This window comes from Mixophyes fleayi, chromosome 5 (assembly GCF_038048845.1).
Source record: "Mixophyes fleayi isolate aMixFle1 chromosome 5, aMixFle1.hap1, whole genome shotgun sequence".
In the NCBI taxonomy this organism is placed as follows: domain Eukaryota; kingdom Metazoa; phylum Chordata; class Amphibia; order Anura; family Limnodynastidae; genus Mixophyes; species Mixophyes fleayi.
This window is the reverse complement of record NC_134406.1, coordinates 103,124,353-103,701,068: the sequence shown is the minus strand read 5'-3', so window position 1 is coordinate 103,701,068 and position 576,716 is coordinate 103,124,353. Positions and strand designations below refer to the sequence as shown.

Sequence of the window (576,716 nt, the reverse complement as noted above, 5' to 3'; positions counted from 1 at the left end):
GTGGTCTGTTTAAATATTATCATTATCCAATCAGGTGTCAGCCTCAACGGGCATATTGTCAGAATATAGAAAGTCATTTGGTGATGATCATATTTCTCTTTAGTGTATAAAACATTTAAAAGCTAACATTTTTCATTGACTATCTTAAAAACAAGTAGAGAAAGAATGTGAATGTTGTCTTGATACATTTTGAAGGCAACCTGGGTGAATTACGTGCAGCACTATAAATGATTGGTTTTTACTGAATATTTATTTCTGAGAATAAGCATTTGCCTAGCCTTCAGCTTAATACTGTTATTGAGGAATACTTGTGGTTCAGTTGCACTGTAGACCTTGGGTCTGATTCATTAATTAGAGTAAAGCAAGAAAGGAAGTAAATTGTATCCTGGACTAAACCATGTTACAATGCCAGGGGTGCAAATTAGTTTATTATTTTGCACATAAGGAAAATACTGGCTGCTTTTTCATGTAGTGCAAAAATACTTGATAGCTTTATTTTTACACTGAAATTTAAAGTTGATCTAGTACATGCCCTACCCCAACTATACGTCTGCCATCACATTTTAAATATACCACCTCCTGCAATGCAACATGGTTTTGCCAAGGTGCAAAGTTACTCCTTTTTTTGCTTTACTTTTCTTAATGAATCAGGACTCTTGTTTTTCCCAACCACTCCCCATTGCATCTAAACCCTAAGCCCTTAGAATTTAATTCATAATCTGCTAAGGGAAAGTGAGACAACCCCTTTTTTAGGGTTTTCGGGCAGCATCCAATTTTTTGCTTCCCCCTTTCTAGGCAGCGCTATCTGACAACCATCTAGTAAGGCTCAGACCATGCCCACTTTTTCCTAGTAGGGTCCTGCTACTGCTGGTACACCTCTTGGGATGCCCATTGTTAAAAAGAGTGCATAAGCCGGTCATGCACCTTTCTTAGCTTCCCATGCACCATCTTCTCTCTCAAAGTGTTGGTCTGTCACCTGAAAAACAGCCAAATCAGTGCATGAAACAATCACTGGGACTAAAGAACAACTTGGGCACTCACAGAGTCCTGAGGAGAGTCTAAAGATATGCATAAGTGCAATCTGTGAGTCTGAAGTTTCAGATTCTGACACTGTAATTTTAGAGCATTTTCCTTCCCAGTTTTCTCAACTATTTGGAAATGTGAGGAGGAATAGTAACGATCATGATTTAGACATAGAAATTGAGGAGGTTACTTTAGAACTTTCAAATGTGCAAGAGGATGACGGGTATGAATGTGTATCTGAAAATTAATGTTGTAATGTTGTACTTAAAATGTTGTACTTAAAAAAGATAATGAGGAAGATGATGATAATTGTGTTGAACTAAGGCAGCCACCAGTGGGTCACGGTCACTAGGAGTCTCGACCTAGAATCTACCAATAGTTGACTTTACCCACCAGAGGCGCAGAGTCTAACACTGCGGCTGGTCTTCTCCAGGAACTCCCGCAAGGAAGTATCGGTTTTAGCGACTTCCACTGTGCAGGTCGCGGCCCTCTGGAGAGTATGGTAGAGTTAGCAGACTACAGCTATACAAGATGGTGGTCAGGTGCTAGCCCGAGCTAGGTAGTAGGAGAGGCTCTGAAGTAATAGGAAAGTCACTGGAGAATTGTTACGAGCCGCGGCGGTGCCCAGCCGCCGCGACTCACTCACCCGCGTCCCGGCCATCGCCATGGCGACCGGGACGTCATTTCCGGCCATAACCCGGCCGGTGCCGGGGCAACCAGCAGACGCTTCAGAGCTGCGTCCCGGCAATAGGAGGAAGCCGGGCGCAGCGTTCTACAGCCTGTGGGCTAATTAATATGGGCAGATTATAGGAGGCAATTACAGGCATTAGCCTGCAACTGTGCAGGCCAGGGGCAAGCCCTGATTGGCTCTATTAGTGACTGCTCTATTAACCTGCAGGAGTGTGTTTTACCTGTGATTGGTTCAGCTGGGTATTTAAGGCAATGAGGTCTGCTGCCTGATTGCCGGTTATAGCTTCTGTGCTCCAGTCTGCTGACCTGCTTGTTCCAGTTCCTGTATCCTGTATCTACGTTTGACTTCCCGTGTATGACCCTTGGCTTCGTATTGGACTTCGCTTGTGTTTCCTGTGACCCTGATCCTTGGCTTGTTTACCCGTTCCGCTACTTTGCCTGTGACCTCTGACCTCAGCTTGTTCATCATTACTGTTACCTGCTGCCGGCCTTTGACCTCTGCGTGGACCTGACTCTTCTTGCCTGGGTTCTCCCCAGCCGGTACACACTTCACGACCCTCTGTCAGTCTGCAGCCCAGTCTGTCCCCACCATCAGGGGCTCCAGTGAACACCTGACTGGCAGAGTAGACTCCGGGTTGTGTTGTGCCGGCTGGAGGGGTTCCTAACATTATAACCGGCCCACTCACGGAGACAAGATTAGGATGGATGCAAGTGGATCCACACCGTCTCCGGCACAAACCCTAGCAGGCCATGTTGAGTCTTTGTATCAGATGATGCAGGGATTGGCTGAGCGTATGTCTGTTCAAGAAGAAGCCACAAAAGCTTCACAATCTCCTCCAAATCCCATCTGTGAGCCCAAAATGAATTTACCGGATCGGTTCTCCGGAAATAGAACCTTGTTTCGGAACTTCAGGGAGAGCTGCAAGCTCTATTTTCGGATGAGACCCCGCTCCTCCGGTTCAGAGCAGCAACGAGTTGGGATTATTATTTCCCTTCTACAGGGTGACCCCCAGTCCTGGGCGTTTTCTTTGCCACAGACCAGTCCGGCCATGCAGTCCGTAGACTCCTTCTTTGAGGCATTGGGTTTACTGTATGATGACCCGGATCGAGTGGCCTCCGCGGAAGCTCACCTACGGTCCTTGAAACAAGGCAGACGGTCGGCAGAAGAATACTGCGCGGAATTCCGTAGATGGTCACCTGACAGTGGATGGAACGACCCTGCCTTACGTAGTCAATTCCGTGTCGGCCTATCTGAACAGATTAAAGATTCGCTGGTGCAATACCCGTCTCCTAGCTCTCTGGAGGATCTGATGCACCTCTCCATTAAAATTGACAGGAGATATAAAGAGCGGAAAACTGAAAAGGAAACGTCATCACCTCCATCCGCCTTCGTTCCTATCTCCCAGGATGGTGAGGAACCAATGCAATTGGGAGCATACCGTCTTTCCTCTGAGGAGAGAGACAGGAGACGGTCACAAGGCTTATGTTTATATTGTGGCGCAAGAGGCCACTTCTCCCGTTCTTGCCCAAACAAGTCGGGAAACGAGCATGCCTAAGGAACGAGGGGAGAGTTCACTTAGGTCTACAAATTGTCTCCCAGAAAAATGCACTATTGGTCCCTGCACAGCTCACGTTCAGTGCTCGTTCTACGAAACTATCAGCCTTCATTGACAGTGGAGCTGCTGGCAACTTCCTTGACATCGAGTTTGCCCGCTCTGCTGGGATTCCGCGGATTAAACTCCAATCTGCCATTACGGTATGTGGCTTAGATGGTAGTCCGTTGCCAGGCGGCAAAATTACTTGGGAGACCCCACCATTACAGTTGAACATTGGCGCTCTCCATTCGGAATCCATAGTCTTACGTCTTATCGAATGTCCTTCGGTTCCTTTAATTCTGGGCCACCCTTGGCTATCCTGCCATAACCCCGTCATGGATTGGGCAAAAGGAGAAATTGTCCAGTGGAGCCCCCATTGTACACAGTCTTGCTTGACACTACCTCTACGTATTATTCAGTCTATTCCGGAGCAGCTCCCTTCTCAGTATCATGACTATTGGGATGTTTTCTCCAAAAAGGCTGCTGACACACTACCACCGCACCGCAATTTCGACTGTGCCATTGAGCTCATTCCGGGCTCTAAATTACCCAAGGGACGCTTGTATCCTCTCTCTGGTCCAGAGACCAAATCCATGCAGGAGTATATTGACGAAAACTTGGAGAAGGGCTTCATCAGGCCATCCAAGTCCCCAGTAGGAGCGGGGTGTTTCTTTGTACCCAAGAAGGACGGTGGACTCAGACCCTGTATCGATTATCGAGGGCTGAACCTTATTACGGTTAAGAACACCTACCCCCTTCCCCTCATCTCCGTTCTTTTTGATCAATTAAGAGGAGCCACTATCTTCACAAAAATTGATCTTCGTGGGGCCTATAATCTCATACGTATTAGAGCAGGTGATGAGTGGAAGACGGCTTTCAACACGCTCTCGGGCCATTACGAATACCTGGTCATGCCGTTTGGCCTTAGTAATGCTCCTGCCGTATTTCAGGACTTGATTAATGAGGTGTTACGTGAGTTCCTGGGACACTTTGTTGTTGTTTACTTAGACGACATCCTCATATATTCAAAATCGTTGTCTGTGCACCAGGGTCATGTCAGACAAATCCTACAGAAATTACGGGAACATCACCTCTACGCTAAACTCGAGAAATGCGAGTTCGAGGTCCAGAAGGTATCCTTCCTCGGTTATCTAATCTCCTCAGAAGGTTTCTCCATGGACCCAACCAAGGTCCAAGCAATTCTGGATTGGATACAACCGAATAACCTCAAGGCGGTCCAGAGATTCCTGGGATTCGCCAATTACTACAGGAGGTTTATTGGCGGCTTTGCTGATATCGTGGCTCCTATCGTCACCTTGACCCGCAAAGGAGGTGATCCAACTGTTTGGTCACAACAGGCAATAAATGCATTCAAAACCCTGAAGAAAGCTTTTGTGTCTGCTCAGGTTCTCAGACATCCGGATCCTAGGGTACCGTTTGTTCTTGAGGTAGATGCGTCTGACGTCGGTGCTGGGGCCGTCTTGTCACAAAAAGACCCCCAGACCCACCGCTTACATCCATGTGCCTTTTTTTCCCGTCAGTTCTCATCAGCGGAAACCAACTATGACGTGGGAAACCAAGAATTGCTGGCAATTAAATGGGCCTTTGAGGAATGGCGGCACTGGTTGGAAGGCGCTGCACACCAGATCTCCGTTATAACGGATCATAAAAACTTACAGTATATACAGTCAGCCAAACGTCTGAACCCCCGACAGGCTCGGTGGTCGCTGTTCTTCACTCGGTTCAACTTTATTATCACCTATCGTCCTGGTTCCAAAAATATTCAAGCGGACGCCCTGTCTAGAAGTTTCCTGGCACATCATGCTCCGGTCACCTGCCCAGAGCCTATTGTTCCTGTGTCTATGATTCATGCCGGATTAACTCAAGATTTGAGCTGTACCTTACAAAGGTTCCAGAGGTTGGCTCCTGATAACACTCCGGCAGGATGTTTGTTTGTCCCAGTTCATCTAAGGAAGACAGTCCTTGCTGAGGCACACAACAGTCGGACTGCTGGGCATCCTGGAGTCTACAAAACACTGGAAATCCTTTCCCGTACTGTATGGTGGCCGTCTCTGTCTGCTGACGTCAAGAGTCACGTCCGGTCCTGTGAAGTTTGTGCCAGGAACAAAGTTCCCAGGACTCGCCCGGTTGGTCAGTTAGTTCTGTCCATGGACTTTATAGTCGATCTGCCACCCTCTGCGGGACACAATACCATTTGGGTCGTGGTAGACCGGTTCAGCAAGATGGCGCATTTCATTCCACTCACTAGGCTTCCTACTGCTCGAGATTTGGCAGTCTTGTTCATTCAACACATTTTCCGCCTCCATGGACTCCCTACAGACATCGTCTCCGATCGGGGTTCCCAGTTCATAGCACAGTTCTGGAGATCATTCTGTACCCTCCTGGGAATCAAGGTCAGTTTATCATCTGCATACCACCCTCAGTCAAATGGGCAGACTGAAAGGGTTAACCAGTCCTTGGAGAAGTTCTTGCGATGCTACATATCGGAGTTCCATGACAACTGGTCCTCCTTGTTGCCCTGGGCAGAATTTGCCTGTAACAACTCCTGTCACTCATCCACGAAAACCTCTCCGTTCTTTTGCAATTATGGTTTCCACCCCAGATCGAACTCTTTGTATTCACTCCAGTCTGTTGGTATTCAGGAGATCCGTTCCACTGCCAGGGATCTCAGAGTTGTCTGGAAGAAAGTACATTCATCTTTAAAACAAGCCTCACTTGTTGCAAAAAAAAATTCGGACCGACACCGTACCCCCTGCTCCCTTAAGGTTGGCCAGAAAGTCTGGCTGTCTACAAAAAATATCAGGCTCAGACAACCTTGTAAGAAATTGGGTCCTAAGTTCATCGGGCCGTTTCTTATCATCAAGCAGGTGAACTCCGTCGCATTTAGGTTAAAAATTCCAGGCTCGTTAAGAATTCCAAACACCTTTCATTGTTCTCTATTGAAGCCAGTGCTTTATCCTGGTCAAGCCCAGTCTTCAAGTGTGCCTGGGAGAGGTTCCAGTGGGCCAAAAAAATTTGTGATTCAAAAGGTCCTTGATTCTAAAAATGTTCAAGGACAGGTGCATTTCCTTATACAATGGAGGAATCGCGGATTAGAAGAGCGATCTTGGGTTCCGCGGAGACAACTCCATGCCCCAAAGAAACTGAAGGAGTTCTTCAAAAAATTCCCTAGAAAACCGGAATGTCGGGGTCCCTCGACCCCTCCTCAAGGGGGGGGTACTGTTACGAGCCGCGGCGGTGCCCAGCCGCCGCGACTCACTCACCCGCGTCCCGGCCATCGCCATTGCGACCGGGACGTCATTTCCGGCCATAACCCGGCCGGTGCCGGGGCAACCAGCAGACGCTTCAGAGCTGCGTCCCGGCAATAGGAGGAAGCCGGGCGCAGCGTTCTACAGCCTGTGGGCTAATTAATATGGGCAGATTATAGGAGGCAATTACAGGCATTAGCCTGCAACTGTGCAGGCCAGGGGCAAGCCCTGATTGGCTCTATTAGTGACTGCTCTATTAACCTGCAGGAGTGTGTTTTACCTGTGATTGGTTCAGCTGGGTATTTAAGGCAATGAGGTCTGCTGCCTCATTGCCGGTTATAGCTTCTGTGCTCCAGTCTGCTGACCTGCTTGTTCCAGTTCCTGTATCCTGTATCTACGTTTGACTTCCCGTGTATGACCCTTGGCTTCGTATTGGACTTCGCTTGTGTTTCCTGTGACCCTGATCCTTGGCTTGTTTACCCGTTCCGCTACTTTGCCTGTGACCTCTGACCTCAGCTTGTTCATCATTACTGTTACCTGCTGCCGGCCTTTGACCTCTGCGTGGACCTGACTCTTCTTGCCTGGGTTCTCCCCAGCCGGTACACACTTCACGACCCTCTGTCAGTCTGCAGCCCAGTCTGTCCCCACCATCAGGGGCTCCAGTGAACACCTGACTGGCAGAGTAGACTCCGGGTTGTGTTGTGCCGGCTGGAGGGGTTCCTAACAAGAATAGAGACTGTTCTGTGGTAAGCGGATGATGAGCACAATAACGAGAATGCTACAGAGGATGGCAGATATTACTACTAGGCATGGAGTAAATATATATCAGATGATAGATGCAGAGGTAAGTAATGCTGGAGATGTACTGAGGATGGTAAGTATTACCACGGATGTGGAGACAAGTTTATCCAGACGGCAGGTTCAATAGCGGGTAATGAAAGAATGTACTGTGGCTGAGCGGTATTACCAGTAATGTGGAGATGAAGTATACAGGTTGCAGATACGATACCCGGTAACGTTTAGATGTCTGCGGCTGACAGGTATTTACCACTAGTGTGGAGAATAAGTATTCCAGACTGCAGATACGATACTAGGTAACGTGGAGATAACTGCGGTTGACCGATATTACCAGTAATGTGGAAATGAAGTTAATCAGGTTGCAGGTACCATACCAAGTAACGTAGAGATGTCTGCGGCTGACAGGTATTACCACTAATGTGAAGAGGAGGTTTGTCCAGGTTGCAGGTATGATACAAGGTAACGTGGAAATGTCTGCGGCTGACAGGTATTACCACTAATGTGGAGACGAGGTTTGTCCAGACTGCAGGTACGATACAAGGTAACGTGGTGATGTCTGCGGCTGACAGGTATTACCACTAATGTGGAGATGAGGTTTGTCCAGGCTGCAGGTACGATACAAGGTAACGTGTAGATGTCTGCGGCTGACAGATATTACCAATAATGTGGAAATGAGGTTTGTCCAGGCTGCAGATACGATACCAGGTAACGTGGAGATGTCTGCGGCTGACAGATGCGGTAGCGGGTACACTGGAGACGTACTTCGGCTGACAGGTAACACGATCCAGAAGATGAGAACTCCTTGGTTACCTCAGCAGAATGAGGACCTAGAACAGGTAAGGGAAGTAGGTCAGGGGTGCCTTAAATAGGGAAAGGCAATTAGTGAACCAATGAGAAGAGGGAGAAGGTTTTAACAGTCCTATGGTCTGCACATGCGCACAAGCATAGCTAAGATGGTGGAGGGCCTTGGCGTTGCATGGGCGCCGGCAGAGCAGTGAGTGAACTTGAATTTGGCCTAGAGTAACCAGAAGTCCGGTGAGTGACACATTGGTACTACCTCATGCCCATGATAAGTGAATTGTCATGTCAGCACGTAAGACCAAAAGAAGCACCTCTTCTGTTTGGAAATACGTAATTTGCATCGAGTTCATTCACGTTGTTTTTCAAAAGGTGGAAAATTGTGCATAGTAGCAAGCAGACCAGCATCAGGTATCAGCTTATTGGATAGACACCTCATGCAATCCTCACTGGTTTCAACACCTTCATCATCAACCTCCTCAATATTAGTATGTAGTCTAGCATCCAATTTTCCAATTCCAACTAACTCCCCTAATGCAATTCCCGATTTTCAAGTAACATCCTTTTGAGCTACAGCTGCTGCTGGGGGTTATATATTTATTCAGAAGGGGGCCAAGAAGAGTAAGCTGCATACTTTTACACTATTGTCTTTGAAACAAGCATTTGCAAGAGGAAACAAGTATTCTGTTGCACAGCAGATCACTAAAACCATGACAGCTATGTTATCTTTGGACGTTCATCCAATTTGTGTCCTCAATACATCAGGCTTTGATTGATTAATTTAGGTCATGTATCCATGCTACCAAATTGCTTTTCGATTCCATTTCTCCTGAACAGCAATTTCTCAGCTGTACTGAGAGTTGAACAAAAAGTCTGTCCACTGTCTGACTGTCCACTTAACTAAGGATGTGTGGACAAGTGGTACTGGTGAAACAAAATGCTACATTGTGTATCTTCTTTTGTAAAATTAAAATATACTTAATCTAGACACCTGTGGTGACGATGATGATGAGGGTGATGACATATCACCATTGACAAAGCTGACCACTATTAGCCAACTGCCCATTAATAAAGTGTTAAAATCCCCATCTATCCTCCAGTTCAACAACCAGCAAACAAAATGTTCGCTTTTGTGGGGGCCCAAACAAATCAAGCACATTTGCCACAAAAGTGACAGTACCTATCGCTGAAGTGTTTTGTTTGTTAAATTATGCTTGTCTTTTTAATAGGCGGGTGGGTGGGTCCAAGAACAATTTCATCTTGCACTTTTTTACATTATGGCCTTGGTCTATCATCTTGGTTAATGTCTACTGAAGCCGCTGCTGTCCTTCACTCTTTCTAATGAGCTCTGATTACTAGCAGCCTTGTCACTTTCCATGATGCATGCTGTCTAATGTTTAAAAATGTAGTTTGGAATGTTCAATGTGGATTGACCGCTGGTGTGGTCACGGTCTCCCTGTGTGCCAGCACTACATCAGAACTGAAAAATGTAGCCATAATCAAGTTCAGCTCTCATAGAGCAGCAGCCATGGCCAAAAAATCCTTCAGTGAAGGAACACAACTGCTGTATGGCTGTCACTTAAGTGAGAAGTGGAGTGGCTGCATCCCCTGATGAGCAGTAAGAGCAGTCTGGAACACTTCCGCAGCGACTTCGCCATTCATTCTTGCCTCAAATGTGGAGCAGTTTAAGTTTACTCTGAGCAGCCAACTCTTCAGCTCCTCTGTGACCACATAAAAGTAACATACATAGTTGATGAGGTTGAAAAAAGACACCAGTCCATCAAGTTCAACCTATTTTGGATCTCCTGCGATCCTGCACTTATATTTGAAATTAATCCAGAGTAAGCAACCGCCAATCGGTTTCAATTGTGAAAATCCTCCCAGACTCAATATTGCAGTCCTATTTTTACCCTATATCCACTACTATCCTTCATTTTAAATTAACGGTTGTATCCCTGGATACACCTTTCCGCTAAAAATTTGTCTAGCCCTTTCTTAAACATATCTATTGAATCTGCCATCCCAACCTTCCCTGGCAATGAATTCCATATCTTGACTGCCCTTACTGTAAAGAACCCCTTCCTTTGCTGGTTGTGAAATTTCCTCTCCTCTAACCTTAGGGGATGACCACGTGTCCTGTGTATGGTCCTTGGGGTAAAAAGTTCCCATGAAAGCTCTCTGTATTGACCCCTAATGTATTTGTACATTGTAATCATATCTCCCCTTAGACACCTCTTTTCTAAAGTAAACATGCCTAAACTGGCTAACCTTTCCTCATAACTTAATGACTCCATACCCTTTATCAATTTTGTCGCCCTTCTCTGAACCCTTTCTAGTTCCAAATTATCTTTTTTATAGAGTGGTACCCAGAACTGTACTGCATATTCAAGATGAGGTCTTACCAACGATTTATACAGTGGCAAAATTACACTGTCTTCCCTTGCATCTATGCCCCTTTTTATGCATGCCAATACTTTGTTTGCCCTTGCAGCTGCTGCTTGACATTGAGCACTATTGCTAAGTCTACTGTCTACGAGCACTCCCAAATCCTTTACCATTATAGATTCTCCTAAATTAATTCCATTTAATTTATAGATTTCGTTCCTGTTTTTGATCCCTGAATGCATAACCTTACATTTATCTGTGTTAAACCTCATATTCCATTTGGCCGCCCAATCCTCCAGTTTATTTAAGTCCCTCTGTGGAGAAGCTACATCTTGCTCTGATTTTATTACCTTACAGAGTTTAGTGTCATCTGCAAAAATAGAAACTTTACTCTCTAAACCATCACCAAGGTCATTAATAAATATATTAAAAAGGAGTGGTCCCAGCACGGAACCTTGAGGTACACCCCTTAAGACTTTTGACCAATTAGAAAATGTTCCATTTATCATAACTCTCTGTTCCCTATTCTCTAACCAGTTTTCGATCCAAGTACAAATTTTGATTCCTAGACCCAGTTCCCTTATTTTGTAAACCAACCTCTTGTGTGGCACTGTATCAAAGGCCTTTGCAAAATCTAAGTAGACCACATCTACTGTCCTGCCCTGGTCTAAGTTCCAACTAACTTCCTCGTAGAAACTAATTAGATTAGTTTGACATGACCTATCCCTCACAAATCCATGTTGATTCCCACTAATAATTTTATTGCGTACCAAGTAATCCTGAATACTGTCCCTTAAAATACCTTCCAGTAGTTTCCCCAATATTGATGTCAGGCTTACAGGTCTATAATTCTCTGGTTGTGATCTCGTTCCCTTTTTAAACAACGGCACCACATCTGTTATTCGCCAATCCATTGGTACTGAGCCTGATGAGATTGAATCTCTGAAAATTACGAATAGCGGTCTAGCTATTTCCGAGTTTAACTCCATAAGGACCCTTGGGTGTATGCCATTTAGACCTGGAGCTTTATTTATCTTAATATTCTTCAGTCGCCTTTGGACTTCTTCCTCTGACTAATTAATGGCATGGTTTTATTTCCATTTTTATATATTACGTATTCCATTATGTATTATGTATTATGTATTATGTATTATGTATTCCATTTGTTCCTCTCTGGTAAATACTGAAGAAAAGAACGTGTTTAATACCTCTGCTTTTTCCTTAGTATCATTTATCAATTCACCCATCTCATTTCTTAGGGGTCCTATATTATCTTTTTTAATCCTTTTGCCATTTATATACTTAAAAAACTTTTTGGGGTTTGTCTTACTTTCTTTTGCAACGTGCCCTTCATTTTCTAATTTAGCCAATCTAATTTCCTTTTTGCATGTTTTATTACATTCCTTGTACCTACGGAACGACTCCTCTGACCCTTCAGACTTAAACAATTTAAATGCACGCTTCTTCCTTTGCATTTCTTCCCTTACCTTTTTATTTAGCCACATTGGTTTAGACTTAATTCTTTTACATTTATTTCCCATAGGAATGAACTTATACGTGTATGTTTCCAACAACATTTTAAAGACAGCCCACATTTCTTCCGTATTTTTTCCTTCAAAGGCTTTGTCCCAGTCTATGCTCTTTATAGACTCCTTTAGCATATTAAAATTTGCCTTTCTAAAGTTTAAAGTCCTAGTTGATCCCTTATACCATTGTTTCTGGAAACTAATTTCAAATGAGACCATATTATGATCACTGTTTCCCAAGTGCTCCTTTACTTGAATATTTGATATTACGTCTACATTGTTTGTTATTACTAGGTCCAGTATAGTCCGGTTCCTAGTTGGTTCCTCTACTAATTGGGACATGTAATGGTCTTTTAGCGTGCTCAGAAACCTATTTCCCCTAGCTGTACCACAGGTCTCAGTACTCCAATCAATGTCCGGATAATTAAAATCCCCCATAATTAAAATTTGACCTAGTTGTGTAGCCTTTTCAATTTGCTGTAGAAGTTGGGCTTCCTCAATCGTACTAATATCTAGCGGTTTATAGCATATCCCTATCAGCAACTCCTCTGAACTTTTTCCTCCGCTGGATATTTCCACCCACAATGCCTCTATATTATCACCAATATTCTCGTATATAACTTCCTGAATACTTGGTTGTAATTCTGGCTTAATATAAAGTGGTTAAGCCAGTTTAACAAATCAAGTTTGAGGTGGGGATACCAAAGCATTGTTTTTCATTCACTCATCGGCTACCTGGCTGCTTGGGGACCAGCTCCTACCCACAGGCCCAAGCCAAGTAGATGGAAGGAATAGTGGTACATCATTCTTTACAGAACTGGGGGTGCCGGGAAGCGGGGCAGACAATTCCTTCTGTCTAGGTAGGAATGAACACAGCTGTTGTAAAATGTAGAGTGGACAGGCCGCAGCCTGCAATGAAACAGAACGAACAGTCTGGAACACTTCCGCAGCCCCATTTGGGGTTCCGAGTCGAACCGAGCCATGATTTGGTTTCTCTCACCAATTTTGGGTCTGGCAAGAAATAATTTCCAGGAAAATGTCATCTCTCACATGTTTTGGATTGATATTTATTATATATAGCCCTCCCTCCTGATCTCAGCTGCCATTTTAGAATTGGGGAGGTCAATTACTGCAATTGTGTGCTGATAATTTGGGTTGTAGACATTGAAAAAGGTAATCAATGTGTACTGGACTACCTGTGATTTTACTGCAGAAATCTTTACAGTTTATTTGCAGATGACAGTCTGCTAGAATTGTGTGCTGATAACGTGGGTGTGAGAGAGTGAAGAATAGACAATCAGTGACTACTGGTAGTAATACTAGTATATTAGCATATTGGTAAACTAATTAGGAGTGGACAAAATACCAAAACGATTTCTTGATTTTAAAATACAAATATTTGATGAATGTGAAGGCAATTGTGAGGGGCCGTACCACATCTGTAATAGTAAGTGGCCAAAAAACAGGGTGGACTGCTTCATTAGCGTAACCAAGCATTTCACAGACATTATGTAACACTTTTTTTTCAAATATGCAGAGTCATATGAAACACATATCATATTGTCCTAGAAAAATAAAGATATTTTATGCTGCATAATAGTACTTTAAACTGTTTTTGTAAGTAAGTTTATAAGGTTTTTTTTTAAGTGCATCATTAAGTTATGAGCCAATAAAACGTCTGTTTGTGGTAGAGCTTAAATACATTATAATAAAAGATAAACATTTGGTATATTGCCAAGTTTATCTAAGGTTTAAAAATGAGCATAATTTTTAACACGTTTATTTGGAATTGCCTTTTCTGTTTGCTATTTCATCTCGGTACTTTTAGTCTAGACAATCATTTAACATCTGCTGCCTCTGTTCACAGGGGCAAAATGTGAAGCTGCAGTCTCCCAATAATGGCAGGGATGTTTGCAAGGAAAAAAGAAGAATGCTTAGATTGACTTTTTTAGGGATGTTTGCAATACTTTTCTTCTTAAATATGATATGATCCCAGGGGCAATGGCAGAGTTTTTAGAGGAATGGGTCCAATGTTTTGCCACAATACATGTTAAATTAGTATAATTTAAAAAAGTGCCTTATTCTTTGAATAAATAATGTTTAAATGAATGGAGGTTTTTAAATATTTTTATATAAATACATTTTTTACAACATTAAAATAAATAAATATATATATTTTTACCCCATAAACAAACACAATGGGGGCAGATATACACACATGGGGAGACAGGAAGAGATATACATATGACATTGGAGAAACACAAAAGAGATTTAGAGATAGGGGAGATAAAAGACAGAGACAAAATTATGGGGGAACGTGGGAGGGAGGAATCAAACAAACAAATATGATGGGGATAGAAGGATTCAGAGATAGGCTGGATAAAAAGTGTGCATGTGTCACTCACCTGAGTAGATTGGGGGGCAGATCCATGCTGTTTAAAGTACAGGGCCATGGACTGCTTTATTTATACTAATAGGCAGCGCCTGGTGCAGAGCAGATCGGACCTTGTGCAATATTAACTGGCTGCATGGCTCCTGCCTTCTTCCGGCAGACCCATGACGTCACTGAGGCTGCCGGATTCCCTTGAGGCCAATTGCATAGGGGGATGGGGGGGGGGGGGGTTCCAGGCAATCCAAGATTGCTACTGTTTTGGCAGTGCTGGGGAGTGAGGAAGCCCACTGCGCCAACTAGGGAGTCAAGATAATGCAAGAGATCCTGGAAAGTACGCAAGGTCAATCTCCCTCTGTAGATTGGGAATCAGAGGAGATTACAAGAACCTCAGCCTCATCCCAGCATGGGGAACTTAGTGAGATACAGATGGCCAGGGTGGCATTAGTGGGAAAAACCCCTCCAACAATATCATACACCACACACAAGGCCCTAAAACGCAATCCAGAGGTCCAAAAATGTGCACAGCTGGCTTTTAGAGCAACACTTATCAGAGAGGATGAGTTGGTACTGCGTACTTATATGAGGTTACCAGATGTACCAGCATTATTTGCCACTGACATTGACTCAGCTTTAGCCTCTATTGTGGGGGAAAAGACACAATGACCCTACAGACCACACATTACATAAGATACAATACAAAATAACAGACGCAGTTGGGCCCCTGCTATTTGTGTTAGACCAGGCAGTGAGAGAAGGGTAGTCTGGATGTTCCCTGGATTCTCTAGTGGCGTTCAAGCTAGCCCTACTTAAAGCTATTAGCAGAACAACTCTTATAATAGGCCAATCATTTAACTACATCATTAATACGCGTAGGTCTAGGTGGCTGACCAAAGCAGGTTTGGCAGACCTTGCTCCCAAATCTCTTGAGTTCCCAAATCTAACAGAAGCAGACCTTTTTGGGCTTCAGTTTATAAAAGAGTTCAAAGCATGCCATAAAGCCTGAAAATCCTTTTCAGATCTCAAGAAAATGAATTAGCCTTTCAGGGGGGCCTTTTTTCAAGGGAGTCGGATTTCAAGAGCCACAGGTCCGGCCCGAGACTTCCAAGGCACAAGAAGAGCTCAAAGAGGAGGTTTTGTGCACAGATCCCAAGATGCTACCAGAGGATCAGCCACAAATACATGGAGCAACGCTAAGAGAGGCCACAGTTGCGGTTCACCCATATATCCTCTTCATCAGGAAACTCTCAGAGAGTAATTTTTGGAGTGGCAGCAGATTACCACGGACAGGTGGTTGTTAAAAACAATTCAGTCTGGGTTAAACCTCCCTTTAATTTTTATCCTACACCAGGCATTTCATATTCCTTGTTCAACGAATTGCACTCCTCAGTTAGACAAAGTACTGGCACTGGCTCTATAACAGGAAAAAATAGAATTGACGGACCCAACTGCCAAAGGTTGGACCAGCCACTTATTTTCTATAAGAAAGCAAGACGGTTCTATAAGACCAGTCCGGAATGTCAAAACTTTTCATCGATATTTGAAACCAAAGAGGTTTCGTATGGAAGGTGTCCCAGACATTTCTTACCTTCTTACAAGGGATTGCTACTGTATAAAAATAGATCTAAAAGAAACTTTCACTCTATATCAATTCATCCCAAGCACAGATGCCTTATCAGATTCTATTGGAGAGACCGCTTATTTCAATGGACAGTTATGGTTTTTGGCCTGTCTATCGCCCCTTATACTTTTACACGAGTCATGAAAGTAGTGATGTTACCCCTCTATCAGCAGAGAGTCCAATGTATCATTTACTTGGACCACATGCTATTAGTGCAATCAGACATTGATACACCTTTGAGACACAAGTACTTAACCCTTTTTCTGGTAGGAAACCTGGAGTTTTTTGGGAACATCCCAAAGTTGGTCCTAACCCCTTCGACCTAAATACCCATTCTTTTTATCTAGCAGTACCACCAGGAAAATGGCTAGACATAAACGAGTGAATTCAAAAAACCTCAAAAAAGTGCAGAATGTCTCTCCGCAACTTGACAAGAATTATTGGGAAGATGATTGCAATATCCCCTGGTTTTTGGCATGTGCTCCTGTTATGCAGAGAGTTGCAAGGTCTCCTGAGAACTTTAACTCATGCCCGCTATATCTGCTCAGACATCATTCATCTCTCCAGGAGAGTAAAGAGAGAGCTGCCCAAATGGGACAGTTTACCCAGACCTCCTCCTCGCCTCATTCTAGACGCTCCTCCATTCATGACAATCACCACAGATGCTTCCCTGACAAGTGGGGGAGATTTCTCACAAGAGAAAGCAGTAAGAGGCACCTGGTCAACTGAAGAATTCCGATTGCTCATAAATGTACTGGAATTATGAGCAGCAAAATTGGCTCTTGAAGTTCTAGTCCCCATCCACTTAAAAGGGGTCTCTGCACAGCTGTGCTTGGACAATATGACTGCAGTATCATGTATAAACAGAATGGGGGGCACCAAGTCAATATCCCTATGCAAAGAAGCTTGGGACTGGGCAGTTCAGAGAGACTTAATCCTGACTACAACTTACATTCCAGGGAAACTGAACAAACTAGCAGATTCTTTATCTCGCAAAAGAATTACCCTAGACTCAGTGGCACTGAAAAGACAAGCCTTCCAGAAAATAGTTCACACCTTTGGGGACCTAGGTATAGATCTCTTTGCCATCCCCACGGACGCACAGATCCTATGCTTTGCATCCAGAATATGGATGAAAGGAGTATGGAGGATGAATGCAATGTCTTTCCCTTGGATGGATCTGACTCACCGCTATGCATTCCCTCCCCTTGCACTTCTTCTAAAGGTCCTTCAGAAAATCTGGGTGTACCTCAAAGAGTGCTGGTGTGCCCTGTAGGGCCATCCAGAGTCTGGTTCCCTCTGATCACCCAGTTACGCATAGGGCCGAAGATTCCACTAGGGTTATCCAAGGACTGCTTCCAGGGACCCTAGACATACTAGAGACACTTCCCAGATGTATTTGAATTGCAATATTACAAGGTTGCTAGCAAATGTAGCTCTTGCATCACCTTAAAAGATTTAATTAATGCCTCTTTAAGGCCTCAAATGAGACCTAGATACTGCACAATTATTAAAGAGTTTGACCTCTGGCAATCTCAAGGGAATCCCTCTCACCGGGATTTACTAATTAATTTAGCATTAGACTTCCTAGCTTCTAAATATGAATAAGGTCTATTATCAGCTACCATCAGATCATACGGTTCTGTTTTAGCTATATTGATCCCAAACTTAACGGATAACAAACTATATCTTTGTTTGATACAAGGTATATACCTTTCAAGACCAATCTTGCCAAAATACTCTCACACTTGGGATATCGAGCCCTTTCTCTTCTTCCTAGCTTCAAGGGGGACAGACTCCAACATTGGCTATTTATCCCGTAAATTGGAATTTTTGTTAGCTCTAGCCATAGCAGCTAGAAGAGCTAAACTGACCCTCATACACACCTGAGACCCATGGTTATCACAAACTTCTATAGGGTACCACATCATTCTAAAAGGTCACACTAAAACTTTCTCTTTCAATAATCCCATAGTTGAACTTGATGTTATATATGACTCTTCAGTACCTAAGCTTTGTGTGACTTTGTGCCTATCCTCCTAGTTAACAATGACAGCTCCCATGAGAGACAATATCTCCCAGCTTCTCCTTACTTGTAAAAAACCTTTTCACTTGGCAAGATCTTCTACTATCAAAAGATGGATTGTGGCGACCATGAAAGTGGCAGGGATAGGTACAAACCAATTCAGAAGCCACTCCCTACGGGAAGCAGCAGTCACAAATCGGCAGCTAAAGGCATATCATTACAGACAATTATGCTAGCAGCTAGATGGTCCTCAGCTTGTAACTTTGCTAAGTATTATTGGACAAAAACCGATCTACAAAAGATTGATTTTCTCAGAACAACCATCAGGTATGTGGTAGTCTGCCCACCTGCTGTTGCTAGGTGGCTTGCTCATGATGAACAAAACATCTATGACCTGCAAACTGCATTTGTTCTAGAGAAAAGGATTGCCACCTAGCAACCCTTCTGCTCCACGGGAGGTTTTTGTCCTCGCTGAGCTCGCCTTAGGACACCTGCGTTACGGTTTGACAGCAGTCCTGTCAAACCGGACTGTTGCTTCCTCTGGAGACTCTATGTTTGATATTAATAATCTTTCCTTCTATCATCCCTGTAGGCGCAGCAATGGACAAAAAAAGCTCCAGGCAGCCACCAATAAGGAACAAAATTTATTTATTTCCCCGATATTACAATTCTTTCCTACATTTTGAAACCAAAGTTCTACTCTCTCTCCTAGTTCTAACAGCAGTATATAAAATGTTACCATAAGTTGTCAGTTAAGTTCAAATAAATTGTTGTTTCTTGGTTAAGAGTATATGTGTCTTTGGTCTTTCTTCACAATTTAAAGGTGCCAGAACTGTCAGGCTCAAGGGTTACCTTTTTTCTTTATTTTACACTTTTCCTTTCTACGACTGGTTTTCCACCAGTGAGTTTTTCGAAAAATCAGTTCAGCAGTGCTCTGGCGCGCCCACGTGATGGACGCTTCACCATTACACCAACAGGAACTGTAATGACATTGTATTCAAATACATATACTTTAATATGGAGTTGACCCCCCTTTCTCAGTGATAACAGCTTCCTCTCTTCTTGTAAGGTTTTCCACAAGATGATGGAGTATTTCTGTGGGAATTTGTGTCCATTTATTCTGTAGAGCATTTATAAGGTCAAGCACTGATGTTGGACGAGAAGGCCTGGCTCGCAATCTGCATTGCAGTTCATCCCAAAGGTGTCGGTGTGCTTTCCACCACCCTTGCATACACCAGGCTTGCATACAGCTGCTCGGCCATGGAAACCGCTTCTATTAAGCTATCAACGCACAGTTTTTGTGCTTACATTAATGCCAGTGGAAGTTTGGAACACTTCAGCTATGGAATCAACAGAGCATTGGTAATTTTTACGCACCATGCACCTTAGCAGTTGTTGACCCCACTCTGTGATTTTACGTGGTCTTCCACTTCATGGTTGAGTTTCTCTTGTTTCTAAATGCTTCCACTTTTTAATAATATCACTTACAGTCAACCGTGGAATATCCAGCAGGGATGAAATTTCACAAACCGTCTTATTGCAAAGGTCGAATCCTATCACAGCACCACGTTTGAAGTCACTGAGCTCTTCAGAACGACCCATCTTGCATCACAACTGTTTGAGACTGTATGGCTAGGTAATAGGTTTTATACAACTCTGGAAACGGTTCTGATTGAAACAATTCAATATTGTGGCCAAATACTTTTGTCCATATAGTATACCTTAGTGTTTGCTAACCAGTATTATATATGTGAATAATGTTTAGAATGTGCTTATGATATAATATGATACAGCTCATAATATAGAAGTCAAGAAATGTGATTGCTTTTTATTGGAATAAAATAAATTATTTTACACTCACAATTCCAGTTTTGGTTTCCATTTTTTCAGTTATGTTAACATGTTATATGATTTTGTAACCATTTCTGCCTAACCCACAGTAACCCAGGCAATTAAGACAGGCCTGTTGGTGGCTCAAGTACATACTCAGTACAACTTCTGTCTTCAGTTATGGTTCTTTCCTCTGTGGAAGATGCAGGTTTTTGGACTAATTACTGTTTGTTTGAACTGCTAATTCTACAGCAACCGAGAATGCAGACATGTTGCTGCAACCCAATTGTGGAGGTAAATGCTGACAGATTAGTCAGGCCATGCGGAATGGGAGCACCAGGCACACTGCTCCGGAAAGTCACATAATACAGCCTTCAGTAGACTTCTGAGGTATTTTCTATATTTGTTTCTATCTCTGTGTCCTATTGTTCAGTTACCAAGTGGCAGGTATTATAAATGGTGAGCAGGGTTTCTCAAGTCTCAGTTTAACTAAGGATATTCACCTGTACCTACAAATTTAAGTTATAGTATACTGAAAATGTCTAATTATGAAAAGAATACATCATCTGGTTGTATTTCCTTACCAAATTAAAGAAGGATTTTTAGGTCTGAGCGAGGCTTTGTTTACAAGATACTCCTCAGTAAAATCAGCATACATGCTACTGTTTTTCATTATAATTTGGCAAGAGACTATATTAATGTATTGCAGGTTTTGGACAGTTCATTTTATGTCAGCTGATCACACATTGTGGCAACTCCCACTAAAATCAATCAGGGCTGCCAAAAGGAATTTGGGGCCCTGGTACTGCAACTTTCTGCCCGTCTTCCCATTCACAAATAGCAGGAGAAAGAATGTGCGTTGTCACATAGGCATGTGGGCGAGGCCAACATGGGGTGTGGCTGCACCGATTTAGACATGACATATTGGGGAGCATTCAATTGTAAAATTATCTGCTCGAGGTGCCTCCGGAACTGCTGTGAGACACCTCGCACAGATTTTTTCTTACAGACGTAACGCTCATTTTTTCTTGTGCCCCATAGAGGGGCAAGCAAAAATGAGCGTTACTTTTTACCATAGTAACGGTAATGGTAACCAACTACTAATCATAAAGTACCATTAAGTTGGAAAGGATAAACTTTTTTAAGTGCTATTTGGCTTTTAAAATGTTGCTGATTACCTGTTTAAACCTCAAATAAGAGGACTTCTGAGTAATAAATGTTTCTGTGCAATTAACATGAGTCATCACTAAAGGAAACGGAAAGGTTTTTAAGACTGCTTTAGTAGCAGTTTGTCAGTAGGATTATTTTTTTCCCCAATTAGTTCTCTTCTGAATCTGCCGCACTGGTCAAATCATACAACTCAGCCCTTTCTTATATGCTTGATTGGTAGGCCTCTTTGCAGTTCATGCACATCTATCTATCAAACCCAAACCCAGGCTGAATTTCCCCACATATACCGATAATCAAAATACCACCAGAAGATTTCAAACACTACTGCAAGTTACTTATAACCTGTTTGAACTCTGTCATCTTCCTGGCCAAGCCATATTACTTTTTCACTTTAACAGAATAACAAATCCAACTACTGAAAACTCCTTTCAGGGTTTGACTTACATCCTCCAGCTTCTCCCTCCCTCCTGGCATTTTCTCCAAGCCTTTGCAGACCACTACATTAGCAGGTATAGTCTACCCATAGTGAGAGCCCCTTTCTCCCTTCATTCCTGTCTGCCTCTTCTTCTCAAACCTCCCTTCTACACTTTTGACTCATATTCTCCAGCCGGAGAGTTGGGCATTTCTAGACTATTTTCTTCTCTCCTTCTACCACTTGCCCAATTGAACCTACTCCCTATTAACTGATTACTGTTCTTGCCCACTCTTACCTTCATTTTCAATTCCTCTCTATTCAAAGGATTTTTCCTCTTATGCTTTAAACAAGCAGTTATAACACTAATTCTCAAAAACAACAAACTGGACTCTACATTCCTCATTAATTAACAACCCATCCCATGTCTACCATTTGCATCCAAATTGCTAGAATGGTTGATTTTGTATTGCATTGTTAGATATCTTAAATCCTATGACCTCCTAGATGCTCTGCTAACTGGCTTTTGTACAATGCATTCTATATAGAGTGTCCACACTAAAGTAGCAAATTACCTTCATATTACAAAGTCTAAAGGTGAATTTTCTGTGCGTATCCTACTTGATCTGTTGGCTGCATTTGACAATGTTGACCACACTCTCCTCACTCAAATTCTAAGATCTATTGATTTCAGAAAGATACCTTTGTCCTGACTTTCCTTGTACCTCTTTCACTGCTCCTTTTCCCCTTTTTTTGTATTTTTGCTTCATTGGTCTCTCTGTCTTCTTGGGCTGTTCCATTTTTTCTTTATATGCTGTTGCTTGTTGATCTTATCAGCTCATTTTTTCTTAAACAGCAATAATATGCAGCTAATGCACATATATATTTGTTCTCCCCCTTATCTCACACTGAAATCTAGTCTACAATAAGTTAATACCAATCAGCTATATCCTCCTTGATACTGCTCTAATATCTCAAACTTAGCATATCAAAAACTGAATGCTCTTATTTCCTCTGAAACCTGGCTCATAGTCCCTGCTGATGTCTTAATCAATGGAATTGTAATATATACTGTCACCAAACCATGTTACCTACAGTTTTTGTAATATTTGATTTCTCCCTATGTCTTTCCAGTTATGTTTCTATTATTACTAAAAAGGAAACAACTTTTGTGTCCTACCACCAAAGTCTAATTCACCCTCATTCTCTCCAGTTTGAAATGCTGTAATCTATGACTACCAGGCCTCCCTGACTCCCATTTTCTCCATTGCAATCTATCTAAAAATCTGCTGCGAGAATCATTTCATGTTCACCTAGTTTAATCCCAACTAACAATGTCTTTAAATCCCTCCCCTAGTTCCCTATCAAGTCCACAATAACCTATAAATTGATGATGCTTACCTTCAAGTTCTCCACGTAACTGCTCTTTCCTACATATCTGCTTTAATTACTTACTATACCCCTAATTGTCTTCTGCCCGCTGCACAGAACTGTCTCCTTGTCACCTCCTTCTATGATATGAAACTCTTTTCCATCTCTGGCCTTTAGAAATGGGATGTTTTCTCACTTGCAATATGGTAAGCACCTTCTTCCCTCCCATTTAAGTCTAATCTAAAGAGAAACCTCCTGAATAAAACATTCAAATAGTCAGAATTAGTCATACATGGCAACAAACATCTACTCCACTTAATCCTCCACCTTTTGACTTTGTATGCATGCTGACCCTTGTCCATCACCGAAAGCACCTTCAATGGACATGTGAACACCAGAACTGGAAAATGGAGCAATGGAAGAAGATGGCATGGTCTGATGAATCATGTTTTCTTTTACATCATGTGGACGGCTGTGTGTGTGTGTGCTTCATTTACCTGGGAAAGAGATGGCACCAGGAGGCACTATGGGAAGAAGGCAAGCCAATGAAGGCAGTGTAATGCTCTGGTCAATGTTCTGCTGGGAAACCTTGGGTTCTGGCATCCATGTGGATGTTATTCTGACACGTACCACCTAAACATTGCTATTAGGCAAGAAAACTGCTTCATATCAGCGATATTTCCTGATGGCAGTGGCCCCTTTCAGCAGGATAATGCACACTGCCACACTGCAAAAAATGTTCAGCAATGTTTTGAGGAACATGACAAAGGTGTTGACTTCGCCTCCAAATTTCCCAGAGCTCAATCCAATCGAGCATCTGGGATGTGCTGGAAAAACATGTCCGAACCATAGAGGCCCCACCTCGCAACTTACAGGACTTAAACGTCCAGATACTACAGGACTCATTCAGAGGTCTTGTGGAGTCCATGCCTCAATGTGTAAGAGCTGGCTTGGCAGCACGAGGAGTCCTACACAATATACATATATATATATATATATATATATATATACATATATGTATATATGTATATATTTGTCTGGAATTATGTAGGTCTGGAATAAAATAACTGTATTCTAGTCGGTCAGTTGTATAGGTTTTTTTCCCATGTTTACATTTTATGTTACTGAGTGCACAAATTGCATAGTTGGGCAGGAGAAACATGTGCTCTTACTAAAGACACTCTGGTCTATGGTTTGGCTGTCTGGGATATCAGAATAGGTATGGCTTACTTCCACCTGATGCCACAACTTGTATTCTTTCTCTGTCACATACACATTGTGGGGACAGTCAATTTGAAAGCTAAATTATTATTCATTTAAATGCAATTAATTAATTCCCTAAGAAGCACTTCAACATCAATTTTACATGCATCAAACATTGGCCATAAAGTGTCTCAGTGATAAAACAGATTCTGAATGAATAACCTTAGAATAGGTAGCATTCACATGACTTAACATTCATCAATTATTATATCATACCACTTGAAAGCACTTGTGCAGTTGTGAAACAGTATGACTATAGTATTGTAAAGCCTATATAAGCTAAATAATAATTGCCAACTTTGCCAGAATGTCCGGGTAGTCCTCCAAGACTCCCTGAAAAGTAGGCACCCTCCAGGATCACGGACATAGGCGGGCCTTAATGGTGTAGTGGGCATGGGCCACAGTGACACAATCGCATCACCACGCCCCATCCCGCATTTGCCATCTGACCTAAAACTTTCAGATATGGATTAATTAGGTTCACAGTTTATCAGTTTTGCTGGCCTAACATTGTTGCTTATTCCTTAAAATATACTAGTCTGGTAAAAATAATAATAATAATAATAATAATAATCTAATATATAAATGCTTAGTGGCGTCTGTGTGTGGAGAAAAAAAAAAACAAGTTGCAGAGCCACCTGCTGGGCGGAGTTATACACTGACCTACTAAATTCTTAGTGTGTGTGGGAAAAAAAATTCAAAAAGGGGTGAGATTTGGTAGGGCTCAAACTCATTTTCGTGAGGTAATTTTACCTCATGAACACACATGTGTAGAGGCGTGCGTTAGTGTGTGTGTGTGTGTGTGTGTGTGTGTGTGTGTGTGTGTAAAAAACTATTTTCTCAGAAAGGGCTCATCCAATTGACCTGAAATTTGGTATACTGACATTATTTGACAAAAAAATTAGAATAGTCAAGTCAGTTAACTTCCATCATCCCCCCTTCCCCCCGTGGGAGGGGTAGTAAAGGCTAAATTTACGAGTTGAGTAGTCAAACTCATTTTCGTGAGGTAATTTTACCTCATGAACACACATTAAAAAGGGCGCTTGCATCGGGAAGTAACGCTCTTCCCCTGAGGAGGCCTGGGCTAGGCCCAAATGCATGACAAGAACCTTTTTAAGACCTTAAGTATCTTGATTTGACTAGAATGCATGAGTATCATGCACGGGTTAACTTGTAATAATAATAAAAGCCTATATTTACACAAACCATCTAAAATTAATAATAATGTGAGGTTTTTCCCATTTATAAGCAAAACTACTGGTAAAACAAGACAATAGTGTTCATTGTCCTCTGATCCCAATCCTGTGCATTGCTTTTTGTAAAATGTGGGTTTTTTAGCATCTATTCACATAACTACATTTAGAGATTGCAAATAGTGAAATTCTAAAATAATCTGTATGCAGCAATAGTACACTTTGTAAACTATATTTCCTTTTAAAAATAATTAATATCTTGTTCTCCTTTAAATGTGATTAAGGGAATACAGCTGTTTTTTTAAAAGATAGTTCTAGAAGAGTTAACATTACAGACCATCAGTGTTTTTAATGAGTGTTGGCACGCAGCCATAAAGTGCATCTGTCTGTGAGTAGTGCTTGTAAAATGAAGATCTAAAGTCATTGCTGCAGACACAAGTTCAGTCAGCACACAGGATTGCAGAGCATGAAATGGAAGTTTCACAGAAATTTCCAGAAACTACGTTCATATAACACCCACCCCCTTCTCTCATATTATTGCACAATGCCTTAAAGTGGTTGGTATCATAAATCACGTGACTTGCTGGGAAGCGTTCCTAGGGCTTATTCATACTGTTTGATTTATGTAATTGATTATTGTTAGGGAGTATTCTGACGTGTCAATTGTTAGTCACTTTATTTGCGAAATTCAGGAAATAAGAAGCATAATTTCACTATTCACTATTAACGCTTCTGCTGCCAGGTGTCTATACCAAAATTACAGTTCAAGAGGTCCTACCATTTTTGTATCTCATGCTGCAGTTTCACAAGGAATAACATTTTCAATGTTTAAACCCAAGTGAAATGTATTTATATATATATATATATATATATATATATATAAAAATATATATATATATATATATATATATATATATATACAAGTTAACCCGTGCATGATACTCATGCATTCTAGTCAAATCAAGCTACTTAAGGTGTTAAAAAGGTTCTTGTCATGCATTTGGGCCATAGCCCAGGCCTCCTCAGGGGAAGAGCGTTACTTCCCGACGTAAGCGCCCTTTTTTAACGTGGTTTTGTCCACATGTCACCACCTCATCATTCTTCTCCATCACCTCATCCTTCATTTTCATCGCCACATCTATCCAGATGTCTATCCAGACACAGGGATCTCTCTCAGCGGTCCTGAGTATCACACTCCTCTCACTCTGTCACCCCCGGCAACCACCAACTACTCCCAACTGTCACTTCTCCTTCAAGAAATATATATATATTTTTTTTAAATCTTTATAAACACTTTTAACAATTAACAAATTAAATTAACAAATTAAAAACATCTTAGTATACCAAATTTCAGCCCTTTCTGAATTTTTTTTTCCACACACACTAAGAATTTAGTAGGTCAGTGTATAACTCCGCCCAGCAGGTGGCGCTGCAGCTTGGTTTTATTTTTTCCACACACACACACAGATAGACTAAAACACGCCACTAGACATTTATATTATAGATATATATATATATATATATTATTTATTAATTTTGTCGGGAGAGGGGCAGATAGGACGTTCTTTTAGTACTATGGTTGATTAAATATATTGTTCATTTATGGTCTTTACACAGGGAAATGTGTGATTTTTTGCGATTCTTCCCCCTGCCATGGAGGGGGTCATGAAAGTACTGGTTCGGCAGAGCCAGGACTATGGAGGGAACCCCGCATCCTGTCTGTGATAAAGAAACATCCCCACTTTTAAAAAGGAAATCACGGACATAGACACTCATCTCAAGTATTTGAGGCAATGATGGTCGTCCACAACATTGAGTAGGAGGACTGGCCCTGGTACTTGGGACCCAATCTCATGAGCCTTGGAGGCTTACCATGCCCTGAGGCCTGCCAATTCCCATATCTACGAGGGGGTGTGAGGGGTCTTACTGGCTAATTTTCGCAGTCACTCCTGAAATGTCTTGGACCAAGTTCTGGAATCTGGCCAAATTGGAAGCCAGTCACACACTGAGTATGCTGGCTAGTTTAAGACCACTTGGTTACAATAGCTGGTGGGCAGGCTAGCCACCACCTTGGAGGGTGTGATAGTCTTGAGGTTGCTGGAGCAGCTACTGTTAAAGCTGACTCCTGAAATTCAAGAGTGGCTGGTGGATTGTAGTCCTACCAGCCCTGAGGAGGCACCCAAGTTGGCTGATGAGTTTGTGACCAACTGTCCTTGGTAATGAGGATCTGCTGGGCAAGAATATGGAACGATCAGGTAATTCAGTGCACCTAGCTGCACCATGTGAACCACATACACATTTAGCTTCCTAAGCCCTGCCATTGGTTTCAATGTGATCGACCAGGCCACATGCAGCAAGATTGCCCACACTGAGCTGTCCATGATTGCTTGGTGTCTGGAGGCCCTTTATTGGTCCCAATAGGAGCTGTACCACTCTGATGTGCCAGAGGAAGAATATATGTTGTCCCAGGTGTAGGTAGTAGTTGGGGTTGGAATAGCATCCCAGCCAATATGTAGGTGCATATCAAATCTGTTTGGGTGGAGGCTCATGAGGTAATGGGGCTGAAGGCACATTCATTACATTGGTGCCACCTGACTTGGTCCCTATGTCTCAAGTGCTCAGGATCTTGATGATCTGCATTGCCATTTGCTGGGTAGACAGATCAAGAATATCCCTGTGGCCAAAGTGCACCTAAATTGAGGACATTATTTTGGACAACTGGAGGTGGGGGTACTGGGCGGACTCCATAACTAAGATTGCCCCAGGAGGTAATCAGTGTCCATGGGTCCCAATGCCAGGTTGAGTTACTGAATGCCCCATTGGAGAAACTATCCCATAATGTTCCCAAACCAATGGACTTTGTGAGAGGTTCAACAGTACCCTCAAGCATTTACTGCAGGCATATGTCTATTTAGAGGGGGAAGACCGGATGAAGGCCCTGCAGCAGCAGGTATTCGCTTGCCATGAAGTGCTGTAAGTGTCTACTGGGTTTTCCCCATTCAAGTTGCTGTATGGCCAGAGAGTACAAGAGACCAGGGAGGGAATTTGCGGGATACCCTAGGTACCCATCTTTGAATAGGTGAAGTAATTGCGGGACAGACAGATGTTTAATGGACTCTCTCCAACGTTAAGTTTGTGCAGGACCGTCAGAAGCAGGGTTACGATAGGCAGACCCACACTCATGAGCCATTTGGCAGAGGGTGACGGTAGTCCCGTCCCAAAGAAATAAACTTCAGGCTACTTGGACTGTACCCACTAACATTGTGCAAAGCAGAACATCAATGACGTAATTCTCGTACTTCTTATGATTTCCTCATATATATACTGCTAACTACAACTCCTATCGTAATGCTGTGGGCACTGATAAACAAACATAACTAACCTCTGCTCAAGGTTCTAACCTCAAACACCTTTTTAATACATTTAAATTTCTTCTCAACGCTCTCACCTAAAAAACCTCCGACTACTACAAGTGTCCAAGATCTTGCTTTCTATTTCAAGGACAAGATTGAAAAGATCCGACCTGAAATGGAATCATCTTCTTTGACAACCAGCTCAATTCCTTCCCGGCACTCTGTGGCACACTCCCTTTAGTCAATCTCACAAATGAAGCTGAAGTATCTACTCTTTTCTTATCTTCCTATTCACCACCTGTCCTCTTGGTACTATACCCTCACAAATTGGTAGATCCTTATCTCCTGTGCTCTTCGCAACCTTAAATAAAATCTGTAATCTCTGTTTCTCTACTGGTATCTTTCCATCATTATTCAAGCATGCAGTGCTTACTCCTTTTCTGAAACAACAACATTCTGACCCAAACTCTCTTTCAAATTATCATCCCATCTCTCAACTTTCATGCCCTTCCAAGCTACTTGAGAGAATTAACTACACTCGCATCACATGCACCTTTCCTTACACAACCCATTAGATCCTGTTCAGTCAGGCTTTCATTCCTAACACTATGCAAAGCCTGCACGGACAAAAGTTGGTCAATGATTTGATCACTGCTACATCTAAAGACCATTACTCACTTCTAATTCTCCTATATTTCTCTGATACATTTGACACTGTTGACAAATCTTTTCTTATACAAACATTACAATCCCTAGGTCTTCAGGACACTGCCCTATCCTGTGTCTCCTCCTACCTTTTTAATCACTCTTACAGTGTTGGTTTCTCAGAACCCACTGTCACGGGCACTAGGAGTCTTTACCCAGTATCACCCACTGATGGTCTTATCAGAGCAGTAGAGTTGGTATATGATACTCTGATGGCAGGGTGATAATGGAACTGGAAACAGCAGATGGTTAGAGAATGTTCAGAAAGTCTATGACTAGCAGCACTGGTAAACAATAGGTAACTGAACACGGGGATCTGGATGGACAAGGACACGTGAGGGTAGTCAGTGGTCTGCGCACGGCAAGTTGTACCACTGCTATAGTGAGAAGAATGTCCAGGAGTAATAAGGAGGTGGAAGTCAGCGGTCTGCGTATAGCAAGTTGTACCACTGTCTGTAGTGAAGGAATGGAATCCAGGTGAAGGTAACGGGGAAGTCAGTGGTCTGCGAGTAGCAAGTTGTACCACTGCTTATGTGAGAGGATATATGCAACTGGTGACACAGGGAAACAGGAATCAGTGGTCTGCCTCTAGCAAGTTGTACCACTGAATATATATGTGAGGAAGGACATGAGGAGATAAATGCTATGCAGAGTCTACACGGGTACACTGAGCTTGATCCCACGTTGAACTGCACACAATGATAATAATGAATGAACAGCACTGCACAGATAAACAAAGTCACTCAAATAGTCCAGCAAAAGGAAACACAGTCAATAATAGCAATAGTCTCAGAGGATGGAAACTCCGGAGGAGAACAACTCAGTCCAGATGGATATGCAATACACCAGCACAGTCAATGAGAAGTATGCATACCGTGGTTCAGATGAGCAGGCTGTTAGAGATAGCTGCAAGAATACCTGAGCGGCCGGGAACAGACGAGATGAGAAGTCCTTGCAGAATGGAAGAGGCAGGTAGGTGCAGCACACTGTAGGTAGGCCAGCAAGGACGACAAATACTCAGGAAGCAGTAGTATATCGAATAGAACAGCAGGAGACCACGGGAGAGTTGAAGCGATGTAGCAGAGCTGGAAGCCGAGGAGCGTAGACTCGATGTAACAGGCAAGTTGACACAAATGGACACACTGTAGAAGCAGTAGGCAGCGGGTCAGCTGACGGCAGGTAGAATGCAGACTGGAGCGCTGAGACGAGCAGACTCTGTAGACACGCTGAAGTAGCGAACAGGAATCAGCTGCTGGAGTCACGATGAAACACAGGAGAGTTTGCAGTAATCTGTAACTGTAGATACACGGAGGCAGCGGAGAGGAATCAGCTGCTGGAGTCACGATGAAACACAGGAGAGTTTGCAGTAATCTGTAACTGTAGATATACGGAGGCAGCGGATAGGAATCAGCTGCTGGAGTCACGATGAAACACAGGAGAGTTTGCAGTAATCTGTACCTGTAGATATACGGTGGCAGCGGATAGGAATCAGCTGCTGGAGTCACGATGAAACACAGGAGAGTTTGCAGTAATCTGTAACTGTAGATACACGGAGGCAGCGGATAGGAATCAGCTGCTGAAGACACTAGGAACACGAGGAATAGAAGTGGTCTGGAAACCACAAACGGCAAACAGGAATCAGCATAAGCTGAACACACGAGCAGGCACTGGAACACCTTCAGAGACTCATGAGGAATGAGACTCCAAGATCAGGCAACGTGGTATTGACCACAGGTGCTTAATATAGGGAGTGTTGCCTGATCAGCCAATTAAGTTAAAGGAACAGAACTGAAGGTTAAAAGGGACTGCACATGCGCAGTACCTCATAATAATGGACGGACGCGGTTCCTAGCTACCTTAGACGTAGCACTCACAGTCTGGTGAGTGACAGTACCCCCCCTTTTAAAGGTGGGCACAGAACACCTGGAACCGGGTTTGTCCGGAAATTTGGTATAGAACTTTTTCAAGAGAGCTGGAGCGTTGAGATCTTCAGCTTTGATCCATGAACGCTCCTCAGGACCAAAGCCTTTCCAATGCACGAGGAAACGAAGAACTCCTCGCGAAATTTTAGCATCCAAAACCTGAGTAATCTCAAAGTCTTCCTCCTGATGAACTTGAAGTGGCCGAGGTGCTGAAGGAGGGATCGAGAAACGGTTGATGATGAGAGGTTTGAGCAAGGAAACATGGAAGGCGTTGGAAATACGAAGACTCTTGGGAAGTAAAAGTTTGAAGCAAACTGGATTTATAACTTGAATGATCCTATATGGACCAATAAAACGGGGAGCAAATTTCATGGATGGAACCTTCAAACGAATATTCTTAGTAGATAGCCACACCCGGTCTCCGACTTTCAATGGTGGAATAGCCCGTCTCTTTTTGTCCGCAAAAGACTTATATCTGGCAGATGTCTTCTTTAAACAGGTTTTTACCCGAGCCCAAATATTTTTGAAGGTTTGACACAAAGTCTCAACAGCAGGAACTTGGGTGGGCGGGAGGGCAGGAAATTCCGGGAAAGACGGATGGTGACCGTAAACCACAAAGAATGGAGTTTTAGATGATGACTCATGGTACATGTTGTTATGAGCAAATTCAGCCCAAGGAAGTAATTCTACCCAGTTGTCTTGATTGGCTGACGAGAACATCCTTAAGAAAGTCTCAAGATCTTGGTTGACTCTTTCAGTTTGTCCGTTCGATTGGGGATGGTAGGAAGATGAGAGTGCCAATCGTATGCCCAAGGTCTTGCAAAGGGCCCGCCAGAATCTGGAAACGAATTGTACTCCTCTCTCTGACACGATCTCGGACGGACATCCATGGATACGGAAAATTTCTCTAATGAAATGTTCAGCCAGGGTAGAAGAAGAAGGTAAACCAGACAAGGGAACGAAATGCGCCATCTTCGAAAATCTATCCACCACTACCCAAATGGTGTTGCAATTCTTACTAGGAGGAAGCTCAGTAACAAAGTCCATACTAATATGGGTCCAAGGCTTAGATGGAATGGGTAGTGGCTGAAGCAACCCCGCTGGAGTTCTGTGGGGGGTCTTGAACTGGGAGCATAAATCGCATGCCGCGATAAACTCTTTGACATCTCTCCTCATAGAAGGCCACCAATAACTTCGAGAGAGGATTTCAAAGGTCTTGCGTTCACCAGCGTGTCCAGAGAAACGAGAAGAGTGAAACCATGAAAGGATTTTTTTCCTAAGAGCAGGAGGCACGAGGGTCTTCCCAAATGGTAGCACTTTAGTGGAAGAAGCAGCCAGAGAAACACATTTGGGGTCTAATATAAAGTGGTTAGGATTCTCTTCAATGTCTGAGGACGCCACGAAGGCTCGAGATAGAGCGTCTGCTTTTTTATTCTTTGCAGCTGGTTTGAAGGTTATGATTAGATCAAAATGGGAAAAGAAAAGAGACCATCTTGCCTGACAAGGATTTAAACATTGAGCAGACTGTAGGTATGACAAATTTTTATGATCCGTAAAAATTGTCACCGGATGACGAGCTCCCTGTAACAAATATCTCCACTCCTCCAATGCTACTTTAATAGCCAGCAACTCCTTGTCCCCGATGGTAATTCTTCTCCGCAGGCAGAAGACCCCGAGAGTAAAAGGCACAAGGATGGAATTTTTGTTGCTCCGATTTCTGGGAGAGAATGGCTCCTAAACCAACATTAGAGGCGTTTTACTTCTAGGAAGAAGGGAAGCGTCACATCAGGCTGTCGAAGGATGGAAGCAGAGAAGGACTCTTTAAGAAATTGAAAGGCTTGGAGAGCCTCAGATGACCATTGCTTAGTATTGGCCCCTTTGCGAGTTAGAGCCACAATGGGAGATGCAATTGAAGAGAAGTCTTGAATGAAGCGTCTATAGTAGTTGGCGAAGCCTAAAAAACGCTGAATGGCACGAAGAGTAGTTGGCTGAGGCCAAAGTAACACAGCATTCACCTTTTCTGGATCCATTTGTAGACCAACTCCGGAAACAATATAACCCAAAAATGGAATCTGGGGCAACTCAAATGAACATTTTTCTAATTTACAGAATAATGAATTTTTCCGGAGTCTGGAAAGAACTTCGGCCACTTGTTGGTGATGTGAAGGCAGGTCTTGGGAAAAGATGAGTATGTCGTCCAGATATACTACGACACATACATATAACAAGTCCCGAAAGATCTCATTAATGAAGCCCTGGAAAACAGCAGGGGCATTACATAACCCGAAGGGCATTACTAAGTATTCATAATGCCCATCTCTGGTGTTAAAAGCTGTTTTCCATTTGTCACCGGACCTAATTCTAATCAAATTGTAGGCACCACGAAGATCCAACTTAGTAAAAATCCGGGCTCCCTTGATCCGATCAAACAACTCAGTAATCAGAGGAATGGGATACCGATTTTTGATAGTGATAGCATTAAGTCCACGAAAATCTATGCAGGGGCGTAATGATCCATCTTTCTTCTTCACGAAAAAGAACCCAGCTCCAGCGGGAGAAGTAGAAGGTCGAATAAATCCTCGCTGGAGATTCTCTTGGATGTATTCAGCAGTAGCCTGAGTCTCAGGTAATGAAAGTGGATAAACACGACCCCTAGGTGGAATCTTGCCAGGTAACAGGTCAATCGGACAATCCCATGAACGATGAGGGGGAAGACGTTCAGACTGAGCTTTATCAAAGACGTCGGCAAATGAAGCATACTGAGGAGGAAGTCCCGGTGAGGAAGGTGAAATGGAGGTTTGCTGTATTCTACGAGGAACAACACGAGAAAGACAATGTTGGTGACATTAAGGTCCCCAAGACGTAACTTGAGGAGTGCGCCAGTCAATCTGGGGAGAATGACATTGAAGCCATGGAAGGCCTAAAACAATCGGACTTGTAGTAACAGGAAGGATTAAAAACGAAATTTCTTCTCGGTGTAGGACACCAATCTGAAGGGTCACTGAAGACGTACTTTGGGTGATGAGACCGTTGATAATATGTGATCCATCGATAGCCGTCACCGTAATAGGAGTCTTCAGGGTAATCACTGGTAGGGACCATTGATTTACAAGGGATTCAGAAATGAAATTTCCCGCAGCTCCTGAATCAATTAGAGCTTGGGACTCGTAGAAAATTAAATGGTAACGTCAAATGCACAGATTTTTGATTTCGTAGAAGATGGAGAGGACTCCAGGGACCCTAACTTCACCTCTCCAGAACTAGTTAGGGCCTGGCATTTCCCGATTTTTTTGGGGCATGACTGGAGCATATGTGTGGCATCAGCACAATAGATACAAAGTCTATTCTTAATTCTTCAATTCCTCTCTGCAGAGGTTAGTTTGGAACGTCCAATCTCCATCGGTATTACCGGAGGTGAAGCAGGACGAATTTGAGAAGTGGGACGAAGAGATGTTTTAGCTGAAGTAGTTCTCTCAGAGTCCCTCTCACGAAATCTGAGATCCACACGATGACAAAGAGAAATCAAATCTTCTAAAGACGTAGGGAGTTCTTGAGTAGTCAGTGCATCTTTAATTTTGTCCGAGAGACCCTGCCAGAAGGCAGCAATTAACGCTTCAGTGTTCCACTGAAGCTCAGAGGCTAAGATCCTAAATTGAATGACGTAGAATGCTGGAGGCAGCGGAAATAACACGACCTGGTTCATTGAATACATTACGAAACATGAAAATAAATTTGGCACTATCCTGTAACAACGGATAATTTCTTTCCCACAGAGGGGAAGCCCATGCGAGAGCTTGTCCGGAGAATAATGAGATGAGATAGGCCACTCTGGAACGACGAGTCGAAAAGTTTTGAGGTTGGAGCTCAAAATGTACTGAGCATTGGTTGAGGAAACCTCTACATGTTTTCGGATCTCCATCATACTTTGACGGAGTTGACAGGTGAAGCGTGGAAGCTGTAGACACCTGGGATGGCACTGGGGAAACGGAGGAAAGCACAGGAGCATCAGCAGAAGGTGTAATATTCTGCCCAGACGTTCTTTGGGAGACTAACGTCTGGTAACAGCGCAGCAAATGCCGTTGGCGAACTTCCTGTTGTTCCACACGGGTGACCAGATGCTGCAGCATCTCTTTAGCTGTGGGTTCCGAATCTGGGTCTGTCATGGCCTGATCTTACTGTCACGGGCACTAGGAGTCTTTACCCAGTATCACCCGCTGATGGTCTTATCAGAGCAGTAGAGTTGGTATATGATACTCTGATGGCAGGGTGATAATGGAACTGGAAACAGCAGATGGTTAGAGAATGCTCAGAAAGTCTATGACTAGCAGCACTGGTAAACAATAGGTAACTGAACACGAGGATCTGGATGGACAAGGACACGTGAGGGTAGTCAGTGGTCTGCGCACGGCAAGTTGTACCACTGCTATAGTGAGAAGAATGTCCAGGAGTAATAAGGAGGTGGAAGTCAGCGGTCTGCGTATAGCAAGTTGTACCGCTATCTGTAGTGAAGGAATGGAATCCAGGTGAAGGTAACGGGGAAGTCAGTGGTCTGCGAGTAGCAAGTTGTACCACTGCTTATGTGAGAGGATATATGCAACTGGTGACACAGGGAAACAGGAATCAGTTGTACCACTGAATATATATGTGAGGAAGGACACGAGGAGATAAATGCTATGCACAGATAAACAAAGTCACTCAATAGTCCAGCAAAAAGAAACACAATCAATAATAGCAATAGTCTCAGAGGATGGAAACTCCGGAGGAGAACAACTCAGTCCAGATGGATATGCAATACACCAGCACAGTCAATGAGAAGTATGCATACCGTGGTTCAGATGAGCAGGCTGTTAGAGATAGCTGCAGGGATACCTGAGCGGCCGGGAACAGACGAGATGAGAAGTCCTTGCAGAATGGAAGCGGCAGGTAGGTGCAGCGCACTGTAGGTAGGCCAGCAAGGATGACAAATACTCAGGAAGCAGTAGTATATCGAATAGAACAGCAGGAGACCACGGGAGAGTTGAAGCGATGTAGCAGAGCTGGAAGCCGAGGAGCGTAGACTCGATGCAACAGGCAAGTTGACACAAATGGACACACTGTAGAAGCAGTAGGCAGCGGGTCAGCTGACGGCAGGTAGAATGCAGACTGGAGCGCTGAGACGAGCAGACTCTGTAGACATGCTGAAGTAGTGAACAGGAATCAGCTGCTGGAGTCACGATGAAACACAGGAGAGTTTGCAGTAATCTGTAACTGTAGATACACGGAGGCAGCGGATAGGAATCAGCTGCTGGAGTCACGATGAAACACAGGAGAGTTTGCAGTAATCTGTAACTGTAGATATACGGAGGCAGCGGATAGGAATCAGCTGCTGGAGTCACGATGAAACACAGGAGAGTTTGCAGTAATCTGTACCTGTAGATATACGGTGGCAGCGGATAGGAATCAGCTGCTGGAGTCACGATGAAACACAGGAGAGTTTACAGTAATCTGTAACTGTAGATACACGGAGGCAGCGGATAGGAATCAGCTGCTGGAGTCACGATGAAACACAGGAGAGTTTGCAGTAATCTGTAACTGTAGATATACGGAGGCAGCGGATAGGAATCAGCTGCTGGAGTCACGATGAAACACAGGAGAGTTTGCAGTAATCTGTACCTGTAGATACACGGAGGCAGCGGATAGGAATCAGCTGCTGGAGTCACGATGAAACACAGGAGAGTTTGCAGTAATCTGTAATTGTAGATAAACGGAGGCAGCGGATAGGAATCAGCTGCTGAAGACACTAGGAACACGAGGAATAGAAGTGGTCTGGAAACCACAAACGGCAAACAGGAATCAGCATAAGCTGAACACACGAGCAGGCACTGGAACACCTTCAGAGACTCATGAGGAATGAGACTCCAAGATCAGGCAACGTGGTATTGACCACAGGTGCTTAATATAGGGAGTGTTGCCTGATCAGCCAATTAAGTTAAAGGAACAGAACTGAAGGTTAAAAGGGACTGCACATGCGCAGTACCTCATAATAATGGACGGACGCGGTTCCTAGCTACCTTAGACGTAGCACTCACAGTCCGGTGAGTGACACCCACCCCCTCTCCACTTCTTTTCTCAGTCCTGGTAAAATTCTCTTCTATATATATAACACTTCTCCTGGAAAACTAAGGTGCTTTGGATTTCAGTGTTGTCTCTATGTGGATGATACCCAAATTTATTTGATTTCACAAACCAACATGTAAATTTCTATAAATTACACCCAGATTTATTGAAGTGTTGTTAGCAAAGAAAAGTCTGGGTCTATCGTGATAATTATTAGTCATAATTGCCATATAAAATACATGGGTGTGAGTAGAGCTTGTATTTGTCAAAAAGGTAACATCATGAGTTGTATTAAAAACAATGACAAGGCCCAAAATATTGTTTTCTCTGTGGTGTTAGTTAATATCTGCCCTTAAAGGGCAGTTTGCTAAACTAACAACACTAACAACCCTCCAATGGTCTTGATTTAACTTACACCCAGCCAACCTTACCTGGTTTGTAAATTTTAATTTTTGTTTATTCTGTTATTGAACTGTATATTAATCAGATGCAAGGATCAAAATGTATACTCGATGCTGTGGTTGATGAATCTAATCTGTTACAGTCAGTGACATAACTAAAGACTATTTGGCCCCAAATTATTGTTGTAATTATTATTAATTTTATTATTTATGTAGTGCCTGTGTCCAAGATGACCCGGGCATGCACAACTGACCGGGACCTGGCTTTCACAGAGCCACATCTCCCAACATGCCTTTAAAGGAGAGAAAAGTGGAGCTTGCAAACAGAGAGAGAGACAAAATATCTGTCAGAGTGGAGGAACAGAGCTGGTGACTTAAGAACCAGGGAGTGAGAGAAATAGAGTGAGAAAGGGATCATTTGGAGAGGAGTGGAAGCAGTTACCGGAATCCATTAGAGAAGGGAGCCATGCTGCAACTGGAAGTTGGAGATCAGTTGGATAAGTGACCCAAGTTTAACTTATTACTGGTTTATCTGGACTGACTATTTTACTGTTATTTAGTAAGGAAACTGGTGGGGAGACCTGAAGATAAATTGTAAAACCCTTTTGCAGGACTGTGTTTTAGTGACAAGGGTATGGTGCAGGGAAAGGCAGATATGATTTTGAGTGTCTAAAAGGAGAAGAAACGTGTACCAAACTCTCAAAAAACAATCTTTTTGTCAATGGAAAAGCAATATAAGTGCACCTGTAGTACCAGTAATCATCAAAAGAGCTGTGAGTTGTCATATAAGAAATGAAAGAAGAAACTGCGTGTGTGTGTGTGTTACATGTGTTTCTGCACCCATATTGGATTGGAGTACAGCCAAAGGAAGAGTGTTCTTTGTCCAATCTTCAGGAGAGAGTAAATAGTTTATTGAGAAAGGATAAAAAGAAGTACTATTTCTTGGAATCCTGTGTGTAATGTCAAGTTGAGAGATTCAGAGAACTATGGGCCTGAAAAAACAGTCAGTATTTAACTTATGTGCAAAACAGAATACTAATTTTCACCCCTTGCATTGTAACATGGTTTTGTCCAGGAGACTTAAATAAGAAGATTCTTAAGTTAAGATCCTTAATGAATTAGGCCCTATGTCAATTTTGTATGCATTAGGGATGAGCGCACTCGGATTTATGAAATCCGAGCCCACCCGAACGTTGCGGATCCGAGTCGGATCCGAGACAGATCCGGGTATTGGCGCCAAATTCAAATGTGAAACTGAGGCTCTGACTCATAATCCCGTTGTCGGATCTCGCGATACTCGGATCCTATAAATTCCCCGCTAGTCGCCGCCATCTTCACTCGGGCATTGATCAGGGTAGAGGGAGGGTGTGTTAGGTGGTCCTCTGTGCTGTTTAGTTCTGTGCTGTTTAGTTCTGTGCTGTTTAGTTCTGTGCTGTGCTGTGCTGTGCTGTGCTGTGCTGTGCTGTGCTGTGCTGTGTTCTGCAGTATCAGTCCAGTGGTGCTGTGTGCTGTGCTCTGTCCTTCTGAGGTCAGTGGTGCTGCTGGGTCCTGTGCTGTGTCCTGTTCAGTCCAGTGGTGCTGTGTCCTGTGCTCTGTGCTTCTAAGGGCATAGTTATTTCCCCAATATTCCCCTGTGTTTAAAAAAATAAAAAAAAGTTTTTTTAAAAAATACCAAAAACTACTTTAATTTTTTTTAATTACCACAAAATTTGCACAACCAATCCTGCAGTATAAGCCCATTGGTACTGCAATATTACCAAGTTCACACATTCAGCAGTAAAAGTCCAGTGGTACTGCAATATTACAAAGTTTACACATTCTGCAGTATCAGTCCAGTGGTGCTGTGTCCTGTGCTCTGTCCTGCTGAGTTCCGTAGTGCTGCTGGGTCCTGTGCCGTGTCCTGTTCAGTCCAGTGGTGCTGTGTCCTGTGCTCTGTGCTTCTAAGGGCATAGTTATTTCCCCATTATTCCCAAGTTTTTAAAAAATAAAAAAAAAGTAAAAAAAAATAAAAAATGTAAAAAAAAAAAAAAATATATAATAATTATAACCAAATTTGCAAAACCAATCCAGCAGTATAAGTCCATTGGTACTGCAATATTACAAAGTTCACACATTCTGCAGTATCAGTCCAGTGGTGCTGTGTCCTGTGCTCTGTCCTGCTGAGGTCCGTAGTGCTGCTGGGTCCTGTGCCGTGTCCTGTTCAGTCCAGTGGTGCTGTGTCCTGTGCTCTGTGCTTCTAAGGGCATAGTTATTTCCCCATTATTCCCAAGTTTTTAAAAAATAAAAAAAAGTAAAAAAAAATAAAAAAGTAAAAAATAAATAAATAAATATAATAATTATAACCAAATTTGCAAAACCAATCCAGCAGTATAAGTCCATTGGTACTGCAATATTACAAAGTTCACACATTCTGCAGTATCAGTCTAGTGGTGCTGTGTCCTGTGCTCTGTCCTGCTGAGTTCCGTAGTGCTGCTGGGTCCTGTGCCGTGTCCTGTTCAGTCCAGTGGTGCTGTGTCCTGTGCTCTGTGCTTCTAAGGGCATAGTTATTTCCCCACTATTCCCAAGTTTTTTAAAAATAAAAAAAAAGTAAAAAAAAATAAAAAATTTAAAAAAAAAAAATATATAATAATTATAACCAAATTTGCAAAACCAATCCAGCAGTATAAGTCCATTGGTACTGCAATATTACCAAGTTCACACATTCTGCAGTATCTTGTGCTACATATAATGGAGACCAAAAATTTGGAGGATAAAGTAGGGAAAGATCAAGACCCACTTCCTCCTAATGCTGAAGCTGCTGCCACTAGTCATGACATGAAATGCCATCAACGTCGTCTTCCAAGCCCGATGCCCAATCTCGTAGTACCGGGCATGTAAAATCCAAAAAGCCCAAGTTAAGAAAAAGTAGCAAAAAGAGAAACTTTAAATCATCTGAGGAGAAACGTAAAGTTGCCAATATGCCATTTACGACACGGAGTGGCAAGGAACGGCTTAGGCCCTGGCCCGTGTTCATGACTAGTGGTTCAGCTTCACCCACGGATCTTAGCCCTCCTCCTCCTCCCCCCCCCTACAAAAAATTGAAGAGAGTTATGCTGTCAGCAACAAAACAGCAAACAACTCTGCCTTCTAAAGAGAAATTATCACAAATCCACAAGGCGAGTCCAAGGATGTTGGTGGTTGTCAAGCCTGACCTTCCCATCACTGTACGGGAAGAGGTGGCTCGGGAGGAGGCTATTGATGATGTAGCTGGCGCTGTGGAGGAACTTGATGATGAGGATGGTGATGTGGTTATTGTAAATGAGGCACCAGGGGGGGAAACAGCTGATGTCCATGGGATGAAAAAGCCCATCGTCATGCCTGGTCAGAAGACCAAAAAATGCACCTCTTCGGTCTGGAGTTATTTTTATCCAAATCCAGACAACCAATGTATGGCCATATGTAGCTTATGTAAAGCTCAAATAAGCAGGGGTAAGGATCTTGCCCACCTAGGAACATCCTCCCTTATACGTCACCTGAATAACCTTCATAGTTCAGTGGTTAGTTCAGGAACTGGGGCTAGGACCCTCATCGGTACAGGGACACCTAAATCCCGTGGTCCAGTTGGATACACACCAGCAACACCCTCCTCGTCAACTTCCTCCACAATCTCCATCAGATTCAGTCCTGCAGCCCAAGTCAGCAGCCAGACTGAGTCCTCCTCAATACGGGATTCATCCGAGGAATCTTGCAGCGGTACGCCTACTACTGCCACTGCTGCTGTTGCTGCTGTTAGTCGGTCATCTTCCCAGAGGGGAAGTCGTAAGACCGCTAAGTCTTTCACAAAACAATTGACCGTCCAACAGTCGTTTGCCATGACCACAAAATACGATAGTAGTCACCCTATTGCAAAGCGTATAACTGCGGCTGTAACTGCAATGTTGGTGTTAGACGTGCGCCCGGTGTCCGCCATCAGTGGAGTGGGATTTAGAGGGTTGATGGAGGTATTGTGTCCCCGGTACCAAATCCCCTCGAGATTCCACTTCACTAGGCAGGCGATACCAAAAATGTACAGAGAAGTACGATCAAGTGTCCTCAGTGCTCTAAAAAATGCGGTTGTACCCACTGTCCACTTAACCACGGACATGTGGACAAGTGGTTCTGGGCAAACGAAGGACTATATGACTGTGACAGCCCACTGGGTAGATGCATCCCCTTCCGCAGCAACAGCAACAGCTGCATCAGTAGCAGCAACTACAAAATGGCGGCTCGTGCAAAGGCAGGCAACATTGTGCATTACAGGCTTTAATAAGAGGCACAATGCTGACAACATATTAGAGAAAATGAGGGAAATTATCTCCCAGTGGCTTACCCCACTTAGACTCTCATGGGGATTTGTGGTGTCAGACAATGCCAGTAACATTGTGCGGGCATTAAATATGGGCAATTTCCAGCACGTCCCATGTTTTGCCCACACCATTAATTTGGTGGTGCAGCATTACCTCAAGAGTGACAGGGGTGTGCAGGAGATGCTTGCGGTGGCGCGCAAAATTGCTGGACACTTTCGGCATTCAGCCAGTGCCTACCGCAGACTAGAGGCACATCAAAAAAGCATGAACCTGCCCTGCCATCACCTCAAACAAGAGGTTGTGACGCGCTGGAACTCCACCCTCTATATGCTGCAGAGGATGGAGGAGCAGCAAAAGGCCATTCAGGCCTACACAGCCACCTACGGCAAAGGAGTGGGGATGCGCCTCAGTCAAGCGCAGTGGAGACTGATTTCCGTGTTGTGCAAGGTTCTGCAGCCATTTGAACTTGCCACACGAGAAGTCAGTTCCGACACTGCCAGCTTGAGTCAGGTCATTCCCCTGATCAGGCTGTTGCAGAAGCAGCTGGAGAAAGTGAGGGAGGAGCTGGTAAGCCATTGCGATTACACCAAGCATGTAGCTCTTGTGGATGTAGCCCTTCGTACGCTTTGCCAGGATCCGAGGGTGGTCACTCTTTTAAAGTCAGAGGAATACATTCTGGCCACCGTGCTCGATCCTCGGTTTAAAGCGTATGTTGTGTCTCTGTTTCCGGCGGACACAAGTCTACAGCGGTGCAAAGACCTGCTGGTCAGGAGATTGTCCTCTGAAGAGGACCGTGACATCCCAACATTTCCCCCCTTATTTTCTTCCACATCTATGGCTGCGAGGAAAAAGCTCAGTTTTCCCAAAAGAGGCACTGGCGGGGATGCTGATAACATCTGGTCCGGACTGAAGGACCTGCCAACCATTGCAGACATGTCTACTCTCGCTGCATTGGATGCTGTCACAATAGAAAAAATTGTGGATGATTACTTTGCTGACACCATCCAAGTAGACATGTCAGACAGTCCATATTGTTACTGGCAGGAAAAAAAGGCAGTTTGGAAGCCCCTGTACAAACTGGCTCTATTTTACCTGAGTTGTCCCCCCTCCAATGTGTACTCGGAAAGAGTTTTTAGTGCAGCGGGGAACCTGGTCAGTGAGCGGCGAAGGAGGTTGCTTCCTCAGAACGTTGAAAAAATGATGTTTATAAAAATGAATAATCAATTCCTCAATGAAGTACAGCACTGCCCTCCAGACAGTACAGAGGGACCTGTGGTTGTGGAGTCCAGCGGGGACGAATTGATAATGTGTGATGAGGAGGAAGTACACACTGTAGGGGGAGAGGAATCAGAGGTTGAGGATGAGGACGACATCTTGCCTCAGTAGAGCCTGTTTAGTCTGTACAGGGAGAGATGAATAGCTTTTTTGGTGTGGGGGCCCAAACAAACCAATCATTTCAGCCAAAGTTGTTTGGTAGGCCCTGTCGCTGAAATGATTGGTTTGTTAAAGTGTGCATGTCCTATTTCAACAACATAAGGGTGGGTGTGAGGGCCCAAGGACAATTCCATCTTGGACCTTTTTTTTTTGCATTATATGACCAATCAACAGTCGTTTGCCATGTTCAAAAAGTAAAACCAAATTTAAAAAAATACAAGAAATTAAACCAAAAGTAAAATGCCGTGTCATAATTTAAAACAAGAGGTATTGACGTGCTCTAAAACTACTGTATTGTTGTTTATATTTTATAAACACTACACTTGAAAGCTTGAGTCTTTCAATAAAAAAGTAACTGTCCATTGCACGAATATTTGCAACAGGGACAATTTTAGGGTTAAGAAAGTCAACTAATAACACTTCGACGCTGTCTGTCTTTATAAACACTACACTTGGAAGTTGGAGGAGGTATTGTGGCCCCGGCACCAAATTTACTACCGGGGCCACTCCACTGTGCAGTCCATATTTAGGTGTATCAGATATTAAACAACGGTGACAGTTGATGCCCAATTTTTTAATTATATTGTGGCCTTGGTACCAAATTGGGTACCGGGGCCACCCCACTATGCAGTCCAGATACTTGTTTGGTGGAATTCAGACCAGTTGAGGGTTTTATTATTATTATATTGTGTGGACCACTCTATCTATACCACACTACAACTCTATATACCACTCTATTTCATACTTTAATTCTATTTAATACTTTAATTCTATTTCATACTTTAATTCTATTTCATACTTTAATTCTATTACTAATTACCATAAAGAGGAACAAAATAAACCAATTTTACCAAAAGTATAATATGACTTAGACTTACAAACACTACACTTGAAAGATCGTGCCTTTAAATGAAAAAGTCAGTCTTCATTGCACGACTATGTGCAACAGGGACAGTTTTTTGGGTTTACAAAGTCAAACAATAACACTTTGACCCTGTCTGTCTGGGATCTCAATGACGAATTGTCTGTACCATGTTTGGAGGAGGTATTGTGGCCCCGGTATCAAATTGGGTACCGGGGCCACCCCACTATGCAGTCAAGATAGATAGATGCGTATCATAGATAAAGTACATTCAGTGGTGTGGGGCAAATTGAAAAATATTCAAAATGCACTGACATTATCAAAAACAAGAGGTTGTCACACGCTAAAACTCCAACATGTATATGATGGAGAGGATGGAGGAGCAGCCGTATGTGTAGTGTAATGCAGATCTGTTGAAGGTTTTTTATATATTTTATTGTGGTGCCCAGTGCCCACTCCTCTACGCAGTCCAGGTACATTTATTGGTGCGATTCATGAAAGTTCAGGGTTTTTAAGATATTGTGGTGACCCACTCCTCTACGCAGTCCAGGTACATTTATTGGTGCGATTCATAAAAGTTCAGGGTTTTTAAGATATTGTGGTGACCCACTCCTCTACGCAGTCCAGGTACATTTATTGGTGCGATTCATAAAAGTTCAGGGTTTTTAATATATATTGTGGTGACCCACTCCTCTACGCAGTCCAGGTACATTTATTGGTGCGATTCATAAAAGTTCAGGGTTTTTAATATATATTGTGGTGACCCACTCCTCTACGCAGTCCAGAAAGATACCTTGTTGCAACGTTTTGGACTAATAACTATATTGTGAGGTGTTCAGAATACACTGTAAATTAGTGGAAATGCTTGTTATTGAATGTTATTGAGGTTAATAATAGCCTAGGAGTGAAAATAAGCCCAAAAACTTGATTTTTAAACTTTTTATGTTTTTTTGCAAAAAAATCCGAATCCAAAACCTTAAATCCGAACCGAGACCTTTCGTCAAGTGTTTTGCGAGACAAATCCGAACCTCAAAAATAACGAAAATCCGGATCCAAAACACAAAACACGAGACCTCAAAAGTCGCCGGTGCACATCCCTAGTATGCATCCTGCCATATTAATGCAAGTTATTTCTGTGGACAAGGGGTAGAAAATTGCATCTATGCTATGTTGTGAAACCAGATAAATATGTCATTGTTTGATATGTGCTAGTTTATATGTTTCTATGTTTAATATGTTACAGACTACTTCTATAATACCCTTTGACCTAGAGATATATATTTTTGATAACAAAAGCAACAAAAACTGTTTTTTTACTTTATTTATGTGTGTCTGTGGTTTAAGTAGGTGGTAGGAGAGCTTCTTAGTCATCCTCTCGTGTTGCTATTCCATCAACATTACGCAACCAAGATATTAATGAACCCTGAGTAAGGCACTTCACAGAAGACTTCAAGGTAAAAAGGTTAATAATCAGAAAAACCACACACATCTTGGAAAAAGGGGGTGTTACATTAACTTATATTTATATAGCGCCAGCATATTCTGCAGCGCTTTATAATTGGGAACAAACACAGTAATAATACAAGACTGGGTATTAATAGACAGAAAAAGAGGGTTCTGCTCACAAGCTTGCAATGTATTGTAAAACATAAACTTATTACATGATATTAAGTGCCACAGATTGTTTATAGATCCAGTCAGATGGAAAAGGGGAAAATAGTGATTATTGGTGGTTTATGATCCAGTCACACAGCAATGTTTATTTGTGATCAAACGGTTCTTTGAGTATATAAGCCGAATCAATGTAAGTTTTAAGTGAACACTGTAGAGGGATAGTAATCCAGTACAATAGCCTATTGAGGTTAAGAAGATGTTTCAGATATTTGATAAACTAGCTTAAAGATGTGAGTTTTCAGTGAAGGCGCTCAGATTTGGGAGTTAAGGAAAAGTCTTGGGGGTATATTTACTAAACTGCGGATTTGAAAAAATGGAGATGTTGCTTATAGCAACCAGATTCAAGCTCTCATTTTTATTAGTACATTCTATAAAATGACAGCTAGAATCTGATTGGTTGCTATAGGCAACATCTCCACTTTTTCAAACCCACAGTTTACTAAATATACCCCTTGGTGTACGAAGGAAGCAATTACACGGAGTGGGTGCAGTCACAAAAAGTGGGGGAGAGGTTTAGTTGGGAGAAATTTTGAGACAAGAGAAGAGATGTTTGTCAATGAGATTTTAATGCTTTTGAATGTTAGCAGACGTATTTTATATTGGATTTGGTATACCAGCAACTAATACAGCCTGATAGAGTGGAGCAGCGGTAGAAGACCGCACTGCAAGAGAAATCAGTCTAGTCGCTGCATTCAAAATACAATTGTAAAGATGTATGTATTTTAAGGGAAAACCAGTAGAAAGGAATCGCAATAGCCAATACTAGACATTATGGGCCTGATTTATTAAGGCCCATAAATGCCGTTATGTGTCCTATTTTGCATAAAATGGTACTGTGCATACCCAGAAATTAACCATATGTCAGAGAATGCAGGAACGTCCAATTCATCTTCTAAATTAAAAGACCCTTACTACAGACTACGATTTCAGGGATGGAACGGATAAGGGAGTGGACCTATGCACGTAGTCAATGTACAGTAAGCGCGTGCCAAGCTCGAGCACCATCCGATTAAAGATTAAGGTACGTGTTTTTGTTTATCCTGCGGTGTATTGTCTGTTAGAGCACAGTGAACTTAGATCCATATTCATCAACATATGTTTCTTCAGATCTGCTCCTTGTTGAATACGAACGCGCATATGCCCGATGTACGTGCGTTGTTTTAAAAAACGCACATTACTTTTGTTTTGCATTTGTTAATGAATCAGGCCCTGATTGAGTGCATGAATTAATCGTTTTGCAGTGTCTTATGTGAAATATGTGCATTTTGTGTAAATGTTTCTTAGATTTTGTCAGAGATCTCCGTTTCTGTTATGTGGATGTTCACAGTAATGGGTTACATAGGATTTCAGCACTCAACCTTTCACACACCTATCACACAGGTTACAGGTCTCACTAAATCACCCTCCCCAAACAGTTCTTTCATATCCATATACACCTAATCTCTGCTACCACTTAATGTATTATGGCTATAGGTATATAAATTCTGATACAGGACTGTACACACTGGCACACACTATAATCATTGCTAGCAATAAGAGAGTAACAATTTCAAACACCAATATTCAGAGTCAAGAGTCAAAGCATGCAAATAATTAACACAACACAGCCAAACAATACCTTTCTTCCTAAAAAGGTTTCTTTAGAGTATCAAGGGCAAACTTATTACAATTTATATATAGTATACAAACTGTGTATGAAAAGATATAATAAATGAAATACAAAAATAAATGTATATCAATTATTAAACAAGGGATACAAGTTTACAGAAGATATTACACTTACACAGTATAATCTGTATGCAGAAGTAGGACAGTTCTCAATTTGATTGGTCCCCAAGAAGACAGAAAAATTTTCATAGCATGTAGGGGGTTTATGAACATGTTCTCCTGGGATGTCCCTCTGAGGGGCAGTGGATATGCTAATTTGGGGTTACTTACCTGTGAGTGTGAATCATAATTTGTTCAGAAAATAGCCCAAATCATTATCCATCCATATCTTTACTCTGAAATATCAAAGAGACACAATTACTCATTCAATTGGCGGGTCATCACCAATCCTGCACAATTTCATATCAAATATGAAAGTATTATGATATAATTAAGACTCTTTCTGGAAGATATATGAATACTATATTTTCTCTGTGGCTAATTTTTAGTAGCATTCTTTATGCCTTTTCTGTCCTTGAGTTTAAATTGACACAGGTATTGCTTATAACATAAAATATGAAAAAGATTATTGTGAGGTTGTTATATAAACACATAAGTCTTGTCATGTGTGATAGGTTCCTACAGCTGGAGTTCCTTGAAATTTCATATAATCTCTATGTCTCCCCAGCATATGTAGTCACATTGTTCTGACAAAAATAACACATTTTCATGCCAACATTCTCTGATTTTTACTAAAAATCTTTAACTAAGATAGTTATCAGCAGGGACCCTGTTAGTTGGGCGACAGTTAATCTATGAAGATGCAAAAAACATTTTTTCTACAAGACATCTGCCCAGCTGGGTGTCTGCTGTTAGGAAGAGATGTTAATTAAAACAAATGGCTGCCGGTTTAGAAATTACACACAGACATTTTAACCGTTAACTATATCTATGACAATTCATATTTTATTTTGACTCTGTCATCTTAGTTATGTACTGGATTAGACATATTAACTACAATTCCTCATTTATCACTGCAAATGTTTGCAACTTGAGTTAAATGCAAATTGGATGTAAGGAACAAAGGACAGTTTTGATTCAATTACACCTAAGTGACAAGCTTGAAGGGTAGATTTTATTGTGGTTTTGTCAACAGAAATAGAGATGTCTGATGGGAATATAATTTTTTCAGTACTTCAAAGATTGTGTTTAAGGTGTCAAAAGGGCATAGGCAAGGTTGTATCTACACTAGTCACATTCTCTGGGAACTAGTGTAGAATACAGAGTCTGGTCACTACAGTCATGGCCAAAAGTTTTGAGAATGACTCAGTGTTGTTAGACCTTTTTGTCAGATGTTGCTATGGTATACTGAAGTCAAATTACAAGCATTACATAAGTGTCAAAGGCTCTTACTGACAATTACATTAAGTTTATGCAAATAGTTAATGTTTGCAGTGTTGACCCTTCTTTTTGAAGACCTCTGCCCTGGCATGCTGTCAATCAACTTCTGGGCCACATACTGACTGATGTCCACCCATTCTTGCCTAATCAATACTTGGAGTTTGTCAGAATTTGTGGATTTTTGTTTGTCCACCTGCCACTTGGGGATTGACCACAAGTTCTCAATGGGATTAAGGTCAAGGGAGATTCCTGCCCATGGATCCAAAAATTTGATGTTTTGATCCCCGAGCCACTTAGTTATCCCTTTTGCCTTATGACAAGGTGCTCCATCATGCTGAAAAAGGCATTGTTAGTCACCACTGTTCTTGGATAGTTGGGAGAAGTTGCTCTTGGAGGATGTTTTGGTACCATTCTTTATTCATGGCTATGTGCTTAGGGCAAAATCGTGAGTGAGCCCACTCCCTTGGCTGTTGGCATGACACAGGACTGAAGGTAGTGCTCACCTTTCCTTCTTCAGACAAGCATTTTTTCCGATACCCCAAACAATCTGAAAGGGGATTCATCAGAAAAAATGACTTTACCCCAGTCCTTAGCAGTCCAATCCCTGTACCTTTTGCAGAATATCAGTCTGTCCCTGATGTTTTTACCTGGAGAGAAGAGGCTTCTTTGCTGGCCTTCTTGACACCAGGCCATCCTCCAAAAGTCTTTGCCTCACTGTGTGTACAGATGTACTCACACCTGCCTGCTGCCATTCCAGAGCAAGCTCTGCACTGGTGGTGCCGGATCCCGCAGCTGAATTAACTTTAGGAGACGGTCCTGGCACTTGCTGGTTATTCTTGGGTGTCCTGAAGCCTTCTTCACAGCTCTTGATGAGCCGATAAATGGTTGATTTAGTACAAGCAGCAATATTCTTGCATGTAAAGCCCTTTTTGTGCAAAGCAAAGCAATGACTGCACATGTTTCCTTCCAGCTAACTATGGTTAATAGTGGAAGAACAATGATTTCAAGCACCACCCTCATTTTCAAGCGTCCAGTCTGTTATTCTAACTCAATCAGCATGACAGAGGGATCTCCTGCCTTGTCCTCGTCAACACTCTCACCTGTGTTAACGAGAGAATCACTGAACTGATGTCAGCTGGTCCTATTGTGGCAGGGAAGAAATGCAGTGGAAATGTTGTTTTTGGGATAAAGTTCATTGTCATGACAAAGAGGGACTTAGAAATGAATTGCAATCCATCTGATCACTCTTCATGACATTCTGGAGTATATGCCAATTGCCATCATAAAACCTGAGGCAGCAGACTTTGTGAATAATAATATACGTGTCATTCTCAAAACTTTGGGCCATGACTGTACAATACAAAGCCCAAGCCAAACTTTTGGTGACAAGTATAAACAAAAGACTATTTTTAGTAACCAGTGTGAGACAGAAGCCAATCCTTGGTTGCCAGTGTACACCAGAACCCATTCCCTTGTTTCCCAGTGTACAATAGATTCCATTTCCGAGTTGTCAGTGCACAACAATATGTCATGCTTGATTGTTACTGTTCCACAGAGCCAATTCTATGGTGGCTCAATGTGTAATAGAGTGCACATTTCCTGGTGGTAAGTGTACATTAAAGCCCATTTACTGGTGTTAGATGTGATGTACAGCCCATTCCCTGATGTACCAGTGTAAAATAGAAACCATTCTTTTATGGATAATATGCTATGGACCTCATTCCCTGGAGGTACATGTACAATATAGTCCATTCCCTGGTGGCCAATGTGAAATATAGCTTATCCCATAGTTGCCATTTTGAAGTATGTCCTACACCTTGGTGGCCAGTACACTATAGAGCACATTCTTGATGGTCATTATCCAGTGAAGCCCATTTTTGGAGACCAGTATAAAAACAGAGCCCATAGCTGGTTGCACAGTGTACAATAGGGCCAAATTCCTAGTTACCAGTGTATAGCAGAGCCCATTGTTTGGTGGATCATTGTGCAATAGAGACCTTTCCCAGTGGCCACTGTGAAATAGAATTTGTTCTCTTGCTGTCAGTGTGCAAGGGAGCCTATTCCTTGGTAGACAATGTAAAATAGAACTGTTGTCAGTATGAAATTTAGTCCATTCCATAGTTGCCCACTGTGCAATAGATGCCATTCCTTCGTGACCAGTATTCAAAGTTGCAAAGGAAACTTTCCTTCATATTTACCTCCTTTATGTTGCTTTGTCCAAATAGCCCATTTGTTTCCAGAGGAGGAAACAGTGGTGCATTGTAATTAGAGTAGTCATTACATGTGGGGTGTGCACTGCTCCTCCCTTTCTCTGTACATTAAAATCCTCTACCACCTCAGAGGTGGTGGAGGTCAGCTTTGCTGCGTGTTTCATGTATTAACTAATAGTACATAGGTTGTCATTCTGCTCTAAAAACAGAGCTCTTCAGCTCTATTTAAGTGAGTAAATAGAGCTCATTGTTATTGAATCATAAGGCTGTTGAGCTTTCATCTTTCTATGCAGTTTGAAGACTTTAAATCCAAGCCATGAAAAGGAATGTAGCCCCCCCACTTCCTCTTTGCTGATCAGGTCAGATACAGAGCTTATATTAAAGAAAGAGCTCTCCTATTATGGCTCTGATACAGATTTTATTAGACTTTCTACTAGTCTCTTGTCAGGGCTTGGGCAAGTTCCTTAGAATGTCGCTGAAATAAGAGGCTACTAGGTATCTAGTGATTTCCACTGTCAGTTCTACTGCAATGTTGCTAACAAGAGCTGATACAGAATATTCACACACTGCTTCTTTTTCCCTCTCATCAGACAACAGCCAAAACACAGCACACCAGAGACAGTTCCTGAGCTGCAAATACATCTACTGTACCAGAATAGTCCTTTAAGGAATCACATTATTTAATATATAATATGTAGTATATACTAGCTGAAGTACCTAGAGTTGCACAGATTTAAATCTTCAAGTTATTAAGTTATCAATGACTTTGATGTAACTGTCAACCTTTTAAAAATAATTAGCAGCTTAGCAGCTCTTCCAACACACCCATGTGTTGGCAGCCCAGTGTTGTTTTTGTTTTCATATTAAATGCCATCCAAATCCATCCAGTGGAAGGCCCAGAACAGGCTCCCTGAGTCTAAGTTCTGCCCAGTTTACACCAATGGGAGGTCTGACCAGGACCTCAACCGTCTAGTATGTCTTCTAGGATATAATGTTACCAGTCTATGACTTTTTTTGTCTAAATCCATTCAGTGGAAGGCTAAGAACAGGCTCCCCAGGTCAAAGTTCTGCCTAGTGTACACCAACAGTAGTTCCAACCGGGACCCTAATATCCCTAAAACCTGGCCAGGATCCAACTAGTCCACCGTGCGTTGGTTACATCTCAGTCGGTGCAGAGGTGTTTCCGAATGCAGGCTCAGAACAGGATCCTATGGTTAAAGTTTAATATTTGTTGCTCTGTTGCTTTCTTGCATTGTCACGTTGTCGGTATGTTGTCTAAAAGCTTACTTTTTCGATACATATATATATAAATATATATACATATAGTGTGGCAAAGAGGGTTATTTGCCACACCTTTCCTGCACAAGGAAAGGTAAAATCCCAGAGAGTTTGCAGGTACAGCCTGCAGACAGGGTTAAATTCCCACTTAGTCTTTTCCACAGCACACAGACACACAGGAGCACAACATGGGTGTTATTGCTGTGGTGTGTGCATGTGTATAAAAGTATTGTGGGATCTGGTGGGCGGGGCTTCCGATGCTGACAAGTGGCCGGACGATAGTCAGTGATTGTGGGCTAAGATAGTGCGTCAGGAAGCCATGGATTGTTTATGTTGGTGATGTGCTGTTTTATGCTGCAAATAAAACAGCTACTGCTTGAGAATACCTGGAGCAAGGAGTCTTTATTTGGTGATTTCTACAATAGATAAAACAAGATTTTTATTACTGAGCTGTATAATATAAATAAGATAACTGGACTCTTATGGTTAACTTAATTTGTCCATCATGCTCTCTTTCTCCCTTTTGCAGCAGGTTGTCATGTTAGAAGGAAGTGTTTCTTTGACTAATGGTAACTGACAGGTACAGGGTTGCAACAGTTCAACTAACTATAACCTCAGCCAAGACCATAACTTTGCAGACAGGGTTAAATTCCCACGTAGTCTTTTCCACAGCACACAGACACACAATTTTGGGTTTCATCACTGATTTTGTCTGCTTCTCCTGCTTCATGAAATAGAGAAGACTCTTTAGATGAGATTTCAAGATGAAAAACTACTTTAGAAGCATTGGCACAGTTGATTGAATAGTTAACCGAAACAAACACAGGAAGATCACTCCACTGTTATGCTGACATGTAGCAGCATTGCACTGTAGCACTGGCATCAACAACATCATTTCTAGTGGCTCAAACATGATGTAGCTCCTCAATGTTTTGATTACACAGGTCACTGGTGAGGATACTGTATCATATAATCTGCCCCACTACACTGAACACTGTGTTGGACGGTTTGCATACTAAAATCAGGACTTTAATATATATATATATATATATGTATATATATATATATATATATATATATATATATATATATATTTAGGAACTCCCAAGTCAGTACAGTGAAACTCGGGAACTACTCAGAAGGCCAGGTGTTCGCTGGAGCCCCTAGTGGTGGGGACAGACTGGGCTGCGGGCCGACCGAGGGTCGAGTAGCGTATACTGACTTAAAGGAGTTTCCCAGAAGTGGAGTGATTGGTGGACTGTAGTATAAGAGAAATCCAAGGCCCAAAGGTCACAGGCACAGATGCAATATCCAAGGGCAAGCGAAGGGTCAAACTCACAAGCAGAGAGGCAAAATCCGAATTCCAGGCAAAAGGTCAAGGTCAGAAGAGAAGGGTCACAGGTCCAATAACAAGCAGGGGTCAAACACGGGTGGTCAAATCTAAGGTAGCAGGAACCTAAACGGATAGTACAAGCAGGCAGCAGGACTGAGGACAGAACGCTATAACCGGCAGTGAGGCTGCAGACCTCACTGCCTTAAATAGTACAGATGGCCAATCAGAACCCAGTTCAGAATGTGTCCTCAGCTGCAGTATAATGGATATGCAGAGCCTGCAGCCAATCATGTCTAGAGAGTGCCAGCAATAATGAAGCCAAAATCAGCCTTGATTGGCTGAACTTGAGAGACATGCAGGGCTGGCCCTACCTACACTTATGCGCACGCGCCCGGCTGTTTGACAGCTGGCCGGGCGCGGAGTCAGTGAGACCAAGGCATCCCGGTTGTTGCCCAGGCAACCGGGACACAGAAACCGGAAGCAACGGCCGGGACATCACTAGGAGCAGCAGGAGAGTCGCGGCGGTGCCCGGAGCCGCCGCGACCACTAACATATATATATATATATATAGATTCTAGTAACGAAGGAGTCTTTTAAAGGCCACATAAACAGTGTGGTGTATATATATTACTGGTGGTGAGTAATTAATTGCTAGATAAAACTGCATGTTGTTAATATGAGAACCCTAATTGTGAATCATTAAAAAATATAGTTGTAATTTATTCCAAGTATTCATTTGTACAAAAACTGACTTTACAGAATATCCGCCAAACCCACAAGAATGTTTGGCAGAACCCAACTGATTAATCATTAATGACTTTTATCCTGCATAGCAGCCATTGCACATTTAGGATGATATGATTATTCACCAAAATCAGCTCTCTCATTGCTCTTGCAATTCAAGTGTTCCAAGTATTACTGTGGTTTATATTCTTAGAACATGACTCATTTGTTCGATCAATGAGAGTGTAAGCTGCTTAAAATATCTATTATTATTTACATACAATGGACCTCATTTATGAAGCACACTTGATCTGCAGTGCAAAACATATTGGTGTTCCACCAATGTGCCAGCCGATATTTATACTATGTTTTACTGTTTAACTCTCACATTCATCTGGAACTACCAGTACCTTTTCATTAGCTAACTGCCCGGGGCAGATATGATGCGGCCGCACATCTGTGGAGATGTCGCCGGTACCTGAGAAGCGGGCGAAGATGCCCGCTGCCGCCGTGTCCCTGAATGGACGGAGGATGTCCCCAGCTCCTGTGCCCAGCAAGAGGGTGAAGAAGGAAGAAAGAAGTGATTTACACGTCCAGCGCTCCAGCGGCGGTAAGTATGACTTCCTTCCTGCAGGTCCTGTCCGCGGAGGAAGAATGAGCCAATCAGGGCTCATCTTTCTCCGCTGGCCAATCAGCGGCCGGATACGCGAGCCAATTGCGGCTCGCGCCCCGCCCTTTAAAAGATTGGCGCCCACGCGAGCCAATCGGCCCTCGCGCCGGCTAATGACGTCACATCGGCGACTATATAAGTCGCCGGGCGGTGCCATTTTGGCAGAAGAGAGTCGGCGGCGGAGAGAGAAGGATGTCGTGGGACGTCCGGAGCGGCGGAACAAGAAAAGCAGCGGAGATCGTCGGCGGGGAGCCCTTGTAAGGGCTAAGAGCGCCCCCGCCAAGCAGCCCTCAACAGCGCCGAAGAGGATAAGAGGCGCCGCCGGCTGGAGGGTCTGGAAGACCCGGAGAAAGAAGAAGGAAGACAGTGTGGCAAGCTGAGAGTCCTGTGCAGAGCAGGTAAGTAGCCTCAGTGTTAGGTCGGGCACTAGGCCCGTGGCCATGGTCGGGCACAAGGCCCGTGGAGACAGTGTATAAGGGGCACAAGGCCCAGGGACCGGGCAATAGGCCCTTGGTTGTGAAGTAGTGGGCCAGTAGGCCATAAAGTGTTAACGGGCACAAGGCCCTGTTAGTTAGTTAGGTGAGGGGAGGCTCAGAGCCCCCAGGTGCAACGGCACAAGGTCCTTAGGTAGTTAGTGGCCTATAGGCCATAGGAAGGCCACAGGGCCTGAGTAGGGGCTGGTAGCCCATAGGCTAGAAAGGGCACAAGGCCCTAGTAGATAGTTAGGGAGGCCACAGGCCTCAGTAGGCGGGGGCTAGAGCCCCTCGGTAGCAGGGCACAAGGCACTAGTTAGTGGGCTCAGAGCCCTGAGTTAGAGAGGGGGCTGAGGCCCATACTCAGAGCACAAGGCTCTGTATGTAGCTGGGCAGAGAGGCACATGGTGTGAAGGGCAGACGGCCCTGGTGGTGTGGTAGAGGCGTGAGAGCCTCGTGAGTGTAGGGCGGTCCTGTGTGAGGTGAGCACACGGAGTTAGGAAGTACAGTAGAGCGGATGCTCCTGTGGGTGCTGTAGCAACCGGCTGGTTGGTTAGTAGCGGTGTGCTCTGGTGAGTAGCGTACAAAGTACTGTATTACTGTATTCTGTCTGTGCGGTGAGTATTGTTTGTATTACTGTATTTTGGGGTGTGCTACCTAATTGTGTCCAGGGGCAAGACGTCAGGCCCCCATTAAAGGTAGGCTCTTGTTCCCTGTGTTTTCCTGTACTAACCCGTGCTGTGGGGGACAAGTGTAGTTACCAGCGTACACATAGTCAGGGAAGAACACACGTAGTTTTCCTGTCCCTTAGGTCCCTGGGGGCGCACTGGTTTCCAGAGGGGGTGACTGAGTGAGTCAGTGGCAGTGCAGCACAGCTCAACGCAGTTCCAGGGGGCGTCCCGTGGTTCGGGTTGAGTGTCCCAGTCCTCAGTTCCATGCAGGTTCCCTGGCGGTTCCGGAGTGGAATATGTGTTCGATATCTGGGTGCAGGCAGTCGGGCGGTTCAGTTCGATCAGCTGTTTCGGGCGGCAGTCTGTACGCAGGTTAGTGTGCTGTTCCAGTGAGCCTCAGTCGGGCCTGGTGCAGCCGGACCTTAGGATCCGTGGGTGACCCCATAGCAAGAAGGCAGCTTCTTGGTACAGCCTGGGTGAGGGGGTTAGGAACCGCCCTCCGGTTTAGTCCGTGAACACCGGCTGGTGTTCCCTGTAGTGGTTAGTGAGCAGTTCCGTTAGTGCACCACACCTAGTTAGTTGCAGCTGTATAGTTTAGTTGCGTTGCCGACCATTAGAGTGTTGTTAGAGTCGGGTCGCTATTGTAGACAGCTTAGCATTTGTGGGTGCCCATCTTAGTCTCACTGACAGCGCAGAGGGAGGCTGTGTGTTCCTTGTCATCCGCAGGTGTCGGGGAGGTGCAGGAGAACCGGATCGGAGTGGGAGTGTCCCGGTGAGTATCACGCTCGATTCCCCCTTTCGGTTAGGCCCTCACCGGCAGGTGTGCGAGGTACTTGAGGCGGGACTAGTCCTGGTCTCAAGTGCCTGTAGTCCCCCGTGCCTTGGCAAGAGCAAAGTGAGGAGGCGGCAAGGGAGCTTGGACTGAGAGTGTTCTTGTTCATTGCCGTATTCTCGGACAGCCCTTACCTGGTAGGCACGGCCGTAAACTCTGTCTCTTTCTTAGAGGGACGTGGTTGGAGGTGACCAGGGTTGCGGTTGTGGATCTGCTGGGATCGGGTCGCAGCTGGGATATCGGAGGCGGACTGGAGGTGACCATCGTTTACAAGGTAAGTTCTTTTGTGTTGCGTCTGTCCTGTTCCCCGCAGTCGCTACACATCCTGGAGCAGGTATGAAGAGCCTGTCAGTGCACACAAAGGATCGCCCCCATATCTTTGCACAATTGTGCGATACTGCCTCTATAAGGGAATAGGCAGCATGCAGCCAATTGTGCCACATGTAATAAAGGCAGTTCCGATATCTGCTCCTCTAATCAAACATCATGATTCTTGGACAGATTTCCTCCTCCCACTGCTTCCCATTCTTTTTTCTGCTGTCCACATAGTTTCCCCAACTGCTGTGTGTCTACATGTCTCATCACCTGTCTCTGTCTCTCCCTTTGTGAATTCCTGTCTCCAATTCTGTGGAGGGTATTAAATTTTTATCGAGATTTTTTTTTTCCCTGCCGTGTTAAAAAAAAAAATCTCCTGCGGGTGTTTGCCGGCAATAGCGACCTCTGCGGGAAAACTCGTGCAATTCAATTTGAAAAGAGGAAACGCTAACCCTGTGCGTTAAAAATTGCGTTTGCGAGATTTTATGAGAGTGAAGGGGAGTTTTAACGCTGTCATGTATAACACAAAAAAAAGGTTTTGCATACATTTCCATACATTAGATTGCATTACACATTTATACACATTGATAATATCTACATTACAGTACTTACTTTAGCATTTTTTTTAGTGAACTATTTTTTACCATACAATCATCTATACCATGTCAAAACACATTACTACATTCATAATTGTACCAAAAACATACATAAATATAATTAATTAGTGATTTTTTTAAATGTATTTATTTTTTATTTTTTTATTTCATTATTTTTACACAATCAACTTACACAAGTTAGGCATTAGTGATAGACATAAGTTTAACTTTTTTTCAACATTTTTCCATTATTTGAAATACTTTTCAGAGGTTTTCTATTTTTAACACACCTCAAAGAGGTGCGAAATAAAACAGCATATTTGCCTATTTTACTCGCCGCGTTAAAAAACAATTGAATAGCTTTTAACGCGGCTGCCTCTCGCACACCCTATACTTTCAATAGACCTTCTACTGGAGCGCAAGAGGACCTTTCGATGAAAAAAAAGTAGCGTTACAAATGGAATTGAATTGCGGGTAAAGTTAACCCGCTCGAAAATTATAAAAAACAGTGTAAAAATGACTTAACATACTCAAAAGAAAAACTCGCTGACAATTGAATAACCCCCTGTATGTGTTATCTATCTCCTCCCCACTTTGTGTGTCTGTGCATCTCTGTTTACTGTGTGTTTGTTTCTTTCTTTACCCTTTTTTGTGTGTAATTTTGTATGTCTTCCGCTATCTTCCGCTTTGTCCTCCCCTTTGTGTTATTTATCCCCCCATCCTCATCTACCATTTGCCCCCAACACCTACTTTCCGCTCTTCTTTCACTTCTCCCCCTTCTTCTTCCACTTCCCTCCTCTTTATCCCATACCTTCTTCCTCCTCTTCTGCTGAATTAGATTGGAGTCCTGGTGGCTGCTGATCAGAAGCAACATGGACCAACCTGGGGATGGCAGGTAAGCACAATCTTCTGATTTTAATAATTTTTGCTCAGCTATTGAATAGGAAACTTCTAATACCTTGTATGTTCTATTTAAGAACAAAATCCCTTTATCACACACGCTAATGAGATTTTAAGACTCATTCAGAGATTCCTCATTGAAGTTGAATGCACTAAATGGCAGATTTATAAAAGGATGAAAAGTTATGTTTCAGGAGGGATTTATTAATTTCACCTTATGCATCAAAGGTTTATCATCAGCGATAACCCTGGTAGTGATAAAATTCACCAGCCACATAATACATTTTAAAGTGGAACTGTATCATAGAGACATGCTAACATTTTCCAATCATTGCCCCTATTTTCCAGTCACTCTCCTCCCTATAAGGCTTTGAGCCTTCCCACTGAGCAGACTATATGAGCACAGATGTAATACCTGCAAATCACAGGTATATTACTGTATGCACTCATTCAAAAAAATATAGTTCACCAGAATGCCTCTGGGGAGTTAAATGCAAGTTGTGTTAGCCATTTTTGAGTGAAGAGACTGCAAACTACAGGCCAGACTGCTGGTTAAGCTAATGCAGGATCTTCCCGCAAAGAGCCATTGAAGGCTATGGCTGAATTGTTGTCCTGAGGAATGTTTGCAGCCAGCCCAGAAAGAAGCACCTTTGCAGTATAGGAAAAGACCTACCTTGCCACTGCCCATGAGATGTCAACAGGACTCACATGAAGACAGATAAGTTTCTTTTTGCTTTGCTATGGTCAAGTTATTCAAACTGTATTATTAAAACCTCTGACCGGGACTGTAATATTGCTGTTGAGAGGTGTTATAGCACTGTCTAAATGAAGAATTTGTTCCAGCCAAATCTGCTGTATTTAAAGTTATCAACAAGCTGATTGAATCTGCCTGAAATGGTCGCTGATGAGAGAATTCAAAGTTTTTTAACTCTACAGTTGCTGGGAGAGAGTTGCTTAGCCCACAAGACAGATTGTTAAGTGGACACTGTCCTTTACACTGGAAACCGTTTATTGTGCAAATCTGCTGTTGTTTACAGAGCTCAGGAGTCATACATGCATCAAGGTGACTACTGATTTCAACTTGTACAAGTAAACAAGCTTCATGTGTCAGCTGACACTTTGGTTAAGCCTATGGATTATAATTTACCCCCTTGGGTTCTGTATATCATAAAGTAAACTAGAAATCATCTAATCTGAATCAGCTGGATTACTCCTTGTTGCATCTCTACTGATTTTTGTGTAGTAAGATCTGTATAATTGTACTAATAGTATATGTTCTCCCCTGACTCGTGCACCCACACACCTGTGCCCTCCTCTGACCTGTGCACCCACCCACCTGTGCCCTACCTTGACTTGTGTACCAACACTTGTGTCTTCCCGTAACTTGTGCATCCACACACCTGTGTCCTCCCCTGACTTGTGAACTGTGTAGATTATATGTCCTGGTTGGTTCTTTGAAAATCACAAAGGCAGATGGTTGCAACCAAATCAAAGTTTATTCAGTAGATGGCAATGCAAACAGTCCTCCTGGCGTCACCTACTAGGGCATTCAGTGCAAGCTCCACTTTCATGGCACTGGTAATCTGGTATAAACGGGCGGTGCCATGTTACCATTCCTGTCAGTTGGTTAATGAAAGGCTTCTTGCATCAAACATGGGTAGATGGGTCAACACGGCTCCCATGGCCATCACTGTAGGCAAGGCGCTTGGGGAGTGGGGCGTACTGCTGTTTGGGTCTGTCATCGTGGTACGTGGGATCCTGCTAGCTACGCCAAAATGTAATGCCTGCGGGGGAACATGACAGACGCACGCAGATATCTTACCATACAAACGATGACCGCCTACCGTCTGCTTTGGACTCACCCCTGCCGCTCTCCATCTCAGCACCGTGTTCAGTGAAGTGACTCCTTGACTGTGCAGTGGAATACACTAAAGGAGACAGGTGGATACAAATAATAAACTATTTGGCATGTCACTTGCCAGTGACCACCTTACATATGGTCACCAGCTACTTTCCTGGGAGCAGACCGATGCTGCTCCTACTTACCTGCTCTTGGCCACCTGTATCCACTGGAACTCAGACACCCACTGGCCTCCGCCCGTGGCCTGAACCCCGGCTGTTAAGCCTGCCTTGTCTTGGGGCTCAGGACTTCAGGTGTCCTTTCAGACAGGTAGAGGGGCCTTGAATGCCACTATCAGTAACTTCAATGTTTAACTATCAAGGGACCAAGTGTCCCTACACTACCAAGGGCCTAGCGTCCTACTAAACCAAGGCCTATTGCCTACTGTCAACTATAAGGGCCTACTGCCCTGCTAACAACCAGGACCTAGAGACCCTCTAACCACAAGGACCTAATGACCTTCTAATAACTATAGGGCTGCTGCCCTGATACCCTATCAGGAGCCTTGCACCCCTACTAACTCAGAGGCCTGTGCCTCTCTACAACTCTGGGCCTTGTGCCCAACCAACTAACTATGGGGCCTTGTGCCCATACAACTACCTATTGGATCTAGTGCCAAAACAACTACCTATTGGACCTAGTGTCCAGACTATGGGGCCTAATGCCCAACATACTCTGCCTATACCCTAACAGTGGCAGTGCCTTGTGCCCACTACTGGTGCCACTGGCCTGGTGCCCAAATTGCAACAGGGCCTTGTGCCCTTCTCTGGGAGGAAAGAGTGCGGGCGGGGGCCAGAGAGAAATGATGCCCAGAAGGGCCCTTCCTATCTCCCAAGTCTTCAGGGATCTTCTCTTGGAGTTTCCCCGTCTGACACTGCCTCCACGCGCTGCCTCCGTCTTCGGATGTTGATCTCGTCGGTCTTCAGGTTGCAGAGTACCTCCTAGCACTGACAAGGGCTCTCTGCTTCCGGTGTCTCTTGCGCGACGTATTTTATCTTCTGTTCTTGACCGTGCCGTCGCCTACTGTCCGACGTCTTCTTCTCTTCTTTACCGCTCCGCCTCTTGTCCGATGTCCTCTTCAGTCTCTCTCCTCGGTGAACTGAAAATGGTGGCGTGCCGAAGTCATGCGGCATTGTCGCGATGCCACAGTGTGATGCGGTGACCCTGATTAGCTCGCCGCGGCGCCAAACATTCAAACAGCCGAGAGGTGAGCTCGGATTGGCTCACCACCCAGGCAAAACAGGGAGCAGTGCCATGGGAATGGAGGAAGCCATTGGATCCTCGCCCAGCAGGTAAGCCCTCCACATCAGCACCTCCTGTAATTATTTTATCTTCAGGCCAGTGATGTCTACGTGCCCCCACTTTTATCGGAAGCTCTTCAATATTGTGTATTTGATAAGTACTTTTGAAAGATTGGAACACGTTTAGATGTCATTTGAATTTCTGAAAGAGGATCTATTTTAATGAACAATCTTCAAAAGCACTGTGAAAAGGCTTTAAAAGTGCACATGCATTTCACAGTTGTTTTGAAACACATTTGAAATACCTGCTAACATTCTTGATTCACTGAAACCACACCAAGGTCCACCCAAACCATGCTTCTACAATTTTTTTGAATAGGCCATAGACTTTCTACCTGCCAAAACTCATAACTATCTAGTGAAAATTTAGACTGTTTGAATATATTGTAATAAGAATGAGGGTTAATCCAAGCTAAATAAAGATTAAACACAACTATTAGTGCAATGACATTTGGTTTATCAATTACTGTCACCAAATACAGTCCATTAAATTTCATCACCATGGATGGTGGCAGCTAGCCAAAATACCTGTTGCTATCCGGGCAAAGTAGAATAAAATCTGAAAAATGGTAGGTGCCTTCAAGTGACCAAAAAAGATAATATTGAGATCTAACAGTACAACCATGTTACAGATAGATACTTGATAATATCCAAAATCAGGGGTCTTTTTCAAATGAATTTGCATATATTACCCCAAATGTAGAGGAAAAAATGCAAGAAGGCACATACATTTGACAGCATTTTTGAAACATATTTGAAATACCTGACAACATACCAGAAAACAGTCCAACCACATATTTATCTGCTGGTATATTTTGAGATTTGTTATTCTATCTTTTAATCACTCGAAGACGCCTCCCATTTGTTTGATTTTATTCTATTGATTGCAGATATGTTTGTAACTGTTTTATTAGGTTTTAAATGGAGTCCTGTTTAGGTATGACCTTCTTTTCATAATGATCCAAGTAATATCAATGGAAACTAATACATCAGACTTAATTGCCTAGGGCCTGATTAATTAAGGAGAGCAAAGCAAAAAAATGTAGTAACTTTGCACCTTGGCAAAACCATGTTGCATTGGACGGGGAGGTAAATTTAAAATGTGGGGACAGATTTATAGGACAGGGCATGTCCTAGATCAACTTTAAATTTCAGTGCAAACATAAAGCAAGTATTTGTGTGCTACATGAAAAAGCAGCCAGTCTTTTCCCTATGTGAAAAATATTAAACTAATTTGCACCTTGCACTGTAACATGGTTTTGTCCAGGATCAAATTCACTCCTTTTCTTGCGTTGCTCTCCTTAATGAGTCAGGCCCCTAGTGTTTATGGGCAATTATGATTTTTGTGTGCTGCCTGGGAATGCTCCATCAGAGGTTGTATTATAAAACACGTAATACTGTGTTATACATTGGTTATTATACCTTCCTCTCAACATTTTAAAAAGAAAAATCAATCCACACAATCTGAGCGAAAGCCACACAAATTGTGTGTAAATTGGACTGCCCTGCCACAGTATTATATAATTTATAATTTTATTTGCTACTGATACAGTATTTTCAAAGTGGTGACATTATGATTAACTGATCACTGAATGTGTTTTTTTTTATACTCTGCATTGCCAAAGGTATGTGGACATGTGAACGTCACATACATATGTGCTTGTTGAACATTTCCAAAATCATTAATATAGAGTTGGTCCCCCCTTTCCTGCTATAACAGCCTCCACTCTTCTGGGAAGGATTTCCACTAGATTTTGGAACATGGCTGAAGGAATTGACATCCATTCAGCCACAAAAGCATTAGTGGGATCAGGCATTGAAGTTGGATGATAAGTCCTGGTTCGTAGTCGGTTTTCATCAATTCATCAAGTGTTCGATGGGGTTGCCACAAAGTTGGAAGCACACAATTCTCTAGGATGTCATTGCATGTATATGTATACTGTAGTATTAGTATTTCCCTTCACTGGAACTAAAACACAAAAATCACGAAAAAGAGCCCCAGATCATTATACCTTTATACCTTTAGAGTTGGCAGTATGCAGTCAGGTAGGAAACATTCTTCTGTCATCTAACACACTCAAATTCATCCATGAGACTGCCAGATGGTGAAGAATTATTTGTTACTCCAGAGAATACATTGCCACTGTACCTGGGTCCAATGATGTTGTAATTTGCATCACTCCAGTTGATGTTTGTCATTGAGCCTGGTGATCTGAGGTTTGTTTGCAGCTGCTCGGCCATGGGAACCCAATCCATGAAGCTCTCAACTAGCGATTCTTGTGCTGAAGTGGCTTCCAGAGGCAGTTTGGAACTCAGTAGGGAGAGTTGCAACTGAGAAAAGACAATTTTTACACTCAGCATTCTGTGAACTTTTATAGCCTAACACTTCACGGCTGAGCTGTCTTTGCTCCTAGATGTTTCCACTTCACAATAGCAGCACTTATAGTTGACCAGGCATCTCTAGTAGGACAGAAATTTGATGAACTGACTAGTTTCAAAGGTGGCATCCTATGACAATACCATGTTGAAAGTACCTGAGCTCTTCAGTACAACCTATTGTACTGCTAATGTTTGACTATAAAGATTGCATGGCTGCATACTTGATTTTTATGCCCTTATTAGCAATTGGAGGGGTGTTCATAGACTGTTGGACATGCAGTGCCTGGTACAGCATACAAATACATTCTGGTATATAGTGCAGTGTATTCCCTGTTAAAGGTGTGTTCATTGAAACATTGGATTAATAATATCTCTGTTTTAATGGGTGTGCTTGACATTTTACTGAAAAGTCTGGAACACTAAAGCAACAACAACACTAGACCTGATTCATGCGGCACAACACAAAAGCCTTGGTAGCCTAGGAACAATTTTTATTAAATATGGCAGTTTTGTGTGCCTGACATTTTATTTACATTGGCAAAAGTGTGTCTAGAAATGCACCCACAGTGCATCTAGAAGGTGCAAAACATATCCCACTAATAGGGTCACCTGGCGTTGCACGGGTCCGATTTGTAATGTGTAGCAGATTGTATATATTAGGAAATTCTTTGGTCAATAGACCAAAAATGCTATATATAAAATAAGATTTGTTGCTTTGCTGCGTTGTCATTATGTCATGTTCTCGTGAAGTTTTCTTCCAGCAGTCAAGCAATTGTTTACAACAGAAAAATTATGTTTTCAATAGTTGTTGCTCTGTCGATACTAAATAACTAAGTAAGACTGTCTTGGCAGCTTTACCTTGAGAGCAGTGGAGGATATAAGCCAACAAACAAAGAAACAAACTATATATATATATATATATATATATATATATATATATATATATATATATATATATTTCTAACTCCTCTAATGTCAGATTTGGACCAGGTGAGCTCTATGTTTTGTAATCTTGATTGAGTTTGATAAGAAGAATCAGATGCCATCCCTTTTGTTCGCAGTGGATGTAAAAATAAAATAGTACTAAGATTAGGTTTGCAAAGTACTTCAGTCCTTGTGCTCAAGTATCTGTAATTGGAGGATGTTCTCAGCCATTCCATTTATTAGGAGGGGAGAGTCAGGGCTGTCCTCTTTAACCTCAATTTTTGTCTAGACAATAAAATCTGCAAGGACATCGTAAACCTTGCAAATATTACTGATCAATCTCCAATTTGAAACTCTTTCTATAGATTAAGTCTACTATAATTAATTCTATCTCATTGTAAAAAAAACATAAAACACATGTTAGCTACTTCCTCAACAGCTTTTGTCCCAATCTTTCCGCCAGGGTCTTTCACCCAGGCCATGTACATGTGCTCTTCACAAGCTGGTTGCACTATGGGCTCTTCTAAATTAATTATTTTTCCTTGGCTAATCTGAGTTGGGCAGCATGTTGACAGAGTGGTCAACATTGCTGTCTTATAGGGTTGGGGTCATGAGTTCTATTCCAGACCTGGGACCCTATCTGTGTGGAGTTTGTATGTTTTCCCTGTGTTTACGTGGATTTCCTCATTGTACACCACTTTCTTCCCACTCAAAGAAATACATAGTAGGTAATTGGCTACTTAGATTAATCCTAGTGGGCGTGTGTGCTTATGTATTCTAAATTAAGACTGTACGTTCTAATGGGGCAGGAACTGAAATGAATGAAAATTATTCTCTGTACAATGCTGCATAATATGGTGGCGCTATATAAATAAATTATGATAATAATACTAATAATAATCCACTTAATCCCATAAAAGCGCACTTTTAACAATTGGTGATTTGCCACGTTTGAAATGGATCTCATACAATGAGAAAAGATCAGTGCTTTCCAAAGAACAAACTGTTGCATACATATTGGAATCATGTGCACAAATGATTATAATATCTCACACATTCACTGCAACCACGAAGGACAAATTCTTGCAACATGTTGCAAAATGTTTCCCTCACACAAACTGCCACACAAGTGTAACAATAATCAAGCACCTAGCTATGCAGTCTCCATTTACAAACATTTGTGATACAAAATGGGTCATTCTGAAGAGTTCAGTGACTTCAAGCATGGTTATGTTAGGATGTCACCTTTGCATTAAGACAGTTTGTGAAATTTTATCCCTGCTGGATATTTCACGGTCAACTGTAAGTGATATTATTAGAAAGTGAAAGCATTTAGGAACAGCAGCAACTCAGCCGCGAAGCAGAAGACCACGTAAAGTCACAGAGCAGGCTCAACGACTGCTAAGGCGCATGGTGCGAAGAAGTCTACAAAGCTCTGCTCATTCCATAGCTGAAGAGTTCCGAACTTCCACTGGCATTAATGTAAACACAAATACTGTACGGTAGGAGCTTAATGGAATGGGTTTTCTTGGCCAAACAGCTGCATGCAAGCCTCAGATCTCCAAGATCAATGGTAAGCCTCAGATGGACTGGTGTAAAGCACACCGACACTGGACTGTGGAGCAGTGGAAACGTGTTCTGTGGAGTTACGAATCACGCTTCACTGTTTGACAGTCAGATGTGCGAGTCTGATTTTGGTGGATGCTGGGAAAATGTTACCTGCCTGACTGCATTATGCCAGTTGTGAAGCTTGGTGGAGGAGGGATAATGGTATGGGGACTTTTTTCAGGGTTTTAGCTAGGCCCCTTATCTCCTGTGAAGGGCAGTATTAATGTTTCAGTATACCAAATCATTTTGGACAATGCTATGCTTCCAACTTTGTGGCAGCAATTTTGGGAAGGCCCTTTTTTATTCCAACATGACTGTGCCCCAGTGCACAAAGCAAGGACTACAAAGACATGTTTTGATGAGTTCATTGTGGAAGAACTTGACTGGCCCGCACAGAGCAAACCTCAAACCCCATCGAACACTTTTAGGATGACTTGGATAGGAGATTGAGAGCCAGGCCTTCTTGTTCAACATCAGTGATTGACAACATAAATGCTCCACAGAATGAATGGGCACAAATTCCCACAGAAACACTCCAACATCTTGTGGAAAGCCTTCCAAGAAGAGTGAAAGCTGTTATCGCTGACAAAGGGGGACCAACTCCATATTAAAGTATATGATTTGAATACAATGTCATTGCAGTCCCTGTTGGTGTCATGGTTGTTAAATATGATTTTTTTTTTAAGGCCTCATAAAGCCTTTGTTCAGTCATTTTTGTAATTCGCATAGATATATTATTTGCTAAAAGAGATTATTTATTTTTCTGCTGAAATGCAGTTTTGCAAGATGTAGAAAGGAATATAAAAGGCGCTCTACGGTATTAATACCAATCAATAGACAATGAATAACAATATTAGCTGCTACCAGAAAAACATCCTACTGGAATGTATCATGCGTTATATTGGAAAAGGGAATGGGAGCACTGGTATGTTAATTCAATTTGTTTCTAAATTAGTACAGTGTAATAGTAAAAATAGGTAAAATATAAAATATATAATTGAACTTCGGTATGGACAATATATTAAAACAACATTACACATAAATTTCAATAAGTCACATATGTATACTCAAAACAAATATAATATATATAAAAAAATATATCAATAATATGAAAATATACATATCCCTGTAAAAAAAGGAAGAAAGAAATGTGGATAAAATGATTTGATGATATAATGTGTTATACAGTCACTTGATATCCAGTTATCCTTATATTTCACATCGGAAATCTAATCCTTACAAAAAAATGTGCGAAAAAAAATAAATAAAAAAATCTCTTCCCAGTATATAGATGGTGAAAAATTGTAAAGGAATTGTTTATAGATGCAGTATATATCTGTAAGTTATTTATATTGGTATAAAGAGATCCATTTTGAAGTGACAATCCTGTTTGTCCTGATGAAAGACAATTAGATGGAATACAGAAGTTTGGACATATAGGATTTCTAGTCCTTTTCACAGCTTCAGTATATCATTGCTTGTTATAGTTGGTATGTGCACATACAATAGATATGTTTTGCTTATTTTGAGCTGTGGGTAAGCCTTATCCACATCAAATCGCAGTCCACACACAGAAAGTCCTAATCCTGGATGTATGTCATAAGTGGGTGTCTACTAACGCATTTCTCCGCCCCTAGGTGGCCGTTTCATCAGAGTTTTGCAAGATGCAAGCCCACCGCCTTGAGGTTAAGCGGACATAGAGAACTCCTCTAAGAATGTAGCAAGATTTGTGAATAATAGTAGTAGTTTCATTTTCAGCTCGTAGTGTGGGAGCTGTGCCCATGACATTGGATATGGCAGACAGGAGATAAACCTCCAGCTCCCCTTGGGATATGAATAATTGACACATCTGTCCTGAGAAGGGGGATAAAGTAAACACCTCAAGAATATGTGAGATAGTTAATCAGCAGCGCATCCCATAGACTATTGTATGCTTATGACGTAGGATTCATATATTCAATAGGCTATAAAAACTTGTATCTTGATATCAATAAACAGAGAATATTCCTTGTATACAGAACTTGGTCTGTGTCTATTCTCTCTAGCTAAAGCGGAAGCGCTTCCAGATATACTTGACACCCCAGGCAAACTTGGATCAGATTTCAGATCTGACATGTTCAAGCGTTCAAATACTTTTGTCCATATAGTGTACATATGAGCAGTACATAGCACCAACCCATATTGCAAATACATAATAAAAATACAAATCAATGCATATAACTCATTACATCAAGAAGATGTAATATCTAATATATAATATATTGTAATATATTAATATGTAATATATTTATATCTGTATTAATTGTGTCTATCTTGTATATACCTGTTTTATGTATGCTCTGTTTTTCTCACTGTATGATATTGCAGACCACGGTGGCACCTTAAAAATCAACATTTATAATATTAATAAAATATCACAAAAACCATTCAGTTTCACATAGCCTTTGCATTATTGAGTGGTTACCTCCCATTAACCCCAAATTAACATATTGTATTCCAATATTTACTTACTATTATTTTAAAGGTGGAATACTTCTACAAAAAAATAACAATGGCAAAACAGCATCACAAAATACAGCATTCTTATCTCCTACAACATCTATGGCTCTATTTACAAAGTAAGCCATAAGCAAAATTTTTCTGGTATATTGACTTTTTAATGTAATACATGGTGAGGGCTTGGAAAATATGAACTGATGTCCAGAAAATCAGCATTTAATTGAAAATAATGAATGCTGAAATTCCTTTTCTCTTTACTATTAAAACAGTTTTGTGTTATCTGTTAACAATCAGTAGAATAGGTCAGCTAGAATTTATAACTTCATTCCCACTAGGGCCATAATGCAGCCTTGTATTCATATAAAAATCAATGTACTTGACCACACTTATAATACTATTCATTATGATATAGTATATTTGCACATTGTATTATGGACAGAAATATATATTTAATTGCCAGCAATCTCATTAGTTTTGCCATTAACCAAAACACTCCTCATCCATAAAGTCTGACCACATTAGTAGCATAGACATCATATTATTGCATTGTTTATTTAGTCACTGATGGCATGCTGACAGTATTCTCATTCTCATTGACAAATATGCAGTTTATTTATGCCTGACAAAGAGTAAAGACATCCCAAAAATTGAGTCACACCTGAGTCACACAATTCTGAGCCTTTGGTATTTCACTTCAGAGCTGTTTGTTCCAAAACAGTTTTTTCTAATTAAAAAACAGAATATATCACCTCATGTGGATTGAATGTAGTAGCAGAGTTTCATAGCATCAGACAGGATTATCATTCTGAGATAGGTAAAACACAAGACATACTTTCCTGTTATGTGTAGTGGATTATGTCACAGCCTGTATCATTACTTGCTATACTAATTTTTGATTGAAAAAGTAACTTTATTTGTATAAAGATACAAAAATCACATGATACATTACATTCAAGTGTAGGCAGTACACCATGAAACACAATTATTCATACATTTTAGTACAATGCAAGGCCTAAAGTACAATGACATGACATTCTACACTATACATCAAGTACTGCAAAAATCATGCAAACTTAAACGCTATAACATATTCAAAAAGTAATGGATGTGAAGGGACGGTAGGTGAGAGGGGTAGGGTGGGGAAGTCACAAGCCCATATCTTTATTAAGGACAGACACAAAAATAGTGTGCATAAATTAAGGCACGACATTTCAATAAACCTTCAAACAGTGATGGGGAATGGGTTTGAGAGCGTTAGGGAGGGGGGGGGCACAAGCCTAAGGCTTTATCGAATAAACAGACACATAGGGGCATATTCAATTAGCTTTCCGGTTCGCGGTAACGCGCGTTACCGCGAATCCTGCGCAGTATTGCCGGTAATACGGCACTGCAATAACGCGGATTTTCATACGCAACCCTATCGGCTGCGAACGAAGATCCACGCTATTGCGGTACCGCAGATTGACTTTGCGACCCGTTCCGGCGCGATCCCGCAAACCGGAAAGCTAATTGAATATGCCCCATAGAGGGAGAAGGAGAAGAGGGAAACAAAAAAATAATCATCTTCCTCTTCCTCAGGACTGTCAATGGTGTTACAGTCTCTTAGCAAGCTGTGGATCAGCCTGCGACAGTCCTGGATAGTCATCTTCTCCCTTTTCAAGATGAGGCGGTTCCTGGCAAGCCTTAAAGCAGTTCATAAGGCGCCAGGCCTCCTGGATTGCCCCAATAGTGGGGGTCCCAGGAAATAATCCATAAAATACAGAATGATATGAAAGGCAAGTCCTGGGCACAAAGGGCCTGATTCATTAAGGATCTTAAATGAAGAGGATTCTTATTTCAGTCTCCTGGACAAAACCATGTTTCATTGCAAGGGGTGCAAATGAGTGTTTTGTTTTGCACATAAGTGAAATACTGCCTGTTTTTTCATGTAGCACACAAATACTTGATAGCTTATTTGTACACTGAAATTTAAAGTTGATATTTGTGTGCTACATGAAAAAACAGTCAGCATTTAACTTATGTGCAAAACAGAACACTCATTTGCACCCCTTGTAATGTAACATGGTTTTGTCCAGGAGACTGAAATAAGAATCCTCTTCATTTAAGATCCTTAATGAATCAGGCCCACTGTCCTTAAGTTCGTGTTCCAAGGCATCCCACAGTGCCTGTGCAGTGGGGCAGTCCCAAAAAATATGCTGAGCTGTTTCCCTTCTGGTGATACAAAGGGGCAGTAAACATATCTTCACAGGTTCCGGGAGTGCATGAATGTCCTGAGAGGCAGACCCCCCTGGATAGCCATCCATGCAATGTCTTTATGTCTGTTAGTCAGCCTCTTAGAGGCCACATTCTTCCACATGTGTTTTGCTATAGCAACAGGGAGACCTGGAACAGACTCCATAATGTCTTTAGCCTCCGGTTGTAAGGCAAGGAGCTGTCTCATTTGCCCCAATCCTGGGACCTCCAAAGAGGCAGGAGGAAAAAGCATTACATGGACTTCCCAGCAGAGCAAGTGTTCTTATCAATAAGAGTTCTACTGATGCAGTTGCAGACAAAGAAGGCTCGCAGAATGGTGGGGATATCTGGGATCTCTTTCCCACCTTTGAGGGGCTCCTTGTACATAACCGACCGCTTCACTCTGTCCATTTTGGAGCCCCAGATCAAGTGTAAGTCTGTCATCGTGATGGTCATGCAGACGACACCAAGAGGCGGCCAAGCTTAGGCCGTTGCGCAGCACCAGTGCTTTCCCTTCGATGGTAAGGTCTCTGATTACTTGCTATACTAATGCCAGAGCTAAAGTAATATTACTGTTCCTGTAGATCAAATACAGTCCCTGTCACCTCAATGCCTAATTAAAAGGTTTATTTAACAAAATGTAATAGGTCAACAATACTGAAAAAAACTGTTGTTTCTCCAGAGAATGAGGACTTCACTTAATTTATTAAGTCGTTAACACAGGAGAAATCAGAGATTATTCTTGCATTAACCTACTGTTCGCTGATTACCTTGTCCCCATATAACTCTATGGGGTCTGTGATGTTGTTTTTTTTTCTAAAGCAGTGCAAAGCATTGCTTTTCACTGCAAACTAGCAGCATCTCAGATTTGCGTTAGCTACCCTATCCTATAGGGTCCTGTGAAGTCAGAAAGGCTTTGCTTGATCCTCCGCTGGGTCAGATCTTTATGCGCATGCGTGAACGTTGACATTACATATCTTACATTCCCAGTGCATCACCAGCATGATTGTTAATGCTGCTGGATAATAAATAGGCCCCTAAATATTTTCCTTTCATTTCTTAAAATACCAGTCACTGGTATTACATGTTTGTCTAAAATGTCTCATGAGCGTAAGGGAACATTATGTGTCACTTTTATACATTTTAAATGTTTAATGCAGTTCATTGTAGTACATGGGACTAGATAGAGCAAAAAAGTTCCATTACAAGTACTTCAAAAATCCAAACAGAATCACATCAAAGAAATGTGCAAAAACAGAATGTTTTGCTTGTCAAAAAGCACTTGTGAACACCCCAAGAAAAACACATTATCCACCCTTTGTATTATGAAAATAAATATTATTTTTGTATTTGTCTTTAGAACTAGATTGTTGCTGTTGTTAACCTGCAATTATCAGGGATCACCAATATCTGCCCAGCTTTTCCCATCAGAAAAAGCAACAGTTTCCCATGTTGACATACTACACAGTATATACAAATAGAAAAACTGGAGCATGGAATTAGGAGTATGGCATCCTAAATCCCCCCTCTCCCCTCCCAACCTAGTTTGACCTGATGTTTCTGCATTTTCCTGTAGTCATAAATGACATGTATAATAAGATTGATAAATATTATTGTTTAACAACTTCACAATCCAACTCTGTGGGTTATTGTACTTATTGTTATTGTTATTGATAGTGTACCACTAGTGATATCATTCAATTAATGGATGGTCTGGTCTTTTTGGATTAACCGACTTCCAATACAGTTCTGGCCTCCAAATCAATTTAGTAAATGTCGACCAATACCTGTACTCTCATTAATCATTATAACATAAGAGTTCGTAATCAGCACTGGTTTTGACTATATGAATATTATAGATTCTCCTACAAGGAGAAATAAAGAACCAGCACTGGTTTTGACTATATGAATATTATAGATTCTCCTATCAAGAAATAAAGGACCAGCACTGGTTTTGACTATATGAATATTATAGATTCTCCGATCAAGAAATAAAGGACCAAGTTTAAGAACAATTGGGTAACTACAAAATGAGTCAAGGTGTGGCCTCCTACTCACGCTTTAAGAACACAAATAGTCAATGTCTTTTATGTTAACCAATTTCTTTCTAGCTGTACTTTCATCAGTCATTCCAAAATGAGAAATAGCACTCAGCACTGGTCTTTCAATGTGAATATGTAGAGGGACGACATGCTTTTTGCATGTAATATGGTTTGCCCATGTATAGGAAAATAGAGAACATTTTAAAAACAAATTAGAATTAAAAATATGATGGGTTTTTCATGAAACACATTAAGTACCAATGGAAAATTTGAGAACATCTGAATTAAGTAAAAAAAAAATGCAGGAATATTCATGATGAAAATTTATTTAAATTGATGTTTTTCAAGTGAACATAACACAATTACATTTTGTAGATTTCAGCTGTCATTATTTTTTATTTATAAACGCAGGTTATCATTTAGGTTGAAGGCTGAGGGTGATTATTACAAGATAAACTAAGGAATACCATTTATAAACATATTATTAGCATCAGTAATTTGAACCAGATATCAGCTCAGACATATGTCTTGTCTCCTACAAATAACTTGGTCTGCCCAGAGTTCTTGGAACTTAGAATGATAAAGAGTCAACAAATCACATGCATTTGTTAAACAAATGTTATACAGACTAAAAATATTACTACTACACTATTATTCATTTCTCTGAATGTACTAAAAATGTTAAAATTAAAATTAGAAGAAATAAATGAAAGAAGAATAGTGAGTAATAATAATACGCATTCTGTAGAAATATTAGTTTGATAACCTGGATTTTTACATTTTGCGTAAAATAATCTAGTGTTGTCCCATAGTGACACCTTCATACACCAAACTTTTATATTTTTGTTTAAATTGTTTTTATTAAAAGTATATATCAAATATAGAAATATAGATATTTGCATAAAAAGAAATATAATTCAATACTTTCCGTTATCTAATATAACTTATGACAAATGTTAGAGGAATAAAACATACAAGGAGGCGCTGCGGAATCAGTGGCGCTATATAAATAAATGGTGATTATGATGATGATGAAGGAGGCAGTGGAAACAGAGAAAAGAATGAGGGAGAGAGAGAAAAGTTAGGGTAAGGGAGGATCGCATTTAACCAGTAGAGAGATAGTGATCATGGAAACTTAACTCAGCTCATATCTGTAGACAGGGACAGATAAGCGATGGAGAAAGGATATAGAGGTCTTCTAGTTCTAACATGTAGTTGTGGAAGCCTATGAACGACTGTTTGTGGGAAGTGTGTGAGTCTAATTGATGTGTATACAGCTGCATGTTTACGTGTATGAGGAGCTTTTGTGGAAGCAACTGGCTGTGAAATATGTGAAACTGGGCTGTGGATCTCCAAATGAATTTCACCAATCTTCTGCAATAGAATATCAAGAAAAAAAATAGCTATGTGCTACTAATCAGATTCCAATATTTCATCCCTCCTTAAATGGGTGAATTAAAAATGTGTTTGCCAGAGGGAATTGCCAAAACCCTTGCTAACCTCATATGACCCTTAGAATTGTCTAGCAGTGCTGAAGAAAGCTCCATCTTGCCAAACTAAAACCAGAACCATTTGCAAACTAGTGTTTGTTTATCCCAGATAGTATTAATATTTGTTTTTTCTGCATATAACAGAAATGAGAGTAAATGAATACAATATAACAGAACTGAGAGTAAATTAATTTTACTGAGAGTAAATGAATACGATTGAGTGTTGCTATATTGTCCATAAAAAAACACTCACAAAACAACTGCTTAATATTTATGAAAATAAAGCAAATATGAAGGCAACTTGTGACATCCCAGAATTTAATATTATCTTGAAATTTATTATCCTTCAGTAAAGACACATACTGTTGGACTTTAAAATGTGTGCCCAAAGACTGTCTCTGCCTTTAGTTCCTAATGCCCTCCTATTGTCCGGTTTATTGTTTGTCTCTGGAATTCCTTATCTGCAGCTCTCTTGACACTTGGCTATGTTACCGGATTTCCTTGCTCACTGCCCACCCTGACCTTTGGCTTGTCTTATTGGATCACCTGGCTGCCGATCTACCCTGACTATCTGCATCACTGGTTGTTTTCTCCATTTTCATCAGTTTGTTTTGTTCTATCACTACCACAGTCCATCAGTGTACTCCGTGACATTCAGATTGGTCCTTATTGCCCTGAACTTAAGTCCTGGGAGCATCTGAGTACCTGTGAGCACATCGTACTGTACAGGAATGTCAGCTTGCTATGAGTGAAGACTTCATTGTACCCTATTATTAGTTCTAGGGATTCATCTTGTGTACATCAGAAGCCCTAACCTTAACATATCTTAGATTAATACAAAAGTGGAAGCTGCTCAAATCAATTTATAGGCCATAACAGGTGCTTGAAAGGGTGGGGTTATCCTGCAAGGAACATACACACAACATTTTTTCCCCCAGCACACTGCTATAGCCAGCAACAGATCTGCCATTTCTACTGTAGATAAAAATGCAAAAGTCTTTGTTGCACACATTTGCAAATGTATGTTTAAGCCATCCGCCACGCCAAGGCACTTTTGCTAATAGGATGGTCCTACTCTAAACAATGGGAGTCCCATATATTTGGGCCATACATATGTGTTTTTAAATTGAGAGCCAACTTACCAAAGAGGTACCCCAGAAGCCTCCAAACAGCAATTCAGTGCCAGTACCCCCTCTCAGCTGCTGACACCAACATGCCTCTCAGACAAATACAAAAGTGGAAGCTGCTCAAATCAATTTATAGGCCATAACAGGTGCTTGAAAGGGTGGGGCTATCCTGCAAGGAACATACACACAACATTTTTTCCCCCAGCACACTGCTATAGCCAGCAACAGATCTGCCATTTCTACTGTAGATAAAAATGCAAAAGTCTTTGTTGCACACATTTGCAAATGTATGTTTAAGCCAGTTTATTAATCTCTGTCTGCTCTCTATGTCTCTAAAGGTGGTCACATACAATAAAAACTGATCCGTCCAATAATGTAGCAGGTGTGGCCCCTAAAATATTATTCAAAATTCAAAGCCAATGGCCAACCGGAAAGTATGATAAAGTATGCAAATCATTCGCTATGTTCAATCAGCGAATAACCTTCACCTCCACAACATTTATCCAGGTGTATACTAATTGCATCTTCTATTTGTTTATATCAATATCTAGTATTACTATTAAATGTGTTAATTAAATTATTTAATTCATTTAAAAAAATACTCTAGTAAAATTGGCCACAGATCAAGTTTTTCAGCAATTCTAGTTCCACTCCTCGACCTCTAACGTCTGGCTACTGAGAAACTATTTTGTACTGTTCCTATGTTTCTGGCTGTATACTCACTGAAGCACAGCCTGGGGCGGGACTGCATCACTGGGTCCCTTAGCAAAGTTTCATTATTGGCTTGTTGATGCAGTCTCCCACTCTCCTCTGGGCCCTCCACACTGCTCTGTACTGATGCTATATTTATGAAGCACCACGGCCACTGTAGTAACTCTACAATATTCAAATCAGAGCTGCTGCACATGCCCAATAGGAAGACAAGACCCATAGTGATCACAACACTGGCATCTATAGTATTTTCACACTTGTATGTAATTATCAGACTAATAGCAAAAACTATTGAGCATATTGCTACACAATTCTGCAGGTGTGTGCATGGACTGGCCTTTCTTCTCTCCTCCAATAATTTTTGCAACTTCGCAACTTTCAGCCTCCAACTTTTCTATTAAATCCTGCAATGATAACTGTTACTTCAACAACCATCGCCTCAACGATCATTTACTGTTTACCTATACCTTATATGTGTATATTTCCCATTGCCATTACATTGCAAGCTCTCGGGGGTGCCCACAACGCCTGCCAGGAAGCGACAAGCAGACATGATCAGCAAGTCACAATATGTAAAATTGTACATCTATTTTATTTATATATGCACATTTTGATCAAACTGCGGACGCCCATCGACCATGTCAAGGTGACCTTTTTCAGATGGGTACTTACACTAACAATTTAAAAATTTATAATATGGGACTTACCTCATTTAGTGACTCTCAACTACAGGGAGTATTGGTAGGAACCAGACTGTGACAGGGTCCTGTCATTGCACCCTTAATAACGCGAATGTAAGTGTTGTGGTTTTTAGGGTCACGAATCATACTGCCTTGATTTGGTGGTGTTGTTATTTATCCCAGGCATGTCAGAAATGATGGATGTCAGTGTAGGTAAGTCTGCATTCTTTATATGTTAATATCATCGCGTTCGGCATTGTAGAGTCTAATTCACTTCTGTCAGAATTATTGCAATCGGTAATTTGACTGCCACCATTGAAAACACTTATGGATGATTGGTGGGGTCCTGGGCCATCAGTCAGCACCGTCAACATATACAAAATTTTAAGGTGGGATGGTCCACTCACCCTAATTTCCAAATATATTAAAGGTGCTACACTACAGTGACTGAAAGTACAATACACAATCCAAGATGCAGATGCCCTCTTTAAGCATATTTATACATAATTATAGACTCTCGCGGGGACCTTGCCGGGTCTCTTTGTAGTGATCCACACCCCATGCACCCACACACAGCATTCAATTGATATGCAGATTCCAACTTCCTGCTTCTGGTAAATCCAAGTTCCTCTGCAGGAATGAGAATTATGGTGTCTGGTAAGATCCAGATGGCCACTCAGAAGTAAGATAAAATAAGTGTTAAAAAACTGTTTGCTTTACTTCAAACCTACAGATAATGTTTCAGGTTTAGTTAGAACGCAAGTAAAAAAAATAAAACAGTAATAGTAAATAATAAAACATAATTGCAGTGCCTCACATGGTCTAGACTGATAATTACAAAAAAAGTGAACTAAAAAAACAGTATAAATATCAAATATGCTCTACAAAAAAAATGATCACACAGTATCAGTATATGAAACTGCACTAATTGACCTGGTCACCAAAATTTAAAGTACCTATTAAGGACCTGATTTTGACTGAGATATGGCCTAACATACGCCGTTTAGGTATGCATATCGTTGCAAGTGCCATAGGCCTGGTGCATGTTTCCTTGTTGATGATGAGGATGATGGCCACATCGTAGCAACAGATGCATCTTTACGCTACATAACAAATTTTAATTTGCATTAACACACAAATGCTGGTAGCTGTATTTTAACACTGTGCATTAGAGTTGAACTAGGACACATGCCTCACAACTATAATTCTTTCTGAAATCTAAATGTGCCCCCCCCACCACAGCATGGCTTTACCAAGGTGTAAAATTATACCTTTAATCTGTTTATATTAGGGTCAAACTGGTATCTAATATTAACTAATATCTAATATGAACATTGTACTGTGTTATATAGCTCACACACAAACAGAAGAGCTCCATTGCTCCATTGCTAATTGTCATTGTTGAAATTGAAATAATAGGGCTGGCAGTCTTGGTCTAAATGTGCAGTCAAATTGTACTGTGTTATATAGCTCACACACAATCAGAAGAGCTCTATTGCTCCATTATTAATTGTTATTGCTGAAATAGAAATAATAGGGCTGGCAGTCTTGGTCTAAATCTGCAGTCACATTGTACGGTGTTATATAACTCACACACAACAGGAGAGCTCCATTGCACCATTGCTAATTGTCATTGCTGAAATAGAAATAATAGGGCTGTCAGTCTTGGTCTAAATCTGCAGTCACATTGTACTGTGTTATATTGCTCACACAGAAACAGGAGAGCTCCATTGCTCCATTGCTAATTGTCATTGCTGAAATAGAAATAATAGGGCTGGCAGTCTTGGTCTAAATCTGCCACCACATTGTACTCTATTATCAAAATGGTAACACACAAAGAGGAGTGCTCCATTGCTAAGTGTCATTGCTGAAATACAAATACTCGGCCTGGCAGGCTTTTCTTCTGAATTAACAGTCAAATTGTTCGGTGTTATATAGGTTATACACAAAGAGGAGTGCTTCATTGCTAAGTGTCATTGCTGAAATACAAATACTCAGACTGTCAGACTTTTCTTCTGAATTTGCAGTCAATTTGTACGGTGTTATATAGGTTACATACAAAGAATAGAGCTCCATTGCTAATTATCATTGCTGAAATACAAATACTTGGCCTGGCAGGCTTTTCTTCTGACTTTGCAGTCAAATGGTACAGTTTTATTAAAATAGATTCAAAGCAGTACACAGAAGACCAGTAGCACCAAGCAGCTGCTGGCACCAGTCATGATGATAGTAAAGTGCATAGTGTTTTTTAAGTCAGGGAAACAAAAATGTAAAAAAAACACATTTTACCTTGGAAAATAAAAAAAGACCTGTAATCCAGACAAACTTACCTGCAGAAAAAAAAAATGGCCATTCTACACATGCTGTTGCAAGGAAAGAATGAGGGCTTCACTTTTCTCTATGAGTACTAGTTCTGCAACTGTCACTGAGGCCTCTTCTTGTAAGGTCAGTCATGACCAAGCAAGACCTTGTCATTCTGGCTCAAAAAGTGGTGCCCAAATACTTTTACGTGTAAAAGCAAATCTGGAAGAAAACAGTAAGGCATTAGAGGAAAATGTATGTTCAGATTCAGAAATTACACAAATCCATGAGGAGAGTCTATCCACAAGTGCTCTGTGTAAGCCTGACCTTTCTATAAGTGTACCCATAAAGAAGGCCTCTTTCAGAATTTCTGCAGATGTGTGCATGAAAAGCCCAAGTGTAGCCGGTGTTACAGAAATTGAGGATGCCACTTTGGAACTGTAACAGAATGAGGGGGATATTTGTGTTGCTGACGAGGGTGCTAATGAGATGAGGATGATGTTGTTTGTGTAAGTCATGCACCACTGTTCTTGCACGTGAGAAGAAGAAGACTATTGTAACGATCCTGTTGGTATTTCCTGAAGCCCAATAGCCGAGTAGATATCAAGAGAGTAGTCAGACGTTTTGCCGGGTCAGTACGCAAGAGGGTAGTCAGCTGTTTGCCGGGTTGGTACACAAGCGGGTAGTCAGAAGTTTGCCGGGTCGGTACACAAGCAGGTAGTCACAGATGCAAGGTAGAGGAGCAGGTAGCAGGAGCTGAGCAAGCAGAATACTCAAGCATAGGTCTGAACCAGGAAGTGCCATTTATAGGCCCAAACAGGAAACAGGATCCAAGATGGTTTCTCTTTGATTCCAAACTGGCCATCTTGGATAAGGGCAAATCTAAGGGCAAGTTTGCAAATACAGAGACCTCTAGTGGTCGGAGGTGAAAATGTTAAGGTAATTCTTTACAGCAAGTTTGAAAATACAGAGACCTCTAGTGGTCGGAGGTGCAAGTGTCAAGGTAATTCCTTACAGTATTCCCCCCTTTCAATAACGTCCTCTGGACGGTGCTTTGCAGGGCTTCTCCGGGTATCTTTGATGAAATTCCCGCAGTAATCGAGGTGCATGGACATTCTCTTCTGGTTCCCATGAATTGTCTTCTGGTCCATATCCCTGCCATTGTATCAAATACTGAAGTCTATTTCTAAATATTCGAGAATCTAGTATTTTCTCTACCAGAAACTCTTCATGTTCATCAATTTGAACAGGATGTGGAGGAGGCAAGGTACGACCAGGAAATGGATTTGAAACTACTGGCTTCAGTAAGGAAACATGAAAGACAGGATGACCCTTCCATAGTTCCTGGGAGTTCAAGTCGAAAGGCAGATGAACTGACTTGGGCCAAAATTTTAAAAGGACCTATATATTTCGGTCCTAATTTAGGAGTAGGCATGCTTACTTTTAGGTTTCTTGTAGAAAGCCAAACATCGTCACCAACATTTAAAACTGATGCAGCTTTACGATGTCTGTCTGCAATTCTCTTATAACTGTCCTGTGCATGTTGCAATGTCTCTCTTAATACTTCGAGATTACTCTATAGTGACTCTAGTCTGGATGTGACAGCAGGTATGGAAGAATCATGTGGAAAATTGGGGAGCAGGTTTGGATGATACCCCAAATTGGCATAAAAAGGACTTTGTCTTGTGGATGAGTGTTGTGAGTTGTTATATGAGAACTCTGCCATTGGCAGAACGTTAATCCAGTCATCTTGCAGATGGCAAATGTAGCACCGTAGGTATTGTTCTAAAGTCTGATTGGTGCGTTCTGTCTGTCCATTGGATTGAAGATGGAAAGCAGTTGATAATTTGATATTAATATTAAGAGCACTACAAAACTGCTTCCAAAAACGTGAAGTAAATTGTACTCCTCGGTCAGAGACTACATCATCAGGGACTCCATGTAGACGAAACACTTCCTTGATTAGTAATTCTGCTGTTTCTTTTGCAGAAGGAAGTCCACGACAGGGCACAAAATGAACCATTTTTGTGAGTCGATCTACAACCACCAGAATTGTAGTCATACCCTTGGATGATGGTAAATCCACAATAAAATCCATGGAGATTGAACCCCATGGATGAGAAGGGACTGGCAAAGGCTGTAGGAGTCCAAGTGGAGCAGTGCGGGGAGTCTTAAACCAGGCACAAGTACTGCAGGATGATACAAATGTTTTTACATCCTCCTTGTATTTCAGCCACCAGAAGTAACGAGATAATAATTCATGAGTCTTCCAAACACCTTTATGGCCTGCAAGTCTAGAGTCGTGGACAAATTGCAGTACTCTTAATCGTGCTGCTTCTGGTACATACAAGCGATGTCCATACTTCCAAATGTTATCTTGATAGGTCAAGTGTAAATCTGTAGGGGGTTCTGAAAGGATCAAATCAGTTCTATAACCCTCCTTGATGTCAGATAACAGCTCACCAGTGCCAATAGCTCCCAGGAAATTTGACTTAGAGAGGATTGTTTTTTCAGGATCAAGCTGTGGTGAGTCTTCCATGTATGTTCTGGATAGAGCATCAGCTTTCCCATTTCGGGATCCAGATCTATAAGAAATAACAAAATCAAAATGATTTAGGAATAAACTCCATCTGGCTTGTCGCAGAGAAAGTCTTTTGGCAGACCGAACAAACTCTAGATTCCAGTGGTCAGTAAGCAAGGTAATTTGATGTGCAGTACCTTCAAGCAAATGTCTCCATTCAGTAAATGCAGCCACAATGGCTAATAGTTCCTTATTTCCCACATCATAATTTCTTTCTGAAGCAGTCATTTGACGAATTTGACGAGAGAAAAAAGCGCATGGATGTAATAACATCTTCTCTCCTATTCTCTGTGATAATATTGCCCCTACTGCTGAATCTGAAGCATCTGCCTCAAGGATGAAAGGAAGTTCTGGGTTGGGATATATTAATATGGGATCTGTAGTAAACTTTGTTTTAAGCAGAGAAAAGCCCCTTCAGCTTCTGGAGACCAATAGAAAGACGATCCCTTCTTGGTTAGTTGAGTGATTGGCGTCACAATCTTCGAAAAATCTTTAATAAAACGTCTATAGAAGTTGGCAAACCCTACAAACCTTTGTACCTCTTTTACGTTTCTTGGAGCTGGCCAATCTACTATAGCCTGGACCTTGCTAGGGTCCATTCTCAAACCTTGAGGTGAGATGATATAGCCCAAGAACTGAATCTGTGTTTGGTGGAATTCACACTTCTCCAACTTAATGTACAAACAGTGTCTGCGAAGACATTCCAGTACAGTTCAAACCTGTTGCTGATGCTCCTCTTGTGAATTTGAGAAAATTAGTATGTCATTGAGATAAATGACAACAAATTGGTCAATTAGATCTTTAAAGACATCATTCATGAAATGTTGGAATGTAGCAGGAGCATTGCACAGTCCAAAGGTCATCACCAGATGTTCAAAATGTCCATATCTACATCGAAAGGCAGTCTTCCATTCTTCGCCAGATCATACGCAAACTAAATTGTATGCCCCTTGTAGATCTAATTTTGTGAAAATTCTTGCTGAGCGAAGCCTCTCCAGTAATTCTGAAATAAGTGGGAGTGGATAGCGGTTCTTGATTGTCACTTTATTCAATGCTCTAGAGTCAATACATGGTCGTAATGAACTTCTTTTTCACAAAGAAAGTAGGTGCACCTGCTGGAGACGTAGAAGGACGAATAAAACCTTTTTCCAAACTTTCATCCACATAATTCTTAAGGACCTTTAACTCTGGCTCGGCTAATGGATAAATACGTCCAAAGGGTATAGCAGCCCCAGGTAACAAATCCACAGGACAATCATAGGGTCTGTGAGGTGGTAATTTGTCAGCATTCCTCTTACTACAGACATCAGAAAAGTCCTTATATTGTGGAGGTAGCTGGTCCAAAACATGAGGAGGGGAATTATATAACTTGCTCACCACTTCAACAGAGGATTCAGGTTTAGTCTCCGGAGCATATGTTTCTTGTGAAAAAGAAATAGTCTTTGACTCCCAGTTAATGGATGGATTATTTGCAGCCAACCAAGGAATTCCCAGAATAATAGGAAACTGGGGAGAAGAGATCAGTAAGAATGTCAGAGTCTCATGATGGTTTGACTCAATTACGAGGTCCAGGGGTTCGGTTTCATGAGTAACTGGACCAGAGTTCAAAGGAGAACCATCCACAGTTTCCATTAATACTGGTATCTGTTTCTCTCTAAATTCAATCTTATTTCTCTTAGCAAACATAATGTCCATAAAATTGCCGTTCGCACCAGAGTCCACCATTGCTGTACTGGAAATGCAGTGTGCACCGATCTGGAATCGAATTGGAATTGAGAAATGTGAGTTATTATTTCCCTTATTCTTTTCAGTTGATGCTAAAGAGGAGAGACAAGGAATAATTGCATTCACATGCTGAGGAATGTCAGAAATCACAGACTGCTGGTCTGAAAAGTCTGCATCTGCTAAGCTAGCCACTGTCCTCTGAGGTCTTCTAGGACAATTTGAGACATAATGTCCTGGTTTGCCACAATAAAGGCACAAATTCTCTTGTCGTCGTTGCTCCTTTCTCTCATTGGAACTACGTTTGTGAAGTGTGTCTACTTGCATGGGTTCAGACTCAAATTCTGTAGTGGATTTTACCTCAGAATTCCCATAATAGTTTGAAGTTGTGGGTTCTCGATAACTGGGGTATGTCCAGGTTAAGGCCTACCTTTCTTGTCGTCTCTCAATCAGACGAGCATCAATTCGAGTGCAATGGATAATAAAAGGCTCAAGTTCAGTTGGTGCCTCTGCTCGGGCTAATTCATCTTTAATGGTCTCAGAAAGTCCCCTACGGTAGACAGACATCTGTGCCTTAGAATTCCAAGTAGTATCAAGGACCCATCTTCGAAAGTCTGCAGTATATTCCACAACTGAGCGCCTCCCCTGACGTAATTTCAATAATGTTTTTTCAGCAGTGTCTTTCCAGTTCGGATCATCAAAGGTTTGTTTCATTACTTTGAGGAAGTCATCAAATTTCTTTAATATTGGACTAGAAGTTTCAATATAAGGAGAGGCCCATGCAAGGGCAGTGTCCTTAAGTAGTAAAAGCATACACCGCACCTTTGACTTTTCAGACTGGAAATGGGACTCGTACAGTTGGAAATGCAGCTGGCATTGATTGATAAATCAGCGGAACTTTTGAGGGTCCCCTCCAAACTGGGCTAGTGGGAGAGGGAGAGCAGCAGGGGATGGTGAAGTTACAGGCACTTGTGGTTACCCCTTCTCCAACTCTGAGATATGTTCCTCATGTTGAGATAGTCTAATTAGAAATTCCTGGAAACCACTATGTGCGTCATAGGTTTTTTGTGAGATAACTTGAAGCTCTTGCTTAACCTGTGAGTCAAGAGCCAAAAAACTGTCCTTCAGGAATTTCAGCTCCGCCTGGCATTCAATTAGCACGGTGGTTAAACTTGCCACACGTTGCTAAACAGGTATATCTTCGGCGGGATCCATTTCAAGGCTTGAGTATTCTGTAACGATACTGGTGGTATTACCTGAAGCCCAATAGCCGAGAAGATATCAAGAGAGTAGTCAGACGTTTGCTGGGTCGGTGCACAAGAGGGTAGTCAGACGTTTGCCGGGTCGGTACACAAGCAGGTAATCACAGATGCAAGGTAGAGGAGCAGGTAGCAGGAGCTGAGAAAGCAGAATACTCAAGCATAGGTCTGAACCAGGAAGTGCCATTTATAGGCCCAAACAGGAAACAGGATCCAAGATGGTTTCTCTTTGATTCCAAACTGGCCATCTTGGATAATGGCAAATCTAAGGGCAAGTTTGCAAATACAGAGACCTCTAGTGGTCGGAGGTGCAAATGTCAAGGTAATTCTTTACAGCAAGTTTGCGAATACAGAGACCTCTAGTGGTCGGAGGTGCAAATGTCAAGGTAATTCTTTACAGCAAGTTTGCAAATACAGAGACCTCTAGTGGTCCGTGGTGCAAGTGTCAAGGTAATTCCTTACAACTATTGTCATACTTGGGCATAAGACCAAAAAATTCACCCTATTATGTGTGGAATTATTTTTTCCCAAATCCTAACAACAGTTGTCTAGCCATTTGTAGTGTTTGTAAAGCCACAGTCAGTAGAGTTAGGGACCTTAACCATCTAAGAACCTCATCCATTTTACGCCATTTGAAGCACGTTCATGGCAAGCTGTTGGGAAAATCAGAAACTATAAAAATAACAACAAGCATCAGCTAGGTCCCTTCTCTCATCTAAATCCTGACACCTGCAATCTACACCCACAGCACCATCCTCATCAATATCCTCATTAGCGATCAGAGTTAGTCCTGCATCCAAGTTGCTAAGGCTAGATGAATCCTCCACTAACTTGGATTCCTCAGAAGAATTCTTGAGCGTTAGTCCCACCGCAGCTGCTGCTGCTGGGGGTGGATCTTCATCCCAGAAGCAGGCCAAGAAGAAGACTACTAGTGTTTTACAGGAACTGACTGTTAAAAAATCCTTTGCAAGAGAAAGTAAGTATGAAAGCTGTCACCTAGTCGCAAAGCGGATCCTAGACGACATGGCGACTATGGTAGTATTAGATCTGCATCCAATATCCATTATTAATGCTGCTGGTTTTAGACAGTTACTTGAGGTCTTGCGTGCCCGTTACCAAATTCCATCACAACCCCTTTTTACTGGAAAAGCTATTCCTCATCTCTACCAGAAGGTTCGTAAAAATGTAATTATTGGGCTACAAAATTCCATTCTACCCACTGTACACTTAACCACAGATATGTGGACAAGTGGAACTGGGCAAACTAAAGATTATAGGACTGTGACAGCCCACTGGGTTGGTGATTCGCCTTCACCAGCAGGAACAGCAGTAGCATGTACCCAAGTACGTCACATTTTTCAGAGGCAGGCTACTCTGTTTTTACTATGAGGCATACAGCTGACAATCTGTTACAAAAACTAAGGGATGTCATTGCAACATTGCTTATCCCGCTTGGACTCTCCTCAGGATATGTAATTTCTGATGCCACCAATATTGTGAGAGCATTACAGCTGGGTGAATTCCATTACATTACCTGTTTTGCGTACTCAATAAACTTGGTAGTGCAGAACTTTTTTAAAAAATGACAGGGACGTACAGGAAATGCTGTCTGTGGCCCGTAAAATATCTGGACATTTCCAACATTCGGCAACAGCATGTAGGAGATTGCAGCAGCTACAAGAGCAATTTAATTTGTCCTGCCACCAACTGAAGCAAGAGGTTGTAACAAGGTGGAATTCCACCCTGTATATGCTTCTGAGGATGGAAGAACAGCAAAAAGTCATCCACGCTTACTTCATAAGGCATGACATTGGGAAAGGAGGGGGATGTATTTTAGTCAAGCGCAGTGGAGAATATTTTCCATTTTGTGCAAGGTGCTGAAGTCATTCAAAGTAGTCACCTGTGAAGTGAGTTCAGATACTGCTAGCTTGAGCCAAGTGATTCCCTTAATTACACTTTTGGAAAGGCAGCTGAAACTGAAGGAGGATATGAAACAAAGCAATTATGTATGTCGGACTTGTAGATCAAGTACTTTATTCGCTTCGCCAGGATCCAAGAGTTATCAAAATTTTGAAATCGGATCACTACATTTTGGTGACTGTGCTTGATCCTAGGTTTAAGAGCTATGTCTTCTCTTTGTTTCAAACTGACCCAGATCTCAAGTGATGCAAGGAGCTCCTGGTGAGCAATATGTCAGCTCAAGTGTTACGTGACAGGACGGCGTCTCCTCCTTCTTTTTCTCAGTCAAGAGACCCAGGGATGGTGCAGATGACTTAGCACAACATTTTGACATCTGGTCTTGTCTACTGTAAAAGAATTAACCAAAATTAGTGACACCTCTGCTATTACTCCAACTTATCCAACAGTTTTATTAACAGTTGTTATAGAACAACGTTGCTTGCAGAAGTAATGTAAGCATGGATGTCTAAATAGACGTGTATATTTATTATTCAAACCTTCCACTTCGCTGCTCTTTCATCAGTATTGCACAAAGTGTTTGTAATCTGCACTATACGTCAAAGGTACCTAACTATATTGTAATTTTTTGAGAATTTGGGCTGATTCGAAGCTCAGTAATGAACTTGCTTTTTGCTGTGAATTTTGATGGCTTGGTCTGATAAAAGCACGCATCCTGGGGGGGGGGGGGGTCACCACTTGTCGCCATGTATTAGTTGTAGAATTCCCACAATTATCCAAAGAACGGGTGGAGCGATCAAATGAACCATAAATGATTTCATGATTCATTCTCAGTTTCACAGAACCAGCCATGTGCTCAGGGTGTCGGCGATCTCCTCGTCTTCATCTTCCAAAGCTTAGTCTGCAAGGGCCAGTGACACACCCATTTGTTTTCTCAGGTCTCTTAGCTGTTCTTTAAACTGGACAAATTCAGGGCCTTCTCTGTATTATTCTTCTGAAGTGCAGTGTATTTCTCGTGTACAAGCTCTCTTAAATCCGGGATCTCTTCCGGTGTGTCATGTTTCAACTTACGTACGGCCTCCTCCACTGTGTCTATATATTAGTTAAGATTCCATGCTGCCCACATGTTCTGTGTCACAGTCTGTCTGAAGCAGATCTAATGCCACTCCAGTTGTAATATCCATTCCTGTATCTACATAAGTTTGGCAGTTCTTTAGGGATGAGAGGGAGGAATCCACAGAGGAGAAGGAGATTAAAGATTAAAGATGCAGCACGAGCATACATGTTCATTGGCAGCACTGTTAGGCTTAATGCAGCTAAGCTATTGGTAGCTTCTTTTGTGGGGGCCCAAGCAAACCAAACAATTCAGCCACAAAAGTGGCACTGCTTGTCGCTGGAGTGCTTAAACTGTACATGTCCTTTTCAATATCTTACATAAGGATGGGTGGGAGGACCCAAAGACAATTCCATCTTGCACCACTTTGCTTTTCTGCCACTGCTGTTTGGCAATGTTTCCTAGATGTGCTATGAACTGTTGTGTGTTTGTGTCATTGCTCTGTCGCTTAGCATCCAGCCAAGTCGCTGCAGTCTTTGTTTCAAAGTGTATGAAAATAATATTGTGCCCTGTGAGGTGGTCAAAATTGACTGCAAATGACTTGAAATTAGTGTTATTGAGGTTAATAATAATGTAGGGGAAAAAAGAGCAACATTATGTGATTTTACAAAAAAAAATGTTGATTTTACAAAAAAATAGGGATCCAAAACCAATACCAAAACACGCAGGGGTGGTTTTTGTGTTTGTGATTATAGTTAAAGTGGTGTGCAAAGGGTTCCTCAAGTCTCTCCTTGGTGTATGTGGTCCTGGATATTCCCCAGAAGAGAAGCCATGTGTCAAGATTTGAGTGGAGGAACTGTTCTGAATAAGAGGTAAGAGGAATTCTTACACCCACTCCATTTACATACACCCATTCCAAAGCCTGGAAAATGGGTGTTACATGTCTTTTGATGGTTTTAAAGATTTTCCTATTTAACTATAGGTTAAAACAGAAATTAACTGATATAGACATACAAGTTAACCCGTGCATGATACTCATGCATTCTAGTCAAATCAAGCTACTTAAGGTGTTAAAAAGGTTCTTGTCATGCATTTGGGGCTTTATTAACATGGTTTTGTCCACATGTCACCACCTCATCATTTTTCTCCATCACCTCATCCTTCATCTTAATCGCCACATCTATTCAGATGTCTATCCAGACACAGGGATCTCTCTCAGCGGTCCTGAGTATCACACTCCTCTCGCTCTGTCACCCCCGGCAACCACCAACCACTCCCCACTGTCACCCCCGGCAACCACCAACCACTCCCAACTGTCACTTCTCCTTCAAGAAATATATATATATATTTTTTTAAAATCTTTATAAACACTTTTAACAATTAACAAATTAAATTAACAAATTAAAAACATCTTAGTATACCAAATTTCAGCCCTTTCTGAGTTTTTTTCCCCACACACACTAAGAATTTAGTAGGTCAGTATATAACTCCGCCCAGCAGGTGGCGCTGCAGCAAATTTTAGCCCTTTCTGAGTTTTTTTTCCACACACACTAAGAATTTAGTAGGTCAGTGTATAACTTCGCCCAGCAGGTGGCGCTGCAGCTTGTTTTTTTTTTCTTTCCACAAACAGACACACGCCACTAGGCTTTTATATAGTAGATATTCTCTTCTCTCCCAATAGCAGCATTATCATTCTTTTAGAATTACTAGACATCTTCATATGTGTTTCGTCCTGCCATTTGTATAGATATATACACCGATCCGTCACAACATTAAATCCACCGGCCTAATACTGTGCAGGTCCCCCTTGTGCCACCAAAACAGCTCTGACCCATCAAGGCATGGACTTTACAAGACCTCTGAAGGTGTCCTGTGGTATATGTCACCAAGACGTTAGCAGCAATTCCTTTAGGTTCTGTAAGTTGCAAGATGGGGCCTCCATGGCCCAAACAAGTTTTTCAAGCACATTCCATAGTTACCTGGTCGGATTAAGATCTGGCAGAATTTGGAGGCCAAGTCAAAACCTTGAACACTTTGTCCTGTTCCAAAAACCATTCCTGAATGATTTTTGAAGTGTGAAACAGATGTACTTGGTCTGCAACAATGTTTATTTCAAGCAGAACATTGACCAGGGCATCATACTGCCTCAATCAGTTTGCCTTTTTCTCAAGTACATCCTGTCACCATCTCTTCCCCATGTAAACGATGCATGCGCACCTGGCCATCCCCATGATATAATAGAAAACGTGAATCATCAGACAGGCCACCTTCTGACATTGGTACATGGTTCAGTTCTGGCACTCACATGCCCATTGTAGGTGCTTTGGCGGTGGAAAGAGGCCATCATGGGTATTCTGACTGGTCTGTAGCTATGCAGACATATACGTATATACACACATGTATATATATATATATATATATATATATATATATATATACCTGTGCTAATCCGGCTATTTCTGGCATTACTACCGTGTCCTCTGACCACAAATTATCTTTATATGCGGACGACAGGGCTGCCATCAGAAATTGTGGGGCCCAGTACAAATGTAACAGACAGGGCCCCCCTCCTTCCTTCTCTCACCCCACATTCATTTTGAAACTGTTCTCCAGCCAACATTTGCCTCCCCCCATTCTCTACAGTCACCTCCCTTCCCCGGTACCATCCAACCCCTGCAGTAGTTTACTTACCTCTATGCATCTTCTTGCTGTTTCCTTTTGGCTTGATAAATTTACCCCCAGGTGTCAACACAGGGGAAGGCTTAAGAACAATACCTGGTGACAAACCTGGGCTGTCTACTGAATCTGCGTGTCCACTGATGTGCTGTGGGGAGCTGGGAGTGGGAAGATGTTCCAGGAGCTGGTTTAGTTTTTCCAGGCCCCCAACCTACAAGTGGTGAAAACAGAAAGACACACCACTTGGCAATGCACCAGGGGACTATGTTATTTTAATTTATAGTTATTTTATGCCACCAACCATACAGTGAACCAAGGTATTCTCTCTCAAAGGGGACACCTAGTGCTTTCAGGAATAAGTTTTAGTGAATTTTTGTACAAATTGAATTTCATTTAGAACAGGTCAATTCGTAGAGGAACAAAAATCCAGAAACCCTCAAGGTTTGGTATTCTGCAGAATAACAATCTATATCTTATTTTATATCTATGTATCAAACCCGTTGGATCCCACTTAACCTTCCAAACACATTTTAAAGAAGTGGAACCGTACATGTACTTGAACACACTTCGTGGCCTTCATTGATCACTAAAAGCCAGCTCTTGAGAGTTAAAAAGAATTGTACATTGGATAGAGATGACAAGAGGGAATCTTTCTACCTCATGGAAAGAAAAGAAATATGACCCCATTCTATTGTCTGAAATAAAATATATAAAGTTGATAGAGTGGACAGAGGTTCATTGTGAAAAACACCGGAGGAAAAGCCCAATTCTAACTATGCATTAATGGAAAACCCATTTTTATATGTACTAGGGCCCTTATTTTGAAATTTAAACTGGCTCCATCCTTTGCAGGGGGAAAACACCTAGTAAGCACCTTCAGTGGATGGAATGCATGTGGAAGATTCAAAATGTGTATTCATATAGATCTGACAAAGTGGATAGGATTGCCTGCCATAGAGTACTATTTGTATAAAAGGGACTGTAAATTGTCAATCGTTTTATGTAATTTATTTATTGCAGTGCCCATGTAAAACACAATACATAGGCTAGGCGATTAGACCTCTTTGAAAGAGTATATATGAACATCAGCGCCCCATTAGGGTTACAGTTGCTACTTATGCCATATATAGGCACTTTGCGTTTGGCCACTCTGAGAATACACAATATAGTTTGAATATACACACCTGACGTTCTTATACCTAATGGATTTAATGATAATTTTGAGTCTAATGTTTTTTTAGAGGAATGGATGCGTGAAATATGCATTGCTTTAGTATGTTTTTAGCTATCTGTCATAATCACCTTAGTGTACAGCACTGCATAGTATGACAATAATTAAAACACATGCAGGGTTTCTATTTAAATTGCCCTTGCAGAAATGGCCAGTTACAGTGTTCTTCATTTGACTGATGAAGGAGACTTCGAAACTCGTAGCAGGAGGACACAGCGAGGGCTAAGTTATTAAATGCCTATTTTATTGGGGTTTGTGTAAGAGCAATTTGTATCTATTTATCTTTGAAAAAGTTGTGAACACACATGACCTATTGGGGGTTTCTTCTTTGTTCAAGCGCTATGCCTCCTTTAGTCAGTGGAACATTAAAGTAAAACATCCATATTAATACTAATCTCAATTAAATAAATTCATCTTACCAAATTATTATAATACCATGTAAATTAATACAATTCTACAAAGTTAATACTAACCTACCTTCACATCCAATTAAAATGTTTAATCCATTAATATTAATATTACAATTAATCATTGGTTTACGTTACTCTCAGCAGCCCAGGTATATTACTTATACTGTATTTTCTTTTTTCCTAAGGTCATAAAACACACTAAAGCAAAAACATAGTAAGCAAATGTAAACAATACACAGGAGCTAAAAAATAAGAACAATAATGGCGGCTAATTTGTCACGTTCATTTCACAAAAAGGAGCCTTAGACAGCAGACAAAGTGTTATAGTTCCTAGAAGCTTTATCTTCATTCTAACCTACAGAACTGTTGTGGTTCGAGTGTGGTTCAGAGTAACAGGAACCCCCCCCCCCCCCCCCCTGCTGATGTTGCCCCGCACCCCATTAATTATAATTACCCTGTCACGTAAACGTTTACACTTATCGGGTTATAATTGTTCAGCCTTTGCTGTGATCCAACAATTTAATTTGCTATAGAGGAAATGCCACATTAATGAAAGTTATACAAGGAGAAAAGGAATGGCCAAATATGAACAGCTTACATACAGAGAATACATCAGGTTCATATCCATTATCACGGAGAGGGAGAGAGAGAGAGAGAGACTTCATGGACTGAAGGACAGCGGGCAGAGCCGTGACTGTACTTTCAGCCTTAACTTCCGCAGTGGAATGCATGCGTTCCACCAACAGGAAGTTTGGTATTTAACTTCCTGTTGGTGGAACGCATATGCGTTCCACTGCGGAAGTTAAGGCTGAAAGTACAGTCACGGCTCTGCCCGCTGTCCTTCAGTCCCGGCGTCTTCGCTGCTGTCTTCAGCCTGGCTGTCACAGTGACAGTAAGACTGAAGATAGGGGGCCTCCAGGTAAAAGTGTGCCGCCGGGCCCCCTGTTGAGCCCGGGCCCGGTACAATGGTACCCCCTGTACCCCCCTGATGGCGGCCCTGGCGGACGATGTTCTCCTTACCCTTACCAAGCCTTTAGTTTCAGTCCTAAACCTGTTCAAGGAGCTGTCTGATATGGGGGCGTTCTCAGGATACAAGGTTAACAACAGCAAATCTAAATCTGAAGCGCTGCTCTTGCACTTACAAGACCCTTTTAAGCAGCTTTTCAAGTTCAATTTTAACTTTCAGTGGAAGACAGACCCAATAACATATCTGGGGGTAAAGATCACAACGTCGTGTGACCTCCTCTATAAAGTTAGTTTCCCACCACTGATTCATAAACTTGAGCAAGACCTCCTCCACTGGCGGATATACTTCACTTCGTGGATAGGCAGAGTTAAAGCCATAAAGCTTACTGTACTACCCAAATTTCTATCTGTTTCAGACCTAGACCATCTCAGTGCCGCCCTGGACTCTTGCAGCTCTTTAGGATTTCTGCAACAAATTTATTTGGAACGAACACAGGCCCAGGATTCAACAGGACCTATTGGCTAGACCTTGAGTGTCAGATGGCCTTGGATTGCCTCTGTTTCGTAGGTTTTACAATGCCGCCCACCTTATCCAACAAAAGTCCTGGCATGTTGCCCCGCACCTCAAGCATTGGGTTGAACTTGAAAACAGCATGCTCCCCACTAGTTAAAGGAGTTTCTGTCCTGGCTCTCCAAACATCACCTCCTAAACATGCCGCCCCCTTGGTTGAGTACGTTACCCGACCAAAACTCAGACAACAGTTTACCTATCACGACACACTGCTAAGCCCAAAAGTTTCAAATCGCCACAAGCTACATTCGCAAGGAATGAAGATGCCGGCAGCAGTAAGTCACGTGACTTTCAAGGACGATACTATTATTAGTGGTGTTAAAGGAGTAATGCAATAGTCCCTTAATGCCTCTAATAATAGTATCATCCTGACAGGTTCCCACTCCTGAAGCTGGGTAAACTGTTGTTGTTGTCGTTGTAGTAGTCGTGGCAATGACTGCCACACCCCCCCTCCTCTGTGTATCCTGTGCTGATTCCTGGTGTGCCCTCTATATATGACATCTTCCTTGTTAGAAAACTTCTTCTGCATTATCCCGCTATCGTTCTCCTGTCTATCCGACCTGGCTCTTCATATTGGCTACTCTGCTGCCTGTGCCCCGGTGTATCCGACCCAGCTGACATTCTGTGTATCCGACCCGGCTATTCATATTGACTTCTCTGCTGCCAGTGCTCCTGTGTATCTGACCCGGCTGTGCTCCTGTGTATCCAACCCTGCGACTCTCCTGACTGTGGTATCTCTTCAGTGTATCCGACCTGGTGCTCCACTGAAACGTGACAGGAATCTTCGGAGTGCTGATCTATTTCAGCTAATTATCCTGCCCTTCTTTACTGCTTTAGAGTCTGCTCTCCGTATCTTTCAACTGCCCCTTACCTATTACCTCTGGGGGCTAACCTAAGGGCCGCAACCTGCGTGCCTAAGGCAGCAAAACCAAGACCCGCCTTGTGACAGTTCTTGGTGAAGACCGGGGGGTCCATTAGACTCCGCGCCTTAGGAAGGCCTGTGTAAACTATGACCAATAGTAGTCTCCCGTGAGACATAACATGTGAATTGCCAGTCACGGACATAAATAGGAAGGGCATGTAGGAGATGGACACTGACACACATTGGGGGGCAAGAATGAGATGGACACAGACTCACATAAGAGAGGGTAGGGGGAACAAAACATACACTCCGCAGCTACATGAAGGTGGCAGCAAATTTTATGCACACAAGCTCTGCAAGGATAGCAGAGCATCTGCGCAGCTTAAAATGAAGTGGGAAAAGACATACCGGCACATACCACCCCACGTCGAGCGCTGTATATATTAATATATAGCTTAAATGATGACTACAAAGTATATTATGAGCATGTGCTTCCAAACAGGAGGAGTTCCTGAGTTAAGTGTAAAAATGCTGTGCATAATCAATGTCCTAATATTTTGTCTAAAAGAACTAAAGAAAATGATCTCAGTGACTTTGAGAGAAGGAAGGCCATTGGGGTTTGTTTGTCAAAAACTGCAGTGATGAACATTACTCATCCTACTTTCACAAACAACAGTGGCTAAGATATGTTAAAAATTAATGGAAACATCATGTAACATGAATTAACTAATTAGGGGATAATATTGCCAGGTTGCATAACTATTGCCACTTGTTACACCTAATGATGGATGTTTGGCGAAAAGTGGCCCAAATAACACAGGTAGAAGTCAACTGAGCAGTGATATGGTCAGATGAATTTCCCTGCTCAAGTGCATGTGTTGATTTTTCCAAATGCTTGTTTCCAATAGTGAACGGCTGTAACAGCTGTGATATGGTTTGAAGCCATTTCTTTGCATGGGTTAGAGCCATTTATACCCTAGAAAGTTTAATGTAATTGTCAACAAATACTAAATCATCCTGAGTGATCACATTTATCTATGGTGAAGCATTTATTTCTTGATGAGAATGGACATTCCCACGATGACATTACTTCCAGTCACAGGGCACAAGTTGTCACTGGATGGTTGAATGAGCAAGAGATGCATGTCAATCACATACCGTAAATCTTATGCCATATGTCCAGTGACCAGATCTGAATCCAATGTAAAAAATTCTGGAGAAGAGTCAGCAATTTCTAATACTATAAACAACAAGAATTGATTAAATTTATCCTGGAATAGTTATGTTACATCCCCCAATAGAGGTACAGTCAGTCATAGTATTTAAACAAAGGTATATTGAAGCTGTTCTGGTGGTTTGTTGTTGCCCAATTAATGTTATTATGTCAGTTTTTACTAGAGATGCTCACTGACCCCCGTGTTTTGGTTTTGGTTTTGGATCTGGATTACCGTCGTGTTTTGGTTTTGGTTTTGGTTTTGCCAAACCGCCCTTGCGTGTTTTGGTTTTGGTTTTGTTTGGTTTTGCAATTTTGTTTAAAAATCAATGTTTTTGGGCATAAAATAACCGAATTTAGTGCTTCACCTGTTTCTTGGATAAGAAAGGTAATTCTAAAGCTAATAAATTAAGAAGGAAACAGTTTAATCCCTGATAGGCCATCCTTAATTCTGCACACAAATCTAATTGTCTTCCTCTTCATCTTAGCCTATTGGCAATGCAGCCATCGTCTTTGGGTGTATATTACACCCTACACCTATAGTTAAATATAAATTGAAATGGACAAAGGCAGTTTGGTTTCAGTCTCTATAGTTCCCCCCCTCCTCCACTTGTAGTTAAATAGAAAAAAAGCAGCCTGCATAGACTGAACAATATAAAAAAGAAATGGACAAAGGCAGTTTGGTATCTGTCTGCATCAGACCCCCTCTCCACTAGGAGTAAAATTGAAAACTATTCAGCCGATATAGAGTCTAGAATATAAATAGAAATTGAGAAAGGCAATTTGGTATCTGTCTGCATCATAATCATCCACATCATCATTAGTACCCTCGTCGCCTACACAAATCTCCCCCTCATCCTCTTCTAATTCCAAAGTGGCATCCTCAATTGGTGTATCACCGGCTACACTCGGGCTGTAAAGGCACACATCAGCAGAACTGCTGAGAGGACCCTTCTTTATGGGTACACTGTCACTAACAGGATGCTCACGATTAGACATACCACTGATGGATGGACTCTCCACAGGGATTGGTGTCATTTCTGATTCAGAGCATACATTATCCTCTAATGCCTTATTGTTTTCTTGCAGCTCGGCTTTCACGCATAACAATAGTTGTGCACCACTTTTAGACTCCAAATTACTTGGTCTTGCTTGGTCACAAGTGACCGTGTAAGAAAAAGGCTCAGTAATATTTTTTGATCTGCCACTAATAGAGAAAGGCAAAGGCCTCATTCTTTCTTTGCCGCCACTACGTGTGTAGAATGGCATGTTGGCAATTTTTTTTTATTGGCAGTTAACTTTTCCTCAGTTACACTTCTTTTTCGCTTCAACACAGTAAAATTTTTTGGGTGTGTGTTTTTTTCCCTGATTTAAAAAGACTATGTACTTTTACATCACCTTTCCCAGATGACGTACTGGGAAAACTACTATCAGGACTGGTGACAGAACCCGGTTCCTGATTCTGCTCATATGTGGACTACTTTGAATCCATTTTAATGAGCCCAAATCACTTGTAGTGCAAAATATTGTCTTATATAGATACTGCTGACAAATATGACTTTTTTGACAGCCAGAAAATTAGTGTTAAACACTGGGGAATATTGGTCACCCCAAATCACTTGTAGTGCAAAATATTGTCTTATATAGATACTGCTGACAAATATGACTTTTTTTGACAGCCAGAAAAATTAGTGTTAAACACTGAGGAATATGGGAAACCCCAAAGCACTTGTAGTGCAAAATATTGTCTAATATAGATACTGCTGACAAATATGACTTTTTTTGACAGCCAGAAAAATTAGTGTTAAACACTGGGGAATATTGGAAATCACTTGTAGTGCAAAATATTGTGTTATATAGATACTGCTGACAAATATGACTTTTTTTGACAGCCAGAAAAATTTGTGTAAAACACTGGGGAATATTGGACACCCCAAATCACTTGTAGTGCAAAATATTGTCTTATATAGATACTGCTGACAAATATGACTTTTTTTGACAGCCAGAAAAATTTGTGTTAAACACTGGGGAATATGGGAGACCCCAACACACTTGTAGTGCAAAAAAATTGAAAAATAAGCCTCCTCTATCCTCCTGTCCTGCTTCTCTAACAATTGCAAATATAATTTGATTTAATAATAGAATTGAATAGATTCCAAATGAAAAAATAATAGAAAGAATAAGGTGTACAATTATTGCTCTGTCCCTCCGCTAATACAGCCTCTGACCTAACCCTGCTCTCTCCCTCTCTGTCATATGGCGATGGATTGCTGTGGAGGCTGGTATTTATGCTTTTCAAATCTCGCAAGAACCGAACTCAGAAATATAAATACGTCACAATGACGTTTTGCCTCGATTTCGATTCCGAATGGGCGGGAGAGTACCAGCTCGGCTCGGTATTTGGATAGGCGAAATTCGGATGGATTCGGATCTCGGGGAACCGAGCCCGCCCATCTCTAGTTTTTACTTTAATTGAACAGTTAACAGTAGATATTAGAATCAATGAAACAAGAGAGTGAATGAGAATAATGCCGCTAATGTGAAACTTAAAAGACATTGGCAGGATGGAAATATATGCAGTCTAATTTTCTCATGGAAAGTTGGCTAACTTGGCAAATAATGTGCTAAAAAATGCAGAGCAAAAGCTGGGTTTGTGAAGCCTTCGGGCCCACTATTTAGAAATATTAGATGAGGCCCAATCATTTGTCTTAATTTTAGACATGCATTTAGCTCTTTTACCAATATATATGTTACTAATTACAAAACAGCTTGTCTTTAATCTGCAAGGGCCTGTTCCCTATAGTTGGCAGCACATATTTTGAAGGATATTGTGGAACAGAAAGCATTAGGAGTGATAAGTGAAAAAAGAGCAAGTGTCAAAACAAGGGACTGTCTTTGAATATTTTCAACTCAGACATTTTATGGGATCTTTCGGTACCCCCCCTCTCCCTCCCCACCTATTTCCCTATTTAAGCAGTTATGTATCTCCTCACCCTTTCTGATGTGCAAGATCTCCTACCCATATAGTATGCTTCTCATTGCTACCTCAGCTCCCGGCAACAGATGTAAGAGAAAGAAGGAGAGAGACCTAGGCCCTTCTGGTGCAGGACTATTGGGAAATTATTAGGAAGCCCTTGGCCACCAGCTCCATCTCTACACTGATTAAGGAAAATGTCTTTACAGTTTATTATAGGTGGTACTACACCCCTAGTAAACTTACCATATGTATCCTTCTAGCTCCCCAGCTTGTTGGCATGGTTGTGGTCAATTAGGCTTCTTTATACACATCTGATGGTCATGCCCAAAAATCTCCTCCTTCTGGGACCAGGTCAGGCCCCTGCTCTCCTCATTCCTCCCCTGCACTGTTTGCAAGGACCTGGACCTTTCTCTTCTGCTATGCACTCCCAGATGCTTATAAATACTCTATAATTCTGGGCACCACTCAATGTCTAATTGCTAAGACATGGAAACAGACTGTCTCGACCCGCCTTTCTGCTTTGAAGTCCTATATCTGGAACATCGCATGGTAAAAATTACCCATCATTTACATAAAAAGATGATAAATTCCACCAAATTTGGGCTCCTTGGCTTTCCCTTTAACTCCTTTGTCCCCTCCGTATCTCTTTCATATTGATTCTGACCCATGTCCTTTGACCAGTTCCCACCTGCCCCATCCCAACGGTTGAGCTCTTTGCCAACTGTACCTTTCTTTTCTTCCTTTCCTTAAGGATATGTTTCCCACCTATGATGACCAGACCTCCCCAACCTCACCCCCCACTTCTCACCCAGTCCTGCAAAAATTAAAATGTTAATAGTAATATGAGAAGGAAATTAGTGGTAATAACGTTGACACGTTATTGGTTTCCTGCTTTCCACGCTTCCTTTCTTATTTGATTGTCTCCCCTTGTTTCTTCCTTGTTTATCCTTATATGCTCTATGATTTGTTCCTGGTTTCTGCTTCTACTTGTTTTTCTTTCCAATAGTAAAGAAGTTAAAACAAATCACGAAGAGACTAATTAGGCATTAAGCACTAAAATTTGTGTTCTAAAATTACTTCAAATGTTTTACATGACGTAATTATTCTTGTAGTTCAAATTGTTAATAGAATTGTGGTACGAACATTGCTTACTCACACATGATTGAAAGCTTTCTTAGAAAAAAAGGGAATCTGAATATGGCAACCTGTATTGCACTGCAGCGTATGTTGGCCGAGGAGAGGGAACGTAGTCTCTCGATTTGTCAGTTGTTTGGATGAAACTGAAATGTATCTTCAAGAAATCTGTGAATTTTATTGGAAGGAAAGAATGGCACCTGAAACTCATGTTTCTGACAGATATCACAGCATTTAAATACCCTGAATGTACAACTTCAATGTAAAAGTTAAACTGCTGCACTTGTTTGAAAATTGGACTTCATTTACAAAAAAACTTCAGATTTTCGCAGATGATATTCAGAAAAGTTTTCTGAGATACTTTCCAACAGTTAAAATATTTATGAATAAGCTTCCAGAATTAAACATTCAACAGTTAAAGCCATGCATTTGTCATTTGCATGAGGATTTTTTACAAAGTTTTTAAGATCTCCAAATTCATGGTTCAATGTTTTGAACTTGAATTTGGAACTAGAAAGGGTTCAGAGAAGGGCGACAAAATTGATAAAGGGTATGGAGTCACTAAGTTATAAGGAAAGGTTAGCCAGTTTAGGCATGTTTACTTTAGAAAAGAGGCGTCTAAGGGGAGATATGATTACTATGTACAAATACATTAGGGGTCAATACGGAAAGCTTTCATGGGAACTTTTTACCCCAAGGACCATACAAGGACACGTGGTCATCCCCTAAGGTTAGAGGAGAGGAAATTTCACAACCAGCAAAGGAAGGGGTTCTTTACAGTAAGGGCAGTTAAGATATGGAATTCATTGCCAGGGAAGGTTGTGATGGCAGATTCAATAGATATGTTTAAGAAAGGGTTAGACCAATTTTTAGCGGAAAGGTGTATCCAGGGATACGACCGTTAATTTAAAATAAAGGATAGTAGTGGATATAGGGTAAAAATTGGATTGCAATATTGAGTCTGGGGGGATTTTCAAAATTTAAACAGATGGGCGGATTAATTTCAAATATAAGTGCAGGATCGCAGGAGATCCAAAATAGGTTGAACTTGATGGACTGGTGTCTTTTTTCAACCTCATCAACTATGTAACTCTGAGAAAGCAGCAGAAAATACACCCGCCATATCTATTTTAAGTTCCTTCAAACAGAATTTCTGGAAATGTAATTAATAGATTTTCCAAGTTGTAAAGTTAGGGTCGAGAAGTTTACAGCTATGAAGGATGACATTTCAAAAGATGAAAATTGATTCCTGGACATTACTGCAAGTTCTTAGGGAGACTACCATCAAATATTTCAGCAGTGAAGAAAGTTGCATTTTCTCTGGTATCTGCTTTTGGTACAAAATTATTATTGTGAGTTTTTTCAAAACTAAAAACACAGGTAGTCTGCTCATAGTCTATTAGCATGTCTTCATCTCAACAACTTATCAACCTAACCTGAGCAAACTAGTTTCAAGAAATGAAGAACAGGGAAACTACTAATTTTATTAGTACCCAACAGATAGCTATACATCTGCAGCTTGGTTGATGTATTACATTATAAGATATTTGGTAAGCTCAATCTCTTTTTTCCCAGGTGGTAAAACTTAATTTAATTGATTTCATCTCTTTATTTTACAAGTAGTGAAGTTAATAATTTGGAACACCCACATATACCATAATGTCAAGAAATTTACCCTTTTCTGAACATAGATTCTGAAAAATTACTGATCTAAAATACCAGGAAAAGGCAAACAATCTGTAGCTTGCCTTAGAAATAGTGAAAAAGAGAAGCTAGAGGTATAGGACCAATATTTGTTACACCATCAAAATCTATACTTGAAAATTGTATAAAATTTGTGGCAGGTGCTTACAGTAAATGCATAAAACAATAAATGTAGAAACATATACTGTAGAAAGAAACAGTTGCTCAGTAAATGAAAATCTGTGAAGTAAAAGTGAAGTATTTGTTGTGGTTAACTGAATCATGTCATGTGGAATTTTGTAGTATGTGTCAGTAGTATCAGGGATTAGTATCTCTATTTTTAGAGACCATAAAGAGACCTTTACCGCAACCTTTATAGCAGCTATGGTAGTAGGAAACTAAGAGGCTAACAAAAACATTTTAGTTGTTTTAACCAGACACATTGCTTTTTCATCCAATACTCTTGCTGTCTGGCTAAGATTACTAAAATCAGTGACTTTATTAAGTGGGCAAATAATAAGAATGATGTGTCAGTGTGCTAGAAGCAACCAGTGACTTGTTGTCAGTGACATCCAGCAATGTTCCTCACCTAGGTCAAAAAGTGTCAGCTTCTAGAAGTAAGGTATTCTAATTACTATATCTTGTCATTACAAGATATAGTCTTCAAGAAGAAAAACCAGGTGGATTATTCAAATATCAATAGGGAGATTAGGGTATTGTGAATGGGACTGGAAATACTCAAAGACCACCTAGAGGATCTTGAGTACTGGACAAGATTGAACCACAGGTGGGTGAAAACCAACCTGGAGTCTATAAGCCCAGAGACCTTTTCAGCTTGCCCAGGGACCCAAAATGTCACTAGATCAGCTACTACTTGGCGTGGTAGTACATTTCTATTAGTTCAAAATTAAAGAGAAGATAAGTATTGCTGCTGAAATGATCCTGCCATTCCATATGCAGGTTCAAACCTACAAATCTATACACGCTTAAAACATGACACAATTTTATCAATACTACAGAGGCCCAGAATAACCAAATTAAATACAGGTGGGGCTTCCCATTCGGGCTCATTGTTGTACTTGAAGTACACACTCATTCTGTTAAAATTCCAAATCAGGGACTTGAACTCCTGAGAAAGATCGGCATCTACTGTCTCCCCTATGTCCAAGAAGCGTAGCAAGACTCTGTCTCTGGAATGGCCCACTGCTTAGAATGTGGACCTCAACAGTCAGATGACATTATGGCTTAGCAATTTTTATGCATGTGATACATCTGATACTTGTAAAAGAAAAAAGAAGAACCCTTTTTGATTTCAGCATATTACTTTCCTTAATTATTTTGCACTGTCCTAAGACTCTCTAATGGTGCATTTGCACACTATTTTGTTACTAGGTATGGCATGGGCTAGTGGTCTACCCTCAAACAACAAATTACCCTGACCAATACAAGTTGGAGTTCATCTGACACACCCTGCCAATGGATTATGAATAGGTAAGAAATTAGTGGTGGACAGTGGGAATGCTATGTATTAGATAACCTTGTTTTTAAAATGATCATTTACGCTTTTTCCTAGAGGTGCTTTAGATACTTTGCTATTTCTAATTAATATTTTTTCCTTCTATGCACATACAGATAAATTCCTCACCACCATGGTTAATAATTCAAGCCCATCCCAGCATCAGATCATAGAGACTCACCTTACCCCCTTGCACCTCCTCACCAAATTACATAAGTACACCACATTTTACAACCCACAAAGGGGCTTAAAAAAAGTATATAGTACCCCTGAAAATCCTCAATCAATCTTCTGGGAAGCCACAATGTGACCATATGTGAAGTCCTTATGAGCCTAACCGCAGAATAGAAAAGAACAGAAAAACTGAGAATAACAGAATTGGAACATTCAAATCGCAACCTTATGAGCAAAACATCAGCACATTGCTCTAAAAGGCCAAATCAATGAGCTTCTGTCCAATAAGGCAGCTAAGACACTTAAGTGGCTTCAGCAGAAGTATTACAAGAAGAGACAAAGCGGACAAGCTATTGCTATGGGCCCAGCGATTGAAGTGTGACGCCCCTGATTTTAAATATTACTACTATATTAGCTTGTAATATAAAGACTCTGGGCTTTCTCACAGAAGCTCTCTCTATGTAACAAAAATCCTAGTTGATGTTATCGCACAATATTCAAAGGCATTTGCAGTACAGGTGTGAGTGCAGGTCACTGTGCTCCAATTTGTCAGTGTCCCAAATGTTTGATTGTTCAAATAAATGGTCTTAATTTAAATATATACCATTCACCATTAAAATTGTGGTGTGAATTCCTATGTATCTTAGGTTTTTACTATCAAAAGATGCAGAAAGTAACAGATGAAATATATATCCTCACAGATAGCTCATAACAGTATAGTCAATAGAATATGGGATAATGTTTGGTGAAATTGAAATATATTAGCATACTTGACAACATTCCTTAATTGAAAAATTGAGACAAAATAGATCAGGGGGGGGTCAACATCACCACTTCGCCACTAACTCTGATTGGTAGCTATAGGCAACATCTCCACTTTGTCAAACCCACAGCTTGATAAATTTAGTCCCAGGGGGTTTATTTCCCAACGATAATATTAATAGAACTGCACTTTCAGATAAAAGTACATAATCAGCGTGACATTTGTAAACTGTTCCACAGTGGCCAGGTGGGTTAACCTGGATCCACCTCATGTTAGGCTTTGCTTATTTTGGACAATTGTTATTTTAATTATATATGCATCTTTTAATGATTTGGTAACTTTGAGCTTTAAAAAAATAGTTCACAGAACAGGTATGAACCAACTTGCCCTGATAGGGCCTGATTCATTTAGACACACTGAATGAACATACATTGTGTTGCTGTTTTTTTGTTTTTTTTAAAAAATGCATGTAGATCAGGAATATGCTTGTGTAGTGCCACAGAGCTTAACATATGTGTATGACCTGTGAGTTCCACCAAGTCTGGGCTCCTTGGCTCTATCTCTTGTATCTCCACTATACCCCTCCCCCTTAGTAGTCCTCCCCCCAAATGTTCCTGTTTTTCTGATTCCCATATTACAGTTCTGACTGCTCCCCTACCAGTAGGGGTCCCTACTCCCTCTGGCTTCCATTATCTGACGACCACACCTTTCCCTCCTTCCCCGCCCTTCACCCCCTTAACTTCCATAGCTTAATTTACTCCCTCTTTTCATTGTTACCTTGTTTTACTGTAAATTGCATTGCTACTAAAGTGACACTAGTTGATATTCAATTGATGTTCAATGTTTCATTCTTGTTTATTGTCACCCGTGTTTATGTAATAAAAATTTTGAGTTAAAAAGGTCTGTACAAGCTCAGGAAGCATAGGACCCAGGAGATTCTCCTGCTGCTCATTGGTTCATGCAGCTGTCAGTCAAGGAGGGACAGACTGAGAGTGAGATCACAGTCAAAATCCCACTAGATTTGGGTGTATTTTTAGTCAAGAAACGTCTGCTGAAAAGAAAGGAGAAGAAGTGTGATGTGAGGTGCTGTGTGAATAAAACTGAAACAGAAAGAAAGATAAGCAAAAGGGTAGTTGGAGCTTAACAGCAGCTATACTGATAAGTTTTCCCTGATTATTGAGTTGGGAGCGAGTAAGTTCTACCAGTATTGCTCTATATGTACAATATAAAGTCACAAAAAAATGCACAGAAAAAAATATTTAATCGTCACCTGTTAATAAGTCATTAATGACAAAACATTAAAAAGAAAGTTTTTCGTTAAATTTTTTTCCCAAAAAATATATTTATTAGGATGTTATTAAAGTCTACTCTACGAAAATGCATTAAAGTTGCTCCTGATTGCAAACACATGTTCTACCTTGCATATGTGACCATCATCACTAGTAGTCATCACTTACCCCTGACCTGTAGCTGGTGCAAGAGATACAACAGATAAACACGTACTTTTGAGATGACCAAAGTTTAAATCAGATGCTGCTGCTGGATGCGCTCGAGCTTGGCGCGTCCTTACTGTTCATTGACTATGTGCATATGCCCATTCCCCTCCTTGTTCCATACCTGAAATCGTAGGCTGTAGTAAAGGTCCTTTGCTCTCAAGATGAATTGGATCTTACTCTGTTCTCTGGCATATCGTATAAACAAAATACGGCACGTATCAGCATTTATGTGCCTTGACGAATCAGACCTATAGTCCTTACTAACTATGTTTGTCCCTAAAGATGCTTTGGAACTGGCTCTAATTTTGGTTCAATTTCACTGATTCAAGGATCTTGAATATGCTCGCAGTACAATCTTTGATATACGTCAATTTAATTTCCTGGTTCAAAATTTATGATTTGGCATCACAAATCGCATTCAAGGTTCACATGCAAGGAATACCATTTGAAGATCATGTTCGCTATTCTCATTAACAATTTTGAAATAAATTGCTAATTAGAATACTTAGTCAGGATACAATTTTTTAGCATATATTATTTTTTATTTTTAATATGCATATTTATTTATGCTAGCGAATTTGATGCATTTGCATACACATGCGCTCAGTTCAAGTCAAACACAAGCAAACACATTACAGGTGAATAAGAAGGTGTGTTGATTTAGCTCATTAAACACACTTCAAAGTAATTTGTTCCAGGTTCTTTGAATATGTAAGTGTTAAAAAGAATAATGAGGTTACAACTGTCTTACATAAATACACTTCATTTTTGTGTTTTAACATTTGTAAACAAACCCTTCACATCTCCCACAATTGCCCTTACATAACACACTTTTTTCTTACCTTTAAAAAAGGAGCGGAAGTTAAGATGCGGATTTTAACATGAACTGATGATCCGTTGGATCTTATGTTCCATTGCCTAAAGAACTGAAGGTGGGCGTGCTTTTCATCTTTCCGTTCCTTATTGAATTGTAAATTTCTTATCACTCCGTTTGTTCTTAAAATACGCATCGCTACTTCCGCAACAGATCCGATCGCTAATGAATCAGGCCCAAAGTGTTTCTTTATTTTTTATTCAAACAACGAACATTACTGTGTTCAAATTTGTCATTCATATCTTGAGATTTGCCACTAGCATTACAAAAGTATCCATTTAAGCATGAGCATGTACAAGACCAAACTTCAAAGAAATTTGACCATGTGCAAACCGACTCAATCATGTGCGAACCAAGTTCATGGTTGAACCAAGTGGTCAAACATCATTGAATCATAGAATTGCTCAAAAAAAGCTCACATTTTTTACTTTCTAAAGAATGAGCCTTCCAGTAAAATTTGCAAATTTTAGAACTAACTCAGTAAACCAGTCTGAAAGATTAAAAAAAAATGCAAAAAAAAATTCAAGAATCTCTACTGGCCACTATTTTGACAGTCACACTCTATTTGGTATAGCTAAATCCCATGTGCAAATTGTACAAAATACTAAGGTTGCCAAATGGATTTTTTACTTTTGGGAATGAGGGACATTTTTCAAGCTTTTCCTGGGATTCAGTTGGTTTTTGCTGCTGATCTACTAACACTGATAAAGTGAGATGTGCAGAGAGCATTTGTGAACCTGCAAAAGTGACATTTATATTTTTGCAAGCATGCATACTCCTGTGGCAGACCACAAACCCAGAAATGGTCATACAAAGCATCTGCTTGGAGGCAGTTCTTAAAAGTGGCATGGACATGTACCAGTGCATGCGCATGGCCATCAAGTAGGTGTAATGCTCCCTCCAGGCCTCAGACGTAGATGATCGCTTCACACAGCGGCGGAGCCAATAGAAAAGTCGTGAAAGCATCTAATGTGGTCACATGGCATACCCAGGGAATGGTTCGCAGCTGCTGCGTTGAACAGTGATACGGTTTCAGGTGTCATACATGCGTTTTAGATTCACAAACAATTCAGGTCCAGTGAACAATGTACTTGTATAAATAATTATTTTAAACATTCAGAAATTGAAAGAAATATTAGTAGGGAAACAAGCACAAGTGGGGGTGGGTGGCGTCGCTGGCAGTAGCAGCATGGACACCAGAAGCTTTGATGGAGAGTCCCAAGTAAAATAGCCCTCAAAGGGAGAGCTCCAAATCAAGAAGCCCATATAAAAGGGAGAGAGACATTAAGGAGAAGGCAGTGCTGCTGGGAGCAGAGAGCTCTGAGCACTATTTAAAAGAAGAAAATGGAGCCAAAAATGAACCTTGCTGTGTATGGGCAGTGTATGGTCCTCTATAGAGAGGGAGAGGAAACGATACAGCCTGGCAGATCAGAAGAGGCATAGACACGAGAAGTCTGTCATTGGAAGCAGTGAGCCCAAATATATATCATTAGGCACCTGGTGGATAGAGGAGCCACCTTATCATATTAGCTATCTAAGACATGGAACATCTGGTCTGATGGTTAATAATTTATTGTGTCGCTTTTATAGGTGAGCTCTTTGTCAAGCTATACTTGACCTTGTCTGGTAGATGCCTGGGGATGACAGTTGAGATACAGAGAGAGAACTGCAGTTTAATGATACACTAGGCTGAGTTCCAAGTGGGAGATGAATTAGAGACGTGCAGAGCTGCCAAAGCAGAGTGTAACGCAATTGTAACCGTAACTTGTGATTGAAAATGTTGCACGTAAGTCTATTTGTACGCCATATTCAGCTGAAGAGCATGTACAACAACCTTTAATCTTATATTTTATGATTGCTATAAAGCATCATTTAAGCTTGAGTAACTTAACTAATACAGTACAAACAACTTTCCAACATGTGTACAAAAACAATATTTTTTTTTATATTTGCCACACAACATCCTGAGCAAGTCCATGGCTACTATAACTACTAAAAACTTACTAAGCATCTACAAATCATTCGCAAACTTTTACTTATAAGTGGTTCATTATCATCATCTGCTACTTACACCTGCAAAAAAAAACACTTTTTCTGCCATATCTGCGACCATGTCACAATCCATATGCAATGACTCAAATTCGTCCTTACCGGATAGAGCCTACGTTACAACACCTCTTCCCTTCCCCGTCACACCTCTTCAGGCAACTACAAGCCAAAAAGTCACAAATCTGAGTAGCTGCATATGTGTACATTCACTTTGAGTATGTGCAGGACAAAGAAAAGCAGAGATATTCAAGCAAGCGAACAATCTCATTCTGAATAGACTCATTCAGTGCATTTATTGGCATGCTGGGACAAAAGTGCCAAACCCAAAATTGCTAAATCGACCTACGTTATGAGTAAAGCGATGTTGACAGGGAACCCTACCACATGAATAGAGTCTAGGTACTTGTAACCTGTGTACGACGATCATATTCAAAGAGAGATTGAGAAAGAACATTTTAGTGGTGTCTCAATAACCTGATGTGTTGGAAATGTTCAATAAAAGACTTTGTTGTTATACAGTTTGGAGCCCATTTATAACAACACCTGAAGTGTGAATTGTATTGATGCACTTGTGATGTTCTACTGTCCTTGGTTTCAAACTTGGATGTGCAAGGTCCTCTCCACATTCCAACCCAAAAAGGGTTTTACAGAGATTAAAGCTAACCCAGAGGTACCCTAAGCAGAAGAGAGGGGCACCATTACAAAATGGCATGATGCACGTACACCTAGAACCAGTTGTTTACCTATATTACTGACTTATGGAAACGGGCTACATATCAATAACTAAATAATAATGTAAGGAAAGTAAACTACATATCGTTCTCTTACCCACTGGCATTTCATTTGCATGTAAAAATTCTAGTAAAAATATGCACACACATTTTATATGCGTAATTACTAGTGTTTTAGTGCTTGCTGTAGATTTGTATTTTGATATGGCCCTTTCACATAAATTGAATAATTTTAAAAATACCAGTGGCATGAGCCCTAACACCTATGTTTAATGAGAATGATATCTTTTCTGTATCTGGTAATAAATGTGTGCTTATGTAACAAAATTGCATATGTAACAAAATTGCACTGTCAAAAACCATTTCAATATTTGACACTCTTGAACTCCATGTAACCCTAAGAGTTAACTTCTTCTCTTTGAACAAATAAGCATGTGTAAAACAGTGAGATCATCATGTACATTTTACTTTTATTTTGATCTTTCCTCCAGTTTGAATCTTCTGTACATACTACATAAGTTCAGAAATTCAAACATAACAGGTTACCCTTCAGGTCACCAAGAGTTCAGGAGCGGCAAAATGTAAAATGCAATTTGATAGTTTTTTCAATGAATTTGTCCTGTTATATTGCACCAAAAATATAGATTAAGACACAAACAAATGTGTTAACAGTCTTACGGCCTTTTCCCACTGATATTCAAATGCTGTGGCTGACTTGCGCTTTTATTAACGTAAATGGCAAAGCGTGCTGAAGCATGTACATATAAGACCCATTCTATTATGTGTCCATATTCATTTGTGTTCATACTTTGAGCATTCTTTTAAATAGTACTTTTTTGAATGCTGTTTGCTCCATTTCAGTGCATTCATAGCATGTTTTCATACTTTGAAAAAGTACATTCACCTCTAAGGGAGAGCATTTTGTACTTTTTTACTAGTGGTTAACAATAGTGGTGACACCAGTGTTGTACTATTTTTTTCCCATTCATGTCAATGGCCCATTCATTTAATTTGAGTTTTTAACTACATGTACAAATTTCATTTAAATACAACAGGTCATTGGTTTACAAATTAAGAAGAATTTTTGATTACAAAAAGATGATCTTATTAGATTACAAATTAAGAACATTACACTTGCATTACAAATGAAGATCCCCTTGGATAACAAGCAAAAAGGATTGTGTATTTTAATTAATACATTTGTGGAATAAGTTTGGGGAGTTTTTATTTATTTTAGTGCATTGGACCATTATTGTTATACTGGGACTACTGAGGTAAATTCCCTAATTAATAATTACCCTGGTTCTCACAGACTAGGAGAGCCAGGAAGAGTCCCAGGGAGCTCACCCTATAGAGGCAGTACTGACCAGCCTGGTGTGATTCCCACTATGACATGGTGACCCACTGCTGCAAGTTTCCCTGCTAATAAGGGGTGCTAACTCAGGCTGTCTAAGCTGGGGATGATTTCCACTCTAGCAGCGAGACACAGTGGTACACCCAGGGCCATCTTTTCCATTAGGCACGATGCGCAGCTACCCGGGGGCCCCACGGGCAAGGGGGCCCCATAGGCACGGCTCTTAATGAGAATAAATAATCCTGCAAAAGAAAAAAGCCTGCAAAAAAAACCTACAAGAATCACTGAGCAAGTACATCTATCTATCTCTATATATCTATAGCTGTATCTGTATACATCTATATATCTATATCTATATCTAGGGGCCCCGGTGCACTGCTTTGCCCAGGGGCCCATAATGTTGTTAAGATGGCCCTGGGTACACCATGCTCATTGTCACCCCCGTTTGCTCTGGAATCAGCACTGGGGCTTGTTGAGGAATTGGTGGGGGTAGCTACAATGTAATTTAGTATTTATTTATTCATTTATTTATCTCTCACATTAATTTTAATAGACAACTCATTTCAATGGTGTTTCTACAAGTAGCGCACGCTGGAAACTACACTGAAATGAATGGGCTGTTGGTATGAAGCCATACCATCTGTGAACAGGCCCAGCACATATCAATTGCATGTGAATTGCATAACAAGTACATAGCATTTATATCCATATTTGCATGTGGTTTTCACTTGCATTATTTAGACAAACACAAAATCAGTGAGTAAGGGCTCTTTAAAAAGGTTATACCTTTCATGAATATAAGAGCTTTTGGTTTTAATGGTCGCTGAATGATACAGAATGTATTTATTAAAACTTATTCTGCTTAATTGTAAATTACGTATTGAATTATAATTCGCAATGGATGCTATGTCACTAACATTGATTTTCTTCTGCAAATTCCTTATCATGCATCATTTTCCTTTGCTGACACTGAAACTCTACTTACTCAAAGGATGACCTCATCTACTGCATAGTTCTTTTGGATGAAAGGTTCCCATGAGAGCTCACAATATGATCATTTATTTGCATTATGGCTATGCTGATTTTCATTTAATGATAAAATCTTCTACATTTTTCATCTCTGTATGCACTCTATTTAATACTTACAATGCTATTGAGGTAATACCACTCTTCTGTCCATTATTACCTCTTTATATTGCAGCATTTAACCTCTTATGTTAATGTATCCAAGTGCTCAATTTCCTACTTTTGAATTGACTGGAAGGGCATGCGGGTGCCTTTTGAACCACAAACACCATCGTTCCATTCAATAGCTGCCAGTGCATGCTGGAAATTGTAGTTCCACAGTAGCAAAAAATAAAATATAAATAAAAACAAAGCACACATTTTAAAATAACATTTCTTTGAAAATCCCTTGTTTATCACTTTATTATAAAATAAAATCTCTTTTTTGTTGTTTGTTGTAATATAATGAGAATTTATTTGCTTTTTGTATTGCAATAGGAAATTCTGCTGTCTTTGTAATCTAATAGGAGAAAAAAACATAGAAGCTAACACACCTGCTTGCTACAAACACCTACTGCGGAATGATTGTGACCCGAACTAACTGAGACTTCCTGTAGCCAATAAGCAATCACACACATGGGAGAACTCTTGTGATTGGCTGGGTCGTTAATGAGACTCAATCACTTCAGGTCACAGGCAAATGGCAGCGAGTGCTTGCAATGGGCTATTGTGGCTGTGTGCCCGAATGGGCCGCAGTACTTTTCAGTTCAGAGATGGTCGTCTCTGGGAAGCGTGGCTTTTTTCTGCTACTGCACTTGCAATCACCACTGTGTCCTGGAGTGACTGAGAGTTCCATTAGTCGATCAGCCAAGAACTTTCCCATGCTGCCCACATGTGGTTGACTAGTGACTAAGGGAAGTCTTTGTTAATTCTTGTCACAGTAATTCACTTGCAGGCAATTTTAGCAGGCTTTTATAGGGGTATTCCTCTTATTACAAACACAGAAGAATTTTCCAATGGGTTAAAAAGACAGAAGAACGACAGAAACCCATTGGTGAACAAAGGGTTTCTGTGAGTGTTTTATTCAATTAAACTTTATTTAAAACTGTGCCTGTGTTTTGTTTTTGTTATTGTGGAAGCACATGTCCCAGCATGCACTGGCATTCATTGATGAGCAGGCCATGATGTTTGTGGTTCAGCAAGCACCAGCATGCCCTTTCAGTAAGTGGCTACTAATTTATGTGAAACCATGTAATTTCATAATAGCTGTCAGAAGTTCCTCAATAGTTTAGACAAAAACAGCTGGGGAATCTGCGCTGCTTGTTGTACCCTGCATTTTTGCATTTCCGTTGAAATGGGTGAAACTTTTGGAACACTAAGTAGAAATGTGAAAAAAGATGACTATTTTCATGTGAACAAAAATTTCAACTTATCAGGCTGGATTGAAACCTTAGAGCCCAGTTACATTATTGCATATCTTTCAAGTCTCCTGGTTTAGGCGGGACAGTCCCGCATGTGGTAAACTTGGGAACTATTCTGTTCACTGTTGCTCTGCATGGCAGTAATGAATGGTGAGTGGGGAGAAGGGGAGAAGAGAACAAGGCAACATATAGCTTCAAAAGTGATAGTCACACCCCTGGGGCATGCCGTCATGATGTGACCATGCCCCATCTTGGGGCCACACCCTCTGTTCCAGTACCTCCTACCCAAATGTTGGGAGGTGTGCTATTAATGCATAAGATTATACTGTTTTTCAAACAGATTGCTCTATGACTGGTCCACACACCCTCCCCCCCAATAAAATTTAAGAGTGGTCAGGGAAGGGGTGGCAAATTTTAGCATGGGGTAAAGACTCAACTCAGCAGCCTATTTTAAAGGACAAAAACTTCAGATGGCTCAGGGTCCCAGCACAAGGTGGCCCACAATGGCCCCTGAGAGTGGTGACAGATGTCCTCTGCCTCCCAGGTCAGCCAGCCCCTGAGAGTGGTGAACTAAACAGTTTTCAGGTTCTGTATTACATTACTTACCGTATATACTCGAGTATAAGTCGACCCGAATATAAGCCGAGGCACCTAATTTTACCACATAAAACTGGGAAAACTTATTGACTCGAGTATAAGCCTAGGTTGGAAAACAGCGCTAATTTACAGATACAGCGCTGAGAGTTCATCACCCAAGTGTGTTGTAATTGAACAATTTCAACAGAGATAATCACATGAATGATCTCTTGAAAATGACATAAAATTTATTCAAACATATAGAACATAACAATAAACCACAATACTGGATGCATCAAGGACTTGAATGAAATGGGGTCTGTCATAGGTGATTGACACAACATGAACCATATGGAGAGATGACGGAAAGATAGCACTGCCTAAAAACAATGATGAGATGAGTGAAATTGAGACTGACTTCAATTTGATCCAACGATGTAAAGGATCTATATATTATGCCCAATGATAGGTCTGTATAGCTGGGCAGTATATGGTGGATCAATAAAATAACCGTGTGACAGTCAAACTGGAGGAAGATGACATATCTTCATAGGGATCGTAGTCCCGCATAAGGTACCTCCGTACTTGCGCTAACGGCATGTCAGCAATAGATGATGGATCAATAGATGTACAACGTGACAGTCAAACTGGAGGAAAAAGACATCAAACTAAAAACGCAAGAAATGCAGGGCACACTTACAAATCTTCATAGGGATTGTGGTCCCGCATAAGTGCCTCCGTACTTGCGCTGACAACGTGTCAGCAATGGAATCCGATGTCCGGAAGATGAAACAGGTGCGCACCTGAAAAAAAGTCTGTAGAAACTCACTACCGCAGAAAGGGTTCCTAGTATGTCCATGGATGATAACACATCAGCGATCTTAGCGGACTGGATCTCCGTTCATCAGGTGAGTGTGGAAGTTGGTCACAGGAGTATGCAGCAATATGCTGGTGACCTGTAACACAGCAACGCCTTTCGTCCACCCCTTGTGGACTTTCTCAATCAAGAAATAGATTGAGAGATGCTAGGCTTACCCCGCAGTGGAACGCACGTGCGTTCCAACAACAGGAAGTTCGGCATTTGGAATGCAAGCTTGCGTTCCAAATGCCGAACTTCCTGTTGTTGGAACGAATATGCGTTCCAATGCAGAAGTTAACAGCCGAGGGACCGGACACCAGGTAAGTTCACCCGTGTATAAGCCGAGTGGCCTTTTTCAGCATACAAAAATGTGCTGAAAAACTCGGCTTATACACGAGTATATACGGTATATGAAATATAATGTTGTTATTATTAAATTATATTATATTATCTTTTATTATATTATATTGCCTCAGGAAAATGGATAAATGTAGCAGCATTAGGGCTCCAGCTAGAGGGAGGGACATGTTAGTCAAGATTTTTACCTAAGATAATGAATTGTTCCGGGAGAGTGGGTAAGTATGGACTTTATTTATACATATGCATTGTGTGTATCCTGCAATGTGGTGTGTCTTTCTGCATATTGCAAGTGACGTATAGGGAGAGCGCACTGCATTGTCCGTTTTAAAGAAATGCAAATTGCATTCACTTTATGTCCCTTAATGACTCAGGCCCATCGTGAATATTATTTTCAAACATTTTCGCAATAACTCTTTGATAAATTATAAGAAGTCACCTTAGAGTAGAGATGGGCGGGTCCGGTTCCCCGAGAACCGAACCCACCCGAACTTTGGGTATCCGAGTACCGAGTACCGAGCTGAGTATCCGAATCCAAATCGAGGCCGAACGTCATCGTGACGTCGTCGGATCTCGGGGCTCGGTTCTCGCGATACTTGAAGATTATAAATACCTGCCTCCACAGCAACCCATCGCCATTTGACAGAGGGAGAGAGCAGGGTGTTGTCACAGGCTGATTAGAGCAGGGACAGAGAATCCAATATTCTGATTCCAATTGTTGTAACAAAAATCGCTAGAGAAGAAAGGAGAAGAGAGGTTTTTTTTCTTTTCAATATTTGGCACTCCCCAGTGCTTTTGGAGTGTCCCCCATAATTGTGCATAAATATTTCTGGCTGTCAAAATTACTATCTGTCAGCAGTATCTACCAACTAATTTTTAGCACTCCCCAGTGCTTTTAGGGTGTCCCCCATAATTGTGCATAAATATTTCTGGATGTCAAAATTACTATCTGTCAGCAGTATCTACTAACTAATTTTTAGAACTCCCCAGTGCTTTTGGGGTGTCCCCCATAATTGTGAATAAATATTTCTGGCTGTCAAAATTACTATTTGTCAGTAGTATCTACCAACTAATTTTTAGCACTCCCCAGTGCTTTGGGCTCAGAATGGATTCAAAGCAGTCCACATATGATCAGAATGAGCAACCAGGTTCTGTCACCAGTCCTGATGTTAGTGTTCCCAGTACGTCATCTGGGCAAGGCGATGTCAAACTACACAGTGTTTCGAAATCAGTTCAAAAAACAAGAACAAATTTTTTTTTACTGTGTTGAAGCAAAAAAGAAGTGTTACTGAGCAAAAGTTAAGTGCTGATAAAAATAAAATTGCCAACATACCATTCTACAAAGAGAGAATGAGGCCTTCACCTTTGGCTACTAGTGGCAGATCCCAAAAAGTTACCGAGCCTACAATTGGTGCACAACTACTGTTACGCGTCAAAGCCGAGCTGCAAGATAACAGTAAGGCATTAGAGGATAATGTTTGCTCTGATTCACAAATGACATCAATCCCTGTGGAGAGTCCATCCAACAGTGGTATGTCTAATCGTGAGCATTCTGTTAGTGTACCCATAAAGAAGGGCCCTTTCAGCAGTTCTGCTGATGTGTACCTGAACAGCCCGAGTGTAGCCGGTGATACACAAATTGAGGATGCCACTTTGGAAATAGAAGAGAATGAGGGGGAGATTTGTGGAGGTGACGAGGGCGCTAATGAGGATGTTGATGATTATGATGCAGATAGATACCAAATTGCCTTTCTCAATTTCTATTTCTATTCTAGATTATATAACGGCTGAATAGTTTTCTATTTTACTCCTAGTGGAGAGGGGATCTGATGCAGACAGATACCAAACTGCCTTTGTCCATTTCTTTGTATATTTGAATTTCTAGTTCTACAGTCTATGCAGGCTGCTTTTTTTTCCTATTTTACTACAAGTGGATGGGGGGGGGGTCTGATGCAGACAGATACCAAACCGCCTTTGTCCATTACTTTGTATATTCGAATTTCTAGTTCCACAGTCTGTGCAGGCTGTTTTTTTTATTTTCAACTACAAGTGGAGGGTGGGGGGGGGGGGCATAGATAGCCACCAAACTACCGTGGTCCATTTAATTTTACTTTCCAGTTCCACAGTCTGTGCAGGCTGATTTTTTTAATATTGAACTACAAGTGTAGGGTGTAGTTTACACCCAAAGACGATGGCTACATTGCCAATAATCAAAGATGGAGGAGGTAGACAACCAGGTTTGTCTGTATAATTTGCAGACAAGTGTTCGAATTAAGGATGGCCTACCAGGGATTAAACTGTTTTTTTCATAATTTATTAGCTTTAGAATTACCTCACTTATCTAAGAAACTGGTGGAGCACTAAATTAGGTTATTTGAGACCACAAAAATTGAATTTTTTCGAAAATAGCAAAACAAAACCAAACAAAACCAAAACCAAAACACGCAAGGGCGTTTTTTGCAAAACAAAAACCAAAACCAAAACACAAAGGTAATCCAAATCCAAAACCAAATCCAAAACCAAAACATGGGGTCAGTGACCATCTCTACCTTAGAGTGACAATCCTAATTTAAAATGAAAACTGTGACACAAAGTGAAAACTTTTTTATATTTATAAGTTTATTGCAAAAACTGTTAACAATAAGAACAAATATAGGTAGTTTTTGCTCGTTTAAATTAGAGTGCCATGGAGAAATATAGAGATAACATTTTCCTTCTACAGAACTTATGAATAATAATTAAGTAAGTGCCTAAAGGCATTTCAGGTTCTGCAAATGTCTTTTTGTGCAACATATCTTTGAAAATCTGTATTCTAGCTCATCTCTTTCCTAGTAAGAAAATATTTCAAAGATGTAATGATTTTTTTCTTCTCAGAGGACTGGGTGCTATATTTTGTTATTATCAGTTTCTGACTTTTTTTCATCGATGGCTGGAAAAGTTTTGTCAAACTTATTGTTTGACATTTTTTAGTCTTCAGGCTTGATGATATTGCAAGCCGGCTGTGGGAAATTAAACTAGACAATGGGCCTGATTTACTAAGCAGTGAATCAGTCTAATTCACACAATATTACTGTACTCATGGTACTTTAAAGTGTAAAAATAGATTTTCAACCCAAACACATTCACATTCTTAGGTAATTTGGCATTAGCAGCACTGCTCCCTTCTTATCTTACTTGTCTAGTTCATTTTCTGGCATATTAATTTAGGATACCCTTATGATTAATATTAGATCTTCTATTCTCAAATAACCTGTTGCCTATTAGAAATTCATTCAACAGTTTTGGGTAATTCTTTATAATGCTACCATCCATTCTAACTTTATATTGCTTACTTTAATCCAGGACCGGTGTTTACTTGCACACATGAGTGTGCATCTTCCCTCTGTTCCTGTTTTTGACATGTGAACTGAGAAAAGATGGATTCTTACATAGAGATCATTGATCCCTATGGAGAGATGTAGTTTCATTGCACACATGCCTTTTACAGAAGCCGATGGTGAAATCCACTTAAGTATGATAGTGATATAGTTGTTAGAAATTGTGAGTTTCGTGAACTGCTACTTTCAACTTTCTGAAAGTTCTGAAATGTTGAGTTAAAACACAACATCTATTTTATAAATAAGCTAATTTTATCTTGACAAATAAATATGAATAAATATGAATAGAAACCTATCTGGAAATGAATAGGAATGATGATACCTGAGAAAATGTTGTAATTTGTGAGAAAGATTTTTAACTAAGCACACAAGAGTTCCAGACTGTAAGCAGACTGAAGGACTGCAACAATTGCAGACAGTCTCTCTGAAATGAGTGCTAACATAGAACAATAGCCAGCATTCAACTGCTCAGGAAATGTAAATACAATACCAAAATTCTCTAGTCCATTAACTCATGGGAACTTTTACATATGTATTTGTGTATGCCTTTATATATTGCATCGCATTGTATTCAATATTTATTTGCCTTTAACTGTGTCAATGCAGCTGCTCTAATGTGTTTTATTTGAATATTAGTTGTTGGTTTTTTTTAATCGAAGGAAAAAGAAAGCTTACCAAATTTGCGTTCCAGGCAGATTGCCCATATTTCCCAAGTTTTCTGTAACTTTGAATATTTTTGCTATCTATCAGCATTACAATAGGAATTATTAAAGCTGCATTTAATACCTTTTTCTCACCCTAAAAAATATAACAGAGACTAAATAATCAATATGTTTTTCATATTTTATTTTTCAGATTTGAAATTTGGATTTTGCTTCATCTAAACCTTGCAATGCTTTAATGTGCTATGTTTTTCAAATGTGTTCCCAATGAAGGTTGTAGGTCAACAGTGCAACCAAGTCATGATTCATCATTCCCATGAAAACTACATGTTGTCAACCAATAACAGCTTAGGGTCAAAGGTCATGTGAAAATTTAGTAAGGAAGGGGCTTGCTAGGGTTCAAGTGGTCAACATACTAATATCCTTTATATGAAGAAATATTTTGGTTCTTTATTTATTATCAAACCAGGACATATAAAACAACGTTCTTTGCTGGAGTTGTCTACAATACCTTGCATTGTAATTGGTTTATCATACAAACCATATACCATGAAAATCCAGCAAGATAGTATTGAGTAAGAACTATTCAGCTTTTGCTGTCTTTAGATAGTATAGGTAAAATTCAAGTTTTTTTTTTATATTTTAAGAGCTTTATTTTTCCCTGTATCATGTTTCATTATCTGTATCCTGTAGTATCTGATAACCTTCAAATACATTCACAGAATCTAATACATTTTATATTGAATGCTTCTTTCAATCACAACCTTATTTTACATGTGGGAATTTTTTTAAATTAAGCAAATCTCAACCAATGGTTAGAGTATTTTAACAATGTACTGGAATATGTTGCAAGCTAATTTTTGGAGAGGAAAAGACAAAATATGCCATAATTCACTACAGCAGCACAGAAGCATTATATATATATATATATATATATATATATATATATATATATATATATATATATATATATATATATATATATTTAGTTATATATATATACATATATATGGAGGGCTGGATTAACCATAGGGCTAACTGGGCTACAGCCCAGGGGCCTATGGCATCCAGGGGGCCCTTGAAAGTGCTCTAGGCCAAGGCCTCCATTCCCTTAATCCGGCACTGTATATATGCGTATATATATATATATATATATATATATATATATATATATACGCATATATATGTAAATATATATATGAGTGTATATATATATTGCACCCTCCACCCAACACTCATATTATTAACACCCCACCGCCACACTTACATTGTTTCACATGCGCGCGCTGCTCCTTGCACATGGGACGGCACCTGTCTTGTGGTACGCGTCCCATGTGATTCTCTCGAAAAGCCACACATATGGGAAGGAGAGGAGGGAGGGGGAACGGATCTACAGATCCACGCTCAATGATGGAAGGTGGCTGGTCCTGGAGAGGGGGCCAGCCATGAAGCAATAGACCGGCCAAAAACAGACTTTGTCTGTCTGGCCCCTGGTTGTCAGAGGTGAGACAGCATTTGTAATGACACAAGTTTGCACTGTAAATGGAGTCCTCATCATGAAATAAGTGTTGCCCACAAATAAATAAATTATTATTGCCCCCTTAAGCAGCCAAAGAGGTTTGCCCCATAATATAATTATCAAATAATATTGTCCCCTTAATACAATGTTAAAATAATATTGCCCTCTTAGTAAAAGCATACATTAATTTGGCCCCTGTAATATATTGATAGAATCATTTTGCTCCCATAAGAGTACCATGTAAGAAAAATGCGACAGCGATGTCTAATGTGGCGATTTGAAAACCAGCAGTTTTTGAGCAGCTTGACATTTAGTAAATATGTCGGTTTGAAAACCACCAACATAATGACACAAAAACTGGTGGTTTCACTAAACTGCACTTTAGACTGTCTCTAATATAACTGAAAAGGTATCTCTGGGGTTTCTCTTGAGCCAAATGACCTGCAGTATTTTACAGATGAGCACTGCAGAGACAAATTGCTGTCATTGGTCATCGCTGAAGAGTTTGTCCCACATATCGCTATTATTGTTTTGCCAAGTTTCAATTAGCTATGCTTCTTGCTGATAGACTAATACCCTTTCAAAAGCTTAATCAGCTGGTGTCTGAATTTTTCTGATGAAGCTTCACATGTTGCTGTAAAATAAACAGCAAGTCAAAGTACAATGCCACACACCTTCCCCAATGTGGTACTGATGAGGGTGGCTCTTAGATTACATCTTACATCTGTAATGCTTCACTGTATTGCATATTGGGCATTTAAACAGCCACTGCTGTTAATTTACTTTATTTGGAGTTGTTTATAATATGTCCAGTTTTATTTTAAATTTAGATATATAGTTTCCAGAAAAACATTTAGTAAACTGTTACATATTGATAATATTACAATTAAGAAAGGTTCAGTGAGGCTAAAAGATAGAGAGACAGAGTCCGATTTGAGTGGACTATGTAGGAACCTTCCCCATAAATTTGTGCCACTTGTATCATTTAATTATGAAAGAGGAAGCAGAAATAGAATAGTACATACCTAAGGTTTGCATTTTAAAACTATATTAACCTTTGGGGACTAAAAGATTTTTACAATTTTGGGCTATTGCCACTGTTATGAATATGTTTTGCTTATCAATTTGAGGTGGGTATAGGTGCAGAAGAGCCAATTCTAGGGGAATATTGAACCCTCCCCTCTGCAAAATATGGGATTATTGGACATTAATTAAAAAAATTCTGCAAGATTTCCGTTATTTCATTGCAAAATCTATATTGGGGTACCGATTCTTGGTGCCCCTCTGATAATTCTCTGATAACCTGATTTCCCAATAACAGCATTCTGGCAGTTGACCTGAGACTATGAAATTAAACTCAGACACGTGGTAAAGTTTCAGAGTCAGCTCTGGTTGCTTTCTAGCCCTGCTCATTTATATATACACAGAATTAGGCTGCCGTCCAATAAATGTAAAGCATAGCTTAGTAGCTGCTTACGTCCATATATGGTCATAAAGGTGAGTTTTCGTTATCTAGGTTAGCAGATGACTGATCTAGGCATTGGCTTCTTGCAGTCTTCAGATTGTATGGTAATAAAGGTGGGTTTCCTTATCTTGACAGCTCGATGACTTATCTAGGCTTTGGCTTTAGATTCCAGTACGCAAGCAGTAATATATCTGGTCTTTATTATTTAAAGTTATAACAACATTTTATAATTCAGTTATCAAAAAAATAAAATATAATTTTCACCCTCACAACACAACAAAATTTAATTTGGTTTGGCCAAATTTTATGTAATTTGTCAGGAATGAGATATCATTTATTTAAAAATTTGACTTTGTATTTCAGAGTGGTTCGGTCATCAATCTCTTAATTGGGTTAAAGTACAAGTTTCTTGGTACCTGTCTAAGTTTGGGAAAGTTAACCCCCCTTGTTTTTTGGTTAAAGTCATATGAGTATATGCCATACGCAGGATTTCTGTTTCCATAAATTCATTATTGTGTATATTATTCTATGGAGTTTGTCCACTTATTTCTTAGGAACTATGTATGGCATAGTGTAGAATATGTACAATAATTTCAGTATAGCATCATTTTAAATGCCCAATCATGAGAGCTCGCAGTTGATCCACGTTTTCGACAGTTTGGCAGTAAGGAGGTCTCTAGGTTGGTAATAAATGAAAGAGCATCATCTGAAAATAGGTTATATTTCTACCAGAGTAATGCCAGTAAAACAAGGGGAATACATAATCCCACTGAAATCGGGACAGTTGAGAGGTATGGTGATGTTCCCTTCATGAGTGATTGTGCAATGGCGATAATATGGGATTGTTATGTCACCAGGGATCACATGAGCTCCCCTGTCACTGACGTGGGAAGAGGCTTAGGCTGACTCTTCCCACCCACGTGTCTTCCCCACAAGCTCTTTCATCTTCCTTCTATCTCATCAGCATGTTGTCTGTGATGATTACAGGTGCAATCTGCCTCTGGTTAACAGGTTGACTGTTAATTAGACTGTATGTGAATGAGAAGCAGTTCATGGCTAGTCAGTAACGACCCTTTACAGCAGTATCATGTGTAGCTCCTGATGGCAGCCCTAGTCATGGTTATCATTCATTGTAACTCAGATTCAGGTGATATAACAAAGACTATATCATTCTGTACACATGTTTTAATAAAACATTGTTGTAATGATATACAAGAAATAAATGCCAGTCTGAAACATACTCTACTCTGATTACAACAATATGTGCACATTTAACTCTGCTTTGCAAACATTTTATTTTTTAAAATTAGTAACATAATTAATTAATTAAATGACAGACATAGGGCCTGATTTTGAGTTAGGAGAAAGAAAAAGACCTTGGACAAACCATGTGACAATGCAACGGGTACAAATTTGCTTATTTTTTGCATGCAAGGGAAATATTGGCTGTTTTTTCATGTAGCACACAAATACTTGATAGCTTTACTTGTATACTGAAATTAGTTGAAGTTGATCTATGACATGCCGCATAACAACTATGCCTACATTTTAAATTTACCTGCCCTTCTAATGCAACATGGTTTTGCCAAGGTGCAAAGTTACTCCTTTTCTTTTTGCTCCTAACTCAAAATTAAGCCCATAGGGGGGTATTCAATTGTTCCTCCGGGAGCCGCCGGAACGAGCGCGTTAAAACTATTACCGTTTATATGGTAATATTGCGCGTAATTACCGTTCATACGGTAATATACTCGCTCAATTTCAGCTCGCTGCTCAGGGAGCTGCAAGCTGAAATTGAGCGAGTAATTACCGTATAAACGGTAATAGTTTTAACGCGCCCGTTCCGGCGGCGCCCGGAGGAACAAATGAATACCCCCCATAGTATCCGTGTTTGTTTAGTTGGTATAATAATGTGCTTAATATGTTTCCAAATAACTTTTGGTATTTCTAATCAAACTTAACTAAATGATAATGCTAAAAGGAAATGTATTAAAGTGCAGTTCATTATAAAATTGTAAAACCGCATTCGAGTGCAGTTTTTAAAAACAAAACCACAGTATTTATTAATCTGCTGTTTCTGTTAAATCACATTTGATGTGCAGCTTGCAATAATCCGCTTTTTGCAAATCGAACTTCATTCAAAAAACATTCTTGTTTTAACCCTTTGTGATGTATCCAGTTTTCCATGCACCTGTTATAAAGTATATCTTTGTGCACTCTATAGGTCTGGTATAGTTGTACTTGATGATGATGACTGACAATCTGCTCTGTATACTTTCTGTTTCATGTCATTGTATGTTATTTATTTTTATCATGAACCCCTCACACTACTTAGTATGTGAGTACTTTATCAATAAAGTATAATTATGATAATAATCTGTATGCTATATTTAAAGTTGTAGATATCATAAGATTTATGTCTAACCATACTTTTGCCAGCACCTCATTAAGGGTTCCGGCCTCCCTAGGCTAATACACCAGTAGCCCCTAACCCCCCATCAATGTTTTTATATTCGTGTTCAGCAACAAATAAGATATCATACTGCACATGCACAACAACAAAATTATTGCACACAGGGAGCTATATGTTGACATTCAGCATATTATCAAACGTATTAATCTTAATGAATATTCAGGTATATAGAAATTGTAATTGTTCACTGTCTTGTTGACTAGCAGGAAGGACCTCACTAAAAAGACGCTGCACAAATTTTCCCTATTTTTTTCCTGCTCTATAGGAATACTCCTTATGTAATATTCATGATTCAAATTTAGACAGATTGTTCCATTCTCTCTTACCTGCTTGCAACTTTGACTACCTACTGTTCTCTCTTGCTTGTTCTTGCAGCTTTGTTGGCGCTCAATTGGCTTCTAGAAAGTTGGATTCCCATCTTAAAAATTGTATTACAATGCAAAATGTAAGCAAACTGAATGATTATGCTTTTTAGTTCAAACACAATACTCCATTGTGGCCAGATAAAACTACCCCCCAGCAAAAGCATATGTAGACAGCAAAGCAATGGTTGAAGTGGCTGTATGGAAATTTAAAAGCTGTGGTATAAAAAATGTAATGGGAATATAAGTAAATGGAATGTAATAGTTTTACTATGAAGGCAGTAGGAGAAGTGTCGGTATGATATACCACCATAATCACCCTCACTTCCACCACTGCAATAAAGTAGATGAAAATTTGTTATTAATGACCTAACAAAACATCTCCAGCCCCATCTGACTAGTATTTAGCATTCTAGTGACCACGGAGAACATCCTTGTGACTGCTAAGCAATATAGAGAACATTCTTATAAATGCCACACAACACAAAGGTCATGCCCACCAACCAGCCACTTCATCACCCCCTGCCAATTCATGAATCCCCAACCAAATCATCAACCCTCAACCATTCATCCCAGTGTGTCATTAGCTCCCAGCCATTTCATCACTGACCCCCAGACAATTCATCACACCTGAGCCAATTCATCAACCCTCCTCAACCATTTCATCAACACCCAGCAGACAATTAATGACCCCCCCAGCCATTTCATCACCAATTTCATGTCACCTGTAGGCTCATCTCTTCCTCTCCAGCATCAGTTTTCACGGATCAGGTCCTGGTTAACAAATCACTGTATGTGACAGACAGCCTGCCAGCAAATCCAATTGCTGTTAGCTGCCTGTCATGAGATGTTTTAATACTTATCTTGCGAGACCAGATTAAGAAATGTTGCTGCAATTGGATTTGTTTCCAGGCTGCCTGTCATGTAATTGTGACTGTTGGGGCCACCACCTTAAGACAAGGGTCGGCCCCAATTATTCCAAGCAGCCACTGTGATTTAAAAAAAAAAATACCACAGAGAAAAATATAGGAAATTCTGCCGGTGTCGCGCCCCACCAGTATGCAGTGTCCTAGGCTGCAGCCTGATCAGCCCTTTGGTTGGACCTGACTTTTGTAGCTACTGTTTGGCCACATTTTAGCAATCAATTATAAATCAAGCACCTTTATATGAGCATAATAATTAGAGATGAGCGCACTCGGATTTCCTGAATCTGAGCCCACCCAAATGTTGCCGATCCGAGTCGGATCCGAGACAGATCCGGGTATTGGCGCCAAATGAAAACTTGAAACCGAGGCTCGGAGTCATAATCCCGCTGTCGGATCTCACGATACTCGGAACCTATAAATTCCCCGCTAGTCATCGCCATCTTCACTCGGGCATTGATAAGGGCAGAGGGAGGGTGTGTTAGGTGGTCCTCTGTCCTGGTAGATCTCGTGCTGTGCTGTTTAGTTCTGTGCTGTGCTGTTTAGTTCTGTGCTGTGCTGTGCTGTGTTCTGCAGTATCAGTCCAGTGGTGCTGTGTGCTGTGCTCTGTCAATTTTGAGTTCAGTGGTGCAGCTGGGTCCTGTGCTGTGTCCTGTTCAGTCCAGTGGTCCTGTGTCCTGTGCTCTGTGCTTCTAAGGGCATAGTTCTTATTTCCCCAATATTCCCAAGTGTTTAAAAAATGTAAAAAAAGTTATAAAAAAAAATACAAAAAACTAATTAATTTTTTTTTTAATTACAACAAAATTTGCAAAACCAATCCTGCAGTATAAGCCCATTGGTACTGCAATATTACCAAGTTCACTGATTCAGCAGTATAAGTCCAGTGGTACTGCTATTACAAAGTTCACTGATTCAGCAGTATAAGTCTAGTGGTACTGATATATTACAAAGTTAACTGATTCAGTAGTATAAGTCCAGTGGTACTGCTATTACAAAGTTCACTGATTCAGCCGTATAAGTCCTGTGGTACTGCTATTACAAAGTTCACTGATTCAGCAGTATAAGTCCAGTGGTACTGATATATTACAAAGTTCACTGATTCAGCAGTATAAGTCCAGTGGTACTGCTATATTACAAAGTTCACTGATTCAGCAGTATAAGTCCAGTGGTACTGCTATTACAAAGTTCACTGATTCAGCAGTATAAGTCCAGTGGTACTGCTATTACAAAGTTCACTGATTCAGCAGTATAAGTCCAGTGGTACTGCTATTACAAAGTTCACTGATTCAGCAGTATAAGTCCAGTGGTACTGCTATTACAAAGTTCACTGATTCAGCAGTATAAGTCCAGTGGTACTGATATATTACCAAGTTCACTGATTCAGCAGTATAAGTCCAGTGGTACTGATATATTACAAAGATCACTGATTCAGCAGTATAAGTCCAGTGGTACTCTCCTGTGCTGCATATAATTTTTAAAGGCTTTGCCGAGTGTGTGTGGCTTAGGGGTACGCTCTCTTGTGCTACATATAATGGAAAACCAAAATTTGGAGTATAAAGTAGGGAAAGATCAAGACCCATTTCCTCCTAATGCTGAAGCTGCTGCCACTAGTCATGACATAGACGATGAAATGCCATCAACGTCGTCTGGCAAGCCCGATGCGCAATCTCCTAGTACAGGGCATGTAAAATCCAAAAAGCCAAAGTTCTCAAAAAATAGCAAAAAGAGAAACTTAAAATCATCTGAGGAGATACGTAAAGTTGGCAATATGCCATTTACGACACGTAGTGGCAAGGAACGGCTTAGGCCCTGGCCCGTGTTCATGACTAGTGGTCCAGCTTCACCCAAGGATCTAAGCCCTCCTCCTCCCTCCCTCTACAAAAAATTTAAGAGAGTTATGCTTTTAGCAACAACAACAAAACAGCAAAGAACTCTGCCTTCTAAACAGAGGACATCACAAATCCCCAAGGCGAGTCCAAGGGTGTTGGTGGTTGTGAAGCCTGACCTTCCCATCACTGTACGGGAAGAGGTGACTCCATCCAGTATTTGCAGCACACCCTCTGCATATGCTGGAAGGATCACCCACAGTCCAGTTACAGATTTGGCTAATGAAGGTGTGAATGTTGTACACCGGGAGGAGGATATTGATGTAGCTGGCGCTGAGGAGGATGTTGATGATTATGATGCAGACAGATACCAAATTGCCTTTCTCAATTTCTATTTATATTCTAGATTATATAACGGCTGAATAGTTTTCTATTTTACTCCTAGTGGAGAGGGGATCTGATGCAGACAGATACCAAACAGCCTTTGTCCATTTCTTTGTATATTTGAATTTCTAGTTCTACAGTCTATGCAGGCTGTTTTATTTATATTCAACTACAAGTGTAGGGCGGGGGGGGGGGGGCATAGATAGCCACCAAAGTAACGTGGTCCATTTAATTTCACTTTCTAGCTCCACAGTCTGTGCAGCCTGCTTTTTTTATCTTCATAGTATTTACAAGCCTTGCAATCTAAATTAACTAGAGGTAGTGACGTGCTAGAACTCCACCCTCTATATGCTGCAGAGGATGGAGGAGCATCAAAAGGCCATTCAAGCCTACACAGCCACCTACGACATAGGAAAAGGAGTGGGGATGCGCCTGAGTCAAGCGCACTGGAGAATGATTTCCGTGTTGTGCAAGGTTCTGCAGCCATTTGAACTTGCCACACGAGAAGTCAGTTCCGACACTGCCAGCTTGAGTCAGGTGATTCCCCTGATTAGGCTTTTGCAGAAGCAGCTGGAGAAAGTGAGGGAGGAGCTGGTAAACCATTGCGATTCCACCAAGCATGTAGCTCTTGTGGATGAAGCCCTTCGTACATTTTGCCAGGATCCGAGGGTGGTCAGTCTTTTAAAGTCAGATGAATACATTCTGCCCACCGTTCTCGATCCTCAGTTTAAAGCGTATGTTGTGTCTCTGTTTCCGGCGGACACAAGTCTACAGCGGTGCAAAGACCTGCTGGTCAGGAGATTGTCCTCTGAAGAGGACCGTGACATGCCACCAGCTCCACCTTCATTTTCATCACTGTTTGTGCAGTTCCAAAAAAGAGGAACTGCCATTTCTATTGCTACCTTCTTTCTTTCTATATTTTAAAAAAAAAAAAATAATTGCCATTTCTAGTACTACCTTCTTTCTTTCTCTATTTAAAAGAAACTAAATAACTGCCATTTCTAGTACTACCTTCTTTCTTTCTCTATTTAAAAGAAACTAAATAACTGCCATTTCTAGTACTACCTTCTTTCTTTCTATATTTAAAACAAAAACAAAACTGCCATTTCTAGTACTACCTTCTTTCTTTCTATATTTAAAACAAAAACAAAACTGACATTTCTAGTACTACCTTCTTTCTTTCTCTATTTAAAAGAAACTAAAGAACTGCCATTTCTAGTACTACTTTCTTTCTTTCTCTATTTAAAAGAAACTAAAGAACTGCCATTTCTAGTACTACCTTCTTTCTTTCTATATTTAAAACAAAAAAAAACTGCCATTTCTAGTACTACCTTCTTTCTTTCTCTATTTAAAAGAATCGAAAGAACTGCCATTTCTAGTACTACCTTCTTTCTTTCTATATTTAAAACAAAAAAAAACTGCCATTTCTAGTACTACCTTCTTTCTTTCTCTATTTAAAACAAAAACAAAAACTGTCATTTCTATTACTACGTTAATTGTTTGTGCAGTCATAAAAAAGAGGAACTGCGCCCTTAACTGCTATGTTGGTTTTAGATGTCCATCCGGTGTCCGCCATCTGTTCCCTGGAATTCTGACCAGTTGAGGGTGTATTAATTATATTGTGGCCCCGGTATCAAATTGGGTACCGGGGTCACTCCTTTACGCAGTCCAGATACATTTATTGGTGCGAATCATACAAGTTCAGGGTTTTTAAATTATATTGTGGTGACCCACTCCTCTACGCAGTCCAGGTACATTTTTTGGTGCGATTCATACCAGTTGATGGTTTTCTTATTATATTGTGGTGACCACTCCTCTACGCAGTCCAGATACATTTATTGGTGCGAATCATACAAGTTCAGGGTTTTTAAATTATATTGTGGTGACCACTCCTCTACGCAGTCCAGATACATTTATTGGTGCGAATCATACAAGTTCAGGGTTTTTTAATTATATTGTGGTGACCACTCCTCTACGCAGTCCAGGTACATTTTTTGGTGCGATTCATACCAGTTGATGGTTTTCTTATTATATCGTGGTGACCACTCCTCTACGCAGTCCAGATACATTTATTGGTGCGAATCATACAAGTTCAGGGTTTTTAAATTATATTGTGGTGACCACTCCTCTACGCAGTCCAGGTACATTTTTTGGTGCGATTAAGACCAGTTGATGGTTTTCTTATTATATTGCGGGGACCACTCCACTACGCAGTCCAGAAAGATACCTCGTTGCAACGTTTTGGACTAATAACAATATTGTGAGGTGTTCAGAATACACTGTAAATTAGTGGAAATGATTGTTATTGAATGTTATTGAGGTTAATAATAGCGTAGGAGTGAAAATAAGCCCAAAAACTTGATTTTTGAACTTTTTATGCTTTTTTCAAAAAAAAAACCGAATCCAAAACATTAAATCCGAACCAAAACCTTTCAGCAGGTGTTTTGCGAAACAAATCCGAACCCAAGACATCGAGAAAATCCGAATCCAAAACACAAAACACGAGACACCAAAAGTCGCCGGTGCACATCCCTAATAATAATCTATACGCATGCAATTTGATCGATCTTGCCACCAAAAGTTTGTGTCTTTTTTTGCATTTTTACAATGCACTTTATCTATAGATCTCACAGTTCAAAACTGGCAATGCTGCATTGCCAGTTTGAAAAATGCAGCTTGATGTGCATTTTTTACTTTGATAAGATATATTTTAAATTGCAGTTTAAAAAAAAAAATAGTTTGATACATGACCCCTAAGCCTTTTATTTGCAGAGTTATACACCTGCTTCTACCATACATGACTGCTGTAGTTTTAAATTTGAGTTCACAAATGAGCATTCAGCGACGTTGCTTATTCAGAATTGAAGTTGATGTTAAAAGACAAACTATTTAGTGAATTTAGTATTCCCATTTAGAGAAACTACACCCATTCCATGTTCTGCATTATTTCCTCTTGCATTTGAACTGTCACTGGCAATTGAAACCATTGGTTTGACATTGGCCATGTTAATCTCTTCATAATTAGTGATGCTGCTAGGAAAGCATCAATACATCTGTGACATATAGCTTGACCACTGACAGCAATTGCAAAGGGACCTCAAGTGAAACAAAATCTCTAGCTAAAAACGTGATTTTTTTGTGCATCTTTTTTGTATTTAAAATTTTATACGCCTAAGTATTGCAAGTATGCTAAGTAGTTACTGAATAAGCTGTTCAAAAGAAGCACAACTCCGAACCTTGGACCTGATTCATCAAGGCATGCATGTATCTGCCTATTTTGAGCGTATCGTGTGCAAAATCACTCTGCGCATGGCCAGAACCGGGCCTTAAACCAGTCAACACAGCCCTGTCTATTTTGTCTTCGAATGCAAAGGACACTTACTACAGCCTAGTATTTCTGGGAATGAACGGGGCGAGGGGCGTACAGTAAGGGCTTGACAAAGTCAAGTGCAGGCACTTATATATATATATGCTTACAGGTAATTAAACAACTAAGATGACATGACATACATAACAAAACAGATTTAAAAATAAAAAGACAAAGTTTCAGAATATAAACTTAAATGAGTTTTAAAATCTGCGCCATGGGAAATTGGCTTTGGAAATGGACAGCTTATCAATGATGATTGACTTTCCAAAAGACTGACAATTTCTTGCAACTGGTCTCAGCTTTTTAAAGGCACCTTTATACTTTATCCCACCTTCAGTGGGGATGTGCTCTGTGACACTGTTTACAACCAACATTTGCATGTTGCTTGATTTACTATCCAATTCTAATATGTGACCTAACTGTGGAGTGTCACGCAGACCCAATTTTATTTTTAATAGATCCACTATGAATTTACCAATTTATTGATACCAAACAGGCCTAGGTCCAGCGTATTAGTTTAGCTTATACTCATTTTCTCAATTTCTTTGTTTGACAGAATGCTTAATTTGACATATGGGCTTCCCTTCATCACGCTGTTGAGGAATATGTGCTTGATCACTACTTTTATTGATTTTATGTTGCATTTTGTAAACTGAATTATGTGTCTATATAAGATACACCAAACCATCATCCTTGTGTAAGACCACAAGCTGTGAACAGCTCCTTAGATTCTCTCTCTGTGTCAAAAAACTCTCCTATATCAGGGTGTAGCTCACCCCAGGGGCCTTTGAAACTGCTCAGCTTTCCCTGAAAGTGGTGTTGTTATCTTTTAACATATGGGTTGGGCAGGGCCACCAGGTAAACACACACCAGACCATCTGACTTCACATTTTACCTTATTCCCCACAATTATGTCATGGGTTAATCCTTATAACTGTAATTCTTCTCTCTTCACTAAAATACATACATTATTTCTATCTTTAAATATACACATACACAAACCAAGTAAACCCTGACATTTTATATACATAAGAATGGATTAGGCTAAGAAAATGGCATACCGCATTAAGGGGATTTAAACTTGAAAGACACTTATGAGTGTGGCTTAATATTATTTTATAACCCATACATACCACCTTCTGAGATCCCAGACCAATTGCCACTCCTCTGTCAAGTTTCCATCCAAATCCATCCAGTGAAAGGCCCAGAACAGGCTCTCCGGATCAAAGTTCTGCCCAACGTACAGCAAAGGGAATTCCAACTGGTGACCCTAACCCACCTAAAACCTGGCCAGAATCCAACTAGATTACCTAGCATTGGTTTCATCCCAATAGGTGCAGGAGTGTCCAAATGCATAACCGAACAGACAAACAAACAGACCAATGATTTTTATATATAAGATACATACACATATACACACATACATACATATACACAGTGGTTGAATTGGGGGTGTATATGGTGATATGCCATACCGCCACTTCCACTGCTTTTATTGTAAAACTATCAAATTCCCCTTAATTACATTCGCATTACATTTTCCATACCGTCACTTCTAAGTCTCTATACCGCCACCTGTAAATTTCCAGTTCGACCACTGCATATACACATACAGAAGTGCACTGCAGGAGTGCACATGTTCTCTGTGTGGGGTCCCAGTTAGGTTCCAGGGCCCTCCTGCTGAGCACTTGCAAGAACCCTGTGTTTTTTTTTGCAGCATGGAGTTGGTTACTTCTAGTAAATAAGAACCAAACATTTTCTAAAGGTTTTAATCCACTCAAGAAACCATGGTGTGTACCAGAGCAGCTGGAGGTATCTACATCAGTAGAGTCACACAAATATCTTTACATGGGGTACATATGCACATATTCAAGAGATCATGAAATATATATCACAAGCAGGATCACCCGCTGTTGCACGGGTCCGATTTGAAATGTGTAACAGTTTTTAAATCTTAGCAAATTATTTGGTAAATAAACCAAAAAATGCTATTCAGAAAATAAGATTTGTTGCTTTGTCGTGTTGTCGTTAAGTTGTCGCAAGGTCTCCTTCCAGCAGTCAGAACAATTGTTTACAACCAAAATATTATGTTTTCAATTTTTGTTGCATTGTCACGTTGTCATTATGTGGTCTAATAGCTTACTTTTTCAATACTAAATAATTATGTAAGATGTGGCAGCTTTATTTGTGGAATGTATTTGTCAACAAACAAACAAACTTCTTTTATATACTTGTATGTAGAAAGATTATGGTGAGGTTGATGATCAACTTGTGTTTATTTAGCAATTAACACTTAATGGTGGGCTACTTGGCGCAGAGGTCAAGGTATGTAAAACTTGGGTGTTATGGAACCTGGTCAAACATGTGGTTAGCTCTCACAGGGATATATTTACTAAACTGCGGGTTTGAAAAAGTGGAGATGTTGCCTATAGCAGTCAATCAGATTCTAGCTGTCATTTTGTAGAATGTACTAAATAAATTCTAAACAACATCTCCACTTTTTCAAACCCGCAGTTTAGTAAATATACCCCCTAATTGGGATACATTTACGTAAAAACTGGGACTCTCTGTCTTTGGTTTTAATGGTACAAGACAAAATTCTATTAAACCCGAATAACGAGATTAGTTATTAATAAAATCTAAGGCATGCATAAAATCATTATTATTATTTAGGAGGAGTAATATAATTCTATATTATATAATATTAGTATAATATTGATATAACATAATACACAATTTATGTGTCACAAAGTTGCTTTCTACTCCAATATACACCACAGAACGGCATATGGCATCTAGAATAGTCAGCCCATATGACTATTCATTATATTCTTGTAGTCTGATTTTTCATTCAAAATCTTATCACAATCTTTTTGTAGTTCAGTGTTTTATAAATCACTGAAATTCAGACAAAAAAGCTCAAAATCTGTGAAATCACTTTATTTCACTCCCATTAAATAAAGTCATTTCTTTGTGGTAAATTCCAAGTTATGAATTTCATCGCTGTCCATGTGGACAGTATACACAGCACACTATAAAGTTTATTATGTTTCTATGCTGTGTTATTTTGCTTCTTCTATGTTACTTTGCAATCTGTTTGGAACACAACAAAAGAAAACCTTTATGTGGACAAGCCCTTAAGCTTCTTTCAAGCCACAAAACAAGTTACAAGAGTAAATTGACATTGGCTCTATTGAATTGTCTTACAGAACTTCCCCTGTCTACATGGAAATTAAGTCATTTTACATTTCACTTTTTTGGATTGCCTGAAGTGCACATTTCTGCTCTGCCTAGCAATCAATGGTTTTCATACAGTCATATTGGGGAACTAGCAATAAGGACATCTAATACTAGCTGAAATGCACCAGGAAAGATATCACTAGGCAACAATAGCAAAGGTATCAAATGTAACTGAGGTGGTATTATCCTAGTTTAGTGATAAAAGAAAATTAGTAACCTTATCTATTCATTTTGCGTACAACATTGTTATTAATGGCATTCTAAAAAGGGCAATTAGTGAGTTTCTATGTAAGCAATAAAAGAGTGAACATAAAGAGCACGGTGATACTGATACCACCAAGTTACCAGGATGCAAAATGAACTACTGAATAGGTAAATGAAAACTAAACACAACTGTTATCAGTCACCATGATATGCATTTCTTGATTCTGGATTATTGTGGGAGCAATTAGTAATGTAGTCAGTGACAGCAAGTTTGTTAGTGTTGCCTTCAGGTACCAAGACTCTGTGAAGAGTGTGCAAAGTGTGTAGAGCGGTCTCTGTGGTTAAATCTACCTTGGTGTGTCTTAAGCCACTGCATAGAATCAGGACACTTTCTCCTAGTGAAACAATAATACATGTATAGACAATCACAGAGTCAGTTATGTAATTTAATAGCAGCATTACTGAAAAGAGTGGCAACCACATTTTGTAACAATGCACCTTATACATGAAAAACAATGCAGGTTCAACCCGATAGGTGAACCAATCCAATGTGGCTTGTGGTCACCCCTGGAAAGCATCCCCAGTATGCATACATGCCAGAAGAGTGGTACATCTAGATGCACTTTTATTATACAACAAGGTGCCTTTCAAGGGGATAGTGGTCCTCCTTCTCGGCTGCAAACAGAGAAGACGTGCATCGTGATGTGTTCTGAGAGGATCACTTACAATAAAATATATACAGTTTGCGTATACGCAGTGAAACTGAAAACCTAGAATTGGGCTTTCAGTTCCACTAATAAAATTAAATGAAAACATTGCAAAAGCCGGGGAAACCCGGCTAATCTTGGGGCTGACTGTTAAGAGCCGTAGATCATCATCATCATCATCATCATCATCATCATCATTTATTTATATAGCGCCAACATATTCCGTAGCGCTTTACAATTGGAGACAAACATAATAAACTAATAAACAAACTGGGTAAAACAGTCAAAGAGGTGAGAAGGCCCTGCTCGCAAGCTTACAATCTATGGGACAATGAGAGATTGACACATGAGGTTAAGTATACATTTTGCATCTTGGCTCAGCCAGACTGCAAAGGTAAGGTGACTCATAAGCTAAATGATCCTGTCACACAACAATGTTGGTCAGGGGGTAGTTGTCTTGTGTGAAATTGTGTAACAGGCTAAAGGTAGTGAGGTTAAGAGGGTGGTTGAGGAATATTATAAGCTTGTCTGAATAGGTAGGTTTTCAGAGAACGCTTGAAATTTTGTAGACCAGAGGAGATTCTTATTGTGCGTGGGAGAGAGTTCCATAGAGTGGGTGCAGCCCGAAAAAAGTCCTGTAACCGGGAATGGGAGGATGTAATGAGGGTGGATGAGAGACGCAGATCTTTTGCAGAACGGAGTTGCCGAGTTGGGAGATATTTTGAGACAAGAGAGGAGATGTATGTTGGTGCAGCTTTGTTGATGGCCTTGTAGGTTAGTAAAAGTATTTTATATTGGATTCGGTAGAAGACAGGCAGCCAGTGTAGAGACATACAGAGTGATTCAACAGAGGAATAGCTATTTGCAAGGAAAATCAGTCTTGCCGCAGCATGCAAAATAGATTTTAGGGGTTTGAGTCTGTTTTTGGGAAGACCAGTAAGGAGGGAATTGCAATAGTCAATGCGGGAGATGATTAGTGCATGAACTAAGGTTGTAGCAGTGTCTTGTGTGAGATATGTGCGGATTCTGGAAATGTTCTTTAGATGTATGTAACGTGATTTAGATATAGAGTTAATGTGGGGAACAAAGGATAGGCGTGAATCAAGGATTACACCTAGGCAGCGAGCTTGTGGGGTGGGATTTATGGTCATGTTATCAACAGAGATAGAAATGTCAGGTATACTCTTGTTGGCGGGTGGGAATATTATTAACTCTGTTTTAGAAAGATTAAGTTTGAGTTGACGAGAGGACATCCAAGATGATATGGCAAAAAGACAGTCAGTTACACAGGACAACACAGATGTCGAGAAATCAGGAGAGGCTAGATAGATTTGGGTATCATCCGCATAGAGATGATACTGAAAGCCAAAGGAACTTATTAGATTTCCAAGAGAGGCGGTATAGATAGAGAACAGCAGAGGACCTAGCACCGAGCCTTGTGGTACTCCAACTGATAGGGGAAGCGGAGCAGAGGTGGCTCCAGAGAAATTAACAGTGAAAGAGCGATTAGAGAGGTAGGATGAGAACCAGGATAGAACAGTGTCTTGAAGACCTAGGGATTGCAGCGTTTGTATGAGAAGAGAGTGGTCAACGGTGTCAAATGCAGCCGAGAGATCCAGGAGAATTAGGAGAGAGTAATGGCGTTCAGTCTTAGCAGTGATCAGATCATTAACAACCTTGGTCAGCGCAGTCTCTGTGGAGTGTTGAGAATGAAAGCCAGACTGAAGAGGATCCAACAGGTTGTTTGCAGAAAGAAAGCGTGTGAGGCGAGTATAGGCAAGCCTCTCTAGAAGCTTGGAGGGGCAAGGGAGCTGAGAGATGGGACGGTAATTTGAGAGAGAGATTGGGTCGGAGTTTTGTTTTTTTAGAATAGGAGTAATCACTGCATGCTTGTATAGTGATGGAAAGATGCCAGTAGAGAGTGAGAGATTACAGATTTGAGTTAGAGGTGAAATGAGCACAGAAGACAGGGATCTACCAATTTGCGAGGGAATAGAATCAAGAGGACAAGAGGTAGAGTAGGAAGATAAGAAGAGCATAGAAATTTCCTCTTCATTTGTGGAATCAAATGAAGAGAGGGTGTCAGAGGGTAGTGGGAAGGAATTGAGCTGATGGCTTGTTGAGGAAGAGGATACCATTTCTAGTCTGATCTTGTCAATCTTGTCCTTGAAGTAGGAAGCAAGATCCTGAGCACTGATAGTAGATGGAGGGTTCGGGGTGGGAGGATTGAGAAGATGATTAAATGTATTGAAAAGGCGTTTGGGGTTAGAAGCCTGAGCATAGATAAGAGATTGAAAGTATGTTTGTTTTGCAGTGTCCAGAGCATTTCGATAGGAGTGGTAGACAGAAGTATATGTGAAGAAGTCATTAGAGGTTTGAGATTTACGCCAGTGACGTTCAGCTTTACGGGAATGTTTTTGAAGATTTCGTGTTGCTTTGGTGTGCCACGGTTGACATCGAAGTTGACGTGTAGTATGTAGTGTCGCTGGAGCCACTTGATCAAGGGCCGTTGCTAAGGTTAGGTGAAAATGAGGTACTGCCATCTCAGGGGATGAGAATGTAGAGATAGGGGAGAGAAGGTGTTGGAGAGAGGTGGAAAATTGTTGAAGATTAATAGAATTAAGATTTCTGCGAGTATGAGGAGGCTTGGTTGAGTTAGACAGTAGTGAGGTTAGAGCAGTGGGGGTGAGAGTGTAGCTGATAAGGTGATGATCCGAGAGGGGAAAGGGTGTATTCATAAAATTAGAAACTGAGCATAGTCCAGAGAAAACAAGATCAAGGCAGTGGCCATCCTTATGAGTAGATGATTCAATCCACTGGGAGAGGTCAAGTGAGGATGTTATAGAGAGTAGTTTGGATGCAGCTTTGGAAGGTGGGTTATCAATGGGGATGTTGAAGTCACCCATGATGATTGTGGGGATGTCTGAAGATAAGAAGTGAGGGAGCCATGCAGAGAAATCCTCAATAAATTGTTGGTGTGCTCCAGGGGGACGATAGATCACCGCAACACGTAGGGAGAATGGATTAAAAATGTGAATAGCATGTACTTCAAAAGATGTGAACGTTAGTGATGGGACATTTGGTAGAACTGTGTATGTGCACTGTGGGGAGAGAAGTAGTCCAACCCCACCTCCTTGTCTGCCTTCAGGTCTGGAGGTGTGGGTGAGATGGAGGCCACCATGTGAAAGTGCTGCAGGTGAGGCAGTGTCTGATTGCATGAGCCATGTCTCTGTTAATGCCAGAAGGTTGAGGTTTTTTGAGAGGAAGAGATCATGAATGGAGGTAAGTTTGTTACAAACAGAGCGTGCATTCCAAAGGGCACATTTAAAGGACTTTGGAAGAGAGGGGAGACAGGTGATGTGTTTGAGGTTTGCTATAGAACGGTAGTGCTCAGATTTATGTGTGTGTGAGGAGTGAGGGGGACCTGGATTAGGTGATATATCACCAGCTAATAGAAGTAGAGTGAGAGAAAGATAGGCAAGGGGATTGTAAGATGTGTGATTTTTTATTTTCTGGCGACAGGTGGAGGCTGTATTTGTTAGAGATAATAAATAGGACAACAGTTCATGGGTGTTAAATAGAGGTGAGTGGAGTAATGCAGGTGCAATATGAACAAGTTTGTGTGTTGGTGGAGGGGTGAAAGATGACACAATCCTAAAGATCATGCCATGAAATGAGACTAACAAAAGCAATTTGTGAAACATTGTGATAAAAGGGGTAAAAGCAAAAAGCAAGGGTATTTTAAGAATTACCTCTTTGCAGTCGTCCATATAAATAGACAAGTAATGCAGAAATAGGCTGGTGCAGATGCGGCTTATTGCTGGGAGTAAAATCCAGTCCAATGTTTGTCCAACTGTGTTGTCTAACTGTGCATTTTCATCCACTTTGTGAGAAAATCCCACTTAGTGCAAAAATCACACACGTCTAACCCCACATACGTCTCACTTGGTGGTTGCCTGGCAGCCAGGATCCTTCTTCCGGTCACTACTGCGGTCAGCTGTGATATAACAGTAGAAAGGCTCAGCTTCATGGCAGCTCTGTGATTGGCCACCAATAGTTTAAATGGCAAGGAGGGTTTAGCCTCCCTGACAGTAATACCACTGGTTTCTTTGTTCGTGATGCCGGTTGTGCTGCTGTATAATGGCTTGTCTCCGGTTGCTCTTGCTAGCTGCCTGCCTTGACCATTTGCATTCTCCTGGAAGATTCTTGTGTAGTCTGCCTAGTGCACATTTACGTAACCCACCAACTGCTACCAGACTCTACACCCCTTGGTTTTCCTGGCACTTAAGATAAATATTTACTACACCGAGCTTAAGCCCTCAGGGCAACTGAATACCTGTGAGAATATCAATTTCTACGGAAAAAAACAGCTGCTATAGGTGAATATCTCTCTCCTACCCTGTTCCAAAGATTTATCTGCTATCTAGTGGTAGCTGTTACACCAACAGTGTTGTAGGGATAGGAGAATCACAGGTCCACCTAGGGAGCTAAGAGACAGCCTTTTCTGGCCTGTTTATAGACTCAGAAAGGGGACTTCCAGAATTGTATGCAAGGACCAGGCTGCTCCAGCAATAAACATATTTTCAAGGAAGTCAAGGTATAATTTAAAACCTCTTTGGTGGTCACATACTCCTTGGTTTGCACACATGTCCCTAGATTTCTGCCAAAGCACTTGTGTTTGCAGAACAGTATGGCAGCATTTGTGGAGAAGCAGGTAGCCAATGAGAGGAGCAAGGGTGTTCCTTGCAAAGCACAACATAGGTGCACAAGTATGCCTAATTTTGTGAAGGAAAAAAAAAGACTTAATTTTGTGGAGTGAGAATATTGAAATGAGATTTAAGGGTAGAAAAGGCAAATTTCTACTAAAGCAATTGGGCTTTTGCACCAGTTCTGAGTAGCCAGAGCTTCTCTTATACTTTTAATTTGACATATAATTAAAAGCTTTCCAGTTATACTTCAACAGAGAAGTACATTTCTTGGCACACTTTGCTCAATGTAAGACAAATCTTTAATTCAAGATGCAGCTCCCTCTTATGACTAATATTAGCCTTAAAAAGCTAAACAGAACAATATTTTAGGAGAAGAACATAAGGGTAGATTTATTAGAGCTTTTAAAAATCTCTCTTCCACTCTCCTCTCTCGTGTATCTGACTGCCTCTCCGCCATCTCCTCCTGGATGTCCTCGCACTTTCTTAACATCAATATCTCTAAAACTGAACTTATTGTCTTCCCTCCCACCAGACTCCCCTCCCATCACAACCTCTCTATCGTTGTCAATAACACTACCTTCTCCTCTGTCACCCAGCTCCGATGCCTAGGTGTCACTCTTGACTCCTCTCTCTCCTTTGCCCCCCACATCCAATCCCTTGCCCAAGCCTGTCGCTTCCAACTGCGCAACATCGCCCGCATCCGGCCCTTCCTCTCTCAAGATGCCACCAAAGCAATCATCCACTCTCTCATCATCTCCCGCCTCGATTACTGCAACCTTCTCCTCACTGGCCTCCCCCTCTCCCACCTTGCCCCCCTCCGCTCCGTTCTCAATGCGGCTGCTCGACTCATCTTTCTCTCATGCCGCTCCTCCTCTACCTTACCTCTCTAGCACGCCCTTCACTGGCTCCCCTTCCCCTACAGGATCCTTTTCAAACTCCTTACCACCACTTACAAAGCTCTCTCCCAGTCTACTGCCCCCTATATCTCTAACCTCCTCACCACCTACACTCCGGTCCGCTCCCTGCGCTCGGCCAATGACCGTCGCCTCTCCTCCACTCTGATCACCTCTTCCCACTCTAGAATCCAGGACTTCTCCCGAGCTGCCCCCCTACACTGGAATGACCTCCCTCGTTCCATCCGTCTCTCTCCCAACCTGTGCTCCTTCAAACGGGCACTTAAAACCCACCTGTTCCTTAAAGCATACCAACCAGCCACCTAACCCTCATCCACTCTTTTCGTTCTCCCTCTCTCCCCTGGCCCCTCTCTCCTCTCCCCCTGCTTCACTGGCTCCCTTTCGTGCTTGTTTTTGTTTCACCCTCCCTTAGGATGTAAGCTCTTATGAGCAGGGCCCCCCCTCCCCTCCTGTCTCCATACCGGTTCTTCTGCTCTGTGTTTACTCCATATGTCTTCCTGGAGTTCCTGAAGCATTGGTACTTTGTGTTTATTGTTCTGTACTTTGTCACCCTGTTTTGTACTACTGTTTGTACTGTGTACGGCGCTGCGGAAACCTTGTGGTGCCCAACAAATAAAGGATAATAATAATAAAAAGGAAAAGTGAAGGTGTTTCCCCTAGCAACCAATCAGATTCTAGCTCTCATGTATCTAGTACATTCTAGAAATACCTCCACTTTTGCTTTTTTAGAATGTTTGATAAATCTAAACCTTTTATATAACGAAAGGTATGTGTTTACACTTTTGAATAATGAATTTTTTCCCCTACTCATGTATGTACACTTCTAGGGCCTGATTCATTAAGGATCTTAACTTGAGAAACTTCTTATTTCAGTCTCCTGGACAAAACAATGTTACAATGCAAGGGGTGCAAATTAGTATTCTGTTTTGCACATAAGTTAAATACTGACTGTTTTTTCATGTAGCACACAAATACTTGATAGCTTATTTGTACACTGAAATTTAAAGTTGATATTTGTGTAGACTTAAATAAGAAACTTCTCAATTTAAGATCCTTATTGAATCAGGCCCCAAGTTTTCGGAGGTGTATCCTGTAAGCAAAGTAGATGTGCATCTTGATGTGTGCTGAAAGAATCACTTAGGTGCAATGTTGTAAAATTTGATGTAAAGGCATTTGCCCTGTGTACCCATTGTGCATAATAGACACTCAAAGATAAGGGTTACATTATATAAGCAACCAGGTTTTTTTTAAATTTAAACCAATATTTTAATAATAACACCCTTTGATTTTCTGTTAATATCTGTATACATGTGAAATTGTGTAGTCCATCCTTATAGGGAAACACATAAAAGTAATGATAGACATGGAAAGAAGTTAGAAATGTTGGTTATCCCCATTATAGTGCACTTGCACATTTGGCTAGCAGAGCTGCACACAGGTCACATAACAGTAGGTCCAGAGTGACATACATGTATTTTATAATTGCAGTTGTTGCTTTATTAACTAGGTGGTAATATTTTAACTTGTTAAAAGTTGTGGATCACAGATTATTTTCTGAGCCAAAGCAACTGCTTTCTAACGTGAGCTTTACTAGATGTATCTAATATATTAAGATATTAAAAAAGAAAGTAAAATTTAAGAGAAACATCATCATCTATTTTTATATAGCGCCACTAACTCTGCAGCGAACTCACTCACATCAGTCCCTGCCCCATTGGAGCTTACAGTCTAAATTCCCTAGCATACACACACAGGAAGAGACTAGGAACAATTTTGATAGCAGCCAATTAACCTACCAGTATGTTTTTGGAGTTTGGGAGGAAACCTGAGCACCTGGAGGAAACCCACACAAATATGAGAAGAATATACAAACTCCACACAGATAAGGCAATGGTTGGGAATTGAACTCATGCTGCCCAAACATAGATTAGTGTTTCTTGCAAATCAGCAAAGTACATATGTCATCGAAAAGTGTGACACCCAGTGACAGGAATTACAGGTATATATGGGAATATGGCAGGTGGAAAGGTAATGGGTGTCCTAGGTGCCCCTTCCTCTCAGGAGCTGTCCCCGAACACACAGTTCTTACCATGTCTTGTGTGGTGTCAGTGCTGATGTTGGCTGCTGATCCCCCTTATAAGTGACAGACTGGGAGTGTGGAACCAAAATCTCAGCCTGTCACTGCAAGGAAGCAGCAAGGAAGGATGTGCTTAGGGTATACTCATATTAATTTAAATTATTAAACACACACCTCTTTCCCAATGCCAGCCAATGTGGAATGGGTGTGTTTAATTAAAATCTCCTGATTGACTGAAGCACCAGTGCAGGGGTGCTTGCTAAATAAAAACATTAAATGAGTAAAAGTATGTCACTCATTCAGCAATTTAGGCAACCCCCAAAATGTTGGCGCTCTAGGCCGTCGATTGTCTAATAGTGCCGATATTGATTAGGTGCTCATTGACAGAATAGTTCACAGGGTCATAGCAGAGAGGTAAAACATGCTCTACATACCAGAATGAGACATGGAGGATATGCAAATATATGCAAAAACAAAAACTTGGTCTAGAGGAATAGGTAGATCCGGAAATTGTGTACATGAAATCAAAATAGCAAAGAAACAAGTGGAACATGGTTTACAGCTTAAATGTTTTTCTAATCACCTTCAGTGTGTCTCAAGACAGACACATATGAACAACATGACCAGTAAGTGTCAAAAACATAAGGGGTATACAGGCAATGTGACCAAGAGATCCAAAGGTACACATGTACACAAACATAGTGATACACTTTGAGGCACTCAGACAATAGAGGCAAGGAAGAAAAAGAAAGAAAGTCAAGTACATATAAGCCATTATACAAAATGTAACTTTCTACTTCTTTTTGAGCAGTCTGCTTTGTTATTATTAGTGAATTGTCGCAAAAGAGGTTTGGACCAATAGAAGGCTTAAGGCTTAAGCATAGGAAGAATGAAGCCCAATTAAAATCCTAGCTTACTTTACATTTACACTGGCATAGGATTTGTTTAAAAAAGCTAGACAGACTCTATTTAAATTTGTATAGCTGTTTAGTCATACCTGTTTTTCTTTTCTTTTAGAAAACTCCACAAAGAGCATTACAAGTATTTCCTGGGTTTTCTAATTAAACATTGAACTCAATTGACCAAACTATGTTCAATGCTCCAATACCTCTCTACTTATCCATTTATTTAGTGAGTTAGCTACCTAGGCCGGCTGGATTGGATTGTGAATAGAGGCTCTGTGTATGTTTCAGGAGGGGTTCTCAACTTAGTAACCTGTCCACATAGTACAGTACATTTCAACCTATTGTTTTCTGATTACTTAGGCGTCTTGCCAATTAATGCTGACAAAATAGACTGATTCGACCTGAATCACGCAGAGCTTAAGAGGGTCAAACCAGGCAAAGAGGTCATAATTCCTCACACAAAGATAAAATCTTTTTTTCTTGCTATGACAAGGGTTTCTCTGTAAGAAAAAAAGGAAGACAAATAAATTAAAAAAAAGCTAACATTACTTCAAAAATGCTTTTCATATATTTTATTCGATTTTAAAAGTGTAGCAAAACAAAAATTAAAGTTAAACTTGAGCTGCTTGTACATAAAAGATCACTTAAAAGCATGTAAAACAAATGTGTATAGGTTTCCCTGTTTTGTAAGCATTTAATGAACCATTAAACCTACAATTGTTTTTAATAACAATATTTGCAAATAAATCTGCACGTTTTTTCAAAAGATAAGCATACACAATAAACGTATACAATTCATGGATTTCAAGTATTTTGTGTTCCTATGAACAGCAGACTGTCTGTGTGAAAGCCTGATGAAGAAGGCAGCAGAGGGCTGTCCATAACCTAGAAAAGAAAAGTTACAGGGTTCAATATTTTTTAAGTATATTAGAGATTCTCAACATTTTCATTCTGAAGTCCCTCAAAGATGCTTAAAAAAATCCAAGAATTACCTGTTTCAGGACAACTTATTTGGCAAATCTACATTAATAAAAGATACAATTTATGCATTTAAACACACGTATTTAACCACATAACACACATACCTGAAAATAGTTTACTCCATCCTATAGGAATTTTAGGATTTCTACAGATCAATCAGTGACCTAAACAAGCTTAACTTATTTTCCCCAACTCATGCACTGCCTAGATCCTTCTCTTTTTCCAAGCGCAACTGTCCCATTACTTTTCCGATGCACTCTCCTGCCCCATTCAATATCCCCATCCACATCAATGACCCCTTTCTTCCCCCTATCTTTACAATGTTGTTTCCCTGCAATCATATTTACTGAGCTTAATGACATATATAAGCATAACTAGGGTTGCAAAGCATGTGCCACCACCTAGGGAGCAAAGTCGCATGGGACGCCTTCATGGGAACAGGATTTTTTTTATATAGAGGTGCTGGCCATAGTTTATGGGGCCAGCACTGGCTTATAAAGCCTTTTAAGTGGCTGGTCTGAAGTCCGAATCAGACACAATATTCTACTTACTGCTGCCTTACACAGACCCTTGTCCAGCTCCTTGACTGGCTCAGCTCCCTATCTCATGGAGAATGGCAGTTTAGCCCAGGGCTGGGGGATGGTCCATAGTTCATCCCTCCCACCATCTCCCTGATAGCTGCCTCCTCCTTCCTCCAACTTCAGGGCCAAAGACTGCAGATTGCCTCTTTACAGCTCTGTACACTTCTGTCTGCTAATGCAAGTACTACAATAGAAAGAGATGGAGACAGAAGAGTCCAACAACGTGCATCTCGGGATGGAAAATGGTAAGTATTGAGGTTTTATTAATGTAATGTGGATGTGAGCTGTTAATTTATTGGCGGGTGAGGTCTATTTATTTATTGGTCTGGTGAGGGTGGCGGCTATAAATGTAATGTTGGAGTAAGGGTGATTAAAATGCTATTTCATTTAAGGACTGGTTGGGGGAAAATAGGCCCATTTATTAAACAGAGAGTCTATTAATTTAATGTCAGGGCTGGTTGGGTGAAATGAGGAATAGAGAGTTAACTCATTGTTTAGAGGTGAATAGCATATATCTATTTTCCAAACAGGGACCCAAATTTTCAGGATCTGTCAGAGCAACTGAGTTAAGACACCAAAAGCAGTAGTCAAAGCTGCAAGAACGGATAGAAAAGAGCAGCACAGTCTGCCAACTGTCCCGATTTTGGGAATTAGCAAATACAATTTTTTGATTAGCAAATACAGCCAATCAGTTATAAGGTATACGTCACCTAGTATCAGATCTTAATAACTCTCCCTTTCCAAAGGAACATTTGCATTGTAGTATACACTAGTGATAGGGGACCATTAAGCTGCTCTTTTTGTTGCAAGAAGAGTGAGTACAGTGCTGTTGATCTAAATTTAAATATTTTGTGATGTCAATTTAAATAAGATTTCCATTTAATTTTGGTGACATAAATGTAAACAGAAAAATGTGTTTCGTCATGTTTTAATTATCTAGTGTTGCTTCAACTTCCCAGTTCATTTCTCCCTCTGGTTTCAATTTCCTTGGATCAATGATTCATCTCATTGCAAATAGATTAGTACCATCTTAATTGTAATGGACTGTCTCAAAAAGATTAATTATTTTATCCCACTAAAAGGGACACTCACTGCTGAACCAACTACTGAGTTGATCATGTGAGAAAAATTCAGATTACATGGCAATTTATCTACAATGAACCAGTGTTCAGTGCCTGCTCCTTAACATCTAGGCTACTGTAGTAGATGTTGTCATTGTCTCTCTCACTTAAGCTTATTATGTCTATTCTGTGTGTCTTCTGTCTGGTAACAGGCCCAGCTGTAGTCAGTTGGACTGTACACACTACATTGTTCAGACGATTATCAGGCCAATCATCCGATAAAATGACTGTTCGAGCCGATATTGCATTAGTGTGTACACTGCAATGATGAACGAATATTGTTCCAAAACACTTTTGTCATGATCTTTTCAATCGATGTTTATGACAGATGAAGACTACAGATCTGAAGATAAATCTTGTAAAACATGTATAGTGTGTACACATGAAACGTCATGCTGATTGTGACTTTTTTTATCAGTCGATGGTAAAATCATTATAGATAGCACATCCGGAGAACATTTCTGTAGTGTGTTTCCAGCGTTAGGTATAGTTGTTACTTGATGTACAATACAGGTCCTAATGGCATCCAGTTACCCACCTTTCACAATCCCAAAGGGAATGTCAGCTTCTGTAGGCCCAAGAGAACACTGAGATCACCTAAGTCTTACAGTAGTGGTTTAGGTGGCAAGTACTTTCTTTCTCTGTAGGGAAGAAAAAAAACTTACGCAGGCGAAGAATGGGGTTGGAGAAGAGTTGTTTAGGTCATATGTCGATTGATTATCCAGTTTTCTGGTATTTGCAGTGATATACACCTGGAAACTAGACCAGGGGAGTTCAAGGTCGTGAAAAAATGTTTGCACATGGTCCATGATATGTATGTCAATGGTGAAGACAAGATTTGGAGGGATTACAATAAAGAATTTCATAAACAAAATGAATAAGGTAGCTAGCACGCCTTTTGGCTACAAAGACGTAAAGATATGGATGACAGGAAATAGCCTAAAAGGACAGTCTCCAAGGCAGCCTCTTACAGGAGACCATCCAAGAAGACCATCCAAGCAGGGAGGGTCTTGCTTGTCCTTTCTTGACAGAAACAAGTATTTCACCTTTAATAATGTCCAGTGTGGAAAAGGAATTATGCGCAAATACAGACACACTTACATGCAAAGTAAAGTAAACACGCTGCCAAAGTCTGTCAGGTGCCGTTCCTCCATTTTCACCGTCCCTCCACCTTCCCTGCTGTGCAAAGACGGGCGACTCCTCCTCCTGGCCGGGCACATCCCTGCACATGCGCGTCCCATTGCTTAGTTCTCTTAGATCATTTTGTGTGTGGAGGCGGTCAGTAATGTCACTGCAGCCTAATTAAGCCCCTAATGGTGCCGGAGTATTAGGTCCTCTTGCTCCAGCAACTTGTAACTGTATACTTATCTGTTCCAGTGCCCAGTTCCCCACTCCTAATTTCTTTTTGGCTTGATTCTATGATTGTGACTTTGGCTTGGCTTCTGACCTCCCTTTGGATCCTGATTCTCTCTGCAATACCTGTTTGGCTTTGACTCTTCACTTCCCTGAGCTCACTTTGGTTTCTGTTATGACATTCCTGTCTGGCTATTGACCTCGGACTGTCTGACCAAGCTATCTTCACCTACCTGTTTTACCAATGACTGTCTTTGAGAACCATGACCTGCACATTCCATGCAGTGAAGCCCATACTCCCCTGCTGGGTTCCCTGGTGATTACCGTGCGTGTTAGACTCTGTGCCTCTTAGGTCAGTTGCCCTGACTACTGGCAAACAGATACCATCCTCCTCTCCCTTCTGACAAACATGACAGACTACAACAAGAGGTCAATCCCTTTGGCTAGTGGCAAGGGGGCACAGGGTACCACTACTAAATAAGACCCCTTCCCCTATCTCATTTGAGACCCTGGCCAAGTGGCTGCATCTATACCCTGATAGGGAGCTGGCATTTTCCTGTTTCAGAGTTCAAGGAAACTTGCAATTTAGGGCCACAAAGAACCTCAGATCAGCTTAAATGCACACCCCCCCCCCCTTCATTTTAGCTGATAAAATAGAGAAGGAAGTGACATTAGGAGCATTGTGTGGTCCGTACGTGTCCTCTCTTGAGAAGAGCTGGTAATTCCTAGGAGTTGTACCCATCGAGGTGGCTATGAATTTGTGGGCTCATAGATTGCAGACAGGGCTGTTGTGCGAAAATTTGGGTGTGATGCATTCTATTAACATCAGGTTTAGGGCCAAGGATTGAGAACACATTGGCAGATGCTCTTTCACACCTCAACTGGGATAAATTCTAGCTTCCCTGGCTGACCCTAATGGTACCCCTTATCCGTCTCATGTTTGGCAGATTCTCGGGCTGGCATGGTAGGGCTTGTGGAGGCATCCTTGGCTCCATTCACCACCCTGAGGTCATGCAGAGCTGATTGGACTGGGTTTAATTTGCAGAAAGTAAAGTTTGACATCTTGACCCCACACCTCTTACCAAATACCAATTTGCGTTCATATTTAAACAATGTATTTCTATAATAGTCCTGAAAGCAGCTGATTATTGCACCCATTCATTTAGAATTAGAGCATTCATCTCCACGGCAGTAGCAGGGTCGACCATGGAGAGCATAATAAAATCAGTCAGATAGAGATCTAATGCCTATAAAAAATACGCTAGACTCACCAAATTGTTGTATCCTAGTCCCTGCATTGGTAACCCAGGACTTGTCACCTTTGGAGCTGAGGGCATGAAGGGATTTCCCAAATTGTTCCTCTAATGAAGGGTTTCATAGCATGCACATCTTCAATGTTTTTTACATTTTTTTTACCTGCATATGGGTTTCCTCTCCCTCCCCTGCTAACACCCTTGGCTAGTCCCGCCTTGCTAATGTGACTGATTTATAGTGATTATTTAAGGTCACTTGTGACATATATACGTGGGATCTGTTCTGAATTACAGATTGTACCCTGACGCCTCTTCATGTTTGGCTGGTTGGCCACTTGTTAATTTTCTGGGCTGTTACACACTCCTTAGCACTGGACTTGTCTTTACTTCCCGTACCAGTAGAAATTAAGTGGATTGGAAGAAGGGGGAAGCACTGGCCAAGGTTTAAAGACTTAGGGCCTGATTCAATAAGTAAAGTAAGGCAAAAAAAATTAGTACATTTTCTCCTGGACAATACCTTGTTACAATTCAAGGAGGGGTGCAAATTAATTTATTATTTGCGCATAAGATAAATACTGGCTTTTTTTTCATGTAGCACACAAATACTTGATAGCTTTATTTGTACACTGAAATTTAAAGTTAATCTAGGACATGCCCTTCCCCAACTATAAATCTTACATCACACTTTAAATTTGCCTCCTACTCCAATGCAACATGGTTTTGCCAGGGTGCAAAGTTACTCATTTCTTTTGCTTTGCTTTCCTTAATGAATTAGGCCCTTAGTGCTTATCAAGATTTCCAAGGAATAGGCCCCCAATTGTTTAATAATTTATTTAGCTGGTAATGATTTGGGCAAGGGAAAATCAATTGGGATCATTTTAATCATCATCACAGATATGTTAGTAGTGGCATGGTAATGGACAACGTTAGACGACAGGTTAATTCATCTGTAAACAATTTAATGAGGCACTAGGGGTCGCAATTAAACACTTTGATTAAATCTTGTCATCCTCATCTTTATAGATCCGATGGGGTGCATTTTGCGGGCAAAGGATTAGGAATTTTTATAGCCCAAATTTGTAATTCTTTGACAGAAATTCTCTCAGGTGGTGGCGGGCTGTGTGCCCATTAAAGGAACACAGCATTGACAGGAAAGTAGTGCAGTAAGTGTTTAATTCATGGCGCAGGAAGGTTTTGTTGGGCTGCAAGATTCTTCCCCTTTGCTCTATGTTTCTGGTAGGGTACTTTCTGCAATGGTCCTGGGCATCATTTTGAGGTCAGAAGGGGTGTAGTCTCTATGGAAGGCAGCTGGGATTCTGGGCCGATTGGCCATCTCTATGTTTGAAGGTTAGTATTAGCTTGAGAGTTGAACTTGCATTGCTTTCTTCAATCATCAGTTATACAATTAAAAATGTGACTTTAATATTGTACGTTGGGTGGAAGTTGAGTGTGGTGAAGGAACAATATCAGCCATTAGGCCATATAATAAAGAATGTTAGATATTTGGTTGGTTTATTATTGGACACAGTTTTAGTTTTTGGGTTATTTGCTGCAATATCAGGCCAATTGCTCAATATTGGCTACAGTATGTGTAGGCATGAGTGTAGTGGATATGTGTTCAAACAAGTCTTAAAAACATTTTTTTATCTCGGGTGATAGAGGTAAGAATATCTTTCTCTAATGTATTTATCTTTGGAGTCATCTAAGCCATAGAGTAACAAAGATATGTCTATATTTCACAGTTTTTTATATACTTTCTTTCAACAATACAAACAGCTAAGCTATTTCATTGCTCAGTTATCTACAGCAGCCAGCAATTTCACTGCTATAATACACCCTTGGACAGGGTTGGACTGGGCCACCGGGGGACCAAGCTATCCCCCGGTAGGCCCCAACCCTGATCACTCCTCTCTTCATTGGTGGGGGGAGCGTAAAAGTTAAAAAAAAAGAAAAAGAATACTCACGTGACCGCGGCGCTCCCCGATTCTTCTCTGCTCTTATCTCACTGAATGTCGGACGTGATGTCATCACGCCCCCGACGTTCAGTGAGGAACACCGCAGAGAGGAGTCGGGAAGACAGAAGAGAAGAAGTGAAGAAAGAAGCCGATAGAAAAGGTAAGTGAAGGAACAGAAGCAAGGGGGAGCACGGCAGAATGAAGGGGGAGCAGGGCAGAGAGTGAAAAGTGGGAACATGGCAGAGTTAGGCTTACCCTAAAGAGGCCGCTTCATCGCTAAAATATATATTTTTTTAAAAGAAGTAGCTACGGCCGTAGCCGCACTTACGCTTGGTGTGGCCGGGTCCACTATGCGCCATCGGGTGAGGGAGAGATGCTGCAGTTGAGTCGGGGTGAGTGTACTGTGCACGTACATGGGGGAGAGGGGTAGTGATCGAGCTCGGGGTCATTAATGAATACATTTTTATTTCCAAAGGGGAGGGAAGGGGAGGAGAGGGGTGGGGTTGATGCTGCACTTGTTGCCGGCTGGCTCGGTTTTTCAATGCCTTGTGTACTATGAAGGGAGGGGAGGGGAGGTGCTGCTCACTAATGGATTGATGATTTTTTTTTCTGTAAAGTATACCTTGCACACAAGGAGGTGGGAGGCTTGGTGGTTGGTTAGGGCTCACATATGGTGTTGGGTGGGGGGTGGAGTCAGGTTGCCAGTGGTGTTGAGGGAGGTAGGGGGGAGGCCGGATTGCCAGTAGTGTTAGGCTGCTGAGCAGGGCATAACAGAAACATTAGGATCTGCTGTCTGTTGCCAGGGGGCTGTCCCATCACTTCAGAGGAACAGGCAGTGAATCAGGAGGCTGCCTGTTGTTGAGTGATTTCATGTCAAGTACAGGTCCCTGTGAAAAGGCAGAGTTAAATTCAGCTGTTAAGGACTATGTCTCATGACCTTGGTGTGGCAGATGGTTAAAAAACCCTGAAGTGAATGCATATGTTACACCAGAAGTCACTGCAGAGGTTAGTACAATTTCAAGTGTAATTGAATTGATTATTTTTGTTATAGGCCATATTCTTATTTTTTTAATATAACTGGCGGACAGTATGGTTCTGGTTTCAATCATCGGGGACACCTTCACAGTAACTATCACTGTCAGGCAGCCAGAGAGTGAATCTTAATGCTGTTAGCTTTCTGTGAATGCGGCCACAGTTCTTAGTCTGGTCTCGTGAGATTACTCTATCTCGCAAGACTGGAATAAGAACTGTCTGTACTGACAGTCAACTGCCAGCATTAGGATTTGCGGTCAGGCTGCCTGTCCCTGAAAAAATGGCTGTAGGGGAGGGGTCCAGAATTGGGCACAGTAGTGTCTTGAAATGGCTGAGGGGAGGGTTCATGTATTGGCTACTGGCGGGGGGAAACATGTGTAAGGAAACCATCCTTAGCTGAGAAGGTGGTTACCCTCCATGGGATTCAACTCACTCGAGCAGAATATATAAAAAATAAGGCCTTATTATGATAGCATAACACCATAAGACATTTACAAGGTACAGGGTAAATGGTAACGTGTACTCTCCAGCAACCTCTTGCAGTCAGCGCTCTATAGTAACAATCTCAGTTTAAAGTTACTGGTGCTAGTGGGCCTTCAACAGCACAGCAACCAACATCAAAATATGGAAGAGGAGAAGATATTGAGAGCTACAGTTTAGCCAGAACTTCAACGGTACAGCAGCCAAAATCAAAACATGGAAGAGGAGAAGAGCTTGAGAGCTGCAGTTTAGACAGACCTTCAACGGCACAGCAGCCAACATCAAAACATGGAAGAGGAGAAGAGATTGAGAGCTACAGTTTAGCCGGGCCTTCAGCAACAACACAGGCATCTAAAGATACCTCTAATCAGTGAGAGCAAATAAACATCTTGGTTCAAAGACCTGCTTGGAAACATCTTCAATATTGTTGTATTTCTGTGATCTAAAGATTAGACCCTAAATCTAATCAGTTCTTTGGCTGTCTCTGAGGTTTGGACCCAAGCATTTCCAGTACCACTGCTCTGCCTGCTACCCAGCAGCTCTGGTCCATGTGATAGGCCAGGGTGGATCCATTCACAGCAACCCGGATTCATAGTAAGAGGTCCGGAGTTACCAGCCCAGGTACATCAGCAACGAGATACGCTAGCAGGGTCAGTGACCCAGAAGGAACGTGGTTCTGAGTGCCATAGAGGGAGCTCAGTGGTGGTAGCAGGCCCCTCCCATTGCGGCAGGAGGGGCGTATTCGTAATAACGAAAGGGAAGTGCTGTTTTTGTTTAAAGTGTGGAGTTGGTTCCATTAAGGATTGCTGTGCTGTGCTGAGAGAGTGATATAGTTTGGGGAATTATTCTGTGTGTTTATTGAACGGGATTCGTTTTTCTGTGTGTTTATTAAGTGTTTTTTTTTTTTTTTCCTTCTCTCTGTTAGAGCTAGTGGGTGTGGTTTAATTGCATAGTTGATACAGCTGGTTAGTGCAAGCTCTATTTAACAGGAGGTAGCAAGCAATTTCATTGAGCTTGTGATTTCACTGCTTTTTTGATTTCAAGTGCTGTTTTTGTTTAAAGTGTGGAGTTGGTTCCATTAAGGAGTTGAATCCAGGAAGGGGTTAAATCTGGTAAGTGGCTAGGAAAGGCTAGTACTAAAGTTCACTGTGGGCTATAAGAAGTTAGGTTAGCCATAATAAGATGAGTAGTAGCAGGCTTGATGATCTCACTCAATGCATATCTTGTCATATGTATGCACACTTGGAGCAAGTGTTCCAAGGTTTATACCTCTGTGAGAAATGTGAGCAATTGGTCTCTTTGGAAGCCCAGGTAACTGATCTAAAGCAGACCATTGCAACATTGAGAGACATTGCCAACCTGGAGCAGAGTTTACAGCTCACCGTTGATGCGTTATCTGAGCAGGGTGGAGCAGAGACAGAGGAGGATGCACAGGTAGGCAGCTGGGTAACAGTTACTAGGGGTAGCAGAGGGAGGAAGAGGCAGGCCAGTTCTGAGCTAGGCAATCCCAGCAGATTTGCCAGATTGGATGAAGATACTGTGGAAGGCAGTTCAGAATTGGTAGAGTTGGATGACACTGCTTCTTCTAGCAACCAGGGGAATGGTCTCTCCAGCACAGAGGGGACCTAAGTTACTCAGGGACCCAGGCAGATTGTGGTGGTAGGGGATTCAATTATTAGGAAGGTAGATAGGGCAATCTGTTACCGGGACCGTGCATGCCGAACAGTGTGTTGTCTCCCGGGTGCTCGGGCTCGGCATATTGCGGATCAGGTGGACAGATTGTTGGGAGGGGCTGGGAATGACCCAGCGGTTTTGGTGCATGTTGGCACCAATGACCGAGTTAGAGGAAGAAGGGGTGTCCTAAAGAATGATTTCAGGGACATAGGTCGCAAACTTAAGGCAAGGACATCCAAAGTAGTGTTTTCAGAAATACTACCTGTGCCACGCGCTAGTCCAGGGAGGCAGCGGGAGATTAGGGAGGTTAATGCGTGGCTAAAAGATTGGTGTAGGAAGGAGGGTTTTGGATTCTTAGAGCACTGGGCTGATTTCTCGGTCAGTTGCCATCTTTATTGTCGTGATGGATTGCACCTGAATGAGGAGGGGGCTGCAGTGCTAGGGGAGAGGATGGTTAGAAGGTTGGAGGAGATTTTAAACTAGGCTCCGGGGGGGAGGGGCAAGCAAGTATTTATGGGATAGACATTGAGAGTAGTAAGGAGGAATTTAACAAGAGTAAAGGGGGTGGAGAGGGGGGAAAGGGAAGCACAGCCGATAAGGAGCGGCCCTTTTTAAAGCAAAAAGAAATACCTAAGGGAGGCAATAGACTTAAGTGTATGCTTGCAAATGCAAGAAGCCTGACAGGTAAAATGGGGGAGTTAGAACTAGTAGCAATGAATGAGCAGTATGATATTATAGGTATTACTGAGACCTGGTGGGATGATACACATGACTGGGCAGTCAACTTGGAAGGCTATTCTCTCTTCAGGAGGGATAGGGTAAATAAAAGGGGAGGAGGAGTATGTCTTTATATTAAGCCAGAATTAAAACCAAGTATTCAGGAAGTTATATACGAGAATATTGGTGATAATATAGAGGCATTGTGGGTGGAAATATCCAGCGGAGGAAAAAGTTCAGAGAAGTTTCTGATAGGGATATGCTATAAAACTCCAGATATTAGTATGATTGAGGAAGCCCAACTTCTACAGCAAATTGAAAAGGCTACACAACTAGGTCAAATTTTAATTATGGGGGATTTTAATTATCCAGACATTGATTGGAGTACTGAGACCTGCGGTACAGCTAGGGGAAATAGGTTTCTGAGCACGCTAAAAGACCATTACATGTCCCAATTAGTTGAGGAACCAACTAGGAACCAGACTATACTGGACCTAGTAATAACAAACAATGTAGACGTAATATCAAATATTCAAGTAAAGGAGCACTTGGGAAACAGTGATCATAATATGGTCTCATTTGAAATTAGTTTCCAGAAACAACGGTATAAGGGATCAACTAGGACTTTAAACTTTAGAAAGGCAAATTTTAATATGCTAAAGGAGTCTATAAAGAGCATAGACTGGGACAAAGCCTTTGAAGGAAAAAATACGGAAGAAATGTGGGCTGTCTTTAAAATGTTGTTGGAAACATACACGTATAAGTTCATTCCAATGGGAAATAAATGTAAAAGAATTAAGTCTAAACCAATGTGGCTAAATAAAAAGGTAAGGGAAGAAATGCAAAGGAAGAAGCGTGCATTTAAATTGTTTAAGTCTGAAGGGTCAGAGGAGTCCTTCCATAGGTACAAGGAATGTAATAAAACATGCAAAAAGGAAATTAGATTGGCTAAATTAGAAAATGAAAGGCACGTTGCAAAAGAAAGTAAGACAAACCCCAAAAAGTTTTTTAAGTATATAAATGGCAAAAGGATTAAAAAAGATAATATAGGACCACTAAGAAGTGAGATGGGTGAATTGATAAATGATACTAAGGAAAAAGCAGAGATATTAAAGACGTTCTTTTCTTCAGTATTTACCAGAGAGGAACAAATGGCAGGAGTAATACATAAAAATGGAAATGAAACCATGCCATTAATTAATACTTGGTTGTCAGAGGAAGAAGTCCAAAGGCGACTGAAGAATATTAAGATAAATAAAGCTCCAGGTCCAGATGGCATACACCCAAGGGTCCTTATGGAATTAAACTCGGAAATAGCTAGACCGCTATTCTTAATTTTCAGAGATTCAATCTCATCAGGCTCAGTACCAAGGGATTGGCGAATAGCAGATGTGGTGCCGTTGTTTAAAAAGGGGACAAGATCACAACCAGAGAATTATAGACCTGTAAGCCTGACATCAATAGTGGGGAAAGTACTGGAAGGTATTTTAAGGGACAGTATTCAGGATTACTTGGTACGCAATAAAATTATTGGTGGGAATCAACATGGATTTGTGAGGGATCGGTCATGTTAAACTAATCTAATTAGTTTCTACGAGGAAGTTAGTGGGAACTTAGACCAGGGCAGGACAGTAGATGTGGTCTACTTAGATTTTGCAAAGGCCTTTGATACAGTGCCACACAAGAGGTTGGTTTACAAAATAAGGGAACTGGGTCTAGAAATCAAAATTTGTACTTGGATCGAAAACTGGTTAGAGAATAGGGAACAGAGAGTTGTAATAAATGGAACATTTTCTAATTGGTCAAAGGTCTTAAGTGGAGTTCCTCAAGGTTCCATGCTGGGACCACTCCTTTTTAATATATTTATTAATGACCTTGGTGATGGTTTAGAGAGTAAAGTTTCTATTTTTGCAGATGACACTAAACTCTGTAAGGTAATAAAATCAGAGCAAGATGTAGCTTCTCTACAGAGGGACTTAAATAAACTGGAGGATTGGGCGGCTAAATGGAATATGAGGTTTAACACAGATAAATGTAAGGTTATGCATTCAGGGATAAAAAACAAGAACGCAATCTATAAATTAAATGGAATTAATTTGGGAGAATCTATAATGGAAAAGGATTTGGGAGTGCTCGTAGACAGTAGACTTAGCAATAGTGCTCAATGTCAAGCAGCAGCTGCAAGGGCAAACAAAGTATTGGCATGCATAAAAAGGGGCATAGATGCGAGGGAAGACAGTGTAATTTTGCCACTGTATAAATCATTGGTAAGACCTCATCTTGAATATGCAGTACAGTTCTGGGCACCACTCTATATAAAAGATAATTTGGAACTAGAAAGGGTTCAGAGAAGGGCGACAAAATTGATAAAGGGTATGGAGTCATTAAGTTATGAGGAAAGGTTAGCCAGTTTAGGCATGTTTACTTTAGAAAAGAGGCGCCTAAGGGGAGATATGATTACTATGTACAAATACATTAGGGGTCAATACAGAGAGCTTTCATGGGAACTTTTTATCCCAAGGACCATACACAGGACACGTGGTCATCCCCTAAGGTTAGAGGAGAGGAAATTTCACAACCAGCAAAGGAAGGGGTTCTTTACAGTAAGGGCAGTCAAGATATGGAATTCATTGCCAGGGAAGGTTGTGATGGCAGATTCAATAGATATGTTTAAGAAAGGGTTAGACAAATTTTTAGCGGAAAGGTGTATCCAGGGATACGACCGTTAATTTAAAATAAAGGATAGTAGTGGATATAGGGTAAAAATTGGATTGCAATATTGAGTCTGGGGGGATTTTCAAATTTGAAACAGATGGGCGGTTGCCTACTCTGGATTAATTTCAAATATAAGTGCAGGATCGCAGGAGATCCAAAATAGGTTGAACTTGATGGACTGGTGTCTTTTTTCAACCTCATCAACTATGTAACAGTGGCAAAGTATGCCTAGCCGGTTCCCAGCAACAACAGACAGGGTGGCATAGGCGGTCCATGCTGTCACAGTATACAATGGATTTTCAGCTTGGCTTACCAACAAATCACCTGAACAAGTTCATGTGTGGCATTACAGCCATATATTAAACCTTGTTATTAGTGATGAAACTCGATCACCAATTGCTGCAACATCACTCTTTTCTATTTTAAATGGGATTGCAGTTTTTTTAAGGAATCTTATAAAAGAATGGACGTGTGGGATCAGATAAGTGGAAAGAGCGACGCTGGTCAACACCGTAGATTTTCAAAGCATTGGTGAAACACGTTGGTGGGCAAAAGATGCAGCAGTGCCCAATCTATCTGGATCTTTTGAGAACCCAAGAAGTTCCATGTATGTTGATGTGATTCTCTCACTCAATACAATTGAAGAATCAGAAAACAACTCATGTGAATTAAGAGCAAAAGCTAGAACGTACAAAGAAGCACTTCTCCAATACGAAACAATAATGACAGGATTTATTTATCTACGAGTCTTTCAATTGACAACACCCTTATCTAAATATTTGCAAACTGCTGGGATTGATCTGCTAAAAGCACATAAGATGGTGATGGGTACCCTGGACCAGTTATAAAAAATACAACGGGACATTGAAGAGATAAAAACTAGAGTCGCTGAATTTATTGACTGGGCATCAGAGAAACTTGAGAAGCGAAGGCCTACACATAATATTGACATCCAGATGTTCTTTCCTTCAAAAAGAATAAGGAAAAGAAAATTGATGCCTAGAGAAACTGCATCTGAAGAACCAATTGCTGATGCATTTAAAGTCTTTGAAGTTGGTGTGCATAACACAATACTAGACACAACCATAGAAAGCCTAAAAACAAGATTTGAGAAGAATGTGTCGATGTATAGGGATCTGACCTGATTGTTTCCAGTACAGTTTGGAGAGATAATTTCCTTCTAATGCACTTTAAAAGCTGAGTGAAGCGCTTGTGAAGTTTGATGTACACATAACGAAAGAACAGCTGCAATCAGAGTTTGGCAAATAACTGGGACAGGCTGAAAAGATCACTTACTGAGGAATTTATACTGAACAGCCTAGAAGAGAATGTTGAGGAGTCCAACATTATAATGAAGGAGAATTGTGAACTAGCTTATGATGAAAAGAAGTCAGTGTGCAAACGATGTAACAACTGTGCAGTGCGTGTTTTTTATTACGCTGGAACGCTTCAATCTGTTCACTGGGGCATACACAAGCATAGGCCTAGGATACAAATACCTACTAACACTTTCAACAATACAAGTGGCATGTGAAAGAAGTTTTTCAACACTAAAGTTTATCAAGAACAGGTTGAGGAGTACCCTTAGTACTGAGCATTTGAAACCCTTTCTTCTAATTTCCTTTGAAAAAGACATTCTACAATAAATGGAGACCAATACAATCATTGGTAACATTGCTTTAAAAAGTACAATGTTACGCAAGGAATTATATCTGCAATAGTATCAAGAGACAAAGCCTTCCTCGCATCACCCATATCACCCTGCACTGCCAGCAGACAGCATCATAAAAGAAAAGATTTCTAAGCAGCTGTTTCACAAAACCTGTTTGAAAGTATTCAATTCTTGTATGAAATGACTTCCTTCATGGAAACTGAAAACAAAAGTAACCCCAACATACACAAGGCAGATTATCAAACATGAATGAGAAGAGGAATGAGCCAGTAAATGTAGTTTGAAAATTTACACTACTATTTTACTTAATTCCATTGATTTTATTGCACTTTAAAGTTATAAAGGTTTACCAAAAGATAGGTTCACAGTTATATTTAAAAGTAAGTGTTTTAAGCGATTTGTTGTATTGTTGATGCTAGTGTTTAGAGGTAGCTAATAACAGTTGTATTTAAAAGTAAGTGTTTTATTTTTGAAAGCCATCCCTTCCCTTAGGAAAAGGTAGAGAGGGCATTGGGAAGGTGGAATAACAATTAACCTGAAGAAAGTTCAGTTCAAAAGTTGTGGTGTATGTTACAATGTTGTATTTAGCATTTGTTGCATTGTTTATGCTAGTGTTTAGAGGAAATTAATAAAAATTGTATTTAAAAGTAAGTGTCTTAATTTATTTTTGAAAGCAATAGCTGCCCCCCAAGAAGAGGTACAGAGGGCATTGGGAGGGCGGAACCTCTTCTTGGGGGCAGGGCATGCCCACCTTCATGGCTGGGACACACCAACATCTTGGGTGCAGGTAGGCAGAGATAAAGGGACCTAATTATTTTCTGTTTATACTGCTGGGGAGCATTTAGACTAAAAGGGAGATTGATAACCAGATGAGACCTCATAAAAATGTTATGCGGTTGAGCTTCATACAACAGAAAGGACTCCACAACTACTATCACTTCAGTGCGAACGCTGAGGACTTCCTGCTGGAGGATTAACTCTCATAACCAATGCATGTACTCCACCCATTGGAGTGCTGACTGTCTACATGTATATTCTTTACCTACCAGTGCAATGCTTTGCCTACTTGTTTGTTAGGTCCCTAACCAACTTATGTCAGGTGATTCCTTAGGTGTCTAATAGCTGCTATTGCTTGGGGAGTACTTGCATTCAAAACCTGTGTGCAGGTAATACTCACCTCAGTTACAATTCATAGCAATGATCATAATTAAATTCATATTTGTATTTATTATAGGACTGGCCAGAAGGGCAAGACTGGTATGAGTTGGTCAACTTACCATATATTGCAATATGTGGAACTAACATTCCCTTTTTAATATACCGCAGCTTGAAGTAGCTAGAATAGGATTAATAGTGTATTTGGTGAGTATAAAGGATCAATTTGCTTACACAATGTGGTCACACTCCTCTTGCACCACAGTTTTCATTTCCTTACAATCATTAAATAATTGGGGTACACAATATTTTATAGCCCGGTTTGTTAAAATGTTTTTTTTGAAATAGAGATGCTCACTGACCCTCGTGTTTTGGTTTTGGTTTTGGATCTGGATTACCGTCGTGTTTTGGTTTTGGTTTTGCCAAACCGCCCTTGCGTGTTTTCGTTTTGTTTGGTTTTGTTTTACTACTTTTGAAAAAAATACAATTTTTTTGGTCTAAAATAACCTAATTTAGTGCTCCACCAGTTCCTTGGATAAGTGAGGTAATTTTAAAGCTAATAAATGATGAAAAAACAGTTTAATCCCTGGTAGGCCATCTTTAATTCTAACACTTGCCTGCAAATTATACAGACAAACCTGGATGTCTTCCCCCTCCATCTTTGATCATTGGCAATGTAGCCATCGCCTTTGGATGTATATTACACCCTCCACTTGTAGTTAAATAGAAAAAATCAGCCTGCATAGACTGAACAATATAAAAAATAAATGGAGCAAGGTAGTTTGGTGGCTGTCTATGCTCCCCCCATGCACTAATAGTTGAATAGAAAAAAAGCAGCATGCATAGATTGTAGAATTAGGATATAAAAATAAATGGACCAAGGTAGTTTGGTGGCTGTATATGCCCCCCCCCCCCCACCGCCCTCCACTTGTAGTTGAATAGAAAAAAAGCAGCCTGCATAGACTGTAGAATTAGAATAGTTTGGTAACTGTCTGCATCAGACCCCCTCTTCACTAATAGTAAAATAGAAAACTATTCAGCCGTTATAGAGTCTAGAATATAAAAAGAAATTGAGAAAGGCAATTTGGTATCTGTCTGTATCATAATCATCAACATCATCATTAGTGCCCTCGTCGCCTACACAAATCTCCCCCTCATCCTCTTCTAATTCCAAAGTGGCATCCTCAATTGGTGTATCACCAGCTACACTCGGGCTGTTAAGGCACACATCAGCAGAACTGCTTTCTGGGTACACTGTCACTAACAAAATGCTCACGATTAGACATACCACTGGTGGATGGACTCTCCACAGGGATATGTGTAATTTCTGATTCAGAGCATACATTATCCTCTAAAGCCTCACTGTTTTCTTGCAGCTTGGCTTTGATGCGTAACAGTAGTTGTGCACCACTTTTAGACTCCAAATTACTTGGTCTTGCTTGGTCACGAGTGACCGTACAAGAATAAGGCTCGGTAACATTTTTGGATCTGCCACTAATAGAGAAAGGCGAAGGCCTCATTCTTTCTTCGCAACTGCGTGTGTAGAATGGCATGTTGGCAATTTTGTTTTTATCAGCACTTAACTTTTTCGCTTCAACACGGTAAAAAAAATTTCGGTGTGTGTTTTTTTCCCTGATTTAAAAATACTATGTACTTTGACATCGCCTTTCCCAGATGACATACTGGGAACACTACCATCAGGACTGGTGGCAGAACCTGGTTGCTGATTCTGCTCATATGTGGACTGCTTTGAATCCATTTTAATGAGCCCAAAGCACTTGTAGTGCAAAATATTAAATATATAGTGTGTTAGGAACCCCTCTAGCAAGTACAACACAACCCGGAGACTGCTCTGCCAGTCAGGTGTTCACTGGAGCCCCTAGTGGTGGGGACAGACTTCACCCCAGACTAGCAGAGGGTCGTGAAGTGCGTACTGACTAGGGAGAACCCAGAAAAAGCGGAGTGAAGTCCAGGCAAGGGTCGAGGGCCGGCTGCAGACAGGGATTCCAATACACAAGCCGAGGTCAAGGGTCACAGGCACGGTAGCAAAGTCCAGATACAGGCAGGAAGGTCAGGGTCACAAGAAACACAGGCAGGGTCCAAATCCAGGCAAGGGGTCATACACAGGCAATCAGTCCAACAGGTTTTCACCAATACAAAACAGGAGCAGGAGCAGGTTAGGCTGACAGGCAAACTGGACGCTATAACCGGCCTTATATACAGACTTTGGCCAATCAGGGCTTAGCCCTGAAATGCATCACAGGTACACTACAGACATTAATTAGCCCACAGGCTATCCTAGCACATGCGCCCGGCTGCCTCACTTGCCGAGGCACACCGCTTGCTACACTCGGCGTGCGGCCATTGCCTTGGCAACGGTCGGGCCCGAGAAACCAAAAGTGACGCCCCGGTCGTCATGGAGACGGCCGGGACGTTCACTGACACAGGAAGTGAGTCGCGGCGGTGCCCGAGGCCGATGCGGCTCCTGACATAGTGCTGCTGATAATACTTAAAGCTCCAGAAAAATTGTTTGTTCACTGAGTGCCAAAAATTGTATAAGATAGATACTGCTGACAAATATGACTTTTTTTGAAAGCCAGAAAAATTAGTGTTAAACAATGGGGAATATGGGAGACCCCAAAGCACTTGTAGTGCAAGATATTGTCTTATATAGATACTGCTGACAAATATGACTTTTTACAGCCAGAAAAATTAGTGTTTCACACTGGGGAATATGGGACACCACAAAAGCACTTGGAGTGCAAAATATTGTTTTAGATACTGCTGACAAATATGACTTTTGACAGCCAGAAAAATTAGTGTTTCACACTGGGGAATATCGGACACCCCAAAAGCACTTGCAGTGCAAAATATTGTTTTAGATACTGCTGACAAATATGACTTTTGACAGCCAGAAAAATTAGTGTTTCACACTGGGGAATATCGGACACCCCAAAAGCACATGTAGTGCAAAATATTGTTTTAGATACTGCTGACAAATATGACTTTTGACAGCCAGAAAAATTACTGTAAAACACTGGGGAATATGGGACACCCCAAAAGCACTTGGAGTGCCACAAATTTTAAAAAAAAGTTTCCTCTATCCTCCTCTCTTACTGCTCTAACAATTGCTAATACTATTGGTATTAATATTAGAATTGTATAGAATAGAATTGAAACAATAATGTGTACAATTATTGCTCTGTCCCTGCGCTAATATAGCCTGTGACCTAACCCTGCTCTCTCCCTCTGTCAAATGGCGATAGATTGCTGTGGAGGCGGGTATTTATGCTTTTCAAATCTCGCGAGAACCAAGCTCAGAAATACGAATACGTCACGATAACGTTTTGCCTCGATTCCGATACCGAACGGGCGGGAGAGTACAGAGCATGCTCGGCTCCGTACTCGGATAGGCGAAATTCGGATAGATTCAGATCTTGGGGAACTCAACCCGCCCATCTCTATTTTTAAAAAAAAACTTTTTGTAGCTCCCCTCCCATCCAACTTGTGTCAGGTAGATCCCTAGGTGTCTAACAGCTTCTGTTACTTTGTTAGTACTTGTAAAAGCGTTGTGTAGGAAAGCCTCAACCCAGACAAAAAGAACATAAATGATCATATTAAAGTTCATATTGAACTCATGTTCATATTTAGTGTAGGTCTGGCCAGAAGGGGAAGTCTTTGGCATAGTTGTTCAGCTTAACATGTATTTCAATATGTGGAACTAACTTTCCTGTACAGCTTTAAGCATGTAGAATAGCACTAATAATGTATTCAGTGAGTGCAGAGGATCAAATGTCTTTATTTTACTAAATGTGGTCACAGCCCAGTTTTCAGTTCTTTATGAATAACGTATTTGGCTCTAACCAAAGTAATAAATACTTTGGGTACAGACAAATACTTTATTTGTGCATTAGTTATGCCTTGCGTTGATATGACTTTGTCTACCATTGCATGCTGGATTAGCCTTGCATACCATCGATGTGGCTATGGATAACTGTGCTAATCCCGCCTACTTTATTGTTGGCTCAGCCTACAGTTGATTTGGTTCCACCCACATGAGGCCACTTCCAGAATTTTTTCCAGGTCCACTTTAAGTTCCCAATCTGCCCCTGTAAAAGGGGGAGCACAGACATCATGGCAGAGAGTGAAAAGGGGGAGCATAGACATCATGGCTGAGAGTGAAAAGGGGGAGCACAGACAGCATGGCAGCGAGTGAAAAGGGGGAGCACAGACAGAATGGCAGAGTGTGAAAAGGGAGAGCACAGACAGCATGGCAGAGAGTGAAAAGGGGGAGCACAGACAGCATGGCAGAGTGTGAAGGGGGACAAAGCAGCATGGCACATTTATTAAATGTGAATATGAATTATTTAATGGCAGTGACGGTTGCGGGAAATAGGCATATTTATTATATGTAAATGTGATTAATTTATTGCAGGGGCTGTCTGGAGGGAGGGAAATAGGTTTATTAAATGAGAAGACTATTACTTTAATGTTGGGGTTGGAGAAATGCCTAAGTATTAATTGTTGGTCCTTTTGATTTAACGCCGGGGCTGGTTGGAATCCAGACAAGCCGCAACTAAAGAAACCAGCAGCCACAGGTGGTAAAAGTGACAAAAACTGGTAGGACAGTCCAGGGCCGGATTTACCGCTAGGCAACCTAGGCACCTGCCTAGGGCCTAGCAGCTCTCGGGGGGCACAGCTGGGGGGGACAGGAGCGCGGGGGGGTGCCGCGAGTCGGGGGAGGGGGGGCCGGGTGCCGCGAATCGGGGGAGGGGGGATCGGGTGCCGCGAATCGGGTCCCGGCAGCCTCTTCTCCTCTCAGTGTCTCAGGGATATCACTATGTGCCGGGACCCGACGAGCGATCACGTGACTCTTCTTTTTTTTTTAAATCTGTTTGGACTGACCGAAGAGGAGCAGCGCGCCAGAGAAGAAAGGCAGTAGACAGGTAAGAAAACAACGGAGGGACAGAGGTGGTGATGGTGAAGGGGCACAGAAGTGGTGATGGTGATGGGCACAGAGGTGGTGATGGGCACAGAGGTGGTGATGGTGAAGGGCACAGAGGTGGTGATGGTGAAGGGGCACAGAATTGGTGATAGTGATTGGCACAGAGGTGGTGATGGTGAAGGGCACAGAGGTGGTGATGGTGAAGGGGCACAGAGTTGGTGATAGTGATTGGCACAGAAGTGGTGATGGTGAAGGGCACAGAGGTGGTGATGGTGAAGGGGCACAGAATTGGTGATAGTGATTGGCACAGAGGTGGTGATGGTGAAGGGCACAGAGGGGGTGATGGTGAAGAGGCACAGAATTGGTGATAGTGATTGGCACAGAGGTGGTGATGGTGAAGGGCACAGAGGTGGTGATGGTGAAGGGGCACAGAATTGGTGATAGTGATTGGCACAGAGGTGGTGATGGTGAAGGGCACAGAGGTGGTGATGGTGAAGGGGCACAGAATTGGTGATGGTGATTGGCACAGAGGTGGTAATGGGCACAGAGTTGGTGATGGGCACAGAGGTGGTGATGGTAAAGGGCACAGAGGTGGTGATGGTGAAGAGGCACAGAGGTGGTGATGGTGATTGGCACAGAAGTGGTGATGGTGAAGGGCACAGAGGTGGTGATGGTGAAGGGGCACATAATTGGTGATGGTGATTGGCACAGAGGTGGTAATGGGCACAGAGGTGGTGATGGGCACAGAGGTGGTGATGGTGAAGGGCACAGAGGTGGTGATGGTGAAGAGGCACAGAGGTGGTGATGGTGATTGGCACAGAAGTGGTGATGGTGAAGGGCACAGAGGTGGTGATGGTGAAGGGCACAGAGGTGGTGATGGGCACAGAGGTGGTGATGGTGATTGGCACAGAGGTGGTGATGGTGATTGGCACAGAGGTGGTGATGGTGATGGGCACAGAGGTGATGGTGAAAGGGCACATGTGATATTGTGAAGGGTCAAAAGTGACAATGAAGGGGCACAGTGTGATGATAGAGGGACAAAAGTGACAAGAGCACATACTTGGATTTATGCGTATTATTTTTGCAAACAACTTAAGTAAGTATTTCTGCCCTGACTTCAATATTTATTAAGTTGTTTTGACCCAACTACTTAAAAAAACGGGACTGCTTGGTAATTATTTAGGGGTGCCTTTTTCTGCAGCAGGGTGGCCTTGCTCTTTTCACATGTTAGGTACGCCCCCAAATATGCAAGCCACGCCCTCACCTCCTTTGGCGGCGTATCTACTTAACTATAGGGGTATATGCTGCAAAAATATAGTTCTATGGATTGTTTCAGGGAGGGGGCCCAAAAACAGTATCCTGCCTAGGGCCCTATGAGGTCTAAATCCGGCTCTGGGACAGTCTATCAAATGTTCTGAGTCTAGTGCAGGTTTAGCTAACCTGTGGCACTCCAGGTGTTGTGAAACTACAAGTCCCAGCATACCCTTCCAGCAATAAGCTGCTATGTATTGGCAAAGCATGCTGTGGCTTGTAGTTTAATAACACCTGGAGTGCCACAGGTTTGGAAAGCCTGGTTTAGTGGGACAATCCCGATTTTTGGTGACTGTTCTGCTCAATTTAAGGAGCAGGTCAAGGCTGTGTACTCTTTATATACACCCTGCATTCGTTATATACCACACTATGGTGCTAGCTGTGCTTCGTGGGCTGACCACTCCCCCTCTAGTGTCTGGTCTCACCTCTATGATGGCTGGCCACACCCCCTCTGGTGGGCCCCTAGCATTACAGTCCACCGGTGGGCCCTTCATGCCCCAGACCGACACTGCCCATGGATAGTCTCCCACCTGCCCCACTTTATCACCTTATCATCTCCCATATGCACAAACAGCCTGTCACTAAAAGTAAAATATCTGAAAACATAGGGCCTGAGTCATTATGTTACGCATATTGATCATAACCTCTGTCTGTTTTAGAAAGTCTGGTAACCATATGCCCAAAGTCATCAAGGAATGAATCAAAAGATACATGTGGTAATGACTACGGGTGTAAAAAAACGATTCAAATAATATTACCTGTTCACAATATAGGCATTAATGAGTAAACATGTTGTGGCAATAGCCCGCTACTGCAGAAGCACACGCGTGCAACTTATTCCTTTTTATGGTTCTTTATTGTCAGGATGGTAATAATGTTTTGACATCGTATACTTGCACAGCAATTATGGAGACCCTCAACGCTTACTATACATAGTCCAGCTCTCTGTCCAGATCAGCCATCTAGCCCAGCATTGATCTCCCTGAACAATGAAACAAGCAGGGTTTTATACCTGACACTCCTCCCACAGGCCTAGCTTGATGGACAGGTGACACACCCACCTTGTCTTTAAAAGGAAACGCCCATCCCTGGCTCTGTTTAGACTATCAGACCCACCCTGTCTGTTTGCTGACAGGAAACAGCTTTTAAATCATGTAAGTAAACCAATTTTAAACTACACATATGTTTTTACCTGGTTTAATCTCCACCTAGGTACATAACTGTGCCAATGTTTTACTCTACTTCCCTGCTTTCTCTGCATATTGCCAGCTAAATGCCTCCTTTTGTTACAATGTAAATTTAAAAAAAAATTCCTTTTTCTTCCTGTGAAAAACAATTCTTAGACTTAATGCATGGTGTACATAACACACATTTTTGCAGTTGCTGCTGATTGCAAACATGTTGTTTTGGTTTTTTTTAATCTCTTTATTTATGAAATTTGAAGTTGAACAGTAAACAAACAAGCATGGCAGTACAGAAGTAGGATAGACACGATGCAAACGCCACACACAGGGTAGTACGGCTCAGTTTAACAGGCACATCACAGGACGTGCAAACACATGTTTTAGCATGCATACTCAGTCATCATAACTAGTATTCAGGACTATCACTAGCCCTGCAGCTGGAGCAAGAGATACGGCAGAAAACCAGCTTACCTCTGCCTGCGCCGGAGGTTGACTTGGATGTTGCTGGACGGGAACACCTTTACTATACATTGACTAAGTGCATACGCCCATTCCCCTCCCCCCTCCCCGTTCCCTCCCTGACATCGTATGGTGTAGTAAGTGGCCTTTGCGCTCCAAGATTACTTGGACACAGCCGCATTCCTTGGTGTATAGTCCGGTTCTGGACATGCGTAGAATGAATGTGTAGATGATACGCACAAAATCATCAGATACAATCCTTAATGACTCAGGCCCATAATGTGTGACAGTTTACATTTGTCTCGTATTCATTTTTTAAAAAAAACACATAATTAACTATATTCATTTTTAATATGGAATACACATTAGGGTGTAGGGGTATATTTATTAAACTGTGGGTGCAGATCTAGCTGTCATTTTGTAGAATGTACTAAATAAATGATAACTAGAATCTGATTGGTTGTTATAGGCAACATCTCAATTTTTTCAAACTTGCATTTTTGTAAATATACCCCATGGTTATCTTTTATACTTTATGGGCTGTGTAGTTGTTTTTGACCTAGAAAGATGTGCTGTGCTATCTGTAAGGCTGGCCTATAAACACTATATTTTAAAGTACAATTGAAGTCAACATATTTTTATTGTTGCAATTTCTATTTGTGTATGGTACTTTGTTCTTTATGGTTTGTAGTTCCACATGCTTAATATTGGTTTCTAAGGAGTAGGCTGACAAAGTTAGAGCCAGCCCTGATTTATGACTAGAAAATACCCAGGTAGTCAGCAGCTAAACCAGGTCACCAAGAAAAGTATGCCAAGCGAAGAAATTAAACATAAGTTGAAGTAGAACAAGGTAATTGACTAAAACAGCCTTTACTATTTTAATGCTGGCTGGAAAATTGATTGATTGTAGTTTTACACGTTATGCCAGGGAATGTGCAAGGATATGTACCAAATTTTCACTTTATAAGCCAAAACCCACAGCCCAGCATGAACACCACTTTGAAGCTTGAATGTTTAATCACCCCTGGGCATGAACACTTCATAGTTTTATTAATAAATATGTATTTCCACCCTACTGTAGATTACATGATATTTTTAGATGTATTCAAGTTACCCAAGTCAAGTAAAACCGTATTGGACTCAAAATTACTGAAAACTTTTCACCTAACAGTACATTATTAAAATTCTACTGAAATTCCACTATTTGTGGGGTGGCATACATTATAATCCTTAACTAGTTTTCTAATCATACTTGGTTAGAAGTTTAGAAAGTGAACATTTGGTGCACTCTAGACACATGGGGTTGTGACTTTAACATCAGTTTTAACATTGCATGCATTGATATTTTATCCAGAACAGATCCATATTGATATGATGCACAGATCCTGGTCAGAACTGGGCTCATTATTTTAATAGTCAGGAAAAATAGAGTGTACAAATGAAAAACAACATCAATGTTGAAAAATGCAACTGCTCTTACTGGTACCAGTTATGGCTAAGAAAATAAGCGGGACCTCCTCCAAGAAGTGTCAGCTAGTGGACCTCTTTTGATGTTTGCAAAATATTGCAAATATATTTGCAAAATATTCATCCAATACCCATTATTCAATATCCTCTGCACTAGCCAACCTGAGCTGGTGACTATGATTTCAGGTGGTCAAGAACATGGGGTCCCCCTCAATTACAGTGGCCAGTCCCTGGTATTCTATGTGCAGGTATGTACAGGGGGCACAACTGTAACAGGCCTGGTCAGACTAGGGGCCCGTACAGTCTGTCTGTTGTGAACTGTTTCATTTAATTTTTTCTTCTTTTTCATTGGGTATGCGATGGCTCTCAGTCACTAAGGAGCCACCTGATGAACGTGCCACCTGGTGACCTCATCACTGCATCAAGAACAATAAGGTAAGTGAATTGGGGGATGGATGGTGAAGAGGGAGAGGATTTTTTCATTCTCAAAATTAGTGGGTAACGTGAGACCCTTTTGAAGGTTGGATGTATTTATTATATACTATGTGATCTGTGCTCACTCAGTTTCCATATTTCATGTTCATATACATTTTACAAACAAGCCCCAACATTCCAGTATCCAGGCAAGAAACCAGCCGAAGATTGTGAAAGCTGCAATAATAGGTAGAAGATAACAGTCCACCAACAGCATTGTCCTTTAACCCTGCTAAAATTGGTTCTTAATCTTTCTTGCTCTCTCTCTCTTTTGGTTTTTTTCTCCCCCTATCTCTTACTGTCCTCTATTTCTCACCTTCCACAATCTACTGTCCATCCACCTGCTGTGTTTCTACCTTACATCTTACTCACCTCTTCCCTTCCATCTTCACTTCTCATTCTCTTCAATCTTATCCTCTCTTTACAGACTTTCAAGACGGTGAAAATCAAACTGAAGCATAAAGAGCAAAGCATAACCATTAATTTTCACATACGTGAAAACTTTATTTTCTTACAGCTGATGTTTGTCATAGAACAACTATTTTTTTTTTCACTTGAAATTGCCCCACATGCTGGCCACTTCCCTATCCTGGTGCACTTCGCTACTGGGGGAGGGCGATGTTGCATAAACTTTCTCCCGACTTCATGGCTTTATGCTACACCTCTGCATCCACCTAGCCCAAGAAGACGGGGGTCAAGGAGGGGGAGTTCTAACAGCTTCATTTATTTCTAATGGCAGCTCTGGCCTCCCCCTATAGTTTATAACGTGAAAACACAGAAAAAATTGAAATCTCTTCTTAGCTCCCTCGTGTCATGGCAATTTATGAGTGCTCTGATCACTATCAGAGTGGCCGCAGCACAGTCATAGAAAATCACAATTCTGAGCTGCATTGACCACCAATAATACCTTTCTCTGGTGTCCTGGACTCCGCATGCCTAAGCTAGGGATCATTTCTGCACTCATCACTGACATTACATTTAGCATTGAGCACAAGGACAGGCCATGCACTGTCTCATGCTGCTCTGTTCTCGCTGACAGTTTACACTGGCACATGCTGCCTTCCTTATTAGTTTTTATACTTAAATATATCAAAATAATTATAAAAGTTAAAAACTTAATTTGAAGAAAAGCGCACAGTGCTGTACAAAAGTTTAATTCATTCATGCCAAATTTCATGGATACATTTTAGTCTTTAGTTTAAGTGTCCTCAAGTTCCAATCAGAAAAGGCCTGAAACAACCCCTTCACCTACATTTTAAACAGCTATATCTCAAAATTGGCAAAATGGATTTTCCTGACAAAATCAAATAACTTTGCTTAGCAGCTGTGAATATGGGTTTATAATGGAAAGTGCATCTAACTTTCTCTACTCTCAACCTCATTTATGAAGCGCAATGAGAGGCTCATGTAGAGTGGAAGCTCCAAAATGGAAGCGCAAAATGTGCTTCTCCGTAATGCGTATACGCAGTAAAATGGAGTACGCTTCAAACCTCAGTGTATCGGAAATTCTCAGATTATAAATATAACTGCACAGTTGCTAAGTGCTAATTTGCAGCAGAGCTCTTAACTGAGCTAGTTGGACAGGATCTATTATGACTTTTTATTTTGCTGGATTGTTTACAAATTAAAATGCCAACAGTCCCAATGATAACCTTCTTATTAGGAGAGGAAGTAAAAAGGGCCAATCAGGGCTGTATGTTTTTGCTTCAATATTTTTTGATTTTATTTGTGTTTTTATTTACATTTCTCTGGTTCACTACAGGTCCCAGAAGGCCCTGGGTGCCATGGAATGCTGGCACTTGTTAACACATAACGCATACAAACACATAAAGGCGGCCTGGGTATGCTGGGTCCTGTAGTGCACCATGGACAAAATGAAAAACTAAATATTTCTTTTACTTAATAACACACACACACTAAACCAGGAGTGTGGGAATAGCTCTTGTACTATCAGTGTGGAGCTGTTTTGTCATGGAGGGGGGGGTTCAGTCCCATGCTAACCGGCCTAGTGCTGGTCGGTATTGTGGCAGGAGGACCCCATGCTGTAGGTTTCCCTGCTATAGTGTAACACAAAAGGAAGAAAAAATATATACCGCACCAGGTAACTCTATAATTCCTAGAACCTTAAAAGGTAGGAATAGCCTATAATCGTAGCTTATTATATATAACCTAAACTCCTAAAAGGTAGTGCACCCACACAAGATTAATCAGCATAGAAGAAGAGGGCAGAAAGTGTGTAGACAGAGCTATCAAAGGAATTATATCCCAATGGTCAATACTATACAGTTACAATAAAACTTTATTGAAAATTTTGACAAATAAGCGAAGTATTAAAATTGTTGAATGGAAATGAGTACCTATAAATAAACTGATAAAAACAGGCAGAAAAATATTTTCTACTGTAACCACGTCTGCCAGCCAAAATTCCTTGATTATATAATAATAGATATAATTTTGATGGTTTGATAATTAGAAGGGTTTAGTAATAGATTGTGATGTCAATACTTATATTATGCACTCTTAATTTAATTATGTTATGTGTGGATGAGGGACAGGGCACCACTGTGTAGAATAGATAGATATGCCATAATAAAGCACAGACACAGCTGTAATAGAAGATGATGGTGTATATTTATAATCAGCATTAGTTTATAATGCAGCATCATCAATAAAGTATATAGATAACTGGGGGTTTGAGGCATATTTAATACAATTATATAATGGAGTTGGTTGCAGTTTTCAATCTAATTCAACAGCCTGGTCAGTTGTAGCAGCAGAATTTAACTTAAAGCTGGGAACACACTGATGCAATTATCCACTTAAAATGAATATATTCTGGTCCTGTCTGATTTTGATTCAGGCTTTGTCATTTGTCTCTTTATTTTTTTCCTTGACCTACTCTATGCATATTTCAATTATTGCATTATTTTAGTTTTATGGTTTATTTTAAGTTAATCTATTGTAAGCTATGTTTTATTTTTCTATTCTATCACATATTTTATTGTTGTTATATACACTTATTGTTGTTATGTCTGCACTTGTTATGTAAAAATCCAGAGAATTTTGATAGGCATGGTAGATAGCAGTATATGTGCTGAAATCATCAGAGGTACAAGATTTATGCATGTGACATTCTGCTTTAAGAGTAAGTTTTTGTAGATTTTGTGTTTCTTTAGTGTGCCACAGTGGAAAACGAAGTCTACGCGCAGTGTGAAGAGTCGCTGGAGCCACTTGATCATTGGCAGTTGTTAGGGTTTGGTGAATATGAGGAACTGCCATATAGGGGAGGAGAAAACTGTTGAAATGGAGAGTTAATATTCCTGTGGGTATAAGGAGCTTTGGTTGAGTTTGACAGCAGGGAGGTTAAAGAACTGAGGGTGAGCGAGTAACTGATAAGGTGATGATCCAGGAGGAGGAAAGGAGTGTTAAGGAAATAAAAAACTGAGCGTAGTCTAGAGAAAACAAGATTAAGACAGTAGCTATCCCGATGAATAAAGGATTCAATCAACTAGGAGAGGCCAAGTGAGAAGGTTAGAGAGAGTAGTCTTGAAGCAGCATTGGAACGTATATAGTAACCTAACATTACACTGCATTTCTTAAATACAGAGAGCTGCAACCCTATTCACATCCTAAGGATAGTGATGACCATATTAAATTAATTTATAAACACTCAGGTTATATCATATAGTCATGGCACCCTTTCAGTTCTTTTCAAATAACTCACATTTTCATACACATAAATTGAAATAAACAACAGTATCAGATCACAGCAATTATTTATCTCTTAATAATACAGCAACTTTGTTTTTTTATTATGAATTTAATACTGTATATACTTTTACATCAGAAAATGAAAAGATATGGTATTGGCAAAATTATTAATACCCTAGACTTAATATTTGGTAGCACCGCCTTTGGTAAAAATAAGTGCATTCAACTGCTTACCATAGATGTGCTTCCTGCACCTCTTGCAATTTGGCCCACTCTTCTTGTACAAACTGCACCAGTTCTCCCAGATTTGAAGGGTGCCTTCACCCATCTGTTTTCAGATCTTTTCACATGTGTTTTATGGGATTTAGATTTGGTCTCATGGGTGGTCACTTCAACAGCCCAGTGTTTTGCCTTGAACCATTCCTGGGTGTATTTAGGGTCATTGTTCTGCTGGAAGATCAAAGAGCTTCAATGGAGACCCAGCTTTCTGACACTGGGTTCAATATTGCGCTCCAAAGTGGCCTAGTAATCTCAAGATTTCATGATGGGGCAGCACAGTGCCTTAGTGGTTTCCGACCATGGCCTTATCTGTGTGGAGTTTGTATGTCCTCCCTGTGTTTGTGTGGGTTTTTTCCAGGTGCTCCGATTTCCTCCCACACTCCAAAAACACACTGGTAGGTTAATTGGCTGCTATCAAATTGACCCTAGTTTTTGTGTGATTGTGTGTATGCTAGGGAATTTAGACTATAAGCTCCAATGGGGCAGGGACTGATGTGAGTGAGTTCTCTGTAAAGCACTGCGGAATTAGTGGCGCTATATAAATAGATGATGATGATGATGATGATGTTCAATGCTCCCATCGCCAAACGCAGCACAGTTAGGCTGTTTACACACTTCAGGTTTTCCACCTGATTATCATGCCAAGCACAAGTTAAATAACTGTTAAGTCCAATATCGCATTAGTATGTACACTCTAATGATCATGTTTTATTGTTCCAAAGCCAATTGTATCTTTTAACTTGCTTTTATATATGGACTAAAAATCTCTATAAATGATGGAACGATGTTGTGCTGCAGTGTGTTCGTTCTCACGTCCAGCAGTGTAGGCAGATCTCCATAGATATTACAGAGTCATGATCTATTCAGCCGATGGTTATGACAGATGAAGAGCCCAGATCTGAAGGTAAATCGTGTAAAATGTGTGTAGTGTGTACACATAATTCGACATGCTAATTGGGACTTTCAGTCGTTTGTAAAATCGTTGACGATATCACATCGCGAGAAATTATCTGTAGTGTGTACCCAGCCTAACCAACAGAAATCACCCTTCGTTTTGATTTCTGTAAAAATAGAGCTAATTTGGTTTCATTTGTTCCCCAGAAGGAATCTGACTTGCACAGGTATGTTTTGGCAAACTACAGTCAGGGTTTTTTCTGTTTCTCTCTTAGCTGTGGGGCCCACCTGGGTCTCCGACCATATAACCCCCTTTCATCGAGTTGGTGATGGATGCGCAAGTCGATACGATCATACATTGAGTCTGAGGGTCAGCATGAATACTTTTGGCTTTCTGCACCATTCGAACAATCCTGTGATGCAAAATTTACTTGGCTAGAATTTTTGTCTCACCGCCTCAGACAACTCTCTGTCTGTCTTTCTCTTCTCCATATTCATTGCAGTATACACAATAACAACAAAAAATGGAAAATGGGTCCTTTTAATATATTTAAGCTCGTTTAATGAGTGATTTTTATATTGCAGGCACCAGATGCTCACCACAGGTGAGTTCAGTTTTAAAGTGAAGGAAAATCATCTGCTTTAAATCTAACTACTTCTAAAATTTGCCAATAATTTTGTCTGACTCATTTTAGGATTTCTGCCTGGAATAAGCTATGACTGAGTAAATTCTTCTGCTTTTTGTGTTTTATACTACTGCAGACAAAATAAATACATATGTAAATACCAAAATAATTTTTAATTTGAACAATTTGCTAGAAGACATGGTGCACCATTAGAAACAACTGCAAGGGTGACAATATTTTTGTCCACGGCTGTATATATTTTTCAGCACAACAACACAGAGCTTTTGCCATACAGTAATGTAATACTTGTCCTTGAAGATAGTAAAATATGTTGTATAAATTATTCATTTATACCCTGTCATCACAAGTTGACATCAGTAAGGAAGTGAAGAGGTCAACCATAGGCTGAGAGTGATTGGGTAAGTGGCATCCATTGCAGAGGTTGCTGAATACATTTTCTCTATGTGACATCCTGGAGGTTTTGAGTCCAAGGATCATTGCTCATAATAGTCACATCACTGGTAAATCTGTTGTCCTTGTATGTTATCCTGTATTTTGTCTACTGAAATTGATTAGTACAGTGCAATGTTTTACTGTTTAGTTTGTGGTGGGTAATTATACCAAAATAAAGTCATTTTACTTTTACATGTCTGTTTGAGCTGTGCTTAGGTACCATGTTCCCTATTCCCTAGTCCAGAGTGAGTGGTGTGGCCAGGCTATCTGGACACTAAATGGTACACTAAGGAGACATCTGTCTTTCGATACAGTCCTTCCACTGTGGAATTGTCACAAGAACCCTTGGTCACTATCTCCCAATTGAGTAATTTAACATATATTGCAATGTGTGGAACCAACAATCCATGTTTTAAATAGAGAAGTAGACGTTTTAAAGTGTAAGTATCTAAAAGTTGTTAAACACACTGCTTGCCGGGGAAGCACCTGTGCATTCGGAAGAAGCTCCTGTCAGTGTTCTGCTACGATCGGATATCTGGACAGTCGCTGATCAGGTAAGTCTGTGTATATTCTTGTCGTTGTCTTCTGAAATAATTTTTCTTTTGTAGGTGTCCTCAGCGTCGGATTTACCAGCATCGGCGATGCGTACCCCATGCCCCTGTAGCTGTAGCAAAGAGATAAGGCTGAAAAACAAGTAGCTGAGAGATGCACGGAGCTTGAATCAGACGGATGTGCGTACGCTCGAGTTTGGCATGCCCTTAGTGTACATTGATTAAGGCCAAACTTCCCGTCCTGAAACTGAAGGCTGTAGCAAGTGTCTTTTTCGTTTGAAGGTTAATTGAAAGTGGCTGCGGTCTGCGTATGGCCCGGTTCTAGGCATGCGTAGAGTGATTTTGCAGATGATACGCACAAAATCGCCATCTACATTCCTTGATGAATCAGGACCCTGGTTTCTGTGTACTGAGAACTTTGGGGCAGTACCATACAGTCGGACTGGGGCATGAAGGGCCCAGCCACTAGAGAGGCATGACCACACCACTAGAGGGGGTGTGGTAAGCCCACGAAGGACAGCTAGCATTATAGTGTCATATATAAAGAATGCAGTGTGTATATAAAGAGTACATAGTCTTGACCTGCCCCTTAGATTAGGCAGAACACTCACCAAAAATCGGGATTGTCCAACTAGAATCAGAACATTTGACAGACTACCCTGCTCTCTTCTACCTGTTCTTGTCACTTTCACCACCTGAGGCTGCTGGTTTCTTTAGTTGTGGCTTGTCTGGATACGGGAATGTTGGGGGCCCTATTTGGAAAAAAATGGGTACATGTAGAAAATCCCAAGCAGCCCTGGCGTTAAGTCAAAAAGCACCCACAATTAATAATTAGGCTTTCCTCCAGCCCCAACATTAAAATAATAGTACTCCCATTTAATAAATAAACCTATTTCCCTCATTTCAAACAGACCCAGCAATAAATAGTATTTACATTTAATAAATATACCTATTTCCAGCAACCAGTGACTTCCATTAAATAATTCATATTCACATTTAATAACTAGACCTCATTCTGCCGAAAACTCAACCCCACATTCAATTAATAGCCCCCAAAGCACCCTATCTTAAAATAATACTCCCCACTATTAAATTAAATTGCTCCACCACCATCCCAAAAACAAAATAGCACCCATTAATTAGCCACCACCAACCTCACACACAGACATTACATTGCCACAAGCCTCCTGTGCTATCACACACACACATTACATTGCCACAAGCCCCCTGTGCCATTACACACATTACATTGCCACAAGTCCCCTGTGCCATCACATACATTACATTTGCTCCTCCCTTCACAGCGGCAGGCTGGGCTGGGGGGTAGGGGGGCATCTACTCCCTGGGCCGTTGCCATAGTGGGCTACCTTGGGCTGGGTCACTAGGCCACCTTCATCTTTTTCCATTAAAATGTTCCTAATAGGCTTCTGAGTCGAGTCTTGTCCCCCCGGGCTAAAATTTGCCAGCCCTCCCCTCTCCCTTTATCACTCTGTGCATTCTGCTTCCCCCCCTTTATCACTTTGTGCCATTCTACTCCCCCCTTATCATTCTGTGCCATTCTGCACCCCCTTCATCGCTATGGGCCATTCTGCTTTCCACCCTCCCCCCCCTTCATCACTCTGGACCATTCTGCTCCCCCCTTATCACTATGGGCCATTCTACACCCCCCCCATTTATCACTCTGTGCCATTCTACTTCCTCACCCTTTATCACTGTGTCATTCTGCCCCCATGCCTCCGTTCCTTTACTTACCTTTATTGGCTTCTTTCTTCGCTTTTCTTCTCTCGTTCTCTTCTGACTTCATGCTGGCTCCTCCCTGCACCGCTCCTCACTGAATATGTTGGGCTAGATGATGTCATGCCTGGCATTCAGTGCGAACGGAGCAGGGAGGAGGGGTGCCGGCGCTGCGAGCAGGCAAGTTTTTGTTTGTTTGCTTTTTTAAAGTAACCTGCTCCCCCCACCAATGAAGGGACGGAGTCATCAGTCTTCGGGGTCCACCGGGGAATATTCGTTTCCACAATTGATCAATCCAGGTATTTGAAATAAGCATTAAATCTCAAAATAGTTGCGGAACTACAAGGTCCAGTAAAGAAATCAAGATTTGCTTTAAACACTAAAGTATCAATTGAGGCTTTTAGCAAAAGAACAATACATTCTGTTGTCGCATCAGCTTTCATCCAGTCCACAGCGTATGTTGTCCTGGTGGGTGCTAAAAGTGTCTAAAGATGTCCAATCCCGTATCCTTAGTCATATAACCATGGCACTGTTAGGAACTTACCTCTCCTTGTTCCTGCTCGCAGTCGCAACCGATGCCCCGTGCTTTCGGGCGGTGCGTGGCTGCGGTCATGTAACTTGAGAGACGGGGAATTTGAAATCTCGTCTCCTATTTCTGGCGCGCTCTGACACACTGCCTGTGTCACAGCAACAAGTTACTACTTGGCGTCTGGCTCCCCTCTGTGAACCTGTGCTGATCCTGCTGATTTCCCTGTGTATGACCTCTGCTTATTTAACCATTCTTCTGTTCGTGTCCACTGTGTATTCGACCAGGCTGACATTTGTGTATCCGATACGACTATCTTTTCACCATTCTGCTGCCCTCTCTCTGGTGTATCCGAACCAGCTGAATTACTGTGTATCCAACCTGGCTATCCATTTTGACCATTCTGCTTCTCGCTCCCTGGTGTATCCAACCCGGCTGAATTACTGTGTATCCAACCCAGCTATTCCTATTTTCTTCTAAGCTACCCGTGTTCCCGTGTTTTTAACCCGGCTGTGGTCCTGGATATCCAACCCAGCAGCTCTTCTATCAGTGGTTAGCTTCAGTGTATTCGACACAGAACCTCACTGAGACACGTCAGGACTCCTCATTCTGTGCAGTTACTCTCAGCTAATCCTGCTCAGCCTTTCCACCACAGAGTCTGTTCGCTGTGTTTCTCATCTGTTATGTCAGGGTGCTAACCTTGGGGGCTTCGGCAGCAAAACACACCTCACCTTGCGGAGGTTCTTGGTGAAGACCGGGAAGTCCATTAGACTCAGCACCATGGGAAGGCCTGTGTCAACACTGACTAATAGACGTCTCCCACGAGACGTAACAGGAAATTATAGTGCTCAAAATATTGATTCAGTAAAAGTTGTTCCTGAAGTGTTAGTAACTCTAACCTGTTTCATTTTATATAAACAACTTCTTCAGAGGACAAAATAGCAATTTAAAAATCTCCAACCAGTAAATAGTTAAAGGCTAACTAAAATAATTCCCTTCATCTGGGAGTGGATGTTCACCTCTCATAGAATAGGGTTTCTCTAATCACATTTGAAATAATAAATATCCTAATAATATTTAATGGAAAAGTATAAGGGCTCATGTGACATGGATAGCCAATCAAATATCATGTAAAATTACTTGTTGTTAAGGCAACTTGTGTAAACTAACCGGATATGATGAACTTGCACTCATATATATAATGAAACTGTGATTTATAATCTTATGTCACCTGTAAATAAGCAACTGATACGTACAACGACTTGCATTCTAAACAGAATTGTTTTTGCATTGTGGATGAAAATAAATTCATAAACACTAAGCTCTCGTCTGTCGAGTTATTATAGTCATAACAAGTTAAACCAGGTCAGGTGACACGGATAGCCAATCAAATATCATGTATAACTATTTGTTGTCAAAATGATCAATGTAAACTAACTGGACATAACAGACCTTCATACATGAAAAATGAAGCTACAATATATAATCTTGTGTGGTCTACACAAAAGCAACAAATCTGGCTTGGATTTTGAATAGATTAGTTTAACCATTATGAATGAAAATAAAATCACTTGGCTCTGATTCACCATTATATATAACCCGAGTAGCGACACATAAACACCTGTCCTATAATTATAAATAATACAGTTCCCTATATAGAGACCAGAGGATGACAGCTAAATGATACCATTCAGATCAATTGCCTCATTAAGGCCCTTGGATGCAGAGTGCTTTATTGGTCCAGGATTACATAGAAGAAGCCCCGAGTCAGCTTAATTAAAGATACCAATTTCTACATAGAATTAAAAACTGACCCTACCAATAATTACCAACAAATACTTAAACACCTACTCGATGGCACCCTGGAAAAATGGAGATTTCAATTTATTTCCTTTCCAGTCACAGCTGTTTATTATCACCTTCCCAAAATCCATAAAAAACTTAATACACCCACTGGACATTCTATAATTTTAGGAACTGGGTGCCAAACTTCCAATTTATCTTATTATGTTTGTACTATTTTATAGCCACATGGTGCCTCTCTTAGGTCCTATATTAGGGATTCCACTCATGTGTTGAATCTCATTAAAGACAACATATGGCAAGAGAACTACAGTTGTCTTACTGTTGATGTACAGTCGCTGTACATCAACATTCCACTCACCAAAGAAAAATGTGATATATGATTTTCTCACCAAAGTTGATGGGATCTCAGAGAGACACTGTAAATTTATCACTGATCACTTTATCCTCACACAAAAAAAAATTCTGACCAGTTACAATATTTATAGGTGATGGGAACAGCCATGGGAACCAGGTTCACACCCATCTATGCCAATTTATACATGGTCAACTTTTGAGTGGCTGCATATTTAGGACAGTGGCTGGGAGGTGTAAATGGTTCTCTAGGCCTTTATATAGATAATTTATTTTTCATTTGGGATGGTGACTCATCCCAATAATTTGTCACTTCTTTAAATACTAATGACTATAATTTAGTTTTTACATATACTTACATCAGAGTTTCTGTTAATTTCTTGGATTTGGCCCAAACGATGCAGCGCTCCAAAATTATGTCTTTCACCTTCAGTAAGAAGGTGGATACATATAATTATCTACAGTTTCGTAGTGCTCAATTATTACAATTAAAGCATAACTGTTCAAATGAAAAGGTGCTTATTACACTAGCCAAATTAGTGGTTAAAAACTTTTTAGATCGGGTCTATCCACACAACTACTCCAGTAAACATTGGAAGAGGTGAAGCTAGTAGATAAAAGTGGTCTTCTAAAATTGGATGCAAACTTTTTGTCAACTCAAAACACCCTAAAAGAGAGGGAAATTAAGAAATATGGGACTAATCCTACTTTTATATCCAAATTTAATAATTAATCATCAGATATTAAACAGATCTTAAGAAAGAACTTTCCTATTTAAAGACAGGATCAAACTCCTTCCAGAAAACCCCAGTTATTTTTAAGAAAAATATCAACCATATATTAGCCACAAGAGAAAATGAGACATTGTGGACTCAAGTTAGACCCTCTGGGTGTTTTAGAAGTAACAAGACCTTATGTATAACTTGTCAATTCAAAGCCAACAAAACTACAGAATTTCAATCAAATGTAACAGAGAAAAAAATTGTCAAATTTTTTATGAATTGTAATTGCAAGTTTGTGATATATCTACTTCAATGCAACTGCAATTTACAGTTAACTATAGGGACATTATGTGATCGTATGTCACTACTTAGGATATATATAGTGCAAATCAGAGCCAAGTGATTGTGTATTTATTTTCACTTACTATGGTTAAACTAATCAATCCAAAATGGCAAGCCGCTATATGGATTTGTTGCTTATGTGTAAATGACACAAGATTATATATTGCAGCTTAATCTTTCATACATGTGAAGGTCTATGATGCACAGTGAATTTACATTGATCATTTTGACAACAAATAGTTATACCGGATATTTAATCTTCATTATATATACATGTGTAAGTTCATCACGTTTGGTAAGTTTACATCGGTAGTCTTAGAAACAAGTAGGTCTACATGATATTTAATTGGTTATTCATGTAACATGACCGGGTTTAGCCTGCAATGACCAAACTATATTGGCAAATCAGGGCTAAGTGATTGTGAATTTATTTCCATTAACAATGCTGGTAATCCTCTGCTTAGAATGACAGGCACTATATGGGTTTGTTGTTTATTTGTGTTGAACGATTATTAGGATCAGCTGAGTGGTTGTTAAAAGTATCTATATAAATGTTTAAATACATGTTTTATTTTGTAATCATTAATGGAATAAAGACAAACTTATTATGTTTCTTTGGGAGATAGATTTATTATTTAGTTCGGTGATATAGCAACAATTTAAAATAGTGCCTTGCGGCTTGAGCTGTTCGAGTGTAATCTATATCGTTGCCAATGCATTTTTTCTCTGTTTACCTTGTAATATATGACTGTCTATAAAGCTCTTATACTTTTCATTATACACTATTAGTATTTTTATTATTTGAAATGCGATTAGAGAAACCATTTCTGTGAGAGGTTAACACCCACTACTAGGTGAGGGGTGTTATTGTAATTAACCTTTGACTATTTAAACTCTGTGATACTGGCTCTAGTTTTTCATTGCTATCTTGCCCTCTGAAGAAGTTGTCTATGTACAACAAAACGCGTTAGAGTTACTAACACTACAGGAACTACTTTTATGCAATCACTATTTTGGTGGAACTAGAGAGTTGTGGGCCCCGAAGCAGAGAAGCAGGAAGGAGGCAACCAGGACCCACAGCTCACTAGCTTCCAGTGCAGTGGGCCCCATTGTCTCCATGAGTCCCGGTGCACCACTCCTGATGCACCAATGGTAGTTCTGCCACTGCACAGTGAAATGATTAGGGATTCAGAATTGGACATCTTTAAGCATTTCAAATTTTTAGTATCCTCCAGGACAACATACGCTACGGACTGGATTAAAGGCAATGCAACAAATGCAAGTATTGATCTTTTGCTAAAAGCCTCAGTCCTAATTCATACATTAGTGTTTAAAGCGGATCTTGATTTGTTATATTATAAGCACCAATAGAGAATTAGTGACTTGTGTTTGTATGTCTGCCAATGAAGCATTTGATTAGCCACTGGCCCTACATTCGCTATAGAGGGCCCCCCACCATTATCTCAGCCCAGGCCTCATTTGATCTAAAATCGTCACTAAGGTAAACACTGGAAGTATTTTAGTATTTCTTTAACACTGCCATCAATAAATAGGACCTTCCTCTCGAGAATTATTTTTTTATTTTTTTATGTTTGACTTAGTCCTTCATAACAATACTTGGCTCAGTGCAATCTTTTGTTAATTAAAAAATAACATGAACTACAGAGAATTCTATAATACTGGCATATTAGTTTCTTGTTGTTGCCCTTGTACTTGACAACATATAAGCATAGGTCTGTGCACTGAACAATAGATTTGTCCCTTTACACGATATGGTGGCTGAGTGACGAGTGAGATCATTAAGCTTGCATATATGGTATAGTGAGCAGCAAGATTGCAGACATGAAGATTTAAAGATATTTGGCTCCTTAATTGTTAACTGGCAGTCTTATAGTACTCAGAGATACACAGTACCTCACTGTTATAGCTTAATATTCTGCCTACACCCGCAATAAAAACTATACAGTGTTTTTGTAGCACTTTATACTGTGACAATTATATAATTTACCTTTAACTGGAAATATTGCATCAACACGAAGCTAGCCCTTAAAAGAACATAGTTTATTTATGTCTGACAAAGCAGCAAATATTGTGAAGAATTTTGATTATCCAGATTTAAATTTACAGCCATACTTTTCAGTAGCAGACAGCAACTGTTGAGCTTTAATATGCACAGTATTTTATATCAAGTATTACAGTTGTATAATATTGAGCAAAGCAATGTAAATTATTAATGTAGCAAGCAGACATCCCTGTATATTAAAGTTTAACATGAACTTTTCTATTTATTTACATTTCAGCTCAAATAAATAATCCATGAATCATGGTAAAGTTTGCCAACAACAGCAGAATCATTGCCTAATACATAACTTGGTCCTGGCAAATTAAACATTAGTCAGTTCAATAGTGCTTCAAATTTGCTAGCTACATTAACCATTATTTCCACAATCAATTGTGTTAGTAAGTAATGCATTTAAGTAGTAGATATGTATCTCCACAGCTGTAATAATGCTGTGATAACTGGTAAATAGCCGTGATTATATTTATAGTATCCGTTGTGTTATATGATTTCCATATTTGAATTGGTTCATAAGTATGTAATTATAAAATATATTGCAGGATTTTTCCACCTTTTCTTACCAATAACCCTGTAGATCGGTAAATAACTACCACTTTATCTAAACATGTTTTCCAAGTAACCCTATAATATTGCCTAAATATTTTTTTCTGCTAGAACAGTAAATTTACATATATAATTACTTTTAGATTAGTGAAGACATTCATGAAGTTGTCTAAGGTACAACCAGGTTCAGATAAACTGATTTACTTATATTTCCGCAGCCGTGGAGTGCGGGCCGTGGTGGGTTGTTGTGGTGTGAATTAGCAGCATTTGTCGTAGTGATGTGGTCCAGGTTTGTGGAATCAGATGGTGTTTATAGTGTCCCAGATGAAATATCGGTGCGGGATAGAGGAGAGAATGTACATAGAAATATTAAGGATATTTGTAGAGATAATTAGATTCAATAATTAAATAACAATTGAATAGAGTATTAGTAAAATGTATTGTAACAAAAGGAGGCATTTAGCTGGCAATATGCAGAGAAAGCAGGGAAGTAGAGTAAAACATTGGCACAGTTATGTACCTAGGTGGAGATTAAACCAGGTAAAAACATATGTGTAGTTTAAAATTGGTTTACTTACATGATTTAAAAGCTGCTTCCTCTCAGCAAACAGACAGGGTGGGTCTGATAGTCTAAACAGAGCCAGGGATGGGCGTTTCCTTTTAAAGAGAAGGTGGGTGTGTCACCTGTCCATCAAGCTAGGCCTGTGGGAGGAGTGTCAGGTATAAAACCCTGCTTGTTTCATTGTTCAGGAAGATCAACGCTGGGCTAGCTGGCTGATCTGGACAGAGAGTTTGAGTATGTATAGTAAGCGTTGAGGGTCTCCATAATTGCTGTGCAAGTATATGGTGTCAAAACATTATTACCATCCTGACAATAAAGAACCATAAAAAGGAAGAAGTTGTACGCGTGGGCTTCACCAGTAGCGGGCTCTTGCCACAGTATATAGAAAAAATAAAAACAATAGAAAAATATAAATAATTATACAAAAAATTTGACGTAAAAATGGCAAACTTTTCTTGTAGCGTAGGTAGGTTTCCCAAACGTGTTTCATGTATTGTGACTTCCTCAGTGGGTTTTATCCTCAACATTTCTAAGTGTACTGTCTAACATTACTCTCCCTTGCATTTAGTCCTACCTGCCATTTACTCCTATCAGTACCCCTACTTTCACGTTTTTCCATCTTTACATACTTTCATCCATCTCCATCACCTACACCTTTTCCTTGCACCTAGTGGGGAGAGGGTGGTAATTTTCATGGTTATGGTAATCTCACTGTTTTCTCAATTTTTTAATTGCCGTGCACCAGTGTTGTTTTCTCTTTGGGGTTGTAGATTGTGCGTTCCACCAGGCGTTGACCTCAGGAGACCCCTGTCCAACTCTCTACAAATGACTTGTGACAACCTACTCACACACATACCAGGAAAATGGAATAAGCCATTTGGCACGTTTATAAAAAATACTGTGTAACTCTTAGGCCTATAGCTTGATTAGCAGTGGGCAACGTATAACAAGCTTAATCTCTGATAAGGCTAGTGAAATTAAAAGGCATAAAATAACAACGATACAACATTCCTGTGGGCGGAAAATAACTGAACAATATAATAGATAATGGCATAGAAGAAGAACAATCAATAATGACAATATCTGATAGTAAGTCTCAATAAAAGAACAGCAGTAACATTTATTATTTAGTAGATTCACTGTGACAATACCTTTGAATGACTGCTGATTATAAGCAGGAATGGATTCTAGGCTTCTAGAATATAGCTGCAAAGCAATACCATGTTAGCAAGTGGGCATAAAAGAGGCCTATGTGTGCACACCCTGTAATGCATATAACACAGTACAGGTGAGAGAATGAATTGGAAACTAACACCTGCTATGTATACATAGTGGACCATAACTAAGGCTCTGAATTTATATACAATGAAGTAACAATATAGACTTTTGAGAACCTTCACAACAAATACAATGAAGAAGACAATATCACTGAAAATATTAACAAGCCTCTTATTATTAAGGATGCTGAAGAATATAACTATGATGGGAGTCACAATTATAGCTATTTTAAAAAAGTAGATAATTATGTGGGAATTATACCCAGCACATGTAATAATTGTTAAAGTACTAACACCAAGGAATATTGTCCTTTCAATAAGAATAAGTGTAGATAAGTGCAATGGATAAGGCAGAGTAGTCCCTTTGACAAGCATTGATAAATGCTAAGGAAGAGAGGAGGAGTAGTCAAAACAGTGTGAGGCAGTTTAAGGCCAAGTCTCTGGCTCAAATAGGCAGCAGTAGTGGTAATTATCGGTGAGTTACTCATGCTTGCTGTAGACACTGACCAGTTTTGGAAGTCTGGAAGGCACTTTAAAATGGAACAATTGCCTGTATGGTTCTCCAGTGACTTGCCTCTATAATGGATAATGTAGCAGTAGTAGTAGCAGTAGTAGTAGTAGTAGTAGTAGTAGTAGTAGTAGTAATAGTATTAGCTGCAACAGGAACCTTGAACAATATAAAGAGATAAAGATATTCTGCAAACAACTGGAATGTTCCTGGACTCTCTCTATTCTACTGGACTCTCTTAGTTCTCTCTGTTCTTCTGGGCTGTACCTGGATTTACTCTTTTCTTCTGGGCTTGACCTGGAATTTCCCTTGACCCACAAACTGGACCTGATCTCTCATAATATCTTTGGAAAGATTTATTCAGTACACAAAGTCCAAGTTTATCACCTGGGATCTAAGTTTTTGCAGTTACCACAACTCTTACCCATGTAGTTATTCTGGGTCTGTCTGAAATTCTGCTACATTATATGTTACTAGATCTAAATGTACTGATGTGTGTTGAGTCACTCAAACTTTAAAATATGGCCAACCTAAAAAAAAGCAGTATTCCTGTATACAAATGTGTATACTTATCTCACAATAGTATATGGATGCGGTTTGATGGTGATATTAGTAATTGCAAATGCAAATGTTTTATATTTGCACAAAATATAATACAATGGCGTGTCATATACACAGGACATAATATTGTCATGACAATGTTATTAATGAATGCAAAAGTTACATTTCCATATAAAATGTAATGAAAATACAATCACTCCCACATCCATTGTTAACTGCGTTAAAAATCCAATTGGAAGTAATCCAAATGGAAATGCCAATTAAGTAATCATAATAGTCTGCTATGACATGATATAGCCACAACGCTAATACATAAAGTACTATCAGAAGGAGGAGTCAATATGCAAGCAGCCAATTAGAAGCAGCCTGATGTCTCTGTAGGTGTCATATCATAATCATGTACCTTTACACCACTCCTCCAGTACCCACAAAAGATACTTCTCCTAAGAAGTGTATTTGAAGATGCATGCAAGTCTAAATAGGTTGCATCTCCAGGAGACGTGTTATACTTATGTGAACATGACCTTGTTTTAATGAACATATGCTTGCCCGCACCCATATTGCCTCTCCAGCCATAAGGGAGCACAAGTCTAAGATATGCACATTTTGGTATGCAACATCGAAATGTGCTTAGTTACTCCACAAAAATTGACATATGCTCAACTCTTAATTAGGCCAAAATATGAATATATATCAAGCGTTGCATAACAATCAATATAATTCCAAAATAAGGCTGATGAACTACCCCAACCATCAATATATCAAATATTTTATTTCAGAAAAGAAGAAGAAAGAGGGAAAATATGAGAAGGAAAGTAGAACAAAGCACATATACCAGAAAAAAAAGATCATGGAGGATATCCCTTCCAATGTTGAGCTATGCAACATCTAATTGCTGCGCAGAAAGCAGAACACATGCATCTCAAGTAATTTGGGGGTTTCGGTTAAAAATCCCAAAAGAGTGAAAGCAGCTTAGTCTCAAATTCCACATAATCAGTACCTTCATTACCTTACACAGGTTTAAATCTCAAGGAGCCCTCAGAAAGATTCTGATATTCTTTCTGCATCAGCAGTACATAATTTACCTTAAACAGTTGTGAAAGGTGAGTAGGAATTTCTGTCCCTAAATAAGAGAAAGGGTTAGATTGCTAATGAAATAGAAACTTTTGTTGAAGTTGAGATAAAATATGTTCAGAGGCATTTATTTTGAGTCTTAGTAACATTAATTTTGCAGCTTGAGCATAAGTGGAAATCATCTAATAATAAATTAAAACTCTGATTTTTCTCACAATCAGTGCTAGATCATTGTTAAACTTATCCTGTTCCATAGTTATAGTTCAGATATTCTGGATCTGTTCCTGCTTTCCCGAGTTCCTGATACCCTGCTACCAGTTTGCTATCCTGAGTCCATTTGTGTCTCTTCCTGAGTATTAACACTAATTCTGTGCCAGTTTGATGAAACCTTTTTCCTTGAACATTGACCTCCTGAACCTTGTGTCATGGTCCACAGGTATCTGTGGGATTCTAGAGCCTGCTAGGTAAATCGCCACCTACAGGGAGGTATGGAGTCTAACAGGACAGAAGGTTTTCACCAGCGACCTCCACAAGGGAGTTTGGGCTTAGCTGCTTCTGCCCCGCAGGATGCAGCCCTCCAGGTAGGTACTCAGTGAGGCCCAGTGGTGAGTACACAATGGTAGGTCTGCAGGAGGTGTATATGGATGTCCGGATAGCAGCAAGCAGGAGACTGGATCAGGTGGGTAGATAATCTGCAGCAGGTAGACAGCAGAGTCCAGGTAGCAACAGTAGGAAACTGAATCAGAGGGTGCAAGGTTCTGTGGTAGGTAAACACCAGGGTACAAGAAGCTGCAGCAGGAGACTAGATCGTAAGGTTTGATGTTCTGGGACAGGTATACACAAGGGTCCAGATAGCTGCAGCAAGAGACTGGATCAGAAGGTGCGATGTTCTGCGACAAGTATACACCAGGATCCAGGTAGCTGCAGCAAGAGACTGGCCTGGTGAGTAGGCATGAGGTACAGGATAAATCACGATAGGTGGAGAACAAGTTCTTACCAGGAAGTACAAGGCACTGGAGCAATCTGTGGGAAACAGAATAGAGGAGGTTCAAACAAGCCAAGGGGTCAAAACTCGGAGAGCCACAAAGGTACCAGGGAATGAGCTGGAGAATAGTTAAGAATGGAGCCAGAGTCTGGGTCAGGAGATAAGCAGCAAAGCCGAGGAATAAGCTGGGGTCAATACCAGTAAATCAGACACAGGATACTCAGAAGAGTCAGCGACAACAGGTAAGACAACAATGAACTGCCACAGATTATTGGGAGAGGCAAACTTATGAAGGCAGCGTACAGGTGTGGGTGCTGATTGGGAAAGAGGTAACTCCTGCTAGGGAGGTGGTGTGTGTAATGGTGAGACAGTAGCACCTCTGGTGGCAAAGGGGTACTGCAGGCAAGATACACACAAAGGCAAATTTCAAGCATAGTTCTTAACGGACTGGAGCTGCAGGAGGCAAACAGTACCTAAATGGAAGAGGCTGCTGTGAAGCCGGAGGCAGATCATGACACCTTGTTCTTTTGGATTGCTTCTCTGTGTTCTAACCTAGGCTTGTGTGGCAACCTTATGGCTCTGAATCCATTGGCTCTAGACAACAATGGTGATAACTCTATTAAACCTTGATTTTCCTGTGGACTTGCCTATTCACACCACTATGGAGTTTCTAGCCTTTTCTGCAATTTTTACTTGTATATGTTGATGTTTGTTTGAGGAAAACCTGTTTGCAATCCACAGCACTGTGACTCTCTGCAACTAGTGTGAAATCTTCAGCTACTATGACTCTCACTAGTGTCTTATATTGTGCTACTAGAGTATGTGATGAAATGTAGTATATATAAAAACTGATTGTTATTTTCTGTATATCTATGTGTGAATCTATGTATAACATAGATTCACACATAGATACACAGAAATCTATGTATGAATCTGTGAAACTATTTATAATCTTCTGTGAATCTATGTATAACCCTGTGAATATTTCATATAACCTTTCAAAGTGTATTTGGTTAACTGACCTGAGTCTTACCTATGCAAGTATCAATGGCCTTTTGAAAGTAGCCAGGCCCATAGACAGATATCTGAGTAGTTTGTGTATGCAGAGGAGTTAGGCTTAGCCAGGCAGAAAGATCAGAGGTGAGAGATTCTCTGAGGTGCCCAAATATATATCTTAGTGATAGCTAATTTACTTTGGGGAAACTCTGTGTCATTTTGGGAATCAATCTGATTTAATTGAAAGTGTAAATTCCTAAGGTGTGGGTTGCAGAGCCAAAAAGAAATGGTTTAAAATCCGTTGTATCAATAGTACAGTGTCCATTTCTTTGAGGAGGGTCTACCACGACTGAAATGTGTCATTCTTCTCAATGTGTACTCCTCACACGCCAATTCCTGAACTTGTAAGTAGGGATTCTGGTTTTATTTCCTATTTTATTTTTGAAACTTATATGCAACCTATCGTATGTCTCTTTATTATCTTTTTGGAAATACGCCTTGGAAATATTTTTCAGATTAAACATATTTAATCTAGCGTATTTCTCTGTGATTCTTTGTGAATTTACGAAGCCCAAGGAGGCTCATGCTACATGTGTATGTGATTTAAGTGTGAAACTTTAATAAGTGGTTTTGGTGAACGTAAGAACACCATAATAAATCCTTTGTGGTGTCAGAAAAGGTGTATTCATTGTTAATTAACACCAGTCACCGCCAGCTGTTCAGATTGCTGTATCTGAGACATGCTGGGCGTTTGTGACAGTATGCAATCCCCAACTCCTGTAACTCTACTACCAGTGTGCAATACTCAGCTCATCTAACTCAGTTAACAGCGTGCTATCTTGTGCCACTGGTATGCAATCCTCAGCTCATTTATTTATCCTCTCTGGATCTCTGACCATCTATGTTTGCCCACATTACTGAACGCCTTTCTGCACTTTCATCTTTAATGTCCTCTCACCACCTTAAACTCAATTTAAAATACTGAACTAATAATAATAAGAGTTACTAAGCAATCATACATAGACCCTTCATAGTCCTCAACTACTAAAAAGGTCACAAAATGATATGAAGGTCCAATTCTGGATACCTTTCAGCTTAAAGAGGACTCCCATTGATGGTAGAGATGTTCACTGACCCCTGTGAAGTGGTTTTGGTTTTGGATCTGGATTAGCTTCATGTTTTGGTTTTGGTTTTGGAAAAACCACCCTCGTGGTTTGGATCTGTACTTTTTAGAAAAATATGCTAAAATCACATAATTTTGCTCTTTTTTTTGTTCCTACATTATTATTAACCTGAATAACACTAATTTCAAGTAATTTGCAGTCAATTTTGACCACCTCACAGGTCACAATATTATTTTCATACACTTTTGGACAAATACTGCAGCGACAGAGCAATGACTCAAAAACACGGCAGTTCCAAGCACATCTAGGACACATTGGCACACAGCAGTGGCAGAAAAGAAAAGTGATGCGAGATGGAATTGTCCTTGGATCATGAAACCCGTTATGGTTCATTTGATCGCTCTACCTGTTTCTTGGATAACTGAGGTAATTCTACAGCAATACATGGCAACGAGTGCTGACCCCCCCGGGATGCGTGCTTTTATCAGACCCCCACCAATCCAGGGTGCCAGACAATGCACTAAAAAGAGCCATTGTAATTCCCAGCAAAAAGCAAGTTCATTAGTGAGCTTTGAATCAGACCCAATTCCCACAAAATTATAATCTAGTTAGCTACCTTTGATGTAAAGTGCAGATTCCAAACACTTGATTAAACAGCAGCAAAGTGGAAGGTAATACATATACACGTCTATTTAGACATCCATGCTTACATTACTGTGGCTTTACAAATGCTACAAATGGCTAGACAACTGTGGTCAGGATTTGGGTAAAAATAATTCCACACATAGTGGATTTTTTGGTCTTATGTCCAGGCATGACAATGGCCTTCTTCTTATCACATGCCAGAACTGCTTCCACCTGTGCAGGACTTACACAAATTACTTCATCCTCATCAACAACCTCATTAGCGCCCTCGTTGGCTACACAAATATCCCCATCATCCTGTTGCAATTCCAAAGTGGCATCCTCAATTGGTATATCACCGGCTACACTTGGGCTGTTCAGGCACACATCTGCAGAAATGCTGAAAGGGGCCTACTTTATAGGTACACTATCAGAATGGTCACGATTACACATAGCACTCGTGGATAGACTCTCCTCAGGAATTTCTGTCATTTCTGAATCTGAACATACATTTTCCTCTAATGCCTTACTGTTTTCTTCCATCTCGACTTTTACACGTAAAAGAATCTGGACACCACTTTTGGAGTCCGAATGACAAGGTCTTGCTTGGTCACGACTGACCTTACAAGAAGATGCCTCAGTGACAGTTGCAGAACTCACACTCATAGAGAAAGACGAAGGCCTCATTTTTTCTTTGCCACTGCAAGTGTAGAATGGCATGTTGGCAATTTTATTTTATAACTTTGCCTTGATTACAAGTCTTTTTTTCTTGACCAAGGTAAAAGGTGTATTTTACATTTTTGTTTCCATGACTTAAAAACACTATGCACTTTTACATATGCTTTACCAGATGACGTAGAAGGAATACTATCATCATGACTGGTGCCAGCAGCTGCTTGGTGCTCCTGCTCTTCTGTGTACTGCTTTGAATCTATTTTAATAAAACTGTACCCTTTGACTGCAAAGTCAGAAGAAAAGCCTGCCAGGCCAAGTATTTGTATTTCAGCAATGATAATTAGCAATGGAGCAATGGAGCTCTATTCTTTGTGTGTAACCTATATAACACCGTACAAATTGACTGCAAATTCAGAAGAAAAGTCTGACAGTCTGAGTATTTGTATTTCAGCAATGACACTTAGCAATGAAGCACTCCTCTTTGTGTATAACCTATATAGCACCGTACAATTTGACTGTTAATTCAGAAGAAAAGCCTGCCAAGCTGAGTATTTGTATTTACAGATCGGGACCTGCAGATAGCGAGGACTGCTAAGGGGTGTGTTGAAGGGTCCTGCTGCTATCATTTCACTTGTTGGAATTTATGGAAAACCAACAACAGAGACTAAGTTATTAACCAACCAGTTACTATGCAGTCACTTGAACATCCAGTGGCAAGGACTTGTGCTATATCAAGTAGTCTTATATCCTATTACTATTTAAAAATGTTCATAATATTTAAGCTCTGAGACTTAAGGTGAGCTATACTATTCATCTGACACATGGATAGACATGGGAGAGAGACAGAGATATTGCATTTAGCTATTAAGTGATCCCAGCGTACCATCAACACTGTCATTAGTTATTGTGTTCTAGTCAGTTATTAATTTTTCACTGCTAAAGGATCGTGAGTGTGAATGCTAAAACAATAATAATGTGTCTGTTTACAAGACTAACTGCATAAAATGTATAGATAAAAATGAATTTGATTAATCACTGAATGTTACACATTTACATCTATGTGAATAAATCAGTGTCCTCTATTGATGAATGTTGGTATTTTTTTATATTTTTTTAAAGATATACATTTAATCAAGTAGCTGGAAACACTGTCTGGGGTGAATTATATATTGTTTTTTATATATATTTGCAGGTATTATTACCATATATTATTACAAAACTGATTTAGCCAGTTATCAGTTGCACATGTGTGAACAGATGCCTCATACATGGCATTTTAAAAAAAGTTCTTTCATCTTCTGATTTTAGTTCCAATATAAATTACTTTAATGTTGAAAGGATTGAGTAAATGCACATATGTAGCATGGTATTTCTTGTGGCTACAGATATCAACGCAATTTGAGATTTCCCACAAATACCAGGGATCATCTTAACTGGAAGTGACTCTGCTGTCTATTTGTAGCGACAGCCATTCAGTACAGAAGGAAAGTTTGTTATTTCAGTAGACAGAAACTCCTCCAACGTTCTTATGGATGGCATTAGTGATGATATGGAGAGTTATGGAGCTTGCCCACAATGTATGGTACAAGTCAACAAGAATTTCTACACTGAGCCACAACATTTTTTCCTCAAATTAAGAGTTTCCATCATAAAATACTATATATAGGATCAGATTTTAATGTAAATCATTTCTATATATGGAACAATGTCTGAGGCTTACAATATTTTGTGCATTAGTTTGTAGCTTGATGACATATTCCCTGTTACATGGGTGACATGAAATATAGCATCTAAAGAATTCCTTAAAATATTCACTTTTTTATTGGACAGAAAATGGAAAATTTGAATTTTGTTTGACTATTATTTTTAAAATAATTTCAGGGCAACTGAGCATTTCATTTCACAGATTTGAAAACAATATCTTGGATCCAAGACAAATTGGCACAGATCCATTACTGAGGTGTGTACAATGCAACTGCACTTCTTGTCATGCTTTTCACGTGTGTTTAGTTGGTTCTGTTGCAGGTGGGTCTAGCTAGAAGCATGCAAGCTTTCAAAATCTTGTAGCAATAATATAACGTTATTACCAATAGCCAAGCTCAGTGGTAGAAGTGGGCTGGTATATGTGGTAAGCCATACCACCACTTCTATTACCACTTTGATTGTTAAACTATCAAATTCCATTCACTTACATTTTCCATACTGACACTTCTAAATTTCCACTTTGACCATTAAATAGTCTAATAGTAATACTCTACAATTCTACTGTACAGTAGGAAAACCTTGTATTTCATAGCAAAAAAAAAAATTTCATTCACAGTTTCTTTTCTGATTCCTTTTATTTGTGGCACAATACACAAGAAATAATTTGATATAATTGCAACATTTTGGCTAATATATTTGTTTGCTTCACAACTTCATACCTTTCCAGTACAGATATTAAATCTAAAAATAATCTGTGAGACATAACTGCATACAAATATATATATAATATATATAGATATATTTCCAGACTTCCTTTTCTACAATTTTAGTTTAACAAAAATAACTTCTATTACCTTTTAAGTTATGCTTTTAATTTAATGCATTTAAAATATATACATCTCTGTGAGTTGATTAATAAAATTAACAACAGCAAAGAATACTGTTAACATTTTCAAAAGTACAAGATACACTCTACATTAGGAATAAATGAACAAACATATAAGGACAATACAGGTTAATACATTGACTGCAAAATATACACAGGTATGGGATCTCTTATATGGAAACCTGTTATCCAGAAAATACCAAAATCAGAAAGAAAAACATGGTAAAATATTGTTCCTGTTTATTTAAACAATTGAATAAGATTGGGAATGTCACAGGCAGTGTGCGGATAGACAGAGGTAATCTTTAAATCTGATTTAGGAGATTTTAGCTAAAACTGCTATTAGAAAACCCCAAGAATCCTAAGCATTATGGACCATAGATCCCATAACTATACTAAGTTAATGGGCGGTTCTGTACAATTTTTAAACATTAAAGTTTACACATACCATACAATGTTTTTATAAACCTAAAGAAAAGATTACAATGATTATTTATGAATATGCCACACAGGCATTAATGCATCAGTCCTGAAAAGGAGCACTGACCAATTGCAATTGTTCCAGGAAACAATAAACACCAGCTGTTTTTGCTATTTATTGTGTTACTTGTTGGTTTCCAAATGTGGAAAGACAAAACAGTACTATATGACTGGGTCCTTACGATCGCCATCCCAATGCATTGGACCACCTGTTACTGAGAAAGTTAGGTAACATTACCACCCTGAGTGGTTTAACAAAACCATTAGAGTTAAACGTTAAATTAGAGTGTTTTGAGAAAGTGGGTTTAATAGGCCCTGGTTGGTAGCGTGTAGAAATTACTTGTACCATTATACTCAGAGTGCATTGGCTGTGCTCAGGTTCGACGTACATTTGAGCTGTAATTCTGCCTCACACAGCAGAAACAAACATTTGCAAAACATTTACGAACATTATGAAAGTGCATACAGTACTCATGCAGCACAACCAAGAGTGACAATTATATTTTTCCTTGTGCTTGTTCCCTGTCAATAACCCCCCCCCCCCATATATATTAAAAAAATACATTTGTGACTTTAATTACTATTTTCTTAAATTGTCTGTTTTGTATACTCCTTACAGTATAGTATGTCTGTTTTAAGTTTTAACTGCAAAATATTGCTTTCATAAACAATTGCTCTTTTGAGTAATCTCCTTTGTGGTAAACAATAGGGATCACTGAAGCCAACAGAAAATGGGCAGAGTCTCACGGGGCCATCCAACTCTTACCAACTCTTAAAGGTAAGATGGCAAAGAGAGACATGAAGGGTGCAACAATGAGAGAGGCATGGAGGAGGCAACAATGAGAGAGGCATGGAGAGGGCAGAAATGAGAGAGGCATGGAGAGGGCAGCAATGAGCGGGGCATGGAGTAAGCAACAATGAGAGGGGCATAAAGGAGGTAACAATGAGAGAGGCATGGGGCAGGCAACAATGAGAGAGGCATGGAGAGGGCAGCAATGAGAGGCGCATGGAGAAGGCAGCAATGAGAGAGGCATGAGGGAGTAGCAATGAGAGAGGCATGAGGGGGCAGCAATGAGAGGCATGGAGGGGGCAACAATGGGAGAGGCATGGAGGAGGCAACAATGAGAGAGGCATGGAGAGTGCAGCAATGAGAGAGGCATGGAGAGTGCAGCAATGAGAGAGGCATGGAGAGTGCAGCAATGAGAGGTGCATGGAGAAGGCAGCAATGAGAGAGGTATGAGGGGGTAGCAATGAGAGAGGCATGAGGGGGCAACAATGAGAGAGGCATGGAGGAGGCAACAATGAGAGAGGCATGGAGAGGGCAGAAATGAGAGAGGCATGGAGAGGGCAGCAATGAGCGGGGCATGGAGGAAGCAACAATGAGAGGGGCATAAAGGAGGTAACAATGAGAGAGGCATGGAGCAGGCAACAATGAGAGAGGCATGGAGAGGGCAGCAATGAGAGGCGCATGGAGAAGGCAGCAATGAGAGAGGCATGAGGGAGTAGCAATGAGAGAGGCACGAGGGGGCAGCAATGAGAGGCATGGAGGGGGCAACAATGGGAGAGGCATGGAGGAGGCAACAATGAGAGAAGCATGGAGAGTGCAGCAATGAGAGAGGCATGGAGAGTGCAGCAATGAGAGGTGCATGGAGAAGGCAGCAATGAGAGAGGTATGAGGGGGTAGCAATGAGAGAGGTATGAGGGGGTAGCAATGAGAGAGGTATGAGGGGGTAGCAATGAGAGAGGTATGAGGGGGTAGCAATGAGAGAGGTATGAGGGGGTAGCAATGAGAGAGGTATGAGGGGGTAGCAATGACAGGCATGGAGGGGGCAACAATGAGAGACGCATGGAGGGGGCAACAATGTGAGAGGCAGGAAGGAGGCAACAATGAGAGAGACATAGAGGAGGCAACAATGAGAGAGGCATGGAGATGGTAGCAATGAGATAGGCATGAGGGGTCAGCAATGAGAGATATGGAGAGGGTAACATAAGAGATATGTATGGAGCAATGTTAGACATATGGAGGGGCAATGAGAGAGATACAATGGGAGCAATGAGAGAGAGATGACAGGGCAGCAATTAGAGAGATACAAGGGGGATATGAATATGAGGGGGCAATGGAAGACATATGAGTTAGGGCAATGTTTGTATATGTGTTTATTAGACCATAGGGGCCACTCTTTCTCAAATGTCCTGGGCTCCCAAAGCCTTAATCCAGTTCTAGTGCATGGTACCTCCATGAGCCATCAGCCATTCTCTGCAACATTCTTGTCTGTAGAGGATTAATAAATCATCATACATACACCACACCATGCTGTAAATGCAACAGAGATTGGGAAGTGGGAAGTGGGAAAATGCCCACTAGAAAGTAGTCTAATCCCATTATAAGTAGACTGGTTTTGGAGATGAATTTGCATCTGGGCTCAAATAAATAGAGAACAGCAATTCGAAAACAAATCTCCTTCTTTAAGTAGGCTATTTCCTACATATACAGTAGCTCTGATAACTGACAGATTCTGGTTTCATTTGAGTGAAATACTTACATACATTTTGAAAAGTAAACTACTTATATGGCCAGTTTTACATCCCTCTAAAATGGCACATCAGAAAACTCATTGTGTATGTGTATATGTGTAAAATCTGGTTATTGTATAAAGTGACTTAAACAAGTTTAGAAACAATGTCCTGTATATCCTATGCATTATGTAAGCGATTTACAGACAAAACATTTGGAAATTATGCTATACATTGCCAGCAGTCTAAAAACACAAATTAAACAGTAGGCATCAATGCTTTTGAATTTAAATGATGAATAACCATCATCAATAATGCTAAACAATACACATACATAATTTAGTTACAGTACTAACAGCAAAAGGTGTCAGGAGAGTCAGTTTATATCCTGTCCCTTATCATTCATTATAAAGGTCATCAGAATAAGGGACATGTTAGGAGTCAGCAAGTCACATCTTGTGATATGTGATGCTTCATATTCCTAAACTGTCTTTCTGTGTACAGATGTAGAGCATTAGATCTCTATATATGCAACTGATTTAAATGCATTGATAATTCAACTGAATGTTACATATACCAAATAACAATTTTTGCTACTTTTGTAAACCACACAGGGATATTTCAAACTGAATTTTAGGCCTTTCTTTAATGTATACCTGTGCCCTAAACCTAAAGGAGGCAGCCTTTTTGTAAATGCAACTGTTCAATTCACTAAAAACCAGTGAAATCACTGAGGTGGCTCCGTTGGTTCTTAGCAAAATGATAGGCTTTATTCACATTAATATTGGTTAAGCCCAGAAAAATGGCTGACCTCCCTTTATATTCAGATGACAGACTAATCTAATATTAAGTCTAGTTCATCATCATCATCATCATCATTTATTTATATAACGCCAGCAAATTCCGTAGCGCTTTACAATTGGGAACAAACATTGATAAGACAATACTGGGTAATACATACAGACAGAGGGGTAATAGATCAGGGAAGCAACTTGCAGCTCTACAATGTAATTTACCTAAAGAAGCTGGTCTGCTGTGCCAGCTACCAGTAGACTTTAGAGTGGTTGATATTTCCAGGTCACAATTATATGTTTTAAACCTTACCTGTACTATATATTCAAGCGCATGATTTTGTAACAAAAATACAAGGAGACTATTTATTGCCATTATTTCATATTTGAAACAATGCTCAAAGTAAGAAGAAAGATTAAGTTGAATATAGGTCCACATTAAGAAATTAATCTTCACATATCAAAGCACAATCTTATTGGTCCCAAAAAACTATTTACAACATATGCTATGAAACTGTAATTCTGTAATCCAAAGTGATATATGTAGAACATAGTTCATGATTTATATTATTTTAATGCAATGTTTTTCTTAGAGAGCCTTTGTATATGGGAATGTTTGGATTTTTAGTTCATTTATACAATTTTAAATAACACTTTAGTAAATTGTCACTGGAAATTTAATTTTGAAAGATAGCTGACAAGATTATACAGTGCTCTCACAAGAAAAGCATATCTACAGTTAACCTTCAAGTACTCACTAGAGAATTAACTGGATGTGTTTTATAATGTCTCAAGTGACAGAATATCACAAACCCGAGTATGTAAAGATTAAGTGAAAAACTGTGCTTAAATGGAAAAACAAATAAGTGCTTAAAAGGGACATTCATTAATATTACATCCATGAACTTGCAGTTTTCATACCTTGCCTGATATGTACTTTAAAACACTAAATAGTTGGAAAAGCTCACTAGATGCAGCATTTTTGGGGATATGTAATAACCAGTGGTAAATATTTTTTATGATAATGAGCCTTATTTTATCCTTAGTCTAACATGCCAGAGATAAATATATCTCCACCGAGCAGATTGGACACTGATTACTACGACACATGTTCCTATTGCGTCCTGACAGACCCAAATATACAGAGCTGAGGAGGAGGATGATCTAATTTTCTAAATAACATATATAGTGACGAATATCTATTGTCTATTGTCTTAAAAGAACATTAAACCTAAAATGCAGCATTGACTCCTGAGATGGCAATAACAGAACCAGCATTGCAGATGTACATGTACCATCCCGATGCTTATTAAATAGACTTCCCTATACTTTGCATGGGGAAGTTTATCTATGGCAAAACCTGGTGAATCTTATTGCTGGTGGTGAACGCATGATGTATAGTGCAAAGCCCTATTGCTGGTGAAAACACCCATAGGGGTTTTACCTATGATAAATATGCCCCTAAATCTATTCAACAGCTATCTGTGTTCACTCTTATTATATTCACTAAAATAACTGTTTAAGGGTGGTGCTTTTCTATCTGCTTTTCTATCCTGCATCACTTTGAAGCCCTGTGAAAGCTTCCATGATTGACTTTCAGTTAACAGAAATGCTCTATAGAGATTGCAGATGGAATTATAGACATGGTCATGAAAAACAATGTCACAATAATCATAAATGACAGGCTTTGCATTGTCATTCAAGCTTTTAGTTCTATACTAGCTCCAAGAAAAAGTCCACTGCAGTGTTCTTCAGGCAAGAATTCTGATGTGCAAAGAAAAAATGCCGTATGATAAACTCCTTATCCAGTATATCTAGTTCTGTTAGGATTCTAGAAGTTTAGCTGTATGTTTATATAAAGCTAATATATTTCAAGTTCATTGGTCCTTTAAAAACTTTTCCATGTACCCCAAAATTAGCAGTTGATATATTTTCTCTTCAATTTCCTTAAACTTAATAATTAAAATACGTTGCTAGTTAGCCTGATTCTAATTTTTATGGGATATAATTTAGTTAAATATAAACTGTGAGCTGCAGTCTACTGCTTTATAGATTAACTTTGATTATATTTTTTTTGTCTATTTCACTTGTTTGCTGGCATGCAGAGCGACAGTCACAGGTCTTGTTAAGAAAAAAAAAAGTCTTATTAACAGTGTTGTTCTCGGCAGAGGTGTGTTGTTTCATACTGGGATTTTCTGCCAAAAAGAATATTTTATTGGCAATCTCTGAATGCATTTCAAGGCAAAACACATTTCCCTTGGCACATACATAGTGCAGCATAGCAATACATTATTTTCCCTTTTGAACCATTATTTTGAAACAGAAAATTAGGTTAAAAATATTTGGCCACTTGACAAAATAATCAAGACAGTCTTGCTGTTCTGGACTTCTCAAGTGTGTCATTGTCCGGGCATCACATGTATTTAAAGCTGCTTTCTTCAATATTTTCTGTTACGTTGCACTGAAGCAGGGACCTGTAACAAAGGAAATGTACAATCAAGCCAAGCATGTCCTATTTAAGGCTTAAACAAGGAACTGAATCTCTTAGCTTCATCATGCAGGTTAACATTAGTAATGATTAACTATTGAAATATTAACTGTATAAGACCATAACTTTCCTTCCAAAATAATATTCAGCGTTGTTTAAAGAGTCAAGCCATATATTATAACAATGCAATCATCATTTAAACAATCCATAAAGCCTGACTTAAAAGTACACACTCTATATTGTAAGTTCTGATAAATTGTGGGTTTGCCTTCAAACATAAGTAAGCAGCACTATGCAATCATACTTCCCCACTGTCGTTATATTGGTGGGACATCCCGTTTTGCAGGATGCCGAATTTTACCCAGATTTGTACCTTTGTTTGGAGGTAACGTGCTGGGGCTTATTTTGCCTGATTTTGTGAATCTAAATGTTGGGAGTTATGTTCAATAATCAATTCTGTGCTGTATATTTGTAGGCTATCAAGAGCAAGCATACAGCATGTATCTTAATTTAAAAGAAACCATGCAGCTAATTGAGCAACCCCATAGCATGTTTCACCCCATACAAGACTGTATATTGGATGGCAAAAGAGCAGAAGTTCTCAAGTGTGGCTACTTGGAAGTTTTGCTGTAGCACACTGATTTTAGGATTTCTACTGCGGCAAAAACAAAACCTATTGGCTGCAATTGGAGACCAACATAGGTCCCAGGCACCAGAAATAAGAATCGGTTGCCTCTGCCTAATTGAATTCAGATGGTCTCTCAGAACTTCATTATCATCATCTATTTATTTATATAGCACCACTAATTCCGCAGCACTTTACAGAGAACTGATTCACATCAGTCCCTGCCCCAATGGATTTTAACATGAAATACATTTTTCAGGATGTTATTAATGCCTACTGCACATAAAATACATTTTTACAGTTTGCCTTAATTGCAAACACATGTTCTGGCATGCAGACGTGTCCGTCATCACTATCAATCATCACTCTGCAGCTGGTGCAACTGATACGGAAAAAAATCACGTACCTAAGAGATGCCCAGATCATGAATTGGACAAAGGTGCATATGTTCGACCTCGGTGCGCCCTTACTGTGCATTGTCTACGTGCATACACTCTTCCCTCCCCTGTTTTGCCCTTCAAACCATAGGCTGTTGGAAGTGTCATTTGTGTTTGAACTTGAATTGCATGAACATGCATTGACTGGCTTAAAGTCAGTTTCTGAGCATGTGCAGAGCAATTTAACGCAAAATACAGCATGCAACGGGACTTACATGCGAAGATGAATCAGGTCCATAGCGTTTAATTTTATTTTTTATTCTAAAGTGCATATATGGAAATCTCCCTCTAAATCCTGCATTTGCCCTGAATGCTGGCAGAATCAATAATAACACTGATAACAATTGAGTAATGCTCAAATGTGGTGTCGGCTGTGCACTAGTACAATTGGGTTCATCTTACATGCTGGTAAAATGGGATCAGCATTACATACTGATCATGGTCTGGATTGTAAACATGTTTACTGGGACTGAATACTGTGGACTGCATGCTAAAGTAGTTATGGACTTTACAATATGTATCCCAGTGTTGTGGATATGGTAGGAAGAGTTACTTAATAAAATGGGTGGAGTAAAAAAAATCATTAATCTGGCGTGGCATCTATAAAACAATCTTGTCCCTCTACTTGTGTCACTGTAAATTTACCATGTGCCAGCTCTAGGCAGCCAGTGAAATGTTTTTTTTTGACATCCACTACATCTAAGAATTAATAAGCCTATTAGGGATATAGGACATTAAAGGCATATTTGGATTCCTAAGACACAACAAATAAAGACAGGAGATAAAGGAAAGAACAGCTCTTTCTGTACAATCAAGGCAAATAAACTGTCCGAATGACTGGCCCCATCCATGAGTCACCTGACTAAGCATTTCTTGGTGAATACTAGCATACTGTAAAATAACAAAGAATAGACCAAATGACGCTTAGTGAAATAAAGTGTCAAAACGTGCTCACTATAGAAAAAACAACACATACAGTAGGCAGCTTCACGCCTTAAAGCAGCTATTTGCAGATGCAAAACCTAAGAATAAAACATAAAAACAGAAGCGCCAAACATTGTGTGAATCAATAAACAACCAATAAAAATTAGGATAGTGGGTGAATGACCACGTACCAAAATATAATGAATATGGAGCTTATGTGGTAAGGTAGGTGTACGTCACCGTCTTCCTCAGCACTATTCCATAAACAAATGAGTCATACAATAGCCCAATTAGACAAGTATAAAATTGCTTATCTGGAAACAAAGTCTCATCTGAATAGTTCCAAAGTGAAGCTTCCTGGCCACGAAAGTGATCTTCACATCCAGTTGGTGAGAACAAGGATTCCAGATAGTCCTCTTGACGTGTTTCGTCAAAATTACTTTTTCAAAAGGGTTACAATCCATGGTGAGATATCCTGGGTTTTTAAAGGCTGCAGAATCTACTATGCTCTAATCCCCAACAAACAGTTACTCATATGAATTCACAGTGACGGTACCACCTACACATTACGCTTACTTCCGCCGAAAGTCTATGACATCACTTACTTCCCTATTGTACATAGTATAGGACGGTATTAACCTTAACGAAAGGACATAAATATGTCCTCTAACAATAATTATTTTAATTATATGGCACTTCATAATAGCAATAAAAAGTATTTTGTATATTATGAGATTATGTTTATGATAAAACAAGAAGAATTATTTTTACACAGGATATTTTTTATATTTATTTTGAAGATATCAATGTACATCACTATTTACTCACCATAAATGCTTTTTTATGTTTATACAATCATAATAGCACGTGGTCATATGTTTATTTTTTCTGGTACATGGGTGAGACACTCTTATCAACAGTATGACGTATGATGAAAACTAATCATTTGGACTCACTACATAATAACATTCGTAGTCAATGATTACTAGAGTGCAACACAAAGCAAGACTGAAACATTATGTCTCTGTTAAGGATAGAACACGCATATTATATGCCAAGCTCTTTAACACTGAGCAAGAAAAAGAAACACAGGATTAGCTCGGCTAAATCCCTCTTCATTAACCAATTCCCTGCTTTAGACTAGGTGCACACATGTCTTTTTCATTTGCTCCACTTCCATTACATATTCAGACAGGTGATTGAGAGACAGACAGATATATACATAGAGACAATTGATCTGGAAGGGTGCAAGCCAAGAGAACACGACTGTCTTAGCAAAGTAGATGACTGAGCAGGGGTAAAGGAAGTAGTGATTGTCTTATTTTTCCCATCATCATCATCATCTATTAATAGGGGCGTATTCAATTGTTGGCGGAAACGCCGAAAAATCACGCGGTCCGCGCACTATTACTGTTATTACGGTAATAGTGCATGGAAAAACCGTTAATACGGTAATTTTCTCGCTGGGTTTCAGCTCGCAGCTCCCTGAGCCGCGAGCTGAAATCCAGCTAACTACTACCGGTAGTAGTTTTAACGTAGCGGGATTTCCCGACAATTGAATATGCCCCATATAGTGCAACTAATTCAAGGCTGTACAGGGAACTTACTCACATCAGACACTGCCCCATTGGAGCTTACACATACACTAGGGTCAATTTGGAAGCTGCAAATTAACCTACCAGTATGTTTTTGGATTGTGGGATTAAATGCTGCTCATGTCCATAAGACCAAAGGATCTCTCATGTGATGTACCTATTTAACCACTAGCAAAAGTAATCATACACAAACTTTGTATTTTGTTCACACTTAAGTGATAATAATAGAATATCAAATCTATCAGGATATACAATATAACCTGTTATCATCGTTCTTAGTCATAGACAAACTGATGCTAAGTAATCTTGTCTGCTGCTAAAAGTATTTGCATCCAACAAATGAACCATATTTGTTTGTAGCCAGTACTTTCAGTACATAGTTCTAAATTGTTTGGGAGGGTTAAGGGGAAATTATAGTTTCATTTACATAAATCTTGGATTCATTGAGCACAGTGCCATTTTGCATTGCAAAGTGTGTAACTCAACAAAATGGCAAGATGTATAAAAGAAAGAGAGGTAAGTGACAAAATGACATTTATGGGTCTATTTATTATTACTGGGTGAGAGATACTGGCTTTCAGCAGTAAGAGGGTTCTTACCGCTCGCCAGGCCGGTATGGAATCAATATGCGCATGTGTGAACCGAATTGCACATGGACAGTGGAACGGGAAGCACAGACTTGAGCTTCCAGTTTTGGATGCAATAAAAAATAATAAGGTTATTTAAAAAAAAACAGTAAAATATAGAAGAAAAAAACAACTTTGCTAAACTTTATTAACAAAGAAGGTAAAAATGCTTCATTTAAATAAAGAAGCATTGTTTCTATTTCAAAACCCCGGCTATCACCATACTGAGATGGCGATAGCGATAATGCGTACAGCAGCTGTACTTATACCTTTGCCGAAAGCCCCTGGTGAAAGCTACCGCCAGTGACAGTCTTCATTGGCCCAGGAAGAAGTCCTAAATCCAGCGAAAATGAATCTAGGGCTTTTCACCTACTAATAAGTAGATCCCTTAAAGCCATACACAGAGGGAGCAAGAAAGACATATGGAAAAGACAGACAAAAAAAAGAGATGAGAATTGAGGGGACCAGAAAAAAGCGAGAGACAAATATGACAGAATAATTCTTTTATGAGGTAACCTTATTTCCATTTTTACGTTGTTAATTGACTAGTATAGTGATTCTGGCAATGTTGTCAGCCTAAATTATAGTTACATTAAAATGTATCTTCAAAATAGAAAACCCAACCAAACACAGCTTTCAAAGAAATACATTTAGTTATTTTTATATAAAAAAAAAAGGAATTAAGACTGGAAACTATCTTTACCCCTGAAATATTATAGCCTGTCTTACAGTCATGTGTCTGTGGTCAGCCAATTTGGTGCTCTCTCTGAGTGGTCATGATGCTCTTTAAGAGATTAGGCTGGCAAAAACAGTATTCTATTAAAGACAATGTTTACTAAAAGCTTGTGAATTCAGATTGCACATTCTGTTCTGAGCAAGACTGAGGTATTTTAGAGTTCTCATTTGTTTGATAAATAAAAAGAGGGCAAAAGGACAAGGCTAGATAATCTTTTGCCAAGCTTTTAGAGGTGGGAAAGCGACCATCTGTGGTTGTAAATGACTTTTGTGCATATGATGTAGCATAACATACAATATTTAGAATCCCGGTTCTTTCCATATGAGCACTCCTTGTGGTAGGTGACAAGAACCTAGAACAAGCATAGATTGTAGATGGTAGGAAGATAGAGCAATTAACGGGTCTATATATAAAAGGCTGCAAAAGTCATATGACAGTGAAAACAGGTATGCTCTGCTATCGCAAGATGTAACACTGCCAGATATTAAGATCTGCCAGGTTATGCCTACTTAACAAGGATTGCAGGTACACATACTGATTGGTTACAAAGAGTTAGCTTGGGCACGACGACTCAAATTCTGTTCCCCGCCAGAACCCCTGAGGCAGATGGGTATCGCTAAGCTACCCCTACAATATTATTTTGTTAAGTAGCATTGATAAAAGATTTTCTATTGTGGCAACAGAAGATCACCGTTATCATCACTTTTTAATAAATATGACCATTTATACTGTATTTTTTAGTTTAAACATGCTGGAATTTTGCTACTTGTGTGATACAGTTAAAAGAAAGTTGTATGTTATGTTTGTGTATTATGTTTACTGTATCATTCAAAGATAAAAGAAAACCATGGCGATTTGTACTTGTATCTATTAGAGCTGTGCATATGTGGAGCTTATTTAATAGCATTATGCAAAGAGCAATTAGAATAGGACGCAAGCACCTTATGATTTTTTTTTCCATCTCCTGCTCATTCGCATGTTTCCAGTTTTGAAATGGGAGTGAATAAACCAGCCTGTAGTCAACCAGAATGTCAGAATGCTCACAGCAGCACAGGATATTTCTGCTGGTCAGTATGTGGATCTTGTGGGAGACAGTGACCTATACATTCATGTGATTCAGTACATGAGGACAGGTCTGCAAGTGACAGGACCATTTATGAAACTGTTAAATTGTGCAGTTTCAGGGGGTCAATTTTTGGAATAAAATTGAATTTTGGCATAGTACTTCATATTAAGGCGAAAAAAAACCTTTCTATGAAAAACCTTACATTCCAGATAATATATCCCAAATATATCCCAGTATGTGAAAACAAATAACACAGTACATGCAAATGGACTGAGTTTATTTGAGTCAACTGACACAATGCATCGTAGGAAGCTCTATGTGAGAGGGTGGAGTTAATAGAGTACAACAAAACAGCACATTTTCTCGAAGCTGAATTTAGCCATTTGTTTTTATTTTGTATTTTGTAAAATTATGTCCCATTTTGACATGCATTGCTGAATCTGTGACTTCAAGTAATACCTACAGTGGATGTGAGTTAAGTTCACATTGATGAACTGCTCTTGAAGTCAATGTTTACCAGCAGAATAATGGACTTTGGCTGTGCACAAAGTCAAAAAGGAAATCACTAATCTTATTTATCTATAGTAAGTTAGAATGTAAATGAATACAGGTTAATAGGTTAAGGAGAATAACTTATCATAAAAGCTATACATATAAATATATATAAAACAGAAACAAATGAAATATTAAAGGGGAACTATCATGAAAACATGTTGTGAACATTGTAATATGAATATTTTTTTTATTAACCATTAGTTGAAGCCAGAACGCAGTTAAAATCATGCTAGTGACTGACAGGAGTAGTTATCATTCAACGAGGTTTGCAGGAAATAACAGCCAATAAAGACAAGAGGAGGGTCTTGCTGATCTTGCAGTTCTCCCTCTGTTCCTGCATCCGGATGCCACCCTCCCCCCGGCAACTCTAGTTAGTTAAAGCATTTATGGTTCCTGGTCTCCTGTTTCTCGTTGGCGTTAGGAGAGCATTGCAGTCAGTAGGTTTGCATATGGTGCTGGGTTCATCTAGTCATGGGTCACTACCTCCCCCCGTTGGTATCAACATATGGTTGGTCCGCTTGTAAGGAGGACCCCACGGCCGGTATGTACAGGTTAATCCCGGCAGGTAAGAAGGGGGTGTAGACATGCCACTTGGATAGATTTTAGCACCGGCCAATAGATAAGGTATGATCCTGGGTTGTTAGTACTATGGTCTGACCTTTCCACCGTTATTGGCTTTGCTTATGCTAACTGCCCTGCTCTCGTCCGCCATCCAGTCCTCAGTAGGTCAAATTTATAGGTTCAACTTTAATTTGGTGTTTGTGTGGTTATTTGGTTTAAGTAAGATGTTGTTGTATTGTATGATATGATGGGAACTTCCACGCTATGCATTTTAGTTAAAAAAATGGAAAAATTTGACATCATCTGTGCGATAAATCAGGCATCAGATATTTATTGTAATTCTAAACTTACAGTATATCAGAGGCATGACTTGACCTGTGGAGCTACTCAGAAAAGTTACTATGGGTCAAAGACTCTGATATATTTCTAGGAACCTCACTAAACCTTGTCAGTGACTATCTCCCTCTCTTACTGATGCTTGTCAACTTTTTTCCTCCCCTCTGGGAGATACTGGAGGGGAGGTGAAGTGCAAGTGCGGAACGGGATGTGGCGCAACAAACTGTGTCATGGAGGCCCCATCCTGCCCACTTTACTAGGAAGTAGACAAGATGTGGGAGAACTACCTGGTCTCCCAGGAATCCATGAGACGTACCGGGAATTTGGGAGTCTCCCAGACATTCCAGGAGGCTGAGAAAGTATGCTCTTACTATATAAGGCTTAGGAAAGAACAATTGTGGGGGAGTGACATTTACTTTTTTTGTATGTAAATATTAATTAGAATAGTGACCTTTTAACAAAGCCTACCTATATCATACTCCGGAGTTCATTTCATGTTTAAAGGACACTTACAACCAAATAACTTTCTTCACTTTATTTGTTATCAATTTGCTTTAAAAAAAGTAAATTTCTGGTATGTCAACTGTTTATTGAGTATATATCGATAGACAGATGGATTAAGCAAGCATAGTAGCTAGTTCTAGCTTTTGCCAAAACACAGAGAAAAGTTGGCATGCCAATATAACTAATGTAAAACAATATATAAAAGGAACAAGTGTTAGAAGCAGACAAAGGTAAACTATTGATATTTTTTTAATCCCTTGCCATAAAAGCAAAGTAATTAATTCACTGCTGAGGATTATTGCTTTATTTTGTCTGCCAAGCTGGTATCAGCAAAATACCATCATTATCAAACAGAAATCATGTACTTGCTGATGAAACAATTGCTGCATATTTACAATTGCATGTATAAGTTATATCACTTGTCAGAGCCCAATGACTTACTTCAAAGGAACTTACATTTTGATTGTTCATGCAAGCTAAGTTACAATTTTAATGAAACAAATCAGTTCAAAGTCACAACATAGCTGAACACCAAAACAAAAAGATAAAAGGGTCTATTTATGAAGCTGCGACGAGTTGTTTTTTCCAGAGAATGGCTCTTCTCTGAATACATCAAGGGGTTAAAGAAGCCTTAACCTATTTTCCACTGGTTACTGCAGTCCCCATAGACCTCTATGGGGACAGCAATTTGACCCAATTTAATAAGTCTTGAAAAACTAATGTCATGTCAAGATTGCTTTAGCTTATCTTTTTAATGGGGTCAATTGGCGCCAAAGAGACTGCTCTGATTTACAGTGGGTCACATCCTCCTTTCCGTGTTAAGCTGCCAATGAAAGGGTTTTTGCTTGTTTAGGAGGGGGGATTATACCAGTGCTCGCCAATGAGCCCTGCCATGGTAAATAACAGCGGAACTACATTTTGTATTACTGTGATATGTAGCAATAAAAAATAATAGTTACCGCCGCCCACTAGCCACCAATGGTAAATAGACCCCAAAGTTTAAGAGCACTCTTCCCTTCTGTAACGCAAAGTAACTCCACCAGGCTGAAAATGCAAAGAAAAAAAGTAGGGCTGTTGCCATAAACACAAGTTGTCATGCCCTCATTTATCAGGCAACATAAATATTTCCATTGCAAAAACATTGTGTCAAGTGTGCATGGTGTGTCCCCAAGTACACCCTAATGCACAGCCGCATTAAAGTGCGCATATGAACAGTCCATTTACAACACAGCCTCAGTTGATTTTCTTAGGCGGCCGCTAAACACACAAAATTGATAAAAAATCATCACTCTGTGCCCCTTCATCCACACACTTTGTGCCCTTCATCCACACACTCTGTGCCCCTCTTCATCCACACACACTGTCTGCCCCTCTTCATCCACACAATGTCTGCCCCTCTTCATCCTCACTGTCTGCCCCTATTCATCCTCACTGTCTGCCCCTCTTCATCCTCACTGTCTGCCCCTCCTCATCCTCCTTGTCTACCCCTCCTCATGCTCTCTGTCTGCCCCTCTTCATCTTCACAATGTCTGTCCCTCTTCATCCTAACTGTCTGCCCCTCTTCATCCAAACTGTCTGCCCCTCTTCATCCACACACTCTGTGCTCCTCTTCATCCACACACTCTGTGCCCCTCTTCATCCTCACTGTCTGCCCCTCTTCATCCTCACACTGTCTTCCCCTCTTCAACCTCACTGTCTGCCCCTCTTCATCCTCACTGTCTGCCCCTCTTCATCCTCACTGTCTGCCCCTCTTCATCCTCACACTGTCTGCCCCTCTTCATCCACACACTGTCTGCCCTTCTTCATCCACACACTGTCTGCCCCTCTTCATCCACACACTCTGTGCTCCTCTTCATCCACACACTCTGTGCCCCTCTTCATCCTCACTGTCTGCCCCTCTTCATCCTCACACTGTCTGCCCCTCTTCATCCACACACTGTCTGCCCTTCTTCATCCACACACTGTCTGCCCTTCTTCATCCTTCATTTGACCCTCCATTGCTGTTTCCTTTCACCTTCCCCTGTTTCTTTACTTACCATACTTGGCCTTCTTTCTTCTATTTCTTCTGTCTTATCTTCTTACCAATGCGGCGCCCGGGACCCAGCATCCTCCTCTCTCCTGCCGCTTCTCACTGAATATGTCGTGTGTGATGACGTCACACCCGACATTCAGTGAGAAGTGAGGAGGGAGGAGGATGGTGGGTCGCGGCATCACTGTGACAGCGCCGCGGCACCCGTGATCCGCGGTGCACACTTTGGGAACCTCTGCTCTAGACTATAATAACTAATAGGCCAGCGAGGATCGCTAGCTTTTACTAGCTAGAACTCTCCCAAGTATATCTACCTAACCAACTTTGTCCTTAACATTTTGAGTTAATATTAATATTGATATCAACATCAACACTAAGGGGGCACAATAAGCAACTTGTGTATTAATAATCAACAGTTAACCAAAGGATCCGGAGATAATGTAAAGAGTTCTGAATAAGAAATTTAAGCATATCTCCTTCAAGGATTCGAAACTTTCGCAGGTACTCTCTTTTAGAGCCAATCCACAACATCGCTGGGTGAAATGAAGAAATGTTGTTTTCCATCCGCCGATACCCGCAATCTGGCTGGATATAACATGGAATAATGCAGTTGCAGATCACGCAATCTTTCTAACCTGGGTGAAAGAAGCTCTACTTTTTTGGACTTCCAAAGCAAAGTCAGGAAACACAGAGATAACATGATTATCGTATGTAAGGGAGCCTTGTTGATATACCAGTCTTAAGGCTGTATCTCTGTTTTTGAAGTGGAGGATCTTAGCGATGAAGGTGCGTGAAGGGGCGCCAGGAGGAGGTGTCTGTGGTGGAAGACGGTATGCCCTTTGAACTGTAAAGTGAGGAGAGAATACCTCTCTCCCAATTTTCTGGACTAACCAGCTTTCCAGGAACACATCCGGATTAAGTCCTTTCGTCTTCTCAGGAAGACCAACAAATCTTAAATTGTTGCGCCGAAGCCGTCCCTCAAAATCTGACATTTTTTGTTTACATTGTGTAATCTGAGCAATCAATTCGGTAAACTGATCCTGAAGAGGAGTGGTAGAATCTTCCAATGAGGAGATCCTGTGCTCAGTCTCCTCCATCCGCTCACACATTTTTTGGAGATCATGGTGAAAAAGGGAGAGGTTGGCCTGCATCTCGCCAATTCTGTCAGTAACCTTCATTTCACTAGTAGCTATAGCTAGTAATACAAGCTGTAATGAAGGGGTAATCTCAGGAGGCTGCAGATCAGGCAATGATGGAGGAGTTGAGGTTTGAGTGGCAGTTGCCTCTTCTCTTGAATTTTCTGATGTGGACTGACGAGCATATCGCTCCAGTTTGAAACAAAGGAATATTAGTATCTGCGCTTCACCCAGACAGAGTGTGAGGTGGCTGCCGATGAAATATGGAAAATGAAAGGAGGGGGTCCTCAACCCTCCAGATTAGATACAGAAAGTAAATGTTGCTAGAGGTTAAAATCTCAGCTTCCCAAGGCGTCTGTGTATCAAATGTGGTATGTGGTACAAATGTGTGGCATAATATGATCTGGGGGCACATCTAGAAACCCTCCAACCTAGGTGGTGCAAGTCACAGAGTTTCCCTCTCTAGGTTTCCCTGGGTGCACACCCTAATGTCCCCACGGATGCCCAGTGAACCCCCCCCCCCTCCGTCTCGTCTCCTGCCGCATTCCTCTCCCTGGTCCTCATTGTTCTCCCTCCACCCCAGGACTCTCCCTTTTCCCCTGGACACTTTACTGGACTTACTCGCATTTGCCTTGGATCCACTGAATCCCTCCCCCCTGGACTTGCCAGCGCTCCTGCTCATCACCCTGAAGGCACCAGCTCCTGAGGACTCCCCTGCTCTGGACTAACAGCGAACCCACGCCAGGATCCTACATCTAGTGTTCCCTGTCCTCCCTGCCTGGTATTGTTCCCCCAGCTTTGCCTACTTGTTTTTGTTTCAGCCACTGTCTTTGCCTATTATTTGCCTAGTATTCTACTTTTTCTTACTGCTTCCTAATTGTTTTGCCTGGAAATTCTACTCACTTTATTTTTATTGCTTTTGTTCTACTTATTACCAGTCTACTACTTTACTTTTATCACTCTTGCTCATTTTATTACCAGCCTACTGCACTATTGTTTTGCACCACTGTTTGCACTATTGCACCATTGTACTGCACTATTGTTTGTACTATCGCACCATTGTACTGCACTATTGTTCTGCACCATTGTTTGCCTATTGTTGTCCATACCTCTGCCTCTTCTTTTGGATCCCTCCCCCTGCTTCTTCCACCTTGGTTCTCTCGCCCCTCCACCATCCCTCATCTCCTGTATATCACCATGCCTCCATGCTCCTGTCCTATTCCCATCCTCTCCCCTTGTCCCCCTTCCCACCCCTACCGTAATGCTCCCCCTCGCTCCAACCCTGCCTCTCTCCTCCACATCACTCCCCTTCCCTCCCTCCCCTTCTCCTGTGCCCTCTGGAACTCCAGATCTATCCGCAACAAACTGCCGGCTATCCATGACCTCTTCATCTCCAACTCCTTTAACCTCCTTGCTATCACCGAAACCTGGCTCTCTTCTGCTGACACTGCTTCCACTGCCGCTCTCTCCCATGGTGGTCTCTCCTTCACCCACTCCACCAGACCGGACGACCGTCCAGGTGGGGGAGTGGGACTCCTCCTATCCCCTAATTGCTCTTTTTGGGTCATTCCCTCCGAACCTTCCCTCTCCTTCTCCTCCTTCGAAGTCCATTCCATCCGCCTCTACTCCCCCATCCACCTCCGTGTCTCAGTCATATACCGCCCCCCCCGGCTCCACTTCCCTCTTTCTTTACAACTTCGCTTCCTGGCTTCCCCACTACCTGTCCTCTGACCTCCCCTCTATCATACTTGGTGACTTTAACATCCCCATTGATCTCCCCTCTGACCCTGCCTCCATCAAACTTCTCGCCCTCTCCTCCTCCCTTGGCCTCACACAGTGGACCTCCTCCCCCACCCACTGCCTTGGTCACTCCCTTGATCTTGTCTTCTCTCATCGATGTGATCTCTCTGACTTCTCCAACTCTTCATTCCCACTCTCTGACGACCACCTACTCTCCTTCAATCTGTCCTCTTCCCCTGCCCCACCCCTCCCTAAATCTATCCTTACTAGGCGCAATCTTGACGCTGTTGACTCTACTTCCTTCTCCTCCTCTCTTGAAACCCTACTCTCCCTTCTTCCCTCCCTCCCTGGTCTGCCCTGACCAAGCCACCTCTCTCTATAACCACTCACTCACCACTGCCTTGGACGCCGTCGCCCCTGCCACCTCTGTCTGCCGACGCCCCTTAACTCTGCAACCCTGGCACTCCAAGTTCACCCGCTTCCTCCAGAAGTGCACTCGTGCTGCTGAACGCCTCTGGAAGAAATCTCGCTCCCTGGCTGACTTCCTTCACTTCAAGTTTATTCTCTCCTCCTACTGCTCCGCCCTATCCCTCGCCAAACAATCCTTCTTTAAGTCCCTCATTTCTTCTTAGTCCTCTAATCCCCGCTGCCTCTTTGCCACGTTCACCTCTCTCCTCACCCCTCCACCTCCTCCTATCCCACTCTCCCTCTCTGCTACTGATTTTGCATCCTTTTTCTCCTCCAAAATCGAGGCCATTAGACTTGGTATCTCCTCCTCCCCTTCCTCTCCTGCTTCTCTCCTCGCTCCCCCTTCTTCCCACATCCCACCCTGGTGCTCCTTCCGCCCTACTACGGGCGATAAAGTCAACTCCCTCATTCGTTCCTCTCCCCCGTCCACCTGCCACCTGGATCCCATCCCCTCTCACCTTCTCCGATCCCTCTCCCCCACTGTCTGTGCCTATTTAGCTCACCTCTTCAACCTGTCTCTCTCCTCTGGCACTGTCCCCTCCTCCTTCAAACATGCCCTTATAACTCCTATTCTAAAAAAAACCAATCTTGATCCCACCTCACTCGCCAACTACCGCCCCATTTCACTTCTTCCCTATGCCTCTAAACTTCTCGAGCGAATTGTCTGCAACTGCCTCACCTGTCACCTCTCAGACAATTCCCTCCTTGACCCCCTCCAATCTGGTTTCCGCCCCCTCCACTCCACCGAAACCGCACTCACCAACGTAACTAATGATCTCCTCTCTGCTAAATCCAGGAGTCAGTTCTCCCTCCTCATCCTCCTTGACCCATCTGCAGCCTTTGACACCGTTGACCACCCCCTCCTCTTGCAGACCCTTCACTCTCTCTGTCTCTCTGGCTCTGTCCTCACTTGGTTCACCTCTTACCTCGCCAAACGCTCCTTCTCTGTTTCCATCTCTGGATCTACCTCCCCCCCCTCCGCCCTCCCTGTAGGAGTCCCTCAGGGCTCTGTTCTTGGCCCTCTACTCTTCTCACTCTACACTACCTCCCTCGGTGCTCTCATCACCTCATTCGGTCTTCAGTATCACCTATACGCCGATGATATTCAACTTTACATCTCCTCTCCCGATCTTTCCCCCGCCCTCCTCTCTCGTGTATCTGACTGCCTCTCTGCCATCTCCTCTTGGATGTCCTCAGGCTTTCTCAAAATTAACATTGCTAAAACCGAACTCATTGTTTTCCCTCCGTCTCAGTCCCCATCCCACATGGATCTCTCCATCACTGTCAACAACTCCACTATCTCATCTGTCCCCCAACTCCGCTGCCTGGGAGTCACCCTCGACTCCTCTCTCTCTTTTGCCCCCCACATTCAATCCCTTGCCCAATCCTGTCGCTTCCAGCTTCGCAACATTGCCCGCATCCGGCCCTTCCTATCTCATGAAGCATCCAAAACTATTATCCACGCGCTTATCATTTCCCGGCTGGACTACTGTAACCTTCTCCTCACCAGCCTCCCCCGCTCTCGCCTCGCCCCCCTTCGTTCTACACTCAATGCGGCTGCGAGGCTTATCTTCCTTTATCGCTGCTCCTCTTCTGCCTCCCCTCTCTGCCTTGCCCTACACTGGCTCCCCTTCCCTTACAGAATCCTTTTTAAACTTCTTACCCTCACATACAAGGCTCTCTCCCACTCCACTGCCCCTTACATCTCCAATCTCCTCTCCATCCACACTCCCGCCCAGCCCCTGCGTTCAGCCAATGACCGTCGCCTCTCCTCCACTCTGATCACCTCATCCCACTCCAGAATTCAAGACTTCTCCCGAGCTGCCCCCCTGCACTGGAATGACCTCCCACGGTCCATCCGTTTGTCCCCTAACCTGTGCTCCTTCAAACGGGCACTCAAAACTCATCTCTTCCGCATTGCCTACCACCCTTCCACCTAACCCTCTCTCCATGCTCACTCTCCTCACTCCACTCCTCAGTAGAGGGGAGCGCTTGCTCCCCTCCTCCGACATCCTCTGTGGCTGTCGTCTGTTTACCCTCCCTACAGGATATAAGCTCGTATGAGCAGGGACCTCCTCCCTCCTGTCTCGCTACCTTCTCTTCTGCTCCAACCTCCATACACTTGCCTTGCCTGGAGCCTCTGAAGTCTTGGTACTACTCGTTTATTGTATTGTACTGTTATTCCCTGTACTGTCCATTGTTTGTATTGTGTACATCGCGGCGGAAACCTTGTGGCGCCTTATAAATAAATGATAATAATAATAATAATAATAATAATGAAATGGGCTGCGCATGCCTAGACATAAAGGCCCTATACCTATATCAAAATATCGACTAGTACAACCACTGTGAGATAAAAAAATTCCTTGAAGATTGGATTGAATGCAAAATAAATAAAATCACACAAGAAGAAAATTTAGTGCCTTCTATACAGCTGCTTACCACAGTATGGACAGTATTTCATACATAAAAAGAATTAAGTAAATCTGTTTGATTACAATTCAGCATTTAATAAAGTGAAGGGTAGATCTTTCTTTGAAAATTATTGCAGATGGAGCAATCTTTATTGAACCATTTTAGCTGTTTCATTACAACCTTTCCTTTGAAAATAGGCATGTTTTAGCTATGAGTTCTGTGATATTTGCTCTGTGGTATCCTGCAGAATGTGTACTATGTGTTACCTTGCAGAATGTGAACTATGTGTTACCCTGCAGAATGTGAACTATGTGTTACCCTGCAGAATATGAACTATGTGGTACCCTGCAGAATGTGAACTATGTGTTACCCTGCGGAATGTGAACTATGTGTTACCCTGCGGAATGTGAACTATGTGTTACCCTGCGGAATGTGAACTATGTGGTACCCTGCAGAATGTGAACTATGTGGTACCCTGCGGAATGTGAACTATGTGGTACCCTGCAGAATGTGAACTATGTGGTACCCTGCAGAATGTGAACTATGTGTTACCCTGCGGAATGTGAACTATGTGGTACCCTGCAGAATGTAAACTATGTGGTACCCTGCGGAATGTGAACTATGTGGTACCCTGCAGAATGTGAACTATGTGGTACCCTGCAGAATGTGAACTATGTGTTACCCTGCGGAATGTGAACTATGTGGTACCCTGCAGAATGTGAACTATGTGGTACCCTGCGGAATGTGAACTATGTGGTACCCTGCAGAATGTGAACTATGTGTTACCCTGCAGAATGTGAACTATGTGGTACCCTGCAGAATGTGAACTCTGTGGTACCCTGCAGAATGTGAACTATGTGTTACCCTGCGGAATGTGAACTATGTGGTACCCTGCAGAATGTGAACTATGTGGTACCCTGCGGAATGTGAACTATGTGGTACCCTGCAGAATGTGAACTATGTGTTACCCTGCAGAATGTGAACTATGTGGTACCCTGCAGAATGTGAACTATGTGGTACCCTGCTGAATGGAAACTATGTGTTACCCTGCAGAATGTGAACTATGTATTACCCTGCAGAATGTGAACTAAAGTCTATTCTATAATTATATTAATTAACTATAGTTTACTCTAAAGTTCAATATTTTGCATAATTTGATACATTCTATATATTGTAAAATCTTCAGTGACATAATAAATCGAATTTTTAGCTAAAGTACCTTTTTCAGTCTTGAAGCACCTGCACCAGTCCGGATGGCGTCCAGTAAGGCTTCTCTGGTATCTGTTGAGCTATCAGCAAAGCCTGATGATTGTTTCGGTGCAGCAGCTAGCAGAGTTGGTGGTGGAGGAGGATGCATTAGTGGTGGTGGAGGAGGATGCATTAGTGGTGGGGGAGGAGGAGGCATTAGTGGTGGGGGAGGAGGAGGCATTAGTGGTGGGGGAGGAATGGATAATGTTTTATTTATTCCAAAATCATCATCTTCAAATGAGAGTTCTGTACTTCTCATAGTCTCAAGTTCATCAGATACAGCAGAAGAGATCTACCAGAAAATAGAGGACATACTAATTAAAAAATATTTAGATAAGGGAATGCAACATATGCAGTTTAATGAGGTCGACGATCAGGTGGATGTCTTTTTACAGATGAATCTTTTATTATATAAGTAAGACAAGACAATCACAATCAACATTATTTCTGAAAAATATCTGTTACTGGATAGGATAGAATTTCTTAACTCTCACTACAGAATAAGAATGCTGACAACTGAGATATATTAAGTGCTTATGTGATGTGTTTGTGGACAAATATACTGATGCTAAATATAGTTACCGATGCAGTTGTTGGGTTTAGCATGTTTCCACTTGCCTTTTTAAGCTTTGAGATGCCATTTTGACCCCGAATTGCTGACAGCAATGCAGATCTTTCATTCTCTGGCTCAGCAAACGTCCTGTCTCCTCCATTTGTTGGTGAGCTCTAATGCAAATATATAACAAATTTGTCACACATGAACATTTGAAATGGCTCATTATTTAGATGACACACAATAAAATCATGCTTTAAGAATTCCCATGGTGCAGTACCAAAAAAACAGTCACTGATTCTTTGTGGTTTATTTAAGTGGTGGGACATCTGCAAACCTTGTGAAGTTACATTAATGTCTTAAAACAATTAGGCTATTTCAGGAAATGTAATAATTAGCTGGAAAAAAATCATAAAATAATTGAACAAGAATAAATTAAATAAACATAGCATTTGAAATTCATTTGTCAGACTTTAAGTTAGGGAAACATCTTCGAATGTACTGTGTAGCAACAACAGCCAGACAAGTTAGGTCTCCTACAATTTCAAAAGGTTTTATTACTGTATATAGTAATAGAAACTTTTCTTTCTGGTGTCTACCCAAAATTCCTTTCCTATCCGCCATCTATCCATTCACTTCCTCCCCTTCCTTACAATTTTATTTATTGACAGCTTGTTTATATAGCGCCTACAAATTATGCAATACTTTACAGAGAATACTGTGAATCAGTCCCTGCCACAGCGGAGCTTACATACTATATTTGCTACCGCCACACACTCTAGGGTTAATTTCAACAGAAGCCAATTAATCTACCAGGTGTGTATTTGGAGTGTGGGAGAAAACTGGAGCAAATAGTTTAATAAAAATGTTAAAAAAAAAACTAAAAGAGGAAATAGAAAAATATTTTCATATATTTATAGTATGAAAACATGCTTTAACTAATAAAGCATTTTTTCTAGTGTACAACATCTACTATCAGCATCCTGAAATGGCGGTAGCAATATAAAGACATCGGCAGGACGTGTACCACTGCTATCCATGGTAAATAGGCTTATGCCAGCTATGGGCTTTGTTAAATAGGGAAAATTCTAAATCCTGCAAAACTCCAGTTTTCACAGGCTTTATGACTTTTCTCCCTTTGTTAAATAGACTCCTAAATTCTCTACCACACACATACAGACTCCGTTCCATTTTGTCACAAGCCAATTAGCCCACTAGTATGTCTTTGGACTGTGGGAGCACACGGAAGGAAACTAACACAAACACGGGGAGAACATACAAACTCCACACAGAGAGGATGCTGGCCAGAATCGAACCCATGATCCCAGTGTTGTGGGGCAGCAATGTTAAACAATGTGCCACCATGTTGCCAAACTTAGTATAGAGATCTATATAGAATACACAAACTACATTAAAATGTGTATAAACTCCTGCAAATAATATCTGTATAAATTGTGAACTCCGATACCATCACTTATAATTGGTGAGTTTTGATAAACACTTTAGTGTTTATTAGGTAAACTTGTGTAATGTAAGGAATAGCGCACCCTTACAGTAAATTATTAAGTATTTAAGTCACTTGCGAAATGCATAGTCTGCATACTCTTAAAAGTGTTATGGAATTCCTCAGTGACTTCTAATATCCTTATAATGTACAGAAGGGAGTATCTCATTTGTAAATATACAAAAACCTTTGCTGGTATATGCTTACCAGCTTAGGGGTAGAGAACACTGTCTCCACATACAACGCAGGTGGGTTAGAAATACACTAGGACAGGAAGGACAACAGAATTTCACACAAGCTAACCCATCCAAAATACAAATAAATAAACATTTATTTCAAGTAATTAAAGTTCTCCCATATTTGAAAAATTCTTCAGCGTTACTTACAAATTGGCATACATTTTATTTGATGGAGTTGAAGCGTTTGATTCAGGAGGACGTTTTTAATCATTGAGCAGGGGTGTCACACTAAAATTTTAATTCTTACTGGTGTTTTTCTGCTAAGACTAGATCAAAGTCTAAAACTGATCAGCAAATGCACTATTGTAAAATGCTCCATTAAGAGTGTATGACATGAATTGAATAAGATAATTGGCAAATTCCTTTGTATACCAGATCCTGGAATAGAAAATGTCATACTGTATTTAATTTGAGGATTATGCAGTATATAATATTTATTAAACATCCATGACCTACAAAATCCAGTTATAATCACCACAATCAATTCTCTTACGAACCTGAATTTTACGAAGCTTCTCCTTTCCTTCCCCAGACTGAATAGCTCCCATTAAAACATTGTGCAGCGAGGTATCTTTCTGGATGGACTTTTGGACCACTGGTCGCAACTTTGCTTTTGGTCCAAACATATTATTATTGCCAGAACTGTCTGGCTCGTCTATTACTGTAGAAGGTATAACATCAATATCCCGTTTATCTTGCTTCTGAGTAATTATTTCAGTGGGTGCTGGTGCTTTTATGGGTCCAAATAAGTTAGCTTGTTCCATTTTTATAGATTTTTCTCTTACAGCTTGTAAGAAGGGATTGGACGAGATACCAGATGTTGATGAAGGAGGACGAGAGGACTCAATTGGAGCAGATTTAATGCCAGAAGTCTTTTCAGATTTCTCCACCAGAGTTACAGAAGTTTTTCTCGTTAGATTTTGTGAGCTATTGAAACGCTGCTGTTCAGGTAATGAAGGTTCTTTCATAGCATTAATCTGTTGCTCATGATCATTGATACGTTTGGTTATTGATTCCATTTTGGGATTTTTATTTACTTGGTCATTACTGTTGCCAAGATTCGTTCTCAAATGTGTACTTGGTTCTTGCTTATTGATAGACTTACTTACGACTTTTGGTACCTCTGCTGTAGCATTTATATTGGATTTTGATGTGGAGGTCAAAGGAAAACTGCTGATGACACAATTTGTCTCTTGTTTGGCCTCTGCAGTTTTCACTGAATTTCTATTTATAGGTTCTGTATACTTGGATATAGCAGATGCAACATATTGGCTAGATGTTCTATTTAATGGTTTCAGAAATGGTAGATCTTTTCTCTCCTTGTTCGTTTGTTCTATAATGATCGCCTTTTCTTGTGAAACGGTTGAAAGCTGAACTGATTTGGTCTGTTGTGATTCATTAGCCTTATCATTAAGGGTAGATGGCAGGAAAGTTTTCCCCTTTGTTGTGTTTTCTATAATGGTCATATGCGGAACTTTTTCTGATTTAGTTTGTTGAGTCCCACTAACCCTTTCATTTAAGGGAGTTTTAAACAATGGTGTTTCTGTTCTCCCCTTGATTGTGTTTTCAATAATAATCATCTGAGGAACTGCTGCTGGTACTTTTTTGGTTTGCAGTGATTCGTTTTCCCTGCCAGTTAACTTATTCACGGGTAGCAGAGGTGTAGGAGCTTTTGATGATGGAGAATTTGGTTTGTTTTCCGGTGCTTGATTTGGCTTATAACTCCTGATAGACAACTTTTTAACAGATGACTCTTTTGAGTCCAAAGCTTGTGAATCCATAGAATTTGATTTCCAAAACTCTTTAGCTCGCTCAACGAGAGGCCCCTCTGTTTCATTGAAACTATTATTTACATCTTTATCAAAAGAAGGCTGTGGGCTTATTAGATTTCCCTGATCATCTATCTTGATTGCACTGGCTGTAAGGGATACATTTCTGTCATATTTTCTTACATCCGGTTTGGGTGGAACAACTGTAAAAGTGGTCATACCCACTTTTGGTTCATATGTCTGTTGTCGCCACAGAGCTGGTTTAGCCGGCTCTCTTGCTTTATTAACATTGTTTTGTGTAGCACGACTCTCTTTGATTTCTACTTTCTGTTTAGGCATAAGGTCAGCTCTGTCTTTAACTGGTTTTAATTCATTTGATGCTTTGAAGGATGGAGCTGGCATGGATGTAGTAGATGATGAATTTTCTTTTGCATTATTTTGCTTGTAGGATATAATGGTGCTGTAATCATTTTTAGATGTAATTGATCTAAAGTTATCTTCAGATTGTTTCAAATTGTTCATGCTGGATTTCTCTATTTTTGAACTAGGTGGGTAATTGTTGTGGTATGCGTCATTGGCTTTCCTTGCTGTACTTTCTCCATCAGCAGACACACAATTATTCTTAGTGTTCCATATTGCAGCAGTTTGCTGGATCATACTGTATTCTTTTGCAGGTGGAATGCTGTTTGCATTGGATTTTAAACTGTTAGTTCTAATAGCAGGAACCTCATCTATAATGGTGACAGGAACAGCAGCACCATGCTCTCTGAAGTCTTGATATGGACTGGTTTCTTCACTTAAAGAACTTGACTGAGAACTGGTAAGATTGCTGTTGACATTATCTTCATCCTCTATATCTGTAAAACAAATGTTGACATTTTATACAGACGGCCTATCTGCTTTCCTTACTATTCCCAACTACTACATACACACACACACACACAGACTCTGGTCTATTTTTCCAGAAGCCAAATAGCCCACTAGTATGCTGTGGGAGCACATGGAGGAAGCCCATGCAAACACACGGAGAATATTAAAACTCCACACAGATAGAGTCATGGTCATAAGCAAAATCATGACCCCATCGCTGTGAGGCAGCAATGCTAATCACTGTGCAAAACTGCTGCCCTTATCAAGAATATTTGTGTGCAGTCACTTTAATATTTATATGAGAAAAATACAATGGTAACATAAAGAAAATATAGTTAAAGTCTCTTTAGATACTATTAGACAAAATCAAGCTAGAACAAAATGTGCTTTTTGCAAATATGGTTATTATATGTAATAATTGTGAGCAGAGTAATACACATTTACATACATCTTCCACTTTCACTCACATCTCTTCTTTTTCAGGTACCTCCCAACTTTTGATCTTGTCTTAACTCAGGAAAGGGTGTGTGAAGAGGGACGTGTCTAGTATATTAGAAGCACTAGGCTGCCACCAACCTCTCTCCAAGTTCAGAAAGATCTAGTCATCTATGTGCTAACTCACCTGGAACTTGGACTGCAAACGTTATTTATTTCTTCATAAACAGAGCATAGTCCTAATGGTGGGATTTCATTTGTGTCTGGAATCTTAACGTGTATAGATGAGTGATTATCAGATGAAGGTTAAATAGACTTCGGGAGGCTTTTATGTAATTTGCTTGATATTAAAGGCAGTATGCACACTGCTGGGAAATTGGTCGTGTAGTCTGCTGGGTAATAGGGGGGTGAAATATACTGGTGAGACTTGTTTAGGGTTATAGCAAGGTCATTGCTCCAAGAGCACATGGTCTTTACTTATACTATTGGTCCCTGGTCCCAATGTATATGACAAGAACCATACTAATCCATCCTGGCCATAAAATATTCAAAGTTACCCAAGAGAAGGGATATTTATGGAAATAAAAAGACAAGGGAAACTGAGACAGAGGAGAAAGGAGAAAGTGACTAAAGGTCGGAACTGAGACTTACAAGTGAGTTAACTTATCACCACTAATATATTCCTATTGAGCATAAAGCATTCAGTTTTTTGGGGATGATGTCTTGATCACAGCTAGATATAATGGGCCTACATTTAAATATAAAACCATTTATGTGGCGTAAATTATGAATTTCACAACACAGCACAGTGCTAAAAAGCCAAGGTCAAGTCCTTATACACATTGACATTTGATTTGCTTTTTAAAAAGCAAGTGAAAATACATGTCAAATGCGAATGTGATGTTGTTAACCAGAATTTTCACTTGCTATCAATAAGATCATTGGGAGACCACTTTCATTAAATACATTGAATGGAGCGATATGGACTAAGAAAATGGCAATACAAAAAGCAACAAACTTGGACACAAAAAAAAATGTAAGAGGCTATGCTGATTTGAGACAATGGGTTCCAATTTCAGACAAATTTACATGAGTTATCCTGGTATTGTTAACACATATAATGTAACACAAGTGGGTATGAGGCTTAACATACATGATTTTCAGTTTAAGAATAGCAGCAATATATACGTTTTTCTAAATTTCAGAACAGATCTGTATAATTAATTTATTAAAATGCATTTCTATTACAATTTTATTTTTCTATATTTATTTTTCTATAATTGATGCAAAACTGTACAACAGGCAACAAATACCTTCTGAACCTTCATCCAACTCTGCCAGTGTCTGCTGGAACTGTGCAGCAATAAAAGAATCTTCTTCTCCATTTCTGACCAAATACACTTCATCGTCTGCTCTGATAGGACTGAAAATATAAGAATTTTTTTAATAGCTATTGCGTGTTTATTTCAATTTCATACATAGTGAGCATAACACAGAGACAATACCAGATATAATAATAAAAGCGACAGAATAGATATAGGAGTAGCTCAGTGTCTTAAGATGTAAAATAAAAGTTAATGAAAATTGTAGTCATGTAATAACTCCTTTAACTAAGGCATTCTAGGAGTTGACAAGCACAGCATTCTGGAATTTGCAGTACAAATACTGCTTAAAGGCCAAGTAAACTCATGAGTTATTATGAATACATATTAAAGGGCATGCAGAACAATGCTGAATAAAATACATCAAATTATTGAAAGATTTATATTATCCTTTTGAACAACAGAATGAGAATGGCAGTCTTTATCTCTTGTTCTGATGGATGTTTGGGTACACATATGACCAGTGATATCACATCACGTTCATTGATATTACATGATTTTCATTTTCATCTTTTTGTCCTGTATGAGATTTATATAGGTCAGTGCCCTAAAAATCTGAGATGTGGCTTCAGCTTCCTGTAATAGAGGTGTAAGGAGTTGATCAATCCCACTTTACTTTCTAACACGGTGGAATTAAATGGAAAAGAATGTTAAACTGAACGGTGTGTATATATGAAAAATATTTTATTAGACAGCCTTATGCAAATTATACAACAGTAAATTACTACAACAGTCCGCAGAATATATTTTGGGGGATATATAATAAGGCCTTGTAAATGGCAAACTGTGTGAAAAGTTTATTTTTCCCTTTAAAGTTGTAAAAATAGATTTTGTTAGAATAGAATTTTCACAAAAAAGTCACACAAATGTTGAAAAGAGTGATGCAAATATGCCAAGCTAAAGTAGGTCTAATTTGCGGTATATAAGTACAGGTATGGGATCTGTTATCCAGAATTGTGGAGATTTAGGGGTAGATGTACTAAACTGCGGGTTTGAAAAAGTGGAGATGTTGCCTATAGCAACCATTCAAATTCTATCTATCATTTTGTAGAATGTACTAAATAAATGATAGCTAGAATCTGTTTGGTTGCTACAGGCAACATCTCCACTTTTTCAAACCCCTTAGAGTTTTCTGTATATAATTTTTTTCCCAGTAATTTAGAGCATAATGTCTAAAACATGCCAAAATTAATTGTATATGTAAAATAATAATTGAGGAGAAACATGTCAGAGGTAGTCAATGAAGGAAAGGGGTGTTCCTGACTGCCTCTGACATGTTACTCTTCATTTTATTGCATACTTACCAACTTTCTTCAGCTCTCTTCCGGGAGCCTGCCAGTGGAGGTGGGCGTGAGGGGGGCGGGGCACCAAAAATCACGTCATTTTGGCCCAATCGCTGCGTTTGGGACCTAATTCTGCCCACTTCACTAGGAAGTGGGGCACTTCCTAGTAAAGTGGGCAGAATTCGGGAGATTGCCACACTCACCTGGGAGACTAACCCAAATTTGCAACCTGTGAACTTGTAACAATCTTTTTTTCTTGTATTACCCCATTATTAATAAGCTATTAAACTAAAAATCAATAATACTGTTTTGTATTTTTAATATTTTCATTTTGGATTTTAATTATGTTCTTTAATAAAAAAAAATGTTGGTAAAAAAACAGTGTGTAGGAGGTGGAACTTGGTGAATATTTCTGTGTGTATGAAATTATTACAAAGTAGCAGCAATTAATTATGTTCTGGTTTTGAAAAATGTGTGGATAACAGGTCTCCGGATTAAAAAAAAAAAATCACACGCCTGTACTCAGGATATCTAGTAAGCTTATGCAGCTCTTAAAAGCTCTTAAGATGAGCATGTTTACACAACTTTTCTGCTGCTCATGAATTAAGCCTGTATGTGCTTTTGTGTTCCTGGTGTATATATGAGAATTTAAATTACTGTCAAAATATATAAATTTAATGGACACTTATGAAATCTTCTGGAAGCCTAAAATAGAAATAAGATAAATCCTAGAAATGGATTTCACATCAGACTATACATAAACATGTTATCATGTGTCAGACATATAAGGAACGATAAGGAAGCATTTCTCTCCGATAATAAATTCCTGACATGCTGGGCATTTCTTCTAGTAAAAGGTTTAACACTGGAGTTAATTGTATTCTTGCCAACATCTACATTTTCACTGGAGGATACAAACTGGAGATCTTTAGTGAAGCGGTTTGTCAAGGAAGTAGTGGCCACAGTGTAAAAGTATTATGGACTGGGATTACATAGAGTGACTATTTTATTTATATTGCCATTATGTACTAGAGATTAGCAAAATTTTCAAAAGTGTTCCACTTAATATTCACCACATTTTGACAGTGACATTACTAACGTTGAGAAATTTGGCTTCAAGTGTTCCCAATCCTACCCCGATCGCCCCACATAGCATCATGAATTGACCAGCATCGCCCTAGCTCTATTTATAGACTATAACTACAAATGCAGTGAGGATTGACAAAGCAAAAGTGCAACGCAAAAATTTTATCTCCAGAATTCCACAATTCTGCAAAATGAAATGTTCTGCTGACAAACTGGATTCATGCTACATTTCAGCACAGTTTTCAGCTTTACTGTGTACGATGCAGTGGCAGATCTAGAAGGAAGTGATCATGGCAACACCCCCGCCCAGCAGCACACTACGTACATCTGCCTACAAATATCCACTTACTAATATACACCTTTTAATATTATTATTATTATTATTATTATTACCTTTGACTTATAAGGCACCACAAAGGGTCCGCAGCGCCGTACATTACATATACAGAAAACAGAACCAAGATACAACATGATACACAAATATATACAAACACAGGTGACAGGGTAAAGCAAATCAGATTATATCTGACAGATAGTGAAAGGGATGGTAGAAATCAGCAAGAAGAAGGCCGAAGCTTAATTAAACAGGGAAAACAGGGCTAGCGAAGCAGGCCAAGTTGCATTTGTAATTATGTAATCAGAGGCTCATGTTGAGTTAAACGCAAATTGTGTTTTTGGAATATGATGCGCTTTATTAAATCTGAACCAGCGCACAAAGCATTAGTTTTGGCTTGTGTATTATATGCTAAAACCACAATTTGGGTTCAACGTCATATGAGCCCCTGAGTGTCCAGAGGGTGGAGTAGAATACAGGCCTTGGTAGCTTTCACAAATAAGCCAGGTTTGGTACATACATGTTGATAAATAGGTACTAATGGATGAGATAAAAGTGAAAACAGTAACAAGCTGCATTCAGTAACCATTCAAACAACCAAAGTTTAGCAGACTGTATCAGAAGAGGGGAGATTACAGGTGAAAAACTACACAATAATCTGGCAAAGAGGATGTGGAGGGGACTGTGTCAAGAAGGAAGTGGGGAGATGGAGCAAGAAGAACTGGATATATTGATCATAATGAGCTGGACACAAGGCAGGAGCTGTCCAACAGCTAAGATAATTCAGGCACTAGAGTTGTAGTTTCGGACAAAAAACACTACACACACACACACACACACACACAAATCCGCGGCCAATGAAGACAGGTGGCTGGTCCCGGAGGAGGGGGCAGCCACCAAGAAGGAGACTGGCCCAAAACAGACTTTGTCTGTCCGGCCCAGCCCGCCCCTGACTGGGGATCATTGTAGGTGGTATAATATACATATATTTAGGGCCTGATATACAGTTAGGATGGTGCAATTTTGCATGCTGCACTGTGTGTGTGTGTGTGTGTGTGTGTGTGTTACAGAAAAGCAGGTTTTGTTTTCCTGTATTCAAAAAGAAAATGGTCTGGGGTCTTCTTTTCAGTGAGCATTTAGTACAAGGATCCATGCTCCCTCTGAGGCCCTCTGCTGTCTTGTCTAGCTCTGTCTAAATGTTTATGTTTCACCAAGTAAAAATGTTTCAGTTAGTAAATAGGCTACTAGTTAAGGATATTTTTGAAAAGTTACAGTTCACCTTTAAGGTGTTTTCATGCCATTCTTCCACATATTTAGTTTACAATGCTTATTTTGTTTCTTTATTATTGCTAGCTGGTAATTTACTTTTAAAACTGGGGAACATGAATGAAACTGAACAGGGCCACCTTAACAACTTTATGGGCCCCCGGGCAATGCAGTGTACCGGGCCCCTAAATATATATATATATATATATATATATATATATATATATATATATATATATAAATTGTGTGTGTGTGTGTGTGTGTGTGTGTGTGTGTAAAAAAAATATATATGTATGTAAAAAAAAATGTGATTATATATATAAAATCACTTTTTTTTTACATATATATATGTATATATATATATATATATATATATATATATATATATATATATATATATATATATATATATATATATATATAGGGGCCCCCTTAACTTACCTTAAGTCCGATCCTCTTCTTTTTTCCGCGCCGCTGAGTCTCTTCTGCCCTCTTCCGTGCTGTGGTTGCAGTGAATGCTGGGCGTGACATCATGCCCAGCATTCACTGCGAGCACAGCACAGAAGAGGGGACCAGGGAGGGAGCCGGATCACCACTGATGTGACCGCAAGGTAAGTATTTTAGAAAAAAAACCCAAAAAAAAAAAAACATTTTTTTTTTTTTAGGATTCAGATGGGCCCCCCTTGCCTGCAGGGCCCCCAGGCTCCTGCCCATCGTGCCCAATGGAAGAGACGGCCCTGAAACTGAAGCTAATTTGTCTTTAAGGTCAATTCCTGCAAAATATAGTACAACAAAGCATTGTTTTGGCTTCAAAATTCAGCACATTTCATAAACACAATTTAACATTCCATTTTATGCAAGTCTGGGCTTAGAGGAAAACCACAGAAAGTATGTTTTTCTTCTTACGAGAACACTTCGGCATGGTTATCTTTGTTGACAGTTCGTCTTTGGTTGGCTCTTAAGAATAATGTGTGCTTTATTCTACTATCAAGTTTAACGTATGAAGTAATAGTGATGGCATTTTCTCTCCACTTTTAAAGAAACTATTTCTGAAATATTAACTCTTTCATTCTGCCGATATAAAAATGAGATGTCCACCTTCGTATTATAAATAACAGTCTTGCCCAACATCAAGGTGTAAGAAACATGGAGTCTGTATAAGAAGTTACTAATGCAGTAGATATATTTATCACCCGAAATAAAGGCAGTCCCTTTTTCACCTGTTATGATATTTTCGCTTCTCCAGAAAATGTACATTAAAAAGATGTCCTAAAGTTTGTATAGTGGGACACAAAATTATAGAGCAAGTGAATGCAGCAAGACACTTACACCTATGCCTATGTAAGCCTATAAATATATGACCAATTGTGCAAAAATATATAGATTGAATTGCATAAATGACAGGGTTTAGAAGAAACCCCTTATGCTGAAATCACCACCTCCAGTAGCCCCAGTGGCATTGTGGGGTTGCCAGAACAAAGCATTTAAATGTAGGAGCCAGGCAGCCTATTATTGCAGTGCAAAACAATCTCTACAGGAAGCCCTGCAAGAACTGCCCTTCCATGCATGCAACATTTTTTTCATGTATACGAAATATCAAATGCAGTTTTTGACCACAGAGTGGACTGTTTCCAGTGGGACTCTATAGATGTGGTCAATGTGTGTGAGACTAGTATTGTGGAGTGTCTAGAAAGATATTGGGAAAGCAGAAATATCCTTGGGTTTTTGGGAATTCAGGCGTCCATCATGTAGTTAAGAATTCTGTGGATCTTGTCCCAAATTTATGTTATTTTGCGGTAGGTCCACCAAAGTGGAAGAAAGCTCTCTCGTGGCCACAGCTACTTCAGCAGTTTGGATCAGTTGCTGGGAACATTTTATTTAACTTCTTAGGGTTGTAGCACCAATGGTAATACACATTGTACACCATTTCTTTAATCAGTATAGCTACTGAGGCGCAGGATTTTCTGCTAAGCAACTTCTTCTGTGACGGACTCAGATCCAATTCCCACTCTAATTTATATCTACACTGGAAGTCAGATGTTGTGTCTCAGAGCATATTGTAAACTATGGCGATCATACCCCTAAAGCGTTTTTTTTTCCTAAATTATATTACTCTGTTAACACCATCCTGAGATGGCGATGCCAGAACTGGCATTGCGGCAGGACAAGTACCACCACGACATTTAGGCTTCTACATGCAAACATTTGAAAATCCTCCTCTAGAAATTATACATTTGCCCCAGGTTCATAAATTAACTTTAGTATCTCTTTTATCTGTCCTTGAGCTAAGACACCTTTCTTGCACTGCAACATAGTTCCAGTTTTGATTTTGTAATGATTACTATAGTTCTGAAACACAAAACCTTAGGATTAAAGTGTAAATCCAGATTTCTTTTAAAGGTTGATCACCTGGCTCTAAGCAAATAAGCATTTGACCATAATATGAACACATAGGGCCTGATGTAGCATCAGACACATGTTTACACTGAAATCGCAACTGTAAATTGCACCCCGTAATTTGCACAGGATTCAAAGTCATACGGATCTTGCATGGATCTTTGCACAATCAAACCTCTTTATCTGCCTTACGGGCTAACGTGCATGATACACTTTAGTTTATCAGTCACAGCGGCCCTTTGAAGCAGATAAATGAATAAATAAATTAATGTTAAACAAAAAAAAATAATTGTGCTCCTATCCCTACAAACAGCAAAAGGCTTAGTAAAGCTGTATGGAAGCGGGTGCACACCATTTTTTTTAAATGTAATTTTGTTTTACTTCTTTTTTCAATGCAGCAAGGTCTTTTGCACCAGGAGAAAGCATCCGCAAATATATACATCTCCTCGAGACCTATCTGCAACTGCTTTCAACTCAGTATAGCATGTAAAGTGTGTGAACACCCCTTTACATTACTAACTGGAGTGCAAACTGAGACGGATCCTTGGCTAAAAGTGCTATTTGCTCTGATGATTTGGACTTGCGTCCAACTCTACATCAAGACCATACTGTTCTAATGTTTTGCCTCTTGTGTGTTTATGCACAACCTAAGGAGGCAGGGCTTGAACAAAGCCGTGGAACCTTCAGTTAACAGTCGATGAGTAAAACAGTAAATTGAAGTGTGGATGGGCTCTGTAAAAGATACTCATGTCTCCCTGCTATAGTCTCAGAGGTGTTCTCGTAATGAGGTAACCTGGGGAGCTGCCTAAAGCAGCACATTCTAGGTGACAGTAAAATTTACAGGGAATAATGTAAATGATAATTTTTGCCTAAATGAATAGTAAATCTAATAATACAATATTTATATTTTAAAGTACACACAACTCATATAGAAATGTTTAAGGTAATTTGTATAAGGTATAGAAAAGGTACACAGCTTAATCCCTTTCTAACATAAATTAATATTTCCCTGTGTTACAAATAATTATATTCCCATTCATAATATATATGTGTAGCATGGTTTTATGAGAAATGCATTACAAATATTAAACTAGTAAATCTAATCACCTTTCTTGCTCTTTCTATTTTGAAGATCTTGTAGGTATTTATCTATGTAACAACTGTCTGAATCTGTTATTGTTCCCCCTGGATAACCTTCCAAATATCAGGAAGTGTGTAACACCTCCACAGCAGAGTCATAATGCTAAATCATCATGATTGTCCCAGTCTTATTAGTCTTACTACTATTACTATTATAGGTAACAGTGCTGGGGCTCATCAATGTATGACAATATTCTGTTGTGGGGGAATTAATTCACATTGCTTATCTTGCTGTAGGTGTTTTCTAGGCAACCAAGAAAAAAAGGCAAAGTTAATACTTTCACTGATTTGTGTTGTGCTACATTTGTTTTTAATTCAGATATTGTTATATGGTTATATTTTAATGCAGGGAAGCCTAATTTGTTTTTTTAATTTAACTGCTAGCTGCAGTTTTTTGCTTAGATACCAGAAATGAGTAGTACTCTCAGTATAATGCCCTTCATTACCAAGTTCAGCAAGAACTTTCACAGATCAAGGAGTATATACAGTTGCAGGTTGTGGTAGTATTTAGTCTAAAATGAAGACTTCACTCCAGTATGGAGCCTATGGATTTTTAGCACAACTAGTACCTAATTTAGCAAGCTTGCAGGAGCCAGATAATAAACTATGTTTAATGATGCATACTTGGGTCAGTGCCAAGCTTGGCTTTCAGCGATTGATTATGGTCTGCTGCAGTGCTTGATAAACTACTCCCTGAAATAGCTACTTCGCAAGTGCCTGTGCATAAAGATTATTGTATAATGTATTCAACAGGAACAAAAGTATTTGCAGAAGAATACAGTAGGGAGCAAAGTAAAACTTAACGGTTGAATATATCTAGAAAGGCACACTGGCTGGTGCTATTATATAGAAATACTCATAAGTGTGAGTTAGTAAAAATGTTGGCTTCTGCAACACGCTTATTTTTTACTTTGCTCTATACTATGGTAGAACTTAGCAGGATGAGAAATACTCTAATGTGCTATGATAATTTAGAACATTAGAAGTGTTTGCAAGAGGCGGGGGAGGTTAACCTGGGAGTATAATAGGGAGGTGAGGGATGAATAATAGATGAAATAGTTAAAGACCACCTTTAAAAAGATCAAGAGAACCTAAAATATGATGAATGCCCTTTTAGCACCAATAACTACATGTATACAGTAAATAAATCATTACATTTACTGTTCCCCTGCAACAAATTAGATTGTATAAGGGTTTATTATACAGAGATTTGATACAGCTTGGTTCAGCTAATAGTTGAAGGGAGGCAGCCACCCTAAAAACACTTAAGGGCTGATGCAAAGTTAATACTTATCCAGCAGCTTACGTGAAATCTCTCTGAACAAGGCCAGTAAAGTGATGAGACCACATATGTACCCATGCAGATTTGCATGATTTTGCAACTGCCACCTTCTTGCGCCTGGATAAGCGGCACTCTGACCCAGACCGAGTACAATAAGGGCGTGATCCTGCAATTGGGAACAGATGCATACCTGGAAAAAGGCACATATATTCCAAAAATGACATATCATTTACAGGTGCTCAAGGACGGGTGCAAATAGCAGACCAAGATTTTCTTATTGATGTGATAGGCAGTGGTAGAAAATCTATGATTTTGCCATATGATGGTAAATAGGAGCCTAAGGGGCGTATTCAATTGTTCCTCCGGCCGCGGAAAAACGAGCGCGTTAAAACTATTACAGGGAGCTGCGAGATGAAAATCAGCGAGTGATTACCGTATTAACGGTAATAGTTTTAGAGCGCTCGTTTTTCCGGCAGCCGGAGGAACAATTGAATACGCCCCTAAGAGTAGTATGTGAGGATTAAGGTTTTAAGCTTCATTTTACTTTTATTTGACCCATGAGATCTTAGGATCATCTTGGTTGAGCAACAACTCATTTAAAAGAAGCAAATGCTGTCTTTCAATCAAGGGGCCACTTGTTTTTCTAGGAAACACTAATGTTTAAGATAGAGGTTTCTTATGGGCCTCTCCTATCCAGGCTCTATTACTTGAAAGTCTAATGGTGGACCCTATTCCTTGGTAGTTTATGCCACTTTATTAAAATAGTCCTGTGAATTGTGCACAAGTAGTGTCTCAAGTTGCTTTACGTTATTGTTGTTTTAATGCAGATTGCTGGCATTTTTTAAAAATAAAAGAAAACAAGGGCTGGGATCAATATGTAGCAAAGATCAGCATGCAGTTCCAACAAAAGGGTTTCACTATGTCCTGGTACATCTGTAGGTACATATTATTGTATACTACCTTAGCACTGTATTCTGGAAATGAAGAAGATAGTATAGTTTAGGTATACAAATAAAGCCATTGCATACTGCTAACACTAGTGTGCATCCGTGAACTTAAAAGGTAATGGCATAGAATTTTCTTTATTGATAATTCACCAAATCTCACAATTGATAATGAACACATAAGATTTGCAACCTGTCATTTTCTTTCTACTGTCTTCTGATAAAAAAATAAACAAATACGTAAGTATTAACACTTACTTAAGTATTATCAATCTGCTTGAGACCCGGGGTGTTTAGCTGACATGTAACGGTTACAAGATAGTAGTCAGAGATCATAAACCCCCTTTCTTTCTCTGATCACTATAAAATAGAGCTTGGTGCTGCTCAAATGATATTGGTGTTTTAGATAGTTGTGCCAATTGTCACGAGCCGTGGCGGTACGCCACATCCTGGCGTGATCTAGCAGCCGGGCGCGTGCTCTATTTCTATGCTCTGTTTTTATTCTTTGGGATTATCCTTGTTGCATAGATGCAGGAGGGTGTAGTGACATCCTCCAACTCCAGGGGGAGCTCTCATATTATTTAAACTGGTTCATTTATATTTTTATACATGCTTCCTGGTTATGTTATTACCTATGCCAGTTCTAGCTAGTGATTAATTATCAGCCTCCTGAGGCTGATTGTCAGCCCTGTTCTCCTCTGTCCTGATTGGCTCTCAGTATTATTTAAGGCAGTGAGGTCAGAGCTTCACTGCCGGTTATAGCTTCCAGTTCCCTGTCTGTTAACCTGCTCCTGTGCTATTTGGTGTAAGCCTTCTGGATTGAACTACTGTGTATGACTTTTGCCTGTTTCTGGACCTTGAATCACTGCTTCTGACGCCGACCTATTGCTTGAACCTGGATTTTGAACCTCTGCTTGTGACCCCGATCTTACGTCTGTCTCTGGACTCAGAACCTGTGCCTGTGACCCCTGACCTTGGTTCGTTCCTTGGATACGTTGTCTGCTGTCTGCCACAGCATTCTCTACCTGGGTTCTCCTTGGCCAGTACACATCTCACGACCCTCTGTTTGTCTGCAGCCAAGTCTGTCCCCACCACTAGGGGCTCCAGTGAACACCAGACTTCAGAGCAGACTACAGGTTTTGCTGCACTGGCTGGAGGGGTTCCTAACATTATAACCGGCTGACATACTTGGGATTTACTCCCATGGATCCTACTCCTCCTTCCCTTGCACAAGTGCTGGCTAATCAACTGTAGGCTCAATTTCAGATTGTTCAAGACATTTCTACCAGATTGTCCGTACAGGAACAAGCCTCCAGGATTACCTCTTCTCATGAGGTTGAAGTTCAAGAACCCAAGCTTCATCTGCCAGACAGATTTTCTGGCAACCGAAGGGATTTCCACAACTTTAGGGAAAGTTGCAAAGTATATTTCAAGCTACGTCCACTGTCTTCTGGTTCGGAACAGCAGCGAGTGGGTATTGTTATATCACTGTTGCAAGGAGATCCACAAACCTGGGCATTTGGATTGTGCCCTGACAGTCCAGAATTGTTATCTGTAGATTTCTTTTTCCAAGCCTTGGGTCTCCTGTATGACAATCGTGACAAAGTCGCTACTGTTGAATCTAAACTTAGATCTTTGAAACAGGGGCGTCGTTCCGCTGAAGAATATTGTACTGAATTTTGCAGGTGGGCCTCATATTGCGAATGGAATAATCCAGCTCTCTGCAGTCAGTTTCGTTTGGGCCTTACAGAACTAATAAAGGACATATTGGTGCAATATCCAGCTCCTGATTCTCTGGAGTCCTTTATGTGTTTGGCAATTCGCATTGATCGGCGAATAAATGAAAGAAGACTGGAAAAGGAATTTCATCCAAACTTTTTCCCTATCTCCAACTCAGTTAATACCGGGGATACTAGAAAAGTTCATCTAGGCGTTTACCTTGTACAGAATAAAAATTCCCTCCAGTTACCTGTCCAGATTTCCCTGGTATCTGGGAGTGTTGATGTCCTAGCTTTCGTGGACAGCGGAGCAGCTGGAAATTTTCTGGATATTTCTCTGGCCCGGCGGTTTGCAGTTCCTACCCAACCATTAAAAGTTCCAGTATCTGTTTGTGGTTTGGATGGTCACCTAATTAAGGGCGGAAGCGTGCTAGAGAGTACCAGCTCTCTTACCTTGACAGTGGGAGCACTCCATAAGGAAATGCTGTCATTGTACCTTATCCATTCGCCCACATACCCTGTGGTTCTGGGGTACCCTTGGTTTAGCAAGCACAACCCAGTCCTTGATTGGTCCACAGGAGAACTGGTGGCATGGGAGAAAAACTGCCAAGGGACATGCCTAGCAACACCCGTTAAGGTTGCTACTGCTTCAGTCAAATCAGGTCTCACACTCCCGCTGCAATATCAATATTTTGCTAATGTTTTCTCCAAGCAAGCTGCAGATACATTACCACCACATCGCCCGTATGATTGCACTATTGATATTCAGCCTGGGAGTAAATTTCCTAAGACTCGTTTATATTCTCTTTCCGTGGAAGAGACCAAAGCCATGGAGAACTATATTTTTTAGGACCTGAAAAAAGGGTTCATTAGACCTTCTCGTTCACCCCTGGGTGCCGGATTTTTCTTTGTTAAAAAGAAAGACGGAGATTTACGACCTTGCATTGATTACAGAGGTCTGAATCAGATCACCATTAAAAACAAATATCCTCTGCCACTGATTTCTCAGTTGTTCGACCAATTAAGAGGTGCTTCGGTATTTTCTAAAATTGATTTACGTGGAAAGTACAATTTGATACGCATACGGAAGGGCAATGAATGGAAGATCGCTTTTAACACTCATTCTGGACATTACGAGTATTGTGTTATGCCGTTTGGTCTTTCTAATGCGCCAGCCGTGTTCCAGGATTTTATCAATGATGTAATACGAGATTATCTGGGTAAATTTGTCATTGTGTATCTGGATGACATCTTGATCTATTCCTCGTCCTTGCCCCAACAACGGGAACAAGTCCGTTTGGTACTACAGAAACTTAGAGACAATCATCTATTTGCCAAATTAGGGAAATGCGAGTTTGAAGTCTCCACTGTGGCATTCTTGGGGTATTTCATTTCTGCCAACGGATTTACGATGGTTTCAGCCAAAGTCCGAGCCATCACTGATTGGAGCCTTCCCAGTAACCTAAAAGCCAAAGGTTTCTTGGGTTTGCTAATTACTACAGAAGATTCATTCGCAATTTCTCGGTAATTGTGGCACCTATCACTCAATTAACTAAGAAAGGAGCTGATCCAGCGGTATGGCCGCCAGAAGCTGTCAAAGCATTTGATACCCTAAAAAAGGCCTTTGTTTCTGCCTCAATCCTCAAACATCCAGATACAGAGCTACCTTTCATTGTTGAAGTGGATGCTTCTGAGGTTGGGGTGGGGGCAGTTCTGTCACAAGTGTCCAGATCTGATGAAAAGTTACACCTATGCGCATTCTTTTCTAAGAAATTCTCAGCAGCAGAGATAAATTATGATGTGGAGAATCGGGAGTTACTGGCCATTAAATGGGCATTCGAAGAATGGAGACATTGGCTGGAGGGCGCTAAGCATAACATCACGGTGTACACGGATCACAAAAATCTCCAATACATTGAGACTGCTAAGAGGTTGAATCCCAGACAGGCGTGCTGGGCTCTTTTCTTCTCTCGATTTAATTTTGTGATCACATATCGCCCTGGTTCTAAGAATTTGAAGGCGGATACCTTATCCAGAAGTTTTTTTTACAGAAACATGAGGATGCCCTTTATAACACTCCTATCATACCTTCTCAAACCATTTTTTCAGGGCTAACTCAGGGTTTGGCAACCCAGTTACAGGCAGTTCAGGATCAGGCACCAGCTTCCATGTCTCCCAATTTGTTTGTGCCAGCTGGTCTGAGACAGTCTGTCTTGTCTGAGGTCCATGACAGCAAAATATCTGGACATCCAGGTATCACCAAGACTATCAAATTACTCTCTCGTTCTGTTTGGTGGCCTTCTATGAAGAAAGACGTTAGAGACTGTGTACAGTCCTGTGAGATTTGTTCCAGGGTGAAAACACCCAGAGATTTGCCCATGGGACAGATGATGTCTTTACCCGTGCCCAGTGTTCCATGGACCCACATCTCCATGGATTTTATTACGGATTTGCCTTTGTCTAAAGGGTGTAATTGCATTTGGGTGATAGTCGATCGCTTTAGTAAGGTGGCTCATTTTGTTCCCTTACCTAAGCTACCATCTGCTAAGTCTTTGGCTCCTCTGTTCATTCAAAATGTTTTCAGACTACATGGAATACCCACTAATATTGTATCAGATAGAGGTAGTCAATTTGTGGCCCAGTTCTGGAAATCATTTTGTGCCTTGCTTGACATTCAACTAAGTTTTTCATCAGCCTATCACCCACAAACTAATGGACAGACGGAAAGGGTAAACCAGTCTTTGGAACAGTATTTAAGATGCTACATTTCTGAATTACATGACAACTGGGTAGAATACCTGCCATGGGCGGAATTTGCCTACAATAATTCACCACACTCTTCCTCTGGTTATGCCCCATTTTTCTGCATTTATGGGAGACATCCCAAGTCTGTTACATTTTCTGACATCAAATGAGATCGGACACATTGGTCATTCTCTGAAGAGAATTTGGAAAAAGATAAACTTATCTTTGAAGCAAGCTGCGTCTCGAGCCAAGTTATTTAAGGATCGCTTCAGACGTCCTTGTAAGTTCAAGGAGGGGGATAGAGTATCGCTCTCCACTAAGAACATCAAGCTCCGCCAGCCTTCCTTTAAGTTCGGACCAAGATACATTGGTCCATTTAAGATCATCAGGAAGATTAACCCTGTTGCTTTCAGTTGGAACTGCCCAACTCTTTAAGGATACCCTGTACATTCCATGCATCCTTATTGAAGCCAGCTCTTACTTCCTGGAGGTTTCCCAGGAAACAGCCAAGCAAACCTGCCCCAGTGATAGTGGATGGTCACACGGAATTTGTGATCGAAAAGATTCTTGATTCCAAATGAGTACAACGCCAACTCCACTATTTGGTTCACTGGAAGGGGTATGGCCCTGAAGAAAGATCATGGATACCTGCCAGGAACGTGCATGCCAATGAGTTAAGAAGAGCTTTTCATCAGAAGTTTCCAGATAAGCCTAGATTAAGGGGTTCCTTAACCCCTCCTCAAGGGGGGGGTACTGTCACGAGCCGCGGCGGTACGCCACATCCTGGCGTGCTCAAGCATCCGGGCGTGTGCTCTATTTCTATGCTCTGTTTTTATTCTTTGGGATTATCCTTGGTGCATAGATGCAGGAGGGTGTAGTGACATCCTCCAACTCCAGGGGGAGCTCTCATATTATTTAAACTGGTTCATTTATATTTTTATACATGCTTCCTGGTTATGTTATTACCTATGCCAGTTCTAGCTAGTGATTAATTATCAGCCTCCTGAGGCTGATTGTCAGCCCTGTTCTCCTCTGTCCTGATTGGCTCTCAGTACTATTTAAGGCAGTGAGGTCAGAGCTTCACTGCCGGTTATAGCTTCCAGTTCCCTGTCTGCTAACCTGCTCCTGTGCTATTTGGTGTATGCCTTCTGGATTGAACTACTGTGTATGACCTTTGCCTGTTTCTGGACCTTGAATCACTGCTTCTGACGCCGACCTATTGTTTGAACCTGGATTTTGAACCTCTGCTTGTGACCCTGATCTTACGCCTGTCTCTGGACTCAGAACCTGTGCCTGTGACCCCTGACCTTGGTTCATTCCTTGGATACGTTGTCTGCTGTCTGCCATAGCATTCTCTACCTGGGTTCTCCTTGGCCAGTACACATCTCACAACCCTCTGTTTGTCTGCAGCCAAGTCTGTCCCCACCACTAGGGGCTCCAGTGAACACCAGACTTCAGAGCAGACTTTGGGTTTTGCTGTACTGGCTGGAAGGGTTCCTAACACTAATGTTGTAGTTCTATGCAAAACATTTAACTCGTATAGGCTGATTTATTAATGAGCGAAAAGCTAGCAAAAACACCAGATTTAGCTTTTTCTTACTTTGCCCTATAGAACCAAGGGGTACCACCAGCGATAATACTGCTATCACGACTGATAACCCCCCATCAGCTATAGCTTACCTATGCATTTGCATGGGGAAGCCTGTTTAACAAATAATTAGGTGGTATTTGTTGTTCAGTTGTCCCCACTGGCATGTCCAAATGTCTGAGTAAACCCTAATTTCGTATTTTGTTGAAGCCACGTGGAAGTGTTGGTGTAAATGACAACTTGGGTTACAATTAGATAGGCTAAATGATTTCATGAATGTGGAATTGTAAAAATATTAAAAATGTCACTGAGATTTTAAAAGCATTCACTCTGTGAAACTGGCACAGCTACTGTAAAGTAAGCACAATTTAAAGTGATTTATTTTTGTTTAACTTATTTGCAACAGTAACATTTGCAGAATTAGTCCCCAGTTAGTATTTTATATCTAGTTTTAAAGTAAACTACTTGGGATATTAGTACAGCAAAATTCTTGAGTGCGCACCCAATGTGCATGTGTATGGTTGTACACCTTATTGATAGTATTAATCACCTCTTAATTTTTTCTTTTGTCATATATTATTGTAAAGCGCTACAGAATTTGCTGGCGCTATATAAATAAATGTGGATGTTGATGATATATATATATATATATATATATATATTCTTGGTAGTACTTCAATCACTATTTCTATAACATATTCCTTATATATTACTGCTTTAAGGGTTTTTCCAGTCACTGAAAGTACACCTCTGTTTAAGAAGACAAAAATTGGCACAACAGTTTTTATAAATGTAATGCTCTTTCTTACTGTTGCACCTTTTTAACAGAGAAAAACAATATAGTGTAAAATATATAATAATGCAGAGAAACAATATATAGGTGATGTGAGACCTTACTGACCGTTTCCTAAATTCCTTCAGATCTGATTCACCAGGGGAGACATTGACTCTTCCTACTCTTTACATTATAATACACTGATCTTAACATTATTCTGGATCTCTCCTAAGTATTTTCAATGCTCTGGGACTGTGCTCCTTATTTATCTACCTCCATAGATGATCTACTCCACACCTGAATAAGCTCCCATACTCAAGCTATAGTGGTCTATTTGACATAAGCTGCCATTGTTTAATAATATAATTTCTGTTTCATAATAAATGTACTGCAATAGATTATTACATATTTTCTACTATAATGTGTTTCATTTTATGATTTAGAAATTATGGTGCAAATTAGAGCTGCATTCTTTCCTTTTTCTAGATTATACTCATGGAGATTGCAAAAACTCCTCTGACTTTATGATCCTATTCATGTATCATACATTATATTTACTTATTTTGCGCCTAAGGGTGTTTTTCTTTTTTAACACAGTAACCTAATCACCAACCTTAAAAATTTGTGATTTGTGGCAAGTATTACAATCATTCTGTTGGATTTATTCACGAACATTAGTACTATTTGGTATTCAGTGAAATCATAGACATCAGAAAGCAATCTTCAAAGTTCTTCAAAGATCTTGTACAATTCTTGTGAAATGGGTCTCAAAGGCTTTTGTGACATTAAAAGTTTACACTGTGTGACTGCAAACACTGGTTTTATAAACTGCCATCAGAGCCATAACTAGGAAGTTTAGTGCCTGGGGCAAAAAAGAAAACTTATACCCCGGTGGCCTCAAATTTAACCAAATTCACTTAAAATATGAATTCCCTTCAGTTTTGCCCCCCTGGGCGGTTGCCCCCCTCACCCAGATACCCATACAGTCATACATACATCTTATATGTTGGATTTTACTGCTAAACTGACTAATAACTCCAAACATGTAAAATTAATTTTATTGTACAGTGTTTGCTACAATGTAAAAAAAAAGCTTTAATTCAAGGATACCTATGTTCCAGCTCAGTGTTTGGCACAAACATTTCTCATCGTCAGCCTCTATATGCACAACACAAAGAAACATTTCAAGATGAGATAGATAGATAGATGTACAGTTAACAAGGTGCCACAAATTAAGGCAATAATCAGAATCATACAGTTTTACTTTGGCTATTTCATGAAAACTACCAAAAATCGGTGAGGCTGAAGAGCTAAAAGATCTGCTATTAAGAAACAAATAAGAGATGTAAATGGTGATTTAATAACTGCAATATATGTAAATGCACGGCACTTTTAGCTTAATGCACCTATTTTTCCACCTCACAATCATGTGTGTGTGTATATGTATACATCTGGTGAAATAAGTATTGAACACATCAACATTTTTCTCAGTAAATATATATTTAATGTGGCTATTGTAATGATATATATATATATATATATATATATATATATATATAGATCCCAGAAGGGAATCGAAGTGTGAGGACGGAAGGAGGGCACGGGTGGAAAATCATGTCAATTTGGTCCGCCGCCCGCAGCACAATGATTGTGAAACATTGATACGCATGCTGTTAGAAGTAATAACACCACTGTTCCAGCATATTTTAGACCCACTGCTTTTATAAATTTTATTCCAAAATGCTGCATATCTGAGTAACATTGATGCCTTAGCTAAATCACATAATTAAGGAGAATTGAGGACTAATAGTGTTCACTGTCCTGTATAAAATTAGGGTCCTGTGAAATGTGTCCAATTAAAATTCAAAGCCAGCATCAAATTACCATTACCTATAACGATATGTAAAAATCAGGACATACGGATCTCGTCCCGTAATATGAAATCGTGTGTTTGCATGAAATTAAAACATGCATTTATGTATCTAGTCTGCATATAGTTAGGAATGCCCAGATCTCTCCCTTCAGGAATAGTAAGCTTTGGTACCCCTGCAGGCACCAAAATCTTGATGTGCTCGTTCATCCTATATAAACAGGTGCCATAACACAAAAATAGGTATATGACACCACAAGTGGCCCCACATTTTTGCAGCTTTGTGAATGCTTTGCAAAGTACCTTTGTAAAGTATGTAAACTCTGCAGACCAAATATGGTACAGGCCTGCTGTCATTTACGATATGCATATAATAATATTAACATGACTAAGAATATAGTTATACTAGAAGTAGAACAAAATGTTTCTATTTGCCTTGTAGGTGCAAGTTTAAATGCTTCTTTTGTATGTACTCATCTCTTTCAGTAGATCAAGAGAATAATAGTCAGAACTTTCACTTTAAAGTTTTTTGTTTTGTTAGGACAACAACAGATTATTCATCTGAATTATTTTCACTTTAATATTGACCATGTCCTTTAATGATCTCTAAAAGCATGAAGAATGTGAACATATATATGTTGATCTTTGAATGGGCTAAAAAAAAAGAAAAGCACTGTGCTTTGGCAGGGAAGGGGTAGTCACATGACTTGCTATTTACCAATCGGTTTACTCCCAGTAGATAATTGGGGTTCTATCAAAAGTATTTTTGAAACAAACAAATTAAATGCCAAAAAAGAAAAGAAAACTTTAACAGATTCATCAGATTTATGTAGCTGCAACTAAAGATCAAGAGCATGCTGTCCATGTTATGAAGATATGATGTTCTCTTACTTGCTGCAGTTCACACTTAGAAGCACAGTATTGACTGCCAGAACCGGGATAGCTCTTTGACACAGAGGTAAAGTATGTTTGTTCCAGAGACAGGCCACACAAAGACAAGTAGGTTATGTACATTGAATTCACAGAACAAATGCACAATTAATGCAGTGTACAAACACTAACAACCAAGTTATCCTGTTGTGGAACATTTTCTGCCTAGTCGGTTATAAAACAATTGATGAGTCAATCTCTTGATGCAAAACGACATCATGATGGCATTCTTTGTCTGAGAGGAACAGAACGTTGTGATGTTTTATGAACCTTCTATAACTCTTTAGCTTTCTTAAAACATTTTAAGAATACTAAGTCAATAATACATCAAGACAAACAATTAAGGGCTAGTGACAAATACTTGAGACAATATGATGTCATTGCATTTTAAAACACAAATTCTGCATAGTTAATCAACATGCAGGTTGTGAAATGAGAAAATTGCAGTTACTGGTGCGCAAAATATTTTTTTTCTTTTCAAAATGTATTCGTTTTCAAATGCTAAAATCATTAGATTTCAAATGATTTGAGCGTCACAAGCGACACAATGGACCTGTCGCGGAATTACAGTAAAGTCCCTGATAAGGATAAGTAACTCTGATATATCTCCATTAGCCAATTCACTAAAAAAACTTCTATAACTGAAAAATGTTGTAAATAACAATAACCGAAACTACTGACATAATATCATAGTCCACTTTGGGTGACACTTTCTCAAGCCCCTCTTGGTGTGACAATCATGGGAGTAGGTTTGAGTTTGAAATTAAAGCCAAGGTCTGGAATTTATTAGGGGCAGCAGAAAAGTAAATCTGTCAATAGATTATTTAAATTTAAAATTGTTCATAAAAGAAAGAGAGAATAGAGGACAGTCAGAGAAGTCGTCACAGTATTAAATTTAATGACGTGGATGTTGTGGACAGGTCCTCCTGAAGGAATATTGGGGTGATGGAGCTTATGGAAAAGAATATTGGATATTGGTAAGAAAATGAAACAGATTTACTGAAAAAAATGTTGTAAGATTTCTGATAAAGACAAGGTACATGTAAAATGTAACAAACAAACAAAAACACACAAAGTCCATAAAACAACTACAAAAAAAAACAGTTATATGTTGTTAAATAAAATAAATCCATTATCAACCAAGAGAAGCTTAACTATATATTAATCTGCTTGTTCGCCATTGAGTAAAGAAAAAATTGTATTGGCTGCTATGCCTTTTACCCCACTTTAATCTTTACCTGTTTCACTGTTCAGGTTTTGTACTGAACACTCTTTCCTATCGATAACTTAGGCCCAGATATAAAATGAGGTGCAAGAGTATAGCCTCTTTCCCTACCAGATAATGCTGTGAATCAGAAAACTTGGTCTGGAATTATCCCACCCCCATCAAGCCCATTATTTGGTCGGAGATCTGGAGTTATGGTTCAGTGTGTTTCCAGCGAGAGAAAGGAGCACCTGACTTACTTCATTTTGTAACTTCTGGTGGTCTGTACAATTTAAATAAAAAAAACGGGTCTACATTATGGAATTTTGTGGAGTCAAATAATGCACATATATAAACTAGAGACTATCTTGCTTCCAATTCAGGACCTTTTCAAAGCATTTTAAGAATACATAATAATAATAAAAAAACTGTCGCTCCTTCAAACTGACCTACTTACACACGATTTTTACAGGATTAGATGACATGTAAAATATATAAAACAGAAGGGTAAAATAAAAGTAGACAAGGGTTCTTGACTATACATATAAAAGAAAAGAAAGACCTTTGAAATGCTTAGTGCAGCAGAGTATGTAACAAAAAAAAAGGCCTTTAGGGAAATCTCTCAGCCCTTTAATAAAGCAATAATACTGAACATTTATAAAGTGTGCATGAAAGTACCTTGTATGTAGGCTCCATGAGTCCTCACTGTTAAAGGACTCAGCTCTGATAGGCTGCAGATTGGTTTTGTAAATCTCATTTGTTCCATTGCTCTTCTCCTGATTTGTGTATTTTTCTCTTCTTTTATTTCCATCATTATGCAAATCTAGAGAGACACTATCTGATGGAGAGCTCACAATGCCGTAATCATCCGTGTAGCTGTTTACAGATCCAGCATCATCAGCTGTCAAAGCTTCCTCCGATGAAACTCTGTTGCTGCGATTTAAGTGTTTCTCACCTGCAATTTAGTGATCAGAGGAACATGTTAGTGATATGAAATACCCCCAACAAAATCTTTAAAAGGCTCTAATAATATTGTAGAAATTATAAATGTGAAAAAGAAATCATTTTATAGAGACTTTTTCAAAATGTAGGTAGGTAAAATTTGGATTTTTATGGAAAAGTATATGTTAAAGCAGAACGCATTTACATGCTCATAGTCAGTTTATAACAACACGTGTTGTTCCACAGTGATTGATGAATTTACTCCTCCCCTAGGAATAATGGGTAAACTACTCTGCACTTCCCCTTTATACAGACCCTGCACATTGAACCACCATATTAACAGCATAAACGCAGAGCCATAAATCAAATTTGCAGTTAGTAATTTTACCCGTATTAGTTTCTGCGCTGTAGGATTTGGAGCATCCTTCTACCTCAACTAACATTTTGTTGTACACACCTTTATTTTCAAGTTACAGGACCTAATGGTACCAAATTTAGCCTAAAAAGGCAGCACGGTGGTTTAATGGTTAGCACTTCTGCCTCACAGCACCGGGGTCATGTGTTTGATTCCTTGGTCTTATCTGTGTTGAGTTTGGATGTTCTCCCCGTGTTTGCGTGGGTTTTCTCCGGTTGCTCCGGTTTCCTCCAACACTCCAAAAACTTACTAGTAGGTTAATTTGCTGCTATCAAAATGACCCTAGTCTCTCTCTCTCTCTCTCTCTGTATGTTAGGGAATTTAGACTATAAGCTCCAATGAAGCAGGGACTGAGGTGAGTTAGTTCTCTGTAGAGCGCTGCGGAATCAGTGGTGCTATATAAATAGCTAATCATGATGATGTTTGGAGAACCTGCCGTACTCTTCCCTAACAGACTCCAGACCATTTTATGCAAGTTGAGTTAGAAAGATTTTTTAGAAACACAAACATTCTCCCTTTGACGCATAGCAAAAAAGAAATCACAATTTAAGACGCAGTGCACAGTATTTAGGGGTAAAAGTGAGTTAAAGGAGTGGTCCAAATGTTAGTTGTAATATTATGAGGCGTTTTTGCCATTTTTTTAGATTTATTTTTTTCTTAAGTCAAACATTTTTTTAATTCTAGGCAAAATTTCTCCACAAATTACAATGAAAAGTTTGTTTCAAATTAACATGATGGGAGCAGCAGGCTCATAGGCTTTGGCTTGAAGAACAAATTAATTATTCAGTGTAAATTAGATATATAGTACCATATAAATAATGTATTTGTTCCCTACTTTCCCAGTCTTTTTCTCAAAGCATATCTTTAAATAAGAAGTTTCGGTCCTGGTTTGACCCAGTCAGTCAAATTACAAAGATCCAGTCATTTGGGTGTTGAGCCCAGCAAATCTATTATAGCCATATCATGCCCTATGCCCTATGGTAAGTGAGCACACACATGCTGATGTGGGTCAAACACAATTTAGATCACTTGTTTTATTAGACTGGTCTAATGGTTTTCGGCCCTGACATACACCGAGGTCCAGTTCAGGACCAGATTGGATTTTAATCCTTAACCCATTTCTTCTTCTTTATTAAGAAAACATATTTGCTAGTGCAGACAGGAGCACCGAGGGAGGGGCCGGACTATGTGGGAGAGAGTTACAGCACTGTCCAATAGCTTCCCATAGGCCCATTTGTTCACACACCCTATGCAGTATGCTGCAAACCTTTTTAGATGAAGCAGCCTTATCAGTGCAGTCACACACCCATTTACACTTTTGCAGATGTCGCACAAGAAGCCTGAGGGAGCTGGAATGAGCAGATTCTCCTTTGCCCAGGAAACCTCTCAGCAGCCTTGACTATAGTTAGCAATAAAACTAAAGTAACCTTGAAGTCTGTACTTTACTTGACATTAGATGGTCTTGCATTATTTTGTGAATATTGTCAGCAGCTTATTAGTACTAAAGGAGAACTAGTGAGTGGTATAATGTGGCATCCAAGGCCATATCAATAAAAACACAGTACATAGAGACTAAAAAAATAGATATTTACTCATAACTGGCAGAATTTCCATGTTTATATCCTTTCTATTTATTTTCTATCTACTCTATTTCTATTTATTTTCTATCTACTCTATTTCTGTTTATTTTCTATCTACTCTCTATTAGGGATGAGCGCGCTCGGATTTCTGAAATCCGAGCCCACCCGAACGTTGCGGATCCGAGTCGGATCCGAGACAGATCCGGGTATTGGCGCCAAATTCAAAAGTGAAACTGAGGCTCTGACTCATAATCCCGTTGTCGGATCTCGCGATACTCGGATCCTATAAATTCCCCGCTAGTCGCCGCCATCTTCACTCGGGCATTGATCAGGGTAGAGGGAGGGTGTGTTAGGTGGTCCTCTGTGCTGTTTAGTTCTGTGCTGTTTAGTTCTGTGCTGTTTAGTGCTGTGCTGTTTAGTGCTGTGCTGTGCTGTGCTGTGCTGTGTTCTGCAGTATCAGTCCAGTGGTGCTGTGTGCTGTGCTCTGTCCTTCTGAGGTCAGTGGTGCTGCTGGGTCCTGTGCTGTGTCCTGTTCAGTCCAGTGGTGCTGTGTCCTGTGCTCTGTGCTTCTAAGGGCATAGTTATTTCCCCAATATTCCCCTGTGTTTAAAAAAATAAAAAAAAGTTTTTTTTATAAAATACCAAAAACTACTTTAATATTTTTTAATTACCACAAAATTTTCACAACCAATCCTGCAGTATAAGCCCATTGGTACTGCAATATTACCAAGTTCACACATTCAGCAGTAAAAGTCCAGTGGTACTGCAATATTACAAAGTTTACACATTCTGCAGTATCAGTCCAGTGGTGCTGTGTCCTGTGCTCTGTCCTGCTGAGTTCCGTAGTGCTGCTGGGTCCTGTGCCGTGTCCTGTTCAGTCCAGTGGTGCTGTGTCCTGTGCTCTGTGCTTCTAAGGGCATAGTTATTTCCCCATTATTCCCAAGTTTGTAAAAAATAAAAAAAAAGTAAAAAAAAATAAAAAAATTAAAAAAAAAAAAAAATATATAATAATTATAACCAAATTTGCAAAACCAATCCAGCATTATAAGTCCATTGGTACTGCAATATTACCAAGTTCACACATTCAGCAGTAAAAGTCCAGTGGTACTGCAATATTACAAAGTTTACACATTCTGCAGTATCAGTCCAGTGGTGCTGTGTCCTGTGCTCTGTCCTGCTGAGTTCCGTAGTGCTGCTGGGTCCTGTGCCGTGTCCTGTTCAGTCCAGTGGTGCTGTGTCCTGTGCTCTGTGCTTCTAAGGGCATAGTTATTTCCCCATTATTCCCAAGTTTGTAAAAAATAAAAAAAAAGTAAAAAAAAATAAAAAATTAAAAAAAAAAAAAATATATATAATAATTATAACCAAATTTGCAAAACCAATCCAGCATTATAAGTCCATTGGTACTGCAATATTACCAAGTTCACACATTCAGCAGTAAAAGTCCAGTGGTACTGCAATATTACAAAGTTTACACATTCTGCAGTATCAGTCCAGTGGTGCTGTGTCCTGTGCTCTGTCCTGCTGAGTTCCGTAGTGCTGCTGGGTCCTGTGCCGTGTCCTGTTCAGTCCAGTGGTGCTGTGTCCTGTGCTCTGTGCTTCTAAGGGCATAGTTATTTCCCCATTATTCCCAAGTTTGTAAAAAATAAAAAAAAAGTAAAAAAAAATAAAAAATTTAAAAAAAAAAAAATATATATAATAATTATAACCAAATTTGCAAAACCAATCCAGCATTATAAGTCCATTGGTACTGCAATATTACCAAGTTCACACATTCTGCAGTATCTTGTGCTACATATAATGGAGACCAAAAATTTGGAGGATAAAGTAGGGAAAGATCAAGACCCACTTCCTCCTAATGCTGAAGCTGCTGCCACTAGTCATGACATAGACGATGAAATGCCATCAACGTCGTCTTCCAAGCCCGATGCCCAATCTCGTAGTACCGGGCATGTAAAATCCAAAAAGCCCAAGTTAAGAAAAAGTAGCAAAAAGAGAAACTTAAAATCATCTGAGGAGAAACGTAAAGTTGCCAATATGCCATTTACGACACGGAGTGGCAAGGAACGGCTTAGGCCCTGGCCCGTGTTCATGACTAGTGGTTCAGCTTCACCCACGGATCTTAGCCCTCCTCCTCCTCCCCCCCCCTACAAAAAATTGAAGAGAGTTATGCTGTCAGCAACAAAACAGCAAACAACTCTGCCTTCTAAAGAGAAATTATCACAAATCCCCAAGGCGAGTCCAAGCGTGTTGGTGGTTGTCAAGCCTGACCTTCCCATCACTGTACGGGAAGAGGTGGCTCGGGAGGAGGCTATTGATGATGTAGCTGGCGCTGTGGAGGAACTTGATGATGAGGATGGTGATGTGGTTATTGTAAATGAGGCACCAGGGGGGGAAACAGCTGATGTCCATGGGATGAAAAAGCCCATCGTCATGCCTGGTCAGAAGACCAAAAAATGCACCTCTTCGGTCTGGAGTTATTTTTATCCAAATCCAGACAACCAATGTATGGCAATATGTAGCTTATGTAAAGCTCAAATAAGCAGGGGTAAGGATCTTGCCCACCTAGGAACATCCTCCCTTATACGTCACCTGAATAACCTTCATAGTTCAGTGGTTAGTTCAGGAACTGGGGCTAGGACCCTCATCGGTACAGGGACACCTAAATCCCGTGGTCCAGTTGGATACACACCAGCAACACCCTCCTCGTCAACTTCCTCCACAATCTCCATCAGATTCAGTCCTGCAGCCCAAGTCACCAGCCAGACTGAGTCCTCCTCAATACGGGATTCATCCGAGGAATCCTGCAGCGGTACGCCTACTACTGCCACTGCTGCTGTTGCTGCTGTTAGTCGGTCATCTTCCCAGAGGGGAAGTCGTAAGACCGCTAAGTCTTTCACCAAACAATTGACCGTCCAACAGTCGTTTGCCATGACCACCAAATACGATAGTAGTCACCCTATTGCAAAGCGTATAACTGCGGCTGTAACTGCAATGTTGGTGTTAGACGTGCGCCCGGTGTCCGCCATCAGTGGAGTGGGATTTAGAGGGTTGATGGAGGTATTGTGTCCCCGGTACCAAATCCCCTCGAGATTCCACTTCACTAGGCAGGCGATACCAAAAATGTACAGAGAAGTACGATCAAGTGTCCTCAGTGCTCTTAAAAATGCGGTTGTACCCACTGTCCACTTAACCACGGACATGTGGACAAGTGGTTCTGGGCAAACGAAGGACTATATGACTGTGACAGCCCACTGGGTAGATGCATCCCCTTCCGCAGCAACAGCAACAGCTGCATCAGTAGCAGCATCTACAAAATGGCTGCTCATGCAAAGGCAGGCAACATTGTGCATTACAGGCTTTAATAAGAGGCACAACGCTGCCAACATATTAGAGAAAATGAGGGAAATTATCTCCCAGTGGCTTACCCCACTTAGACTCTCATGGGGATTTGTGGTGTCAGACAATGCCAGTAACATTGTGCGGGCATTAAATATGGGCAATTTCCAGCACGTCCCATGTTTTGCCCACACCATTAATTTGGTGGTGCAGCATTACCTCAAGAGTGACAGGGGTGTGCAGGAGATGCTTGCGGTGGCCCGCAAAATTGCTGGACACTTTCGGCATTCAGCCAGTGCCTACCGCAGACTAGAGGCACATCAGAAAAGCTTGAACCTGCCCTGCCATCACCTCAAACAAGAGGTTGTGACGCGCTGGAACTCCACCCTCTATATGCTGCAGAGGATGGAGGAGCAGCAAAAGGCCATTCAGGCCTACACAGCCACCTACGACATAGGCAAAGGAGTGGGGATGCGCCTGAGTCAAGCGCAGTGGAGACTGATTTCCGTGTTGTGCAAGGTTCTGCAGCCATTTGAACTTGCCACACGAGAAGTCAGTTCCGACACTGCCAGCTTGAGTCAGGTCATTCCCCTGATCAGGCTGTTGCAGAAGCAGCTGGAGAAAGTGAGGGAGGAGCTGGTAAGCCATTGCGATTACAGCAAGCATGTAGCTCTTGTGGATGTAGCCCTTCGTACGCTTTGCCAGGATCCGAGGGTGGTCACTCTTTTAAAGTCAGAGGAATACATTCTGGCCACCGTGCTCGATCCTCGGTTTAAAGCGTATGTTGTGTCTCTGTTTCCGGCGGACACAAATCTACAGCGGTGCAAAGACCTGCTGGTCAGGAGATTGTCCTCTGAAGAGGACCGTGACATGCCAACAGCTCCACCCTCATTTTCTTCCACATCTATGGCTGCGAGGAAAAAGCTCAGTTTTCCCAAAAGAGGCACTGGCGGGGATGCTGATAACATCTGGTCCGGACTGAAGGACCTGCCAACCATTGCAGACATGTCTACTCTCGCTGCATTGGATGCTGTCACAATAGAAAAAATTGTGGATGATTACTTTGCTGACACCATCCAAGTAGACATGTCAGACAGTCCATATTGTTACTGGCAGGAAAAAAAGGCAGTTTGGAAGCCCCTGTACAAACTGGCTCTATTTTACCTGAGTTGTCCCCCCTCCAGTGTGTACTCGGAAAGAGTTTTTAGTGCAGCGGGGAACCTGGTCAGTGAGCGGCGAAGGAGGTTGCTTCCTCACAACGTTGAAAAAATGATGTTTATAAAAATGAATAATCAATTCCTCAATGAAGTACAGCACTGCCCTCCAGATACTACAGAGGGACCTGTGGTTGTGGAGTCCAGCGGGGACGAATTGATAATGTGTGATGAGGAGGAAGTAGACACTGTAGGGGGAGAGGAATCAGAGGTTGAGGATGAGGACGACATCTTGCCTCAGTAGAGCCTGTTTAGTCTGTACAGGGAGAGATGAATAGCTTTTTTGGTGTGGGGGCCCAAACAAACCAATCATTTCAGTCAAAGTTGTTTGGTAGGCCCTGTCGCTGAAATGATTGGTTTGTTAAAGTGTGCATGTCCTATTTCAACAGCAGACCTCTCAACTGCAGCTCATCCCTCCTCTGCGGGGATAATGTCTCCTGTGCTCTGACACGTCACTCTGTGTACTCTCAGCCTCAGGATCTGACACTACAGCTACCATGCCTCTTGTAGCAGCCCTCACTCCAGGGCCTCTTCCATGTGCAGTGTCCCCCTCTCTCTTGGGTTCACTATAGTGGCATGGAGTTCTCCCCCTCATCCAGGGCACACATTCCTTGCCCTGGCTCAGTCACCACGCTCAGACTTCCAGGCAATGCTGGGGGAGCCTGGGAGCTTCCACCCCAGGTCCCCAGCTACAACTCTCCTCTCCTGTGTCTTCTCTCTCTTTCTGACACTTGAAAGATCGTGCCTTTAAATGAAAAAGTCAGTCTTGATTGCACGACTATGTGCAAGTGCAACAGGGACATTTTTTTGGGTTTACAAAGTCAAACAGTAACACTACGACCCTGTCTGTCTGGGGTCTGTCAATGACGAATTGTCTGGAGCATGTTTTGAGGAGGTATTGTGGCCCCGGTATCAAATTGGGTACCGGGGCCACCCCACTATGCAGTCCAGATACTTGTTTGGTGGAATTCTGACACGTGGAGGGTGTATTTATTTTATTGTGGCCCCGGTATCAAGTTGGGTACCGGGGCCACCCCACTACGCAGTCCAGATACTTGTTTGGTGGAATTCTGACACGTGGAGGGTGTATTTATTTTATTGTGGCCCCGGTATCAAGTTGGGTACCGGGGCCACCCCACTACGCAGTCCAGATACTTGTTTGGTGGAATTCTGACACGTGGAGGGTGTATTTATTTTATTGTGGCCCCGGTATCAAGTTGGGTACCGGGGCCACCCCACTACGCAGTCCAGATACTTGTTTGGTGGAATTCTGACACGTGGAGGGTGTATTTATTTTATTGTGGCCCCGGTATCAAGTTGGGTACCGGGGCCACCCCACTACGCAGTCCAGATACTTGTTTGGTGGAATTCTGACACGTGGAGGGTGTATTTATTTTATTGTGGCCCCGGTATCAAGTTGGGTACCGGGGCCACCCCACTACGCAGTCCAGATACTTGTTTGGTGGAATTCTGACACGTGGAGGGTGTATTTATTTTATTGTGGCCCCGGTATCAAGTTGGGTACCGGGGCCACCCCACTACGCAGTCCAGATACTTGTTTGGTGGAATTCTGACACGTGGAGGGTGTATTTATTTTATTGTGGCCCCGGTATCAAGTTGGGTACCGGGGCCACCCCACTACGCAGTCCAGATACTTGTTTGGTGGAATTCTGACACGTGGAGGGTGTATTTATTTTATTGTGGCCCCGGTATCAAGTTGGGTACCGGGGCCACCCCACTACGCAGTCCAGATACTTGTTTGGTGGAATTCTGACACGTGGAGGGTGTATTTATTTTATTGTGGCCCCGGTATCAAGTTGGGTACCGGGGCCACCCCACTACGCAGTCCAGATACTTGTTTGGTGGAATTCTGACACGTGGAGGGTGTATTTATTTTATTGTGGCCCCGGTATCAAGTTGGGTACCGGGGCCACCCCACTACGCAGTCCAGATACTTGTTTGGTGGAATTCTGACACGTGGAGGGTGTATTTATTTTATTGTGGCCCCGGTATCAAGTTGGGTACCGGGGCCACCCCACTACGCAGTCCAGATACTTGTTTGGTGGAATTCTGACACGTGGAGGGTGTATTTATTTTATTGTGGCCCCGGTATCAAGTTGGGTACCGGGGCCACCCCACTACGCAGTCCAGATACTTGTTTGGTGGAATTCTGACACGTGGAGGGTGTATTTATTTTATTGTGGCCCCGGTACCAAATTGTGTACCGGGGCCACCACACTACGCAGTCAAGATAGATAGATGCGTATCATAGATAAAGTACATTCAGTGGTGTGGGGCAAATTGAAAAATATTCAAAATGCACTGACATTATCAAAAACAAGAGGTTGTCACATGCTAAAACTCCAACATGTATATGATGGAGAGGATGGAGGAGCAGCCGTATGTGTAGTGTAATGCAGACCTGTTGAAGGTTTTTTATATATTTTATTGTGGTGCCCAGTGCCCACTCCTCTACGCAGTCCAGGTACATTTATTGGTGCGAATCAAACAAGTTGATGGTTTTCTTATTATATATATTGTGGTGACCCACTCCTCTACGCAGTCCAGGTACATTTATTGGTGCGAATCAAACAAGTTGATGGTTTTCTTATTATATATATTGTGGTGACCCACTCCTCTACGCAGTCCAGGTACATTTATTGGTGCGATTCATAAAAGTTCAGGGTTTTTAAGATATTGTGGTGACCCACTCCTCTACGCAGTCCAGGTACATTTATTGGTGCGATTCATAAAAGTTCAGGGTTTTTAATATATTGTGGTGACCCACTCCTCTACGCAGTCCAGGTACATTTATTGGTGCGAATCAAACAAGTTGATGGTTTTCTTATTATATATATTGTGGTGACCCACTCCTCTACGCAGTCCAGGTACATTTATTGGTGCGATTCATAAAAGTTCAGGGTTTTTAAGATATTGTGGTGACCCACTCCTCTACGCAGTCCAGGTACATTTATTGGTGCGAATCAAACAAGTTGATGGTTTTCTTATTATATATATTGTGGTGACCCACTCCTCTACGCAGTCCAGGTACATTTATTGGTGCGATTCATAAAAGTTCAGGGTTTTTAATATATTGTGGTGACCCACTCCTCTACGCAGTCCAGGTACAATTATTGGTGCGAATCATAAAAGTTCAGGGTTTTTAATATATATTGTGGTGACCCACTCCTCTACGCAGTCCAGAAAGATACCTTGTTGCAACGTTTTGGACTAATAACTATATTGTGAGGTGTTCAGAATACACTGTAAATTAGTGGAAATGCTTGTTATTGAATGTTATTGAGGTTAATAATAGCCTAGGAGTGAAAATAAGCCCAAAAACTTGATTTTTAAACTTTTTATGTTTTTTTCAAAAAAAATCCGAATCCAATACCTTAAATCCGAACCGAGACCTTTCGTCAAGTGTTTTGCGAGACAAATCCGAACCTCAAAAATAACGAAAATCCGGATCCAAAACACAAAACACGAGACCTCAAAAGTCGCCGGTGCACATCCCTACTCTCTATATATGTACACCTCAGAAATGATTTCTTGTTACCAGCTTAACTGCTAATTGACCTTCTGTCATAATGAAATGGTGGATAGCAGCCATTTTGAATGGATTATATTTTTCTGAGTAGCCATGAAGGCATGGTACATGACAGTCAGTGAGTACAAGGTTACAGATACTCAGATAACATGGATGTACTGCTTTTCTAATTCATTTCATACATTTATTTTTGTCATACAGAGACAACCTGAAGTGATCTAAAATATGTATATGTTGCAAAAAGATAAATAAAATAAGACTGATATATTGCCTGCAATGCTAAATCTTTCTCAGACAAACAGAAATAAACACTCTTTTTATTATACCTCTGAAATGTATTACAACATGTGCATTGTGAAATCAAACTCTTTCTTTAGGCCATGGTTTTGGCCTGTACATATTTATTTAGTTATATATGTGTTGCAATGTGTGTAAGCTTTTCATATGTCAAAGAAGTTTGAACGTAGCTCAACCTCACAGAAACAAGAATATGAAAAGTGAATTGTTCATACACAGTTATTTCAGCCAACAAACAAATGTTGAGGACTACCAGGGGGAATTTAAAACATCTGTATAATGACTAAGCAGATATTTTCTTGGGTGAAAAACATATGGTCATGATGAGCACAAATATGTAAAGGCAATATCATAATTGATGTAAATAATATCATAGGCTTTAAATGGAGTTTGAGATTCCACTAACAAAGTCAGAATAATCAGCAGAGATTACGCAATTCCTTTTGGCAGCAAAATTCTTAGCTGACAGCAGAACCAATGAAAATTATTGAGTTACAAATCACTCCTACAGCTGTAAAGGCTGACAGACATTGATATTAATGGCTGAGAACATTAAACAATTTCCATTGTGACTCTGATTGTAAGAAAAGTTTATTACATTGGGGTCATTTCAGATCATTTTTAATGTCATTGTGCCAGGCTGAGAACAGTGTGCATTAATTTAGTAAATTAAAGACTTCAATTGGTCAAAGTGTGAGGAAATACCATGTTATGTTAATGACTGTAAGACACAAGGCAATCAAAGGTCATTGTCCACTGGGGGTCATAAAAAATGCTGAAGTAGACAGTAATAATAGCAAACTATGCATGTTGTATATATTGCAATGGTGCATTTTAAACAAAATTTACTGGCAGGAGCTTCTTTCATGCATTAACAGCATAGCTCATTTTTACATTTAGTTGTATATTTAAAGGCTAACACATAAACACACAATCCCTTACATGCATTACATTGAACCATGTAATATCCCTTTCCAAGTACATCTGCTCTTTGGAAGATGGTCACCTTCTAACACCATTTTTTTGATTGAAGCTTAAGGTGCACCAATCACCCAATGCTGTGACCAGGCAGTGCTGGGGGCTTGGGTCTTTGGACCCTTCCCAAAAGTGAAAGGGCCCTGTTCCTCCCCATCCCCCAGAGACAGAAGGCCTCTTAGGAGGCCAGGGTCTTCAGGCCCACTGCCTTAAGGCTCAGGAAATGAAACTGGGTCTTCAGTCTCCCCACCACCCAAAAGGAAGGAGCCGTGGTAAACTTGGGGAGAGGGCTACCCCTGAGTCTTAGACAAACCCCTTAATATTTATGACAAAAACAAATGAAAAACATCCAAAAAGGTGCTTAGTGCTGTGTTTAATAATAGTGTCTAAAGGCCACACCCTTATGGCGGGTGGATATAAAAAATAAATAAATATTTTTTCTTAAGGCGTGGGCAAACAACAAAAAGTGGTATCAGGTGCTTGTGCCTTACTCTGTGCAAAAGTGTTAAGGGCTGGAGACATACTACCAGTGGCACATACAGCACCTCAGGCTCCTAAACACACTAGCTTTTTGGCCTCAAATCAACTTACCCTGTCCACTCTTTAGAGGGCCAGTTCTCCCTCTGGAATATGACAGAATTACACTCGATCTTAGCCAAAAGGCATTCCACCAGCTGACCTTTAGTAAGAGGACAACATCATTTGAATTCATCATTAAGCCTCAGACTAACAAACCATGAACTTGTCTGTAAATAAGTAGTCAGCCCTTTTCCCATGTTTACAACTGATATAATTTCCTTTATCAAATATAGCAAAATTGGTGTGCTCCAAAAATATATTCAGTGACAGCTAAAACCATGTTGACCAAATCTCAAGGGATATTTTAAGGAAGGCAGCAGATAGCAGTGCCTGCAGGGGTGGTGCAGGGGGCAGAATTAGATAGGTTGGTGAGACAGCATTGGAACACCTATTTAGTGTCTTCAATACTCAATGTAAAGTACATGAAAAATTATGTAAAGGCTACTGCCATAACACAATGCTGCCATGTCATAACACAAATAAAGAGCCTCCTCCGTAAGTAACCATACGGTAGGGAATGACAGGTGCAGCATGGGATCATTTCTAAGTGTAATGTACTACATTTTAGGTATTGTGCTCCATATTACCCCTTATTTGAAAAACCTAGGTATTTATTAGATAAACCAGATTTCTATTACTTGCACGTTGTATCATATTTCTGAGTAGAGGTATACCTTTTTTCTAGCAGATAATGGGGATATATTTACCAAAAACTGCGGGTTTGAAAAAGTGGAGATGTTGCCTATAGCAACCAATCAGATTCTAGCTGTCATTTAGTAGATTGTACTAAATAAACGATAACTAGAATCTGATTGGTTGCTATAGGCAACATCTCCACTTTTTCAAACTTGCAGTTTAGTAAATATCCCCCCTGATGTCTAAATGGATAAAGAAGTGCACACAAAACAATGTCTAGTGTACAGTAGTGTTGTGTGTTCCAGGGGCTTAACTAGCGTGTTCCAAGGCCCAATAGCAACAGTTTGAAAGAGCCCTGACATGCCAGTATATGTCCCCCAGTAATTATTTCCCAACCTGGAGGCCTCTGATCTTCATCATCATCGTCATTTATTTATATCATACTTGCCAACTCTCCCTGAATGTCAGGGAGACTCCCTGAAATAGGGGTGATCTCCCTCACTCCCTGAAGAGTCTGGCATTCTCCCTGATGCTGAGCCAGTACAAGATGTTGTTGGCTTCACCATCTGTGGCATGATGACACAGTTCAGAAATTGTGTCCTATGTCCATGTATTGATGCCTATGGAGGTGGCCATTTTCATGGAGACCAAGATTTAATCAAAGACTGACAGATAAGACAACATGACTTCAGTAATGGAGACAGAAATGTAAAAGACACTTCAGTCTCTAGAGATTCATTAGCTGCTTTTCTTTAATGCATAGTTGCTCACTCTCCCAGAATGTCCGGGAGACTCCCGCATTTCTAGGAGACCTCCCGGGAGAGCAGGGCAACCTCCCGGTTCTCGCCCCCACACTAGATAAGTGGCGGGGGCAGGGCTTAATGATGCAAATATCACGTCATCTTAGCCCCACCTCCTGCTGTAATTGGCCAAAATTGTGACAAGCGTTTAGGGGGCGGGCCAAAATTATGCAATTCATTAATCCCCGCCCCTGCACGCCCACCTCCCCCGGGATCTCCCTGAGGCCAACAAGGAAAAGTTGGCAAGTATGATTTATATAGAGCCACTAAATCTGCAGCGCTGTACAGAGAACTAACTCACATCAGTCCCTGCCCCATTGGAGCTTACAGTCTAAATTCCTGAACACGCACACAGACAGAAACACAGGCTAGGGTCAATTTGATAGCAGCCAATTAATCTACTAGTATGCTTTTGGAGTGTGGGAGGAAACCAGAGTACCCGGAGGAAACCCACGCAAGAATGGGGAGAACATACACACTCCACACAGATAAGGCCATGGTTGGGAATCAAACTCATGACCCCAGTGCTGAGAGTCAGAAGTGCTAACCACTAAGCCACCATGATCTGCTCTTTTGATCAAGCAATGTAAACAATATCTATTACTTTGTGCTACTCATTGGCTTAGTTATTTCTCTTTCTGCTTTAGAGAACTGCTGCTAGAACGTTGGCTGTTTTGCAGGAATTGAGTTCTTCATATCACACCACAAGTTTACAATTGGATTGATTCAGGACTTTCCAAAATGTGAAATTTCTTCCCCACTTCAAACATCCTGGTTAAGTGTATGTAGGATTGTTATTGTTCTGCATATTCTTTTATGTTTCTGTTCATTGAGGGATACTCCGATATTCTGGAAACTTTGCTGGTACAAAAATGATTGTCATGCATTTTGATTTTGCTTATACATGCAAAAAGCCTTTATTATTCCAATAGCCTTTTGAAACATGCAGGTGGTCTTTGACAAACTGAGATGTGAGCAAACTTTGCCAGAGTGCAATGGTTTCTACCTTGTGTCCCCTTCTTGTGGATTTGTGAACACTTTGCCGGTTCACACATGTACAATGGAACTAGAAGCCCTGACTCATTAAAAAAAAAAAGTCTTAAAAAATGTTTAAAATGGCTTAAAAAAAAAATGCAGTCATTTTTGTTTAACTAAATAAAACATTTTTTAGATGGGTTATCCCTGTTATAGGTATAGGAGGATTGCAGCAATATATTTACCACCGCAATTATTTTTTATATAGGGAGAAAACCAGCAACACTCATCTCCAGTGGTAATCACTCAATAGATTCTGAGAAGTCATCAGAATTGGTGTTTCTCACTTTAGTAAACAGACCCCTTACAGACAGAAATAGCCCACCTCTAGTTTAGAGTAACCAAAATGATACATTTGTTGTGTAACTATAGAAGGGCTGGAAACTGTTCAACTATTATGCCACATTACATACATTTAAATTAAATGTTGTTATTTATCACTATTTATGCTATTAAAATACATGTAAACGGGGGTGTCACTAGAAACCATTGTTAGTAGTGTCATCATTCTCATTATCCTGCTGTTATTAGTCATTGCTAGTGTTCCAAATCTCAGAATGCATTTTGCTTTATCCACATGCACATAAATAACGCAGGTAAACGCAAAGTGGAAGCGTAAAGCGAGCTCCAAATTCTAGTAATGCTTTTGTGTTTGACATACCTTCTTACTAGTCCGGTTGTACCTGGCCTAAGAACTGTAATAGAGGACACCTTGTAGAAAGATACAACATCCAACAAAATTAATCCAAAGTTGTTCTTGAAGGAGAAGTAGACATAGTTTCTGCTTTCTGTTGTTCTTCTGCAATGTGTGTCCCAATTCTGAGATACTGCTTAAGATTTCTTAGGCTACATGTCTACTTTTGTTATGAAAGTATGTTATTTACTTATTTGCTTACTTTTCAGCTCTTCATATGTACACTATATGGACAAAAGTATTCAGACGCTTAACCATTACACCAACAGGGACTGTGATGACATTGTATTCAAATATATATACATTACTATAGAGTTGGTCCCCCTTTTTAACAGCTTCTATTCTTCTTGGAAGGCTTTCCACAAGATGTTGGAGTGTTTCTGTGGAAATTTATGTCCATTCATTCTGTAGAGCATTTATGAGATCAGGCACTGATGTTGGATGAAAAGGCCTCGCTCGCAATCTCCATTCCAGTTCATCCCAAAGGTGTTCAATGGGGATGAGGTCAAATCTCTGTGTGGGCCAGTCAAGTTCATCCACACTGAACTTATCAAAGCATGTTTTGGTAGTCCTTGCTTTGTGCAAACTGTTGCCACAAAGTTGGAAGCATTACACTGTCCAAAATAACTTGGTATGCTGAAGCATTAAGATTGCCCTTCACTGGAGATAAGGGGCCTAGCCCAAACCCTGAAAAACAGCCCCATACCATTATCCCTCCTCCACCAAACTGCACAGTTGGCATAATGCAGTCAGGCAGGTAATGTTCTCCCAGCTTCCGCCAAACCCAGACTCACCCATCTGACTGCCAAACAGAGAAGTGAGATTCGCCCCTCCACAGAACACGTTTCCACTGCTCCACAGTTCAGTGTCTGTGTGCTTTACACCCCTCCAACCGATGCTTGGCATTGATCTTGTGATGTAAGGCTTGCATGCAGCTGCTCGGTCATAGAAACCCATTTCATAAAGCTCCAGCCGCAAAGTTTTTGTGCTTATATTAATGCCAGTTGAAGTTCGGAACTCTTTAGCTATGGAATCAGCAGAGCGTTGTCGACTTTTACGCACGATGTGCCTTAGTAGTCGTTGAACCCACTCTGTGATTTTACGTTGTCTTCTATTTCACGGCTGAGTTGCTGTTGTTCCTAAACGGTTCCACTAATAATATCACTTGCAGTTAATGGGTGGAATATCCAGTAGTGATGAAATTTCATGAACCGTCTTATTGCAAAGGTGGCATCCTATCACAGTACCATGCTTGAAGTCACTGAGCTCTTCAGAACAACCCATTTTGTATCACACATGTTTGCAAATGGAGACTGTATGGCTAGGTGCCTGATTTTATACACCTCTGCCAACGGGTCTGATTGAAACACCTCAATTTAATAATTAAGAGGGGGGTGGAAGGAAGGGCGGAAGATGGTGAGGGTTTATTGATTGTGTGGAATGGAAGGAAAATGGTGAGGAAGGAAGAAAAGGAATAGGAGGGTGGGGGTATGAAATGAGGATGTGGGCAGGGCCGGACTGGCCATCTGGCAAATGCCAGAAGGGCCGATGGCTGGATGGGCCGGCCCGACTCCTCCCGTCTTCTTGGTGGCTGGTTCCTCCCCAGGAACCAGTCACCTCTGGTGCGCGCTCCTCAGCTCCCTCCCCCGTTATGCTGTGCACTGGTGAGTTTCCTGTTTTTTTGTTTTTTTTTGTTTTTTTTTACTGAAGGGGGGGTGCCCGCCATTTTCGGGGGGGGGGGGTCGGGGGGGTGTCGCGATTTTCGGGGGGGGGGGGGTTGCGTGGGTGCCCTCATTCTCACGCGGCGGGGTCAAGAGTGTGGAACGGCCATGGGGTGCTGGGAAAGAGGGTGAGATAGCCAGGGGGTGCTGGGAGAGGAGGTGAGAGCCAGGGGGTGCTAGGAGAGGGGGTGAGAGCCATGGGGTGATGGGAAAGAGGGTGAGATAGCCGGGGGGTGCTGGGAGAGGGGGTGAGAGCCAGGGGGTGCTGGGAGAGGGGGTGAGAGAGCCGAAGGGGGTGCTGGGAAAGGGGGTGAGAGAGCCAAAGGGGAAGAGGTGCTGTGAGAGGGGGTGAGAGAGCCAGGGGGTGCTAGTAGAAGGGTTAGAGAGCCAGGGGGTGCTGGGAGAGGGGGTGAGAGCCAGGGGGTGCTGGGAGAGGGGGTGAGAGAGCCAAAGGGGAAGGGGGTGCTGGGAGAGGGGGTGAGAGAGCCAAAGGGGAAGGGGGTGCTGGGAGAGGGGGTGAGAGAGCCAGGGGGTGCTGGGAGAGGGGGTGAGAGCCAGGGGGTGCTGGGAGAGGGGGTGAGAGCCATGGTGTGCTGGGAAAGCGGGTGAGATAGCCAGGGGGTGCTGGGAGAGGGGGTGAGAGCCAGGGGGTGCTGGGAGAGGGTGATAAGAGAGCCGAAGGGGGTGCTGGGAAAGGGGGTGAGAGAGCCGAAGGGGAAGAGGTGCTGTGGGAGGGATGAGAGAGCCAGGGGGTGCTGGGAGAGGGGGTGAGAGCCAGGGGGTGCTGGGAGAGGGGGTGAGAGCCAGGGGGTGCTGGGAAACGGGGTGAGAGAGCCAAAGGGGAAGGGGGTGCTGGGAGAGGGGGTGAGAGAGCCAGGGGGTGCTGGGAGAGAGAGCCAAAGGGGAAGGGGGTGCTGGGAGAGGGGGTGAGAAAGCCAAAGGGGAAGGGGGTGCTGGGAGAGGGGGTGAGAGAGCCAAAGGGGAAGCAGGTGCTGGGAGAGGGGGTGAGAGAGCCAGAGGGGAAGGGGACGCTGGGAGAGGGGGTGAGAGAGCCAGGGGGAAGGGGGCGGTGGGAGAGGGGGTGAGAGAGCCAGGGTGGAAGGGGGTGCAGGAAGAGGAGTGAGAGAGCCGGGGGTAGAGGGTGCAGGAAGATGTGTGAGAGAGCCAGGGGAGTAGGTGGTACAGGAAGATGTGTGAGAGCCAGCGGAGAAAGGAGCGAGGGACAAAGGAGAAGATGGTGCATGGGCATAGGTAAAAGAAAGTGTAAAGGGAGAGACATCTTAAGAATTCAAATGTCAGGGATGCAGCTATCATAAAACATGAAGAATTGAAATGCACAGAGGGGACAAGTGTTAAAAAAAAAAAAATCAAGCCTTCATACTCCATTTACTTATATTTTCTATACCCACACTCCTAAATTTCTGCTTTGACCACTGCCCTCTATTCCTGCTCCCGACTGCCTGTGTGAACTGACAACTGCTGATTCCTTTTTCGCCCAGCGCGCCCAGTAGGAGTACAGAACACAGGATGCCATAATCAGGTAAGTTCATATATTTTCTCGTGTGCAATATGTTTTTAACCATCCTTTCTTGAACTGGGGACACTACAGCGTATCCAATAATGTTTAACACTATGTATTGCTCATTATTGCGCTGTAATGTTTTTTGCATATTTATCTGTACAGAGATTTTTAATTTAGAGGAAAAAACATTGCTTGTCATAAATTTTATCTGTAATTGTGTCAATATATCTATTTTTGTTTGCATTGTAAATGATGTATTAAGCTGCTCTTGGGACTCACACTCAGTATCTGATATGCTGTACCAATTTTTATTTGTGAATGAGTTTTTGTCTGAGCTTTACTAATGATTTGGGGGCACTACTATGGCATAATGTTATTTGGTGTCACTATTGTGCCATAATATGATTTGGAGGCACTGTTGTGACATAATATGATTTGTGGGCACTACTGTATGGTATATGTTTTGGGGGCACTACTATGCCATAATATGATTTGTGGGCACTTCTGCATGACCAATTATGAATTGAGGGTAATACTATGTTGCATAATATGACCTTGGGGCACTACGATGTGGCATAATATGAACTGGGCACACTACTGTGTGGCATCATATGAACTTCTGCCAAAGGCAAGTCTTTCATTGTTGAATATGATGGGAGCCCAAAGAAGTTGCTGTATCGGGGCCCAAAATTCCTCTTGTCAGCCCTGCCTGTGAGTCAAGGGGGTAGACGTCTCCAGGTAAATAATCTAAATGTTTCCTATCTAATCAAACTGATGGATCACATCCAATTGTTTCTCACCCACCTCCTCTATCCCCCTTAATTTATATACTGTGTTATTTAAAATGAATAGAAAAGACGCATATCCAATTACTGTAGTAAAACAAAAATATTTTTCTCTGACATTTTGCTGTAGATGGAAATACTTTTAATGCGGTCGTGTGGGTTCAACTGATCATTCAATAGTTATGTTTTTTTAGATATATGTTAGTTTTATTTCATGTGGAATGATTCATGAAAATTCTGCCATTACTATTTAATTGAGGGAAAAGGGTACCTGTTACCTATATGTGTGTGTAAGTACTCTGTTCGTTGTTGCTATTTTGTGGGAGATTTGAAAAAAGCAAAACATTGTTTCCTACAGTGGCGTCTGTATAATTGGTGGTATTGCTGTAGTATGGGGTGGCGTGTAGTGTGTTTGGTGCTTAGTATTGCTAATAAGTAGGAGAGGGTTTTGCTATAATGTGGGGGGTGACGCTGGACGCTGTAATGTGGGGGGTGATGACGATTGCTGTAATGTGGGGGGTGATGCTGGACGCTGTAATGTGGGGGGTGATGCCGGACGCTGTAATGTGGGGGGTGATGCTGGACTCTGTCATGTGGGGGGTGATGCTGGACGCTGTCATGTGGGGGGTGATGCCGGATGCTGTCATGTGGGGGGTGATGCCGGTTGCTGTAATGTGGGGGTTGATGCCGGTTGCTGTAATGTGGGGGTGATTGATGTAGTATGAGTGTGTGTGGGTGGTTATTTATTGCTGTAATTTGGGTACTAATAATGTATTGTCATGGTATTTATTGATGTAATTGGGGTGCTAATAATGTAATGTTGAGGGTCATTAGGAGAAATAAATACCCCCCCCCACACACACACTCATACTACATCATGTTGTACTGCGCCAGCATCAGTGTGCAACAATATAGTGCATGGAGCCCACAACACGTGGGCCTGTGTGCTTTAAATGCCAGGGCTGATTTTTAGTCCCAGTCCGGCCCTGGATGTGGGGGTAAGGGAGATAGTGAAAGGGTAGTGTTTGTTTGAATGTGATGAATAACAGCGATGAGGGGGATGAAGAGAGATGGAGGGTGTGATGAATATCTGGAACGGGGTTGCTTAAGTGAGAGGATAGGATTGGTTGATAATAGATTATGAATTTGGGGGAAGGTGAGGGGATATTAATTACAGCGGAGAGAGGTAGAAAGATAGAAAGATAGATAGAACAAGGCACTTAAAAAATAGTAAATGCATTTTGAATACTATGGTGAAATGTATTTGATTATGTTATGACAATAATGTATAATAATAATAATAATAATAATAATAATAATGTATTATTTTAGAAAGTCAAAATGCACCACACCGAGTATAAATCAACCCCTCTACGATCATATAATTATATCAATAATTAGTTAGGGGAGGTGCACCCGCATACATTTAAACATTGACAAGATGAAAGGACAGAAGAATTGTATTTCCAGGGCACTCTTTTTTACTCATTATGTATGATAAGCCATTATAAAAAGTACATATTTTATTGGTATGCAGTTAAAACAATAATAGCGAAATATTAAAAAAAGAGGAGAGAATGATAATGCGAGTGTGATTAATAAACAATGCTGTTAAAAAGGTAGAAAAATTACCCTGCTGTCTTGCTGTCGTTATTAATTATACGTTGTAACAATCCACTAACTTCCTATAATTAGTATTTTTATTTTGATTGTGGGGTATCCAAACATTATCCGCATTTTATATTAGATTAATATCTTAATAATAGATCAGTAGGTAGGTCATGGGTACCCCAATAATAAATTATTCAGAATTTCGGTTCAAAGCAGACATATGATTCAATATGTTATTTCAACCAATTAATTTATAATAAATCAAATGTTAATAGTATCATAACATTTCAAGGATGTTTTTGATTACCAATCTTCTGGATCGTGAGAACACATATGTCAGACTTATTAAGAGCTAGCTAGCAATACTGGCAATCTGAATGTTTTGTTGCCTATAGTGTGGTTACTCACACAATATGCTGTTTTAACCAATTAACTTCTGAAAGATCAAATGCCAATGATATAATGGCAATTCAAGGGTTTTTAAAATTTCAATCTCCTGGACAGTAAAAATACATATGGCAGTCCTATTGTGAACTATCAATGCTGGCAAACTAAATACTTGTCTCCCAGCAGTGTGATTGGCCACACTAATATTACAGGAGAGAATATTGGCACTGGTTGCTATATTATAATTGCATCCAGTCTGATATTACTTTGAAATTAATTCATTATGCTATTTGTCATCTATATAGATTCATAGCTAAATTAGCATCCCTTGTGAATGTTCCCTTTAGCTGCGCTAATTATCAAGATTGTAATACTCAGTAATAACTACAAGCACCGAATATCCGAGATAGATTCAAGGAAACAGATAAACTAACTGCTGAATATGAACCTCATGAAAAGCAAGCTAGATATGATTCTAAATAATTATATCATGGACAGCGACCCCAGCGAACGCTGACGCGCGTCTCTCCATGGGCTTTGACAAGGTAGCCCGATGGCATGCCTTAATTGCCCTTATATAGTGAGGGACACACCCCAAACAGTGATGCATTCCACCCGGCAGTGCATAATAATTACCAAGTCACATGATCGATGAATGACAGGCAGAAGCGCATATAGGATCCATGATCCCACCTGTGATTGAAACTGATTGGCTAGATACTATTAGTAAACAAAGAGATGAATGAAAGTAAAAGATAAGAAACATTGATCTCTATGATACAATCATAGATGTTACAAATGGACACATATAGATAAAAAACAGATCACACCAGAGAGGAAAGAATAAGTAAGGTAATGTATTCCTTAATTAGGTCAATAACTACTGTGATTATTACTATGATAATATATTGATGTAATAAGGAGATAGTACACTTCCTTTTTAATCATTAACACCACATTGAACCCTAACATCCAATCAATTATTAAAATAAACCAATTATTTTTCATTTATTAATATCAGTAATATTAATGTGATATAATAAGTGTAATGCAAGCAATGATGAATATTAAAAAAAATAATTGTGTATCAACGTAATGCTTTTTAATTAGTATAAGCAGTATAAATAAGAAAGAAAGAGGTTGTGATACTTAGTAATGGTTAGTGGAAATGAATAAACATTGAACAAAATAAGATTTATCTTGAAAAAGTAATAATGAATAAATGTATATTTAGATTATTTAGATTTCTCATTCATTATAAAGATATGAGAATAGAAATAAAATAGTGCTGGTGATAAAATAAAACATATGAGGTGAATAATCATAGTAAGGGCAATAACCAGTTGCCATGAATAAAAAAGTGTAAAACAATGAGTGACAGACTTAAATTATACAACAAAATAAAACAATATAATAAATACTACACTATTTCATTGTGGTAATAAACCACTAATTGATGGGATGTGGGAAATAATCCACCATTGATGAAATAATGATCAAATCTAAGATTGTTTTAGAACTGACCTTTGTACATTCTGGAATAATCTCAATAACTAATGTAGTTATTGTGGTCATTGAGGCCATAGGGAGTTAGGCTTCTCATTGAAAAGATTTTTTTAGTTTTTTCACTTTAAGGGGGGTATTCAATTGTTAGCGTTAATGGGGAAAAACGAGCGCTCCAAAAATCTTAGCGTTAATACGGTAATTACTCGTGAAATTTCAGCTCGCAGCTGAAATTCCGCGAGTAAACTACCGTATTAACGCTTTTCACGCGCAATATTACCGTATAAACGGTAATATTTTTGGAGCGCTCGTTTTTTCCCGTTAACGCTAACAATTGAATACCCCCCTTAGAGTTCTTTTTGTGAATCCCCTCCTCTCAGGCTCAAATTAACTTGTTCCATGACAAATGCCGTTAAGAATTTTGGACAACTATTATGATATCTCAAGAAATGCCTAGCTACCGTGGTAGTAGCATTACGAATATTACCCACATGTTCCAAAATTCTCTTTTTAAACGGTCTACCAGTCATTCCAACATAATGCAGTTGAAAAGGGCATGACAAGCAGTACACTACATTGATAGAATTACTGTTTAGAAATTGATGGATCTTCCAAACCTTGGAAAATCTATCTGTATATTCTTTGGTCTGCACCATATATTGGCAAGCTTTACATGTGCCACACTTAAAAAAGCCAGATGGCCTGGATGATATTATTTTCTTCTTTTTTCTTCTTCTGTGGTGTAAGAAAGCTGTGTACCAATTTGTCCTTGAGGTACTTGGAGCGTCTCCAGGTAATGTAGACCCTGTGCTCCAGAGTATTTTTTAAAACTTTGTCAAGCATCAAAATGTGCCAATGTTTCTGAAAAATGTGGGTTATTTATTTTCACTCCAAGCAGAACGTCCCTATCATTCTCATTTTGGGATTGTTTGTTTGGTTCTTGGTAGGTGGGTAAATGAGATTCTCTCTATCCTTTAGATTGATGGCTTTCTCAGCTCGTCTAATCACTTTTTTATTGTAACCTCTGCTTAATAATCTGCTCTTTAGCTCACAAGATCTTTGTACAAATACTTTTGGGACACCCTTGATGACAGGGGGATAATGTTAGCTGTGAAATGTAACAGACTATTAGTTGCCATTTTTGTACAGTACATATCCGTGAGAAGTTTCTCATCTGATGATTTTGAGATGGTAAGGTCCAGAAAATTGATCTCAGTATCATGTATTTCTGATGTTAACTTAAGGTTCAATTCATTAACATTTAGGATTGTACTAAACTCTTGAAAAAGGGTGTCTTCACCGTAAAATAAGGACGTCATCTATATAACGTAGCCACAAAATCATGTGACTAGTATATATCTCATTTTCTTGATTGAAGACAAATTCCCTTTCCCACCAACCCAAGAACAAGTTAGCATATGTGGGGGCACAGGCTGTCCCCATCGCAGTCCCACGTACCTGGAGGACAAATTTCTCTTCAAAGACAAACTAATTTTTAGCCAACACATATATATATATATATATATATATATATATATATATATATATATAATGTAACATCATTAGGAGAAAATCATTAAAATTACTTGATTTCTCCATGTTCAAAAAATATCGTACAAGCCCCATACCTTGCTGATGTGAAATGTTGGTATATAAGGACTCAACGTCATACAAGGCCAAGTTGGTAGAGGGATTAACCAAAATATTATTAAATTTTGATAGTACATCCAAAGTATCCCTGATATATGAGTCCAAACTTATCACGTATTTGCGGAGATGTAAATCCATATATTTACTGGTGTGGCATTATCAGTAAGGCTGCCACCCCCAGACACAATTGGTCTTCCTGAGGCATTTATGGGACTTTATTTTACAATCCCATTCAATTGAATATAGAATCATTTTAGGAGCATCTTCAAAAATGTTTCTGAAGAATTAAATTACATCAAATAGGCTCCAAGTATGCTTGTGCTCTAAAAGTAAGAACTTGCCTGACAACGTGACCATAGCCAAAATGTGAGAACATGGCTAAAATAGCTAAGGCTATGTATTAGTAATCTCTGAAGTGGCTCTCTGCAGATCAACTCCACTGTGCCATCCTTAATTACTAGCAAAGTTGGGCATTTACAGAATAGCATTTGCTGGAGGATAAAATAAAGCATGAAATACACTAGATAGACCAATTGAAGGTGTTTACTGAATCTTTTAGCTTTATAGATTATAGAGGGAGAGGCATAGTGGTATTATTTTAACTCTGAAATAATAAGGGAAACTGATCACCAAAAAAAGTATAAAAAAACTTTGTAACTGTTTAGAACCCCCGAACACTGTCTTGTTTTCTTCAAACTATATTTATATATTTAAAGTGATTTTTGGCCAAGTGACCATAATTTTTAGGTCATATATGCCCTCTTGTAACTTTTGGATATATTACCTCCATTCAGAATGGTATGGATTTTACGATTTCATTGATGACTCTTAAAAATGACATCTCATCAGAGCAGGTGTAGACAATGACTTTAAAACAGGGCTTGCATTATTTTTTCACCACACTTCAGGTACACAAAATAACTTTTCACTATTGTAAAAATGGCTTATGAAAGGACTTGTGAATTAACACCAAATGGCCAGGAAGCATTTAAGACCAAGTGATTTTGTGCAAAATTTAAAATCAGATTCTAGCAAGTAGAATTTAGGTTTAACTGAGACTTAAAATGAGCTTGATCATATATTGTAAGAGTGTCTTAGAATTGCGTTTTTTCAGAAAATTATATATGCGTCAACTTTGTTTTGTTTGTGCCACGGTGTGAGGGGGGTTTGGGATAGGGGCTGTGTAGTCCTAGAGGGTTGAGAGTTCTAGCTCCTCAATCTTACAAAGCTCCTGATCTCCAGGTATAAGAAGTCATTGCTTATTCACCTAATTAACGCAATGAAAGCAGTAATCCCTGTACAATGAGGTACTCTTCTCTCCCATGCATAAAAAAATGGCTAACTAGACTAGATTTCTACATGAACATGGAAATATATCAATGGCTCCTACAGATCTCCATGCGCATTTTATGGCTATCTTGTTAGGTTGGTTAGAATTCAAAGAATCTGACACATACAGATCTTTCATAGCTGCTGAGTGTGTATCTATTTAACTGTGCCACACATTCTTCAATGTATAGTAACTTAGTATTAATTCCAGTGGACATACACACACACTCTAGGTTCATCTTAAGGTGGGCTGTCACTCAAAGGTGCTAGTCTCCTCAGACGCTGAATAGCGTTCCCTGTCAATCCCAAGCAGGGGCGGATCTAGAAAATGGTATTACCCGGGGAGATTTAGGGGGGCGATTTATGCCCCGCCCCCTTTTTGACACCTAAGGCTGCACACTATGTGCAGGTCCGTTCGTCAGTGACAGGCAGGGAGAGTGTGCTGCCCAGCCACTCTGACTGTGTTTTAAACACAATCAGAGCAGCCGGGCAGCACACTGTCCCTGCCTGTCTCTGCCAAACGGATCTGCACATATTGTGCAGTCGACAGCAGCAAGCCCCTGCTGGGGGAGGGGGGGGGCGATCTTTAGAGGAGAATAATGATAAATAGACCACCCATGACTGATTACCCTATTCTAATCCACTCATTACCCTACTTCATCCTACCTAGGCTATAGAAAGCATTCAGTCAATGTCAGTCAATGTCACAAACGCGCTCCCAACGTCCCTGATTTTAGGTGCTTACTATACAGGGATACACGCGATTTTAAACACGATTCCAGCACTCAATATTTCACTCACCTATCACACAGGTAATAGATTTTCTGAATCGCCCCCAAACAGTGCTCTCACATCCATACACAGCAATGATCTGCCACCACCAATTGAATAAGGGCAATAGGACCCCAATACTGGCACACACTGGCACACTATGTTCCTTGTTCACATAGATTAGCAATGCACATACCAGCAATCAAAGGGTTAACACGTAACACCTCAAGACTCTGTTACATAAATGTACACGCTGGTACACACTAAGCTTGCTATTGAAATGCATTAATAATTCACACACCAGCATTCAAAAGGTTAATATGGTCAAACAATACTCTTCATAAAAGGCTTATGGATTTGTTAGAGTATCAAGGACAAACCTTATTAAATTTTAGATTTAATATAAAAGGGTACAGGGCATTTGGATATAATAAAAAAGAACATATAATAACAAATGATATACAAAAAATAAATGCAATACAGTTATAAAAACAAACAGGATGAAATTACAGAGAATAAAACTTACGGATCATAATCTGTATGCCTGGGGCAAGACAGAATCAAATGGACAGCCCTTCAATTAGATTGAGCCCCCAAGAGATAACAATCTGCTCTCATGTTTTTAAGCAGGCTAAAATGGGATGGCAGCTAGAGGAGCGGTGTAAATGCTAATGTGGGGGAGGAAATGCCCCCTGGATGTCAATTATGATCGAACATAGTCCAAAAATTCTGACCTTCCATAACTTTACTCCAACATATCACCGTGAAACAAATCTTCCTTCAAAGCCTCCCACACATTTACATATCAAATATGATGGAATTACAACAATATCAAATATCATTCCAAAAGATATGTGAATAATGTGATTTTCCTCTACAGTTGGTATCTATACTTCATAATCCTTGTGCGGTTTCTGCCCCTAAGCACAGAGTGGCACATTGATATAACATGTTAATATTTCTTATATACCTCCATAGGTAGCCTTCATCTTTTGCACAGGTCACACCCAGAGGGCTACTTTATTTTTACAATACCTATTGAAAGGAATTCTACTCTAAATAGGAAATGGCGTAAAGGATCAAAGGCAGTGCATGGCTGTGATCTGCATAGGTTAAGTTAGCTTCCTGAAGGTATGTCTGCTTAACCTAATTGCATATTTGCCAACTCTCCCGGAAAGTCCGGGAGACTCCCGAAATTCGGGTCAGTCTCCAGGGCTCCCGCGAGAGCTGGCATTCCTCCCGCATCCCGAAATTCACAGAGATGACGCGATTCTCTGTGAATCACACCATTTTGGAGAGCGGGAGGGGCGGGGCGAGGCCAATTGCGTCATTTTTGCCCCGCCCCCGTGACAGGAATTCTGTTTCGCGGGGGGGGGGGGGCGGGACCAAAATGATGAGATTGGCCTCGCTCCGCCCCCTCCCACCCTCCAGTCACGCCGCCCTCTCCCGAGCAGGCAAGTATGCCTAATTGCTCCCACTGACTGACTGACCAAATGTTTCAAAGACTTTTATCTGAGAGGAAATCATTTATATTCCTATTTGTCAGTTACATATTTTATTTGTCCCTTCCATTTAAATATTTTATTTAGGTCCTCACCCTGACAGTCAATTATGCTTAATATTTTACAGCACAAGCAATCGGAGATAAGGGAACTAAAACTATACTGATAACAACTGGAGCTCTACAAATAAGATACATTTATTCTATATTACAGTAAAGATTACCCACACAAACTGTGCCTTCCCTTAAGCTACATTCAAATATAACTTTAAACTACAGTATTCATGAGCATGTATTCATAACTTTCATGCCCCTCTAGGTGAAACGTGGCTAAGGAAAAGCCACTTCTTATATTTTACCCTGTGCACATATACATGCATTAGATTATATTCTTAGTACAGTAAGTACTTTGCATTTCTAGGTTTTTAACCATATTGAATTCCTTAAAAATATGTAGGTAGTTGAAGCACTACAGACTATTCAAGAAACACAATTAATCCATTGTTACTTGTATAACTTCAATTCAGCTTAATAATTGTTGTGAAAGGCAGATTTTAGTTTCCTTTATAACACTATAGAGCTCACATTGCTACCATTCATTTCCTGGCTGTCCTCCCCATTGGGGAAGTGTCATCAGCTGGTTGCCTTGGTTGAACTGTGGAACATGAGGCAGTGGTACAATAACTCTGCATAAAGTCAGCCTGTTGCTAAGCACCGATTAACAAAACTGTTTTAACTTGTGACCAATGGGGAACATTTGAGTAATCATTATTTCTTGGGAACAAGATATACTACAAATTAAACTATATCACAAAATGTTTTCAAGTTTTCTTTTGTCTTTACGGTACAAAGAACTATTTACACGCGTTTTATTATAATGCAAAGTAGGTCCAGAGCCATTTAATGTACCAATAAAATGCAAATGTAGATTCAGATCCTTTCTAGTTGCAAATCTGGGGCAGCATTCATGCCTCATAAGGATTCTCTGCTGCAGCCCCTCCCTGTAGGAATAGAAAATCATTCTGTACCACACATCTACATGCTCTTTTACACAGCCCTTCTTTAGCACTACAACAAATTCCTTCATTGTAGATTTTAACTGGTGAATAGACTAGTCATCCAGTTAGATTGGATTATGTAAAATCTTTCTTTAAAATCATCTTCTCATTGCTCCACTTGATGTGTTATCTTTCTAGTGTTACCAAGCTTCTGACTTTCCATATTTGCCCATAACCATTATCCCAGTTTTTCAATAACAAATGCCAAGTAGAGCTTTATACGTATGCTTAATGCAGTTCTCAATATTTGTTGTAACCTGAAAGTATTACATAATATGCTAATATTAAATACATGTGGGTCTTAAATGCACAATAGATTTTCACTAAACTTTATTAAGTGGCTTGAATATTGTAATATTTATTTTACATTTATTGAATTAAGCACAGTGTGTTTTATGTTTTATCCATATGTTTGTGGATTTTTTCTTTTTTTTTGCCTCTAGAATACATTTCTTTCCATGAACATAACCATAATCATTGGGAGATCACATGGTGAATTAAGATTGCCTTGATGCCTGGTTGTTTATGAAAGCATAGGCCACCATTACATCCACCAAATTGCCAAAAGCATTTAATATATCCAATAATTGTCAATCAAAATTTAATATGCCCACTAATTGCTAAACGTAGAATGCCACTCACCAATCTGATTACATTTTGCCAACTATACCATGCTACCTACTACCTACCAACTAGGTTTATTATATGTTGCATAATATACCAGGTATTTAACAAGCCCAGCAAATGTCTAGTTCCTTTGTGTAATGTCCCCAGTAGTTGCCTAGTAGTGCATTCATTGTGATACAGTCCTGCCTTTAGCTTTCCAGGGACATTCTCACATCACATAATATTTGACAGCTAGCCAGCAGCTATTTAGAAACAGAGGGACATGTATGCCCATTCCATGTAATGTGATGTGTAACATTGAGCGCCACCAGGGCAACGCTACAGTCCAAAGTCATACAATGGAGGCATAAGTGTCTCTGTAATGTAACTTAAATAAGTATCCCTTGTCTTGTTACTGGTAGGGCACATTATTGACACAATGGAAACCACTGAGCGCTAGCAAAACGTAGGGATAAAATTATATACCATAGGCTCTGACACTGGGATGTAGTCAATCTGTCAACATTGAACTTGTTGACAGGCAGACTGTTGACACCAAAATGTCGACAGTCAGAAATATCGACAGGTTCAGTCTAGGTGATTATAATAGCACCATTGTGACTGTCGACAGGTAGTAAAGTTGACAGTCACAATGTCAACATTTAGACGGCAATGTCAGCGCCAGCAATACAGCTGCCGGCACAAAACAGATAATGCATAACAACAAAAAACAGCGTGCCTCCCCTTCCCCCCCAAAACCACATTAACACTAGTGTTGCCATATACTAGGATATAATTTTATGGACAAACATGAATTCCAGATGAAGAACCTGGATGTTGGTGAGTTTTACAGGGGTGGGTGTTTTTATTTATTTATAATAAAGTTATTTTTCAAACTTAGTGTGTATTTTATTTACATTTAGTCTTGGTGCACTAACATGCATGAGTATTGCATCACATAATAAACCTATAGTTGCCTACCCTCCCGGAATGTCCGTGAGACTCCTGAATTTCTGGGAGTTCTCCCGGACTCCCGGGAGAGTAGGCTAACCTCCCAGTTCCTAAAGACCAAAGAAATAAAGTGTAGGGGGCAGAGCTTGTAACGTGAACCGTGCATCGTCATGGCCCCTGATGCAATTGGTCAGAAACGGTGATTGCAGTTTAGGGTCGGGGCCAAATGGCGCAATCTGCCGGGCCTTACCCCCAACACGACCACCTCCCCTCCATCTCCCGGAGCAGGCCTTGCCAATTTTTGAACAAACCAGGCTTGAAGAAAGAAGACAGGAGCAGCTGGATTGGAACATGCACAGAGTAGATGGCTCACTTAATTTTGCTAATACCTGGCCACTCACCCAATATATCTTGTTATCCTCAGATATTATATCATGGCACCTACTGGGCATAATACAGTCAAGTCCATAAATATTGGGACATTGACACAATTCTCATATTTTGGGCTCTATACACCATCACAACAGATTTGAAATGGAACAAACAAGATGTGCTTTAACTGCAGACTTTCAGCTTTAATTCGAGGGTATTTACATCCAAAACAGGTGAACGGTGTAGGAATTACAACGGTTTCTATATGTGCCTCCCACTCTTTAAAGGGACCAAAAGTAATGGGACAATCGACTCAAAACCTATTTCATGGACATGTGGGGGCTATTCCCTCGTTATTTCATCATCAATTAAGCAGGTAAAAGGTCTGGAGTTGATTCTAGGTGTGACATTTGCATTTGGAATCTGTTGCTGTCGACTCTCAATATGAGATCCAAAGAGCTGTCACTATCAGTGAAGCAAGCCATCATTAGGCTAAAAAATCAAAACAAACCCATCAGAGAGATAGCAAAAACATTAGGTGTGGCCAAATCAACTGTTTGGAACATTCTTTAAAAGAAAGAACGCACCGGAGAGCTTAGCAACTCCAAAAGACCCGGAAGACCACGGAAAACAACTATGGTGGATGACAGAAGAATTTTTTACCTGGTGAAGAAAAACCCCTTCACAACAGTTGGCCAAATCAAGAACACTCTCCAGGAGGTAGGTGTATATGTGTCAAAGTCAACAATCAAGAGAAGACTTCACAAGAGTGAATATAGAGGGTTCACCACAAGATGTAAACCATTTGTAAGCCACAAAAACAGGAAGTCCAGATTAGAGTTTGGCAAACAACATCTAAAAAAGCCATTACAGTTCTGGAACAACATCCTATTGACAGATGAGACAAAGATCAACTTGTAACAGAGTGATGGGAAGAGAAGAGTATGGAGAAGGAAAGGAACTGCTCATGATCCAAAACATACCACATCAGTGAAGCATGGTGGTGGTAGTTTCATGGCATGGGCATGTAACGCTGCCAATGGAACTGGTTCCCTTGTATTTATTGATGATGTGACTGCTGACAAAAGCAGCAGGATGAATTCTGAAGTGTTTCGGGCAATATTCTCTGCTCATATTCAGTCAAATGCTTCAGAACTCATTGGACGGCGCTTCACAGTGCAGATGGACAATGCCCTGAAGCATACTGCAAAAGCAACCCAAATTTTTTTTAAGGCTAACAAGTGCAATGTTATGCAATGGCCAAGTCAATCACCTGACCTGAATCCGATTGAGCATGCATTTCACTTAATGAAGACAAATCTGAAGGGAAAATTCCCCAAGAACAAGCAGAAACTGAAGACATTTGCAGTAGAGGCCTGGCAGAGCATCACCAGGGATGAAACCCAGTGTCTGGTGATGTCTATGCCTTCCAGACTTCAGGCTGTAATTGACTGCAAAGGATTTGCAACAAAGTATTAAAAAGTGAAAGTTTGATGTAGGATTGTTTAGTTTGTCCCATTACTTTTGGTCCCTTAAAAAGTGGGAGGCACATATAGAAATCGTTGTAATTCCTACACTGTTCACCTGATTTGGATGTAAATTCCCTCAAATTAAAGCTGAAAGTCTGAAGTTAAAGCACATCTTGTTTGTTTCATTTCAAATCCATTGTGGTGTTATATAGTGCCCAAAATATGAGAATTGTGTCGATGTCCCAATATTTATAGACTTGACTGTATATCTTACTAATTACTGGCCAACTGTGGGGCATATTATACTTTGCTACCTACTTGGAATATTACACATTGCTATTTAATGGTTACTTATTGGACATATGACATCTGCCAAATGTCTGGCTACTTATTGGTCATATAACATCTTACTAGCCACTTTCAGGGTGTAGATACTAGGGGGTAATAACTGGCATATTACTTGTTGCTAGTTATGAAACATCTTTCTAGACAATTACCGTGCATATTAATCCTGGTGGACAGGTGGGGAGGCAAGCTTTAATTACTATACATGGGAACTCAAGTCTTAATTACCAAGGCCCAAAGCAATCTTCATGCAACACTAGTTTCATTGTTATGTTGAGATATTATATAGTAATGCTTGCGTTTTATGTTAACTCACACGGTGTATGTGCTATTTATTTTCTTATGCATTTGTGAATGTGCTACATAAAGTATATGCTATTCATTTATGAAGCACTTTTTATTACAGAAAATGATAGCACTATTCCCTTTCAGTGTATAAGGGCCATTTATAAATCAAAGACACAGTGCAGGAGTTCCGCAAGTGCCATTGTGATGATATAAAAGTCTATTACATCGTACACAGGGGCTGGCTGGGCTATGAGGCAGGGGGACTTTTGTCAACTAGTGGGCTACAATGGGCTGGATCACTGGGCTACATGCATTTTTTTTTCCTTTAAAAAGTCACAAATCCCTGCTGATCCAAGTCAAAAATTTGCAAGCCAACCCCAGATGACACATAAGCCAATGTACTAAAAAAGGAAATCAAAATATGTGTCCCCTGAAATAAATACTGTGAGGAGTTATATGAAATATGAATAAGGATGGAACAAGAACTATGGGGAAAAACCAAAGTTGATAGTAGAGCATGCTTATTGGTGATAGTGTGCTAGACAACAAAGAGAGATAATGAACGTACTAAATATGGGAGTGAACAAATGCATTCATAGACCTGCAAGTGTGTGCCACTGCACATAAACACACTGTGCTGTGTAAAGTTTTGCTTTTGTATATCATTCTATATCACCTCTATTCCACTCTGCATTGAGTAAGCATTATGTCAGCTTTCAATAGGTTAATTCATAATACGCATATATATTATGTATTCTGTGCAGAATGATGTGGGTGTTTTTTACATTTTAACAAACATTTACAACAAATTAAACTGAACCAATAGAAAGGGTATATTTTCTTCATTAGTGGGATCTCTGTACACGTATATAATTTAAAACAAAGGCTGAAATGAGTTGCTTATCATTGAAGTCGTTTTGTTTTTCTCAGACAGCAGCGAGATTCTCCATCATGTAATGTACAATATTTAGTATGGCCTTACGATACTGAAGCTCCAAAGATGGTAACTGTTATTTCATTAGATTGTAGACTCTTACGAGCATTGTCTTCTGTCCAGTCTTATTAATCGCTCCCACTTTATCCACCTATGGTTCCTTGTATCATGCTGCTTGAATGTTCTGTACTTTTCTTTATGTTTGTTCTATTCTCTGCCTACTGTGCCTTGTGCATGTCTTACGTACCATGCTTAATTACCTGGTATTATTGCACAAATGCTTTGTTAATATTCTGCTTTTTATCTTTGTTCTGTATTTTTGCTTTTTGGACCCCTATGTTTTATGTACTATGCTCTATTTCACCACTGTACAAAGCTACATAATTTTGTGGTGCACTGTTTATAAACTATAATAATTAATAATTCCTCAATTTTTCAACTTTTTATTGTACAATCAAGTTAGTGGGAAAAATGTTGTCAAGGATAGTACTTTGTAGCAGAACATTATTTCAGATCCAAGAAAAGTTTAGCGTCTTCAGTTCACTGAACCTGACTACAAGGATGGTATGAGGTTCTGAAAAGAACGCCAATGTAGCAATAGACTTTAACAAGCTGTTCGTTGATAAGGAGTAGCTGTCGTGTAAAGGCCTATGTAAACATAACCAAGTCTAGTTTTCATATGTTACTTATGTTTGTTGCTGCTATGTGTGGAAGCTGGGAAGACACATAGCAATATATGGTAAGGTTATTCTGCTTATACTAGGTTTAAAGGAGAGCTCATACACTACAACATATTTAATGTTATTGCCTAGTAGTAATGCAGCAGTAGGAAAACCTGTATTTATTTTGATAAATGCACTGTCTATAAGTGAGTCCTTCTCCAAGCACACATTATCGCTTGGCTGTATTTCACCTATCACCAATCCACATCACTCACCCTGGTCTTCTTTCTGCCTAGCAGACATGCGTGGCTGCTTGTAGTTTTCAATTAAAATCACATTTTTAAATACAATCATTGGTTGTAGTAGCAGTGTTTCACATACGCATTTAACAAATATAGAGCTAACTCCAACCATAATTCTATAACTAACTTGATCCGCAAAGATAAAATATTTATGTATGGAAACTAAAGGACAACAAAGCAAGGTGACACATATTCATGAAAGCTATGGAAAGGTTTTGAAGGGTAATACATTCCAAAGTGCCACCATATAACAGACCTAATTTCTATGTATATAGGATACAGCCAAAACATGAAGCTAGACAATGTACAGTCATGGCCAAAAGTTTTGACAATGATACTAGTATTGGTTTTCACAAAGTTTGATGCTTCAGTGTTTTTAGACCTTTTTGTTAGATGTTGCTATGGTATACCGAAGTAAAATTACAAGCATTTCATAAGTGTCAAAGGCTTTTAATGATAATTACATAAAATTTACTCTCAATATTGGCAGTGTTGACCCTTCAAAACTTTTGGCCATGACTGTATATGGCCAGCTAAGGATCTTCACAAAGCTTGTTAGAGATGTCACTATTGATCTTTAAGTCACTACATAAAAACAGAGAAGTGGATGCTAGTGCGTACAGTCATGGCCAAACGTTTTGAGATTACTGTGTAATCTCTTTGGTCATATTATATTGCTGATTTTCACAGGGTACTACTGAAATTAGCACAGATTGTATTGTCCTCCAACTAAGGTCCAGCAAATGTTCTCAAGCAGACCTGGAACTTGCTTGAGATGCATGATGACCCTAGGCACAACATAACACATTTGTTGGATTTCTTCCCTAATAACGTCTTACTGAGAGATTATTGTGATTTGTGAAATGTATTTACATATTGACATACATAAGACAGCTCTTCCCCATGTAAGTATAAAATTGTGATTTTTTTTTTTTTTTCCCCATGTACTAAATGTGGCTCATGTTTAATCCAAAAATACTTTTAACCAGAATAAAATCCAGCCATTTCCAAACAGTCTGTGTAACTAAACTTTACAATGCAAATGGAGTAAATCGCCTTTAGAGCCAAGGTGGCTAACTAAACATTTTATGGTACTAATCAGTAAATTCAGGTCACTTCTATGAACATGCATGAGTGTGTTTCTCATTTTTGTCAATTTAATAAAGGTACTTTTTATTGTGTATATGAGAGTGGCTTTTCTTCTCTTTACCATTCTTTCCACATTAATGGCCAGCCCTGTGCTTGTTGGGTCCAGCATACACCTTGGCTGCTGAGTCCAGATTATTACCTTGGGAGAAAAGTAATTTGTAATTGAATAATTTAATCTCCCTGCGATGGAGTAGATTTTTTTCCAAGGTTCTGGTGTATGTGTTTGTGCTGCTATTTCTCCTCATGTAACACAGTGTTACACAGTTATTCCATACTCTCTGCCTATATAATATGGATAAATGTATGTTTATTCTTGTAAAACGTAAATAAAGACTACAACAAAAATATTTGTTTTCCCTGCAACATTGTGAACACTTTCACACAAGTGATAAAGTAGTATAGTAATAGTATGCTTGTAGGGAATTTTAATATCTTAACTGCAAAATAAATTTAATTTCATTGCAATTCTTGTGCGACATAGGCAAATAATTGCAAATATTATTATTAATATTATTGTTTATTTATATAGCATCAATCATATTATGCAGCGCTCTACAGAGATTCTTGAGGTCATTCACATCAGTCGCTGCTCCAGTGGAGCTTAAGCTACGTACACAATTATCGTGCCAATGACGTGATAAACAACTGCCAGGTTGAATTTTACATTAGTGTGTATGCGCCCATGGTCATGTTTTATCATACCAAAGCACATCGTATTGTTTCATTTGATTTTATAACCGGACTAAAAATCTGTAACAATGTTGGGGAAATTCTGTAGTGTACATGCACTCTCGACCAGCAGTGTAAGCAGATCTCTATAGGGTTTACAGAGTCATGATCTTTCCAGCCGTTGGTTATGACAGATGAAGAGCACAGATCTGAAGGTAAATCGTGCAAAATCATGTAAGTGTGTACACATGAATCGACTTACTGATCGGGACTTTCAGTCGTTGGTATAATCGTTAAAGATATCGCATCGGGAGACATTTTCTGCAGAGTGTACCTGTCTTAATAGTCTAAAATTCCCTATCATACTTACACACACACACAAACACACACAAACACACACACACACACACACAATATTTAAATAACCTCAATCTACCTACGAATAAAAGATATTAGCTGCAGAGAATTAGACATTTTCTACACAATGCTGCGTATGCAAACACATAACACCCCATATTTTGTGTTTACAATCTAATCAAGATATAGTCAATTTAAACATTATTGCAGCCACATCAACTGTAGTTTGATTAACTTTCTTGCAACAATGTTGCATCTCTGTGTAAAACAAGCTGGTATATTTCAATATTGATTTATAAACATAATGGAATAGAAAAAAAAATGTGATGAATTTTCTTCATAATGTAGACTATAAAGCACATGTTGCCGATTTACAAATAAAAAATATATGTGAAGATGTAAGAGATTTGTGTCAGAGGCATTCCGTTAACTTTTTTGTTGTGTTTTGTGCTTTGACTGGCTGGAGATTGATCTCAGCCAGGGCCGGATTTACCATTAGTAAATCTAGGCAATTGCCTAGGGCCCAACGGTCCCCAGAGGGCCCTCCCAGGGCTAGCGGTGAGACCAACCTTTAAAAATGGGCCGCTACTTATGGGCCAGTGCTATGTGCTTGCACCCCCAGGCTAAAGTTTTCCAGCCAGCCCCTGAATAGGGGTATATGTTAAGCTAAAAAACTATAGTGCTATGGATTTTTTCAGGGAGGGGGCCCCAAACCAGTATCTTGCCTAGGGCCCCATGTGGTCTAAATCCGGCTCTGATCTCAGCCATGTGTTTGTTGGCTATAGTTTGGCTCTAATCATGCCCACATCACAGTTGCTTACATAACAATGTCACTGACCAAAAAAAAGCTAACATTATAAGTAATCATACCTCTAAAAAGAACTAATTTGTATGTGTCATCAAAAAGCATTTTCATCCTAAACCAACTGTCTGTGTTTCTGAACTACACTCAATTGTGTACACAAAACTTTTTGGATCTTGTTGCATGTTCAGTCAATGCATGCAAGAAAAAAGCATATCTAAAAAGCAGTTTGTTGGTCTCTCATTTTTCATTAGTTATTTTAAATATTCCTGAAGCACATTCAAAAAGTAAACCTGTGAGTTTAGATTATATGCCAGTGCTTACACTTGAAAGGGAATGTTTGGAAGGGCCACTTATTGCCATAATATATTGGGAGGTGATATATCTTTTCTAGCACAAAAATATAATAGGCCAGTGAATTATGGGTGTGGAAGCAAATAACGTAATGTAGTCACTAACATAATTAACGTAAACATAACTTAAACCCTCTAACATGTAAGAGTTATATGATAGTTTGGGAGGAATATGAATAGCTCAGACACATATTTTATTCATGTAATTGTACTGCATTTTTCCATTAATATGTGCTATGTTAAAAGCATAGAAACATTTGCAAAATGTGCCTCATTTAGAGGTAGGAGTAAATCCAGCAACAGGGTACGATTTTGCACCTTGGCAAAACCATGCAGTGCTGTAGGGCAAATGTAAAATGTGCAGACAGATTTATAGTTGAGAGGGAGATGCTTCCTGGCTCAACTCTAAATCACAGTATTAAATGAAAGCATATTTGTATGCTACATACAAAATCAGGCAGAATTTTCCACACATGCAAACAAAAAATTGCATTTGCACCGCTTGCATCATAACATGGTTTGCCCAAATTTGTACCATTTGACTGGATTTTCTCCAATCACAAAATGGGACTTAATGTATTTTAAATGGTAATGAAGGAGCCAGTACTGAAAAAGATTAACTATTTGTATTTAACCCAAAAATTCCCATGTATACCAAATGTTAGGCATTAAATTACTGTAGATGTGACTATAAAGTATTATATAATATACTGAAAAAATCTAATTTCATGTCTGGGTTGTGGTAGTGGAATACATTTTAATTACCAGAGGAAATTCAATAATGCCTCATTCTCAGCTGGAATACATATTGGTTTTTTTTGGGTGGTGGGGGTGGTTGGGGTGGGAGGGTTTCTGGATTCATACAGCTTCCTTTTTGTGGCCTACTCAGTGGTCCAAGTGGGCTGGTATACGGTGGTGTGCCGTATGGCTATTTCTTCTACTGCTTCCATTGTAAAACTATCAAATTCTATTCACTGCCATTATCCATACCACCAGAAGAAGTGATGTGCTCTGGATCAACTCTAGAAAATGACACTAAAATGTATTTGGATAGTTTTCTCAAATATAGAGCTTAGTGAATGTTACTCAATATCTGACCAGTTAAGTGACCTTTAAGAGTCACAAGAGACCCAAATATAGTGCCTTCAATAAGTTTTGAGACACCGAAGTCAAAATTGATATTTTTGCTGTATATGCAAAAAATCAGTTTTGAGATGTGCGATGAATATGAAGCAAAAATATAGTGTTTCACCTTATATTCCTGGATAATTACATGTTTATATGCTTTATATTCTATTAAAATAATAGAACATTCACACCCCCTTTCACTTTACTATAAGTATAAATTAACTTAAACTGATGCCAGTAATATAAAATTTAGTATTTAGTTGTAAAAATAAAAGAACAAAAACAGCATCAAGACTGCAAACAAATGAAATCACAAAGCTCTTGGTTGCTTCTTTTTTTAGACATGTTGCCAAACCTTTTCAGTTGTCATGTGTTTTGGGGGTTCGAAACTTCAGTCTAATTTTTAGGAAGTGACATGCATAAATTCAAATCAGGAAATTGGCATGGCCAGTCCTTCTGATGAACCTCTTGGTGCGTTGGAAGTACTGCTGCAGGGTGAAGAGTCAGACAATAGTTCTGGAAACATTTACTTTTACATAGACAGACACCTCTAATGTCATTCTGCTGCTACAGTCATTAGTTACATCATCAGTAAAGATAACTGTGCCAGTGTCACAAGTACTCATGAATTCCCAAGGAATGGTATTACAAACACAGATGAAGTGGAATTTTGAATTATCTGCAGTTCGCTCCATCTTCTATGCTTTGTCCTTAGTTTGTCCTTACCACTTTGTTCCAGAACTCTACTTGTTCATTACTTTTTTTTCTTTGCGCTAAAGGTTTTAATTTTTTTTTAATGGATTGCAAGCAGGAAGCAAAAAGAGAATCTCCCCCACCAGCATTTAGGTGGGCAATAAAGTCGGAGAACTTGGGTATGTGTGTGTTTTTATATTAATAAAGTATATTTAACGGTGTGTGTGTGTGTATTTTACAAGATACACTACAGGTCCCAGCTTGCCCTGGATAATAGAACATAATGGCTCTTGTAGAACTACATGCTCTGGCAACGATGGGTATGCTGGCTCTTGAACTTGTACAAGCGTCAGCATACCCAAATAGTTTAGGCATGTCTTGGCTTGCTGGGGCCTGTACTCCACCAGAAAAAAATAATTGTATCAATTTTTAACACTTTTTACCCCAACACCCAATGCACAGGAGTGTTGGGAGAAGCCGAAGTGCTTTCATCATAGGCTGTTTTCTCCTAGGGAAGGTAATTAAACCTGTGGTATATACAACACTTTCTACTGCTCTAAACATCTTTACCAATAGGGAGCTCATAATTTTTTCTCTTCTATACAGCTGTTTAGGTTTAAAGTAGAGCTGTTCGAAGCTAGAGTTCAATTTCGCACAAATCGAATTTCACAGGAGGTGTGAACTTCAAGTGATACAAACTTCAAGTTCTGCTTTTGTTCCTCCATTTTGCGGAATACCATTCCACACTGTATTTGTAAATTCCACATCCCATGGAAATTACAGTCTATAATTAAAGCTGGGACAATGACGGTGTAAATTCATTCTGCTCTCTGTTGTGGGTGGGATACAAAAAGGGAGAAGTCTGGGCAAAACAAAAATGATAGGGGAATCTGAGAATAAAAATCTAAGGTGAAATTTCATGTGGAAAACTTAGGGGATTATGTTAAGCAAACTGTGATTATGGCGTAAAATACAATTTTTTTTACTCCTGTGTAAGCACATAAAGCACTAGATCTGAAAATAGTGTTGTGTGCATATGCTCAGATGTAAAAAAAAGTGTATTATATGCCAGAACCGCAATTTGCATTCCACTTAACATGATCCCCTTAGTATCATGTCACATGGGAGCTTTTTCCAGCTTCAGAAGCTGCTATTAAATTTCACAGCTTATAATGAGTACTTAAAATGCTCTGTATGACAGGAAAAGCTCAAAAATATAGTGGTCTATTTATCAAGTAAATAAAAGTCCCCCTTGCCAGTGCTAGCTTCCTTGGCTATCGGTGGTGACTGTTATTGCTGGAGGCTTCCCTAAGCCTATTTAACATGGACAACAGTGCTACAGGTACTGCTGCTGTCCTCCTAGGCTCCCCACAGGACAAGATGCTGTACTAGTTAAATAAAGCATTCTTCCTGTTTTTATATCATACTTGCCAACTCTCCCTGAATGTCAGGGAGACTCCCTGAAATCGGGGTGATCTCCCTCACTCCCTGAAGAGTCTGGCATTCTCCCTGATGCTGAACCAGTACAAGACGTGGTTCACTTCGCCATCTGTGGCATGATGACATAGTTCAGAAATGATGTCCTATGTTCATGTATCGATGCCTATGGAGGTGGCCATTTTCATGGAGACCAAGATTTAATCAAACACTGACAGGTAAGACAACATGACTTCAGTAATGGAGACAGAAATGTAAAAGACACTTCAGTCTGTAGAGATTCATTAGCTGCTTTTCTTTAACGCATAGTTGCCTAGTCTACCGGAATGTTCGGGAGAATCCCGCATTTCTTGGAGAACCCCGGGCACCCTGGAGAGCAGGCCAACCTCCCGGTTCTCACCCCCGCAATACATAAGTGGCAGGGCAGGGGGGCTTAATGATGCAAATATCGCGTCATCTTAGCCCCGCCCACTGCTGTAATTGGCCAAAATTGTGGCAATCCTTTAGGGGGTGGGACCAAAATGATGTGATTCATCAAGCCCCGCCCCCACGCACCCACCTCCCCCGGGATCTCCCTGAAGCCAACGAGGTTTCTGCACCACCACGGACGCTTCTTTGGCAGCGCTGCGGCAGCTGTATAGGACAGCGCTGCCGAAACAGAGCGCATGCGCAGCAGCTCTCTCTCGTGGTTGTTTTTTTTTTTTGGTCGGGGGGGGGGGGGGACCCCCCACTGACAATCCTGTGTGTGCCCCTGCATTACCTAAAGCATTTACTGTATTTTAGCAGAAAACAACACTTGTTGTTCTGTGAAAACAAATTTAATTAACTTCAGTCAAGAATATTTATTGGTTTTTGTTAGAACAAAATCCCTGGCATTTAAGTGAAACATGCATTCTCTAGTAAATACAATGATACTTGGAAGTATGGCGACCATTACTAGAGTCAATGTTTACAGTCCGGAGACCACACCAAAAATACATTATTTCCACATATTCTGCAGTTAAAAAAGAACTTTTAGAATATACAGTACATGAAAATTTGTGTCATGACATTTAGAGAGAGGAAAATGCAATACAAAGAAAGGAGGCATCTATTCCAAAGGATGATTCGAAGTCCACCAATCTGAAAGAAAAGGATAGAAACAGTGGAGATCAGGTGAGACGTGAAATGAGTGAGAGCCATATGGGAAGTGTCTGTTCAGCAGCGCTTGGTATGTGAAGGGAATGATGCACAGCAGTAAACTGCAGAGAACAGAAAAAGAAGAATGAAGAATGAGTAAGAGTAACTGGGAGGGTCAGGTCAGGCCAATGTTACCACTCTGCCCTCAGGAAAACAAGCAAATGCAATGCAATCACAAAACAAGAATTTCACAGCAAACCACTGATGGTTAGTTAGGCTTTAGTGTTGAAGACAGAACATTCCAAAAAACACAGTGGTATGAGTAACAGGAACTGAAACAAAAGGAATAACCTTACACAAGCATGCAGGGAAGGAAGAAACTGTCAGAAATTAGCAATAAGTCACAGAGGAGAAAACATGAAGAAGCTGGGAGCAATCTGATCCTCTCACAAGTCCAGAGAGCAGTGTCCAAGATATTTAACATGCGTAGACTGCGTCATGGGAAGTTATGACCTGTGGCTTCCAGCAAGGATGGTGGCACTTTTTCATTCAGTGTTTTCTCTGGGATTGCGGCCACAGGAACAGTACATTTTGTTCTTATAAAATCTAAGTGTGCTAACTGAAGTTAGCCAGACAAATAAGAGTAATGATAAAACAAATACATAGCACAGAGTCCTCTAACTTCGCTCACCAAAAATGTTCTCCATTGATACCAGCAAAATTCTTAATGTGTACATTATATGAAATGTATTAAACAATGTAATCAAGAATGGGCGCTGATATATACCAAAAAAGCAGCCTAAATTACCATAGAAGGAGCCACCAACTCCTAGAACAGATTTTAAAACAGATATTGGTAACTTACAGCGCTGGATGGTTCACACATATAGGAATGCCAGCATCATACATAGATAACTGTAACACAAACAAACAATACATAGAGCAGTAAAGTCCCAACAGTTGAATAGGGGTCTCTAGGTGTCATCAAACGTGATCCCACTTCCAAGTGTGTCCAAGAGGGCCGAATATTGGATAACCACGTGAGGGAACCCCCGTAGGGTGTATGCTTACAAGCATTTGTCTTTAAATCAAGCACATCAGACAGACTCCTAATGGGGAATACGAATTCTGCCTCCTCTTTAGACTCCAACAATGAAACATGTGTACAAAGATAAAATCATAGTGTAATACCATTTATTGTACATAAATCAATAAAATCAGTAAAATTCACAGAGTAAAGTCTGCTTCTAGGAGCGTACCTCAAGGAAAATAAAGTCCAGCATTTATGATATATTGCGGTAAAATATCCACATTAGGACAATCTGAAGACAGCTGCCTTTATCCTCGGGCCGTCCTAGATCCACGGTTCTCCCTGTTGTTTGTGTTACAGTTATCTATGTATGATGCTGGCATTCCTATATGTGTGAACCATCCAGCGCTCTAAGTTACCAATATCTGTTTTAAAAATTATATGAAATGTGAAAGCCATACAGACATCAGACACACTGTGCAAGGCACCCCCTATAGTCGAACTTTCACCATCTGATGGCATGAACTGCGCATGCGCAGTATTACAATCCCGGCAACTAACCGGCAACCCTAGTGATGTTTGGGAGCCACCTGAATCCCTCCCTTTTCTGTCAACCTGAAGGTAGTGACTGTGCAGCCTATCAGTGCAGTGCAATGTCTTCTGACATATCTCTGCGGGGCCAGAGAAAATTAGAATGGCATGTAAAGATCGGGTCATTGAAAAGGTACTTCTATGACTCACACACTTCTGTCTTGCTTCTCTACATTGTAGTACAGACCTGTACATACCGATTAGAAGCCAAATACATCCTTTGTTTACCATGTAAAGCATTAAAATATTATAAGGGTAAAACATGCATAGAGTCCTTAATCTCAGTAAATGTACCCTGTAGTACAAATATATACTATAGTATAGTATAGTATTCCATTGACACAAACCATCAGGTTCAGGTACATCTCATCTATGTATTTTAGTGTTTCTGACAGATGATACCCAAGTAAGAAAAGAAGCAATTGGTGTTCTGTGCTATATATGTTGTATGACACCATAGTTTTATATAAATATTTTTATGCTCCAGTAATATTAATCAATATTATTTATAATCATCATCATCTATTTATTTATATAGAGCCACTAATTCTGCAGCGCTGTCCAGAGAACTCACTCACATCAATCCCTGCCCCATTGGAGCTTACAGTCTAAATTCCCTAACATACACACAAACAGACAGAGACTAGGGTCAATTTGATAGCAGCCAATTAACCTACTAGTATGTTTTTGGAGTGTGGGAGGAAACCGGGCACCCAGAGGAAACCCACGCAAATCCCGGTGAGAACATACAAACTCCACACAGATAAGGCCCTGTTCTGTCATCTGCTTTTGTAAGATGAGCATGTGTAATGCTCCTATGGGTTCCCACACAGGAATAAATATACATCTCTACTCTGCTCAATTGTCAAAAACAGAACGGGGGAGAGATTGATTAAATGCTGCTCATGTTCATAAGCCCAAAGGATCTCTCATGTGATGTACCTATTTAACCACTAGCAAACATAATCATCCCACACAAACTTTGTATTTTGTTTACACTTAAGTGATAATAATAGAATATAAAATCTATCAGAATAAACAATATAATATATATATATATATATATATATATATATATATATATATATATATATATAAATCTATCAGGAAGTAAAATATAATCTAACATACACACACACTACGAGAGAGACTAGTTTAATAGCAGCCAGTTAACCTACTAGTATGTTTTTGGAGTATGGGAAGATACTGGAGCACCTGTCAGTGGTTAGGAATCAAACTCATGACCCCAGTGCAGTGAGGCAGAAGTGCTAGCCACTAAGCCACTGTGCTGCCCACAAATTGTAATATACATAAAGTTCCTTTGCCACTTATTACCATAGTGAAAGCAGCACTGGCCAAGATCCTTCCCCCACCTGCAGTGTGTAGCACAGATCCTCTATCCCTGTGTGTCTCAATATGTCATCTCCTATTATCGCCGTTTCTCCTTTCTGTATCTCTCTTTCTCCAATTTTGAATGTCTACCTCTCACCCTCTCTCTCCCCATGTACTCCTTTGCCCTCTTTTGTGTGTGTGCATATCGCTCTCCTTTGTGTGTTTCTCTCTGTTTTGGACTCCCTCTTTGTGTGTATGTCTGTTTAGAAAAATAAAAAAACATTTTGCAAAGTTCAAAAAATAGATTAAATTTACTTAAAGAAAACTTCATTTATTATGAAAGCATTTTTAAAATCATATTAATCTGTTATCTCCATTTTAAGACTACAGAACTTATTGTATCAGTACTAGTACTGCCACAATACTTGTTAAAGTTGCATTCATTTTGAAACCCCCTCTAGAATTCCTGCATTTGCCCCTGCAAGGACTAAAACAATGCCAGAGTATTGTAACAATCCACTGTCTTCAATTAAGTGTTTAGGTGGTGAAAGCTCTAAAACGTTGATGATTCTTGCATGTGGAAGAGATTCCTTATGTGTAGTGATCCTGAGTTATCAGGTGTTTTTCCTCTATTAACTGAACTACAATGCCGAACACTTTACAAAGTGGGGCTTGTAAGATGAATGCGTAGATACAGTTTCCAAGGTACATACTGGATAAGTGCAAAAGATACGTCTTCTTTTAAACAAGACACACTGGCCACACATGAACTAATGTTGGTTAATGGTTTACATGAAAGCAATTGTCCCCTTAAAGATTTTCACTACCTAGTACTAATCTAGTAGTCCACAAATAATTACTAAAGCACTAGCGAAGCTAGTCCAGACTACATCTCAATTCTACAACCATATGTTATCATAATGCAAGCATTTATACACTAAAGCAACTCGGTGCATTGTTTATATACTATGATTGGTGTTACACAGTAAGTGTCAGTGATTTCTATGTAATAAAGCATTAGTGAGCAATGGAATTATGAAAAATAATCAAAAACAGTTGTGCAGTATTACAGCAAATCAAAAGACTGCCTGGGGCAAAACATACATTTTATAGTGTGAACAACATGCAACTCACTGAGGAGCTACAGTAACCAAAATTACTCTCAAATGGAAAACATGTCCTCAATGTCAGATCCTTATCCTGCTTCAGAATGCCAATCTGACAATAAGTGCACACACTAGCATATCACTACCACTAGGGTGTCTTTATATGGTGAACCCTGACTTTGAGACAGTTGCTAAAATGAAGGGACAGCCGGCAGCTTCTTACCTGTGAAGCAGCTAGATGCTGCTCCTTCATGTTGGCATTGGGCTAGAAGTGCTGCCTGGGCAATGATGTAACAACCTTGCACCACACTCCAAAAAGGACTGTATGCCACCATGACTGCACTGTATAAAAGATAAGAAGTGGGCTATTGGCACGGATAATAGGGTGGGTATCACCTAGGGCACCAAGGGGGCACAAGCTGACCTTGCACACACTGCACTATAGCCAGGAACGGATTTACCACTAGGCAACCTAGGCAAATGCCTAGGGCCCAGCAGTCCCCAGAAGGCCCTCCCAGGGCCGGCGGTGAGACCAACCTTTAAAAATGGGCCGCTACTTATGGGCCAGTGCTATGTGCTTGCCCCCCTGGGCTAAAGTCTGCCAGCCAGCCCCTGAATAGGGGTATATGTTATGCTAAAAACTATAGTGCTATGGATTTTTTCAGGGCGGGGAACCCAAACCAGTATCTTGCCTAGGGCCCCATGAGGTCTAAATCTGGCTCTGACTATAGCCCCTATACCTCCATTATTATCCATCTGTAAACAATTTGGCATTTAAAAATATGAAACTGTTAGTGCTCATTCACAGCTATGCCTAACTGGTACTTTCAAAGGGTTTAACACGTTTTTACAATTATTAAGATGTGGACAAGGAGGAGAGTTTGCCTTAGGGATCAATGATACCCATTCAATTTTTCATCTGGTTAAAATGTGCTTTCTGCAAATGCGTAGATGTGATTGACTCTGATTAATGGATCTATGTTTAGATTCTCTAAAAATTCAGCAATTGGTCTATATATATTATGCTGTCATTCTCTAATCACAGTAGTGTTAATCACTCATAGCTCTTTATTGTTCTATGGGTTTAAAAGAAAAGTAACAAAATAAAATAATAATGTTATGTACATTTAAATATAATTTACTTCAATTCAGTAATTGAGAAAAATAATCACAGTTTTAAAATGCAGATAGTAATAAGTTACCGAAACCTGAGGATGATCACACACACACAATCCCTACTGTGGTCATTTTCTAATTGGGATTTTCCAACATGACTGATAATCACCCACGAAAATTTCGGACTGATATTGCTACTGGTATCACAGCATGCGGTCCCATAATGCCCTGCCTGTGTAAAAAAACATCCTGGGTCTGATTCATTAAGAAAAGTAAAGAAAAAAGTGGAGTAACTTTGCACTTTGGCAAAACCGTGTTGCATTGGAGGCGAAGGTAAATTTAAAATCCAATGGCAAATTTATAGTTGGGGTAGGGCATGTCCTAGGTCAACTTTAAAATTCAGTGAAAACATAAAGCAATCAAATATTTGTGTGCTACATGAAAAAACAGCCAGTATTTAACTTATGTGCAAAATAATAATCTAATGTGCATTGTAACATGGTTTGTCCAGGAGAAACCCTACTCCGTTCTTTTGCCTTACTTTCCTTAATGAATCAGGCAACCTGACTTTCATAGTAAATTATTTGTATTCTGAAGTTATATTATTGATCTTTTAGTTACATTTGATGTCGAGATTAAACCCAATTTAGTAACAATAAATGTTAGCTCTCAACACTGTAAGCTTATTTATTTTATAGGTAATTGAATTGTTGTTGAAAAGAGTGCATAGAAAGTGTGAAAGTAGGCCTACAACATATTTAAAGTTGTTGGAAGTCCTTTCATGCATTAATGTTGCTTGTACTTTAAATCATGTAATTTGTGCAGAAAACTTTGATCATAGATTTATGTACTTACAGTTTCCAGGATAGAGAGTGAAAGGAGTACCAAGGGTAAAAGTAAATAAAAATGTACAATGCTCTTTTCAAGCATGAATATAACTTTTTTTTTTTTTTAAATAATTCACCCAAGTCTGTCTGTCTATTAATCTTCAGAAATAGGTGTTTGCCTTGCATGACAAAATTGTAAACAAGAAATGTATGGTCATTACAGATACCATGAACTCACCAGTGAGGTCCGATAGAACAATGATATAGAAACAGTTGTGGAACTACTTGTGATCTGCTCCAGAGACTCCTCCTCTGCTCTTCTAATTAAGCATATGGGTGACGCATGAACAGTAATATTGTGTTTGGGCTTTCAGGTCCACAACTGTTAGGCTAAATGGGGCTTCACCGCACATGCACTGGTCCCTTTACAGAATCAGAAGAGCAGAGCAGGGTCCTCCGAACCGGACAACCAAGGGCTAGATTTACTAAGCTGCGGGTTTGAAAAAGTGGGGATGTTGTCTATTGCCAGGGCCGTCTCTTCCATAGGGCACGATGGGCAGGTGCCCGGGGGCCCTGCAGCTCAAGGGGCCCGTCAGAGGCAGCTAAAAAAAAAAAGTTCCTGAAAAGAAGAAGAAGAAAATACTTACCTTGCTCTCAGCTGGCGATCCGGCTCCCTCCCTGGTCTCCTCCTCCGTGCTGAGCTCGCAGTGCATGTCGGGCGCGACGTCATCACGCCCGGCCGACATCCATTGCGGAGCACAGCACGGAGGAGGAGACCACGGAGGGAGCCGGATCGCCAGCTGAGAGCTAGTAAGTATTTTCTTCTTTTTTTCAGGAACTTTTTTCTCTCGCTGCCTCTGATGGGCCCCCCAAAATATATTCTTTATATATATATATATATATATATATATATATATATATATGGGCCCCGGTGCACTGCTTTGCCCGGGGGCCCCAAATGTTGTTAAGAGGGCCCTGCCTATAGCGAACAATCAGATTCCAGCTGTCATTTTGTAGAAGGTACTAAATAAATGAAAGCTAGAATCTGATTAGTTGCTATAGGCAACATCCCCACTTTTGCAAACCCGCAGCTTAGTAAATCTAGCCCCAAGCCTGTGCATAATTTTGTAATGGTGCCTGGTAAACTTTATACAGAAATATTTGTTACTGACATCAGAGCTAATAAGTGAAAATTAATCATTGCATTTCATGCCCAAGGGAAAAAAACATTAATCATATTTTTCCTCTATCAGGCTAAGGGCAGAGCATATTATGTTCTTAACCTAGAAAAAGTTCAAGGTGATGGGAATTAAACACTTCTAGGTCAGATGATATATGTAAGGTTGAACAAGGTGAAAAGTCTGTATTTGTTACTGGGAAATCGTTAAACAAATCATTTTCCATTTGTGTTTTGCAATTCAACCTGATCAGTTTCTGTGAGTTTCCAGTCAACAGTCAATCAGTAATAAATACTTAGCCCTTATATTTATAAGGTCATTGCTGACACGCCCTAGAGACAGTATAGTGAGCAGGAGAGTAAACAAAGTCTTTCATACAAAAAGGAAAACTAGCACCAGTTATTGAGGATAACCTTTACCAACAAAATGAATATAATCAAATCTTATAAAGTATAAGATCACTCTGATTCAAAGTACATAATTAGCTGCCTGGAAGTGGTAGAAGCCCTAAAGTACTTATTTAGCATAGATGTTTGTTATATGAACATTCCTGTGCATATGGTTTCTCAGGGAAAAAAATTAATAAATATAATTTAACAGTAAAATTAAGTGATATTGTGCATGTTATATTGCACATAATCTATAATAGATAATTATTAAGCCTGTAAGAATATCAATATCTTTTTTTCCAGGTGCAAAGGATAGTCCTCAATGAGGATTCCTAGAAACAATAGAAAAATAGTTCAAGAAAGTGAAAAAGAAAAGAAAGAAATAGAGTGCTCTCTGTTTGAGTCAAAAACACCTTAAGCAATACATAGAAATGTCTCATTCACATCTGTCACACCTAGCAGATGTGGAGCGGTGAGAGAGGAAGATCAGACTTGCTGCAGCACTTAAGATGGATTGATAGATGGATGAGGATAGGGAATTCCATAACTTGGTAGCAGCATGGGAGATGTCTTGTAAGCAGGAGTGAGAGGTGAGAGCCAGAGATGAGTTAAGGCACAGGTCAGAGGTAGAGCTAAGAGTTTGAGAGGGACAGTATTCTGAAATTAAATTTGAGCTGAATGAAAGCATGGTGTTGTTGAGGGTTTGTAGGTAAGGGTGAGTAATCTGAACTTGATTCTGGAGCCACTTTAGGGATTTGCTATGTTGTGGCAGATGTGGAGCAGTGAGAGAGGAAGGTCAGACTTGCTATGGCATTTAAGATGTATTAAAGTGGGGATAGATGGGGAGGGAAATGCTAGATAGCAGGTGGTTGCAGAATTTAAGGCAGGAGATATTGAGACAATGTATGAATTTTTGAAGCATCTTGGTTGAGAAAAGGGCGTATTCGTGCAATATGGAGGTGACTGGATTGGAAGAGAGTCTAAATGTGAGTAATAAAGCAGAGGGTGGAGTCAAGTATGACACCAAGGCTGCAGGCCAGGGAGGCTGAGGAAATTGTGGTGTCATTGAGGGTGAGGGAAAATTGAGGGGAGTAAGTGACTATGGAGGAGGGAATATGATAAGTTCTATTATGGACATGTTGAGCATTAGGTAGCGTTGGGACTGGATGTGTGAAGGTAGCAGAGAGATAGTTGGCTACACAAGAGAGTACAGAAAGGGGCAGTTCAGTGGAGGAGATATAGATGTGAGTGTTATCAGCATAGAGGTGGCACTGGAGCCCAAATGAACAAATTAGTTTCCCAAGAGAAGCTATGTACAGTGAGAAAAGTAAATGGCCATGGGACCTCAACAGATAGTGAGGGCTCAGTGAAAGGAAGAAGTGCCAAAAGACACTAAATGAGTGGTTTGATAGGTAGGACGTGAACCAGGAAAAAAAGGAAAATATAGCGAAGGGTTTGTAGGAGAAGAGGGTGATCAACAGTGTTAAGAACAACAGAGAAGTCCAGGAGGATGAGTATGGAGAAATGACCCTTAGGGCTAGATTTACTAAGCTGCGGGTTTGAAAAAGTGGGGATGTTGCCTATAGCAACCAATCAGATTCTAGCTATCATTTTGTAGAAGGTACTAAATAAATGAAAGCTAGAATCTGATTGGTTGCTATAGGCAACATCCCCACTTTTTCAAACCCGCAGCTTAGTAAATCTAGCCCTTAGACTTGTTGTTAGTAGATAAATCTTTTGTGAGAGCAGTTTCAGTGTAATATTGGGGGTGGAAGCCTTCTTGTAGAGAGTTGAGAATGGAGTGAGAGGAGAGATACTGAGAAAGGTGGTTGTACAGAAGTTGCTCAAGTAGTTTGTGGGTAAAGGAGAGAAATATAGTGGTAGTTGGAGAGAAAGGCTGGGTAAAAAGATGGTATTTTAGATTGGTGTAATAAGTGCCTGTCTAAAGGAGGATGAAAATGTGACAGTGGAGAGAGATAGGTTGAAGAGGTGAGATAGAGGTAGGCATGCAGTTTGGAAGAGGGAACAGAGAAGTTGAGATGAAATAAGATCAAGGGGACAGGTTGTAGGGTGAGATGATGAGATGAGTGCAAAAATGTTGTCTTCGGTTACTGGAGAGAATGAACTGAGGTGGATTGGGAAGTCAAGCTGACAGTGGGTGAAGTGTGTGGAATTTGGCATGCGGAAATATCTTGCCAAATGGTTTTGATTTTGTCTTTGATGTAGGTGGCAAAAATATTGGGCTGTGATGGAGGATATGGGCAGAGAAGCAAGTTGAAGGTGGCAAAGAGGCATTGTAGGTTAGAAGGCTGGGTGGATATTAGAAATGTGAAGTATGTTTGCATGGCAACTGCCGTCTATGTACGGCACTGTGGACACTTTTTGCCGCCTTATAAATAAAGAATAAAAATAATTGAAAGGGCATTGCTGTCAAACGAAAAGTGAGGTAATTGGAATAGTAATGAGATTTCCTCCAGTGGGGCTCTGCAGTACAGGAGCACTTTTGCAGGTAGAGTTTGGTGTACCATGGTTGGCATTTGGTTTGTCTGAGACTATAAGTGGTGAGGGCTATGTCTGAATTGAGTGCTTTATCATAGAAAGGAAAGAGGCAGCCTGATCAGGGCTGGACAGTGTAGTCATAGGAGAATGTAATTTTATTGTGTGAAAATGAGACATTAATTGTGTCAAGAGTATTTAGATGTTGCTGTGTGCATGTGGATTTGAGTGCAGAGAGAGGGCATGGGGTAAGGAGAGGCTGAAGAAAAGGAGGTTGTGGTCAGGGAGTGGAAAGGCTTAGTTGTAGAAATTAGATATGGAGCAATAGCAGAAGAAGACAAGGTCAAGGGAGTGTCCATCACAGTGGGTGAGAGATGAGGTCCACTATGAGAGACCAAAGGAAGAAGTAATATAGTTTAATAGCAGCAGAGACAGTAATCAATGGAAATGTTAAAGTCACCTAATATGAGAGTTGGCAGGTCAAAGGATAGGATATAAGTGTGCCAGGCAGCAAATATGTCAAGGAATTGGGAAACTGAATCTGGGGGCCATAGATTACAGCAACATGAAGGGGGTGAGGAGAAAATAGACGGATAGTGTGGGTTTCAAGGAAGGGAAAAAGAGGGAGAATGGTGCATCTTAAAAAAAGTAGAATGTCTACTCCACCACCTTATCTGTGATAGTGGCTGAGGGAAAGTCCCACGTACGAGGGAGCTGCAGGGGATGTAGTGTCAGAAGAGGTGAGCCCGGTTTCTGTAGTGGCAAGGAAGTTGAGTGATTTGGAAATGAATAGATCATGAATGGATGCAAGTTTGTTACAAACGGATTTGAAATTCCAGAGTGCACAGGAAAGGGTAGTGAAAATACATGGATAAGGTTGGTGGGATTGAATGTGCGAAGTGGATGGAAACAGACAGGTTCCAAAACACTAACAAGTTGTGAGGCATCTTAGCAAAACAACTACTTATATGTGTTTTACAAACATCAGGAAGCAGAGTCTGTGAAACTCGTATTAGTGAAAAGTCACTACTCATTCACATTATGGGACGAGACGAGTACCCATTGCTTGGACCAATCCTGAATACTGCTTCATTTACTTTTTCCCTAGGGGCCATCTGTGTCAGAGTGTTCTACCGACAGACAAATCTCTATGCTATCCTCTGACATACAGAAATTAGTGCCCTATATGGAGTAGTTACAATTAGAAACAGAAAGCAATACAACAGAAAGTTTTTGAGGTTATGAACTCAAGTGCCGACATGGAAAGACCTCAGAATAATGATCAATAGATCACTATGAGGACTGCACGGTCAATACTCATGGTACTGACTTAACCTACCAGAAGGACTATAGACATCTATGTCTGATGAATTTTTGGTTTGTCCAGTATTTAAAATAAGCACTGTGTATACTGTTAGTAGGGTACTCATCATGATTTATGAATACCTGTTTCCAGCACCTGTATATGTACAGTGTAACACACCACAATGGCTGAACAAGTGTTGTGGCTATGTCCTAAGAGTTAAACTAGAAGAGTAAACTTTCAAAAACTGTGTAAAAGTGTGTACAATCACAAGCAAAAGCATCAATACTGAAAGCAATATATTGTCAAAGTAATATATTACACTGTCATCTTAACTTAAAGTTTTGTCTTCTTTCTTTTCCTTAAGGGTGATTTATTCTGACCGTTCAGGGATAAAAAGTAAACAGAATAATATTGAAGGTACAGGTTATCACAACAATGATAGATATCATACAAAAATAATAAAAAAAAGCAATACTAAGGGATAGAAGGTAGACATATGAAGTCTGTAAAGATCACTGTACAATTTTGATGGAAGTGTGAGCTACAGTCAATTCCCTTTCAGTGATCTGTTAAGACCCCTATAGTAAAAAGTGCATGAGGAAGAGGAAAGTGGTCATATAGACTCTATAGAAAAGGCAAGTAATATAGAAGTAAAAGTGGAGCTGACAGGAGCGTTTATAAGCATAGTTGGGTTGGAACCTACGTTTAGCAGGTATGGGTCTGGTTGATCCTTTTACAGCAGCTCCATTTTCAAACACAGGAGGGTCCGTAATATCATTATCAGGTGGAGGGTAGGGAGGGGGTGGGGGAATCATTAAATGGGGTGGACTCCGGGAGGTTCCTCTCGGGGGCTTTTGTGGTACCTGACGTCCATTACCTATGTGAAGGATGATATATTGGTTATTGCATTTGTTTAATTTTATTATCAAATTTTCCATTAAATTATTTTATCTTATCTTTAACAAAATTTTATATGCCAATCCCTATTTTAACGAATTTATTTTTTTTAACATAAATTGAGAACATACATATGTATTTTACATAAAAAAAATAATTAAGTAGGTAAAATAGACTAAAACTAAAGTACACTGTGGGAAGCAGATCCTTTAGATATTTGAACTAGTAGGAGGATTTTTTTGCAGAAACTTAGAGCCAGCTTGATAAACAACACTCTTAAGAGAGCTCTCTGCCATCTCTATGATGCCAGCATTTTCAGCACTGCTTGTGTAAATAGGAATCTGGCAATAACGTATGTGTCACTTCCTTCATTTCCCATGAGCATAAACATAATGTCAAGATAAGGGTGGGACAGAGATTTAAACTTTAGATTACAGTAAGTGTTTATTTTCTATTTTGTTTGTTTTTTTAAAAGAGGATATAGCTGAACAGTTTCTGTAAACAGAAGTTTAGTCTAATATAATAAATATATATTTTCGTAAACATGAACATTCTGCTATGTCAATGGTTCTAAACTAGGGTTCTTGAAGCAAGGGGCTGTTCACCTGCAAGTAGTCATTCTTTTCTGACAGTACCAGCATTCTGATGTAAGCTCAATATCTAATTGACCATGTATCTGATAATCAGCATTGGTACTTGATAGCATTACATGCAGTATAGGCAAGGGGAGGGCTGACTAATTTTATCCTGGGGGCAAAACTCGACTCAGCAGCATTAGGAACATTTTAAAGGGAAAAGAATGCAGGTGGCCCACTGACCCAGTCCAAGGAATCCCACTTTGGGATCGGCCCTGGGGGTAGATGCGGAAATTTAAAGTTGATTTAGAACATGCCCTATCCCAGCTATAAATCTGTCATCACATTTTAAATTTACCTCCTCTTCCAACACAACATGGTTTTGCCAAGGTGCAGTTACTCCTTTTTTTGCTTTCCTTTCATTAATGAATCAGGCCCATTGCACGTTTTCTTTAAAAACGCACATAAATTGGGCTTACGCATGTTCGCATTCAACAAGGAGCGGATGTAAAGATACATCTGTTGATTAATACGGGTCTAGATCCACTTTGCTTTGACAATACACTGCAGGATATGTCCAATACATATGTGGAATATAGAGTCCCAAAAGAACGAACAGAAAGAAAAAAAAAAAATCACTTAATGTTGCCTGTTAATAATATAGTCATTAATGTCAACACATGAAATAAGAAAAAAAAGCTTTTTCTCCATAAAATACATTTATTAGGATGTTATTAATGTCTACTATACATAAAATACAATTTTACAGATGCGCCTGATTGCAAACATGTGTTCTAGCTTGCATATGCGACCGTCATCACTAGTATTCGACACTTACACCCGACCTCATATGATATTCCTCAACCATCATCTTAATTTCCTTAGATTACCCTATTGCCATCCTCTACACTGCTAACGCAAGACAACAACCTTCTGACCAACATTGCAACACACACAGCCCACTCAGTACTTTTACCTTTGCAGTCTGTCTGGTCCATTGTGCAATATGATGTAGCACATGCCCTTGTGTTTCTAACTCCCATTGTCCTATAGATTGTAAGCTTTCGAGCAGGGTTCTCTTACCTCTCTGTCTGTATGTATTACCCAGTATTGTCTTATTAATGTTTGTTCCCAATTGTAAAGCGCTACGGAATTTGCTGGCACTATATAAATAAATGTTGATGATGATGATGATGATGACCTCTAGTTGGTGCAGGTGATATGGCACAAAAACACCTTACCTTTGAGATGCGCAAAGCTTGAATTGGACGCTGAAGCATTCAAGTTTGGCATGCCCTTAATGTACATTGACTATGTGCATATGACAATTCCCCTCCCCATTCCACCCCTGACATTACAAGCTGTAGAAAGGGTCCTTTGCGCTCGAATTGGATGTTACTGCGTTCTCTGGTGTATGCTTTGTTTCTTTGCATGTGCAAAGCTATGTTATGCAAATTACAGCCTTAATGAATCAAGCCCTTATTGATTCTAATATTTTTAGTCCTTTTCTAAAGAACATATTTGCAAGCCTAGACCTCTGGATGTCAGGTCAACTAAGGATAGCATGGATAATGTAATTTAATATAATTATCTGAATCTACAATCCAAAACTATGCTTCTATTTGCAGATGCTTCATTTAACTAAGTAGGTCAGGGTTGTTTAGGGCCATCAGACTCTACTTATGCTTCCAGCTACACAGAATATACAGGTATATCTGCTGAAAATTCTTTTCATGCTCGTGGAACTCTTCAGAATGCACCAAAGTTGTATGGTAAAAGAAGGGAGGAGATGTTTCCCTGGAGCATATGTTTTTCCCTTTGAAACAATATGTACCTGTCTGCTGAAATCAGTAATGAGAAGCAGAAGACAGCGTCTCACAGTCAGGATAACAACTGCAAAAGTCCCAAAATTGTAAAACTTCTATAATTAACCAATTAAAATTGTGCTCAACATCTGTGATGCTCTGAATTGACTTACAGGTAAAATAAAACCCAAAATAACTATACTATGTTGCATACTTCATTACATTTACTTAAAACAATATATAGGATATTTTATATCCAGAGAATGTGCATTCTTTACAGACTTACTGTTAAGGACAGAGATCCTCAACTGCAAGAAACATTTTGCGAGATGTTAACCTATAGCAGCCCCCTTTCCAAGGAACTTTTTAGGTTCCACAGTACTCGGTTGCCCCAGGACTTAGGCTCAGGTAGTAGCAGTTGTTGATCTAGCACCTGCCCAGCGGAGAGGACAGAACACAGTAGGAGGTAATAAGCAACCAGGAAATTTTAGCAGAACTGTGACCCAGACAGGAAAGGGTTAATGTGGATTAGCCTGGCACTTGTCTGATGGAGTGGACAGCACATGTCAGCAGTTAGTGAGCAACCGAACTGCATTTGGCAGAATTCAGAGTCAGTCAGGCAGGGATCAGGAGTAAAGTAGACAGTGGAATCCTTTAAACAAGCCAGGGATCAAGGCAGGTAGTGGTATTAGAGCAAATCTATTTAACAAAGCCAAGTGTCAGGAGTGGAGAAGACAGCAATTCCTAAAAAACAATCTGGGTCAAACACTGATAGCAGAACAGGTCAGTACTCAAGGCAAACTAGGTCAAGCAGGAACTATCACCAGCATTGGTATGCTGCCAGGAAGAGGTTTCTAAAGGCAGCAGCACCAATCAGAACTGCAGGATGATAAGTTGCATGAGTGTGGTAGGTGACTGCACACCTGAGGCTGCCAGACTGAGGGTTGAATGAAGCTTGTAAATATTTGTATAGTAACCAGCTGAATCCTGAACTGCAGGAATGATCCTATACATAGTAGTAGCAGTAATTGCACAGATAACAGCTTAAACAGACAGGAGAGCTTATATTTCTTTTTTTTTTTTTTTTTACTTAAAGGTTTTTATAAAATTTTTAGTAAAAGAATATGTAACAAACATGGCAGTTACAACAGAGTACAGTGCATAATGTAGATCCAATAAACAGTCAGAACTGCCCATAAACAAATAATCAAAAAAGAAACAACAAACAATAACACAAAAAACATTTAAATACACATAAGACAAAGACTCCAAGGGGGAGGGGGAGAGCTTATATTTCTTAACACTTACGTGTATAAATGCATTGAAAGGAACTGCTTTATTTGAAATCTAAAAATGCTCTCTTACCACAGAACACATAAAGTTTAGAATATATTGGGTTCTTTCAAATTACATAATGGTTTTAAATACAGTAGTTATAAAAGCTTAGTTACCTACTCTCCCTGACTGTCTGAGTGAATTTCTAGGAGTTAACCCAGATTCCCAGGAGAGCAGTGCAACCTGCCACATGAAGTGGGTGGAGCTGGGACTTGATAATATCATTCACAGCGAATTGCGCCATCCTGGAATATCCGCCACTGCATAATGCTGCTCACACTCGTCTACAAGTCCCTCTCTCACTCCACTGCTCCATACATCTCCAACCTCCTCTCCATACACACTCCCTCCCGTTCCTTGTGATTGGACAATGACCGTCGCTTCTCCTCCACTCATTACCACATCCCACTCCTGAATCTAATATTTCTCCTGGGCTGCCACCCTCCACTGGAATGACCTCCCTTGTTCTATCCGACTCTCCCCTAGTCTGTGCACCTTCAAACGTTGATGTTGATAGAGAGGACTTCCCTGATAAATATTTTGGACTATATATTTTTGGATATTGGATGATAATGGTGTCCTAATGACAATCATATGGAGATATGAAAGTCCTCACTAAAATGAGACTGTGCTGATTATTTATCTACATATGCCTCATACTGTGTGATCACACGAGTTGTATTCAATGGATTTACTATTGTTATGCGCATAACCAACTATTTAGAATCTTCTATATATCTATTTCAACATTCTCTCGAGGATTTACTATATTATTATCCATTATCTGTTGGCGTGGACGCTGATGAGCTTTGATTGATTGTGCAATCAGGATTGCTTGAGTTGTGGGTTTGTTTGGTTCAAAAACAGTATATTCTATATGAATTTCATGCAATTTTTAATTGTTTTTATAATATAGGTTTTTATGATATACACAATTTTGCATGAATAAATTTGCTAATTTTATCAGCACTTCCCCATTTTTTATGTTATTCTATTTTTAGTGGGCAACCTCAGCAGGTTGCTGGGTGAAAGCTGGAGATAATTAGCTATTTACTCAGAGATTTTTGGTCAATTAGCGCCCATGTTTTGGGTTTTCATTTATGAAGCTCCAAGCAGTTGAACCATGGGCACACAATGTCTGGGAACTGTTGATTCAGCATAAAAAGTATGGAAATGTTGAAAAGTACATAGGTTTTGTTGACCAGTTGTCAAGACAGCTCATTGTACAAACTGCACAGCTATCCAATCAGCGGTGTCAACAAAAGTGCCATGCAAACTGCGCTTTAATACCTTGTACTAGTGGGGTAAATAACTGCTGAGCTTGAATAGTTTCATTAATTGAGATTCTATTATTTTAGCGGTAGAAGTGTTTACTGATGATGTTTGCATGGAATTCTCCTTAAATAACATATTCTGTATCTGCATATATACTGCTACTACAACCGCATGGGAAGGGCAGTTGTTCCTAGAAAACAGAACACTCATGGGCTCATGCTGAGTTGAACGTAATTTGCAGTTTTAGCGTATAATACGCTTTTTTACTTCATAGCAAACGCACAAGGCACTAGTTTCAGAACTAGTGCTTTGTGCACTTGCCTAGATAAAAAAGCGTATTATATGCCAAAAACACAAATTGCGTTCAACTCAACATGAGCCTCCCAATTAATTTTTACCATTATTACACCACATGCACTGACAACTTGTATACCTGCAATCATGCTTTGCTGAAACCTATACCTGGGTCCCAATTGCACCAATAGTAGTACAATTATCAGTTTTAAAAAAGTACCTTTTTCTAACATAGGGTATACACTTGAATCTGTCAATTAAAAATCTACTATTTTCAATAACTTCCTTTAACTGAATCATGAGGATTTAGTTTTGCTGTGGCAGAAATACAAGTAAACATCACACCCTGTCCTTAAACAAAGGATTTAAAATATGTTAAGCAATAAACAGTGCATTACCACTGACACATAACGGAGAGAAAGGATTAAACATTGGTGCAGTTTGTAAGTACAAATGCATATGAGAAAAGCACTGTTCACACCATAAGTACCATATGTACAAGTAATACAAAATGCCATCATGTTGGGATAAGTAGAAAATAGGGAGTATAGGAGTGAAAAGACAATGAAATTCAACTATATGTCAGTAATATAACTCACCTTCCACTTAAAATATGAATAATTAATTTAGACAAACAAATAGCACATGCACAGTAGCTTGAGTGCACCCTTCAACTTTATATGGTATTCCAATACATGACCGTGAATTTCTCATTAAACATATGATGCAAGACTTGCTTACATGCTTTATATGCTGAAGGTTATTTTGGAAAACAATCATATCAGTAGGAAATAATTAATAGCATACGCTATTTTAAAAGACAAAAGCCAGCATAAAACAGTGATAGTCTAATGTTACACAAACAGGTTTATTCAATATTTAGAATTAAAACGGGATTGTCACAAAATGTCATAATTAGTGAGGGCTAAAAGCAGAATAACCAGCTCTGTAATGATGGTGAAAGGTTTTCTAGTCAGCAGTTTTTGGAATCACGAGTGCCAATCACTTTGGCAGGTGCACTTCTCAAGCAGGAAAAATCAAAAGTGGACTCAATCAATCCCACAGAGAACTGTAATGCATGCCTTACATAGGATCTACTATATAAATGCCTAGTGGCGTGTGTGAAAAACAAAACAAAAACCAAGCTGCAGTGCCACCTGCTGGGCAGAGTTATACACTGACCTACATATTTCTTGAATTAGAAGTGACAGTTGGGAGTGGTTGGTGGTTGCCGGGGGTGACAGTGGGGAGTTTTTAACACCTTAAATAGCTTAATTTGACTAGAATGCATGAGTATCATGCACGGGTTAACTTGTGAGAATATTATTTCGTAGGATGCGTCAAACTAAGATCCTCAAAAATAACAAAATGTATAAACCTGACACTATGCATTTCAATTATGAGACAAGTGATAACTGCTTTTTACATTTTGCCCAGTGGACTGAAATTATTATTGCAATTCCAAACAGAGCCCTAATTGAATGTAGAGTGTGTGAATAAATATTTTAAAGAAAGGTTCAAAGTATTGAAGAATCAAACTTCAAAGATCTGCTAAAAATGTATTATATATTTATGATACTGTCTAAATTGGAAAATCTTGGAACATCATCTTGTGATCACTAACACTAACCTGTTTAAAAAAAGTAGTTTCTTTATATGCATAATGCTACATGTTTTACGTAACTTATTGATCAGTACCGACACAATACCAGGGGCAAAGGCAGGATTTGTAGAGGGGGAAATCCACACCATGCCACCAGTGGGCGTGACCAGTATGCATGGGGGCGTAGTTATAATTTTAGACTGTGCTTGGCTGCTCTCCAACTCTTCCTATCTCCATAATATACAGGGGCAATGCTGCTCCATTTAAGTGAGACAATCTTCACTAACGTTACTTTTATTATGATGACAATAAGTATATAAGACAGTAAACTAAATAGGATTTATTAGGCAGAAAAAAAGTTTTCCTCTATAAGACTAATTCTGACTTTTCCCATTGTTTGACCTTAGATTAATCCTGTGTAATTTTATGCACCTTTTTTTTTTACTTTGCAGGTAATTATGTATGTCTGCAGCCATACAAATGCACCAAGTTTCTGCAAGAGACATGAGGATAGCTGCCTATGGCCTATCAGGGCTCATTCATAAAAAAGTTTTTTTTTTTTTCAAGCTGTGGATCAAACAGAATATAAGTCAAGAAAACCGCCAGGGAAATAGCGCAGCATAAAGATCCACTGATATCAAAACCGTTCTGCCTCTGCTGTTCATGTGGGCAGCAATGAAATACATAGCTCAGAGCTGACCGACAGAACAGTAGGCCAGCATCAGTTTATCACAGTAGCTTTCAAGACGTTTACATTACTGCTGCCTGTGTGGACAGTATAGGAGGCATGGCACATAGATGAATGGACCGACATGCCACACTATTTTTCCAGTTACATTTTGTTTTAAACATAAAAAAAACAAATACTCTTGTGGGCAAGCCTTTATGGATTCATTTTGTGTTCCTTATTGTTTGCCAATAAAAGGAGAAGGGATGGGCTGTGGAAAGTACTAAGGCTACGTCTTGAGCTGGTTGAACATTAGTCTGCAGACAGATGATGTTATTGTTCTATGAAAAGTGTATGGACATCGGGTACAGAATGTGCAGGCTGGTGTCCTAAACTGTAACAGACGGTCTGGGACTCCTTTGGTTTAATTTTGACTTTAGCTAATGTTGTGAGGTAACAGGAAGGCGCTTTCCATTCTATACTACCCCAAATTACCATAACTAAATTATCTACTGTAAAATAAAACTACTACAGCCTATACTTTTTTTTTACTATTTTACACCACACTAACTACATTTACTATAGGATCCCACAAGATCAAAACTGACAACAACAGCTGAATAGGGACATGTGCATGACTACAGTACCATAAAAATATTGCAGCTATATAGGAGGGCTTCGGTTTCTTTTTATAGTTAATCATTAAAATTCAAAAAGATAGCATAAAATTACTTTCCAGTTGACTTTACTTAATTGATATGTCCACCTGACATCTTTACAAAGTACACTATGTAATCTTCCTCCTGTGTATTTCAGCCATGTCTTTATATCATCAGACGGAGCTGTTTGTTTGCTGCTCTCAGATATGTTAAAAGCTTGTCTCTGGATACAACTTTATCCAATTCAGAGAGCACAACAGAGCTGTGTGGTATCCGGGGACAACCAAAATAAACAACTCTGCCTTCTGTAATCAAATACTGGGAGCTATATTTATGTACAATGCTAATCTCACTATTCTTGTAAACTGGAAAATGTCTTTATTCCTATGTTTTTAGGGCAGACGTCATGTTTTTAATCTTATATCTAGGCAAATGTTACTACTCTGCTTTCTTAATCTGTGGAACAAACATGGAATTGCAATATATAATTCCATCCAGTACTTGTTGTTAGTACATGTTTTAGTCTTCAAAGCAGTTAATACTCACCTGTGGAGCTTTTCTTGTTCTCCAAATCTTCGTTTTTCTCATTTGGCATTTGAAGACTTGGCGGAGGTGGGGCCTTTCTTTTCACTTTCTGCTTTTCCTTTTGAACTGAAGAGTAAATCTGAAACAAAGCAAACCAATGGGAGGGGGGGTCACATTTCTCTAGTGTAACTGAATTGTTTTATGATAACATCAATTATACAAAGTACTACAAATAAGACATTTTGCAATGCATTTGGAACATTCCTTACCACTGAGACTAAATATTTTAAAACTAACCACTACAGTAAAACAAGCTTAGGAAACTTGACTTGCAATAAAATAAGAAAGAATTCTGCGCTAATAATGATGCCATTGCATTATTTGATAAAAAAAAAAATTAGGGTCAACATATAAGGGACAGGAAAGAAACATTATATAGCATGTACAGAAAGGTTCATATTTACATGCACATAATTCACAACAGACATTTACTCTTCTAGGGAGCAAGTTCTCTGCCCACACTCTAACACTGTCTTTACATTGCACGCTCCCTCTCACAAACACTATTAGACTGGGCATTACACACTTAATTTTAGTTCAATGTGTTTTGTTTTATTAATTACTGTAAAACTAAAGCGTTAAAGCAGATGTTGTGTTGATGGTATTTAATTACCAACACCATTAGTGTCATCATTAACCATCATTTGGCATGTCAAGATGGTATATAAAGCTCATTCACAAATCACCCAGATGGAAATAGGCATGGTGGACAGAGTATACACATTAGTGTAAAGTTCTGCCTAGCAATACAATATGCATACCTCCCAACATTTAGAATCCACAAAGTGGGGGGAGAAATAAGCCCTGCCCCCGTTCTGACCAAACTCTGGCTACCAATGGACATATTTGGGCAAAAATCCACCCGCTTTCCTGTATAGCCCCACCCCTTTTGTGGCCCGGGGACAGTTAGGAGGTATGCATCATGACCACCATACATGAATTTCAACTTTTCCCTTATGTTAAAATACTGCTTAGCTGGAAGATGTAAAACCTGTCCCACTAAAAAGTAGGCCAAAGTTCAATCAAATGGACCTCCGATGTCGTGTAAAAATCACATTTCTTGACTATTCCTTGCAGGATAGTCAAGAGGGGAAAGAGGGTCTGCTGCTCCTACCTAAATTCGCCATCCCTTCCCTTTGAAGCTCATTTAAGAATCCTGTCCTGCACACCACAATCTTCTTTGTGCATGTGGACACCACACTGGCACAGTGCATTAGTGCTTCTAGGCCACATTCAGTAAGGAACATGCCAACCTGCCCAGCGTCACCTAAAACTTCCATCAGAAAATTGCAAACTGCACATGTGTGTATATATGTGTGTGTGTGTGTGTGTGTGTGTGTGTGTGAAGAGAGTGTGTTAAAGGGTCTATACCATACACTGAACTACAAAGACACCTTTAAAGTGTGAATCCAGTGCCATTCTTGGACAACTAATTAATACCATTAATTTAGTCTTTTGACATTCAATCCATCAGAAGAGATTTTCAGAGCACATGGATGGCTGGCATACTCTTACTGTAAGGATCTGATGGAATAGCTTATACTGTGTGAGCTGAATAAATATTTTAATAAAATGTGTTTCATCTAAAGTAAATATGCCATACTTTTTAGTATTTCAATTTAAATATTTATTTTGTGTGTTATCCAAACTTTTTATAGTGTCACAGAAAATGCCTCTCTATTAACTTGAACATGATTCTATATAAAAAAAAATGCTCAAAATGCCAGTTACTGGCAGGAAAATGAGGACTGCCTCATGGTCCTAGATGCAATGTGAGAAAAATAAATGTCTGTAGCGTTTTTCAAAAGAGAATTTTTAAAAAAAATATCAGTCTGGTTGTAGCCTAAAGTTGTGTGTTGAAGCAGACGAAGGCTGTATGAACTTCACATACAGTTGCTTCATAAGCCAGCCTTTAAGTTTGGATAATGGAAAACAGTATATGTTGCACTTTTGAGTTATGGTTTTTCTATATACAGCCTGTTATTATAAATATTCTTGCTTAGTTCCCTATTGGAAATATATGGGAGAGAAACGTGACAAATGTTTGAATGCAGAGACAGATATACAAGTTGATATTACTAGGCATAACTAGAGCAATTGCTTTTTCTGCCTTCTCTTCAAAGCACAGTGGTAGCGGCCACCGTTCCAACTGGTACTAAGTAAGACATGCCAGCAAGAAAAAGAGAATGAATTAAAACAGAAGACAATGAACAAAAAAGGAAGTATTTCTTGTCTAATCTAGTATGTTCTAAAGGTAGTTTCATTAATCACATTTTTTCAAAGTTATTAAATTGTGCTGCCTCTCACTTATATTCAGGATTTTGTACATTTATTTAGTAACGAGCAGTGGTCGAAGTGGGGGTGTATATGGTGGTATGCCACTTCTCCTATGGCATTCATTGTAAAACTATCAAATTCCTTTGACTCACATTCCCATTACATATTTCATACCGCCATTCTAAATGTCCATACTGCCACTTCTAAATTTCCAGTTCGACCACTGGTAACAGGTAGAATCTTATACATATACATTAAATTAAAATGATTATCAATTCATACTGCTTAACAATATATACATGGATTGAAGAGACGTTCCTCATCATTCCTCATTACAACACACAAGTCACTTTTCTTGTGAAATCTCAAATGTTCTTTAAGTCATCCATGTAACTGTCTCCTTTTCAGGATTTTTTGGTGTTATGTATTTTGCCAGCTTGCTACTGAATGTGAATAACATCTTAAAATAAACTGTTAAATTGTTTTGGGCTTGGTTTGCATTTATCTGACCTACAAATTCACTAGCCAAATCAATGAGCCAAACCCACGCACAGTTTGACTCCCCTTACAGTATAATATGAGTTTAAATCATTGTGATTTATTTCAGAAATACCACCATACTTGGCAGTACAAATTCATAATATAACACCCATTTAGCTTAGAAATGTACAAGCTAAAAGAAAGGAACCACAAAAATATTTTGACTTATATCAGTTGCAATCACAACATACACTGTATTTCCTTTAATAAAGCAAACTATTATTCATAAACACATATTCTGAAATGTCAGTCTCTCCAAACCCTTACTGTATCTCACCTACCATAGAAGTATAAAAATGTTAAAATTTATAAAACACCGGTAACCACATATTTGACCATCTTCAATAATCCTGTTACTTAACAGACTTAATAAAATATTCTTTGTGGATGGCTTTCTTCATGTATGCACATACAATAAAACGTCATAATTCGACTTTGTGCAAAACATTACATTTCTTAATGTATCTAATGTATCACTTTCATAAATAAACACATTTAAAAATGGCTTTAAATTAAAGTCTGAAATACATCAATTGCAAGTATACAAAACAAAAACAAAACAACGGTCTGAGAAATCTCAGTGAAAACAGTAGTAATATTCAGCTATAGAAGAGAAACAACTACTGAGTGTCACAAATCGGGATCTTAGCCGCACTTACCTCATCCGCCGCTGTCATATCACGGCTACCTGGGTCCCTTCTGGTCATCTGCAGCATTCCTGTCCATCACATCTCCGTTTATAAACAAACACATACTGTTTGTTCTGCTGAATGGGCGTGGCCAGGGGCGGATTGGCCATAGACCTTACCGGGAAGTTTACCGGTAGGCCGATGGCCTAACGAGGCCGCCCGGAGGCCACCTCACTTTGTGTCATTGTTTAAAAAAAAAAAAAATAATAATAATTTTTTGTCGCGCGGGGGGAGGGGCACCCGCGGGGTGTTGCGCTCGGCCGCGGGGGGTGGGGGGGATCGTGCTAGACCGCGGGGGGGGGGGTCGTGGGCTGGTGCAGGGAAGCAATAACCATTGGTGTTCAGTGGGCAGCAGCAGGCAGCCAATCGCTAGGCTGTCTGCTGCTGTATGGGCTCCCAGGCTGCTGTTCGGCAGACAGGAAGTCTAACTTCACTTCCTGTCTGCCTGATGTGAGAAAAGTCACTGGCTTGAGTAACTGAAGGTAAGTGAGGGGGGCTACCTATACTAAGGGCGGGCTGCCTATACTATGGGGGCTACCTAACTAAGGGGTCTGCCTAACTAAGTGGTCTGCCAATACTATACTAAGAGGTCTGCCTATACTAACCTAAGGGGGGGCTACCTATACTATTTTAAGGGGGGGCTACCTATACTATACTAAGGGGGGCTACCTATACTATGGGGGGCTACCTAGACTATACTATGTGGGGCTACCTAGACTATACTAAGAGGGGGGTGCTGCCTATACTATACTAAGGGGGGGCTGCCTATACTATACTAAGGGGGGCTGCCTATACTATATATACTAAGGGGGGGGCTGCCTGTACTATACTAAGGGGGGGTGCCTGTACTATACTAAGGGGGGCTGCCTATACTATACTAAGGGGGCTACCTATCCTATACTAAGGGTGGCTACCTATCCTATTCTAAGGGGGGTCTACCTATACTATACTAAGGGGGGCTACCTATCCTATACTAAGGAGGGCTGCCTATCCTATACTAATGGGGGGGCTGCCTATCCTATACTAAGGGGAGGGCTGCCTATACTATACTAAGGGAGGGCTGCCTATACTAAACAATAGGGAGTGTGAAGGACAGGGAAGGGCTACTATAATTTGTGAAGGAAAGGGGGTTATGTTTCTATAATGTGTGATATGAGGGAAGGGAGGAGGGCTGTCTTAATAGCCCATCGGTGGAAGGTAGGCTATTAATTTAATGGTGGCGTTTAGGTGGGGGCTAATTATTTAATGTGTGTTATTTTATTTGTGGGGTGATGGTGGGGCAGTTTAATTTATTTGTGGGCTATTTCATTAAATAGTGGGGCCTATTAAATTAAGATGGGGTGGCGGGACCCTTAAAGTTGATGTGATATGGGGCTATTAATTCAATGTGGGACTGAGTTTGGGTAGGAGTTATTTACTAAATGTGAATATGAATTATTTAATGCTCGGAATGGTTGTGGGAAATGGTAATATTAAACGTAAATGCTATTAATGTTTTGCTGGAGTTGATTGGAGGGAAGTAGGTCTACTTATTAAATGTGTATACTATTAATTTATTGTCAGGGCTGGTTGGATGGAAATAGATCTATTTATCAAATGTGAGTACTATTATTTTAATGTTTGGGCTAGAGGGAGGCCTAATTATTTACTGTGAATGCTATTGATTTAATGCTGGGGCTGGTTGGCATTTTCTAATTTTCATGTACCCATTATTTTTTCCAAATAGGGCCTCCAGCATTCCAGTATCCAGACAAGCAGCAACTGATCTAAAGAAACCAGCAGCCACAGGTCGTGCAAGTGACAAGAACAGGTAGGAGAGAGCAGGACAGACTGCCAACTGTCCTGAATCTGATGGGGCAGTCCCAAATTTGGGTGACTGTCTCGCTTATTCAAGATTTGGTCAGACAGCAAGGACAGTTGGGAGGTATGTCCCGCTTCACACTGTACTGCTCATGAAGGCAGAGATGCATGCACCTAACAGTAGTGCACACAGTTTTGCCAGTGTATTTGTCTAAAATGTATCTAAAACAATAACCCCCCTGTCTTAAGTGCCCTGGCCCCCCCAGAGCCTTATTCCAGCTCTGATGATACTTTAGTGGTTCTTGCATTGATTCCATTGCCTCCTTCTACCTTGCACTGGTCCCATTCTCAGATCACTTTGTTGAAAATATGGCCAGCCCCCATTGCACTAATATAATTAATCATGCCTCCTTTGCACTTTGTATATCACCAGCAAACACTTTTAATAGCTTTCCCCTTTACTTATGCCATTGTCTGTCAACCCTCCCTACACTGTTAATTCAAACCACCCCCAATCACTGGGCACATTTAGGGCTCATACACATTTGTTGCAAATGAAGTGTTTTCTTGCAGATGTTGTTTCACCTTTGTGATGATCGCACCTAGACAGCCATTTATTAGAAGGCTTATTATGAATGCATGTTTGAAACACACGGTACACATATTTATATATTATATATAGAGAGAGATTTAATTTGCATCTCATGATGTCAGGGAAACAACAGTGGGTGAGTTGCTCATATACTGCTCTGGCAGACTGATCAAATACGATTCTGCCAACATCTTTCGTAATAGTCAAACTTATTAAATAGAGTCAGATATGTTTCTATAAAGGGAATTTTGGAAGTACGTGTTAGTAGGCAACTAAACAAGTTGGAGCACAGAGGCATAAACCAGTCACAGATAATGTAAAAGGATTCATGTAATTTTATGACACCGGATTGGCAGCATTTGCCCTGCATTGCTTTAGAAATGACCACTGTGTGTAAAGTCGTCACATCTAGGTTTTCCTAAATGTTACTACAAACAGATTCCAGTAGTTCTAAATCCTGCCTACTTTTGTGTTGGCCCCACCTACAGTTATTTTGGTCCCGCCCACATGAGGCCACTTCAATAATTTTTTCCAGGGCCACTTTAAGTTCCCAATCCGCCCCTGGGCGTGGCCATCTTGGATGCAGTCAGGTGATCATTCCAGACCAACCAGATTCAGTAGCTGTGATCACATGAACTAATCAGCCAATAGTTGTTTGGGACACCCTATTTAAACCTGCTGCCGTGATCTGTTCATTGTCAGAACAACACACTTCTCTCCAGAGGATACCGGTAGTTCTTGGCTCCAGGTTCCTGTGTTCCTGTCTGCATCACAAAGTGCAGTGTTCCTGTCTGCATCACAAAGTGCAGTGTTCCTGTCTGCATCACAAAGTGCAGTGTTCCTGTCAGCATTTCCAGACTGCTCATTCCCCTGCTATATTCTACATTCAGCAAGAACATGAGCAGGAAGATCATCCAGGCTGCTAGTTTCTGTTTCAGTCCTGCTCCAGCTAGGCCCAAGGGTCCCGAACTGGATCAAGAAATTCAGACGACCGTGACACTGAGGAATCGGCTTCATAAAAAGATACAATTTAATAGTAATCATGTATCAAGAATAAAAATAAAGAACATAAAGTAATGTTATTTAAGAACATTATTCAGACCCAATACCCTAATGATAGTCTGGTTCATGTTTACTTGCATACACAGACAATATGACAATTACTAATCTGTCATTCTACACATTAAGAGCCTGATTCAGTGTGTGATGTAAACTCAGCGAATCTTTGTGTTTTTTTCGCACTGCACATGATCATAAAATGAACGTACGCAACTTTGGCCATTCAGAAAAGTGACTTTTTGTCACTTGCAACTCCTTACGCCTGAAGTCGCATGGCAGGTGAGGGAGGGGTTCTTCTAACGTACAGTAAGGGCATGTCCGAGTAATTGCTTACGGATTGGGCAGCACGGTGGCTATGTAGTTAGCATTTCTGCCTCACAGCGCTGGGGTCATGAGTTCAATTCCCGACCGTGTTTGCGTGGGTTTCCTCCGGGTGCTCCGGTTTCCTCCCACACTCCAAAAAACATACTAGTGGGTTAATTGGCTGCTAGCAAAATTGACCCTAGTCTCTCTGTCTGTCTGTGTGTGTGTTAGGGAATTTAGACTGTTAGCTCCAATGGGGCAGGGACTGATGTGAATGAGTTCTCTGTACAGTGCTGCGGAATCAGTGGCGCTATATAAATAAATGATGATGATTCAGTCTGGGACACACTCGTACAAATGACTGAAAAAGCGGTTTTATTTGCTGGTGGTCATAGACAGGTGTAAGTAGCAGATGATGATTGTCTCAAATATCTCTCGTAAAAAAAGACTACCAGCAGACCAGCGATTACAGACATTCGATTGTTACCACTAAAATGAAAGCTCAAATGAAAGAAACATATACTGTCACTTATTTTGGTTCAGAATTGTAAAAAGTAAATTGTAAAAATTGTATAATAGAATATTGTTTTTTATTTGTCTATTTTTAGCTATATGAGCTGTCACTGTAAGAACTCTGTAGCCTGTATCTAGCTCTATCTCATAAAGATGTCCACAGTGATGGTGCTTTTGCTATGTAGAAATAAGGTCCTGAGATTGCTGGAATTGATTGGCTTTGCATACCCATGTCTATCCACAACAACTTCATGATTCACAGCTTGTGGTAGGCAGGCACAGACACTTTCAGTAGCTGGCTGCAACCTGATAACATCGCATGAATGCAGTCAAAACAGAAACTGAAATGAATATGTTTTCACCCTGGCCTTAAAAAACCCCAGACTTAAACCTGACATCCAATATAATAACTTATGGGATGACCTTATATTGCTGTGAAGGCCGGAGAACAAACTTCATAATACGTTTTTAATATTGTAAGCATACAAAATGTGAAATTAATACTCTAGTTGTCTTTCCTACTTAGCATATCTATAACAGTTTTTACATTATTATATATTCATATGTCATTATATTGAAAATTTCAATTACAAAGATCAAAGTTTAAAAATGTATGTTATAATTAAATAGACAGAGCATGATATAATGGGGATTCTAGTGCTCAGGCCGTTCTGAGATACATTGACTTAGGTGTAGAGTGCCTGTGGAAACTATGTTAAAATGTTGGCAACTTTGCCATCTACACATACAAATGTGCCAGAAAACATACAAAAGTAACATATATTAAATAATGAAAATGCATATTGCTGTGAAGCTCTATGGAAAGGTAGATCCATGAAAGAGACTCCGAGTAGACCGGGGACTGTAAAGAATAAAAAAATGCATGGGGCAAACATAGAACTATTGGAAGGACTTAGAAGTAAAATAGAATTCAACAAAAGAAAAACAAATCAGTGACAGAGTGAAATAGAGATTTATGTTTTAGATTGCAATATGCTCACTAATAATCAGTTGCTAAATAAAAACCTTCCCTAGAACATATAGCATAGTTATTATTGAAAGTAGGCCAAAACCTGTAAGCAAGACTGACTAAACAGTAAATAACTTGTCTGGAAGGAGACCACTGTAACTGGTTTCTTGCCACAAGTGATGAACACATCTTGGCTGAAACTGAAAATCACAGGTGTGTGAAGCCCATTAGTCTGATCTGGTGAAATTCCTCTGAGATGTATTACTTCCTCATTCTAGAAGGAACATTGCACACAGCTTCACTCTCAAAGATACGTGTATACGAGAGAAAACCTTTCACAGATGCAGCTGGTACAGACCGTGATACCAAGAGCAAAAACTAACACAAAATAGTAATCAAAATGTTTGTGTTACTTGTAAGATGGGCACCATTTCAATTGTATCAGACAGCAGATGGTTATGCTCACAGAGAGGAGAACTGCTAAAACATAGGGTGATATAATGGCTTACTACAGCAACCATTACCTACGAAAAGTGACACCAAATGGTATTTTTGAGACCTTATTTTTTGGGGTAGACCGATTTAGCAGTATAGATCTGTAGGCATATATACCATTATGGAGGCAAGTCCTTCGAGTGTGCAGTGTGCGCACTTAAAGTCTATGCAGCAGGTTAGTTCATGAATGGATGGTCTTTAATACAGTTTCGTCAGTCAGCCTTAAGTTAACCAACCTACTGGCCGGACTGTATGAACACATCTTGCTGGTAATGTGCTCTGATGCTTATTTGGAAAGGCAATGTGCACTTCCCTTGTAACACCAAGTCATTTGTGAGGCCGTGGATAAAAATTTTTACGTTGCACATCACTAGGATAAACCCTTAAACAGTGATACTGCAAAAGGGATACAGTTAACAATGTTACATTATTAAGATGTTGGCATATGTTAACCACTACCCATGATTCAAATTTTTTTTTTAGTGCAAAACAACGATATCATCTTAACAGAACTATAGACCCACACCGACTAAATGTGCTAAAGTGCACAGTCAGGTGAAAGCAGGTTGTTAGACAGGGTAGCAAGAAAAAAAATTGTACTTTTTTAGCTATAATGATATAAGAAGTTATTTCTCCACTGCTAAATATAGTTGCAGCTTTTAATCACAAACATATGCACAACTCTATGACCTAAAATGACCCAAGCAAACATTTAGTACAAGCACTAGCAATATGAAGACGTTACTGATTTTAAAGATGATATTTTGGAGACCTTAAAAATAAATCTTGTATTCTACAGTCTAGTAGTGGCCTTGCATTAACTTAATGTAATGTAAGATACAAGTTAATAATTTACATATACGCATATGTGACTCAATGCTTGTGGTAATATTGCTACATGTAACACGTGCAAGTTAAAATATAAAGCTCTGAAGAAAAAAAAACCCTTTATGTCATTTGTAGCTATCTATAATCCACAGATGTCAACATTTTAATTCCACATGCCGTCCAACTCTCCTGATATAAGTGGCTAATATGATGGCACTGTCTCGCCATCCGGGACCACAGTTCCCCAATCGGGACAGCTTTTGGGGAAATTGGGAGAGATTCTGCCCACTGCTGCTCAGCATGGCAGAGCAACGGTGAACGGGTGCATTACGCACCTACGCACTGGTTGTGGCAGTGTTCTAAGCACATCTAGGTATTATGTTTAAGGCTGATTAACTTAAGATGCATGTAACTCAAAGTCAATCAGATGCATCTTACCTAAACGGGTATCTTACAATCAGCTCAAATTCATGTATAAAATGTATTGCTCACTAAGCCATCTTAAGTGACACAAATGGACTTAACTACACAAAATATAGGTACAGTCTCCAAGGCACATATACAATTGAGGTGTAAGTGTACAAGAAAATACATTTAATGATCAAGTCATTGCTGTCTCCAACTTCACAAGTAGGATACAATCCTCCACACCTATTTGGACACCTTCCAGCTAACGATATTCTCTACCATCTTGTACATTGGGGAAAATCGATGGGAACACCTGCAGCTACTAGCCCATTGACTTGAGAGGTAAAAGAGTTCCTGTTGGATTATCTCTACCTGCTGTGCTACACTGGTGAATGGTTCCTAATGTGACAGCACCGTGGCTGTTCTACATAAACTGTAAGTCTTTATTAAAACTTCATTAAGCTGCTATACTTGCAAAGAACATTTCTGAATACAATCATCTACCTACAAACTGTTCTGAAGGATTTGATTTGGCGCACGTTGGAGTACACAGAGAGTTACAGTGACTCTGACAGAAATTCACAACCTACCTATCAAGACCTAACTTTACCCATATCGTTATCTTAATATTAGTACCAGACTGTGTTCATCGGTCATAATACTTGGAATATACATAGGAATATATTGACTCTTAGAGAAACCTACCAGCTATTTGTAAAGACTTTTACCTCACCAATTTCTGCATATTATTAGATTATGTCTCCTGGGGTTTCTGGGGAATGACTTTATCAATAAATGTATTTTATTTCACTCTAACACTGCAATTATATTATGGGCATTGGAGACCTTACCTATATTTACCAATTTTAATTAGGAATAAAGGATTGTCCTATACTCCTTCTTATTGGCATAGAGTAGTGTGGATAAGTAACCCCCCCCCCCCCCCCATCTTATGTCTATCATAACTGCACAAAACAAGGCATATAACCTAGGACCTGTCCCAAATTATCTGAAATGTATTCTTTGCAACCAACAACAGTAGAAAATGCATGTTTGACATATAATTGATATAGAATAGATATCACTATGTTAAAAAGGACATGAATTAACTGAAGGAAGAATGAATTAACCCTGCTTTGATTTTTGATTCAGGCTTGGATACACTGGATACACCTGCAGTTCACCTTTAAAAAACACTGTGAAAAATTCCTTTACTCAAATAAACACTCCTCAATACATATCCTGTTTAACCACTTTATTGCTCACCTAAATCCAGTGGGCTCCTTTTTGTCTTCAAGGCTTGCAATTCAAGGAATTAAAACAACAAACATAAGAAACGAATGGACTTTAACATTATATGAATAAAGTACATTGCATCAATGTATTTCATTTTGGCTGAACCCCATGTGGATTTAGCCTCCTCTAACCAATCAGAGCTGCTTTCACACGCTCTGACCAATTGTATCTAAGCAGCTCTTTTTGGTTAGATTGACTGGCTTTAAGCCTGTTGTTTGCACCTTGTCCGTTGCTTCATGGTTTATTTGCTTTTTTTTATTTTAAATCCTTGGATTGCAAGTTTTGAAGAGGTCCCCCCTGGATTTAGATGAGCAATGACGGGGTTAAAGAGGGTATTCTCTGGGAGAGTTTATTTAAATAAAGGAATTTTTCACTTTGCTGGTGTCTTTATTTTCCACTGTTTTATTTTACAGGTGAAGTACAGATGGCAGCAGGCCCTGGATTCCAGGCATATTGTTGCTTGTAGTTCTACAGGTGCAAGCAAGCTCTAGCAGCTTTGGGTATGCTGACACCTGTAGTTCTACAAGCTCCAGCACACGCTTTCAATTTAGGCATGACAGGCTTGCTGGGATGTGCAGTTCACCATTTTTCTTTAACCATCCCTGACCAGGGGTGTAGGAAGAGCCCTAGTGCATTCAGCATGGGGTTGATCTTTCCTAGGGTGGATGGCCCCATTCAACCCTGTGCTAAAAGGAATAGGGCTGGTTGACAGGGGCACTCCATGTTGTGGGTTACCCTGGTATAGTGGCACTATCCCAGTCTTTCTTAGCCTTAGGGCTGATAGCAACTTTTTTTTTATTACCAAACAAAGCTATAATAAGCACTAGTGCTTGTTGCCCTTTCTGTGGGGAGGAGCACACTGGGTTTTTTTTGCAAATATTATATTTTTGACATAATTGCAAGGTTTGTACTGGTGATCATCATCAGTATTTATTTTGCACCAGGGGTCGAGCATCCACAAGAGATATCCCTCAGGGCAGACATATCTGCTGGTGCTTCTAACTCTGCATGCTATGCCAATTACGCAAAATGCCCTTACTGTATTTGATGTATATTGAAACATCCCTTTCCTCCCCCATTCTGCCTAAACGTAGAGAATAGTAAGTGTAAGATGCGTCTCAGTCTACATAGGGACGTGCTCTTACACCACCCAACTCCACCAATTAGTAACCATAGCACAGAGTTGTGTCCGTAAGAGAGAATCTGTTGATCTGCCATGCATAATTTTCCACTATACTGTTGTACTTCAATAACCAGCTTACTGCATGTGAGCATTGAATGACAAGATTTACTGCTCTTTTACTGTCACTAACCTTTTCCACACTTGTGATCTACTGAAAACGAATATTTTATGTTATTAGCAAACAGATTAAGCAGAGAAACTCTTCCTGCAACACGTGCCAATGTACAAATATTACAGACACATAGCATATACTTGCCAGGTAAAATATAACATTTTGCTCATTATATTGTAATAATGAAAAACAAAATATGAGTCTTAATTTTCTAAGTTATGCACGCTATTTATTTCAGTTTGTCACCAGTACTTTACACGTGACTATAACTCTTTGTTGAAAAACAGAACTGTAGAAAAATAAAACAAAGGTAACATAACGTTTATTTTCTGCAAAAGAGTCACTCAAAACAATAGAACAAAAACAGTTGTTAAGGCTGACTGCTTCTTTTATACCGGAGAAGCACAATAAAATCTTAAATTAGATCTGTACCCAAAACTCAAAATCTAGTGTCAAGTGCATTTACTACATTAGTTAAAATCATGTGTCTTGATCTAGTTTACCAGAACTTGTTCCTGCAGCCTCCAAATGTGCCACTCTGCTCCTCTGTATATTACTCACACTGGCCTGATTCAAATAGGCATGTTGAACGTGATGCCCCTCCCATGAGCACTTCCCAAAGCTTGCAAATGAAGCCTATGCCAGGTGAGGGTTATAAACGGCAGCACTGCCTGTTCAGCTGAGTGATAGTGGTGTACAGGAAAACAGTGTAGGGAGAGTTGGAGGCTTCAAGGACATGATGGATCAGCTGAATGATAAGTCACAAGCAGTGCCGTAACTAGACATCTTGGTGCCCTGGGCGAGACAAGGCACCGGCGCCCCCCATCTAAGTGGGAGTGGCAAACATAATGTGTGGGTGTGGCTAGCACTTTACTGAAACAATTCTTATATATATATATATATATATATATATATATATATATATATATATATATATAATATGACCATTTAAAGTATGCAAAAAATATATAGCAATAGGTATTCTAATTTTTATGCACTTAATACTGAAATAAGAGCAGCAAAACTGTGTCTTAAGGAATTGTAGACTGTAAGCCCCAATGGGGCAGGGAGTGATGAGAGGGAGTGATGAGAGAGAGAGGGAGGGAGGGAGAGATAGATAGATAGAAATATAGATAGAGTTCTGTTGCCCTTTACAATTGTTAATTTATAAAGCAGCAAAGCTGCTGAAAACAAGTTTAAAGAGATCATGAAATACTGGTTTGCTATCGCTGATGTGAATACTGAAAACAAAACACTGAGGTGTTCTTTTAAAACTAGAGACAAGGATAAAGGGCAACAAGAAAGACTGAATGATGCCTTTATATTTGGCATCTCCACATTAAATCACTTTAGCGTAGTTAAAATAAGGATTTGTGTAGTTGGTTTGCGCTATAAATCCAAAGAGACCATCTTTGTTTTCAGACTGGCATTAAGGCGGGGGTCTCAGCAAGAGAAACGGTGGGATTATTGTACAATTATAACAGTAAATAACTAAAGAAAAGTAAGCACTTAGGAAAAAAAATTCAAAGTGTGTTTCCAACTTAAAATGACTATCCCCTGTTTCGTACGTGCCGATCTATATTTACGAGTATATTCCTTTGTCTTTCTTACGTCCATCTGTGTTTTCAGTCTTTTATAGTATCCAGTCTGTGGGTCTGTGAGAAAGAAGAGCTTGGTGCTTCTGCCCACAGTGGAACGCAAACTTGCGTTCCAAATGACGAGCTTCCTGTCGGTGGAACATGCGTTCCACTGCGGAACTTAAGGGCAGAAGCACCAAGCTCTTGTAAGTTAGTCTCTCTCTCTTCAAGGTATGGAGTCAGGTACCGGGCGGCAGCTGCGCCCCCTTGGCCTTGCGCCCTGGGCAACGGCACCGCCTGTACCACCCTCGTTACGGCCCTGTGTGGGGGAGAATACGCCTAGCACTTTACAAGTACTGGACTGGTCTCCAATCCTGTACAAGTTTCTCGTACCTGTTCTTGTAGTATGACCACATGGAGCTGCTGCTGTCATCTTCCGCTCACTTGATGCTTGTCCGGATCCTGCTGGGGCCCTGTTTGGAAAAAATATTTTTAATATTCACCACAAGGAAAGGAAAGCAAAGCAACAAGTGAATAGTCCAGGCCTCCTTCCTCTAACCAGCCCTGACATGAAATAAAAGTACCCATGTTTTATAATCAGGTCTCCTTCTCAAAATTACATTAAAAAAGGCATATTTCCAGTCTTACCAACCAACATTAAATTAAGAGCACTCCTATTTCACAAATAGGCCCTATTCAACACCAACTCTGTTCCACATTCAATGAAAACACACCCCAAAATCCCCAGTAATAAATTAAATTAATAGCCCCCACCACCACAATCATCCCACAAGTATAAGAATAGCCCCACCAATAAATTAATAACCCTTATTCCCATTAAATTAATAGTCACCAATAAATGAATAGTCCTACTCCTGTTAAATTAATAGACACACAGGCTGAGGGGGGGGGGGGCAGGGGGGAGAGGAGACACACAGGCTGAGGGGGGGGGGAAGGGGAAAGAGGAGACACACAGGCTGAGGGGGGGGGGCTGGGGGAAGAGGAGACACACAGGCTGAGGGGGGGGGCAGGGGGAAGAGGAGACACACAGGCTGAGGGGGGGGGGGGCAGGGGGAAGAGGAGACACATAGGCTGAGGGGGGGCAGGGGGAAGAGGAGACACACAGGCTGGGGGGTGGGAGACACACACTGGCTCGAGGGGGGGGGGGGGAGACACACACAGGCTGAGGGGGAGACACACACACACAGGCTGAGGGGGAGACACACACACACACACACACAGGCTGAGGGGGAGACACACACACACACACACAGGCTGAGGGGGAGACACACACACACACACACAGGCTGAGGGGGAGATAGGGGGAAGGGGAGAGAGAGAGATATTCAAATACAAAGAGAGAGACAGGGTAAGAAACACATGCTGATTATTACTTACCTACATAGCTGGAGTACAGGCTGGTGAAAAATGCAACAGAAGCTTGTGGGCTGTCCAGGGGGCGGAGGGTCCTCTGCTGAGCAGTCTCGATACTTGTAGCAGGCAGCTTGCTGTGCTGGACAAGCTGAAGGGCTGACCACGGGGGAGGGGCGCCTCTTTCAGCTTGCTGTCACTCAACACAAAGTGGGCGGGCAGATTGGCTTCTTGTAGGAGCGTCCTGTGTTGAACTGCACAGGAGCTCCTTAGTGTATTTTGACTGTAAGGTGGCAATAGAGGCTGGAGTGCCTCTGCAGCATGGCGCCTCCCACCTCCCCGCACTGCTTATATCGCGATCTGCAGCGCTGACTCTGCATCAGCCCCAGATGTGTACCTGGGGCTGTGACTTGTTTAATAACAGGGGGGGGCCGTGGCGCCCCCTAGACTTTGCGCCCTGGGCGGCGGCACCGGCCGCACCACCCTCGCTACGGCTCTGGTCACAAGTAAGTAAAACACCAGATTAATTTTAACATAATAAATACCACCTACCAGATTAAGATCTAAGTATAAGGAGGAGTTCATCTTTGACAATACATTTATTTTTACATTGGAAATTAGACTACATACTTTACACACCCCATTTGTAACAAATCTATATGTAAAGGTGTTCAATACAGGTGAGGGGCCTCAATGGTAAAATGCTACAAACTGCCTGAGGACAGCAGGAAATCAGCATCTGAAAAAAGAGACTGTAATGGACTACAGAGCTAAAATGTAATAGTAACTACATATAGGCAGCATTTACTCCTGAAGCTAGTATTTAGCACCTTTCTATGGTTTCGCAACAAGTGTACCTACTCCCACTGCAGCACACAAGCACTTTTGGACCATCATGCTTCTTGATTTGTGCAAGTGATTTCTGATTCGGTACATAAGTTTATGGAGCAAGTTTAAAGGAAGAGCTGGGTGAAGTGGGGGCTTGTCTAGCAATGTACGGAGTAAGCACACTGGTGTACCTTGTTTTGCAGAGCAGTGCAGAAACAATATTTCAATTTGTGGAGAAAGATTACTATAATGAGCAAAAGGGTTGGAGAGGGCACATTATCAGGGGAGGTTCTTTGCCTTGTTGAGGGACACACACATCTCATCTGATATTTTTAATGGGACCAATTTAGTGCCTTATTGTTGCATTTCATAGGACTCCGAGCCATGTACAAAAAAACTTCACAAACACAAAAAGTGCCACTTACAAAAAAGATGCACACTCATGATCAATATAACGAACGTTTGAGGATAACCCCAGCATTACTTGAAGAGAACAAAAGGAAACCTTGAAAGGGATAGTACAAAAGTAGCAGTATGGAGCATGGACTTTTATGTGAAGTTTACTGTTGGATTGTGCATGTTTTGAGTTCAGGTCGTGGGGAATCCCACAGTTATACATATGACTGCATAATCGCTCATTCGCAAAGGAGACTCTTCACAATCAAGTACTGCATTGTAATATTTTTTTTTATTTTGCTAAGACCTGGATGTATACAAGAAGAAGATGCCTGCGGTGCTCACATCTCACATGGATATAGATCCGCAATAAAGAGAGTAAAATAGGGCAGTGTAGGTATGTTTTTATTTCAAACAAATTAATTTTAAAAACAATATATATATATATATATATATATATATATATATATATATTACATTATTCCTTTGTGCACAACAGGTCCCAGCAGGCCCTGGGTACCAGTATATGCTGGCACGTCTGGTTCACCAAGTGTCTGCATGCCTTTGTAGCTATGGATATGCTGGCTCTTGTAGTACTACAAGAACCAGCATGCCCAAGCAGTAAAGATCCAATCAGTATGTATCCGTGGCAGCTCCCCTCTCCGCGTAGTATGTGAGGAGCGTTAACACGGACTTACTGTACTATGCCTACACCTGCCCGCCCACTTCCTCCCCCATTCTATTCTCCAAAGTGTAAAGAGCCACAATGGGGAGATATATCTTATTATGCTCTCAAATGTTTATACTCAGCATGCACGGTAATGTTTTTTATGTCCGACTCTATATAACCCCCTAAATAATTAATACTCAACCATATCGTATAATAAATAATTTTCTACAAAAAATTATATTTAGAAGAACATGGGAATGTTATAACACAATCAACAATGTTGATTATATTTTCAGCTATTTTACCAAGATAATCTAACTGACCTCACAATCCTGTTTGATATCTTGTGGTTAAAAAACGCTTGCACTTTTGGTTGGGGGGAAAGAGTGCCTTTAAATATTTTTTGGACAGCCATGTGATTCCTTACTGCTGAGCATATGCAAGCACAGAGGGTAATTACATGTGTCCCAAATACCCACTCTAGACCAGAATAACTGTTTATTGCACTGGCCAAGCACTTACACTGACTCTACTATGCTTGGCATTGGGATTTGTAGTCTTTTCCAGAGCATAGTATATGAATTATGTATATGATTAGAATATCAATATTTTACTATAATGCAAAGTTGGCACTAATGGGTGATTTAAGATAACCTTATTCCCTAATTTCACCAAATCAAAAATGAGTGGTTCATCCTTTCTTGGTCATTGTAGTCATTAAAATAGAGTATAAACTGGGTTATAGCGCACTGAAGATTACTCCACATAATGTCAGGCACATAAAGCTCACAGGTCCCATGTTGTATGGAATTTAATGGAGGCCCTTTTCTAATTCTATATATATAAAAGAAGACGCTTGTTTGCGTGTTCACTTGTTTGTTTGTTTGTTGACGAATATCTTTGACACCCCTGCACCGATTGGGATAAAACCAACACGAGATGGTCCACTTGGATCCTGGCCAAGTTTTAAGGGGGTCAGATTCCCAGTCTGACATCCCGTTGGTGTATGCTGCGCAGAACTTTGACCCGGGGGGCCTGTTCTGATCCTTCTACTGGATGGATTTGGATGAAAACTTCACAGACTGGCAACAATGGATCTCAGAAAACATACTAGGGGGTTGACGTCATGGTCGGACCTCCCGTTACTATATGCTGGGCAGAACTTTGACCTGGGGAGCCTGTTCTAGGCTTCCACTTTTATGGATTTGGCTTGTTTGTCTGTCTGGTTATGCATTTGGACTCCCCTGCACCAATTGGGATGAAACCAATGCGAGCTGGTCCTGTTGGATCCTGGCCAAGTTTTTGAGGGATTAGAGTCCTTATATGCAATGTCATTTTTGCTTTTCCACTATTTAGATCCTTTTAAAATATCCCCTTCCATACACACACAATTCACAATCCAAGCTACTTTATTCAAAGGACATACCTACTGAATACCGCCATTGGTGGTCTATACACTTAAAAATGTAATTTACCAATAAAAGACAAACACCGATCAGCCACAACATTAAAACCACTTGCCTAATATTGTGTAGGTCCCCCTTGTGCCACCAAAACAGCTCTGAGCCATCGACGCATGGACTCAACAAGACCTCTAAAGGTATCATGTAAGTCCCGTAAGTTGCAAGGTGGTCTCTTGACAGCTCAGACTTGTTTTTGTTTTTCCAGGACATCCCACACATGCTCGATCGGCCAAGTCAAAACCTTGAACTTTTTATCATGTTCCTCAAGCCATTCCTGAACAAGTTTTGAAGTGTGGCAAGGTGCATTATCCTACTGAAATAGACCCCTGCTATCAGGGAATACCATTGCCGTGAAGGGGTGTACTTGTATGTGACAATGATTAGGTAGATGGTACATGTGAAAGTAGCATCCACATGAATGCCAGGACCCAAAATCTCTCAGCAGACTATTGCCCAGAGCATCACACTGCCTCCATCGACTTGCCTTTTTCACATAGTGCATCCCGGTGCCATCTCTTCTCCAAGTAAACACACATGCATCCATCCGTCCACATGATGTAAAAGAAAACAAGATTCATCAGACCAGACCACCTTCTTCCATTGCTCCATGGTCCAGTTCTGGCACTCACGTGCCCATTGTAGATGCTATTGGCGGTGGACAGGGGTCAACATAGGCATGCTGACCGGTCTCCAGCTATGCAGCCCCATACGCAGTAAGCTGTGATGCACTGTCTGTTTTATTATAGCCAGTATTAATTTTTTCAGTACCTTTCTATCATAGCCAGTATTAACTTTTTCAGCAATTTGTGCTACAGTAGCTCTCCTGTGGGATTGGACCAGAGGGGCTAGACTTTGCTTCCCAAGCACATCAATGGACCTTGGGCGCCCATGACCCGGTCAATGATTCACCGGTTGTCGATCCTTGAACCACTTTTGGTAGGTACTCACCGCTACATATCAGGAAGACCTGTCGCTTTGGAGATGCTCTGACCCAGTCATCTAGCCATTACATTTTGGCCCCTGATAAAGTAGCTTGTCCATTTTTTCTGCTTCCAACACATCAACTTCAAGAAATGACTGTTCACTTGCTGCCTAATACATCCCACCCTTTGACAGGTGCCATTGTAATGAGATAATGAATGTTATTCAATTCACTTGCTAGTGATTTTAATGTTGTGGCTGATCGATGTAAGTGTAGTTACTTAAATACCGATGTTTCTCTTCACATGTACATCATCTTTTTGCGACAATCTGAATGAAATGAAGAATTGCAATATGGTACTTATAAAAATAATAATAAGAATAAACATTTTCTCAAATAACTTTATATAAAATAGGTTCAAAGTGAGAATAGAAGACACAGTATAATCACAGTATGCTAATGTAACTAGAATCAAGAAAGAACAACTATAGGAAATCGGTACAAGAAAATATTATCTGTACAGTCCAAGTAGAGTTGTGGTTTTAATAATGAATAATGGAAGTTCTGCAAGGAGAATAAATCACTTTCATGCTCAGCACAATTCTTTATTAATTGTGATAAGTAAGCAACTAGAACACTTCAAGAAAAAGCCAAACTCTGAACATTATGTTTCATTACTATATGGTAGAACATATCATTCCAAGTCTAAATATAACAGCTCATGGCAGAAAATATGTCCCATGACCAGTGTGATACTGTATATGAATTTTGATATTCAAAGAGTTCACCTTCAAACATGAAGGTACTTTTAGTGACATGGAGAATGATTCACTACTTGCCCACTCAAATTGAAAAAAGCATGGGGTAAATGTATCAAGGTGCGATTTTGCAAAATCAGCAATTTTCTCGGGAGAGTTGAAACTCGCAGATGTATGAAGCTGAGATTTCATGCAAATTCTGTCAAAATTGCTATTTGCAAAAAGGCCGAAGAACAGAAGACTTCAAGCAACAATGGGCCCCCCCTGGGAAGAAGAACTGAACAGATTTCAAGCATGGACATTTGGAAGTACAAATATATTTGGGACAATTACAAGCATGGACTTTTGGAAGTATAAATTTCTTTGGGACATTGGCAAGCATGGACGTTGGATACAAATTTATTTTGGACTTTGGTGAAATTCATTTTGGGATTAAAAGCTGCTGACAACAGATGAAAACTTCATTGGTGAGTATAGGGTATTTATTATTTTTAATAAAAATGTGGTGTAAATGAGGGTGTTTACTGTCATTATTGTGGGTTTATTATTTTTAATAAATGTTAGTGGCTTTAGCCAGGGTGTTGTGATTTTGTTAACATTTTATTTTGTGCAACTATAGGTCCCAGCCAGCCATGGGTGTCAGGGCACGTTGGCACTTGTGGTTCTCCAAGTGCCAAAATGCTCTGGCTGCCATGGGTATGCTGGTGCTAGTAGTTATACAAGTAGCAGCATGCCCACACTATTTATGGCAACCTGGCTGGCTGGGACTTGTAGTTCCACAAAACAAAATGGCGTACGTTTGTTTTTTTAACAATTAAATCGCCGTTATTACCCTACACCCACCGCCCAGGGGTTTAGGAAGAGCCCTAGTGCTATCAGCACTGGGCTGGGTGTCCCTGGGGGGGAAGCCCGCTCATTTTTTATGGCGGACCCCACTCCCTTAGAAATCCAGCCCAGCACTGAACAGCCTGGGGTTGGTTAGCCATTATGGCAGGGGGACCACGTGTCTCCCTGCTATAGTGCCTCCAGCCCCGGCTGGTTTGCCTAGTGCTGGTTCCATGAAAATAGGAGGGACCCCACACAAAATTTTCCCCCGATTTTCATGGAACTAGCAATAGTCTAGCAGCACTAGGGTTAAGACTGAATAGAGGGTGGACCCCACGCTTTTTTTTTTTTTTACTTGTATCTATTCTTTACAGTTTTGACAGCTGCCAGAGCTCTGGCAGCTGTATGACAGGCAGTGTAACAGTGATGTGTTTATACAACACGCTGCTACAACACAGGAGAGTTAGCTAACACGGGAGTGTTTACATCGCAGGAAATCGCCAGAGATGACCAGGAATTTTGAAGATCAGGGTAAAAATCACAGCTTGATACATTTGAGAAAATTTTAACTAAAATCGCGGGTTATCACCTGCGATTTGCCGCAATTTTAACACGCTGAAAAAATCGGACTTTGTTACATTTAGCCCTATATGTGTTCCTCAACTAATAATTACATTTGCCAACATTGTTATTTATGTACACTATATGGACAAAAGTATTTGGACGCTTAACCATGACACCAACAGGGACTGTAATGACACTGTATTCAAATACATACACTTTAAAATGGAGTTGGTCCCCCTTTTGCAGCGATAACAACTTCCACTCTTCTTGGAATGATTTACACAAGATGATGGAGTGTTTCTGTGGGAATTTGTGCCCATTCATTCTGTAGAGCATTTATAAATCATGGAACTGGTGTTGGAAGAGAAGGCCTGGCTCACAATCTCCGTTCCAGTTCACCTCAGAGGTGTATTCGATGGGGTTAGGGACAGGGCCAGTCAAGTTCTTCCACACCGAACTCATCAAACCATGTTTTTGTAGTCCTTGCTTTGTGCACTGGGGCATAGTCAGGGCCAGTGCTAGGGTCCATGGCGCCCTAGGCACTTTGTCAAAATCGTCGCCCCCCCCGCAAAAATCGGCGCCCCCGCCCACTGCAGGAACACTTTGAAAATCGGCTCCCTCCTCCCTCCTCCCCACGTCTTTCCTTACCTTGCCTCAACACCGCCGCCTCTCTGCTCCGTCTGCTCCCCTCCACTCACTGACACTGTCGGGCCATGATGATGATGTCACGGCCCGACAGTCAGTGAGAGGAGGTGAGGAGACAGAGCAGAGAGGCGGCGGTGGTGAGCAATAGCCTCTTCCCCCCCCCCTCCCCGTGGATGTATCTGAATGCTGTGCAACGTCCGTGAAAGGTATGGTCAGCAGTCGCCGCACAGTTTTAAAGTAATTTTCATTCTGTGACGCCCGGCGCCTTAGGCAACTGCCTAACCTTGCCTAATGGGAGCGCCGGGCCTGGGCATAGTCATGTTGGAATAGAAAAGGGCCTTCCCCAAACTGTTGCCACAAAGTTGGAAGCATAGCATTGTCCAAAATGACTTGATATGGTGAAGCATTAAGATTGCCCTTCACTGGAGATAAGGGGCCTAACCCAAACCCTGAAAAACAGCCCCATACCATTATCCCTCCTCAACCAAACTTCACAGTTGGCATGATGCAGTCAAGCAGTTAACATTCTTCCAGCACCCACCAAACCCAGACTCACCTATCTGACTGCCAAACAGAGAAGTGTGATTCGTCAATCCACAGAGCACGTTTCCACTGCTCCACAGTCCAGTTTCGGTGTGCTTTACACCACTCCATCCGACGCTTGGCATTGGTCTTGGTGATGTCGTGCTTGCATACAGCTGCTCAGCCATGGAAATCCCATTCCATCAAGCTCCCGCCGCACAGTTTTTGTGCTTACATTATTGAAAGTGGAAGTTCGAAACTGCTCAAGTATGGAATCAGCAAAGCTTTTGTTGACTTTTACACACTATGTGTCTTAGCAGTCGTTGACCGAGCTCTGTGATTTTACTTGGTCTTCCACTTCGTGGCTGAGTTGCTGTTGTTCTTAAATGCTTCCACTTTCTAATTGTTGACAGTGGAATATCCAGCAGGGATGAAATGTCACAAAACCTATTATTGCAAAGGTGGCATCCTCTATGTCAGAAACCTTTGTCCCATTTTCCTTAATCACCACTAATATAAGATTTTAGCGAAAATCCTTTCTATAAGACTTAACAATGTTATTCACCAAGATCAGATGGGGTTTAGGCCTGGTAAGTACACTTGTCACGGTCTCAAGCGATAGCAGGTCTTTACGATGCGAAACCTAGGGTCTGCACAGTTTAGCGCTACACCAACAGGGCGCGAAGTCTAACGAGCAGACGGTGTTCACCAGGAACTGCCGCAAAGCAGTATGGTCTTAGCTGCGTCTGCTCGCAGGTCGCGGCCCCTGCCAGAGTACTGAGCGAATCCCTCTTGGGAAGTCAGGAGACCAGCAGGTAGGATAGCAGGTATTTGAATAGAGTGTCAGCTTTGCAGATGAGTAAGGTAGCAGGTACTTGAAGAGAGTGTCAGCTTTGCAGACGAGTAGAGTAGCAGGTACTTGAAGAGAGTGTCAGCTTTGCAGACGAGTAGAGTAGCAGGTACTTGAATAGTGTCAGCTTTGCAGATGAGTATAGTAGCAGGTACTTGAATAGTGTCAGCTTGCAGACGAGTAGAGTAGTCGGTACCTGAATGGAGTGTCAGCTTTGTAGACGAGTATAGTAGCAGGTACTTGAATAGAGTGTCAGCTTTGCAGACGAGTAGAGTAGATAGTCGGTACCTGAGTGGAGTGTCAGCTTTGCAGACGAGTATAATAGCAGTTACTTGAATAGAGAGTCAGCTTGCAGATGAGTAGAGTAGATAGTCGGTACCTGAGTGGAGTGTCAGCTCTGCAGACGAGTAGAGTCAGAGTAGCCACATCTTAGGCACCCAAAGGCAACTGAGGAACAGGCACTGAGAGAATGGAGGAAGTGCCTTTTGTATTTGGAGCCAAAATTGCCTGGCCAATGAGGAGACAGCCATAGGTTTTATAAATCGCGGGTCTGCGCATGCGCAGACCCGAATTCAAGATGGAGGCGCCAGGGACCGAGTGGAGCGCCGGAGCAAGGTAAGATTGCCGGGGGTCGGGTGGGCTGCCCGATACCCCGGCGAGTGACACCCATATTAGCAATGTTAGAGGGCTGTATGCACATCTTCAGGTGGCCGGCGGCGGTTGTGTCTTTAGATGAGGCCATGGCCTTTGACGTTGAATGGGAGTACCTGTGGCATGTCAAGACCAGCTTTGGCATAGGAACTGGGTTTCTTCGCTTGGTGCAGTTGGTATATTCTGCACCAGCTGACAGGATCTGTGTCAATGCTATACAACTGACCCAAGACCCTGGCTTGCCTTATCCGTGCACACCCTGATTCTAAGGGACTCAGGATCGGAAAGGATGTGGACATTATAGCACTATATGCAATTGACATGCTGGTTTTCTTAGAAGACTCAGACTTATCACTACCACCAGACCCTCCCTCCTATGATCTACTAAGTTCAAATATTTGGGAATTTTGGTGACTGAGAATCCTTCTGATTATGGTAAACTTAATATTGATCACATCACAGAATTCTTTAAACATAAGAGTCACTCCTGGCAGAAACTTCCTCTCACGGTGATGGGGAGGATTAATTTGGTAAAAATGATATTTCAGCCCAAGTATCTCTATGCGCTACAGCATTCCCTGGTGTATCTCCCATCTAAAGTGTTTAATAATATTAATAGATATTTGATGTATTTGATCTGGGGCTCCAAACGAACAAGGGTTCAGTTCAATACACTGTGTAAATCAAAAAATTCTGGGGGACTGGCCCTACCAAATTTTAGACTCTAATACCTGGCTTCCCAGCTCACTCACCTAGTCACCTGGCTAGGTGACTCCCCGGGGGTTTATCTCAGACATTTTCTTGGCGAGCAGACAGATCCTGGGGCATTTACAGGTGCTGCTTATGACCCTGCGGTCATGAAAAGTGGCTTCCACTATACTCCAGGCTTCCATGATATGGTCAGTGGCACATGACCTCCTGGAAGGAGAGGATTGGATCCAGATACACCTATATGTTTTAACGGTGCTTTCTGAAAATTAACTAAGCTTAAAGGAGCTGTGTAATGGCGAAGGGCGGAGGTTCATACACTTGGTCAACTTTATGTGGATGGCCATTTAAAATCCTTTGAGCAATTGAGAATTGAGGATGAACTGCCACAATCCAATTTTTTGGGGAATTTGCAACTTAAGCATGCCCTAACATCTCAGTTTGGTGGGAAAATGCTTCAAATAACAGACTCCCCTTTGACAATATATTCACACAGGACAATATCTGTGTTTTAGTATAACCTGTTACCACAGTTGTCACTGTGGTAACAGGACAACGGAGGGTCTAAATCCTATTAGAGCCAATTGGGAGATTGACCTGGCAGCATTTGTGATGAGGATTGGAGTATCATGACTAGTAGCACTAGAGAAGCCACCCCGCGCATTTTTATATTTTTCATAGAGTATATTTTACGCCAACTAAATTACATAAGTTGGGACGTCGTAAAAATTCCCATTGTCCCAAGTGCAATGCTCATGAGGTATGTTTTGGAATATGATTTGGATGTGACCTGTGGTGCAAACCTTCTGGAACGTGATGTGGTGATGTATTTCATCAACACTAGGGGGTAAATGTATCAAGCTGAGAGTTTTCCGGCGTGTTTGAAAAACCAATCAGATTCTAGCTATTATTTATTTAGTACATTCTACAAAATGACAGCTAAAATCTGATTGGTTGCTATAGGCAACATCTCCACTTTTCAAACCCGCCGAAAAACTCTCAGCTTGATACATTTACCCCTAGGAGTTAACCCTGCTTTGTGTCCACGAGTTTGTCTCTTTGGCCTCACATTAGAGAAAAACTTTAATAAGACCAACATTGCACACACACACAGCCCACTCAATACTTTTACCTTTGCATTCTAGCTGGTCCATTGTTCAATATGATGTAGCACATGCCCCTGTGTTTCAAACTCCCATTGTCCTATAGATTGTAAGCTTGTAACCTCTCTGTCTGTATGTATTACCCAGTATTGTCTTATTAATGCTTGTTCCCAATTGTAAAGCGCTACGGAATTTGCTGGCGCTATATAAATAAATGATGATGATGATGATGAAGATAGTGTTTAAATATATATTCAATTTAACTTCCCTTGCTAAGGTGATCATAGCATGGGGATGGAAGGCGCCTGAACCTCCTGGTGTTTCAAACTTGATTGCTCTGGTGAATAATGTTTGGAAACCCGAAAGATTAATATACGAGAGTAGAGAGGCTCTCTGCAAATATCATAAGATTTGGCATCCCTGGTATAAATCACAATTTGTTAACCATCCTCATCAAGACGATTAGAAGGTGGGGAGGGTGAGATAGGAGCCAGCTATGATGAATCTTTCAATGATTCCTCACACTATTCTTGTTGGGTATGCAAGTCCACTGTAATGCTGACCTGCTGCCTTTCTGTGATGTCACTGTGCTGATTACTATTAAGTTATAAATCTGTTGTGGTTATATATATATATGTATGAATTTTACCTTTTCAAAGCAGGTGACTTTTGCCTGCTTATAGCTTTTATGTCCTGTGGCATGAGAACGTTCTCACGCCCTGATTATGTCTTAGTCAGATGAGCTATTTTTAGTTAGTTAGATTCAATATAAGTGTTATGTGTTTCTAAAATCAATAAAAATACTTATCGGAAAAAAAAGTATATGTATTTGAATACAATGTTGTTACAGTCCCTGTTGGTGTAATGGTCAAGCGTCCGAATACTTTTATCTAAATAGTATATATAAAGTTGTAAAACGGCATGCACATAACAATAAGTTAAAGTCATGTGATGGTGAACAACCCATTTAGTGTTAAGCTACTCTTGCAGTTTCTTGCCTCCAGTTTCACAATGATTTTACATTGTTATATTACAGGTCACTATTATTTGTGCTAGCTGCAGTGGCCTGGTGTAGCTGCCTCTGATCCCCTCCTTAGTGACCTCTCTTATAGTAGTAGGCAGTGCTAAGTAATGTCATTATATGGTGTACTTACAATTTAAAGAGGAATAGTAGTAAAGTAAAAGGTGCAGAAGTAAAAACAATGAAAAACAGCATAAGCACTGAGTAGTCCTGACATAGCTCACTTATCACTTTTATCAGGTGACACAAATAACACATTTTTGTGGGTTTTGTACCTAAAAAGGATATTGTTCTTATTTAATTCATTACATAATTACTGATCTATAAAAGGTGTTTTCATATTACTGCAGTTGAGAGTTACAGGCTACCAATTTGAATGATATATATATTTTTTTGTTATAACAGTTTTTATTAGAAATTTTCCAATTACAGGGTAAAATAAGAAATTCAATATCCAATCAAGAAATATTCACTGACAGGAATATGTTACAAAAGATTGAACAGTATCTTGTTTACATTCAATACATGTCAATGTTTGCTCGCTTTATAACTTTTATATCTTGTTATCTTAAGAACTTAAAGATCGATTTGAAAAGTTAAATGTTGTAATACTTATTCTTACCAGCGAGTAGGAGTGAGCTTAGTATCATTAAGATTAAAGTGATAATTTACATAAGAGAATTGGAAGTGTTCATTCACATAAGATAACACACATAACACAAAATAATATTGGCATTAACAACAGCAACAGGCAGGCGACCGTGGACAACTCCCGAGTGTATGATACAGCGGACGGAAGTGTACCCACCACATGGTGTGGGTCTAAAAATCAAGTGCAAATGAGGGGGGGGGTGAGCACGAGGAACAAGGAGGGGGGGGGGGGCTGGGACAGAAGACTGCTTTTCTACACAACATCCCATATCAGCAACTCCAGACACCCCACTTCCATGTCAATTACTCCCCAAAGCACGGTGCAGAGACCATGTCGTGTCTTCAAACAACTTTAAAATTCCTTCTTGAGTATTAGGAGGGAGAGAGTCCATAAAAGGGCCCCATTTCTTGTAGAAGCTTTCGACCCCTTTCTCAATATCTGGCAAGGTGGCTCTTCTATCTAAATACAGTGTATTAAAGAGTTCACTTTTCACTTCTGGTCAAGATGGGGGGGATTTTTTAATACAATGTCAAAAAATTACCAGTTTAGCTATTGTGATGGTGACTGTAATAAATGGTTTAACATCCTGTGATTCTCTGGATGGAATAAGATGTACCCAATTTTCGAATTGACATAAGAAAATGGCCCTTCTATTACTTGGGAGAGGAGTATCCAAGACAGAGGATAAAAAGCTTAGTATTTTATTCCAGAATTTCTGGATCTTTCTACATTGCCAGATGTTATGGTAAAAAGATGCATAAGTATGTTTGCATTTGGGACATAACCCTGATTGTTCCGGAACATAACATCTCCTTTGATATTGTGATATACAGGTACGATTAGGAAATTTTATATGGGTCTCTTGAAGTCCTGTAGAATGAAGCCATTTCAAAAAATTTTCATTATGTTTGAGTACATCTATATCAGGACTAAATTCAGGAGATTCCTTCAACCAGGATCTATGTGTCTTAGTTCAAAGTTTGGGTATATCTGACGGTAGTAGATCCTGATAGAGGTATCTAATTCGGAACTTGTGTCTCTTGGAGAAATGTAAAGGGTCTTCTAGGGGAATGATATATTTTTATCAGATTACTATACTTGAATATTATTAATTTGTAATTATAGTCTCATGTATACATTCTGTTGAAGTCGTATAATTGGATGAACGAAAGTATATTGGTTTAATATTGGTTTACCGTGCGTATTGCGAAGCGTACGCCAGGTAACACGTGGTGCGTTCGCACGGTAAAATACGCACGCACACACTCGCATTACAACATTTAGTTATTTATATAATTTCATATTGGTTCTGTTACACTGTAAGTCAGGCGCAGATAGTATTTGGTTTATTATTAGTCTATCTAAATATATAGGTGTCATGCCTGATATCATATTGATCCCCTAATCATCAGCAGCTGTCCGGTGCAGTCGGCGAAGAGATTGCACATTGCATACTTTAGTTATTGATATTAGGGAATAATCCTTTGTATGATGCTGGCTATGAAAGGAGCAGACCCCCTGGAGAGACGACCCCCACCATTGGATTCCTTAGATTGAATCAACCTATGATCTGTTTACACTGGACCCACCCAACATCTGGACCTATAGAAACAATCTACGTCATCTCTATTGTTCAAGTGTAACACTGTACTGTATATAATCATAGCTGCACACACCCTGGCCCTCAGTCAACTCTGACACAGTATTCTAAACAGATATACTGTGAACCGGGTCCCGTGGGTGCGCAGCGTGCGCAAGCGATTGCATTGGTATGTACTTATCTTTTGGTATTGGCTGTGCTGTACTGTACTTTATCATAATATAATAATGTATTGAATTGTTGATTATTTACATCTGCTAAAATAAACCACCATGTGCTTTGGAAATACAATTGATTGGGCAATGCTTATTTTAAAACGATAGAATTACTTTAATAGTTCTGCAGAGAAATCAAAATTGCTCTTTATCATTCCAACATTCTGGACATTTTTATAGGAATCATGTGTGAGCAACATAAACAATTACTATAGTGATATTATATTGTTGAATTGAACCTGAGTTTTTCTCAATTATACAAATCTGTAAATGTTTTTTAATATGCTTGCTTAATTTAACTAAGATATAGGTAATAAAATAATTTTAAGTGTTTTTAATGCTTATCTTTCTTTGTTGATCCCAGATGTGGTTGACAAAGGACGGTTAAGTATCTAATGAAAGAGGCTATTGTGTCTCAGCCTGCTTGGGCATCCTAGCACTTATAGTACAAGCTTTAGCTGGAACCTATAGACATTCTGATAAGGCATCCTGGCCTCTGGAAGATATGGGCATCCTGGCATCCAGAAGCTATGGGCCCCAATGGCTGCTGGCACTTGTACTTCCACAATAGGATTTAATCTTTTTTTTAAAAAAAACCCTATAGCTATTACACTGCCCCCACCCAGGGGTTCCAGTAAATGACTCAGTGCTATTTATCACAGGGTAGGATGGCTCTGGGGGGGAAGTCCCACTTTTTGTTTTGCGTGCCCAGGTACTTAACCCCAGCAAAAGTGGTAAACAGTCCAGGATACAGCACTAGTGCTGACTAGTCATTCAGAGTACGCCTTTTATATATTGATTTTTTGCAACACTAAATATATGGTCATCAAGTTCACAGCATTGGATTTAATCAAGTTCATAGGAATCTTGTTCAATCAACTTCCTGTGCAATTGATTGAATCCAACCCCTCTCTATATAATCAACTAAACGTGAGTGCAGTTTCGCTCCTGACTGTTGTTTTTTTCTTTTCCTTTTATTTGGTACTTTTTTGGATTAAAACAACAATGCCTGACTAAAATATATCCCTTAGACACACACTTCACAATGGATACAATCAGCCTAAGATTACAATTAACAGACTTTTTGGGCTATTTGTTAAAATAAACCATTACCACAATTGTAATAGGACTTTTTCTCATTTTGGCACATAGATTGAGTCATCTGGTGCATCATCCATTCCTAAGGGCAGACTTTGGTATTGTAACAATTGTAGTATTAAAAGTGATTTAGAGATACATATTGAGACTAATACTGATTACACTGCGTTTGCTTATTGTGATTACACCAATCAGACATGTTTGGCATATCTTTGCCCTGGTTCATCCATACACCAGAGTGTATCTTTGATTTGGTCACACCTTTACATTGGATTTTAAGTTGCATGAATCAGAAAAATGCACTTGCTCATTACCCATTTTTATGTGCATATTCAGGTCACATTTTAAATTGAAATCAGGCCATATTTGCTCGCTGTGAACATAGTTAAGCAATCAATAATCCAAAAAACACACATAAAAGCCTTTAAACGTTTAACACATTCTCGAGTATTCAGCAGAACATACAAGAAATTATAATAACCTCTATAATAATTGATTTCTTTATCCTACCAAGTGAACATGAAACTAGCATTGACCTTTGCTATGATTTTTTTTCTATTGCACAATCAGAGTTAGAAATAAAGGGAAAGGTTCATTTTCTTTTGGTCACAACTGTTCTCATTCCACACGCTCTTGCTGAAATGTCAAGGTCAGAGGCGGTTAAAAATTAATAAAACTGTAATCTTTATCAAACACTTTGGCAAGTTAAACTGGATGTGCCAGGTAGGAAGTTACCCATAAACAAGACAGGGTTATTAAATGACTGAAATAGCTGAGATTTCCTATACTTGATGTGTCCCACTATTTCCTCGCCGTCTACATCCAGTTGAGGAAGTTAGTCTGTGTGGAGCTTTCACATCCTTGTCGACAAGCAAAGAATGTTTGTTTTGACAACTAAACTGACTTCCTCTAGTGTTGCCAATACAATTAATCTAGCCTACTTCACCTATCTGTTAATGCAAGCACATACATATACAATAGTATACAAAAAATATAATATCACTACAGAACTACACTACTTTATTATAATACATTTACAAATATTTCACAGACCTTAATAAAGAAAAAGGTAGAGTAATCTATATATATATATATATATAAAATAATTTTTTTAGACAATGTATGTAACATCTGTATTAAATGATAAATGCTGAAAAGAGATTAAAGAAAGTGGTGCAGTGTCTAGATCATACTTGCCTACTCTCCCGGAATTCCCGGGAGGCTCCCAAATTTTGGAGAGTTCTCCCGGAGTCCCGGAAGAGTAGGCAAAACTCCCATATATCTAAATCCGAGGCATCGAATTGCGGGGGGGTGGCGCAAACGCATCATTAAGCCCCATCCCCGCAATTCAATGCCGTGAATTTCAGCATTTTTTAGTGGGGGCAGGGGCATTGGTGACGCGACAACGTCCTACCCCCCTACCCCCTGTTACAAGACTTCTCCCCCAGGAAGTTTTGAAAGTTGTCATGTATGGTCTAGATCAGGGGTGTCCAACCTTTTAGCTTCCCTGGGCCACATTGGAAGACGACGAGTTGGTTTGGGCCGCACATAAGATACACTAACAATAACGATAGCTGATCATCCAAAAAACCATAGAAAACATAGTTAACATATATATATGAGAAAAAAAGTGATATATATATATATATATATATATATATATATATATATATATATATATATATAAAATCACTTTTTTTTCAAATCCCCCTATACTTACCTTTCAATCGCCCTGTTCAAAAAATCCTCTCTAGTTATTATACTATAATCACTTTTTGTATTGTTTCGATGCAATATCAATAAAGGCATTGTATATCAGGGTGCCCTGACCAGGCCTGCGGTACCTGACATATACATCACTGTGACCCCAAATTGTGACCTGTTTTGCTAATTACACCACTATGTTAGTTAAGGGATACCAACTTATAATGGGCCAAAGAGAATAATATATAATGCCCCATTAGTATTACAAGTAGAAGTATGTAGCAGGGAGATAAGGTCCATGATGCTCCAGGACCAGGTGACTTTTATTCACTGGTCAGCGTCCCTTGAAATAATAAAAAAAATCCCCCTTAACTTACCTTTTAATCGGCTTGTTCTCCTGTGCTCTTCTCTTATTTTCTCCAATTCTGTGCTGCTGATTGTTCTTCTCGCGCGGGTGACTCCTCTGTGCTGCGCTCCGCAATGGATGTTGGGCGTGATGACATCATGCCTGACATTCACTGCGAGCACCAAACGGAGGAGGAGACAAGGAGGGAGCCGGAGTACCAGCTGACATGACCGCGTGACTGCAAGGTAAGTATTTTCTTTTCTTTTTTGTGCAGGATTTTTTTTTTCCATTAACAGTGCTGTCCCCTTGCCACAACCAAAACTCCTTCTGGGCCACATTTACAGGCATGCTGGGCCGCATGCGGCCCGCGGGCCACGGGTTTGACAACCCTGAACTAGATAGATCCCCTTCATATCACAGAAATCACATTTAGCGAGGACATCCTATATGTATTACCAGCCGACACACAGTAAGGGTGGTGACTCATTGGCATTATGAAAATACCAGTGACGTGCTTATCAAACAGGATGGCGTTTGACATGTGGTGTGTAACCAGTGCTTAAGTCACTGTTACTCTAAGCATTTACAGCAACGGTTACTGATTTGCATGTTTATGGTTTTATACCGTGACAGAAAAATTCTACATTGATATTGATTGGTGATCGTTCAGGCAAGTGGTTTCAGAAACTTTATTCACACCTTGTAACACATGAAAAGTAACCTGCGAAAATGTTCTGCAAATTCTGCAGGAACCGGGCTCAATGATCCCTGCATCTGCACATTTTGCTATTCACAAGTTACTGGTTCAGACCAGAATGGTAGAAAATAACAGTAACAGAGCAAAAAAAAACTTGTGACATCATAATGTCCAATATTCAACAGAGTATGAACTGCTTACTGCTTATGCAGCTAAAGCAATGGCGAAGGGTCCTAGAAGCCTTCTATATGAAAGATCAAATATAATAAAGAATTTATAATAAAGAGAAGAAAAAAACAAATATTGTGTGTATCATTCTTGCATATAAGAACTTATGTAAAAATATACATGTATATACTTACCTGATAGGTGAGTATCTTTCACTTTCGTGAACTAAATAGTTGTGATATGATCATCACTGTCAATTCTTCTTAGTAGATCCACTGGAGCTAATTATAAACAGGTACTTCAGAAGGTCTTTCTTTCTCTTTTTCTAGGAATATTTTACACAATTCTGGAGTTTGAACATAGCATTAAGTTAAGCTCCTTTTTAATGTTCTTTTTTTCTCCAGAAATTGTGAGCTCTTATACATTTTGTGTGTCATCTAATAGTCATAATAGAGTTTTAATCTAACCGACATTTAACTGGTGAACAGTAGAAATACGCAGACAAGAATCAATGATCTCTGTGCCTGCAGTATTTTTTAGAGCAACATCTCAAGGCACATTCCGTTCTAAATGAAGTGTGAGAAAAGTTTTTGAAAGCACTCTTCTGTAGGAGGTTTAATTGTTCTTTGTCAACAGTCATTTCAGAGAGATAGGATCATTGTGTCCTTATATACACACCTTCCAAATGTCCCAATTTGAGGACATCCCGACTACGAGTATTTTTGTCATGCCGCTCGGAAAGCTGGGAGGTATGTCTCATTCTGCATAAAACGGGTAGCGTGTATGACAGTAAATGGCTGTTTCGAGGAGAGGTCAGGGGGTTAATGGACATTCTACCATTTCAGAAGCAGTAGGCATGCCCCCTGGGGTGTGGTCACACCCCCATTGTAATTTGGCCACTCCCCCTTTCACACTCTGTCCCGATTCAAAGAACTGCAAAGTTGGGAGGTATGTAATATATACTATACTTTGTAATATATATGCTCATGCTGTGCTATATACCTGCATAGGAAATAAATCTATCCCCAAGATCACAGTTTTATTTTAAATATCTGCAGTTCTGATAAGTTACTGAAACCTTCATAAATGTATTTGTGAATAGTATGACAATAAGCCGATCGACCTTAAACGCAGGTGTTTGGCATTTGTCAGGTACTTACCCATTTGGGGCTAAGTCCACTGCAGGTCCTAGCCAATAAGATCCAGAGCGTTCTCAGCTGCACTATAAAGACTCCTCCCAAGGGTTGCTGTGTTTCTTTTACTCCAGGAAATCCCTCCCTTTCTCCCGTCACAGGTCCCTGGACAAGTCGTTGTTATGTCTAACAATTTTTTTATCCCACCGCACAAAGCAGGCACAGTTCGGCAGAAAGGAATTTGCAAGTCGGCGACTAATTCATGTGGTGCTTCCGCTGGTTGGCCACAGGTCACTGCCCTCTTCGAAGGAACTTTGACTCTTGGTCCCTTTGTGTGAGGGATCACTTGATCTGCTTTGTGAGGGCACGTCGTTGTGAGTCTAAAATGGGTGTAGCGGTCGGATGGCCATATACTGTTTGGTTACTGCTATTAGTTGGAGATGAATCGTAATGTGCATTCTCCACCACCAAGTCTTGTTTTTAATAAATTGTGACCTTTATGTGCCAACAAAGCTCCGGTGTAAGTGTCTTTATTTATTGTACAGGTTATGTCATAACGTGTGAGTGGGGATTGGTGCAGTGAAAGCGAGCATTAACAGTCTGCAGTTTATTAGTCACATAAGACAGCGTGCATTTTAAGCTTTGTAGATCGTTAATATTATTTAATATATATCAGTATATATCAGTACATATAGCTGACACTTTTCACTTCAAACCATGATACAGTAAGATATAATGCTTTCAAAGATACGTTGGTTTATGCTTTTCGATTTCTGACACAAATAATTAATGTTTTGATACAAAAGAAATGAACCAAAATAACAGTTTTGCATATTTTATGTCAATCATATGTACTATGGTATTTAATAAAATTTTGTGTGAGTTTCACATGCTGTCAATTCCATCATTTCATCAGCATTCCAGAAAACAAAATTATAACTTAGGAGAGACAGCATGCAGTCTGCAAAAATAGAGGAAAAGATCAACACAATCAAAGTCTAATGATACCAACGGCAGGTTTGGCAAATTTCAGCATGGGGCAAAACTCGCCTCAGAAGCCTATTAGGCCCAAGGTAGCTATGACAGATGCCCTTCCTGCCCCCCCCCATCCCAGACAGCCCCTGAATGCTACTCAGTGATGTTTGATTTATGTTGAAAAATAAAAGATCAAACACGACTGAAACCGCATGTCAAACACAAAGATGTAATTGGAGGACATTCCATTGACCGCAGTGTGTTGAAATTGCTTTAAATGCAGGCAGCATTTGGCAAACTGCAACACTCCCAAACAGTGTGTTGCAACTTAGTGTGGTGTCAATGGAAACAATGGTTTCCACTTTGAGACCCATTTTCATGCATTGCACTAGTATTAAATACTCTAGCAGAACGCAAAAAATTAGCAACAGTCAGTATGAGCCCTAGGTTGTATAAAGTTTAACACAGTTGCATTTTTTTTTATCACTTGAGGTGAAGTGCAGCCAATGGATTTAAAGCTAATAGCAATGGCAGCTTTGCTGTAAAACTTACTGATAAGGTATGTGGGTAATGTAGACCATTTGGTAACCTTCTTTCCAAGCAATCTATAGCATACAATCAGAACCAAAAGTTTTGAGAATGACACAAATATTATTTTTTCACAAAGTTTGCTGAGTTTTTATGACGGCGATTTGCATATACTCCAGAATGTCATGAAGAGTGATCAGATGATTTGCAATTAATTTCAAAGTCCCTCTTTGCCATGACAATGAACTTTATCCCCAAAACAACATTTCCACAGCAGTTCAGCCCTGCCACAAAAGGACCAGCTGACATCAGGTCAGTGATTCTCTCATTAACACCTATGAGAGTGTTGATGAGGACAAGGCTGGAGATCCCCCTGTCATGCTGATTGAGCTAGAATAACAGACTGGAAGATTTAAAAGGAGGGTGGTGCTTGAAATAATTGTTTTTCCTCTGTTAATCATTATCTACAAGGAAACACGTGCAGTCATCATTGCTTTGCACAAAAAGGGCTTCACAGGCAAGAATGTTGCTGCTAGTAAGATTGCACCTAAATCAACCATTTATCGGATCATCAAGAAACTCAAGGAGAGAGGTTCAATAGTTGTGAAGAAGGCTTCAGGGCACCCAAGAACGTCCAGAAAGTGTCAGGACCGTCTCCTAAAGTTGATTCGGCTGTGGGATAGGGCACCACCAGTGCAGGGCTTGCTCAAGAATGGCAGCACGCAGGTGTGAGTGCATCTGCACGCAAAGTGAGGCGAACACTTTGGAGGATGGCCTGGTGTCCAGAAGGCCAGCAAAGAAGCCACTTCTCTCCAGGAAAAACATCAGAGACAAACTGATATTCTGCAAAAGATACAGGGATTAGACTGCTGAGGACTGGGGTAAAGTCAATTTCTCTGATGAATCACCTTTCAGATTGTTTGGTACATCTGGAAAAACGCTAGTCCGGGGAAGGAAAGGTGAGCGCTACCATCAGTCTTGTGTCATTCATGCCAACAGTAAAGCATCCTGAGACCATTCATGGGTGGAGTTGCTTCTCAGTGAATGGAGTGGGCTTACTCACAATTTTGCCTAAGAACACAGCCAGGAATAAAGAATGGTACCAAAACATCCTCCAAGAGCAACTTTTCCCATTCATCCAAGAACAGTTTGGTGAAGAACAATGTCTTTTCCAGCATGATGGAGCACCTTGCCATAAGGCAAAAGTGATAATTAGGTGTCTCGGGGATCAAAACATCAAAATTTTGGGTACATGGCCATGCAACTCCCCAGACCTTAATCTCATTGTGAACTTGTGCTCAATCCTCAAGAGGAGGGTAAACAAACAAAAATTCTGACAAACTCCAAGCATTGATAAGGCAAGAATGGGCGGCCATCAGTCAGTATGTGGCCCAGAAGTTAATTGATAGCATGCCAGGGGGCGAATAGCAGAGGTCTTCAAAAAGAAAGGTAAACACTGCAAATATTGACTCTTTGTATAAACTTAATGTAATTATCAATAAAAGCCTTGGACACTTATGAAATGCTTGTAATTTTACTTCAATATACCATAGCAACATCTGACAAAAAGCTCTAAAAACAATGACGCAGCAAACTTTGTTAAAACCAATACTTGTGTCAATACATTTGGCCATGACTGTAAATCCCAACTGTCCCAATTTTGGCAGAACAGTCCCAATTTGAGGGGATTGTCCCACAGACCAGCTCATTTGTCTCGATAGCCAGGAAAGTGAGAGGACTGCTGCACGCATTAGAGGTAGGTGCTTCTCTTCTGTCCTCCAAATAAACTCTAAATTGTTTAAGAAGTTAGCTAAATTCACTTTGGTTGTTATGCAGCCATCTATTTGTTAACCTTGTATTTACAAAGGATGATTCTGAAAGAAGACAGATTCATTAATCATTTAATTTCTGGGTCAAATCTCACGTCACCCCTAACAGTTACTATAAACCTGTCGCCAGCAAACAAAATCTCTGTGGAGTACAACTTTCCTGTATACGTGTACAGTGTGATAACAGGATGGGATTGATGTTTAGAATTTAGGATAAACAAATGAGTCAAAATGGTATAGTCTAGGATTCAAGATTAATTGACTAAAGTTAAGGTGTCATTTGCATAGTATTCAGCTAACAAATGATATGCAGGTTGCAAGATATGTCACTTTTACTGATGTTTAACCCCAACATTCTTATTTAATATTTCTACACACTTTCAGTAAAATGTTGTAACCTGCATATTATTATATTTGGTTTACAGAGGATGGTCAGAAATATTGGGTGAATTTTCATTGGAAGGAACACCTCTTTAAATTGAGCAACAGCTTGAAAAATGGTGGGATCAAAAGCAAATGCTGCTTTGTGACATTATGTGGCTTTTTTTTTTTTTTGCACGATTGTACCTGTATCTACAGTTAATGGCATGGCTTAGATGGTGGCGGATCTTTCCAATGGGAAGAGTTAAGACATACCAGGCTGAATGAACTCATGACCCCCGTACTGTAAGGCAGAAGTGCTGACCACTTAGCCACCGTGCTGCACTATATCATTAATGCATGTCATGCACTGTCATGATATTCTTTTGTACCAGAGTCATATTACTGGCATTTTGTATGCAACTTATATTCTACAATTACAGTCACTCAAACCACTTTACATTACCTAAGGGCAATTTCCTCTTTTTTACATGTTGCTATTGCTTTCCTGGTTTTCCCGTTGCTGGGCCAATTGAAAAATGTGCCAAATGGCTTATCCCTTTTTACGTGGGCTGTGTGTGAGTAATCACCAGTCATTTACTGTGAGTTAGGTAGAGGATTGAAGAGCCAACCTCTGGTAGACCTTGACAAGAGCTACAACCCCAAAGAGAGAGAATGACTTGGATGGACGTACTGTATCTGAGAAGAGGTGAGATTTATCTTTAATTGTGAAATGATTCAATCCTCCATGGCACATGGAGGTACCCAGCAGAGAGGGGCTACATAATTTTTCTTATTCCTCTGTAACATCCAATAACTTAGAGGCTGTACCTCAATACATAATATATTTTCTATACCATATTTGCTACCAAGGTTGTTTCTACATAGGTAAGCAATGACACAAGGAAGCTGTCATGATGCATTGAGTTTTGTCCTTTATGATAATAATACATATAATATAATTCCTTCTGAAATTTGCCCCCAGTATTATTGCCTGCCATTAAAAAAGTATTTTGTCATTATACTGTCTAATTTTGCTGTAACGTATGGTAGAGGCCTCTCTGTTAGATGCTATAATATTGTGTTATGTGTCATTTATGCTGCCAAAATTGTATAGGGTGATTAATTTTCCTCTTTGTGGTTTTGGTTGCTTATTTAAAAGTATCTTGCAGGGGCAAGTTTTCCAGGTTTCCACGGTGTATGTCTAGAAATGGCCCTGTGCCTGTTTTAATGCTAAACCCTTCAGGCTACTTACAGCATGTTAAAGACTGTCAAATATCTGCTCATGCTAAAAAAAACAAAAAAAAAAAAACACCTAAAATCTCTCAAATTCATTTATGTTATAAAAGGAAAATAAACTTCATTTTCTTCCCACCAAATGCTTCAACTGTCTCTTGCTAACAGTGATGTCTGTCTGCTAGCGGCAGACATGTCAGATTAACTGCCTGTCCACTTCACTTTAGTTTTATACATCTTTTACATTAGATAATAATTTAAGATGATAAATGCCTCACTTGTAGACTTTTGGATTTGCTACAGAAAATGATCAATACAATTAAAAGATACATAATAGTAGGATTTATTTATTTTTCTACTTTAAATGTTGGCAATGCTTCCAGTAATCCTTTATCTTTATATCAAGAGGCTATAAAAAGGGGTTACATCATGGTGGCCAGTGGCACTGATCTCATCGCAGAGTTTAAATATCTGTGCTCGGAATGATCTGCGCTGCAAGCAAGAATGCAAGAGACAATTCTAGAAGACTAACTCTCAGAACAAGATGGTGGATAATGTGATCTTCCAAAGCAACTGGCAGATTACAGTAATGTGCATACAAACACAAGAACGAATAGGAACCATGCAGCAGGAGAGATACATGTCATTTGGAAAATATTTTCCCTTGTTTTGACAAAATGGATTTAAAATTCCAATACTGAATATCTCATTTGCAAACAAAACCCCAAATTTGTTTAAACTATAAATACTTATACTAAAATATCATTAGACATTTTAATATTATATATATATATATATATATATATATATATATATATATATATATATATATATATGATATAGATATGAGTGTGTGTGTGTATATATGTATGTGTGTGTGTATATATATATATATATATATATATATATGTGTATATGTAGGCTTAACAAATCAGTTAACTATTTAATATTGCTAATTTACACTGGCTAAACACAGGTTTATAATGTGATTTGACCCATGTAACAGGATCCTTTCATAAATTGAGAACACATGTGACCAACAGAATCAATTGTCACTGGATTGCTCTCGGACATACAAAGCATTTGGAGTTACAAATGTTGCGATATTGGTCCTAATTGATTGAACTGGCACTGATATATGAGTATGGCCAACATTACTCTTCAATACTTGGGAGCTTACAATGCATAATTTGGCAGTTTAAAAAAATATATAGGTTGCAAACCTGTGAAAAGTATATCCTGGGTAGTGTGATTAATAAGGGATAGACTTCTGCTTATAAAAACCAATGGAAAAGTGGTAAAAGTAATACATTATATCTTTAGCGGTTTATGCAATAAAGAAGTAGGACTAGTGCAGTTTCACCTAAGTGATAACATAATCTGCAGTCCACCTTACACAGCTCGTTCCACTAGCCATAGTCATTTCCATAAACAGTGCACTCATTATAGAATTATCAAATCGTTTGCAAACATTTCTACATTTGCAAAGCCTGAGACTGTTTTCATTATATGTTGTGGTTTGCTTTAAAAGAAGAAAAAAATAATTAAGAATGTCTTGACCTTGAAAAAGCTGTTTGTTCTCATGCGTCACTACAAATATAAACTTGTCGCTCTCTTCCAGGATTTTCCTGTTAGCAACAGTAGCAGTAAAATGTCCCAAACAAACATGTTATCTTTTTAAGGAAGCCCCACTAATAAGGAATTGACGTTCTTCCCTACAGATAAAAAAAATAATGTAACTTCCCTTATATTAAAATTAGATGTTGCAATCTATGTAAGCATACAATGTGGAAAAAGAATGGAATTTGGGTGTACACTGAAAAAATATAGTACATCATATATATCTTTCCTAAAGTTGCTTATAAAGACTTTTTAAAAGTTAAAAAAAAAGTTGTTTGTAATGTAATTTTTCACAGATTTTTTATAGCATTTATCATGAAAAATTACATTTTAATTTTTACATTTTAGCAATTCCTATTATCAGATAAACCCCTTATGACTGAACTTCCTACATTTCCTTTTGCAAGTTCATTTAAGATGTCAAAAATTGCCAAAGTTTAGCAAATTATAAAAAGGAAAAACTAGTTGTCTCTAGCTGCATCAATATAATGTTATTCAAAATACAACAAGTTACTAACCACAAATCAGTTACAGCATTTACTAGTGATATAATTCCAATAAATGTTTGCAACTGTATGTTTATATTATAATAATAATTAAACAGAATAAAATGTATATTAATATACGTATCAGCCTTTTTTCATTCTTAATTGCTTTGGGTATCAAGTTATGCAATAATTGTATTTTAAAATGCATGTGTGTAGCAGAGCAAATTAACCGCGAACATTTCATATGCAGTAAGGACCTCATTTAGAGTTGGACGCAAAGTCTGTTTTAGGCGCATCCAACAAAAAAACATTATCACGCATGTGCAGAAAGCCCCAAATCCGCCTGAATCTTGGACGCAATTAACACTTGCGACTCATTACGAGAAAATGGGAGGAACGCGGAATTGTGAAGGTGTGACCATGTAAATACATCCTAGTCGCAGTGAGGCGCAGACGCAACACACAGGGCTAAAGCTGTGCGGCAGTAATTAGGTGGCGCAAGCGTTTGCTAGCTGCAGGAACTGCTTTGATTGACTGATTTGATTGATACATTTTTTAATAAATAAAGTACCTAACTCTACCACTTGAGTTATATCAATTAATTTAAAATATTTCATAATGATAATCATAAAAGATGATGAAGGCAAAAACACCTAGCACAGAATATTATTGAAAACCTTGTTAATGCTATTGTTCAAATGAAAACATATTTGAACATTTATAAAAATAGTGCAAAAAAAAAAAAGGTACTGTAACCCATAGTAACTAATCGGTCTCTTACATTTGTCTGCTACAATTTTTTAAATTAAACTAATAACCAAAACCAGAATGGCAAACACCAGGTGGATTGCAGGTGATCAGTATCACCCTCAAGAACAGACAAATAGGACTATTTATCATTTATCGCCGGATTTCAACGAAAGTAGTAATTTTATTGCTGCTTATCACCAGGAGGTAAGATGTTAAAAACAGAAATCTTTTATGTATTGATTTATTTATTACAGTAGACAATGCTGCAATGTGAATTCAGGACCAGAAGATAAATATGCAGTGCTATGCGACCATTGAAATCCGAACGGCTGGTGGGGGGTATTGTGGGGGGTATTGTGAGGGGATATGTAGTCATGTTAATTTAAGCACTTCCAATTATTTTGAAAGGATCCTTTTAAATCATCCTTTTCTGAGCTCACTTTGGCTATTAGCCTCAGGATTTAATAGATATTCTGATGGAAAGACTACATCAAGGATTGTGTGTTATGAGCTGTAAAAACACTAAAGGGTGATGTATTTAAATGTTCAATGATAAACGTCCTCAAAATCACTGAAATCTCATAATGCCGAAAGAATTCTGCAACAAGAGGACTAAGTTTGACCCTCTTTTTTTTTATAATACTGTATATTCTATTCCAATGTATTGATTAATACTTGCCACTAATCCTGTTTAATGCATTTTAAATAATAACCTACCGGTTCTCCTGCCTTTCCTTCTGGAGCAGCGTTCATTTTGGAAACTGATGTTGGAGGGGAAGGCGCTTTGCGCTTCTTAATCTCTGTTCCAGCACCAACTCCAGAAATATTGCTAAGTGACAATGACGTGCCCAATGTAACAGGACGTGAATTCACAGAAGGGGAGCTTGGAGCAGTTGAAAAGCCCTGGAAAGGAAAGGAAAATATTAGTTAATCATAAAAAGTGCCATCAACAGACTAAAACGTAATTACTCAATATTGCTGGTGATACATATTACAAGTCAAATACTTATAGATTATGTTCAAAAATAAAAGGTTACATGACATCAAACTTGACATTAGCTTTAAAGGCTCAGTTGCTACAATTGTGATTATTATATAAAATAATAAATATTATGGGCAGCACGGTGACTAAGTGGTTAGCACTTATGCCTCCCAGCACTGGGGTCATGAGTTCAATTCCCGACCATGGTCTTATCTGTGAGGAGTTTGCGTGGGTTTCCTCCCACACTCCAAAAACATACTGGTAGGTTAATTGGCTGCTATTAAAATTGACCCTAGTCTCTCCCTGTGTGTATGTAAGGGAATTTAGACTGTAAGCTCCAATGGGGCAGGGACTGATGTGAATGAGTTCTCTGTAAAGCGCTGCGGAATCAGTGGCGCTATATAAATAAATAAATGATGATGATGATGAAATATTCCCTATTTAATTTTAAACAGTAAACATTAATTTTTGTGCACTCTGAGGGTGATCACAGTATTTATCACGATGAGCCCAAGGGTTGGACAGGACAGAATGTCCAAAGGTAGCATGTGATACAATCACTTTGACATTCACCCCAATACCCTTCAGCAAATCCAATAACCATCCTCATCTAATCACCTGTGAGCATTGGAAGTGAGAAAATGTTCACCTTTACCCTCCTTCTTAGGATGACTATCACATGGCACATGGATGTACCTTGATTAGCACGTTATGTATTATTCTCCACAAAGGTGAGACTATTTAAAGTAAACTCTGTATTACCATTTGATAAAGGGGATTCAAACATTATATTATCATATGAACTGGTAACATGGGCTAGCCAGTCCATAACTTTATGTCTATGACTAATATCTACACAACCACTGCTTTGACTTAAGTGTCGTTTGCCACATTTTTTGTGGAGTACATATGTTTTCGTCCAGCAAGTCCTCATTCTCTATATATTATCTATAGACTATAAGCAGTTTACACAATAAACTTGATATATGTGCCCGCTAATACAATAGGGGCATCAATAAGAAGAGATGGATAGATTGGCTAGTGATAGTGACAAGTGCAGAAAAAATAGGTATTTTTGCACCAGTCAATGCTTTGTAAAAACAAAAAAAAACAAAAACGCCACTATTAGTGATGCCAATGTATTGCTTGGGTATTTGTACACTTAAATAGCTAATGAAATGAATGACAAGTGGGGGAAAATTGAGCTGTTTGCGCCACACAGTGTGCTGTAAAAAATAAACCATTTGAGATATCAAGCAATATACTGTCTGGGTATTTGAACACCTGTAGAGAAATTACAAGTAGAGAAACAATGGGTTTATAATGTATTACCATACCAAAGTAAATAAAGGAGGGAGGTGTAAATAAATGGCTAAGTTGTACAATAGGAATAAAACCTACACAAATCTATTGGACTCCAATAGCTTGTGCCTCACTATAGGGCTAAATAAGTAGGATGCAAAATAAAATAAATAGGCACATCCTACAATGCTGATAAATTATTATTATTTATTTATAAAGCATCAGCATATTATACAGCACTGTACATTGAGGGGATCATAATATAAACAAATTCCGTATAATGACATGAAACAGAAGGTAAAGTTGGCTGACCAAATGAGCGAACTTCTAAGAGGTGTGGGAAGCAATTGCTACATAAGGTGGCAAAATAACAGTTGTGGCTGCTTGTGTAGAAAGTGTGTGTTGCTACTTCAAGGGAGAAGCATTATAAGCCATCAATATTAAAGCAGCCATTGGCGACTGGATTTCTTGGCTACTGGTGCAAATGAAATGAGGATGGAAAGTGGAAAATGGAGGCATGAAAGATGATCTAGTCCATGTAGAAATCTTATTGCAGACAGTCAGCTGCTTGCAACAATGACTGTCCTTTATCTTATCTCAACCTGCTTCCTCTTCTGGCTCTGGAGAAGGGTTTTGTGTTTGTTTTGCATGGGGCACTCTTGTGGACTCCACCAGCTCAGAGTAGCTGTGTGCCCTGTAGATGTGGCATTATGCTCATTGCTGGACACAGAGTCAGGATATTGGTTCCCTCTGGATCAAAGAACATGAGGAAAAAGAGCCACAAAGAAGGTTGTGGAGATCACCAAGGGAGAAAGTAAATGGGTTCAGCTGAACTGAGATACTATTCCTGAGGAATGTCAAAACAACCCCGCCATTGATATGATGACACTCCTCTGTCATATCAATTTGCCTTCACACATTTTTTTTACGGTTTTATATTTGTAAGAAGATGAAGTATAGTGCAGCCATCTCTAATCTCCATACATATGCAACCTAGTGTGCACAGATCAGAACTGAAGATAATGTTTAGAACAGTTGTAATTAGCAAATGTGATAGATTTAGAAATCATGAATGAGCTTGTACATCATTTCAGGAATTCCTGTTTTGTGCATAACTGAGATGGCTAATACCTAGTCAGTTATTTTCAAACTAAGCTGTGTCCTCTTTATAAGCTGACACTAAGAACTATTGAAAATGAGGAGTGCAATATGATGGTGCAAATACCTAGTGAATAAATGACATAATGTATATCGTGAGTGTCAAATACACAATGTTTTAAACCTTCCGCAGAATACGTATTCAATTGCAGTGTTAAAATGAGGAGCACAATATGCATTGCAAATACCTAATGATATACTGTGAATGCCAAGGACACAATGTTAACAGCCTTCCGCAGAGTAGGTGCCGGAGTCCACAGAAGCCACAGTCCGGGAAAACACTCACCCTCAAAACTAACTTTCTGTTCTTACTCTATTTCTCCAATGTTGTGCCTGATCACGGGCGATGTCCATCTGATCAGGCACAACATTGTAGAAATAGGGTGAGAGAACAAAAAGTTCTTACCCTATATTGGACTGTGGCTTCTGTGGACTCCGGCACCTACTCTGCGGAAGGCTGTAAACATTGTGTCTCATGATATACATTATGTCATTTATTCACTAGGTATTTGCACCACCATATTGTGCTCCTCATTTCCAATACTGCCTGCTGCTGCCACAGAGATAGATTGCTAATATGAAATGGGTGGGGTAAAGCAGAGGTGGGATCCCATGAATCAAAGAGAATTGTGCTTTGCAAGCAGAGTTTAAAAGATAAAACAATATTTATGCTGGGAGGAGGTCAGGGAGGGGATTGCCAAGAGCTCGATCTCTACATTAATTAAGGAAACTGCCTATAAAGTGTACTATAGGTGGTACTATACTCCTGATAAGTTGTCTCGAATGTTTCCTACGGCCACTCCGAGCTGCTGGCGGGAATGTGGCCAGAGAGGTACGATGCTACACATATGGTGGACCTGCCCTCGCATAGTTCCTTTCTGGAACATGGTTCTTACACTCATAAACTCTGTGTCAGAACAACAGATAAGTAAGGATCCCTGGTCATTCCTTCTCTCTCGCCCTATACCTGATGAGAGCGCGCCCTCTAACAAGCTTATCTCTCATTTTCTGGCAGCCGCTAAATCCCTAATAGCAAAGCACTGGAAAGACCCTAGGGCTCCCTCTATGCAGGAGTTACGGTCGTACATAGGACATGTCGCAAGCATGGAAAGTATAACGTGCTACCTTAATGATAAATCATATAACTATGATAAGGTGTGGGCCCCGTGGTACTTTCTAGAAAGCCGTAGTACGGCTCCTCCTCCTGCAGATGGAACATAGCTCTTGGGCCGCCTCTGGACCCCCCAGGCTGGAACTGGTGCGCGGATGGTGAGTAATGTCTGTATGCTACCCCTCTCTCGTGCAGTCATTGTAACTGTGTGCCCTAGCTTTTCCCAGCAATGTTCCAAGTTTGCGTGCCTATTGGTTTATTAGTTATATTGTTGACAATATTTGTGCCTTTCTACCCCCCACCCTCCCTTCCCTTCTCTTTCCCCCACTGAAACTCAGAGGAAACACTTTGATTATTAAGATTTTTCTTGTCCAAAATGTTATCTGTACTGTTCCTGTTGTTTCCTCTACAAATAAGGAGTTTAAAAAAAAAAAGATAAAACAATATTTCCATGACTCACAGATTTTGAACCGAAATCCAGCCGAAACACAGCAAACAGGATTTATGGGGTTTCATACAACCCTAAAAACATAGCTCACATCACAAATAGTAGACATTTTCCTATAGAACAATTCAGAAAGAATAAGTTCTAGATCAACTGTAAACACTTTATAAAAGGCTATAGATATGTGATCGTTGCCGATTGGTTTTATATATTCCATAACTGGCCCGATTCTCCAGGGGGCATAAATTATTCTGGAACAATCTGGGCTGATTTGCAAATTTCAAAACAGTGAAATAAATTTGCCACCACCTCATTTAACATATAAAAATTGTTTGTAGGCAAAAAAGGTATCCCTCCTAAACAGGTCACTCACCCAACATGTACAGTGTCCAGTCTTTGAAGCTCATTTAAGATTTTGTCTTACAACAAGAATTGTTTGTGGATTTGGTTGCAATATAAGGCACATTACTGGTCTGCATAAGGCAAGGAATGCCACAATCCTCCCAGCCAGGGCCATCTTTTCTATTGGGCATGATGTGCAGGTGCCCGGGGGCCCCATGGGCAAGGGGGCCCCATAGGCAGGGCTTTTAATTAGAATAAATAATCCTCCAAAAGAAAAAAACCTGCAAAAAAAACCTTCAAGGGTCACTGAGTAAGTACATCTATCTATCTCTATATATCTATATCTATATCTATATCTGTATCTCTATACATCTATCTATATATGTATATATATATATATATATATATATATATATATATATATATATATATATATATATATATATAGGGGCCCCGGTGCACTGCTTTGCCCGGGGGCCCATAATGTTGTTAAGATGGCCCTGCTCCCAGCCCCGCCTATGAGTAGGAGCAACATTCTGCAGCCCTGCAGTCACCATCAATTTAAAATGGCAAGCTATGCTCTTTTGTATATATGGGCACAATTGCACACAACAGAGAATTAATAATGTAATTATGCTGTATGCTGGCACTTTTTCCCCTTCATAAATGTCCTTCTTTAACTTAATTATTGCCATGTAGATAAGCACCTTGGGGGATATTTACTAAACTGCGGGTTTCAAAAACTGGAAATGTTGCCTATAGCAACCAATCAGATTCTAGTTACCATTTATTTAGTACATTCTACAAAATGACAGCTAGAATCTGATTGGTTGCTATAGGCAACAGCTCCACTTTTTCAAATCCGCAGTTTAATAAATATACCCCGTAGAATATTAGAGATTATATGAGGACTGATTTGCAAACCACTTACTCAGTTTGTTTTGAAGAGAAGGTGCATACTGTAACTACCTTGCTGCTTGTCCTATACATACTAAAGAATTTAAATACAGCTCAACTGATCCACAATAACAAGTATAACCATAGCACAATGTTTTGTACTCATATTATTGTCTATTTCAGTGGGTGGACAGTACAGACAATGTCTGATTGCATTACTTGCCAAGATCTGTTCCTAGCTCATTGCTTACTTAGGCACAAACAGTATCTTACAGAGCCAAAGAATATTGTACACTACGTAAAGTGCTGAGGAGAACTCTCCTGGAATGGTCAGAGGGAAGACAAAAGTTTCTTGCCTACTTCCAAAAGTAATGTTCAAATAATTACATTAAATTAATGTACCCTTGGTGCTGGTACCATTACACAAAAGATAAAGGGATACTATGATGACTACTGTTTAGTTATTCTACAAATGAAGAAATTGAAGAATTGGTGAATGTTTATGATAAACTTAAACATTTTGGATTTATTTATGTGGTCAGTTACAAAAAAAGAGTCAGCATCTAATAATCATGGAAATGTTTCATACATTTACTAAACGTAATCCTTACATTATTCAGTGGATTTTGCAAGTTTTAGTTCAGTTTGCATATCACCAAATAACTAGATCTAAATAACCAAATGCATTCAGATTGGCCATTGATGAAGTAATTCGATGTGATCAGGACCATATTAAATATTAAGCACATCACACACACTAAGGCCTTAACATTGGGGTTATCTGTTTCAAATTTTGCCACACATATGGGTAACCAAATTGGATAAATGTAACTATTCAAAGGTGAGGGAAAATTAGTCATGCAGGAAGTAACCGTACAAGGGACTGCATTCACGCAGTGGCTAGATTGATTTTCCTTGAAAATCGTTTTACATATGCTGAGTCACTCTGTCAGTCTCTACATTGGTTGCCTGTTTTTCTACAAATCCAATATAAAATTCTTCTACTAACATACAAGGCCATAAACAAAATTGCACCAACATACATCTCCTCACTTGTTTCAAAATATCTCTCAACTCAACACCTCCGTTCTGCACAGAATCTGCGTCTCTCTTCCACTCTCATCACTTTCTTCCATTCTCGGTTACAGGCCATTCTCGGTTCCAGGACTTTTTCATGCTGCACTCACTTTATGGAATTCACTCCCTCACACCACAAGAGACATTCTTCTAGTATTCAAACCTTCAAGCGTTCTCTGAAAACATACCCCTTCAGACAAGCTTATAATATTCCTCTATTACCCTCTTAAACTCCTTAGGTTACCCAATTACCACACTCTACACAGCTAACACAAGACAACAACCCTCTGACCAACATAGTTATGTGACTGAGCATACAGCCCACTAAATACTTGGTAACCTTTGCATTCTAGCTGGACAAATATCTAATATGATGTAGCACTTACCCTTGTGTATCAAACCATTGCAAACTTGGTGTCCTATCACAGTATTATCATCATCATCACCATTTATTTATATAGCGCCACTGATTCCGCAGCGCTGTACAGAGAACTAATTCACATCAATCCCTGCCCCATTGGAACTTACAGTCTAAATTCCCTAACATACACACAGACAGACAGACAGACCGAGAGAGGCTAGGGTCAATTTTGATAGCAGCCAATTAACCTACTAGTATATTTTTGCAGTGTGGGAGGAAACCCACGCAAACACGGGGAGAACATACAAACTCCACACAGATAAGGTCATGGTCGGGAATTGAACTCATGACCTCAGCGCTGTGAGGCAGAAGTGCTAACCACTTAGCCACCGTGTTGCCCAAATTTGAAGTCATTGAGCTCTTCAGAATGACCCATTTTGTATCACAAATGTTTGCAAATGGAGACTACATGGCTAGGTGCTTGATTTTATACACCTCTGGCAACAGGTCTGATTGAAATACCTTAATTCAATAGTTAACAGGTGTGGCCAAATACTTTTGTCTATATAGTGTATGTGATAATGCATTGCTTACTGTAAATTATATGGATATTAGAAGTCACTGATGAGTTTTTATCACCATATAAATATATATTTGAACTCACTTTTTAAATAGACTCATACAGGAATGCGTCTCAGCAATACAGTGTAAATTGGAATTGTTTCTCTCTAGGGTCCTCCATATAAATAAACTGGTCATGAAGGAACAACTATTTATGTTAATAAACTGTGTGTGTGTGTGAAGGAACAATTGTCAACATTAGGGTATTGGCTTATAGACCGAACTTTAGCATATGTGTAATACTCTCAGCTTATTCAGCTGTCGGGACTTGCACCCTAAGGAACTGAATTAGATTTTTTTATCATTCATAACCATACTTACCAACTTTCTTCAGCTCTCTTCCGGGAGCCTGCCGGTGGAGGTGGGCGTGAGGGGGCGGGGCGCCAAAAATTGCGTCATTTTGGACCCGCGCCCTGTGACGTAATGACATTTGACAGAGGGGGCGGGGCCAATCCCGGTGAATCGTGGCGTTTGGGACATAATTCTGCCCACTTCACTAGGCACTTCCTAGTGAAGTTGGCAGAATTCGGGAGATTGCCACACTCTCCCGGAAGTCCGTGAGACTCTCGCAAAATGCGGGAGTCTCCCAGACATTCCAGGAGAGTTGGCAAGTATGTTCATACCTGTCCCCTCTGCGTATATCACACACCAAGGGTATTATACACACATACATTTACCAGCATGTTTTTAACCTTTTTTGCTATTAACCAAAGCTATATTTATTCTCTATTTTTTGCATTAAAAAGAGTCCCTATATATTCGACTGTGTATAACTATGTCTAGTGTGTCTGATTTGTCTTGTTAGAGTTACATAAAAATCAGAAAATAAATTATATGGTATATTATAAATTATATGGTGGTGAAAAAACATTACATAACTGCAAATGTTGTACTTTCTCTTGGTATGTTTATAATGAGCTGAATTCTATTTAATTCCGTTCAAAAAATAGTTCAACATTAGTCACAACAAAATATATATTGATGTTAGACAAAATTTAAAGTCCACAATGGGTGGGATTGTCATGGTCCATTAGAAGTACTATGTAATTGCAGTGTGTCACAGCAGTAAAGGTCAGGAATATTGCTATTATTTGGATGTAAATAACACTGGCAAGTGACATGAAAGAATATCTTCTAATATTTATAGACCAAAAAGCAAATAGCAGCGCTAAAAACCTCACAGGCTACTCATAAAATAATAAATATTGTAAATAAAGCATAGAAAGTGGTCACGAATCACCATATAAAAATATTTATTAGTAACATCACATGTACATCATATTATATAATAAATAAAAATAAATAAGATAACATATAAAAAACCAGCTCTATAATCGGTATTATTAATATAAAGACATCTCAATAGGATACCAACAACTCAAAGGGGCGTATTCAATTGTTAAGAAGTCCCGCGGCATTAAAACTATTACAGTTAATACGGTAATAGTAAGCTGGATTTCAGCTCGCAGCTCCCAGCGAGAAAATACCCGTATTAACTGTTTTTCCTCGCACTATTACCGTAATAATGGTAACAGTGCGTGGACCACAGGATTTTCGGCGTTTCCGCCAAGAATTGAATATGCCCCAAATGGTACTATCACAGTGCACTGTGATCGGTGTATATATCTAATTCAAATAAAGACCTACTTTTAGCGCTACTAAACTCGATTCATAAAAGAAAGCTGTCGCAAAAAGTAACAAAAGAAATTGGCCAATATGAGAAAAACAGTAAAAAGATAAATGTATCACTTGCTTGGTTTTGAGAAATCCGATTCCAGTAACCGCAAATGTCCTAGATGAAGATATAATCAACTATGTCAAAGCATATAGCCGTAAATCATTATTGTGTGGTCAGCCTATTTCTCTTGGTGCACCGTACACATAAATGTGTGAGCATATATTCAGGCTCAGTACATGTGTCCATCTGTTATATGTGTGGACTTCCTCGTATGATCCGGTCTCGTGATGGCTCGGTATCCTTAGTTGCTTGGCACTCCTTAGCTGTATAAAATATAGCAGATGACACGTAGTCGTGCTGCTTATCGTGGCAAGATGGAATATCCAAACGAGCTCACCTGACCTTGCTGCTGCTGAGGTGAATGGCCTACACACAGTGCAACTGAATGTTAAGCTTCTAGGCACCAAAGAAAACGCCATCAATTGACCCAGGAGCTAAATGTTCACCACAATATTACCACTCCTGTGATGACTAGCAGAAAGTAGAAAACAATAGGCTGTGAGTATTTTCTCCACATGTCCCATGAATCTTGATATGAAGAATGTCTGGACAAATAAATATACCTGAATTGGGCAGCACATTGGCCTAGTGGTTAGCACTTCTGCCTCACAGCACTGGGGTCATGAGTTCAATTTCCGTCCATGGCCTTAACTATGAGTAGTTTGTATGTTCTCCCTGTGTTTGCGTGGGTTTCCTCTGGGTGCTCCGGTTTACTCCCACACTCCCAAAAAACATACTGGTAGGTTAATTGGCTGTTATCAAAATTGACCCTAGTCTCTGTCTGTGTGTGAGAGTGTGTCTATATTAGGGAATTTAGACTGTACGCTCCAATGGGGCAGGGACTGATGTGAGTGAGTTCTCTGTACAGCACTGCGGAATTAGTGGTGCTATATAAATAAATGATGATGATGATGATGATTACCAACATACAAGTTACTAACGCGTTTCATTACAAAGTAACTTCATCAGAGGGAAAATGACATGTTAACTTTGGGCTCATAAGAGCCTTATATACACATAAGTACTTGATTAACAAATCAATCAATTGCTAAATTTAAAATAGCTGATGATTCCTGACCTCATCCAAAAAAAGAGATAAATCCTGCAAGTAAAAGATATTGCAGCACTCCATGTATGTCTGTATATCTATGCTAAAATAATCTAAATAATATAATAAAACAATCCTTACAACACATCCAATGTTATGTAAATAATGTATATAATTAAAATAAATACAAATATTGTATATATATCAAATAAAAACATGATTGTGAGAATGACCTAATAAATGAAAAGATAAATTCATGGATAAAATAAATATATTATATATATATATATATATATATATATATATATATATATATATATATATATATATATATATACACATATATACGAAAAGTTCAGGAACAAATGTAAATGAGATATATATTACAACATTGAGCACAATTTAGGGTAAATTTACAGAACATTATTCTTTTACATGCATTTGAGTTGCTGAAACCGAATCTTGATGGATTCTAGTTATGTTTCCTAGTATCAGTGTGGTATTGTATGGCTTCACAATTCCGTACAACATTAGTGTATAATACTTACAGTATTTTAGTTGAATAATATAAAAATAATAATCGTTTCATTTGTTGCCAACACTGCTCTGTATCCAAAAACGCAATCACATAAATACAGCAAAATCTAACTTATTTTGTTAAATATTGTTGTTAAGGGCCCACCATGGAGTCATAGGGCCTTATTGAGTATTTAAAAGAATACTATTATAAGCAGCACATATATTTACGCTCCAAATACCCAATATTAAAAAATGTATTATATTATGGCAAATATTTTGAGGAAAGAGGGGTTATTAGGACCAACTGAGACACAAATATGATGAAGTCTATGATGAAGTCATATCAATGACTAAGATACAGTAAGAATTGTCAAACATTGCAAGCATCTACTGTTGGGATTTGAATGAAAGACTCAGGGTCATTGTTTTGCAATCAAATCACCAACCTATTAATTCCTTCAAATCTACCTTTTAGACTTCATCAAGGTGAGAGATCACTGCAATTTACTTCTTCCTCTTATATTATAGGACAGCAAGTAAATGCAAAGTGGTAGATAATGAACCCTAAAAGTACAGGACTGTCAGGTTAGCCATTGGGTCAAAGTAGCTTAATAAGATGAGGATTATGCACACACACACTTGTACGTGTATGTGTGTTTGTGTACAGAAATAAAAAACCCTTTCACAACCAGCAACAAACAATAAAGGTTACACATAAACTGATTTCACATAAGAATCTAAACTTATGTGTTATCAAAATACGTTTCCTCTCACAGCTCTGGTTTCCTTGATCCTTTGTATGTTTACATCATAAGGGAACAACACCTATTGCTTAAAAAAGTTACTGGCCCTATGACACTACAGCAATCAATAAAATATTTTCCAAATGTCAAGTCCTCTGTTAGAGGGGTAGTTCATGTAGGACTTTCCTCTGTGACTGCCAGTCACATTTGTATAAACCAAGTTAAGCTATTACTTGGTGGTTTGCCGTTTACAACCCTTTCCATGGGGAAAGGTCATATTGTGGCTGATTGTGTTAACTGTTTTAGTGCAAAGCACAAATGTGCTGGCAGACATCTGTAAACCCAAAGCAGGTAGCCAAAATAAACATAACAATGTGCATGCATGTATTTACTATAGCTATACATATTAGTCAATCGCTTCTAGAGATTTCCATAATCATTTTCATTTCTGTATGTTTACTGAGGATAATAAGAACACAAAACAAAATGTCTGATGACAATTCCATCAGATTCAGGTTTCAATTAACTTTACAATTAGACACAGGAAAGTGATGATTATATAAATATAAGTTAATTCTCTTTTGCAATTAGCAGTAATCAAACTTACTGCTCTGTTATCCCTGAACTAATGTAACAGATTATACCACTTTCATACTGCAGCCCTGGCAATGTCCCGGTTTTATGAACCGGGATATTGCTGGTTGCAGAACACCCTGGCAAACACCCAGGTAGACCGTATTCTCTCTGGCAACATCTCAAGAGGAGCTTTGATTGGCTCCTCTTGTGAAGTTGTTGTTTTTTGTTTTTTTTTACCTTACAATAGCTTTCGGTGAGACCCGGCTTGAAAATCCCGGGTCTAACCGTTCACACTGGAGGCTACCCGAGTCGGACCTGGGAATAACCCTCCAAAAGACCTGGGTCTAATTTTCGGGTCATCCGACCCAGGAATTAGACCTGGACCCGTTCACACAGAGCCTCGACCTGGGTCGTCCAGGCTTAACCTGGGTTTTTGAGGCAGTGTGAATGGGGTATTAGTAACACAGCAGTTAAAGAACTTGTGACATAGTTCATAGGATCTAGCTCTGAGGGTGCTGTGGGTGATTCAGCACCCCAAATATTTGTACTGCAACAGCCACTACTATGTCTATGCATGCCATTCTTCAGTCATACGGGGAGGAGGCAAGAAAAGATCCCCCAGTTTTTTTGAAATGTTGGCTTCTTTGACACCGTTGGTAGGATACGAAGAACTGAGTACAAAGCAGTCTATCTGCTCAAGCATCTGGAAATTAGGTGGCCTATGTCTATTAAGTGTTCTGAAATTTAGATCTTGTGTGGGTTGATACTATCTACATAATGCATACGCTTAAGGTTTCATTTATGGAGAAGAAAGAAATAGTTCAAATTGAGATAAAAGTACGAAGAGATGGAAGGCGAGAATGAATTAGGCAATGTACATGAGCAGAAAAGAGACACAGACAATCTTTAATATAACAATATGAAGATATAAATAATGGCAAAAAAACCAAGGTAAAATACTGTGTGTCATGAGGATAAAAAGCTCCACATATAGACTAAATTTCAGACTATCTCATACAAATATGTGACAGATATTACATTTTCTCCAGTTGTACTTCCATCCACAAGTTCCAGCCAAACAAATGTGACTGGATCACTGATAAATAACTTATTTGTGGCTGGATCATGTAGAAATAATTTATGTTAGAAATGTATTTCAATCAGAGGTACAGGTACCAATGTATAATTTGAAATACACTTAACGCGTTACATTGGGATGTGTTTTGTATGAAAGTGTCATTGTTTGAGTTTGTACCTTCAACCAGTGTGAGCAAATAAACAACACTTGCTTCAAAGACCTGCTTGGAAACTTCTCTATTCCTGTGACCTACAGATTAGACCCAAAATCTAATCCGTTCCCAACTTTTATTGAGGTTTGGACTCAGCTTTTCCGGTACCACCGCTCTGCCCACTACCCAGCAGCTCTGACCAGTGTGACAGGCTAGGGGGGATCCATCAACAGCAGCTCTGATCAATCCGAAGAGGTCAGGAGTAACAGTCCAGGTACACCAGCAAGGGGTACATTAGCAGCGTCAGTTACCTAGAAGAAACCCGGTACTGTATGCTGGTAAGGAGTCCAGTGGTGGCAGCATTGGTAAGCCCCTCCTACTGCACCAAGAGGGCGCATTTGGGTTACTGAAAGGAAAGGTTGGCAAAGTAAGCCCAGCCGGTTCCCAGCAACAACAGTCAGGGTGGCATAGGTGGTCCATCCTGTCACAAGTTAGTAGTTAGGAACTCTCATGGTCATATACAGGTCTGGTGGAACACGGTAAGCACGATAAGCATTTTTGTTTTGTATTGTAACACTTTAAATTCTGAGTTCCTGCTCTTTGGATAACAGAGCAGGTATCGGAAGAAGCACTGGCATACTGGGAACTGCATGCACAGTAGAGTGCTAAAGAGGCTTCATAGCACATGCTCCAACTACAGGCAAGGGGCACCGGAGCTCCCAGCACCATACCTGGACATATAGTAGATACAGTATCTGTTATGCCACAGCTTTTTAAATATTCTGCTGAATTAATTATGTTTGCTTTGAAAACAAAGCATATGGTTCTACACCCATGCTGAATAGAAGTTACAGTTCTGGGGTAAGTGGCTCCTATATTTTGTTCTGATAGTATGGGCACAGGGTAGCTTTATTTATATGGCTTATAGACAATATTACATTGGCAGAACAAGCAACATGGCATATGTTTAAATGCTAATAAACTGGAATAAAAAATTTGTATGCTCTGTATCTTATGCTTATAAGATTTAAAAAAATATCTCCTGTATTTCCAAAGTTGGCAGCAGTAACACATAGTCACATATCTGATTTGGCAGTTAAAAAATAAATGTCCAATCCCATGTACAAATGAAGCTAGTAACTAAATTTATCTTAACAGTGACTACAGGAAGTATTACAGGGATGCTTCTGAACAAACAAAAAAACCTGGGAACAAATGAGAAGACCTTACTTGACCCGCAATCAAGAACATTTTTATACATTAATTGGGGTTATGATAAGTTGTTAATTGCATGACAACCTAACTGTAAAATCTCTGCTCATTTTTCCTCACACCTCTATGGGGTGCGAGGAAAAATCAGCTGAGATTTCTGTAAAAATCCCGCAGCCTGAAGCACATTGCGGCTAATTGAATTCTCTCTATAAGTTGAATCATTCTTATGTATATATTTTTTCTGCTGCATTTGTAACATTTCAGTATTTATACTACTGCGCTCCAGGAACATTTTTACCATAAGGAACTACACCATTTTAATCTAATGATGAAAATATTCAGTGTGATACAGTGTGATACTACTTTCAGTTACACTGCAATGTGACACTCTGATGTAAAAAAAAAATAGCTAAAAGGGTATACAGAAGTTACAATACTTTATTTTATAATCTAATGATAATATTTCTCATATTACAATTTCAGTTTAGAAGCATAAAGTAATTGATAACACATTTTCTTTGATTACAAGGATACTCCCATGAATATACAGTAAAATTCACATAAACTTCTCTTTGAACAAAGGTGACATTTTTGTGATTCTTACCTCATTTTATTATTCATTACTGAATAAAACATCCTTATCTAAATTATGGATATTATACATACTTGCCAACTCTCCCAGAATGTCCGGGAGACTCCCGCATTTTGCGAGAGTCTCACGGACTCCTGGGAGAGTGTGGCAATCTCCCGGATCTGCCCACTTCCTAGTGAAGTGGGCAGAATTAGATCCAAAACGCCGCAATTCACCAGGAATCGCGGCGTTTGGCCCCGCTGTAAAATGACGCGTTTGCATCATTAAGTCAAGGGGGCGGGTCCAAAATTACGAGATTTTGAAGCCCCCCCCCCCCTTCATCACGGCCACCTCCCCCCGGCAGGCTCCCGGAAAACAAATTTCATTAGTTGGTAAGTATGATATTATAAATAAACTCTGATTTCTGTGACCTGCGTCAGACTACCCTCTTCTGCTTTAATATGGTCACAGAACCCCTCCATTCTGCAATCACCCTGCAATAGCACTGTTTTAGTGTGATAACCATGCATAGCTCAGTAATAACAGGCATAAAGCTGGAAACTAGGCCTACAAAATCAAACAGAAGAGTGAAACAGCTTTACTGCTACATACACATGTTTCAGTGACCCCCTACTTCCAGTTATTAGCATCCAGTTAGGTACACTCCTGCAGGTTGCATTGTGTGAATGGAAGCTCAAATATCACAATGCCCAGGAAAATGAGCTAAAGAGGAAATCACCCATTGGCCTCCTGCTGCTTATAACTAATTTACTACCTTTCAGACCCATATGGCATTACACATGGTAGCAGGGAAGCTTAGTTGGACACCATTTACATCTCCATTTATTTCGGTAAAAACTTAACATTACACTTTTTCATTATCAATAATTAGATACAGCATGAAATGTTATTGAAAGCTGCAAATGTTTAAGGATTAGCTGGTCGAATAGAGTATAAGTTAATGGTATTGCCAACTGTAGTGAAATGTGTTTAATTCTGTGCTTCTTTTGCAATAGAGCTGGTTTTCCCTATTAAATGCAAGTCATAAAATTCTTATGACCCCTGACCTATGACAAAATAGAACTCAGACCTTCAAAACTAAAAGCTCAGTGCAATTAACAGGCATAACACCCCTGGCGCCTTATCTCTTCCATTAACAGGAGGACAGTAATGAGCCTGCTCTTTCTCAAGACCTGCAGAAAACTGCATTCACTTGCAATGATATCACAGGAAGCTGAATAAGACTAGTTTGCGGGAAAAAGTTGTTTATATTAGATTTGCTGACATATTTAACAAATTAGAATGAATAAATTAGCACACTCATCATATGTGACCAGGATTCAGTAATTTGTACATTTATGGTTTGTGGATCCTGCTCATATAATGATTCATGCATTTAATTTATCAGCTGCAGACAAGGAATATGTAAAAAAAATACTATTCTTCTCTAAATATAAACTATCTCCTACAAATTTATTGTATGATGTGTTAAAAAAACTATGATTAAAAATAAACTCTTGATGTTGTTTTCCTTATTTTCACACTTAGCTATTTCAAATGGAATGGATGTGCGAAGATACAAAAGCAATATAAGAGAGAAAATTTGGTTAAATAAAAATAGTGATGTAATAAAAATAATATAAATATTGGTATTTATAGATATTTTACAGAGTGGTGCTCATTTAGAGTTGGACATACATCAATTCTTATTGCGCAAGTTACGAATTTCCATCTTGCACATGCACACCAAATGTGCGTTCCCATACGTCTGTATATAGAACTTTGTATATTGTAGACTTGCGCTACCTTACCCTGGAGAAAAGGAAAGAGGACAGTTACTATGTCTCAAACATTGTGGTTTTATATGTGTATGTTGAGTCGCACATATCCCAAGAGATGTCCAACAAAGCAATATTTTTATGGCAGCCATACGTTGTAATTACGCCCAGAAATAGCGTAGAGATGAAGCTTGACAGTGTTAGTTATAAATGCAATATAATGTACATAAGTATATACAAAAGAGAGAATAGCGTCTTGATGGTCTTACTAATAACTGTGAAAGATGAATTTTCCACATAAAGGACCTCATTTAGACTCGGACGCAAAGTCTGTTGACTGAGCGGCCCGGGGGGCCGATGCCCCCCTGCCCCCCGGCCCAGCCCGCCCCTGGTCGCAAGCTGTCGCAAGTGTTAATTGCGTCCAAGATGCACGCGGATTTGGTGCTTTCGGCACATGCGTGGTAGAGTTTTTTAGTTAGATGCGCCTAAAACGAACTTTGCGTCCGACTCTAAATGAGGTCCAAAATGTTATTAAATACAAATGCCCCCACATCTGTCCTTTACCACTTTTGTTTTGCAATAGTCCAAATGGAAAATACAAATAATAAATCCAAATAGATGGACACAAGAGTCAATCAGAAGTGGCTAGATAATGCTGCAGTGTCATCATCACATATCTTTACAGGTTTCCAGTACCTGTGAAATATACGCCCTCTAAGAACCATATCTGGAGATGTGCCCTAGTCTCATTAACTCACATCTCCAGGAGGTGTGCTACAAATACATGTACATCCCTTACTGCACTCAAATTATGGTTCCCTACCCCAGTTTCACCACCCCGGGGTGATACACAGATGCATTTTGTGTGCATGTGCAGTACGGAAATATGTATATTTACACCCCACAAATGGACATGCATGCAACTCTACTGGAAGCAATATGTGTCTACCTTTTTCACCTGTTTATTTTGCTACTTAATCAAAGGAGGTTTAGGGGCTAAAAGCAAGCCTGTGATTTCTATAACCTTTTTTAACCTTTTTAGATTAATTTATTTTCTTTTTCACTTGTATTATTTTTATTAGAGTATCCTGCAATAGTTCAAAGTAGGCATTGGAGGAGAATATATACCACCAGTTTGTTTGTTCTAACTCCAGATAGAGCTAAAAAAAAAACCCAGATAAAATGTATTTTATTTATTTATTTTAATTACCAATAGATAATCTGGGTATTCACACAGCGAAATTAAATATTTAGCAGGATGTGTAAATGTTTGCATAAGTAGAACTTCTGGGTGGATTTCTTATTGCTAGGCATATGGTAGATTAAACAAAAAACAAGAATTGTGTGGGAATGGATGTTATAATGATATGAATGTGGAAAGTAAGAATATTATAATATGTTATTTACAGGGAATCTGCACAGATTTTTGCTGTACAAAACAGACAGCATTTTACACAACTTTTGATGTGGCAGTTATTGGACTTTGATCACTATTTTTTTTTTTGATGCCTGTTGCCAAATATAGGCAGATTAAGTACTCTGAAAGGTGTAAATATATTTTAATATAAACAATTTGAAATGTTACATGTCAATAAAGGCAGCTCTGTTTTCTCCTTACTGCCATGAGTCCTAGAATACACAATTCTGGTTCTAATAAACAGTATTGTACCAATAACAAATGAAAAAATAAAATACTAAAGCAGAAAGGCATGGTTGCCTACTCTCCCGGAATGTCCGGGAAACTCCCGGACTCCCGGATCCAGCTGTCCCTGTTGTTCAAGATGTTGGGGACGGGGCTAAACGTGCCATCGTGCCCCCCCCCCAGCTGCAATTGGCTAGAATTGCCTAAGATTGACAGGGGCGGGGCCAAAAGGCGCCCCACGTGTGGCCACGCCCCCCTCTACGGACCCCCTCCCGGACAGCTGCCTTCAAAAGTAGGTAAGTATGCAGAAAGGTGGGAAGGATGTTTCAAATGTCATAGCAGAAGGCACTTTGGAAAGATACATCTTGTGAATTAAGTCTCCAAATGTTGCTGGGTCTCAGTGGAGAGACCCCACAGACCTAAGATATGGTGTGACACTGAGTATGGGCAAAATTTAAACAGACCATGAAAATGCTGAATGGGAATGTGCAACTTTTTTGTGCTATGCATGAAATAGGAGTAATTTGCATAAAATATGCACATCCCACTAAAGCTTGGTACACACTGATAAACAACTGTTTGGTCAGATACTGCAAGAGTGTGTGCGCTCTCACAATCTCGTTTTATCTTACGAAAACACATCGCATCTGTTGGTTGGGTTTTGTAAATAGACTAAAAATTACGATCAAAGATGGAACAATGTTGGAGAAATGTAGGAGTGTGTATGCACTCATGACCAGCAGTGTAGGCAGATATCGGTAGAGTGTACAGAGTCATGATCTTTTCAGAAGACGGTTTTGAGAGATGAAGAGCATAGACCTGAAGGTAAATTGTGTAGATGTGTACACATGAATCTACATGATCATCTGGACTTTAAGTCGCTGGTAAAATTGTTACAAAAATCGTATCTGAAGTAAAATGCAATAGTGTATACCCAGCTTTACTATTTTCTACATTTAGAAATGATCCTATGAGCAGTGTCCAATTATTATTCACTGAATCAGCAAAAAGATTGAACTGGCAGACATAAAATGTGATACCTTTGTTTGGCATGCAGTAGTACCTGTATTACACTATTTCCATCATTATAAACCAATCAAGAATATTATTATCATTTGCCAGGAATCGGTAGGAGAAATGCATTATTATCTTTTAGATAATTCACTTAGTATTGGAGGTTTTTTGCCACATATAGCGCCAGTCATTCAGATACAGAACAGAAAATATTCTTTCAAAATGAAAATTCAGCCAGTGTTATTAATTAAGAAATAAATGTATTGAAATGTATTACTTGATATTGCTGGATATGTTACATCTGTATAAATGGCACAATACATTAAATTGTAAATATAATTAATGAACATAAGGTTTTGGATTCTGTCTGGTTAATTAGTTCACCTAACTATACTGCAAAGCTGCAGACCTGGTAATATGCTGACTCCAGATTATTACAAATATATATGTCTATGTGAAACTGAAAAATATTTTTTTTTGTTATGTTTGTAAAGAAAATTTCTTCTGAGATAATCAAACAATATTATTATGCTGCAGTAGAAAACTTTTTCTACATGTTTCATCATTGATTTAAATAAAGAGTATTTCTTGTATTACTATTGTATTGCTATTTAAGTGTACAGCTGTATTTTGACATTAACATGAGATATGTATTAGTATCAATTTGACATTGTGGATACATATTGCAATTTTTCACCACTGTGATAACTTGATCTAGACCAGACCATGATACATGAAACAACATAACTGTAAATTTACTGATATACTGATATTTTGTTTTGTCCTATCACTGCTAGTCTGATACATAGATTGTTAAATTATTACATTAATATGGACAAAATGTCTAGGCATTCATATTTTTCTTCTGCAACAGAGTTACTGTAATGGAGACACACACTGGACCCTAATTCTGATATTGCTAGGCTGGTTACCAACTGGTGGTAGGAAAACACCAGTGACATGATTGGGTATGACATGTGGTGGTAACCAGAGTCTGCATTTGGTGTCATGAGTGAGGTCATTGAGCTCATTCCATTGACTTGCAGTGAATCTGAGTAAATAGAGCAGTGGATGGAGAAGTGTGATTTCTTGTCATAAAATACCCTATTTATATCTACTAATTTGGGCTAACCCTATCACTTTTAATATAAGGTTATTTCCTATACCTAATTATTAACAATAGGGCTTTATTATACTTTTTATGCCTATGACTATTATGTGTGGGTGCACCACTCCTAGGATGGCGAGTCTTATATAGATTATTTTGTTGAATGTTTGCCAACCACCTAGGAGGATTAGGGATCACCTGGTGTGGTATACTCTTTTTACAATCTCCTCCTGGATGTCTTCATTTTTTTCTCAAATTTAACATTGCCAAAACCAAGCTCATTGTCTTTCCTCCTTCTAGAGCTTTATCCAATCTTGATCTCTCGATCACTGTTAACAACACCACCATCTCTTCTGTCCCCAACTCCGCTGTCTGGGCGTCACCTTCGACTCCTCCCTCTTTTTTGCCCCCCATATTCAATCTCCTGCCCAATCCTGTGGCTTCCAACTAAGCAACATCGCCCACAACCATCCCTTTCTATCTCAGGATGTCACAAAAATCATTGCCCATGCACTCATCATTTTCCGACTCGATTACTGCAACTTTATTCTCACCAGCCTCCCCCTCTCCCACCTCGCCCTCCTTAGGTCTATACTCAATGCAGCTGCAAGACTCATCTTCCTCTTGCGCCACTCCTCTTCTGCCTCCCCTCTCTGCCTTGTCTTACACTGCAGAATCCTTTTCAAACTGCTCATCCTCACCTACAAGGCCCCCTCCCACTCCACTGCCCCATACATCTCCAACCTCCTCTCCATTCACACTCCATCTCGTTCCCTGTGATCGGCCAATGTCCGTCGCCTGTCCTCCATCCTGATCACCTCACCCCACTCCAGAATCCAAGATTTCTCCCTGGCTGCCCCCCTCCACTGGAATGACCTCCCACATTCTATCCGACTGTCCCCTAATTTGTGCACCTTCAAACGAGCACTTGAAACTTATCTGTTCCTCAAAGCCTGCAAGCCATCCACCTAACCTTCTTTCCAGTCTTAATCACCTAACCTTCTTTCCAGTCTTAATCTCCTCACCTCTCCTCCCCATCTCGCTTCTCGCTTCTCTTGCAATTGATCACCTTGTGCCTCCTGTCTGTTTACACTCCTTTGCAATGTAAGCTCTTATGAGCAGGGCCCTCTTCCCTCCAGTCTCTCTACCTATTCTTCTCCCCGAACTCCACTGTGAGAGCTTTATTTGGAGCTAATGAAGTTCTGGTATTTTTGTTTATTGTTCTATACTATTTTACCCTGTATGGTTCACTGTCTGTTTTCTGTACGGCGCTGCAGAAATCTTGTGACGCGTTATAAATAAAGACTAATAATAATAATGATAATATTAGCTTTGGTAAGGTTTGTGGGAACCTCATTTTTTGTCCACACTACGACCAAGATCCCCACAGTGTTTATGTGTAAACAGGTGAATGTCCCCCAAGTATAGGAATACAGGTACACACACACACAGAAACACACACACACACACACACGTTTCTTTGATAAATAATCCTAGGGAGCCTGACAACCATGATACATCTGGTATTTCTGAGCTGCAGGTCTTTACATTAGAAAACTGGAGGAGTTATGCTTAAAATACTTGCATTATAAATACAACATTGCTAAAATATTTGGAGACAGATGCTAGCTATTTCTTATTAACAAGCTACAACCTACTTCTCCTGTGACCTTTACTTATATAATGAAGAGGTAAGATTAGAACAAGGGGTAAAATAATGGCAATTGCTGATCCTTAAGAATGTAAAGTAAAGCAAACGATAAAAACCACAGAGCACATACATACATATCTGTTGATCTTAAATCCCTGATGCCAAGAGACAAGAGTAAACGAAGGCGAGACAGGTTATTGAACAGCTGACGATGACATCATCCTAGACCTGACTGCAAAGGTCTCAAATTTCAAAGCTGTAAAACTTTACTGTATATCATTACTATATTACCCGCAGCATACATTTCAATTTTAATCATGATGTGACACATTACAGGCTACTTTATATGCCAGTCATGCCTGATCACATAAATGTGAGAACAAGTTGCACTGAGAATTAATATCAATGCATTTTAAATAAAATGTATTTACAACAATTTTAGTGAAAAACCCATGAACCTGATTTTTAACAAAAGACTGCAATATAATAATTAGAAAGAACCTTCAACTTATTATAATGACAATAGTTTTTGGTTATGTTCTGGTTTTATTTATTACATGGCAGCTACTTTAAGCTGTTATTCTATATTATCTTTGTTTTATTGTACCCTACTGTATACTTTCACTGCTATAGCTAAGTTTCATTCTATCTTAAATTTTAAAGTGGTTTTAGGCTTTAATAAATAAGAAATGGTAAACAACATGTGCTTAATGTATTTATATAGTACATTTCCACAATTCATATTGATGAGAACCCTACTCTAACAGCAGTGTATCCATACATTATTACAATCCCATTGCTATTGGGAAATTATATGACAACACAAAAAAATTAAATAAGAAGAACTGACAACCCATTATTCTCCTACATTGAGACAAACAAATTCGACTTAAACAATTGTCTTCTTAAGCAGGACCTGTTAGTCCTAACACGAGCCAATGTGTGGTTCGTCAGGAGTAGCTGACAAAGAGTTTGTAAGCTTTGTTTGTTGGCAGAGCCTACTGCAAGTTATAGTTCATTGATAAATTTGAACTACTACAAAAGTCTTCAATACATAATTGTATGAGCGTAGAATATTTACAAATCCCGGCTATCACTAGAAAGTGTATGTATGTACACATCAGCAGGGGGCCTATAGCTGTCTAGCTTCTCCAAGTATTTGTCTAATGCTCAAATTGCCCAGCTGCCCACGGATAATACCTCACAGCACTCTCTAATTGTGGGGTCCAGTTCCTATTCTTTCACCTCACTCAACAGTAATACTAAATCAGTACATTTTAAGACCTATAAAATCCTTGTCTCTGGTATATTTCACACTCTTGTAAAGGGCTACCTGTTACAGAGCGAAACTCATTTACCCAGTGTCATCTCTGTTGGCAATCCTAGACAATCTCATTTTACCCCCAGGAAAGGCCCTCTACTGTAGTTATATGGTGGAAGCAGGGAGGCCTGATTTGGTTATGTAAAAATAGTCAACAACAGCATGTTTTTTTTATCTGGAAACTGTTGAAAAATATCAGATTTAAATGCATGCATTACAGACTGTATTAGCTTTACTGCTTTTTTGCAAAGTATAGTTGACAGCACCCAACAATAGACTGCACTACTTTTAAAAACATCCCTTAAAATTCTCATTTTCAGAAACAGTAATTTCCAATTCAGTTTCACACTGAATCAACTGACAACACTTACCAAATTGTCTATCGAAGCATGTCTAAAAATATCTTTATCAATTGCAACAGGTGTAATTGTTGTACTGAACACGGGTGGTCCTATAGAAAAACATCAAATTACTCCAGAGCATATACATTTGTACCCATATGAATAAACCACCTTTGTCCATTTTACTTTACATTGCCAGGGATGTGTAGAAGACAAGTTTCGCTAAACATATCTGTTTCTAAATCCTGGACTTTGTTAATTTCCATGTTATGTAAAATTCTGGACTTTGTTGGTTTCCATGTTAGGTAGGACCCTTCCATACAAAAGCAGTGGTGTTCCTCTTTGGGTACAAGCCCAAATAGTACAGAAAACCTGCTTACTGACAACCGATACATCTGGTAGCTCAAAGTTACATGCAAAGTAGTCAAATCAAGTGGACAAATAAAATGTGAACACTATTGCATCCTTTCTAATGCTGTAGTATTATTTTATAGCATATGGAAAGCATGGCTAAGATTGTTACATACCCTGACATCTTTGTATATGATGCGACTTAATAGCTTCCATACATACATAAATATCTTATACCCTTATGCATATTTTGTTGAGATTATGTTTTTCTCAGCAAGGGACCAACTGCTGATAAAAAAAAACCCTTCTATTACAATGGTACTACAACTAACAATATTTAGGAGATATAGCAGTATAAAGGGTATAGGAATAGTCTGATCAGTCTAATGTTCAAATTGTGTGGGGTTTTTTTTTTTAGAAATGATGTTAAGTTGCAACACAGCCAATAACTAAATGTCTGCATTGCAATTAGATAATAGATTTATGGAGGGATCATTGGTAGAACTGTTTGTCTTTTTATATTAACACAGTCAACAACTAACACACACTAGTTCCAATACCACAAATGTAATATTACATTAAAGTTGTTTACCTACTTTTGCACCCAATTTATAAACCAACATGGCAGGATCTATTAATGCGTAAGGGCTTAGGATAAACTTTATTTTTACATTTCTATATATGACTGATTTTAGAGGTCACAATCCAATGAAAACTACTAGAATACTGAGTGAGAATAAACTTCATTATAGTTCAGCATACCCAGCTGTTCAACATGTTGTAATCCTTTACTGCCCTCTGATGGTTGGACTGTGTTAATTATAAGAAGCTTCAGGCAATTTTAAATATTATTATGGGCCTGATGCTGAGTTAGGAGAAAAGCAAAAAACAATGAGCACCTGGACAAATCATATTACAATGTAAGGTGTGCAAATTAATAGAATTTTTTTTGGCACATAAGGAACATACTGGCTACTTTTTTTATGTAGCACACAAATAATGGATAGCTTTATTTTTACACTGAAATTTAAAGCTGATCTAGGATATGCTCTATCCCAACTATACATATGCCCCAGATTCTAAATTTACCTCCCCCTCCAATGAAACATGGTTTTGCCAAGGTGCAAACATGCTCATTTTTTTGCTTTGCTCCTAATAACAATTTTTTATAAGTAAAATAATGTCTGACTATAAAGACCCCCAAATTTGTGCACTACTAGGTAAGCCTACAATCCCCCATTAAGTACTCTTTCTATAGCCATGTTCATTGCAAACTCACAAAAGTTGCCATTTTAGTTAACAAGAGCCAGGGCAATGGGCGTGCAAGTGAAAAATCCCATGCCCATTGCATTTAATGCCAAAAATAATTTGTCCTTAAGTGCATATTCCATTATATCTTTATTATTACAATCTAGGCAGCAATTTCTAAATTGTGCTGTGACGGTTACACAAGTGTATTATTGCTGTTAACAAAACAATCACAGAGAAAAGTAAGCTTTATTACAAATGATCTAAATCTCATGCATTGAGCATGGGATACTCAAATACACATACAGAAGAGGAGGCTGGAGTCTAATTATGGTATAATCTCTGTAATGCCTTCACAATTCACACTGCTAATTCCTCTGTATGTATGCTGGCAGGTACCAATACACAATTCATTGCAAGCTTCACAAATATATTCATTTTGTGTGATACTTTTGAGGAAAGTGTGAGTTGTGGTTAAGCATTGCATTGTGTGTTCTGTACTGATAATTGGGACATCTATACATTGTGGCAGTCATCTCACAGCCCTGTTTTTATTTGCAACATTATAGACATTTCATGCTGGGCATTATTTGTATGATATTATTTAGTGTACTAATTTATCTATAGTCACTTAGAGAAAGGATTGACACATAGATTTATTCTACAGTCCTCAGCATGTCTTTTAGGATTACATTTTTCACAACCAGTGCTCTTAACTACCAGGACAAGATGTACAGTACATTTAAAACTAGGGTAGGATGTGAAATGGTTTGATAACATTCTGGAATTTTGACTATCACACAAATTTTAGAAAACTTGTGAGACTGAGCTTAGTTTGTTAGAATATAAAATGATTTCAACAACAATGCTATTGAAGTTCTATGATGTTAAAAAGGGTGCAATAAATTGCGCAATGTCACAAAGTATGTTAATTCTAAAAATCGACTTCTATTACTTTAAAAACAAATTAGCAAATGGATGCAAAATGAAAAATCACTGTGCTGTTTTCTTGGACATAGGCTTTCTTTCTTGCACACATATAATTTATGTATAGCAGGAAAGCAAGACTGTATATTTTTACCTCATTTTAAAACATTTTAATAGACTTTTCAGCATTCCACAATGAAAAATATTTAAAAGGGAGATTATACAGTATTAGCCATGTTTTCCATATAGTACTATATATATTTATAATTTTTTGCAGGCGACATGGCCAAATGACCTGTGCAGCATGTGTTTCCTTAAAACAACTAGGATGCCTGTTACTAATCCAGTTAAAATGCTCATAACTTGGGAAGTTCTCCTGTCAACCTCTTTATGTGTCACTAACCCATCCAGCTGCATGCTCACATTTTCAGAAAACAGATTAGATTCAGAAGATGATTCAAAGTAATATACAGGGAACAGGGTTTATGTAGATTATCTTGAAGGCACGTAAAAGTGTTTTAACAGGTTTACAGCAGCTTCGGAATACCTACACAGCTTAGGCACTTGAGGTACAGTCATGACCAAAAGTTTTGAGAATGACACAAGTATTGGTTTTCACAAAGTTTGCTGCTTCAGTGTTTTAGACCATTTTGTTAGACGTTGCTATGGTATACTGAAGTAAAATGACAAGAATTTCATACGTGTCAAAGGCTTTTATTGACAATTATATTATGTTTATGCAAAGAGTCAATATTTGCAGTGTTGACCCTTCTTTTTGAAGACCTCTGCAATTCGCCCTGGCATGCTGCTAATCAACTTCTGGGCCACATATTGACTGATGGCCGCTCATTCTTGCCTAATCAATGCTTTTGAGGATTGACCACAAGTTCTCAATGGGATTAATGTTTGTGGAGTTTCCTGACCATGGACTCAAAATTTCGATGTTTTGATCCCAGAGCCACTTTTGCCTTATGGCAAGGTGCTCCACCATGCTGGAAAAGGCATTGTTTGTTACCAAACTGTTCTTGGATGGTTGGAAGAAGTTGCTCTTGGAGGATGTTTTGGTACCATTTTTTATTCATGGCTGTGTTCTTAGGCAAAATTGTGAGTGAGCCCACTCCATTCACTGAGAAGCAACCCCACACATGAATGGTCTCAGGATGCTTTACTGTTGGCATGACACAGGACTGATGGTAGCGCTCACCTTTCCTTCTATGGACAAGCGTTTTTCCAGATCCAAACAATCTGAAAGGGGATTCATCAGAGAAAATGACTTTACCCCAGTCCTCTGCAGTCCAATCCCTGTACCTTTTGCAGAATATCAGGCTGTGTCTGATGTTTTTCCTGTAGAGAAGTAGCTTCTTTGCTGGCTTTCCTGACATCAGGCCATCCTCCAAAAGTCGTCGCCTCACTCTGCGTGCAAATGTACTGTCACCTGCCTGCTACCATTCCTGAGCAAGTTCTTCACTGGTGGTGCCCCGATCCGCAAGCTGAATCAACTTTAGGAGACGGTCCTGGCACTTGCTGGATGTTCTTGGGTTCCCTGAAGCCTTCTTCACAACTATTGAACCTCTCTTCTTTAAGTTCTTGATGATCCGATAAGTGTTTGATTTAGGTGCAATCTTACTAGCAGCAATATCCTTGCCTGTGAAGCCGTTTTTGTGCAAAGCAATGATGACTGCATGTATTTCCTTGCAGGTAACCATGGTTAACAGAGGAAGAACAATGATATCAAGCACTACCCTCCTGTTAAAGCTTCCAGTCTGTTATTCTAACTCAATCAGTATGACAGAGTGATCTCCAGCCTTGTCCTCATCAACACTCTCACCTGTGTTAATGAGAGTATCACAGACCTGATGTCAGCTGGTCCTTGTGTGGCAGGGCTGAAATGCAGTGAAAATGTTGTTTTTTGGAATAAAGTTTATTATCATGGCAAAGAGGGACTTTGAAATTAATTGCAATTCATCTGATCACTCTTCATAACATTCTGGAGTATATGCAAATTGCCATCATAAAAACGGAGGAAGCAGACTTTGTGAAAAATAATATTTGTGTCATTCTCAAAACTTTTGGTCATGACAGTAGCTGCTTTCAAATCACGGTGAACACAGCTTTTAAGGTTATACACATAGGGCCTGATGTAGACTTGGACGCATATCCAATTGGTAAACAGAAAAACTACTGTAGGATATTGTGCATGCGCAGTAGTCAAGGATGGTCTCAGTTTGCACTCTGGCCCCTATTTATAATATGGGGATTTCCTACAGCTTGAGTTCAGGGTCGTGGGAAATTTCCATGGTATAAACAGGACTGTACTGACGCTAAAAGATCATTTGCAACAGCAGCTCTTAGGAACTCTTTGTCCGTCGTTTATGAGATTTTTATTTTTGCAGAGGCCAGGATCCATGGATGTATGACAGATGAAGATCCGGGATGTAGATGAGCTGGGACCTGTACTTCACCTGGGAAAAAATGTATTTTGACAATTAAAATATTATTATTACCCCACATCCACGCCCAGGGGTGTGGGAAGAGCCTTAGTGCTATCAGCACAGGGCTGGGTAAACCAAGGGGTGGGGCCTGCATTTTTTTTTTTTTTTTGCTGACCTCATCTCCCTAGCACTGAGCTGACCGGTCTGGGGATGGTTTGTCATTAATGCAGGGGGACTCCACGTTGCAGGTTTCCCTACTACAGTGCCAGCAAAGCCTAGTACTATTAATAGTAAATTCCGGGGGCCCCACACTTTTTGTCCCCCTGATTTTGCTACTACCAGCATAGGCTGTCAGCACTAGCGTTGGTTAAATTATTTGAGAGGGGAGCCACGTATCCGTCGCAGTGACCTGTAAGGCAGATAAAGAGGTGTGTTGGTGCAACATGCACAGTATTCTGAGTCACGCAGATCAAAAGATCCGTGCGACTCGGAATCCTATGTAAATTACGGGATGCAATTTACACTTACGATTTAAGTGTACATTGCATTCATCGCTACATCAGACCCATAGGGATCAATGATGCATATACTGAAGACACTGAAAGGAAATATTATTATTATCTTTATTGATTTGTAAGGTGCTACTATGCTCTGTAGCAATGGGCAGTGGGGATAACAGAACACACATAAAACAGGGACATACAAGGTAGACTAAATACATACAGATGTGAAAAAAGGAAGGAGGGCCCTGTACATGAGAAAATGTAACATTTTAGTGGTTGCTATGAGTTGCAGCACATTTACATTTTGTTAGTACTTTGCAAATCACTTTTTAAATGTTAAATGCACTTCCATTAAGTTATGTTAAACATTGCTCAGTTTCATTATGTTGTGAAAGTAGATAGCTTGGGGCATCATAAATATCAGTATGTAAATGGACCATGGATATATTCGACTAGAAAGCAGTAAAAGTAGTTATAATGTTTTACATAATGTGAAGACATTGGCTATGCCACACCACATATACACCACATATTATAGTAAATTGCACAAAGGTAGGCATGCAGAAAATCTATAGGGGATTTAACTATAGAGAATTAGCCCTTAGTAATCGATGACTTTCTCATTCTCGGCCTTTGACACAGTCAATCAGTCTCTTCTACTCAAATCTCTCTCTTCTTTGGGAATCCAAGGTCTTGCACTATTGTGGATCGCTTCATATCTAACTAAGCAGAAATTTTCATTCTTTCTATACCTTTTCTGAACATGCTCTCGCGGTCAGTATACCATAAGGCTGTCCTTGGACATCTTCTATTTTCCATCTACATGTATAGTTTTCATCAATGAATTCACTCATTTGGTTTACAGTATCACCTGCCTACTGATAACACTCAATCTCTAAGCACATGACCTCTCATTTCTACTGGCTCATGTTTCTGACTGACGTGCTGCCATCTCCTCTGTCATGTCCTCATGAACTTGTAATTTCTGCTCTTAAATCTGGCCCTTTGCTTGAAATAACAATAACTGTGATTAACATGACAACTGACTGCTATCTTCAGCTTAAAAACAACTCATACATGATGCAAGTAAAATATTGCATACTGTTATTATATCCCTGTTAGACTACTGCAACATTCTCCTCTGTTGGTCTGCAATTGGTCATGAATTCTGCAGCTCCACTCATACAACTTTCTTCTGCTTCTTAAGCGCTGCTCCTCTCTATCAGTCTCTACTCTGGCTATCTATCACACAAAGGATACAGTTCAAAATCCTAGCCTTGATCTACAAAACACTCACATTGAGCCTCCACTCTACACATAACCTCCTTTGCTTTTCGTCTCTATTTACCTCTACTCCCTAATGCCTGAAGGGTTTCTCATTCTGTACCCTTTCTGTGGAACTTTCTTCCTCGTGCTGTGGATACAGAGTCTCTTAAGATTTTAAAAGCTCCATCAAACCTTATGAATCAAGTACATATTCTGATCTCATCATAACTTATTCCAGTATAAATTCCCTAACATACACACACACACACACACAGACAGACAGACAGACTAGGGTCAATTTAGATAGCAGCCAATTAACCTACCAGTATGTTTTTTGGAGTGTGGGAGGAAACCGGAGAACCCGGAGGAAACCCACGCAAACACGGGGAGAACATACAAACGCCTCACAGATAAGGCCATGGTTGGGAATCGAACTCATGACCCCAGTGCTGTGAGGCAGAAGTACTAACCACTAGGCCACCGTATCACTTACAGCTTACTCTGTACAATGCTGAATAAGACATTGGTGCTTTATAAATAAATAATAATAGGTAGCTCTGTGTTTATCACATCAACTGTTGATTAGCAAAACTGTCCATAGTCCACTTTCTAATAGATGTGTGAATAATCTGTAATTATTCACACCACATCTGTTCATAAAGGTTACTGGTTGCTGCAAGTAAATGGAGAGGTGCTCTGTGAAAGATCAACTTTGTATTTCTTTCACCGAAGCTCTGGACATTGCAATGTCATATGAGCAGAATGGGAGGGACAAGAAAGGAAAGACGCTGAACAGCTCAATTGTGTGCTGAGTGCTCCCTCTAAGTCATGTGTAGTTCGCCAGCACACAATTTAGGCAAGCTATTCTGTAGCTCCCTCAACTGCATGGGAAAGAGGAGTGTGTCTACCATAAACATCTCCCAGTACTGTCAGTCTGTCTCCCAGTACCGCTGTCAGTCTGTCTATCCTGTGATATCTCCCAGTCCGGGTGCCACTCTGTATCCCAGTCCTGTCTTGTCAATCTGTATCCCAGTCCTATCAGTTTGTCTCCCAGTCCTGTCTTGTCTGTGTGTCTGTCCGTCCTGTGAGTCTGTTTCCCAGTCCTGTCAGTTTGTCTATCTCTCCTGTCTTTGTCTCACAGTCCTGGTCATTGTGTCTGAGCCTTCTCTCCCTCCTTTCCGAGTCTGTCTCTCTGTCTTGTTAGTGTGTGAGACAGGGGCTGATTGGCCATAGACCTTACCGGGAGATTTCCTGGTAGATAAATGATGTCCCCTCTCCCCCTCATAATCTCATAGGGCCGCTTGGGGCAGGACCAGACCCATGCCCAATTATTTGGGACAGCAGCTGGAGAGATTGGGCCAGCCTGTGCACATGTGCCTTCCTGCTCCTTCGTCGACATACCAGTGCAGTCTCGTCTGAAGAAGTGCCACTGCCTACTCCCTTCTGCTTCCCCACATCTACCTCTCTTTCATTCCTCTCCTCCTTCCACTCGCATCCTCGAGGGAAAAATAATGTAGCCTGTTCCAAGTAAGCCTGCACACCTGCCTTGACTTACCCTGTCCTCCAATTTCCCCTCTGTTAGTCTCACCTTCTGTTTATGTCTGCAGCAGTCCCCCCCATTCTCTGTCACCTCCTATCACTGCCCCCCTTTTGTGTGTGTGCCTGACCCCATTTCTCTTTCTGCCTCTGCCAATTTTTGTATGTGCCCCTCCCCCTTTGTCCCTAGACAAAAGGCGGTTGTCAAGCAATTTCCCCCACTTTGCATACTTTCTTTAACTATGATCATTCACTGAACATTAATATTCTTTACATTTGCCTTATTGAACATTTTTGCAATTAGAACTCAGTTCCCCTCCTCTACCTCCCCCCCTTTGTGTGCGTTCATCTCTGTCTCCTTATTGTTTGTGTCTGTACCTTTCTTTTTCAGCCTTTGTGTGTCAGTCTCTCTGTCTACAATTTTGGATGTATACCAATGTCTACCCATGTGTGTTTCTTTGTCAACACCGAAAATTATTTCTGTGTCTGTCTCCACATTATGTGTGCCAGTCCCTTTCTTTCTCCCCCTTTGTTTGTATGTCTCCCATTCTCCCCTCATCTTAAATGGCCCCCCTCCTTTTTCTACAATCTGGCCCCACAACTCACTGGCCTCTAGAGCCACAGCTTCTCCTTCCTTGTCCTACACTTCTCCTTTCATTAAGCATTTCTTTCCTCCTCTTCTGCTAGAACCATTGCTGGTGGCTGCTGATCACAAGTGACATGGACGAACAAAAGCACAACCATGTACAACACCACAATTGAACCTAAGAATGGCAGGTTGTCAGGATCTGCCTGCAAACTTATACATTACATGCTGCTTTGCATGGCAGCTCCTGCCTTTTTGTCCTATTATTGTATTGTATTGGCAGTACCTCCACTCACCAGAGGTGCTGCTATTGTGCTTTATTGTGTGCATTAGGGGTTAACCTTCCTGTGCACTAATCATTCCATGCACCTGGGTGTGGTCCATTTAAACCTGTTTCCCCCAGCACACATGGCTGGTTATTGTTGTCCTATCCTGATGTCAGATCCTGTTGGTGCACCCTGTGGAATCTTTCTCCTGCCTTGCTCCTGTGATTATGCTGCGTTGGGATCTATCTCAGCATACAATCTGCTGACCTGTTCCTTATTTGTACCTGGGACTTATCTGTGCATTTCCCTTTGCATGCTGCCTGGAATATTTCCTCACCTCCCATTTACCTGCATCAGCTGTATATCTGGCAAACTCTGCAAGATATTATGTCATCAACTGTTCTCCAGCAATTAACATTGTTTGTTTTTCACCTATCAATGACTCCTCAGCTGTATTTCTACTCTGATCCGTGACACAGGTAAGCGCCTGATTTCTGATTTTAATAATTTGTGTTGAGTGTCTGAATAAACTTTTGCTATATTATGGAGGGGATTCAATTAGCCGCGAGGTGTCTCCAGAACGTCCGTAAGACACTTTGTGGTAGAGAATTGAGAAGATATCTGCTCATTTTTCCTTGCACCCAGAAAATAAATGGAGATTTGTACCGCAATTGCCGACAATGTGCGTGACACAACATCACTGGCAACTGAAACTCCGCCTATGGGTCTTATTCATCATGCTCAAGTCTCCATGAGTGCACGTGCTAATGAGGTTTTGAGTCACTGCTGCTCAGGGATTCCTCAATGAAGATTTTGCATGCACTGGAGGGCTGATTTAAAGGACGAAATACCCTTTAATAAACCAATAGTTTTTTCCTCACTTCAAAGGGTTCTCCATGCAAAGGCAATCATTCCATTGGCAGAGGTTACTATCGGTAACAGAAGCATAATTGCTTGCAGTAACCCCTGTCAATGGAAAAATTGCCTTTGCACAGGGAAGTCTATTTAGCAAGTATTGTGGTGGAACTTGTACCACCGCAATACCTGTTCTGTTATCACCATCTCAGTCATTGGCACGGCTTACCATTGTTGTGTCTATTACTAACAGCATGTTAGTTCTGCCTACTTTGTGTTGACTCCTAAAGTTTTGGCCTCGCCTACATGCAGCCACTTATTTTTCAGGGTCACAATCTGCTCCTGGTTTGAGACTGTCTCCCTGTCCTGTCTCTGAGCATGTTGAAGTCAGGGAAGATTATATTACTTTTTTGGTATTTTAATTGGCTTAGGGTGTGACCGTATCCTGGATGTAATTTACAGTATTTGCTTTAAGGACTCAAACACGTATAATTACAGTAAAACATAACACTTTACCTGCAGTTCATCAGATGCAACAACTATGTGTTGAAGGCAGCTAGAACTATTCTTATTATATTGAACTTTGGGGGCCTATTTAATAAGTCTTAAACCTAGCGGAAACTGCATGGTTTAGGCATTTTTAAGTATCATAGCTATTTAACAAAAGCCTAGCGCAGCAGATATCACAGATATCTCCTGCATTAGGCCAAGTATCGCATTATATATCAGTCCACATATTTCATAATTGGGGTTGTGGTCTGTGCTAACTTATCAATTCTGAAGATGACGTTAGCTGTTCTGCCTTATGGGGACAGCATCGCAGGAGAGGGATCTTCAGATCCCTGTCTGGCAGGCTTCGTGCTCTCCCCAGGGGCAGGGGGGCATCTGCCGGTCCCATAGTGGGCTACCTTGGGCTGGGTCACTGGACCACTTGCATTTTATTTTCTTTAAAATGTTTCTAATAGGCTGCTGAGTTGAGTCTTGCCCCCCCCCAGGCTAAAATTTGCCAGCCCGCCCCTGGCTTTCCCCTCAGGGTCTAAAGTAAAATCATCACTGGGACACCCTCTTGTGTTGGGATGAATTTCAAAGGATGATAATTAACGGGGGGAAGTGCGACCATTAATAAACAGGCCCCTTGGTCTCTATGGTAAGTGTATCTTCCATACTCACTGCAGTATAGAATGCACCTGGAACACACAGTGTGCTGGACAAAGCTAACTTCACAGCATTACAAATGTTATAGTTTAGTGTGCATAGTATATGTGAACAACTTTATAGTTCTAGTGAGGTAGACGTTAAGAAGGTTTTCTAAGAAATGTATTTATATCATGTATCCAACTATCATCTTTTATATCATAAGAGTGATCTCTGTCATGAAATGTTTATTTATTCACTTGTTAGCAATAGTGTGAAGTCTTTAGGAGATCAACCTTGGATTTATTTTCATTTGGTAGACCAATTATATTTACTATCCCTATTGCAAATGTGCTGTGTACCATCCAAGGCATAATGTAATAAAGTCAGTGACACATAGAGATTTGTCATTTAAAGCGCGTTTCAATTACAAATGCTGATTTCAATACAGACTGTGTATTTTATAAATGTAAATAACGTATACAACTTTTTATCATTATTATTCATAGATATCAAAGGCATGTGTGCATCTAAGTACGTTTCCAAAAATGTATCTATTCAGATAATACTAGAATTTTGATCCACTTCAGTATTTTTCCTACATTTTGTCTTCCCTGTCTGTATATTCTTCATGTTAACATTTGAGATCATTAAAATAAGTTGTTTTTGTCCATATGGTGTCCCGGGAACAGGTAGCAGACACCGTCTCCTGAAGCATACACTTTGGAATTCAGCACGCAGTATAGGACACAAAAGTCCAGAAATCTGGTGCAACTTACCGCAGCTAGTTTAATTAGGTCATCAAAAAATAAGTAGCAAAACATCCAAATAAATCCTAGCCTGACCAACTCTTATTAACAAATACACCCTCTGTATGTGTGGGTAATCTAGTGTCCAACCCACAAAAACAATAGTTGCAGACAAGTTTGTCTCACTTACAAGGAAATCAAGTGTTTTTCTCTGCATAGGCTTTCCTGTGTCTTTCCCCCAGGAAGGGAAACAAACACAGTATGCTGCCCCACCCTTTACCTAGACTTTACAACTGCAACTGCTAATCAGCCTGCTGTCTTGTTGGGAGTCCAGAAGTCCCAAACTGGGCCTTAGGGTGGAGGCCCATCCTCTCTCCTCCATTCACTCAAGGGAACCCCTATTTATCCATCTTTGAATTTAGTTTCAGGCATCATTTAATGTATTTTAATTTACTAGTTAATATATTGCTTATTACTGTTTAATTGTTCTAAGTAAGTTTATCTCAGCATCACAGTTAATAAATAATAAATTCTAAATATATATTGCACAAAAAGAAGAAGAAGAAAAGAAGCTCCATGACCTGAGTGAATCAACAAACAAGTAAATATAGTCACATATATGTAATGAAAAGGAATTTTATTCAACCAACTAAAAGAAAGAAAAGAATAATCCCTCAACATATACTCCAGAGGACATTGCAACAGCAAAGGGTGTAGGTCGCTGTGCAAACATGTTAATGAATCTTAGAAAATCAAACAAACAATACAATTTTTTTTTAAAAAACATCAACATAAATGTAAAATATAAAAAGTTAAATGAACCACAAGGTGGCTCCAAAGTAGCATGGTGGTTTGTGTTGAACCAGGTAAATATTACCCAAACAATTCCAAGCTTCAGCACTACACATAATGAAAATTATAAAAAGAAACAATATTACCAATGTAATACTGAGAATACAAAGTTCAAGTGCAAAGTTTATTCTGGCTACAAAATAGATACAATTAATATTGCATAAAAATAGAATGTAAACATATGAGGTTGCAGTAAGAACCTCTGTTTACACTGAACGGCAGATGCTGTTCATAATAAAAAATCAAAGCACAATTTAAAATTAATGAAACAGAAGTATATGTTGTCTGACCACAGGTAACTGTCAGTCACTTACAGAAAAGAATTAACGAATAGTAGAAAAAAGCAAGTAATTGACAATTAGCTCAATGATGATCACAGATGCTGCACTGTATAATAATAATAATAATAATACAAAATAATGAAAAAGGGCAGCCAGATTAGTAAAATGTATCTACGAGATTGTCATGTAGCTTTAATGCTTATTAATGATCTTTTCTTAACCAGTAAATTTCCACAAAGGTCTTTGTTCACTTTCAGCATTGGAAAATGCATCATATACAGGTGCATGGCATCATAAATTTGTGGTAGGTTTTTAATGATTCATCACTAAATATAGCTCTGGTATACCTTCCCTTCTGTAAATGCAGCAGCAGTACTCTAAGAGATGGTCTTTAGTGTTATAGAGGGCACTATATGATTAGTTAGCTAGATATAGGCAGCTGCATTACCACCTTCATAAACAATTTAACTAAAGTGTTTGCGTGGGTTTCCTCCGGGTGCTTCAGTTTCCTCCCACACTCCAAAAACATACTGGTAGGTTAATTGGCTGCTAACAAATTTACCCTAGTCTCTGTCTGTGTGTGTGTGTGTGTGTATTAGGGAATTTAAAATGTAAGCCCCAATGGGACAGGGACTCATGTGAGTGAGTTGTCTGTACAGCGCTGCAGAATCAGTGGCGCTATATAAATAAATGGTAATAATAATAATAATAATAATAATAATAATAATAATATTCAAGTGCCTCTTCCCCTAGCCAGAGCCTCTGGAAAAATGAGAAATGTAGGCTAGGGCATGCTAGTTTATTTTACAAAGTTTTTTATAAAGGTGTTAATGCAGCTTTAATATGTAGATGGGGATTACTCTGTTCAATTAACAGATAGAACAACGTTATTTCATACAGATGGCATAGCTGCACTTTTGTTATATTGTGTATTACAGAAGTGCCAAATCAATTTAGTTTGCAAACTGCCAATGGAAGCGGAGAGTGGTATAAGTGAGAGGACCAATCATAATTTGCAGAAAACTACAAAAGATTGAGCTTTTAGATTGATCCTCCCACTCCCCCCTTTCTACGCCGCCGGTTTTCAGCCAGGGCTGTAAGAGGAACATTTGTCTCAGGGTACAGCTAGGCTGAGGGACACAATAGTAAAATCTTCGATGTAGTTGGTTATGCAACTTTAACGTAACATGAAAAATTCCACATGAGGATTATTTCCCTCTAAGATTAACGGTAGAAGAGTTCAAGAAGATTTACACCAACTTCTTCCCGTACGGTGACGCTTCAAAGTTTGCAGAGCACGTATTTCGCTACGGGTTTGATTGGATCAGCAATATGACTAATGTGACAAGCGCATTTTTTTCTTTATAAGCATTTGTGAAACTATAAAGTGTTATATATATTTATATATATATATATATATATATATATATATATATATTTCCACATACCTCACATCTGTTTCCACTAGTAGATGCTGTATTGAAAACCTCTTCATAATCGTCGCTTTCCAAATTTCCTATGCTTCCCTCATTCTGTTGAAAACAAAAAGTTATAATACCATTTTCAATTATTGAATTGCATTTATATACCATTCAAACTACAGTATTGAACAGGTCGGAATAGGAGAGACAAAGAGCTAACTCAAAGAATGGCATAAATGTATGGTAATAGATAAATGGTTGGTGCGGAAAATTAGTTTATTTATTGCATTTAGGATATAGTGGAGGAAGGAAAATCTTAAGAAGTGATAAACACTTAACAGGAAGTTATAAGTTTATTATTACTATCCTTCATTTATACAGTACTAGTAACATATCACAACACACTTTACAAAAAAACAGATCCTGGTTGGGTATGACAATTGAAGGAAATAGAAATTTCATTAACAAAACAGAACAGTTACATTAATGTCAAAAAAGTCTGGAGAATGTTCTAGACCTGATGAGCACCAAAGCACGACTCCCCCCTACAGAATCCTTCTAACATACAGTAGATTTATATATATATATATATATATATATATATATATATATACATGTGTGAAGAGAGTCTGCAGAGTGCGCCTCGTATTGAACAAGGTAAGCGGGGGAGAGGAGGGGAGTAGTTTGTGTGACATGGTATGAATATAGTGTGTGACAGTGTAAATATAGTATGTGTGTGTGACAGGGTATGAATACAGTGTGTGTGTGTGTGACAGTGTGTATGTGTATGTGTGTGTGTGACAGGGTATGAATATAGTGTGTGTGACAGTGTAAATATAGTATGTGTGTGTGGGCCAGTGTATGACTATATCATGTGTATGTGTGGGACAGTGTACGACTATAGTATGTGTGTGGGACAGTGTATGACTATAGTATGTGTGACAGTGTATAACTATAGTGTGTGTGGGCCAGTGTAAGACTATAGTTTGTGTGTGTGATGATGATGAATGATGATGATGATGATGTGTGTGTGTGTGCCAGTGCAAGACTATAGTTTATGTGTGGGGGCCAGTGTAAGACTATAGTATTGTGTGTGTGTGGGCCAGTGTAAGACTATAGTATGTGTGTGGGGCCAGTGTAAGACTATAGTATGTGTGTGGGGGCCAGTTTAAGACTACAGTATATGTGTGGGGCCCAGTGTAAGACTATAATATGTGTGTGGGGGCCAGTGCAAGACTATAGTATGTGTGTGGTGGCCAGTGTAAGACTATAGTATGTGTGTGGGGGCCAGTGTAAGACTATAGTATGTGTGTGGTGGCCAGTGTAAGACTATAGTATGTGTGTGGTGGCCAGTGTAAGACTATAGTATGTGTGTGGGGGCCAGTGTAAGACTATAGTATGTGTGTGGTGGCCAGTGTAAGACTATAGTATGTGTGTGGGGGCCAGTGTAAGACTATAGTATGTGTGTGGTGGCTAGTGTAAGACTATAGTATGTGTGTGGGGGCCAGTGTAAGACTATAGTATGTGTGTGGGCCAGTGTAAGACTATAGTTTGTGTGTGGGCCAGTGTAAGACTATAGTATGTGTGAGGGCCAAATGTAAGACTCTAGTATGTGTGTGGGGGCCAGTGTAAGACTATAGTATGTGTGTGGGGGCCAGTGTAAGACTCTAGTATGTGTGTGGGGGCCTGTGTAAGACTATTGTATGTGTGTGGGGCCAGTGTAAGACTATAGTATGTGTGTGTGGCCCAGTGTAAGACTATAGCATGTGTGCAACAAAGTACAACTGTACACAAGGCCGGACTGGCCATCTGGCAGTTCTGGCAAATGCCAGAAGGGCCGATGGCTAGATGGGCTGGCCCCATTACTCGGCGCACAGACTGTCATGCTGGAACCCAGCATGACAGTCTGTGCTCCGAGTAATGGGGCCGGCCCTACACTGACTTCCTGGTGGCCGAGTGTCTCCCCCCTCTCTCCCTCCCCTATGAATGGGTCACTGGCAATCAGAGTCACATGGGGCGTGCACCATGTGATAGGTGCCATCCCATGTGTGAAGAGTCTGCAGAGTGCGCCTTGTATCGAACAAGGTAAGCGGGGGAGAGGAGGGGAGTAGTTTGTGTGACACTATAGTATGTGTGACAGTGTATAACTATAGTGTGTGTGGGTCAGTGTAAGACTATAGTTTGTGTGTGCACCAGTGTAAGATTATAGTATGTGTGTGGGGGCCAGTGTAAGACTATAGCATGTGTGTGGGGGCCAGTGTAAGACTATAGTATGTGTGTGGGGGCCAGTGTAAGACTAAAGTATGTGTGTGGGGGCCTGTGTAAGACTCTAGTATGTGTGTGGGGGCCTGTGTAAGACTATAGTATATGTGTGGGGCCCAGTGTAAGACTATAGTATGTGTGTGGGGCCCAGTGTAAGACTATAGTATGTGTGTGGGGGCCAGTGTAAGACTATAGTATGTGTGTGGGGCCCAGTGTAAGACTATAGTATTTGTGTGGGGGCCAGTGTAAGACTATAGCATGTGTGTGGGGGCCAGTGTAAGACTATAGTATGTGTGTGGGGGCCTGTGTAAGACTCTAGTATGTGTGTGGGGCCCAGTTTAAGACTACAGTATATGTGTGGGGCCCAGTGTAAGACTATAGTATGTGTGTGTACAGTCTGTACACAATCTGTATCCAGATGCTCTAAATATGTTCAATATTCCCATGTAATATAATTTGGCCAGATAAGATTAATTAACATTTAGTTATAGAAATTTCCAATAATTTTGTGAAGCAAAAGGTAAATGTGTTTTTTTTTTAAGTTTTAATATGACAAAATATGACAAATGATATGCCAAGAATCCTAAGAGCTTTTTATATCAGGACTATTAACTTACTGACCAATATAAACAAGCATAAGGTCAGGTTGGGTTTCGCTTTGTTATAACAATGTAATGTTTCCTAGTGCGCATTAACTATAGAATTCTTTTGTCAATTGACATTTGGTCATGTACACAGGTATGTAAGGGAGAGGCTTGAATGTAAGAAAATAAAAAATGACACTCCTTACAGGATCTAAAAATACCATATACAAGTCATTTACCTTATCTACTTACTAATAAACAAATGATTACTCTATAAGGTCAAAGAGTACATTCAGCCATTCTGACTAGTTAATGTATTTTTTTAAATTAAACTTTAAACTATTTAACCTTACAATACAACACTGTAAAATGTTAGCATGGAATTAATATAAATATGACCTATTTATAATTAGAAAACACAAGCCTACAATTTGATTCTCCACTTCACAAGATCCTGGGGTTGAGTGCTGGGGGGAGGGGCTAGCTGTGCAAATCTCATCATTAATCCTTGCCCCTGCTGCACAATGCCAGTATAATACAGCAGGGGTTGGGGCCTGAATAACGGGATCGCTGTGAATCATGTCATTAAGCACCACTCCCACCCACTTCACCTGGGTAGTGGACAGCATGTGGGACCTTGCACTGCTCTCCTGGGAGAATCTCCCAGGCATTGTGGGAGAATAGGCAACAATGCATTTACTTTCATTTACTCTTTTTTTTTATAAACAAAGAAGCATTGGCTACACTTGACATAGGCATTGGATGCACATGATCATATTGTATTTATGAACATGTGCCTCTGTAACCTCAAAGTTTCAAATGTAATATTTAACACAGATTTGCAGCTTAATAAAAGCAGCATGTCTAACAGCTATCAGGAATTTATATAAACTATAATGGGCAGAGAAATCCTGAGATTAAGGTTGTGGCGGATCCGGGGGGGGGGGGGGGGGGGGGGGCGATTGGGGCAATCGCCCCCCCTAGCAGAGACTTGCTGCCGACGGCTACACAGTATGTGCAGGTCCATTCGGCAGTGACAGGCAGGGACAGTGTGCTGTCCGGCTGCTCTGATTGTGTTTTTAACACAATCAGTGCGGCCGGGCAGCACACTGTCCCTGCCTGTCACTGCCTAGTGGACCTGCACATAGTGTGCAGCCGCCGGCAGCCTCAGATGTTAGAAAGGGGGCGGGGCCTAAATCGCCCCCCCCTAAATCGCCCCGGGTAGAACAGTTTTCTAGATCCGCCCCTGGATTAAGGGGCCTATTTATTAACAAGCGGCAATAAACATGATTTTTTTTATTGCTGCTTATCCTAGTGATAAAAAAAATCTGCGATCACTGCAATTTATAAATAATATATCGCTAAAGCAGCGGAGCCATACTCGGCTGACTCAGCAATACTGGCCTAACTTACCTCTTCGCTGGGCCAGTCTCAGGGAATCTGAACATGTGTGACCCGGCTAGCCAGTTCACGGATGCCAAGAAAAAAAATATATATAAAACACTTTGGTAAAAAAAAAAACCCATAAAGTCCCATAAAATCCATCTTATCGCTTCATTCCCTGTCTGCCCTATCCCCTATTTGTTTTCTTACAGTATTTCTAAAAACTGGTCATCTTCATGTCTCTGTTGTACTTTTATTGTTTCTGGTGTCTTTTACCATGATTGTTACAACTGCATTTGGCCTGTGCACACAGTTTTGGTTTAATTGTTCTGTTATACACGCAAATGTATGTATACTTTTGACAATGCAAAATAAAGAATTATAATAAAAAAGAAAAGAAAAAAAAGATGAAAATATGAAAAAAATATTTTAAAAATATTGCCTGCTGGAAAAAATGCTTTATTCAAACCTGAAATGGCAATAACAGAACAAGTACTGTTAAATAGGTTACCCCATGGAGAAGCTTATCTCTGCAGAAACACCTGGTGGGGATTACCACCTGCAATAGAAGTGTTATCACAAGCGTTGACCATCTCATGTATAGAGTGAAGCCCTATCGCCACCAAAAACCCTATTGTTAGTGCATAGCACAGGGGTTGCTCCATGCAACTGTTTTTTCCAGTGTCCCTCCACTTCTTTTACAAACCCAACTGAAAGGTGTGAATAGGAAGGATAATTGAAAGCTGTAATCCAAAAATTATGGCTTGTGTTCAGGGCCGTCTTAACAACATTATAGGTCCCCGAGCAAAGCAGTCCACTGGGGCCCTACCTACACAACCACTCACAGGAATAAAAATGTAAATTATCGATAAAATTAAGCTTACATTTATTGGTACCTTCAACAACATCAGTATTTAAACATTAAAAAAACATGCTGTACAGCAGAGATAAATGCATATAAACGTTTGAACAATATAACATGAGCCTTGAAGTTAAAAAACAAGAAATTCAACATAAAAATGGTACTGAGTTGGTAAATCATACAGACGGAGATGGCTCCGTAAAAAATTACTAGGAATTATTTCTTTTTAATCAAGTGTTCAACACAAACATTTACAAAAGAATTTTGTAAAAAGAATTCCTTTGCAGAGAATTGCTTTATAATTGGCTTGAAGTTAATGGTCTTCAGGATGTCATTTTCCATACACGAGTGAAAATCAGTTCAAACGCTACTGTCCCATTGTGCTGCGAAGCTTATTCTTTTTATCAGTTTCAGTCTTGGAAATAACTATTATCCTGCACCATTGGTCACTATCATGCACATGAACACTCTGAGTGCAATTTGCAGAATAATATACTGAAAAGTTGGCAAGTCTATGGGCTCCCTATGCGTTAAGACAGCCCTGCTTGTGATTGGTCCTCTAAATACCCCCCGTTGCTGCCACTTTAATTTGGCAAATGAGACTGATTTGACGCTTATTTAGCGTTGGAGCTCTGCTTATGTAGTGCAGATATAAAGAAATGCATTTTAATATTACATCAGCTAGCATTTTATGGTTTTAGGCATCACTTTAGAAAGACAGTGCTGCTACTACAGCAGCAAAAAACACAACTTCACTCTAATTTACTGACATATAACAACCAAATTGTTATTACAAGACATTAACTGTTAAACTATACAAGTATATTCACCTTGTGTCCTTTCTTATAGCTCCGAAAAAACCCAAAGATTCCTTTTTTCTCTTTATCTGTTGTGTCACTACTCGATGAAAGATTACGATTCTTTTCTGTAAAGATAAACATGAACGTAAGGAAAACATAAAAAATATGCAAAATCACAATTTTTTTTTGCATCCATAAAAATATAACATATTACATGCAACAAACTGAAGCGTACCTTTAGGCTCTCGGATTTCTTCTACACTGCCTAACTGAACGTGCACCTTAAACTTTTGTTAAAGTGCAACTAAAATAAAAAAAGATATAAAAAGAAAGCGAGATCTCATTGGAAATGACTGCTTGCAGTTTTGCAAGCTGGACTTTGCTAGAAAGATTAGCTGCAGTATATTGGTGCACAGTCTAAGTGCAAGGTCGCCAGGCAATAATATAAAAGAGTTTATTGCTAATGTTCTCATTTCTTCATAGCACGTCAACCATTCTTTAAATGCCTCAATACAGTGTCATATAATTTTAATAAGATTCAGGAATCTATATGTTAGTTAATGTTTAAGCATAAGTAAACAATGATTTATTCGGATGTTAAAAGTGTTTTTTTTTTTTCTTAGACAACTCTAAGAATATATCTGTAGCTTCCTGTATAGGTTCACCCAGAGGTGGAGTTTACCCAACAATATAACATTTCAAAATACTTATTACTCACGACTTTTCATCAATACCCAAGTAGCTTGGAACTTGCAAGTATGGAGGATTTTATGGTTATTTTACGTGGCCATGCAAGACATATCACTGGAGTGGTGAATTTTGTTGTACAGATTTGGAACCTGACACTGTAAGATTCTCTTCCTGTGTTAATTCCCATTTGTATACTTTACTTTTGACACCTTCAAAAACAACTTACTTATCCAGAAATTATTAGCTTTACTAATCATCCACACCAAAACAACAATGCCCTCTTCATGCAACGCTCCAATTTTTTGATTAACTCTTTCTCCAAGAAACCTCCTCATGCTTACAAACTATCTCCTACCTATCACTATTACTGTCTCAATGTTACTAACTCAATCAGTATCCCCTCTATGCAGTGGCAGAGCTACCATTGGTGCAGTAGGTGCGGTGCACTAGGACCCATGAAGATAAAATGGAGTCCAACGCACAGGGAACAAGCGAGTTGTGGGCCCCGAATCCCTCCTTCCCGCTTCCCTGCACTGGGGCTCACAGCTCGCTAGTTCCACCTCTGCCTCTATGCACACACTCCCACTGGCAGATCAAAGACAAGAGGCCATTCTTCCCTATAAATGACTTTGAATTACAAATATAAGAAAAGGCTTCGGTAGACAATCTACATATAGTCTACATGTAATCAAGTCACTGCAGCTGTTTTAACATCAAAGCTTCTTCTGTAAAAACAAAAAAAAAATCTAAAAAGGTTAGTACACAACTTAGCTTTTAATTTAATTGAGGCAAATAATCTGCATTTTCTAGATCAAAGCCCATATGATTTGGTGTTACATGATTCATGAATGACTACACTCCTTGGTTGTATCAAACTTTTAGGCGTCAAAGAAATACCCTTTAAAGAAAATCTAAATCATTTGCACAATTTGTCTTCATTATGTCCTTTTATATTCCTGTTTATAGTATCCATTATTTATCTATTACATGGCATATTTAATTTCAGTCTGACAATCATTGAGAAAAAAGTTATTCGTACAAAAATGAATTAAAATTCTTATTCTGCTCTTACTTTTAAGGGATGCAAATATGGAGACCTGAGTCCAGTCAGTGGCAGGAACGAAGTAATAATAATGTGTATATGCTGACTACTATAGCAGTAACCTGGGAAATAGTTTTCTTGGTAATTGCAAAAGGTGGCATCCAATTGTACTGCTAGATTGAAGGTTTGAAGGCTGTGATGACAGGCGGGGAAGTATGTTCTGTATGGCATTTTATGGGAAATCCATTGTGGTAATTAGTTGACTTTGATCACATCAAAGATCAAGATTACATGCTGCCCACGAAACCCATGTAAATACATTCCACAATAACCAGGTTTCATTTTGTAGGACCTTTAACCCAAAAGCACTGCATGTATTTTATCATTACATAGTTATCAACTACATTATTACATTTTACAAATTAGTATTTTAGAAACTGATTGAACATGGAGAATCTATTACACAACTATGAATTCACGTAAAATGTTTTTATACAACTGTATTTATATAAAACTATATTTTTAGAAATATTTTTAGAAAAACTATAAATGATAAATATATTCAATGCAGTAATATGATCTTTGAGATCCACTTTTGCTTTGCCATTCTGCACTGTGTATTCATTTTGTAGTGTGGTATGATGGGGGTAGGATTGGGAACATTAAAGGCAAAATTATGCCAAAGAAACATGGGAATTTTCAAAACCAAATGCAGAATATGGTAAATATTTTTCGCTGTATTTCATTTTACAAGTTTTTTGTTCACACGGATATTACAAAATGTGGACAGCAGAGGGCGGTATAACTATGGTGTTGACAAATGCTGTAAAAATATAATACAGAGGACCTAATTTGGAACACTGAGGGCCTGATTTAGAGTTGGACAAATTTGAACATTTGGTTTGCATTTTAACAAATAATAATGTACCTATCCAAAAATGTGTCACTCAGTTGTGGCAGTATTTTGGTCACACTTATCTGACACTTGTGGTCCAATATGCTTTGAGAGGTAGTATTGGGGTATACATTTAAACCTCAGAAGATGCAGTAGTATTTTGGATTACATGTATCTTAAAATATGTTACTTATGGAGCATAAATTCTGCAACTACACAAGTGAATGCAATGTATGTGCCTTGCAAGAGTACATTAGCACACATCTCTATGCTATATTTAAGTCTACCTGTATCATAAGACTTTTCAGCTTTTCTCCTAAAATACTGCTCGGATTAGTTTCATTTAAGGCTTAAATTATCCATGACAATGAGGGGACATCAAAGCTGTTTTAGTTACCTGTCACTTTTTATGTGTGAAGCCTTTTATTATATTTCTTGGGGTGCATAAAGAAATGTAATTCTCTGCCAAAGTACAACATAAATAAGTAAAATGGGTCTGATTACAGCATCTCTGGCAGTTCACAGCTGGTGCAAAAATGAAGTCCCTTTGCGCGGCTGTGGGCCCCACCACACAGCAAGAATCACCCTTAGAAAAGCACCCTCTTTACTCCCTTATCTCATATCAATAATTTTTTCCAGAAAAAGACATTTTAATTTTTCACTTCTCCACAAAACTATGCGCTCATACTTTGTATGTTTTGAGCAGCGCACACAAGCCATCCAACTCCTCTAATCAACCAATACAAGCTCCTCTGCAAATAATGCATACTTGCCAACTCTCCCGGAATGTCCAGGAGACTCCCGAATTTCTGGTCGGTCTCACGGACTCCCGGGAGAGCTGGCAAATCTCCCGCATCCCGCAATTGCAGGGCTAAAATGATGCGATTCACTGTGAATCGCGTCATTTTGGCCCCGCCCCTGCGAGAAAATGGCATATTTGATGCGGGGGGGGGGGCAAAATGACGCGATTCACCATGCCCCTCCCCCTCCCACCCTCTAGACACGCCCCTCTCCCGGATACTACTTGCCAAAGATAGGCAAGTATGAAATAATGCCTTATTGCTCCGCAAACTCAGGCACTATAATGGAAATCAGAGAGCAAACTGAGGAACATGGAATCACAAAGCAGATTTTACACGCACGTCAGATATTTTCACGTCATTCACATCAGTCCCTGTCCCATTGGAGCTAAATCCCCTAACATACACACACACAGACCGAGAGAGACTAAGGGCAATTTAATAGCAGTCAATTAACCTACCAGTATGTTTTTGGAATGTGGGAGGAAACTGGAGGAAACCCACGCAAACACGGGGAAAACATACAAACTCCACACAGATACAGCCATGGTCGGGAATCGAACTCAGGACCCCAGAGGCACAGTATCTAGCATGCTTGAGTTATATTTTAAATACAGAGGTTGAGGAGGGGTCAAATAACCTGCTCAAATAATGACTCGTGCAAGACAGAGGGAAAAACAAATAGGTTTCTTTTATATCTATCTATATGTATATATATCTATCTATATGTATATATATATATATATATATATATATATATATATACAAGTTAACCCGTGCATGATACTCATGCATTCTAGTCAAATCAAGCTACTTAAGGTGTTAAAAAGGTTCTTGTCATCTTCATCGCCACAAACACACGCCGCTAGGCTTTTATAGATTAGATAATGCTAAGAATTTAGGTCAGTGTAGTGTATAACTCCGCCCAGCAGGTGGCGCTGCAGTTTGAGCACTCTTGTCACCCGGTAGTTTTTTCCATACACACACACACACACCGACTAACACAGCATGTGTGTTCATGAGGTAAAATTACCTCACAAAAATGAGTTTGAGCCCTCAACTCGTAAATTTAGCCTTAACTACCCCTCCCACGGGGGGAAGGCGGGATGATGGAAGTTAACTGACTTCACTATTATAATTTTTTTGTCAAATAATGTCAGTATACCAAATTTCAGGTCAATTGGATGAGCCCTTTCTGAGAAAATAGTTTTTTCCACACACACACACACACACACACACACACTAACACACGCCGCTGGGCTTTTATATATTAGATAATGCTAAGAATTTAGTAGGTCAAAGTAGTATATAACTCCGCCCAGCAGGTGGCGCTGCAGCTTGAGCACTCTGTCACCCAGTAGTTTTTTCCACACACACACACACACACACACTAACACACGCCGCTAGGCTTTTATATATTAGATACATACATATGTATATATACATATGTACATATCTATATGTATATATATATATATATATATATATATATATATATATATATATATATATATATATAGATGTATAAATATATATATATATATATATATATATATATATATATATATATAGTGAGCACTGGGAAAGAAGCGAATGGTAGGTACTTAAGTCCTAGATTCTAATAATTTGTATTTTAAAACACCAGGGAGAATTTTTGTGTCTGAAGAAAAGCTTCTCAAGATGTGTTTCTCAGCTTCAGGAAAGGCTGGTAAGGGTCCTTGGTGTTTTGCATGGAGACAGTAGGATGGGCTCCATACAAAAGGCCCAGTCCGGGTCTTCTGGTCTGCAGGCTCACAGCAGACTAATTATAAACTGCACCTGAGAGGTGTCTGCAAAAGGTTGCAGCTCTGCCTCAATTAGTCTTTCTTTTTCTTGGGAGGAGGTCAGATGTCTCCTGAGAGAAACTGTAATTTGGCCTGTGAGGTCTACTTGTTTGGTTTAAGTGAGGGACACTAGACCTCTCAATCTAGGGAGGATATCTACTGTATTAGTTAGTAGCCAGATGGCTAGGATTTTGTTTACGTTTTTGCTCTGTTTGCAAGCTGGTGAATAAAACTGGCTGAGTCTATTAATCTGAAACACTGGATTTGTGTGATTTACTGGCTGCAGTGCAATGGCCCACTCCAGAGGACAGCATCCTCAATATGTTTTTGTTAATATATATATATATATATATATATATATATATATATATATATATATATACTTCTGCTTTTAGTCCCCTGTGTTGTGATTTCCAAAAAGAATATGGCATTTGATTTTTCTTTGCTGCACAAAGAAAGTATAAGCAAATTAATGATGTTTTATGAAAATTCAAGATCTTCTGACACGAACAGTGTACAATATGAGTGGGTACTGCATAGAAAAACCTAATGATATTGATGTTAGAATGTGACCAGCCCAAAATGTGGCAAAATAGGCTCAGCATATGTAAGAAAAGTCTCAGCAGCTAAGGGGTTAAAGAATCACATTACTGAAATATAATTCTTAAGGAAATAAAGTACTACTAGGGGTTTTCTATTGTGCGGAAAAATGCAAATGTGAACTATATATGTTAAGGAAAACCCCGGTGAAACTGTATGCCATAGACACAATAACATTTTAAGGGAGAGTTTGTATTTAACAAGCACATTTATATCTTCCAGTGTTGCGCATACCAAATGAAAAGTGCGTCATTGCAAATCTTATATATAAAAATCATCGGTGGGTACTTCAGCTAGTTTTTTTTTATATAATTAAAAAATATCCTTATTGAATCATTAGCCACATATAAGTTCTGCCAGAAAGATATTACATTACCCTTAGGTATGTTTCCTGCTAATTGTTTGTAGAAAGCATTCTACCATGAAATATATATTTTTGACCTGAATCAGTAGACTACTGTAATGGAATATTTTTAAGTTTTGAATTACTGGTACTATAATAACTATGCTGAGTAATTTTTCTCATGCTAAGCTGTACATTTTGTAAAAGTCAGATCTAAACCGATAACCCACTGTTAGGAACCCCTCCAGCCGGCACAACACAACCCGGAATCTACTCTGCCAGTCAGGTGTTCACTGGAGCCCCTGATGGTGGGGACAGACTGGGCCGCAGACTGACAGAGGGTCGTGAAGTGCGTACCAGCTGGGGAGAACCCAGGCAAGAGGAGTCAGGTCCACGCAGAGGTCAAGGGCCGGCAGCAGACAACAGTATCGATGAACAAGCTGAGGTCAGGGGTCACAGGCAAATAGCAGAACGGGTAAACAGGCCAAAGATCAGGGTCACAGGAAACACGAGCAAGGTCCAAATCAAAGCCAAGGGTCATACACGGGGAGTCAAATAGAGATATCAGGATACAGGACAGGAACTAGCAGGTTAGCAGACTGGAACACAGGAGCTATAACCGGCAATGAGGCAGCAGACCTCATTGCCTTAAATACCAGTGGCCACCAATCAGAGCCTAGCTCTGAATTAGACACAGCCCCCAGCATAATTAATAGGCTGCATTAATTAGCCCACAGGCTAGAACATATGGTGAGCGCTGCGCCCGGCTTTCTCTCATTGCCGGGACGCAGCGCTGAAGCGTCTTCTCGTTGCCCCGGCAACGGCCGGGTCAGGGCCGGAAGTGACGTCCCGGTCGCCATAGTGACGGCCGGGACGCAGGTGAGTGAGTCGCGGCGGCTGGGCACCGCCGCGGCTCGTAACAGTACCCCCCCCCTTGAGGAGGGGTCGAGGGACCCCGACATCCAGGTTTTCTTGGGAACCTCCTGAAGAATTCCTTCAGTTGTTTAGGGGCATGGAGTTGTCTTCGCGGAACCCAAGATCGCTCTTCTAACCCGCGGTTCCTCCACTGCACCAGGAAGTGCACCTGTCCTTGCACTTTTTTGGAATCTAAAATCCTTTGAACCACATATCTTAGTGGCTTACTCGAACTTCCCCCAGGCACAGTTGAGGATTGGCTAGGATACAATACCGGCTTCAACAATGAACAATGAAATGTGTTCGGAATTTTTAGTGAACTAGAAATCTTCAATCTAAAAGCTACCGGATTGATCTGTTTGGTAATCATGAACGGCCCAATAAATTTAGGCCCTAGTTTTTTACAAGGCTGTCTGAGCCTAAGATTTCTAGTTGATAGCCATACTTTCTGGCCCACTTTGAATGGGCAGGTGGTACGGTGGCGATCCAAAAAATTTTTGGCCGACAATGACGATTTTTTCAAGGAGGACTGAACTTTCCCCCAAATTACTTTCAGATCAGCAGCTGTGGAATGAATCTCCGGAATACCAGCAGATTTGAGAGAGTACAGAGAATTAGACCTGGGATGGAAACCGAAGTTACAGTAGAACGGGGAAGTTTGAGTAGATGAGTGAGATGAGTTATTGTAGGCAAACTCTGCCCAAGGCAGCAAAGATGACCAGTTGTCATGGAATTCTGAGGAATAACATCGGAGGAACTGTTCAAGTGCTTGGTTAACCCTTTCAGTTTGCCCGTTAGACTGAGGGTGGTATGCAGATGACAGACTGATCCGGATTCCGAGGAGGGTGCAGAAGGATTTCCAGAATTGTGCTATGAATTGTGAACCACGATCAGAAACAATATCGGAAGGAAGTCCATGGAGCCGGAAAACATGTTGTATGAAGAGAATGGCCAGATCTCGAGCTGTAGGAAGCCTGGTTAATGGGATGAAATGTGCCATTTTACTGAAACGGTCCACCACAACCCAAATAGTATTATGTCCTGCAGAAGGTGGCAAATCAACAATAAAATCCATGGACAAATGTGTCCAAGGTTTTGCAGGAATGGGCAATGGAAGCAATTGACCCACCGGGCGAGTCCTGGGGACTTTGTTCCTGGCACAAATTTCACACGAGAGGACATGACTCTTGACGTCAGCGGACAAGGATGGCCACCAGACCGTACGGGAAAGGATCTCCAGCGTCTTATAAACTCCAGGGTGTCCAGCAGACCTACTATTATGCGCCTCTGCAAGAACCGCCTTCCTTAGATGGACTGGAACAAAAAGACGTTGTTCCGGAGTAGTATCAGGGGCTAATTTCTGGAATCTCTGAAGTGTGATACTCAGATCTTGGGTTAACCCAACATGGATTATGGAAGGAGGAATAATAGGCTCTGGGTTCGAAACTGGAACGTGGTGTGCCAAGAAACTTCTGGACAGAGCATCTGCCCGGACATTTTTGGAACCCGGTCGATAGGTGATCAGGAAATTGAACCGGGTAAAGAATAACGACCAACGGGCCTGTCTGGGATTTAGACGTTTGGCCGATTGTATATATTGCAAGTTCTTGTGGTCGGTAATGACAGAGATCTGATGTGGAGCACCCTCCAGCCAATGTCGCCACTCCTCGAAGGCCCATTTGATTGCCAACAGTTCTCTATTCCCGACATCATAGTTGGCTTCTGCTGAAGAGAACTGGCGGGAGAAATAGGCACACGGGTGTAGACGATTAGTATGAGGGTCCTTCTGTGATAGTTTAGCCCCAGCACCGACGTCAGAGGCGTCGACCTCAAGAACAAATGATTTAGCTGGATCCGGGTGTCTAAGGACCTGAGCGGAGACAAAGGCTTTTTTCAGGCTTTCGAATGAGGCTACTGCTTGAGGCGACCAATTAGTTGGATCCATTCCTTTACGGGTTAGGGCGACAATTGGAGCCACGATGTCCTCAAAACCTGGAATGAACCTTCTATAATAATTGGAGAAGCCCAGAAACCTCTGCACCGCCTTAAGGTTGTTTGGTTGCACCCAATCTAGAATAGCCTGAACCTTAGTTGGATCCATGGAGAATCCCTCAGAAGAGATTATGTAACCTAAAAAGGATACTTTCTGCACCTCGAACTCACACTTTTATAGTTTGGCGTAAAGGTGGTTCTCTCGCAGTCTTCGTAGAACTTGTTTAACGTGATTCTGATGTACAGACAGAGATCTGGAATAGATGAGGATATCATCTAAATAGACGACCACGAAACTACCAAGAAAGTCCCGAAGAACCTCATTGATTAAGTCCTGGAATACTGCAGGTGCATTGCTAAGACCGAACGGCATAACCAAGTATTCATAATGGCCAGAGTGCGTATTGAATGCCGTCTTCCACTCGTCTCCCTCCTTGATACGGATGAGGTTATACGCTCCACGAAGATCGATTTTTGAGAAGACAGTAGCACCTCTCAGCTGATACGGAGATGAGCGGAAGGGGATAGGTATTCTTGATTGTAATAAGATTCAATCCCCGGTAATCAATACAGGGTCTTAGTCCTCCGTCCTTTTTGGATACAAAGAAGCATCCTGCTCCTACGGGAGATTTAGATGGCCTGATGAAGCCCTTCTCCAGATTTTCTTCAATGTATTCCTGCATGGACTTGGTCTCCGGACCAGAGAGAGAGTACAGGCGACCCTTAGGCAACTTGGAACCAGGAATAAGCTCGATGGCACAGTCAAAGTCACGGTGAGGTGGTAAGGTGTCAGCAGCTTTCTTGGAGAACACATCCCAGAACTCATGATATTGTGAGGGAAGCTGCTCCGGAATAGACTGAATCACCCGCAGGGGCAGTGACAAGCAGGACTGTGTACAGTAAGAGCTCCACTGGACAATTTCTCCTTTTACCCAGTCCATGACAGGGTTATGACGGGAAAGCCATGGGTGGCCCAAGATCAAGGGAACTGATGAACAATCGATAAGAAGGAAGGTTATTGACTCTGAATGGAGAGCTCCGATTTTTAATTGTAGTGGCGAGGTCTCCCAGGAAATCTTGCCACCAGGCAACGGACCTCCATCTAATCCACAGACAGTAATAGCGGACTTGAGTTTTACCATCGGAATTTTAGCAGCGCGGGCGAACCCGATGTCCAGGAAGTTGCCTGCAGCTCCACTATCAACGAAGGCGGACAGGTCCATTGAACGAGCACTAAACATGAGCTGTGCAGGGATCAATACAGCGTTTTTCGGGGAGACAATCTGCAGACCTAGGTGAACTTTCCCCTCGTTCCCTAGGCATGCTCTTTTCCTGGCTTATTCGGGCAGGAACGGGAGAAGTGGCTTTTTGTGCCGCAATAGAGACATAGGCCCTGTGATCTTCTCTTGTCTCTTTCCTCAGGGGAGAGACGATACGCCCCCAATTGCATGGGTTCCTCACCATCCGTGGGAACAGGAATGAAGCCGGATAGAGGTGATGATGTCTCCTTTTCGATTTTCCGCTCTTTAAATCTCCTGTCGATTTTAATGGAGAGGTGCATCAGATCCTCCAGAGAGGTAGGAGATGGGTACTGCACCAAAGAGTCTTTGACCTGTTCCGACAGGCCAAGACGGAACTGACTCCACAAGGCAGGATCATTCCATCCACTATAAGGTGACCATCTACGGAATTCAGCGCAGTATTCCTCTGCCGAGCGCCGGCCTTGTTTCAAGGCCCGTAGATGAGTTTCAGCGGAGGCAGTACGGTCCGGGTCGTCATATAGTAGACCTAACGCCTCGAAGAAAGCGTCTACTGACTGCATGGCAGGACTGGTCTGCGGGAAGGAAAACGCCCAGGACTGGGGGTCACCCTGTAGAAGGGAAATGATAATCCCGACTCTTTGATGCTCTGACCCGGAGGAGCGGGGTCTCAATCGGAAATAGAGCTTGCAGCTCTCCCTGAAATTCCGAAACAGGGACCTATTTCCAGAGAAGCGATCCGGCAAGTTCATCTTAGGTTCACAGACGGAACTTGGAGTGGGTTGTGACACTTTTGCGGCTTCTTCTTGAACAGACAGACGCTCAGCCAATCCCTGGATCATCTGATATAAGGACTCAAGATGGGCTGCTAGGGCTTGTGCCGGAGACGGTGAGGATCCACTTGCATCCATTCCAACCTCGTCTCCGTGAGTGGGCCGGTTATAATGTTAGGAACCCCTCCAGCCGGCACAACACAACCCGGAATCTACTCTGCCAGTCAGGTGTTCACTGGAGCCCCTGATGGTGGGGACAGACTGGGCCGCAGACTGACAGAGGGTCGTGAAGTGCGTACCAGCTGGGGAGAACCCAGGCAAGAGGAGTCAGGTCCACGCAGAGGTCAAGGGCCGGCAGCAGACAACAGTATCGATGAACAAGCTGAGGTCAAGGGTCACAGGCAAATAGCAGAACGGGTAAACAGGCCAAAGATCAGGGTCACAGGAAACACGAGCAAGGTCCAAATCAAAGCCAAGGGTCATACACGGGGAGTCAAAAAGAGATATCAGGATACAGGACAGGAACTAGCAGGTTAGCAGACTGGAACACAGGAGCTATAACCGGCAATGAGGCAGCAGACCTCATTGCCTTAAATACCAGTGGCCACCAATCAGAGCCTAGCTCTGAATTAGACACAGCCCCCAGCATAATTAATAGGCTGCATTAATTAGCCCACAGGCTAGAACATATGGTGAGCGCTGCGCCCGGCTTCCTCTCATTGCCGGGACGCAGCGCTGAAGCGTCTTCTCGTTGCCCCGGCAACGGCCGGGTCAGGGCCGGAAGTGACGTCCCGGTCGCCATAGCGACGGCCGGGACGCAGGTGAGTGAGTCGCGGCGGCTGGGCACCGCCGCGGCTCGTAACACCCACAAACAAAAATATATGAATATATCAAAAGTACATTAGTAACACAAAAATATACACTTAAGTGTTGCATTTACACAAAAGTGCAGGATTGTCTGCATCATGTATGACACAGAGCAAAGCTTTTAGGCCTTTGTTGCAAATTTTGGAACCAATTTAGGACTCAAGACTTTATAAATTCAAAACATTCAAGTCCTTTCCAGGGGAGAAGCCCAGTACTGCTGGCCACTACTAAACAGGGACAAACCCCTAAATGCACCTTCTCCATCTGAATCTCATTTAAATAGTACTCATGTATTTTGGTGCATAACTAGGCACATTCATACACAAACCCTCATCATCATCATTTATTATTTATATAGCGCCACTAATTACGCAGCGCTGTACAGAGAACTCATTCCTCATCAGTCCCTGCCCCATTGGAGCTTACTGTCTAAATTCCCTAATATAGACACACACTCACAGACAGACGGAGGGAGACAGACAGAAAAGGAGAGACTAGGGTCAATTTTTGATAGCAGCCAATTAACCTACCAGTATGTTTTTGAAGTGTGGGAGGAAACTGGAGCATCTGGAGGAAACCCACGCAAACATACAAACTCCACACAGATAAGGCCATGGACAGGAATCAAACTCATGACCCCAGTGCTGTGAGGCAGAAGTGCTAACCACTAGGCCACTGTGCTGCCCACATATATATACCCTAACGCTCAGATTCTTGTAGGTCAGCAAATATCACAACTTGTTGCTCCCCCAATAAAGTATTAGTTAATCTGCACAGAGAACTCATGGGCATTTACAAGAGTGGTAGATACTATGGGCCTGATTAATCTTAGGCTGTAAGTCCTGCTGCATGCCACATCTTGCTTGAAATTGCTATGTGCATGCTCAGAAACTGCCTTTAAACCAGTGTACTCAATTGCACACAATTCACATATAAAATGCAAATGACACTTCTGGCTGCCTAAGATGCAAATGCAATTTACAGTACACATTAACATCCTGATTTTTATATTTCATGTAAAGAAAATATATATTGTTTTTTATAAATGTATTTTTATCAATGATTTTAGTATTAAGGGCTGTTAATGTATTTAACATAGTTCTTTTCCAGGCGTTCTGATAGTTCTATATTGTACATATGGATTGTACATATCCTGCAGTGTGTTCTGTCTGTCTGTATATGGCAAGTACCTTAAATCTAGAGAGTACTTATACCCATATTCAAATGGAAATGTTTCTTGAGATCCACCTGAACTTGAATACAGGCATACGTGCATGCAATTTAAAAAACACTAATTGCGTTCACATTGTATATTAAGATTAAACAGGCCCTATATGTCTTCCTATGTCGAGGTTCCTTTAAAAGGAGGTTTTAGTTTTAGACAACTCTATCTAAAAGAAAAAACATGCCCCATCTCATATATTATAGGGGTGGTGTCCCCCCTTCCAGAAACCCTTCTTGTTATCTGAAGCCAGACCGTACATAATTAAGTGGAAAACAATTGTATTAGACACCATCCATAGGTCTATAATAAAGCTTTAGACTTAGCTCTCCAGCACTGAGAGTTGCCACACTTTATTTTTGTTTTCTCTAATGCTTTCCTTTTATTAAAAAAAAAGGTGTGCAGGATGTTATTTCTCTGCCACCCTGTCCTCTCACTGTTCATATGTGGTTTTACTGATCAGTATTGTGGTTAACTTGCTATAAGTAACCTGCCTTTACTGAACATTCAGATACAATGCACACCCTAGAACAGCAACATGTGCTCTCTAAATATAGAGCCAAATGCAGTTTTCAGCCCTGCCATAAATTCAAATTACTTTATATAGTCACTGTACAGCAGAATATAATTAAATAAAATATAACTAAACAGAAATAGAAGAGGAAGTTTAACAACCAGCAAAAGAGGGGGTTCATTACAGTAAGGGCAGTCAAGATATGGAATTCACTACTAGGGAAGGGTGCGATGGAAGATTCAATTGATATGTTTAATAAAGGGTTAGACAATGTTTTAGCGAAAAAGGGTATCGAGGGTTCCAACTGTTAATTAAAATGAAGGATAGTAGTGGATCCAGGGAGAAATAGGACTAAAATATTGGTTCAGTAGGGATTTTACCCGATTGAAGAGGATTCACATTTGCTTCATCTGCCTCAATTTAAAATATAATAGAGGGATTGTAGGAGATCTGTCAGGATTTGCCTGCAGCCCTCTGCATTACATGCTGCTTGCATTGGCAGCTCCTGCCTCCTGGACTTTGGACTTGGATTTCATTTATTATCTGCAGTGCCTCTGTTCATCAGAGGAACTGCTATTGTGCTTTTCCATTTATCACCAGAGGTTAACTTGTTGCACTAATTATCCCTTGCAACTGGGTGTCTCTCTACTTATACCTGTCACTCCCAGCATACATTGCTGGTTATTGTTGTTGCTGTTGTTGTTCAATGTTGCTGTGCTGTTTCCTGTTGTTCCCTGCTGTGCTCCTGGTTCACCCGTTTCCTGGGATTTCTTCATACTACCTATTTACCTGCATAAGCCGTGTTCCTGGTATTTGCTTTCTGCATCTCCCTGCAATCCTCATTCCTACACCAACCGGTTTCGACCTTTCAACAATAAACATTGTGTCTTTCACTTAGCTGTAATTTTTGCATTGAAACGTGACAAGATCCAAAATCGGTTGAACTTGATGGACAGGTGTCTTTTTTCAATCTGATCAACTATGTACACAATCATGTAAGGGGGGGGAGGGGGGGGGGGGTGGATCCAGCCCCCTGCACACCCACGTCCCCGCCGGCATCTACCTGAAGCCCAAACAAAAATGTTGGCAAGTGTGCTCTCAGTCTTCCTTGCTTTTCCCTGTCTTGCTTTAGGCTGAATTGTTTCTGTATGCTATGCAATTTGTTGTCTTATTTGCATTCAATCATTTATTATTCTGCTTATCTCTGCCCATGTATGCTTACTGTACTTGTGCATGTCTCTTTGCTATTCTTTTTGTTTTTCTTTTGCATGATATGTCATATACTCATTGTTTAGTTTGTGCCCATCCCTCTATGTATGGCGCTGTGAACTTTGTGGTATTTTATAAATAAAAGAAAATAATAATAACATCAGAAGATGCTAAATCATGCACCCCTGATGCCAGCTTAATGACGAAAAAGCTGTGTATTTGTGCAAAACAATAAGAGCATGAAATCACACAATGAAATTTGCTGTGCAAGTCCGCACTTTTTCTAAATTACTTTTACCTTCATCATCATAATCATCACCATTTATTTATATAGTGCCCCTGATTCCGCAGAACTGTACAGAGAACTCATTCACATGAGTCTCTGCCCCATTGGAGCTTACAGTTTTAATTCCCACATACACAGACTAGGGTCAATTTATGATAGCAGCCAATTAACCTACCAGTATGTTTTTGGAGTGTGGAAGGAAACTGGAGCACCCGGAGGAAACCCACGCAAACACAGTGAGAACATACAAACTCCTTAGTGTATATTATAAACTAAATGTGTAATCTGATGTTGCTTTGTATTTCATTTATTTTATATGTTCTTTGCATTTTATCATTTTATTATATAATTTTTTTTACAACTGTTACTTTGAAAAGATTTAAATAAAGTGAACAAAGTGGATGTATTAACATCATTTAATATAGAGGTGACCCTGTAATATTCCCACCTCACATCATCACACTGCTTTTGGGGGACCCTGATCCTTCAACTATCTAATTTTTAGTCTGCGGCTTCTTGCTTGCTTTCATTTCCCTCCTCATAGTCATGCCTCTGTCACAGACATATTTAGCATGACACTGATAACATATACACCACAGCACCAGGCAATCAAAGTCCCGATAATCTATATGGCTGATTACTCAATATACAGCCATATCAAGTTACATTGGTGCTCCCTGACCATGTACAGTAATTGAGTACCAAAGACAACGGAAGAGAGAAACATGGAAATCTGGGGCTCTCTATGATTGCTAATTATTTCGAATATAAAACCTTAGTAGCGAAATAATGACAACAAAAAGTGATAGTGATACACTGTGATGAATAACTCTGATTAAAATTGGCAGCAAAGTGTGCCAATCCTAGCTATGTTATTAATTATAATGGATCATTGTTGTTAAGATGTTTGATTAAGAAAGATATATTATAAAAATTACTTCATCTTTGTTTGTGGTTCTTTAAATCTCTTAATAAATATTACTCAATCCCCTATGTTATCTGCATTCCACCATAAGATATATCTTCATGATAGTGGCTATAATATTTCTTCAGGGATTTATAATTTTCATAATATATCTCTATTATACAAACATCTTATTTATTAACAAGTTAACCCGTGCATGATACTCATGCATTCTAGTCAAATCAAGATACTTAAGGTCTTAAAAAGGTTCTTGTCATGCATTTGGGCCTAGCCCAGGCCTCCTCAGGGGAAGATCGTTACTTCCCGACGCAAGCGCCCTTTTTAATGTGTGTTCATGAGGTAAAATTACCTCACGAAAATGAGTTTGACCCCTCAACTCGTAAATTTAGCCTTTACTACCCCTCCCACGGGGGAAAGGGGGGATGATGGAAGTTAACTGACTTGACTATTCTAATTTTTTTGTCAAATAATGTCAGTATACCAAATTTCAGGTCAATTGGATGAGCCCTTTCTGAGAAAATAGTTTTTTCCACACACACACTAACGCACGCCTCTACACATGTGTGTTCATGAGGTAAAATTACCTCATGAAAATGAGTTTGAGCCCTACCAAATTTCAGACCCCTCAACTCGTAAATTTAGCCTTTACTACCCCTCCCACGGGGGAAAGGGGGGATGATGGAAGTTAACTGACTTGACTATTCTAATTGTTTTGTCAAATAATGTCAGTATACCAAATTTCAGGTCAATTGGATGAGCCATTTCTGAGAAAATAGTTTTTTCCACACACACACACACACTAACGCACGCCTCTACACATGTGTGTTCATGAGGTAAAATTACCTCACGAAAATGAGTTTGAGCCCTACCAAATTTCAGCCCTTTTTGAATTTTTTTTCCCACACACACTAAGAATTTAGTAGGTCAGTGTATAACTCTGCCCAGCAGGTGGCGCTGCAACTTGTTGTTTTTTTTTCACACACACACACAGACAGACAGACGCCACTAAGCATTTATATATTAGATAACATAGTGCGGCTTGGCAAACTTTATCTCCCAATAGAATGAGGTGATGACAAATCCCTAGATGGAGCAACAGCCTCCTTCCCAAAATACAGGACAACGATGATCACCTGGGGCCTGATTCATTAAGGATCTTAACTTGAGAAACTTCTTCTTTCACGCACCTGGACAAAACCATGTTACAATGCAAGGGGTGCAAATTAGCATTCATCCTTAATGAGTCAGGCCCCTGGTCTGCTGGGTGAGCACAGAAACTTAACACCAGTTAGCCCTGCACCTTCCAGGAAATTCCTCAGAAAATCCCCCCTGGCAAGGATCCAATGATCCATGGACAAATCACAGTGATTTTCCCTCCCACAGGCAAACCCCTGTTTCTCTCCTTCTTAAACATTGGTGGGTGCAGGACCAGAGTGTTGTAGTGGGAGTGGATATGAGTCAGCCTTCCACAGTGACTCCCCTGCTGTAGTCCTCTGGAAGACAATGGGTAATCCTTGGCTTTCCCCACCTCCAGATCTTAGATAGCACTATTGGGAGATACTCATAGGATCTAGGGAATTGGTGCACCCACAGGAGTGGGGAGATAGCCAGATCCACAATGGTGGAGATTTGGCCAAGCGGCCGGGAACAGCAAGATACCAGGACTCCCTGAATCTCCTGTTGACACTCTTTTGCCTGAGGAACTGTTGCATGACTAAAGTGGGTGGGAAAATTTGCTGGGATTCCTACTGATACTGATGAATTTTGACATTCCAGCTACATGAAAATAAATCCAAATTATTACTCTCTGTTATTCCTGATAAAAATAAGTTTTCATCAACAGGATTATTGACAGGAAGTCTGCTGTGTAAAGGAAAAATGTTCTCTCCACAAACAAAATAGTGTCTTAAATATTTTCGAAGTTCTAACAAGCTCCTGAAATGATATTGTTATATTTGTTAATGCTATCAGTAGCACTTTTAAATAAGCCAATTTGTATGTAATCGTAAGTGGTCCTTTAATAACCTAATGTAACAGTCAATTAACACCCGTGATCTCTGAAAACTGTCAAAAAAATGTTGGCATTCACTTAAAGTTCTCCCCCACACAATGGCAAAAATTCTAACAGCTGGTGCGCGTGTGCACAATAAGTAAACAATTATCATACATATAATCAAAACGGCTTCACAAAGGAATGCATGCAAAATAAACTACACCCACAAAGTAATTCTTATGTAATTGATTTTGGATATTACACGTCATTTATCAAGCTATATGCAAAGCAGAATGTGTAAGCAAAAGAGTAAAAAATCCTAATCAGCGTTTTATACATCATTCAGTGGAAAAACAGCTATACGCATCATCACTTGCTTCACTTCATAATAAATGTAAATATAAATGAAGTGCACTTTAAGTAAATATGTATATATTTCATATAATAAACTGTAATGTAAATAGAACTTGCAAGCTTTTTAAAAATGCAATGCTGCAATTTTAACAGCATCTTGGAGTATCTTCAGAGCAACTTATACTTACACTTAAACTTAGCCACTACTTTTCAAGAGATTCCTTTTGCTTAGTGTAAACACATAGAGGAAGTGTCTGTTTGCACATAAATAAAAGTATATTACAACTAAAAATGTAAAATTGTGACACTTGAAATAAAAGCAGCTCCCCTTAATGTTATGAACTATATGCTCTATATTTATTTTATTATTAACAGGTATTTATAGCACCAAATTATTACTCAGAGCTTTACAGAGAATGTTTGTTGAGTGACATACTTACAATCTACACAACTACACAAACATTAATCATCCAGAATGTTCTTGGACTGTGAGAGGAAACACATGCAAACACAGAGGGAACAAACAATTTCCACAGAGATAGTACCCTGATGGGATTGGAGTTTTCACCAGATGGGTTTTCTCGATAGATTTAGTGCTTCTCTCTGGGCTTTCAGTTCCAGTCACGCAACGGGACACTGCATTGGTCTGGTGTACAGTAAGGCTCCGCATACCACTATCAGCCACCGTTATTTTCTTGATAAATTGTGTGGCCTAAGATTTTCTACTGCAGCGATAGGCACAGATAAAAAATCTTCAATATAGCAGGGCCTTATATATAGACCTCTAAACATTTACAAGATGTTGCATGAATTGTGGAATTGGCTTGTGCCCCATTGTATGGGCATAGTGGAATATAAATTGTGCTGCATATCTGAACATTTTGTGGTTCATAAAATACCCCAAGTGGAAGCTACAATTGGCTTCAATAAACAGAAAGAGACATTTATATCTAATAATCAAGTAAATGTTGTTAATACAACTTTGTCAGACAAAAACAGGTCCTTTAAGATGGAAATTCACACATAGATCAGTGATCTCTATGGAGAGAGTGCACACAGTAAATTTTTAAAGTGGGTGATAGGGGAATAGTAGAACAAAAGGTGCACAGACCCTATATTTGTATTTGCATAACCTCCTTAAATAAATAAAAAAAATAATGTATACTTCCCTGTTTAATAATGCAGCAAGGCACTCTTAAAACAAGTTTATTTTAATCATACTTTAAAAACAAACAAACAAAAAGCTAAACCTAAAACAAGCAAGAAACAAAATAAAAATACAAATATACATACATATATATATATATATATATATATATATATATATATATTTGTTTTATTACTGTCATCATTTATTATATGTAAATTGCGATCAGTCCTCTAAGATGGCACAAAAGGCAATACACACTGCTGCAGGAAGCTGCATAGCTGCCGCTCCTTCGGGTAACACCCGTTGGATACTCAGCTTGTTGGCTGACTTACACTGACACACCTCTTATACAAAGTCCAGAGCACATTTCACTGACAGCTGTTCGCCTACACTGGCTGCATGCCTGACAGTCAAGTTTATTTGCAAACAAAAAGATACAACAACTGCCAGCACTCCTAATAGTCTGTGGCTACAAAATGTGTTCTTTTCTTTCTGAGTATCTATTGAATCAACAGAGAAACAGGTGATATCCTTACACATACCTATTCTGAGGTTTTTGGAGATATAAAAAAGAATTTAACATCATTATGTAGTTCTCCATGTCTTATCAGCCAAATAGCTGTCTCACTCTACTACAGAGTTCAAAAAACAGAATCCCCTCTTTCAAACAAGGGTACCCCTATGTTGGGAAGATATGGCACTTTTAGTGCCTTCCCTCCAACCTCTGGCACTTCAGATTTTTTTATATAATGCAGTGGTCTAAGCTCTGCCCCCTCAGTGACATCATTACTCTACTGCCTCCTATTTATTCGATAGGTAAGTTTATTTGTTATTACTTTGAACTCCTTCAGTACTAAGGTTGAGTGGGACTGTATAAAAACAAACTATGAGACTATGAGGTTTGTAGTGCTCCAAGATCCACAGAGACATTTCAACCCTTTACATGCTTAAATTGACCCAGAAACTATGCTATAATGTTGGCATCCACATATCTATATCAGTGTGCTCAGAGAGGGGCATCCGGTGTGCGTAGTGGGTGATGTTAGGCTGGTGCCCTTCTCCAAACATTTTTTTTTTTTTTTTTTAAATAAAACTAATATATGATTAGTTCCCCTCTGGAGCAGCACAATGGGCAGAATGGTCAGAAGAATGATAATGTGAATATGATGAAAGAGGGTTACTGAAAAGTGATGATGATGAAATAAGGCTAATGTTGGAGGATGAGGGGTTAATGATTGATGGAGGATGAGAGGCTAAGAGAGAATGATGACAAAAGGGGACGATTTATGAAGGAATATGATGACAGAGGGTTAATAATGGTGGATGATGGGTTAATGATTGATGTAGGATGGGGGTTAGTGTTGGAGGGTTAATTATGGAGTATGTGGCTTTAATTGTTGGTGGATACAAAAAACATTCTTGAGGGCACACCCTAATGAAATGTGGATGTTACAAATACAAGTTCATAGTTTGAATGAGAGCATATGGACATTGATAGGTAATCAGAGAATACAGAAATCAATATCGTAGGACTGTATCTGGCTTCTTGGATAGGCTTAATTATACATTAAATTCTTAGAAAGGGTCCCTCTGCTGGGACCACTGATATACAAAGCGTGGATTTCAGACATGGTTGCTATGCAACCACATATATTGGTGTTCATAAACCAATGTAATTCCAAACATAAAACAACTGAAATAAAGACAGTCCCATTGTCCACTTAATGAATTATATAATATATAAACAATGGCCAAATGAAAAGGTAACATTCATTAAAGGAGGGGTCCAAATGTGACACAAGTGATGTTCTTATGTTTGCAGATGTTCATTTCACTCTCCCAACAAATATTTACAAAGCATATAATCCAAAGATAAAATCGAGAAATGCTATAAATTGCATTTGTGCAGACTAAAATGTGCTATGCCCCTGCATGTAATCCAGCTTAGAAATTAGCCCCACTACCGACAAAACTTTATCCAAAAAATAAACTGGAACTGATCTCCACTACACTATGCCACTCATAAGCACAGGTACCCACATATGCAACAATCTTTTACAATCAATCATTCAGTTGAAAGATTTCTATACACACAGACATACTAAATCCAAAAAGCTTGATATGGCGATCATACACAAAAAATACATTACTAACATATAACGGTTCAATTTGCCCACAGTGATACAACTGTCGGGCAATAAAAAAATGATCCCTTAAGTTAATTTGTGGGTCATATATATAGAGATAATTGTTAGATCTAATTAATTATGATTACATTGTGAGAAAAACAAATATTTGTGTATAGGAACCTTTAGATTTGTTTCCAATTATGAACCATTCAGAACATTTTCATTTTTACATAGATGAGTGAGCAAAATATTTTAAATAAGTAATAAAGCAAAAAATGACAGCAAGACAATGAGCAGGAAGGTGAATTGAACTATGTGACAGATTTAAATATTCCAATGACTTAGTTTCTGGTAATTTATTTAAGATCTACTGGGGTAGAGAATGTTACATATTTAATATGGATTAGCAAAAATAAATAAGCAAGAGCTAAATGGAAAATTGCACTCAATACTGAGAGCAGAGAACAACTATATAATAAACTTAAAATTGAAGACAGGGTTATTGACCACTTACCTTGTTTGCTGTGCCAGGCATACAGCTCTTTAATACCCAGGTCATTCAATGATTGAGACATATCTAGCTCTTCTTTGCTGACTGCATCTCGTAATAAAGTGACATTTTCAGAATTAAATTCGCACTTCTCGCACACAGCTTGAAGGATGTTCCGCAAGGGCACAGCTGGATTGACTCTTACAACTGCTTTCTGGGTACCAAGGAAGTTCACAACAAGTCGGACAGTTTTCTGGGAAAAACAAAAGACAAAGGCCAAATGTTTGGAATCTGTCCTTCTTGCCAGGTCTTAGCTACCGTGCAGTGTGATGGAACGTAAATTGGCTTCTTATTTTCACCTGATAGGATACCTCTCATGCAGATACAGTGACTCATTAGCATTTAGCTTCAAAAGAGGGTTGTAAAACGAGCAGGATTGCTCAGTGTACAAAGCTGCAAGGTGCTCAGTAAACAGCTGAAAAGTAAAATCACACCTGAATTTTTTACATTTCTTATACCTGACAAGCTGACAAAGGGTTTACAAAAAGATTCACCTTTCTAAGTGAAGCTTTGGTACGCTTACATGCTTCAGTGGTTATACAGTCACAGCACATAATTCACAAGCACAAACTAGGATTACATAGCATAATGTTATGCAACTTGATATTCATGCAACGATCTATGACATTGTTGCTGTTGCACACAAAAGAAAAATCTATTTGGCACATGATAGAAATGACTTCAGTAGTAGACTACTATGTACAAGTATATGGTTCCCAAGCTAATCATTGGACAGCACCTACATTACTTTTAAATGAAACACTATGCTGTTGAAATAAGACAAAAATATAGTGCATTAAGCTATGAAACATACATATGCAATACTATACACCCACTCTGCAAACAATGAACACAGGGCTTTTCTTAAATCTTATTGTCTGTATCAAAGGTCAAAGTGAAAACTTAGAAGTGATGCTATGAAAAATATAAGTGAATATAATAGTTTTAAGTGACAGTTTTACAATGAAGGCAGAAGGAAAAGTGTCAGTATGGTAATCCACCATATTACTGCCCACTTCAACCACTGGTATGTACCCTGATCTGTATGCTATGTCAGCGCAAATCAAAACATTCTGACACTTGACCTAAACATCCAATAAGGCCACACTTGTAGATAACCTAATTGGGTAAGATTTGTTCTTTGGCCAAGCAGACGTATTTCTTTTTCGGCTTCAATGGGGCCAGTTGGTCAGAAGATGACCACACACACACGCACTGACCAGTAGTTGATGCAATTTATTAACCTTTGCAACAATATTTTTATTTTATTTTGCAGCACGTGTGGTCGGTTTTAGCTAACTGAAGATTCACTTAAGCTTCAGAGGACCCCATTATGGATTGGTTTGTTTTATTATTGAACAAGGGAAGAAGTGAAGTGTGCTGTAAGCTGTCATATCTGATGATATTACACAAAATGAAGATAAATACATATGTAACCCCTGAAACCAGTGCTCACCTGTCTAAGAGTTCTAGGTTCCAGGAGTTGAGTTATTGGGAGGAGGATGCACCGGCAGAAGGGGCCATACAACTGCACATCAGGTGCTGGAAACTAAACCTTCCAGCATTAAAAAGGAAACAAGTTTGCAATAGTGTATTTATAACCACAAACAAAATATATGAACTGTGGATATGTAAAGCTATTTATTAAATTAATTAATTAAAAACACGTCACATGTAATAAAAATCCAATCAACTGATTTATCACATAAAATTCATGTACAGCATAGAGACAGTATAGGCATTGAGAATGACTACAAATCCCTTAGGGTCTGAGTCATTAAGGAAAGTAAGACAAAAAAAAGGAGTAAATGTTCTCCGGGACCAACCATATTTCACTGCATGGGGTGCAAATTAGTTTATTATTTTGCACATAAGCTAAATACTGGCTGTATTTTCATCTAGCACATAAATACTTGATAGCTTTATTTTTACACTGAAATTTAAAGTTAATCTAGGACATGCCCTATCTGAACTATAAATCTGTGCCCATATTTTAAATTTACCTTCCCGTCCAATGCAACATGGTTTTGCCCTGGAGCAAAGTTACTCCTTTTTGTATGATTTGCTCTCTTTAATGACTCAGGCCCTTAGTGAGCCCCAAGTCTTACAGAGAAATCTGCATGTTTCATAGAGAAAGGTGCTATCCTTACAGAAAGATCTGCCAGTGATAGCTGACAGGTTACTAGAGAAAGCTGCCAGGTTCACAAAGGGAAGTGTCTATTCCAAACAGGAGACTGTCACTGTCAGAGAGTAAGCTGCCAGGATTATATAAAGGAGGGTGGGACCGGTCCAGAGGTCCAGAGAGAGTCCACATCTAGTCCAGTGGCCTAAAAGGAGTACGGTATTGTTCCAGTTGTATGCAGAGTACCTTGTTCCATTTGCATTGTTCCAAGTGCCAGATGCTGCTAATGCTAATAATACGTTACCATCTATAGACTGGATAATATGCTTTTACTCCATATTTAAAGAGTCCTCCAGGTTTTCATAACTGGTAAGAGTCCCCTTCAAAAGTGAGAAACCTGCTTTATACTGGGCAGCACCATACATGGAGCCACCCAACATTAAATTAGCCTATTAAAGCTAACTCTTGGCTTTGAACTGCCCCTCATTGCATTGCATTTATTTATTCTTACTTTTGTTCAAGGGGCAGTATACTTATCATTATTGTCTCTCTAAGTATTACATATGCTGGGAATACTACCCACATTGCTATTATTGACTATAACAACCATCATAATTCTCTTCTGTAGAGTGAGAGTTCTTCATTGAGTGTATTATTACTTTTCTATGAAATTATCTTCTGCATTAAATTGGTTGCAGACTCCCAACAATCCATGTCTTTACCTCATCTTTTAATTCTCATAGAGAGTGAGTTTATATCCAGAGTTCATATTCATCAGATGTTAGTCTTTTCATTTAATCTATGTCACCTGTATGATACATTCTCCATTTCAGGGTGTGCTCTTATAAGATTATTTAAGAGTATTGCCCTCATTAAGCCCACACCTAACCTGTGTTCTCAGAAGAGAGTGTGACTCTTAACATGGTACTGATACACAGCAGCAGTCTGCACAGTTAGATAACTGCTACAGCTATACAGAGAGTATCTACACGTTTCGTCATTGTGAACCAACCAATTCACCAGGGCCACAAATATCTCTTCTTTAAGTGTGACTATCATATGTGTTTATTATTGCTTCTCTATATACAATGTTATTGTTGAATGCCACTGTTCTGCTAATCTTTTACTGCACTGCTATTGTATCATTGTCATTATATGTATTTTCATTTCATGGTTACATTGGTCTAAACCATTACATCTAATCAGGGATTAAACTCTTTGTACTTTACCTAAAATGTATAAGGATATGGGCCTTTAAACTACACAGTGCTTTCATAAATTTAATAAGCGGCTGTGTGTGTTTGAGTTATCACAAGTCATTTGTAGAGAGTGGGGAAAGGGTTTCCCTAGTTAATCCTTTGCAGATCTGGCCAAGATCTGCAACCCTGAAGAGAGAACTGAGCTTGGTTGGAGGTAAAATAGGTAAGATTACCCTGACCATTAAATTTACCATCAGGCTCCCCTGATGCGCTGAGATCAGGGCCGGTGCTAGGGTCCGTGGCGCCCTAGGCACATTTACAAAATCGGCGCCCCCCGACCGGCACATTTTCAAAATCGGCGCCCCCACCCTGCACACTTACAAAATAGTGTGTAAGTGTGCAGGGTGGGGGCGCCGATTTTGAAAATGTGCGTCTTTTCTTACCTGCTTCTAACTTGCCTCCTCTCTGCTCCGTCTGCTCCCCTCCACTCACTGACACTGTCGGGCCGTGATGATGATGTCATGCCCGACAGTCAGTCAGTCAGTGGAGGGGAGGAGACGGAGCAGAGAGGCGGCGGTGGTGGTGAGCAATAGTCCCTCCCCCCCTCCCTGTGAATGTATGTGAAGCTGTGCGGCGGCCGTGAAAGGTATGGTCAGCGGTCGCCGCTGCTAGGCCATGACCCAAGGTCTTGTGCACCGAGCTGTAGTCGGTGTCTAGAATGGCTAACTCGCAAGCGACGAAAGGGCGAGACAAGAAAGTTAGGCCATGTCATACACAAATGGACAGACACTCTGCACTCTGCAATATCATCAGGTAAAAGCAGGCACTAATGTCTTGGCAGTCAGCAAAGAATGATGGTCAGGAACACAGCGAAGGTGAGCAACAGTAATCCCAATAGACAATATCAAGCAGATCAGGAAGCAAAACCTATAAAAGACTTTTATATGCATGGACACGTTAAGGTGTGTACATACGCAAGACTCAGCACATACATGAAGAAGCCTGAAATCCTCCATAGATGCTGCTAGGAAGACGGATTTGTATCCTATATTAACATCCTTATCCGATATAAGAATATGCCGAAATTTATGGAATTTTTTCTTTTTTCAGTCTTGCTAATTAATTATGTAACTATATAACCACAATTGTTGTGCTTGAATACTCATATGCTTTTATCTAGTGGACCTATAAAGAAATGCACTTACATAAACAAAAAAACACTAATAGCTGTAAGCTGTGTGTAAATGCATTGTCTCTCACAAAAACTCTTTATAAAAAAAAGAGAACAAAAAAGACAACATACTGTATATAAAGAAAGGAAGTTTTTAGAGTTCTTTTAATGTGGATTTGTCGCTTATATGAAGAGTAGTCAGCTATTTTGGAAGCTGCATCAATATATAGTGCATCAATTCTCTAGGAACCAATGTATCTCGCAGGTATAAGGCACAAAGTGATAGGCTGTATATAGGTTCATCCAAAAAATGTCTAGCTGCACAGTGAGTAGACAACAGGATCTTTTTAGCTAAAAGTTCAATTTCTTTATAGCATGATAATAGGTGTCCTATATGCAAAAATTATCTTTGCCATTAATTCTAGTAAACAGTACAAACACATTCAACATTCCTTTAATCCAAGACTATATTATGTCACTTTGTCATCTTCAAAAGAGAAAAATAATGTTATAAGTTATGTTCATTACTCAATTTTAAACAGCTATCTTGGATTTTGGGAAGATTAAATAGTTCTCAGATGCTAGAAATTAATGATAATTATGCACTGCTGAGAAGCACAAAACACTACACCCTAAAACATACCCAACATTATTAAAAACATTGTTGTTTATACATTACTCTGCAATGCTTTACTGCATTCATAAAATGCATCTATGGTTGTGAGGCAGGGCCTGGCATTTCCACTGTCTACACATACAACTGGAAGGGGCAGAAATGTTGGCATCCCGTGGCTGGGTGCAGAAAGCGCTGTTGCACTAAAGAGGGCCTGTAAACTTAACTAAATTGGTTAACCTTTTCATCCAGGATCATTCAAGATTAATGGGTCACTCTATGACCCCAGCACGATGGCCATCACGATGCACCGCTGCAAAAGGTAGCGGTACATAATAAAATACTGTTGTAATTTATCATGTCGGGGCTGGTCTAAGAGCGGGGGACGAACTCCCTCCGCTTCCACAAAGATGTTTTACTATTTAACCGCAGCCTAACACTGCCGGTGAATGGAAGAAGTGCTATGCTCATGCGGAAATCACTTCCACGAATGAGGGATCCAGCAAAGCCAGTGATGCTTCAGCTGGATCCAATAAAACACAGCAAAGCTTTTTGCAGCTTAATAAATTTACTAGTGCTGCTGTCTCCATAGATGTCTATGGGGACAGCGGTATGCTCTGCTAATGGGGTGAAGGCCAGACAAATCTCTTTCTAAAATAGCAAAAGGCGGTGAAAGAGGCTTCTAAAGAAAAATGTTGTGTGGCGCTCAAGAATAAACAATATATAAATCACTATGTGTCACATATACATAAAGAAGAATTTTGTGCACAATATAGCTACAATATATTGGGATGTAAGCTCACCTGCCAATGTCAAGGCATCTCCAGTAGGTGAGTTCTAGCCCGTGAATCAAAAATATATATTCAGGGTGTCACATTTAAAACCTTCCCTGAATCTCCATTTTCTATAGCATGCAGCACCTGGAGGGAATGATCAACTCCCAAACAAACTTTAAATTAATGAAATGTGTACAAGTGAATAAAATCATTTCAGACTTTTGTGCACAATATAGTTTATATCCCAATATAGCGATACTGTCCACAAAATTCTCCTTTATGTACATGCTGCCACTTACTGATTTATATATTGTTTGTTTTTGAGCGCCAGACAACATTTTTCTTTTGTTTGCACATGCACATTGGTCTCAATTGTCCTTGGCTGCAATCTCAAATGATTTTATTCACGTCTACACCTTTCATTAATTTAAAGAAAAGAGCCTTCTGCCAATTTTTATGCTGGCATATAGGCTCTTCACCGCTTAATAAATAGACCCCTATATCTATGAGTCAGCCTCCCAACCCAATTTTTAAGCTTCTAACTGACAAAAGTAAGAGAAGAAAGGCCTACAATGTGCAATCTGACAATTAAGATTCATATAATATCTTTTGATACTGGGGTACAGCTGATGATGCTACAAAGTATTGCATTTGAACTATGTAAGAGGATGGGAGGAGTGTGTATCTCCAATTCTAGGTGATTTTAATCCTTGCAGCTTCCCATATTATTTGTGTTATGTGATTGCAGCTAATCTTAAGGTGCCCACTAGCTGCAATATGACATCTAATACAACTGAACCTTGTGAAGCCAGCTTTGGGTTTCATCTCCTTATTTTTTCATGTCTCTGTTATTTTTGATCTACCCCATATAATATTTAATGAAAATCAGCAAATCTAATTTTCATCTCACAGTACTTGTTTGACTATAGTGAGATATACACTGTGAGGACCACACATCCTAGTGAGGTCTTTGAAATCACCTGGACAGATTGTTGCAACCAAAACTGGCAATATATGGCAATACAGACGTGGATATATAATCACCAGACAAATGAGAATATCTGCAGTTACAGTATACACATGATGGAAGTGCAGCTCCTATTCACTAATCCACGGACACACCAGTACAGTAAAAAAACACAAGTTACATCCCATACTTGCCAACTCTCCCGGAATGTCCGGGAGACTCCCGAAATTCGGGTCAATCTCCCGGGCTCCCGGGAGAGCTGGCAAATCTCCCGCATCCCGCTGCAGCCACCGCTAAATGACACGATTCAGCCAGAATCGCGGCATTTTGGCCCCGCCCCCGCGATAAAACGTCATTTCCGTCACGGGGGCGGGGCTAAATGGCGCGATTTGTCTTGCCCTGCCCCGCCCCCTCCCTCCAGTCACGCCCATCTCCCGGAATCAGAATACAGAAAGTAGGTAAGTATGTTATATCCCCTTCAATATGCCCACGCTGGTGGAGCAAATGGTGGGTGGAATAGGAGCGGTAGCCAGATTGTGATAAGCAGGAAAATTATAAAACTTCAAATTGAGTGTCCTCCCCCATAGTGGTTGGGGACTGTTGGCTTCCTGTGGAGACGGTGCCTGTAATACTGTATAACAATGTTCTTGTTGTCTAGACATGAAAAGGTTGATAGTATGATGTGACTGGATCACTATTAAATAACTTTTGGTAAAAATGTATTTAAAGCAAATAGTGCCGGGCACTTATTTATGTAATTGCTCGTAGATAGATGGATAGAGGAGTTTCATCAGCATTAGAGGTGGTAAAAGAAGTCAAAGGAGACCCGCATTATGGCAACCCATATATTGGTTTCCAACCCATAAGTTTAAAACTTGAGGACTAAAAGGCAGTTACAAAAAATGTTCAATAAGACAAATCATAAATTTAGGCTTCCTTTGCCTTCATTAATTGTTATGCAGATCTCTTCCAATAATTTTTAAAATCATTAATATAACATGTCTGCTTACTGTAAACATGAAGGTAGGAGGTAATGCAGTACATGGTTCTAATATATGGTCACCTTTATCTTCAGTAACTTAGTTTGTACATTCTTTGAATACCATAGAAATATTTGTTCTCACTGATCTTTTAGTATTACTAACCTCGGGAATCTTTGGGGCCGGTTTTCGGACTTTCACCTCTGTGACTTTCTCCTTCAGAAACATTGTTTGTACATCCAAAGTTCCAATCAGAGTGTTTGGCCTTAAAGTCAAGGGTTGCTGTGATACTTCGGAGCACACTTCTAGAGTATGGTGAGCAGGGTTCAAGTGGTGCTGGCTGCACAGATCCACCAAGAAGTCCATCACTGCTTTACTAAAAAAATATGAATCAGATGTGTTATTGTTTATGGTATGTCATTTACCAAGCAAATATTGAGAATGTGCTAACAGAAGTTTATCTGATAATGATGTGCATACATTTACAGAAGAAAGACAGTATGTATATATGAATTATATTAAAATGTCGAATAACCAAATTATTGTAAATATGTGTTTCGATACAAATATTATTTCAGTTTTAATTTAACAAGAATACTTTTGGAAGGTACTTCGTACATATATTCATTAACATAATCTATATAGCTATTTTGTACTCTCTCTCTAATATATGTTTCCAAACAATATTTATTTAATTTATTTATTTAAGGTAATTGCAGGCTTGGTGTCGGCAGTTTGCAACCTGTTTGTACCCAGCAGTTTGGGATCCTGCATATTCAGACAGACACAACACACTGCAGGATATGAACAATACAAATGTGCAATATAAAGTCCCAGCAGAAAGAAGAAAAAAAAGTATTCAATAATTGTCCCCCGTTAATGTTATAGTCATTAATGAACATTAAAAAACATTTTTATCTTTCATTTTATTTTTCTCTGTGAAATACATGATCAGGATGTTATTAAATTCTACAGTAAATAAAATTACTTTTTACAGCTATTGATTGTAACCACATGTTCCCGCATGCATACACGACCGTCATCCCTATCACTCAGAACTTACACCTGTCCTGTACAAATGATCTGACTGAAAGACATGTACCTAGAGATGCCCAAAGCTCAAATTGGACGCTGCTGCATGCGCTCGACTTTGGCAAAGCCTTACTGTACGTTGACTATGTGCATACGCCCCTTCCCTCCCACGTTCCGCCTATGAAATCATAGGCCGTCAGAAATGTCCATTACGTTAGAAGGTTAATTGGATGTACATGCGTTCTCTAGCGTGTAGTCCATTTCTGTGCATGCGCAGTGCAATTTTACGCAAAATACAGCGCAAATTGACATTTCCGTTCTATTGTGAATCAGGCACTGTATGCTTGGACATTAAGAGCAAAGGTGGTAGCGAATTAGCTACCCTATTGATAGAGAGGGATAAAGTGAAGAAGTGGAACTTTGTTGCTGAATGTAATTAATTTTAATTTATGTACAAAAGTCTGAGTTTATCAGGTGCATATGTCACACTACAATTTCTAGTTGCTCACCTATATTTGAGTGAGTATGCGTGGATGAGAGGTAAGGGATTGATTGGAGGATAATCACATTTATTGATATAGCAGAGGCGAGAAGAGAATCTAAGCACCATTCTAGGAAGCACAGAAATCGAGTTCTCACTTTGCCCTCTGGCACCCAACATGCCTTTCACTACTTCCGCTAGTGTTCCTCTCCCTTTTCCAGCACTGCTCTGCAATAATTCACTCTTGTAATCAATGTGCAGAAGTTACTGATGGTAGGAGAGGGAGAAGAAGTGTATAGTGCAGTATACTATGTGTAACGCTCCGGTCTCGTAAACGGGTTCCTGTCTCGTTACCTGCATCTCATTGATCTGGAAACTGGCATGTTCCAGCGTCAGGTTCAATCCATTTATTCAGCTACTGTCGAATCTGCGCAGGTGCAAGGTCTGTTGCACTTCAGGACCTCCTCCCTCTTTTTCATTGGCTAAGTGTTATTGGTGGACTATTTAAACCTCCTGGATTCACCTGTCTGATGCCTGTTCTTCAAGCTCACTTCCTGCAGCCTGTGGTTCTGGTTCCTGTTCTCCTTGTGGATTGCGTGTACTTCAGTCAGCTCTCAGCTTGTGGCCTGTGATGAACTATCGCTGCTTCAGTACCTCTAATGCCATATCCAGTATACTTCATCGTGACAGCTTCGGTTCTCTCATCGCTACCACTCAGACCTGCTACTACCTCTGTGACTCATCAGCTATTATCCCGAGTTACCTTCGCTACTCCAGTCTGCTTTCTGCTCGTGGCCTGTGTTAAATTATCGCTGCTCCAGTACCTCTATTACCATCTCCAGAGTACTTCATCGTGACAGCCTCGGTTGTCTCACTGCTATCTCTCAGAGCCGCTACTACGCCTGTGACTCATCAGCTGTTGTCCCGAGTTACCTCCGCTACTTCAGTCTGCTCTCTACTCATGCCCAGTGTTGAACTACCGCTGTTCCAGTATCTTATTACCAACTCCTGAGTACACCATTGTGACAGCTTCGGTTCTCTCACCGCTACCTTGCAGAGCACCTTCTACTCCAGTGACTCATCCGCCACTGACCATCAGTATATATTTCTATTGTTCCTGTGTCTCTACTACTTACCTGTGAGTACCATAGTTTCTTCCTGCATCACCTGGCTCCTCCACATCGTTCTGCTGTTCACTCACTCACGGAACCGCGACCTGCAGGTTTGGTGCCGCTAAGACCATACTTCCTTGTAGGGGTTCCTGGTGAAAACCTGTTAGATTCCGCGCCCGTGGGTGGGCCTAGCTATGTTCAGCAGAGCCTAGGGATCAATTTCAGTATAGCCAACCGTGACACTATGGTATTTGTATTGATTTCTAAATAATAATTGACACAGGATACAATATCGATGGTACTGGACAACAGTTGGCACTGTTAGCAGTTTATAGTAGAGATGAGCGCACTCGGATTTATGAAATCCGAGCCCACCCGAACGTTGCCGATCCGAGTCGGATCCGAGACAGATCCGGGTATTGGCGCCAAATTCAAATCTGAAACTGAGGCTCTGACTCATAATCCCGTTGTCGGATCTCGCGATACTCGAATCCTATAAATTCCCCGCTAGTCGCCGCCATCTTCACTCGGGCATTGATCAGGGTAGAGGGAGGGTGTGTTAGGTGGTCCTCTGTCCTGTTATATCTCGTGCTGTTCAGTTCAGTGCTGTGCTGTGCTGTGCTGTGCTGTGCTCAGTCCAGTGGTGCTGTGTCCTGTGCTCTGTCCTTCTGAGGTCAGTGGTGCTGCTGGGTCCTGTGCTTTGTCCTGTTCAGTCCAGTGGTACTGTGTCCTGTGATCTGTGCTTCTAAGGGCATAGTTATTTCCCCAATATTCCCCTGTGTTTAAAAAAATAAAAAAAAGTTATTTAAAAAAATCCCAAAAACTAATTTAATTTTTTTTTAATTACCACAAAATTTGCACAACCAATCCTGCAGTATAAGCCCATTGGTACTGCAATATTACCAAGTTCACACATTCAGCAGTAAAAGTCCAGTGGTACTGCAATATTACAAAGTTCACACATTCTGCAGTATCAGTCCAGTGGTGCTGTGTCCTGTGCTCTGTCCTGCTGAGTTCCGTAGTGCTGCTGTGTCCTGTGCTGTGTCCTGTTCAGTCCATTGGTGCTGTGTCCTGTGCTCTGTGCTTCTAAGGGCATAGTTATTTCCCCATTATTCCCAAGTTTTTAAAGAATAAAAAAAAAGTTATAAAAAAAATAAAAATATTTTTTTTTAAAAAAAAAATAATTATAACCAAATTTGCAAAACCAATCCAGCAGTATAAGCCCATTGGTACTGCAATATTACCAAGTTCACACATTCTGCAGTATCAGTCCAGTGGTGCTGTGTGCTGTGCTCTGTCAATTTTGAGTTCAGTGGTGCTGCTGGGTCCTGTGTGCTGTGTCCTGTTCAGTCCAGTGGTCCTGTGTCCCGTGCTCTGTGCTTCTAAGGGCATAGTTATTTCCCCAATATTCCCACGTGTTTAAAAAATGTAAAAAAAAGTTAATAAAAAAAATATACAAAAAACGAATTAATTTTTTTTTTAATTACAACAAAATTTGCCAAACCAATCCTGCAGTATAAGCCCATTGGTACTGCAATATACCAAGTTCACACATTCAACAGTAAAAGTCCACTCCTCTACGCAGTCCAGATACATTTATTGGTGCGAATCATACAAGTTCAGGGTTTTTAAATTATATTGTGGTGACCCACTCCTCTACGCAGTCCAGATACATTAATTGGTGCGAATCATACAAGTTCAGGGTTTTTAAATTATATTGTGGTGACCCCCTCCTCTACGCAGTCCAGGTACATTTTTTGGTGCGATTAAGACCAGTTGATGGTTTTCTTATTATATTGCGGTGACCACTTCTCTACGCAGTCCAGATACAATTTTTGGGTGTAATGCAGACCTGTTGAAGGTTTTCTATATATTTTATTGTGGTGCCCAGTGCCCACTACTCTACGCAGTCCAGATACTATTTTTGGGTGTAATTCGTACCTGTTGAAGGTTTTCTATATATTATATTGTGGTGGCCAGTGGCCAGTCCTCTACGCAGTCCAGATACTATTTTTGGGTGTAATTCTGACCTGTTGAAGGTTTTCTATATATTATATTGTGGTGGCCAGTGGCCAGTGGCCAGTCCTCTACGCAGTCCAGATACTATTTTTGGGTGTAATGCAGACCTGTTGAAGGTTTTCTATATATTATATTGTGGTGGCCAGTGGCCAGTTCTCTACGCAGTCCAGATACTATTTTTGGGTGTAATTCAGACCTGTTGAAGGTTTTCTATATATTTTTTATTGTGGTGCCCAGTGCCCACTACTCTATGCAGTCCAGATACTATTTTTGGGTGTAATGCAGACCTGTTGAAGGTTTTCTATATATTTTATTGTGGTGCCCAGTGCCCACTACTCTACGCAGTCCAGATACTATTTTTGGGTGTAATTCTGACCTGTTGAAGGTTTTCTATATATTATATTGTGGTGGCCAGTGGCCAGTCCTCTACGCAGTCCAGATACTATTTTTGGGTGTAATTCAGACCAGTTGATGGGTTTTTAATTGTATTGTGGGGAACACTCCTCTACGCAGTCCAGAAAGATACCTCGTTGCAACGTTTTGTACTAAAAAAAAAAATTATTGTGAGGTGTTAGGTGTTCAGAATAGCCTTTAAATTAGTGGAAATTATTGTTATTGAATGTTATTGAGGTTAATAATAGCGTAGGAGTGAAAATAAGCCCAAAAACTTGATTTTTACACTTTTTAGGTTTTTTTTCCAAAAAAATCCAAATCCAAAACCTTAAATCCGAACCAAAACGTTTTCGGCAGGTGTTTTGCAAAACAAATCCGAACCCAAAACATCGAGAAAATCCGGATCCAAAACACAAAACACGAGACCTCAAAAGTCGCCGGTGCACATCCCAAGTTTATAGATGCATTTATTAGAACAATGGGCAAACGTTTAGGCAATGCCCCCTGAGAAAAACATTCATACTAGCTTCTCTAAAAAGAAAAGGGACTTCTGGAAAATGCCATTCACGTGGCAGCCCTGTGAGTCAGTGATGCACCGATTCTGTTTTTCGAGCTTGACATGTGCTTCTGCTAACACAGAACATCCATCTGCAACATACCTATTTCTGCCTTCTTTAGCCCATTAGTGCAGGGCTGGTTGTTCTGGTCAGCAGTATAAAAATCTGGAGAAGCAACCTCACTGTGTTTTGTCAGCAGGAACCAGTGTCATGCTCTAAAAAGTCAGTGTATAGAGAGCACTGACACACAGGGCTGCCATGTAAATGGCATTTTCCAGAAGCCTCTTCTGCTTTTGGGGAGGCTTATTTGTACAAGTATTTATAGGAGAAACACTTAAAATTGTTTGCCTTTCACAGAACAGTACTACAGACTAGGACAGATCCCACATGGTGATTAAAATCTTGATGTGTCTGCCAGCTATTCTCAGCACCATTCTGTAATCAGTCTCAGAGTCCCACATTGATTATTTAGAGGTTGATACTTAAAACTAAGGCTTGAAAGTAAAGAACTGGCTGTTAAATTTATATAGGAAGCACAAACTGCTGCTAATTCATAACATATTGAATGTGTTACAACACTTTCTATTGAATTATCAGGTTTCTGAAAAATTATGTATTATTACGAAGGCTTATGTTAATAAAACTTACAGAACAAAACCCAGAATGAATTGAAAGAAACACAGCAAAGAACTCTGATATTCAAATAATGCAACTGGGAAGAAAGCCAAAACTACTTGATAAATGATGATGCAGTAGTTGATTTGTGCCAAGGCTGCATGCAAATTTAAATGGAAATATTCCTGATTTTGTTTTTAGCTGAAAGCCCAGACACAATCCCTGGATTTCTAGAGGTGAAGTTCCAAATGCTTTGTTTTGAATGAAAAAACAAAACACTTGCTGTGATAGTAATAAAATTAGAAACGTACAATATCTATAAATGTAATAATGTATGTGAAATAACAAAAATAAATAAAAAGAATGTAACATAAAGTAAGCTGTACGTTAAAAAACCCACATTAACATTAACCATTAAGAGATCACATGATCGCTCTGCACTACCAACCTAGACATCCATAGCAAACAAGCAGCCTGTTGGTTAGGAGAAGCATTGCGATGCAGCGTGTCTGTGCAAACCGGTCCTTACAGTAATACAAACCTGATGTCTTTAAAACAAAATTTGTATGTATTGAGTTAAATTGTTGTTATACTAAATGATATTTGCCTACTTTGAAAACCATCCCTCCATGATATCCCGGAGGGAAGGCAATGTGACTGTTAGTATATAGGAGCTCTTTCTCTCTGTCTCCCCTGCTGTGTTGCTATCCCAGGTGGTCAGGTGAAGAAACAGGAAGTGGGAGACACTTCCTGTCAGACCAGTAAAAATAACGACGCAGTACCTTTAGCTGCGCTCTGTATGTAAGTCCCCCAAACGCACATAGAAGGTGAACGGAGGCTCGCCACTACTTATATATATAAGGGAGGAGTCTGTATGCCCACAATAACCTACACGGATGTGCAGATATAGAACCACCAAGTGCATTACCAACCTGCCTGTACTGCATACTGTGTATAAAGTGTATATTGCCTGCTGTACTGCCAAATTTACCAACTGTGAGTAGCTGCATTTATTCATCTGTTGTTATCATCTTTAAATAAACAGCAACTTGTTTAAGTTACAAAAGCGTTGTGGCTTAACATCCACATTAACACTGCCGAACACCTTTATTAACATCAAAAGGTATAACCAACAATGACAACTGCAGGAGGGACATTATGGCATTACATAGCGGGGGCGGATCTTAATGGCGCAATCATATCATTAAGCCCTGCTTCCACAAGGATCCACAAGGTTGCCTACTCTTCTGGGAGTCCGGGAAGACTCCCCTAAATCCATAAACCTTCCGGAAATTCTGGGAGAGTAGGCAAGTATGTACCAAACACCAACATATTGTATTGCCTTTAACGCACAGTTTGGATGTGACCAATGCACCATTGATTTTACACTTTTATTGCTTTAAGAAAATTCAAGAAAAACTTGCTAAGCACCTACCCTGGAAGTATCAATTACTTTCCTTCTATTATCTCCAAACCTGCAAGCAGGAATTTTCTCCTTTTAAAGACAATTTGTGAAAACATGTTTGGTCTCACATTCCACATTTGCTCAGTGCTTGCAGACACCTTTTATTTAATTCATATTCATTGTGTCATGAAAAGGCTGCATTTGACCAATATGGCCATTCTTATGGATTTCTTTAAATAACATTATTGCACTAGTTCCTGTGTGTCCTTCAGTGGCATATTTATTATTATTTTGCAATCTCGCGAGATTTGGAGCCGGTTTGCTATGCAGACTGCTGAACAGTGTGTGATGATTACACACCCCTATTTGCGGAAGCGTGAGGTCACGCGACACCCGCATGGAAATAAAATAACTTTTTTTTTATATATATATTGTTTTTAAACTATAGAGCTCCAGTGGAGCCCTGGGCCCTCCAGGCAGACCCGGGCCAGGGTGATTTACAAACGCCCCCCCTCTTGGTGTTCCTGGGGAGAAGTAATCTTGGACTGGGCACACAGTAGAATACAGTTCACCAGAATGTCCCCATGGTCTTCAAGAATAAGATCATCAAGTATCTTATATTGTCACTTTAATTAGTTTGTTTTAACAGTATACATGTCTTATTAGAAATTTTGTCATTGCTGTTTATGAAATACTAACATCCATTATTGCAATTAAAGGTTTGGTTTACACAAAAACATTTTTTCAAGCTTTGTGTGGGGCAATTATGTACAAAACTCTTGCATTAAAAGCTTCCTGTGTATTTCTTTTGTTTATGTAATTGACTCCACAATAACATAATCTAAAACTTAAAAGTAAAACATCAACCACAAGAAAACACACAAATTCAGAACATATCTGCTCTCCAATTCTGCAATGCAATTTATTTTTGCAATTATAGACTTTAAAATAGTTATATGTGGCAGAGTTATGATTCAATGTATGTTTTATTTTACATAGACAATGTATGTTTTGGGGAATTCTTGGTAAAGCTATTCTGGACATTTACCGCTATACACTATATACTATATATAACTATCACTTTAACAGACTAAGGTCAGCCTACTAATGTTGTACAAAGTGCATGGTGTGGGTCGAATTATGAAAGGATTCAGCCAATATGTAAGCACAAGTCCTGGGTCTTTTGAGAACCTAACAATGTCTCTGATGCTGCTTATAAAATGCAGGAGTGACACCAGACATTTACATGTATCTATATATATTTATATATTTTTTTAAATGTCTAATTGAAATAGACACATTCTGCAGCAGGGAAATCAGTGGATTATAACTTAGTCACTGAGTCCGCAGCTTTCTTCTAGGACCTAGCGATGTTCTTGAGCAGAGGGACACCGCAGCTATGAAGTGCCATCCCTGACCAATTGCTTGGAGGGGTGGCATCCACCAGGACTGTTATGGCAGTTGGTGCCATCTTGCCAGGCACTTTCTTAATTCATTAGTTGGCGGTAGTGATGGCAACAACACACCTTGGGAAATCGCTTGTGATTGGCTGGTAGCAAAGGGAACTCTCTGTCTTGATTATTTAGCAGCAGACAGTGCTAGTGTATTTTTTTTTCTCAGTATTTCCTCCCCACTGAACTAGGCCGGATGAAGAACAAAGAAAGAAGAAAATGAGATTTTATTTCCCACTTTATTTTGTAGTTCGATAAAGTGCTAAACATTATTTATTTATATTTATTTAGTATTTATTTACCTAATGATTTACATTGGGATGCAAGCATATTTGAGCTTGGATGCCTATAGCAATACCATAAGGCTTGCAGAATACAACCGGAGATCTCTGTTGCTCCAAGTTGCATGCAAAATATTTAGTTTCACATTCACATTTCCTGCTTGCCAAACTCCACTTTTTTCTCAAGAGGTCCTTCATGCAGGCAAGTTCTTTGAATTGGACCACTAAAAAAAACTCCACATGCGGTGAATTGAATTGGCCACTAAAGGCAATTCAATTCACCACTAAGGCGTAAGAAAAGTTGTAAAGCTCTACGAAATCTGCTGGCGCTATATAAATAAATGTTGATGATGATGATGATGAAAGTAAAGCAAAAAAATTAGCAACTTTGCACCTTGGCAAAACCATGTTGCATTGGAGGGGAGGTAAATTTAAAATGTGGAGACAGATTTATAGTTGGGATAGGGCATGTCCTAGATCAACTTAAATGTCAGCGTACAAATAAAGCTATACAGTATTTGTGTGCTACATGGAAAAACAGCCAGTATTTTCCTTATGTCCAAAGTAATAAACTAATTTACAACCCTTGCATTGCAACATGGTTTTGCCAAGGTTCAAAGTTACTCATTTTTTTGCTTTCATTTCTTTAATGAATCAGGCCCTTACTGTCATATTACTTACATCATACAGTATAACTTGGGGTCAAACAGGCAGTAATTAGAAGAAACAAACAGAAAATGTTTAAATGAATGAAGGCAGTGGTTTCAATGCAATAGTAGACAATAATTTGAGGTGACAATTTTGCTTTTGGAGACAAGCATGTATCTGAAAAGCACATGTAGAGCCTGATTCATTAAGGTACATAAATAGTGATTTTGTGCGTATAATCCACACAATTATGCTGTGCATGCTCAGAACCAGACCATATACCACAGAGCACAGCAATGTTCAATTCATCTTTGAGTGCAAAGGACACTTACTACAGCCTATGATTTCGAGGAAGGAACGGGGCGAGGTACGGGGGTATGCCCATAGACAATGTAGAGTGGCGTGCCAAGGGCTAGTGCACACAGCAGCATCCGATTCTCTCAGGTACTTGTTTTTCAACCGTATATCTTGCCCTAGCTACAGGTCTAGTCTAAGTGCCTATTACTAGTGATGACGCCTGAGTATATATGCCAATATATGTGTTTGCAATCAGAAGTAACTGTAAAAATGCATTTTATGTACAGTAGACATTCATAACATTCCAATAAATGTATTTCATGAAAAAGACCATTTATTTATTTTTTAATCTTTTATCATTAATGCCTATATTATTAACAGTTTACACTAATTTGTCCGTTATTTTGTGAGTTTCTTTCCATGGTAGTACAGCAGAGCAGACCTACACCCGTATCCATCTCCACACATTTCTTTAGATCCACTCCTTGTTGAAATCGGGCGTGCATATACCTGATACACCCGAACACGTGCATTTTTTTTTTTTTAAAAAAAACCATTACGATCAGGATGCGTCTCTTAATGAATCAGGCCTCTGTGCCCGTCTGTGCAGATATGCATTGGGGTTCACTTCACATGTAGTATGGAAGTGTGTGCAGCCGCACATAAATAGATTAAAACTACTCCTGTTATGCTTTCCAATAACTTAATTTGGAAGATAAAAATTTAGAGTTTTCTTTTGCAGGTAGTGACATTAATGATAATGGCACTAACACAAACAGAATGTGTTGAGATTGTCTTGATAAAAGAAGAACAAAGCACACCTGCTAGAGCACATGATTTCAACCAACATCACACAAATAGGCCACCCATTAGTCACAGGGCAGTTGTCAAACTCCTTTCAAAATTTAAAGAAACTGGAACAGTTACAGATAAACCAAAAAGTGGATGAGCAAAAACTGCTACATATGAAGCAATAACAACAACTGCTTTGCTGGCATCATTTTCAAAAAACCCACATCGTAGCACTTGCCGTGAATGTGGGGTTAGTGGCATGGCCATTTTGAGAATTTTGTCTGCATGTAAGTGGGACCCCTACAAGATTCAGATGTTGCAACATCTGACTGAGGATGACCCAGACATCAAGACAAGTTTGCACACTAGGTAACACATCAACTTTATATGTATCCTCATTTTCCACACGAGGTATTGTTTAGTGATGTGGAAAAAGGGGTTCTGCAACTGCACTGTAACTAATAGGAGGCCTATTTAAGTGAAGGTTGAAATCATTTGCTCTAGCATGTTCTGTTTGTGTTAGTGCCATTGTCATTAATGTCACTACCTGCAAAAGAAAACTCAGTTAAAACTCGAGAATGAATAAAAGTCTGCATCTGTTTGATATGTCACATGACTACCTTCTTGAGTTGCATCCAAAATGGCCGACTTCAAGATGACCACCGTATTTACCACATACCTAAAAAGTTTTCCACTAGACCCAGATCATATGTGGATTTTTATTTCCTTACTTATTTCCCTTTTAAAAGGTTGTTTCCACACTTATGGACCACTCTGTACTTATATGGGCCATTTACAAATCGTAGCGATAGAAAACCACAAATCCCGATGATTTTCCACTAAAATCTCACCAAAGCAGCTTAGCGATATTCAGCTGCTTCAGCGATACTAGCCAGAATTTCTTCATCAGCCCATTCTTGGATGATATGTGCATTCGTAAGTCATCTACCCATTTCACGCATGCACAGTGCATCTGAAAGCCCAGTGATAAGAGTAAGCAGTGAATAAGAATAAGCAGTGCTATCGCCAGCAGTGACCCCTTGAAAAATAGGGGAAAGCCTATCTCCGTTTTCGCCGTTTTCGCTGGAGATAGATCTTTGTCTCTGTTTAATAAATAGAGCCTGAATTGATTAGTTGTCAGGTGTAACTTCTTAATTTGATGTGTAAGTAGGACGACTAATGTTAAACTATATTGCCTTATATTCCAAATAATAAATTCAAATAGGCAATGTCACATAAATCTACTCTCTTCATTGTTACTGGTCCCAGTTTTAGCTTTTGCAGTTAAACAATAGATGGCATATTCACAAGAAATGTGTCACGGCAACCTACAGCCCACTGGGGAGGCACAGGTACACAACATTTACAATGAACAAGAATTCTTACAAAATAAGTATATACAATGCCCTAATATGATCTTATATACACGCCAAGAGTAGCAATCACTATTATGCAGTATATCAGGATCTGAGCTACAAAATTAGCATTAGGTTTACATAATAAACAAATATTGAAAGGAAAGGACATGCATGTAACCCTTCACACTGGTATCTGAATGTTCTTTGTGCTTGTGTAACTGGAATACATTACATGTAATTAAGAAACAAGGTGTGGTGTTGCATCAAGTGAAACACCCATGCTCTGAATTGCTTAAGGAAAATATTATTTTGCCATGTGTTTAGAAGTCACTTTCAATTGAGCAAGCCTGCATGGTGAGAAAAACTGATGTGTGAATCTATTCAGTTTCATAGCTCATAGAGGTTTTCCCACTACAGCTGCATTCCAAAAATAACACCCACATAATGTAATACAGTAATTCATACTTGCCTACTCTACCGGAAGTTCTGGGAGGTAACTGAATATACGGGAGTCTTCCTGGACTCCCGGAAGAGTAGGCATTCTCCTTGGTGGTCTCGATGTAGGAGGGTCTTAATGATGCCATTCCTGTCATCAAGTCCTACCCCTGAATTTCAGCATTTCATAGCAAGGGTTGGGGCCAATGGCATCACTGGTCATCTGATCTCCCCTCTGGGTTTTAAAAGTGAGCAAGTATGCACAAATTACATACTTGGCACCTACTTGTCAACCTTAGCAAAGGGGATGTCAAGTGTCTAGTGTGGGTGGACACATTCTAGCTGAACTCTGAATCACAGTGTAAAAATCATCATCATCATCAGCTATTTATAAAGCGCCACTAATTCTGCAGCGCTGTACAGAGAACACACTCACATCAGTCCCTGCCCTGGTGGAGCTTATAGTCTAAATTCCCTAACACACACAGACAGTAAGATATACTAAGGTCAAATTGATAGCAGCCAATTAACCTACTAGTATGTTTTTGGAGTGTGAGAGGAAACCGGAGCACCCAGAGGAAACCCATGTAAACACGGGGAGAACATATAAGCTCCACACATATAAAGCCATGGTCGGGAATTGAGAAGTGCTAACCATTGAGACACCATGCTGCCCAAAATTAAAGTTACCCACTATATGTGTGCTACTTGCAAAGCAGACGGTATTTTTCCTACAGGCTAAAAAATGTGAATTTGCAGCCAAAGTGTGCAAATTTGCAACAGGACAATGCGGTGAAAGTGCATTGTTTTTGCATGCAGGGAAAATATTGCCTGCAAATAGCTGGACAGCTGTAATTTTACACTGCAACTAAGAGTTGAGCTAGGATCTGCCTCTCATCCAACTGTAAATGATTGTATATTTTAAATTTTTTCCTCTGCAGCGCAATATGGCCTTGTCAAGGTGCAAAGTTGGACATTCTGTCTGGTATACCTACTAACCCTATATGAGGCCCTCAGGCGTGCACCTAGGGTGGTTTCCATTTGCCAGTGTTCATTGCTAAGCTTTTCATATTTCATGTACCAAAATGCATGTACCCTAATTTCCAGGTTCCAATCAAACAGCAAGTGAGCTTACAACATGAACAGCAGTAGGTAGTGACAGTAGTGGGCAGCACGGTGGCTTAGTGGTTAGCACTTCTGCCTCACAGCACTGGAGTCATGGGTTCGATTTCCAGCCATGGCCTTATCTGTGTGGAGTTTGTATGTTCTCCACGTGTTTGCGTGGGTTTCCTCCGGGTGCTCCGGTTTCCTCCCACACTCCAAAAACATGCTAGCAGGTTAATTGGCTGCTATCAAATTGACCCTATTATGTGTGCATCTTAGGTGATTTAGACTGTAAGCTCCAATGGGGCAGGGACTGATGTGAATGAGTTCTCTGTGCAGCGCTGTAGAATTAGTGGCGCTATAAAAATAAATGATGATGATGAGTCTAAGGATTCACAATCCTTACAACCATTAGTTAGAGCACTTTCATCTAACGAGGGAGGCAAAAATCAGGGTATCAATGCTGCAATACATGCAATATAGTATCCTATTGGGTGATACCTCACTTGTCAATTGTGGCATCGTCTCAAGACATGAGGAAATTTTCCTTTTTCCACTTTTCTCTTCCCCTGTGTCTTATGCACCGGAATACAAATGCCTGATGTGTAAATGCACTAATTAAATATGCCCTGCCTCTATGTTGTGTTACTTTGTGGATTTTTACAGACTTCTAAAGTTGAAAACAAACCTTTTACATGTTACAGGTGTTACATACAGAAGTATGTGAACAGCACAATGTTGAGCCTATGGAATTGTTTGTGGTTGTACTTGTGGTTGTGCTATAATGACACTACAAAAAGTGCAATAAAGTATATACCCCAATACACCCCAATACAATGATATAAAGTAACCACAAAACATGATTTTCCACCAATTATGTTAGCAACGTTTTATCCACAATAATGTTACATATTATGGTAGATTTATTGACATAGAAAGCTTAAGAACATATAGCCACTTACCTCCCATCCACAGTAACTGTATTTTGCTGACCATCAGGTAAACATATTGTGAGATCCAATTTTCTATGTAGCAGATTTTCTTTAGATTCCTCTGTACTTTGGTTTCCAGTGCCATCTGATTCTGAAGATGACATGTGTTCCATCCGTGGTTTGGAAGTAGAGTGTACTGGTGGAGGAGGAGCACGTGCCTTTATTTTCTTGCTAAAATAAAAAGTGTAAACACATTAATATGATATTATAACACAATATTTTTATTTCATACTGCAAATAAATATTTCAAACAATGTTACTGTATAACAGTAAGTGTTCTAATGTTGCATTCCGAGAGGGTGACTATGCAACTATCATCATCATTTTTTTATATAGCTCCAACATATTTCATAGTGCTTTACAATTGGGGACAAACATAGTAAACTAATAAACAAACTGGGTAAAACGGACAAAGAGGTGAGAAAACTATGGAGTTTACGAGAATCATTTAGAGCAGGGTCTGTGCGTGGTTGTTTGGAGCCCTCCTGCCTGAGATCAGTGCATGTGCCAATCCCCCCTATCCACGCTCCTTGTTCTGATGTTTCCACTGTGTGAAAGGTAGAGGCCTTGAAAATGCTAACAACTGTAGTGAAAAGCGAGTTGAAGATGCCTCCACTTGCTCCCTTTAACTAACAATGTATAATTTATTATACTCCCCCATCAATGGCAATGCATAGGAATAGGTATTAAAATCTACCCTAGCATGCAGGAATGATAGGCCAGCTCCCCAACATGTATGTGTGCTAATGAATGGGTGACACCAGGATCAAGCAATATTAATGAGTGTCTGAAACCTACGAATCAACCTAATTATCTGTAAGATCTACTAACATATAAGAAGTCTTAGGGGTAAATGTATCAACCTGCAGGTTTCCGGTGGGTTTGAAAAGTGGAGATGTTGCCTATAGGAAATAATCAGATTCTAGTTTTCATTTATTTTGTACATTCTAAAAAATGACAACTAGAATCTAATTGGTTGCTGTATGCAACATCTCCACTGATACATTTTTGCACCCTATAGGCCTCATTTAGAGTTGAAAGTAAAGCACAAAAAGGGTTAACATTTCATCCTGAACATACCATATTGGAATGTAAAGGGTGCATAAGCATTTATATTTTTTGCATGCAGGGAAATCTCTTGCTGTTTTTGAAAGTAGCACACTAGTGCTGGACAGCGCTAATTTTACAGTATAATTTAGAGTTGAGCTTGGACGCCCCATCCCATTTGTAAACCTGTCCGCAATTTTAAATTTGCCCTCCACCCTATGCAGTACAATATAGATTTTCCAAGGAGCAAATTTGCTCCCTATGGCTTTGATCCTAACTATAAATGAGACCTTTTCAATGGATGTGCGCCTACATCTAAGCGGGGAACTATGGGCCTGATTTTGAGTTGAGTTAAGCAAAAAAAAAGGAGCAAATTTGCACCTTGGGAAATCCATGTTGCATTACAGAGGGAGGTAGATTTAAAATGTGGGAACAGATTTATAGTTGGGATATGGCATTTCATAGATCAACTTTAATTTCAGTGTAAAAATAAAGCTATTAATTATTAGTGTACTAGATGAAAAAACAGCCAGTATTTTCTTTGTGTGCAAAAAAATAAGTATGTTTATACCCCTTGCATTTTAACATGGTTTTTCCAGGTGCATATTTGCTCCTTTGCTTTGCTTTTGTTGCTCCTAACTCAAAATCAGGCCCTATATGTGTTCTTTTGCATGAAATCTGAAGACATAATTCCAATAAAAAGAATGTTAACTAAAGAGAAGAGAGAAAAATAATTCTGTGTATTGGGGCACTCTCAATCTATACTGGTATCATAACAATATAACATTAATTAAAATCATTATTGTTTGTATTCTTTAAATGTACTAGTATCAGACTCTTTTTCATCCCAAGTGAAATACTGGAATTTTAAAAAAAAAAATGTGATCAAAAGTATTAGGAAAATTGTGAAAGTGATTTAAAACAGGGGGAAGAAAATAACTTCATACCTTAGGGCCTGATTCAGTAAGGAACTGTGGCAAAAAAATGAGTAAGTTTTCTTACTGAAGTGTTCTGGACAAACCCAATGTAAGGGGTGCAAATTAGTTTATTGTTTTTGCACATGAGGAAAATACTGTCTGTTTTTTCATGTAGCACACAAATACTTGATAGCTTATTCGTACACTGAAATTTAGAGTTGATCTTGAAGAAAAAGGGCTTATTTTTTGTATTTTTGTGCCACATGAAAAAGCCAGTATTTTCCTTATGTGCAAAATAATAATCAAATATGCACCCCTTGCATTGTAACATGGTTTGTCCAGGGGAAAACATAGGTAAAAAAAAATGAGTATTTTCTTTAATGAATCAGGCCCTTAGATCTGAAATGCTTGCTTAGTACATTTCTTAAATCCTATATTTAGATAATTTGTGTTATATCTCCGCCATAATTATTAATTTATTTGATTATAGGGTTCATATTATTTATTAATATTTTAGTTTAGATTTCACCAGACAACTTTTACAATATTTTATGGGATGATGTTCCTATATTCTACCTCAGTGTTATGATAATCCCTCTGTATCCTGGATAATTCACTTGTTATAATATTCTCTGTAATTATAGGATAACTTGCTATATTCACCGCATTAGACATAGACAATTCTTTTCTATGATTCTTCCGTGGTAAATATTTCATATTCATATGGTTTTATCTGCTTCTTCTCTCTTCTCTCTAGTAACGTTCTTTTTATTGGTAATAGTTACAAATGTTCTGGGAGAGCACCCACCATGGAGAAAGTTTTGGAATATGAAATAATAAATGAATATAAAATAACAGGGATATTCCACTGGTAGAGATATTCACACAATGATTTTATTTTCTGCTGCGGATAAAAAATTATTACTTTCTATAATAAAATGTGTCAGTACACAGAGCCGATAGCATTCATTGCACGAAACTTATTTAAAGTGCAGTGCAAACATCTTTAATAACTGTATGTGTTTGAATACATTGCAGAACATGCATTAAAACCCAGAGCCGTGTATGTATTGCTGCACAAATCTAACTCCTTTGTGCTATAGGAGAAAAGGCCAAAATTTTAAAAATGTTTGCAATTTGTTGGAAAAGTTAGAGATTGTCTGGTGTAAACTTTAAAAAGCAATAACAGAGTTATATACACCTGAATTCTTAACTGTACATAAAAATTTAAATAGTAACTAAAAAGGTAAAAATAAAAAACAGTTAAATAATAACAAAAAAGTTTAACAGGCTCATTATTTTTCATTATTCTGTTAAACTTATATGCATTTGGTAACTAAATCTTAACAATGTATGGCATGATTACAATGATTGCTGCAACCTAGTTCTACAGAATGTAATTAAGAGTAATTTCATGTTTGATATTAATGAACTACAATGAACTACATAGATAACTACATAAGTAATAAGGACAATGTTCCTAAAATAACTGATGAAACAGAATAGATTATGTAAATTTGAAAAAATCATTATAAAATTTCTATGATGCAATGTACATATAATTGTATCACAAGCCATATTCTATTGGAAACATTTATTTTTTGATAACATCCTCGACATTATAAATTGTCAGTGGCTTTTGGGACACAAAGGGTACACACACAAAGGGCTAAAGTACCCCACTCCCTGTCTGCGCACCTGTTTCTTACTTTGTGTGGAGCGATGGCAGGTGACATCTTCTCCTCTTGGGAGTGTGATGCTGGGCTGTGACAACGTAGCGCCACATCGCCACTCACATGGAGGAGTAGCTGATGCTGCTCCATGTCAGCGGATGACACATAGTGAGTGGGCACCACTGTGAAAATATAGACCCTGAATATATTTATGGTTTATATATATTTATGGTTTATACACACTCTAAACCCTGGCATTCCAGACTAATGACTTTATCCAGGCCAAGATAATGATATGCCAAAATCTACATACAGATGCATTTTTGGTGCACATGTATGAAAACGCATCTCTTACACAAATATACTTAGCATATGTCCTATTCTAAATGAGGCCCTTAACTCCACAGCAGTAAGGTCACAGTTCAGGGAGTGAATCAGAGTGAAGCACATATATTTTGATTTGCAGCTAAAATAACCTCTCAGGCATAATGAAAGTGTAAGTTCAATGCAAGACAGGTATAGGGTGACTCGGGACACCAGGATTGAAACACTGCAGTAGTAATTCTGTTCCAGATCGCCCTCTATCTGTCCTGTTTTTCTGTGGGCCCCAAAAAATTAGCTGCATGTTGAGCATCTCTGGTCTAGATGAACAACTAAATTAAGGACAGGAAAGGAAGGCATCGGCTTTGAAAATAAGCTGTCAGGCATGGACTTAATTATAATTTACAATTATTTACAATTGAGAAGAGATGAATAAGTAAACATATGATTCCTCTACAAAATATATTCAAGCAGGGAAAATGGGCAAGCATAAAGATCTGAGTGACTTTGACCATGACCAAATTCTGATGGCTAGATGAATGGGTCAGAGCATCTCCAAATAGCAGCTCATGTGGGGTGTTCCCAATATGCAGTGGTAAGTACCTACTAGAATGGGTCCTAGGAAGGAGAATCGGTGAACTGGTGACAGGGTCATGGGCACCTAAAGCTCATTGATGCCTGTGGGGTGCAAAGGCTAGCCCATCTGGTCCAATCCCACAGAAGAGCTGCTGTAGCACAAATGACTGAAAAAGTTAATGTTGGATGAGATAGAAAGGTGTCAGAACACACAATGCATTGCAGCTTGCTGTATATACGGCTGTGCCACAGAACAGTCAGAGTGGCCACGCTGTCCACCGGGAGAAAGCACCTACAATGGGCATGTGAGAGCCAGAACTGAACCACGGCGCAATGAAAGAAGGTGGCCTGGTCTGATGAATCATGTTTTCTTTTACATCATGTGAAGGCTGGATGTGTGTGATACACTATGGGAAGAATGCAAGCCGGCGGATGCAGTGTGATGTTCTGGGCAATGTTCTGCTGGGAAATGTTGGTTTCATATGAATGTTACTTTGACACTTACCACCTACCCAAAACTTTATTGCAGACTCAGTACACTCCTTCATGACAACCATATTCCCTGATGGCTCTGGTCTCATTCAGCAGGCTAATGCGCCCTGCCACACTGCAAAAATTGTTCAGCAGTGGTTTGAGGAACATGACAAAGAGTTCATGGTGTTGACTTAGCCTCCAAATTCCCCAGATCTCAATCCAATCGTGCATCTGCGGGATGTGTTAGAAAAACAATCTGAGCCATGGAGGTCCCAACTCGCAACTGGCGCCAGACACCACACAACACCTTCAGAGGTCTTGTGCAGTCCATCCCTCAACGGGTCAGAGCATGCTTTGGTGGCACAAGGGGGGGGTTTACACAATATTAGGTATGTGATTATAATGTTGTGGCTAACCGATGTGTGTGTGTGTGTATATATATATATATATATATATATATATATATATGTGATAAAATAAAGAAAAATGTCAGTGCTAGTCTAATTTCACTTGGGGGTAATTCAAGGATGCACATTAATTGCTTTCACATACTCGCTTATTCATTAATTTAATTTCCTTACACGGTTTATTATACAGATCATAAATGCTGTTCCCACCTGTGACTTAACATGAAATCTGTGCATGTTTGCTAGCAATGTAAAGCAATCAGATAACACCTGAATACACAAGTTGTGTCATTTGCTGAATTCAATGTATATATGTCCCTTGTGTAATCTTACTAAATATATAGATCTGATTCACAAAGTGTCTTGTAATTGGTCCCAAATGTGTCTATTAAAACCACTTGTCTTGCAGATGTGGCACATATTAATTATTATGAATATATTAACTACACATATTTGCAGCATATGGTGTAATGCTACTTTGTTACCTCACCATAAAAATACAATATATGTATGTATGTCAAACTACATAATGTTGCAGAGGTCAAGGTACCCTTTCCAAATTGAAATTATTAAACAGTCTCTCGGTATCAGAATAGCATTCATTGCAACAGTACAAATTGTGAACTCTGCAAATCAATCGTAGCAGTCTGTGTTGGCAGTTTGCAGATAAAATAAACTATATAATGTTGACTTTTCTGCCTGTTTAAATGGCTATGTTTGATAGTAGTTTACCATTATTTTTTAATCAAACTGTGAATATTACTGTTTGAAATTCAAATTTCAAAAATGTTAAAATATTATACAATGTAGCCATTTAAGCTCAAATGAGTTCGAACTGTCACGAACGTGAGAGAACGTGTTTGCCTTACTCATACTTTAACTTGAATTACTTGACCTATCTTAAGTTTGAGAATTTAACTCTAATTTTCGATCTTCAGAACTAGTTTGACTAAGCAGTTTGAGAACCACTTTCTAACTATTTTGAGCATCTCTGGTATATATCCCAGAATTGTTGCCATAAGAGCTGAATTACTCCTGTCATGACAGATTGGAGTGCAGAGGAAGTGTCTGTTCCTCCTTGTTACAGGTCTACGCTTCAGCACTGAAGACGCCGCATACAGCAGTTTTGTCAAATCTCATTTTACCATTCAAATGATAACAAATGTAATCAGTAAATGGTAAAATAAGGGTAAAGGTACAATTTTAATCAGTAAATGTACATTTTTACTTTCTGTTCTAATGGATTGTATGGTGTTGTTGTGTTAATCATTGCAATACTGAATTCATACGAAATTATATTCAGAGACTGAGAGTTTAAAAATGACCCATGACAGTGTACAAGGGAGAATGGGAACAAATGACACAAGGCACAATCTAAAAGGATTAAGTTAAGTCTGATCTAAGGCTTTTCATGGCTGTGGAGGTATTTGTATTTAGTTACAATTTTTAGCAAGTGCAGCTAAATGTTCAAGAGGGGTGTAAGACAAGTAAAAATCTATGAAAATACAAATTTCAGGGCTGAGACAGGTTTAGCAGTAACTGGGAGTAAATTACTCTTGAAAAAAGAACATGGAATTATAGCTTTATTTCCGCCCATATGCAGAGCCATCAAAATCTTGAAATACTTCCACCTCTGCAGCAGTATATGCACCTGGTTTACAAAAAATCAGCATAATCAGCGAGTATTTGCACCTGCCCTATATCAGGTGCAAAATATATGCCTCCTAACTTGTATATATGCGTTTTTTGCAGATCTATTGAGCTGCATTTGCGTAACCCTTAATGTACTTGCCAAACATTAGCATGCCTCCTTCCTCTCCTGTCCCACCTCTCTATGTGCAGTAAGGCATTGGTGCCAGAACTGTGCGAATCTACAAGGGCGCATATCTATCACCCACTTTCTGGGGATGCACAGTGCGATTTCACTCAAGATATGCTACGGAAACCCTTTGCATCAGCCCCTTTCTTAGGAAAACTTGGGCTTATGAGACCTATCCAAATTTAATATATTATTAAATAATAAGCAACACATATTTAATCTGTTTGCTTACAAAATTAGAAATTTCATCTTCAGTAATGTAGAATATCTGATGGAGAGACATAAGTAGTCTCAAGCTTGCAAACAATATCTATTCAATTAAATGACGTCAATTAATAATAAATGACATCACTTTAAATAAGTCCTATCATGACTTGTTACACATAAACACAAACTTACATTGTACAGTGTACATCAACCATAGGTGTGGTGAAGCAATTCATTTTACTAAATGTCAGGAAGAAGTTATCATTTATTATAATGCAGGTCCTCTAAACACTGTGTTTATATTTACTTTTATGTCTCTCTAGTTTATAAATACACCAAACAAAACTTCAATTTCTCAATAGCAGTAAATTGCTCCCTGCCCTGATGGAGATACTCCCTGTTAAAATAATTACTGTTCTAAGTCACAGTGACTCATTTACAGTGGTAAAAACTCTACACTATATTGAAAAAAAATATTATCAACTACTCACTAGCTTTACTGAAATCAAATCCCAGTGCACAAGGTTTAAGTTCTTTACACATAGTGCTCATAATATACCAACTTTATATCGCCAATGACACAATACAAACTTCTAATACCTCTCACTTTTCCTGAGAAGTTAGTAAGGAGCCAGTGTACTGATATTAGAGTCAGTGTTTTCCTGATTTCTTTATTTCATTATTTCAATGTGGTTATTTTATTGTTCAATTTAAAAGTTGCTCACTCATGCAATCCAGTTGTTTGGCAAGGCCACCAATCAGCTAAGCCAAGCTCAGTAAGTGGGAAATAATGACTGGATAGTTTCCAGAAAGTTTCTGGGTGGGTGATGTCTACACACAATGGCCAGTGTGGTTAACCAACAGGACCTTCATTCCAGACCAGTAAAAATGCTGTCAGCTGATCAGATTTAGATTGAACTACAGAGTAAAACTGTGTGCACATACACAAATATTTCAAGATAATTTGGTCTGATAGATTACATTTCATAACGCAGAGTCTTGCTTGTGTCACAATACACATTTGCACATACCTTTTGAAGACACCTTTAAAGTGAACATTTTTTTACTATACAAAGCCACAAACATCACCCAGAAATAAAAAAATAAAATATATAATGTTACCCATAGTGTATACATATACTTATGTTAAATTTAGGAGCAAAATAGATATATTTTGGATTTGGTTTATAGGTGAATCTGTAAAGTTCCACATAATGAAAAGTGTGGATTGTTGCTTCACAGAGCTTACAAACTCTTTTTTATATATGCAATATATATAAATAAAGGTATGTAGAATATTCTGATTATAATAGGTTCAGTGTAACCTATATTACACCATGACACAGTTAGTGTTTGACCCCATGCATGTCTTTCCTGTGTGTTTCTTCTTACACAGAAAGTTACATATTGAAAATAGCCTGAATCCACACACTATAAAGGTAAGTAATCCTTGTTTTATTATCTGTGTTTGATCCAACAACTTTAAAGATTCTAGAAACAGGGCTTCATGTGAAGGTCTGATTATGGGCATGAAAATACAGTACACCTATTCTCATCCGCACTCAAATGTGTCCATATTTAGATTTGTGCCCATTATACCTGGAGACGCAGAATGGGTATGGGCAATCATAAATTGAGTACAACATGAATGTGTTCACATAAGTGCAGCATAATCAGACATAGGTGCAAGCTCAGATATGCCTATTAGGACGCATATCCCTTGCGGGCATTGGTGGGTTGTTGCTATGGAATACAATGATGATGATAACCATCAGCAACGCTATCTAGCTGATTCTTGTTGACTGTGATTTATATGTCATTTCCTTATGAACTACTGCAGGAAAGAAGATTGCCATTTGATGTTAAAGTGATAAACATTGTATGTAGAGGTATTTGTATTTAATTACATTTTATATGAAAAATATGACTTTCACTTCTATTAATAACACTATCAAGACATTATTCTCTCTTGTGTATGTGACACTTTTATTACATTATTTTATTATGCATAAATAGGGTAATACAACTTTATTATTTCCTACTTACACAGTCAAGACTCATCCATACACTATTACTAGTATGTAAACACATTTGTACGCCTGACACACAAATATTGTGGTTTTAGAGTTGGACGCATCCGTAGATACATGTGACACATGAAAGTACACCTTTTTGCTATAGAATTATTAATACATTTATTAACGCATGACAAGTTTAATAAAAGCAGATAGGTGGAAATGAGCCGTTACTGTCATAATACATAATAAGTCATAACAATACTACTGTCATAATAGTACAACCATGAGATAGTTTATATTATTCTTATTATTTGCAGCACATTTATACAGTGCCAGCATATTCTGCAGCGCTTTACAATTGAAACAATAAAATACAATAAAGCTACATGATTTAAATTGCAAACAAGAGCAACAATGTCTTTGACACAAAGCTAAACAGCTTCATTCTTCAATATAGTACTTTTAAAACAGTCATTCTTCACCATATATTTTACATTGTCGTAATGTTATGCAAAACTCTACAAATCTAGCACTACAATCAGCGTGTGTTCCAATTATTGTAATCAATCTTGAAAATACACCCCTCTCTCCCTCTGTATATATATATATATATATATATATATATATATATATATATATATATATATATATATATAAAGAGAGAGAGAGAGAGAGAGTTTGGTTCCAATGTAACACTATTGTTTTCAATAAACCCATCTAATTTTCACTTTAGCAAACTGTTATCCAGATCTCCAACCTTAATATTCCAGTGCAACCTTACAATGATCTGATAAAACAAAGTATCACACATGCCCTGGTTTTACGTTTACATGCATTATTGCAGTGGCTAAAGAAAGTATTTACCATATTGGCATTTAACACATTTTATTTTTTATGTAATGGAATCAAAATATATTTGTTAAGGAATTATTTCCACTGATAAACAGAAAATAGTCTGTAATGTCAAAAGAAAAAAAAAATTCTTATTTAATTACAAATACCTGGAAGTAACAATATAGGTTGCCAGAGAAACACCTATGTCTCGAGACTTCTGCTTTTCCTTTGTCAGATCTCCCAGTGATAAAGAGAGTTGTTTTGCTCCAGATAATCCAGACACTGCAGACTCTGAATAGACATAGTCTTTTGCAGATTTCCACTGTACAACACACGACATTACAGCACTCTGCTATGTTAGCAAGGCAAAGTCCTCAGAGTGGTCGTCTCGGATAGTTACTCATTAATGGCGATATAAAGTGATCTAACTTCAGTCCTCCTTATCCTCAGGCAGTAGCAGGACTCTTATGCAACACTCTATGAGTAATTTCTTTAATTCTAATGATTATAATTACACTGCAGTGCATAAAATGTTCCCAGCCCAATTTCTCAAGAGTTATTGAATTATATCATGACATTCAAAACTGTGTTATGGTGCTATGCCACGGCAGGCCTAGGGCATTTCCCATAGTTGACTATCTTGAGCTGTTCCTAATAGGTTACTGAGCTGAGTCTCACCCTACTGGGCTAAAATTTGTTACGTTATCTTTGTAACGTTATTTTTCAAGCATCCTCATAACCCTTGATCACAAAGGAGGCTTCACATAAAATTGCAAACACTGTAAGACAAGTAACTGAACCATTGATGAGCTTTTTTAATTGTTTGAATATACTGTGCTAATTTAAGGGATGTAGAAATAAACCTGCCACGTACTGACTGATGCCCACCAGTATTATAGAAATATTCAAAATAATGTATGCATTGTTTAGCATACATTTGTAAGAAAATAAATAAAACATACTCATCAACACTTAATTTTATGAATAAATGAAAAAATTAATGACATAAATGTGAAAACCTCTGCACAGCAATTTTATTGGACTACTTAAGTTTTTGAAGCTACCATCTTTTGAGAACAGATTACATATATATATATATATATATATATATATATATATATATATATATATATATATGTATAAATAGAATTGAGATATAACATGCATTAGGACTACCTATAATGTAATAAATATATATATAAAATCAATCTATGTATATGCAATATACGTATGATTATCTATAAATAAATTAATAATTAATAGGCTAAGGAATACCAACAAATTGCACTGTTTTATTTGGTGGCCCCTACAACAGGTAAAATAAGCAATGGTGGGCCCTGGTTACAGTTGCTTTGCTAAATTTTGTGCCCATTCACTCTGACATCATACAAGAAAATCGTTGTTTTCTTTTGATTTTTCAAAACATATGTAAACAACTTTGTCATATATAAAATTTCTCTCATAAGCTACATAAAAATAGGAAAAGCATATGATACTACTAAGTAAGAGATTCCCTTTATATACTAAATGTTTTTCTCTGTTAGTCTTCAGTTTCAAATTAAATAATTAATTCTGTTACTACAGAGGCTACACCATACTTGCCAACTCTCCCGGAATGTCCGGGAGACTCCTGCATTTCGGGGGAGTCTCACGGACTCCCGGGAGAGTACGAGAATTTCCCACATCTGCCCACTTCCGGCCAGGGGCGGATCTAGAGAATATTTGTACCCGGGGCGATGTAGGGGGGGCAATTTAGGCCCCACCCCCTTTTTGACATCTGAGGCTGCCGGCGGCTGCACACTATGTGCAAGTCCGTTCAGCAGTGACAGGCAGGGACAGTGTGCTCCCCGGATGCTCTGATTGTGTTTAAAACACAATCAGAGCAGCCGGGCAGCACACTGTCCCTGCCTGTCACTGCAAACGGACCTGCACATAGTGTGCAGCCGCCGGCAGCAAGCCCCTGCTAGGGGGGGCGATCGCCCCGACTGCCCCCCCCCCCCCACTGGATCCGCCACTGCTTCCGGCATGTAGCACAGAGACACTGGGCACCTTTATATTTCATTGTTATTTAGAGGTTAGCTAGGACACGCCCCTCCCAACTCTAAATCTGTCTGCACATTTTAAAATTGCCTTCACTGCAGCACAACATGGTTTTGTCAAGGTGCAAAATTGCTCCTTCTACTTAGATTTACTTCTAACTCTAAATGAGCCTCTGTATGTTTTTGTAATCTGGATAAACAAAAAACAGAGAACATCTATGTTTATTTTCTGCTACAGATGATAAAAGCCATAATAAAAAAACAACATTAATTATGTTGTCACTAGAAAGACATGTTACTTGCAGCGATTAATTTCGCAAGTTGCCCCCTTTATAAAAAAAAGTGTAACAAAGTAACACAATGGGCCTGATTCATTAAGGAAAGTAAAGCAAAGAAATGAGTAATTTTGAACCTTGGCAAAACCATGTTGCAATGCAAGGAGTGTAAATGAGTTTATTATTTTGCACATAAGAAAAATACTGGCTGTTTTTTCATGTAGGATGCAAATACTTGATAGCTTTATTTTTACACTGACATTAAAAATTGATCTAAGCCATGCCCTATCCCAATTATAAATCTGTCATCACATTATAAATTTACCCCCCACCCCAATATAACATAGTTTTGCCATGGTTTTCATTTTTGTGCTTTTCTTTCTTTAATGAATCTTGCCCAAAATATATCATTAAGGTGAAATTTAAATATTGCTACAATACCAATGGGCATACTTGCCAACTCTCCCGGAAAGTCCGGGATGGTCTCCCGGACTCCCAGCAGAGCTGGCATTTCTCCCGCATACCACAATTCCCTTGCTTAAATGACGCGATTCACCAATAATCGCGTCATATTGGCCCTGCCCCCAAGACAAAACGTCATTTTACTCGTAGGGCAGGGCCAAAATGACGCGATTCTAGGCGTCCGCCCCCTTCTGCCCTCTAGTTATGCCCCTCTCCCGGACGTCGTCTACTGAAAGTAGGCAAGTATGCCAATAGGTTCATCCTTACACCTATTTACATGTTTTTACTAGCATAAAACTATGCTAATAAAAGAGTATTTTTTAATGCAAGCGGATAACTGACCTAGTGAAAATTTCCAAACCTACATATAACATATAACAAGTGCCACACATAGTGCAAATGACAATTGCCCATAAATTTGCAGCAACAATCCTGTGATTATGGGGAAGTACCCAAGTCTGTTTTAGTGGGCCCTGGGCAATCATCGCATTAGTGGGCCACAATGCTTTAAGCCATGAAGAGTAATTGTGGTTATATAGTTATATATATAGTTATATTTCCAGTGGTTCAAGCCATAATCGACGAGGGCTTGTGAATTTGGGGTTGACAGTTATAGTTTGAGCTAGGTTTAGAATTAGGATGCAGGTTTGGATTGGGACATGGACTAATGTTAGGCTGAAAGCCTGAGTTTCACATATGTAGGAAGTGGGCTAAAGTTATTGTCAAATAAATGTTAGAATTAAGACTATTAGGTTAAGGTTTAGCTTAGTATTAATTATATGACTTATATTCTGTATGTAGATTTTTATATAAATATAATTACAATATATAGAAATGAAACAAAGAGGCTAGCTAATTTTATGGGTGAGTCTTTGGTGCAGTTCCTAAAAAACTCCTGTCCTATCACTGATACACTTGACACAGGCTATAAGATTAACAGCATTTCAATGTTATAAAAAAATACATATTTTGAGTACAATGAAATAAGAAGACAAACAATTAGCTATATAAAAATCATTTTACAAAGAATGTTGTAATCTTAAGCTTTAGTGTCTCAAATTTCACTGCCACACAGTGTCAAATCTAGGGCTCAATCCCTTTTATTAGGTCGGTGTCACAAATAAAACTTGACTAGCAAGTTTCTACCAGGTGACACAAATACTCATAAAGGAGTCTGACACACGTAACAAAACGTATATTAAATTAAAATAAAATGTTTGTTGTAATAGTTATTCAGGTCATATTATTTAGTCATTAACAAAGGCAGACTTTCATTATCTTCAAAACAATCATATATGATTCATTTTATTATGATTTTATGTCATCCTTCACAGCTACCATAATCTTACATTAGCATCAGACAATGCAGCAGATACCCAATGATATTTCACTTTTTTTGTAGCACTATATATTTCTCATTGTCACTGATACCAGGAATTTAAACTATTCTTAACAACAAGGACCACAGTCATATTAGAAACTAATTACATTTTTCTGAGCCAGTGGTTGTAGGATTTAAACATTAAGGGGCAGATTCAAACATTAAGGGACAGGTAAAAAATACTGCAACTTTTTGTTTGACACCTAGATAGGGCGTGAGCAAAAATGAGCATTATTTCTGTAAAAAAAATCTACACAAAGTGTCTTGTGGCCCTTCCGGAGGCACCACGCATAGTTATTTTGAGAATTTAATTCCCCACTTAGAAGCAGAAAACAAAGACTTGAAAGGCCAATTAATTGTTTTTAGCACAGAATAAGTCAATATAAATACTATACCTATGTCAATATCAGAATCGTTCTTGCACATTTATTCTCATGCTTACAAGTTGCCGAATTTCAGCCTGTAAAATGTATAAAAACAAAATACACCCCACACTTTGGATTGCAATAAGGTTTAGCTGTGTGTCCAACCTACATTTCGGAAGAAGTGTTTTACAGTCGTGGCCAAAAATATTGGCACCCTTATAGTTTTTTTCTATCAATGCACCATTTATTCGATATAAGTGCTCAAAGATAATTGATATCCACATATGGATTTATATACAAAAATCATAAAAAAATCAATTGGGCATGACAAAATTATTGGCACCTTTTAGGAGGAGTTAGAAATAATCACCTCTCAAGTAGGTGATTTTCCTTCACATTGGAACTGAATTGACATGTGCTGAGTAGCAGATGCCTCCAATATAAAAATCACTCATTAAGAGAAAATGACTAATTTTCCTGTTTTGTGCTACTGTGTACTGCAATGAGCATGGAGAAAAAAAGAAAGCTAGACAATTGGCTGAGGAAGTCAGACAAAAGATCGTAGAAAAACATGGACAATCAAAAGGCTACAAATCAATCTCCACAGACCTTGATGGTCCTGTATCCACCGCACGTAATCTTATTCGGAAGTTTAAGGCCAATTGCACTGTAGTCAACCTCCCTGGATCTGGCTGCAAGTAAAAACTTGATGGCAAACTGCAGCACAGGATTGTCTGAATGGTGGAGAAAGCACCTTGATCAAATGACAGTTTCGAGCTAAATTTCAGACACAAGGTACAAGGATTATAAGGTTGGAGACACCACTTCTGAGAGTGAAATAAGAAAGCTCATTTGGTTGAAGAAGACAAATGCATTCTGGGAGAATGTCCTGTGGACAAATGAGACCAAATTAGAACGTTTTGGTAAAGCACATCATCCCTATGTTTATAGAAAGCAAAATTAAGCTTTCAAGGAAAGGTGCACCTACCAGTCAAACATGCAGGAGGAGCAGTGATGTTTTGGGGTTGCTGTGCTGCGTCTGTCACTGAGCGTTTTGAATGTCTGCATGGCATCATGAAATCTGGACATTACCAAGCCATTTTGGAGTGTACCGTTGAACCAAATATTAGACAGTTGGGTCTCTGTTGAATGTCACATGTCTTCCAGCAGGACCCAAACACACTTCAATATGCACCAGGAAAGGTTCCAGACAAGAAGCTGTACTGTTCTGGTGGCCAGGAATGAGTCTAGATCTATATCACATAGAACAGCTTTGGAGAGCTCTGCAAACAGCTGTTGGGAGAACTGGAGCAGTTTGCACAAGAAGAGTGGACCAAATTGTCGTTAGAGAGATCCAGGACGCTCATCCATGGCTGTAGGGAGCAGTGGATTGCAGTTGTTTTGGCCAAAGGCTGCACCAGATTTAGAAGTGTCATAAGTTAACCCTTTACATGCTAGACTATTTTCACCAGCTATTTCGCCTTTCATAGCATTCTTATAACTGTTAATATATTTCTAATATATGGCCACTTTACAAAGTGGACCTGTACATAAGGCAGTTAATGCAAATATCTAATCAACCAATCATGTGGCAGCAACTCAATGCATAAAAGCATGCAGACATGGTCAAGAGGTTCACTTGTTCAGACTAAACACCAGAATGGGGAAGAAATGTGATCTAAGTGACTTTGACCATGGAAAAATTGTTAGGGCCAGACAGGGTCGTTTGAGTATCTCAGAAACTGCTGATCTCTGGGGATTTACACACACAATGGTCTCTAGAGTTTACAGAGGATGGTGCTCAAAACAAAAAATATCGGGTAAGTAGTAATTCTGTGGGCAAATAGCCTTGGTAATGAGAGTGGTCAGAGGAGAATGGTCAGACTGGAACAAGCTGACAGGAGGGAGACAGTAACAAAACTTACCATGCTTTTTAACAGTGGTACAGAAGAGCATCTATGAATGAACAGCATGAAGAATCTTGAAGTGGATGGGTTACAGCTGCACAAGACCACATCGGGTTCCATTCCTGTCAGAACAGGATTGGAGACGGAGGCTACAGTGGGCACAGGATCATCAGAACTGGACAGTAGAAGATCAGAAAAACATTGTCTGGTCTGACAAATCTTTATTTCTGCTGCTACATGCAGATGGTAGGGTCATAATTTAGCATAAACAATAAGAATCCATGGATCGCTTGTATCAATGGTCCAGGCTGCTAGTGGTATAATTGTGAATCTTTTCTTTGCACATTAGGCCTCTTAATACCAAATGAGCATTTTTTTTTAAATGCTACAGACTACCTGAGTATTATTGCTGATTATATGCAGCCCTTTATAGTCACAATCTACATATATTCTTTTTTTTGTATAATCTCTTTTTATTGAAGTGAAACAGTATATACATATGTATGCAACAATAATAACACATAAATATATTACTTCAAGCATTTTGTTGCACATCAGCAATTGGAGGTTCACCTAGAGTGGCATATAACTGCTTGACCTTTCTTATAGAAATAAAAATAAAAGAAAGTACAGGGGATAGGGGATAGAAAGATAGAAGGGGAGCTTGGGAGGGAAGGCCTGGGGGGGGGAGGGGGTTGTGGGGGAGTTGGGTTTCAAACATTCCACTGAGCAAACAACACTGTACCTTTAAATTCTATGCATTCCGACCACATTACGTAGAAAGCTCTATTTTTATCCTCCACCGAATAGATTATCTCATCCATTGCCATATAAAAGTCTATTCGTGTAAACCATTCTTTTATAGTGGGAGCCAGCGGTGATTTCCAGTGAACCGGTATCACAGCCTTGGCAGCACTATTGAGAAATTTTACCGAAGACTTTATTTATTGAGAGACTGGCATATTATTATCATTGAGTAACCAAAATCTCGGGCATTTTGGTAAATCAGTTCCCACAATTGATTTGGAGATGAGGATAACCGCATCCCAAAAAGGTCTAATTGCCGAGCATTCCCATCATATATGTAAAGGGGTGCCCGAAGCTCCCTGACATCTCCAGCAGAGGTCTGAGACCCCAGGGAACATCTTTTCCAAGAAGCTTGGGCACCGGTACCACCTAGTTAATATTTTGTAGTGAGTTTCAACCACTTTTAAACTAATTGAGCTGGCTTGAGTGCGCTGAAATATGACTCCCCATTCTGACTCAGGTATGTCTATGTTTAACTCCCGCTCCCAGTCCCTGGTGAATTTGGGTAGTGCTTTGAATAGATGTACGATCAAAATCTTATATATAGATGATAAGGTGTGCCTAGGGCGCTGAGTCGCCGTACAAAGGGTCTCAAACTGCGTGCACGTCTTACCTGCCTCCTCGCGGACTCCCCTAGAACCTGCAAAGTGTCTCAATTGAATATGCCTCCAAATTTCCACATTTGGTAAGCCACATTTTGCCTGTAGATCAGCAAAGGGTATGACTCCAGACCTGCCCACCAGCTGGCCGACACGGGTTTTCCCCACTTGGATCCAATGTTGGAAAGACTGTCTTGTGAGGCCCGGGGGGGAAATCTTGATTGTCAATAAGTGCCCGTCAAGGGAGAGTGTTTTGTGGAAATGTTTGGAGTAGTACGCAGCTTTGCCCATCTAGCCAGGGTAGGGGAGATAGTCGGGTGTTTAATCGTGGGAAGAGAAGACCGCCATGGGAGAAGATCTATAGCTGTGTCTAATACATAATCTTCAATCCAAACCCATTGTCTGTCTCCTCCTCCTCTTGTCCAGTCAAGAACCCTGTTCAGCATAACAGCATCATAATATGTTGAAAAATGTGGCAGCTGAAGACCACCGTCACATTTGCGCCTATATAGTATGTCATGCTTGAAACGAGGTCTCCTGCCCCTCCACACAAAATGTCTAATTGCCTTATGTAGATCATTGAACCATGAAGTGGGGAGATGTATTGGGAGTGTGTGAAGGAGATATAGAACTCTCAGGAGTAGGTTCATTTTTACAATATTAACTCTACCTATCAGGGAAAAGTCCTTCTGGAGCCAGTCTCTCAAGTTGGAGCGTATAGTTGCAGTAATGGGTAGGAAGTTATCTGCAAAAATCTTTGAGTTATCTTTATTTATGATCACTCCCAAATACTTAATATGTGTGGGGTGCCAGGCAAAGGGGAAAGCCAACTTCGAGCCTTCAATTACGTGAGGTGGAGAGGAAATATTGAGGGCCACTGACTTTAAGAAGTTAATTTTAAAATTAGATAGCTCTCCAAAAGTACGGAATTCCGAAACTAAGTTCGGAATAGAGACAATTGGGTTCGTGAGGATAGCAAGAAGATCATCCGCGAAGAGTGCTAATTTAAATTCTCGCCCTCCCATCCGGACTCCGGAGATATCCGGGTTTGCTCTAATTGACCGTGCGAGTGCCTCCATACATAAGATGAAAATCAAGGGAGAGAGGGGGCAGCCTTGTCTTGCTCCGTTGGCTATTTTAACAGATTCTGCTAGATCTCCATTAACTCTAACTCTGGCAGTCGGGTGTGTGTACAATGTTTGAATTCTTGCCAGTCCCACAGGCCCCAAACCCAGATGCCTAAGTGTCCCCTGCATAAAATCCCAGTCGACTCTATCGAATGCCTTTTCCGCATCTGTGGATAATAAGACGGTTGAAGTACTGGTAGAGGTGACATGTTGGATCAAATCAATTATTTTAGTGGTGTTGTCACTACCTTCGCGTCCTGGTACAAATCATACCTGATCTCAGTGGATAATTTTAGGTAAAAGTGACTTCATTCTGTTTGCTATAAGTTTAGCGTATAATTTAATGTCCATATTAAGCATAGATATTGGTCTTTAGCTTGGACAGAGTGCTGAATCTTTTCCCTCTTTAGGCAATACTGTAATGTGAGCTGACAAAGAGTTATATGAGAAGTGGGATTGGGCGGAAATCGCATTGAAGGCTTGAAGCATGATTGGTATCAGTTTGGCTTTACAGGTTTTGTAGTAAGATATTGTGAAACCGTCTGGACCAGGACTTTTCCCCGAAGGTGTCGTTTTGATTGCTTCCTCTAGTTCCTCAGACGTAAAAGGTGCCTCCAACATTTGTATGGTATCTATATCTAACTTAGGAAACTGAACCCTCTCTAGGTAATTAGCTTTGCGTTCGAGCTTAACAGAGCGCTCTGTCAGCGGTACCTTACTGTTTAGATTATAGAGATTAGAATAGTAGGCGTGGAACATCTTAGCTATGTCAGAGGAGGTAACATATAGCTTCCCGGTTTCTGATTTAATGTGTGGGCTCTCTGAGATCGCAGGGCTCGGGCCAAAAGTTTTCCCGGCTTGTCACCCCACTGATAAAACTTATTTCGGCATTTACGATAGTCCAGCTGTATCTTACCCAACATGAACCTATTGAGGGTCTTTCTCACTTCCGCTAACTCAGCGAGAGTTTCTGACTCTCTAGAACCTTTATGTCTCATTTCAAGAGATTTAATTTTTTCCATGAGTAGGTCTCGGTAAGCTATCTTTTGTTTTTTCATGAATGTGCCTAGCTGTATCATCTTTCCCCGAATAACAAATTTATGGGCCTCCCATAGTGAGATTTTTGATATGTCAGGAGTGTCGTTATGAAGTATATAGTCGTCTAGTACTGTCTCGATTTGGGATTTACTATAATTCTCCTGGATCAGGAGCTCGTTCAACCTCCACGTGAATGGCCTGTGGCCAGGTTGGGGTAATGAAAGGGCCAAGTATACCGGAGCGTGGTCTGACCAAGTAACCTGACCTATTGTTGCTTCCCTTATCAGATCTAAGTGATTAATCTACATATATTCTAATGGCTATGTCCAGCAAAATAATGCACCATCTTACAAAGCAGACATAATCTCAAGCTGGTTCCATCAACATGACATGAATTCAGTATACTCCAATATCCTCCACAGTCACCAGATCTCAATGTAATAGAGCACCTTTGGGATGTGGTGGAATGGGAGATTCACAGCATGAATGTACAGCTGACAGATCTAATTCAGACTGTGCTAGGCCAAAGGAGGGTCCTACCCACTACTAAAAAAAGAGTACCTTTTATTGTGACCACTATAATTATATATATATATATATATATATATATATATATATATATATATATATATATATATATATATATACAAGTTAACCCCTGCATGATACTCATGCATTCTTGTCAAATCAAGCTACTTAAGGTCTTAAAAAGGTTCTTGTCATGCATTTGGACCTAGCCCAGGCCTCCTCAGGGGAAGAGCGTTAGTTCCCGACGCAAGCGGCCTTTTTAATGTGTGTTCATGAGGTAAAATTACCTCACGAAAATGAGTTTGACCCCTCAACTCGTAAATTTAGCCTTTACTACCCCTCCCACGGGCGGAAGGGGGGATGATGGAAGTTAACTGACTTGACTATTCTAATTTTTTTGTCAAATAATGTCAGTATACCAAATTTCAGGTCAATTGGATGAGCCCTTTCTGAGAAAATAGTTTTTTCCACACACACACACACACACACACACACTAACGCACGCCTCTACACATGTGTGTTCATGAGGTAAAATTACCTCACGAAAATGAGTTTGAGCCCTTCCCCACACACACTAAGAATTTAGTAGGTCAGTGTATAACTCTGCCCAGCAGGTGGCGCTGCAACTTGGTTTTTATTTTCCACACACACACAGACGCCACTAAGCATTTATATATTAGATATATATATATATATATATATATATATATATATATAACACCCAAACGTGCCTATTTAAGCCTTTGCTAGATGTAAACCCCTATACCTGGGAGGTGAGTGGATCTTATTTTAACTGCATTTAAATGGTGTTTAAAGCATATAGGTCAGTGTTGGACCTGCATATAATCATCATCATCATCATCATCAACATTTATTTATATAGCGCCAGCAAATTCCGCAGCGCTTTACAATTGGGAACAAACACTGATAAGACAATACTGGGTAATACATACAGACAGAGAGGTAAGAGAACCCTGTTTGCAAGCTTACAATCTATAGGATATAATGAAGTTCCCTTGACATTGGGATGCAGGCTTAAATGTTTTGCTCAAAACATGAACTAATACCTCATGTTTTCATTTTGCTAGACACACACAGATATGCAAAAGTTATGTAAAGGATAAGCGCTGACAACTGTCTTTTTGTTTTATATATATATATATATATATATATATATATATATACTCACTAACAGTTTGCTGTTATGTCATCAAGAACTTGCAAAATGTCAGATTGTGAATTTAGTGAGCAAATTTAGATGCCATTTTTGCTTCAGTAATAATAGCTGCCATCACAATTAGATTATATATATACATGAAGTGCTTTAGATGCATAGTATTCCCTTGCATATCTCCACAATGCATGTGTATGTATCACTAGTTAAAAATTTGTTAGCACATGTGGTTAATGCACTTGAGTTCAATACACTTTTGGGCCATGTGACAGTCTCATGTTTCAGCAGCTTTCCTCAGCCCAACATCTTTTTTCTCAATATGCAGGTGATCAATAACAGGTCAATTAACCCTTAAATATCATATGTAGATTACACCTCTATCTCCAGGCAATTTTCTTTTCATTCAGTTCATACTGTGCCAATTTTTCCGGGATTTTCTTTTAGATCTAATTAACCTGTAAGCATCTAACAAACATAGAATGGCCAGATTGGTCAGAGTGTGAGAAAGACACTGTGGTTGCTTAGTTGCAGCCAGATACCAATGTGGACTTTAGCCACTCTAATACTTTGGCTTGCATGTGCCATCTTACAACTGTCAATAAATACTTTGCTTCAACAATCATATGAGCTTTTCAGTCATGTCTTTATGTCACCAGGATGAATTATTTATTTTTGCTACCCTCGGATACTACACAGCTCTACTTTGCTCTCTTCTAACCAAAGAACAGCTCTAGAGACATGTTTTGTTTCACATTTCAGAATAATAAAAATAGAGTAATAATGTAAATAGTTGAAAAACACAAAATACGTTAGAATGAAAAATTTAAGTTCTTAATAAAAGTTGCACTTGCAGTCGGGGAAGCCATGGAGCACACTCCATTAACCCTTGTCACTTGCAGTGAACAAAAATAAATGCAGCATTCAGCGTTGAAAAGATGTCGACACAGCTCCCAAGTGTATGTTCCATCCTAATTGCCATTTACATGGCATTGAAAACATATAGTAAACCCATTATTTCTGATAACAGTAGGAAAAGAACCCAAGAATATAATTGAATTAAATATATTTGCATTAAGGTAGCTAAAAAAAAAATTATTGGAAAGAACAAAATAGTGTTCACTAAAGTGTTTTATGCCCAGTGAGTCAAAAACAACAAAACAACCTATTCATGTGGAAGTGAATATAGAAGGTTGTTCCTGTCCACTCCTCTTTAACCAGTACCAAACAAATTGCTCCACTGTAGCCCAATCAAATTACACCAACAACCTACTCATAGTGGAAAAGTAAAAATACATAACAGACCCCATTTAATCTGACATGTGTTTTTAAGGTCATGTATGAATATATGCTGCATATAAAACATTCTTTGAATAGCTGGTATCAGTTTCCACTCAAATAATACATGCTCTGTACTTTATTAGATGCACATAGTGGTGTGATGAGAGATTTCAGATGGTTGTGTTATGAATCAGAGAGCTTGATTTCCTTGGCAGATTAGTTTATAGCTGCTGGTGTACTGCATTTGCAATAGTGTTTAATTCAGCAGTAGCTCAACAATTATATGTAACAAAATGAGAAAAAAGTTACAATATAAACAAGGTGGTGCAAAATCTGATATGAACTGTTCTCTGTTAGGACTAAGAAAAAAAGTCACATAGTTATTTTCATGATAGGTTATAATCACAATAGCATACTCGTCTCATCTCCTGGAATGTCCAGAAGACTGGCATTTTGGGGAGTTCACTTAAACCAGGCCACCCTCCCAGAAACCTCCTTAACTTCTTGAGAGGTTGGCAAGACCATGATGACGTAATTTTCTGTGTATCTTGTCATCATGACCCAGCCCTCCACTTTGCAATGATGCAAATCAGGGTTTTGGTGGCCAGGGCTGCTACTACGCAAACTGCATCATTATTTTCGCTGCGTTGGCCCACTGAACTGCGCCTCTGGGATCTCAACCCTCTCCAATCAGGCTTCCACCCTCTATACTCCTCTAAGATTACAGTCACTAGAGTGACCAATGATCTGCACAGGGTCATTTCTCCCTCCTCATACTCCTTGATCTCTCTGCTGTGTTTGATACAGTCAAACACCTTCTTTTCCCTGACACCCTTCAATCGACTTGGCCTTCACAACAACGTTCTCTCCTGTCTTTAATGACTAATGACACATGTTTCCCTATGCTTCTTCTATCTGTTGATATTTTTCAAGGGATATCTTGGCCCTATGCTTTTCTCTCTTTATACAACTCCTCTTGGTGAACCAATACACTCCTTCAGTTGCTACTGCCACCCACACCTCTGTTCTTCAAGACGCTGCCTTGGTGTCATCACTGACTCTGCAGTCCCTTGCGCTGTCTTGTCATCTCCTCCTTCTAAACATGTGTTCCTTACATCACTCCTCTCTCACCTTGACTACTATAACTACTACTGCTATCTGGCCTTTCCCTCACCCATCTTTACCCTCTACGATCCATCCTAACTGTAGCAGCAGGACTGATCTTTCTCTCTCGCCACTCCTTATCTGCTGCACCACTCTGCAAATCTTTACCTCTAGAATTCAATTAAAGCTGCTTACCCCAACCTTCAAAGCCTTCACCTACTTCTCCACTGAAATAAACTACGCCTGCACTCTACGATCTGCCTCTAACCTACACCTCTCGTCCTCACTGATAATCAACTCTCACTTCCGTCTTCAAGACTCCTCCCTTGATGCTCCTCACTTATGGAGCGCCCTACTCCACCAGCAAGCTGCACTCATTCAAGCACTCTCTTTAAACCCCCATATTGTACCCCTACCTGATACTACTCCCTCTGCATGTTCTACCATCTACAGTCATGGCCAAAAGTTTTGAGAATAATACTACTATTGGTTTTTAAAAAGTTTGCTGCTTCAGTGTTTTTAGATCTTTTTGTCAGATGTTGTTATGGTACACTGACGTAAAATTTCAAGCATTTCATAAGTGTCAAAGGCTTTTATTGACAATTACATTAAGTTTATGCAAAGAGTCAATATTTGCAGTGCTGACCCTTCTTTTTGAAGACCTCTGCAATTCGCCCTGGCATACTGTCAATCAACTTCTGGGCCACATACTAACTAATGGCTGCCCATTCTTGTCTAATCAATGCTTGGAGTTTGTCAGAATTTGTTTTTTTTTAGTCCACCTGCCTCTTGAGCATTGACCACAAGTTCTCAATGGGATTAAGGTCTGGGAAGTTTCCTGCACAAGCCATTTTGTTATCACTTTCCCTTATGGCAAGGTGCCCCATCATGCTGGAAAAGGCATTGTTCGTACCAAACTGTTTTTGGATGGTTGGGATAAGTTGCTCTTGGAGGATATTTTGGCACCATTCTTTATTCATGGCTGTGCTCTTAGTCAAAATTGTGAGTGAGCCCACTCCCTTGGCTGAGAAGCAACTCCACACATAAATGGTCTCAGGATGTTTTACTGTTGGCATGACTCAGGACTGATGGTAGCGCTCACCTTTCCTTCTCCGGATAAGTGTTTTTCCAGATGCCCCAAACAATTTGAAAGGGGATTCATCAGAGAAAATGACTTTACCCAAGTCCTCTGCAGTCCAATCCCTGTACCTTTTGCAGATTATCGGTCTGTCCCTGAAGTTTTTTCTGGAGAGAAGTGGCTTCTTTGCTGGCTTTGTTGACACCAGGCCATCCTCCAAAATTCTTTGCCTCACTGTGCATGCAGATGCACTCACACCTGCATGCTGCCACTCCTGAGCAAGCTCTGCACTGGTTTTGCCCCGATCCTGCAGCTGAATCAACTTCTGGAGACGGTGCGGGTGCTTGCTGGATGTTTTTGGGCACCCTGCAGCCTTTTTCACAACTATTGAACGTCTCTCATGGATGTTCTTGATGATCCGATAAATGGATGATTTAGGTGCAATCTAACTAGCAGCAATATCCTTTCCTGTAAAGCCCTTTTTGTGCAAAGCAATGACGACTGCACATGTTTCCTTGCAGGTAACCATGGTTAATAGAGGAAGAATAATGATTTCAAGCACTACCTCCTTTTAAAGCTTCCAGTCTGTTATTCTAACTCAATTAGCATGACAGAGTGATCTCTAGCCTTGTCCTCGCCAACACTTTCACCTGTGTTAACGAAAGAATCACTGACCTGATGTCAGCTGGTCCTTTTGTGGCAGGGCTGAACTGCAGTGGAAATGTTATTTTTGGGATAAAGTTCATTGTCATGGCAAAGAGGGACTTAAAAATTAATTGCAATTCATCTGATCACTCTGCATAACATTCTGGAGTATTTGCTAATTGCCATCATAAAAACTGAGGCAGCAGACTTTGTGAAAAATAATATTTGTGTCATTCTCAAAACTTTAGGTAATGACTGTACAGTCCCAATTTCACTCCACGTCCCACAAGTTACTATTGTCTGATACTCCTACTCCTTTTTCATAGATGCTTTTAATGGACTGATGGCATTTAGCGAATCCAACATCCAGTTTTTTGTTATTGTGTAGTTCATGGTGTAGGACTGTTTTAGGAGAACTACTTCCACTGCCAGAAAGTAACTGATTTTATTACGAATATCAGGAATCTTAACTCATACACAATATGAGATGGATCTACAAACTAAATTGAGACAACACGTTGATGTAGGCTAGTTCTTCTCACTCAAAATATACAATTTGCAATATCCGCATGAAGCAATTTATTCATCACAGGATAAATTGTTCCACTACATAGGAATCTGAGTTTCAGTCAAAAAATTTGAGTGTTTAAAACATAATATAAAAAAATCATACGAACGGTGCATTATAGGTGCTTAAAATAGAAAGAAGGAATATCTTATTGACACATATTGATCAGATTTGACATTTATTAGCTTTGGATTGTACATTTTAACATGTTAAAAGACAATAATCCCAAAACTGAAAAACAAATTAATATAGCAAATAATATATATTTCTAATGTGATTATAGTTTAATATCTCAAGGCAAATAAGATATTAATGAGAGTTTGGTAAGATATTCTATAATGACAGCACATGGGCTGTCTAGAAATACATCAACTGAGCAGGGAATTATTTTGCAATTTTGTATCTATTATTTTGTATTTTTGTGTAAATGTTAGCAGCTATGAAGTAGTGATGTCTGATATCAAAGCAATCTTGTAAAACATATGCTTATATTTAGTAAGCAGTGATGGCACTTATGTCCATACTTTCCGGGAGACTCCCAAAATCCGAATAGGTATCCCGGACTCCCGGGAGAACGGAAAATTCTCCCACATCCTGCCCACTTCCTAGTAAAGTGGGCAGGATGGAAGCCTTAATGACGTGATTCACAGCGAATTGCGTAATTTTGGCCCCATCTCCGTGTCAAAATAATGTTTTCGTTGCAGGGCCAAAATTATGCCATTAACCGCTTCCTGTCCCCGCCCGCCTTCCTGCCACGCCCCCTGAACGGGATCTCCCAGACTTTAATAATTAAAAGTTGGCAAGTATGCTTATGTCACATGAGTAATTTTTAAAGTTTTCTGTGACAGTGAAGGTAAATAACATATGCATAGGAGCAGCCACTCATTTGTGTATAATAGGTGATGATGTATCCAACGCTAAAATAAAAATGAGCGTTCCATGACCTGCATACAATCAGTCCTCAGGGACTTCTTATATCCTTATATGAAATAAATTCACTTTAATAATGGTGGGATATATTTACTGTATTAACTTTAGAGAGAAAAATTCAAGCAGCAAGACCCAAATTTTGTCCATGGTCTCTGTTAGGAACCAGTCACCACACAGCTATCAAACTGCGGAGAAGCATCTGTTTTCTCAGGCTCCACCAAGCAACAGCCGGCTGCTCATTCTTCTGCAATGTCCTCCTCCTCTACAAGGTAATTAATAAAAAGATCTCAATGTGACATGAAATACATGCATGCTGTCAGTGTTTGAAGAATCTCATAGATGTTGTAAATACCAGCAAGATGCCAGACATGCCTGAACAGAATGCAATGGCATAGTTAGGTCCAATGGTCTGTGTCACATATTCAAATCATTTCATGTACAAAGAACAGCTGACACATATAATGATCGTCTAACTCAGTAACATAAACATTACTGTAAACCATTCAGGCATTATATAAACAAGATTCAAGGTGGACTGTTTGTATTCCAAGTGATCAACATATTACCACGGTTTGTCAAACAACGTGTTGTTGTGTTACTATCTAAATAATTGATAACATTTCACATCCCGCCAGTGGGTTTTTTCTGTACTTAATGGTGCATTTAATCAGCTGCTTATACTTTAATAAGAAAATAAAGTGACGTGTTAATATAATTAAAATGAAAATTCTGTGCTTATACATTACATCTGCATCCAGCTAGCAGCCATCTGTTTGACCTGTGCGTGTCTCTTTCTTCTAGAGGCGGAGCTTTCTACAATAAACACACTGTCCAATACCTCACCCTGCTATGGCGCAATTTAATTAGAAATAGGATTGCCAACTTATTCCTTTAATAAAGGATATATATGAATTACACAGATTCAAAGGCTGGCAGATTTGTACTAGGTGAGGTGATTACCTCAAGTCTAGATTATATCATCCCCACTGTTCCCAACAGTTCAGCAAGCTACAACTGGGCTCACCAAAATTCATTCGCCATGGTGACTAGATTGTACACCCAGATACAGCATTGTAGAGATATTTGCATTACGGTGGTAGCCAGCATATCAATACTGACTATCATCTTCATCATCACCATTTATTTATATAGCGCCACTGATTCCGCAGCACTGTACAGAGAACTCATTCACATCAGTCCCTGCCCCACTGGAGCTTACAGTCTAAATTACCTAACATACACACACATAGACAGAGAGAGAGAGAGGCTAGGGTAAATTTTTGATAGCAGCCAATTAACCTACTAGTATATTTTTGGAGTGTGGGAGGAAACCCACGCAAACACGGGAAGAACATACAACCTACACACAGTTAAGGCCATGGTCGGCACCACGAAAACACTTACCCCAACATCTTGAGGCCAATCCTCTCCCAAGACCATAATTTGTTGACAGGCTGGTAAATTTGACACTTCAAGACTTCATTGATTTAATGTGCGTTTTTAGCAGCAATAGCAATAGCACTATGCAGTACTTTTGGGTGACATTTTAACATTTTAAACATTCGCTGCATAAAGGGGCAAAAGGCGAAAACCCCTATGGATAGTGAAAATGGATGTTTTTGTCGGCATTAGGGCTTCAGCCTATACATCAATAGTATTGCTGGTTTCGCCACCAATAGCTTCCCCAGGACTATTTAACAAGCATTGTACATCTCACAATGGTGATAACAGAACACATGAGATTGGCCCAGCAAAGCGGTAAGTTAAACCTTACCGCTCTGAGCCAGCATCACTGAGGCAGCAGAGAGTTGCTAAGCTGATTGCCAATCTTTTATTGATAAATTACGGCAACAGGACAAATAAGCTGTATATTGATATATGGGTCTCTAAGTGCCTGCACAGATCAACACTCACAAAAGTGTAATTATGTCATATGTGCAGCAAAACAAAGCCACCCACAATTTTTGCGTGTCACTGGATCAATAAGGTATATATAAATAGACAACTATACGGACTACCTACTACAAAGTATCTCCTTCTGTCTTTATTCCCCATCCTGACATATTTTAGCAAAACAGACAACTCAGTTCTTAATGATAGATGTATGTTATAATATTGCATAACACATGCTGTAGAATCAATGGATACCTTTTATATGGTTGCTTATAAGATTTGTTTAGAACTAGGCCATAGAATATCTATTAATCCAGCTCCACTGCCTCAAGACAAAGGGACTCTTGTTTGTAAGCAACATGATGAGCAGAATTGGTAATGAAAATACAGACCCAAGAAAAAATGCAGCCCACTATTTCAATGTGAATGTGTCTCATTTGCATGAATGAAATAAGATGGCATTTTGTCTTTCACTCTCAGCTGCTCTGTGGATAATCTGCATGCCATTTTCAGAATTATGGGTATGCTCTTTGCAAATGATACATGCATGTTGCACATATAGTTATTACATAAAAGTATGATGTTTATTTCAAAGTAACAGATTAAACTGAAATTAAAGTCAATTTCTACTAAGAATCTCCTACATCCCTTGTTTCACATCACACAAGTTAAATGACGTGTGAGACGTGTGGGTTTTGGACCTAAGATCAGACACACCGTAGACATGCAACATGATGCTATTTGAGATGATGTCAGAGATACATGCAAGCACATGTCTTGTTAATTTAAGGCTTGTTATTTATGGATTTTGCTTTAAAAATATTTTATTTTTAGAGCTGTTAAATAACACAGCTCAGCACAGCAATCTCCGTGGTAAAGCAATAAAGGCCACAAGTCAGATTTTAAAGCCCTGTTCTCAAAATAAAGAGCAAGGCTTAAAAAATGTTAGTATTGACAAAATGGGTAAAGGTAAATGTAGTGGGTGCAAATGGCTTTGCTTATTAAACAACAGGAATATTTTTTCTTCTATACATTAACATATTGGTGTATTGCCACAGACTGTGATACATTTTGTGGATCCGATATGCTGTTAGTGATGAATTTTGGATTACCTGTGAAGCTAAGACTAATGGATGACTGATTTTCACCATGGAACACTGCAGCCCCCAGGTTCACCCCTCTAGGCAACGGCTGACACAAAAAGAACTGAAGACAGAGGATGGTACACAGGCACAGTCAGCGACAGGCAAGAGGTTGGGGCAGGCAGCACAGGTGCAATGTGAAATGAGTCAAAGGTCTGAGTCACAGGTAGACAGAAAAGATCAGTAATGTACAAAAAGGGACTGAAAAATAGACAGCAGGAAATAGGATGGTCTGAAGAAAGACAGTTCAGAAACTATGAATACAAATCACAGGGACAAGCTATTGAAGCTCAGCATCCCTGTGGCTCAGGCACCAGTAAAACCTATTCATGACAGCAGGTGCGACTAGACATGTAGGAAAGAGAAGGCGGAAGGCATGGACAAACTCTTAGGCAGACATCGGGACCAACACCACATTTTACTTTGCGCTAGTTTTCATAAATGTTCCCTAGCTGTATATTACAAATTGCCATAGTCATTTTCTTATAGCCCATACACCATATGCTAATTGAGCAATGTGACTATTCTATCTAGAATAGTCACATTAGTGAAATAAAGGGGGACCACCAAATAATTTATGCAATCTTTAAAGGGAGATATATTAGTCTCACTTTTATTTTAATACATTGCCTTATTATTTCATTAAGGAATCACACAATAAAGAATTATCCATGTTTAATTGTAACATGAGAAATGAACGTTACAATCAGGGTTGTGAACACCTAAACAAAGTCATACTTTGGCTGCTGAAATACACTGTATGTCTACAAGAATAAAATCTCTGAAATACAAATATTGTGATTGTAATCATTATTTACTCTACCAACAAAATAAAAACATTTACTTTAGACTTTTGCAGCAGGAAAACTGACATTTTGTAGATTTCCTGCATCTTACTACCCTGTCAAAACATGCTACCAGAGATAGTTCTCATGATATGCACACCACTGACCCAAATATCAATTTATTCAGATGTAGTAGCTCTTTTATATTATCCAAATTGTATTTAACTATAGCGGTCTATTAAACTGTTAGGACCTCAAATGCCATTGGCCTGAATTGGAGTGATGACAACAGAAGGAAGCAGGGCTGATAAAGGGCTTTGCTCATACTTCTCGACTTTTCACGTGAGATTCCAGAGGGTATGTGTAGTGTAAGGACAGAGGGGGGGCAGGGCATGGTGAATTGCATCATTTTGGTCCCGCCCCGTGACGAGATGTGGGACAGGGCCAAAATAAGGCGATTTGCTACAAATAGCGATATCGAGGCCCCCGAATTCCTTCACTAGGAAGTGAGCAGGGTGCGGGAGAATGGCCTGCAGGAGACCTAACCGGAATTCTGGAGTCTCACGGACATTACGGGAGAGTGTGCAAGTATGGAATTGCTTATGGCCTATTAATGCATCAAGCCCAAAGGTTTGGGGACTCCAAAAGTGCAGAGGAGGAACAGAGATTGATGACAGCAATGCCTACTTCACACCAGCTCATGGGTTTATCATTCTTTGACAAAGGGAAAATTTAAAATGAGCAACATAAGGAAGAGTCCTGCAGTTTGATGCATTTTGAAGTGCTTTAATTACATTGCTTTCCATTTGGAATGTGGTAAGGATATTTTGTTAAAAGTTACAAAAAAACATGCATGTCATGGCTAAAGTAGTCATTACTTTTACTTAAATATTTATTTTAAGGCACAGATTCTGTCATTTGCAGAAAGTAACAACTAAAATCATTTTTATTTTTGTATTCTTATTTGCCCAACTGTATTGTGTAATATAGACCAATTTCAGATATCATGCTATAATACACAAGTAATGCTAATATATCTATAAATAAATAATATCTGAATAAACTAGGTTTTGATGTTATTGCTCATATCAGCCAGTTCTGATGTCATCACTTCAGTGTTCATAAGAAAACTTGGATAATATCACAATACTGTCATGCTTGTACCTAGTATTTAGTGGTGTTCCAAGGAAACACTGAAACTAAACAACTATGCATGCATAACTTGTAGCAAGTTCATCTTCATTAACTGCATAGTTCTGCAAACAGATCTTTAAATGAAACCAGGTGCTGACATAATTACATACATTTATTTATTGCTGAACACACAGTAAGTCTAAACATTATGTACAGTATTGTCTGTCCTTATCAGGTTTAAGAATACTGTGTACTGTAGTTATAGTTCAACAACACCTGAAAGAATTCATCTAAAGTGTCTAAAAACCTAAGATAGAACACATTGCTGGTATGCAGGGCCGGACTGGCCATCTGGCAATTCTCTAAAATGCCAGAAGTGTCGATGGCTAGGCTAGATGGGACGGCACCTGTCATGTGGTGCGCATCCCATGTGATTACTTACATCGGCCAATCTGTTTCAATTGTGAAAATCCATCCAGACCCAATATTGCAGTCCTATTATTACCCTATATCTACTACTATCCTTCATTTTAATTAACGGTCGTATCCCTATATACATTTTTCCGCAAAAACTTTTGTCTAACCCTTTCTTAAACCATATCTATTGAATCTGCCATCACAACCTTCCCTGGCAGTGATTTCCATATCTTGACAGCCCTTACTGTAAAGCACCCCTTGCTTTGCTGGTTTTGAAATTTCCTCTCCTCTAACGTTAGGGGGTGACTGTGTGTCCTGTGTATAGTCCTTGGGGTAAAAAGTTCCCATGAAAGTTCTCTGTATTGACCCTTAATGTATTTGTACATAGTAATCATATTTCCTCTTAGAAGCCTATTTTCTAAAGTAAACATGCCTAAACTGGCTTACCTTTCCTCATCACTTAATGACTCCAAACCCTTTATCAATTTTGTCGCCCTTCTCTGAATCCTTTCTAGTTCCAAATTATCTTTTTTTATAGAGTGGTGCCCAGAACTGTACTGCATATTCAAGATGAGGTCTTTCAAATGATTTATACAGTGGCAAAATTACACTGTCTTCCTTTGCATCTATACCCCTTTTTGTGCATGCCAATACTTTATTTGCCCTTGCAGCTGCTGCTTGACATTGAGCACTATTGCTAAGTCTACTGTCTACGAGCACTCCCAAATCCTTTTCCATTATAGAGTCTCCTAAATTATTGGCCGCCCAATCCTCCAGTTTATTTAAGTCCCTCTGTAGAGAAGCTACATCTTGCTCTGATTTTATCACCTTACAGAGTTTAGTGTCATCTGCAAAAATAGAAACTTTACCCTCTAAACCACCACCAAGGTCAATAATAAATATATCCACCCTGATGGTTGTCAGCAGCACCAGAAGCATAGATAAGTCCAGTGGGCTGGGGGTGTCATCATGTGGCTGGAGGGCGTGATAAATGTATTGTTTTATTACAATATATGTACCAATGCCCCATGCTGACCATACCCCCAGCACAATGTGGCCACGTCCATTTCGGTGCCGACACTGCACGGCGACACACAGTTTATTTGCTACTCATCTATGGAGGGGGCCCCCAAAATTTCACTGTAGCTGGGCTCCATATTTCTCTTGCCGGTCCTGTACATACCATTATCTGATACTGGTAAGCCCTATGCTGCAAATAGAGAGTCAATCTGCGCATAATACATTTGTATCTCACGGGACACCGTATAACAATGACAATTGCATAAAGTACTGAAATATTATTGTTATCTGGAACAGAGGTGGGTCTGTGTGCTTTAAATACCAGGGCTGACTTTTAGTCCCAGTCCGGCCCTGCTGGTATGTAACACTTGTTGGTCTTTCTACTCTGTCTATGTTTTCAGTCACTCTACAATGAGACCAATTGACGACACACAGGTGCAGACTATGGCCTGTTTAAAGGGGATCAAACATCAAAGCTGCATGAAACATAATATGGTCTTTGAAAAAACGTACCTCTATGTATAATTTTGAGCAATATTTTTTAAGACTAAATAAACACGTTGCATTTACTAGATATTTTCTGAACATATTTTTGCAGCATTGCTGGTTTAATCCATCTTATGGATGCTTACAGCGTGCTTCATCATTTCCCTCTAGAAAAGGCATCAGAGAGGCATAACAATCAAGATGTAGACAAGGTCAGTTAGAGAAAGTTTTATTTGCTATTGTTGCATAGTAAGAAACATTGGACACCACTGTAATGGCTTTCAGTGAACACTAGAATTACTTGAAAATATTTGGAACAGTTTCAGAATTTTCCATTGTAATAATAGTAACAATAAAATTGTATGGCCAACTCCTGGCTAGTTTTTCACCAATACACAAAACTAGTTTGACAAGATTATGGGGGATATGTACTAAGCAGCCCCTTTCTTGACTGTTTGCAAACTGACACATATTGGTTGCTGTTTCCAGTTCCAAACTGCAGGATTTAGTACCCTGAAATCTGATGTTGAAACCACTGTTTGGCGTCGTTTGAAGTCCAAAACTGCTGGCCATTATCTGTAAATTAGTAAATCAATGTTGCCTCCCTTAATGTTCTTTTTTTGCTCTGACTGGCAGCTCAAACACATGGTTGAGCTATATCGCCAATCAGAACCATATCTAAAAACCTACCTTTTTCTGGAGGTTCTGTTTACTTGCCATTTGAAAAATTCAGGATGGAGGTATCTAGGTCGTAGTTTTTTTTGATGATGCAGCTACAGCTGCAGTGCACACTCAAAAATAGAAAACCCTGCTAAAAGATCATATAATTAATTAATTTCCAGAAGTCATTATTGCTGCTTACAAAGCCACTGGTATGTTGACAATTCTGGATGCAGATGGAATGCCGAAAGACTGGAAAATTGGAATGCATTTATCAGTCAATGTTGTCTGATAGCAAAGCACTGGTATGTCAAGGAAGAGAGAGCAATCTACATCTATTACCTTTAAGTGTAAAGGGTAAATGATTGAGTAGCTTAACCTGGTCAATGTAATTTTGTGCTGTAGCTCTAGTGGTCGAAGTGGGGGTGTATACGGTGGTATGCCAATCCGCCACCTCTTCGGCTGCCTTCATTGTAAAACTATCAAACTCAATTCACTTACATCCCATTACATTTTTCATACCACCACTTCTAAATTTCCATGCCACCACTACATGTCCACTTCGACCACTGCGTAGCTCCGTAACAAATAATACACATCGTGAAATATGGATTATCACTTTGAGAGAGGTGGTATAATAACAGTGTATTGTCTATGTTGCAGTACACATCGTTTAATATGTTTTTACTTCCAAATGGATTATTTTGTGGATGAAGATCTCTGTTGGACTGCTTCAGGAAAGAAGATTTTTCTGTCTAATAAAGTGTTTCAAAGGAGGGTCTGGGGTGTTGTTATTTAAATAATATTTATTTTTACCTTTTTTTTCCCTATTACAAATATTGTGAAAGTACAAATTCCATACTAAGCACTGGCATAAATAAACATGCTAGTGCCATTTTTTAACAAAGCTTCAAGCAATCTGCATGAAATTCAGAAGATAAAATAAAACGTACATTAAAAGATGAGAAAAATTATTTAAGCACTGTACAAAACAGATTAATAAACAAATAACATGTGTTTAGCATTAAAAGGTGGAAAGACTACCAAATGTATCATTATGACTGAGACTGAAGACATGAAGACTAAAAATAATCAATGAATGTCACATAATACAGCAAAGCAGTGCACAGTTTTGGATGCTAAAGCTACACCCACAGATCATATTCGCTGGCTCTGGCCTGCAAGTGAATGACCTTAGCTTACACTTTGATGATTGTTACAACTGGATACCAAACACATTCCAAAATGGGCAATATTTTGGAGTAGTAATTTTGTAGTAGTAGCAGGAGCCTAAAAATTCTCATTTATGCTCAGCCACACCCTAATTTTATACTGTAGCTTTATTAAAAAATTATTGTTCGAAGTCTTTCCTCTTGATTTCAAACAGAGAAATAAAGATTTCTCGCAGCCTGAAGTCAAACACTAAACAGTTCATAGGAAAGATAAAAAAAGAATTCCACCAAGAAGGAGGTAAAAATAATTCCAATTGCAAAACAGAGCACATCTCTTTAAATTTGTGTTTGCGTCACATCATGTCTTAATGTACACAGGATAGATAATGTATCCCTTTTCTCCATAACATCATTTTAAACATACCAAAGAGAAAAGACAGATGAGATGTATAAATTATAGCACTCTGGGATGTTAACTAGAAATTATATAAAAACTTAATTCTTTATTGATAATATATTAAAATATAAATCTGTCATGATCACTAAAAGCTAGCGAAATAGGTTGAAAGCCATAATGAAATAGTGATGTGATTGTAACATACCGTGGAACAATATGATTTAGGAACTGCAGCATGATTGCAATAACCTTGCTGCCCTGTGTAATAAAGTATATATAAACACTTGTATTTGTGTATCAACTGGTGTCTCCACTAATAATTTATTATCGCTGTAGAAATTTCTCAATCCCTATGGTCAATCTTAATCAATAACTTCCATATTTATTATTTACTCACTGCTATGTGTATACAATAGGATGTAGGAAAACCTCTACAGGTAATCGTAATCCCTACAAGTTCGGTGCCATTTATGTAGCCAGATGTTATTCATTCATTCAAGGGATAATTAATGAAATCCTATAGTATAACATTGCTCATCAAATCTTTAATTCATATATAGCGCCAGTTAGTTATTACAATAAGATATAAAGAACAATCCTTTATTAGCAGCTACCTATTGTGAAATCTTCAATTGCACCTGAACTGGAATAATAAATGGTAGTTTCATATTCAATCTATGTTAAGGAACCAACATAAAATGATCTTATCTTTACTACAATAGTATATCAAATCCTAATGAATTGAGAGGTATTCTATAGTAGCAAGTTAGTAAAGCTGGGTACACACTACAGAAATTTCAACCAACTTTTTATGCCGAGCGATTTTACATGCGATCGATGTCCCGATCGCTCGGTCCATGGACTGCATACACACTAGCCTTGTTTAGGACGAGAAAGGGGAGAGCGGACGTCCCTTTAGCGACTTTTTACAGCCATGTTGTTGTGAGCAATGACTGTAATTTCGTACTCACTGTTGTGGATCGGTCGGAAGTTTATACACACTACACAGCGGAAACGAGATTGGAACGAAAATATTAAACGGTACAACCAACCAAATGAAGCGACAATCGTCCTTTTGGGCAGACTTTCGACCATTGTGTCACTGCACACACTGACCCGACTTTTGAACGAGCGGTTGTATGTCGGCTGATTTAGCCGATTATTGGATGAAAACTGTGTAGTGTATACCCAGCTTAACAATGGAGCAACAAGGTGAATGCCAATGAGCGTTTTGCTAGTGTAACTTTTTCAAGGCCTTGGATAAAGTCCCTTATTATCAAGAGCTCCAACGGAATTGGACAAATTAACATATTCATAAATAAAATGTTAATGTTTAATACTTTGTCCCAAGTCTTTTGCAAGCAATGACTGCCTGAAGTCTCAGAATGTATCAAATTGTTGATTTGGCCACTCATAAGGTTTCCACTATCTCTCTGATTGATTTTTTGGTTTTTGCAGCCTAAGGATGGCCTTTTTCACTTGCATTGAAAGCTCCTTTGACTGCATGTTTAGGATTCACAGTAACAGCTTCCAAATGCAAATGCCACACATGGAATTAACAGACCCTTTGTCTGTTTAATTGATAAAGAATAACAAGGGAATAGTTCACACCTGTCCATGAAACAGCTTTTGTCCAATATCTGTTGGTCCCTTTAAAAATGGGCTACATACTAAATAGCTGTAAATCCAAAACTCTTCCTCCAATTTGGATGGAAATACCCACACAATAAAGGTGTTAGTCTGCACTTTAGGCCCATATTCATTATATAACTGTAGCTTGAATATGTTTTGCCAAACAGCTAAAATAACAAAAATTGTGTCAGTGTCCAAATATATATGACTGTCAAGAGCTGATCTTTTGCACCTGGTAGAGGTCAGGTTCAAATACAGACTGATGATGATGACTGACCAGTACTAGCTAGCCACTTCTGATTGACTGATTGCGGATTCATCTCTGAAGCTGATAGGAGTTTACATTATAGGATTTAGTATTGGTATTTTTAAAATGTATTTTCTTTGCTACTTCCACTCATATGTGAGAAGGAATATTATATCTGCTGTATTATACCCAGGGGCTGGCTGGGCTGGGGAGCAATTGGGCCAATTCCATAGTGGGCAGGGAAATTTTAGCCCGGTGGGCAAGACCCGACTCAGCAGCCTATTAGAAACATTTTAAATGAAAAAAAAAAATGCAGGTGGCCCAGTGACCCAGCCCAAGGTATCCTACTAAGAGACGGGCCTGGGGGGGCAGATGCCCCCCTGCCCCCAACCCAGCCTGCCCCTGATAGTGGTCTACCTTGGGCTGGGTCACTGGGCATTTTTTACTCTCGTTCCCTAGGCTAAAATTTGCTAGCCAGCCCCTGATTATACCAAACCTAATAGCGACTTTGTTTATAACTGTACCAGTCATATTCTGGCTGCAGAAAACATCTCTCTGGCACCACCATCACATATTGTTACAATTTTACCATTCTCTTATGACTGAGTGCTACAATTTCAACTTTTAGGCACATTCTACAGACTAAAAACAAAACACTGAGCAGAGAGCAACAGGGATATTGAGTGTGTTGAAACTCTTCTGGCAGAGTTCTGCTTTATTCACGTTTCAATAACCTGACTGAAATGAGAGATCTGTAGTAGAACATAGCAATGATTTGTGTTATTTGATCTCAGGCAGATTTGTTAACAATTTCTTGCACTGCACATATACTCATTTTTATCCTATTGCTTTAGAAGTACTTGACTATTGTACTTCTTGTTACATAATTCTCCCCTGGGAATTTCTGCATTTCACGCAAGATCAGGTTATTCTCAGTGGAATGAACACAGGAACGTAAATCAGTGAGGATTTCTAAAAATATACCCCAATCTATAGTTACATTGTAACTTGGAAAGCTATTTGTGATACTTTCCTGGTTTAATAACAGCAAGCAAGAACTGCAAAATTACATGTAAGAGCTCACATGTGTCCTGGTTTTCCAAGGAAAGTCCACTTTTTCCCAATCAAAATCTTCAACTTGCAATGCTTACTGTCCCCTAATATTATATATTCTTGAAGAACTCAAATGAATAGTACAAGTGTAAGTAAGTTCATATAAGTGATTTACCTAATTTGAGTATATATGGGGTGGATTGTATGGCCTGAATAACTTTAGGTCACATGGGTATCCTGGTTATAAATGTAAAATGAATAAGACCTATGTCTTGAGCTCGTAGCTCAAGCAGAAACATACGAAAATACATTTCAAAATAGTGTAGATAATCTAAACGCATAGGTTCAGTGGAATTGGTGGACTGCAGGGTGGGCTTATATGTGTTTTCAGAACAATGACCTCACTTGTAGTCTACAGCTATTAAAGCTATTAAAAGCTGCAGAGTGTAAAACCTTTGTGTTTCCACCATGCAAGTTAATACAGGTGATTCTGCCATTAGCTAGATGAACTGTTAAGGCTTTGCCCTTAATACCACCCAATTGTGTAACAATCAACTCATCATAGTATATGATATTCTTTACAGAAGTCATTTTATTCAAAAGTAAACAACAACACAAAAATTAGAAGGATGATATATGGAGACAAGCAAATGGAATCAACAAGCTATGTACAGACATACATAATGAAGTCAAATAGTTTTTATAATTAAAGAACACCATTTGTTTCTTACTATTGGCATACCCACAATAAAAGTCTTTTAAATCAGTATTCGTATTAATGTATATACATGTTTAGGTTTAAAATAACATTTATTTGTACTGGCACAATGTTAGTAGGTAGACTGTTCTGTGCATTTCGTGCAATGACATGAAAATGGGCATGTACGTGAACTAGTGCCCCTGATTCAACTAATGTGTGCATAGTTTTACAAAGCTAATTAAATCTATGATTATTTTTTTTAAGAGCTATAATTAAATGACTGACAACACACCCCATTGGAGTCTTCAATGAAGAGCCTATTCTAGTCATCAGTGTGCAATACAGACAGAATTCTGGTGAAGGATATAAAATACATAGATTATTATAGTGAGCATTATACAATATAAAGAATGCGTCTAGTGGCCAATTTTCCCAACAAAGAGCATTCTAGGCACCAATATACAATGATTTGAGCATATTAGTGACCAATGTATAATACAGACAACATTCTAGTGACCAATATACAATACATAGAGAATTATTGTGCGCAAAATACAATACAGAGAGCATTATAGTGATCAATTATAGTGACCAATATACAATACAGAATGCATTCCAATGATCACACTGCAAAACACAACACATACTAGTGACCATTATTAAATACTGACCTTTGGCTGTGTACACACTACAGGTTTTTCAGCTAACTATTGGGTCAATCGAGCGATAATTGACCGGTTGGACCAATATTGCATTAGTGTGTATAATTGAACGCTGAACGTTTCGAATGATTGTTTCATTTGATTCTTCAGCAGAGCTATAAACCTCGTTCCAATGTCGTTTCAATCCTGTAGTGTGTATGCACTCACGATCAGGATCTCCATAGTTTACAGAGGTGTGATCTGTTCAGCCGATGGTTATGACAGTTGAAGAGTACAGATTTGAGGGTAAATCTTTTAAAGCATGTATAATGTGCACACATGAATGGGCATGCTGATCAAGTTGTAAGTACAATTGTAGCACACAGGGCCGCCTTCAGAAATAATCATGCCCAGTAGGAGCCCCCCGTGTCCCCCAGGGCCCCCCCTTGAGCAACAGCAACATATACTTACCTGGGGGCCCGCCGCTGATCTCAGCTACTGTGTCTTCAGCCTGGCTGTCACCGTGACAGCCAGGCACCAGGATGCGATCGCAGGGGTGGAGGATTCATTCCCCTTGCGATCATGTGCTCTGCCTTTGACAGATCAAATGATCGCAGGGGGAATGATTCCTCCACTCCTGCGATCGCATCCTGGTGCCTGGCTGTCACGGTGACATGGCTGAAGACACAGTAGCGGAGACCCCAGGTAAGTATATGTTGCACTGTTGTACCGGGCCCCCTGGTGAGCCCGGGCCCGATACAACAGTACCGCCCATACCCCCCTGATGACGGCCCTGGTAGCACATAACACATTGGTCGGTAAATTCTGTAGTGTGTACCCAGCCTTATTCTGTAGATATTATGCAATGTAGTGTCTCAAATCACTGTTGTCTGGCTGATGTAAATTCCCATATCTTTTCTGGCTTTACTAACCCAATATATATTGTGGCCACACAATACAGCATCCCAATTCTTTGAATAGTATACAATTCAGAGCCCCTAAATATCTGCTAATTATATAAAGCACCAGAGGTGTAAAATGTGCATTGTATATCAAAAGAACACTTGAGGTTCTGTATTGTATTACCAACATTGTATAGTGGTTCCTAGAATGTGCTCATTAAGAATTTATTGGTCTCTTATCTGGAAACCTGTTGTATTTAATGCTTTAAACACGTGCAACAAAAAATTAGATAATTGCTTCTCTTTGGTGACTTTTTCATACACAAAACATGTTTACAATGTACAATGTTTCACTCCTGAGAGTTGTCACTCCAGTCATTCTACACCCACATATACATGGTGTCAGAAGTTGGCAGACATGGCTCTAGGTCTCTACCGCAATAACCCTCTCATACTTGATGAAAATATCGCTAATAACTGGCTGTAGTTCCGAAAGAATGGAAAGTGTACTGCATCGCTGGGCTATCTGAGAAGTCAAAAAAGGTACAAGCATATACTTTACCAAATCTGGCTGGTGCAGAGGCAGTAGATAATGCAGGCACATTTGTCTATGAGGAAGGGAAGGATAATGAGGACCCCGAAGTGCTGCAAAAATTTTTGGAGGAGATATTTTTACCCATAAACAATCTAATGGATAGACATATATTTAATACCTCAAACCAAAAGCGTAATGAAAATGTGCAATCATATCTGTCAACTTAAAGCTACTAGCAAAAAAATGTGATTTTGGCGTCATCAACAACAGACTAATCAGAGACAGAATTGTTTGTGGTATTAATAATGATACTGTACACACAGTTGTTAAGAGAAAATAATTTGACATTAGAAACTGCCATTCACATCTGCATGCTTAATGAACAGTCTGAGAGGAGTACAAGGGAATTAAGGAAGGATGCAGAAGTATGTAGTATATAGTGCATATCACCACAATCAGGGCTGCCAAGAGGAATTCAGGGCCCGGGTACAACAAATTCATGGGGCCACCCTCATAGTCGAGTAAGCCCTAAAAAAAATGTGCGCCGCCTAACGGTGGAGCAAAATTTTTTGGGGGTGTGGTCATACATTTGGGGGCGTGGCAGTGTGCCATTGGGGCGTGGCTAGCACATCAAAATCACTAGGTCCTGAATTCACCAGAGCATCACATATGTCCCAGCACTCCTGACTTTTAAGACATAGAACGATTAAGTATAGAACGAATGCAGTGTGTACACAAACAGTTCAGTCTTGGCCTGCACCTTACATCGGGCACAACACTCACCAAAAATTGGTATTGTCCCTACTAGAATCACAACATTTCACACACTGTGCTGCTCTCTCCTACCTGTTCTTCTCACTTTCTCCACCTGTGGCTGCTGGTTTCTTTTGTTGCGGCTTGTCCGGATCCTGCAATGTTGAAGAGCCTATTTGGGGAAAAAATGGCTACATTTAGAAAATTATAGCCAGCCCCGGCGTTAAATCAATAGCACCCACAATTAATAATTAGGCCTTCCTCCAGCCCCAACATTAAAATAATAGTATTCACATTTAATAAATAAACAAACCTATTTCCCTTCCTGCAAACAGCCCCAGCAATAACTATTTTCCACAACCATTACTGCCATTAAATAATTCATAGTCACATTTAATAAAAAGACCTCATTCTCCCCAAACTCACCCCAATATTCAATAGCCCCCAAACCTCCCCATCTTAAATTAATAGTCCCCACTATTAAATTGCCTCACCATCACCCTACAAACAAAATAGCACCCATTAATTAGCCACCACCTACCTCACACACACTACATTGCAACAAGCCCCCTGTGCCATCACACACACATTACTGTGCCCCTTCTTCACAACTACACTGTGCCCCCTTATGCTCACACTGTGCCCTCCATGCTGCTCTCCCCCCTTCTTTTTCCCTCTGTGCCTCTCTCCCCCTATTATTTTCCTTTGTGCCTCTCTTCCCCTTTTATTTTCCTTTGTGCCTCTCTTCCCCTTTTATTTTCCTTTGTGCCTCTCTTCCCATTTTATTTTCCTTTGTGCCTCTCTTCCCCTTTTATTTTCCTCTGTGCCTCTCTTCCCATTTTATTTTCCTTTGTGCCTCTCTTCCCCTTTTATTTTCCTTTGTGCCTCTCTTTCTTCCCATTTTAGTTTCCTTTGTGCCTCTCTTCCCATTTTATTTTCCTTTGTGCCTCTCTTCCCCTTTTATTTTCCTTTGTGCCTCTCTTCCCCTTTTATTTTCCTCTGTGCCTCTCTTCCCCTTTTATTTTCCTCTGTGCCTCTCTTCCCCTTTTATTTTCCTCTGTGCCTCTCTTCCCCTTTTATTTTCCTTTGTGCCTCTCTTCCCCTTTTATTTTCCTCTGTGCCTCTCTTCCCATTTTATTTTCCTTTGTGCCTCTCTTCCCCTTTTATTTTCCTTTGTGCCTCTCTTCCCATTTTATTTTCCTTTGTGCCTCTCTTCCCATTTTATTTTCCTTTGTGCCTCTCTTCCCATTTTATTTTCCTTTGTGCCTCTCTTCCTTTTATTTTCCTTTGTGCCTCTCTTCCCCTTTTATTTTCCTCTGTGCCTCTCTTCCCCTTTTATTTTCCTTTGTGCCTCTCTTCCCCTTTTATTTTCCTCTGTGCCTCTCTTCCCCTTTTATTTTCCTTTGTGCCTCTCTTCCCTTTTTATTTTCCTCTGTGCCTCTCTTCCCCTTTTATTTTCCTTTGTGCCTCTCTTCACCTTTTATTTTCCTCTGTGCCTCTCTTCCCATTCTTTATAGTACTGTCCCTTTCTGTTCTTTCCTCCCCTAGCCTCTCCATTTGTTTGCTTACCTTTGTCAGCTTCTTTCTTTTCTTTTCTTCTCTTCTCTTCTGTCTTCATGCTGCTTTCTTTATGCTGGCTGCGGCGCTTCTCACTGACTGACGGGCGTGAATTGATGACGTCACGCCCGACAGTCAGTGTGAATGGTGCAGAGAAGAGAGGAGGGACGCGGCGCCGATCACGTGAGTATTAATTTTTTTTTGGTTTTTTTGTGCCAGCTCCCCCCACCAACGATCTTGCCGGACCGACAGCCCCCCCCCCTCCCGCGGAAAAAAAAATATTTTAAAATGAAAAAACGGAAGATGAAAAAAAATATAAAAAAAAAATAGAAAATTTGCAGCGAGGGCCCGGGCCCGGGTAAAATGTACCCGCTCCCCCCCCTCTCGGCGGCCCTGACCACAATACATGCAATGTAAAAACTGCGGCATGCGCCACCCACCTGAGCAGCAAAAGTGCCTGACCTTTAATAAATGCTGTAACTCCTGTAATAAATAGAACCACTTTGCAAAATGCTGCAGATCCAAAAACAAAATGGTGAGTAGCACACCACATGAAACACTGAGGAAAAGCCAGTTACATAGAGTCTATAACTTGGAGAACGAGTCCGTATCAGAACCCGCCAATGCAATATATTGTGAGAGTGTAGATATGGTCGAAAAGGGAGAAATCCTTACTAACCTTTTTGTCAAATTCAATGTAAACATACTAAAAATAAAAATAGACACTGGTGCCAAATACAATGTCATGTCAAAAGACTCTCCTGCACAGAACAAACCCACAAGCACTAATTGACCAGACAGATTCAGTAAACCTTGTGGCATATGGAGGCGACCACACTAGAGTTCACGTGTGCGCCATTACAGTTTCACATTGTTGATCATAATGTCAGACCCCTAGAAGGACTGCCTGATAGCATTAAACTGGGCTTAATACACCTGGGAGCCGAAGTTCATATGGTACAGCCTGAAACTCCAGAACTCAAGGAATTTAAAGATTTGTTTGACTGTGATACCATTGGTGAACTTCCTGTCATGTGGTAAATACATGCGATTGTCCCCACAGTCTGTGCACCCCGGCACCTCCCCATTGCCATGAAGGACAAAGATCTTGTTGAACTCTTGTTGAACTAGACCACATGACAAGCCTCAGTATAATTACCCCAACAGAGGAAGCAACACAGTTAGTCTCAGCCATGGTAGCTGCAGTGAAAAAAGTCCAAATATCAGAATATATAAGTCATCCTGTGCAACTAAACAAAGAACTGCTGAGGCCTCGACACCCATTGAGAATTGTCTAACAAGTTATTGCTGATATGCCTAAAGCAAATCTAAGGGCTAGATTTACTAAGCTGCGGGTTTGAAAAAGTGGGGATGTTGCCTGTAGCAACCAATCAGATTCTAGCTTTCATTTATTTAGTACCGTCTACAAAATGACAGCTAGAATCTGATTGGTTGCTATAGGCAACATCACCACTTTTTCAAACCCGCAGCTTAGTAAATCTAGCCATAAATGCGGATTATGAGAGATACCTTTGGACAAAGAGTTGTCCAGACTCACAGCGTTCATGACACCTGCTGGATGATATGCCTTTTTGCGCATTCCTTATGGCCTGACCACCAGCAGTAAAGTTTTCCAACGATGCATGCAACAGTTGTTTGCAGGATACCCATGTGAAATCATTGTCAAGCTCAACCCAGACAAATGCAAGTTCCAGGTGTAGGAAGTTCCATATGTGGGTCACCTCCTCAGTGACAAGAGGGTCATTTGAAACCCTGAAAAAAATGGCGACCTTTCAGCAAATGCCGTTTGCTGTGGACAAACTTAGTCTTCAGTGATTCCTGGGATTGACAAACTACCTGTCGAAATTCCTTCCCAACTATAGTGAGAGAACTGCAACACCAAGATACAGAATGGTGCTGGCAGGAGCCACAGCAGGCTGCAGTTACAAAATTAAAACACATGTTAACAAGCCCTCGAGTACTGCAGTACTTTAATGTGCATTTACTGGTGGTGATCTCTGCAGATGCCTCACAACACATACTGGGTGCTGTTTGCCCCCAAAATACCAGGCCCATAGCCTTCTCCTCTAAAGCAATAGCTGAAACTGAATCATGATATGCACAGATTGAAAAATAACTTTTGGGGTTAGTATTTAACAGTCACAAGTTCCACGACTTTAAATATATATGGATGTCCTGTCACTGTTTACACAAACCATCAGCCACTTATCACCATACTGAGGAAGTCTCTGCATAATGCTTCTGCCCGCATACAAACAATGATGCTCAAGTTATAGAGATACCATCTGGATGTTGTATACAAGCGTGGCAAAAAATTATTTGTGGCTGATGCCCTCTCCTGGGCCTGCTTTCCTCACACTGAGTGCCCACCAGTTGAGGATGAATGTGACGTCATGTCTGTGCAAATACTATCCTCCAACCAAATGTAGGAGCTTCAGCATGAAATATTGTCAGACAATCTGTGCAAATGGATGTCTCAAATCATATTATGAGGATGGCACCAGTCCTCTAGGGAAATCTCACAAGATTTGTGCCCCTTCTTTGCCATGAGAGATGAGTTTACGCTGTCTGATGGAGTAATATTGAGAGGGCAACGATTCATAATACTGTACACCCTGCAGAAGTACTGTGCAAAGCAGCTCCACCAGGGGCACCCGGGCCTTGAATCCACCAAGCGCAGGGCCAGGGAGTTACTATATTGGTCCACCATGTTAAATGACATTGAAAGAGAAGTCTCCATATGTGGCCCCTGCAGTGCTCTCAAAGCTCATCAACCAAAGGAACCTCTGCACCTACACAAGATTTCTGACTTGCCCTGGTTTGTCACTGCTGCAGACATCTTTGAATGGAGAGGAAAGGAACATCTAGTTTTGGTGGACCCTTATTCAGGGTGGTTTGAGTTTGACTACTTACCCAATCTCACCAGTGCTACTGTTATTGCCAAACTCAAGAGACACTCTGCTACACATGGCATCCCACCAGGGCCGGACTGGGACTAAAAATCAGCCCTGGCATTTAAAGCACACAGGCCCACGTGTTGTGGGCTCCATGCACTATATTGTTGCACACTGATGCTGGCGCAGTACAACATGATGTAGTATGAGTATGTGTGGGGGGGGGGTATTTATTTCTCCTAATGACCCTCAACATTACATTTTTAGCACCCCAATTACATCAATAAATACCATGACAATACATTATTAGTACCCAAATTACAGCAATAAATAACCCCCCACACACACTCATATTACATAAATCACCCCCACATTACAGCAACCGGCATCACCCCCCACATTACAGCATCCAGCATCACCCCCAAATTACAGCGTCCAGCATCACCCCCCACATTACAGCAACCGGCATCACCCCCCACATTACAGCGTCCAGCGTCACCCCCCACATTATAGCAATACCCTCTCCTACTTATTAGCAATACTAAGCACCAAACACACTACAACATTGCCACCAGCACGCCACCCCATACTACAGCAATACCACCAATTATACAGACACCACAGTAGGAAACAATGTTTTGCTTTTTTCAAATCTCCCACAAAATAGCAACAACGAACAGAGTACTTACACACACATATAGGTAACAGGTACCCTTTTCCCTCAATTAAATAGTAATGGCAAAATTTTCATGAATCATTCCACATGAAATAAAACTAACATATATATATATAAAAAAAAAACCATAACTATTGAATGATCAGTTGAACCCACACGGCCGCATTAAAAGTATTTCCATCTACAGCAAAATGTCAGAGAAAAATATTTTTGTTTTACTACAGTAACTGGATATGCATCTTTTCTATTCATTTTAAATAACACAGTATATAAATTAAAGGGCATAGAGGAGGTGGGTGAGAAATAATTGGATGTGATCCATCAGTTTGATTAGATAAAAAACATTTAGATTATTTACCTGGAGACGTCTACCCCCTTGACTCACAGGCAGGGCTGACAAGAGGAATTTTGGGCCCCGATACAGCAACTTCTTTGGGCTCCCATCATATTCAACAATGAAAGACTTGCTTTTGGCAGAAGTTCATATGATGCCACACCGTAGTGTGCCCAGTTCATATTATGCCACATCGTAGTGCCCCAAGGTCATATTATGCCACATAGTATTACCCTCAATTCATATTTGGTCATGCAGAAGTGCCCACAAATCATATTATGGCATAGTAGTGCCCCCAAAACATATACCATACAGTAGTGCCCACAAATCATATTATGTCACAACAGTGCCTCCAAATCATATTATGCCACAATAGTGACCCCAAATAACAATATGCCATAGTAGTGCCCCCAAATCATTAGTAAAGCCCAGACAAAAACTAATTCACAAATAAAAATTGGTACAGCATATCAGATACTGAGTGTGAGTCCCAAGAGCAGCTTAATACATCATTTACAATGCAAACAAAAATAGATATATTGACACAATTACAGATAAAATTTATGACAAGCAATGTTTTTTCCTCTTAATTAAAAATCTCTCCACATATAAATATGCAAAAAACATTACAGCGCAATAATGAGCAATACATAGTGTTAAACATTATTGGATACGCTGTAGTGTCCCCAGTTCAAGAAAGGATGGTTAAAAACATATTGCACACGAGAAAATATATGAACTTACCTGATTATGGCATCTTGTGTTCTGTTCTCCTACTGGGCGCGCTGGGCGAGGAGGGATCAGCAGCTGTCAGCTCAAACAGGCAGTGGATGAAGCAGAAATTTAGGAGTGGGGGTATAGAAAATATAAGTGAATGGAGTATGAAGGCTTCATTTTTTTTTTTTTTAACACTTGTGCCCTCTGTGCATTTCCATTCTTCATTACTACTTGTGTTTTATGATAGTTGCATCCCTGACATTCGAATTTTTAAGATGTCTTTCCCTTTACACTTTTTTTTACCGATGCCCCTGCACCATGTTCTCCTTAACCCCCTGCACCACCTTCTCCGCTGGCTCTCACACATCTTCCTGTACCACCTACTCCCCTGGCTCTCTTACACGTCTTCCTGCACCCTCTACCCCCCGGCTCTCTCACTCCTCTTCCTGCACCCCCTACCATCCTGGCTCTCTCACCCCCTCTCCCAGCACCCCCTTCCCCCTGGCTCTCTCACCCCCTCTCCCAGCGCCCCCTTCCCCTTTGGCTCTCTCACCCCTTCTCCTAACACCCCCTGGCTCTCTCACCCCTCTCACAGCACCTCTTCCCCTTTGGCTCTCTCACCCCCTTTCCCAGCACCCCCTTCGGCTCTCTCACCCCCTTTCCCAACACCCCCTTTGGCTCTCTCACCTCCTCACCCAGCACCCCCTGGCTCTCACCCCCTCGACCCAGCACCCCATGGCTCTCACCCCCTCTCCCAGCACCCCCTGGCTCTCTCACCCCTTCTCCTAGCACCCCCTGGTTCTCTCACAGCACCTCTTCCCCTTTGGCTCTCTCACCCCCTTTCCCAGCACACCCTTCGGCTCTCTCACCACCTTTCCCAGCACCCCTTTGGCTCTCTCACCCCCTCTCCCAGCACCCCCTGGCTCTCACTCCCTCTCCCAGCACCCCCTGGCTCTCTCACCCCTTCTCCTAGCACCCCCTGGCTCTCTCACCCCTCTCACAGCACCTCTTCCCCTTTGGCTCTCTCACCCCCTTTCCCAGCACCCCCTTCGGCTCTCTCATCCCCTTTCCCAACACCCCCATCGGCTCTCTCACCCCCTCTCCCAGCACCCCCTGGCTCTCACCCCCTCTCCCAGCACCCTCTGGCTATCTCACCCCCTCTCCCAACACCCCCTGGCTATCTCACCCCCTCTCCCAACACCCCCTGGCTATCTCAACCCCTCTCCCAACACCCCCTGGCTCTCACACCCCTTCTCCTAGCACCCCCTGGCTCTCTCACCCCTCTCACAGCACCTCTTCCCCTTTGGCTCTCTCACCCCCTTTCCCAGCACCCCCTTCGGCTCTCTCACCCCCTTTCCCAACACCCCCATCGGCTCTCTCACCCCCTCTCCCAGCACTCCCTGGCTCTCACCCCCTCTCCCAGCACCCTCTGGCTATCTCACCCCCTCTCCCATCACCCCTGGCTCTCACACCCTCTGCTAGCACCCCGTTTCTCACACCCTCTCCCAGCACCCCCTGGTTCTCTCACCCCTTCTCCTAGCACCCCCTGGCTCTCACACCCTCTCCCAGCAGCCTCTGGCTCTCTCACCCCTTTTCCTAGCACCCCCTGGCTCTCTCACCCCTTCTCCTAGCACCCCCTGGCTCTCTCACCTCTTCTCCTAGCACCCCCTGGCTCTCTCACCCCTTCTCCTAGCACCTCCTGGCTCTCTCACCCCTCTCACAGAACCTCTTCCGCTTTGGCTCTTTCACCCCCTTTCCCAGCAACCCCTTCGACTCTCTCACCCCCTTTCCCAGCACCCCCTGGCTCTCATCCTCTCTCCCAGCACCCCCTGGCTCTCAGCCCCTCTCCCAGCACCCCCTGGCTATCTCACCCCCTTTCCCAGCACCCCCTGGCTCTCTTACCCCCTTTCCCAGCACCCCCATCGGCTCTCTCACCCCCTCTCCCAGCACCCCCTGGCTCTCACCCCCTCTCCCAGCACCCTTTGGCTATCTCACCCCCTCTCCCAACACCCCCTGGCTATCTCACCCCCTCTCCCAACACCCCCTGGCTCTCACACCCTCTCCCAGCACCACCTGGCTCTCTCACCCCTTCTCCTAGCACCCCCTGGCTCTCACACCCTCTCCCAGCACCCCCTGGCTCTCTCATCCCTTTTCCTAGCACCCCCTGGCTCTCTCACCCCTTCTCCTAGCACCCCCTGGCTCTCTCACCCCTTCTCCTAGCACCCCCTGGCTCTCTCACCCCTCTCCCCCTTTGGCTCTCTCACCCCCTTTCCCAGCACCCCCTTTGGCTCTCTCACCCCCTTTCCCAGCACCCCCTTTGGCTCTCTCACCCCCTCTCCCAGCACCCCCTGGCTCTCACCCCCTCTCCCAACACCCCCTGGCTATCTCACCCCCTTTCCCAGCACCCCATGGCTCTTCCACACTCTTGACCCACCACTGCGCGAGAATGAGGGCACCCCCCGAAAATCGCGGCACCCCCGCCCCCCCCCCCCCCCGAAAATCCCGGCACCCCAGCGACCCCCCAAAAATCGTGGCACCCCCGTGACCCCCAAAAAATCGCGGGCATCCCCCCTCTCTAAAAAAAAACAAAAACCATGAAACTCACCAGTGTAACTGCACAGCATAACGGGGAAGGGAGCTGAGGAGCGCATAGCAGAGGTGGCTGGTTCCTGGGGAGGAACCAGCCACCAAGAAGACGGGAGGAGTTGGGCCGGCCCATCCAGCCATCGGCCCTTCTGGCATTTGCCAGAAGTGCCAGATGGCCAGTCCGGCCCTGCATCCCACAACAACTCATCACGGACAAAGCCATGCAATTCATGAGTAGAGAGTTCAGAGAGTTTACAAAAACCTGGGACTTCACAAAACTCTACCAGCAATGCCCACTAACCTCAATCTAATGGTCTAGCCGAACGAGCTGTCAGTCAAATACCACCTGAAAAAATGCATAAATGATTACACTGACATCTTTGCAGCGTTGTTTAACCTCACAAACACACCACAAGATGGTTTAACACTACCTGCCCAGCGCTTATTGTCATGCTGCACCAGGACTCTCATCCATGTTATAAAGCAACAATTGCAACAGCAAGTACAAACACAAGTACAATTGGTACTTACAGCAAAGCGCCTGTCCAACAAAAGCACATCGTCTTCCACTTCTGGTTCCAGGCCAAGTGTCTAAAGGCAAACTCCATGTGGATATGATTGACCTGCCACCGTCCTCCGAGAATCTGCTCGTCCCAACAGTTATGTGTTACAAGCCGAGGGTGCCACCTACGAGCGTAACCGTCATCACCTGCTGAGTGTGCCTGAGGAAGTTCATTCAGCATCCACTAAAATCCACTAAACTACAAACTACATTTCCTCCTGAAACCTGTCAATAATGCCTGCTTTGCATGATTGTTACAACTTTTTAGGTCAGAGTTTGGGGCATGACCCACTAAGGATTGACTTGGGTGTAACTGGGTTTGGTCAATTTTGTTATGTTTTTTTTTTATACTGAAGTTGTTGGAACAATTAGGCTAGCACACTGGAGAAATTTCTGACCCATCTGTTATCTACAACAATTGTACCTATGACTGAAGATCCGACCGTTCTGGCGATTCATGCATACACACTACACACGATTTACTTTCAGAACTGTGCTCTTCATCTGGTCCTATAGGCATTTATAGAATGACAGCACAATATACATTCATTCATTCCTGTCACACTGATTAACTGCCTTGTTATAGCTATCCACATGTCATAACGAATTTCGTTAGCTTCTGTGACTCTGAAACGAAATATTCAGTTCAGAACAAACAAACAAATTATTCCATCTGCAGCACTCTCTACATTAAGTCACCGGGACATGTTCATTGCCGGCATCGGCTGAAAAGACCATGACTGACCATGACTGTGTAAACTCTACTGAGATCGTGAACATGAGTGCATACTCACTGCATGATCGGAAGGTGATTGGAACGAGATTATCAAACATACCGACCAACCAAATGGAACAACAATCGGTACTTTGGGATGACTGGCGTTTATCATTTAAGTTTACACACTAACATAATATCTGACCAAATGGTTGTATACTGGCTGATTGGCCTGATGATTGGCTGAAAAACCTCCAGTGTATACCTAGCCTAACTTATATGTTAGTAAAAATTACCTTATAGTAAAAATGAATCCGAATTGCTGCAAGTTTTCTAATTTCCTCCCCGCTCGTTATCCAAACAAAGCAAATGGTATGGGGGTTTCCAGGCAATGGAAAACACCCTTTAACTGCGCACCTGTGTATCAGTCTGACTTATGTTGTGAAGGTCCCACCTGCTTGGACAGGTGCAATAGCTATTAAATCAGGAGCTGTTTTCACTATATCTCCTTTATTTCGACACATTTTTTAATTTTTACTTATAACACCTGTACTGTAATGTTCAACAGGACTGTCACCAGAGACACCAGTCACAAAAATTAAGGAACTCTTTGCCTAACACCAACATAAAATGATCTGTTCTATAGTACATCAATTCTTAAATTTATCAGTGACTCTGATTACAGTACAAAAAATGTTTCTCATATTGTAGACTGGTAAACCCCTAACTACAGATACTAGCATAGTTTAGAGGCTGTAAAATTGTTAATTTCGATATGGTAACTAGTAATGGTGTAAATTTATACTCTAGCGATTCAAAGCTTCAGAAGCTTCTCCCGTATGTACTCCAAAACTTCACACATACCACTCAGACCTCCCAACATGCCCCCAACATGCCACTCAGATATGCTCACATGCCCCTCAGACCTCTCCCACATGCCTCTCATACCTCCCCCACATGCCTGAAGGGTATTCTGACAGACTGAGACTTATAGACAATAAATCCCAGATATCATGAGTAAAAGCTGTGGTGGGGGCTTGCATATTGTATGAAGTTTAATTTTTTGGGGAGAGAGGATAAAAATTCCAGAACCTCCATCAAGAAGCGATGGTATATATGGCTTGGGATGATCTATTAGACTTCAGCTTAATGGTCAACTGACTGTCTGACTTTTTTCATAAAATCTTTGGTTTAATGAGCAAATTTTTTTCGCTCTCTCTTCAGATAAAAGTGAGTTCAGTTCTCTTCTAAGCTAAGATCAGCTGTTTAAGCTGGTGTTTAGAAAATCATTATTTGTATGCCTGTTTTAGTTCTATCTAATCAACTATCTGATTATATAATGAATAAATTACTTTATTTTGTTTGCATTTCTGGTGTGCGGCATCGCTGATTTTTTTTTAACTATGACAATTTCACACAGTAGCCACTGAAAAGTCTAGACATTGACATTGAGGATATATCTCTGTCCCAGTCTGTATCTGCTCGCAATTATGTGAACATCCCCTTATTGTACCTGGCTTGAAATAGAACGCCCCTTCCCTCCTCCTCCTGTGTCTCCAGGTGCAAGTGAGCGAAAGCGCAAGAATCAAGCAAATCTGCATAGTGTGGGCATGTGCAGAGAGATTTCATGCAAGATGCACCACACAAACTGACATAGCACTCACTCTGCATCAGGCCCATAATCTTTAGAGCTTTGGTACTTCACACACCATATAACATAAAGCGCTCCCATAATAAGAGGGTATATATATATTCACTGAGCCAATATTCCCCTCCAAAATATTATTATATTCATCCTCCTTGTCTAACTTAGACATGGAGATCTCTTTGGGAAACCACCTACTTCACGGAATAGCTACACCGCTTTGCTTAGAATGCTGGGAGGAATAATACAATATGGGGAATGTTTTTGACACAAGTGAGTAAAATATAATTATATCCGTCGAGAGAACATTGGATCACTTATGCAAGGTCTAAAGGTGGGAAGGGATGAAGTAAGTGACAGGAAACGGTACAAGAAGGAACAGAAATGTAGGTTTAGGTGATCAAAAAAAAAAAATAGAGACAATGCAGGCATCTAATAGTGCAGTATATTAAATCAAACGCAATTGGTGTATAGGGATGTGGATTCATACCAAATATAATAGAGATCATGCTTATCTATAGACACCTGTGTTTATCCTTCCAGGGTGATCTTCATCCTTTATAACATTTAGAAAAGACAGGAAGGACAATAATATCTAATAATGTAGTGTATTAGGTATACAAGAAAGGTGTTTCCAATAAATATAGATTGAATGCGTACCAGAAAACAAGTAAATGTCAAGCTTATCTGTTAGTATTTCTAAGGTCCCGTCTATTCTTCCTTCCAAGATGGTCTTAGGCCCTTAACATACTCAAGAGGAGCAAATAACAAAGAGAGAACAAAGAATGACTTTTACAGAATAGTAAATCTTAGTGCTTTAATTTATAAGTCACAATAAAACATATCGTACATACAAAGAGCCAAATTTAAAAATTAATTTGGATAAAGTCCACAATATGTTGGCACTGAGGCTTTAGATATGGCCTCCAATCTAGCATTCCTTTTGTATTTATCACAAATGTTTGAGTATTGCTGCATCTGGTTTGCTTTTCAAAGTTCCATTTTGTTCTCTCTTTTTCTCCTTCTCACTTCCTCAAAACAGGAAGTTGGCACCTTGTTTAAGCTAAACTGATGTGTACACACATAAATAAGCGATCTTTGAACACATCTCATTGGGTTTACATGCACTCCTTCATTAAAATATTAAAGCATTTTTTCATTAATTTTCCTCTGTTATCTCCATTCTGAGAAGAATCGTTACTGTGATCTTTGTCAAATAAGTTTTGCATGGCAAAAGCAGTAACCCCTTCATGTAAGATATCCCTCTGTATGGCGCTGTGGATCTCATGTGGCGCCCTATAAATAATGATCAACAATAATAATAATAATAATAATAATAATGTATAAGGTGAAGCAGGCCATAGAGCATTTTACATTTTAGTAAACATATCCCTAACTTCCTATCATCACCCACCCTCAAGGACTAGCAGAACCGAAGGGTTCCATTCAGAGACCAAGAGTTTGGATGCTCTCACCCATGCCAATATTACAATGCATTACAAATCTTCATGTCTCTGTGCTAATAATATGTAAAGGGGAGGTTCTAACAGTGGTGTGACAAATCCTAACACAGGACCTGACATTGCATTGTGATTTCATGGACAAGGGACTGTTATGGGGGTAAGTTCTCCTGAGTTCCTGGTATAGATCTGTTTTCAATTAGTTTAAAAACATAAAAAAATGCAATCACATTAATACATGGAATAAAGACATACCAGTGCCCCATTAGTTTGACATCAACAATTTATAAGGCTTAAACAAGCATTATTTTATGTGAAAGTAGGAAATGCAATTAATGCAATGGTTCAAATGTGTTAGTACGCAAAACTTTGAAGCAACATGGGATGAGGATCGGCTGCAGATGGTGCCAATAGTTTATCACAAAGCAATCATATTCAATGAGACTTTATAATTGTTGCTATGTGTTTGGTACACAAAGAAACTTAATTAAATTATCTAATACAAAACGCAATTCAGAAATATAATCAACAGTTTCATAATAGTGAGTGTTCAATACTTGACAATTGTATTGATATGTGTGTGTGTGTGTACTTAATGATTACATTTAAATCTCTTTTCTGTACAATATATCAAGTTAATTGTCTATCATAAAATAATTCTGTGTCTACAAATTATTCAATGAAAAGATTGTTTATGAAAAGTTTTTCAACATCTGTTTTTTGTTTGCCAAGAGCAACAATTTGACGTGCCAATAGAATCATCCCAACAAAAGTGTAATTCCCTAAAATCAGTGAGATCAAACTCTTAAAAAGAGTGAAGCTAATAAAGCTTGTTCATTTGTTACATATTTATTACACCTTTTCAGCAAATGTATACATAATTCCTTCAAATAATAACATAACATTTCATAGGTCTTGCCAATAAAACTGTGTATATTGTTAGATTCCCTTTGGAGGAGGTTATGATCTAAAATATGCTACATTTATTTAGGACTAAAACAAGTATATAGCTCTCTAATTACTTAATAAAAACAATTACTCTGGAGTTATAATTTTAAAAATAAAGGAGAGCAGATTTTTTTGCTATTCCAAAGCACTTACCAAGTAAGTCCAATAATGGACAGAAGCCAAGAATCTCTTTATCTTACATTTTTGTGAAAGTTTTATGACCTACATAACACTGTTTCTAGGCACATCTCCCAGTTACTCTCTCACTAAAGTATTTCTGTTGACTGGGGAGATAATATTAGTGTCAACAGACATATCTTATACTTGAATAACAAGTTCATTATTGGACTTTAATATAAATAAATGTATAATATAATACATGTATAAAGAAATTAATGTGTTACTGAACAAAATAATATACCTGAATTAACTGCTGAATTTACACAAATTATACTTAGTGTGCTGCTTGTCTCTTCCCTTGTTGAAAGCAGTAATATTTTAATTTGAGCAGATAGAGATAGCCATTCTATGTGTTTCATCACATACAGGGCAGTACAGAAAAATTAGTAATTGGATTGTAGTTTTATAGGTGACATAAATGCTCTGCATAGGCTGTGGATTGGATTCACACACAAGGACAATGATGTCACAGTATACGACCACTTCGGTGACACGTTATGTTTTGTCATTTGTGGTTCATGAACCTTTCATCCATAGTCTGTGACATGTAGCTTCAACGGTTTGTGTTAGAGGGGGAAGAAATATTTTACATCATCTTTTTCACAAACCTGCAGTAACTGCAGATATGAAACATTAAACGAATAGGTTATGAATTCCGCCCTAACAAGACTCTTTTATTTCTAAATTTAACTCAAAATCGTCCCATATCACTAGGATAATTAAAAACAATTCTGAATTATTAAAGATGGACAACATCCTAGGTGATGTTCTAGAAGAGAGACCTAAGGTCTTCTTTAGGAAAAACCTGGATTTGAAAAGAATTTTGGCACCCAGCTCTCTAAAACCTGTTAAAGGTGATAAAACTGCTAGCTGGTTACCCAAACCACCTGAAGGTTGTTTTAAATGTGGGAAGACAGTTTGTGTTACATGTAAGCATATTGTGAACAAATCTAAACTATTATCTCTAATTACTCTGGGGCTATGTTTCTGATTAGAGGATTCATTAACTGTGAAAGTACATATGTAATTTATGTCTTAGAATGTGGGTGTAAGCTCCAATATGTGGGGAGAACCACAAGGTCTCTGAAGACGCGTTTTAGAGAACACAGGAGGAACATCATGAAGAAAATTCAGAATCATAGTGTTAGTAGACACTTTGCCGAGTTTCACAAGGGAGACCCTATTTGCCCTTCACTAATAGGGGTGGAACAAATAGCAAATACAGAAAGGCGAGGGGACCGTTTCTCTAAACTATGTCTGGGGGAATCAGCGTGGATTTTTAAGCTCGCCACCCTTACTCCATCCGGTCTGAATGAAGCCCTCGATCATCACTGCCTGAACTAAACGTTGTTAGTGACCACAGATGTGCATTACCTATAGTCAGTTAGGTTATTGTTTAGGGCATTATCTATGGGCTAATGTATATGTATATTTATATGTATATTTATTCCATCTTCTGTGTGATGAGTCTTATAACCATTCACCATTGCAAAATTAGCATATGCTTTGTGATCAACGAATACTGTTATTCAGTTTTAATGTATATTCATTAACTCCTTTTAGCACTAGAGCTATGTTTCTTACTAATTGCCACGAGATGTTTAGTTGGAGGTTCTGTGGGTGTCTATGTGTCTCTTGATGCGCATGTGTAGATTTCCATGGGTATATGTATATTATATATTATCTGTTTGGTTCACTTTCAAGTCTATACATATTGACTTGGATTTTTATGTTTACACTATCGTGAATTGTTATTTAGTATTTTTCATGTATTTATATTTTGTATGATGATGATTATCATTACTACAACTCTTTCATCCTCATACCGGTAAACGAGCCTTGTTTTTTATATTTAGTATATATTTTCTACTTTTATATTTATTACTTCATTTTTTTTTGTCTTTGCCAATTTTTTATATATATCCGTTAAGATATGTTGTTTATTTTGAGAGTGATATGTATCCCCTTTGTGGGATCTATAAACAAGTGCTTTAGAACCTGATACGTCACGATTGCTTTGATTAACCAAACAGCACTAGAGTAAGCCAAAAACTTGACAATAGGTGTTCAATTATTTAATTTACTTCATCTGTTGATAGAATGACTATTTAAGCTAGCTCAACTAACCCCCATTAGCTTTGAAAAAGTGCCTGACACAGGCACGAAATGCGTCAGCGGGGGGTTCTTGTGAATTGGATCCCCATATGTGATTGCCTCGTTAACTGAACCTTTTTCTACTTTTGCTCGCCAAGGGGATATTATATTCATTCATTCCCATTACCGGTCTCGGCCCGCTCCGAAATCTACAGCAGGTATGGATATTATACCAGAGAGTCATCTGGCAAGCCCCGTCTAATATCGGTGAGTGATTCACGCTGGATACGGCTATTATCAGCTTGCTCCAATATCCACTGCCGGCACAGATACTATACTTGCTAGTCATCGGGCAAGATCAGGATACCATCGGGGCGTCACTCACGCTGTAAACGGGACTGCAAATCACGGGTCACTGGTAACATTCACCCACCACCAACTCAAGGAGGAGCTGGCTAGATAAGTCTACGAGTGAATAACCAGACTCAGGCCGTGCGAGATATACCATACGGGCGTCTAGGATTCAGGTGACTTAATACTCTATATAAGGAGGAATATATATTGAAACATATGTGTTACCATCTATAAATACGTTCCTATATCTGATTGGGACTGTATCACTATTGTTTCACCTCAGAGGTGTTTCTTCATTCATTGACTGGTTTTATTAAGTGTTGGCCACACTTCTTCTGGTTGCGCAACCATATGTTCAATTAATTTTTATTTATTTATTTATAGCCGCGGCTATTTATATGCTGTTTAAGCACTGGATCTTATATCCTTATATTACATTTATATGATAGAGTGATTTTTCACATTGTTTTTATTGTGTATCAGGTTTCTGGCTTATGCCAGGTCTGTGTTGGATATATCTTATATCTATATTAAATGTTTCATTAATTATCCGGTGCCTCTTTAGTTGTTTCAAGAGATCTCCATTTGGTCTAATCATCAATCCCTGTACTCATTCAGCAGCGCTACCCTTATCTTTTGCATATATGAAATATAAGTATTGAATTATTTCACTGTTAGAGCAGAATTCCCCATTGATATACAGATAATACTAAACAAATACACATATACACTTTGACATGATATTCCATATGCAGATTCCACAACAGCCTTTATAAGACTCGTAGTGAAATGGCAATAATCATTGCTCATTACAATTGAGCCAAAATTATTTCTACCTAATAAACTATATATGACACATCTCTCCTTCCCATCTACCTCTTCCTAAGACCAGATTTTACATTATTATTTGGGTTACCAGCACTTGTGTCAATTCATTTTGCTGTGTGATATGACTGAGGCCAAATTCCTCTGGCAAAAAGTGCAAAATTTTACGGCAAAATCAAGTGAATAATCCATGGAACAGTTTTGAACATTTTACACATCTCTACTGGCAAGTGACTGGATGTGATCATCTAACATTTTCTTTGTCTAGTGCGCAGGGCCTGGACTGGCAATCTGGCTCTTCTGGCAAATTCCAGAAGGGCCGTTGGCTATGTGGGCTGATCCACGTGACGCGCACCACGTGACAGATGCTGTTTCATGTGTGAAATGAAGCAGACTGTGTAGCGCGGATGTAACAGGATAAGTGTGTGTGTGTGTGTGTGTTATGTTATGTTAATATAGTGTGTGTATGTTATGTTAATATAGTGTGTGTTTTATGTAATGTTAATATAGTGTGTGTCTGTGTGTGTTATGTTATGTTAATATAGTGTGTTTGCTATGTGATGTTAATATAGTGTGTGTGTGTGTGTTACGTTAATATAGTGTTTTGTGTTATATTAATAGTGTGTGCGTGTGTGTGTGTGTGGGTAGGCACAGTATTTTAATATAGTGTGTGTAGGCGTAGTATTTTAATATAGTGTGTGCGTACGTTATGTTAATATAGTGTGTGTGTGTGTGTGTGTGTGTGTGGGCGCAGTATTTTAATATAGTGTGTGTGTGGGCGCAGTATTTTAATCATACTTGCCAACTCTCCCGGAATGTCCGGGAGATTCCTGAAATTCGGGTCGGCCTTATGGACTCCCGGGAGAGCTGGCGACTCTCCCGCATCTGGCCCATCTGCCCACTTCAATAAAATTAGAGCCGGAATGTACGGGCTGGCGGGTGATGTAATGCTTGTCTGGGGTCTTTTTACACTGTAAAAAGACTCAAAACAGGCATTACGTCACCGGGGGCAGGGCCAAAATTACATGAATCACAAAGCCCCGCCCCCCTCTGCCCATACACCCCTCCTGCCCTCCAGGATCTCCCGGACCCGGCCAAAATAAGGTTGGCAAGTATGATTTTAATATAGTGTGTGTGTGTGTGTGGATGCAGTATTTTAATATAGTGTGTGTGTGGGCGCAGTATTTTAATATAGTGTGTGTGGGCGCAGTATTTTAATATAATGTGTGTGTGTGGGCGCAGTATTTTAATCTAGTGTGTGTGGGCGCAGTATTTTAATATAGTGTGTGTGTGGGCGCAGTATTTTAATATAGTGTGTGTGTGCGCAGTATTATAATCTAGTGTGCGTGTGGGCGCAGTATTTTAATAAAGTGTGTATGTGGGCGCAGTATTTTAATATAGTGTGCATGTTGGCGCAGTATGTTAATATAATATGTGAGGGAAGAGGGAATCTTAATATAGTGTGGGAGCTATTTAATGGTGGAGTGTAGGTGTCGGATAATTATTTAAGGTGAGATGACGGAACCTTTAATTCAATGCTGGGGTGGTTTGGGGCTATTAATTGAATATGGAGCTGATTTTGGAGAGGAGGGCTATTTATTAAATGTGAATATGAATTATTTAATGCCGAGGATGGTTGTGGAAAATGGTTAGAGTTATTAAATGTAAATGCTATTTAATTTATTGCTGGGACTGTTTTGAGGAAGGGAAATAGGTTGTGATTAAATGGGTATACTGTTAATTTAATGTTGGGGCTTGTTGAAGAGAAATAGGTCTATTTATTAAATGTGAATATTATTATTGTTGGAAATAGAGGGAGGCCTAGTTGTAAAAAGTCCTATTGATTTAACACCGGGGCTGGTTGGAGTTTTTCTAAATCTCATGTACCCATTTTTTTTTTTCAAAATAGGGCATCCAACATTCCAGGATCCAGACAAGCAGGAACTGAGCTAAATAAACCATCCGCCACAAGTGGTTAAAGTGACAAGACAGGTAGGAGAGAGCAGGACATCGTGCCAACTGACATGAATCTGGTGGGGCAGTCTCGAATTTGGGTGACTGTCTTGGTTAGTCAGGATTTGGTCCAACTGCAATAACAGTTTGGAGGTATGCCCCACTTCACAGCGTACTGCGTGTGAAGACAGAGCTGTGTGCATCTAACAGTAGTGCACACAGTATTGCCTGCGTATTTGTCTAAAATTTGTCTAATATTATAACCATGTTACATAATAGGGGCCCTGCTGTCTTAAATACCCTGGGCCCCCCCAGCCTTAATCCAGCTCTGGTTAGGGGAAGGGAGCTGATAGCTGCTCTCGATCCCCGGACAGGAAACAGCCTGCAGAGCAAGCCAAGGAGCTCTGAGTATCACAAGATTTGGTAATCTTGTGAGACAAAGAGCTTCCCTGCTCACAGTACAGGAAGTTCTCACCCTGATGGATGTCAGCAGCACCAGAAGCATAGATAAGTACAGTGGGCTGGGGGTGTCATAATGTGGCTAATAGGGAGTGATAAATGTAATGTTTTATTTCAATATATGTATCAATGCCCCATGGTGATCACGCCCCCAGCACAAGGTAGTCCTGCCCATTTTGGCGTCAAACAATTTATTTCCTACTCGTCTATGGACAGGGGCCCCAAAAGTTCACTGTACCCTGGGCCCAAAATTTCTCTTGCCAGTCCTGTACATGCCATTATCTGATACTGATGCGCTCTATGCTGCAAATAGAGAGTCAAGCTGTGTGTAATACATTTGTATCTCATGGGACACCGTATAACAATGACCTTTGCAAAAAGTACTGTAATTATTATTATTATCTGGAACAGAGGTGGGCCTGTGCTTTAAATGCCAGGGCTGATTGTTAGTCCCAGTCCGGCCCTGCTAGTGTCCAATCCTCTTCCCCTTTAATGATTGAAGATTGAGTAATTGGGAAGTTGAGATGGGCTTTTGGATATGAATTTGCAGTTGCTTATTCAAGTACAAAGAAGTTACAAACACACAAAGTGATCCCATATATTATCACGGAACAAGCCAATTTATTCACATGATAGATGAGTGCATTATGCCCATCAGTGAGTATGCGTGTGTTGCTCTTAGATGATACATATTTGTTCTTAAAATAATGCATTATTTAGTGTAGTTTTTGCTTATTGCCTGTTTGCAAAGAAAATATAATAATATATTTGTTAGTAAACAAGGCTTGATGTTGGTATAGAGGGGAAGACCTGTACTGAAAATCTAAACAGCATCCTTCTACACTATTTATAACCCTACTGCCATCACACTGCCTGAGTTAAACGGTTCTTTCTGGCAATAATGGTATTTATTGAGCACTGCTTTAATGAGATATGATTGTCAAACAAAAGGCCCAGAGCTTTTAGAAGGGATTTATACTGGCTTGTGTTGCTGATAAAAGGGAACTGCTAAGTGTTATATATCACAGCTATCATCTTGGCTCTAGGATTTTGCTTTCCATGACCTTGTTTATTATTAGAAACAGAGGGACTTATGTTAAGTTGCAGATAAACTGCGTTTCTGGAGTATAATGCGCTTTTATACATGAGTTTGTGCACACACCACTATTTTCGGAACTGGTGCTTTGTGCGCTTGCCCAGAAGTAAAAAAAAAAGCATATTATATGCCAGAAATGCAATTTGCGTTCAACTTAACATAAGTTCCAGAATGAGTAAAATCAGAGAAAGATAAAATGTTGCACATCAAACTCTGCATATTTCTATCTGCAAATGGTATAGTGTACACAATGTTATTATTTCATTGTCTGGACTTACAGGAGCATAAAAGTACCCAATTTCTTTTTGGACCACACCTTGAAAGAGGGTATACTTTAATCACAAATTATAGAATATAAATCCTTTAACAGTTTAAAAAAGACAATAAAAAAACCAAACTTGGACACATACTTTTCTACTCTTTCACAATGTCTAGGGCAGGGGTCGGGAACCAATGGCTCGCGAGCCAGGTGTGGCTCTTTTGATGATTGCATCTGGCTCGCAGATCGATTTTTCACTGCTCATGTCCTGTTCAGGGCTGCAGTTTGCTGTAGGAGCAATTTTCCATTATTTTAATTGGATGATACTGGCCTACGTTTGCCGTTGCTGGGTAAACAGGTAAACGCCCCCTTTTGAATCAGTCTGCTCGGTCATTAGCAGTGTTGCCAATTGTCGCTGCTTTTTTTTGTCTGCCGCGGGTCGCGGTTTTTTGGGCTTTTTTTTTTTCCTCATCTGCTGGACAGCCGGGGAGGAGTACTCTGCAGGGGAGAAGATCGAGTGTAGGTAAAGTATAAAAGGTGTGAACTAGAGTAGAGTATGAATGGGGGTGTGAATGAAGTATGAATGGAGTGTGAACGGGGGTGTGAAATAGAGCAGAGGGGATAATGGACACTAAGGAGGAGGGTCATTGTAAAGCATATTTAAAAAAAAATAATAATAATCAATAAATCCTAAGTATATATATATATATATATATATATATATATATGTGTGTGTGTGTATATGTGTATATATATATATATAATATATATTGGGCTTGTTTTTGGGCTTTTTAGGATTGTGTTTGGCTTGTTTTGGGCTTGTTTTTTACGAATTGGTTGCTTATTCTGTATTTTATAGTTGGCAACCCTGGTCATTAGCTCAAAGCTAACCCTTCGACAAAGAAGATGGCGAAAAGAAAAAAAGATGATGAGTATCGTATATTTCGGGACGAATGGACCGAAGAATTCGCCTTTGTGGAGAGAGCAGGTTCTGCGGTGTGTCTAATTTGCAATGACAAAATTGCATCGATGAAACGGTCGAATGTAAAGCGGCACTTCGACACGCGCCATGCTACCTTTGCATCAAAATACCCTGCGTGAGACAGCAGAAAGAAAGCGGCCCAAGAGCTACTGAGCAGGGTGCAAGCTAGCCAGCAGCAACTCCGCGTATGGACCCGGCAAGGTGACTATAATTCCGCTAGCTTTGCTGGATCTTTAGCAATAGTGAGGAACGGAAAACCATTCACAGATGGCGAGTATGCTAAAACGTTCATGCTGGATGTAGCCAATGAACTTTTTGATGATCTTCCGAACAAAGACAAGATAATCAAACGGATACAAGACATGCCTCTGTCGGCAAGAACTGTTCATGATCGTACCATCATGATGGCAAACAAAGTGGAGGAAACGCAAGTGAAGGACATAAATGCAGCGCCGTTCTTTTCCCTGGCTTTGGATGAGTCAACAGACGTGAGCCATTTGTCGCAGTTCAGCGTGATTGCAAGATATGCTGTTGATGACACACTGCGCGAAGAAAGTCTTGCTGTTCTGGCAATAAAAGGGTCCACAAGAGGTGAGGATTTATTCAAGTCTTTCATGGAGTTTGCTCAAGAAAAAAATCTACCTATGGATAAACTTCTCTCAGTGTGTACTGATGGTGCTCCGTGTATGGTGGGGAAAAACAAAGGATTTGTGGCGCTTCTTCGTGAACATGAAAATAGACCCATCCTAAGTTTCCATTGCATTCTACACCAGGAGGCACTTTGTGCTCAGATGTGTGACGGGCAGTTTGGCGAAGTGATGTCGCTGGTCATTCGTGTGATCAACTTTATTGCTGCCCGAGCCTTAAATGATCGCCAGTTTAAAACACTGCTGGATGAAGTTGGAAATAACTATCCTGGTCTGCTTTTGCACAGCAATGTGCGTTGGTTGTCAAGAGGGAAGGTGCTTAGCCGTTTTGCGGCTTGCCTGAATGAAATCCAGACTTTTCTTGAAATGAAAGGCATCGAGCATCCTGAGCTAGCCGAAACTGAGTGGCTCCTCAAGTTTTACTATCTTGTAGATATGACTGAACATCTGAACCAGCTCAACGTGAAAATGCAAGGCATTGGAAATACAGTGTTATCCCTTCAACAAGCTGTGTTTGCTTTTGAAAACAAGCTAGAGCTCTTCATTATGGATCTTGAAACAGGTCGTTTACTACATTTTGAAAAACTGAGCCAGTTTAAAGATGCATGCACAGCAAGTGAGCCCATTCAAAACTTTGATCTCCACCAGCTAGCTGGCTTCACATCCAGTCTCCTACAGTCCTTCAAAGCACGCTTTACAGAATTTCGTGAGCACGCTCGTCTTTTTAAGTTCATCACCCATCCAACCGAGTGTTCACTGAACACAGCCGACCTGAGTTACATTGCTGGTGTCTCCGTCAGAGATTTTGAAGCAGAAGTGGCTGACCTGAAGGCCTCAGACATGTGGGTGAATAAGTTCAAGTCACTGAATAAAGATTTGGAAAGAATCACACGACAGAAAGCGGAGTTGGCGCGCAAGCACATGTGGACAGAAATGAAAAAACTTCAACCCGAAGACCAGCTGATTCTCAAAACTTGGAACGCGCTTCCTGTCACATACCACACACTGCAGCGTGTGAGTATTGCTGTGTTGACCATGTTTGGATCTACGTATGCATGTGAGCAGTCATTCTCACATCTTAAAAACATCAAGTCCAATCTGCGATCACGTTTAACGGATGAAAGTCTCAACGCTTGCATGAAGCTTAACCTCACCAAGTACCAACCAGACTACAAAGACATCAGCAAATCCATGCAGCACCAGAAGTCGCATTAATGGTGAGTATTATAACAACATTATTTAAAAGAATAAATTCAGAGGCGTTTTATACTGACATTTAGTTGAATTCACTTTTAAAATATATTATATGGCTCTCACTGAAATAAATTTCCAAATATTTTGCTTTCATGGCTCTCTTAGTCAAAAAGGTTCCCGACCCCTGGTCTAGGGGGTCCCATACTGCCCCTTTGTGAGGTAGACGGTGTGGCGCCTTGATGATGTGATTTGTGTCATAAAGCAGAGCTAAATGGTGCCTGAGTATGCGAATCACACCATAATGACCATACCCCCCATTGCACAAAGAAGCGAATTTCACACATAATTACATTCCTCACACTTGTCTCTTGGACCTCCCCCCTCCTTCCGGTATTTTAATATTTTTTATATATATTGTTAAGTGCATACTTGCCCACTCTCCCGAAAAGTCCTGGAGACTCACAAATTCCGGGTAGGTCTACGGGACTCCAGGGAGAGTAGGGAGTTCTCCCACATCTGCCCACTTCCTAGTGAAGTGAGTAGAATGTAAAGCCTCCATAATGTGATTTTAAGGAACGTGATTCATTTTGCCCCACCCCCAAACACCCACCTCCCCTCTCGGGGGTTAACTTTCTAAAGTTGATAAAGTGTAGTCCAGTTTTATGTGTTTCTTATATACAAAGTATTGCCTCACCCTTTAACTGGATTTGCTTCTAACCTTAAATCAAGCTTAAAGGGTGTAATACCACCCTTTCAAGCACCTGCTGTTAGCCTATCAATTGATGCAAATGGAATTTTTGTTTGCATGCAGGGAGACAATGCCTACATTTTCATGTAGCACACAAATTTTTGGCACCATTACATTAATGCTGTGATTTAGGGTTGAACATGGATGCACCCTCCTCTCATCTCTAAATCTGTTGGCACATTTTAAATTTAGAGGGATTTTTCTCTGTATTTGCTCCTTTCAGGATAACCCTACCCTTTAAAGCACCTGCTGTTAGCCTATAAATTGATTAAGCAACTATCCTTTCTGTTCTGTTTGCTTGAGAGGCATGCTCTGGTATCAGTAGCTGATGGGGAGTGCTGGTGCTATACTGACAATTTGGAGGTTATTGGGGTACCTCTTGGTAAGTTAGGTCTCAATTTAAAAACACATATATATATGACCCAAAAATAGGGACTATCATTGATTAGAGTTAGGACCACCCTATTAGCACAAGCACCGTGAAGTGGTGGGTGGCTTAGCAGGTATTTGCAAATATGTGTAAATAAGAATTCTGCATTTTTATGTACAAGTAGAAATGGCAGCTTTGTTACTGGTTAACAGCGGTATGCTGGGGAATTTTTCTCCACATTTTAAATTTAACCTCATTGCAGCACAACTTTGTTCTGCCAAGGTGCTAACTTTCTTGGTCGATTTATTCATAACAGTACATGAAGCACTTTGTCATACATCCTAATATTCAAACATGCGAAATTGGACCAAAATAAAACCTGCCAGATCTGTCCAATCCTAGCCCCCCAGCTACGAAAAAAACTACCCACATTTTCATGTAAGTTTTGCACCTTTTGAGGTCCATAATTTGATAATGTCTCACCGAAATAGGGACAGATGGAAGAAATGCTCATGTCAATAATTATATGAATTATTAAAGCATTTATTTATACCTTTTTCTTTTATTATTTTTTTTCTCCCAACTATGGCTTCCAACTATGAGAAACACTCTCTGTGTTTGATATTGTGTGCACTGTTGAGTCACCCTTATATGTTGTTTTAGTGAGAATGCAAGTGTAGTATGTATAGGGCTTCAAGAAAACTCCCCCCATTCCCGTCTACATCTCTTTATTTTACTGCTCCACAAACTGTCATGTTTTTGTACCCTTTCAGCAGTAATGTTATTACAGTTACAATTTAAAGGAGAACTCCGATAATATTTGTCACTGGAAATCCCCCACTGAACTGAGAGCCAAACTGGGTTTTACTGTGCACACTGCAGAAGTGCACAGCGGCGGGGACCTATGGAGAGGATTGTCACGTTTCACTAGAGCCACCCCAAATTCTTGATGAGCCCCTGATCCCAACATTTTAAACATCAGAATCAAGACACAATACGTCCTTCTTTTATCTGCACAAGCCATGCCCTAATACACCAAATACTTGCCCCAAAGTTTCTAACCACTCCCAAATTTCAGTAAGCCACACCCACTTTTTGATAGAACATGTCCCCTTTGAGATCCAATAAATTAATACAGTATTATAGTCGTAGTTTGAAATTATTCAATTATTATTACAAAATATTGCTGTATGTTGATGCTTTTGGGACATAGACAGACAGATTAAGAAGTAGATAAAGATTATTAGGTGTACAATTTTGGGTGCCGTTCCCCTTTAATAGCTTTGTTATTTTCCATTCTGCGAGTGTCAACTGGACCTGTGCCATAAAACTCCAAAGACGTTTTATAAATTTATGAAAGGGACTCCAGGAAGAATCTGGCTGTTACGCTATAAAAACAACATTATATTTAAAATGTTTTTTCCTTTGCAGAAAGGAAGGTGGCAACACACCGTTCCACCTGTTTTGTTAAACAAGGCTCCTTTATTCCTATTTACACATTTAATTTCCTCACAGTATCCATAGCCAATGTGTATTTAAACAGTAACTGTGTGTCTCAAACCATATGCAGTCAATGCTCTCAGAAGGCTAAGAAACCAGATGGGGTAGGTTTGCTAAAAGAACAGGCATAGACTGCTCATTTACACATGTGATAAGGTAACCAATCAGCGCAGCAAGTACAAATGACTGACACTGATGTGTTAAGACCATCTTAGTCCCTGGATGGTACTCTAGAAAAAGGCCAACTTCTGCATTATACACTTCTATTTTAGTGTATTCCCTGTCTTTTTACCCACTGCCAATAGGGCTGCCATCAAATCTACCGACATTCTCCTTACATGCCCCTCAGACCTAATCACATCCCTTTTACCAGAGAGAAAGAGAGAGAGAGGCAGAGAGACTGGTCCTTTGATGAAAACAGCACAGATAGTGCGAGAAAGCGAGAGATATCCTGCAATTGTGGGAAAGGTTTCACTAGTACTAGCACCAGCCCAGAAACTGCCTTTGCACATCGGATGTATCCTGTGAACCCTGTGAGTTTATGCTTCAGTGGGGATTTTCAAAATAGCCCCACCAGACGCAAAAAATATAAATAACACACCACACATACATAACATTACCCCATGACACTTATATATCTTCCAAAGATGATGGAAAAGCCACACAGCCACAAGCAGAGAAGGGAGGGGTGGAGAAGACAGGCAAAGAAGGGGAAGTAAGAAGAGAGGGAGGGCTGGGATGGAGAAGAGAGGTGGAGGTGGGGAGACAGATGGGAGGGGTGACTATAAAGGAGGCAGCCACCAAGATGTAAAGCAATGGCAGGGCCTGCCCTCTTGACTTGATTATCCCAGACCGCCCTGAGCCAACTACTTCTTCAAACCTGGGGCCCCACATAGGACGAGTGAGGGCCACAACATTGGAAAAAAATGCTTACTTCGGATGGTGGGACCCCTGGTCAGTCTGGTCCCCGTACACTAGTACGTTAAACACTTAAACACACTTGAATTCATCTGTGACTGGATCACTATTAAATAACTTTGGGTAAAAATTTATTTAAAGAGAATAGCGCAGGGCACTTATTTATGTAATTGCATTTGCACTTATTCTTGTTTAGTGTAAGATAGGAAGTCGTTATTTCTGAGACCAGGGAAGAAATTTGTCTCTGTTTAACCTTGCTAAAGGATATGCCTTATTTCTGATGCATATATCTGATACAATAGGCCTTTGTGGTTGGAGGTCTTGTGTGTATTGGGATGTATTTAGTATGGAAGTGTCTTTGTTTAGGATTTGTAAGGTTGCTTGTGGAAACCTGCAATTAGGACATGTGCAAGGAAGTCTGATAGCAGAAAGTGCTAACGAAGTTTTGTGATGAAGTGTCATGCCTGCTCTGGCCAAAGACCTCATCAGGGGGTCGTTACTGTGTGGCCTTTCCCAGAGTGAATTTCATAGATAAGTGTAAATTTTGTTAGCCTTGAAATGTATGTAACTTCATGTTTGTGTCAATAGAGTATATCCTGTTTCTAAAAATAAACTATTTCTGAACTGTATAAAAGAGGAGCTCTGTGAGCATGTTAGTGTTCTTCTGAATTGTCATCTGACCTGATCACACTGGAACCTTGAGTGAGCAAATAAACCATCTTGCTTCAGAGACCTGCTTGGAATCATCTTCAATATTGCTGTTTTCCTGTGATCTACAGATTAGACCCTAAAATCTAATCCGTTCTCTGGATGTCTCTGCGGTTTGGATCCAAGCTATCCCAGTGCCAACGCTCTGTGCTACCCAGCAGCCCTGGTTAGTGTGATAGGCCAGGGGGGATCCATTCACAGCAACCCGGATCCATAGTAAGAGGTCCAGAGTTACCAGCCAGGTACACCAGCAAGGAGACACGCTAGCAGCGTCAGTTACGCAGAAGAAACCCGGTTCTGGGTGCCGGTATAGGAGCCCAGTGGTGGCAGCTCGTGTAAGCCCCTCCTACTGCGGCAAGAGGGCGCTTTTTGGATAACGAAAGGGAACGGTGGCAAAGTAAGCCCAGCCGGTTCCCAGCAACAACAGACAGGGTGGCATAGGTGGTTCATCCTGTCACATCATCCAATACTTTTAATGAGATACATCTTGCACTTTCCAGTTGCACTTTACAAAGAAGCATAATTCTGGGTGAATTGTGCCCAATGTAAAGAAATACTTCAATCACACAAATGTGCCTCAGATTATAAAGACAGCCTCACTGTCATGATTAATTTAAGAATGAGGTTAAAGCGAGCAGCATTTTAGGAGAAACATTTTTAAATCATAATTAGGAAAGGGGTGGTTATAGGAGGTGGAACTTTGATGTTTTTGCACATCATTTTCTTCTTGAAGCACCAGAAAATAAGGGTGCACCTTGAAGTGCACTAGGCAGGCCAAATGAGTGAAGTTGTGCAAAATAGATACGATTTGTGGTGCGTATACTTCTTGCATGTTGTAAATGACCTAGTGAAAATGTTGCCGAGCAAAATGAGGAATTCACTCAATTGATAACGAGAAAGATAACAAAGATGGAGAATAAAAGTCAGCAAAACATTAAATGTAAAGTATTTTAGCAAACTGCATACCTTTGCACACTTGTGAGCATGTTCTACAAAACATATTCTCTCCGCTGAACAACCAAGACTACTATATATGGTGGTGAGAGACTTGTACAGGCATTGAACTTGTTAAATAGGCTTCCCTTTGGAAGCCTATTTAAGGGGCCTATTTATCAATCTCCTTTTTATTTGAAATCCCACAAAAACGGCTGATAACCTCATTTTGAAGGATTGTATCAATTTATAACAAGGGCATCGCAGCAGATATCTCCGTTATCTGCTGCGGTCTCAATCTCTTCGAATGCTATCAGATCCACACATATTATATACCAAAAAAAGGTGCATGAACTTATAGAATGACTAAAGGGATGAGATGCTGTTTATAGCAGTGAAACAAGTTAAGACAAACAGGAATTACAACAAGAGAACACTCATTACCCAAATGAAACCAAACAGGAGCAGGACAATGTCAAAGATAACATCAAGAACATTTTCAAATTTTCCAAGCAGAATAAGAACACTAGTCAAAAGCCTGCAAATGATTCCTCTGCAAGAAGACTTCTTAAACCCCAAAAAAATGGGAAAAACGTGTAGTACCAAACAACACAGAATAATAAACATTACATGGTGTAGAGTCAGGGCCCTGGGCCCCTTTGCTTCACAGAAGTCACATGAAGTGGGGAATATGTTATAACAAATTTCTAAAAAAACAAATATTGTTAACATTGCAAACATTGCCACAATGAAGCAAATATAATGATGATGTACAGGAAATATTTATTTAGCATTCTGGTCCTAGTCCAGTGATCCCCAACCAGTGTGTCAGGCAAGATGTGACACAAGAATGTCATAAGATAACTTAAAATAAGTGAAAATTACAAATTCGGGATGATAAAATAGTTTCAGTAAACATTAAAAGCAAGTTTCCTTGCCTAAAATAAATGTATGTAAAAAGCACCCCCACCTTTCCCCACATTTCTGCTGTATTCTTTTCCTCCTCATGTTATTTAGCAGTGCTCCTCAAAGTGACCTTTTTGGTAATCATGTATGACATTATCTCCAAGCAGCAGCAACTATTTACATTTTAATCTTTCTTTCTACTTTTTCTGTATTAAAAAAAAATAATAATAATAATAATAATAATCATCATCATCATCATCATAAAATGAATAATTATAATCCAAATACACAATGTCTTTAATATAGCAATGGTCATGCAAGTAAGATAATTCATCTGTTGCTTACTAACATAAATTCAATGTAAGTTTCTACTGATCCTTATATCTATTTCAATTTATTTTAAATCTTTTAAGTGAAGCTAACATGTTTTTGAAGATAACATAGATTTATACGTGCTAATCATAAAAAATAGCCATTAAAGACATAGAACATATTTGAAAAAGTAATAAGCAAATGTCTTCATAATAGTATGCACTTTTACTGCTACTTTCCATAATATTCTGAAGCAGCTGCCGTGACTAAAGGGCACTGTCAAACTATTACACAGTCTATACCCCATGTCCTTAAGTGGAAACTCTGACATATTGGTTCTAAATTTGGGGGAGGCTAAGAAGAACTCATGAACTGTGAAGAACAGGTGCAACTGCTACATGTCTGCTGTATTTCATACAATGTCTTCTTTGTTTCTTAAATAGGTGCAAGTTATTTTTGTATCTGTGAGACAATGTGCAATTCAAACACTGGCAACAGTTATGGTTTTTAAAAAAAAAATGTTAAAAAAACAATCTATTGTCTTATCAGTAACGTGTGAACAGTACAATGCTAGGCTTTTTGTAATTTGTTTCAGGAACTGTAATTTGTTTTAGAGACTTGCATCCATAAATGTTCTTTATTGTGCACACCAATATTTGAAAAGGGAGCTAAACATAATAGAATGTACAAATGCATCCTATAGGGGCCAATTCAATTCAGCCAAGCTATCGTAGGAATAATGCAGCGCTAATAGTATTACCACTAATACAGTAATTTTAACCCGGATTCTTGCTTCCAGCCCTCGGGGCCACAAGCAAATTTCAGCATTAAAATTACTGTACTAACTGTAATAGTGTGCACTTTTACTGTAGTAAAGGTAATAGCGCGCAGGCTGCGTTATTGCTAGAATAATGCGGCCGAATTGTATTGTTAATTGCTCCCACATATGTTTCACACTCAGAATTCACAACCTGTTTAGTAACCATGGTTTCCTATAGCTAATTTACTGGTTTGGGCAACAAAAAGGAAGCAGAGGAGGCTTGTGAATAGGACATTCTTCAATTTCACGGAGATTACTGGGATTTCTGTTTGAATACTTGCAGTGTTGTGCTTTGACTCTCCAAGTAAATATTCGCAAAAAGTTATGGTGATATAGAAAACAGCAGGAGTCACTAAAATTATTTTCTGCAAGAAGCTTATGAGGTACTCTTTGGCTGGAGCGCTGGCATACTAAGTAATGCATTAAATATATATTTGCAAAGTAAAATAAATCATTGCTACAAAGAGGGGTGCAATATTATTGTAAAGTAATAAACATGAATTCACACCCAATATAACCTGCTCAGCATTGGGCTACTGCCACTAAAGGCATCATGTAGAACTGGACCCAAGCCCACTTAGATAGCATAAAATATGGATTTCACTTCTGCGCATTTCCAGAAAAAAAGACTTACACTTGAGTCTGTATGTAGAATCATTTGCGTATAATACTCCTTTCCCTTATAGAGGCGGATAGAGGAAGTAAGGGGCGTGCAAATTTCATATTAATAAAATAATGTTTTTTTAAAGATTTGACCCTATGTGCTTGCTATTTCTATATAACAATTACTTTCCTAGCATGAACCATTGATCAGGTCAGCTTATTAATAGAGTTACTCTTCCAATAAAACAATTTCAACAGGTGGAGTTTATAGCTACTGCATTATTTTCATGACATAAATGGGGAAGTCAAATACCCAGTGCCTATAGATTTCACAGTGGGTGTTTGAAACCACAAGAACTGTTAATAGACTGCTGGAACATGGGGTGGTATAGAGCATCTCGCAAGCTATCCCCTACGCCATTATAATCAATGAAGTAAGAGCATACAATAGATATACTCTATTCAAGGATGTATCTAACCAACAATTCATGACAACTGATTTCCAATTATAGAAATGACACTTAGGGGCAGATTCAATTGGGCGCATTACTCTTATAAGTAACATGGCCTGTGCAGCTCTGGGAGCAGCCAGCAGAAATCTGTGTTAAAATTACTGTACTATCGGTAATAGTGCGTGGGATGCGTTACTTTCACGAGTAACACGGCCAATTGAATTCTCCCCTTAGGGCCTAATCTTTTTATTTATTTTATTTGTTTACTTTGTAAAAGTATGCTTAGCTTTTATAAAAATTCCAATTGTCATTAGTGCAACCAAAGACAGTGCTGTCCGTCTCCAATGCCCAAGCCCTGTAGTAGTCATCTAATGCTGCCACCTAGTTTTCCTGAATCCACACTGAAAATTGTCATGGCAGCAGCAAGTACTTTGCTGAAAAGGTTACTGATTGACAACTGCCGTGTCCCAAAGTATACAAAAACAAAATCCAACATATTACTGTATATTAAAATGCGCATAAAACAATATATAATTACAGTTACCAACATTTTAAAGTAATTCCAAGGAGATTTTGTTAAGACAGGGCATCTAACATGTTACATGCAAAGTAGTTTCTGCAGGATTTAGACAACACAACAATCTCAATCATGTCATGCTTACTGAATGTGATTATAATGTGCTTTTTTTGCCTTTAAAATACTCCTATTTAATGATTATTATCAAATTGCATCTAACATGCAGAAAAGAAGGATTTCTTCTGTGCAGTTTGAACAACTGAAAAAGTGACATTTTTAGTGTCCAAAACTTCCAGAGACAAATCTTTAAAACCAGATACCGTACCTGGAAGTTAGGGACAGTTGGCAACTATGTAAATACAAAATGCTAGATTTAAACACCTGAGCACTGCATGTAACATATCATATAATAAAATTACAGCAAAGGTTTATTACACCTCTGTAAAAACAAAATCTCAGCCTTGAATAAAAAATAAATTGTAGTTCTGCTGCATTTATTCAGCACAAAAAAATGTGAATTTGGATTTTCTAGCTTTAAATGTTTAGTCATTGTAAGGTAAAATCTTTGAAGGCTGACCTTGCATAGCCTGCCGCATTAAGGTAAATCACATATCAGACTTAAGTGTAGAGATCGAATTAAAACCTTTGTACCAATTGGAAAGCACTGTTATGCTATTTTATTCATGTATTTGCTCTTCTTATTTTTGTCCCACTACCCTTTGTTTTTGTTTTCTTTCTGTACCCCACAAGCTTTCCTCAAATTTACAAAAAAAATCTCAATAAAATATTGTTTCAAAAAAACAAAACAAATGTACAAATATTTATAAATGTCCCATGTCACAATCTTGGTGCAAGTAAGAAAAACCTTGGTATCTAAAAAGAGTTTAATCCACAGATTTACACTGTTTTTATATACAAACAACATTTCTGTGTACAGTATAGCACCATTTTAGGAGAGCAAGTCAATATGTGCTTTTCTGACGCGTGTAACGGAAAATGAGCCTCAGTGCGCATTTGCAGGCTGCCTCACTTGCTCAAAATAACAAACGGAGCCCATTGAGCATATGAATCGGCATTACTGGGCCCCATAACAGCTGCATATCCTGCTCCAGTGGCAGTTATACCACTGATTACAGCAAGAGCATGTGCAGTTGAGAAGATAACTATTACAAGTGTAATATAATAACAAACAATATACAATCAGACAACAAACAACAAAGAAGTACATAACCAGTAATATGTTCTTATGTGTAACTTCTAAATAATTCTAAGAGACACAAAACACCATAGGCATCTTAAACATATATTAATAAAATAATGATAATAAAGGTAATTTAAGAACATGCCCTTGCTGAACCCATACCAATTTTTAACATATAACTATTTATTTATTACAAATGTGCTTGTTTTTCCGGGAAGCATAAGGATCAACATATCAAGGTAGCATAATATACCTGGCGTGAAACATGTTGCATGTTTAATGGGAGCCAAAACAATCATCATCACCAGCTATTTATATAGCACCACTAATTCCGCAACGCTGTACAGAGAACTCACTCACCTCAATCCCTACCCTATTGGAACTCACAGTCTAAATATCCTAACATACACACCGAGAGAGGCTGAAGTAAATTTAATATCAGCCACTTACCAGTATGTTTTTGGAGTGTGGGAGGAATCCGGGGCACCCGGAGGAAACCCACGCAAACAGAAGGAGAACATACAAACTCCACACAGATAAGGTCATGGTCAGGAACTGAACTCATGACCACAGTGCTCCGAGGTAGAAGTGCTAACCACTAAGACACGGTCTTATGTACCTCATATTGCTTACTCATGCACAAATGCTATTTAGTTTTGGGGTGCAAAATATTTAAATGTAGCTCAAGGAGAGGAGCGCATGAAATAGCGTTCCCTGGTTATTGAGTGGTCACAGTTTCTCCCTGCAAAAGTTTTTCCATGAGTACTTAGGAGATACTGATAATAGGGAGTCAGCTAATACTTAAATGGGATGGCTTTGAACCATCCAGCCACATTTCTTGCTGGTAACTGCATTTATGTGTGCAGAAAAACTTATGTAAAATGTTCAAACATAAATGTGTCATTCGTAATAACGATAGTCTCGATGTAGACTCACTCTCTTATGATCAATTCCATCAATTTGGCTGGAATGAGAAGCATTTTTTTAAAGAAACAGTTTATTTTAATGGTGGTCACCAAGTCATAGTAAGCAGTACCTTTAATTGACATTTTCACTTTTTGAACTATGTGCATTTCCAGATGGATTTGTAATCCCTCAAATACAGACACATCCCCATTTTCATAGGCATGATCAAGATAAATAGGTGCATTTGATAATAAAAATGTGCATTAAATAACCGTTTTGTTTGGACATTCATAAATAACCTGTCAAAAAGTTCCAATCTATGGTGAAATTAATGGGGTATTAGTAGTTATAATAATGATCATCAAGTTCAGAAAATTTAGCTTGAAAAAAAACAAGCAAACAACCTTACAGAAACCTGTCTGAGAAATACAGTCAAGTTAAAGTGTAACAGAAAACGCTTTTTTTACTTACAAAAGTATATGCACGACTCTGGTAAAATACAAAATAACGCATACATACAATAACAGCTTTTAAATCAACCGCATTTTCCAGTTGTAAATCGATAAAATATATAACAAAACTGTATTTGATCCATCCTGGAATGTAGAAGCGCTAAATCAAATCTAGATGACAGACACATAAAACATGTACACTATTACACCTCTGGGGTAATGTCTTAACACAATCAAATATAATAATATTTCTTTTGCCAGGATCCATGATTTTACCCCAAGTCCTTATCTTTGTTATATTCCTCACAAGTATGGATGCATGATAGCTTTTTGCAGTGATAACAGATGTGGTACTTACCCAATAGGTGGTTTCTGTGAAGTTTCCATGGGTACCTCTTGTAAAAATGCTCTTGTAAAATCCCTTACTTAAATCTGGAGAAAACAATCACCATAGTATTCCTTCTCTTTCAAATGGTATGTTCTGTTACCTGATAGTTCATCCCTGAGCTGAAAAAGAACAAGTTAGCCGTAACACTAGTCAGACATTTTACATAAGATAAATTTAAAGACGACAATAAACTTTCTTAGTAAAATAACTAGTTCCGCTCTTATACAATTGAATCATCCTGTTATATACTGTTTCCAGGAGTTAAAATAGTATATTTGGCATACTATACAAGGTGTATATAAAGAAATCTACTTATATAAACTCTCAAACTGTCAATATTAGCCACTCTTCTCAAGGGTATCAAATATGACTGGATTTACTGAGAATAAACAAACATATGTTAATGGTAAAACAAGTTATAAAGAACTGCACACAGTTTCTTAAATGATTCAGGAAAAAAGTATAAATAGTACAGATGGAGACAAAAACACTCGTTCAACAGGACTGTTACATATTTAAAAGGTTGAACTCTATCTGTACTCAATATGGCATAAGAGGTATAAGAAATACTTGATATAACTCTAAACAAACAAAAACGATTTTATTTGTTCACTCAAAGTATTATATTTCTGTTTACTTATAATAATAAATATATAGATGTCTATATGTTATTGTACTATATATATATATATATATATATATATATATATATATATATATATATATATATATATCAGCCCATATATTAGTCCATAATATATACGTGTATCATTCCAAAGATTAGTGTGCAATTTAATTCAACAAATAAAATAAATATTTTCTTAGGCTTGTTACACTGTTACACAGATAAAATTCTCCATAGATGTATGTGCAATTTCTATTTTGCTTTCATCAGCAATTTTTTTTTTGCAGTAATGAACATTTTATTCTCCAATTTTCATTCTGCATTCCGTATTTATAATATAGCTATGTATAGTGAATTTCTTATAATCTCTTCTGCAGCTGCTGTCATGCCAGAGCCCCATCACAGTACACAGTAGAGAACGACTCACTACACTACAGTATCTGCCCCCAGCAACCCTGCCAGAGACAACATAAGCACATGGTAACAAGACACCCAACACAAACACACACAATCCTTGTACAGCCAGGGGCACAACACGCTAGCATGTACGGGAGCAACAGGTACTTTTAATGTATTCTCTGCTTAAACTTTCAATATACATTATAGTATATGGAACTTGCTGCAACAATGACCTCCATTGCACCTACCTGTAAGCAGAATAAAGAGGAGCAAAGTGGTGTGTATACAGTTACTGATGCTCCCCCGGGTTAGTAGGAATCCCCTCAGCTGTCAATTGGCAGGGACTAGTTGCTGGTTGGGTGCTGGTAACAGCCCGTGTCCCCCTCCCACCTCGTACTGTTGTCTCCCTGTAATCTCAAGGGACAGTGTCCCATCCCCCGCCCCTTGGCAGCAGCTGCCAGCTCTGTGTAAGAGCAGCTTACTTTCCCAAGACCTCCCCTCCAGGCTGAGCTTTGTGTGTTACCCACTAGGAGGGTGTCAAGGGAGGGATCTGCGGGCTGAGAAACAAGGAGAGAAGGCTAGTACTGAATGCTTGCATTTGAGGAACAAATTTAAGTCACTGAGAAGAGTACACGACATGCAAATATTGTGTGTAGCTGGAAACTACACACGGACACTAGATGCTTTAGAATAGGAAGCCTTCCATTCGTTGGTAATATGATACTGACCTGGAGAAAAAGAGCAATATCAGAATTTATAGCACGCTTATCACATAGGTATTTAATCATTAGTGATTATCCAAAATATTTTCAATTTCTAAGTATGAAAAAGTGTGTAATGTAATTGTAAAACATGGATTTAGAGTCCGTGAAGAGCGTGAAGTGACTGAGCTAAGAGTTTGATACGTACTTTAACGTTGACAACCTTTTCAAAATAATTTCCCAAGACACTGCTCCTAAGCAGGTGCATTCAAGCTTATGACATTTGGTATTATCTGGATAGACCTTGGTAACCTAAAATTCCCTTATCTATTAACAGTTATTAACAGTTATTTTTATAGTGCCTTTATTGCATGCAGAACTTTACAGAGAACATCTAATCATTCTCATTAGTCCCTGTTCATTTTGGAGTGTGGTAGGAAACACACATGATGACATGTAAATGTACAAATTTCACTTTGACTAATGCGGTTCAAAAAGTAATAAAAAAATTGTTTATAAGAAATAAATTTCTTAGAAACAATTACATCCAGTATGGTCCTGATGCTGATTTAGGAGCAAAGCAAAAAAAAGGAGTACATTTGCTCCTGGACAAACCACATTACAATACCAGGGGTGCAAATTAATAAATTTTTTTGAACGCAAGGAAAATAATGGCAGATTTTTCATGTAGCACATAAGTACTTGATAGCTTTATTTTTACAGTTAAGTTTAAAGGTTGAACTATGACATGCCCTATTGCAAGTATAAAATTTACCCCTCCCCCTCAAATGCTACATGATTTTTGCAAGGTGCAAAGTTTTTTGTTTTTTTGCGTTGCTCCAAACTCAGCTTCAGGTCCTATATGATGAGTTCTGTGCAGGTGATCAATACAAAAAAATAGGGACATTTTTTTCCAGGGGCAAAACCTTTCCATAGATCTTTGTTTGACATCTGTGACTGCACCTGGGAATGTAGGCAACTCACCCCAGATACCTGTTTCAGCTTGGGTTAAACCTTTTTTTCCTACTATGCTTACCTGAACATTGTGGGTATGATTCATTAAGTAGTGTATCTGGCGATTTTGGGCATATAATACGCACAATTACTCTGCGCATGCCCAGAACCAGACCATATGCCTCAGAATGTAGCGTCCGATTCATCTTCGAGCACAAAGGACACTTATGACAGACTATGATTACAGAGAGGGCATGGGGTGGAGAAGGAGCAGATGCCCATAGTCAATTTACAGTAAGGGCGTGCCAAGCACGCAGCAGTGTCCGATTCAAACTCTGGGCATCTCTCAGGAACATGTTTTTCAGACATCTCTTGCTACTGCTACAGTGTCCCCTTTCATGACTAAGGAAATTGTTAGGTTTAGGCTATGTCTGTTGCACCAGTGTTTTCTCATTTCATATTTCAATAAATATATTTTATTTTAAGTTCATTACATGGGGGAAATAGGCTAAATTATAGAACGTATATACAATTAAAGATGGGGTTAAGATTTAGCTTAATAATAGTGCCTTGTGTAATATTAGTTCCTTCTTGTAATAATAGTGTCTCCATGTAGTGGATAAGTTTTCTATTGTGTTATGTTTATGGCTCATATGAGTACTGATGTATAGTACAAATGTCAGTTAGTCTGTCATGCAGTGATGGCTTAGCCGTAGTGCTCTTAATGTCCCAGCAAGGAATTCCCAGTGAGTTTATGTAGCTAATGGGCTGTAGTTTTAGTACGATAATTCTGCATAGGGAAGTATATCATTTTGTGACGTTACACAGGCCATGGCAGCAAGGTTGAGGTCCTGTGTGAACTAATAGGTGTGCTGAGATTCGTCTCCTTTTGTGTAGTAGTGAGGTTGATGGAGATCTAAATGAGTAAAAGGAATGTGTAAGTCTAATCCTGTCAACAGACTTAGTAATGTCTAATGGGTCCATAACATAGCTACATTGGGATCATGTGATCTCAATGTATCTGTGTGAGCAGGACTGCCACCAGAATTTGCCAGGCCAAGTACAAATATAACACGAAGGGCACTCCCACCGTTATATTTAAATTATTCTCTACCCAACATTTTCCTCCCTTCCCACCATTATGTACAGTCACCCTTCATCCCCGGTTTCATATAACCCCTGCAGTAGTTTACTTACCTCTCTGCATCTTCTTCAAGTATGTTTCAATATTTCAAGAGTAACTAAAATATGTCCGGAGTGATAATAGCATATTGAAGCTGAATTGTATTTAATTTAATGCTGGGACTTATAGTTCCACAGCTGTAGGCTGGAAGATAACAGTTAATTGTTCTTCCTTTGTATGTGAGTTTTGTCTCTGTCTTACTGCGTGTGAGAGAGATCCATGTTTGTCTGTCTTGACCGTTTTACAAGAGACATAAGAGACCGTTTTCAAGGTCGGAAAAGTTGTATATTTGCAAATGTAATGCCTGCATTGCTTAATTGTAAGCTTTTGAAGAGATGAAAAACAAGTTTTGAAATCTTTGGTCCGTAACTGCACGAATCAGTGGACGGACAAGAATGTAAATAATGTACAGATAGTGTCAGTGACCTTCAGCAGGCTGGGGTCCAACAAGCCGTGTCTGTATTTGAACAAAATAATTTTTGTTTATGAAGTTGAGAAACATAACTTTCTCTTTGTTGAAGTTGAGAGTTGTGGGAGTGAGCTTTTGTATGTAGATATAACAAACGGTTTTAATCTGTGTAAAAATGGTGCTGATGAATGTTCTTAGAAATCAGGAGGGTTTGTTATGCCCTTAAAGAAATGTTACGAGAGAAAATGCCCTCTGTGAGCGAAGTGAATTTATTTGTACTTTCAACATGGAAATCACATAATCCGGAAATATGATGAGAAAGGAGTGGCTTTGAACGCTCGCCCAGATCACGTCACTTTGACATTCCCTGTTTGATATATTGGGGACTGCCCCTTTGAGGAAATCATATTTTCATGGCATGGAATGCATAGCGTCACAGTTAAGGTACACAAAGAAACATTTAAACAAGTGGCTTATTAGCAGCTGTCCGCTGACCAAAAATGTTTACTAGTTACCTGATAATGGTGTACAAGCGTGTTATATGCAAAAACACGCACTGATTGGGAGATGTGAATTAATGATAGTTACTGTCAGGCGCGGGCTGGGAGAGGGATGGCTGGGGGGCACACTGGCGGCCGCATCATATTACAGGGGATGCGGCTGCGTCATTGATGACGTGGCTGCATCCCCTGTCATGTGATGCGGCCGCCTGTGCGCTGACGCTGCCGCACCTGATGACATCGGATGCGGCCGCTAGGGGAGAAACTGTTTTTTGCATCCGGGGGGCGGCCGGCCGGCCTACCCCCCGGCCCTAATAGGCGTCTAACCCAGCGGCCCCCCTGCCCCCCGGGCCAGCCCGCCACTGGTTACTGTAATCCCTAATAAATAAATGTTAATCTCTATGCAAAAGTTTTTTTTTTCTTCACAGAAGGTCTCCAGCTACAGAGAAATCCAGACTGAATTTATTCAACTTCCAATAAATAGAAGTTTGCACACAACAAACATAAGTAGAAACTAATGAAGAATTTAAATAATGTAGACTCTGCTGAGTAATGATTTCTGTGTTTTGGAAAGAGATATTAGCCTTTATGGACTATTTGCATAGCAAATGCATGAACTAGGTGGTGTCCTAAGGTATGTCTTTAAAAAGAAAAGGAGAAATGGACTAACATAGTTGAATATAAAATAGTGTTTGGGTTTTTTTTTTTTTAAACCAAATATTATATTAGATGGTTTGAAAGAAAGTAATGCAATGTAATGTCACATTATGGTAGATAGCAAAAGGTTTTTTATTTTTATCCTCATAATAGTTTTGAGTCAATCAGTGTTGTAAAGACATACACTGCCCTTATTTACTGTGCTATAATCATCATATACTGTAAATACCTCTTTATATCATGTGTATGGTTATGCATTGATGGAAATTCAATGTTTGTACATAAATGAAAAAAGCCTTAAGACTTTATGAGCTATTTTCTGTGCTCCTGCATTAGTATTTCTGGATAATAGCAAGCCATTTACACTCTTCTGTGAGCAGAACCAAATGTTTAACCAATTTTAAGCTGAAGTAACTTTAGCGCCAGCACTGACTTTGCCAGATTATGACAAGCCTTTCACATAATTTGGTTATGAAGTCAGTGCACATGCACAAGGAGTATTGACACAGATACATGGTCGCAAGCTAAGGTCACTTGCATACTACTCTGCACAATTAGACCCAGTCATACGAGCAGCACCTACATGTAATAAAGCAGTGACTGCAGCGGCCATAGTGTTTGGAAAAAGTACAGATATTGTGCTAGGGCACCCAGTAACCCCAATGGTGCCGCATGCAGTAACAGAAATTTTAAATCAAGCACAAATAAAACACTTCTCAGCAGCCAGATTTACCAAATATGAAGTTGCACTGCTAACTCCCTGTAATATTACACTTAAACGGTGCACAATGTTGAATCCTGCTGCCTTATTGCAGCAAGTTTCAAAAGATGGGAGAAGTACCTGTATATATTGGGGTTCCCCTAGGGATTTAGGGGAATCCAATCCCAGCTTGAACAGGAAGAAAAAATGCAAACACAAAATTGCTCTGAATATGATTGTGTAGAACTAATGAGACAAGGATCTTTGGTTTTATCTGACATAAAGATACAAGGCTACCAAATGCAGACATCTTACGCTACCACATAGATGGTGTTTCTTATACAGGGTGTGCTGTAACCACTCACACAGAAATAGTGATTCAACAGACTCTACCAAGTCACATGTCAGCTCAAGAAGCTGAATTAAAGGCCCTGACACTTGCATGCATATATGCAGGACAAATAGTAAACATTTACACTGATTCAAGTTATGCGTTTGGAATTGCGCATGATTATGGCCCTATATAGAAAAGTAGGGACTTTATGGGTTCAGCAAGCAAGCCAGTCAACATTCTGAACATACCAGAGCACTGTTCACCGCATTCCAGCTGCCTCCACACTCAGTGATAAAGGTGAAGGCACACACAGAGACACTATCCTCGAAGCTAAGGAAAATAGACTGGTAGACGAGGTCGCACGAGAAGCCGCCATAGCCCCAGTACCCCAAGGGGAGTCTATTTACATGGTGACCCCCACACTCCAACTTATGTAGAGACAAGCCACAGAGAATGAGAAAAAGACTTGGGCAAAACATGGGGCTCTAGAAGTGCAAGGAGAGTGGTGTAAAGGTCAGAGTTTTTGTCTGCCAAAAGCACTGTATCCCATTATGGCCAATATAGCACACAGGAAAGTGCATCTGGGGAAATATGCTATGGTTGTACTCACTAGCAGGTTATGGATAGCACCAGGGTTTGCCCAAGCAGCACAGGCGTTAGTGGCAGGATGCCTAATCTGTGTACAGAATAACCCAGGTAAGTCTGTCCCAACTCCATGGAAAAGCACAGCCAAGTCACAGTATCCCTATAAGAGGATACATATAGACTTTATACAACTTCCCAAATGCTCGGGCTTTGAGAATGTGCTAGTCTGTGTCGATTTCTTTAGTCACTGGCTGGAGGCATGGCTGTATAGGAAAGCAAATGCTAAAGCAGTAGCCATGAAAATTACGAGTGAGGTAATCTGCTGATATGGGATACCATAGGTCATTGAAAGTGACAGAGGGACACACTTTACGGGGCAAAGATTCCAGAAACTGTTAAAAGACATGGGAATCATATCTGCCCTTTACACCCATTACAGACCCCAAAGTTCGGGATGTGTGGAGCGCCTTAATGGTACTCTGAAATTGAAAATGCAGAAAATAATGGCTGAAACAGGCCTGCCGTGGATCTCATGTTTACCTATGGCCCTGCACTCAGTAAGAAACTCTCCTACGAAAGACAGGTTTAACACCCTCTACCTAGCCCTTCACTGGCTCCCATTCCCCTTCAGAATCCTCTTTAAGCTCCTCACACTCACCTACAAGGCCCTCGCCAACTCCACTGCACCCTATATCTCCACCCTCCTCTCTATTCATGCTCCATCCCGCCCTCTCCGTTCTGCCTCTGACCGTCGCCTCTCTTCCCCCCCTTATAACCTCCTCCCACGCGCGTATCCAAGACTTCGCCCGGGCTGCCCCCCTCCACTGGAACAAGCTCCCTCCCTCCATGAGAACTTCCCCTAATCTGTCCAGTTTCAAACGGGTCCTAAAAACCCACCTTTTTCTTAAAGCCTTTCTGTCTCCCACTTAACTTCCTACCTTATCTTCTGCCTCCGTCCCCCTACTCTCCCTCTCTCCCCTGCGTCTCTCTGTCTGTCCACCCCTCCACTTACATTGTATGCTCCTCTAAGCAGGGCCATATCTCCTCCTGTTTCCACCACTTCTAACTCTGCTCTCCAGCTACTTAGCCCTCCTCCTCGAGAGTCCTCCACCCCACGTCCACTCTCGCTCCCTCCTCCCCCCTGGGGGTCTCCCTGTCTTCCGCGCTCTCCTTCTTGGGCCCCGTCGTTTGCAGATCCTCCCTCCCCCTTCCCCGCCCTCTCTAGCTGTGCATTGAGCTTACTGAATTTCTGTGCTTACTGTTTACTGTACTGTGCTGTCTCCCATTGTATTGTAATTTGTTTGTCTCTGTACGGCGCTGCGGACGCCTTGTGGCGCCTTATAAATAAAAATTAATAATAATAATAATAACACCATATGAGATCCTGATTGGCATAGCAAACAGAAGAGGTTGTTATTTTCCATAGCAACTACAGCATGTACATGGTGATTTGTTGAACTATGTTGCTTTATTATAGAAACAGCTAACTGAAATACATAGTCAAGTGTTTTCTTCCATTCCAGACTCTAATTTTGATGCAGGTACTCATAAACTGCATCCAGGGGACTGGGTGGTCGTGAAAAAGCATGTCAGGAAGAGTCTTGAACCCAGATACGAGAGTCCTTTCCAGGTCTTATTGACGACTCCCATGGTAGTGGAAGTACGGGGAAATGACACCTGAATACACGCATCCCACTGCAAGATCTTCAGACAAGGGGAGTCTGAGTAAAATGTATTTTACAAGTTTTTTAAAAGAAAGGGACACCAGAGATTGGTGTTCATTGATATTAGCAGGAGGAATATTGATTGCACGCTATGTTCCTTTGCTGGTGGCTATAGATGTGTAATAGTCTAGAAAGGAAAGCTAGGTCTGGAAGAACCAGACTTATTAGAAGGAGAGAAAGATTGTCAATCCGCTCTAAAGCAAGGACAAACCTCAATAGGTATCATATGTTATATATTATGTATTATATGAGGGGGTGCTCCCTAAACTAGACGAATCTAGAACATAAAGGGAATCAATTGATGGTGGACATCAACTGAAAAAAGTAGTGTATGGGGCACTCCTGTCCCTAAGAGTTTTATAAAATCAACTTTATTAATGACTATTAAAAATTAGACAAATATCGGATATGAGACTGGGCGAATTATTAAAATAAAGAGGTGATGAAAATAAAGACAAGTGATAAAGATGATTAAAAATGCCCTTCAGGGAAGCCGGTGGTCACAAAATTGTGACACTTGTAATTGACTGGGGAAAATACCCATAAGTGTAAACCTTGTATCAATTAAGTTCAAAATAGTACAGTTTATTCAGATTAAATTTCATATATTCATTGATACATTGTGTTTCACATATAGTCAGCAAATGTGTCCACTCTGATTAGATAACGGTGATTCTAATACACATGCGCTTCTAAGGGTTAATAGTTATTAGAGCCGCTAGGATATTGAAGTCTAACACAGATATTGAGGAAAACTTAGGTCTGGATGTATATATTTCCAAAAGTCAGGGTTAATAACCTGACTTGTGTGGGTTCTTAGAAGTTAAGAGTTTATACATATAGTCCCAACAATTGAGATTGGTAGCTCAAATTGATACATAATATCCTCTCATATAATATATGAACGAGAGGGATTGTTATTATCATGACCACAGAGGATTTTCCTCTACAACATATCTGCTGTATTATGAAATAAATAGGCTCTGCCTATACTCATACTGATAGCGAGACTAGCGGTATTGAAGGACCATAAATACTAATCTTACTGGTCACCCCCCTATGATAGGATAATTGTACTAATATAGACCTTAAACACAGCGCATTACAGCAGTCTACATGAACTGCAAGATTAAACAGAGTGTGCCACGATCACGGCTGGCTCCGCTAACCGGCTTCACACTTCCGGGTGTGTGACGTCACGCGTCACACATGACCCGACGTACGTTTCGCCCTATCGGCTTAGTCATGACCCATACACTACTTTTTTCAGTTGATGTCCACCATCAATTGATTCCCTTTATGTTCTAGAACCAGACTTATGCCAATAGAAATGTAGAGATCATTATACATAATGAGAAAAATTCTAATATGAAAGTTTAACCCAGCAAAATAAAGAAAAGAGCAACCCATGACTATAAGGGTTTACACCCAATACAGACATGTATTTGTGAGTATTGTGGCCCAACACATTACATTTACACAAGACAATAGTTTAATATTGGACTACCTGACAGTTTAGTCTGGAGGGTACTGCCTGACCCTAAATATTCAAATTGAAGCCCATGGTTGCACCTTTTTAACTAGTGACGCAGATGATCCAGAGAAAATATTTGATGAACACTTACAAAAAAATTAAGACATGAAATATAAATTTTTAAAGGAACGCACTGGAGATGCTTATCTAGAAGGATAGTTTTCATGGCTGTACCTGGCCGATTGGTTCAAGGGTATAGGAGGATGGTTATCAGGTTTTATACATGTTGTAGTTCAAGGTCTGTTACTAATCCTTATTATTATATATGTGCTAATAAAACTGATGATGTGGCTTATTGGCAAGTGTAGTAAAGCTAAGTGTTTCTCTTCCAGAAAAATTAAAGTTACCACACCTGTCTTAACTGCTGTACTGTACACCCCATCTAATGAGTGTGAACCTTGTGGAACTCTCAGTGCTACTGCCAGTTGTGATCAGTGCAGAGACCAAGAACCTTTTCTTTGGAATCCACATGCTCGTTACTGAGGTTTATTCTTATGAAGATGGACAATCCCTTCTATTGTGAAATAAGTGACATATAACATTTGCCGAGCAAACTGTGTATTTTCTCCCTCCCTTTCCTCTTTTCTTTCCCTAAGAAATCCATAGTTAAAAGACAAAATGGAAGCACAAGAGGCCCCAGAGCCTCTCATGTTCTCTGATATATGTGACGATCTGACATCAGGACATGCAACGGGTGCAACACGGTTGTCGACTCATTGACCATCTATTAATATCAGCTAGAAGAGGGATCATGGACTTGTAATGGACTTGTGGGGGATGGGTTGTTCTGTGTTTCCAGTTTTAGGCATCCCTATTCATATGTTCTGTTAGAAGGGTGTATGTGTATAAGTACCCATTAAAAGCGACACCAAGAATGTGATCTCTGATAGGTGGTGTTAGGGCAAATAATGAATAAAAAGATGGGAAATAAGAAATGTGATTTTGCAAAGCTGATGCCATCTTGTTGCCTTATAGCCATTTTGTTCTCTTATAGCTTAAAGACAGATTAGATAGTGCTAGCTCGTAGGAGTTATTCATTGTTTGCAAGAAACTATGCCCATGACCTTGGATGTGGCAAAGAAGAGATAAACCAACTCCCCCCTGGGGAGTATTTCTGTGTGGAAATGAGAGAATGTAGCAAGATCTGTGTAGAGGAAGCATGAGTGGTTAAAACCTTTTGGGGCGTAGTTTTCTGTAATATGTGATTTTGTGCTATATAGATATGGCCTTGTAACTAATAAAGCAGAGCTAATTGTACATGCAGATCTTGTTGTGTATTTAATTCTCTCCAGCTGATGAACTCATTAAACTGATAAATTGACACTTACAGGTGAACAATCTGATTTAGATTCAACACCTCCTAAACACGCCCACAATTATGCATATACATGCCCCCAATGGTATGGCCACACCCCCTTTGCAACACGCGGCGGTGCATCAGTTTACATGCTAATCACCTATAGGGGGCCCCATGAAGTTGCTGTAACGGGGCCCAAAATCCCTCTTGGCCGCCCTGGTTCTATACCCATGCGGATGTTGTGAATGTCTTTACTGATAATGATCTTTAAAGTTCTTATCGTTCTACCTATATATTGCAGTCTGCAGGGGCATTAATGTAGATAGATCACCTCTTTGCTTTCGCATGTTAGCATATTCTGAATTTTGTATACTTGTCCTGTCTGTTCTGACTTAAATTCCTTAATGAGTTTTGTACCTTTGTTGTTTAAAGTTTTGCAGTTGCTGCATTGACCACAATGGTAAAACCCTCCCTTCCTGTCCATATCTCTCTCTAGATTGGATAAACTGCAGATTGAAAAGTTCCTAACCTCTGTCACCATACCTCTATAAGCACACTTAAACAAACCAAACTTAACACTAAGAATAACAACACCAGACAACTGTTAAATTTAACAAATTTAAGTTGCAATTTATAATTTGCTTAATTTAAATAGGTGGTGGAGAAGGCAAGGATGGTGACTGAGGACTTTGGTGGCACCTGCTTGGTACTTAGCCCATATGAAAGCCATAATGTCATCTGCCCCTGGCTGCTCTGCCCTTCCTCCTACTTTCACGAAACTGAGCCATTGAAGCCATGCTGATCGGTACATTCTCCTGGTACGAGGGGGTTATGATGTTTCCGCTAATTCTCTTATGCCAGCTCGATGATCTGCCAAACATAAGCCGGACATGTCATACCTTTCAACTGAGCCTGTGGGGCCAGCTCTCAGAACCGTTGCCATTGACGACATGATAGGGCGTTCGTTATTTTATTGTCAACCCCGGGACGTGTAGTGCTCGAAATGAAATGTGTGCCAGGCATCTGAGTAGCATGTGTCTCAGCAGATTGATAGCTTGCGGTGAAGATGCACTGTCAATTTATACATTCCACTACCCCCAAGTTATCACACCAGGAAACAATATTTTCAGTTTCGCGGCCCACAATTCTGTTGCGACAATTATAGGAAAAAGCTCTAACACCAACATGTTTTTTACCAGACCACTTACAATCCAGGACTCGGGCCATGGCGCCGCGCACCATGATCCCTGGAAATAAGCGCCAAAACCCCACAACCTGGAAGCATTGGTATGCAAGTCTAGTGAGACAGAGAATACTGCTTCAGAAGGCCACATGCGCACACCGTTAAATGTCGAATGGAATTCTGACCAGATTGCCAAGTCTTCTCGGATGTCCTTTGACAGAGTTAGCCTACTATGAGGACTGGTTAGACCTGCCGTTGCTAGTTGGAGCTTCCTGCAAAAAACTCTGCCCATTGGTATAACCCTGCATGCGAAGTTGAATGAGCCCAGTAGCGTTTGCGCTTGCCTCAATGTAACAGTGCGTGCCGCCTGAGCGGAGTCTATGTATCCCTGCAACTTTTCTATCTTGTCTCTGGGCAACCAGCAACACCCCTCTATCGTGTCAATCTCAATTCCAAGGAAAGAAAGCCAATGGGAGGGACCGCCTGTTTTGTCATGTTCTTCTGGGACGCTGAGTATTCTAAATAGTGCTTGCGTTGAGCTTAGTGTATTTGCGCAGACTATTTGATTGGTTGGGCATATTAATAAGAAATTGTCTAGGTAATCTGCGATGCCCCTGTGGTTTGTTCCTGTCTGAATGCACCAACTCCTTCAGATTGATGGGGGAGCTGGCTTTATGAAGTAGTGGGGTTGGGTGCCCCTCATCCTTTTCCGGCATTGGCGGAGAGACACGGGCAATCTTTCTCCAAGTGTGGCACTCTGCACTGCCCACAAACGTGCCTGTACCTACAAGTGGTTCCCCGGGTGCACAACCCGTTGTTGAATGCAAAGCATCTTTTACGCATTCCTTGATGCGTACCTTGCCTCCCTTGCTGTGGCCTAGCGGCAGGGACCGTCACAGGTGCGTTTGTACTGGGGCGCACCATGTCTAGCAAGACCTCCACATCTTTACAATCAAAAGGTATTATATGCTGCCCTGACACTCTTTTCATGAAATTCTCGTCATACTTGCACCAATGCGATCCCCCCGTCTGTCAGGAATATATCTGAAATAAGATGTACATAACGCCACACGTCTGTCACTGCCTCTGGGCACATCTCTATGTATGTGGCCGCGAAAGAACAGAATGCTGAAACCCATTGCGGGAAGGATTCTCTGGCTCCCTCTAACTCCTTCTTCGCTTCCTCTGTTAGCTCAAACAGGTCTACATAAAAACCTTTCTTTATCCTGTCCCTGATACACGGCCAAAGCCAAATCAGCAATGATGTGTAAGAGCATTTAACTACGTCTGGCCTGTGCCCTACTGGCTTGCTAGGTATGCTACTTTCCTTGCTGTGCTTGCTGGCCCCTGTGAAATAAGAGTGTAGAATTTTCATTAGATTGCGTGGCCCCCTGCTCATCATCCGATCACTGGACGCTATAGGTGTGTTTGTGCACGTACCACATCAATTCTTTCATGCTCACCTGCTGTCACTGTTGCGTCCTCTGCCGGCGTCTGCCCTTTTGATGCGTTGTCTTTACCGGTCATTTGTGGATGGTCGACTCGCACTCGGGACCAAGCCTGCTGCACCTGTCGTGTTCGCCTGTTGTGCTGACATAAAGACAGGGTGAACTTGAACTCTGCTACCTGGTGGACTGCCGGGCCACACTATGCTTTGCTGCGAAGCTACGAGCCTCTGGGGCCAACTAACTGCTTCTCCTACTACCTCCATCGGTTGAAGCGTTTGGCTTGTCATAGTGGGGGGCTGGGAGCCTGTGTATGCTGGGCTTTGGTGTGCCCTATTCCTGCCCCAAGGACCGTATGGTAGAGTTGCAGGGGGGGGGGGGAATTACCAGAAGTGGGGTAAGGTGCTTACCATTGATCCTGCGCCTGGTGAGAAATTTGTGTGCTCGGAACCCCACTGTGATGGTCATAGTCAAAAATACCCGGGGGGAATGGTCAAGAGTTTGCCTGGTCTAATTGATACCATGGCCATGAGGGAGGAGGGGAGGGGAGATGGCCAATGGGGTTGTCTTAGGGGAGTGGCCATACCCAATTTGCCACTGTAAACTGTGGCCCGGGGAGACCTGAAACTCTGGCATGGACCTGGCCTCCTCCCTTTGTTCGGTGATGAGGTCCACCGTTTCGAATTGTGGGAGGCTATCATGCTGCCGCCCTGTGAAAATCTCCCCTGATGTGTGTAGTATAGGGGGGTAAACAAAACCCACTGAAAGGGCAGGACAGGATGATGTGTGGGGGGTGGTGTGTGCTGACCCCGAGCTAGCCTGCATGTGCCTGACTCCTGAAGGAAATGGGGGCTGTGTGGCAGGCATCCAGCCCTGCAAATTAAACCCCTCTCTATTGAGGAAACATTGGTGGCTCAGTGACTACCGTTGCCCACTTATGAGGGATAGATTTTAAAACTTTTCCCTCTTCCCCAACTCCTTGCGGATGCCCTCACAGGGGCTTCGGAGGCAAGCAGCTTAGCTGCCTGCTCCAGAGGTCTGGACTGGACTGCACACGCGGCAACCGGAAGTGGCTGGTCCGCACCGCGTTCCGCGAGAAGGAGCCGCGGCGGCTGCTGGTAAGTTATTCTTGTGGGATATCTTGATGCGGCGGGCTACAGCCACTGCAGGCGACGCCAATGCTGGAAGGTCTACGAAACACCCTGGGGGGGGGGGGTTGGATCTCTGTGGCCAGGGCATAACTAAAAAGCAGGTGAGCTGTGAGCAGATGTACATACCATGGGATTGGCTACCAGTATATGGGTGCTTTGCACAGTTTGTTTTTCTAAACACATAGCAGGCAGCATAAGTTCTGGGTTCCAGACACACGAACACAGATTTGTTCTGTGAATTGTTATATAATGTTGTCTAACTTGACTTTGATGCATTATTTTTACATATTGTAATATTTGGAATGAATAATTCTCTTTTGACATACATTAATTCAAGTTTAAATAATAATTCTGCATCACAATTTGCCAAAATCTGGAATTTGGCAAAGGCCATATGCAATACACACTTTCCTTTAACTTTTACTCATTGAATTCCACCCAATCAGAACTTAGGGCGTCAATGGGGGCCACTGGTTAGGGGTCTCCTAAAACACTGAATAAGTGACATAATGTCACTCATCCAATGTTTTTAATGTCCCAGTAGCACACCCACATGGAGTTCTGGCCTCTGACATGGTGGAGAAGGTCTCAGCAGGTTCCAGCTGCTGCTTCTCCATGTCCAGAGCCGGCTTAAGGTTCTGGGGGACCCAGGGCACTTAAGAGAGGGGCCCCATGTTGTCTAATGTGGCTATCATTTTGGGCATGGGCAATACTGTGTGGACTACTGTTCGTTGCATGCAGCACTGCCTTCCCGAGCAGAGCAGTGTGAAGCGGGACATACCTCTCAACTGCCCTTGCAATTGGACCAGATTTTGGACTAAGTTAACTAAATTTGGGATTTCCCCAACACATTCATGACAATAAGCATACTGTCCTGCCCTCTCCTATCTGTCCTTACAGTTTTCACTAACTGCAGCTGCTTGTGCACCTAGAGGAAACCCACACAAACACGGGGAGAACATACAAACGCCAAACTCATTTTTTCTGTTTTAACCTTTCTAAAGGATATGCATTATTAGCCTTGAAATGCATGTAAATCTATGTTTTGGGAAGCAGGGTACATCCTGATTCTAAAAATAGACTATTTCTGAACTGTATAAAAAGACATCAGCTTGTATTTGAAACTTGTTCTTCTGATTTTCATCTGACCTGATCACACTGGTATCTTCCACCAGTTTTTGAGAGCAAATAAACATCTTGCTTCAAGACCTGCTTGAAAACATCTTCAATATTGCTGTATTTCTCTGATCTACAGATTAAACCCTAAATCTTAACTGTTCGCCGGCTGTTCTGAGGTTTGGACCCAAGCTTTTCCAGTACCACCGCACTGCCTGCTACCCAGCAGCCCTGGTCAGTGTGATAGGCCAGGGGGGGATCCATCCACAGCAACCCTGATCTATCGTGAGAGGTCAGGGGTACCAGCCCAGGTACACCAGCAACGAGGTACGCTAGCAGCATCAACTACCCAGAAGAAACCCGGTTCTGGATATCGGTATAGGAGTCCAGTGGTGGCAACCATTGTAAGCCCCTCCTACTGCGGCAAGAAGGCGCATTTGGGATAACGAAAGGGAATGGTGGCAAAGTAAGCCCAACCGGTTCCCAGCAACAGCAGTCAGGGTGGCATAGGCGGTCCATCCGGTCACATAAAGTTTTTATCCTTCCATGTGTTTGTGTCAAGTTTTTGAAAAAGAAGGGCGTGTAAAGGCATGTTGAAGCTTATACAAGTAATAAGACCCAGACCTACATATGCCTGTCAAGAGACAGGAAACTTGCAGGTGTTTGATCACTGGTGTAAGTTCAGGGGAGGGGTTGCAGATTTTAGACCAGGGGGCAGGACTAGACTCAGCAGCCTATTAGGAACATTTTAAAGATCAGGTGGCCCAGTGATCCAGCCCAATGTAGTCCACTATGGGAGGGACCTGGGGGGGAAGGGGAGATGACCCCCTGCCTCCCAGGCCAGTCTGCCCCTGTGTATGTTACAAGTTTATAATGATGACAACCAGCTTAGATGTGTCTGACTCAACATACCGATGTACGATGTGTCTTTTTTGGGATGCAATTTATGTCTGCACTTTAGATAGAAATAGCATCCAACTCTACACGAGTCTCTTTATCTTTAAGGGCAATTTGTTTCCCATTCACAGGAAGTTAACATTTCTGTTTTGTGATTTTTCCTTAGAGTGTTTGTGAATAAATAGATAATACTTACTGTGTAATACTGTGATAAAAAAAATGTGGATTTAAAAAATAGGGGATGTGCTCACCTTGGCACCAGCTTTCTGAATATAATACAATAAATTCTCAACGCTCTTCCGTTCCAAAAGATTTATTACGCCTAAATCATAAAACACTTAAAATAGTGTAAAACCATCAGTACTGTGTAATACTGAAGGCAATTACACTCACACTGCCAGCAGGGTTTTTCAGCATTTGTATAAAATATGAGTCTAAAACTGTTCTGCAGATCCACGGGTGGTTTAATCTTAAAATATAATGTCCCCACAGCAGAAGTGCCCTAAAAGCATTCACTTCCTGAGAAAGAAATGGTGATGGTTTGTCATTGAAAAAAACTTTTAAACTACTTTCTTGAATTCTTTTTGCTGACTTCTCAGAATGTCAAGACAGACTTACTTATACAAAAAATGAACAATCTATACATGATTTAATAATCGTGTTGTTTAGTAACTGAGAATTATCTTCTATTCATGGTACTCAAAACTGCATTATATTTGTATGAAAAAACATAAAGGTTTTCATTAATGTTTGTTTGCATCTATAGAAGTTTATGACTAACAGGTATGATAGCTTGGAGTGACATGGAATGTCCTTAAATGATTTAAAGCCATTGCAGGAACAGACATATCAGAGTGTATTTGATGAACTTTCCCATTTCGGTTTCAGAGTTGAAGAAGTAGCAGTTGTTATATAGGAAATCAATCTTACTTAACAAACAGAACAATCTCATGTTCCATAATGCAATGAATGTTTTTTTGTGTGGTATCTTATTTTATTTAAGAAATAAAACAATGCAAATTGAATTCCAAGAATCGTCGCAATTGCCAATCGAAATATAAAACAGAAAGAGAATTTTTTTTAAATTCGTATCCATCTCGGGCAAATTTGACTAGAAAAGCAGTGAAAAGACATTCACTTCTTACAGTAAGTGATTTTGTATGTGTAGGGAAATAATAAAACCAGAGAAGTGATTAGGTAGGGAAGACCTTAGCAAAAGCGAATGTAACCGAAGCCAATGGAGAAGGAAGACACCATCACAGGGACGTTCTGCCCTGTGATTCAACAACTGTGGGGCAGACTAGGGATTTAAACAGGTCTGACTAAGCTCTCACAAGCATGAACCTCTCTCCTTGTGTTTTCCGTCTAATATTCCATCACCATCTGTACCTCTTGGCCTGCTTGCCTCACCCTGTTTTCTTAATCTTCGGCCTACTTCTCACTGATTACTACCATCACTCTCACTCACTGTCCCAGAAATATTTTGATCTGCATTATCATGTTACCTGTATTTTATTTTTATTTTATTTTTTGTATATTTATTCATGTAGTATGTCTGATCTTTGTATTTTGTTCTTCGTGTATCATGTTGTGCCATGGATCACTGTTTTCTGTATATGTCATGTACAGCGCTGCAGACCCTTTGTGACACCTTAGAAATAAAAATAATAATAATATTTAAAGTCTAGCCATCCAAACCCAGGGCTGATAAATTTAATTATGAAATTATAATATTCTCCATTTCAATGAAATAATCTAATTTATTGAATGATTATTTCAGGGAGGATATGGAGGATTATCTCCACAAGACAGCATTACTTAAGTTTATCAGAAAGTTTTTTTTTTACATTTAGAGATCAAAATAGTAGATAAATTTAATAGCCAGAACTGTGGACCTCCAGATACCCCACTTCCTAAAATGTTCTCTGCAGTTTGTAAGACATTTTTCCAAAAGGGTACTATCGACCAGGACCACCAAATTTGAAATGGAGTATCTAAGGATAATCTACATCTTATACAGTTGCCATGAACCCCATGGAACATTTTGCATACTTGACTTTTAGATTGGGATTGGGTTTCCAGAACTTGGACACTGTAAGAACTACTGTCAATAGTTTGATAAAATGTTGTCCATTGAACTCTTTGGGTCTGATTCATTAAGGCATGCATTCTGAGCGCAACTTGCGCTCTGTATTCTTTGCACATTTAGGGCTAGATTTACTAAGCTGGGGGTTTAAAAAAGTGGGGATGTTGCCTATAGCAACCAATCAGATTCTAGCTTTCATTTATTTAGTACCTTCTACAAAATGACAGCTAGAATCTGATTGGTTGCTATAGGCAACATCCCCACCTTTTCCAACCTGCAGCTTAGTAAATCTAGCCCTTAGGCTTTGTGTGCACCCGGATTCATCAAGCCAAAGATCTCAAGATCCATGGCCTGTTGAATTTGAGTACAGGGTTGCTGTAGTACACAGGTGCTGCAGGTACAAATGGGCCTGTCAGCGCCTGCTGAGCTAGCGGATCGGGCGGCATTGTAGCCGTCTAACCCGCAGGCTCTGTAAAGTGTTAAAAATAGAGTGTTAAAAAAATGCAAGGGGTCCCCCCTCAATTTCACAGAAATCAGCACTATGCCAACCAGCCAGGGTTGTTGGCACTAAAGCAGGGGGACACACAGCAAGGGGTCCCCTGCCATAAGGAAAAACCAACCCCAGGCTGTTCAGCATGGGGCTGAATTCCTTAAGGAGTGGGAACCGCAAAGAAAATTGTGTAGGCCCTTCCCCTAGGGAGACCCAATCTCGTGCTGAAGGCACTAGAGCTCTTCCTACACCCCTAGGCTGGTGGGTGTAGGGTAATAAACTGAAGTAAAATAAAGAAAAGTGTAAAACACCATTTTAGTTTGTGGAACTAAAAGTCCCTGCCAGCCCGGGCTGCCATTAACAGTCTGGACATGCTGGTGATTGTAGAACTGCAAGCACCAGGATACCCAAAACAGCCAGGCAATGCTGGCAATTGGAGAACCACAAGTGCCACCATGTCCTGACACCCAGGTCTCACTGAGCCATATAGTGCCACAAAGTATATAGTTTATATAAGTTTAAATAAAACACACCACCCTCATTATAACCACATTACTTTAACAAAAATAATAAAACCCCTAAATTAAATCATAACACCCTTGTTAAAATCACATATTTATTAAAAATAATAAAACCCCATATACTTACCATCTGATGTCTTCATCTGTAAGAGATCCAATCTTGTAAGCTTTTACTCAATTAGGCTTGAAAAAAACCATACCAAAAGCCATGACATTCTCAAGGTCATGTTGCTGTCCCCCAAAAAAATAACATTCCAGGTCCTGGAGTAGTCCAACCCAAAAAAAAAATATTACAAATGTGCTTGAATTTTTTTTTTCTTCAGTCAAAATGACCCGCTAATATTTCAGCAGGATCTGGCTTGACAACATAAAAATTCCTTAACAACGACCGTACTATGATCTTCTATGAAAATCCATCAGCTGCAGAATGAAATATAAACAGATGTAAGTTATATTTATACTGTAGGGGGATTCCTATGATACTATAGGAAAACCCCCTACAATTGCCTTAGTTCCCTTAGTAAGAGTTAAGACATTATTATGGTCTCTGAAATATCCCTTACTTGTTGGTTGCGCGGATGGTGGACATCCACTTACTTGATCAGGGTCTAAAAAGAGTGTGTCTATTTACAAAGCCCTGAGGAATCCTTGTACTGCTGACCCTGGTAGGTAAAAGCAAACAGATACTTGCTATCCATGTATAGGTATAGCAAAATAAGCAGAAAACAAGTCAATGACTAAGAAAATATGGAATTTGGGTGGTACAGGGTTGTGAACAACCGGATGTACGGGTTCAACTACTGCATTAATAGCCCTTAGGTCCTGTAGTAGCCTGAAGCCGCTCCCACCCCTTTGTTTTATTTTGATATATCGGCCAATTACATGTACTTTTTGTTTGAATATCAGCCCCTTGCTGTAATAATGACTGTATTACAGGATACATCTTTGCTCTGCTTCTGATTGTAATGAATATTGAGGTAGTGATGGAAGTCTTACATTTGCTTTGAGTTTAATAGAGATTAGGCTAACCCTCATTTTTCTAATTTTGTTTGATTCAGTAGTCCACAACTGATTGCGTATATGTTCTAACATTTCAATTACTTTTTTGTATAGCCCTGGTTGGTAGCACCATAGGGTCTGAAATTGGTATGTCTCATAATAAGTTGTGTTATCATTCATGTCAAGAGTTAGCTGCGCTTCTTCTCTAATTCTCTGTGGAATGTCTAAAAATACTCCCATCAGGAGTGCAGAATATTGAGGGATAAATGAATTAGAGGGAATGATCTGTAAGGGTACCTAAAGTAACTGTGACTGGTTTTGTGTCGGTTAAGGAAATGATTTGTCCAGCTACACTTGCTGAATTAACAATTTATCTAGAAACTGGTAATGTAACTTTTTTTTTAATACTGATCTTGCAGCTCCTGTATCAATTCAAAAATTCATGTTTATTACCATCAATGGTCATCTGTACAGTTGGGTCCTTCACATCTGTTCTTATTATTGGGCATATAGATACAGGAGCTGCTGGAGACCATCAATCAATATTATCTGAGGATGTTCTCATTTGATCTGGTCCACCACTATTCCTCTGTCTTTTAGGCTGCTTACAGTATCTTGCAAAATGTAATTTCTCCTTGCAATTATAACAAATTACTTGTGATCTGTTAATCCTGTCAGAGTTTTCAAATCCCTTTGTCTTTGGGCTGATGCCTTGTATAGTTAGTTGCATTTCCAGAATCATGAGTTTTGTTTCTGTTAGAGCCTTCTTAATGACCATGTTATCCTCATGATGTGTTGCTAAGGTAGCCAAGGTATCAATGTCCTTAGTAGCCCACAAGGGTCTTGAATATGAATCCTAGGGGTAAATGTATTAAGGCGCGATTTGGGATTTTCAGCAAGTTTCTCAGGCGAGTTTAAAATTGCAGCTGGAGAAAAGTGTGAGTTGATTGAAAATAACCAGTAAAGTGTTTAGTTCAAAATCACCATTTCCAAAATCGTTACAAATCGGAGTCCTGACGTTTTGTCACTCTAGCAATGCAAGTTGCCAAATGTATGAAGCTGCGATTTTGCAAACTCGCCTGAGTTTGAAGTGAAAATCGCCAAAATCAACACCTTGCTTTTTATAGGTGAGATTAGCAAACACATCACTGTTACACTACAGTTCAATGTTAATATAACAGATATAACACAATGTAACTTTAAGTAAAGCATGATTTATGTTTTAGAGGGGCAAAAATGATTTTAAATGATCTTACAGGGGATAAATTATTTTATGAATAAATTCATTTGGTAAATTTCTGTAATAAACATATGTATTTTAATTTTTATTTTATTATATTGACTTACTATCTAATTACCAGTGGGGCAATATTTTTTTTCTCATGGCATGGCAGCACTTCATATTTCTAGATGGAGACACCATTTAAACAACATACTTGTGACACTTCAACACACTGCTTTGTATAGGCATGATTAGCAAACACATCAGCCATTAGTCTATGCAGGCTAATGAAGACTATAAAAAGGGCCCCAAATGGCCATTAATCTGAGGGTGGTTGAAAATGTAGTTGATAGGAATTTTGTTGTTGGGTGTTTTGCAACAACATCAGCTTTTTGAGTCAGCACAGAGAGGAAAATCCTGAGCATCAGGCTCCTCTTAGGCTGCGCAGGCCACATGTTTTTTCTTTTTTTGGTGTTTTTATGTGGTGTTGCAATCATCTACATGTATTTATGCTTCATTGTAGGTGATTCAGGATATGGTTGTCAATCCAGGTTTATGACATCTCCATCATAGAGGGGTGATAGAACTTACCTTTGGCCTTTTGAAGTCCACATTCCACAGTGCCTTGGTACATCTGGTGGTGTGCGTCTCTATGCCCTAGGTAAAGTGGGTGATATTGTGTTGTTGTGCTGTCTGCTGCATAATTTGCCCCCAAATCAAAGTGTGCCCCTGACACCAGCAGTAGACATTGACGAAGCAGGTGAGCTAATACCATCAGCTGATGTGCATAAGGTCAGGTCAGAGAAAGGATCGTCCAGACTTATATTTCAGGTAAGTGTCACTGTTTTGTAATTACCAGTAACTTTTTTTTTGTTTTTGTTTTTTATACCTATTCTTGTAAAAATAACATCACTATCAACATCATCATCAGCACAGGACTCATTTTGGTAAACTTATAACCTCGTTTTTAAGGCTATGTATGTTTTTTTTTTTTAAATAACCATTTAAGCGTCATTGGAAGATAAAAACAATATCATAACTTTACCCAGATTACTCATATAAACATCTTAAGGACAATCAACTTTGTTAAGATCACTGTGTATAAAGTAATGGCTTATTTTATAACTAAATTTCAAACAACATAAAGAACACGACCTGTATAAAAGGCAGTTTGCCATAAATGTGTAAGAAAAAAAATGAAATTGTTTATTTTTCATTTTTTTTGCAGCTGGCTCAGGAGACTTGGGCTGCCTGGTGGATGCCCATCTGCCACCCCTGATCCTTCCATTGCTGGGCAATGAGGTGGTTGGGGTAGTGCTCTGGCTTCTACCACCTGACAATGGGGGCACCGATACCCATGCCCACAAATAGCCACTAAATTGGAGGAAAACACTCAGACTGCCCCAGTAAGATTGTTGACTCCAGTGTTCATTTGCACCAAAGAGCTGTCAGTCCTTTCCATAGTAGTACACAATCGCATTTGATTGTCCTGAATGTTCCGCAAATAGCGAAGTCCTCTGGTGAGCTGCCTTTGGATCCCTCTCAGAGAGTCCTTGTGGAAGACAACCAAGTTAGCCTGCCTGTCACTAAATTGCTGTACAGCTTATGCCAAATTAGGGACAGATGGCTGTTGTTCTTATCTTGGTGGGGAATTTGCAGGAGTGGCTGGTGGTGCAGACTCAACATGTTGGGGCATTTCAGTGACGCCCAACACAATCTCTACAGGGTGATATAAGCATCACCATGGATATCTGGTACCTCAGTATATTGTATGTCCCCAGTTTTGCCACTTGATTCATGGGCTTGTGATATTCCTTTGAAAATAAAATAAAAAAAGTTACAAATCATTAACAGGAGAAATGCATTTACCAGATTTGATGTAAACCTGAAAATAAAAAAAAACAGTGTTTACACATTATACAATGACAACATAGGTGCATTTACCTTCCAAGGAGTTATCATCATCCTCTGTCCTGACAACTGATGCTGGTGGCTGGGTATGAGAGGATCCTGTGAGTTAGAAAATTGGACATGTCTCAAATTATTATGTTTGGATGGTTTATATAACCCCCCCCTCCCCACAAAATGTCATTGGTACATTTCATGTAGCACACAAATATCAACTTTAAATTTCAGTGCACAAATAAGCTATCAAGTATTTGTGTGCTACATGAAAAAACAGGCAGTATTTAAGTTATGTGCAAAACAGAAAACTAGTTTGCACCCCTTGCATTGTAACATGGTTTTGTCCAGGAGACTGAAATAAGATACCTATTCATTTAAGATCCTTAATGAATCAGGCCCTATGTGTTTTGTATAATCCTTGCAGTTTAATCATTACCGCTGCAGGTTTAATTCTATAATCTTTTCATTCAGTAAAAAGTAAATTTAATTCTGTCCTTGTCCATGGGACATGTGCTTTTTACCTTGTACCTTCGTCCGTAGTTATCGTTCTGATGGGGTTCAAGCAGTGTCGGACTGGGGCATGAAGGGCCCACCGGGGGTATTCAGTGATAGGGGCCCACTATATTGGGGTGTGGCCAACTTTAGGAGTGGGTGTGGCCAGTAAAGGGGGTGTGGTCAGGCCATGGAGGACAACTTATAGCACTATTTTAAATGTGCACCTTTTTGGATGCAATGCATTAGACCCTGCCCCCTCTACTGGTAGGGAACTACATAGGACCCATTAATAAAACACTTGTGGTTTGGAAGAAACTCCAGTACCAGCTCCTGTTGTCTCCTAATGCACCAAGACAGTTACTTATGATAAGTGCATCATTTGGTTACCTCCAACAATCGCCACATATGTTGTTATTGCCCATCATGTATTGAGCTTATTAAAAGCCATTACAAGGGCTACACAAACCAAATAATAACATCATCAATTAGAAGACATAAACTGCACAATTAATTTTTTAGTACAATGGTTACCAACCTGTTGTTGCTGTGACATGTCCTGGAATAAAAGTCAATTCATAAAAAAACAAGTGATTGTAATTCTCAACAAATCTCAGTGAAATCCATCTCATTTCATTTTAAATACAGTTGATATATGCCTATAATACTTTCACTATATCACCCCTAAATTCTAAACAGGACAACCATCAAAAAGAATGCACAATAGGCAAAAGAAAAAATATATAAATATAATTATGTTCTCCTATGCATGTGCCTTTCTACACTAACATACAATATAGACCAACATATTATATAACCCTTAATGATTATATTTTCAACTGGATGCAATTGGAATACTAGACTACATGAAAAGCTCCCTTCATTTACCAGATCTTGTATACACAGTCTGATTATTAAAATGACTCGTTATAATTATTTTTCAAGGACTCTTGCAGATTATGCCACTCGTCAAAGACCATGCACACAGCATCAGTGCTACTACGGTTGCGTACTTCACCAATGAATGCTTGTTGGGAAGGGAAATTTTAAAAAACAAAAAAATGAAGAGAATACAGCCCATCCAAAGCCTGTCACATTTATTCCATATATGCTGGTATGCTGCCAGTGTTGTATGAAAGAGAATAATAAATATCAAAGGACGGGCGCAAATGGGGGAAGGGTAAAGAAACACAAGGATTGGGTCAATGAATAAGTCAAGGGGAAAACGGTCCCAAAGTCATTAAAGGATGTTGGTCTTCTAGTTCCACCTATACCAATGTCCCAGATGGTAAACTTACATCAATGTGACCTTTTCTATTCCATACAGTATTTGAATAATGTGTCCTCTTGCTTCAAAAAGCACCACCACAATGTACTTTTACTCCCCTCTAAACCTGTTTCTTCTCCTCACCAGAGTGCACATATGGGAGACCAGGGAGAGAACAGAGAAAGATCTCATGGTGTTTTACGTTCTCTATTTATTAAGTTAAAACATGGGGTTAAAAACACTCACATTTTGTATGTTAAAACCGCTCATATAAAGGTATCTTTCAGTCCATATGTTACCTCGATCAAACGGCAGTATCCAGCTTCTGTATCCCAGCCACGATCAAACTGGCTGGGCTTCAGATAACCCGGGGAAACTCTGCAGCATCAGAGGGGGCGTGGTCTATTGCGTCCAGTGTTGTATGAACCTATGATGACCAAACTGACCTTGGATCAGTATGTTGATATCAGGACGTCCTCCTCCCCTGCTCAAACTGCTGAAAAACACACTACCGTGCCTGGGCTCTCTGCATCTGCGCGGTAGTGTGGTTACAGGAAGTGTCACCGCCGCCGCCATCTAAACAAAGTTCAACATCAAGCTCCGCCCTAACAATGGAGGGGGCGGAGCTTCAACCCCGCTGGGCCTACCGGTGGATTGACCGGCTGTCCGGCGGGCCAGTCCGAGGCTGGGTTCAAGGCAACATGTGTGGATTCCTTATGTCATTTTGAATCACTTAATATTATTTGCTGATATATTTGACCAATCTTTGTCCATAAGGGAATTTTAGTTTCTGTAATAGAACCCCCTTCAGCCCTTTTTAGAATAGACCTTGAATCCTCATCAGATACTTAGGGTTCATCAGAAATTATAGCACTTTTTGTTTCCCTTTCGTTTCTTCCACAAAAACGAACTGCCTGGGGAGGTAACTGCAGATATAGTCATCTCTGTACACCCTTTACAATTGGCAAAAAGTCACGAATTGGGTCTTCTTGCTCTTCTGGTTCACTAGGGGGTTTTTACTATCATATACTGATCCATATAAGGTGAAAAAATTATAGCTTCTTTTATGCATAACTGCAGTACTTTCTTAAATTTAAATCAGAATTCCTTTTTGCTGTAAATTCTGGAAATCTAGTTAACCATTTATGCACATATTGAACAGATTTCTTCCCATACTTATGGAGCATAATTCCTGCCAGACTCCCAGGGGAGCTTCTAGCGCGTGAACACATTTTGTCCCATGGTGAAGCTTAATTTTTTACTTTTATAGTCTGACTTATTTAGTGTCTGTATGATGGTAATAGGGCTACCACCACTTTTAGAATGAATTAAACCCTTTATGGGCTATTACCCTGGGCTGCAAACCTTGGGCAACCATCCTACCTCTTCAGGTATTCCTGGTGTCTCACACTCATTTCATACACTTCTGTTTAAGGCCGTATCATGTACTTTTACTTATGTGCTTTGACTTTACTTTCATGTGTCTTGGCACTATCTGTTCATCCTTAAAGCATTAACAGAAGCAATACATGAATTGAGAACCTTACCAAAGTCAGGATTCGTAAAGGCATCCCAATCACACTCACATATATTCAGACATTCATATGATCAACAGTCTCTTTGATAAATAAACAGCAAATGGAAATCTTAATTGGTATCATACTATATATATATATATATATATATATATATATATATATATATATATATATATATATAGTATGATACCAATTAAGATTTCCATTTGCTGTTTATATATATATATATATATATATATATATATATATATATATATTGTAACAGAAGACAGGCAGGGCGCCTCAATGTGTATTACCACTTGTATAGCATAAATGGATATAATATCATGCGTACCATAAGGTATTGGTAGGTCGTCTAATCAGAGAAGGAAGATCATCTTCATAAATTGTTCCTCCCAGTTGGTCAAATAATGGACAATGCAGAAAACAGAGCACAACATAGAGTAGTATTGTCAGGATGTGCAATCACACCACCTGTGAAATATACACCACCTATGGGGCTTCCTTATCGTGGAGAAACACATATGCCCAGAAATCAACAATTATGATATATAGGACACCCGTGTGTACCAGCCCAAAAAAGGGTATACAAATATAAACTGCGTACCAGATGGTCTCTTCAAATTGGCACAAAATCAATCCTTTGGAGGATCAGTTGTATAATCCCTCTCTTCCAGTCTCAGTCATTGGCAGCTCAGCCTTGTACAGGGCCCGGATGTTGTATATATATAAACAAATAAATAGAGTTGCAATTTCACACTTACGCAGATAACACTGTAAAATACCTTTAAGCAAAATCAGAGTTCAGGAGCTAGAAGTGCAGTAATATCAGAGTAAGATACAAATAGTTGGGTACGTTATGTCAATGGTAAATATGTCAACAATAATACTGTCCACACAAAAATGGTGACAGTGCAAATGTTAACTTATTCTGTAGACGTGTTTAAAATGGTGACATTGTGACTGTCAAAATTTTATAATGTTAACAGTCACAATGTCAACATTCAAAGGGTAATGCCAGCAGCAGCCAATAGACCTGACAGCAATACATCCGGCGGTTCCGTCACAAAGTAGTTAATGTTGGAAAAAAACACACACACAAACATAAACCCCAAACCTTCTTCCCCTTCACCCCAAGCACATTAACATTAGCACTGCCGGCATACCCAGTGACAGTGCAGCTGCCGGATCCACCGGCACAATACAGTAAATAAATAAATACATTTAAAAAACAGTGTGCCACCCCCCCCCAAACACATTAACCCTAGTGCAGCCAGTCTGGGTAGTTGACCGATTTAGTAAAATGGTCAATTTTATTCCGCTTCAAGGTCTACCCTCAGCTAAAGAACTGGCTTCATTGTTTGTACAAGATATATTTCAAATAAAAAGAATTCCTTCAAACACTGCCATGGAAAGAGGTTTTCGGTTCATTGCAAGTTTCTGGAGGTCGTTTTGTTCTATGCTATGTGTGGAGTTAAATTTTTCATTTGCCCTTAAACTAATGGGCAAACAGAAAGAGTTAACCAGGTACTTATACTATACCTCAGATGTTATGTCTCTCACCTTCAAAATAACTGGGCTGAAGCATTGCCCTGGACAGAATTTACCTATGACAATACTACTCATTCATCATCCTGTACATGTCCTTTTTTCTGCCTCTATGGCCAACATCCCAAAGCATGCTTTTTTTTTATTCCATGCCTGTGGATAATCTGGATAACCAAGAAATGTGTCAAGAAGATTTGGATAAAAGTACAGGCTTCACTTTCTTGTGTTGGCTCACATTTAAAATTATTTGTTGATAAATATCATAAACAGTATAACTTTAAGGTGGGTGATAAGGTTTGGCTGTGTACTACAAAGCTTATCGAGCTGTTTAAAATCATTAGGGAAATAAATACTGTGAGCTTTCAATTTGACCTTCCCCATCTTCAAGGATCCCCAAAACTTTTGTGCTTATAAATGTAAAAAATTTAAACCCCGTACCAGTATCCAACCAATACCAGTATTTGTGGATGGACAAACTGAGTTTGAGGTGGAAAAAAATCTAGATGTCAAGAAGGTCCAAAAACTAATTCATTATCTGGTTCATTGAAAATATATGGGCCAGAAGAAAGATCCTGGATACCTGCCAAAGATCTTCATGCAGACAAGCTAGAGAATGACTTTCACAAAAAGTATCCCATGAAACCTCGAAATCGGGGTCAAATCCTCAATGAGGGTGAGGGTTTGGTAAGAGATGTGGGAGTCACCTCTACATGTTGGGCCAGTGTACGCTCCAGTCAAACTCCCCATCTGCCACTGTCATCAGAGCGGGTCCATTGCCCTTTCTCTGCTTTTGCTGGCTTCTAGACAGTTGCTAGGCAACATCAGTGCTAGAATAACTGCCTAGTTATTTACAATTAGTGTTGCTGCACTTGTGAAGCTATTCACCTGTTTAGCTCTCACTGGTTCCTCTAGGTTTATAAACCCCAGAGTATAACCACCAGAATGGTGGAGATGAGAACGAAGATCTGCGGGTTGCAGAGTATTACCACTGGAATGGTGCTGAAGAGAGCAATGATCTGTGGGCTACAGAGTATTACCACTGGAATGGTGAGGATGAGAGCGATGATCTGCGGACTGCAGACTATTACCACTGGAATGGTGGAGATGAGAGCGATGATCTGTGGACTGTACAGTATACCACGGGAATGGAGAGAATGAGAAAACAACCTGCTCAGAGCGGGTAGTAGACCTAAAGAACAGACTGAGTGAAGAGGGAAGGTGTTTTAAATATAGGAGGTCTAATTGAGGACCAGTAGGAAGTCAGGCAAAGTTTTAAAGATAAATCGGGTCTTTGCATGTGCAGAGCCGCAACTAAGATGGCGCCCGGCCATGGCGGAGAGAGGACGTTGGCGGCTGGGTAAGTGAGCCGGGTCTCGGTTTAGCAATACCAAAGACCCGGCGTTTGACAGCTGATGGTAGTTCCTGCTTGACCTCGTGTGCTATTGTATCCTGATCTGAGTCGGTCTCCTTGTTTTTGACCCGGATTGTTAATGGTATTTGCTGTCTTCTTCTGCTTCTGACCTTAGATTGTTAAATGGATCTGCACTTATCTCTGTCTGCACTTAGCTTTGCATGTTTAAATGGAATTGCATGAACCCCTGCCTGTCCTGATCTCAGTTTGTGTTGGACCATTCTGATACCATCATGATTGCTCACTACCTTCATCCGTGTTCTGTCCACAACATTGGCATATTGTGATCAATAGCTATTATTACTACAAGCATTAGACCTGGGGGCAGTTGAATACTGTGGAACACATCAAGTTCCTTGGAAAGGAGGCTGCTATAGGTGAACACCCTGTGAAGTAGTTCTGGTAGGTGCCTTTTTGACTTTAACACCCTCATAGCTGCAAATTTCTCAATGCACACTTTACAACTCTGAATTTTTTTTAAAACCATTCCCTGAAATTCTATTTGAGGAAACCTAAAATAGATAAGTTCAGTTTTATTTGTTTTATTTGTTGTTTTCTCATGGTTCAAGATATTGAAGCTTTGAGCCATTAATTTGCAGCTCTTGAAATTTGTTCATTCTGTGTTTTTAAATGTGGTAATATCTGCCAGAAACATGAGGTTCAAGTGTCATTCTTTGCTTTCCAACACTGAATAAAATTCACTGATTTCTCAAAGAACGATTTCAATTTCAGTGAAATAACTGCCAAATTGAGAGAGTACTTTCCCGCTACTGAGCCAATGCACATTGCACTGCAATACGAAAAAAATATGTCAAATTTAGATTCCATTTCTACTAAGAAGGCTTTACATTGCCTCTGACTAAGCGATGATCATGCCACAATTACAAGAACCATTACGTCATTTAAAACATTTGAATACAATTTAGAGCACAAATTGTCTTGATAGATGACACAGTGAAATAGTGAAATGCCAGAAAGATTTATTTATTTAGTGCCATATTGTATGCTTCAGTTCACCGTGCGCTGATCACTTTTTTGAGTATTAAATGCCAGAAACAGTCTTCCTAACTTGTTTTAAAAGTTCAACAAAGCCAAAATTTTTGCTCGCCATAGCCATTGTCCCATCAATACATACAGAAAACCATTTTTTTTTTAAATCATATTTTTCAGTAATTTCAGTGACAATCTTGAGAATATCTGTTGCTGCTGGTTCCATTCATTGAAGCAACTGTACCAACTTTGTCTACAAGAGATTTGTGTTTCTGTGAATAAAATGGTACAACTACATTTAAGTGTCATTTATGTCTGTGCTCTCAACCAAGGTGAGACTAAATATTTCAAAATGTTATAAATTTTATTAATATCAGTTATGTCCCTTACACGACAGTTTGAGCCAATATCTCAAATTTGAGCAATAATTTATTTTATGTTTGGAAAAATTTAAAAAAAGATCTCCAGAACTTTGTAAAAAAGCTTTCTTCTAAAAACTTGTATTGGTAACACGTTTTCCTTTTCCTGCAATTCACATAGCTGCTGTATATCATACTTTCATGATGTTTTAGAAATTTTTGTACACTACTGGTTTGATTTTAAAAAAATGCAACAGGACTTTTTAAATATTGTTCTTTTTCTTCAACACCCAAATGTGAAAAAGAACTTTCATGTTTTGTGTTGTAATGTCTTTGAACACTGGATATACTTTTACATTAAAAGAGCAAACAATATGATTGCTCTTTTTCCATGTGACATTTTTTATGGACGAAACCATTTAAAAAAAAAATAAAAAACTTCTTCATTCACTTTCAGATAGTCTGAGTTTTGCCTGAGTGGCCAGGCAGGGCATCATTTTGTCTGAATTGTCAGAAGAAACAATGCTTGTTTATGTCAGAGCTCAGGTGGCAATTGCTCAGGAACTTGGGGGACGTCCCTTCAGAAGGCCATTATTTTTTAAATTAACATAATTCTAAAGTATACACAAAGTAACAATGTGCTGGTAACACATATGGGGCATATCCAATTGTCCGCGGGATTGCCGAAAATCCCGCGGTCTGCGCAGGATTACCGTTATTACGGTAATCCTGCGCGGAAAAAACGTTAATATGGTAATTTACTTGCTGGATTTCAGGGAGCTGCGAGCTGAAACCAGTTTTTCCGCGCTCGAACCCGTGGACAATTGAATTCCCCCCATGAAGTCATTATGTATTTGAGAAAAGTTTAGCAGGCACACAGTTTGTTATGCTGTGACATACAGAGTGGTGACTATATTTGGCAGTTTGGGGTTTGCAAACACAGAGCACAATACTTACAGCAGCAAGGTCCCACTTACATGTGTACAAATTATAATTCTGATACTCCACAGATGAGGTACTGGTACTTATTTTGGAACATAAGCTGCAGTATTTGCACTTGATTGTGAGGTGGTTTTGCAGCTTGTGTGTACCAGAACACTAAGGAAACACTGGATCAATTAGCCCCTGCTTATCACTGAATCAGTATGGCTGGGGCTTTTGTCTCACAAGCAGGCACCCAGATGAGAGCGCAGGGTTCAGGCTGGCATCCGGGTACAGTAATAAGTAGGCCTCAACGTTTCACAGGTGGGTGCTTACAATTCAAAATGGTATATTTCATAATATTATATGTATATTAAATATTAAATGTTCAGTTGCTGGGCAATGTCCATGCATAACCTCCGGTTGTTCCTGCAGAGTTCTCTGAAGTAAGCTACAATGAACAGGATCCTATTGCACTTTGTGATGAAGGAGGTGAAGTAGTAGAGGAGGAGGAGAAGAGAAGGGGGAGTGGAGGACGGGACTCAGGTGCCACTGCAAGCGTCCTCAAATGCCGTTAGTGTCACGCGTGCCAAGGCTTGCCAATGCTTGCTATAGAGTATCAAGGACAAAATGTATTAAATTTTAAATTTAATATAAAAAGGTACAGATCATTGGGTATAAAAAACATAAACAATTACATACAGAAATAAATGCGCTGTTATAAAACAAACAGGGTAAAATTGGGGAAAATATCTAATTTACGCACTATAATCTGTAGTTCTCAATTTGATTGATCCCCAAGAGGACTCATAACTTTTATAACATGCAGGCCCCATTCTAGTGACAACTATACAAAACTGAGCCAATTCTAATGACTAGTTTACAAAGTATAGAGTCCATTGTAGTTATTAGTATACCGATCAAAGTCCATTGTAATCGCAGTTGCACAATGTAGAAAATTTTCTTGCGACTAGAATACATAGCTCCAATCTGAGGGCTAGTATGTAAATCAGAAACCCAATCTGATGGATAGTGTAGAAAATGGTGGCTAGTTTATAAATCAGTACAGTATATAAATATAGCAGACTTCCAATATCTGGTGACTAATATATAGCAGGCCTCTAATATCTGGTGAGTAACATATAGTAGACCTCCAATATCTGGTAACTAACATGTGGCAGGCCTTCAATATCTGGTGGCTATTGTATATCATACATGTAATCTGTTGGCTAGTATATAGCAGATCTCTAATCTGTGGTGGCTAGCGTATATAAGACCTCAGATCTCTTAACGTACATTATACCTGCTATCTCTGGTGGCTGGTGTATAACTAATCTCCAGTCTTCAATTGCTAGTGTATAGTAGACCTCCAATTTTTGGTGGCTGGTGTATAGCAGATGACAATATTATGCATGATAGTATACAGTATGGATAATTAGATGCATTGTGCTTTAATGGATCAATCTATTGTTAGAACTTTTCTGCTGCTTACTGACTAAAAATAAACACATTTTCAATTTGTTTCTAACCTAAATATTTTTTTTTTTAACTATTTATTTTGAAAAATAGCAATCATGTACAGATAAGAATCAACAATTAGTACATTTTCAGGACAAGAGACCAAAACAGAGAACAGTACATGTCATGGGCATAAGTCAAAGAAGCTGAAAATATTTGAGTAGCAAATATATAAAATAGCCAGATGTTGTCAATAAACAGGCAGGTAAGTATACAATTGTTATGCAGAATACTCAAGACACTATCACATTTTATATCAATATAGTGTGGGGGAGGGGGGAGGAGGGGGGGGCACTGGTTGCCACCGAGACTGAAAGAAAAAGAGAACATTCTTCCCAATTATCCACACAGTTTCCCAACCATATCCTTCCTTTTTAAGAGGAGGAACAAATAAATAGAAGAGGGGCAATGAGAGTTTCAGAGGAGATTACTGCTTAGATTCCCTGGGAAGGGAAACAACATCGCGAGTCAAGAGTAAGGCCACCTATGAACCTAGGGAGTCTATTTAGAAGGAAGGAGATGGTACAGGAGGTAAGGGGTTATAAGTAAAGCCAAGGGGCCCAAACCTGGTGAAATTTATCTTTTCCATCCGGGCAATAAACCAGATATAGGATCGCAGGGCCGCCATAGTGGGGGGATCAACTTGTTTCCAAGACTTAGCTACTAGGCAACGCGCAGCAGCCAGGACATGGGAGGCCAATTTTGCAGACTCTCTATCATCCTCAATCAAAGGGTAACAGAGAAGAAAAGACCATGGGTCTTTCCGGACAGGGCATGGAAGGAGGGAGGAGAGGAGGGTCCTAACTCGCTCCCAAAAGGAGGATATTTTAGGGCAGGACCACCAGATATGCAGAAAGGAGCCCAGCTGGCCACAACCCCGCCAACATAATGGAGAACTAGAGGGGAACATTTTAGTGAGTTTGTCAGGTGTATAGTACCACCTATAGTATACTTTATATGCGTTCTCCTTTACCAAAGTGGAGATAGAGCTGGTGGCAACTTGATCCCTTATGATTTCCCAGCAATCCTCCTCTGGGGGGGGCCCAGATCCCTCTCCCACTCCCTCTCATGCCTACCGCCCGGAGGTAAAAGTACATTGAGAATTAAGCTGTAGATAGAGGAAATCATGCCCCTACCCAAGGGTGAGGAGAGACATAGGGATTCAAAGGGAGACCTAAGAGGGGGGGGGGGAGGAGCCCCCCCCCCCCCGAGGAGAGAGCCCACAAAGTGTCGTAATTGGAAATACTCGTAGAATTTAGGATGGAGCCTTGGATATCTAGAGCGTAGGTCATCCCAGGAGATAAAGGCCCCTTGAAATAATAGGTCTCCAACAAATCGAACTCCCACAGTGACCCAGGGACTATAGAAGACAGAGGAGAGCCCAGGAGGAAAGGCAGGGTTACCCCAAAGAGGTAGGACAGTAAGAGAAGACACCCCTAAATATTTTTTTAAGATTTCAACAGATGTATGAAATGAGTTTAACAAAATTTTGTTTCAGGATCTCACATTTTTCTACATTCCATATTCACTGCAATAGAACTTCTGTCCACTCATGTTATCTCTGATTTTATACATTCAACTTAATTATTAATTATTAGTATGTGCATGCTAGTACACCCTTGTTTCATTGGAGTCGAAATAAAGACTATTGGGTATTTAACATTTTCTTTACAGACTGAAATAGAATTAGAGAAATGTGCTAATTGTACACATGCCAGGTGAACAAAAACTGATAGAATGAAACTTTTATTTTCTAAAGCACCAGAGAATTGTGGGTAGTCACAGCTGCTTTATTTGTTTTTATAACTTTGTATATTTTTCCCATGCTTGGACCTATTTACCCTGGTGTTTTAAGTCATATTAAGGGGTCTATGTATGAAAGTGTGATCACTCATTAAAACAGAGTAAACAGATGTTTTCTCCGTAAAATGGCACTTGCAAAATGTATGAAGGGTTTATGGCAAGAGAAATCTTTGGCGCTTTCGACAGAGGACAGGGCTCGGCATGGGCACTCTGACTGGACTGCACTATGGTAGTAATTAACTGGGCCCGATCAACCATTAGGCTGATCAGGCTGCAGCCTGTGGTGCTGGGTCCCTAGGGGGCGAGAGCGCAGACACAATTAGCAAGCTTTAAAAAACTGATGCAGGCAGCTAACAGCAAACCCGATGCTGTTGAATGAAGTGACTGGGAGGGGGGGGTTAATGATTTGACTGGGGCGGGGTTTAATGATTTAACTGGGGGGGTTAATGAAGTGACTGAGAGGGGTTAATGAAGTGACTGGGAGGGGTTAATGAAGTGACTGGGAGGGGGGTTTAATGATTTGACTGGAGGGGTTAATGAAGTGGCTGGGAGGGGTTAATGAAGTGACTGGGGGGTTAATGAAGTGACTGGGAGGGAGGGGTTAATGAAGTGACTGGGAGGGGGGGTTAATGATTTGACTGAGGGGTTTAATGATTTGACTGGGGGGGGTTTAATGATTTAACTGGGGGGTTAATGAGGTGACTGGGAGGGGATTTAATGATTTGACTGGGGGAGGTTAATGATTTGAATGGGGGGGTTAATGAAGTGACTGGGAGAGTTTAATGAAGTGACTGGGAGGGGGGTTTAATGATTTGACTGGGGGGGTTAATGAAGTGACTGGGAGGGGTTAATGAAGTGACTGGAGGGGTTAATGAAGTGACTGGGAGGGGGGTTAATAATTTGACTAGGGGGTTTAATGATTTGACTGGAGGGGTTAATGAAGTGATTGGGGGATTAATGAAGTGACTGGGGGGGGTAATGAAGTGACTGGGAGGGGTTAATGAAGTGACCTGGGGGGATTAATGAAGATACTGGGAGGGGTTAATGAAGTGACTGAGGGGGTTAATGAAGTGATTGGGAGGGCTTAATGAAGTGACTGGGAGGGAGGGGTTAATGAAGTGCTGGGAGGGGTTAATGAAGTGACTATGGGGGGGCCTGTTTTTTACCAACACAGAGATGATGTTCAGCTGTCCATAAGATTATACCATCACACATATATTGTGTGATGTAAAGTATGTTAACATTTTTTATTCGGCTTACTAATCATAGCCAATAGGTTTGTCAAGATATAGGTTCTAACTTTGAATTGCAGGATGTGTATATATATATATATATATATATATATATATATGTATATGTATATATATATATATCTATATAGGTCGAAGTGACCCGCTATACGGTGGTGTGTCATACCGCCACTTCTCCTATTGTTTTGACTGTAAAACTACATTTCCGTACTGCCACATCTACATTTCCACTTTAACCACTCTTTGTATGTATATATACATACATATATATATATATATATATATATATATATATATATATATATATATAATATCTATATATGTATTTTGAAGATAAAATATGACTGAATCCCCAATGATCAGTCATTGTTTGAGGAAAGGGAAAAGTTTTTAATGTTGTGCGTATTCCTATCATGGACAGAAAGATTGTACAATGTTGTAAATAGGGTCTGAACATTCACAATTTAAAAGTGCAATGAGGGCATGCACTTGTGCATGTGCACAGTGAATCATTGTTTCCAGTTCGATAGAGACCAAATTTAGTTTCTTGACACTTTTTGAGGGAGAGGATAGCAGTTGTACAGGCAGCCATTTGATTAATTAGATCAGTGTTTCTCATCTTTGTCCTAGGGGGAACAGTGCATGTCTTCCAGTTCAATTCACACAATCACAAGTGAATAATTAACACATAATTAACACATGTACATCTTTTACAATTGGTAAATCACTAATTAATATACCTGCACTCATGAATGGAAATGAAGAATGGCACTGTTAGTGGGCCCAGAGGACCGGAGTTGAGAAACACTACATGCAATCATTATACAGTGAACATAAAAATTTTGAATTAATACCTTTGTAAAACATGAATTCTTATTCTTAACCTCATAATTGGTAATTAATTTGAAAAAGTCCAATGATTAAAAATAAAACAATGAAAGTATAGTATGTCACAAGGGCCGGATTAACCCTAGGGCTAACTGGGCTATAGCCCAGGGGCCTCGGGCATCCAGGGGGCCCTTCAAAGTCCTCAGCAGCATTATTGATCGGTCCGGGGGCGGGGGCGCCCCCACCCCGATCAATGCTGCTGAGCACTGTCAGTGCAGTCCTCCTCTGCTTACTGAGGAGATCTCGCAAGAGATCACGAACTCTCGCGAGATCTCCTCAGTAAGGAGATAACAGCGCGCCGCGGAAGGAGGACTGCACTGACAGGTAAGTGCTTGGGGGGGCGACCTCATGGGGGGGCGGCAGGCTGCTCACATTGGGGGCCTCACGGGGGAATGGAGGCCCCCTTAGCCCAGGGGCCTTCATTCCCTTAATCCGGCCCCGATGTCACATGACAGAATGTGTCCTCTTAATTTTCTTGTGTAAAGATGAGTCAGTGATCAGTTTCTTGGTCTTCTCAATGCTTCATTACATTTTCTACACTAATGTCTTCAATAAGGAGTGTGAGATAGCTACTATAGTGGCACCCTTCTCAATTCTTCCATAATTCCTCAGGATCTTTTTCCATCCATAGCTGCTCTATATTGACAATATCTCTCATCTACAGGAACAATGTTTATACCATACAGCATAATGGCAGACATTGACCGGCAACTACCATGAGATTACTATTGGAAAAACATTTGGTTTATTACCTGTTGGTTTATATTTGTGTTTTGATAATATAGAGGAAGTATTTTTGTTTGTGTTGTTTTAATTGGGAGATGAGATGTGCAGCCTACTCTGGGACAAACTGGAAATAGAAGTGGACCTGCTTATCAGGGACTGTATATTGTGTATGTGCCTCAATGTAGCATAAGTTATTTTCCATTCCAAGTACCAAAAATCAATAGTAAGTTAAGAAACCTGTGTTTTTTTAACATTTCTGATGTTTCAATAATTGTATGATACTGACCAACTGAACAATAGCACTTATTCTGTATGCTTGATTCATTTTAGGGAAATTGGATACGTGGTTACTTTAACAATAGATAGGGCTCAGCTTTAGTCTGTGTTCTGGGTCTCATCTAGGTTTAAAGGAATAGTCAATGTCGATGGACTTTTTCAGGACTTAAATATAGATATGTGCTCTGACCCCTGAGTTTTGGTTTTGGATATGGTTTTAGTTTTAGAACATGTTCGTGTTTTGGTTTTGTGACAAGTTTTGTCAAAAAATCTTGAAATATGTTAATTTTGGTTTTGGATCTAGATTTAATTAAATATTTTTGAAAAATATATAAAATAATGTCATTTTGAGATGTTTTTGATTCTATATTACTATTTATAGCATTAACATTCTTTTCCAGTCATTTCCAGTCTATTTTCTAATGATCCCTTCACAACTATCACAATTGTCACCAATTTTGGCCAAAGTCTGCACAGTGAGCTGTCTTAATGAAGGTTTTGCATTTTTGCCATCATTGCATTTACTTTCTCCAAATCAATTTTAAAAATAATTCATCAGTTTAAGCATTTGATTGGACCAAAGCGAATCTTCACCCAGGTAAGCCCTCCTGCTCCCTTCTTCATGGTAACACTAGTCAATGGAGGTGATGTGGATATGATATTGGGAAGCAGTGGGATAGTCGTTGGAATTGACAGGCCTGTAGGATCTGTTGTAAATTAGTGTGGATAGGATGTTGCCCATTATCAAATGTCTTGCTGAATGGTGTTATGATAGTGCTGGGGCACAGGTAAGGAATATGGAAAGAGATGGAGCCTGTTGTTATTTCACGTAGGTTAGTGCGAGGGTGAGGGCAATTATCAAAGTCAACTTATGTCCAGGACAATAAACCTCCCCTCTCCCTCAGTGCTCGAAGTGAAAGTGGCATTATGGACAATATGATAACTGTAACTGAATGACCTGTGGCCGCCTAGCCCCAGAAGTTTTAGGAATTTTGATTGGTGACAGCACTTAATATTTCTTTGTATTTTAATAAATTAATACTTAAAATCTAAAATTAAGACTCTCTGTCTCCCATTTCTCCCATGTCATACTCACACAAATGGGACACACAACCCAATTCACACGGAACAGAGACAAAGAATAACATCCAGTAAGCAGAAGTCCTGCTCTATCATTAAGGTGTATTATTGTGACTTGAGACATGTTGTGAATTGTGTTGAGTGTTCAAAGACCCTTTTTTTGTTCCTTCTGTTCTGGGGAAGCAACTAACTAAAATGATGCCAGAACATCTGTTGAAATAACTTTTATTTTACAGTGTATCTCTATTATTGACTAATTATACAAACATCAGCCATTTCTCTGGAGGTAAAAATGTACTAAGGACTATGTAAATAGTGGTGAGTTATTTATACCACCAGTCATCCCATATGCACCTATCAGAAAGGTGGGTGTCATCCATGTCTGTTATAGTTTGGCACTATTTTTCAATCAGAAGAAGGTTATAAATATAGTGTGTAGTTTTAAAGTATAGCTCCATTGATATAGGTGAAAGGATGAGCCCGCAAGAAGGAACAGAGAAGATGAATAGAAGCAGAGAGGTAAGTAAACTACAGCAGGGGTTAAATAAAACCAGGGACTTTGCATTACTCTGAATCCAAAGGACACCAGTTGTTCAGCTATTGGATTCACAGTGCTCAAATGTTATTTCGGTTTTAATATCTATTCAGCTGCCCACTAAGCTCAACTGTGACTACCTGTAAAAATGCTCCTGCACTGCTGAGCGCCACCGGAGGAAATCTAGCTTCTATCTTGATTTCCTCTACTATAAATTGACCCTTTTCTCTAACCTCACTGCCCTCAATTGCCAAGCAAACATACTTAAAATCTCTAATATCCACCCAGTCATCTAACCCATGTTGCCTCTTTGCCATTTTCAACTTGATTCTCTGCCCACCTGCACTTACTCGTTACAGCAAATGGTTTTACCACCTGTTTCAGTGACAGAATCAACACCTTTCAACAAGATATTGCTTCATGCCAAGGCTCTCTCTCAGTCTATGGCCACTTATATCTCTAACCTCCTCTCCATTCACACTCCTGCCCGCTCCCTACGCTCAGCTAATGACCGCCGCCTCTCCTCCACTCTTATCACCACTTCCCACTCCAGAATCCAAGACTTCTCCTGTGCTGACCCCCTTCACTGAAACGACCTCCCTCGCTCCATCCGTCTTTCTCCTAATCTGTGCTCCTTCAAATGAGCACTGAAAACTCACCTGTTCCTCAAAGCATACCAACCTTCTAACCCCGCATCTCCTCCTAACGTTCTACCCTTTCTCCTGCTGGTCCTTCTCCCCACACTTCAACTTCCTTCAATTGTGTCTGTTTCGTTTCACCCACCCTTAGGATGTAAGCTCGAATGATCAGGGCCTTCTTCCCTCTTGTCTCCACACCTGTTCTTCTACTCCGCCTCTACTGCATTAACCTGCCTGGAGTTTCTGAAGCATTGGTATTTTTGTTTATTGTTCTGTACTGTCTCACCCTGTATAGTCTACTGTTTGCTTTGTGTACGGCGCTGCGGAAATCTTGTGGCGCCTAACAAATAAAGGATAATAATAATTCCACACACTCCACGCACTCCACCCATCTTCTCCTACACCACTCAATCCACCATCATTTAATTCTCTCATATAACTGAAGAAAAAGTCTCTGCACTCATCTGATCATCTCACCCTACAAACTATCCCATCGGCCCTATTTCCTTCTAAGTTATCTACTTTATCTACCCCATATCTGGCCCATTTCTAGTTCATCTATTCAACTTGTCCCTCTCTCTTGGCATATTTCCATACTCCTTTAAATATGCGCTCATCGCACCAATTATAAATCAACCCAGTCACTCTCTCTCCAACTGCTGCCCTAATTCTCTGTTCCCCTTTGTCTCCAACCTACTTGAGTGACTTGCGTACAACCACCTATCTCACTTTCTCACCTCTCACTCGATTCTCGTCAATCTGGCTTCCATCTTCAACATTACGCTGAAAGTTCTCTCGCAAAAGTTTTTAATGATCTACAACGTACAACAAAGTCTAAGGTGAAGATGTACAGCAGGGGTGTCCAACCTTTTAGCTTCCCTGGGCCACATTGGAAGACGACGAGCTGGTTTGGGCCGCACATAAGATACACTAACAATAACGATAGCTGATCATCCCAAAAAACATAGAAAACATATATATGAGAAAAAAAGTGATATATATATATATATATATATATATATATCACTTTTTTTTCAAATCCCCCTATACTTACCTTTCAATCGCCCTGTTCAAAAAATCCTCTCTAGTTATTATACTATAATCACTTTTTGTATTGTTTCAATACAATATCAATAAAGTGCATTTAAGCCAGGCATTGTATATCAGGGTGCCCTGACCAGGCCTGCGGTACCTGACATATACATCACTGTGACCCCAAATTGTGACCTGTTTTGCTAATTACACCACTATGTTAGTTAAGGGATAACAACTTATAATGGGCCAAAGAGAATAATATATAATGCCCCATTAGTATTACAAGTAGAAGTATGTAGCAGGGAGATAAGGTCCATGATGCTCCAGGACCAGGTGACTTTTATTCACTGGTCAGCGTCCCTTGAAATAATAACAAAAATCCCCCTTAACTTACCTTTTAATCGGCTAGTTCTCCTGTCCTCTTCTCTTCTTTTCTCCAATTCTGTGCTGCTGATTGTTCTTCTCGCGCGGGTGACTCCTCTGTGCTGCGCTCCGCAATGGATGTTGGGCGTGATGATATCACGCCCGACATTCACTGCGAGCACCGCACGGAGGAGACAAGGGAGGGAGCCGGAGTACCAGCTGACGTGACCGCGTGACCGCAAGGATAAGTATTTTCTTTTCTTTTTTTTTTTTTGCAGGATTTTTTTTTCCATTAACAGTGCTGCCCCCTTGTCACAACCAAAACTCCTTCTGGGCCACATTTACAGGCGGGCTGGGCCGCATGCGGCCAGCGGGCCGCGGGTTGGACAACCCTGATGTACAGTATCAAATCTACTTAAAGGGGAAAATGGAATTGTTGCCTAAAGGAACCAATCAGATTATAGCTATTATTTTCTAGAATGTACTAGAAAAATGATAGTGAGAATCTGATTAGTTGCCATGGGCAACACTTACACTAAGCAACCTGTTGTTCTGACACAAACAGTGTATCAGAGTGGATCTCATATCATAGCAGCACCAAGCAAGAAGTAGACAAGTGAATGCTGTGATCAGAATCGTGGAGCAGATAAGTTCCTCTCACACATTTTCCTTCATGACACAGTTGTTTCGTGTTTTACTTCCTACCTATCAAACCGCTTCTTTACTGCCTCTACCTCTGGCACATCCTCCCTTCACTATGTTTTGGGATATCTACTTTTCTCACTGTAGAGCTCTTCTCTTGGGAAACTAATTTGCTCATTTGGCATCCAATACTGCTTTCACAACATCTAAATCTACTACTCCTCCCCTGATCTGTCCCCTTCTATTTGGATTTGTGTAACCAACTGTTTTTCTGCTTTCTTTACATGAATGTCTCAATGTTATCTAAAGATCAGCATGTCAAAAACAGAACGTATCATTTTCCCTCCTCCCAGAGGCACCACCTTCCCTCAAATCTCTCTCACCATCAATAACACCACATTTTCCTCTGTTTCCAAAGCCTGCTGGGAGACACTAGACTCCACCCATTACTTTATTCCTCACATCTAGTCTCTCTGCCTGTCCTGTCACCTCCAATTTAGAATTATTGTCAGAATATGCCCTTTTCTTACACAAGATGCTACCAAAACTCTTATCCATTCTCTCATAATCTCCTACCTAGACTAATACAACCTCCTGCAATCTTGCATTCCCCTCACTCACCTATCAAACCGCTTCAAGTAGTGCATTAAGACTGATCTTACTCTCTCATCACTTCACACTACTTTGAAATTCCCTAAACTGTCTCTCCTCTTAGACCTCTTACCTGTGCCTCATTTCTGGTAACTAGCTCTTACTCCCGCCTACAAGACTTGTCCTGTCAGGGCCATCTTAACAACATTATGGGCCCCCGGGCAAAGCAGTGCACCGGGGCCCCTAGATCTAGATATAGATATAGATATATAGATGTATGCAGAAACAGATATAGATATAGATATATAGAGATAGAGATAGATAGATGTACTTGCTCAGAGACCCTTTTAGTTTTTTTTTGCAGGTTTTTTTCTTTTGCAGGATTATATATTCTCATTAAGAGCTGTGCCTATGGGGCCCCCTTGCCCGTGGGGCCCCCGGGCAGCTGCCCATCATGCCCAATGGAAAAGATGGCCCTGTGTCCTGTGACCCTACCCATGTATGGAATTTCCTACTATGCACAATCAGGCTTAACATAGCCTTCATATATTTAGATGCTCTCTGACAACCCATCTCTTTACTAAGTGCTGCCCTACTCCCACCATTACTCCTCATACTAACGTACCTTTACGACTGCCCCAATCTCCACTTCTCTCCACTCCACTCAGCTGTGCCCTCTTCCATGTAGAATGTAATGTCATATTAGCTGGGCCTTCCCTACCCTTTGTTTCATGTCTGCTTTTATTTTTTATACCTTGTATGTCTCTTGAATGTTTTATGTATTTCATCTTTTTCCTACTATATGGCACTTCAGACCACTGCGGCAGTGTACAAATTATTATTTATTTATAGGACATCACAGATTCCACTGGACAATTGTACAAATAAAACATAACTGACTGTAGGGACTCACCCAGAATGTAACAAAACACATGACAAGGACATACGATATTATTATTATAATTATTATTATTATTATTATAATTATTATTATTATTATTAACAGTTGTCTCCTCGGCCACATTCCACAAAATCCAAGTTTGGAACAAGCTTATTTCAACAAAAACTGTACTGTGTATGTTTAGCTAATACAATTTAATTAATGGATACAGGACACTAAACTTGAAAGTGGCAGTTTGTGAATCGGCAGTGTAAGAAGCAGCTTACAAGCTTTAGTCTTTAATAAAAATATATTTAAATTCAACATGCCCAGGGAATGTTATGCGTTATCTGCTGCAAACAAAAAACTAAGAACATATATAATTTGTAATAAAAAAGTCTGTGAAAAACACATGCATCACATAAGAATGACAATGTAAAAGAACCTAGTGAAAATTTGTCTTAAAAATTGTAATGGATTCTTACATTATTTTTCAGTGTGACATTAAATCAATAGCCAAGTGCCATTCAAAAATTTTCCTGTGAGAAAAATCCTCAGTTGGAAGTAATTTATTCCAGAGTGCCTGGGATACAAACACAGTGTTTCAGAGGTGTGACTTTACTAGGTGTTCAATCATTACAATAAGGATACTGCTCTATGTAGTGTTTTTAACAACTGTGCTACTTCCATTCATGAATCATATATTAGAAATACATTACAGAAATGACATAATTGTAAAACAAATGTACATATGCAGTCAATTGGCCTGAGTCATTAAGGAGAGCAAAGCATAAAAAAGGAGTAACATTTGCACCTGGGCAAAACCATGTTGCATTGGAGGGGGAGGTAAATTTAAAATGTGGGGCAGATTTATAGTTGGGGTAGGGCATGTCTTAGATCAACTTTAATATTTGCTAGCTATTTTATTACACTGAAATTTAGTGTGCTAGATGAAAAAACAGCCAGTATTTATCTTATGTGCAAAATAATAAACTCATTTGCACCCCTTGTATTGTAACATGGTTTGTCCCAGAGAACATTTACTCCTTTGTCTGCCTTAATGACTCAGGCCCAATATAATTACATTTGTAATTTATAATTACATTCTTAAATTAACATTTTAGTTAAACTGCAATTTTTTATTCAAAGTTTTAAGTGTATGTTTACTATATGTATATTGTTTTATGTTATTTAATAAGCAGTTATGTTTTAATGCAATTTTTCAAATAGAACAGTTTATGAAAGAACTATATATATTAGCACATTTACTATGATTATTGAACACCTGATCAAGGGGTCAGGCCAGGGCCGGACTGGCCATCTGGCACTTCTGGCAAATGCCAGAAGGGCCGATGGCAGTGTGGGCCGGTCCGGTCCCTGCGATACCCAGAATAATTATTTTTTTTGTGTAGCCGTCATGATGTGTGACGTCATGACGGCTCTGTGCGCCGGCCCGGCTCCCGCGTAGGACGAGCTGCAGTGGAGGCAGCTGTCAGTGCTTTGGTAAGTGTAGAGAATATGTGTGCAGGGAGGGGGGGAGACAAACAGAATATGTGTGCAGGGAGGGGGGGGAGACAAACGCAGTATGTGTGCAGGGAGGGGGGGAGACAAACGGAATATGTGTGCAGGGAGGGAGGGGAGACAAACGGAATATGTGTGCAGGGAGGGGGGGGAGACAAACGCAGTATGTGTGCAAGGAGGGGGGGAACAAACGGAATATGTGTGCAGGGAGGGGGGGGGAGACAAACGCAGTATGTGTGCAGGGAGGGGGGGGGAGACAAACGCAGTATGTGTGGAGGGGGGGAGACAAACAAAGTATGTGTGCAGGGAGGGGGGGGAGACAAACGGAATATGTGTGCAGGGAGAGGGGGGGGAGGGGGAGAGAAACGAAATATGTGTGCAGGGGGGAAGAGAAACGGAATATGTGTGTGGGGGGGGGAGTAAAACGAAATATGTGTGCAGGGGGGGAGAGAAACGGAATATGTGTGCAGGGGGAGAAACGGAATATGTGTGCAGGGGGAGGGAGAGGGGCAATAAATGTCTGCGGGGGGGAAGAGGGGCAATAAATGTCTGCGGGGGGGAGAGGGGGTGATTGAAAATGTCTGCGGGGGGGGCAATCGCTGTAGGAGGGGGAAAATAAAAATGGCCAATGTGTGTGGGGGACAGTATATGACTATAATGTGTGTGGGGGACAATTTATGACTATAATGTGTGCTATTAAGTGAATGTGGGGCTGTTTGGGGAAAATGAGGTCTAATTATTAAATGTGATTATGTGGGAAATCGTTATTTTTATTACACATAAATGCTATTTAATTTCTTGCTGAGGTTGTTTGGAGGGAGGGAAATAGATTTTTTTATTAAATTGGAATACTATTATTTTAATGTTGGGGCTGGAGTGAGGCCTAATTTTATAACGTGGGTGCTATATTGAGTTAACACCGGTGCTGCTTGGAGTTTTCTAACTTTCATGTACCCATTTTTTTCCAAATAGGGCCCCAAACATTCCAGGATCCAGACAAGCAGCAACTGATCTAAATACACCAGCAGCCACAAGTGGTGACAATGACAAGACAGGTAAGAGAGACCAGGACAGTCTGACAACTGTCCTGAATCTGGTGGGTGACTGTCCCGCTTAGTCAGGATTTGGTCTGACTGCAAGGACAATTGGGAGGTATGTCCTACTTCACATTGTACTGCTTGTGAAGGCAGAACTGTGTGCACCTAACAGTAGTGCTCACAGTATTGCCTATGTTTTTGTTGAAAATGTGTCTAATAACCATATTACATAATAGGAGCCCCCTGTCTTAAGTGCCTAGGGCCCCCCGAGACTAAGTCCAGCTCTGGTTAGCAGGAGGGAGCGGATAGCTACTCCCAGTTCCTGGATAGGACACAGCCTGCAGAGCAAGCCGAGGAGCTCTAAGTCTCATGAGATTTATTAATCTTGTGAGAATAAAAGTTTCTCTGCTCACTCTACAGGACGTTCCCACTCTGATGGATGTCAGCAGCATCAGAAGCATAGATAAGTACAGTGGACTGGGGGTGTTGTAATGTGCTTCTGGGGTAGTGGGGTGGCATGATAGGGAGGGCCTGATAAATGTAATGTTTTATTATAATGTATGTAATGTATGTATCAATGCCCCATGTTGACCACACCCCCTGCATAATGTGGCCACGCCCTTAGCGGCACCCAGTTTTTTCATGCTCATCAACAGAGATGGGCCTGTATGCTTGAAATGCCAGGGCTGACTTTTAGTCCCAGTCCGGCCCTGGGTCAGGCCCACAAAAACTTTGTATTTGTATCCCAGTCAATTCGGAATAATAGACGCTTAAGGGAGAAATGCCGACCTATCTGATTGACTGTAACCTCTGATCTTTATCTACATTGAATTGTGAACCTGTGAAGGTATTTTATACTCGGGCCTACACCTGCTGAAAAAAGCGGTATGTGAATTTAATAGCACAAGTGCACCATTTTGTTAGTAAAATTAAAATAACCTAGGAATAATTTAATCCTATGCAAATACATACATGTTTCATATACTTTCAAACAGTGGTCGAAGTGAGAATTTAGAACTGTAGGTATGGACATTTGAAATGAAAGGCTGGGGGCCGCCTAGGTCCCCAGGAGCTTTGGGGGATTTTGATAGTGTAAAATTAATTTTAGATGCATTTTTACAGTATATGGTATAATGTAAGACATTAAATAATGCAAGGCTATGCACCCTGTGTCCCCCACACACCCTGTGTCTCCCTTATGTCTTTCCTGTGACCGTTCAACTTTCTGTTATCTGTCCACTCTGCCCATGTGCCCCTATCATCATCCAAAGTAACGCCCACTCTCTCTCTCCCCTCCTCCTCTCCTCTGTGCCTCACCCACAGTTCCTCTCACCCTCTTACTTACCTCCTGCTTCTCTCACTTTGTTCCTAACCTCTCCCTGCTCCTATAGTTTCTCTCTAACTAGCAAATTCAGGAATATATAAAAAATGTTTAAGATTTTCCCATATATTTTTATTTAAGTAACCATCAGCCCTATTAAATTAAGTAAAATTAATATGTTTCACACACTTAATAAATAGATCTATTTTTCTCCAAACAGCCCTGACATTAATTTAATAGCACAGTGCCGTAACTAAACATTTTAGTGCCCTGGGCAAAAAAGAATACTGGTTTCTCCCCCCCCCCTCCCCCTTCACGTACACTCGCGGGAACGCACAGCCAGGGGGGACATTCCTACCTGGTACTGCTGCCAATGTCTTTAATGCAGTTTCTGCTTGGACGGATCCTGGAATTTTGGGTTCCCTGTTTGGAAAAGAGATAGTTACTATGCACCTCCTGGAAAGTCGAGCATTCGCTAAACACTAGGCCATCCAACCAGTCTGATATTAAATCATTAGCTTTTTTTGGTCAATAAACTGGCCTCCTTGTATCCAATCAGCCCCAGAATTTAATTAATAGCATTTGCAATGAATAAATATTGCTCCTTCCCCCTAACCAGCCCCACATTAGTGTTTATGTTTAATAAATAAGCCTTCCTACCCAAAACCAGGCCCATTAAATTTAAAGCATTCACATTTAATAAACCGACCAATTTCATCCCTCACCAGCCCCGGCATTATTAGCATTCCTATTTAATACAAAAGCCTATTTCCCCCACCAGCCCCATAATCAAATTAATGGCATACAAATTTTCAACACATTTAATAGAGATTATTATTACTGATAAACACAGCACCGCCTTTTTGAATATAGTACTTATTTATTATTTATAATTAATTACTTGTTATTCCCTCCTGTTCTTTACAGCCCCTTCTCTCCCCTCCTGTTTTTTTGATACAGCCCCATCTTTCATGCCCTATTTTTTACAGCCACCTCTCCCCCCACCATCGTTTTTTGCGTCCTTCTCGCCCCCCTGTTCTTTATAGCCCCCTCTCTCCCCTCCTGTTTTTTACAGCACCCTCTTTCCCTCCTGTTATTTACAGCCTCCCCCCCTTCTTTACAGTTCCCCCTCCCCTTCTGTTTTTTTTACAGCCCACTCTCTGTCCCCCCTGTTCTTTACAGCCCCCTCTCCTCTTCTGTTTTTTTACAGCCCCCCTCTGCCCCCTCTCTCCCCCACCCACAATTTTTACAGCCCCCTTACAGCAATATACTTGCATTAGGCTGCTCAGCTTCTCTTGCCTCTGCATCCTGGTTCTTCTTGCTCTGCAATCTCCCTGGTCTGTCTGCTCTTTGGTCTGTTGTCTTCTTCCTGCTTCTTTTCTCCATGCAGGCTCCTCTCTGCAGCGTCCCGACGTTACATGTGCACATCAGGTACATTGCAGGGAGCAGGATGCAGGGAGCCGGCCGGCGTTCTCATTGTGCCGTCTCCCTGTTACTCAATAATGACAGCTCTGCAATAAGTGTGCTGGGGGCTGCATTTAGCGGACGGGTTGTTGCGCCCCCTCGGCCCTACGCCCTGGGCGGTCGCACCTCCCTCCTTACAGCTCTGTAATAGCGTACACATTTATTAAATAGCCCTATATCCCCCCAACCAGCCCTACAATTAAATAGTACTCCCATTTAATAAATACTATATAAATATTTTACCCCCTTCAAACATCCCCGGTAATAAATTAATAATATTAAATGTAATAAATATACCTTTTCCCCTCAACCATCCCCGACATTAAATAATTTATAATCACATTTAATAAATAGCCATCCTTCCCCACAAACTTAGCCCTCACCCACGGTCCATCATTATATTAATAGGACACCTCACATTAAATTAAGACAAATCACCTGCCTTCTTTCATTACATTAAGACAAATCCCATGCCCCCCCTTCCTTCATTACATTAAGACAAATCCCCCTCCCCTCCCTTATTTTATTAAGAATATAAACCCACCAGCTTTAGGCAAACCAGTCGGTGTTGGTGGCACTATAGCAGGGGGACACGGAGCAGGGGGTCCCCCTGCCAGATTGACAAACCAACCCCAATATCAACAGGTGCGAGGTCTATTTATACAGTAGGGGCTTTTCCCACACTGTCATGGGAAGAAAAGACAGAAAGACAGGGTTACTTCCACGGCCGTAGATCTTGCTATGGCTGGGGCTGCATGCGCTGCTACTGTACATTGACTAAGGGATAATGCCCCTCCCTCATGCAGGAAACCCCTCTAAATTGTATGCTGTAGTATGTGCCTTTTACGTGTGCAGTTGCACATTAAAGGGCTGATTTACCGACCCTATCTGCCGGTTCTGAGCATGCGTAGAGTGAGTTTGCATTTGATATGCTCAAAATCAGCCATACGTGCCTTGATGAATCAAACCCATTGTCTCTACAATTAGTTTATATAATTAATATCACAATCCACTATTTCCTTGTTTGTGATCCACGTAAAAATTAACAAACTACTGCAAAAGTATGTATTTTTAATTACTTTGCTAATAAATTTACAATGTTATATTAACTTTTTTTTTTAGCTTAACCTTTTGTTTATTTTCTCAATAAAAGCTAATGAAAAGAACAT

General features: G+C 40.1%; 1 protein-coding gene across 2 annotated transcripts; it reads right to left on the bottom strand.

Annotated features, from left to right (window-relative positions):
- Positions 1-196,772: 196,772 nt before the first annotated feature.
- Positions 196,773-526,298, bottom strand: COBL (cordon-bleu WH2 repeat protein). Of its 2 annotated transcripts, XM_075212632.1 has the most exons (16): positions 526,109-526,298; positions 524,807-524,955; positions 445,748-445,948; positions 430,971-431,181; positions 422,942-423,170; positions 400,677-400,771; positions 394,783-394,866; positions 356,279-356,464; positions 312,185-312,302; positions 303,232-303,405; positions 248,309-248,585; positions 227,000-227,109; positions 223,110-225,238; positions 220,935-221,042; positions 220,288-220,608; positions 196,773-203,301 (listed from the first exon to the last, which is right to left on the bottom strand). In XM_075212632.1, the coding sequence occupies exons 2-16, from the start codon at positions 524,833-524,835 to the stop codon at positions 203,266-203,268; spliced, it is 4,308 nt and encodes a 1,435-aa protein (XP_075068733.1). In that variant the 5' UTR covers positions 524,836-524,955; positions 526,109-526,298; the 3' UTR covers positions 196,773-203,265. The 2 variants fall into 2 exon arrangements, with proteins under 2 accessions (XP_075068733.1, XP_075068732.1); XM_075212631.1 differs by lacking the exons at positions 524,807-524,955; positions 526,109-526,298 and adding an exon at positions 456,238-456,523.
- Positions 526,299-576,716: the final 50,418 nt, after the last annotated feature.

Bases quoted from the DNA above. Each gene is read 5' to 3' on its own strand.
- COBL (XM_075212631.1), bottom strand. From the start codon at position 456,410: ATGTCGTGTGTTGTACAGTGGAAATCTGCAAAAGACTATGTCTATTCA. The intron at 445,949-456,237 runs GTATTTGTAATT...TTTTTATTTTAG, and splicing joins ACCTATATTGTTACTTCCAG to CAAGAAAATAAAGGCACGTG. The intron at 220,609-220,934 runs GCAAGTGGAAAC...ATTTTCTGGTAG, and splicing joins GCATCTCAAAGCTTAAAAAG to ATCTCTTCTGCTGTATCTGA.